Source organism: Pseudophryne corroboree, chromosome 4 (genome assembly GCF_028390025.1).
Source record: "Pseudophryne corroboree isolate aPseCor3 chromosome 4, aPseCor3.hap2, whole genome shotgun sequence".
NCBI classification, from domain to species: Eukaryota; Metazoa; Chordata; class Amphibia; order Anura; family Myobatrachidae; genus Pseudophryne; species Pseudophryne corroboree.
In genome coordinates this window covers 115,132,779-115,709,494 of record NC_086447.1, presented here as the reverse complement: position 1 = coordinate 115,709,494, position 576,716 = coordinate 115,132,779, and the positions used below count along the sequence as shown (strand labels likewise).

At 46.7% G+C, this 576,716-nt stretch overlaps 1 long non-coding RNA gene across 2 annotated transcripts; it reads left to right on the top strand.

Annotated features, from left to right (window-relative positions):
• Positions 1–107,459: 107,459 nt before the first annotated feature.
• Positions 107,460–467,390, top strand: LOC134911153 (uncharacterized). Of its 2 annotated transcripts, none has more exons than XR_010176358.1 (6): positions 107,460–107,763; positions 205,689–205,864; positions 221,746–221,922; positions 230,662–230,838; positions 246,920–247,074; positions 467,254–467,390. It is a non-coding gene; the product is annotated as an uncharacterized LOC134911153 (long non-coding RNA). The 2 variants fall into 2 exon arrangements; XR_010176359.1 differs by having other exon boundaries at positions 107,460–107,791.
• The last annotated feature ends 109,326 nt before the right edge of the window (positions 467,391–576,716 follow it).

Below are 576,716 nucleotides of genomic sequence, written 5' to 3'. Positions count from 1 at the left end.
AAGGTGCACTTCCCCCCATTTGTGGAGCTAACCATGCTGGAGAGGCTACTGGGATGGGGCCATCGCTATGCAGCTTCTGCAATAGATCTGGCCTGACTGGAAGATGGATTCGGTCACCACCCAGGTGCAGGTTGCAGCGGGGGGGATACAGGGTCTGTATGTGGGGGAACAGGGATATTGGGTGTGCGGGTGTCCAGTGACATGGAGCGTATGTGGTGGGACAGCACTACTGTGGGCATAATTATGTGTAAGTAGATCTACTGTGGGCTTTAATACGTGAATAAGTGGCACTGCTATGGGATTTATTATGTGTATAAGTGGCCCTACTGTGGGCATTATGTTTAGAAGTGGCACTACTCTGGGCATTATGTGTTATTGGCACAACTCTGGGCATTATTATGCATAAGTGGTACTACTGTGGGCAATATTATGTGTCTAATGGGCACTACTACTGTGGTCATTGTGTATAGGGGCACTACTACTGTGGGCATTGTGTATAAGGGGCACTACTACTGTGGGCATTGTGTATAAGGGGCACAACTACTGTGGGCATTATGTATAAGGGGCACTACTCTGTGATGTAATGTGAATTAGGGGCACTAATGTAAAATGTAAAGTGAATAAGAGCCACTACTGTGTGACATAATATGAATAAGGGCCACTATGTGTGGTGTAATGTGAATAAGTTTGTGCTAGTGTGTCGCGGAATTTGAATCGGGGGTACTATTGTGTGGCCACACACCTCTCTTGTGAGACCATACCCTTTTTTTGTGGGACATACACTGTTCCGTATGGGATATAGGGTACACAGTTATAGCTTGTAGCAGGGGGGGGGGGGGGGGGGGCAGCAAATAGCCTAACACCAGCCCTGGCTCCACCTAATGAAGGGATGGTAGGTGGTGGGGGAAATTAGTTCCACCACCTCTACAGGACCACTTTAAGCCCTGGTGCCAAATGCATTCGAAACGGTTAGAAAACGTACAATTATCAGATCTGGTAATCTACTTTAGGAACCTGAGTTCTAGTGAAATAAAGTTTTTCCAGTAGAAAAATAATATCAATAATCTAAAATATTAAACCATTTAGTTAGTTGTTTATATAGAATGTCATTCAAAAGGCTACTTAATCAACGTATGGCAATATAGCATAGTTTTAATCTTTAATAATACTGTTTGTATTTTCTACACTAATAGTTATATACTATTTTTGTGTGTTTATTTATAGGAATTAGCATCTATTGGAGACATAGGGGGTCATTCCGAGTTGATCGTAGCTGTGCTAAATTTAGCACAGCTACGATCAATCACACTGACATGCGGGGGGACGCCCAGCACAAGGCTAGTCCGCCCCGTATGTCAGTGCGGCCCTCCCTCCCCCGCAGAAGTGCAAAGGCATCGCACAGCGGCCTTTCCCACCCAGCAACTGCCTCTGCCTGTCAAATAGGCAGAGGCGATCGCATCCCTGCTACGGCCTTCGGCCGTCTGGCATGCGCCAGTGCACTACGCGCTTGCGCATGCGCAGTAGGGACCCGTTCGCTCGGCTGCGACAAAAAGCAGCAAGCGAACGGGTCAGAATGACCCCCATAGTGAGTACTTACTTTTTTACTTTTCTATTTCTTCCTTACTACTTTGCTCTGGACATATAGTTAAACTCTTCTGATATTAATGCACTGTACTGCTGACTACTTCCTATCCCTGACAGTCTTATTTGATTTAACTGAGTCTTGATTATTTTCATGAATCGAGTCGAATTTAAACAAATTCTTTATAATTTATTTTACAACATTTTTCAGTGGTAAGTTTAATTTGAAAGTAGTAGGGTCAAGGCATGGCAATCATTCATCCACAAGGTGGCGCAATCTGCTACATTATATATTGGAATACAAAATATGCCTCAAGTTGCAGACAACCTAAAACCCCATGATGTCAGCTATGTATGTTAGTTATATAAAGGAAAACAGCTAGCAACAGTGCAGGTTTGAAATCATAGATAGGAATCAAAAGTCAGAACATGTTGATAGAAGTTGAACACACACATATATTGTCTGTATATATGTGTATATATATTTGTATATATATGTGTATGTGTATATATATATATATATATATATATATATAATATATATTTATGTATACACACACACACACACACACACATACATACATACATACATACATTATTGTGCTGACATGTAATATTTGTGAAACAAGGAAGAAAGTAATAAAGTATAAAACAGAGGTTTCTATAGTAACTCAGAAATCAAAACGGTTACTAGACTTGGATCACCGGTAACATGTTTTATCTATTGCTCTGACTACAACATGATGAGACAGAAATTAGGAACCCAGGAGATGTGTTTTTTTATTACTATTAGTCAGAGTTGCCTACCCTCCCTCATTCTGCAGGAGGCTCCCTGAAATAGCAGCGATCTCCCTGACTCCCTGAATAGACCAGCAATCTCCCTGATTTACCTTACCCCCAATTTATAGCTGTTACATTCTTGGGGAAAAGATAAATTAGAGATATATGCATTCAAATGGGATCATCAGTGACATTGTATTGGTTATAAGGCACAATGATCCCTATGGCTATATTAATTTTAAATAAGGTTTCTCGTGGCCACTTACAGTAAATGTGTATACAGTATACTAACTTTGGGTCTCATTTACGTTTTGATGTAAGTCATTTTCATGACACGCCTCTCAGAAGCAGCAGTACACGTCTGCGCTTATAGGTGTTAGTTTCACAATCTCCCTGAAATGCTTTTTCAAAAGTAGGCAAATATGATATTAGTTCAAAAATATTTCAAGCCACAGATCATATGATTTAGGACTGGTCTGTGGCCAAATAATCCAAGTCAGTGAAGAGAGCCATGATACTGTACAACAGTATACTGTTATGATGACATACACTGTTATGACACCATCCACGTGGGTGCTACTATCTCCTAAATAATAGCCCAGATCTGTTACTCTGTGACTGTGTGGATAACGCTGGGCGTGGCTAGGAGCTCTCATTGGGTTAGCAGCAGGTCTATCAAACCCAGTCCACAGTTGATTGGGCGAGAAACGCCCTCCCACACAGGTTACATCCAATGGGAGGCTCTGCCCTTTGGCTGCTGTGTGTTCCCAGAGCAGGATTAACAATGGGGCTGATGGAGCTGCAGCTCCAGGTCCACACCCCAAAATAGGTCCACTACATCTGCAGCAACATACCCTCCAACAATTTACACAAAAAAATCGCTACAAATTCAAAAAGGGGGCATGGCCACAGGTAAAGTGGTGTGGCCACGCCCCTTTTCCTATACTTTCAATGGAAGTTTGGAGAGCCAAAAATTGGTACAGACCATAAAAAAAAATGTACTGTACCTGCCAAAAAGGTCCAGCTGGAGGGTACGCCACTGCATCTGCAGCAAGTCTCTGTGCTGTAGATAGGGGAAAAAAATCCTTTTACTGCAGCGTACTATGTCCTGCTGCCAGTCCGCCTGCCCCCTCTGGCATCCACAATCCCCACTCCCTAGCCGGAGTGCAGGTGGAACAAAAGCTGCTGCGGCCACCGGCATAGATGTGCAGTGTCGGACTGGGGCATGAAGGGCCCCCCGGAGGAATGCAGTGATAGGGGCCCATACTTAGGGGTGTGGCCAGCCTACAAAGGGTGTGTGGCCAGCCTCCACAGAGGCTTGAAATACACCATAGTTTAGTGCAGTGTAATGCAACATATCTACCATGTATAATACAAGTGCACAGTCTGGCACCTGATCCCTAGAGGAAGGAGTGGGCCCTCAGGCAGTGGGGCCTACCGGTGGTTTCCCTGGTACCTCTGTGGGCCAGTCCGACCCTGTAGATGTGTATGAAAGCGGCGCAGCAGAAGGCTTTCATAGTCCTCCCTGTACCGCATACTCTCTGAGCCCCAGAGCCTCCTATGCGCGTGATGTCACAGAAGTGCCTCCCCGCCACAGCCGCACCCAGATACCCAGAGGCCCTGACTCTGCAACACAGCACCTGGGCTGCCGGCCTGGAAGCCCCGAGATGGCTAATGTAATGGATAGAGTGGGTAATATCGCGGAGGATAATGTCTGGACGCTGAATCAATGTAAAAGGTGACAGTGCTGTCCAGTGCAGTGGGTGTGCAGTGTCACTGACACTGCACAGCATTCTCACCTTTTCCATTGATTCAGCCAGCCAGTCAGTCAGTTCTGCAAGCCAGTCACTATTGTAAGCGCTGGTATCCCAACGCGCCGCATTACAGGGAAGTAGACGCACTAAGTAAACTATACCTCCCAACAGCCCTTAGTGCTGAAGCATTCTGGCGCTAAGGCCTGCTGGGAGCTGTAGTTTAGTGAGTGCATCTTCTTCCCTGTAATGCGGCGCGTTGGGACACCGGCACTAACAATAGTGACTGGCTGCTTGGCTGCTGTGCGAGTCTCCGGGAGAGCCACTGCCAAAGGGAGGACAGCAGCTTAGCTGCTTCCAGGAGAAGCATTACCTGCCCCTCCCCCACTCGCAGTACCTCCGGGCCCCATCAGCGGCACCCCTATATATCCCCCTCCACCACCCGTGGTGACTCTGGACCCCCTCCCCCATCCGCGGCACCACCGCACCAGCCCAGCCCCCACCCGCGGCACCCCCGCAACCACCACTCCCCACCCACAGCACTCCCGGGCACCCTCCCCCATACGCATCTCCCCTGCATCCGCCACACCCCCAACCACATCACTCACTAGGTGATTCATCAGGCCCTGCATGCACTGTTCACGTCATTGCAAGGGGCTACGACCCCTTAACCATCGCACGCCCTTTGTCCATGCAGTATTTAACCACTCACACAATTATGATTGGAGGTAATACTCCATATAATACAAATATTGCATGCCACAAGGGCGTGCAAGGGTTAACACTGAAATGTTGGGCTTTCTGTTTCTAGACTACATATATATGAGATTGCGTGAACATGGTCCCTCTGCTATTCTCAACCATGATCCCTATCAATATAAAGTGGGAGGGAGGGGCAATGATGAATCAAGTCATTAAGCTGCCTGTACCACCCACTTAATTCGGGACATGGGCAGTAGCAGGCAGCAATGAGCGACCTTCGGGACACCTGCTCACTTTTTTGGGGGGGCATCCAAATGGTCTCCTTGATGTTCAGAAAGAGTCGGCAAGCATGGCATGGCCCCCAATCAAGCACAAAAAATGTCCACCCGTACCATTTATTTCTCTGCTTGGAGTGTCCACTTATCCTAATATATATATATATATATATATATATATATATAATAGCAACAACTACTGTTTACTGATGGACACCTGAGCAGTTGGGGTAGTTGTACCGAGTGCCGGCGGTTCGTGGAGTGGTATATATATATATATATATATATATATATAGTTATATTATATATTACAAAGCCCTCACCAACTCCTCTCCCATCTACATATCTGACCATATCTCCCTCTCCCTCTACACTCCCACCCATCCTCTTTGCTCCACTAACGCACGCCGTCTCTCCGTCTCATCCTCCCACTCCTACCTTCAAGATTTCTCACAAGCTGCTCCCTTTCTCTGGAATTCTTTACCGCTCCCCTTCACTCTCCACCTCTCTACAAAGCTTCAAATGGGCTCTTAAGACCCAGTTTTTCACCAAACCCAGCCAAATCTCATCCTAACCCTCTGTTCCACACTCACCGTCTACCCCATCTATGCTACCCCTGGCCATCTGCCCCTCCCCTTTAGAATGTAAGCTTTCACGAGCAGGGTCCTCAACCCTCATGTGCTTATCCTTCGTTTATGTAATTCGTCTTCCACGGCACCATATCCCGCGGTTTTCTGCCACCCTGATAGTTATGTTAGTATTGTCTGCTGCTTTAGCTGTGTTAATATTTACCCTGTACTTGTCTTATATTGTCTTCAACTGTAAGTCACTAGTTTCCTGTTTTCATTATTTTGTTTATGTACTCTGTATTTGGACGCTGCGGATCCCTTGTGGCGCCATATAAATAAAGGCTAATAATAATAATAATAATATTGTTTCATGAACTATAACATTAAGCTAATCGTTTGACTTTACTACTGTATGTTGTAACCTGTTGCTATGGCTGCTCACCTCTCATCTGCACTTGTGTCACTGCAGCCTTGATCTGTCTCGCAGCCACCGACTACTATGGGAGGCATGTGTGAAGGAGATGTGTGGGAGTGGAGCAGAGAGCAGGGCCAGGGCAGTGGTTCTTTAAAAACCAAGAGATAACAAGCCCACCCTTTGTGATTTAATGACCGACCCAGGATAAAACTAAACTACTGAAACAAGGAACCAGCTGTTGTGGAAAGTTATGTTTATGTACAATAGAGGTCATAACTCTGCCCTGCACTGACATTAAGGGAGACTACTTCCAGAAGCTGGCAGGACTCTGTCTGCACATTTGAATTATTGCCCCTTCAGGTGACTGTGAGAAGGGAGTAATGCCTATACAGTGCTTTCTATTCTATTACTGAAATGCTTGAGGATTACCACAAGTGTTTCAAAACGTACAAACACAGGAAACACATTTAAGATGGTAGCATTGTGTGGCTAAATTCATAAGGTTAAAAAAGTTCACGCATCTTTTTGTATACTGTTCACAAAGTGCCAGGGGCGTAGGGGACGAGTGTTTTGACTTTCAGCCTTCCTTTTAAGGGAATATTTGTAATTAGAGGCTAAAACTTGGATTGGCTCATTTTTGTGCGAAGGAACAGTAAACAATATATTAAAAAATATATATTATTTAATACAATGTTCCCGACAGATTACTTGCATTGCTGATACAATGGTAGCTAATGTATAATAACCTAGAATTAACCAGCAATAGAAACGCCACATCAGTTTCTTCCCGGTTGCCTATATGTTGTAAATGTGCTTTTCAGCCACTAGTTTACACCAGAAAACTGCATTAAAAAGTAGGGTGAATGGGATGTTATGGGCTGTCTGCGCCGCTGCATTCTCAAATGGTAACACAACGTTTATCTGGCAATTGGTTTTATTGGTAAAAATGTATCGCATGAAATGTGCGTAGAAAATGCATTAGTTTACTACGTCTAAAGCGTGCAGGGCATGCCGAGGTATAATTACACATGACATATGGTTACATTCAGTAACAGAACAAAACTGAGCAAAACAGACAGACATAGAGGCAGGAGGGCCCTGCTTGCAAGCTTATAATCTATAGGGAAATAGGCATTGATACACAAGGATAGATAAATACCTTAACAACACGTAAAAATATAATACATTTTATAAATATTTTTGTTTACATTTCTTGCAGTTATTGTGATTAATGTTAATAAAAACAATTTATGGTGAATTCAAATACTGGTTGCTACGGGCAACATCACCAATTCTGTTTTAGAAGTTTTAGTAAATTTACCCCTAAGTGTTTAAGTGTTTAACAATGTCCAATTACATTATTATTATTATTATTATTATTATTATTATTATTATTATTATCTTTTTATATATGACGCCACAACTGTTCCATAATGTTGTACTAAGGGAATAAAACATACACTATTTAAATTAGGCAAGCTTACAAATCTACATTAATTATAGGCATAATTATATAAATGTAACCCTCAAGTTCCATTTTAGAGTAGAGGAAACAATAGGAGAGGATGACATTGATATAATTAAAATAGATATAGTAAAACTTTTATTGGAAATTTTATTAGGTGGATTTTCTCAGTTTTTCTGTTTTCACCTCATAATCAAATTAAAATAAAATTATATTAAATGATTGACCAAGACTAAAGCCGAACAGTCCAGGAATCACTTTATTTGTGTAGACCTGTGGTTCTCAAACTGTGTGCCGTGGCTCCCTGGGGTGCCTCAGGACACTTACAGGGGTGCCCTGGATTGGTGGTCCAGGACCAATTCAAATAATTTATGGTCAATGTAATAGGCAAAACCAGTGCTGGTGGCTGCCAATCTTTAAATATGTGGACAAACAGAAGCAAATCTTGTCCCTCACCACATAATTGAACCTAAGGATGACGTATAAACACAATTTACTTAATTTGGTATTTCTTTCTAAATTTCTCAATGAGAAAATTTTAGCCTGGGGTGCCATGAAAGAAATTCTGATACTCTAGGGTGCCGTGATTCAAAAAAGTTTGGGAACCACTGATGAAGACAAAGGAAACAAAAAGTATTTCTTATTATATTGTAAGTAAAGTGTCACACATGCATGTAAACTCTCCTGCTAGACATGTCTTCATTTAAGTCAGAGGTTGAAGGGGACAACGGTTGAGAAATTAAACCTACAATGTACAGTATATCAGAATGTTTAAGATTTAGGTGAAAAAGGAAAAAAAATATGCAGTTGTATAAGCCTATTTTAAAAATGTAAGTATTTACTTTAAAGAACATTTAGGCATAGTTGTTTTCAGAGCCCTGTAAAGTGGTCAGCAGGTTGATAAATCATTTTAGGGAGAATAAACAATTATTTTTAGAATAAAACTACTACAGTATATTCTCAACGGGTGTAGTATGGCTGGCCGCCGGTCAGCTTACCGACGCCGGGATCCCAGCAGCATACCGACGCCGGGATCCCGGCGGGGAGGGGCGAGTGCAGCAAGCCCCTTGCGGGCTCGGTGGCGACCTGCGGTCGCCACGGGTTCTATTCCCACTCTATGGGTGTCGTGGACACCCACAAGTGGAAATAGTCCCTATTGGTCGGCATGCCGACCATCGGGAAAGTGAGCCGTCGGGCTCGTGGAGGAGGTCATGTGACTGTCGGTCAGCTGACCGGCGGTCACATGAATACCACCCATTCTCAACATGGTCAAGGCACATAAAAGCGCCAGATGGAGTCTTGCAGGGGGCACGCTCAGTAGCCAAGTGCATGCATCTAAAGGTGATTCAGGGGGAGATTTATCAAAACTTGGAGAGAGATAAAGTGGAGAGAGATAAAGTACCAGCTTAGGGCAGTACGGATGGTGTAATGGTTATCATTACTGCCTCACAGCACTATGGTCATGGGTTCAATTCCCACCATGGCGCTAACTGTGTGGAGTTTGTATATTCTCCCTGTACTTGCATGGGTTTCCTCCGGGTACTCCGGTTTCCTCCCACAATCCAAAAATATACTGGTAGGTTAATTGGCTTCTGACCCTTGTATGACTGTGTGTGTGTATGCTAGGGAATATAGATTGTAAGCTCCACTGGGTCAGGGACTGATGTAAATGGCCAAATATTCTCTGTAAAGCGCTGCGGAATATGTGTGCGCTATATAAATAACTGGTAATAAATAAATAATCTTCCTCACTGACATTTTTTTAAACACAGCCTGTAACATGACAGGAGCTGATTGGCTGCTACTTTATCTCTCTCCACTTTATCTATCTGTAATATTTGACAAATCTTCCCAGCACACACCACTTGCGTATGTGTGGTCAGCAGATCCCTTCACTTCTTACACAGCACATGGGTGGGATCTTTTCTGAGCCTCTGGCCCTGCAGGTGTATTTTAATACATTCAGGCAAATCTTTCTTTGCTGCAAATACTGTATATATTTTAAAAATCAGATCTAGGATCCAGTAATGAATAAATATGCCCCCTATTGCTATATCTTGTTGTTGCTGCTAGATATACAGCAGGATACAAATGTATTTTTTAAGTTGGCTTCATGAGAAAACAAAATTGTTCTGAAACAAGTTAAATGTTTCCTTCCGTACAAATAATTTTTAGAGTTATCCTTAAGACCCAATTGAAGGTGATACAATGCCTTTTATACATTATATAGCTGATAATTAATGTAACAAAATATTAAGTGGTTAATTTATCAAATAGTGAAAAGAGTGGAGAAGTGGACTAGCGGGGAAGTTGCCAATAGAAAACAATCAACTTCTACCTATCATTTTGTAGAATGTACTTGATAAATGATATGTCAATTTTGATTAGATGCTAATGGAAACTTCTCAACTGGTCCACTTTTCCAGTCTTTTCACTGCTTGGTACATCAAACCCTAAGGCAGTTGTTAAATATATTTCCCCGTTCTTGCTTTTAAGGGGGGTACTCACGGAGCGATCACTGCTTAAAATCTAAGCAATCTGACTAGATTGCTTAGATTTTAAGCAGGATCGCTCCGTGTGTAGCCCCCACAGCGATACCGATGCGCAGCCCCGCGCATCGCTATCGCTGGTGCTAGATTGGCCTGCCGTGAGGGCCAATCTAGCAGGTCGCTCATTTCACCCGCTGGGTGAAATGAGCGCCCCCCCCCCCCTCCCTCCGCACGCTCAGCACACATCTCTCCCGCATCGGCCAGTGAGTACTGGCCTTTAGAGTTAGATCTTTAAATGTTTAGTAGGTACTATTGTTCTTGGATCTGCTAGGGGTGCACCCATTGCCCATCTGGAGACAATATCCTGGATGGTGTGAATTTTAATCTATAGAATAAAATAGGGCCCTCTTCCCTCATGTGCTTATCATTTTCTTACTTTAATAATCCTCAACTGCCCAATTCCTGCAGTTTTTTGGCCACCTTGGAACTTATCTCTGTCGTTTACTGGTGTAGATATGCTTAGTTACCCTGTACTTGTCCTATATTGTCTTCAACTCTAAATCACTGTTTTCCTGTTTTGATTGTACTCTGTAATTGGGCGCTGTGGAACCCTTGTGGCGCTATATAAGTAAAGGATAATAATAATAATAATAATAATAATAATAATATCCTTTTAGTCCTATTTCCAATTCCATATTACTTTTCTTTACTTTCACTCTATCAAAAGTTTTATTTCTCCACAAACATAAGTTTATAAGTGTTTCTTCACATTTAATCATTGATAGATTAGGAGTTTAATTTTATTTAAGGAGATACGGATGGTGTAATTATTAGTATTACTGCCTCACAGCGCTGAGGTCATAGGTTTGTTTCCAACCACGGCCCTAACTGTGTGGAGTTTGTATATTCTCCCCATACTTGCGTGGGTTTCCTCTGGGTACTCCAGTTTCCTCCTACAATCCAAAAATATACTGATAGGTTAATTGGCTCCCAACATAATTAACCCTAGTGTGAATGTGTCTGTGTGTACATGTGGTAGGGAATATAGATTGTAAGCTCCACTGGGGCGGGGATTGATGTGAATGGTTAAATATTCTCTGTAAAGTGCTGCAGAATATGTGTGCGCTATATAAATAACTGGTAATAATAATAATAATTTGTTTGTTCTCTGTGTTGCATGGTAGTCAGCCATTGTATTTGGCAGTGAGTGACAATCATTGCACTAGGTTTCTCAGTGCACCAATAGAACAACTCTGTTTCCCTTCCTTATTTCCTTAATGTACTTTCTGTCCTTTGTAGGCTTATGGTCTTCTGGGACTGAAATAAAGAGCTCAGCCTGTAGGGACCTTCTTCACTTTGTCAACCATGTTCAATGTTCAAAGCGGGAGGCTTAGATAAGAAGTGACACTTCACTCCAAACAGCTGTTCACCTCTCCCATAGCAAACCCTGTGGCCTACCTGGAAAATAAACGTTTAAAAGAAGCAAAATAAACAATGGCCATGTTAAACAAAGCATTCTTCATGCAAGTCAGAGAAAAGCCTCTGTACTCAACAAGTTCCTCCTAGCAGGAATGGAGATTACATTCCAGTAGGGCCAGGAAAGGCTTTCAGAGGCATTAATCATGTCAGTGCCAGGAGGTAGTTGTTTTTTTTTTTTTTTAAATTATGAAGAATGTCATGGATTGGAAACCAATTTACTATTTGTTGAATCAATATATAAATGAACGGAATAAACAGAATGTTTCCAAGCAAGGAACATTTGGGTTTAGCAGCGGCACCGTCACTTCCTGTTGCAGTTGTCCACTGTCCACCTGGGCATCGTTCTAACACTGGTTGGCGCCTATGTAATGGACGATAGATGGAAATATGAAAACAGGCACTTATCCATGGTTTTCTGGGTTTTATGCACTCTACATGGGCTGATTCTCAGTGGCAGGCAAAGCGGCTGTAGGTGCGGGCAGCTGTGGAAGTCTGGTATACTACCTAATGTAAGTGTCCTTTCAACCAATGCAGGGGATTCTGTGCGTTCAAGCAGGAACCTGTGCCACATATTAATATTACGCCAACGCAAATGTCACCATCAGTATGAGTTTTCCACTGACTGGTTCGCACCCCAAAACACCCTATTACATTTTAAGTTGGTTAATGAAGGGTACGGTATGTGTAGCAAGTTTGGTCCAGATCTATCAAGGCTTGTACGAGTCTATGAAGAACAAACATATAATATACAGTACATATATACATACATACTTTGACTTTTAGATAGATAGATAGATAGATAGATAGATAGATAGATAGATAGATAGATTCTTTTTATAGATGAATAAAAATGTAAGGTAAATAAAAAAGCAAAAACTACAGTGGGACATTGGCTGGTGAAGCACAAAATCCTCTTTGGTGTCTTACTATACAAAATCTCCATATTAACAGGGGCGTCTAGATTTCCACCAAAGTGCATAGAATTGGTGAGTGAGGAGAAGTTTAGATTTATGTCAGCATTTGGGAAGAGATGGGTAAAGCGAGGGCACGCTTTGTTAGCTCTTTATTTGGCAATGAGAATTCCAAGAATATATTTAAGATTTTTATTTTATTTTATTTTTTTACTTTTTTTTATGATATTTTCACCTAATTGTGAATTTTGGATCTTCTGAAAAGCACAAATGTAGATGTTGCTTTTAATGTAGATGTTGCTTGAGAACATCACTGCAACAAAAAGGATCAAATAAGTTATTGTAATGAGATACTGTATAAGGAATGGAGAGAGGGCAAATTTTGGGTACAATCCCTACACAGTTATTTTCACTCCCTAAAACCACTGGTCAAGAGTCAGTCGGGTTATACTTTTAATAAGATGCATTTTAAACCTCTACTTACACTTTGGCAAAGATATTTATCTCTAGGCACACAAATTTAACAAGAAGCATGTCAGGTCACGATCGCTTTGTCTGATACTTAGCAAAGGTGTACCAGAAAGACCAGTGGCGGAACTAGAGAGGGGTGGGCCCAGGTGCGACAAAGTGCTTTGGATCTGGTGAGGGGTGAGGGGGACCTGCTCAGGGCCAGAGAAATGGATACCTAGCAACAGTGCCGTAACTAGACATTGTAGCACTGTGTGCAAGAAACAGCATCGGAGTCCCACCCCTGCATGCAAACAGGGGCAGTGCGCGCCGTAGGCGCGCGCAAAAATACATAGTGGCGTGGCTTCGTGGGGAAGGGGTGTGGCCACAAAATAATACCAATTCATAAAACGGTGCACAGTAGTCTCCATTATTCAAATTACGCCGCACAGTAGCACCACTACACCAGGTAGAGCCCCTTTTACACCTTACGGTGGACAGATTCCTCTTTTTACACATTACGGCAGACAGCGTCCCCTTTTTACACATTACGGCAGACAACGTCCCCCTTTTTACACATTACGGCAGACAGCGTGCCCTTTTTACACATAACGGCAGACAGCGTGCCCTTTTTACACATAACGGCAGACAGCGTCCCCTTTTTACACATAACGGCAGACAGCGTACACTTTTTACACATAACGGCAGATAGCGTGCCCTTGTTAAACATAGCGGCAGACAGCGTGCCCTTTTTACACATTACGGCAGACAGCGTGCCCCTTTTTACACATTACGGCAGACAGATTACCCCTTTTTACACATTGCGGCAGGCAGATTCCCCCTTTTTACACATTACGGCAGACAGATTCCCCATTTTTACACATTGCGGCAGGCAGATTCCCCATTTTTACACATTGCGGCAGGCAGATTCCCCATTTTTACACATTGCGGCAGGCAGATTCTCCATTTTTACACATTGCGGCAAGCAGATTCCCCATTTTTACACATTGCGGCAGGCAGTCTCAAGAAAGACAGGAAGAAAGAAAGAAAGAAAGAAAGAAAGAGAGATAGAGAGAAAGAAAGAAAGAAAGAAAGAAAGAAAGAAAGAAAGAAAGAAAGAAAGAAAGAAAGAAAGAAAGAAAGAAAGAAAGAAAGAAAGAAAGAAAGAAGAATTATACTTATCCTCTCCGCTGGCTCAGGTTCCTCGGTGCAGCTTCTGGTCACGATTCCCAGGCAGGAGAGAAGGAGGAGGAGGGAGGCGGAGGAGGGAGCCGCAGCAGTGCTGTGTTATTGGTGGAGGCGCTGCTGCTGCTGCCCCTCTGCTTCACTATAGGCTGTTCTCGGAAGACAGCCTATAGTGAAGCAGAGGGGCAGCAGCAGCAGCGCCTCAATCAGTAACAAAGCGCTGCTGCGGCTCCCTCCTCCACCTCCCTCCTCCTCCTTCCCCCGTACCGCTGCTCCTCTCCTCTCCTCTCTGGGCGGCGGTTGCCCGCAGCGCACAGCGGCATGTAATGAGTCAGTTTGACTCATTACATGCTTTGGGCCCCTGTACAGAGACGGGCCCCAGTGCAACGCACTGGTTGCACTGGCGGTAGTTCCGCCTCTGAGAAAGACCTTGGTGTTCCTTATAATCCAACATTTTGGAAGGAGGAGGAGGGAGGCGGAGGAGGGAGCCGCAGCAGCGCTGTGTTATTGGTGGAGGCGCTGCTGCTGCTGCCCCTCTGCTTCACTATAGGCTGTTCTCGGAAGACAGCCTATAGTGAAGCAGAGGGGCAGCAGCAGCAGCGCCTCAATCAGTAACAAAGCGCTGCTGCGGCTCCCTCCTCCACCTCCCTCCTCCTCCTTCCCCCGTACCGCTGCTCCTCTCCTCTCCTCTCTGGGCGGCGGTTGCCCGCAGCGCACAGCGGCATGTAATGAGTCAGTTTGACTCATTACATGCTTTGGGCCCCTGTACAGAGACGGGCCCCAGTGCAACGCACTGGTTGCACTGGCGGTAGTTCCGCCTCTGAGAAAGACCTTGGTGTTCCTTATAATCCAACATTTTGCTATGAAAAATTCTTGCATGAATAGGGAAGATCAGACTGTCAACTCATTCAAACCGGGTACTACCTGCCCGATGTCATATTTTGCCTGATGATCTCAGTAAATTACCTTCCCATTTAGCACCTTCACTGATCCTGCCAGATTCTGACAACTTACTAATTTAAGTGAATAGCTCAGCTCATCCCTATTTGTGAGTTGCTGTAGTAAACTACTCCATTTCATAAAACAATATTAATTAAAAAATAGATTTTTAAAAAGCAAATTAAATAATGTTTCTAGAATTACAATAAAACATAACTACCTTGTTATATAAAGGAGGAATTCAAATGAAGGAGAAAAAAAATTGGGAGCAACAAAATTCCCAATGTTTCTCCTTTATTTATTTTTTGGCCAATCCAATTAGGCCACCTGAGAAAAATACCTTTTCTCCCAAAAACACACAGGTTCAGTGAAACCTGTGTGTTTTCGTGAGAAATAGCCCCATTTTCAGCTGTTTTCGGGGATTTATTTCAACTGCCTGAGGCAGGAGAAACATTTTCCCCGATAAGCTACAGCTCACGCAGGTTTATCAGGGATAATTGAATCGTCTCGGGCGCGACAATTACCCATGGTCACTGAACGTGGGTTATTGAATTCCACTCAAAACCTCACCATGTTGATGCAAGCATGCAGGTACGCTCAGGTACGGAGTACCCTTAAGAATATGGCAACAGTAACTCAGTACCACCTGCCACACACTTTGCACCTGTGACCGACATTACCACAATTATAATGCACCACAAAGTAACAAGACCATGGTGCTTGGCAGCATGACAGCGCCTCCCAGTTTGTCAGGGTTACTGGGAGCGCAACGGTGATGTCATGACACCACATCACACTTCCTCCTCTGGCAGCTGTGGCTGGCGTGAAGAGAGGAGCCTGATTGCACTTTCCCGCAGCGTCTCTTGCCCGGAGCATTAATTTCTAATATAATGTGGACACTACTATATATGTCTATTATTATGGGGGTATTACTACATATTTCTATTGTAATGTGGACACTACTATATACAGTATTTCTATTATACCAGGGGCACTACTACACTATATATTCCTGTTATAATGGAGGCATTATTATATATTGTTATTACATTGGGGGCATTACTATATATATTTATTATACTGGGGGCATTACTATATATTTCTATTATACTGGGGGTATCACTATATATTTCTATTATACTGGAGGTAGTGCTATATATTTCTAGCCTTGCCTCCAGAGTGCAAAGAAAAGGGGCTTTGTAGTGTAGCCACTCCCACTTGTGGCATGTGGCCACACACCCTCACAACACATGACCACGCCCATTTTTCGGCACTCAGTACCACTAAGAAAATATTTCTACTTGCACCACAGCCATACCCCCAAATCAGGTGTACATTCCTAAGGTGCATTCAGTATCGGACTGGGACATTAAGAGCCTGCTATGGGAATGCAGTGGTAGGGGACTATGCTTAGGTGGGGTGTGGCAAGTTATCACAGGAGGTGAGGGCAACCCCAATAATGGCTTTGACAGTCATTAGAGACCATATATCTGATGCTCTACTAGACTAACAATGTATAATTCAAACACATAGTCTGAAACATGACATTAGAATAAGGGTTGAGGTCCGGCGGCAGTGGGGCCCACCGGATATTTCCCCTGTACCCCTGTGGGCCAGTCTGACCCTGTGTGCATGGAATAACTGGGAATGCGATTATGCCACCCCTGTACCCCAACCCCCTTTGTGCCCCTGCTTAAACCTGGTGGGGGTATTTCCTGGCCCCACTAGAAAGAATATCCTGGTGCTGGTTTCTTTACCTGCCCATCCTGGAGGTGGTAGAGAAGTAGTCATATCAGATTGGGAGCAGGGCAAAGTAATGAAACACAGCCTGGTATGAACTCTGAAGGTAGCGGCCCCCTATAATTACATTTTGAACTTGCCGCGGGTGCTGGAACAATTCATTATTGCTCTGGCACTGAGACAACTGATCTGAAAATCACCAGTCCCCTCTAATCTTTTTACCCCTACCGGCAGACGTAACCGGCCGGTGGCGGAGGGATTCGACTGCAACTGGATTTCCTTCCAATAGGTAAGGAGCAGGGTTCGGGAACAAACACCAACAAACGCCATCTGGAGATGCTGCATGTTCCCTCAGTCAAGCTTCAAAAATATTGTATTTGACGAATTATGTTCCCGTACTAGTGTATGGGGACAGCGGGCCAGATCAGGAGAGAAAGGTAAGCAGGAGAGATCCGTAATAACTCCTGCTTTACCTTTTTAATGAGTGGCCCTGACAGATTAAGTGATGATGAATAGATCCCTAAATATTGCTTCTATCTTATAACATGCATGCTCTCCTTTTCTAATGGTCTGTCCTCTTATAACGCTACTGGCAGTGAGTGCTATTACAAATGTTGGCACTATAAAATAAGTAAAAAAATAAGTTGTGTTAAAAGAAAAGTGCTTTAAGCAAATTACATTTAGACAAATGACTTTTACATACTGTTAAATCTGTGCCAAAGAACAATGACACTAGGTTAATAGTGTTAGCTTCAGGATTGATTTTTATATACACAGTATGAATAGTCAATTTCCTATTAAATCAAACAATGACTGAGAAAACCATAAGAAGAAACCACTTCAAAGCAAGCTATTTGCAGCATGGGTGCAAGTGGTGTCACAAGACCTGGAATCCATGATGTCCTGCATTAACATGGAGCTGGAGATGACATTTCTTCTGCAGCAAAAGCAGTGTGATTCTCAAAGCATTTATAATATGCTTAAAATGAAAAATTCTATAGCATTTTAGCAGCAAGCAAAGTATAACAATAACATGGTAATAAATGAGGAAATCTCATTAATACAATGTTGGGTAAAGTGTAAAACATGTCATATATCCTTAAGTATAAGCCATTGACCCCAGGATTGGGAATCCAATGGAGTAAAGATCATGCTCAAGTGCCTAGAGGGGGTTCGTTGCTGGAAAGGAGCTGGGCCTCTTTTTGGGCAGTGGTGATTATGGTGCAGATGGATGGGACTCTGGCCTCATCCATGACAGATTATGGGCTGGGTAAAGTGATTAAGCAGAACAGTAGCTTCCTATTGGTCCACAGTCATGCAAATTCTCAAGCTTTGGTCAAACCTGCTAATGTGGCCTGGGGTAAGGTGCAAGGTCAATATAATCACACCTCAATAAACTGTGTGTGCCACTAGAGTGGCCTACGAGGTTCAGCTGCACTGGGGTCTAAGACTACTCTTGAAAGTCCAGCTTTCACTCACCCACTGGTGCCGAGAGCAGTGTCCAAAAGATGCTTAGCATACCATGACCTTTTCCCTTGGAGAAATTTGCAGACAGTATACTGTGTGTCATTAATAATTAGGAGTACAGGCTAATGGCAGCGCTTGTCCAACTTCTGGTAGTAATGTATGCTAGTGCTGTCCTAGTATAATGGTAGCACTTCACTAGGGAGGACAAAACACCCCAAACGTACTGTAGTCCAACTGTGACATAACCAAAACATCTCCATGTTCAAATATGTTGTACACCTGAGTATGCAATTTTTGTTCAATGGATGCCACACATTCAACATTCAAAGTTAAAACAAATTCCAGAGTGCCAACACCAACATATACTACTAACATTCCAAGTAATAGATGGGTGCTAGACATGTTAGTGGCTCCCCTCACATTACTTTTTTGAAGCTAATTATCTCAGGTAAGTTGAAAATTTGTAGTCTGGTGATGAAGACATGTGTCACAATCTTATACTCTAATATGTACTGTTATATGACTGTAAATAGGACTCCCCAGTTACTCAGACTTCTCTGGGTGTCCATGCTTGGGTTATCTGGTTTAAAGAGGGTCTTGTACAGGGGCATTTTAAGAGAGGGGAAGGTGTGCAGGTCTCTGAAAACATGGTGCCAGCTGTGTTCCCAGAAACTAATCTCTATTGCGCATATGCGGGTGTCCAAACACATGGCGCCGCCATATTCCTGGAGACAAATATGTACTGTGCATGCACGAATCACCGGGAAAATGGCCACCATACAGTTCCAATGTTCCTAGTATACGGTACAGGTTCTATCTCGCCAGTATACAGCACAGCTCCCATGTTCCTAGTATACAGTACAGGCCCAATCTCCCCAGTACAGATTGTATACAGTACAGCTCCCATGTTACCAGCATACAGTAAAGGTCCTATCTCCCTAGTATACAGTACAGCTCCCATGTTACCAGCATACAGCACAGGTCCTATCTCCCTAGTATACAGTACAGCTCGCATGTTACCAGCATACAGTACAGGTCCTATCTCCCCAGTACAGATTGTATACAGTACAGCTCCCATGTTACCAGCATACAGTAAAGGTCCTATCTCCCTAGTATACAGTACAGCTCCCATGTTACCAGCATACAGTACAGGTCCTATCTCCCCAGTATACAGTACAGCTCCCATGTTACCAGCATACAGTACAGGTCCTATCTCCCTAGTATACAGTACAGCTCCCATGTTACCAGCATACAGTACAGGTCCTATCTCCCTAGTATACAGTACAGCTCGCATGTTACCAGCATACAGTACAGGCCCTATCTCCCCAGTACAGATTGTATACAGTACAGCTCCCATGTTACCAGCATACAGTAAAGGTCCTATCTCCCTAGTATACAGTACAGCTCCCATGTTACCAGCATACAGTACAGGTCCTATCTCCCCATTATACAGTACAGCTCCCATGTTACCAGCATACAGTACAGGTCCTATCTCCCTAGTATACAGTACAGCTCCCATGTTACCAGCATACAGTAAAGGTCCTATCTCCCTAGTATACAGTACAGCTCCCATGTTACCAGCATACAGTACAGGTCCTATCTCCCCAGTATACAGTACAGCTCCCATGTTACCAGCATACAGTACAGGCCCTATCTCCCTAGTATACAGTACAGCTCCCATGTTACTAGCATACAGTACAGGTCCTGTCTCCCTAGTATACAATACAGCTCCCATGTTCCTAGCATACAGTACAGGCCCTATCTCCCCAGTATACAGTACACCTCCCATGTTACCAGCATACAGTACAGGCCCTATCTCCCCAGTATACAGTACAGCTCCCATGTTACCAGCATACAGTACAGGCCCTATCTCCCTAGTATACAGTACAGCCCCCATGTTACCAGCATACAGTACAGGTCCTATCTCCCTAGCAGGGCCGACTCCAGGCATGTTCGAATAGAGCGGCCGCGCATGGCGCCACCCTTAATGGGCGCCGCGCTCTGGAGCCGCCATATTCGAAGCTGGAGCCGGCCCTGTGCAGCATTGGCCCGGCCGTGACCTCTTGTGTGCGCTATGCGCGGCACCGGTGTCTAACGTCAGACGGCGGCGCCGCGCAGCGCGCATAGCGCACACAAGCGCTTTGGAGGCCGCCCGCCCGGACCCGGACCTGCACCCACCCGTCTGCACCCGGACCGTGACCCGCACCCGGAACTGCACCCGCCCGCACTCGGACAGCAGTACTCCTGCCCCTCCCAGCGCCGCAGGTATTTGGGGGGAGGGGGGCACATTTATGGATGGCACTGTGGGGGTATTTATCTGGCACTGTGGGGTCACATTTGCACTGTGGGGGCATTTATCTGGCACTGTGGGGGCATTTATCTGGCACTGTAGGGGCATTTATCTGGCACTGTGGGGGCATATCTGCACTGTGGGGGCATACCTGCACTGTGGGGGCATTTATCTGGCACTGTGGGGGCATATCTGCACTGTGGGGGCATTTATCTGGCACTGTGGGGGCATATCTGTATCTTGCACTGTGGGGGCATTTCTGTATCTGGCACTGTAGGGGCATTTATGTATCTGGAACTGTGGGGACATATCTGGCACTCTGGGGGCATTTATGTATCTGGCACTGTGGGGGCATTTCTGGCACTGTGGGGGCATTTCTGTATCTGGCACTGTGGGGCATATCTGGCACTGTGGGGCATATCTGGCACTGTGGGGGCATATCTGGCACTGTGGGGGCATATCTGGCACTGTGGGGGCATTTCTGGCACTGGGGGCATTTCTGGCACTGTGGGGGCATTTCTGGCACTGTGGGGGCATATCTGGCACTGTGGGGGGGGCATATCTGGCACTGTGGGGGCATATCTGCACTGTGGGGGCATATCTGCACTGTGGGGGCATTTATCTGGCACTGTGGGGGCATATCTGGCAATGTGGGGGCATTTCTGTATCTGGCACTGTGGGGGCATTTCTGTATCTGGCACTGTAGGGGCATTTATGTATCTGGAACTGTGGGGACATATCTGGCACTGTGGGGGCATTTATGTATCTGGCACTGTGGGGGCATTTCTGGCACTGTGGGGGCATTTATGTATCTGGCACTGTGGGGGCATTTCTGTATCTGGCACTGTAGGGGCATTTATGTATCTGGAACTGTGGGGACATATCTGGCACTGTGGGGGCATTTATGTATCTGGCACTGTGGGGGCATTTCTGGCACTGTGGGGGCATTTATGTATCTGGCCCTTAGGGGGCATATCTGGCACTGTGGGGGCATATCTGGCACTGTGGGGGCATTTCTGTATCTTGCACTGGGGCATTTCTGGCACTGTGGGGGCATTTCTGGCACACTTGGGGCATTTCTGGCACTGTGGGGGCATTTCTGTATCTGGCACTGTGGGCATTTATGTATCTGGAAACAAAAAACAGAAAATAAGGTTTGTTGGCGCTGGGCAGAACTGTGTGAATGTAGATTGGAATCAGCAGCCACCTGGTAAGGAGGTAGCCAGCCTCCTCAACAATTAGCAATTAAAAACAAACAAACACCAGGTCGGCGCTTAAAATCCAATAATGCAGCCAAATGTAATAAAACAGTTTATTAAGCTAGCAAAGAAAATAAAAAAAATAAATAAAAAAAAACACAAAAATGTTTTTAAAATTAACTAATAATGGACCACAATATTAGATATCACATAAAACTTAGGTGTATTGCACCTCAGATAATAGCATATATATATGCCTGAAATAAAAACATATAAGAGTGGGTCACCAGTTTTCACCTAAGCAACTTTCAATAAATTGAGATTAAGTTCTAAGGTGTTCAGTCTCTCACAGTTCAGAAAGAATAAGTCCTCCGGCTGATAAATTCAGCCTCTGTAACCATATATTTAAGGTATATTTTTCCACGTATTGGATATGAATTGAAAGAACCGTACGGTTTCAATTACTCACTGAATCGCTGTCCTTGCTTTCCTATACATGGTGGGTGATGCAAAGCCGCTCTCTATCACCCTTTGCACGGGTGAGACATCCGTCGGCGGCAATTTGCCTCTTGAAGAAGCCGCCTGGGGTGCGGAGAAACGCGTTGAGGGTACAGAGAGGACGGGTCACTGAGACTATCACTGAGACTACCAAAGTGCTCACAGGAGAAATATACCAGCTTTTAACAATATCAAGCTGTCTGTAACCTGTTGCCGGCAATTAGCCCGCTTGTGATGAGACCGGACTTCCTACTTCTTCACATCTCTAACACCATCAGCTTGTCTTGCTGAGCATAGCTACTTTCAAACCAGGGATGATACACGGCGGTTCAGTATATTAACACCGTGCTGCGCTAAAGAAAACAACTAATCCCTGCGGGTGCCGCCGACGGATGTCTCAATTTATTGAAAGTTGCTTAGGTGAAAACTGGTGACCCACTCTTATATGTTTTTATTTCAGGCATATATATGCTATTATCTGAGGTGCAATACACCTAAGTTTTATGTGATATCTAATATTGTGGTCCATTATTAGTTAATTTTAAAAACATTTTTGTGTGTTTTTTTTATTTTTTTTATTTTATTTTCTTTGCTAGCTTAATAAACTGTTTTATTACATTTGGCTGCATTATTGGATTTTAAGCGCCGACCTGGTGTTTGTTTGTTTTTAATTTATGTATCTGGAAATGTGGGGACATATCTGGCACTGTGGGGGCATTTATGTATCTGGCACTGCTGGGGGGCATGTCATGTGTAGCTGGCACGGCTGGGGAGCATATCATGTAGTGTTCCCGCTGGGCGTCTGTGGCTAGGCAATGAGTCTCAGTGCTCTGCCTGGCGCAAAGTGTCTAACGTGCTCTGCCTGGCGCGAAGTGTCTAGGAGGTTCTACCTGGTGCAGTGTGTATTAACTGCACTACTGTGTGGTGGAATGCGAATTGCCACTATTATGTGGCCACGCACCTTTCCCACGAAGCAACGCCCCTAATTTTTTGCTGCGCGCCTTCGGCGCGCACAGTCCCTGCTTTCCCATGTAGGTGGATGAGCACCAAGCATTACAGTATGTACATCCTTTTGCCCTACTAACTTAAAAATGTTCCCTCCCTGTGATCAGCACCCTGCCCTAAAAAGTGAACACTATCATGTGTAGCTGGCACTGCTGGGGGGCATATTGTGTGTAGCTGGCACTGCTGCGGGGCATGTCATGTGTAGCTGGCACTGATGGGGGGCATGTCATGTCTATCTGGCACTGCACATTATGTGTATCTGACACTATACTGGAGACATTGTGTGTAAGGAACCCTACTGTGGCTGCTAATTGTGTGCGTAGAGGGGGTGTGAAAAATAAGAATTTACTTACCGATAATTCTATTTCTCGTAGTCCGTAGTGGATGCTGGGGACTCCGTAAGGACCATGGGGAATAGCGGCTCCGCAGGAGACTGGGCACATCTAAAGAAAGCTTTAGGACTATCTGGTGTGCACTGGCTCCTCCCCCTATGACCCTCCTCCAAGCCTCAGTTAGGATACTGTGCCCGGACGAGCGTACACAATAAGGAAGGATCTTGAATCCCGGGTAAGACTCATACCAGCCACACCAATCACACCGTACAACTTGTGATCTGAACCCAGTTAACAGCATGATAACAGAGGAGCCTCTAGAAAAGATGGCTCACTACAGCAATAACCCGATTTTTTGGTAACAATAACTATGTACCAGTATTGCAGACAATCCGCACTTGGGATGGGCGCCCAGCATCCACTACGGACTACGAGAAATAGAATTATCGGTAAGTAAATTCTTATTTTCTCTAACGTCCTAAGTGGATGCTGGGGACTCCGTAAGGACCATGGGGATTATACCAAAGCTCCCAAACGGGCGGGAGAGTGCGGATGACTCTGCAGCACCAAGTGAGAGAACTCCAGGTCCTCCTCAGCCAGGGTATCAATTTTGTAGAATTTTACAAACGTATTTGCTCCTGACCAAGTAGCTGCTCGGCAAAGTTGTAAAGCCGAGACCCCTCGGGCAGCCGCCCAAGATGAGCCCACCTTCCTTGTGGAGTGGGCATTTACAGATTTTTGGCTGTGGCAGGCCTGCCACAGAATGTGCAAGCTGAATTGTACTACAAATCCAACGAGCAATAGTCTGCTTAGAAGCAGGAGCACCCAGCTTGTTGGGTGCATACAGGATAAACAGCGAGTCAGTTTTCCTGACTCCAGCCGTCCTGGAAACATATATTTTCAGGGCCCTGACAACGTCTAGCAACTTGGAGTCCTCCAAGTCCTTAGTAGCCGCAGGCACCACAATAGGTTGGTTCAGGTGAAACGCTGAAACCACCTTAGGGAGAAACTGAGGACGAGTCCTCAATTCCGCCCTGTCCGAATGGAAAATCAGATAAGGGCTTTTACAGGATAAAGCCGCCAATTCTGACACGCGCCTGGCCCAGGCCAGGGCCAACAGCATGACCACTTTCCATGTGAGATATTTTAACTCCACAGATTTAAGTGGTTCAAACCAATGTGACTTTTGGAACCCAAAAACTACATTGAGATCCCAAAGTGCCACTGGAGGCACAAAAGGAGGCTGTATATGCAGTACCCCTTTTACAAACGTCTGAACTTCAGGGACTGAAGCTAGTTCTTTTTGGAAGAAAATTGACAGGGCCGAAATTTGAACCTTAATGGACCCCAATTTCAGGCCCATAGACACTCCTGTTTGCAGGAAATGTAGGAATCGACCCAGTTGAATTTCCTCCGTCGGGCCTTACTGGCCTCGCACCACGCAACATATTTTCGCCAAATGCGGTGATAATGTTTTGCGGTTACATCCTTCCTGGCTTTGATCAGGATAGGGATGACTTCATCCGGAATGCCTTTTTTCCTTCAGGATCCGGCGTTCAACCGCCATGCCGTCAAACGCAGCCGCGGTAAGTCTTGGAACAGACAGGGTCCTTGCTGGAGCAGGTCCCTTCTTAGAGGTAGAGGCCACGGATCCTCCGTGAGCATCTCTTGAAGTTCCGGTTACCAAGTCCTTCTTGGCCAATCCGGAGCCACGAATATAGTGCTTACTCCTCTCCATCTTATCAATCTCAGTACCTTGGGTATGAGAGGCAGAGGAGGGAACACATACACTGACTGGTACACCCACTGTGTTACCAGAGCGTCTACAGCTATTGCCTGAGGGTCCCTTGACCTGGCGCAATACCTGTCGAGTTTTTCCCAACGGTTTATAATCATGTGGAAGACTTCTGGGTGAAGTCCCCACTCTCCCGGGTGGAGGTCGTGCTGAGGAAGTCTGCTTCCCAGTTGTCCACTCCCGGAATGAATACTGCTGACAGTGCTATCACATGATTTTCCGCCCAGCGAAGAATCCTTGCAGCTTCTGCCATTGCCCTCCTGCTTCTTGTGCCACCCTGTCTGTTTACGTGGGTGACTGCCGTGATGTTGTCCGACTGGATCAACACCGGCTGACCTTGAAGCAGAGGTCTTGCTAAGCTTAAAGCATTGTAAATGGCCCTTAGCTTCAGGATATTTATGTGAAGTGATGTCTCCAGGCTTGACCATAAACCCTGGATATTCCTTCCCTGTGTGACTGCTCCCCAGCCTCGCAGGCTGGCATCCGTGGTCACCAGGACCCAGTCCTGAATGCCGAATCTGCGGCCCTCTAGAAGATGAGCACTCTGCAACCACCACAGGAGGGACACCCTTGTCCTTGGTGACAGGGTTATCCGCTGATGCATCTGAAGATGCGACCCGGACCATTTGTCCAGCAGGTCCCACTGGAAAGTTCTTGCGTGGAATCTGCCGAATGGGATTGCTTCGTAGGAAGCCACCATTTCTAGGGTATCAATATTTTTAGTCAGGGAATCCGACCACACCAACCCAGCACTGCACATCCAGGCTGAGGCGATTGCTGGTCGCAGTATAACACCAGTATGTGTGTAAATACATTTTAGGATACCCTCCTGCTTTCTATCAGCAGGATCCTTAAGGGCGGCCATCTCAGGAGAGGGTAGAGCCCTTACAAGCGTGTGAGCGCTTTATCCACCCTAGGGGGTGTTTCCCAACGCACCCTAACCTCTGGCGGGAAAGGATATAATGCCAATAACATTTTAGAAATTATCAGTTGTTATCGGGGGAAAACCACGCATCATCACACACCTCATTTAATTTCTCAGATTCAGGAAAACTACAGGTAGTTTTTCCTCACCGAACATAATACCCCTTTTTGGTGGTACTCGTATTATCAGAAATGTGTAAAACATTTTTCATTGCCTCAATCATGTAACGTGTGGCCCTACTGGAAGTCACATTTGTCTCTTCACCGTCGACACTGGAGTCAGTATCCGTGTCGGCGTCTATATCTGCCATCTGAGGTAACGGGCGCTTTAGAGTCCCTGACGGCCTATGAGACGTCTGGACAGGCCCAAGCTGAGTAGCCGGCTGTCTCATGTCAACCACTGTCTTTTATACAGAGCTGACACTGTCACGTAATTCCTTCCAACAGTTCATCCACTCAGGTGTCGACCCCCTAGGGGGTGACATCACTATTACAGGCAATCTGCTCCGTCTCCACATCATTTTTCTCCTCATACATGTCGACACAAACGTACCGACATACAGCACACACATAGGGAATGCTCTGATAGAGGACAGGACCCCACTAGCCCTTTGGGGAGACAGAGGGAGAGTTTGCCAGCACACACCAGAGCGCTATATATATATACAGGGATAACCTTATATAAGTGTTTTTCCCCTTATAGCTGCTGTATCTTTAATACTGCGCGTAATTAGTGCCCCCCCCCCCTCTCTTTTTTAACCCTTTCTGTAGTGTAGTGACTGCAGGGGAGAGACAGGGAGCTTCTCTCCAACGGAGCTGTGAGGGAAAATGGCGCCAGTGTGCTGAGGAGATAGGCTCCGCCCCCTTATCGGCGGCCTTATCTCCCGTTTTTCTATGTATTCTGGCAGGGGTTAAATGCATCCATATAGCCCAGGAGCTATATGTGATGCATTTTTTTTGCCATCCAAGGTGTTTTTATTGCGTCTCAGGGCGCCCCCCCCCCAGCGCCCTGCACCCTCAGTGACCGGAGTGTGAAGTGTGCTGAGAGCAATGGCGCACAGCTGCAGTGCTGTGTGCTACCTTGTTGAAGACAGGACGTCTTCTGCCGCCGATTTTCCGGACCTCTTCTGCCTTCTGGCTCTGTAAGGGGGCTGGCGGCGCGGCTCTGGGACCCATCCAGGCTGGGCCTGTGATCGTCCCTCTGGAGCTAATGTCCAGTAGCCTAAGAAGCCCAATCCACTCTGCACGCAGGTGAGTTCGCTTCTTCTCCCCTTAGTCCCTCGATGCAGTGAGCCTGTTGCCAGCAGGTCTCACTGAAAATAAAAAACCAAAACTAAAACTTTCACTAAGAAGCTCAGGAGAGCCCCTAGTGTGCACCCTTCTCGTTCGGCCACAAAGATCTAACTGAGGCTTGGAGGAGGGTCATAGGGGGAGGAGCCAGTGCACACCAGATAGTCCTAAAGCTTTCTTTAGATGTGCCCAGTCTCCTGCGGAGCCGCTATTCCCCATGGTCCTTACGGAGTCCCCAGCATCCACTTAGGACGTTAGAGAAATATATTTATTTATAGTCTAATAATATGAAGTTATGAGACCACGCCTACTTTTCCAGAGGCCACGCCCACTTTTCCTGGAGCGCGCGCGTGGGGGGGGCGCTTTTAAATGTTCTCGCTCAGGGTACTAGTAGGCCTGGAGCCGGCCCTGCTCCCTAGTATACAGTACAGCTCCCATGTTACCAGCATACAGTACAGGTCCTATCTCCCTAGTATACAGTACATCTCTCATGTTCCTAGCATATAGTACAGGCCCTATCTCCCCAGTATACAGTACAGTTCCCATGTTACCAGCATACAGTACAGGTCCTATCTCCCTAGTATACAGTACATCTCCCATGTTCCTAGCATACAGTACAGGCCCTATCTCCCTAGTATACAGTACACCTCCCATGTTACCAGCATACAGTACAGGCCCTATCTCCCCAGTATACAGCACAGCTCCCATGTTCCTAGCACATAGTACAGGCCCTATCTCCCCAGTATATAGCACAGCTCCCATGTTCCTAGTATATAGTACAGGTCGTGTTTCCCCAGTATAAAGCACAGCTCGCATGTTACCAGCATATAGTACAGGCCCTATCTCCCCAGTATACAGTACAGCTCCCATGTTACCAGCATACAGTACAGGTCCTATCTCCCTAGTATACAGTACAGCTCCAATGTTCCTAGCATATAGTACAGGTCCTATCTCCCTAGTATACAGTACAGCTCCAATGTTCCTAGCATATAGTACAGGCCCTATCTCCCTAGTAAACAGTACACCTCCCATGTTACCAGCATACAGTACAGGCCCTATCTCCCCAGTATACAGCACAGCTCCCATATTCCTAGCATATAGTACAGGCCCTATCTCCCCAGTATATAGCACAGCTCCCATGTTCCTAGTATATAGTACAGGTCGTGTTTCCCCAGTATAAAGCACAGCTCGCATGTTACCAGCATATAGTACAGGCCCTATCTCCCCAGTATACAGCACACCTCGCATGTTACCAGCATACAGTACAGGTCCTATCTCCCCAGTATACAGTACAGTTCCCATGTTACCAGCATACAGTACAGGTCCTATCTCCCTAGTATACAGTACATCTCCCATGTTCCTAGCATACAGTACAGGCCCTATCTCCCTAGTATACAGTACACCTCCCATGTTACCAGCATACAGTACAGGCCCTATCTTCCTAGTATACAGTACACCTCCCATGTTACCAGCATACAGTACAGGCCCTATCTCCCCATTATACAGCACAGCTCCCATGTTCCTAGCATATAGTACAGGCCCTATCTCCCCAGTATATAGCACAGCTCCCATGTTCCTAGTATATAGTACAGGTCGTGTTTCCCCAGTATACAGTACACCTCCCATGTTACCAGCATACAGTACAGGCCCTATCTCCCCAGTATACAGTACAGCTCCCATGTTACCAGCATACAGTACAGGCCCTATCTCCCCAGTATACAGTACAGCTCCCATGTTGCCAGCATATAGTACAGGTCCTATCTCCCCAGTATACAGTACACCTCCCATGTTACCAGCATACAGTACAGGTCCTATCTCCCTAGTATACAGTACAGCTCCCATGTTACCAGTATACAGTACAGCTCCCATGCTCCTAGCATATAGTACAGGTCCTATCTCCCTAGTATACAGTACAGCTCCCATGTTACCAGCATACAGTACAGGTCCTATCTCCCTAGTCTACAGTACAGCTCCCATGTTACCAGTATACAGTACAGCTCCCATGTTACCAGCATACAGTACAGGCCCTATCTCCCTAGTATACCGTACACCTCCCATGTTCCTAGCATACAGTACAGGTCCTATCTCCCTAGTATACAGTACACCTCCCATGTTCCTAGCATACAGTACGGGTCCTATCTCCCCAGTATACAGTACAGCTCCCATGTTCCTAGCATACAGTACAGGTCCTATCTCCCTAGTATACAGTACAGCTCCCATGTTACCAGCATACAGTACAGGTCCATTCTCCCCAATATACAGTACACCTTCCATGTTCCTAGCATACAGTACAGGTCTTATCTCCCCAGTATATGGTACAGCTCCCAAGTTCACAGCATACAGTACAAGTCCAAATAGCACAGCTCCCATGTTCCCAGCGTACAGTACAGATCCTGTCTCCCCAGCAGGGGTTAAAGTGGGAAGGAACAGGCAAAACTGAGTTCCATCACCTGTAATGGAACTAGTTCAACCTACCATTACAGGTGATGAATCTCAGTTTTTACAAAGTGGCGTTTCTATAATGAGTGCAGTGTGTGTGGTGCATATCCTTGGTTGTCTTTTATATCACTGTTGGTTGAGCCATTGGCTCTATGATATCCTCTATCAGTTGGCACAACCTAATCACTTCTTGGCTAGCATTACCTAATAGAATATACTCTTCCTCTATAGATGGAAATGCAATGTCACCTGTTTTCTGCCAAAGATTTAAGTTATTTCCTTATTTGAATAACTAACCACTTGCTGACTCTGACCACTGGAGCACTCAGTCCAGTCTGCATCCCGATTGGACTTTTGTCTCATTAGCGGGTGCATAGCCTGTGAGTTTAGGGACAACCTATGCTGATATCTTGACTCTCTTTACCACATTCCAATCTCTGTAGCAAGGCTTACTCACATTTCAACAGATAATTCCCATGGCAGCTACATTATCTGGATGTGTAGTTGCTGTCAGGTATAAAAGAACAGTTCTTGCTGCTTATCTGGACCTCTTGTTATTAGGTCAAAGATCATATTATCCTTTCAACTTCAACTGAACTCTTCATTTATGGGTGTTGATGGGTCTTTCCCTTCTGCCATGCAAACAAGCTGAAGAACTTAACTTTGTGATTTCTTTAGCTTCCTTATGAGTCATCATCTTCATACTGATACAGCTACATCAAGTTTTGATCTTTATACTTTACACAGATGATTAAGCTTATATTACCCTATCAAAAAACATACCCCCAACTCTCCTCTATGGCAAAACTCAACTGATATCACATACAATCTAGACCATAGCCTTGTGGTTTAAGCCACGCCAGGCTTATGGAAGCCTTCTGTTTATCATCCTGTGGCAAAACATTGTTGATCTTAGCATTCCGTTGCCCTCAGAATTCCAACTGTGAAATTAATTAGTGACTGGTGCAAAAGTGCAATCAACATATATTCCCTTTGATTTTTTAATTGAAACTTTACCATTGTAACTGGTCTTTCCGTGAATTTGTGTTCAAATGTCCAAACATTATTTCCATCCAATTGCATGGTCACCTAGTCCTAACTTAGTGATTTTCCATATGGCGAACTGGTTGAGTGATTTAATGTCTTCGTTAGCAACTTGACTCTACTCATCCAGTAAGTACTAGTAACCTGAGACAGTAGAGGTGAGGAGGTTGGTGGAAGTTTTTTCAGGAAGATGGGAGACTGCTGGGACATACAAGGGGCAGAACATGGCACCGCTGACAAAAGTTAAAGAATGGCCAGATGACAATGCTGCTCCACCAGCTTTGGAAGTTCAGAGTATGTGCTTATTCAGATTCTGAGCATCTGCAGGTCAATGGACCTCTGATAGCTGGGTCCTACTCAACTCTGAGTCCAGCAGCAACCCTTGCAGTGGTGGTAGTCTAGCTAGCCAATTGATTCTGAGTGCAAATGCAATTGTCATTACAACATGATAGTCAGAATGAGATCTAAAATCTGACTGGTTGCTATGGAGAACTCCTCCATCTGTCCTTTATACGGATCGATACGTCTTCCCCTTTAGCACTGTGAGGTGACCCTCTTCCAGCCTGGTGGAGGGATATTTCCAGTATGATGACATCCACTGAGTCTCAAGTTTACCCCTCATCCTTCATATCTACAGCCTGATGTCTCCTCTGCCCCCCATAACATCACCCCTGTCTCCTGCCTCATCTACATCTGTTTCTAATCAATGTCTCTTCTTTGTACTGACCCCTTACCTTATCTCTCACACAGTTGGCTAAATTTGTGGATATGCGGGTGAGAGCTTGCAACAGTGGGTGGACCAGGGCTTTCCCATGTACATTGGCCTACAGTGCATGCCAGGTTCTGCTATAAAGCTCAAAATATGTGTACTTCATATTTAATGGCTCTATGATAAGTGAGGGCAAACCTAAAGGTGCTCCTCATTTTGGGGGTCATTCCGAGTTGTTCGCTCGTTGACGATTTTTGCAACGGAGCGATTAAGGCAAAAATGTGCATGCGCATGGTACGCAGTGCGCATGCGATAAGTATTTTAGCACAAAACTTAGTAGATTTACTCACGTCCGAACGAAGAATTTTCATTGTTGAAGTGATCGGAGTGTGATTGACAGGAAGTGGGTGTTTCTGGGCGGAAACTGGACGTTTTCTGGGAGTGTGCGGAAAAACGCAGGCGTGCCAGGAAAAAACGCGGGAGTGTCTGGAGAAACAGGGGTGTGGCTGGCCGAACGCAGGGCGTGTTTGTGACGTCAAACCAGGAACGAAACGGCCTGAGCTGATCGCAATCTGTGAGTAGGTCTGGAGCTACTCAGAAACTGCTGAGAATTTTCTATTCGCAATTCTGCTAATCTTTCGTCCGCTATTCTGCTGAGCTAAGATACACTCCCAGAGGGCGGCTGCCTAGCGTGTGCAATGCTGCTAAAATCTGCTAGCGAGCGATCAACTCGGAATGACCCCCTTTGCGCGCTATTCTAGACCTTTTGTGTATCACAAACAGTATTGTTTAGAATCAGAACATCAGCTGAGATGTATTTAGCAATGGGCTGCAGCTTGCAGACTACAGGCACTTGTAGATTCTCGTAGATTGCAATAGGGCACTAATGGACATAACAACTGTTTTCAGTTGCACAATATAAATGCAATAGGGACAAAACCACTGGCTCTTGGATGACTTCATGGTGGCCGACGTAACTGAACAGATCAAACACTCCGCAAACGGGACAGAGGTTTTGTTTTATAAAGATCATCTTATACTCTGCTGACAGATATGATATGTTCTGGGTATGTTACTATGTATAGAATATACATACACCACCAAAGAGGGAAGCCTGCAGGATCACCCTTGCATGTGATATGTATATTACTGACCAGGAGATGAGAGTAACTTTCAACCTGTATCTAATTGGGCTTAGTGAGTAACGTGCACAGATGTTCCGTGTCCTCACAACCTCTCCAAAGAGATGACTTGTAGACCAATTAGAATTCCTTTGTGTCTGCAAATGAAGTTGATTGAAAGATAAATTAAGTCAGCTGCAGATATACTATATTTCTGCATACACTTTGTCACCTCTCATAACGTTTATCAAAATTCTATATTTTCTTAATAGTAGGATTGTTATGTATCATCTCATATAATAAAAGTATCAACTCTTTCCTATCATGTAAATGTATTTGTATGAAAACATAGGGGGTAATTCGATCGCAGCAGCAAATTTGTTAGCAGTTGGGCAAAACCATGGGGGGTAATTCTGAGTTGATCGCATGGCAAAACCATGTGCACTGCAGGGGAGGCAGATATAACATGTGCATAGAGGGTTAGATTTGGGTGGGTTACTTTGTTTCTGTGCAGGGTAAATACTGGCTGCTTTATTTTTACACTGCAATTTAGATTGCAGATTGAACACACCACACCCAAATCTAACTCTCTCTGCACATGTTATATCTGCCCCCCTGCAGTGCACATGGTTTTGCCCAACTGCTAACAAATTTGCTGCTACGATCAACTTGGAATTACTCCCATTGGGGCTAATTCAGACCTGATCGTAGCTGTGTGGCTACAATCAGGTCTAAATTAGCCCCAATGGGAGTAATCAGCCACCCTGACATGTTGGGGTATGCCCAGCACAGGGCTAGTCTGCCCCGCATGTCTCGCCCACCCCCCTCCGCACGGGTGCGATAGCATCGCACGGCAGCGATGCTATTGCACCCGGCGAGTAAGTCCCTACCTGCGCAGCATTGGTGCACTGGTAGGCGACTTTTTGCTGCGTCCCGGGTCGCAGCAGCTGCGTGTGATGTCACGCAGACACCGCAGCCCACCCCCCGCACGGTCCGGGCACGCCTGTGTTGCCCAGACCGTGCCCCCAAAACGGCGGCCGAATGCCGCCAGCCCGCCCCCTCCGACCCAGTGAACGCCTCTGCCTGTCAATCAGAGGCGATCGCTGGGCTGAGATGCCGATCACATCTCTGGAATGCACATGCGCACTGTGGCATATGCGCAGTTCAGACCTGATCGCCCGCTGTGCAAAAACGCACAGTAGCGATCAGGTCTAAATAAGCCCCATTAAGCGGAAATTCAGCAGCAAGGTTCCATAGGAATCTCACACAATGTGATACTGCACACACTGTAAAGTTATAGGAGGAAATCCTTGCCTGGGTTTTGCTTGTTACGGTATGAGAAGGTGTGGTATTATATTATATATTATATAACCCTAACCCTAATGGTAAGCCTAATCCTAACCCTAATTGAAATGTTGACATTATGAAGTTGACATTTCATACGGCAACATTCTGTAATTGTCAACAGTTTGCAGGTGTCGACATTAATAACATGAACATTTTAATCAAGTCGACATCGTGAATGCCAATCTTCCAATGTTGACATACTGAATGTCATAATTTTGATTGCTGACATCGTGATATCGCGACTGCATACTCAATGGCTGGGGTATTCAACTATTATCCTGAGTGGGCCACTCAGAAAAGTTAGAGTGACTTGGTGGGCTGAATATTTTACTACGAAAAAACAAAGTAAAAAAAAATAAAAATAAAAAAAAAATATATATATATATATATATATATATATATGCCATTGGAGCCACACAGGACTCCCCTAATATAGAGCATCAGCATTTGTCATATATGTCCCCATGCACAGCAGCTTGTCACACCTCCACTTGCAAAGCAGCCGCTGACAGTAGTGCCCCTTATCCACATTACACCACATTAGAGCCTCCTACTCCGATTATGCCACACAATATTACCAATTCACATTATGCCACACAGTAGTGCCAATTATTCCTATTATGCCACACAGTAGTTCCCCTTATTCACACTGTGCCACATAGTATTGCCAATTCACATTATGCCACACAATAGTGCCAATTTTTCCTATTATGCCACACAATAGTGTCCATTATTCCTATTATGTCACACAGTAGTGCCCCTTATTCACATTATGCCACATAATATTGCCAATTCATATTATGTCACACAATAGTGTCCATTATTCACATTATGCCACACAGAAGTGCTCCTCATTCACATTATGCCACATAATATTGCCAATTCACTTTATACCACACAATATTGCCCATTATTCACATTATGCAACACAGTAGTGTCCCTTATTCATATTATTCCGCAAAATAGTGCCAATTCACATTATGCCACACACTAGTGCTCATTATTCACATTATGCCATAAAGAAGTGCCCCTTATTTACATTATGCCACACAAAATTGCCAATTCACAGTATGCCACACAGTAAATTGTGATCAATGTTTTGGACACCATTACAGCGAGTGAGTACTTTAAAAAGCCACATTTTATTTCAGTCTTTACTCACAAATTATATCTTCTCAGACCATCTTTACTGCCAGTGGCGCACCCAGGGGGGGTTTCCGAGTACCCAGAAACCCCCCTCCACTAAAAATAAAAATATATATTTTTTTTTTAGCTGCATGAGTATTATTAATGACTGTCTAGCGTCCTCTGCAGCCTGCTGTCTTCCTGGTGGCACTTGCAAGTGCAATAAAAGTTAACTTTATTTTAATTATAGTACATATATATCCATGTGCCTACATATATACACATGTATATACATACATACATACATATAAACACACACACACATATGATAGATATATATATATATATATATATATATATACACATGTGTATATATATGTGTACTGTATGTGTGTGTGTATATATATATATATATATATATGTATGCATGTTTAATATGCTATGTATATGTGTATATGGGTTCACTACGATCTCCCGGCGGCCGGCCTCCCGGCGACCAGCATACCGGCGCCGGGAGGCCGGCCGCCGGCTTACCAACAGTGTGGCGAGCGCAAATGAGCCCCTTGCGGGCTCGCTGCGCTCGCCACGCTACGCGCGCCACACTATTTTATTCTCCCTCCAGGGGGGTCGTGGACCCCCACGAGGGAGAATAAGTGTCGGTATGCCGGCGGTCAGGCTCCCGGCGCCGGTATGCTGGTCGCCGGGAGCCCGACCGCCGGCATACTGAAGACCACCCGTGTATATGTATGTGTGTGTGTATGTATATATATATATATATATGTGTGTAGATATATGTATATATATATATATATATATGTGTAGATATATATATATATATATATATATATATATATACACACACAGACACACTAGTTTTACGGACCCAGCATATACTGGGTCACCTCAGTCCCCACCCCCGTGATTGGCTCCGCCCAGTTCTGGAAAAACCCCCCCCCCATGCAAATCCTGCGTTTGCCACTGTTTACTGCATCCCTTCAATGTCGCTAAAAAATAATTCTTCTATCACTTAAATTGTTGTCGTAACCAGCCTAATATTGAGAAATGACTAAGAAACGTTGATCTAACCAGGTTGAGTCTTGGAGAGGGTCTGTGATTCCTGTGGTCACCTAAAAGCTGTAAAAAAAACCTTGAGATACGGTTCATCAAATTTAGCGACGCATTAGTTGAACACTTTGTTTACAGTATTATTATTACATTTTATTTATAGGACGCCACAAGTGTTTCACAGCGCCGTACAAAGGACAGTACAGGGAGACAAATCTTAGCATTACAGTAAATAAATAACAAAAATAGAGTACAGGTAACAAAGAGCACACAATTCTCAAAACATAATACAGCTTAATACAGTGGCAAGGGAGTAATTATTGTACTACTTGGGGCTGGCGGCCAGAGATAGAGATGAGCCTTTACCAGTAGGAGAAAAAGCAGGTAAAGATGGTCACTGAGTAGAAGAGAGCTGCTAGTGAAATGTGTCGAGAAGAGGGCTTTGACAACAAGAGGAAAGAGGGCATAGTTCTGAAGAGCTAGCAATCTAGTGGGAAGGGGCGACAGACAGATGACATGAGGTGCAAGCAAGCGGGAGGAAGCCTGATGGCAGTATCCACGCAAAGCAGAGATGTTCAAGGCATGAGGCAGGGGGATGGAGGAGCAGCCTAAGGACTAGGTTATGCATTGGAGGGGTACGCTTTGATAAATAAGTGGGTTTTCAGTGCCCGTTTGAAGCTTTGCAAGGCCGGGGAGAGTCTAATGGAGCGGAGGAGCATGTTCCACTGAAGGGGTGCAGCACGGGCAAAATCTTGAACTCGTGCATGGGAAGCAGTGACCAGGGCAGAGGAGAGGCGACGGTCATCGGCCGACCGTAGTGGGCGGGAGGGAGTATGAAGGGAGAGGAGGTTGGCGATGTAGGGAGCAGTGGAATTAGAGATGGCCTTGTATGTGAGGAGTTTGAAGAGGATTCTGTAGGGGAATGGAGGATTCTGTAGGGGAACAGTAGCGCTGTAGGGTGTTTCCTAACAACATTCTGCATTTATTAGGGCTTTTCATGGGTATAACCTGGATTTTCTTTGTGCGCTAACTAGATTGTAAGCTTTTGAGGGCAGTTGCTTTGTTTAGTAAATGCACATGTATGTTCTGCGGCATTGATATACTTTTACTGTCCTAGGGGACATTTATCTAACCTTGGAGAGAGATAAAGTGGATAAAGATAAATTAACTTGCCTAATAAGAGCCACTTGGCCCATCTAATGTGCCCTAAACACATGTACATGCACACACTAAAGTTAATATTTTGTTGGGAGCCAATTATCCTACCAGTATATTTTTGGATTGTGGAAGGAAACCGGAGTACCCGGAGGAAACCCACGCAAGTACGAGGAGAATATGCAAGCACCAAACAGTTAGTACCATGGTGGGAATCAAACCCATGACCTCAGTGCTGTGAGGCAGAAATGCTAACCATTATACCATCCATATTGCCATTTTACCAGTTGTGTTTAAAAAAAATGATTGGTTGGCACTTTATCTATCTCCAAAATTTTCTAAATCTCCCTGATAGATTTATATGTTATTACAACCTGGCATCACTTGCATATATGACAGCAGTGGTGTTTGCAAGGTTTATGATTAAAAAATCCAACCCGGAAAAACGCAACCTCTTTGCCATCACCTGACCATTACCAGTTGGTCCACTATCCAAACACTTAGGTTCGTCTGGTATAGCAAACGTCCATACAAGCCAGGCCTTGTGTAAGGTAAGATCGTATCACAGTGCTGTGCAGAACGATATTGTTTTAAGCCTACAATCAAGACTGTGTTTAAAGAACATTAGATTCTTTGTAGGTCACGATACCTAGGAAATAGCCAACACAAACACACAATCAATAGGACTTTCTGTTTGATAGTGCATTGCTCTGCCATAGCTCTGCCCTATCACACTCTCATGAATACCCTTATACAGACTTGCTGCTATAGGTAACATGAGTATGGGAAAAAACCTCTTTCGTCGTAATTAAGACCTCTCAAGCCACTGTCAATCACTGGAAACCAGATGACAGAACTGCTATAAGTAAATGACATTCCCCAAATGTAGGCAAAATACTTGAGAGAGCTGCTCTCTTTTCACTAATAACGACTAACCCCCAAAGCTGAAAGTATTTAAGTAATTTCCAGCACCTTGCCCACCCCCTACCATAAGGGCTCTGATTGACTATTGACTATTTCAGATGAGACACACAGAATCTGTTCTGTGCCACCAAATTTACTGCATTAAAAAATTCTGGAGAGAAATTTTAATTTTTGCGAGAAGCTGAAATTTTTTACGGAGATGAAGAACAGATGGCCACCCAGCTCTAAATATATCCCGCAACTGAGAAAATATGTCCAGGAGAATTATTGCTACATCAGGAATAACGCTTCAATATTTCAATTCAAGTTCAAAGAAAAGGAAAAAAACAAGGATAAATAGCTTGAGTAGGGAAAGTCACACCAGCCGCCCCAGTGATAGTGCAGGATTTCCTGCCCTTAACTCATTGTTTTTGCCTTTCAGTGCAGTGGTTGTTTTTCTATTTGGTTATTTTTGTTGTTTTTTTTTATAACCTTAAAAGTGTCCGGCTTGAACTTGAAAAAAAATGAAACTACCCTTTAAATAGAGTGTTAAAGTAATTGTTTATGGGCTTATTCCACTTCCAAAAGTTGGAGAAGAAGGAAATGGGTCTTTATTGGGCTGTCTGAGATCTCTGATTATCTCCTACAAGCCCTTCCGACAGACAATAAAACATTGATTTCCGGTCTCTCTCTCATTTTCTTTTTTTGGAAAGGGAAATAAATGGATGAAATGTTACTGAAATGCCATAGCCACAGTATTATGCCATTAAAAAAACACTACATAGTGTTTTTCAAGGAGCCAGTTAAAATAGGTTTAAAATGTGCAAAATATGTGTATATATAATATATATATATATATATAGATAGATAGATAGATAGATAGATAGATAGATAGATAGATAGATAGAGCCTAAATGAAATGCAATGCTGATGTTCATGGTGTTGTATAATTTCTGCTACTGCGTATGTGGGATCACTGGGCCTGCCATACTATCCCTTTAAACCAGGACACTCATGAATTACACAGGTTCTGTGGCTGATTAAAACCAGTTAAAATGCAGGCTTGAATTAAGCCAGCCACAGAACCTGCGTAATTCATGAGTGGCCCGGTTTAAAGGGATAGTATGGTAGGCCCAGTGATCCCGCATAAAAACTATGAGTTTCTAACTATATGAAGCTACCTGTACCTGTAAAAAAATAACCAGCACCATAATCAAGCAGATCCATGCAGTGTGCAGCCACACATCCAATCCCTTGCAGCCACACACTACATAGACCTGCCCAGCCGCAACGCTGATCACCCTTTCACAAAGTACAAGGTAATCTTCGAATAGTTAAAACTCTCTTTCTAGCTTTCTATGCAAGGGCAGATTGCTCAATAAGTGGAGTGTCCGACTGCAATATCAGAGGCAATGGGTTCGAATCTTGGGGACATCAGCATCACCGAAATGTAATAAAGGAAAGTGCGACTGAACTACAAAGAGCTATCAAGTCAAGTCCATGAATGCTGTATAGGTATTAGTGACAAAAGGGGTGGCCTTCAAAAAGGTCTTGGTCAGGAGGGCGGAGACATGGGCGGTCAGGAGATGCTGGGCTTCAAAAAGGGGGGAAGCTGCAATTGAAAATAATTAGATCGTTCATAATTGACAAGTGCTGCCAAAGGCATCCCCTACCCTCCAGCGCTATGTTACGGCCCTGGGTGCGCTCATCATTCTTCCATGCACACTGGACAATATGAACGATAGATCTTTCAAAAAACATTGTTGTCGTTCATATCGTCCAGGGATATCGCCCAGTGTGTATGGGGCTTTACACTTAGCCTGTCATTTCAGGATATTACCAAATTGAAAAAATTGTAGCAGGCCAAATGTTAGGCCTACAGTAGTTTTGAAAAAAGCATTTCCAAGAGATTGTGAGAACAACACATTCCAGCACTAGAGAGGGTCTGCATTGCTCCATATTTTATGACCAATTTATGCAGAAATTCAAATAATTCCATAGGGTTTCTTGCCTTCATGTGTATGTGTGTACAATATGATGCACTCTACTATTTTACACCAACTTAAAATGGCCACCTTCCAACTCTCTTTCTTCCATCAGGTTCATCATGCAATTTGTCACGTATCCTTAGGCACACAACCACTCATGTAGTCAGTGTGCTGGAAAATGGAAGACATTTTCCTGTAGCACACGTCTTCATTAGTCTCTCTAGTGCTTCTTCCATGGTGGGCGGAGCATGATATATTACCTCATCACTGTGTAGGCTAGAAGGAGATTTCTAATAGACTCTTAGGTAAATCAGGAGATGACCTCTATTTCATGGAGCCTCCATGACAATCAGGGACAGTCAGCAAGTATGATGTGACATTCAGTACTCTGGACAGAGAGCGTTCACTATTTCAGCAACTATGGTCTTAATAGGGGCATTTAAAACTGTCAGCAGTAACAGTATAATATAATAGTATATAAAGTATAAAAATAATATTCCGGTAATTATATAATACAAATGACAGTTCCGCATTTATAAAAGGAGCCCAGTATGGAAACAGATGGGTGTAAGATGTAGAACATATTACAAAATTTGACAGATTCTTCTTGGAAATTTCACATTGTCTGAGTTGATTATACCACCAATACACAAAAGCTTTGAGGATTAGCTCTTTGGAGGCTCGGGTTTCAGGCCTCTTAAATGTTTTAGCTATGTTATGACTTCCCGACAAAGGGCAAGACTTCTGCTCAGAAATCCTGAGGAAGGACACAAGCAGGTCATGTTAGGTCTCAATGCTGGGATGGACTTTGTAGTAATCAATACATAATCATCAACAAATTATTCACATACTTTGTGCCTGGCCTGTTGAACAATGTTTCTTGTACTCTCTATAGGAATGTGGAACAGATGTCTGCTTTATGAAACAGGCTTTGCTCTGAGCATCAAGGGCGTAGGAATATGCCCTCAGTCGTTCTCAGGCATTAATATGCGATCACAGAGTTTGATATTTATATCATGACAGATAAATAGAAATATATATATATATATATATATGTGTGTGTGTATTTATCTATCTATCTGTCTGTCATGACATAAATATCAAAAATAGATAAATGCACGTGCATACTTTTGTGGAACACTATGTATATTGTTTAGGCACTCACCAAGTTTGTGAGGTAGAACTTCACTGATAATTCTTAGGCAGCATAAAGTGTAAAACAAGTGCAGTTGACGTTTCGGTGCTAGTAGGACCTTTTTCAAGACATATCAGTAAGTCCACCAAGCAGTCCAGAAGCAATGTGACTGTTTGGTGGATAGTTGGACCTGCTGCTATGTCTTGAAAAAGTTCCTACTAGGACTGAAACATTGACTGCACTTGTTTTGAACTTTATGCTGCCTATGAATTACCAGTGAAGTTCTACCTCACAACCTTGGTGAGTGCTTAAACAGTTTCTTCTTTTGATATTTTTGGACCGGTTGGTCTGGTCTTTTTCTGAGCACCCCGCAAGTATCTACTTCTTACATGAGTGCAGGCACTAGGGATGTGTGCTGTCCCAAATCTCAGGTTTTGGGTTCTTGTTGTGGATCTGTATCTACTTCATGTTTTGGATCTGTATTTGTTTTGCCAAAACATTTCCTTGCGCGTTTTGGATCTGTATTTTTTTTTAAATCATGAAAACAGCTAAAATCACAAAATTTGGACCTGTTTTTGTTCCTACAGTATTATTAACCTCAAAAACATTAATTTCAACTCATTTCCAGTAAATTTTGACCACTTCACAGCTCACAATATTGTTTTCAGCCAGTTTAGGCCAAAAGGTTGCACCGCGGTAGCTGGATGACTAACCTAAGCGACAGCAGTGGGCGGCACAAACATGTGGCACTTAAACTTCCAACCTGGCACATCTAGGAAACAGAATGGTACTGCAATGGCAGACAGGATGGCGGTTTAATAAATTATACAAATGTTTGTCGTAGTAATTAAACACTGCGCTTGACAACAGTTTAACAGAATATGTGTATGAGTAGGAAAGAAAATATATTACTCTGGTATCACCAGAGCTGGCCCTAACCAACATGATGCTCTAGGCAAGATTTTGTCTGGTGCCCCCTAGCACCGCCGCTAGTTTTGCATCTGACCCTGCACCCCTTTCCCAGCACCATCACCCCTCGCCCATAGCAGTCCTCATTATGGTGCTGCTATCCCCTATATTTTAAATAGGAACGGTGCGCACATTTGGCGCACAGATCAAAAAGGGGTGTGCTCTTGCTGGGAAGGGGCATGGCCATACAATAGTACCTCCAATTCAAATTACACCACACAGTACTGCAACTTTATTCACATTTTATCATGTCATATTGTCCCTTATTCATGTTGCATCACACAGTAGTACCACTTTACCGTATATACATTACTCCTCACAGTAGTGTCCCTTATTCACATTACACCACATCATATTGCTCTTTATTCACATTAGACCACACAGTAGTGCCCATTCTATACGTTACGCCACACAGAAGAGCACCTTATACACATAATGCCACACATTAGTAATGCCTTTACATACATAATACCACACAGTAATGCCCCTCACACATGACACACATTATTAATGTCCTTATAAACATAATGCGCCTTACACATTATGCCAACCTTTATTAATGCCCTTATACACATAGTGACACACATAATGCTCCTTACACATATGCTGCACATTATTAATGCCCTTATACACGTAATGACACACATAGTGCTCCTTACACATTTGCCGCACATTATTAATGCATTTATACACATGACACACATAATGCCCCTTGCACATGCCGAACACTACTGCACAACCAACCCATCTGCACACAGCACTCACATGGCCCTAACACTGTGACCTCTGCTTGGATACAGATGCCTCAATACGCCATGCAGCAGGAGATGCCTGGCTTGAGTCAACTCTGCTAAAGTTGGGTGTCTTTTTTTAACGAAAATGCATCTTATTTGCATTACTATGTGGCTAGGATGCAGAAGCATCATCTGCTGATTAAAATGATATGCGGCATGCCTATTTTCTGTATGTGACTGTGGCTGTATCTGCATACGAAATGCTACGTTACAGTGATTTCCAGGAATACACTAATGTAGCATTTTGTATGCAGATACAGCCGCAGTCAACACGGAATATAGGCATGCTGCATATCATTTTAATCAGAAGAAGCTGCTTGTGCCCCTGGACATACCAAATGTCCAGTTTGCCTATGCCAAGGGCCGGCTCTGGGTACCACCTGCACCTACAGCATCATACAATAAGTGTGTGCATCAGAAATAGTGAAATAGTAATCAAACACTGCGGTTGACCTTCACCATGTTGCCTTATAGGTAATTGTCCGCACTTAGTATAATATTAGGCCAATAGATGTTGTCTGAATCAAATTATAATTCATTATAAATAGGCGATGTTACCATAGTGGACAGTATACTGGATATATATAGTAAGGAATAGATATGAAATAAGTTTGAATGTATGAGGTAATGTTTAGCTGATTTAAGAGATTAGGTTTGTATATGTGTTTATATAGATATACTGTATATTTGTGTTTTACTGCAAGATGGTACAACATAGTGTAGGGAACAGGTTTATTCTGCTCTAGCCATAAATAAGCTAAAGAGAGGTCACAGTAAGATCAAGAGTCATTGTAGAGAAAAGGTATTAGGCCATAAATGATAATAGGTGTGTGACAGAGCTCTGTTGGTCATTGGAATTCCCAGGTGTGCTTACAGTAGATCAGAATCAAGAGTGCAATACCTATTATAAAACTGGTTTGTCTATTGTCCAGTAAAGGTTAAAAGCTAGGGAGCATAAATTAACTACTATGAAAAGAGATCACATCCATTGATAAAACATTGTGTAACCGACCCCAGGAAAACTTGTCAATACAACAGAACTTTGGATGAAGAGACATTCCAGATTTTACAATACTATACTTGCTTAAGGCAGTGTGGACACCACACTTTTATGACACCATGCCTCCGTGAACAGGACACGACAGCCCAGTTCAATGTTTGTTTTATTACACTTTGGAATCTGTCAAAACCTATAATTATGTACTTCATTGGAAACTGTGGGGATATACTAGGTTTGAATTGGTAGAATATAGGATAAAAAGCAGCAGACTTTTTAGTTAGGAGTTAGAGGGAGAAGAAGTTAGAGGAAGAAAGGAGGAGGAGAAGGAGAAGGAAGGAAGTCAGTCAGGAGGAGAAGTCATGGAGAACATGCAGAAGGAATGATTCTTGGGATGGCAATCTTTAACTTGCAAGTATAAATATGATAGTAATTGGAACTGTTTGTGAAACTTATGTCATGTTGTTTTATGTTATGTAACGAAGGAAGCTTAATATAATAATTAGCATATATATCACTACTGTGTATATCTTATTCTGTACGATTTGATCTGCCTGTAAATAAAGAATCATATAAAAAGAGCGGTAATATTCAAGCTTGAACTCTCTTTAAGGAATCTTAACTTCATAAATTAATAAGTCATATGTATAAGGACTGCATATATGTATCAGCCAATTAGTTTGTAGGCCTGACGTAATATATTTGCAGATATATATGATAAACGCATATTAATTAAAATATATCCATATATTAAATACCATATATGATATATTAAATATTAATATTCATAAATATGATTCCATAAATCAATATTGGCGACCACGAATTGGACTTGTTATTACTGAATCTGATTATCTGATTTATAATATTTATGAGGAGTAGCAAATGCTATAAGCTGGCTACCAAATCTACAGAATCACGGTGGGGATGTATCTATGAAAATTTATTACCATTGTGTAATGTCAATTTTGTATTCTGTATAACCTAGGATAAATGTGTTAGTGCAATATACGTTATTTTAACTAACATAATATCTATTAGGAAGCAGCACCAATGGCTGTAAGCCTGCTGGCAAAGTACAAGATCACAGTGGAATAGGTTACAAATGAGAATAAAGAATTTAAAGGCCTAGAATAGAAAATGTGCACAGTGGAAATGAGTATTTCCAAATAAATGAATAAATGTACCAGGTATTAGAGTTTAACCTTAAGACACCGGTCAATCTTAAGGAGAGGATACCTTCAGTACTAAAAACAAAGAATATAAAAATTTAGCATTGTAAATGATTGCAATGTTAAAAATGCAAAAGTTTTCTGTAGCATTAAGAAAAATGTGCAGAACTGCGGCTTTAGAAGCCAAACAGAAATGTAAAGAAGAATCAGGTTCGCGTCTTCGTAAGGCGTGCCTGACCATTAATGCAAAAATGCATTCATTATTTAAGTCCCTTAAACAGAAAAATAAACAGAAAAAGTTTGGGGCAGAAGCAAAAAGCCTGGCAGATTGTAAGCAAACTGTCATGACCTCTCAGGAGGAGATAAAAGGAAGTACAAGGGAGAACATTGTAGATGTAGGTGAGACTCAGGACAGCATTGTCCATGTGCAGCACACAGAGTCTGCTATGGTCACACAGACCACCAGCAGAACAGCCTCTTTGGTAAAAGAAGAAAGTAGCAATGTGCCGGATGTGTCTATCATCAGACAGCACATTAATGTAAAGGAGGTAGCAGCAATAGGAGATGTCCCCTATACTGTTTCTACTAAAGGGGAAGATTATTGTAACCCAGATTATGAGTATTCTGCTGAATACACTCTCAGAGTTCCCAATGTAAATGAAGAATTTGTTATGCCCTTAGGCAAAGGTGAATTGTCAGCAGATTTAAACACTGATAGCTGCAGTACAGTGCACACAGGGGTGGAGAAGTTCCCCATGGTGAAAACTCCCATGGCAACCAGAGTTGCAAACCTTGAAATGTATTCACCTGGAAACATGTTTAAAGGGAAAATCCATGAAATTAATTCAGGAATGCATGTTTACAAACAAAGTTCCCAAACTTTTGTAACCCCCACACAACACTCAGAGAAATCTAGTGATGGTGCAAATGTTTGCATGCTCTCAGAGAGACCACATGCAGAGTGTCATTCTGCAAACCACACACCAATTAACAATGACACAAAGTATCACCAGGATGAGAATCTTTTTATGCCCTGGCGCCATAACCATTTTATTACAGGTGTGGAAAGACAGAAAGCCCTGGGACCTGCAATACATATTTGGCAAAGTCTAACAAGTTTCTCTCCCCACAAGAATATTTTTCAGGAAATACAAGATGCTTCAAGACCAAGAAGCCATGCCAAGCAGCAAACGCTATGGTTGGAGACAGTCTGGGACCAGGCTGCATCACAAGGGAGTATGGTCACAAGTGAATACGGTAGTATCATTCCTTTATTTGTTAGATCCAATGTAGCCATTGTTTGCTTTGATGTTCCAACAGCCACAGTTTCCAAATTAAACCTGCATCATATCTGCAGCGACAATTGTGCTGCCATTGACACACAAGGTGACAGGAAAGATTGGCACAGGCCAGAAACAATTGTTTGTTTGCTATTCAATCTTTAAAGACACATTTGTAAATTCTGTACCTGATAACATGCAGCAGATAGGACAGAATGCATAGCACGGAAGGTTAAATCACTGTATAAATATCTGTGATATTCATTGTATGTCTTTTTGTTTGATTCATAGTAATCCTGGCAACCTGTATACAGAATGGTGCAAGACTCCAAAAAGACTCTAATTTACAAGGGAAAAGGTCTTCATTAACCCTTTCATCGCTGCTATCCAGCAAAATCTACATAGCATCCCTAAAGACTGATATATGGATAAATCCTCAAGGAGTTTTCCAGTTTCACAAGAAAGGGGAAGGTTTTCATTAACCCTTTCATCACAAGTAATCATTACTTGTCTTTCAAACTACATGTACACCCCCACAACAGTGTACAGCACATCTCATCACTGTGATTATACAGAACTGTCTCATCCCTTCATATACCTTAATCAAATATATGTAAACATTTGTCCGATATATATATATATATATATATATATATATATTATGTAATTGTATTATATACCTTGTAAATATTTTATGTTTTTTTAATATTACACAGTAGATACTACCTATGCTTCCTTCGTAAAAGCTTCAAAAGTAATTAAATATCTAATACAGGATGGTATACCACGTTTTAACAAATTGGGACAAGATTATTAAGTGGGATGAATAATTCTCTTAATAAAGACTGTAACAAGTCAAAGGGAATTATTTGTAGCGTAACAGGGTCAACTGTATATGCACATGGCTGCATATAAAATAATACTGGATGGAATTAGATTTAGTCAAAGCCATTCCTAAAAGATATTTAATATCTGTTTGAAGCAAAATTGTATTCATTTATTGTATTGATAGGATGTTACTATATACACATCAAAAGCATTTTAAATAATTATTAGTCAAAATATAGGTAGGATAGAAAACGCCTTTATATGGGTTAAACTGGTATAAGGTTATGTAAGATTGAGATGTATAAATAGGTACAAGGTAGAATAAGGAGATTTAAGACTGCATGGTAATTTATTCAGTGAGGAAATACAGTAAACAGAGTAGGTGTACTACTCACAGCCATTTGTGGTACTATTGCCCGAAGACAATTAAGACCTACTATTAACAAGCAAGGAAAGAAAGAAAGAAAGAAAGAAAGAAAGAAAGAAAGAAAGAAAGAAAGAAAGAAAGAAAGAAAAAAAAAAAGACTTTCATATATGACTGTTCTATTCAAAATCACAACCTGTTTTGTGCAAAGCAATATGGACACTGGTCACAACTGCGGCATTGGATAAACGCAAAGGAAACAGAACTGCTAAAGACTGTATAAAGACTATTACTATTACCGAGGGTCATCACAAGTACTGAGTTGCAAACTCAAGATCATAGTACGCAAAATACACAGCCCTCTGCGTCAAACAGCGAAATGGCAAGCAAAGGAGCAGCTGCTATGAAGAATTTTACTTCAACTGTCTCCATAATGCAAACGCAAGGCGTCTCCAATTGCAAGCAAACCACGCAGATGACAGTCTTATCCCAGTAAATTGCTACAGCCAAGAACAGCAAAAATGTCCAAACGTACTGATCCAGATACAGAAAAAAGGTCTACAATTGGGCTATGGTATTCCAAATGTCTGTAGAAATTAGTTTTCCTCATGAATACTGAATAAAACCTCAGTCTTGGTCTGCTTTAGTTAAAAGTAAAAGTAGAATAAGGTTAGATAAGCTAAGAATTTTTAGAGATTTTTAAAAATCATAATGGTTATTATTATTACACTTATGGTATATATTATGGTTACAACAAAAGTTATGTTTTGAAGAAATTTTGAAATGTATTTGGAAGCAATTACGCTAGTTTAATGTGTGGCCAATCAAAATAATTTCTCATGGCCACAAGGGGGCGACTGTTGCCTTATAGGTAATTGTCCGCACTTAGTATAATATTAGGCCAATAGATGTTGTCTGAATCAAATTATAATTCATTATAAATAGGCGATGTTACCATAGTGGACAGTATACTGGATATATATAGTAAGGAATAGATATGAAATAAGTTTGAATGTATGAGGTAATGTTTAGCTGATTTAAGAGATTAGGTTTGTATATGTGTTTATATAGATATACTGTATATTTGTGTTTTACTGCAAGATGGTACAACATAGTGTAGGGAACAGGTTTATTCTGCTCTAGCCATAAATAAGCTAAAGAGAGGTCACAGTAAGATCAAGAGTCATTGTAGAGAAAAGGTATTAGGCCATAAATGATAATAGGTGTGTGACAGAGCTCTGTTGGTCATTGGAATTCCCAGGTGTGCTTACAGTAGATCAGAATCAAGAGTGCAATACCTATTATAAAACTGGTTTGTCTATTGTCCAGTAAAGGTTAAAAGCTAGGGAGCATAAATTAACTACTATGAAAAGAGATCACATCCATTGATAAAACATTGTGTAACCGACCCCAGGAAAACTTGTCAATACAACAGAACTTTGGATGAAGAGACATTCCAGATTTTACAATACCATGCCTCCGTGAACAGGACACGACAGCCCAGTTCAATGTTTGTTTTATTACACTTTGGAATCTGTCAAAACCTATAATTATGTACTTCATTGGAAACTGTGGGGATATACTAGGTTTGAATTGGTAGAATATAGGATAAAAAGCAGCAGACTTTTTAGTTAGGAGTTAGAGGGAGAAGAAGTTAGAGGAAGAAAGGAGGAGGAGAAGGAGAAGGAAGGAAGTCAGTCAGGAGGAGAAGTCATGGAGAACATGCAGAAGGAATGATTCTTGGGATGGCAATCTTTAACTTGCAAGTATAAATATGATAGTAATTGGAACTGTTTGTGAAACTTATGTCATGTTGTTTTATGTTATGTAACGAAGGAAGCTTAATATAATAATTAGCATATATATCACTACTGTGTATATCTTATTCTGTACGATTTGATCTGCCTGTAAATAAAGAATCATATAAAAAGAGCGGTAATATTCAAGCTTGAACTCTCTTTAAGGAATCTTAACTTCATAAATTAATAAGTCATATGTATAAGGACTGCATATATGTATCAGCCAATTAGTTTGTAGGCCTGACGTAATATATTTGCAGATATATATGATAAACGCATATTAATTAAAATATATCCATATATTAAATACCATATATGATATATTAAATATTAATATTCAGAAATATGATTCCATAAATCAATAACCAACAGTGTCGCACAATACGTGTATGAGTGCAAAATAGTAATATACTGCAGTCTGACCCGAGTGTCACTGTACTTATGAAAATAAAATAAAAATTGTATAGTACACTGGGGTACAGCACAAACAAAAACAATTTTTTTTAAAATAATTATATTTTCAGGCTTTTTGTTTTAACCTCTTATTATTTTAATTTTATACTGCGGCGGAGCCCCTGGATGGATGGACAAATCACCCCTTTCAGATACAGTAGACAGAGCACCTCTGGACTGATACAGCAGACAGGGCACCGCTGGACTGATACAGGAGACAGAGCACCCCTGGACTGATACAGCAGACAGGGCACCCCTGGACTGATACAGCAAACAGGGCACCCCTGGACTGATACAGCAGACAGTGCACCCCTGGACTTATACAGCAGACAGAGCCCCCCCCCCCCTCCCCCCCCCGGGCTGATACAGCAGACAGAGCACCCCTTGACTGATACAGCAGACAGAGCACCCGCCCCACGCCAGACAATAAAGTACTGAGACAGACACGTCTGTCAAGTACACTCTCCACAGCCGTGGAGTAAAGATAGTACCGATCACCGGGGACCTTTATAGAATCCAAAACCCATGAGAATACGACAGCGGAATGATGATGTTTTGCCTCGTTTTGGGATAAGAGTCTGGCTGAAAACCCAAAGCCGGGTTTAACTATGTGTTTTCGGATTTCTCTTTGCTATTACTGAACCACAGAAGGCACCAGAGTCTATTGTACTGTTAGCTGAGTGCTGGACTACTCATATATATTGAAATATTTCTCACTAAGGCCCTCATTCCGAGTTGATCGCTCGCAAGGCGATTTTAGCAGAGTTACACACGCTAAGCCGCCGCCTACTGGGAGTGAATCTTAGCTTCTTAAAATTGCGACCGATGTATTCGCAATATTGCGATTACAAACTACTTAGCAGTTTCAGAGTAGCTTCAGACTTACTCGGCATCTGCGATCAGTTCAGTGCTTGTCGTTCCTGGTTTGACGTCATAAACACACCCAGCGTTCGCCCAGACACTCCTCCGTTTCTCCGGCCACTCCTGCGTTTTTTCCGGAAACGGTAGCGTTTTTAACCACACGCCCCTGAAACGCCGTGTTTCCGCCCAGTAACACCCATTTCCTGTCAATCACATTACGATCGCCGGAGCGAAGAAAAAGCCGTGAGTAAAAATACTATCTTCATTGTTAAATTACTTGGCGCAGTCGCAGTGCGAATATTGCGCATGCGTACTAAGCGGAATTTCACTGCGATGCGATGAAATATACAGAGCGAACGACTCGGAATGAGGGCCTATATTTCATTATTAACCCACAGGAAGTTATGTCATCAGCATGTGGGTATAAATACTAGCTCTCTCAGTATTACCCTGGACTCTGAGAGGACCACTTGGTGATTTTCTAGTAAGTGCCACTGTTACTACCTTGCCTCCATATGTTGGTACTGGGAATTTTATGCTTTGCAGTTCTTGTTATTTTTGTTTTTTCAATACCCATTCTTTGACATTTACTTTTTCATCATAAAATTATGCTTATACTTATAATGATTAATATAAATAAGTAATATACATTATGTGTACACTATGATTAGGGCATCATTAAGGTGTCTCCACTGAGAATCCTTTACCTATGATTATAGGTCTTGCCATTTTGGAAAGGTTTTCAACGGAAGTTGCTCATCAGCTTTTCTACACAGAGTCAGAGCCAATTTGAATCCTAATATTTGGTCGGTATGTATTTGGACCCTTTCAACTTAATTTGGAGCTGAAAGACACCACATAACCTTATATTAAACCCAGGCAATTTTTCCCTTCTATACACTTAGGTCACTAGACCATACTTTTAAAAAAAATATGGTTTTCTTCTAAATGCGGAATCTTGCCAGTAGGCCATCCGCTATTACCATTTTGGTATGTATCATCCCCTTCCTCGTCTCTTCTTTATCAGTATAATTTTGAAAGACCGTATAGTTTAAGAAATGTCCTAATTTTTTTGTTTTATTTATTAGGTTTTACACATAGTTTTAACGACACACAGTGAAATCCATGTCCTTTCAGGATAATTTTTAAGCATCTGGCACTTGGTATGTATATGTCCATTAGATATACATTTTAGCCAGGAGGCTTAGTCTCTTATTTAAGTTAATACATATTTTATTGTCTAGAGATATACCCCTGAAGAAGTCCCTGAACGGGACAAAACGCGTTGGGTTCCTTCAAGTACTGTATCCATCTGTCGACTGTTTTTGTGAATACTATTCAGTCCACAACATTGAGCCTAGATTGGATGTATAATGTTTTATGGTGAGAAGTGCGAATCGTATTGCCTAAAATCCTGAGACATTATTCTGTGAGTTTTATTTGGTGGAAAAATCTTTTTTATGCAATAAAAACTAAAAACTGTATTTTTGAAATATTGTGAATACCTATTAGACGGATGGGATTACCAGTATAAACATCACAGCGCACTCAGATTTTGTCTCCAAATATATATATATATATATATATATATTTATTTCAAAACTAAAAGTGGATAAATCAATGTGGCCAGATGGGATACACTCAAGGATACTAAAAGAGCTAAAAGATGTGCTGGTGGCACCATTAACAGAATGATTTAACCAGTCACTAAATACAGGTGCCATTCCAGAGGACTGGAAAAGAGCAAATGTAGTTCCACTGTACAAAAGTGGAAGCAAGGAAGAATTACATCAGTAGTAGGGAAAGTAATGGAAAAACTATTAAAAGAAAGAGTTGTGGAATATCTTAAATCAAACAACTTACAGGATCCAAAACACTCACCTTTTCAGCAATTTAGAAAAAGAAATTACCAGCACTCACAGTTTAGATGAACGTGAAAAGAGTTTTATTCTTCAATAAAAATCCATGTGAAGCACAATCTGGTAGCTGTGGCCCAACAGCTGTTTCAACCAAAACGGTTTTCCTTAGGGGCTCAAACCCGTTTTGGTTGCAACAGCTGTTGGGCCACAGCTACCAGATTGTGCTTCACATGGATTTTTCTAGAAGAATAAAACTCTTTTCATGTTCATCTAAACTGTGAGTGCTAGTAATTTCTTTTTCTAAATTGCTGAAAAAGTGAATGTAATTATATATATATATATATATATATATATATATATATATCAGTGGTTTTCAAACTTTTTTGAATCACGGCGCCCCAGAATATCTGAATTTTTTTCACGGCACCCCTAGGCCAAAAATTTCTTATTTAGAAATTTAGAAAGAAATATTACATTAAGTAGATCGCGTTTATAAGTCATCCTTAGGGTCAGTTGTGTGGTGAGGGACAAGATTTGCTTCTGTTTGGCCACATATTTTACGTCTGGCAGCCACCAGCACTGGTTTTGCCTATTATATTGACCATGAATAATTTGAATTGGTCCTGGACCACCAACCCAGGGCACCCCTGCAAGTGTCCCGAGGCACCCTAGGGAGCCACGCACACAGTTTGGGAACCTCTGATATATATATATATATATATATATATACACACACACACACACATTGGTTAAAGGGTTAGTGCGCTTCAAAGGCGTGCAGAAAAATAGGGGTGTGGCTTCAAGGGGAAAGGGCGTGGCCACATAATAGTACCAATTCACATTACACCGCACTATAGTGTCCGTCAGTTACATTACACCTCACAGTTGTACCCTTTATACATATTACGCCAGGTAGAGCCACCTATACAACACAGGAAAAACACAGACACAGGAAAAAAAAACCTGATTCATGCACTTTACATTATTTGTCATTTTTGCTCCTTATAGTAATGCCCCTTATACATTATGCCACACACCGTAATGCATAGTCCACATTATTCCACACCGTAATGCCCATTACACATTATTCCACAAACCGTAATGCCCATTCCACATTATTCCACACACCGTAATGCTCATTCCATATTATTCCACACACCATAGTGCCCATTCCACATTGTTCCACACACCGTAATGCCCATTCCACATTATTCCACACTGTAATGCCCCTTACACATTATTCCACAAACTGTAATGACCATTCCACATTATTCCACACACCGTAATGCCCATTCCACATTATTCCACACCGTAATGCCCATTCCACATTATTCCACAAACCGTGATGCCCATTCCACATTATTCCACACACCGTAATGCTCATTCCATATTATTCCACACACCGTAGTGCCCATTCCACATTGTTTCACACACCGTAATGACCATTCCACATTATTCCACACACCGTAATGCCCATTCCACATTGTTCCACACACCGTAATGCCCATTTCATATTATGCCACACACTGTGCCATACACAGAAATGCCCATTATACATTATGTCACATACAGTCATGTCCAACACCATTTTATGCTCCACACACAATAATGTCCCATACAAATTATGCTCACAGTAAGGGCTCTAACTATTTTTAAGTTACCTGCTCATTGCCAGGGGTCTTATGCTCATTGCCAGGGGTCTGATGCTTGTTGCCAGTGGTTTCATGCTCGTTGCCAAGGGTTTCATGCTCGTTGCCAATGGTTTCATCAGAATCAGAATCAGCTCTATTGGCCAGGTATGCTTGCATATACTGGGAATTTGTCTTTGGTTTCCTATGCAACAGCCAAGTTGGTAACAGATAAGCAGGTGGGGGGGGGGGGGGGGAGTAAAGTCAGACACATAGGTATACCGTAGGGACACAAGTGAGTTACATGTACGTCTAGTCAGTCAATGTTCAGGAGTTCAGCAAGTGGACCACTTGGGGAAAGATACTTTTGCAGCTTCTGGTGGACCTGGCGGGGATGGCCCTGTAACGCCTGCACGTTGGACCCCCACTTAAGGTCCCAGGAGATTGTGGTCCCCAGGAACTTGAAGGAGTCCACTAGCGATACCACACTGTCAGCAATCGTTAGTGGAGGTGCACTAGCTGGTTTCCATGCATGTTGCCAGCGATTTCATGCTCATTGTCAGGGGTTTCATGCCCTGGGTTCCATGCTGCAGCAGCCACACTCTCCCCCAGCTGGACTTTCCTGAGCAGATCCTCCTTCTGTCTCCGGCTTGGTGCTGCATAATTGCTGTTTGTCCGACTGTCTTGGCTTGTCCTGACAAAGGAGGAAAAAGCCTCTGAAACATTGATATTCAGCAAACCTTAACCTGGTTGTACTTTGTCTCCCGTAAGTGCTATCCGTGGCAGCATCTAATAATCTAATATATATATATATATATATACTGCATATGTTTATGTATATATATATATATATATATACATACACACACACACACACACACACACACATTTCTGTACAGAGTATACTTTGGACTTTAATAATTACCAACGTTTAAAAAAATATATAACTAAATACAAGGAAGTTGAGAAATAATAGGACTAAAGAGCTTCTTGTGAGAGCGTACTATACATAATATGCATATGCTGCATATAGATGTTTGTATTATGGGGGTTATTCAGAGTTGATTGCAATTTTTGCTAAATTAGCAAAAACTGCCATCGTTCTACTCACGTGCTGGGGGCCACCCATCACAGGGCAAGGGAGGCACTCAGCATGGGTGGCACCACCCCTGGCTGCGATCGCAATTGAATTGCGATTGCATCACGAAAACCTCAAATAGGGCTACCGCTGCCATGTTTCCAATTGCAGGAGATGCAGGTGACGTTATCAGCCGGCCCTGAAAACGCCCATGACACGCTTGCATTTCCTGTTCTCCTCCCCCCAACGCCGCTTGTCAATCACTATGCAATTGCATCCTTCTGGGATGTAATCGCATAGTGAAGGATCGCGTACACACACTACAGCCGATGCGCATGCACAGACCCTCGGGACACGGCTCCATCCCACTCTTAATCAGTGACGTGCAGTAAGGTGAGGCAAAATGTTTCCTGTTATACTAACGTATAAGACAGCGTTCTGACTATATAAAGTATATGAAAAATGCAAAACTATAGTAGTAATATCTTTGTATTGTTTTAATCATTTTTATAGTCAAAGCACTGGAGTAAAAAGTCTGGCAGGTGAAGCATTGCCTCCCCTGTCTATCTTTTCTGCACTTCTCTGATCAAAACGCGACAAATTTCCAGCAGTATATACAGTATGTTGGCAGAGTGTTCTGGGCTATCTTGTGCAGTGACGTCAGTCCACACACTTAGTCACTTAAACAGTAACGCAGGTTTATTTAGTGAACACAGGTGACTCAGATGTAACACTGATAGCGGTAATCAGGAGCCCATATATCACACAAGGTAACAGCATTAGGTAGTGGTACTTATCAGGAGATGTCTGTGGTGGTGAAGCATGGAAGACTGCACAGCCGTGCAGTCTGACTCCCACTGAAGAGAAGATGATGCATGCACTGGAACACTGTGAGTCTCTGTAGCTGAGATCTGCTCCCAGTCTCAGCTCTGCTCACTTGTACACACAGGACTCTGTCTCAGTCTCTGTGTGTGTCACACTCTCCTCACTCTCTCTCTCTGAGATGGAGGAAGTGTAATTCCACCTCCGAGTGACTCCGGGTGTGGTATACAAAGTCGACCACACTGTCTAGGTCGACGACTATTGGTCGACAGTAAGTTGACATCATTTCTATGTTGACAGGGACTGTAGGTTGATATGTACTATGTCGACATGACAGAAGGTCAACATGAGTTTTTGCACCTTTTTTGTGTGTTATTTTCTCCATACAGTCACCGGGATCCCCAATTAGTGCACCGTGTCCCCTCACATGGCTCGCTTAGTTCGCCATGCTTCGGGCAAGGTTACTGTTCCCAATTGTAGTCCACGTGGATCGTAAAGTATGAAAAAGTAAAAAAAATGAAAAAAAATGTGAAAAACTCATGTCGACCTTTTGTCATGTCGACCTAGAGTCCTTGTCGACCTAGAAACCATGTCGACCTACGTACTGTCGACCATTAGTGGTTGACCTAGACAGTGTCGACCTAAGTGTGGTCTACCTAGAGACCGGATACCGTGACTCCTGGCTCTAGAGGTCTCAAGGTGGGTACACACTAATAGATATATCTGCAGATCAATTGATCTGCAGATATATCTATGGACGGATCGGGCAGTGTGTTGAGCATACACACTGCCCGATCCGTCGGTGACTGACGTCATGAACTGGGCGGGCGTGTACACATGCCTGCCCAGTTCAGCTTTCCATACCCGCCGGCCGCCGCAGCATGTGTACGGGCAGTCGGCCGACCGCCCCGTACACACACAGCGATGCGCCAATAGATCGGTAGATATATTGGCCGTCGGCTGTGCTGCGGGGCCGACGAGATACATCTGTGAACGACGGAGTACACAGACGTGTCGGCCGTACACACTGGCCGACGGTCCCGAGATACATCGGTCGTTCAAGAGAACGGCCGATATATTGGCCAGTGTGTACGGGCCTTAACACTAGGGGATGCACCCATAGACTGATACACAGAAGGTCATTCCGAGTTGTTCGCTCGCTAGCTGATTTTAGCAGCATTGCGCACGCTAGGCCGCCACCCTCTGGGAGTGTATCTTAGCTTAGCAGAATAGCGAACGAAAGATTAGCAGAATTGCGAATAGAAAATTCTTAGCAGTTTCTGAGTAGCTCCAGACCTACTCACAGATTGCGATCAGCTCAGGCCGTTTCGTTCCTGGTTTGACGTCACAAACACACCCTGCGTTCGCCAGCCATTCCCCCGTTTCTCCAGACACTCCAGCGTTTTTTCCTGGCACGCCTGCGTTTTTCCGCACACTCAGAAAACGCCCAGTTTCCGCCCAGAAACACCCACTTCCTGTCAATCACACTCCGATCACTTCAACGATGAAAATTCTTCGTTCGGACGTGAGTAAATCTACTAAGTTTTGTGTTAAAATACTTAGCGCATGCGCACTGCGTACCATGCGCATGCGCATTTTAGCCTTAATCGCTCCGTTGCGAAAATCGGCAACGAGCGATCAACTCGGAATGACCCCCCATGGGGGGAATTCAGAGTTGATAGCAGCAGCAAATTTGTTAGCAGTTGGGCAAAACCTGGGGCACTGCAGGGGGAGCAGATGTAACATATGCAGAGAGAGTTAGATTTGGGTGGGGTGTGTTCAAACTGAAATCCAAATTGCAGTGTAAAAATAAAGCAGCCAGTATTTACCCTGCACAGAAACAAAATAACCCACCCAAATCTAACTCTCCCTGCACATTTTATATCTGCCCCCCCCCCCCCCCCTGCAGTGCACATGGTTTTGCCCAACTGCTAACAAATTTGATGCTGCGATCAACTCTGAATTACCCCCCATATCCTAACAATATACTGCTGCACCTGTGTATACGGCCCACATGTACCCTTTGGCTCATATATTGTGTGTAAATCTGGCTCTGGTACTAGCCAGTGCCTCCTGAGCCATTTACCTCACCGCACGTCCCTGCAGTCTGCATACAGCCCAATGTGTACTTGTATAAAATGCAAAACAGTAAAGCTTTATTTACAACATGCCTATCCACACTGAACAAAAACTAATGGGCAGCTTCCAAAACACAATACGGTATATGACAAGGCTCATTGTGGTGACAGTCCAATTAATTAGGCATATGCCTTTTTTAGGTAAGACAGATTCAGAGTTATGCCTCAATAAATAAAACGGCCAGTTACGACCCCAAACGTCCTCTACCTATTAATCACCTTGCGAATGCCCGTGCAATTGAAATTTTCCGCACCATCCTGTCGCTGTTTGGTGACCCGCCTGCGCATTGCAGCGCATACGCATGCGCAGTAGTTCAATAATTGCCTGCTGTGTGAAAACACACAGCAGCGATCAGGTCTGAATGGGGCCCAATGCCTTTTTTGTCTGCACCAATGAATTTACTTGCAGGAAATCCCATTTCCCATCAATAACCCTAACAAAGTGGCTGTAACCAGCAGCTACATGGTGGTAGCATTAGCCACTGTAGCCTAAAGGTTACATTTCGCAAAAATGAATGGGAGAGGGATCTGTAGGCTCCCTCCCTGGCACTCACCATTTGCGGATGCGCAGTCAGTAGATTGTACATGCGCGGTAACAAGATGGCTGCCGACAAATGAAAGTAAGATTATCTCTAATGTGATCACTTTGCTTTTACAAAACACAGGGACCTCTGCATGCATTCACTGATACATGCCGGCTGTATTTTATTTCTTATTGCCACAAATAACATAGGTAAGAAATGATAGTTATTGTGTCTATAACCTGATAATTAGTAAAGATATTCCTGAACACCTACACACAAGTAACTGTGTTGTCTTGAAACCAAAATTTATGAGAGGACAGCCTAGCAATTAACTAAACAGGATACATGTTATTTAATATAGGTGTCTGGGTAATGGCGTGTCTTACCTGAGTAGGTGATGGGTAGCTTAGTCCTCAGTTATGCCACCAAATCAGTGGCGTAACTACTGCCCCCGCAGTCCTCGCGGTGGCTTGGGGGCGAGGGGCTGCGGGGGCGCCACTGACTTTGCACAGATTGACATGCGGACGAGCGTCCGCATGTCAATCTGCGGTCTCCTTCCCTCCGCTGCTGTAAGGAGGGACACGGAGCGCACATCGCGCGCCTCTCCTGTGTCCCTCCCTGGCTCTCCCCCGGCCTGTCCAATAAAGGAAGTGCCGTTCGTGAGCTCTGATTGGCTCACGAACCGGCACTTCCTTTATTAGACCGGCAGGAGAGCCAGGAGGGACACAGGAGAGGCGCGCTATGCGCTCCGTGTCCCTCCAACACAAAGGAGCGGGGGGTGGGTGGGGGGGGAGCAGGCACTGTGGGGGAAGATCTGGCACTGGGGGCATATACCTGGCACTGTGGGGGAAGATCTGGCACTGGGGGCATATACCTGGCACTGTGGGGGAAGATCTGGCACTGGCGGCATATACCTGGCACTGTGGGGGAAGATCTGGCACTGGGGGCATATACCTGGCACTGTGGAGGAAGATCTGGCACTGGGGGCATATACCTGGCACTGGGGGCATATACCTGGCACTGTGGGGGAATATTTGGCACTGGGGGGAGCAGGCACTGAGGGGGCATATGTGGCACTGTGGGGGAATATCTGGCACTGGGGGCATATACCTGGCACTGGGGGCATATACCTGGCACTGTGGGGGAAGATCTGGCACTGGGGGCATATACCTGGCACTGTGGGGGAATATTTGGCACTGGGAGGAGCAGGCACTGAGGGGGCATATGTGGCACTGTGGGGGAATATCTGGCACTGGGGGCATATACCTGGCACTGTGGGGGAATATCTGGCACTGGGGGGAGCAGGCACTGAGGGGGCATATGTGGCACTGTGGGGGAATATTTGGCACTGGGGGGAGCAGGCACTGAGGGGGCATATGTGGCACTGGGGGGGGGTATATGTGGCACTGGGGGCATGTACCTGGCACTGTGGGGGAATATCTGGCACTGGGGGCATATACCTGGCACTGTGGGGGAATATCTGGCACTGGGGCATATGTGGCACTGGGAGCATGGCCCTAGCAACAAGCACTACCCCCTAGCAACGAGCATGACACCCAGTGCATGAAACCCCTGGCAACAAGCATGACACCCAGTGCATGAAACCCCTGGCAACGAGCATTACACCCAGTGCATGAAACCCCTGGCAACGAGCATGACACCCTAAGCATGAAAACCCCTGGCACCGTGCATGGAACCAAGAGTATGAAACCGCTGGCAACGAGCATGACACCCAGTGCATGAAACCTCTGGCAACGAGCATGACACCCTGAGCATGAAAACCCCTGGCACCGTGCATGGAACCAAGAGCATGAAACCCCTGGCAACGAGCAGGTAATTTAAAAGTAATTAGAAGCCTTACTGTAGAACTTAATGTGTAATGGGCATTACGGTGTGTGGCATAATGTATCACGGACATTGCGGTGTGTGTCATAATGTGTCAGGCATTACGGTGTGTTGTATACTATATCACGGGCATTGTGGCATGTGGTATAATGTCTCAGGATCATTGTGGTGTGTGTCATACTGTGTCACAGACATTGTATGTGCTATAATGTATCAGGGGCATTGCAGTGTGTAGCATAATGTATAACGGGCATTGCGATTCCTGTCATAATGTGTCACAGGCATTACGGTGTGTGGCATAATGTGTCGGGGGCATTACAGTGTGTGCATATTGTGTCATGTGCATTATTGTGTGTGGCATAATGGCTAAGGCCATTGCAGTATGTGGAATAATGTATACTGGGCATTACTATAAGGAGGAAAAATGACAAATAATGTAAGGGGCATGAATCAGGATTATTTTTCTTTCCTGTGGTGGCTAACGTCTGGGCGTGCAGGTTGCAAAACTGGGGTATAAGGTAGTCTTTTCCTGCAATGCCACGCCCCTTTACGCAAAGCTACGCCCATTTCAACGAAGCCACACACCCTTTTTGGCGGCGCGCCATACCCCCCCCCCCCCAATTATGGGGGGTATGGGGGGGGGGGGGGGCGCTGAATGATTTTTTGGCTTGGGGGAGAAAAATTGCTAGTTACGCCACTGCACCAAATAGTCAATGAATAGGCTGCATTCCCATTAACATTGCATCATCTCACACAATGTCTTCTGTGACTATTTGGCAGGTTCCCTTTAAGTAAACAATAAGTAATAAGCATAACTACTGCAATTCTTCACCTTACTCATCAGCATGTTGCCATATTTGAACATGGTTTGCTGCCCACTGTTTGCTATCTGTATGAGAATAAAATGTCATTCAAGCAATGCAATGAAGGGTTTGGGTATGAAATGCTGGCAGTTGGCATTCCGATGGGCAGAATCTCGATAGCAGAATGCTGACAGAATGAAGGGCGGATCCCGGTGAATATTCAAATCCTAGTCACCGCCCCCGCAGCCTAACCTTAACCGTCCCCTCCGCAGCCGATCCCGGACACTACTGTACAGTGTGATGTGAATTGGTACTATTCTGAAAGCCACGCCCCTTCCCCATGAAGCCAAAACCCTAAACCTTTGGTCATGTGCCTTCAGCGCACACTGTCACAATTTTAAATAGAGAGGGGGGGGGGGGGGGGGGTGAGCACCATTTCCCTTTCTGGCACAGGGCATCAAAATATCTAGTTATGGCTCTGCTGTGGGTAACAGCGGCCTTGTCCCGGGCATCTTCATATCTGCATCCATTTTACAAGATGTATTGTGAACGTTTATTGTCCCTTTAAATAAAACAGTATAGGTGCATGCACACTTGCCGAGATAATGAGCGATGCCGCTCATTTTCACGCTTCCTGAGTGACGTCATTCACTTTTTCGGCAAGTGTGTATGTCGCCGACCAGCAATGCGCGGCCCTATGGGTCGTTAACGACCCTCGTAGTCGGCCGTGCAGGCAGCTCAATTTGGACTGTCCTTCCAAGAGCTCCCTGCACGGCCCGACCGCTGCGTGATGTCACTGAGCGATATGAATGTCATATCGCTCAGTGTGTATCCCCGGCGACGATCGCCCTGGTTCGGGAGGGGAAATACTAGGCAACGTTGCTCATAGAGCATGTCGCCTTATGTTTGGATGCCAATCGTTTATAAATAAATAAATAAAAATAAATAAATAGCTACAGTTCACAAGACCAGAAGCTTAATGTGCATATAACCCAGTAGTAATATAAATCTTAATTAAAATGCTGTTGGATTAAACACTAACGTGCTGGCTGATCACCTCCCTCTTGCAGCAGAGATGTAGAAATGCTTGGGATTCCTACTTTAAGTAAAGCAGTTTATGTGCTAATAAAAGACGGCTTCTGTAAACATCTAATTAAAGGGTTGCACTAGTCGCCTTTTTGGCGTTGTTATATTACGTTTAGATAGGAGGCAAAACAGAGCCCTAACAGACAGATGGTGGGTAAGCAGCACCCATACATCTCACGGTCAGGGGGTAGAGTTGTGCCACCACCACCAGTACCAAGACCAGTTTGAAAGCAGCCAAGAGGTCGATATAATTCCTTTCACAACTCCTCTCACCTCACAGCGGAAAGGACTGCTGCCGGACAGACTCTGCTCCTGGATTTGTGAAAGAGCCTGTTGTTCCTCTTCTTGGTTTGAATGGAACAATTATCAGTAATTATTGGGAAATGAGCAAGAGTCAAGGCAATTCCATAGCCACCCAGAATAAACTAAGCATTGTTAAAGGGTCATTCTGGGGCTTTCAGTAGTCCCATGTTTTAAATTAACATTCTGAAATAGTTACATTTGACAGTTTCCTCTTCACAGACTCATTGGAGAGCAAGAATTCATGCTGCTCCAGGAGAAATCAGCTCTAAACTCAAACCTTCTGTTTGATAGTTACTATAATTTAAACATTATATTCCTGGTAATTACATCACTTTAACTCACGTTACTGGTTTAGCTTCACAGTGTTGGATCAAGAAGCCGTGCTTTAATCGCATTCCTCATCTATTGTAATATTACGTCTCTCTTTGGCATGCTCAGTAATAGCTGGGCACAAGGAAGGGCAGAAACTTTGCGGGAGGGTGTGCAATACTGGACCAATAATTCACGTTTAAGTTTAACATTTCAGAAATGTTTAATTATTATGCATGTATTTGCCTCTGTCTGAGTGCCATGGACAGATATATCTACAGATGTTTACAATTGATGTTCGTCTTGTGTTAATCAACTACAGTAATTTAATATGTCTGTTAAATGAGTAGAATTCTGTTAATGCTGATTATCTGTTACTGCTGATTAATGCTGATTAACTTGGTTACCTTTTATTGGATCATACCAGGGGCAGATTGGGATCGAACACCAGCCCAGGAAATTTATAGAAGCAGCCCTAATGGGGGCGGAGTCTGTTGAGGGGGAGGGGTCTGTAAAGAGGGCGGATCACTCCTCAGAGGTCCTGATTCTGAGATAGACACAGTTGGGGCCTCCTTTCCCTGATGTACATCCGTACGTCTGAATATACAAATACTGATATGCCCACTTCCAATGTCTACTGGCACTGCTGTCATGCCTTTAATCTACTTCTGATTTTATTGATTATTCATTCTACTAACACTTTTTTTTTCACCTTATATGTTTCAAAGTACAGGGAGGGGGAGCACACACTACATACAGCACAGTACAGGGAGGGGGAGCACACACTACATACAGCACAGTACAGGTTAGCGAGCACACACTACATACAGCACAGTACAGGGAGGGAGCACACACTACATACAGCACAATACAGGGAGGGAGCACACACTACATACAGCACAGTACAGGGAGGGGGAGCACACACTACATACAGCACAGTACAGGGAGGGGGAGCACACACTACATACAGTACAGGGAGGGGGAGCACACACTACATACAGCACAGTACAGGGAGGGGGAGCACACACTACATACAGCACAGTACAGGGAGGGGGAGCACACACTACATACAGCACAGTACAGGGAGGAGCACACACTACATACAGCACAGTACAGGGAGGGAGCACATACTACATACAGCACAATACAGGGAGGGGGAGCAAACCCTACATACAGCACAGTACAGGGAGGGGGAGCACACACTACATACAGCACAGTACAGGGAGGGGGAGCACACACTACATACAGCACAGTACAGGGAGGGAGCACATACTACATACAGCACAGTACAGTGAGGGAGCACACACTACATACAGCACAGTAGAGGGAGGGGGAGCACATACTACATACAGCACAGTACAGGGAGGGGGAGCACACACTACATACAGCACAGTACAGGGAGGGGGAGCACACACTACATACAGCACAGTACAGGGAGGAGCACACACTACATACAGCACAGTACAGGGAGGGAGCACATACTACATACAGCACAATACAGGGAGGGGGAGCAAACCCTACATACAGCACAGTACAGGGAAGGGGAGCACACACTACATACAGCACAGTACAGGGAGGGGGAGCACACACTACATACAGCACAGTACAGGGAGGGAGCACACACAACATACAGCACAGTACAGTGAGGGAGCACACACTACATACAGCACAGTACAGGGAGGGGGAGCACATACTACATACAGCACAGTACAGGGAGGGGGAGCACACAGTACATACAGCACAGTACAGGGAGGGGGAGCACACACTACATACAGCACAGTACAGGGAGAGAGCACACACTACATACAGCACAGTACAGGGAGGGAGCACACACTACATACAGCACAGTACAGGGAGGGAGCACACACTACATACAGCACAGTACAGGGAGGGGGAGCACATACTACATACAGCACAGTACAGGGAGGGGGAGCACACAGTACATACAGCACAGTACAGGGAGGGGGAGCACACACTACATACAGCACAGTACAGGGAGGGAGCACACACTACATACAGCACAGTACAGGGAGGGAGCACACACTACATACAGCACAGTACAGGGAGGGGGAGCACACACTACATACAGCACAGTACAGGGAGGGGGAGCACACACTACATACAGCACAGTACAGGGAGGGGGAGCACACACTACATACAGCACAGTACAGTGAAGGAGCACACACTACATACAGCACAGTACAGGGAGGGGGAGCACACACTACATACAGCACAGTACAGGGAGGGGGAGCACACACTACATACAGCACAGTACAGGGAGGGAGCACACACTACATACAGCACAGTAAAGTGAGGGAGCACACACTACATACAGCACAGTACAGGGAGGGGGAGCACATACTACATACAGCACAGTACAGAGAGGGGGAGCACACACTACATACAGCACAGTACAGGGAGGGGGAGCACACACTCCATACAGCACAGCACAGTACAGTGAGGGAGCACACATTACATACAGCACAGTACAGGGAGGGGGAGCACAAACTACATACAGCACAGTACAGGGAGGGTGAGCACATACTACATACAGCACAGTACAGGGAGGGGGAGCACACACTACATACAGCACAATACAGGGGGGTAGCACTTACTACATACAACACAGTACAGGGAGGGAGCACACACTACATACAGCACAGTACAGGGAGGGGAAGCACACACTACATACAGCACAGTACAGGGAGGGAGCACACACTACATACAGCACAGTACAGGGAGGGGGAGCACACACTACATACAGCACAGTACAGGGAGGAAGCACACACTACATACAGCACAGTACAGGGAGGGGGAGCACAAACTACATACAGCACAGTACAGGGAGGGGGAGCACATACTACATACAGCACAGTACAGGGAGGGGGAGCACACACTACATACAGCACAGTACAGGGAGGGAGCACACACTACATACAGCACAGTACAGGGAGGGGGAGCACACACTACATACAGCACAGTACAGGGAGGAAGCACACACTACATACAGCACAGTACAGGGAGGGAAAGCACAAACTACATACAGCACAGTACAGGGAGGGGGAGCACAAACTACATACAGCACAGTACAGGGAGGGGGAGCACATACTACATACAGCACAGTACAGGGAGGGGGAGCACAAACTACATACAGCACAGTACAGGGAGGGGGAGCACATACTACATACAGCACAGTACAGGGAGGGGGAGCACAAACTACATACAGCACAGTACAGGGAGGGGGAGCACATACTACATACAGCACAGTACAGGGAGGGGGAGCACACACTAAATACTAGAGATGAGCGGGTTCGGTTTCTCTGAATCCGAACCCGCCAGAACTTCATGTTTTTTTTCACGGGTCCAAGCGACTCGGATCTTCCCGCCTTGCTCGGTTAACCCGAGCGCGCCCGAGCGTCATCATGACGCTGTCGGATTCTCGCGAGGCTCGGATTCTATCGCGAGACTCGGATTCTATATAAGGAGCCGCGCGTCGCCGCCATTTTCACACGTGCATTGAGATTGATAGGGAGAGGACGTGGCTGGCGTCCTCTCCGTTTAGAATTAGAATAGATTAGAGAGACACTTAATTTACTAATTTTGGGGAGCATTAGGAGTACTCAGTAGTGTACAGTGCAGAGTTTTGCTGATAGTGACCAGTGACCACCACTTTTATTTATAATCCGTTCTCTGCCTGAAAAAAGCGATACACAGCACACAGTGACTCAGTCACATACCATATCTGTGTGCACTGCTCAGGCTCAGGCCAGTGTGCTGCATCATCTATATATATTATATATCTGTCTGACTGCTCAGCTCACACAGCTTATAATTGTGGGGGAGACTGGGGAGCACTACTGCAGTGCCAGTTATAGGTTATAGCAGGAGCCAGGAGTACATAATATTATATTAAAATTAAACAGTGCACACTTTTGCTGCAGGAGTGCCACTGCCAGTGTGACTAGTGACCAGTGACCTGACCACCAGTATATAATATTAGTAGTATACTATCTCTTTATCAACCAGTCTATATATTAGCAGCAGACACAGTACAGTGCGGTAGTTCACGGCTGTGGCTACCTCTGTGTCGGCACTCGGCAGCCCGTCCATAATTGTATATACCACCTAACCGTGGTTTTTTTTTCTTTCTTTATACATACATACTAGTTACGAGTATACTATCTCTTTATCAACCAGTCTATATATTAGCAGCAGACACAGTACAGTGCGGTAGTTCACGGCTGTGGCTACCTCTGTGTCGGCACTCGGCAGCCCGTCCATAATTGTATATACCACCTAACCGTGGTTTTTTTTTCTTTCTTTATACATACATACTAGTTACGAGTATACTATCTCTTTATCAACCAGTCTATATATTAGCAGCAGACACAGTACAGTGCGGTAGTTCACGGCTGTGGCTACCTCTGTGTCGGCACTCGGCAGCCCGTCCATAATTGTATATACCACCTAACCGTGGTTTTTTTTTCTTTCTTTATACATACATACTAGTTACGAGTATACTATCTCTTTATCAACCAGTCTATATATTAGCAGCAGACACAGTACAGTGCGGTAGTTCACGGCTGTGGCTACCTCTGTGTCGGCACTCGGCAGCCCGTCCATAATTGTATATACCACCTAACCGTGGTTTTTTTTTCTTTCTTTATACATACATACTAGTTACGAGTATACTATCTCTTTATCAACCAGTCTATATATTAGCAGCAGACACAGTACAGTGCGGTAGTTCACGGCTGTGGCTACCTCTGTGTCGGCACTCGGCAGCCCGTCCATAATTGTATATACCACCTAACCGTGGTTTTTTTTTCTTTCTTTATACATACATACTAGTTACGAGTATACTATCTCTTTATCAACCAGTCTATATATTAGCAGCAGACACAGTACAGTGCGGTAGTTCACGGCTGTGGCTACCTCTGTGTCGGCACTCGGCAGCCCGTCCATAATTGTATATACCACCTAACCGTGGTTTTTTTTTCTTTCTTTATACATACATACTAGTTACGAGTATACTATCTCTTTATCAACCAGTCTATATATTAGCAGCAGACACAGTACAGTGCGGTAGTTCACGGCTGTGGCTACCTCTGTGTCGGCACTCGGCAGCCCGTCCATAATTGTATATACCACCTAACCGTGGTTTTTTTTTCTTTCTTTATACATACATACTAGTTACGAGTATACTATCTCTTTATCAACCAGTCTATATATTAGCAGCAGACACAGTACAGTGCGGTAGTTCACGGCTGTGGCTACCTCTGTGTCGGCACTCGGCAGCCCGTCCATAATTGTATATACCACCTAACCGTGGTTTTTTTTTCTTTCTTTATACATACATACTAGTTACGAGTATACTATCTCTTTATCAACCAGTCTATATATTAGCAGCAGACACAGTACAGTGCGGTAGTTCACGGCTGTGGCTACCTCTGTGTCGGCACTCGGCAGCCCGTCCATAATTGTATACTAGTATCCAATCCATCCATCTCCATTGTTTACCTGAGGTGCCTTTTAGTTGTGCCTATTAAAATATGGAGAACAAAAATGTTGAGGTTCCAAAATTAGGGAAAGATCAAGATCCACTTCCACCTCGTGCTGAAGCTGCTGCCACTAGTCATGGCCGAGACGATGAAATGCCAGCAACGTCGTCTGCCAAGGCCGATGCCCAATGTCATAGTACAGAGCATGTCAAATCCAAAACACCAAATATCAGTAAAAAGCCTCTTTTTTTCTTTGCGTCATGTGCTGTTTGGGGAGGGTTTTTTGGAAGGGACATCCTGCGTGACACTGCAGTGCCACTCCTAGATGGGCCCGGTGTTTGTGTCGGCCACTAGGGTCGCTAATCTTACTCACACAGCTACCTCATTGCGCCTCTTTTTTTCTTTGCGTCATGTGCTGTTTGGGGAGGGTTTTTTGGAAGGGCCATCCTGCGTGACACTGCAGTGCCACTCCTAGATGGGCCCGGTGTTTGTGTCGGCCACTAGGGTCGCTAATCTTACTCACACAGCGACCTCGGTGCAAATTTTAGGACTAAAAATAATATTGTGAGGTGTGAGGTATTCAGAATAGACTGAAAATGAGTGTAAATTATGGTTTTTGAGGTTAATAATACTTTGGGATCAAAATGACCCCCAAATTCTATGATTTAAGCTGTTTTTTAGTGTTTTTTGAAAAAAACACCCGAATCCAAAACACACCCGAATCCGACAAAAAAAATTCGGTGAGGTTTTGCCAAAACGCGTTCGAACCCAAAACACGGCCGCGGAACCGAACCCAAAACCAAAACACAAAACCCGAAAAATTTCAGGCGCTCATCTCTACAATACAGCACAGTACAGGGAGGGGGAGCACACACTACATACAGCACAGTATAGTGAGGGAGCACACACTACACACAGCACAGTACAGGAAGGGGGGGCACATACTACACACAGCACAGTACAGGGAGGGGGAGCACACACTACATACAGCACAGTACAGAGAGGGGGAGCACATACTACATACAGCACAGTATAGGGAGGGAGCACACACTACATACAGCACAGTACAAGGAGGGAGCACACACTACATACAGCACAGTACAGGGAGGGAGCACACACTACATACAGCACAGTACAGGGAGGGGGAGCACATACTACATACAGCACAGTACAGGGAGGGGGAGCACACACTACATACAGCACAGTACAGGGAGGGGGAGCACACACTACATACAGCACAGTACAGGGAGGGAGCACACACTACATACAGCACAGTACAGGGAGGGAGCACACACTACATACAGCACAGTATAGGGAGGGAGCAGGGCCGGATTAACAATGGGGCGGATGGAGCTGCGGCTCCAGGCCCCCCCATCAAAATAGGCCCACTGCATCTACTGTGCTGCTGCTGTAGACAGGAAACATTATTCCTGCTACAGCAGCCTGCAATTGCCACCCTCCGACAGTGGGCTGTAACCTCCCCTCCTTCTGTGGCACCCACGCACAAAGGCCACCGCAGGCAAAAACTTCATACACAGGGCGGCGGAGTGGAAGGGGTCACTAACCTTCCCTGCGCCGCACAGGCAATGACGTCACGTGACACCAGTCAGTGTTTCCTACTCTCTTCCGGAGTCCTGGGTAGCTCCGCCTCCAGCCAGGTGCTGTAATGCTGCATGCTAGGGTTTTCTACATAAAAATGGGCGTGGCCACGGGGGGTCCGATGTTAGGCCACGCCCCCGAATCTGCTTGGCTCCTGGCGGTAGTCTGTGTGTGGCCTGCCCCTCACTGCTTCCTCTGTGGGGACTTGGAGGTGACAGGTACAGAATACATGTGTGTTTGTGTGTAGGGGGAGGGGACTGGCTGAGTGTAGGTGTGGTGACTGGGGGTAACAGGCTGTGTGTGTGGGGGGGTGGTGACTGGGGGTAACAGGGTGTGTGTGTGTGTGTGTGTGTGTGTGTGTGTGTGTGTGTGTGTGTGTGTGTGTGTGTGTGTGTGTGTGTGTGGGAGGGGGTGACTGGGGGTAACTGGTTGTGTGTGTGTGTGTGTGTGGGGGGGGGGGGGGTGACTGGGGGGTAACAGGCTGTGTGGGTGTGTGGGAGGGGATGACGGGGTAACAGGCTGTACGTGTGTGTGGGGGGTGACTGGGGGTAACAGGCTGTATGTGTGTGTTGGGGGGGGTGACTGTGGGGGGGGGTGACTGGGCGTAACAGGCTGCGTGTATGGGGGGGTGACAGGCTGTGTGTGTGGGGGGTGACTGGGGGTAACAGGCCGTGTGAGTGTGAGGGGAGGGGGGATGACTTGGCTGGGGGTGGCCGTGTGTGTGTGTATGTGAGTGTGTGTGTGACTAGGGGGAACAGGCTGTGTATGTGTGTGGGGGTGTGTGGCTGGGGGGAACAGGCTGTGTATGTGCAGGGAGGGGGTGTGTGGCTGGGGGGAACAGGCTGTGGGCTGTGTGTGTGGGGAGGGGGGTGACTGGGGTAACAGGCTGTGTGGGGTGACTGGAGGCACTGTCGAAGCCACCCCATGTTGTTTCTGCCACTTTTTTTTTTTTTAAGCAGGGACCTGCGGCAGCGTGGTGCCATGAAGGGGCATGCAGCAGTACTAGCAGGAGGAGGTGGTCCAGCCAATCCAGCCGCACTCACCTTTTTTACCCCTCTCTGATGCTGTTGCCCGACGTCGTGATCCAACAAAAAACAGAAGAAGGGACCCACTGCTGCCCGAGGTACACAGTGCCGTTTCACTGAAGGGAGGGACGTACAGTGTCACTTGTACTGGGGGCAGGGGGACAGAGTTAAGTACACAGGGCCATCTGTACCCCCTCTCTCTCAACCCTCCATCCGTCTCACCTCTCTTTTTCTTTCTTTCCCCTCTCTCAACCCTGGTCTCTCTCACCCCCACTGTTTCCCTCTTTCTTTTTCTTTCATTCTATATCCCCCCCCCTTCTTTGTCACCCCCTTCTCTCTCTCTTTCTCTCTTTTTAACTCTCTCTCGTTCTCTTTTCTTTCTCTCATTTCTGTCTTGCTATTTCTTTCTCTCTCCCTTTCTCTGTCCCCCCTCTCTCTCTATACCCTGCTCCCTCTTCTCCGACCCTCTCCCTCGTTCACCCACCCGTCTCACTCAACTTTATCTCTCATCCTCCCTGTCTCTCTCTCATTCTCTCTCTCTTTCCCCTGCTCTCCACCCCGTCCCACTCTCTCTCAACCCTCTCTTACACTACCTCTCTGTCTCACCTTTTTCTCCCTCATACTTTCTCTCTCTAACCCTCTCTCCCTCGCTTTCTTTTGCTCTCTTTCCCTCTCTCTTACACCCTGCTCCCCCACTCTAACAACCGTCTGTCTCTCTTTCTTTCTTTCTCTGTCTCTTTATCTTTCTCATCCTCTCGACTCTCTCTCTCGCTGCTTTCTCTACCCTGCTGTCTGTCTTACCTCTCTTTCTCTCCCCTTTCTCTCTCCTCTCTCTTTCTCTCACCCACACTCTGTCACCTCTTTCCTCTCCCCCTCCCCTGTTCTCACCCCCTCCTTTGTCTCACCTCTCTCTCTCTACCTCTCTCTCATTCTTTTCTCTCCCTCTCATTCTCTCTCCCCTGCCTCCTCTCCCCCGCCCCCCCTCTCCCTCTTTCAAAGCTCTCACCCACCTATCTCAACCTTCTTTCTTTCTTTTTCTCTTTCTTTCTTTCTTTCTTTCTTTCTTTCTTTCTTTCTTTCTTTCTTTCTTTCTTTCTTTCTTTCTTTCTTTCCCATATATCTCATCCTTCCTCTCTGTCTCCACTCTCTTTCATTCTCTTTATTTCTCTCTCTCTCTCTCTCTCTCTCTCTCTCTCTCTCTCTCTCCCCTGCTCTCCCCTTTCACCCCTCCCTCTGTCTCACCTCTCTCTCTTTTTCTCTCTCTCCCTATTTTTCTTTCTCTCTAACCTTCTTTCTACCTATCTCTTTCTTTTGTTCTCTTCTCCCTCGCCTCTCTTACCCTGCTCCCCCTCTCTCAACCCTCTCCCACTTTCCCTCTCTCTTTCTCCCCCTCTCACCTCTCTCCCTTCTCTCTCACCCTGCTTTCTCTACCCTGCTGTCTGTGTCCCTTTCTCTCTCTTTCTCTCTACTCCCTTTCTCTCTCCTCTCTCTTTCTCTCTCTGTCTCACCCCGTTGTCTCTCTATCCCTCTCTTCCCCTTTATGAAGGGTGATGGGTGTTGCTGGCTGCTGCTGTGATCTGTACTGTTGGGTGATGGGTGCGATGCTGTGAGAAGGGTGCTGGTCAGAGGCTGAACTAGCGGGCGATGCTAGGGGCCACCAGCTAGAATCTTGCCTTGGGCATCAAACTGGTTAGGGCCAGCTCCGAGTGTGCCACCTTGCCACCACTGCACCAGGAAGCACTGGCAGCATTGACAGCAGAATTGTCCATGAAGGTGGCCTGGGCCTGGCAGGCTGATTGATCCTCCTGAGGTGAGGCGTTTTTTTTCCGGTATGGCACTCCCATTAACAGGTTAAGCTTCACAGATGCCCTCACAGCATAGTATATATGTGTGTGTATATATATATATATATATATATATATATATACATACATACATACATACATACATACACACACACAAACACGCTTACATATCTATTTTGATTAGACATACTGTGTCCTTTGACATAGGGGATCATTTCGAGTTGATCGCTCACTAGCTACTTTTTGCAGCGCGGCGATCAGATAGTCGTCGCCTATAGGGGAGTGTATTTTCGCTTTGCAAGTGTGTGATCGCATGTGCAGCCAAGCGGTACAAAAAAGTTTTGTGCAGTTTCTGAGTAGCCCAGGACTTACTCAGCCGCTGCGATCACTTCAGCCTGTCCGGTCCCGGAATTGACATCAGACACCCGCCCTGCAAACGATTGGGACACGCCTGTGTTTTTCCAACCACTCCCAGAAAATGGTCAGTTGCCACCCACAAACGCCTTCTTTCTGTCAATCTCCTTGTGATCGGCTGTGCGAATGGATTCTTCATACAATCCATCACTCAGCAACAATCCGCTTTGTAACCGTATGACGCGCCTGCGCATTGCGGTGCATACGCATGCGAAGTCCTGACCTGATCGCAGCGCAGCAAAAAACCCTAGCGTGCGATCAGGTCTGAATGACCCCCTTAGTGAGTTGAATCCTATTGTTTCTTGCATGCCCATAATTAATGGCAGCTCGACAGAGCTATTCAATTGTAATGCAAATGAAAGTGAAGTCCGTGGGCACCTATTGCTTATCACTTAGAAGCACTTGGTAAAACTGCGTAAAGTGGCTAAACCAGTCTAAACTATTGATCATGCTGCCAAAACAGCAGTTTGGGCGCTCCAACAGCCAATTTTTCACAGATTTCTGCTCACCACCTCAAGAGACTGTGAGCAGCAATCATGCAGTCATGGCAGTACAATTGAATAGTTCCATTGGTCGCCCATTACTTATGGGAGCCCAAAAAATAAATTCCCCCCAGTGACTCTCTCCTCTCTTTAGATAGATAGATAGATAGATAGATAGATAGATAGATAGATAGATAGATAGATAGATAGATAGATAGATAGATAGAGATAAAGATATATAGATAGATAATATTTTTTTATTTTATTTTCAAACACGCATACACACACCATATATATATTTAAATACAGCACTGGTCACGCACCCATATTTGTAGCCCCCATCACAGCCCTGAGGAAGCACACAACAGGCCCTTCAAAAATTTTAGCTCCAGGCCCATTAAGACCTTAATCTGGCACTGGGAGGGAGCACACACTACATACAGCACAGTACAGGGAGGGGGAGCACACACTACATACAGCACAGTACAGGGAGGGAGCACACACTACATACAGCACAGTACAGGGAGGGGGAGCACACACTACATACAGCACAGTACAGGGAGGGGGAGCACATACTACATACAGCACAGTACAGGGAGAGAGCATACACTACATACAGCACAGTACAGGGAGGGGGAGCACACACTACATACAGCACAGTACAGGGAGGGGGAGCACACACTACATACAGCACAGTACAGGGAGGGAGCACACACTACATACAGTACAGGGAGGGAGCACACTACATACAGCACAGTACAGGGAGGGGAAGCACACTACACACAGCACAGTACAGGGAGTGGGAGCACACACTACATACAGCACAGTACAGGGGGGGGGGAGCACACACTACATACAGCACAATACAGGGAGAGGGAGCACACACTACATACAGCACAGTACAGGGAGGGAGCACACACTACATACAGCACAGTACAGGGAGGGGGAGCACATACTACATACAGCACAGTATAGGGAGGGAGCACACACTACATACAGCACAGTACAAGGAGGGAGCACACACTACATACAGCACAGTACAGGGAGGGGGAGCACACACTACATACAGCACAGTACAGGGAGGGGGAGCACACACTACATACAGCACAGTACAGGGAGGGAGCACACACTACATACAGCACAGTACAGGGAGGGGGAGCACACACTACATACAGCACAGTACAGGGAGGGGGAGCACACACTACATACAGCACAGTACAGGGAGGGGGAGCACATACTACATACAGCACAGTACAGGGAGGGAGCATACACTACATACAGCAAAGTACAGGGAGGGGGAGCACACACTACATACAGCACAGTACAGGGAGGGAGCACACACTACATACAGCACAGTACAGAGAGGGAGCACACACTACATACAGCACAGTACAGGGAGGGAGCACACACTACATACAGCACAGTACAGAGAGGGAGCACACACTACATACAGCACAGTACAGGGAGGGAGCACACACTACATACAGCACAGTACAGGGAGGGGGAGCACACACTACATACAGCACAGTACAGGGAGGGGGAGCACATACTACATACAGCACAGTACAGGGAGGGAGCATACACTACATACAGCACAGTACAGGGAGGGGGAGCACACACTACATACAGCACAGTACAGGGAGGAAGAGCACACACTACATACAGCACAGTACAGGGAGGGAGCACACACTACATACAGCACAGTACAGGGAGGGAGCACACACTACATACAGCACAGTACAGGGAGGGGGAGCACACACTACACACAGCACAGTACAGGGAGTGGGAGCACACACTACATACAGCACAGTACAGGGAGGGGGAGCACACACTACATACAGCACAATACAGGGAGAGGGAGCACACACTACATACAGCACAGTACAGGGAGGGAGCACACACTACATACAGCACAGTACAGAGAGGGAGCACACACTACATACAGCACAGTACAGGGAGGGAGCACACACTACATACAGCACAGTACAGGGAGGGGGAGCACACACTACATACAGCACAGTACAGGGAGGGGGAGCACATACTACATACAGCACAGTACAGGGAGGGGGAGCATACACTACATACAGCACAGTACAGGGAGGGGGAGCACACACTACATACAGCACAGTACAGGGAGGGGGAGCACACACTACATACAGCACAATACAGGGAGGGAGCACACACTACATACAGTACAGGGAGGGAGCACACACTACATACAGCACAGTACAGGGAGGGGGAGCACACACTACACACAGCACAGTACAGGGAGGGGGAGCACACACTACATACAGCACAGTACAGGGAGGGAGCAGACACTACATACAGCACAGTACAGGGAGGGGGAGCACACACTACATACAGCACAGTACAGGGAGTGGGAGCACATACTACATACAGCACAGTACAGGGAGGGAGCACACAAGGGATCACACACTACATACAGCACAGTACAGGGAGGGGAGCACACACTACATACAGCACAGTACAGGAAGGAAGCACACACTACATACAGCACAGTACAGGGAGGGAGCACACACTACATACAGTACAGGGAGGGAGCACACACTATATACAGCACAGTACAGGGAGGGGGAGCACACACTACATACAGCACAGTACAGGGAGGAAGCACACACTACACACAGCACAGTACAGGGAGGGGAGCAAACACAACATACAGCACAGTACAGGGAGGGAGCACACACTACATACACATACCTCCGAACATGACCCTCTCCAGGAGGGACACAATGCTCTGCTTCAGGACTTTTCTCTTCATTTATGATTGCCGGCACCTGTTTTACACAGGTTAATGGATAAGAAAGGTGTTTCAGCACAGCTGATGGAAATCATACATTAAGAGGGAAGTCCAGGAGCAGAGCATTCTGTTCCTCCTGGAGAGGGTCATGTTGGGAGGTATGCATACAGCACAGTACAGGGAGGGGGAGCACACACTACATACAGCACAGTACAGGGAGGGGGAGCACACACTACATACAGCACAGTACAGGGAGGGGGAGAAAACACAACATACAGCACAGTACAGGGAGGGAGCACACACTACATACACATACCTCCCAACATGACCCTCTCCAGGAGGGACACAATGCTCTGCTTCTGGACTTTTCTCTTCATTTATGATTGCCGGCACCTGTTTTACACAGGTTAATGGATAAGAAAGGTGTTTCAGCACAGGTGATGGAAATCATACATTAAGAGGGAAGTCCAGGAGCCGAGCATTCTGTCCCTCCTGGAGAGGGTCATGTTGGGAGGTATGCATACAGCACAGTACAGGGAGGGGGAGCACACACTACATACAGCACAGTACAGGGAGGAGGAGCACACACTACATACAGCACAGTACAGGAAGGGAGCACACACTACATACAACACAGTACAGGGAGGGGGAGCACACACTACATACAGCACAGTACAGGGAGGGGGAGCACACACTACATACAGCACAGTACAGGGAGGGGGAGCACACACTACATACAGCACAGTACAGGGAGGGGGAGCACACACTACATACAGCACAGTACAGGGAGAGGGAGCACATACTACATACAGCACAGTACAGTGAGGGAGCACACACTACATACAACACAGTACAGGGAGGGGGAGCACACACTACATACAGCACAGTACAGGGAGGGAGCACACACTACATACAGCACAGTACAGTGAGGGAGCACACACTATGTACAGCACAGCACATGGAGGGAGCACACACTACATACAGCACAGTACAGGGAGGGAGCACACACTACATACAGCACAGTACAGGGAGGGGGAGCACATACTACATACAGCACAGTACAGTGAGGGAGCACACACTACATACAACACAGTACAGGGAGGGGGAGCACACACTATATACAGCACAGTACAGTGAGGGAGCACACACTACATACAGCACAGCACATGGAGGGAGCACACACTACATACAGCACAGTACAGGGAGGGAGCACACACTACATACAGCACAGTACAGTGAGGGGGAGCACATACTACACACAGCACAGTACAGGGAGGGTGAGCATACACTACATACAGCACAGTACAGGGAGGGGGAGCACACACTACATACAGCACAGTACAGGGAGGGAGCACACACTACATACAGCACAGTACAGGGAGGGGGAGCACATACTACATACAGCACAGTACAGTGAGGGAGCACACACTACATACAACACAGTACAGGGAGGGGGAGCACACACTACATACAGCACAGTACAGGGAGGGGGAGCATACACTACATACAGCACAGTACAGGGAGGGGGAGCGCACACTACATACAGCACAGTACAGGGAGGGGGAGCACACACTACATACAACACAGTACAGGGAGGGGGAGCACACACTACATACAGCACAGTACAGGGAGGGAGCACACACTACATACAGCACAGTACAGTGAGGGAGCACACACTACATACAGCACAGCACATGGAGGGAGCACACACTACATACAGCACAGTACAGGGAGGGAGCACACACTACATACAGCACAGTACAGGGAGGGGGAGCACATACTACATACAGCACAGTACAGTGAGGGAGCACACACTACATACAACACAGTACAGGGAGGGGGAGCACACACTACATACAGCACAATACAGGGAGAGGGAGCACACACTACATACAGCACAGTACAGGGAGGGAGCACACACTACATACAGCACAGTACAGAGAGGGTGCACACACTACATACAGCACAGTACAGGGAGGGAGCACACACTACATACAGCACAGTACAGGGAGGGGGAGCACACACTACATACAGCACAGTACAGGGAGGGGGAGCACATACTACATACAGCACAGTACAGGGAGGGAGCATACACTACATACAGCACAGTACAGGGAGGGGGATCACACACTACATACAGCACAGTTCAGGGAGGGGGAGCACACACTACATACAGCACAGTACAGGGAGGGAGCACACACTACATACAGCACAGTACAGTGAGGGGGAGCACACACTACATACAGCACAGTACAGGGAGTGGGAGCACACACTACATACAGCACAGTACAGGGAGGGGGAGCACACACTACATACAGCACAATACAGGGAGAGGGAGCACACACTACATACAGCACAGTACAGGGAGGGAGCACACACTACATACAGCACAGTACAGAGAGGGAGCACACACTACATACAGCACAGTACAGGGAGGGAGCACACACTACATACAGCACAGTACAGGGATGGGGAGCACACACTACATACAGCACAGTACAGGGAGGGGGAGCACATACTACATACAGCACAGTACAGGGAGGGGGAGCATACACTACATACAGCACAGTAAAGGGAGGGGGAGCACACACTACATACAGCACAGTACAGGGAGGGGGAGCACACACTACATACAGCACAGTACAGGGAGGGAGCACACACTACATACAGCACAGTACAGGGAGGGGGAGCACACACTACATACAGTACAGGGAGGGGGAGCAAACACAACATACAGCACAGTACAGGGAGGGAGCACACACTACATACACATACCTCCCAACATGACCCTCTCCAGGAGGGACACAATGCTCTGCTTCTGGACTTTTCTCTTCATTTATGATTGCCGGCACCCACCTGTTTTACACAGGTTAATGGATAAGAAAGGTGTTTCAGCACAGGTGATGGAAATCATACATTAAGAGGGAAGTCCAGGAGCAGAGCATTCTGTCCCTCCTGGAGAGGGTCATGTTGGGAGGTATGCATACAGCACAGTACAGGGAGGGGGAGCACACACTACATACAGCACAGTACAGGGAGGAGGAGCACACACTACATACAGCACAGTACAGGGAGGAGGAGCACACACTACATACAGCACAGTATAGGAAGGGAGCACACACTACATACAACACAGTACAAGGAGGGGGAGCACACACTACATACAGCACAGTACAGGGAGGGGGAGCACACACTACATACAGCACAGTACAGGGAGGGGGAGCACACACTACATACAGCACAGTACAGGGAGAGGGAGCACATACTACATACAGCACAGTACAGTGAGGGAGCACACACTACATACAACACAGTACTGGGAGGGGGAGCACACACTGCATACATCACAGTACAGGGAGGGAGCACACACTACATACAGCACAGTACAGTGAGGGAGCACACACTACGTACAGCACAGCACATGGAGGGAGCACACACTACATACAGCACAGTACAGGGAGGGAGCACACACTACATACAGCACAGTACAGGGAGGGGGAGCACATACTACATACAGCACAGTACAGTGAGGGAGCACACACTACATACAACACAGTACAGGGAGGGGGAGCACACACTACATACAGCACAGTACAGTGAGGGAGCACACACTACATACAGCACAGCACATGGAGGGAGCACACACTACATACAGCACAGTACAGGGAGGGAGCACACACTGCATACAGCACAGTACAGTGAGGGGGAGCACATACTACATACAGCACAGTACAGGGAGGGGGAGCATACACTACATACAGCACAGTACAGGGAGGGGGAGCACACACTACATACAGCACAGTACAGGGAGGGAGCACACACTACATACAGCACAGTACAGGGAGGGGGAGCACATACTACATACAGCACAGTACAGTGAGGGAGCACACACTACATACAACACAGTACAGGGAGCGGGAGCACACACTACATACAGCACAGTACAGGGAGGGAGCACACACTATATACAGCACAGTACAGTGAGGGGGAGCACATACTACATACAGCACAGTACAGGGAGGGGGAGCTTACACTACATACAGCACAGTACAGGGAGGGGGAGCACACACTACATACAGCACAGTACAGGGAGGGGGAGCACACACTACATACAACACAGTACAGGGAGGGGGAGCACACACTACATACAGCACAGTACAGGGAGGGAGCACACACTACATACAGCACAGCACAGGGAGGGAGCACACACTACATACAGCACAGTACAGGGAGGGAGCACACACTACATACAGCACAGTACAGGGAGGGAGCACACACTACATACAGCACAGTACAGGGAGGGAGTACACACTACATACAGCACAGTACAGTGAGGGAGCACACAATACATACAGCACAGTACAGGGAGGGGGAGCACACACTACATACAGCACAGTACAGGGAGGGAGCACACACTACATACAGCACAGTACAGGGAGGGAGCACACACTACATACAGCACAGTACAGGGAGGGAGCACACACTACATACAGCACAGTACAGTGAGGGAGCACACACTACATACAGCACAGCACATGGAGGGAGCACACACTACATACAGCACAGTACAGGGAGGGAGCACACACTACATACAGCACAGTACAGGGAGGGAGTACACACTACATACAGCACAGTACAGTGAGGGAGCACACAATACATACAGCACAGTACAGGGAGGGGGAGCACACACTACATACAGCACAGTACAGGGAGGGAGCACACACTACATACAGCACAGTACAGGGAGGGAGCACACACTACATACAGCACAGTACAGGGAGGGAGCACACACTACATACAGCACAGTACAGTGAGGGAGCACACACTACATACAGCACAGCACATGGAGGGAGCACACACTACATACAGCACAGTACAGGGAGGGAGCACACACTACATACAGCACAGTACAGGGAGGGGGAGCACATACTACATACAGCACAGTACAGGGAGGGGGAGCACACACTACATACAGCACAGTACAGGGAGGGAGCACACACTACATACAGCACAGTACAGGGAGGGGGAGCACATACTACATACAGCACAGTACAGGGAGGGAGCACACACTACATACAGCACAGTACAGTGAGGGAGCACACACTACATACAGCACAGCACAGCACATGGAGGGAGCACACACAAGTAGTGAAAAACAGACACAGGGGACCAGCGCATCGGAATCTGTCCCAGTGGACAATCCGCCTCTGATTACATACATAGCCACCACATTATTATGAATAGCACCACATCACACATATAGCACTGCATTACATTTATAGCATCGCACTACACAAATAGCACCAAATAACTCGAATAGCACCACATTACACATATAGCACCTCATTATACAAATAGCACCACATTACATACATAACCACCACATTACATACGTAGTCACTGCATTACATACGTAGCCACTGCATTACATACGTAGCCACCGCATTACATATATAGCCACTGCATTACCTAAATATGGCCCATCATCATGGATAGACATTGGGCAGCTATAGGGCTGAAGGACTTTGCATTAGAGATTGTCCCAGGGCTGGCTGTGAGTGCTGCCTGGTCAGCTGGCATCCTGAGAACAAGGTACATCCTGCTTCTGTCCAGTCCCCAAACACTGTAACCGGGGATGCCCTAACTCTTACACCAACATGATAATGCAAATAATGTCATTAAAAATAACCTCTCTGCCAGGTCCCCTTCAGTGCTCAGTTGCTGCTCTGGCCAGTTCAGTGAGAGTGCGGGAGCTGGGGTGGCGGCGGGTGTAGTGAACCCGGCTCCGACCATTGCTATGCTGCTGCTCCCGGGCCGGGCCAGAAAGAGAGAGTGCTGCTGGGCTGGTTAACTTTCTAGCCTAACTTCCGGATTGCATTCCAAATTGAACGGCAAGTACTGGAAGCAGTGTGAGCTAGCCCAGCCTGAGTGTGAATCGCCCTGGCTGAGGGGGGTATGGGACCGGCCCTTTGGAATCTGTCATGGTGTCCTGGTGGGCCAATCCGCCCCTGGATCATACTGTGCAGTGTGTTATTGCTACAATCTAACACCTTTGACTCATAATGAATGTATATCCTGTTAAAATTGGTAATAGCAACTTCCAGGACTGTCACAAACTGTTCTACACAATGACATCCTCCTACACAGTCTGCACATTACCTTACATACAATATGTTCTCTTATACACTCACACAGTACAGTACAGTACATGCATATTGGAAGTTATCAGATTCAGTTTAGTAGCCATATGCTTTATCGGTTGCTGCCTACATGTTTTAAGAGTTAAACTCTGCTGATTGGGAGTCGTCACCTGATAAAGGATGCCTAGCTGTGAGCTTAGGGCCTAATTCAGACTGGACTGCTGCAGCGTCAGCGATCGCAGTCTGAAGCCATTTGTGGAGTGCGTACCCCGGGAGGCCCCCTGAGATGCTAAAAGCATCTCAGGGCTGCAATCGCTTCTGACTGATTGACAGGTAGAGGCGGTCGCGGGTTGGGAGGGGGCGTGCCAGTGGCATTAGAATGCCATTGGTGCGGCGCAGTCCGAACAATGCAGGTGTGTCCGGACCATTGCGGTGTAAGGCCGCCGCGGCTGCTTGACATCACACGCAGGATGCCGCCTGCCAGCACAGCTAGACTGCGCAGGCAGAGACCTACTCAGTGGGTGCAAAAGCATCGCCGCCCTGCAATGATTTCACACCCGTGCGGGAAGGGGGGGGGAGGGCCTGATGTGCGGGCGGATTAACACTGAGTAACTGATTGTAGATGTGCTAAATTTATCAGATCTGAATCACCACCTTAGTTTGCTGAAAGTCTTAGAGTTTGCCTTATCGCACACCAACCCAGTGACCTCAATCTGCTTATGTCTACATATTACAATGGGCACTATAATACAGTAGGTAAATCCTAGATAAATTTATATAATGTGTTAGTATTAGGGATGTAGGGACCAGAGGCAGCTCCTACTTACATTTGGTAGGGGGGCTGCCACTACACCCGTGCCCAGAGAGGAGAGGAGACAGCTAGTCCACGGTCCCGCCACCTGCGCGATGGATCCGGCAAGGACCAGAGCATGCACATTCATCACAGTGCGACTACGCTTCTATGGACTGCCCGGACTGCAGCCCATAGAATCCGGCTTGGGCAGTGTGAAAGGCAGGGAATGGCTTCCTTCCTACAGTGGCTTCCTACAGGAAGCTGGCTCTCTGCTTATTGCAGCCCGGTCTGTCAGTACCAGTGGGAGGCAGGGATGTGCGGTGAGCTACGTCACTGGTGGGAGGAAACAACTCCCAGTGGGACTGCCTTGTGTATCTGTGACTGACAGGTAGGACTTCCAATAGGAAGTCTCAGCCAGTCACAGTAAAGGCAGTGCAGTCATGGGTGGCGGATTTTGCCTGGACCAGTATGCAGAGCAGTTATAGTTGGCGGATTTTACCTTGGGGGTTTATTAGAATTGTTTTGACTATTCTCAGTGGTAAGAGTGTGCACCTGCATTTTCTTTTCTTGATGGTATTGTAATACATTCCACTCTACAGGCTGTGCTCACACTTTGAAAGACAGGGAAAATCAATTCTTATTGTGCTGCCTAGTTCTTCTTACCGTGTTATTAGACAGTGAACAAAACACAATATTTAGGCTTATTGGGGAGATGATATGAACTGTAAAAGTTCTCCAGAGATATTTCACTATAGAAATGCCAGGTACATAAATAAATAAAAATTATTCTACAGCAAATAAAATATTTTTGTAAATAACAGACGAGGATGGGCTTTGTCTACCTTGCAAATCAGGGCATGCTGTCATATTATAGTGAACGTCTTTCCTACATAGGTGACTTAGGGATTAATTCAGATCTGGTCACAGCATCAAATTTGTTAGCTAATGGGCAAAACCATGGGGGTCATTCCGAGTTGTTCGCTCATTGCCGATTTTCGCAACGGAGCGATTAATGCAAAAATGCGCATGCGCATGGTACGCAGTGCGCATGCAGTAAGTATTTTAGCACAAAACTTAGTAGATTTACTCACGTCTGAACGAAGAATTTTCATTGTTGAAGTGATCGGAGTGTGATTGACAGGAAGTGGGTGTTTCTGGGCGGAAACTGACCGTTTTCTGGGCGTGTGCGGAAAAATACAGGCGTGTCAGGGAAAAACGCGGGAGTGTCTGGAGAAATGGGGGAGTGACTGGCCGAACGCAGGGCGTGTTTGTGACATCAAACCAGGAACGAAACGGCCTGAGGTGATCGCAATCTGTGAGTAGGTCTGGAGCTACTCAGAAACTGCAAAGAATTTTCTATTTGCAATTCTGCTAATCTTTCGTACGCTATTCTGCTAAGCTAAGATACACTCCCAGAGGGCAGCGGCTTAGTGTGTGCAATGCTGCTAAAATCTGCTAGCGAGCGAACAACTCGGAATGACCCCCCATGTGCACTGCAAGGGGGGGCAAATATAACATGTGCAAAGAAAGTTAGATTTGGGTGGAGTGTGTTCAAACTGAAATTTAAATTGCAGTGTAAAAATAAAACAGCCAGTATTTACCCTGCACATAAACTATATAACCCACCCAAATCTAACTGTCTCTGCAAATGTTATATCTGCCCCCCCCCCCCCCCCCCCCCTGCAGTGCACATGGTTTAGCCCATTAGCTACTGTAACAACTTTGCTGCTGCGATCAGATCTGAATTAGGCCCTTAGATCAGTAAAAAATAGTGGAGCAAATGTGACGGACAATATAATCCCCAAGGCTGTGATGTTAGTGGTCTGTGACCACTGACATGACGTGTGGTTTGTACACCCCAGAATGCCTTGCAAGTGTCATTCTGGAGGCAGAGTTCTGAGTACAGCAAAAATGCTTGGAGGGGAACTTCTCTCATCACTGAATCGCCAATCGCTGGAGGCTGATGTGTGATCTGCAGCCGATCTGAGTGCTGACTCCTGCTCAGAGGGGATGGTCCCTTCTGCGCTGCCTATCACACGCTCCACTTTGCATATATGGGAGGGAACACACAAATAGGGGAATCTATCATCAATGAGAAGGAGGTGTAGGTGTCATTGCCCACAGATCAAAGGTTACTGGATTGGGGGTGGTGTTGTAATACTGGGGGTGACAAACAGGAATAGGCCACAAAGGTGGAGTGATAATATCTGGGACCATCAACATAACAGGGTTGATGGGGATCTATGGGGCAGTCAGTTGTTACAGGGTATTCTATAGAAATGGATAAAAAATGCTAAATGATTGGGGGAATTATGCTAAAAAGGCCTTCTAGACACAACCATAGGATGGCGCCAGATACCCAAAGGGGGCAATTTTAGCAAAACTATTACAGGTTGAGTATCCCTTATCCAAAATTCAAAACCCCACATTTTTGTGTCCCCTACTGAGATAATGACATTTATTATATATTATGTGTATATATAGATATATTATATAGATATATAATATAATATATAAATATGTGTGTCATTATCTCAGTAGGGGAACCAAAAATGTAGGATTTTGAATTTTGGATAAGGGAAACTCAACCTGTATTGAATATGCTTTTAAAGAAGTATTATTTACCTAATTAACTAAAAATCATCAAATTCTGAGATATTTAAAGTCAAGTTAACTCAAGTAGAGACACTGGTTAGCCGGCCCTTCTTTCTTCCTCCACCACACTATTTTTTTTCAATAATAAAGCTGACCAATTTTCACGCCAATTATGCGTTGTGTCATTACTTAGATATATATATATATATATATATATATATATATTGTATTTATATTATGTTCATGTCTCATGGTTACTCATTATGCATGTGGCGCAGAGGCTGTTATCAGGAGCTAGGGTGTTTATAAACTGACCAGTTGGCAGCAACGTAATCTACAGCGTACTGTATATTTTTAATTTACTTAATTTCTTTTTTATGTTTAGAAATGATGGAGTTGAGTTGTCTATAACAGCATCGATTTTTAACGACTGTCGCACGGATCTCAGCCATTTCTTTACAGACTCTGCATGGGTCCTTCTAGGTGGAAACGCTGTAGAAACAACACGTCCAGGCAGTGACACCCCACTTCCCTCTTTCTCAGGCAACTTCACGGGATATGTCTTCAGAGTCTGATTTCGGCTTGCAGCACACTTGCCTACTCTCTCCGGAATGGCCAGGAGGCTCCCGAAAATCGGTGGACCCTCCCGGCCCCCCGAAAGAGCAGGCATGTCTCCCGATTCTTCAGGTTGCCCCTGCCTGTCCACCCACTTAGTGTGTAAAGTGGGCGGTCCGGGCAGTCGATGACGCGATTCTTGCTGGTGATCGCGGCACTACAGAGCGAGGGCGTGGCTTAAAGGAGGTGCCGCTGTAACCCCATCCCACCTCCACTCCTCCCCCATCCCGCCTCCAGTCCACCCCCTCCTCACGTCACAGCCCTCCCCTGCTGAGCCGACCTGGCTGCTCTCTCCCGGAGAGAGAAGCCGGAATGTCGGCATGTATGGTTTGCAGCCTGTGGAGGTGTGAACAGAGATCTGGATACCATAATTACATTTATAAGCACAGCATTAGCTGCCATCTAAGTAAGCCCACAAACTGTCTCCTTTTACTTGGCATAGGTAATATATAATAACTTTTTAGAAATTAAACCGTACATATTTGTCCTAAACTTGTACAGCATGAATATTATGCATAATTTAGTTTACTCTGTCAAAAAGCATATGTCCAAACCTTGCTCATCATTCCACTAAAGTGCATTGGCTGATTACTGTCACATATTCCTAAAGGCACTGCAACTCAAACCAGTGAGGGGAAAATCTCACTTGCGAATCTTTCATTTGTCCAGTTTCAGTGATGCAGTTTAGTTACTGGCCACAGGCTCCAAGCCAACTAGTAGCAATGTGTTACCAAATTAACTCTGAGGACATGAGTCTGTTGTGCTTTAGGCTGACAATCAGTATGTAACAGTCCAGTGGTTCACAAACTGCCGTGGCACCCTGGTTTGCCTTGGTGCACTAACAGGGGTGCCAATTAAAATTATTTATGGCCAATGTAACAGGAGAAACCAGTGCTAGTGGCTGCCAATCATAAAATATGTGCACCAACAGAATAAAAATTTGTCCCTCACAGAACCTAAGGATGACATATAAACAGTAGCGGATCTTAATACGGGCACACAGGATTTTTGCCCGGGGTGCCGCCTTCCGGAGGGCGCCGCCGCAAGATCCGCTACTGGTGGTGCCCCCCGGTGCTGTGCAGTCACTGCTGTGTGGTGCACGATGATGTCATCGCGCACCGCACGGCATTGTGGGACCGGCACATAGACGCTAGGGGTCATAATTGACCTCTAGTGTCTATGCTGTGCTATGGGAGAGACATCATGACGTCTCTGCCATAGATCAGCGGAGCGGCGGCCGGAGACGGAGTTCAGCAGCGGTCGGGAATCAGGAGCGGGTATGGTGAGTATGAATTAATTTATTTTTTATTCATTTTTTTGTGAGTGGCACAAACTAGGGGGCACAAACGGGGGCACCACTCTGCAGGGGGCACAAACAGGGGCACAACTCTACAGGGGGCATAACTGACCACGCCCCTTTATGAAGCCACGCCCTATTTTTGCCTGGGGCGCCACAAGGGCTAGAACCGGCCCTGACTATATGGTACTAACTGACCCTTGCCAGCTGCACCCATCACAGATTAAATATGTCAAAATCATGATATGAGCCAGTCGCTTGCTAGGAGACTTTGCCAGTCAGGCAGTCATTCCAACAAGGCTCACACAGGGCACTAGGAGCCACAGTGGACAGTTCTTGTGATGTCACATATACAGAGGCATAACTAGGGTTGAATGGCACCCATGCCAAATCAAAAAATGTCACCCCTTGAAAACAGTTCTTCCTGCTACAGAACAAGCAAACATTCTTTACATGCTCATCTTCTATTATATTTTTTTATTTTATTTTGCTAACACATCTAAACACGCACTCATTACCCCTCAAACCACACCACAGGCCTCCCCATGCCACTAAGACCACACCACAGGCCTCCCCATGCCACTAAGACCACACCACAGGCCTCTACATGCCACTAAGACCACACCACAGGTCTCTACATGCCACTCAGACCACACAGATCCCCAGAAGGTACTAAGGCCACACCACGGACCTCTACATGCCACTAAGACCATAGCGCAGGCCTTCACATGCCACTTGGACCACCTCATGTGTCTTCACAAATCACTTAGACCACCAATTTGACCTTCCCACATACCACAACAAACACCACACTGACCCTCCACAGGTCCTACAACAAATTTCACACTGACCCTCTACACGTCCCACAACAAATATCACACTGACCCTCCACACGTCCCACAACAAATATCACACTGACCCTCCACACGTCCCCACATGTCCCACAACAAATACCACACTGACCCTCAACAAGTCCCACAACAAATACCACACTGACCCTCCACACATCTCACAACAAATACCACACTGACCCTGCACATGTCCCACAACAAATACCACACTGACCCTCCACACGTCCCCACACGCCCCACAACAAATGCCACACTGACCCTCAACATTTCCCACAACAAATACCACACTGACCCTCCACACGTCCTACAACAAATACCACACTGACCCTTAACATGTCCTACAACAAATACCACACTGACCCTCAAAACATCCCACAACAAATACTACACTGACTCTCAACACGTCACACAACAAATACTACACTGAACCTCAACACGTCCCTCAACAAATACTACACTGACCCTCAACACGTCCCACAACAAATACCACACTTACCCTCAAAACGTCCCCCACATGTCCCACAACAAATACCCCACTGACCCTCCACACGTCCGTTTTCTCTCAACAGTAGAGAAAATTACAAGCACCAGAAACCTCTGAGTTGTAGCACAGGTATAGGATAAATACCGCAGCATATATATATATAAACACACACACACACACATATAGATATATATACTCACACACATAAACACATGAAATATATATATAAAATTATTAATAATAGAAAATTTTACTTACCAGCCATGCCTCAGAATAATTATGTGCCACTGTGCACGGTCTTACTTCTGTTATACCCCTTTCACACTGCACAAATAATCCTATATCGACCCGGCATATCGACATGGGTCGGCGTGCGGTGTAAAAGGGGCATTGCCGAAATCGCGGGTCGCCTGACCCGGCAATTCAACTCGGGTATAAAGTAGAGATGAGCGGGTTCGGTTCATCGAGGTCCGAACCCCCCCGAACTTCATGTGGTTTACACGGGTCCGAGGCAGGCTCGGTTGTTCCTGTCTAACACACAAAACCCGAACGGGGGAAAACTTCATCATCCCGCTGTCGGATTCTCACGAGATTCGGATTCCAAATAAAGAGCCGCGCGTCGCCGCCATTTTCACTTGTGCATTGTCGATTGAGCAGAGAGGACGTGGCTACGTCCTCTGCCTGAAAAGCTCAATATCTGTGCTCAGTGTGCTGCATTGTGGGGACCAGTGTATAGTAGTACAGTGCTGCATTGTGGTGACCACCAGTATATAGTAGTACAGTACAGTTGTCCATTGCTGTGTCCTGCAGCTCCGTTTCAGACTCAGTTCTATTCTCCAGATCAGTGCTCAATATCTTTTCTGCATTGTGGGGGCCAGTATATAGTAGTACAGTGCTGCATTGTGGTGACCACCAGTATATAGTAGTACAGAACAGTTGTCCATTGTTGTATCTTGCAGCTCCGTGTCAGACTCAATTCTACTCTCTGGATCAGTGCTCAATATCTGTACTGCATTGTGGGGACCAGTATATAGTAGTACAGTGCTGCATTGTGGTGACCACCAGTATATAGTAGTACAGTACAGGTGTCCATTGCTGTATCTTGCAGCTCCGTGTCAGACTCAGTTCTATTCTCCAGATCAGTGCTCAATATCTTTGCTGCATTGTGGGGACCAGTATATAGTAGTACAGTGCTGCATTGTGGTGACCACCAGTATATAGTAGTACAGTACAGTTGTCCATTGCTGTATCTTGCAGCTCCGTGTCAGACGCAGTTCTATTCTCTGGATCAGTGCTCAATAGCTGTGCTGCATTGTTGTGACCAGTATATAGTAGTACAGTGCTGCATTGTGGTGACCACCAGTATATAGTAGTACAGTACAGTAGTCCATTGCTGTATCTTGCAGCTGGCATATAATTCCACACATTAAAAAATGGAGAACAAAAATGTGGAGGGTAAAATAGGGAAAGATCAAGATCCACTTCCACCTAGTGCTGAAACTGCTGCCACTAGTCATGGCAGAGACGATGAAATGCCATCAACGTCGTCTGCCAAGACCGATGCCCAATGTCATAGTAGAGAGCATGTAAAATCCAAAAAACAAAAGTTCAGTAAAATAACCCAAAAATCTAAATTAAAAGCGTCTGAGGAGAAGCGTAAACTTGCCAATATGCCATTTACGACACGGAGTGGCAAGGAACAGCTAAGGCCCTCTCCTATGTTCCTCATGACTAGTGGTTCAGCTTCACATGAGGATGGAAGCACTCATCCTCCTTCTAGAAAAATGAAAAGAGTTAAGCTGGCAAAAGCACAGCAAAGAACTGTGCGTTCTTCTAAATCACAAATCCCCAAGGAGAATCCAATTGTGTCGGTTGCGATGCCTGACCTTCCCAACACTGGACGGGAAGAGGTGGCTCCTTCCACCATTTGCACGCCCCCTGCAAGTGCTGGAAGGAGCACACACATTACCGTTCCTGATATTCAAATTTAAGATGTCACTGTTGAAGTACACCAGGATGAGGATATGGGTGTTGCTGGTGCTGGGGAGGAAATTGACAAGGAGGATTCTGATGGTGAGGTGGTTTGTTTAAGTCAGGCACCCGGGGAGACACCTGTTGTCCGTGGGACGAATACGGCCATTAACATGCCTGGTCAAAATACAAAAAAAATCACCTCTTCGGTGTGGAATTATTTCAACAGAAATGCGGACAACTGGTGTCAAGCCGTGTGTTGCCTTTGTCAAGCTGTAATAAGTAGGGGTAAGGACGTTAACCACCTAGGAACATCCTCCCTTGTACGTCACCTGGAGCGCATTCATCAGAAGTCATTGACAAGTTCAAAAACTTTGGGTGACAGCGCAAGAAGTCCACTGACAAATAAATCCCTTCTTCCTCTTGTACCCAAGCTCCTGCAAACCACCAACTCCCTCAGTGTCAATTTCCTCCTTAGACAGGAACGACAATAGTCCTGCAAGCCATGTCACTGGCAAGTCTGACGAGTCCTCTCCTGACTGGGATTCCTCCGATGGATCCTTGAGTGTAACGCCTACTGCTGCTGGCGCTGCTGGGAGTCGATCATCATCCCAGAGGGGAAGTCGGCAGACCACTTGTACTACTTCCAGTAGGCAATTGACTGTCCAACAGTCCTTTGCGAGGAAGATGAAATATCACAGCAGTCATCCTGTTGCAAAGCGGATAACTCAGGCCTTGGCAGCTGTGTTGGTGTTAGACGTGCGTCCGGTATCCGGCGTTAGTTCACAGGGACTTAGAGAATTTCTTGAGGTAGTGTGTCCCTGGTACCAAATACCATCTAGGTTCCACCTTCTCTAGGCAGGCGATACCGAGAATGTACACAGACATCAGAAAGAGTCACCAGTGTCCTAAAAAATGCAGTTGTACCCAATGTCCACTAAACCACGGACATGTGGACAAGTGGCGCAGGGCAGACTAAGGACTATATGACTGTGACAGCCCACTGGGTAAATGTATTGCCTCCCGCAGCAAGAACAGCAGCGGCGGCACCAGTAGCAGCATCTCGCAAACGCCAACTCGTTCCTAGGCAGGCTACTCTTTGTATTACCGCTTTCCATAAGAGGCACACAGCTGACAACCTCTTACGGAAACTGAGGAACATCATCGCAGAATGGCTTACCCCAATTGGGCTCTCCTGGGGATTTGTGACATCAGACAACGCCACCAATATTGTGCGTGCATTACATGTGGGCAAATTCCAGCACGTCCCATGTTTTGCACATACAATTAATTTGGTGGTGCAGAATTTTTAAAAAAAACGACAGGGGCGTGCAAGAGATGCTGTCGGTGGCCCGAAGAATTGCGGACCACTTTCGGCATTCAGCCACTGCGTGCCGAAGACTGGAGCACCAGCAAACACTCCTGAACCTGCCCCGCCATCAGCTGAAGCAATAGGTGGTAACGAGGTGGAATTCAACCCTCTATATGCTTCAGAGGATGGAGGAGCAGCAAAAGGCCATTCAAGCCTATACATCTGCCTACGATATAGGCAAAGGAGGGGGAATGCACCTGACTCAAGCGCAGTGGAGAATGATTTCAACGTTGTGCAAGGTTCTGCAACCCTTTGAACTTGCCACACGTGAAGTCAGTTCAGACACTTCCAGCCTGAGTCAGGTCATTCCCCTCATCATGCTTTTGCAGAAGCAACTGGAGAGATTGAAGGAGGAGCCAAAACGGAGCGATTCCGCTAGGCATGTGGGACTTGTGGATGGAGCCCTTCATTCACTTAACCAGGATTCATGGGTGGTCAATCTGTTGAAATCAGAGCACTACATTTTGGCCACCGTGCTCGATCCTAGGTTTAAAGCCTACGTTGTATCTCTCTTTCAGGCAGACAAGTCTGCAGATGTTCAAAGACCTGCTGGTGAGACAATTGTCAAGTCAAGCGGAACATGACCCGCAAACAGCTCCTCCTTCATTTTCTACCGCCACTGGAGCTGCCAGGAAAAGGATCAAATTTCTAAAACCACCCGCTGGCGGTGATGCAGGGCAGTCAGGAGCGAAAACTGACATCTGGTCTGGCCTGAAGGACCTGCCAACGATTACTGACATGTCGTCTACTGTCACTGCATATGATTCTGTCAGCATTGAAAGAATGGTGGAGGATTATATGAGTGACAGCATCCAAGTAGGCACGTCAGACAGTCCGTACGTACACTGGCAGGAAAAAGAGGCAATTTGGAGGCCCTTGCACAAACTGGCTTTATTTTACCTAAGTTGCCCCCCCTCCAGCGTGTACTCCGAAAGAGTGTTTAGTGCAGCCTGTCACCTTGTCAGCGATCGGCGTACGGGGTTACTTCCACAAAATGTGGAGAAGATGATGTTCATCAAAATTAATTATAATCAATTCCTCCGTGGAGACATTTACCAGCAATTGCCTCCAGAAAGTACACAGGGACCTGTGATGGTGAATTCCAGTGGGGACGAATTAATACTCTGTGAGGAGGGGGATGTACACAGTGAAAGGGGTGAGGTATCGGAGGATGATGATGAGGTCGACATCTTGCCTCTGTAGAGCCAGTTTGTGCAAGGAGAGATTGATTGCTTCTTTTTTGGTGGGGGCCCAAACAAACCAGTCATTTCAGCCACAGTCGTGTGGCAGACCCGGTCGCTGAAATGATGGGTTTGTTGAAGTGTGCATGTCCTGTTTATACAACATAAGGGTGGGTGGGAGGGCCCAAGGACAATTCCATCTTGCACCTCTTTTTTTAAATTTATTTATCTTTGCATCATGTGATGTTTGGGGCCAATTTTTTTAAGTGCCATCCTGTCTGACACTGCAGTGCCACTCCTAGATGGGCCAGGTGTTTGTGCCGGCCACTTGGGTCACTTAGCTTAGTCAACCAGCGACCTTGGTGCAAATTTTAGGACTAAAAATAATATTGTGAGGTGTGAGGTGTTCAGAATAGACTGGAAATGAGTGGAAATTATGGTTATTGAGGTTAATAATACTATGGGATCAAAATTACCCCCAAATTCTATGATTTAAGCTGTTTTTGAGGGGTTTTTGAAAAAAACACCCGAATCCAAAACACACACGAATCCGACAAAAAATTTTAAGGGAGGTTTTGCCAAAACGCGTCCGAATCCAAAACACGGTCGCGGCACCGAATCCAAAACACAAAACCCGAAAAATTTCCGGTCCACATCACTAGTATAAAGCAGTGTTATACCTGGGTTGAATATCGGGTCATTGGCTGCGTAGACAGGCTCCCGGGTTGATGCGACCCGGGACCCGTTTGCTAGATAGGGAGAGGTGGTGCGGAGATTACCTCATCTCCCAGCGCCGCCTCCACCTCCGCCCCCCCCCCCCGCGCTGCTATGGCAACCCGCCCGGCTTATTGCCGGGTCGGGAAAGCCTGCAGCAGCTGCCAATGCCGGATCCCACCCGGGAAAGACCCGTTTCCAATTCCCGGGTGGGATCCGGCATTGGCAGTGTGAAAGGGGTATTACTCTGTGCCAGCGATGGAGGGGGGTGGGGAGGGAAGGCATATGCACACATGAGGCGGTAGCAGAGGTACACATGCAGAAAGTTGCAGAGGAATGGAGGAGGGGACAGAGGTACAGATGGCATAGGGAGCAGAGGTAAAGAGGGGGGAAAGGGAGGTGTATCAGACACAGATAGAGGGGACAGAGGCATGTTTGGAGGGGATGTAGTTATGTGACCAAGCGGTAAGGAGACCGGTCACATTACCTCACCCTACATCCCGCAGCTTCACTATCCCGATGGTTGGCATGCCGACCAACAGGGACTATTCTCATGACACCCACAGAGTGGGAATAGAACCTGTAGTCGCCACCGAGCCCACAAGAGTATTGTTGCACTCATAACCCCCCACCCCCTGGCATTCTGCAGCTGGGATCCCGAATGCCAGTAACGAGATACACACCCGGATGGAGAACATACCATAGATATGCAGACTGTACAGTATATAGGAAAGTACGCAGAGGCACTAGTGGGAAAGAGGACTGGGGCATAGAAGGAGGAGGGGCACAGTTGGAGGGGTGGCAGAAACACAGCTGATATAGGGGAAAGAGGCACACATGGGGCGAGTTTGGGCAGAGGAGATATGGGGAAAGAGGCACACATGGGGATATGGGGAAAGAGGCACACATGGGGATATGGGGAAGAGGCACACATGGGGATATGGGGAAAGAGGCCCACATGGGGATATGGGGAAAGAGGCACACATGGGGATATGGGGAAGAGGCACACATGGGGATATGGGGAAAGAGGCACACATGGGGATATGGGGAAAGAGGCACACATGGGGATATGGGGAAGAGGCACACATGAGGACATAGGGGAAAGAAAGAATCACACATGGGAATCTTGTGAGAGCCTCTATCCTATCTAGTGCAGCCAGGGGAAGCAGGGGAGGAGGAGAACGGAGGAGGAGCAGCAGCAGGAGACCTGGGGGTGGGGCTACATGCAGAGGAGTGAGGAGAGGAAGTTGAGCTTGTCGGCAGATCTAAAAATTCCCCTGCGGGGTTGCTAGTGCTGCTCTAGAGTGGGGGTGGATTTTCCACCACTGATCTGGCTCCATCAAGCATTACTCAGCAGCGGGAGGTGATTGCCTGATTGCAGCCTTTCACTACCACTGGTCCTTCCTCCGGTCTCGCTGCCATTGCTTTGGAACAGCACTACAAACCTCCATGACTAGAGCACTGTCTGGACACAGCTCTTCTACCGCAGGTACCTCTGAAAAAAAGCCATTTAACTGATGTCTCCCTCCTCCACTTTTTATAGCTAGCGACTCATACTGACTCCTCCCCTTTTATAGTTAGAGGCTCGTGCTGACTCCGCCCCTTTTATAGCTAGTGACTCATGCTGACTCCTCCCCTTTTATAGTTAGTGGTTCATGCGGACTCCTCCCCTTTTCATAGATAGTAGCTCATGCTGACGCCTCTTGCAACTGCTCCGAGTATTTAAAGCCTGCTAGGTGCCCACTGGCTTGCCATACATTTGCCTTTTATTTATAAATAATATTCATTTACATACATTTGCACATATAAGAAACAAGTATTAAAATACCAGCATACCTCTAGTTCATCGGAACATATTATAATACAAGGGTCTCTTTCAAGTCACTTCAGGATTTCTGTCTCAAAGGAGCCTATTTAATGATAATACCTTGCTTGGTCGGGGTATCACATATGCCACACACCAGACCTGAGTCAAAGAACAGCCCAGTACTTAACCAGTGGGGTCGTTTATTCAGCAATAATGTGAAGTGCACTGCTGAATAAACAAGCATTCACTACTCACAGTTGAGCGGAGCATGCATGTCACCAGATGTTGACTCTATGAAGGTTTAGTGCAGGATACAAGTGGCAATAGTAGCTCTGACAGGATGGATCAGAAGCAATCACAGGGTCTCTTACGGGCTACGTGGGAGACATCTGTCTCTTACACAGTGACACAATGGAGGCATCTTGGAATTGAAGCCTCCCTGTAGGAGCCTAAACATGGAGTATGCGCAGTAGCGCTTTCCAGCTTAAACAGAAAAACAGACATTCTGCTGTGGATAGTGAAACATACACAGCTAAGGGTCTCATGTACTAAGCAGTGATACAAGTGGAGAAGTTGCCCATGGCAACCAATCAGCATTGACGTAATTTTTATAATTTGCATACTATAAAAGTTTACAGAGCAGCTGATTGGTTGCCAAGGGCAACTTCTCCACTTTTATCACTTCTCCACTATTATCACTGTCTAGTACATGTCTCCCTATTAATTTACTAATCAAACCATAAATGATATAGCTCTTCGTTTCACTTATACCATATAAATCTGATCTTAATTTTCTGATCCTTTCTCTTTTTTCCCCCTAATACTATTGATGCTTTAAGTGTTTTGAAGGTAATACAAATTTCTCTTTTTTTTCCCCATTCTTTATTGATACTGTAGTGTGAGACTCTTGCTTCCCGTTGCCATGGTAACATGTCTATTAGACTCCAGGAGCTCTCCGCATCTCTCGAAAGTGTGTCTTCAAGCACACAGCACTTGAAATAGATTACTACATCATGTCATTGTAGAAATGTATAGCAGGAACGCTCAATGTAGATTCTCTGTACCCGGAACACTAATGGCTTCAAGCACTCCACAATTAGTAAATATTATTTCTTTCTTGGCAATTCCAGCATGGCTACACGTAGCGTTGTATAACTTCAGTGGACTTGGTCCCCGAGTGCGTAGACTGTTTATTTGCAGAGACACAGAGTTATGATTTAACATGTGCCTTTTCCTATTGTAGGAATATTCTCTTCCGTCCTGTTCTCTAGAGACAATAGGCCTTTGAAATACTTGCTGGAAGATGTATACTAACAAAGCAGACTGCAGGATTTGGAATTACAGGTTACACTTTGCAGGTTACACTGCCTGCAGCCATGTTTTCTCTACAATAGGCCCACACCGCCCCCATTGCACCCATTTTAATACTTACCTTTCTGGAGTCCTGCGCCGGGAGCTGTGATCGTGCCGGAAATCACAGCCAAAATGGCCGCCGCGCAGGCGCGGTAGCCAAATTGGTCTCTGGATCATGGCGGGTACCATGTTTCCGGAGACCTGTGCATGCGCAGTAGACTCCGGCACAATGCCGGAGTCTACACCGCCGTGCAGAGGTGGGGGCCCACCCAGAGGTGCACACGGGCCCCCTCCTCTGTACAAACGCCCCTGACTGTACCTGTCACATCCCAATGGAGGGGGGGGAGTCTTTTGTGGGCTAAATCTGATGTGAATACAGTATACACCGTGTAGCAGTGAACTAATGACCTTCCGTAAATTCTGTATTGACTGAGTGGACTATATGAAACACTATGGGACATATTTATGAAATAATTTTTGCAGCATATCCCCCGTTAACATGCGTTCTTAAGGAGTAACCGTAAATATTTAGGATCCCCCAAATGTATGAAAGAGGATTCAAATCTGCGGTTGGTCCGCCAGTTCCGACAGCAGTTGCAGACCCCATAGGTTTCTATAGGTTTCTATAGGGACTGTGAAGCTGCATTCAGGAGTCTGGCCCAGCAGCTAATGCCATCTGAAGTTTAAATTAGCCGCTGTGGCCTATGAGCTACAGATCCCAGAAATCACAGAATGGTCTATTCATGAAGCAGTGAAAAGAATGGAGAAGTGAGCCTGTGGAGAAGTTGCCCATGGCAACCAATCAGCTGCTCCGTACAGTTGTATAGTATGCAAACTATAAATGTTACTTCAATGATGATTGGTTGCCATGGGCAACCTCTCTACTGGCTCACTTCTCCACACTTTTCACTGCTTCATGAATAGACCCCAGAGTGCGGATTCCTCCGGAACTCTCCCTGGTAGTGGCCGCTGCAACTGCGTGATCAGCAGACCTCACATGTGCATTACACCAAAGGAGAAGTCAAAAGATTGCTTTGTGATCATATCACTTTTTACAGATTGCAGGGATGGGTGTCTGTTCCTGCATGTGATGAATAGTACATTCGGGCGATGTATAATTTTATAGACCATAAAATGTGACGGCAGACAAGAACCACTTGGCCCATCTAGTCTGACCCTTTTTTTAACCTTTAGGTAACATCAACCCCATTTGAACTTTAGTTCTTTGTAAGGATATCCTTATGTCTATCCCATGCATGTTTAAATTGCACTATAGTCTTAGACTCTACCACCTCTGATGGGAGGCTATTCTATTTGTCCACCACTCTTTCTGTGAAGTAATGTTTCCTCAAATTTCCCCTGAACCTCCCCCCTCCAGTCTCAGTGCATGTCCTCGCGTCCTGTTGCTTCTCTTCATATGAAGAATGTTTCCCTCCTGTACCTTGTTAAAACCCTTGATATATGTGAAAGTTTCTGACATGTCCCCCTTTCCCTTCTCTGCTCCAAACCATACTACAGATGGAGCCAGGCTCATTGAGCGTGGCTGCATCGCAGGCGGGGGAGCGCGGCGTGCCTGAACCTCGGCATGCAACTGAGCGTACAGAGACGCTCCCATTAATTTTGAATGGGGCGCATGCACGTCTACGACACACGTGCGGCCCATTCATTCACGGCAGTGCGCCTCACCGGGGCGCACCTAGTCGCAGACGGAGCCACGATTAGCGCAGCTCCATCTGTATACGTGAATAGTGGCAATAAGAAATAATAATGATAATTAGTAAATTTGCACAGATCCAAATATGTGAAACTAAGCTTTGGGGCAATAGCAGGTTCAACTGAAAGAGTCTATGGGAGATGTGCGATCACAAGGTAAAGAGGAGATGTGTGGATTACAGCAATGAAGCTGTGACAGATGTTCTTGCTGTAACAGAAGATGCTACCAGGACCCAGAGTTGTCACTACCACTAAGCAAACTTAGACAGTTGCCTAGGGCTCCAGCATGAAGGGGACACCTAGTACACTGAATTAGCATCATCATGTGACTCCTTCAGTGTCTTTATTTGCACCACTGCCCCTAACATGATGGGACAACAGCTGGCATCCTCTTGCATGTGCAGCTGAGGCTGCTTCTCCATGTTTGTAATGGGCTGGGGGTTTCATGTCAGGCTTTGATGCGATAGCCCAGCACTGTACTCACAAGAAGATACAGTGTCACCTCCCCACTCACTCAACTCAGGAATACACACACTAACCCTGCCAGCCTCAACCCAAAGTCCAGGGCTCAACTAAGATTCTGGCATGTTGCCTTACCATGGGATTGGCATGAGGGAAATAGGCAAGAGCCCCCAGGACAGCAGATAGTACAAGCGATAAAAAGTGTCAACAATTTGCTTTTCAGAGTAAACAGGTGACTGGAGCATGCGAATCCGAGCTCTGTTTGGGACATCACTGCACATGGGTCAGCTTTGTGTGGGCGGGGTTTCTAGTGGTGGAAGCTCTGCTAATAGGTGGGTTTATATTAATCATTTTTATTCCTGTGCAGAATAAATGAGGGGTGCCCCATACACTATACCGTATGACACAAACACTATGCCAGAGTCTACTCGCCTGCTCCACCTCGAAAAAGAGGGGGGAGGGCATGCACGGAAACTGCTCACAGCCACCCGTTTTTCTTACGCTGCCCCTGTAGACAATGGCATTTTATCAGAAAGCTATTTTCCATATAATATTATTCCTGATATTTCCAAGTCTAGGCAGAAGAGTTTCTATGACATCACTGAAACAGAGTTGGGTGTTTCGGAGTCTGAATTTGTGCTTTACATCCTGCAGGCCTGGATCTAATCCAAACCTTACATCCTCTCTGAGGTTACAGGTCATATGAAGGCCTTTTAGAGTTTGTTAACCTAATCTTGCATTAGCATTATCTTCTGTACAATAGTGTTTAAGTAACTATCAGAAAGTTAACATCCCACCCTTCCTGTATTCGTCCTTGGAAAGTAAAATATAACCAGTCCTATTTATGTTTTAAAGGCATTCCAAGTGATGAGGAGACGCTCAGCTCCAGCTGCCGCACTACTGTGACATGCTGCTACATTTCTCTTATAAATGAGGACAGAACTTTTATTTTTGTACAGATATTCAATTATTATATCTGGGACAGTGTGCACACCCTTCTGTAATTGCTAGGTCACAGGATTCAGAGGTGACTTTAATATTAGTGGGTGTGATATTAATTGGAATACAAACATTTGCCTAATGAACAGTAAAATGATGACAACAGTACTTAATGATAATAAGCAGTGACATCAGAACTCCCCATGTTTACAGAAATTGGGCCTAATTCAGTAAGGATTGCAAGTTCTGCTAATTAGCAGAAATTACAATCCTTTGGATCGCGTGCTGACCGGTGCCTCCCTCAGTTTCACAAGCAGAAACTGCGAATGCATCGCAATTTCTGCTTGTTAGCAGAAAATAACGATGGCTGCTGCCGGCGCATCTTAGCTGCGCTCACAGACGTCCCGCCACCATGATCTTGATCGTGGTGGCTGCATGTGACTTCATGCAGCCGCCGTGATCACGTCCCCGTTTGGCCGCCCCCCCCCCCCCCGTTTGCGTTGCACCACCCCCGCGACCGCCTCTGCCTGATTGACACATTTTCTGCGCACACTGCGATCTAACCTGAATTAGGGCAATTATTCACAGAATATAATGATCAAATCACTCATTCAATAATCCTCAATTTACAGCCACAGAGAAAATATGGAAGTTTTCACCTTAAGAATTAATATATTTTTTTAGATATTATTTAAAGGAATGTATACTTATATTAATATCACTGTGCAATAAAATGGGAGCATATCATGGACATGCAGTGAGTACTGTATAGCATAACGTAATGTAGTTAAAAGGTCAACAATACCAATTCCAACATCCAGAACTTAAACACCACAATGTTAGCAGTTATGATGGCAACGTGTTGGCATTCTCAGAATGTTGACAGGTGAAAAGACACCATTGTCAGAATGTTGACATTAGATTAGGCCGGGGGCGGGAGGGTTCGGGTTGGACTGTGGGGGGAGGTTAGCGTTAGGCTACAGGGGGAGGGGCCATGGTTAAGCGCTAGGGCGTGGGTTAGGGATAAGGTAGAAATACTTAATGGACTGTCACAGCATCGGAGGCCTGACCTGAGAGTGATGGTCACATGACCGCTGGGCCACAGAAAATGCCACTGGAGGCACTGCAGTCCCCATGGGAGAAGACTTACCGCTGGGCCACCAGGACGCAATGTTGACATTCTAACATGTCAACGTTTGTGTTTAAAACAAGTCGGTGCCATATTTCAGTATATTCCTTCCTGCTGCCAAATTTTCTGAGAAATTGCCGGATTTATGGTGCCTGTGCCAAATTTCTAGAGAGACCATGGAGATAGGGTACGTGCACAGAAGACAGTCTTTGCTACCTACAGCGCAGCTGCTGCCATCATATTTATGGGGGAATGGGGCCCACACAAAAAGCTTGCACATTGGTCTCCACTTTTCTGAAAACAACTGCTTTGGTAGGACGTGTGCCAAGAATTTCAAGTTTGAAGGCAGATAACATCAATATCTGAGTAATAGTTTGCTGTCTTACCACCTAGTTGTATACAGTGGACCTCATTCAGAGTTAGGCACAATTTGAGTCTAACTGCAAATGGAAATAATGGAAACAAAATTACATTGTGCTGCCTTAGGAGAATTGGTTGCAAATGCGTCTCCCTCCCCTGCAGATGCAGCTGGAATACGTCTGGAGTACGAAACATGGCCAAAAGAACAGTATACAATTCTTCACACACTTTACAGTATGATGGGAAAGTATAGATGAAGAACCCAAGTTACAAGGATCCTGATAATAGCTAATAGAAGATGTAAATATTTAACTTAAGGACACGGAGATGTATTGGTGGCGGAAAAGTCAGTTTCATTTATGTATAAAAGGTATGGTGGCAAAGAAATAACGGACCTACATGCAGTGCATCATCTCCTTAAATAAATGCAGGCTTAAATGGTTGCAAACTGCCAGCCCATCACTCAACTCAAATGCTAGATTGGAGCCAACTGCCAGAACATTACCAAGGACTCAAGACCTAGATGGGGGCCAACTGCCAGAACATGTCCAAGGACTCAAGACCTAGATGGAGGCCAACTGCCAACCCATCACTCAACTCAAATGCTAGATGGGGGCCAACTGCCAGAACATTACCAAGGACTCAAAACCTAGATAGGAGTCAACTGGCAGTCCATCACCAACAACTCAAGGTTTCCAAACTTCCCTCTTAATGACATACAAGTGTAATACCCCACTATGTGAGTTATCCTTTCTGACATTGTTCCTCACGCTACAGCACATAAATTATATACAGTATGTCATTGTGGAGTCTGATAGCATTTCCCAGCAGCCTCTGCAGCTGCTCAGGGGGTCAGATGTACATCACATGTCCAGTGTCAGGTGGTACAGCAAGTGACAGTTGAAAAGTGAGTGAGAGTTGGGCAGAGGGGCCCTGAGGTAAATGCTGTGGGAGACTGAGAGAGGCAGATTGTGAGGCGGAGCCACTCGCCATATAAGGCTGCAGGAGGCCAGTTACTGCTCAGACAACTGGAGAGGTATATTGAAAGCAGCGTTAATGCTATACCGCAGTGTAAAAACACTATTTTCCCAGCAAGTCACCTTCAAACACCGACCAGAGTATAAATAAGTGCACTTATTACATTGACTGTTAAGAAGATCAGCTATAGTTAACACCGAGGTGTATAAAATGCTATAGCAAACCCATCTCATATAACAGCGCAGGAAAAGTCAGAAAGGCATTTCTGTCAGGAACCATTTGCCTGTGATAATTCAGCTATAACAGCAGTGATTTGGTAAATCAGTGTACTGTGCCATAATCACTTGGATAATTAATTTGGTACCAACAGTAGGCAAGAGAAAGAGAGAAGAGAGTCTGACATTAAGACTTACCATCTCAGTTAAAGTCAGCATTAGCAATACAGACTAACTTTGTCCTGTGGAAGCATCTTGGATAGCCCTAGCCACAGCCACAGCGTGCCATTATCTACATTTGTTAATCCTATCCTAGTCTTTCCGGAATAAGAAATTATCCTTTTGTATATTACAATGACTTAAAAGGAAGGAACTAAAGTGTTAATAAGCAATAACTTAAACTGGATTTATTTGGAAAAGCCCCAACAGTTTCTTCATTTATCACACGGGTATTCTAAATGACACTGGCAAAGTAGTACCCAACCGAACTGTATTGTGTGGACAGTCTTGGGGTAATCGTAGACGCTGGTAGTATAGTATTGATGTAAAGTTAAAGTATATGCATAAAGTAATACTGTTTCATATGCCCTCAAGGTGGTTACGTAAGATTGCATTTATGGTCACACATAGCCTACTGTATATGCTTAAATGTCTAAATTCAGGTATTTGCTCATTGACTGGAGATCGAAGGAGTCAAGAAAACTGGAAGCAGTTTAATAAATGAGTTTATCAACCTTAGTGTGAAATACATTGTTACAATTTGAAATTGATGTATGGTACTGTAACTGTTCTTATACAAGTTAGTGTTTATTCAACTTTCACAAAGTTCACTATTGCAATCTGTATGTTAAATAAACTGGTATTTATAACTATATAAGTAGTTAATTATGTGGAAGCTCCTGCACTCACCTCTCAGTTAAGAATCAAGAACCGGGGAGTCCTAAGGGAAAAGAGATGTTATAAGCACTCACCTGTATACTTACCTACATATTTAAACCTAATACTTACCTAGTTATTACATAATTTGGCGTCACGAACAGGATAGAACCAGTATCCAAACAAGTGTTAACCTTAGTTAGATCAGATGTCTCAAGGGGATAGACAGGCCGATCAAGGCAAAGTACCTGATAGGGAGGGCTCCATTATGCACACTTCCTCACCCATTACAATGCCGTATTATTTTGGCATGCCATGGCTCCCCAGTTTTTCTGGAGATATGAATATCACAGGGACAAATGAATTGAAGGAATTTAAGATAAAAATTCAAGCCCTGTTCAGGCTATACCCACTCAGTGAGCAACAAAAAGTGGAGATACTAATTGGACAACTAAAGGGGTGTGCCCTAAGAGAAGCCAACTCCTGGCCATCAAGTCAGAAAAGAACTGCAGAAGAAATTTAAAAAAAATTGGCCCAGATCTTTGATATCAGAACTCTATCTGAATTAAAAATTTACTTCTATACCAGGAAGCAACAATCTGGTGAAACCTTGAGTGAGTTTGCTCTTAGTTTACAGGAAGCAATGCAAGCTATAAAAACCTGTAATCCAGAAGAAATTACACATGAGGATGAAGCACTCGTCAGCCAATTTATTGAAGGAGTTTATGGAGAACAGGTGAAAACGCATCTTAAAATGATACGGCTGCATGATCCAACCAGCAGTTTCTTAGATTTTAAAGAAACAGCAATCAAGATTTTGGGAATCAGTTCCAGGCAAATGCAGACCACCACATATTTGGAATTAGCAACTCAACACATTCAGTCATTGGCTATAGCAGATTTGTTAGTTGCTTTAAGAGAACAAATTGCCGAACTTATTCAGGGCATGGCAGATATGTATAAAGAAATAAAGAGTTTGAAAGTAAGACCAATAAGAGAAGAGAAAGACTGGCAATCTGGAACTAAGCCCTGTTATGACACCCAAAGTGGAGTGATAGGAAATTATAGATGAGTTACTGATAAGTTTGATGAACAGGGTTGGCCAATGTGTAGGCTTTGCCAGAAGAGTGGTCATGCGGAACGTGATGGCCACAAACAAGAAACTGTACTCAGAAGTCCAGTGACCAAGGACCAGCCCTCCGAAAGAACAGAGAAAATAGGTCCACCCTTGGAGGAAGAACAACCTGGAAGTGGGAATTTCAACCTGGTGCTGCAGAACCAAGTAAAAGCTCTCAGCATGCCACATGTAAGTGATGTTATGCTAGCCAGTGCAGGGAAAGTTTTGGGCAAAGTCGTATGGTTCCATGTTAGACGTGGTTATGGCTTTATTAATCGAGATGATACCAAGAGAGATATATTTGTACACTACACGGCCATCCAGAAGAACATCCCAAGAAAATATCTTCGAAGCCTGGAAAACGGAGAGACTGTACAGTTTCATGTGGTCAAAGGAGAGAAAGGTCTACAGGCAGCAAATGTAACTGGTCCTGGTGGTGTCCCAGTGCAAGGCAGCAAATATGCAGTAGATCGCAATCAGTATCAGCACTATCTAGATCACAGATATCCTCCACATAGCTACCAGCAATATTATGGATATAATGAAGGTGGTGGTGGGCTGGAAGAAGTTGAAAGCACTGCAGAAAGGGCTAATCACCAATGGTCTTATCAAAGGCATTGCAGCCCAACATACTGTCCAAGGAAGCCATACAGATGCAGACAAAAATATCCTAATGTCACAGAGCAAAGGGAATTCGTAATACAAAAAGACAGATATGCGGAAGAACAGAGTGACACAGTGCAGCAGAGTCTGCAGGTTGTAGTCAGGTCACAATTTCCTCAAGAACCACCATCTCAGAGTAGACCCAGAGTAAATTATGTCCATTCCAGTTTGGCCCACCATAACCAACCAGATTATGGTGCTACCATGTGTAGAGAAGAAATTGGAAGAATTGTCAATATACCCATAGTAGAGAGGTTGGGGTCTTCAGAACAGAATTACCTAGATGCTGTTGTACAAAAGCTGACATGTATTGATACTGAAGAACTTTGTGTTATGGACAAAAAGCCCATGATGTCAGTTCTAACCAAGTATGGAGTCCCAGAGGAAGAATATCTTGTCATAAATTCTACCCATTAGAGATAATATGCATGTAGATATAAAGTGGAAAACTTGTAAATGTTTAACTTGTGTCAACCAAAATTTTTATCATATTAAGTTTTTTATAGAAACAGTTGACTCCAAAGTGATAAATTGTGAAATGCATAAATTTGTCTAATGCGTGAGGACACGCATCTTTTCAGCAGGATTGTATGTAATACCCCACTATGTGAGTTATCCTTTCTGACATTGTTCCTCACGCTACAGCACGTAAATTATATACAGTATGTCATTGTGGAGACTGATAGCATTTCCCAGCAGCCTCTGCAGCTGCTCAGGGGGTCAGATGTACATCACATGTCCAGTGTCAGGTGGTACAGCAAGTGACAGTTGAAAAGTGAGTGGGAGTTGGGCAGAGGGGCACTGAGGTAAACGCTGTGGGAGACTGACTGTGCTGTGAGGGGACAGCTGGCGGTGCCTGTCAGTGAGAGCAGAATTTGAGCTGTGACCCTCTCAGGAGTCCTGGTGACGTCGGGCGTAAGGGGTCACTGATCCGCCCAGGAGGGCAAGTAGATGTAGAGCCCATCGACCGAGGTCCAGTACGGAGGAATGGCCTGCTCCAGATTGATAGCCGCAGGCTGCTGAGAGACTGAGAGAGGCAGATTGTGAGACGGAGCCACTCGCCATATAAGGCTGCAGGAGGTCAGTTACTGCCCAGACAACTGGAGAGGTATATTGAAAGCAGCGTTAACATTATACCGCAGTGTAAAAACACTATTTTCCCAGCAAGTCACCTTCAAACACCAGAGTATAAATAAGTGCACTTATTACATTGACTGTTAAGTAGATCAGCTAGAGTTAACACTGCAGTGTATAAAATGCTATAGCAAACCCCTCTCATATAACAGCGCAGGAAAAGTCAGAAAGGCATTTCTGTCAGGAACCATTTGCCTGTGATAATTCAGCTATAACCAGTGATTTGGTAAATCAGTGTACTGTGCCATAATCTCTTGGATAATTAATTTGGTACCAACAGTAGGCAAGAGAAAGAGAGAAGAGAGTCTGACATTAAGACTACCCATCTCAGTTAAAGTCAGCATTAGCAATACAGACTAACTTTGCCCTGTGGAAGCATCTTGGACAGCCACAGCGTACCATTATCCACATTTGTTAATCCTATCCTAGTCTTTCCGGAATAAGAAATTATCCTTTGGTATATTACAATGACTTATAAGGAAGGAACTAAAGTGTTAATAAGCAATAACTTAAACTGGATTTATTTGGAAAAGCCCCAACAGTTTCTTCATTTATCACACGGGTATTCTAAATGACACTGGCAAAGTAGTACCCAACCGAACTGTATTGTGTGGACAGTCTTGGGGTAATCGTAGACGCTGGTAGTATAGTATTGATGTAAAGTTAAAGTATATGCATAAAGTAATACTGTTTCATATACCCTCAAGGTGGTTACGTAAGATTGCATTTATGGTTACATATAGCCTACTGTATATGCTTAAATGTCTAAATTCAGGTATTTGCTCATTGAGTGGAGAACGAAGGAGTCAAGAAAACTGGAAGCAGTTTAATAAATGAGTTTATCAACCTTAGTGTGAAATACATTGTTACAATTTGAAATTGATGTATGGTACTGTAACTGTTCTTATACAAGTTAGTGTTTATTCAACTTTCACAAAGTTCACTATTGCAATCTGTATGCTAAATGGTTCCGGTATGAATGGTCGACCATGTTATGGTCGACAGTCATTAGGTCGACCACTATTGGTCGACATTGACATGGTCGACATGGACGACACGTGAAAATGGTCGACACATGAAAAGGTCGACATGAGTTTTTTTACTTTTTTGGGTGTCGTTTTTTGCGTAAAGTGACTGGGAACCCCAATTAGTGCACCGCGTCCCCTCGCATGGCTCGCTTCGCTCGCCATGCTTCGGGCATGGTGCCTTCGCTTCGCTACCGATTAGCTCGGCACAGATTACCGTTCCAATCATAGTCCACGTGGATCGTAAAGTATGGAAAAGTTCCCCAAAAGAAAAAAAAGTTAAAAAACTCATGTCGACCTTTTCATGTGTCGACCTTTCATGTGTCGACCATTTTCATGTGCCGACCATGTGTCCATGTCGACCATGTCAATGTCGACCAATAGTGGTCGACCTAATGACTGTCGACCATAACATGGTCGACCATGTGAACGGATACCATGCTAAATAAACTGGTATTTTGAACTCCAGATCACTAAAATGTGCCTTATGGAATGCACGCTCTGTTTGTAACAAATTAACATCTATCCATGACCTCTTCATATCTAACAACATCAATCTGCTGGCTATAACAGAAACCTGGCTCACACAATCTGACACAGCCTCCCATGCAGCACTGGCACATGGTGGTCTCCACTTTACACACACCTCCAGACCCGATAACCATAAAGGAGGAGGAGTTGGACTTTTACTTTCCCAATCTTTTGCATATACTGTTCTACCACAGGTTCCATCACTCACATTTACATCATTTGAAGTACATTCCATTAGGGTTTACTCTCCTTTCTCTCTGCGTGTTGCAGCTATCTACCGCCCACCTGGGCATCCAAAACAATTTTTGGAAGATTTTTCTGCCTGGCTCCCTCACTTTCTATCCTCTGACATCTCCACCATTATCATGGGTGATTTCAATATTGCTATTGATTGTCCAAAATCTGCTGCGCATGCCTCCAAACTACTCTCTCTAACCTCCTCTCTTGGCCTCTCCCAATGGACTGACTCCTCTACTCATCAGGCGGGTCACTGCCTTGATCTAGTATTCACCAGACTATGCTCCATCTCTGAACTCACTAACACTCCTTTCCCCCTATCAGATCACAACCTTATCACCTGCATGCTTTCCTCTGTTAATTCAAACCCTGTGTTGCGGAAGTTCTCCAATCTTCCTCAAACTCGCAGAAATATTAACACAATTAATCTTCAAGAACTTTCCACTTCACTCCAACAACTGCTTTCACCTATTTCTGCATTCACCTCTCCTGAGATGGCTGTATCACACCTTAATAAGACTCTAGAACTAGCCCTTGATGAAGTGGCTCCAGCTACCCATCACACTCCACGTAGGCCTAGATGTCAACCATGGCACTCCAAATCAACAAGACAACTACAAAAACTCACACGAAAACTTGAACGTCAGTGGCGTAAATCTCGTATTTCAAGTGACTTCCTCACATATAAGACAGTCTACCATTCTTATAAAAATGCCCTGGACACTGCCAAACAAACATATTTCCAAACTCTTATCTCTGCTCAAGCCTCTAACCCCAAACGACTCTTTAATACATTTAAATCACTTCTGAATCCTCCCGCACCTACCCCACCAGCCACTATCAAGGCACAGGATCTTGCTTCCTACTTCAAGGAGAAGATTGATAAGATCCGAGATGAAATGGTATGCTCTTCGGCAGCCAGTGACCTGCTCCGTTCTGTACCTGAACCCTCTGGCACTCTTTCTTCATTTGATCCCACAAATGAAGATGAAGTATCATCACTCTTCTCATCCTGCTTCTCTACTACCTCTCCTCTTGATCCTTTACCCTCACAAATAAGTAAAGCTCTGTCTCTGGTGCTCATCCCTACCTTAACTAACATCTGTAATCTCTCTCTCTCTACTGGTATTTTTCCTTCACTCTTCAAGCATGCAGTGATTACTCCCATTTTAAAAAAACAAAATTCTGACCCTAATGCTCTCTCAAACTACCGCCCTATCTCTCAGCTCCCTTGTCTCTCTAAGCTACTTGAGAGACTTGCCTACACTCGACTCACACACTTTCTTAACTCATACACTTTGTTGGACCCACTTCAGTCAGGCTTCCGTTCCCAACATTCCACAGAGACGGCACTGACTAAAGTGGTTAATGATTTGGTCACTACGAAGTCTAAAGGCCACTATTCACTACTTATTCTTCTAGATCTATCTGCTACATTTGACACTGTAGACCACTCTCTTCTCATACAGACACTACAATCCCTAGGTCTTAAAGACACAGCCCTTTCTTGGTTCCTATCGTACCTATCTAATCGCTCCTTCAGTGTTCGCTTCTCTGAATCTACCTCCTCTTCGCTACCTCTTTCAGTTGGAGTACCGCAAGGCTCAGTCTTGGGTCCTCTGCTTTTCTCTATCTATACCTCATCTCTTGGTAAACTAATCAGCTCTTTTGGTTTTCAGTATCATCTGTACGCAGATGATACTCAAATCTACCTATCCTCCCCTGACTTGTCCCTATCTGTACTGGACCGTGTCACTGAATGCCTTTCTGCCATCTCATCCTGGATGACATCTCGCCACCTCAAACTTAATATTTCAAAGACAGAGTTAATTATATTTCCACCGGCCAATAGTAGGTACCAACCTGATATCTCTATCACTGTTGAAAACTCTACTATCTACCCTACCCCACAAGCTCGCTGCCTAGGTGTCATCCTTGACTCTGATCTGTCCTTTGTTCCCCACATTCAATCTGTCTCAAGATCATGTTACATGCATCTAAAAAACATATCCAAAATACGACCATACCTTACACAAGACACTGCTAAAACTCTAATCCACGCTCTCATTATCTCCCGCATTGATTATTGCAATAGTCTCCTAACTGGTCTTCCCAAAACAAGACTCTCACCACTACAATCCATTCTGAATGCAGCGGCGAGGCTTATCTTCCTCGCTAGACGTTCATCGTCTGCAGATCCACTCTGTCAGTCCCTCCATTGGTTACCTGTACTCTACCGCATTCAATATAAAATACTTTTACTCACACACAAGGCCATTAACCAAACTACACCAATGTACATCACTTCGCTTATCACAAAATATCTCCCAACCCGACCTCTTCGCTCTTCACAAGACCTGCGTCTCTCATCCACACTCATTACTCGCTCCCACTCACGACTGCAGGACTTTCATCGGGCTGCACCCACCCTGTGGAATGCCCTACCACGCACAATAAGACTCTCCTCTAGTCTCCAAACCTTCAAGCGTTCCCTCAAAACTCACCTCTTTAGGCAAGCGTATCAAATTCCTGAACCGCCCACATAACTTTCATAAACCTTCCTATCAAATTACATCCACTCTGTACAGTCTACACATATCCTCACATGTCTTCTCATTCTATGCAATAGATAGCACCTTTCCTTGTGTACATATGCCTATTTCCCTATAGATTGTAAGCTTGCGAGCAGGGCCTTCCTAACTCTATGACTGTTATCACCAAGTTTGTTATTATTATTTCAAATTGTAAAGCGCAACGGAATTTGCTGCGCTATATAAGAAACTGTTAATAAATAAATAATAAATAATATATAAGTAGTTAATTATGTGGAAGCTCCTGCACTCACCTCTCAGTTAAGAATCAAGAACCGGGGAGTCCTAAGGGAAAAGAGATGTTATAAGCACTCACCTGTATACTTACCTACATATTTAAACCTAATACTTACCTAGTTATTACACAAGAAGCTGGACCGGTGATGCCCCTGGACCCAGTAGGGTAGAAGCAGCCTAAACTTTGTAAGTGTGTATTGGCAGGGAGAGCACCTCAAAACCAAAAACAGCAGATAGACTGCTACCATTCTTTCCCGCAATAATAAGGTCAACAACCAACAAAGAATAATAAAAGTGAGGGAAGGTGGGAACGTCCGAAAAAAGCAAGAGACCTCACAGGCCAGGAAACAATAGTATAAAAAATAAATCAGACCCACAACACACCCTTCAAACCCTGATAGGGCACACCAAGAAATGCCATAACAAAACCCCAGCCTTCTTAAAAAAATGACGTGCTAAATGTATGCTGACTCATCCTAGAGGTTTAACATTTGCCAGGCATATTAAATGCCTTCTGTCTCCTTTTGTTCACACTAATAAACATATCAGCAGCCGTTTCTTTCCCAGAGTCGGAATCATGTTTTGTTTTTTTATAAATATGAGTTTTCAGTACACTATATCTCTGCTATTAGATTGCAACCACAGCAGTTATACTATGTCCAGTCTTAGACACGTTTAGTGAATGAAGTGCTACCAGTGGCTGTCATTATCATCAGTGGCTGTCATTATCATCACAGCTTAAAGCATGCACCTCAAGGACATCCCACTCCAAACATGCACCCATTGCAACCTTGGTTCCAGACCCCTTGGCACACAGAGCCGTAAGTGTAAAATGAAGCCTAGCTGGCAGGGCAACAGATACACATGGCGAAAAAGATGCACATTTCAAAAATAGAGCAAGCTATGGGGGAAAGAGCAACAACTTCCATCTAAGTCCAACTCTGAAAGAGGTCTAATGTGGCTGATGCAGTTATTTAGTTCTCTACATGCTGAAAAAGCAAACACACTCATACAGTATGCTTGCTTGCATGCCTGCCTGCGCCTGACACATAAGACTCCCTTACAACTGGAGATGCAGGGCAGAGAACAGGAAGAGATGACTTATGATGGGTTCCACATGGGCCAGCGTGCAGTGTGCCAAAGTCTATTGTGCACGTGAATATCTCTAGGAAAATGTATAGTTTTATGTGTGCAAATTACTGCAGGACTCTGGAGCTGCAGAAGTGTGACTTTACTAATTGCAATCATGCTGAACTATGACTAGGGAGGCCAATCCCAGGTCTTTTTTTCAATCCTGGGTATCTGGATTGAAAAAAGTTCAATCCTTGGATTCCTGGGCTATCCGGGATTGGGTTGAAGACCCGCCCAGCCCACACAATACTCACCATCGTGGGTGGGAGGGTTTGTGGGCTGCGAGGTGCGGTCCTGGCGGCTGGTGTCAGACTCACCGTGGGTGGGAGGGCTTGCGGGCGGTGAGGTGCGGCGTGGGCGGCTGACGTCAGACCACAGCGTGACCTCTGACATCAAGTCACGCTGCGCAGTATGCACTGCTGAGGCATGGGGAGCTGGGAGGAGTAGCTGGGCAGCATCTGAGCCTCCTGAGGAGGCTCAACGCTGCCCGCATTGAAAAAAACAATGGGGCAGGTAAATCCCGCAATCCCCGGGATTGGAACTTCCAATCCCGGGATTGAATCCTGGCCGTCTTTTGGCCTAAATCCTGGGATCCCGACGATCCCGGGATTGGCCCACCTAACTATGGCTGCAGAAAGCACTTCCTGTATAATAAACACTTCCTGTATAACAAGTGGATAGCAATGATGCAACTTTCAACATCCTCAAACAGCTTACATCTACAGAGCCAGTGACATTTTCAAAGTGATTCCCTTTGGCAGTTGATAGGTGCGTGGCAGAGGTGAGCAAGCAGGTTAGCAGAGGTGGCAGAGGTGAGCAAGCAGGTTAGTCCTTACGTTGATTCCAAACCAGAGTAGGTTTTATTCAACATAACAGGATACACGTGACAGAAGATAAACAGCAATCAATACAATAAGGTATCAATCTCTCTTGCACTAAGTACTGTACTGCCGTACAGCACTGTGAGACTCCAATAACACAGTGGCATACTTGGGCACAAGCAGATGCTTTTATAGAGGCATGTAAACAAGTATTGCTTCTGGTGTCTATACAGTCCAACCTTTAAACTTTACTTTTCGAGCCACGTTTGATTTGAAAACCCATTTACATCAAATTGCATGTTTTCCTGGAGGTAACACTGTAAGATCCCATGTCTTGAGCTGTTTGACAGATTCCATCTCTACATCAGAAGCTTTTTTTGCAGTTACTGCATCTCTTTTCAGGATTCTGGCTCAGATTGTGGTGCTGTCCAGGCAAGATAAGATAACCGCTTCGGTGTTATACTCTAGTTCCATCTAGTACATATCCTGACCAAAGGCAAAGGTGGTCTTCCCTGTTCAACAATAACTGGATCATCTATACAGTCTTATCTTCCATATAATTTTCCTCCTCCTCTGGTGGTGGTTTCTGAACTTCTTCCTGAAGCTGCCCCGCTTGTGTACTTTCATATCTACAATCTTTTTGCAATTCACTGTAGCCTGCAAACACTTCTTCCTTTGCGTGGTCATCCCACTTTAGTTGGGTAAACACTAAGGGGCCTATTTATTAACATTATTTTAGTATCACCTGAATGTATTAAAGAGCATATGGAGCAGTTTTTTCAAACCATTTAATTGTCATTTTTTTGTAGTAATCCACATCGCATTCCCTATACTAATGAGAAATGCGATGTGGCCAAATTTACTAAAAAAAATATACCGCAGTATGCCCTGTGATAATCTCGCCAGCTCAGGCTGGCGAGATCACAGGGCAGCACTGCGATCTGCAGCCTTTTGCCCAGCTTTCTCTGCCCCTGGCAGAGAAATCTGTGTGGGACCGGGCTCCAGAGATCAGCTCTGTGTGTCCAATGGACACACAAGCTGATCACAGTGTAAAAAAAAGAAGAAATTAAAGTAACAAAAACCCCATTACATACTTACCAGCCCCAGGAGCCGGTGTCCGCTGCTTCGGTGAGCGCTGCCGGGCGCCAGGTCCTCCATATGCAGCGCTGTGACCCCGGTGCAGTAAAGTGACACTGCAAAAGGCCAGCTCACTTTACAGCACTGTGGGACCCGGCGCCCGGCAGAACTCCTGAGACTGGTAAGTATGAATCCGGGGGGGAAGGGAAGGGGGTGCTCTGTCACGGGGGTAGTTGCGACAGAGTGGGGGACCCCCGGCGGCGCATGCGCAGCAGGCCATCAGGGTATTTTTTTTTAACAAAAAATACACTGATGATGCTGTGAAGCTCTGTCCCTGCATGCAATAATTGATACATCCATGCGATGTACTCAATTATCGCAGTGCGAGTTTGGTCGAGTTTATCACCTGTCACCCGCATCATCAGATGTGGATGGTCATAAATAGACCTAAAAGTGATATATTGTACGATATATCATTTCCGATGTGGTTCGGAACAATATATCATACGGCTCGTATAGTGTGTACGCCTGCTCGTGTTTGCATGGAGGTCATTCATGGCATCTTCCCATCCGATGGGCTTGACATCAGATGGGAAAATGTAATGAACGATGGCATGCTGTAATAATGCCATTTCACACACAATAATGTATTGTCTACGGTGCGAGCGATGTATCATTACAACGTGACACACCATCAGCTGGGATACACATCACATATTGTGTACCTACCCAGATTTTCAGCATTTCTCAGTATCCTCAGTATAGCAATTGAAATAATTAGCCCCACCTGTGAATCTTATAAAATGTGTTAACCAGTAATGAATACAGTATACCTGTGCACCAACTAGGAGATCTGTAAAACATACGCTGTTAGGAGTATCTGAGGACTGGGTTTGGGAAAGACTGGCTTAGATGGTGAAGTGTGAAACAAAATTTCTTTACAAAATAGTAGCAGAATGATGAAAGACATAGGATGTGGTACAGGCATATTACTAACTCACTTTTCATACTCACTTATCACTCATCACCTCGTATCATGTACAGCACATTAATCAGCATTATAGCTTAGTCAACGTGTGCCACTAAATACACATTACTACTGTACTATGACTATTACTGGTATACGTTCAGGATCCCGACAGCCGTCAGAACACTAATGCCGGAACTCCGACCAGGTCACCATCCCGACACCGAGATCCCCAAGGTAAGTATAGTCAGGAGGTGTAATAATTATTATGCTCGGGTTTTAGGTTTAAGCTCCACCAGGGGCGGACAGGGATAGGCTGCGGCGGCGGGGGAAGGGGGGGTTAGGGCTAGGCACCAGAGAGGGGTTGTTAAGTTTAGACACTAAGGGGAGAGGGTTAGGATGCGGAAAGGGGGGGTTAGGTTTAGGCACTAAAGGGGGAGTTTAAGGTTAGGCATTAAGGGGGGAGGTTAGGGTTAGGCTGCAGGAGGGAGGGATAGGGGTGGGGGTGGTAGAATACTTACCTCACCCCTGTTGGGATCGTGACCATTGGAATGCTGGCATCAGCAGGGGAACTGAGTTCCACCACCTGTAATGGTAGTGGGAACTAGTTCCACCTCCTCCATTGCCCTGCACAGTAATTCCAACAGAAAAGCCTGCCCCATCACCTATGTCAATTGATGATGCACGCAGAGCTAGTGTTACTGATGAGTGCAGCCACCTTCCCTTTTCTAAAGTCCTAGTGGCTCTGTGGTCTTCCCTCATCTACAGCCCACCCCTACTGGTACAGAGGCAGAGATGTGTATAAGGTGCACTACTGTTGGCATTATGTGTATAAGCAGCACTTCTGTGGTCATTATGTGTAAGGGGCATACTATTTTAGGCATTATGTGTAAGGGGCACTACTACTTTGGGCATTCTGTTTATAAATGGCACTACTACTGTAGGCATTTTGTGTATAAGCAGCACTTCTGTGGGCAATATGTGTATAAGCGACACTACTGTGGTCATTATGTGTAAAAGGCACTACAGCTGTGGGTATTATGTGTAAGGGGCACTACTACTGTGAGAATTGTGTATAAAGGGTACCGCTGTGGGCATTGTATATAAGGGGCACTACTGTGTGGCATAATGTGTAATGTGAGCATATTCTTTTCTTTAGTTAAATGAAAACAAATAAAAGGGTTGATTTATAATATTGCCTAATTTTGCAACATGAAAATAAAAATTTTCATGCAAATAGCAATAGTACAAATCTCTTGCCAGGACACGGGCTGCGATAAGAGCCCGTTCAGGCGAAGAGGTAGAAACAGAGTGATAGCTTACACCATCACTCTACTTCTGGGTTCTGGTCATCCACGCATACTGCGCAAGCCATTGACCTGCGCATAAGTCATTGGGGGCAGACAGAGAGAGGTATCTTCTGCTGGGTTTTGGAGAATCTTAACCTCTATGTTTTGTCTCTAGAAGACATAGATAATGTTTGGTAATATGAGGTTCAGTAATTTCACATTTCTACCAATCATCTCATTTATTATTTTATAGATGAACACTGAGGTTTGTTATGTGTATTGTACAGATAGACTATCCCAGTTTCTATCCTAATATAAAATCTATTGGGAAATATTATGCCTACAGTTTAGAACACATATTGCTATCAATTATGTGCTCTAAGCCAGTAGTCGGGGAACAGGGGTAAATTACCCCAAATGGGGTAAAAATGAAATTCCTGGGGATAATGGACGGTCGCGCTGCCAAGACACAGCCCTGCCCAGCACCGGCCGGCTCGCGATGTGATGTGCTGATGTCACACCGCGCTCCCTCCTGCCCACCCTGCGCTGTGCTCCTGGCCGCCCTGTGCTGTGTTCCTGGCCGCGGTGTGACGTGCTTACATCACATCGCGCTCCCTCATTCCCGCCTGTCCTGCGCTGTTCTGTCCTCCCGCCCGCGGCCCGCCAACCCACACACAGAACTTGTGTTCTGAGGCTGACCGCTGACGGAGTTCCGCAGGATCAGACAGAGGCCCACATAACAGTGGGAAATTCCCACTGACTTTACTGAGGTGAGGATGTGACCATCTGTCTCCTAAAAGTCGTGCCCCTTCCCCCCCTTCACCCCTCATCCATCTTTCTTACATTCATTCTGGTATTTTGGGGAGAAAGTGTTAATTAACCCATTCATTGCCAAAAAATAATTGGCGAAAATAATAAACAGAAATAAAAAAAACTAATTTTATATATATATATATATATATATATATTAGAGATGAGCGGGTTCGGATGTAACGCCAGAATTAACGTCAGTTCGGTTTTATCCGGATTTTTCTTATTGGCTATCCAAAACACGTGACGTCTGTGAGCCAATAACATGCCGTTTTGAGAACCGAGTAAATCCGAGTAAAACCGAACCCGCTCATCTCTAATATATATATATATATATATATATATCTCCTATATATTAGCCCAGATCTGTGACTTTGTGACTCATTTGCTAACGCTGGGCGGAGTCACAACACTGGGCGGAGTTAGTCAAATGAGTCACAGATCCTGGCAAATCTATAGGAGCAGAAGCAGATGGTATGGGCATGGCACAGGCAGGGGTGCATAACTCCCAGCTTTCTTCAGGCAGAAGGAGGGACACTCGCGTTGCAAAAAGGGGGCGTGTCCAACGAAATGGGCGTGGCTTCGCGGGAGGACCGCGACCGCGAGCCACGCCCCCATTTTTCGCCAGTGAGGGGGCATGCCCAGCGCTCTGTGAGCTGCTGGCATGCCCCCAGGGGCAGATTATGAGTCCGGGGGGCCCAGGGCACTTGAGACAGGGGGGACCTATCTCCTTGCTGTGCCTGCTGCGGGTTCAGGGGCATGGCCTAATCGCAGGACGCGTGGCCATGCCCCCTTACGCAAATTCCGGGAATTGTTTTTTTTTTTAATGGGATTTTGGCCCCTCAGCTAGGGGTAAATCCAGAGGGGGTGGTCGCTCCCCCCTACACACCCGCACAGGCAGAAGAAAGCAGGGAGGCTGCTGCCTCCCTGCAACACCACAGACCTGCCAACAAGCAGCAGCGTGTGCTGACTGTAGCACAATGCTGCTGCTGTCGCTGGCAGGACGGGGGAGCTTCAGAGCTGGGACAGAGCTACTCCAGCCGGGGGCCCCCTAAAACTGTGGGGCCCACGGTACGTACCCCCTAGGCCCCCCCCCCCCTTAATCCGGCTCTGCTGCCGGACCCCCCCTTAATCCGTACCCCCTGAGGCCCCCTCTCCCTCTGTATCCATTAAATAGACGCATGTGCACAGCGTCTATTCACCGCTGCTCTGCTAAGCAGAACAGCAAGTACTGGAGCTTCCCAACTGCCCCCCCCCCCCACCGCGGGACACTGCGGCCCGCGGGTGGGACAGCGGGACAGACCCAAAAAATGGGACTGTCCCGCGAAAATCGGGACAGTTGGGAGGTATGGGGGTGTGTGAGGGGGTATGCTGTACAGACAGATGGGCACCAGCTCACTGTGTGCTTGACCCCCCACATCAGCATACTCAGCAGGGGCTCTCTGGCGTGGAGGAGCGTCACTTTCTGGCACACTCCACGCTTCTTAGCTGCAGTTTTGTGGGGCACCTGCCGCTGTGTAGGTTCCGTACTGCCTCTGTTATCTCCAGCCCCGGCAACCCCATCTGCAGCGCTGCCGCCCGCAGCTCCTTCACACACTTTAGCTGTCGGGCAGCGCTGCAGAAGTCCGCGCTGCTTGCAGGCTCCGACCCCCTCTTCCCTCCAGCCGCAGCGTCTCCTGGGGGCTAACCAGTCACTCCCAGGCTTCCCTTACGACAGTGCCCGGCAGCCGCGAGGTCCACGCCGCGTGCATGCTATGACCCCCTCCTCTGTCCAGCCGCAGCGTCTCCTGGGGGCTAACCAGTCACTCCCAGTCTCCCCTTACCACAGTGCCCGGCAGCCGCGAGGTCCGCGGTGTGTGACTGAGGAGTGGGGGGAGGGATGCGGACGGGCAGAGGAAGAAGGACTCCAGCCTGAGAGAGTCAGCCATGCCAAGTCTCCAGCAGCAGCATATCCCAACAGGTTGGAGTGGAACAGCAGCAGCCAGCAGCAGTGACTCCGGTAAGACACATCTGTCTGTCACCACTGTTTTGTCCCTAATACCAATCTCTCCCGTGCCCCTGTGTTCTGTCATGTCCCTGTCACCCCTGGCCTTCCCCTGTCACCGCTGGCCTTGCCCTGTCACCCTTATCCTGGCCCTTTTACCCTTATCCTGGCCCTTTCACCCTTATCCTGGCCCTGTCACCCCTATCCTGGCCCTGTCACCCCTGTCCTGGTCCTGCCGCTCCTACCCTGGCCCTGTCACCCCTATCCTGTCCCTGTCATTTCTGTTCTGGCCTCGTTGCCCCTGTCCTTGCCCCATCACCCCTGTCCTTGCCCCATCACCCCTGTTCTGACCCTGTCACCCCTGTCCTGGCCCCGTCACCCCTGTTCTGACCCTGTCACCCCTGTCCTGGCCCTGTTACTGCATACCCTCCAACTACCTTTTTGGCAGGTACAGTACCCGCAGCGCCTCCAGACCCCTCCCCAATGCACCACACCTCCGCACCTTCCCCTCCACCACATGCGGCACTCCACCCCTCCCCCACACGCTGTGCCTCCAGACCCCCTCCACCACCCGCGGCTCCCACTCCCCCGCCCCTCCACCACCCACAGCACCACCAGACCCCTCCACCATCCACCACCCATATATGTCTCCCCCCACACCTGCCCCCCCCTCCACCCGCAGCATCTGCAGACATCCTCCTCCATCCGCAGTCCCCCCCTCACCCACCCACGGCACCCCCGAACCCGCCCCTCCACCACCTGCAGCGCCTTCGGACCCCCTTCCCCATCCGCCGCACCACCCGCACCTGCACCTCCCCCACCCGCAGCGCCTCCGGACCCCTACCCAACCCCCGACACCCCGCCCCTTCCCATCCCACAGCACCTCCGGAACCCTTCACCCATCCGCAACATCCCCGCACCTGCCCCTCCCCCACCCGTGGCACCCCTGCCCCTCCCCCACATGCAGTGCCTCCGGTGGACCCCTCCCCCATTCTGCAGCCCCCACTCCTCTGCCCCTCCCCCCCGCAGCACCTCCTGACCCTTCCCCATCCGGGCCCCCCCCGCATCCGCCCCCCCCTCCACCCCTCCCCCACACGCTGTGCCTCCAGACCCCCTACACCACCCGCGGCTCCCACTCCTCCGCCCCTCCACCACCCACAGCACCACCAGATCCCCTCCACCATCCACCCCCCATATATGTCTCCCCCCACACCTGCCCCCCCTCCACCCGCAGCATCTGCAGACATCCTCCATCCGCAGTCCCCCCCTCACCCACCCACGGCACCCCCGAACCCGCCCCTCCACCACCTGCAGCGCCTCCGGACCCCCTTCCCCATCCGCCGCACCTGCACCTCCTCCACCCGCGGAGCCTCCGGACCCCCTACCCAACCCCCGACACCCCCGCCCCTTCCCATCCCACAGCACCTCCGGAACCCTTCACCCATCCGCAACATCCCCGCACCTGCCCCTCCCCCACCCATGGCACCCCTGCCCCTCCCCCATCTGCAGCCCCCACTCCTCTGCCCCTCCCCCACCCGCAGCACCTCCTGACCCTTCCCCATCCGGGCCCCCCCCCCGCATCCGCCCCCCTCCACCTGCAGCATCTACAGACACCCTCCCCCATCCACAGTACACCCCGCACCCGCTACATTCTGTACATCGTGCCCTGCAGGTGCTGTTCACGCCGTAGCAAGGGGCTGCGCCTCCTTCACCATCGCACGCCCTTTCATTGTGCAATATTTAACCACTAACAAAGGAATGCAGGCAATACTCCATATAATACAAATATTGAACCCCAGAAAGGTATGCAAGGGTTAAAGAGGCGTAGCCCCTTGCGACTGTGTGAAGAGCACCCATAGGGCGCGATGAAGCACCTAGTATATATATATATATTTATATATATATATATATATATATATATATAGTTTCTCAAATGCCATATAAACAGTGATAACTATTATATATGCACAATAATATATGATTTCCTTCCTTTCAAATCAAAGGGGTAATGTCGGCGTATCTAAATATATTTTGGGGTAAAAGGTAAAAAAGTTCCCTGACCCCGCTCTAAGCAATCGTTTTAGCCAGATTTATTACCATAAGAACTGCTATTATTAATTGATTTGCAATCATCATCTAGCTTTGTAAGTTCCTTGATATGTATAACATAAGTAGCCAAACCAGCTACAGATAACATCGATACACATTTTATGTGAAAGCTGTGTGATCTTAGCCCTGCATGACCTCCTCTTTTGTATATAACACTAAAACCTGCAACCAAAAAAACTGGAAAAAAGTAAACAGAGCACCAATCGCTCAGCCCCCATAAAGATATCTGTTGGTTTTATCAGCTGGTGGCTTCCATCTTTTACTGCCCTTTTATCTGACTTATGAGGTGGAGGTTAAATTACTACACAAACAATTGTGCATGTTCACAGACACCAGATAAGCACACCCAAAGGAGAAAAATCTGTTTCAGAGTGTAATGTAATAGGTATTTTAATTGAAGACTTTACCATGCCTGCGATTGCTTATTTAGTGCCACTACAGAATGTCAAGTAAATGTGCTATATTGAAAACTACAAGTGACTTTGTTATTATAACTTTTATATTTGACACACATTTATTTTTTCTTTAGAATAATGAATTGAAGGAACACTGGGGGTCATTCCGACTCGATCGCATGCTGCGCTACTGCGCAGCCATGCGATCGGTTCGGAACTGCGCTTGCGTGGCGGCCGCATTGTGCGGGCGCGTTGTTGGCCGGCGATGGCTATCACCGCGTAGCAACGCCGCTAACAAAGAGAGCGGTCGCAGCGGCGACCGCAAGAAGATTGACAGGAGGAAGGTGGAACCGGGCGTAAACACACCGTTTTCTGGGCGTGGAGATCCAAATGCAGGCGTGTCGAGGCGTTTGGAGGGCGGATGTCTGACTTCAATTCCGGGACCTGCAATGCTGGATTGATTGCACAGGGTAAGTAACTCTTAGCTTGGTCTTACTTTTTTTGCAAAGCAGGGCTGCACAAGCGATCGCAGCCTTGCTATGCAAAAATACACTCCCCCCATAGGCGGCGTCTGGTTGATCGCACGGGCAGCAAAAGTTGCTACGTGCAATCAACTTGGAATGACCCCCTCTTTCTCTCTTTCAGAAACCTTTTGTTACAAGAGTTGAACTCTAAAGATTAAAGGCTTTGATTTAATTTTGTTTTTAAATTTAAGCGCCTCGCAACCCTTTTCTAAATCATCCAAAAACTAAATTTTGTTTGTTTGCATTTTAATGCAATACAAAATGTATTGCAAACATCAATGTGTAGTATATGTAGCCTCAAGGTGATGTAAAACCTGCAAAAGTATAGCGGTACGGGTGGTGTAATGGTTAGCATCACTGCCTCACAGCACTGATGTCATGGGTTTGATTTCCACCATGGCTCTCACTGTGTGGAGTTTGTATATTCTCCCCGTACTTGTGTGGGGGTACTCCGGTTTCCTCCCACATTCCAAAAATATACTGGTAGGTTAATTGGCTACTGACAAAATTAACCCTAGTGTGATTGTGTACATGTGGTAGGGAATATAGATTGTAAGCTCCACTGGGGCAGGGGCTGATGTGAATGGTCAAATATTCTCTGTAAAGCGCTGTGGAATATGTGTGCACTATGTAAATAACTGGTAATAAATAAATAAAACTACAGAGCAAGTTCTCTTTTAAAACATCATGGGGCGGGATGTGATAGAGTCCGAGTTCGCTGGACGTGCGGGCTGCCGGCCGAACTCAGGCGTTTTTTTAAAGGTGCAGTCATTTACAAGGCATGGTTTTTAAAAAAACGCCAGAGTTCAGCCGGCCGCCCGCTTGTCCGGCGAAATCGGACTCTTTTACATCCCGTCCCATGCGTCTTCTGGTGAACAATTGCACCATTTTATGAGGAAGCGCGGGCAATCTTTATGTAGCGCACAGTTATACGTTTGCTGTAATGCACATTTCTAAGGGCACTTCAAAAAAATAAAATTAAAAGTCTCAAACGCAAAAGAAACACGTTATATAGATTGCTCGATGTCACCGTCATGGTTAATCTGAACTATATTGAGGATAAACTGCACAATATTCTAGTAAAAAATAATTAAAAATGTAAATTAATGAAGCATATAGTTCTAAATTGATCAGACTTTAATGGGATGCTTTCTTCTGGTTCTAGCCTGCCGGGGTTGTCTGCATAGTTACTGTAGGTGCAAATACATGTCACAGCCATGAGATTCACAGGTTTATTTACCCGTAATTGTTCAAGCATTAAGGGTCTTCTTATGTAGGCCATTGTCTAGGTTTTACACCCCAAACAGTGACTGAAATATAATGTGAACAAAGTATATATATATATACTTGCAGAAATTTGTGTCCCACATACAGTTTCATTATTATGCACTCCAAATGTACGTATCGCAGGCCCACCTTAAGGTATAGGCGGGCTTAAAGTGGTCCTGGAGAGGTGGTGGAACTTATTTCCTCTGCAACCTACCTTCCCCCCCGTCTCATTAGGAGTCAGTGCCGGTGGTAGTGTGTTCACCACCCCCCTGCAAACAATAAATTTGTGCCCTACCTACCATACTTTACCTTCAGCGCACACTGCAAAAAAAATGGTGTGTGGTCTCACAAGGACCCGATTCAGACCTGATCGCTGTTGTACGTTTTCGCACAGCAGGCGATTATCAAACTACTGTACATGCGTATGCACCACAATGCGCATGTGTGACGGACAGCAGCGACAGGATGGTGCGAAAATTTCAATCGCACGGGCGTTCACAAGGTGATTTGACGTCAGCTCTGGCCCCAATCAGCCTGATTCTTTCGCACTGGAGGAGTAAGTCCTGGGCTACGCACAGACTGCACACACTGCACAGAATGGGAAAAACATTAGCTGGTGAGTGTGATGTGAACGGTTTTGCAGCTGTCCGCTGACTGAGGGGAATTTTCGCACAGCGTACACATGCATTCACACGGGATGAATTTTCACTCTCCCTGGGCGGCGACTATCTGATTGCAGGACAGTGATCAGGTCTGAATTAGGCCCTAAGACACTAACATCAATTAAAGTAGTGTTGCTCATCAGGGTGTGGTATGCATTACCGGTGGCTGGGATCCCGGTGGTCAGCATCCCGATGGCGGGGGGGGGGGTCAGGGTCGAGTGCAGCAAGCCTCTTGCGGCATCGCTGCACTCGCCACAGGTTCTATTCCCACTCTATTGGTGTCGTGGGAATAGTCCCTGTTGGTTGGCATGCCGACCGTCGGGATAGTGAGGGGGCAGGATGTAGGTGGAGGTATTGTGACCGGCGGTCCTCCTGACCACCGGTCACATAACTACATCCCCTAGTGTAACAATAAAGCACTGATAAACTTTTTGACAGCTCGTAGTCCCTGAGACCTCATACACTTTCATACACATTAATCTCTCTGAGCCACTGTACACATACTGGCACTCACTGAGCCACTGTACACTGACTGACAGCACCTCCTCACTGAGCCACTGTACACTGACTGACAGAACCTCCTCACTGAGCCACTGTACACTGACTGACAGAACCTCCTCACTGAGCCACTGTACACTGACTGACAGCACCTCCTCACTGAGCCACTGTACACTGACTGACAGCACCTCCTCACTGAGCCACTGTACACTGACAGCACTTCCCCACTGAGCCACTGTACACTGACTGACAGCACCTCCTCACTGAGCCACTGTACACTGACTGACAGCACCTCCCCACTGAGCCACTGTACACTGACTGACAGCACCTCCTCACTGAGCCACTGTACACTCACTGACAGCACCTCTCACTGAGCCACTGTACACTCACTGAAAGCACCTCTCACTGAGCCACTGTACACTCACTGAAAGCACCTCTCACTGAGCCACTGTACACTCACTGACAGCACCTTCTCACTGAGCCACTGTACACTCACTGACAGCACCTCCCCACTCACTGACAGCACCTCCTGACTGAACCACTGTACACTCACTGACAGCACCTCCTCACTGAGCCACTGTACACTCACTGACAGCACCTACTCACTGAGCCACTGTACACTCACTGACAGCACCTCCTCACTCACTGACAGCACCTCCTCACTGAGCCACTGTACACTAACTGACAGTACCTTCTCACTGAGCCACTGTACACTCACTGACAGCACCTCCCCACTCACTGACAGCACCTCCTCAATGAGGCACTGTTCACTCACTGACAGCACCTCCTCACTGAGCCACTGTACACTCACTGACAGCACCTCCCCACTCACTGACAGCACCTCCTCACTGAGCCACTGTACACTCACTGACAGCACTTCCCCACTCACTGACAGCACCTCCTGACTGAGCCACTGTACACTCACTGACAGCAACTCTTCACTGAGCCACTGTACACTCACTGACAGCACCTCCTCACTGAGCCACTGTACACTCACTGACAGCACCTCCTCACTGAGCCACTGTACACTCACTGACAGCACCTCCTCACTGAGCCACTGTACAGTTTGTGTTACTCACAGGGTCTGGCTGCTGTGTGACAGGCGATGTAGAGCTGAGAGAGCACTCACAGGATAATGCCTGCAGAGGGACATGCTGCTTCCAGAGACTATGCTTCCCCAGCACTGCTCCCTGATGTGGCCGACCAGGTGCCTCTGTGAGTGTCTGAGTATATGTGGCTGGCAAGGCCGTCCCGCCTAGTGCCTGCAGCTCACCTCGTGCCGGCTTTTGCTCTGCCAAGCACTACCGCGGCACTGCTGCCTGCAGGATCAGTAGGTGGGTGGGGCTGCATGGTACCCCCGAGTTCCTGCGGAAGCGGAGCAGCCAGAGTGTGTGAGACTCCTTAATCAGGCAGCCAGAGCTGCTTGTACTTAGTTGCTGTGGCCGGGTAAGGTGGGCGGGCGGACACAGAACTGGCTCCGCCACCAATTACAAGTGACGGAACGCAGTTCCGGCCCGTTCCTGACCACTTTAACCCCTGGGTATAGGAACAATGGGCAGTTGCCCAAGGCCACAGAATTCTATGGGCATTCGAGCAGAGGTAGGTGGTGATAACACAGCATTCTCTACCTGCCTTCTAGCCTGATGCCAGACAGTGAATGGCTGTCAGTATGCTGATTGGTGGATGGCTGAAGCTATCCACCAATCAGAGTGCTGACAGCCATTCATTGTATGGAGATGTGTTAGAGAGACGGAGCAGGACCGCAGGAGGGGCATGTTATGATTGTTTTTTGTAATTGGCTCCTGTGAATGGGTGTGTAGGGGCCCCAGTGCATTGCTTTGCCCAGGGCCTACTATGCTTCATGCAGTGGCTGGCACTCCTTTTAATGCAGCAACATCCTAAGGTGCCCTTCCAAACACAAATAACATCAGCCAGTTTCACAGATGTTTGAATTCAGCATGTTAATAAAACACCCAGAGAAGTAGAGAAGTGGAGAAGTTGTCCTTAGCAACCAATCATTTACCTAGCATTTTATAGGATGTACTTGATAAATGTTAGCTAGAAATAGAGATGTGTAGTTTGGTTTTCCAGAAATCCAAACCCACACAAATTTTGTGGATCCGAACCAAACTAAAACCTGGTACGGATCACCCAGGGAGAGGTGATCCGAACCAAGTCCCAGGGGTAAATTTACTAAGATGGGAGTTCTATTTAAGATGGGATGTTGCCAATAGCAACCAATCAGATTCTTCTTCTCATTTATCTAGCACCTTCTAGATTAAGATAATAGCTGGAATCTGATTGGTTGCTATGGGCAACATCCCATCTTAAATAGAACTCCTATCTTAGGGGGTCATTCCGAGTTGTTCGCTCGGTAAAAATCTTTGCATCGCAGCGATTTTCCGCTTAATGCGCATGCGCAATGTCCGCACTGCGACTGCGCCAAGTAAATTTGCTATGCAGTTAGGATTTTTACTCACGGCTTTTTCATCGTTCTGGCGATCGTAATGTGATTGACAGGAAATGGGTGTTACTGGGCGGAAACAGGCCGTTTTATGGGCGTGTGGGAAAAAACGCTACCGTTTCCGGAAAAAACGCAGGAGTGGCCGGAGAAACGGGGGAGTGTCTGGGCGAACGCTGGGTGTGTTTGTGACGTCAAACCAGGAACGACAAGCAGTGAAATGATCGCAGATGCCGAGTAAGTCTGGAGCTACTCAGAAACTGCTACGAGGTGTGTAATCGCAATATTGCGAATACATCGTTCGCAATTTTAAGATGCTAAAATTCACTCCCAGTAGGCGGCGGCTTAGCATGAGCAAATCTGCTAAAATCCGCTTGCGAGCGAACAACTCGGAATGACCCCCTTAGTAAATTTACCCCCCAGTTTGGAATCTTACCGGAGTTCAGACTTTAAATAGTTTTTTGGGGGTTTTGGATTTAAAAAATGACATGTTCTTTGTATTTTTTATCCATTTTTTATCAATAATTACCGATTTTTTAATATATTTTTTTAACCAAACCAATAACCGAATCTGAACCAAAACAGTGGAGGGTGGTGTTGCCAAAACCAAAACAGAATGATGAATTAAAACCAAAATCATGGTTACGACGGGCAACTTCTCCACTCTTTATGAGGCTTGATACATCGCCCCTGTATTCCCCAAATTATTTACCACCCACTGGACCAATGACCTTAGAATTTATGAAAGGTTGAATTAAATGGACCTGCAGTTCTTTTTTTTTTCCGACCGTAATAAATAACTGTAACTATTTAAGTTTTTTTTACACAGTTACTTTATAGCCTGAAATTCTAAAAAGAGTCACAAGTAAAATACAGCAGTTGGTTTGTCCCTTGGACACTGATGTAGGCGAAGAAGCTGACAGCTTGTCAAATTATTATTTTAGGGCAGCTGACTCACAGGTTTCACAAAAACAGTTTCAGAAGACAAGAATATGATACAGATGACCCTCAGAGTAAGCAATTGTCAGAATAAAAAAGCAACCTTGGCATTGTGTTGCTTCATCCTTCATGTCACACATTCCACTATGACAGGGAACACCGACCCGTTGGAACATTTTTTGGGCCAATGCGTAGTTGATGCCAAATGTTGCATGTGTTTGAGCTGCTCATGCTTCTTAGCTAAGTGTATGCATTTACCCAACTCAGTTGCGCCTGCAAGGGAGTAGCTGCGTGGTAACGGGGTGTTAGCACATAGGCTAAGTTTAAAGAGAGTGTGTTGATTGTGTCAGTGTAAGTGCAAGCTGTGTGTAGCTGTGCATAGTAGCAGTGGCGTAACTAGAGGCTTGGAGGCCCCTGTCAAACTCTGAAGGTGGGCTTCCTATTTGATTTCTCTAAACTCTCAGGTCTACATGTGCAGCTGCAGCTGTGTAGGTTCCAACGGGGCCAAATAGGGAACCAGCAAATGAGGATGAAGCTGTACAGATTGCTGGTCAGAGGCACTTCCAGGGGACAGACACACCAACGGGCAGCCATAGGGGTACAGACAGGGACACCAACGTCCACAGGTGGACCCAAATGATAGTGGAGCCTCCTGAGGTAAGCGTCAGACAGCGAGGGGTCAGGCAGGAGCAACAAGTTGAAGCGTCGGCATGATCCAGGAGTACAGAAATCCAGGCCGCAGCTTCAGGCCTATTCAGACACAGGAGCTCGGATGCTGGAGTTCTGACACCGGAACTCGGACACCAGAGCTCGCCGGGACCCCTTCACCTTGTGGGCCCCTGTAGTTACGCCACTGGTACGTACAAATCAGTTTCTTTTGTGCTGGATCAGCTGCGCATTGATAATGATGATGGCTATTTAACCATGTGTACAGATAGGGGCAGTGGCATCACATAAATGCTTACAACTTGGCACATGGGTGAAAGTGTGTTTAGTTCCTGGCACGCAATGTTCGCTGCATTCACAAAATGCCACAGATGGGCAAATCATGGCAAACCTTAATCCTACTGCCACCCATGCGCTCTGGTTGCTGGCTACCTGCTGCATAGTGGCTGCTGTGGATTTCATTAATACCAATCCGTTATAAAGGTACAATTGCTAGATTCTGAGGCTTCTAAAAGCTTTCCGCTATCCAAATGGCTTGATGCAAATATTTTCTGATCTAGAGATTTACTTCAAATCAAATGAGGACATTTTTTGGAGAACGATATATGTGTGTATAACTCCGTACACCCTGTGCTATTATCATGATGTTAATTCCTTTTGCCAATTCTTTGAAATCAGATGATTAGTAATGACAACTGCATCTGAATAAACAGGAATCGAGAGATTATTCCTGGTGATCTTGGGTTATATCTGTTTATTTTTCCTCTGGATATTGAATAATTACAGTGAGAATACTTAGAAAAAATATAGAAGTGTAGCTATACAGTGTGCATACAGTATATCCATTTTCATTGGTACTTGTCTTTATGTTATGTATTGTATGTTAAATTTTAATATACTGTATTACTATGAATGTGCATTCAGCTGTTTTTGTTTGATACCTCTCTCTGACCGCCACAAGGTCACTTAAAAGTTAAAATATGACATAAAGTACTTTAAGGATGACATTTGGTTTATTCATTTAGAAATTAAAGTTCTACCTTTAATTTCCCAGGCTAATGAGTGTGGGTATAATACTGTATAGTGTTTAACATTGGAAGGTATTCTTTTGGAGGGATACTGTCATTCATTCATTTAGGAAACTGATGCCAGGCTAAGGTTAGTATAAGGCATTGCAGGTGACATATGTATTCAGACAGGTCCACTTCTTGACTTTGGCTTAAAACTGTTGGCAGAGTATTGCGGTGCTTGGCAGTGACGTTAGTCCACACACTAATGAGTTAAACAGCAATGCAGGTTTATTCTGGTATACACACAGGTGACTTGAGTATGCAGCAATAGTAGACAATTGGTCTGATATAACATACAGGGTAACACAGATATTGGTAGCGGTACTTATCAGTGTCCTGATGTGGCTGCAGGATGACTGTGGAGGATATGCTCCAGTGGTAAGGAATGGAGGACTGTGCGGCCGTGCAGTCTGACTCCCGCTGTGAAGGAGAAGCGATGCACCGCCCAGCTCTGTATTAGCTCCGGAGGTGCGGTACATTCGGTACGTGGAGGAACACTGTTAGTCTCTCTCAGCTCACACTCACTTCCACTGCGCGCTCTGCTAACACTCTGTCACTAAGATGGAGGAGCTCTGAGTCATAACCCCGCCTCCCTGAGATACTGGCACTAGGGGACAGACACTAGAGGATGCGCCCATGTAATCCCATACATAAGGAGACAGGCACCATTTACCAACAAAAACTTGGTCACCAGTTAGGTTTTTGTTTTATTCATTATCTTAATAGCCATTAAGGAGAAGGCTAGAAGTGACACTGTTGTACCGCATTCATAGTACAGAAGTTGGCCGCATGGCATATCCAGCCGTATAGAGGTTGGGGTCAAACTTTGCCGATCAGCAACACCCACAGTGCTGTTTACCTGCCTTGCCCACATAGAGACTATTCCTTGTCCCAACTGTTGCCCTTCTGCTGGTTCTCACTAGGGATGAGCGGGTTCGGTTCTCAGAGAACCGAACCCCCCTGAACCTAGGAGATCTGGGGCGATCCGAACCCGAGCTCGGATCTCCCTGCCTGCCCCAGATCCCCAATTGAGGCAAACCCTAAGGATCCCGCTGTCGGATCCTGAGGTTTTGCCTCGGAAGCCGGTCTCCATAGTAACCTATGGAGGACGGCTGATTGGCTGAAAGAGCCGTCTGTCACTGCTCTCAGCCAATCAGCATGTCCCCATAGGCTATAGTGGCTAAGATGGATGCCCCCACAGTGCTAATAGAGCCACTGCCCGCACTGCTGACCCCACCGCCCACACTGCCTACACTTCCGCCCGCTCTGACGACACTCCCTCACTGCCGGCACCCCCGCACTGCTGACACTTCCGACACTCCCACACTGCTGACACTGCAGGCACCCCTTCACTCCTGCACTGAGGACACCTCCAGCACTCCCGCATTGCCGACACTGCGGCACCCCTGCACTGAGGACTCTGCCAGCACTCCTGCACTGAGGACATCTCCTCCACTGCCGACTCTGCCGGCACCCATGAACTGATGACACTTCGGGCATTCCCACAATGCCGACACTGATGGCACCCCTGCACTGAGTCCACCTCCAGCATTGCTGACACTGCCGGCACCCCTGCACTGGGGACATTTCCAGCACTCCTGCACTGAGGAGTGCACTGGGGGTGATTCCGAGTTGTTCGCTCGCTAGCAGATTTTAGCAGCATTGCACACGCTAGGCCGCCACCCTCTGGGAGTGTATATTCGCTTAGCAGAATTGCAAACGAAAGATTAGCAGAATTGCGAATAGAAAATTCTTAGCAGTTTCTGAGTAGCTCGAGACTTACTCCGACACTGCGATCAGCTCAGGCCGTTTCGTTCCTGGTTTGACGTCACAAACACGCCCTGCGTTCGGACAGCCACTCCCCCGTTTCTCCAGACACTCCCGCGTTTTATCCTGGCACGCCTGCGTTTTTCCGCACACTCCCTGAAAACGGTCAGTTTCCGCCCAGAAACATCCACTTCCTGTCAATCACACAACAATGGAAATTCTTCGTTCTGCCGTGAGTAAATCTACTAAGTTTTGAGCTAAAATACTTAGCGCATGCGCACTGCTTACCATGCGCATGCGCATTTTCGCATTAATCGCTCCGTTGCGAAAATCGGCAACGAGCGAACAACGCGGAATGACCCCCTGTGTGCGATCTGCACTATATACAACCTGCTGCAATGAGTATCCTACACTGTATCCACCTGCACTGTATCTGACCCACACTGTAACCTGCATTGTATCTGACCCTCTTTGTATCCAACCTGCACTGTAACCCACACTGTGTCTGACCCACACTGTATCCAACCAGCACTGTAAACTGGTCAATATTTAACTGTGTCCCCCAAAGTATTCTGCACTGTACTACACAGGTATGGAATGCTGTTTTTTTGTGATTGGGGAGAATTTGAGGAGCTGCTCGACAAAATGGCTGATTGATCGGGGCAAGGAGTGCCAGTCATCAGTGACCCAGTGCCCCCAGGAGGGAGGTACAGACTGGGCACTGAGGATAGGCACGTGCTGGGGACATGTGCACTTGTGTAGGAGACATCAATGTTTGCTGTTGCTATTTTTTAAATGGTTTCATTTTTTTTTCTTTGCTGTTTGATAACTACTTTAGAGCAATGATATTGGCCCTCATTCCGAGTTGTTCGCTCGCAAGCTGCTTTTAGCAGCATTGCACACGCTAAGCCGCCGCCTCCTGGGAGTGTAGCTAAGCTTAGCAGATTTGCGAACGAAAGATTAGCAGATTTGCGAATAGACAGTTTTTAGCAGTTTCTGAGTAGCTCGAGACTTACTCAGCCACTGCGATCAGTTCAGTCAGTTTCGTTCCTGGTTTGACGTCACAAACACACCCAGCGTTCACCCAGACACTCCCCCGTTTCTTCAGACACTCCCGCGTTTTTCCCAGAAACGGCAGCGTTTTTTCGCACACACCCATAAAACGGCCAGTTTCCGCCCAGAAACACCCACTTCCTGTCAATCACACTACGATCACCAGAACGAAGAAAAAACCTCGTAATGCCGTGAGTAAAATACCTAACTTAATAGCAAATTTACTTGGCGCAGTCGCACTGCGGACATTGCGCATGCGCATTAGCGACTAGTCGCTCCATTGCGAAAAAAAAATAACGAGCGATCAACTCGGAATGACCCCCATTGTACACACTATTCTCAGAAAACTTCTGTGTTGGATTGTTTTCTATTGATATTACTTGTGAGTTGGTTTGATTGGTTATTGCTAATACAGTACTAATTTGTAGAACATTTTTAAACAGAAATAACTGCCGTGTGTTTGCTCTGTTGCTTAGTTTAGCCCAGAGGTTCTCAAACTCGGTCCTCAGGACCCCACACAGTGCATGTTTTGCAGGTAAGCCAGCAGGTGCACAGGTGTATTAATTACTCACTGACACATTTTAAAAGGTCCACAGGTGGAGCTAATTATTTCACTTGTGATTCTGTGAGGAGACCTGCAAAACATGCACTGTGTGGGCCCCCGAGGACCGAGTTTGAGAACCTCTGGTTTAGCCAAACAGGCTTTGGCCTATGTTGGTGAACAATATTGTGATGTGTGAGGTGGTCTAAATTGTCTGAAAATCAATGTTATTGAGGTTAATAATACTGTAGGAACAAAAATACCCCCAAATTCTGTTATTTTTGCTGTTTTGATGATTTTTTCAACAAAATCCAGATCCAAAACCAAAACCCGAAAGGGTGGTTTTGGCAAAACCAATCCAGATCCAAAACACGAAGGAGATCCAGATCCAAAACCAAAACACAAAAAGTGTCCGGTGCACATCTCTAGTTCTCACCTATGTTTCCAGATCAGTTGAAAGGGGCCGCCATTAAAATGGATCTGTCACCAGGTTCTATTATGCTATATTGTACTATATTCTTTTCTGTTACAATCAGGGAGATATACTAAGCAGTGATAAAGGTGGAGAAGTGAGCCAGTAGAGAAGTTGCCCATGGCAACCAATCAGCTGCTCTGTATACTTTTATAGTATGTAAATTATAAATGTTACGTCAATGCTGATTGGTTGCCATGGACAACTTCTTCACTGGCTCACTTCTCCTGTTTTCACTGCTTAGTACATATCCCCCATTGTGCCTTGCGCACCTTGCAGTAGAAAAAAAATATTTTAATATGGGGTTCCAGGCCATGGAGCACTATTGTACCCAGTGGAAATCCATGCAAATATCGGGAGAACATACAAACTCCGCACACATGGGACCTTGGACAGGGAAATTAACTTATGACCTCAGTGCTACAAGGCAGTTATGCTATCCACTACACCACTATGCTAAAAGATCTTAACATGTATAGTATGGAGGAGAGAAGGGAAAGGGGAGACATGATAGAAACTTTCAAATATACCAAAGGTTTTAACAAAGTTCAGGAGGGAAACATTTTTCAAAGGAAGAGGAGTATTAGAACTCGAGGACATACACTGAAACTGGAGGGAGGCAGGTTCAGGGGAAATGTAAGGAAAAATTATTTCACAGAAAGGGTAGTGGATAAGTGGAATAGCCTCCCATCAGAGGTGGTAGAGGCTAAGACTGTAGAGCAATTTAAACATGCTTGGGATAGGCATATGAATATCCTTACAAAGAATTAAGGTTCACAAAGGGTTGCTATTACCTAAAGGATAAAAAAAAATGGGCAGACTACATGGGCCAAGTGGTTCTTATCTGCCGTCAAATTCTATGTTTCTATGTTTCTATGTATGCTATGCTCTTTTCAAACAAGGAAGAAAGAAAAGAAGGCTTTCCCAAAAGCCGGAATACGTAGCTCTGGAGGTTGTGTGAGCTGGAGGAGCCCTCTCTCCCAAGTGAATAGACATAAGGTATTATGGCCCAAATGTATTAAGTGTTAACAAGAGATAAATCTGAGACGCATAAGGAGAGATAAATGACAACCAGCTCCGAGCTGCCATGTCACAGACTGTGTTTGAAAAATGACAGTATCTGATTGGACGGTCATTTATCTCTCCTTATGCATCTCAGATTTATCTCTTGTTAACACTTAATACATTTGGCACTATATTGCATTGGCAAGCAGTGGGATGAATCAGAGTCTTTCCTGTCATACTAACGTATACTGTGTAAGGAAAAACTATTTGTGTTCCCTAATGCACACTGAGTGAAAAATAAATTTAATACTACATAATAATCAGATAATACGGAGATCTTAGTTGCGTATATCTGCAGATATAGGGTTAAGCCCCCAAGCCGATCGGCAAGGCGTCTCCGTCACTGGGGGTCCCTAATACTAGGTATGGGTCCGGGGTGCAGGACCCCATCACGTCGGCACAGGTTGGCTACCCCAGGTCAGCACACAGGTGAAAATTAATAAGGGTTAATAAGAAGCACATAAGTGCTATGGAAGTGAAGTGTGATTAAAATAATACAAAAATATATACAAAGTGATAGGGAAAATCATAAGTGTTAATAAAGTGTTAGGGTGTGTCGACCTGAAGCTGCCCAGCCATACCGACATAGGGGCCACCGCACCCCACACCCACCCCACAAATAATTACACATATGTCTGGGTCTAAATGCCCAGTGTAAGGCCACATGATAATGGCTCCTACAACATCTGAGAGCCAGCTTACCTGGAGACACCCCTAACTTCTCCAATGGCACTCTGGAGTCAGCAATCCCTCCTAATGCTGACCCATCCATGCCTCTCTAAATACAATGCACATATAATGGTGAGCTGCTCAATCAGATTGTGCTGTCACTCAGGTGCTAAAAGGGAGGGGTAATTCTGTGTAAGAAAAAACAATTTGTGTTCCCTAATGCACACTGAGTGAAAAATAATACTACATAATAATCAGATAATACGGAGATCTTAGTTGCGTATATCTGCAGATATAGGGTTAAGCCCCCAGGCCGACCGGCAAGGCGTCTCCGTCACTGGGGGTCCCTAATACTAGGTATGGGTCTGAGGTGCAGGACCCCATCACGTCGGCACAGGTCGGCTACCCCAGGTCAGCACACAGGTGAAAATGAATAAGGGTTAATAAGAAGCACATAAGTGCTATGGAAGTGAAGTGTGATTAAAATAATACAAAAATATATACAAAGTGATAGGGAAAATCATAAGTGTTAATAAATTGTTAGGGTGTGTCGAACTGAAGCCACCCAGCCACACCGACATAGGTGTAAGAGTGGCGGTATCGTGTAGTGTCTGCTGCCATGCAGGGGTACCGCGCTCCTTACCTCAAGTTGTCTTCCTCTGTTCCCGTCCGTGGTTCACTTCGTCTGGTGCAATCCTTCCTTTGGACCTCAAGACCGGGACTCAGCCTGGAGGGCTGACGGCTAGGGGAAAAAGAAACACTATCACCGTGTGTCCACTCGTTCCACGACGGGGAAGAGGGCACACAGGGGTGGCCACGACGTTCACCGGTTAGGTGAATGTCATCACTGGCCCGCGGGCCTCTGCCACTCAAACGTCACCTACTCGGCACTTGCACACCTAGGTGAAAACGAGCCCGCTAGGCCTAGCGGGGTCTCACAAACCGGCGCTCAACGCGGACAAAGACACGCACACACACAGAGTATACTCACACTGGCACTCTTGTCAGCTTGCCTGCCGCGATTCGCTGTTCCTGGAAAGAGAATGACAGCAGCCTCCCTACAAACTAATAAATGGCAAACAACGGAACTGAGCCAACTTACTATAAACTCTAAACAGTACAACCTGGTTAGCTACTTCACCTAACTCCAGCAAACAGTACAAGCAAATACAGGATAACAAAATGACAATAGAACGAAATGTGAGCTATCTCTCTAGTACGGTCTGGTGAAGATTCAGCTGCTTTGCGCCGGTGGATAATTGCCTGCGCAACCTAATTCCCTACGGGGGCCACCGCACACTCCAGAGTCACGGGATAGACCGTGTGAGACCGGACAGTCTCTCCACAGTCTTTCCGAACACTAAAGTGGTGTACAGAATACGAGGGCCAGCCGGCCCTCCGCACCCGACCTACAACTGGCCCCGAGCGAGCTACCGTACAGCCCACCCGCTGGGGTACACAACTAAGGAGGGGGAATCTGTACTGTGAACTTCTCCCACGGTGTGCCAACCCTGGAATAGAGCTCCCTACAGCAGAGCTCTCAATCCAAATCCTAGCTTTCCCGCGGCCTACTGCCGATATTGCCCCTCGGGCCTAATGCCCGCCTATCTAGGGCCACAGGCCTAGTGCCTGCCTATCAAGTGAGGTGTAGTCTTGGCCTAATGCCAAGACTACTTATAAAAGTTGTGGCCTCCTTTCTCATAGCTGTGACACAGGCCTAGTGCCTGACTGTAGCCTCAGGCCTAGCGCCTGCCTAATTGGGGAATAGTAATCCTGGCCTAATGCCAGGATTACTTATAAGTGTGGAGCCCCTCTCCTCCTAACTACTGCTCGGGCCTATTGCCCGTCCGTGGCCACAGCCCTAATGCCTGACACCCTGGTGGTCTAGGGGGATAAGCAGTTGGCCCAAGGCCACCTACCCGGACCGTAGGGAGAGGCTGCAGTGGGGAGCTTCGTTAGCTCTTTTGCTGCCCACACACTGCAGCACTCTCCACCGGACCTCCGCGTTGAATCCCGGGCTCCGCCTCCTCGTCTTCCTTGGCCGCCGCTTCCTCTTCTTCCCGCCTCCGGCTTTTCCTCCGCCGCTGGGTCTTCTTCCGCCGTCTTCTCCTCTTCTGGAGCTCTTCACCGCTTTGTCTCCTGCGCCCGACTGAGCTCTCCCGCTCCGCAGCGGCTGTTATATGACGCTGGGAGGGGGCGGAGCTATGACGCGATGAGCCCTGATTGGCTCGTAGCGGCCCGTTCCTATTGGCTGACCAGGCGCAAGCCCCGATTGGCTCCCGCCTGGCGCCAAATTCAAATGGGCGCGACGCTATTGGAGGGGCTTGAATCCCAGCGGATGCAAGCCCCTCCGTCCCGGAAGCTCGCAACGACGCCACATCCCACCGCGTACCGCCGCCACCTGCCTGGGGAAGACGGAGGTAAGAGACCTCCTTCGTTCCCCCAGCCTGGTGCCTGCTCACATAGGGGCCACCGCACCCCACACCCACCCCACAAATAATTACACATATGTCTGGGTCTAAATGCCCAGTGTAAGGCCACATGATAATGGCTCCTACAGCATCTGAGAGCCAGTTTACCTGGAGACAACCCTAACTTCTCCAATGGCACTCTGGAGTCAGCAATCCTTCCTAATGCTGACCCATCCATGCCTCTCTAATTACAATGCACATATATTGGCAAGCTTCTCAATCAGATTGTGATGTCACTCAGGTGCTAAAAGGGAGGGGTAATTCTGTGTAAGAGAAAACAATTTGTTATCCCTAATGCACACTGAGTGAAAAATAATACTACATAATAATCAGATAATACGGAGATCTTAGTTGCGTATATCTGCAGATATAGGGTTAAGCCCCCAGGCTCTCTGTCACTGGGGGTCCCTAATACTAGGTATGGGTCCGGGGTGCAGGACCCCATCACGTCGGCACAGGTCGGCTACCCCAGGTCAGCACACAGGTGAAAATGAATAAGGGTTAATAAGAAGCACATAAGTGCTATAGAAGTGAAGTGTGATTAAAACCACTTAACTGACGATTTTTCCCTTCAAAAGCGTTAACAACATTGATTTTTAAAATGTATTTTATTTAATAAAGTTGAAAAAGTATTTTTTAAAATATTTAAACATTATATTATGCACATCTGAAGAACGGATCTCCTCGTCAAAAATGGGGGGACAGGGTGGGACGGCGCAGTTGCATGAAATCTGACCATGCCAGTTAAGTGGTTTTAAAATAATACAAAAATATATACAAAGTGATAGGGAAAATCATAATTGTTAATAAAGTGTTAGGGTGTGTCGACCTGAAGCCGCCCAGCCACATCGACATAGGGGCCACCGCACCCCACACCCACCCCACAAATAATTACACATATGTCTGGGTCTAAATGCCCAGTGTAAGGCCACATGATAATGACCCATACCTAGTATTAGGGACCCCCAGTGACAGAGACGCCTTGCTGATCGGCCTGGGAGCTTAACCCTATATCTGCAGATATACGCAACTAAGATCTCCGTATTATCTGATTATTATGTAGTATTATTTTTCACTCAGTGTGCATTAGGGAACACAAATTGTTTTTTCTTACACAGAATTACTCCTCCCTTTTAGCACCTGAGTGACATCACAATCTGATTGAGCAGCTTGCCAATATATGTGCATTATACTAACATATACACCAGAGTTGTGACTATGTAAAGTATATGAAAAATATATATAATATATTACAAATATCTTCTTTGTATTATTCTAATCATTTTTATTGTCAATGGCAGGTAAGCCTATCTATTCTGCACATCTCTGATCAAAGCTACCCAAATTTCCAGCAGTATATACTGCTGCACCTGTGTATAATGTCCACATGACTCCTTGGGCTCATATATTGCGTGTACATCTGGATCTGGTACTAGCAATATACCAGCAATATACCTCACCGCACATCCCTGTTTTATAATAATTGGAAAAAAAAATCATCAGTGGCACTGGAGACATATTTACAGGGTTGAACTGTCCCACAGGGGAACTGGGGAAACCCCCGGTGGGCCCCACTGCCTTGGGGCCCACCTCCTTATCTAGGGATCAAGTTTCGGACTGTGCACTTGTATTATACATTATACAGGGGCATTACTGGAGAGGAGGAGGCCCATGTGCAGGCTCCGACTGTGCCCCCTTCTCTCTAGCCGGCAGCGCGGTGTAGACTCTGGGCACTAGGGTCCCTAGGGGACTCTAGCGCTGTCCCAGAGTCTACAGTGCATGCGCAAAACACCGGGAAAATGGCGCCACAACATTTTCCCAGTGATTTTGCCAGCGCCACTGCTGCGCCGCGGGACTCCGGAGGGTATGTATTCCTATTAATGGGTGCAGGGTGTGTGGTGTGGGCACCCTTGGACCCCCGGGGGCCCGTGTGCACCGCACACTGCACCCATTATAAATACGCCAGTGACATTATACATATGTTACCTTATACTGCATATAACTATGGTATATTCTCTACAGTGCATTGCTATTATTGATCTGGTACATTATTATCATGCATGTACTTATATATAGTATTATATATTTAGTATTTACTATATATACAGTATATGTATCAAGGGACCCTGACCATACAATGGTTAGCCAAGCCTCTGTGGTGGCTGGCCACACCCCCTCTGAAGACTGGCCAAACCATAGGCCCCTTCCCCTGCATTTCCCCGGTGAGCTCTTCATGCCCCAGTATGACACTGCATAACTATTTAATGTTCTTCCCATACAGTGTGTGTCTAGAGCAGGGGTGGGGAACCTTTTTTCTACCAAGGGCCATTTGGATATGTATAAAATCCTTTGGGGGCCATACAAAAATTATCAACTTAAAAATTTGCCTGCCCCCAGAAGATATGCCCCTATTAGATATGACCCCTAGTATCGCCGCTTACACACACACACACACACACACACACACACACACACACACACACACACACACACACACACACACACACACATACACACACACATACACACACACATTAAAAGAAAGAAAAAACGCAATACTCACCAGCCCCGCTCCTGCTTCCGGACCCTTGCCCTCTGCCTGGCTGCCCGCTCCTCAGAACTATGGGAGAGACGTCATGACATCTCTCCTATAGCACCGCACAGACACACACGCACTCTGCCAGAGCTGGAAGCTGGAGCTCAGGAGTGAGCTCCTACCTCTGGCTGCTGCTGAGGGGACGAAGCCGGGTGCCCCCTAATAACAAAATCTCAGCGGGCGCCCGGCATCTCCCTTGGTTAGGTGAGCCTGGGAGGGCCGGATCAAGTGGCTTTGCGGGCCTTATACGGCCCACAGGCCTGAGGTTGCCCACCCCTGGTCTAGAGCAAGAGCTATGTCATTGACAGTATAATGCATCAGTAACAACCACAGTGGGCTACCTCAGAGGTGAGCTTAAATGTACTAGCAGTTTTGCTTGTCTAAAAAGGCTCTTTGGACTTCAAATCAACCCTTTATTGTACAAGACTCACTAGTCCATCCATCTTCAACCAGTACCGCCCATCATACCATAAAAGGAATTGCTCATGGTGCATCAACATCATGTTACCTTGGTACTCCATAACACATCTACAAAAACAGGTGCAGCAGAATAAAAATAGTTTTAAAGCAAATAAATCACATATTTGGTGCTGCATCTCTTCATTTGTAGATGCACCAAGCAGACTCTTACTTCTATTATGTACAGTACCGTGCGCTAAACAGATAAAAGCTATTTGCTGATTGGCTGTTGTGATTACATGCAGTTTTAGCGGAGTTGCCATTTTGTGTGTTAGAAAATGGCATAAAACTATGAGACGCCCCTGTAGCCGGATGCATTACACTGCCATACTGGACTATCAAAGCATATTGAATTACTGAACTTTTCCCATTTGAGTCACTCAATGCACTAATCTGAACATTAGTTCTGCCAAATTTGAGCTTGTAATGACTGTGAAATGCGGAAATGTTCCTTTTCATAAAAAGTCAGGTTTATCTCACAGTACAGTAGCTTAAGAGGAAAGGTTCTATGCTAGAACAATCAGGGATAAAGATATCACAGAGAAAGTGCCGCCAGAAAATGCTAGATGACATTTACCGGAATTGCACAAAACTGAATCAGCGATCCCTACATAAATCTGCACAAATAGACGTCCAGGGAGAAAGAAAATAAAGAAAGACAGAAAAAAGTGGAGAACAAATATGTGCCCCGGGCATATACAGAGATACAATACAACACACAGTCAGGTTCTTGATTAGATATGAACAATGATAGTCACATCTAATGTAGCATACACACATAAATGGTTTCTTAAATGGCTCCTGGCCTGGTTCATTACGGTACTTTGTCAGACACAGAAACCACTGCAAGCCCCAATAAATCTCATGGCAGGCAATTTGGCTCTGCATGTCCATATTAGCGGCCAAAACATCTTCTACTACTACTACTACTACTACTACTACAACTACTACTAATAATAATATTAATATTATTATTATATATATAGCACTTTTCTCTCAATATTATTTAGGGAGTATCCTTTAGCCACGATAACGCGACCCGCGATCGCGACTTTTGTTATCACACCTATCTCCCTAAAAAAATCAGGTTATTAGACCATGCGCATTAACGTTTATAATTCTAGCCGGCAAAAGCGGTGATAAGTATAGGAGAAAATGGGGAAATCTGCCTGTACCCCCCAAAAAAGCAAAACTAATATAGGAAAACATTATAGAAGTCTATTAGTGGCCATAATAAAATAATTTGGTGTCATTAAATTACTGTAGGTCAAATGGCTGTTATATGCATTTTTTTTTATGTTAAAAATGAAAGAAAGCTATTTTTTCAGCAAAATAAGTGCGCTCATTAAAGTTGGGGTACATAAAAATGGGTATACGTATAAATTTGGGTCATTTTAGGGTACTTAAAAAAATAGTGGAAACAGAGCGATTACTCTCACCTGCAAGTCTAAAAACACTTGTCCCACTCATAACGCACCCTAATATACCTGTCCCATACCTTGTACCCCAATTTTCATCACTTTGCATTTTTTGACCCCAAAACTGACATGTTATTATCAGCTAATTAAATATAATTAAATTCTTCTATGTGCCTAATTAGTCATTCAGGGGCTGTTCCATGGGTTCTGACCCAAACCCTGACATTTTTAACTTGAAATAGGGATTTTGCACTACTTATCACCAGCTCTGAGCTGTTGAAGAGAAATCCGTAATAAGCCCTATGGAGACTTATCGCCGATCATTTATCGATGCTAATAGGATAGGGAGTTATTGCATTTGCGATAATTCATCTCAAAACCGCGATATCGCGGCTAATAGGATACCCCGCCTAAAGTGCTTTATATTTGTATTTACAGCCCAAATTACAGATGGAGCCCTGCTGAGCTATCCCTTTAACAGTATTAATTGAGCCAGTGTTGTCGGATTTAATCCCCCGCTGTAATGACTTACAGTAGGAGTCTATTTACTAAGCCTTGGATGGAGATAAAGTGGATGGAGATAAAGTACCAGCCAATCAGCTTCTAACTGCCATGTCACAGGCTATGTTTGAAAAATGACAGTTAGGAGCTGATTGGCTGGTATATAGACCCCTAAATCCCCTGCTGTATTGTTCTCTCTGTGTTGTATTGCAGCTAACAATAGATGAAAGGATTATGCTAATAAACCTTGGTGCATCTAGGCGCAACAGAGAAGGCTAGATGAGCGAGGCTCCATCTGTACAATATAAATGTAACAGGAGACAGAATTAAGCAAAAAGGATCCTAAAATAAAATAAAAATTGGTTTCCCAACATTTCTCATGCATTTACTGTAATAGGAAGAGACTGTGGATTGGGGTTGGAGGTGCAGGGGTGAAACTGCAAGGGGTGCAACGTATGGAGGGGTAGACAATGTCAGGGGGCAATCCAGGTCAACCTGCCAAGAACACACTTTTTCTGAATTTTGATAACTTCTGATTAGAGATGAGCGGGTTCGGTTTCTCTGAATCCGAACCCGCCAGAACTTCATGTTTTTTTTCACGGGTCCGAGCGACTCGGATCTTCCCGCCTTGCTCGGTTAACCCGAGCGCGCCCGAACGTCATCATGACGCTGTCGGATTCTCGCGAGGCTCGGATTCTATCGCGAGACTCGGATTCTATATAAGGAGCCGCGCGTCGCCGCCATTTTCACACGTGCATTGAGATTGATAGGGAGAGGACGTGGCTGGCGTCCTCTCCGTTTAGAATTAGAATAGATTAGAGAGACACTTGATTTACTTATTTTGGGGAGCATTAGGAGTACTCAGTAGTGTACAGTGCAGAGTTTTGCTGATAGTGACCAGTGACCACCACTTTTATTTATAATCCGTTCTCTGCCTGAAAAAAGCGATACACAGCACACAGTGACTCAGTCACATACCATATCTGTGTGCACTGCTCAGGCTCAGGCCAGTGTGCTGCATCATCTATAGTATTATCTATATAATATTATATATATCTGTCTGACTGCTCAGCTCACACAGCTTATAATTGTGGGGGAGACTGGGGAGCACTACTGCAGTGCCAGTTATAGGTTATAGCAGGAGCCAGGAGTACATAATATAATCCGTTCTCTGCCTGAAAAAAGCGATACACAGCACACAGTGACTCAGTCACATACCATATCTGTGTGCACTGCTCAGGCTCAGGCCAGTGTGCTGCATCATCTATTATCTATATATAATATTATATATATCTGTCTGACTGCTCAGCTCACACAGCTTATAATTGTGGGGGAGACTGGGGAGCACTACTGCAGTGCCAGTTATAGGTTATAGCAGGAGCCAGGAGTACATAATATATTATATAGTGAGTGACCACCAGACACACAGTGCAGTTTATTTAATATATCCGTTCTCTGCCTGAAAAAAGCGATACACACAGTGACTCAGTCAGTCACATACCATATCTGTGTGCACTGCTCAGGCTCAGGCCAGTGTGCTGCATCATCTATATATATTATATATCTGTCTGACTGCTCAGCTCACACAGCTTATAATTGTGGGGGAGACTGGGGAGCACTACTGCAGTGCCAGTTATAGGTTATAGCAGGAGCCAGGAGTACATAATATTATATTAAAATTAAACAGTGCACACTTTTGCTGCAGGAGTGCCACTGCCAGTGTGACTAGTGACCAGTGACCTGACCACCAGTATATAATATTAGTAGTATACTATCTCTTTATCAACCAGTCTATATTAGCAGCAGACACAGTACAGTGCGGTAGTTCACGGCTGTGGCTACCTCTGTGTCGGCACTCGGCAGCCCGTCCATAATTGTATATACCAGTGACCTAACCGTGGTTTTTTTTTCTTTCTTTATACATACATACTAGTTACGAGTATACTATCTCTTTATCAACCAGTCTATATATTAGCAGCAGACACAGTACAGTGCGGTAGTTCACGGCTGTGGCTACCTCTGTGTCGGCACTCGGCAGCCCGTCCATAATTGTATATACCACCTAACCGTGGTTTTTTTTTCTTTCTTTATACATACATACTAGTTACGAGTATACTATCTCTTTATCAACCAGTCTATATATTAGCAGCAGACACAGTACAGTGCGGTAGTTCACGGCTGTGGCTACCTCTGTGTCGGCACTCGGCAGCCCGTCCATAATTGTATATACCACCTAACCGTGGTTTTTTTTTCTTTCTTTATACATACATACTAGTTACGAGTATACTATCTCTTTATCAACCAGTCTATATATTAGCAGCAGACACAGTACAGTGCGGTAGTTCACGGCTGTGGCTACCTCTGTGTCGGCACTCGGCAGCCCGTCCATAATTGTATATACCACCTAACCGTGGTTTTTTTTTCTTTCTTTATACATACATACTAGTTACGAGTATACTATCTCTTTATCAACCAGTCTATATATTAGCAGCAGACACAGTACAGTGCGGTAGTTCACGGCTGTGGCTACCTCTGTGTCGGCACTCGGCAGCCCGTCCATAATTGTATATACCACCTAACCGTGGTTTTTTTTTCTTTCTTTATACATACATACTAGTTACGAGTATACTATCTCTTTATCAACCAGTCTATATATTAGCAGCAGACACAGTACAGTGCGGTAGTTCACGGCTGTGGCTACCTCTGTGTCGGCACTCGGCAGCCCGTCCATAATTGTATATACCACCTAACCGTGGTTTTTTTTTCTTTCTTTATACATACATACTAGTTACGAGTATACTATCTCTTTATCAACCAGTCTATATATTAGCAGCAGACACAGTACAGTAGTTCACGGCTGTGGCTACCTCTGTGTCGGCACTCGGCAGCCCGTCCATAATTGTATATACCACCTAACCGTGGTTTTTTTTTCTTTCTTTATACATACATACTAGTTACGAGTATACTATCTCTTTATCAACCAGTCTATATATTAGCAGCAGACACAGTACAGTAGTTCACGGCTGTGGCTACCTCTGTGTCGGCACTCGGCAGCCCGTCCATAATTGTATATACCACCTAACCGTGGTTTTTTTTTCTTTCTTTATACATACATACTAGTTACGAGTATACTATCTCTTTATCAACCAGTCTATATATTAGCAGCAGACACAGTCTGCTAATCTTACTCACACAGCTACCTCATTGCGCCTCTTTTTTTCTTTGCGTCATGTGCTGTTTGGGGAGGGTTTTTTGGAAGGGCCATCCTGCGTGACACTGCAGTGCCACTCCTAGATGGGCCCGGTGTTTGTGTCGGCCACTAGGGTCGCTAATCTTACTCACACAGCTACCTCATTGCGCCTCTTTTTTTCTTTGCGTCATGTGCTGTTTGGGGAGGGTTTTTTTGGAAGGGACATCCTGCGTGACACTGCAGTGCCACTCCTAGATGGGCCCGGTGTTTGTGTCGGCCACTAGGGTCGCTTATCTTACTCACACAGCGACCTCGGTGCAAATTTTAGGACTAAAAATAATATTGTGAGGTGTGAGGTATTCAGAATAGACTGAAAATGAGTGTAAATTATGGTTTTTGAGGTTAATAATACTTTGGGATCAAAATGACCCCCAAATTCTATGATTTAAGCTGTTTTTTAGTGTTTTTGGAAAAAAAACACCCGAATCCAAAACACACCCGAATCCGACAAAAAGAATTCGGTGAGGTTTTGCCAAAACGCGTTCGAACCCAAAACACGGCCGCGGAACCGAACCCAAAACCAAAACACAAAACCCGAAAAATTTCAGGCGCTCATCTCTACTTCTGATGAGGAGGAGGTTATTGAATATCCATGGAATCGGAGTCAGTAAGTACACTGCAGTAAGTACAATCAACATCTAATTGATAACAGGAGGTGGCTGCTCTTATTTGTTTATTTATTTGTACACGTGCATACCCAAGGGGACCTTGGTGATCCCTTGCAGGTACACATATAGCCTATACCCCCACAGCATGGGAAATTGTGAAAACTCTGTAATGGAATCTCTGGCTACGGTATTAATGATATGTAGTTCTGAACCCCAAGTTGCCCCAGAGGAGGAAAGGTAGTGCATCCAGGGTGGTAGCTTTATCCCCTCTTCACCAAACTGGTACTAGAGGGAGCATGTACTGTAAGACCCACATTTCTAGGCTGAAAGTCTGCATTCTCTATTCAGGTCTATTACCTTGTACCAGGGCCGGATTAAGGTCAACATGGGCTGGAGCTGAAAATGATCAAGGGCCTAGTATGAGACGTTGAGGAGGTGTGGCTAGTGTTGTGTGGATGTGGCCAGTTACATATGGGCATGTACACTACACTGTAAGTCCTAATCACTCCCAAAAGATGTAAAAGTGGAAAAACAGCAGCACTGAGGAAATTCTTATGATTTATGGCAACCACGTGACCAGCTGGGCAGATAACCATTATCATGCTGTCATGGTGATGGGCCTATTTTTATCTGGGACCTGGAGCTGTAGTTCCATCTGCCCCATTTTTAATCTGGCCCTGCCTTTCAGTCATTGTAGACTGGAAGTCAGAATTCTTAACCTCCATACTCCATCCAGCGCCAGAAGACCATTTAAGGTAAGCCCTGGGGGTTACTCTACAAACCCGCCACCAGCCTAGCTAGATTCTTCACCGTCTTCACACAGATCCAGGCATGGCAGCGAAGAACTTATACAGTGACAAAGGGGTCTTGGATGGAACCAAAGAGAATCCCCACAAAACAAAGTATGTTATTTAATACATATTATAGGGGGATGTGCTATAATATGTTGCCTTACCCTCAATATCAGAATTATCTGTTCATTCAAAAACATCCCCGCATACTGTCATATTTCTGTAAAAGTCTGTGCCACTTAACTGATAATTATGTAACACTAATGAAGTTTTAATAGTTTATAGTTTGTTTTTTATTTAGTTTTTTTTTTACTGGACAATTAAAATGATTAATGTCCAGTCACAACTTTTATTTTGTTTTCCCCATATACAACTTAGGACCATCCTTTTTCAGGGACATTATCAAACAGTAGCAGCTTCCTCTTAAAATTTTAATATAGAACTGAATGATTCATCATAAAATTCCTGATAGTATCACTTCACCTACAGTATATATAATAGTAGAGTACACTTTTACACAGTAGGGGTATTAAATATTGGTTTAGTTATATTTTAAATGGCCATATGACCAGGGCCGGTTCTAGCCCTTGTGGCGCCCCGGGCGAAAATAGGGGCATGGCTTCATAAAGGGGCATGGTCAGTTATGCCCCCTGTAGAGTTGTGCCCCCGTTTGTGCCCCCAGTAGAGTTGTGCCGCTTACAAAAAAAAAATATATATATATATAAATTAATATGTCTTGACGTCTCTCCCATAGACCCCTAGTGTCTATGTGCCACTCCCACAATGCCGTGTGGTGCGCGATTACTTAATCGTGCACCGCACTGCACCGCATCTACCGAAGACCGGGGGCACCAGTAGCGGATCTTGCTATGGCGGCGGCGCCCTCTGGACGGCTGCGGCGCCCCCCAGAAGGCGGCGCCCCGGGCAAAAATCCTGTGTGCCCGTAGCAAGATCCACTACTGCATATGACCCACACTTAAAGCTGCGTGCTATAGCAGAAGGGTACATTTGTAATGACTGTATCTAGCATCTCCCCACTGCATAGCTATTTTCTTTTCACTCTATTCATAGACTGCAGAAGCTGCCACTCCCCCCCTAATTTGCATATCGCTGGCATCTGAGAGAAATGCCAGTGATGAAGGATGGAATGAGGACAAATGGATAACGAGCTAGTAAGTAAGTGGGCATTCCCGGGACAATGAGTAAGCATGACTCAAAGGTGTTTTTCAGTACTTAGGGGCCTACTTATTAACATTATTTTTACAAAAATAATGTGAAAAAGGGTGTTTTCACATCTTTTTCACGTTATTTTAGTATTACTTAGGGGCAAATTCAGTATGAATTGCAAGTAGCGATTCGTATGGAATTTGTGCTAAGGGGCCGTGGGTGCATGCGCAGCAGGCCCTACTGCGCATGCGCCCACATTTTCTGCGGGGGGCCGCAGAAAATACAATCGCCTCTGCCTGTATTGGCGCCCCCTCCTGCCCTCTGCGGTCGCGGGGCGGGAGGGGGCATCAACGTTCCATTTTCTGGGTGGAAACGGTGCGTTGCGGAGGCATGCCAGTCCAAACGGTGAGCTGGTACGCACGATGTCACACGCAGTCGCTGCAATAGCAAAAATGGCGCCGGGACTCCTGCGGCCGCAGGCGTCATCCTTAATTTCTGCTAACAAGCAGAAATTGTGTGCTGCTCACAATTTCAGCTTGAATCAGGGGGGTGGGGGGGAGGCGCCGGTCAGCATGCTGGGCGGCCCTGCCAAGCGCTGGGCGGCCCCCAGCATGCGTGCTAATGGTTAGCAAATTATGCTGAGTAGCAGAATTTGCTAACCATACTGAATTGGCCCCTTAATGTAGTAAAGGGCTGTTGGAGCAGTTTTTAACGAAACCCTTTAATTGTAATTTTTTAAGTAACCCATATCGCATTTCTCATACTTATAATGGAAAATGTGATGTGGCCGAATTTACTAAAAAAAAATAATTAAAAAACACTGCAGTGTGCCCTGTGATAATAACGCTGCAATATGCAGCCTTCTGCACAGTTTTCTCTGCCACCCTGGTGTCATGACAGCAAGAGAACGGTGGGACTGTATATATTTCATATGTTCATCTGTTACTAGTGGCACTTCCGGGCTCCGTAGCAAAACCTAAGCAGTGGACCGACAATGCCAGTGTAACCTCGGGGCACCTGGCCCTGCTCTGATAGGATGGATAGCATAACATCCTCTTCTAAGTATGTGCAGTTATTGCGCATGCACCCCTCAGGTGTCCCTGGGGAGTGCTGTGTATTGCTTGGGGGCTGTGGGAACCTAGGAAGGGGTATTTCAGGGCCCCCTCACAAATGCTGTAACTGAGTGTTGTAACACTGGGTAGGCCACTTCTGCCCCCGGGACATGTAGCTACATGACGTCTCAAGAAGTGGAAGCCAGTCACCCACAGGCGCCTATAGTAGTTCCACCACTGTTTGTTACTATAAGTAATTTATATTTTTGCAAAAAATAATAAAAATGGGTGAACTTGCTCAAGACTAGTCCCAGGACATCACATGACTGCATTCTGGCTGCTATGCCTGTGATGTTTTTGCTATTTATGTGTACATTATATTTACATACTGTTTATCTGACTGCTTATAACGCCCCACTTCCCATATAAAATTATTGTCCCACACTAACAGTAAAAAATTCCTAGAGCATAAAAAAAACCCAATACAAAATGAATGCAAAAACTTTATCAAAAATAAATGCACTCAGTGTTCTGTGTTTCATAGGTAATACGTTACTATACACTGTGAGTTGTTGTTGACGAGGCTAAACAGTTTACAGAAGCCTCTTTCTGTGTTATGTTCTGCAGGTCAGTGGTCCTTGTTAAAAAAAAATTACCACAAGGACCTGAATCTTCTCAAAGTGACCACAGAATACATAACTGCAACATGATGGCTGCAAGTTTAAGTCCTGCTTTTATCCCTGCCGGGTTATTTACTGTAACAGTTGGAAGTCTCTGTGTTGTGACAGCACTTACGGCTATATCTAATCAAACCCACTCTTAAACAAGTGCCAGTGCTGAAGTAACATTTGTACAGTGAGTCGCTCTGACAACGATACTGGGATTTTCACTGCAGAGTTCTAAGAGGTTGAAAAATACACATTTAGCATGCTGTAACCTATCATAGTATCTAAGGTTGAAAAAAGACAATTTGTCCATCGAGTTCAACCTATTTGTGGTCTCCTATGCAGGATTATTTTCGTCTAAATTTTGTCTGTTGCTGATGTCAGCCGTTGTGCTTTATTCCTCTTTTTATAGTAACCATAGAGCGTGACTACGCACCATAACCCTGGATATCCTTATCCATTAGGAATTTATCTAACCCATTCTTAAAGGTGTTGACTCACTCTCTCAGGCAAGGAATTCCAAACACGTATTGTCCTTACTGTGAAAAAACCTTTACGCCGCATTGTGCGGAATCTCCTCTCCTCTAACCTAAGCGAGTGTCCATGTGTCCTCTGTGCTGATCTTACCAAAAACAGGTCCCGCGCAAGCTCTGTGTATTGTCCCCTTATATATTTGTAGATGTTGATCATGTCCCCTCTTAGTCTCCTCTTTTCCAGTGTAAACATGCCTAGCCTTGCAAGCCTTTCCTCATAATCCAGCGTCTCCATGCCCTTAATTAGTTTGGTCGCCCGCCTGTGAACCTTTTCTAGCTCCAGGATATCCTTTTTGTTGTATGGTGCCCAAAATTGTACACAGTATTCTAGATGTGGTCTCACTAGTGATTTATATAATGGGGGTATAAAACTATCGTCCCTTGCATCAATTCCCCGTTTTATGCATGCTAATATCTTATTAGCCTTCTTTGCTGCAATCCTACTTTGGTTACTGCTGTTTAGTTTGCTATCTAGGTGAACACCTAAGTCCTTTTCCAGTACAGAATCCCCTAATATTATCCCATTTAGTATGTAGGTGTTATTTTTGTTCTTGCTACCACAGTGCATTATCATATTCTCTAAAACTGAATTAATGATTTTGAAAAATTAACTTTAGAATTTGTGTGGATTGATTTTTAACTGCAAACTGAAATGTAATAATGCTTTATTCATTCCTCTTTTCAAGGCAAGGCCTTTTCACCATACCAGGGGCCAAAGGCAGGGAGTTCTGGTTACAAGCAATGACCAAAGTTCTGGATCACTAGCCTGGGGCACTCTAGGCTACTCATTACTACTGACGACTGTTATAGATAGCTCAAAGTGCTCTGAAGAAGCACACTTTCCGACTGTGACGTATTCGGAGGGATAGTCCCAATTTTAGGGCACTGCCTCACTATCACAACTGGGATTGAATTGCCCTGATCACCAGGCAGATTAGACGTACAGTATCTCCATTCATTGCTGCCACTGAAATATGGCCACACCTTTCCAATACATGGCAACAACTACTGTCCCAATCTGCATGACTCCAGTGTTGCCCATAGAGTGCCTATAGAGCAGCCAGTCAGAGTGTGGGGTTTAGTATGTAGACTGTGCTGCCATTCCATGATATGATGCCTCACAACTTGTTCTTTTCCTCAAAGGTACAGTAGTTCTGATGTATGCTTTGGGTCATTATTTAGCTGTAAGATGAACCCTTGACCAACTAGGCATAGAGCAGAGAGTATTGCATTTCGCTGCAAAATTCTGTGTTAGCCCTTTTGCCACAGGGGCCAATCACTCTGCGCAAATTGCCAATTTAGGATCCAACAAAAAAAGAGCCCCAGACCATCAAGCTTGTTCCTCTGTCTGTTTGACACTGAGGGCAGGATGCGTCAAGCATCACATTTTGCATGCAATGCATTCCACCAATGGTCGCAAGCATACTGCTTGAATAAAATCACAAAGGACAGCTGTCCCGGTAAGATCTGTCCTTTTTGATAATAGGACTTCTGGGTTTATTACATGCAAAGGTTGATGCACATGCTGCAAGGGGTGCTGGGAGTTGATCCAATTGGATCCCTCTTATAGGGAAATGCAGAAAGAAGGCTATATGCTTCCATTGAGTAATGCCATCTAAAGATCCAAGCTCTGGAATGTATTGCATTCCGCAGCTTGGTGCATATTTGAAAAGCAGCCAAACTTTAGAAAACGCCATTTTTGGAAGTTTGATCGTAAACTGCCGTTTCGTGCATCATGCCTTGTCTGTATAATGCAGAGGTTTATTTACTAAGCTTGTAAAAGCAGCCACTTTCCAGCTTGTGCATGCCAAAAATGTAAAAGTGAAATGCTTTTACTAGCCAAACATGGGGTGTTTTGCGATTAAAAGCATTGCCCTTTTAAATTGTCAGCTTTCACGAGCAGGGCCCTCTTCCCTCATGTAATTTTACGCCTCTTACTTAACCGATCTTCTTTTCAATACTCTCTTTGATGGCACCAAATCCCTCAGTTTTCTGCCACCCTGATACTTTTTTCAGTGCTCTTTACTGACACAGCTATGTTAATATACCCTGTACTCATAGGCGGATCCAGGGGGTGGCACTCGGTCCTGTGACCCCTGTCATTTCTGACTTCTTATTTGTTTCAAAAGGAGAACAGCAGCAGCACTACTGCTATTTCCGTCAGTCAGATTTGATAAAAGAGCCGGCAGGCACTAGGACCCGCCGCGGCTCTAACAACAAGTCCGTGTGGTAACCAATGGGGAGGCCCCCTGCTCACACCGCAACCTACTTCCCCCACTGCCAGCCGTCCAGAGTCCAGCCCAGGCGCGGGGTTCAAATTCCAACATCGAGTAAGACTGTTACTTATGACGGCGCAGAAGGCTTCATCAGCCCTCACTGCACCGCACAGTTTCCCAGCGCTTCCTCCTCCACTTCCTTTACCACCATGCTAGGTGCTGTCACACTCAGCCTCAGCTTTGAGAAGGCGGCCCGTGTGATTGTGACAGGGCTGTCCTGCAGATGTCTTATGCTGCTTGTTGGAGATCCAGCTGGCTGCTTCTGCTAATTAAAGAAGGGCAGTTCGTGTCCTGCAGTCTGAGTCTCAGTGCAGTGCCCAAAACAAGGTATGCTGCACCTGCCACCACCAACTAAAAACTTTAATAATTATATTGCGCTTGGGTGTCTTCCAGGCTCCCATACCTAATGGAACAGGTGACCAACATTTCAAGGCCCAATCAGTCTTTTCATCAGGGTGAAACATTGGCAATAAACCAGGATGCGCTCCTACAGCCAATCATTACCTGATGGTGTATTATGTGAGGCCACACCCCCTGTGATACCACACCTCTTATCTGGGAGCACACGTGCCTTAGGTGCATGTAAATATAACTATTACCGTTCCCCTATCATGGTGCCCCCCCTTTCATTTTCTTCTGGATCCGCCCCTGCCTGTACTGCTCCTACAGTATATTGTATTGTATTGTAAATCACAGTCTTCATATTTTGCTTACATATTTTGCTTATTTGTTTACTCTGTAATTGGCCATATAAATAAAGGATAATAAAAATAATAAGTTTAGGGTTGATCATGCAGGAAGGATCGGCTTTTACAAGCAAGCTGCTTTGCAAACAAACCCCACACACTGAGGAACCATCCTTTTGCCTACTTGACAGTGTACAAAAACCCCGCTGATAAAACTTGATTCATCGGTTCACAAGACCTTCTTCTAGTCTTCAGTAGTTCACTGGTGGTGCTTCAGGGCCGGACAAGCCTCATTGCTGTAAGTTATAGTCCATTACTTGTTCCCTCAGGAAGGCCCTTTTGTTTATAACTTTTTATTATGCAATTTTTCAGATTTTGCTAATCTAAACTTTTCTTTTTCCACCTGTAGCAGTTTTTCTCTATCGTCCTAAGTGGATGCTGGGGTTCCTGAAAGGACCATGGGGAATAGCGGCTCCGCAGGAGACAGGGCACAAAAAAGTAAAGCTTTACTAGGTCAGGTGGTGTGCACTGGCTCCTCCCCCTATGACCCTCCTCCAGACTCCAGTTAGATTTTGTGCCCGAACGAGAAGGGTGCAATCTAGGTGGCTCTCCTAAAGAGCTGCTTAGAGAAAGTTTAGTTTAGGTTTTTTTCTTTACAGTGAGTCCTGCTGGCAACAGGATCACTGCAACGTGGGACTTAGGGGGAAAGTAGTAAACTCACCTGCATGCAGAGTGGATTTGCTGCTTGGCTACTGGACACCATTAGCTCCAGAGGGATCGAACACAGGCCCAGCCGTGGAGTCCGGTCCCGGAGCCGCGCCGCCGACCCCCTTGCAGATGCTGAAGCGTGAAGAGGTCCGGAAACCGGCGGCTGAAGACTCCTCAGTCTTCATAAGGTAGCGCACAGCACTGCAGCTGTGCGCCATTTTCCTCTCAGCACACTTCACTGGGCAGTCACTGAGGGTGCAGAGCGCTGGGGGGGGGCGCTCTGAGAGGCAAATATAAACCTTATACAAGGCTAAAAATACCTCACATATAGCCCATAGGGGCTATATGGAGATATTTAACCCCTGCCTGACTGGAAAAATAGCGGGAGAAGAACCCGCCGAAAAAGGGGCGGGGCCTATCTCCTCAGCACACGGCGCCATTTTCTGTCACAGCTCCGCTGGTCAGAACGGCTCCCAGGTCTCTCCCCTGCACTGCACTACAGAAACAGGGTAAAACAGAGAGGGGGGGCACATTAATGGCTATATATATATATATTAAAGCAGCTATAAGGGAGCACTTAATATAAGGATATCCCTTGTATATATAGCGCTTTGTGGTGTGTGCTGGCAGACTCTCCCTCTGTCTCCCCAAAAGGGCTAGTGGGTCCTGTCTTCATTAGAGCATTCCCTGTGAGTTTGCGGTGTGTGTCGGTACGTGGTGTCGACATGTATGAGGACGATATTGGTGTGGAGGCGGAGCAATTGCCAAATATGCAGATGTCACCCCCCAGGGGGTCGACACCAGAATGGATGCCTTTATTTGTGGAATTACGTGATGGTTTATCTTCCCTTAAACAGTCAGTTGAGGACATGAGGCGGCCGGACAATCAATTAATGCCTGTCCAGGCGCCTCAAACACCGTCAGGGGCTGTAAAACGCCCTTTGCCTCAGTCGGTCGACACAGACCCAGACACGGGCACTGATTCCAGTGACGACGGTAGAAATTCAAACGTATTTTCCAGTAGGGCCACACGTTATATGATTTTGGCAATGAAGGAGACGTTACATTTAGCTGATACTACAGATACCGTAAAACAGGGTATTATGTATGGTGTGAAAAAACTACAAACAGTTTTTCCTGAATCAGAAGAATTAAATGACGTGTGTGATGAAGCGTGGGTTGCTCCTGATAAAAAGTTGATAATTTCAAAAAAGTTATTGGCATTATACCCTTTCCCGCCAGAGGTTAGGGCGCGCTGGGAAACACCCCCTAAGGTGGACAAGGCGCTCACACGCTTATCCAAACAAGTGGCGTTACCCTCTCCTGAGACGGCCGCACTTAAGGATCCATCAGATAGAAAGATGGAAGTTATTCAAAAGAATATATACACACATGCAGGTGTTATACTACGACCAGCTATAGCAACTGCCTGGATGTGCAGTGCTGGAGTAGTTTGGTCAGAATCCCTGATTGAAAATATTGATACCCTAGATAGGGACAATGTTTTACTGTCGTTAGAACAAATAAAGGATGCATTTATCTATATGCGTGATGCACAGAGGGATATTTGCACACTGGCATCTCGGGTGAGTGCTATGTCCATTTCAGCCAGAAGAGCCTTATGGACACGACAGTGGACAGGCGATGCGGATTCAAAACGTCACATGGAGGTTTTGCCGTATAAAGGGGAGGAGTTATTTGGAGTTGGTCTATCAGACTTGGTGGCCACGGCTACTGCCGGGAAATCCACTTTTTTACCTCAAGTCACTCCCCAACAGAGAAAGGCACCGACCTTTCAACCGCAGCCTTTTCGCTCCTACAAAAATAAGAGAGCAAAGGGCTTGTCGTACCTGCCACGAGGCAGAGGAAGAGGGAAGAGACACCAACAGGCAGCTCCTTCCCAGGAACAGAAGCCCTCCCCGGCTCCTGCAAAAACCTCAGCATGACGCTGGGGCCTCTCAAGCGGACTCGGGGACAGTGGGGGGCCGTCTCAAAAATTACAGCGCGCAGTGGGCTCACTCGCAGGTAGACCCCTGGATCCTGCAGATAATATCTCAGGGGTACAGGTTGGAATTAGAGACGGATCCTCCTCATCGTTTCCTGAAGTCTGCCTTACCAACCGTCTCTTCCGAAAGGGAGAGGGTGTTGGAAGCCATTCACAAGCTGTACGCTCAGCAGGTGATAGTCAAAGTACCCCTATTACAACAAGGAAAGGGGTATTATTCCACTCTATTTGTGGTACCGAAGCCGGATGGCTCGGTAAGGCCTATTCTAAATCTGAAGTCCTTGAACCTCTACATAAAAAAGTTCAAGTTCAAGATGGAGTCACTCAGAGCAGTGATAGCGAACCTGGAAGAAGGGGACTTTATGGTATCCTTGGACATCAAGGATGCGTATCTACACGTTCCGATTTACCCCGCACACCAGGGGTACCTCAGGTTCATTGTTCAAAACTGTCACTATCAGTTTCAGACGCTGCCGTTCGGATTGTCCACGGCGCCTCGGGTCTTTACCAAGGTAATGGCCGAGATGATGATTCTTCTTCGAAGAAAAGGCGTATTAGTTATCCCATACTTGGACGATCTCCTAATAAGGGCAAGGTCCAGAGAACAGCTGGAGACAGCTTTAGCACTATCTCAAGAGGTGCTAAGACAACACGGGTGGATTCTGAATATTCCAAAATCCCATTTAATCCCGACAACTCGTCTGCTGTTCCTAGGAATGATTCTGGACACGGTTCAGAAAAAGGTTTTCCTTCCAGAGGAAAAAGCCAAGGAGTTATCCGATCTGGTCAGGAACCTCCTAAAACCAGGAAAAGTGTCAGTACATCAATGCACAAGAGTCCTGGGAAAAATGGTGGCTTCTTACGAAGCAATTCCATTCGGCAGATTCCATGCAAGAATATTCCAAAGGGATCTGTTGGACAAATGGTCAGGGTCGCATCTGCAGATGCACCTGCGAATAACCCTGTCACCAAAGACAAGGGTGTCACTTCTGTGGTGGTTGCAGAAGGCTCACCTATTAGAAGGCCGCAGATTCGGCATTCAGGATTGGATCCTGGTGACCACGGACGCCAGCCTGAGAGGCTGGGGAGCAGTCACACAAGGAAGAAACTTCCAGGGAGTATGGACGAGTCTGGAAAAGTCTCTTCACATAAACATTCTGGAACTAAGAGCAATCTACAATGCTCTAAGCCAGGCGGAACTTCTCCTGCAAGGAAAGCCGGTGTTGATTCAGTCGGACAACATCACGGCGGTCGCCCATGTAAACAGGCAGGGCGGCACAAGAAGCAGGAGTGCAATGGCAGAAGCTGCCAAGATTCTTCGCTGGGCGGAGAATCACGTGATAGCACTGTCAGCAGTGTTCATCCCGGGCGTGGACAACTGGGAAGCAGACTTCCTCAGCAGACACGATCTTCATCCGGGAGAGTGGGGTCTACATCCAGAAGTCTTCAACATGTTAATAGACCGTTGGGAAAGACCAATTGTAGACATGATGGCGTCTCGCCTCAACAAGAAACTGGACAAATATTGCGCCAGGTCAAGAGATCCACAGGCAATAGCTGTGGACGCACTGGTAACTCCTTGGGTGTACCAGTCAGTGTATGTGTTTCCTCCTCTGCCGCTCATACCAAAGGTATTGAAGATCATACGGCAAAGAAGAGTAAGAACAATACTAGTGGTTCCGGATTGGCCGAGAAGGACTTGGTATCCGGAACTTCAAGAGATGCTCACGGACGAACCGTGGCCTCTACCTCTGAGAAGGGACCTGCTACAGCAGGGTCCCTGTCTTTTTCAAGACTTACCGCGGCTGCGTTTGACGGCATGGCGGTTGAACGCCAGATCCTAAAAGGGAAAGGCATTCCAGAAGAAGTCATTCCTACCTTGATTAAGGCACGGAAGGAAGTCACCGTGAAACATTATCACCGCATTTGGCGAAAATATGTAGCGTGGTGCGAGGATCGGAGGGTTCCGACGGAGGAATTCCAACTGGGTCGTTTCCTACATTTCCTGCAATCAGGATTATCTATGGGTCTCAAATTGGGATCCATTAAGGTTCAAATTTCGGCCCTGTCAATATTCTTCCAAAAAGAATTGGCCTCTGTCCCTGAGGTCCAGACTTTTGTCAAGGGAGTACTGCATATACAGCCTCCTGTGGTGCCTCCGGTGGCACCGTGGGATCTAAATGTAGTTTTAGATTTCCTCAAATCCCATTGGTTTGAACCATTGAAAAAGGTGGATTTGAAATATCTCACATTGAAAGTGACTATGTTACTAGCCCTGGCCTCTGCCAGGAGAGTATCTGAATTGGCGGCTTTATCTTATAAAAGTCCTTATCTAATCTTCCATTCGGATAGGGCAGAACTGCGGACTCGTCCGCATTTTCTCCCTAAAGTGGTATCAGCATTTCATCTGAACCAACCTATTGTGGTGCCTGCGGCCACTAGCGACTTGGAGGACTCCAAGTTGTTGGACGTTGTCAGAGCCTTAAAAATATACATTGCAAGGACGGCTGGAGTCAGAAAATCTGACTCGCTGTTTATATTGTATGCACCCAACAAGTTGGGCGCACCTGCTTCTAAGCAGTCGATTGCTCGTTGGATTTGTAACACAATTCAACTTGCACATTCTGTGGCAGGCCTGCCACAGCCTAAAACTGTAAAAGCCCACTCCACAAGGAAGGTGGGCTCATCTTGGGCGGCTGCCCGAGGGGTCTCGGCATTACAACTCTGCCGAGCAGCTACGTGGTCGGGGGAGAACACGTTTGTAAAATTTTACAAATTTGATACCCTGGCAAAGGAGGACCTGGAGTTCTCTCATTCGGTGCTGCAGAGTCATCCGCACTCTCCCGCCCGTTTGGGAGCTTTGGTATAATCCCCATGGTCCTTTCAGGAACCCCAGCATCCACTTAGGACGATAGAGAAAATAAGAATTTACTTACCGATAATTCTATTTCTCGGAGTCCGTAGTGGATGCTGGGCGCCCATCCCAAGTGCGGATTATCTGCAATACTTGTACATAGTTATTGTTAACTAATTCGGGTTATTGTTAAGGAGCCATCTTTAAGAGGCCCTTTCTGTTGTCATACTGTTAACTGGGTTTAGATCACAAGTTGTACGGTGTGATTGGTGTGGCTGGTATGAGTCTTACCCGGGATTCAAAATGCCTCCCTTATTGTGTATGCTCGTCCGGGCACAGTACCTAACTGGAGTCTGGAGGAGGGTCATAGGGGGAGGAGCCAGTGCACACCACCTGACCTAGTAAAGCTTTACTTTTTTGTGCCCTGTCTCCTGCGGAGCCGCTATTCCCCATGGTCCTTTCAGGAACCCCAGCATCCACTACGGACTCCGAGAAATAGAATTATCGGTAAGTAAATTCTTATTATCTCTTACCTTTGTGCTATCATGTCGTTCGCTGGACTTGAATTGCTTAATTTCAATAAAAACAGGGGGGGGGGGGGGGGATATATAGTACTGTACATTTCAATATGTCACCTTAATTCCTAGTGACAGGTACACTTTAAAATCATAAAGGGGAAGTGAAGCAAAGCCTGAAATGATACAACTTGTGATACGCTCCGAGAGATTATTATTTGCTCGTAAATTCATAACACTAAAATGGATCTCATCCAAACCGCCTTTGGTTAGAACTTGGATGGATATCAAAAGCTTCCTGCGGAATGACCGATTTTTATGCACAGTGCGTGTCCTGTAAATACCAGGAAACATGAAGAAGGCAGAGTCTTCCTTGTCCGTTCAAGGCATTGCTTATCATAACCCAAATCGTTACATGTCAACGCATCTATCACAGCTAACTCACCGGAGGTAATCATCACATAAAGATAAGAAAAGCAAAGCCCAGGCAGGTAGTAATTTGTTATTGATGTGAGTTATGTGAAGAAAAAAACGCACATTTATCAAGCTCCTAACTTCTGACACATGACAATGTATCAGCTGTACAATGACTAGAACAAAAATACTTTGTCTTTTTTTGTTCTGCAGGTATTAAGGGTCGTTTGCTGTACTAAAGGTATCACAAAGTGAATCCAGGCTCTCAACGATTGCTTTTCACTAATGTTATTACAGGCCTGATTCAAAGGTGGAGGGATACGTGGTTGCCAGTCACCTGCCTGCAACTTTATGTAAATGCCACTACAGAACCCTTCCCTGGTGTGTATCTGTGCATAGGAATATGCAAGGACAGGGAGATGTGCCTACTAAGTAATGAAAAGTGTGGAGAAGTGAGCTAGTGGAGAAGTTGCCCATGGCAACCAATCAGCTGCTCCAAACCTCCCAACTGTCCCGATTTTGGCGGGACAGTCTCGTTTTTCACGGTCTGTCCCGCTGTCCCACCCGCGGGCCGCAGTGTCCCATGGGTGGGGGGGCAGTTGGGAGATCCCTCCCTGTCACTCGCTGCTCTGAGGAGAGCAGCGGTGAATAGATGCTGTGCGCATGCGCACTGCGTCTGTTCACGGTAGAGAGGTAAAGGGGGCATGACCAGCAACTCTCACAGCGCTGTTCATGCCCCCATAATGCTGAAAATGGGGCGTGGCCTGCGACCGTGGCACTTGTCGTGAGGCCACGCCCCCTTTATGTTAGGCCACACACCCTGAAAATCGGATGCACGTCTACGGCACGCAATGGTGTCCCTCCTCCGCTTATATCAAAGTTGGGAGGTATGCTGCTCTGTATAATTTTATAGTAAGAAAAATGATAAATGTTACTTCAATGATGATTGGTTGCCATTGGCAACTTCTCCACTGGCTCACTTCTCCTCTCTTTTCACTGCTTAGTAGTGATGTGCACCGGACATTTTTCGGGTTTTGTCGTGTTTTGGTTTTGGGTTCGGTTCCGCGGCCGTGTTTTGGATTCGGACGCGTTTTGGCAAAACCTCACCGAAAATTTTTTGTCGGATTCGGGTGTGTTTTGGATTCGGGTGTTTTTTTCAAAAAACCCTCAAAAACAGCTTAAATCATAGAATTTGGGGGTCATTTTGATCCCAAAGTATTATTATCCTCAATAACCATAATTTCCACTCATTTTCAGTCTATTCTGAACACCTCACACCTCACAATATTATTTTTAGTCCTAAAATTTGCACCGAGGTAGCTGTGTGACTAAGCTAAGCGACCCAAGTGGCCGACACAAACACCTGGCCCATCTAGGAGTGGCACTGCAGTGTCAGACAGGATGGCACTTGAAAAAAATACTCCCCAAACAGCACATGACGCAAAGAAAAAAAGAGGCGCACCAAGGTCGCTGTGTGACTAAGCTAAGCGACACAAGTGGCCGACACAAACACCTGGCCCATCTAGGAGTGGCACTGCAGTGTCACGCAGGATGGCCCTTCAATAAAATACTCCCCAAACAGCACATGACGCAAAGAAAAAAAGAGGCGCAATGAGGTAGCTGTGTGACTAAGATAAGCGACACCTGGCCCATCTAGGAGTGGCACTGCAGTGTCACGCAGGATGGCCCTTCAAAAAAATACTCCCCAAACAGCACATGACGCAAAGAAAAAAAGAGGCGCAATGAGGTAGCTGTGTGACTAAGATAAGCGACCCAAGTGGCCGACACAAACACCTGGCCCATCTAGGAGTGGCACAGCATTGTCACGCAGGATGGCACTTCAAAAAAAAACTCCCCAAACAGCACATGACGCAAAGAAAAAAAGAGGCGCAATGAGGTAGCTGTGTGACTAAGATAAGCGACCCAAGTGGCCGACACAAACACCTGGCCCATCTAGGAGTGGCACTGCAGTGTCACGCAGGATGGCCCTTCAAAAAAATACTCCCCAAACAGCACATGACGCAAAGAAAAAAAGAGGCGCAATAAGGTAGCTGTGTGACTAAGATAAGCGACCCAAGTGACCGACACAAACACCTGGCCCATCTAAGAGTGGCACTGCAGTGTCACGCAGGATGGCCCTTCAAAAAAATACTCCCCAAACAGCACATGACGCAAAGAAAAAACGAGGCGCAATGAGGTAGCTGTGTGACTAAGATAAGCGACCCAAGTGGCCGACACAAACACCTGGCCCATCTAGGAGTGGCACTGCAGTATCACGCAGGATGGCCCTTCAAAAAAATACTCCCCAAACAGCACATGACGCAAAGAAAAATGAAAGAAAAAAGAGGTGCAAGATGGAATTGTCCTTGGGCCCTCCCACCCACCCTTATGTTGTATAAACAGGACATGCACACTTTAACGAACCCATCATTTCAGCGACAGGGTCTGCCACACGACTGTGACTAAAATGACTGGTTGGTTTGGGCCCCCACCAAAAAAGAAGCAATCAATCTCTCCTTGCACAAACTGGCTCTACAGAGGCAAGATGTCCACCTCATCATCATCGTCCGATTCATCACCCCTTTCACTGTGTACATCCCCCTCCTCACAGATTATTAATTCGTCCCCACTGGAATCCACCATCTCAGGTCCCCGTGTACTCTCTGGAGGCAATTGCTGCTGGTGAATGTCTCCACGGAGGAATTGATTATAATTCATTTTAATGAACATCATCTTCTCCACATTTTCTGGAAGTAACCTCGTACGCCGATTGCTGACAAGGTGAGCGGCGGCACTAAACACTCTTTCGTAATACACACTGGAGGGAGGGCAACTTAGGTAGAATAAAGCCAGTTTCTGCAAGGGCCTCCAAATTGCCTCTTTTTCCTGCCAGTATACGTACGGACTGTCTGAGGTGCCTACTTGGATGCGGTCACTCATATAATCCTCCACCATTCTTTCAATGGTGACAGAATCATATGCAGTGACAGTAGACGACATGTTGTAATCGTTGGCAGGTCCTTCAGTCCGGACCAGATGTCAGCACTCGCTCCAGACTGCCCTGCATCACCGCCAGCGGGTGGGCTCGGAATTCGTAGCCTTTTCCTCGCACCCCCAGTTGCGGGAGAATGTGAAGGAGGAGATGTTGACGGGTCACGTTCCGCTTGACTTGACAATTTTCTCACCAGCAGGTCTTTGAACCTCTGCAGACTTGTGTCTGCTGGAAAGAGAGATACAACGTAGGTTTTAAATCTAGGATCGAGCACGGTGGCCAAAATGTAGTGCTCTGATTTCAACAGATTGACCACCCGTGAATCCTGGTTAAGCGAATGAAGGGCTCCATCCACAAGTCCCACATGCCTAGCGGAATCGCTCTGTTTTAGCTCCTCCTTCAATGCCTCCAGCTTCTTCTGCAAAAGCCTGATGAGGGGAATGACCTGACTCAGGCTGGCAGTGTCTGAACTGACTTCACGTGTGGCAAGTTCAAAAGGTTGCAGAACCTTGCACAACGTTGAAATTATTCTCCACTGCGCTTGAGACAGGTGCATTCCACCTCCTTTGCCTATATCGTGCCCAGATGTATAGGCTTGAATGGCCTTTTGCTGCTCCTCCATCCCCTGAAGCATATAGAGGGTTGAATTCCACCTCGTTACCACCTCTTGCTTCAGATGATGGCAGGGCAGGTTCAGGTGTTTTTGGTGGTGCTCCAGTCTTCTGTACGCGGTGCCTGTACGCCGAAAGTGGCCCGCAATTCTTCTGGCCACCGACAGCATCTCTTGCACGCCCCTGTCGTTTTTTAAATAATTCTGCACCACCAAATTCAAGGTATGTGCAAAACATGGGACGTGCTGGAATTTGCCCAGATGTAATGCACGCACAATATTGCTGGCGTTGTCCGATGCCACAAATCCCCAGGAGAGTCCAATTGGGGTAAGCCATTCTGTGATGATCTTCCTCAGTTGCCGTAAGAGGTTTTCAGCTGTGTGCGTATTCTGCCTAGGAACGAGTTGGCGTTTGCGAGATGCTGCTACTGGTGCCGCCGCTGCTGTTCTTGCAGCGGGAGGCAATACATCTACCCAGTGGGCTGTCACAGTCATATAGTCCTGAGTCTGCCCTGCTCCACTTGTCCACATGTCCGTGGTTAAGTGGACATTGGGTACAACTGCATTTTTTAGGACACTGGTGACTCTTTTTCTGACGTCCGTGTATATTCTCGGTATCGCCTGCCTAGAGAAGTGGAACCTAGATGGTATTTGGTAACGGGGGCACACTACCTCAAGCAATTCTCTAGTTCCCCGTGAACTAACGGCGGATACTGGACGCACGTCTAACACCAACATCGTTGTCAAGGCCTAAGTTATCCGCTTTGCAACAGAATGACTGCTGTGATATTTCATCTTCCTCGCAAAGGACTGTTGGACAGTCAATTGCTTACTGGAAGTAGTACAAGTGGTCTTCCGACTTCCCCTCTGGGATGACGATCGACTCCCAGCAGCAACAACAGCAGCGCCAGCAGCAGTAGGCGTTACACTCAAGGATGCATCGGAGGAATCCCAGGCAGGAGAGGACTCGTCAGACTTGCCAGTGACATGGCCTGCAGGACTATTGGCTTTCCTGGGTAAGGAGGAAATTGACACTGAGGGAGTTGGTGGTGTGGTTTGCGGGAGCTTGGTTACAAGAGGAAGGGATTTACTGGTCAGTGGACTGCTTCCGCTGTCGCCCAAAGTTTTTGAACTTGTCACTGACTTATTATGAATGCGCTCCAGGTGACGTATAAGGGAGGATGTTCCGAGGTGGTTAACGTCCTTACCCCTACTTATTACAGCTTGACAAAGGCAACACACGGCTTGACACCAGTTGTCCGCATTTCTGTTGAAATAATTCCACACTGAAGAGATGATTTTTTTTGTATTTTGACCAGGCATGTCAATGGCCATATTCCTCCCACGGACAACAGGTGTCTCCCCGGGTGCCTGACTTAAACAAACCACCTCACCATCAGAATCCTCCTTGTCAATTCCCTCCCCAGCGCCAGCAACACCCATATCCTCATCCTGGTGTACTTCAACACTGACATCTACAATTTGACTATCAGGAACTGGACTGCGGGTGCTCCTTCCAGCACTTGCAGGGGGCGTGCAAATGGTGGAAGGCGCAAGCTCTTCCCGTCGAGTGTTGGGAAGGTCAGGCATCGCAACCGACACAATTGGACTCTCCTTGGGGATTTGTGATTTCGAAGAACGCACAGTTCTTTGCTGTGCTTTTGCCAGCTTAAGTCTTTTCTGTTTTCTAGCGAGAGGATGAGTGCTTCCATCCTCATATGAAGCTGAACCACTAGCCATGAACATAGGTCAGGGCCTCAGCCGTTCCTTTCCACTCCGTGTCGTAAATGGCATATTGGCAAGTTTACGCTTCTCCTCAGACGCTTTTAATTTTGATTTTTGGGTCATTTTACTGATCTTTTGTGTTTTGGATTTTACATGCTCTGTACTATGACATTGGGCATCGGCCTTGGCAGACGACGTTGATGGCATTTCATCGTCTCGGCCATGACTAGTGGCAGCAGCTTCAGCACGAGGTGGAAGTGGATCTTGATCTTTCCCTATTTTTTTAACGTCCACATTTTTGTTCTCCATATTTTAATGCGCACAACTAAAAGCCACCACAGGTATACAATGTAGATGGATGGATAGTATAGTATTATATTACTTATGGAGGACGAGTGCACTGACGACACAGAGGTAGGTACAGCCGTGGCCTACCGTACTGCTATATATATATATATAATATACTGTATAATAATAACGGACCTGGTGGACACTGTCAGCAGACTGCTAAACTAGTATGAAGAAAAAAAAAGCCACCACAGGTATACAATGTAGATGGATGGATAGTATAGTATTATATTACTTATGGAGGACGAGTGCACTGACGACACAGAGGTAGGTACAGTCGTGGCCTACCGTACTGCTATATATATATATATATATAATATACTGTATAATAATAACGGACCTGGTGGACACTGTCAGCAGACTGCTAAACTAGTATGAAGAAAAAAAAAGCCACCACAGGTATACAATGTAGATGGATGGATAGTATAGTATTATATTACTTATGGACGACAAGTGCACTGACGACACAGAGGTAGGTACAGCCGTGGCCTCCCGTACTGCTATATATATATATATATATATATATATAATATACTGTATAATAATAACGAACCTGGTGGACACTGTCAGCAGACTGCTAAACTAGTATGAAGAAAAAAAAAAGCCACCACAGGTATACAATGTAGATGGATGGATAGTATAGTATTATATTACTTATGGAGGACGAGTGCACTGACGACACAGAGGTAGGTACAGCCGTGGCCTACCGTACTGCTATATATATATATATATATATAATATACTGTATAATAATAACGGACCTGGTGGACACTGTCAGCAGACTGCTAAACTAGTATGAAGGAAAGAAAAGCCACCACAGGTATACAATGTAGATGTATGGATAGTATAGTATTATATTACTTATGGACAACGAGTGCACTGACGACACAGAGGTAGGTACAGCCGTGGCCTACCGTACTGCTATATATATATATATATATATATATTTCTCTGACGTCCTAAGTGGATGCTGGGGACTCCGTCAGGACCATGGGGATTAGCGGCTCCGCAGGAGACAGGGCACAAAAGTAAAAGCTTTAGGATCAGGTGGTGTGCACTGGCTCCTCCCCCTATGACCCTCCTCCAAGCCTCAGTTAGATTTTTGTGCCCGGCCGAGAAGGGTGCAATCTAGGTGGCTCTCCTAAAGAGCTGCTTAGAGTAAAAGTTTGTTAGGTTTTTTATTTTCAGTGAGTCCTGCTGGCAACAGGCTCACTGCTACGAGGGACTTCGGGGAGAGAAGTGAACTCACCTGCGTGCAGGATGGATTGGCTTCTTAGGCTACTGGACACCATTAGCTCCAGAGGGAGTCGGAACACAGGTCTCACCCTGGGGTTCGTCCCGGAGCCGCGCCGCCGACCCCCCTTGCAGATGCCGAAAAGTGAAGGTCCAGAAACGGCGGCAGAAGACTCTTCAGTCTTCATAAGGTAGCGCACAGCACTGCAGCTGTGCGCCATTGTTGTCAGCACACTTCATAGCAGCGGTCACTGAGGGTGCAGGGCGCTGGGGGGGGGGGGCGCCCTGGGCAGCAATGATAGTACCTTATTCTGGCTAAAAATACATCACATACAGCCCCTGGGGGCTATATGGATGTATTTAACCCCTGCCAGGTCTCAAAAAAACGGGAGAAGAAGCCCGCCGAAAAGGGGGCGGGGCCTATTCTCCTCAGCACACAGCGCCATTTTCCCTCACAGAAATGCTGGTGGGAAGGCTCCCAGGCTCTCCCCTGCACTGCACTACAGAAACAGGGTTAAAACAGAGAGGGGGGCACTTATTTGGCGATATGTATATATATATTAAAATGCTATAAGGGAAAAACACTTATATAAAGGTTGTCCCTGTATAATTATAGCGTTTTTGGTGTGTGCTGGCAAACTCTCCCTCTGTCTCACCAAAGGGCTAGTGGGGTCCTGTCCTCTATCAGAGCATTCCCTGTGTGTGTGCTGTGTGTCGGTACGTGTGTGTCGACATGTATGAGGACGATGTTGGTGAGGAGGCGGAGCAATTGCCTGAAATGGTGATGTCACTCTCTAGGGAGTCGACACCGGAATGGATGGCTTATTTAAGGAATTACGTGATAATGTCAACACGCTGCAAGGTCGGTTGACGACATGAGACGGCCGGCAAACAAATTAGTACCTGTCCAGGCGTCTCAAACACCGTCAGGGGCTGTAAAACGCTCATTTACCTCAGTCGGTCGACACAGACACAGACACGGACACTGGCTCCAGTGTCGACGGTGAAGAAACAAACGTATTTTCCTTTAGGGCCACACGTTACATGTTAAGGGCAATGAAGGAGGTGTTACATATTTCTGATACTACAAGTACCACAAGAAGGGTATTATGTGGGGTGTGAAAAAACTACCTGTAGTTTTTCCTGAATCAGATAAATTAAATGAAGTGTGTGATGATGCGTGGGTTTCCCCCGATAGAAAATTATTGGCGGTATACCCTTTCCCGCCAGAAGTTAGGGCGCGTTGGGAAACACCCTTTAGGGTGGATAAGGCGCTCACACGCTTATCAAAACAAGTGGCGGTACCGTCTCCAGATAGGGCCGCCCTCAAGGAGCCAGCTGAGAGGCTGGAAAATATCCTAAAAAGGTATATACACACATACTGGTGTTATACTGCGACCAGCAATCGCCTCAGCCTGGATGTGCAGCGCTGGGGTGGCTTGGTCGGATTCCCTGACTGAAAATATTGATACCCTTGACAGGGACAGTATTTTATTGACTATAGAGCATTTAAAGGATGCATTTCTATATATGCGAGATGCACAGAGGGATATTTGCACTCTGGCATCAAGAGTAAGTGCGATGTCCATATCTGCCACAAGATGTTTATGGACACGACAGTGGTCAGGTGATGCAGATTCCAAACGGCACATGGAAGTATTGCCGTATAAAGGGGAGGAGTTATTTGGGGTCGGTCCATCGGACCTGGTGGCCTCGGCAACAGCTGGAAAATCCACCTTTTTTACCCCAAATCACATCTCAGCAGAAAAAGACACCGTCTTTTCAGCCTCAGTCCTTTCGTCCCCATAAGGGCAAGCGGGCAAAAGGCCAGTCATATCTGCCCAGGGATAGAGGAAAGGGAAGAAGACTGCAGCAGGCAGCCCATTCCCAGGAACAGAAGCCCTCCACAGCTTCTGCCAAGTCCTCAGCATGACGCTGGGGCCGTACAAGCGGACTCAAGTGCGGTGGGGGGTCGTCTCAAGAGTTTCAGCGCGTAGTGGGCTCACTCGCAAGTGGACCCCTGGATCCTACAAGTAGTATCCCAGGGGTACAGACTGGAGATTCGAGACGTCTCCCCCTCGCAGGCTCCTGATGTCTGCTTTACCAACGTCTTCCTCCGACAGGGAGGCAGTATTGGAAACAATTCACAAGCTGTATTCCCAGCAGGTGATAATCAAAGTACCCCTCCTACAACAAGGAAAGGGGTATTATTCCACACTATATTGTGGTACTGAAGCCAGACGGCTCGGTGAGACCTATTCTAAATGGGAAATCTTTGAACACTTACATACAAAGGTTCAAATCAAGATGGAGTCACTCAGAGCAGTGATAGCGAACCAGGAAGAAGGGGACTATATGGTGTCCCTGGACATCAAGGATGCTTACCTCCATGTCCCAAATTGCCCTTCTCACCAAGGGTACCTCAGGTTCGTGGTACGGAACTGTCACTATCAGTTTCAGACGCTGCCGTTTGGATTGTCCACGGCACCCCGGGTCTTTACCAAAGTAATGGCCGAAATGATGATTCTTCTTCAAAGAAAAGGCGTCTTAATTATCCCTTACTTGGACGATCTCCTGATAAGGGCAAGGTCCAGAGAACAGTTGGAAGTCGGAGTAGCACTATCTCAAGTAGTTCTACGACAGCACAGGTGGATTCTAAATATCCAAAATCGCAGCCGTTTCCGACGACACGTCTGCTGTTCCTAGGGATGGTTCTGGACACAGTCCAGAAAAAGGTGTTTCTCCCGGAGGAGAAAGCCAGGGAGTTATCCGAGCTAGTCAGGAACCTCCTAAAACCAGGAAAAGAGGCTTCCTACGAAGCAATTCCATTCGACAGATTTCACGCAAGAACTTTTCAGTGGGATCTGCTGGACAAATGGTCCGGATCGCATCTTCAGATGCATCAGCGGATAACCCTATATCCAAGGACAAGGGTGTCTCTCCTGTGGTGGTTACAGAGTGCTCATCTTCTAGAGGGCCGCAGATTCGGCATTCAGGATTGGATGCTGGTGACCACGGAGGCCAGCCCGAGAGGCTGGGGAGCAGTCACACAAGGAAAAAATTTCCAGGGAGTGTGATCAAGTCTGGAGATTTTTCTCCACATAAATATACTGGAGCTAAGGGTAATTTTATAATGCTCTAAGCTTAGCAAGACCTCTGCTTCAAGGTCAGCCGGTATTGATCCAGTGGGACAACATCACGGCAGTCGCCCACGTAAACAGACAGGGCGGCACAAGAAGCAGGAGGGCAATGGCAGAAACTGCAAGGATTTTTCGCTGGGCGGAAAATCATGTGATAGCACTGTCAGCAGTGTTCATTCCGGGAGTGGACAACTGGGAAGCAGACTTCCTCAGCAGGCACAACCTCCACCCGGGAGAGTGGGGACTTCATCGGGAAGTCTTCCACATGATTGTGAACCGTTGGAAAAGACCAAAGGTGGACATGATGGCGTCCCGCCTGAATAAAAAACTGGACAAGTATTGCGCCAGGTCAAAAGACCCTCAGGCAATAGCTGTGGACGTTCTGGTAACACCGTGGGTGTACCAGTCGGTGTATGTCTTCCCTCCTCTGCTTCTCATACCCAAGGTATTGAGAATTATAAGACGTAGAGGAGTAAGAACTATACTCGTGGCTCCGGATTGGCCAAGAAGGACTTGGTACCCGGAACTTCAAGAGATGCTCACAGAGGACTCATGGCCTCTGCCGCTAAGAAGGGACTTGCTTCAGCAAGTACCATGTCTGTTCCAAGACTTACCGCGGCTGCGTTGATGGCATGGCGGTTGAACGCCGGATCCTAAGGGAAAAAGGCATTCCGGAAGAGGTCATTCCTACCCTGGTCAAAGCCAGGAAGGAGGTGACCGCACAACATTATCACCACATGTGGCGAAAATATGTTGCGTGGTGTGAGGCCAGGAAAGCCCCATGAAGAAATTTCAACTCGGTCGTTTCCTGCATTTCCTGCAAACAGGAGTGTCTATGGGCCTCAAATTGGGGTCCATTAAGGTTCAAATTTCGGCCCTGTCGATTTTCTTCCAGAAAGAATTGGCTTCAGTTCCTGAAGTCCAGAAGTTTGTCAAGGGAGTACTGCATATACAACCCCCTTTTGTGCCTCCAGTGGCACTGTGGGATCTCAACGTAGTTCTGGGATTCCTAAAATCACATTGGTTTAAACCGCTCAAATCTGTGGATTTGAAATATCTCACAGGGAAAGTGACCATGCTGTTGGCCCTGGCCTCGGCCAGGCGAGTGTCAGAATTGGCGGCGTTTGTCTCAAAAAAGCCCATATCTGATTGTCCATTCGGACAGGGCAGAGCTGCGGACTCATCCCCAGTTTCTCCCTAAGGTGGTGTCAGTGTTTCACCCGAACCAGCTTATTGTGGTACCTGCGGCTACTAGGGACTTGGAGGACTCCAAGTTGCTAGATGTTGTCAGGGCCCTGAAAATATAGTTTCCAGGACGGCTGGAGTCAGGAAAACTGACTTGCTGTTATCCTGTATGCACCCAACAAACTGGGTGCTCTTGCTTCTAAGCAGACGATTGCTAGTTGGATGTGTAGTACAATTCAGCTTGCACATTCTGTGGCAGGCCTGCCACAGCCAAAATATGTAAATGCCCATTCCACAAGGAAGGTGGGCTCATCTTGGGCGGCTGCCCGAGGGGTCTCGGCTTTACAACTTTGCCGAGCTGATACTTGGTCAGGGGCACACCCTGACTGAGGAGGACCTGGAGTTCTCTCATTCGGTGCTGCAGAGTCATCCGCACTCTCCCGCCCGTTTGGGAGCTTTGGTATAATCCCCATGGTCCTGACGGAGTCCCCAGCATCCACTTAGGACGTCAGAGAAAATAAGAATTTACTTACCGATAATTCTATTTCTCGTAGTCCGTAGTGGATGCTGGGCGCCCATCCCAAGTGCGGATTGTCTGCAATACTTGTACATAGTTATTGTTACAAAAATCGGGTTATTATTGTTGTGAGCCATCTTTTCAGATGCTCCGCTGTTATCATGCTGTTAACTGGGTTCAGATCACAGGTTGTACAGTGTGATTGGTGTGGCTGGTATGAGTCTTACCCGGGATTCAAAATCCTTCCTTATTGTGTACGCTCGTCCGGGCACAGTATCCTAACTGAGGCTTGGAGGAGGGTCATAGGGGGAGGAGCCAGTGCACACCACCTGATCCTAAAGCTTTTACTTTTGTGCCCTGTCTCCTGCGGAGCCGCTAATCCCCATGGTCCTGACGGAGTCCCCAGCATCCACTACGGACTACGAGAAATAGAATTATCGGTAAGTAAATTCTTATTATATAATATACTGTATAATAATAACGGACCTGGTGGACACTGTCAGCAGACTGCTAAACTAGTATGAAGAAAAAAAAAGCCACCACAGGTATACAATGTAGATGGTGTTAGGCGCCGGGGTCCACTCGTCGGTGCGGCCCGGCGCCTAGCAACCAGGGACGCCGTACGCGTACAGCCGCCGGCTCCCTGGCAACGCTAGACGCCGGGCGCACTGAGCCGCACGGACCCTAGCAACGGGGACGCCACTGGCAGACCGCGTTCCCCGTTGCTGGGTCCAGTTAAAATGATTATGCACCTGTTTCCTGGCCGTGCAGCAAGGCAGCTGCACGGCATTTATGTAATCAGCCCTGTCAGCAGCTGATTGGAGGACTCCTGTTTATATGCACTCTCAGGGCTTCTCACAGACGCCGGTAATAGCTTCCTGCATGCTGTCCTTGTTTGCTGAGAGTCTGTTTCCAGTCTTGCTGTATCCGGTCGTTCCAGTCTCCAGTAGTCCTGTACTCGGAAGTTGTCATCTTGTTCCTGGAGTCTTGACTGATCACCGTTTAACATCCAGTGGTGTTCGTGAGTCGCGGCTTTGCCGTGTGTTGCGGCTTGGCCGCTTTACCATTTATTATTTGTGTTTTGGAGCATTTTGCGGAGGGTTCCGCTTCCACAGGTCCACTCTGGTATCCGGCGGTGCTGGGTAGGAGTATTGGACAAGTGGATTTTTGGTTGTCCTTTTCCCTGGCGGTTTTTCCGCACATACTTCAGGTCTTTGCTAGTTAGCTTGTTGCCCCTGGCCTGTTGTCAGTCAGAGGTCCTCTTGTTATCATCCTGCCTCGGATTTCCCTTTGTCTCTCAATAAGACCGGGGGGCACCGGAGTTGGGCAGACATAATCCGCCCTTCAAACGTGGCTGCCAAGGGCTCAAGAAACCATAGTATCGCAAGGGATTTCCGATAGCACGGGTGAGACAATAGAGTTAGGGCGCCAGGGGTAACTAGTCTTTCCTGCTCCCGTTACCAGCATTCCATTCCAGCGCTCTGGTCATTGTCATAAGATCTCCTCTGGTCAGGAGTGCTGTAATCATAACATTATTACCGGCCACACCAAAACTTAAAATTAAACGGGGTTTAATTTTTTTCTCATTCAGTTTTGTAAGAGTTTATCGGCCTCATGAATCCAACAGGTTTAGGGCCAAATCCTGGTCAGCTCTTAGTCAGCCAGATTCAAGAACTTACTCAGATGGTTCAGGATCTTTCCCTTCGGGTGAAGTCGCAGGAAGATCTTTTGCGAACTTCCCCGAAGGTAGTCCCTGAACCAAAGATGCATTTGCCTGACCGTTTTTCTGGTGATAGGAAAGAGTTTTATAATTTTAAAGAATCCTGTAAACTTTATTTTCGTTTAAGACCGATCTCCTCGGGTACTGAATCTCAGCGGGTTGGGATTATTATTTTTTTGCTCCAGGGGGATCCTCAGACCTGGGCATTTGGTTTAAAAGCAGAGGATCCGGCCTTGTTGTCAGTAGACGCCTTTTTTGGGTCTTTAGGGCTATTGTATGATGACCCTGATAGAGAGGCATCCGCTGAAGGTCAGTTGCGCGCACTCAGACAGGGTAGGAATCCTGCAGAGGTTTATTGTACGGAGTTTCGCCGTTGGTCGAACGACTGTGGCTGGAATGACCCAGCCCTGCGCAGTCAGTTTCGCCTCGGCTTATCAGAGTCTATAAAAGACAGTCTCCTTCAGTATCCCGCTCCTGAGACTCTCGATAAACTCATGGAGCTTTCTATTAAGATTGATCGTCGTCTCAGAGAGCGGAGGGCTGAAAAAGGAGCACCTGTCAGGTCAACTCCATGTGTATATTCCATTCCTGAGGACGTAGAGGAGCCCATGCAGATGGGTCTCTCCCGGCTGTCTCCTGAAGAAAGAGCCAGAAGGCAAAACTCTGGTCTTTGTTTGTACTGTGGGGGTAAGGGACATTTTGCTCGTAATTGTCCGAACAAGTCGGGAAACGCCTCGACCAGGTGAATTGTGAGGGGGTTCACCTAGGTCTGCAGCTTATCCCCTCGAATAACTCCCTTTTAGTCCCAGCTAAAGTTTCATTTGGCAGCCTCAGTTCTTCGGTGTCGGCTTTTGTTGACAGTGGAGCTGCAGGAAACTTTATGGATTTAACTTGGGCTAAGGCCTTAGGAATTCCTCAGTTATCTTTGGGTAGGTGTGTCACCATGCATGGCTTAGATGGGAGTCCACTGTCCAATGGGGTTATTTCCCTCTGTACACCCCCTGTACTACTTACGGTAGGAGCTCTTCATTCTGAAAAAATCGAGTTCTTCCTTACCCATTGCCCAGCAGTTCCAGTGGTTCTGGGTCACCCTTGGCTGGCCTTTCATAATCCCACCATTGATTGGCGGTCGGGGGAGATTTCACAATGGGGTACCTTCTGTGATAAGGAATGTATTACGCTTCCAGTCAGAATAGCAGCTGCCATTCCTGAACTCATTCCCGTGGAATACCAAGAGTTTGCTGATGTATTCTCCAAGGGCAATGCAGACATTCTGCCTCCACATCGGCCTTATGATTGTGCTATTGAGCTAATTCCTGGTGCCGCATTGCCAAAGGGAAGGTTATATGCTTTATCCGGGCCAGAAACTGCGGCCATGAATGATTATGTTAAGGAGAGCCTAGGGAAAGGATTTATTAGGCCATCAAAATCTCCTTTAAGTGCAGGCTTCTTCTTTGTGGAGAAAAAGGATGGCTCGCTTAGACCTTGCATTGACTTTAGAGCCCTGAATAAAATCTCAGTTAAAAATACTTATCCTCTGCCGCTGATTTCTGTCCTCTTTGATCAGCTGCGTTCGGCTGTGATTTTTTCTAAAATTGACCTAAGAGGAGCGTATAACCTCATCCGAATCAAGTCTGGAGATGAGTGGAAGACGGCCTTCAGTACTCAGTCGGGTCACTACGAGTACCTGGTGATGCCGTTCGGCTTGTCTAACGCTCCAGCAGTTTTCCAGGACCTCATTAACGATGTGCTCCGTGACTTCCTAGGGAAATTCGTGGTCGTTTACTTAGACGACATCCTGATTTATTCTGACTCAATTGAACAACATGTTACCCAGGTGCGTCAGGTTCTTCAAAAGTTACGTGAGAATCATCTATATGCCAAGCTGGAGAAATGTGAGTTTCATGTCACGGAGGTATCTTTTTTAGGGTACATTATTTCCCCTCGGGGATTTTTCATGGAACCTAAGAAGCTCCAGGCCATCCTTAGTTGGGCGCAACCCACCAATTTAAAAGCAATTCAGCGCTTTTTAGGGTTTGCGAATTATTATAGGAGGTTCATTCATTCTTTTTCCGACCTGGTTGCTCCCATTGTGGCTCTGACAAAGAAAGGAGCGGATCCTACCAACTGGTCGCGTGAAGCTGAGTTGTCCTTTCGGGCCCTGAAACAAGCTTTTGTCTCGGCTCCAGTCCTCAGACATCCCAATCCAGAATTGCCCTTCGTTGTGGAGGTTGATGCCTCGGAGGTTGGAGTGGGGGCTATCCTATCTCAAAAGGATCCGGAGTCTCTGGAACTACATCCTTGTGCCTTTATGTCCAGGAAATTCTCCTCCGCTGAATCCAACTATGACGTTGGTAACCGGGAGTTACTGGCAATAAAATGGGCTTTCGAGGAGTGGAGGCATTGGCTGGAGGGAGCAACACATACTATTTCAGTATTGACTGACCATAAAAACCTGCAATACATCGAATCAGCTAAGCGGCTGAATGCCCGGCAGGCTCGTTGGGCTTTATTCTTTACTCGTTTCAAATTTATTATCACTTTCAGGCCAGGTTCCAAGAATACCAAGGCGGATGCCCTGTCACGCAGTTTTCTTCCGGTTCACAATAACAGTCCTGTTACTCCCATACTTCCATCTTCAGTCATTTGGGCAGGCCTCACACAAGATTTATTTACCCAGTTAAAACATCTTCAACACCAAGCTCCTGGAAATACTCCTGCTGGTCGTCTTTACGTCCCTGAGTTTTTGAGAGCTACTGTTTTGACTGAGTTCCATGATAACAAAGTTTCCGGGCATCCGGGGATCTCTAAGACTTTGGAGTTAGTCTCCCGCTCAGTATGGTGGCCTGGTCTTTCTAAAGACGTCAAGGAGTTTGTTTTTTCATGTCAGGTTTGTGCACAGCATAAGGTTCCCCGTTCCTTGCCTATCGGGCAACTTATGCCCTTAAATGTCCCCCTCAGGCCATGGTCTCATATTTCCATGGATTTTGTGGTAGACCTTCCCCTTTCAGCCGAATTCCGAGTCATATGGGTGGTAGTGGACCGTTTTAGCAAGATGGCTCATTTCATTGCTCTTCCCCCGACTGCCATCTGCCCAAGGATTGGCAGTTTTGTTTCTCCGCCATGTTTTCAGACTTCATGGGTTGCCCACTGATATTGTTTCTGATCGGGGTCCACAATTCATTGCACAATTCTGGAAGTGTTTTTGTGCTTCATTAAAGATGAAATTGTCATTAACATCCGGTTACCACCCCCAATCCAACGGGCAAACCGAGCGAGTTAACCAATCATTGAAACAGTATTTGCGTTTGTACTCAGCCAAACTCCAGAATGATTGGTCCGAGTTTCTTCCATTGGCGGAGTTTGCTTACAATAATTCTTGTCATTCCTCCACTAATGTGTCTCCATTCTTTTCAGTTTTTGGTTTTCACCCCAGAGCTAATTCTTTTTTTCAACATTCCTCAGTTTCCTCGCTAACCTTAACCTCCCATCTCAGAGCCATTTGGAAAAAAGTGCACCTTGCTCTCAGAAAAGCGGCCTTTCGAGAGAAAACATTTTCTGACAGGCTCCGACGTCCTTGCACTTTTAAGGTGGGAGATAGGGTATGGTTGTCGACTCGTAACATTAGACTTCGACAATCCTCGGCTAGATTGGGACCCAAATTTATTGGACCATTTCATATTATTAAAAATGTCAACCCAGTTGGTTTCCGGTTACGTTTACCAAGATCTCTCCGGATTGGAAATACGTTTCATTGCTCCCTGTTGAAACCATACGTTTCTTCCAGTAGATTTCCTCGGAAGATCTCTCAGGGAAGATCTCCAGTGGATGTACAGGGACAACAGGAGTTCCTGGTGGAGAAGGTTCTCGATTCCAAATTGTCCCGGGGCAGGCTTTATTTTCTGGTTCACTGGAGAGGCTATGGTCCAGAGGAAAGGTCTTGGGTCCTGGATAAGGATCTTCATGCCCCAAGGCTCAAAAGGGCATTTTTTCGGGAATTTCCTCGGAAGCCTGGCTTTAGGGGTTCCTTGACCCCTCCTCAAGGGGGGGGTACTGTTAGGCGCCGGGGTCTGCTCGTCGGTGCGGCCCGGCGCCTAGCAACCAGGGACGCCGTACGCGTACAGCCGCCGGCTCCCTGGCAACGCTAGACGCCGGGCGCACTGAGCCGCACGGACCCTAGCAACGGGGACGCCACTGGCGGACCGCGTTCCCCGTTGCTGGGTCCAGTTAAAATGATTATGCACCTGTTTCCTGGCCGTGCAGCAAGGCAGCTGCACGGCATTTATGTAATCAGCCCTGTCAGCAGCTGATTGGAGGACTCCTGTTTATATGCACTCTCAGGGCTTCTCACAGACGCCGGTAATAGCTTCCTGCATGCTGTCCTTGTTTGCTGAGAGTCTGTTTCCAGTCTTGCTGTATCCGGTCGTTCCAGTCTCCAGTAGTCCTGTACTCGGAAGTTGTCATCTTGTTCCTGGAGTCTTGACTGATCACCGTTTAACATCCAGTGGTGTTCGTGAGTCGCGGCTTTGCCGTGTGTTGCGGCTTGGCCGCTTTACCATTTATTATTTGTGTTTTGGAGCATTTTGCGGAGGGTTCCGCTTCCACAGGTCCACTCTGGTATCCGGCGGTGCTGGGTAGGAGTATTGGACAAGTGGATTTTTGGTTGTCCTTTTCCCTGGCGGTTTTTCCGCACATACTTCAGGTCTTTGCTAGTTAGCTTGTTGCCCCTGGCCTGTTGTCAGTCAGAGGTCCTCTTGTTATCATCCTGCCTCGGATTTCCCTTTGTCTCTCATTAAGATCGGGGGGCACCGGAGTTGGGCAGACATAATCCGCCCTTCAAACGTGGCTGCCAAGGGCTCAAGAAACCATAGTCTCGCAAGGGATTTCCGATAGCACGGGTGAGACAATAGAGTTAGGGCGCCAGGGGTAACTAGTCTTTCCTGCTCCCGTTACCAGCATTCCATTCCAGCGCTCTGGTCATTGTCATAAGATCTCCTCTGGTCAGGAGTGCTGGAATCATAACAGATGGATGGATAGTATAGTATTATATTACTTATGGAGGACGAGTGCACTGACGACTCAGAGGTAGGTACAGCCGTGGCCTACCGTACTGCTATATATATATATATATATATATATATATATATATATAATATACTGTATAATAATAACAACGGACCTGGTGGACACTGTCAGCAGACTGCTAAACTAGTATGAAGAGAAAAAAAACCACCACAGGTATACAATGTAGATGGATGGATAGTATAGTATTATATTACTTATGGACGACGAGTGCACTGACAACACAGAGGTAGGTACAGCCGTGGCCTACCGTACTGCTATATATATATATATATAATATACTGTATAATAATAAAAATAATGGACCTGGTGGACACTGTCAGCAGACTGCTAAACTAGTATGAAGAAAAAAAAAGCCACCACAGGTATACAATGTAGATGGATGGATAGTATAGTATTATATTACTTATGGAGGACGAGTGCACTGACGACTCAGAGGTAGGTACAGCCGTGGCCTACCGTACTGCTATATATATATATATATATATATATATATAATATACTGTATAATAATAACGGACCTGGTGGACACTGTCAGCAGACTGCTAAACTAGTATGAAGAGAAAAAAAACCACCACAGGTATACAATGTAGATGGATGGATAGTATAGTATTATATTACTTATGGACGACGAGTGCACTGACAACACAGAGGTAGGTACAGCCGTGGCCTACCGTACTGCTATATATATATATATATATATATATATAATATACTGTATAATAATAAAAATAATGGACCTGGTGGACACTGTCAGCAGACTGCTAAACTAGTATGAAGAAAAAAAAAGCCACCACAGGTATACAATGTAGATGGATGGATAGTATAGTATTATATTACTTATGGACGACGAGTGCACTGACGACACAGAGGTAGGTACAGCCGTGGACTACCGTACTGCTATATATATATATATATATATATAATATACTGTATAATAATAACGGACCTGGTGGACACTGTCAGCAGACTGCTAAACTAGTAGTATGAAGAAAAAAAAAGCCACCACAGGAGTGTTTTTCAGGCAGACAAACGTATACTGGACTGGTGGTCACTGTCAGCAAAACTGTGCACTGTACTCCTGCTATAACTGCTCCCCAGTCCCCACAATTAGGCAGTGTGAGCAGTGCACTCAGCACAGATATATCATGCAGCAGTGCAGCACACTGAGTGAGCACAGATATGGTGGAGCGTTTTTTTCAGGCAGAGAAACAACGGATTAAACTCACTGGTGGTATTATAATCAAAACCCTGCACTGTACTCCCTAACAGCTGCTCCCCATCCCCAATCCTCCCCACAATTATAACTAAGTCACTCAGTCTTTTCTACTATAACGGAGAGGACGCCAGTCACGTCCTCTCCCTATCAATCTCAATGCATGTGTGAAAATGGCGGCGACGCGCGGCTGCTTATATAGAATCCGAATCTCGCGAGAATCCGACAGCGGGATGATGACGTTCGGGCGCGCTCGGTTTACCCGAGCCACACGGGAGAATCCGAGCACGGCTCGGACCCGTGTAAAAAGGCTGAAGTTCGGGTGGGTCGGTTTCCGAGAAACCGAACCCGCTCATCACTACTGCTTAGTACATCTCCCTAAGACATATGGCCTGATTCAGGTTGGATTGCAAATTCTGATAAGTAGCAGAATTTGCAATCCATGAGATTTCATGCTAGGGGCCGCCCATCGCAGGGCAAGGCCGCCCAGCATGCTGACTGCCCCCCCCCCCCCCCTTCATCAAGCGGAAATTGCGATCGCACCGCAATTTCTGCTTGATAGCAGAAAATGGGGTTGCCTCCTGCGCCTGCAGGAGTCCGGCCATCATTTATCCGATCGCGGTGGCTGCGTGTGATGTCATGCAGCCGCCGCGATCATGCCTACGTCATGCCCCACGTTTTGATGACACCGCCCCCATTTCTCCAGCTCTGCCCCTGCAACGCTCCGTTTCTGCAGAGGCAGAGGCGGAACTACCGCCAGTGCAACCAGTGCGTTGCACTGGGGCCCGCCTCTGTCCAGGGGCCCAAAGCATGTAATGAGTCAAACTGACTCATTACATGCCGCTGTGTGCTGCGGGCAACCGCTGCCCGCAGCCGCCCGGAGAGGAGAGGAGCAGCGGTACGGGGGAGAAGGAGGAGGAGGAAGGTGGAGGAGGGAGCCGCAGCAGCGCTTTACTACTGGTTGAGGCGCTGCTGCTGCTGGCCCTCTGCTTCACTATAGGCTGTCTTCCGAGAACAGCCTATAGTGAAGCAGAGGGCCAGCAGCAGCAGCGCCTCCACCAATAACACAGCGCTGCTGCGGCTCCCTCCTCCACCTCCCTCCTCCTCCTTCTCTCCTGCCCGGGAATCGTGAGTGACCAGAAGCTGCACCGAGGAGCCTGAGCCAGCGGAGAGGGTGTCAAAGTCAGAAAAATATCTCTATGCACACTACCATATTTGCACCTCACACAGGTCCGTGCTGCGCATGCGTACGCTCTCCCGTACGTGCGCATACTCACAGACGCGGGCACCCGCAGGCTCATGGTATGCGTATTTACGGTAGAGTTTATGCGATCGTAGCGTGCGACTCAATCATTACATATTTTCACTAATAATGTATTTTGTAGATTATGGTCCCTTTGATAGAATCTGAAAGTTTGGTTAATATAGAATGTTCATGAACAGAGGAATCCCTCTTTGTTTGATATGAAGGGTCAGATAGGAGTAATACAGTGGTGTTTAGTATCCATCGGAAGAGTATAAAATTAGCGATATTCCGGTGTTGGTTTGAAGCAGATCAATCGCTCGTGCGAATAGTTATGGACATAAGAAGTTTATGAACATTTACTTTATTTGCACTATATTACCCATGCGGCGGGAAACCCAGTTTCCCTCCCACCTGAGCAGTTGGAAATAGTCACAGCCCACCTGTATGAATCAACCTATGACCTTTTGTTATAATGCGAAGCCGAATTCCTGTGTCCAATGAACAATGAGATTGTAGGGACCATTGAATTGTATTGTGTGTGGGGCATAAATAGCAGGCCGACCATATCCAACTTCACTCTCTTCAACGGTTCTCATTGCTGATAATCGGGAGCTGGATATCGAGGCGCATGCGATCGTTCCCCTTGTGCGTAAGTTTTCTCCGTAGTCATATTGTCTTACTGTGAGCCATCTCTCTCTCTCTCTCTCTCTCTCTATCTCTCTCTCTCTCTCTACTCTTTCTCTCGTATTTTCCTTAAATTGTATTGTATTTTATTTCCTGTGTAGTTTATCTGGTTAGTTGGTTTATGTTATACTGTAGTGTATGCTTTGTACTGTGATTCTTTTTACAAGTAATAGTCATAATACACATAATAGGTTTCGGACCCTAAGCCCAGGTATCTGTGTATTCTTTATAGTGTTAAGTATTCTCTGAGCGTCGGTGACGCTCAAGCAGCTTTGTAGTTAATCAGGTTACACAAGGTTGCACTTACACTTTGTCTCTACACTAAGGTTTACTGTGTATTTCATTGTTAGAGGTATAGATATAAAGGTTTAACGTTGTGAGCGTCTGCATCGCTGGTGATCTCCTTGTGGTCCCGAGCGCTGCTACGCTATAGCGAATCATTACGATAAGTCAACAGCCAATAGTCTGCCTGCCTGCGATCACCTGGCCGTGAGTGAACGTGACGCCTGAGCGTCTCGATCACGGCTAAGCGATCGATACGCAACTTTCTTACGTAGATAGCGTACAGTGTTCTCAGACCTCATAAAGGGTTATATACTATATACACGATAAATATTTAGCTTTGTCAAGTGGCGGCTCGTCCTGTCCTTCACATATCTGCACTAGGTAGATCAGCAGACATTATCCCTCAGCAAAGGGCGGGAGGTTGTCTCGTAGTGCTGGCGGGATAAGCGTCTGCTTCGCTTAGATAAAGAGTGCTGAAGGAATCCGGGAACCGGAGGTAAGAACAAAACGCTTGTGTCTTTTAAAACTGTTTATTTGTCTTCTGTCTTGCGTACACACGCACGCATACATATATCTGCATTTCTTTTTCATTTTCGTATATCACTATTCTGTTTGCCAATTTTATAGTTGATAGAAAAGTGCTAAAAAAAGACTTGCTGTTATTTCATAGTTTAAGAATAGAGGTAATAGTTAAAAGTGTAGAGAAACACACAGGTTTGCCTGGGAGATAAGGCAAAGCCAGTGGGGTACGCGGTAGATGATCAGGGATCGTCTACATTGATAAAAGTATATTGTGTTACGGTGGATCTTTGCATTGCGTACACGTGTCTCTAACAAAGACTAGCGTACGCAATCCAAAGGCCGACGCACGCAGCGTACATCACGCAACGGAGCGTCCGGTTACGCCCACATAGCTCAAATCACGAAAAGTTGAATTTTAGCGCAAAGCGATAATTAACGCAAAGGCGATGGTTAGCGCTAAGCGGTAAATAGCGCAAAAGGCGATAAATAACGCAAGTCTATTTTTGGGAAGTCTGAAATTTAGTTTAACAGATCCTGCTCCTAATTGGTAACACAGCTGGGCTAAAGGAAATTTCTGCGCAGAAATAGAAATAGAAACAAAAGTGTACATGTGATGAGTGAGTGTTTTCACAATTTTTAAAGGTTGAACCACAAGAAAAGTCGAGTACTCGTGAGGTACATGCGTGTAAGTGACGTGCACGGTGGCTAGGGAGGCATCTCTGGTTAAATACAATTTTGAGCATTAGAGTATAGCAGACCAGGAGGTCATACTAACAAGACCAGGAGGTCGCACTGTAACAAGACCAGGAGGTCATAACAGACCAGGAGGTCCAGGTACAGCCGACAAGGAAGTCCGCTATACAGTTCACAGGCACAACACCGAAAAGGGTTGGTGCAACACCCATATAGGCCATATAAGCTCTGGCTGAAGGAATTCGCAGTCGTAAGTTTCGATTCCATTGGTCTTTCCGTACATAAGCTTAGTTGTTTGTGTACTGAACGACTGGACCGCACGTAAGTGTGTGCAGTAGTTAGTAATCTGACCTAATACCATTAGAGTAAAGGGGTCACAAACGCTATCTGTACACTCTAACGTGATTTGTGTAATTTTTATTTTTTTATTTTAAGGGAAGTTCGCTGCTCACTCAGGAACTATCCAGCAACCAATAGTTACTGAAAAGAGTAAGTGTTCTTCGGATAACCCTCACAGGTTCCAGTAAATAGAGGTTCAGGTCGCAGGGGCCCTAGGTCGAGTACGCCAGCACCATATCGGTGTGATCAGGTCGTATAGGTCGGCGTGGGCGAGTGAGTGGGGTACTCGGTAAACCGCCACCGTCAGCCTATTGTTGGCATTTGGTTTTTCGTAAAGGGTTGGCTAAATAAAGCAACACTTTCGAACTATGGGGGCCACTTGTTCAGGTAGGGGGCGATCAACCTCGGTTCGGGTTGATTCAGTGGTCCGGCCAATTGGGTCGGCCAGGTATATCATGTGTGAGAAATATGGAAGTCACACAGAAACTTTATGTGATGAATGGGAGAGAATGACTGTGCATGACGGGGAGAAATTCCCGAGAATAGGGAGCTTCAGCTCAGAAGTGTTACAAAATTTAAGGAGGAGGATATGTCTCATAAAATCAACAAAGAGACGAATTCAGCATTATGATTATTTACAATTGTGGCAACAGGAAGGTGAGATACAGAGAGGTTTGGCTCAGGCGGCGGGATCTGGCTCTAACAGAAAATTAATTGCCACGGCCCCGCCGCCACCATATATATCAGGAGAGAAGTTGATTACGGAGAAAGACGCACTAAGGTGTAACACAAAATCACTTAGTAACTGTGTAAATGTTAATGATAATGTTAACCCATTAACCCATGCAAGTATTAACCCGTGCAAGTTGTACCCTGTTTTGAACTTTCCTCAGGAGTGTGATCAAGAGGACGAAGCGGCAAAGATTTCAGCACTCTCTCTAGCAGCCACCATAGCAGAGACCACAGTAGGCACAGCTCCACCCACGAGATTAGTAAAGGCCCCTAGCGGAGGGATAGGTGAGGTCGTATCAACTGGTAAGTACGGCACCATGCATTATGCTGAAACTATTTCACCACAGCCTGTAGAATCTACACAGAATGAGGTTGTTAGAATTACACCTGTTAGAGTAATAGCAGTGCCAAATGGGAAAACAGACGCATCAGGAGCCACTCCCATTAGGAACATTGCCATGTACACTCCATTTTCCCGAATGGAATTAAGGACCATAGTGTCTGAATTTCCTGACCCTAGAAAAGACTTAGTTGCCAGTCAAAAATACATCAGAGACTTAGGTAACACTGTAGAGCCCAACAATAAAGACTGGCAGATATTGCTGAGAGCATGTTTACCCTCAAATGTCGACGCAACTCAATTTTTAGCTGATTGCGGACTAGATCATGATGTACCTCTTACAGATGTGTACAACCAAGATAATGTGAAAAGAATAAACTTGCAGCTAAAAGAGTATTTCCCAGCAGTAGCTAAATGGAATAAGATATTCTCCATTAAACAGAAGGAGTCAGAGACAGCTGCAGAGTATTTTCACAGAGCATTATTAGAAATGGCAAAATACACAGGTATAGAGGACATTAAAACAGACACAAACCATCGGGAAGTAGCAGTATCGGTACTGATGGATGGTTTAAAAGAGTCATTGAAGACTAGGGTACAGACCACGCAACCATGTTGGCGAGGTCTGTCTGTGGCTACTTTGAGAGAGGCTGCTATTGATCATGACAGAAACATCACCAGACACAGGGAACAACAAGGTGACAAATTAATGTCAGTAAGTATACAGGCTCTGACCACAAGGCAGCCTTTGTTTGTATCACCAAATCCTGTGGGTAAGTCAAGTATGGTTACTTGTTATTCTTGTCACAAACAGGGACACATGGCACGAGATTGTAGAGTAAAGAATTCACGAAACACATACCAACCCCCTAGACAACGTCACGACACACGACATTGGGAGCAAGGTCCGCAGAAACGGAGTTATGAGCCACATACAGGGGAAACAAAAAGATATCCCCCAAACAGAGACTGGCATGCCTCTGGTAGTTCCCAACTATCTCCCTCACAAATAGTTGCTGCCAGCGGGATTCAGGGAGGTCACCATACCCAATAGGGGTGTGGCCATACCTGTAATCTGCAGCCAGTAAAATTGATTGCCAACCTTGAAAGTGAACCCGAGGTCGCAATCAATGTAGCTGGTAAAACTTTAAACTTTCTTGTAGACACAGGGGCGGCCAAGTCAGTGATAAATTCGACAGTGGGCATGAGAACCACTGGTAGGACAATTCCAGCCATGGGAGTAACAGGAGTAGTCCAGCACTACCCTGTTAGCAAACCAGCCGAGATTACAATAGGGCCTTTGCATACCAAGCATTCCTTTTTGCTGGCTGCATCGGCACCAACCAATCTCCTGGGAAGAGACTTACTGTGTAAAATGGGGTGCGTCATTTATTGTACTCCTGAAGGTGTATTCTTGGACATACCTGAGAAACACGCTCAGGAAGTGCGAGACATGTTAGACTCCCCATCAAAATTAATGTCACATACCATTATGACAAATAGGAATCCATCCCAAATAGAAGAGATGACATCTCAGATACCAGAGTCACTTTGGACAAAAGACGGACAGGACACTGGATTAATGGCAAACGTAGCTCCAGTAGTTGTACAAGTAAAAGATGGTAGGATAGCTCCAAAAATCCCACAGTATCCTCTGAAGCCAGAGGTGGAGTTAGGAGTTTACCCAGTAATAGAGCGCTTGCTACAACAGGGCATTCTGGTAAGAACGTCCAGCACTGCCAATAGTCCCATCTTCCCTGTTAAGAAGAGTGGGGGGAGGGGTTACAGGCTAGTGCAGGATCTAAGGGGGATTAACAAAATAGTTGAGAGTCAGTTCCCTGTAGTGCCAAATCCAGCTGTCATCCTAATGCAAATCCCTCCCACTGCCAAATTTTTCACTGTTATTGACCTCTGCTCCGCTTTCTTTTCGGTACCTCTGCACCCCGACAGCCAATATTTGTTTGCATTCACATACAGAGGAGTCCAATACACGTGGACTCGATTACCCCAAGGTTTCATAGATAGTCCAAGTATATTTTCTCAGGCTTTGCATGATTGTTTACAGTCTTTTCAACCAAACAGTGGATCAGTACTGATACAGTATGTGGACGATTTATTACTGTGTTCAGATTCATTGGAAGCATCTCTGAAGGATACGAAACAGCTCCTGTTTCATCTTTCAGACACAGGTCACAAGGTTTCCAAAGACAAGTTGCAATTATGCCAAACTAAGGTAAAATATTTGGGACACTGTCTAACACAAGGACTGAGACACCTGACCGCTGATAGAATCCAAGCAATTAGAGACATGACCCTACCACAAACCCAGCAACAGATCAGAACGTTTTTAGGAATGTGTGGGTATTGCCGTAATTGGATCCCAGGGTTTTCCATATTGGCGTTACCTTTGCAGGAAATGGTCTCCTCAAACAAACCTGATAGGATTTTGCATACAGACGAATCCGAAACAGCATTTGAGAGACTCAAACAGTGCCTAACGCAGGCGCCAGCGCTAGGTATGCCAGACTATGGGAAACCCTTTGAACTATACGGAACAGAAAGTGCTGGTTGCGCAGCAGGTGTACTAACCCAAAAACACGGTGATGCCAGCAGGCCAGTTGCATACTACAGCGCTCAGCTAGATACGGTAGCGCGATCCCTCCCCACATGCTTGCGAAGCGTTGCTGCGATAGCATTGCTAGTGACAAAAAGCGAAGATGTCGTGCTAGGCCACAACCTCACAATCCATACGCCACATGCAGTATCAGCCTTATTGAATTCTGCCCAAACCAGACATGTCTCATCAGCGAGGTTTACAAGATGGGAATTGGCACTAATGGCCCCCGTAAACATCACCATAAGGAGATGCAGTGCATTAAATCCTGCAACATATCTCCCAGGTGTGCCTGGTCAGGCACAAAGGGTGGAAGGTGAGAGTGCTGGGGAAGGAGGATTTAATACAAAGGAAGATACACATGATTGTATGGAATATTTGACCCAAAATTTTTCCGCAAGGCCTGACATCAGTGACAACCCACTGGAAGATGCAGAACTCACGTTCTACACGGACGGTAGTTGTCACAGACAGTCAGACTCGGGAGACTTGTGTACTGGATACGCAGTCGTAGATGACCAAGACACCATAGAAGCTGAACCGCTAGGCCCACCTCACTCAGCCCAGGTTGCTGAACTGGTCGCCCTAACCAGAGCATGTGAATTGGCTAAGGGTAAGTCAGCCAATATCTACACCGATTCTAGATACGCATTCGGGGTAGTCCATGATTTCGGAGCCCTATGGCGCCTCAGAAATTTCATGACGGCAGCTGGTACACCGGTAGCGCATGCAGCTCACATAAAAAGGCTTCTAACAGCGATACAGGAACCCGACAGAGTGGCTGTTATCAAATGTAAAGCACACACATATAGCCAAGACCCGGTATCACTTGGTAACAGCCGAGCAGACGAAGCTGCTAAGTTAGCAGCTGCTACCCCCATACAGACAGACACCACACAATTAATGGTATTTAATACCATTAACACACAGAAGTTGTGTGAAATGCAAAATTTGTGTTCCACACAGGAAAAGGCAGTCTGGAAGGCAAAGGGATGTGGCCAAGAGTCCTCAGGACTCTGGACGGATGGACATGGTAAACCAGTGGCCCCCAGAGCATATCTTCCATGTCTGGCTGAGGCAGCTCACGGGCTGACTCATCTAGGCAAGGAAGGGATGTGCAAATTGGTAAGAGCCTATTGGTGCGCCCCAGGATTCTCCTCTCATGCGAGTAAAAGAGCAATGTCATGCCTTACCTGTTTGAGAAAGAATATTGGAAAGGCAATACCTACAGAACCATCCCATATCCCACCTGCCGGCGGCCCTTTCCAGGTAATACAAATTGACTTCATTCAATTACCCCCTTGTCGGAATTTGAAATATGTACTTGTTTGTATAGATGTTTTCTCGAATTGGGTCGAAGCATTTCCTGCAGCTACAAATACCGCTATGTTTACAGCTAAGAAAATTGTGCAGGAATTTGTATGTAGATATGGTATCCCTAGAATAATCGAAAGTGATAGGGGTACCCATTTTACAGGTGATGTCTTTCAAGGAATGTGTAAGTTGATGGGAATTGATAGCAAGCTGCACACTCCGTACCGTCCACAGGCGAGTGCGAAGGTCGAAAGAGTGAACAGCACTATTAAAAATAAATTGAGTAAAGTGATGGCAGAGACAGGATTGACATGGCCAGAAGCTTTACCCATTGTATTGTACAGTATCAGAACCACTCCCAGGTCCCCTCTTAATCTGTCCCCCTTTGAAATCTTATTTGGTCGACAACCGCATGTCATGATTAACCCTCAGGATGATTTGAAATGTAACAGTGAAGTAACTGTAAAGTACTTGATTAACATGAGTAAACAGTTAAGGAATCAAAATGATAATCTGAAGTTGGTGATTCCTGATCTACCTGATAGTAATTGTCATGACATTGAACCTGGGGATTATGTAATGATACGGAATTTTCTACGCTCAGGTTGCCTTATTGACAGATGGGAAGGACCATACCAGGTCTTATTGACTAGCACTACGGCATTGAAGGTTGCTGAGAGAGAGACTTGGGTCCATTCATCCCACTGCAAGAAGGTTGCTGATCCAGAGAAGTCCCGTGATAAGGAACAGACGGTAGAGGTTGTATCACTGGAGTGTCTGTTCCAGGAGGACTGAGGCGGCACCTGAGCCTTGAAGACCGAGAGCTGTTGTCGACTCCCCACTCCCTTTTATTGTTTTCTCCACTTCCCATCCCCTCTCCCTCAAATGTATTTTTCCTCCTTCTCATTCTTCTTCGTCTCCTCCTCAAAGATGGACTTGCCCCAAGAGACTGTGATCCGGATTTTCCTGTTGACCATGATGTTGACCAGAGCAGTCTGTTCCGGCGAGAGTACCATGGAGGTCGAGAGAGGTTCTGGAATGGGTTCCGATTATGATGATGGAGGCGTAGTTTTTCAAGATCAACCTAACCAACAAGCAAAGGCGAGTATCAGAAAACGATCCGATAGCATTGACCATAGAAGAAATTGTGACGGATTGTTAGCTGAAGAAAATTGTATCTGTAGGCTCTGTAACAATGTCATTGAAGATGGGTGCATTAAGAAATGCCAATCCAGTTTTAATATCCATATGGACCGACATCCATTGAGTGATTATCACTCCTTAGTGGGTAATGTATTAAACAAAACAGATTGTTGGGTATGCTCTCAAGTACCTCAGGGTCATAGCAAATCAGGGCTAGTACCATTTCCTTTAACGATAGGGGAGGTACTTGAGTTAAATGGTGGGAGACCGGTGGACCGGAGGTTTAATATCTCCAGCCCTCCTAGTTTGAAGCTCCACCAATACCACGTGGATAGGTCCCTATTATGTTTTAACATCTCCAATCCCAGAAAGCCGGGAAATTGGGAAGTATCATGGAGTAACCACACCATGACCTTTTCACATAGAGCAGATAGAATGCCTACAGATACAGAGCTTGTACGCCACATAGCCAGTAGAGGAAAATCTTTCCGGTATAGATACACCCTAGGAAATAGGATTACTAGAGTTGGAGAAGTATCACCAGGATACTGTGCACATACCGTACAACCTGATACGTGCATTAAGCAGATGGAAGAATTAGGGCTAGGAGATTTCACCTGGAAGGTGTGTAATATGGTAATGTCTTTCTCCGTCCCATATGTTCTCCCCGATGATGCATATTTCATATGCGGGAGAAAGGCGTACAAGTGGCTTGCCCCAAACTCTGAAGGATTGTGTTATATTGGAAGAGTATTGCCTGAAGTGATGACTGTAACACATGATAAAATGAAAGACATACACCGTGGTGCCCAAGCTCCTTATACTCACACTCATTACGAGCACCTCGTTAAAAGACAACTGTCAGAAAGGTTAGAGCATCCGGCCTCTGATCTGATCCATGAATCCACCGGGATTCAGGTTCTGGTGGCGTTAGATTTCACTCGCACCGCTCGAGGAGTGATGAATTATAGATACATTTCCGCACTCGCCAATTTGTTAGATAATATCACTGAAATGTATGATGACACGTTTAGATACACTGGAAGAGAACTCCAAGCTTATAAAACAGAACTGGTACAGCATAGAATGGTTCTTAATTACCTCACAGCAGTGACAGGCGGATATTGTGTTACATTGGCAACACAGTACGGCATAAAGTGTTGCACGTATATCACAAATAGCACCGAGGATCCGGTCGAGGTCATAGACCAAAAGATGGACGATATTCTCCAATTGAAGTGGGAATTTCGCCGAAAACACAATCTCACTCTTGCTGCTGTAGGTAATGAGCTGACTGGTTGGGTGTCATGGTTGAACCCGCGAAATTGGTTCTCTGGTTTAGGAGACTGGGCTCAAGGAGTCATAATGGATGTTGGAAAGTTTCTCCTATGTATTTTAGGTGTCGTTATATCGATTGGATTGATATTTAGATGCGGGCAGGCTTTAATGAGGTGCAAACAAAGTACCAGAGTGATGAGTTTGAGGAGTGAGGAAACTGTAATTAACCTGGATTTGATTTACGACCCAACGATAGAAACAATGATGTGATGAAAATGCGATTTCTACGGTCCGTTTCTTTCACCTGTTTTTCTGGTTTTTCTCCAAGATAACAAGACCCCCTTGGACAAGGAAGCTGATGAGACGCTATACAGACAACGGATAGACCAAAGACGAAGTTTTGACCACTTGAGATATGGACACTTGATGAACTTTGCCATGGATCCCCAGTTTCCCTAGAATTCTTAAAATTACGCTAGCCCAACATTTTTTGTAAATCTAATGGCATTGACAAAGCTTATTGCTCACGCTTAATGAGCAAAACAGCGCAAAGAAGACGACTTTCAACTGATACCGAACAAAACTTCAACCGACAGATGTACATTAACCTGACATAGAATACCACCGCATTTACCGTAATTATGTCTTTTCTTCATTTCTACAACCCTCAGGTAATGACACACATAGTATAGGGAATACAGGCACAGATATCAGCAATCACATATTCCCCCATTCATGTATCATCAACTAAAATGTGCTCCCCATTTTGTTCAAAATCCGAAAAGAGCTCGGTAAAGTTTGACAGCCCATCCACAGACCTGTACCACGGGATAAGAAGGAATTCAAATGTATACTTCGCAATACCTCGAAGCTTGATTTACAACACGTACGGCACGATGATACATGACCCCCCCCAAACATGGACTCATACACACATGCTTCTGCTATCACACTAGGTCATACCCTCTTCACACCTACTCCTCTCTCCTCCCTTACCCAACCATGGAAATGAATTAACCCCTGACATATATTTTTCTCCTTTTGAAATGTTGTCAGGAAGTGGCAGTTATTATTGACTGCCAAAGGGTGGACTGTCAAAGTCAGAAAAATATCTCTATGCACACTACCATATTTGCACCTCACACAGGTCCGTGCTGCGCATGCGTACGCTCTCCCGTACGTGCGCATACTCACAGACGCGGGCACCCGCAGGCGCATGGTATGCGTATTTACGGTAGAGTTTATGCGATCGTAGCGTGCGACTCAATCATTACATATTTTCACTAATAATGTATTTTGTAGATTATGGTCCCTTTGATAGAATCTGAAAGTTTGGTTAATATAGAATGTTCATGAACAGAGGAATCCCTCTTTGTTTGATATGAAGGGTCAGATAGGAGTAATACAGTGGTGTTTAGTATCCATCGGAAGAGTATAAAATTAGCGATATTCCGGTGTTGGTTTGAAGCAGATCAATCGCTCGTGCGAATAGTTATGGACATAAGAAGTTTATGAACATTTACTTTATTTGCACTATATTACCCATGCGGCGGGAAACCCAGTTTCCCTCCCACCTGAGCAGTTGGAAATAGTCACAGCCCACCTGTATGAATCAACCTATGACCTTTTGTTATAATGCGAAGCCGAATTCCTGTGTCCAATGAACAATGAGATTGTAGGGACCATTGAATTGTATTGTGTGTGGGGCATAAATAGCAGGCCGACCATATCCAACTTCACTCTCTTCAACGGTTCTCATTGCTGATAATCGGGAGCTGGATATCGAGGCGCATGCGATCGTTCCCCTTGTGCGTAAGTTTTCTCCGTAGTCATATTGTCTTACTGTGAGCCATCTCTCTCTCTCTCTCTCTCTATCTCTCTCTCTCTCTCTACTCTTTCTCTCGTATTTTCCTTAAATTGTATTGTATTTTATTTCCTGTGTAGTTTATCTGGTTAGTTGGTTTATGTTATACTGTAGTGTATGCTTTGTACTGTGATTCTTTTTACAAGTAATAGTCATAATACACATAATAGGTTTCGGACCCTAAGCCCAGGTATCTGTGTATTCTTTATAGTGTTAAGTATTCTCTGAGCGTCGGTGACGCTCAAGCAGCTTTGTAGTTAATCAGGTTACACAAGGTTGCACTTACACTTTGTCTCTACACTAAGGTTTACTGTGTATTTCATTGTTAGAGGTATAGATATAAAGGTTTAACGTTGTGAGCGTCTGCATCGCTGGTGATCTCCTTGTGGTCCCGAGCGCTGCTACGCTATAGCGAATCATTACGATAAGTCAACAGCCAATAGTCTGCCTGCCTGCGATCACCTGGCCGTGAGTGAACGTGACGCCTGAGCGTCTCGATCACGGCTAAGCGATCGATACGCAACTTTCTTACGTAGATAGCGTACAGTGTTCTCAGACCTCATAAAGGGTTATATACTATATACACGATAAATATTTAGCTTTGTCAAGGGTAAGTATAATTCTTTCTTTCTTTCTTTCTTTCTTTCTCTTTCTTTCTTTCTTTTCTTTCTACAAAAAGGGGGACTGTCTGCCACAATGTGTAAAAAGGGGGAATCTGCCTGCCACAATGTGTAAAAAGGGGGAATCTGCTTGCCGCAATGTGTAAAAAGGGTGAATCTGCTTGCCGCAATGTGTAAAAAGGGGGAATCTGCTTGCCGCAATGTGTAAAAAGGGGGAATCTGCTTGCCGCAATGTGTAAAAAGGGGGAATCTGCTTGCAGCAATGTGTAAAAAGGGGGAATCTGCCTGCCACAATGTGTAAAAAGGGGAAATCTGCCTGCTGCAATGTGTAAAAAGGGGGAATCTGCCTGCCGCAATGTGTAAAAAGGGGGAATCTGCCTGCCGCAATGTGTAAAAGGGGGGATGCTGTCTGCCGTAATGTGTAACAAGGGCACGCTGTCTGCCGTAATGTGTAACAAGGGCACGCTGTCTGCCGTTATGTGTAAAAAGGGCACGCTGTCTGCCGTTATGTGTAAAAAGTGTACGCTGTCTGTCGCTATGTGTAACAAGGGCACGCTGTCTGCCGTTATGTGTAAAAAGTGTACGCTGTCTGCCGCTATGTTTAACAAGGGCACGCTGTCTGCCGTTATGTGTAAAAAGTGTACGCTGTCTGCCGCTATGTGTAACAAGGGCACGCTGTCTGCCGTTATGTGTAAAAAGGGTACGCTGTCTGCCGCTAGGTTTAACAAGGGCACGCTGTCTGCCGTTATTTGTAAAAAGTGTACGCTGTCTGCCACTATGTGTAACAAGGGCACGCTGTCTGCCGTTATGTGTAAAAAGTGCACGCTGTCTGCCGCTATGTGTAAAAAGGGGGACGCTGTCTGCCGTAATGTGTAAAAAGGGGATGCTGTCTGCCGTAATGTGTAAAAAGAGGAATCTGTCCGCCGTAAGGTGTAAAAGAGTCTCTACCTGGTGTAGTGGTGCTACTGTGCGGCGTAATTTGAATAATGGAGACTACTGTGCACCGTTTTATGAATTGGTATTATTTTGTGGCCACACCCCTTCCCCACGAAGCCATGCCACTATGTATTTTTGCGCGCGCCTACGGCGCGCACTGCCCCTGTTTTGCATGCAGGGGTGGGGCTCCGATGACGTTTCTTGCACACAGTGCTAAAATGTCTAGTTACAGCACTGTTGCTAGGTATCCATTTCTCTGGCCCTGAGCAGGTCCCCCTCACCAGATCCTCTCCAGGGGTGAGGGGGTGGACTTAGATGGGATGGGGGGCCCAAAGCATTTTGTCGCACCTTGGCCTACCACTCGCTAGTTCCGCCACTGGGCAGAGGTGTTTACATTTTCTGCAGGGGCTTGCAGAAAATACGGGCACATGCGCAGAATGGGCGCTGCGCATCCGCCCGCATCCTTTTTGCAAGTTTTGCGGTTGGATCGCGAATAGCCAACCCCAACCTAAAAACATATGGAGCCCAGGGTATAAGAAGGCACCACTAAGACATAGAAGAGCAGAAGAGACCAGCACTGTGGGGCTCCCCCACCGCTGCAATAAGCCTGACTTTATATTGTTCCTTATTGCTGCCATAAAAGCTCTCTTATGAATGCAATTTAGCAAAACAATTTTGATGAAGCAGTTCAGCAATACTCAGCTGCCCTGGCCATTCTGGAACAGACTGTTAGGGTATGGGACTCAGGGTCGGCAGTGTCTAGGTTGACATGAGTTTTTTGTTTTTGATGATTTTTTTTTTCTCTGACGTCCTAAGTGGATGCTGGGACTCCGTAAGGACCATGGGGAATAGCGGCTCCGCAGGAGACTGGGCACAACTAAAGAAAGCTTTAGGACTACCTGGTGTGCACTGGCTCCTCCCTCTATGACCCTCCTCCAGACCTCAGTTAGAATGTTGTGCCCGGCTGAGCTGGATGCACACTAGGGGCTCTCCTGAGCTCCTAGAAAAAGAAAGTTTATTTTAGGTTTTTTATTTTCAGTGAGATCTGCTGGCAACAGACTCACTGCTACGAGGGACTAAGGGGAGAGAAGCGAACCTACCTGCTTGCAGCTAGCTTAGGCTTCTAAGGCTACTGGACACCATTAGCTCCAGAGGGATCGAACACAGGGCCCGACCTCGATCGTCCGTTCCCGGAGCCGCACCGCCGTCCCCCTTACAGAGCCAGGAGCAAGAAGAGTCCTGGAAATCGGCGGAAGAAGACTTCGGTCTTCAAACAAGGTAGCGCACAGCACTGCAGCTGTGCGCCATTGCTTCCCATGCACACCTCACACTCCGGTCACTGATGGGTGCAGGGCGCTGGGGGGGGGGGGGGGGCGCCCTGGGCTGCAATATTAAGTACCTTGGCTGGCAAAAAAACACATAATATAGTCATAGAGACTATATATGTGTAAAATACCCCTGCCAGATATACATAGAAAAAAGCGGGAGAAGTCCGCCGAAAAAGGGGCGGGGCTATCTCCCTCAGCACACTGGCGCCATTTTCCCTCACAGCTCCGCTGGAAGGATCGCTCCCAGGCTCTCCCCTGCAGTTTCCAGACTACATAGGGTAAAAAAGAGAGGGGGGGGCACTAAATTTAGGCGCAATATTGTGTATACAAGCAGCTATTGGGAAAAATCACTCAGTTATAGTGTTAATCCCTGTGTTATATCGCGCTGTTGGTGTGTGCTGGCATACTCTCTCTCTGTCTCCCCAAAGGGCTTTGTGGGGTCCTGTCCTCAGTCAGAGCATTCCCTGTGTGTGTGCGGTGTGTCGGTACGGCTGTGTCGACATGTTTGATGAGGAGGCTTATGTGGAGGCGGAGCAAGTGCCGATAAATGTGATGTCGCCCCCTGCGGGGCCGACACCTGAGTGGATGGACTTGTGGAAGGAATTACGTGAAAGTGTCAACTCCTTACATAAAAGGTTTGACGACATATCAGATGTGGGACACCCGGCTTCTCAGCTTGTGCCTGCCCAGCTGTCTCAAAAGCCATCAGGGGCTCTAAAACGCCCGCTACCTCAGATGGCAGACATAGATGTCGACACGGATACTGAATCCAGTGTCGACGACGATGAGACAAATGTACATTCCAATAGGGCCACACGTTACATGATTGAGGCAATGAAAAATGTGTTGCACATTTCTGATATTACCCCAGGAACCACAAAAAAAGGGTATTATGTTTGGGGAGAAAAAACTACCAGTGGTTTTTCCCCCATCTGAGGAATTAAATGAGGTGTGTGAAGAAGCGTGGGCTTCCCCCGATAAGAAACTGGTAACTTCTAAAAGGTTACTAATGGCGTACTCTTTCCCGCCAGAGGATAGGTCACGTTGGGAAACATCCCCTAAGGTGGATAAAGCGCTCACACGTCTGTCAAAAAAGGTGGCACTACCGTCTCTGGACACGGCCGCCCTAAAGGAGCCTGCTGATAGGAAGCAGGAGGCTATCCTGAAGTCTGTATATACACACTCAGGTATTATACTGAGACCAGCTATTGCTTCAGCATGGATGTGCAGTGCTGCAGCTGCGTGGTCAGATTCCCTGTCGGAAAATATTGATACCCTAGACAGGGACACTATATTGCTATCCATAGAGCATATAAAAGACGCAGTCTTATACATGAGAGATGCACAGAGGGATATTTGCCGGCTGGCATCTAAAATAAGTGCAATGTCCATTTCTGCCAGGAGAGGATTATGGACTCGGCAGTGGACGGGTGATGCAGATTCTAAAAGGCACATGGAAGTTTTGCCTTATAAGGGTGAGGAGTTGTTCGGGGATGGTCTCTCGGACCTCGTTTCCACAGCAACAGCTGGGAAGTCAGCATTTTTACCCCATGTTCCCTCACAGCCAAAGAAAGCACCGTATTATCAGGTACAGTCCTTTCGGCCCCATAAAGGCAAGCGGGTTAAAGGCGCGTCCTTTCTGCCCAGAGGCAGAGGTAGAGGGAAAAAGCTGCAGCATACAGTCAGTTCCCAGGAGCAAAAGTCCTCCCCCGCTTCCTCCAAGTCCACCGCATGACGCTGGGGCTCCACAGGCGGAGCCAGGTACGGTGGGGGCCCGTCTCAAAAACTTCAGCAATCAGTGGGCTCGCTCACGGGTGGATCCCTGGATCCTTCAAGTAGTATCTCAGGGGTACAAGCTGGAATTCGAGACGTCTCCACCCCGCCGTTTCCTCAAATCTGCCTTGCCAACAACTCCCTCAGGCAGGGAGGCAGTGCTAGAGGCAATTCACAAGCTGTATTCCCAGCAGGTGATAGTCAAGGTGCCCCTCCTTCAACAAGGACGGGGTTACTATTCCACAATGTTTGTGGTACCGAAACCGGACGGTTCGGTGAGACCCATTTTAAATTTGAAATCCTTGAACACATATATAAAAAAATTCAAGTTCAAGATGGAATCGCTCAGGGCGGTTATTTCAAGCCTGGACGAGGGGGATTACATGGTATCACTGGACATCAAGGATGCTTACCTGCATGTCCCCATTTACCATCATCACCAGGAGTACCTCAGATTTGTGGTACAGGATTGTCATTACCAATTCCAGACGTTGCCGTTTGGTCTGTCCACGGCACCGAGGGTATTTACCAAGGTAATGGCCGAAATGATGATACTCCTTCGAAAAAAGGGAGTTTTAATTATCCCGTACTTGGACGATCTCCTGATAAAGGCGAGGTCCAGGGAGCAGTTGTTGGTCGGGGTAGCACTATTTCGGGAGGTGCTACAACAGCACGGTTGGATTCTAAATATTCCAAAGTCACAGCTGGTCCCTACGACACGTCTACTGTTCCTGGGGATGGTTCTGGACACAGAACAGAAAAAAGTGTTTCTCCCGGAGGAGAAAGCCAAGGAGCTGTCATCTCTAGTCAGAGGCCTCCTGAAACCAAAACAGGTGTCGGTGCATCACTGCACGCGAGTCCTGGGAAAAATGGTAGCTTCCTACGAAGCAATTCCATTCGGCAGGTTCCATGCAAGGACTTTTCAGTGGGACCTGTTGGACAAGTGGTCCGGATCGCATCTTCAGATGCATCGGCTGATAACCCTGTCTCCAAGGACCAGGGTGTCTCTGCTGTGGTGGCTGCAAAGTGCTCATCTTCAAGAGGGCCGCAGATTCGGCATACAGGACTGGGTCCTGGTGACCACGGATGCCAGCCTTCGAGGCTGGGGGGCAGTCACACAGGGAAGAAACTTCCAAGGACTATGGTCAAGTCAGGAGACTTCCCTACACATAAATATTCTGGAACTGAGGGCCATTTACAATGCCCTAAGTCAGGCAAAACCCCTGCTTCAAAACCAGCCGGTACTGATCCAGTCAGACAACATCACGGCAGTCGCCCATGTAAACCGACAGGGCGGCACAAGAAGCAGGACGGCGATGGCAGAAGCCACAAGGATTCTCCGATGGGCGGAAAATCACGTGTTAGCACTGTCAGCAGTGTTCATTCTGGGAGTGGACAACTGGGAAGCAGACTTCCTCAGAAGGCACGACCTCCACCCGGGAGAGTGGGGACTTCATCCAGAAGTCTTCCAACTGATTGTAAACCGCTGGGAAAGGCCACAGGTGGACATGATGGCGTCCCGCCTAAACAAAAAGCTAGAAAGATATTGCGCCAGGTCAAGGGACCCTCAGGCGATAGCTGTGGACGCTCTAGTGACACCGTGGGTGTACCGGTCGGTTTATGTGTTCCCTCCTCTTCCTCTCATACCCAAGGTACTGAGGATAATAAGGAGAAGAGGAGTAAGAACTATACTCATTGTGCCGGATTGGCCAAGAAGAGCTTGGTACCCGGAACTTCAAGAAATTATCTCAGAGGACCCATGGCCTCTGCCGCTCAGACAGGACCTGCTGCAGCAGGGGCCCTGTCTGTTCCAAGACTTACCGCGGCTGCGTTTGACGGCATGGCGGTTGAACACCGGATCCTGAAGGAAAAGGGCATTCCGGAGGAAGTCATTCCTACGCTGATTAAAGCTAGGAAAGAAGTGACCGCAAACCATTATCACCGCATTTGGCGAAAATATGTTGCGTGGTGTGAGGTCAGGAAGGCCCCAACGGAGGAATTTCAGCTGGGCCGTTTTCTGCACTTCCTACAGTCAGGGGTGACTATGGGCCTAAAATTGGGTTCCATTAAGGTCCAGATTTCGGCTCTATCGATTTTCTTCCAGAGAGAACTGGCTTCACTACCTGAAGTTCAGACTTTTGTTAAGGGAGTGATGCATATTCATCCCCTTTTTGTGCCTCCAGTGGCACCTTGGGATCTCAACGTGGTGTTGGATTTCCTAAAGTCACATTGGTTTGAGCCACTTAAAACCGTGGAATTAAAATATCTCACGTGGAAAGTGGTCATGTGGTTGGCCTTGGCTTCGGCCAGGCGTGTGTCAGAATTGGCGGCTTTGTCATGTAAAAGCCCTTATCTGATTTTCCATATGGATAGGGCAGAATTGAGGACTCGTCCCCAGTTTCTCCCTAAGGTGGTATCAGCCTTTCATTTGAACCAACCTATCGTGGTGCCTGCGGCTACTAAAGACTTGGAGGCTTCCAAGTTGTTGGACGTAGTCAGGGCCCTGAAAATTTATGTTTCCAGGACAGCTAGTGTCAGGAAAACTGACTCGTTGTTTATCCTGTATGCACCCAACAAGCTGGGTGCTCCTGCTTCAAAGCAGACTATTGCTCGCTGGATCTGTAGTACGATTCAGCTTGCACATTCTGCGGCTGGACTGCCGCATCCTAAATCAGTGAAAGCCCATTCCACGAGGAAGGTGGGCTCTTCTTGGGCGGCTGCCCGAGGGGTCTCGGCTCTACAACTTTGCCGAGCAGCTACTTGGTCGGGGTCAAACACATTTGCTAAATTCTACAAGTTTGACACCCTGGCTGAGGAGGACCTAGAGTTTGCCCATTCAGTGCTGCAGAGTCATCCGCACTCTCCCGCCCGTTTGGGAGCTTTGGTATAATCCCCATGGTCCTTACGGAGTCCCAGCATCCACTTAGGACGTCAGAGAAAATAAGATTTTACTCACCGGTAAATCTATTTCTCGTAGTCCGTAGTGGATGCTGGGCGCCCATCCCAAGTGCGGATTGTCTGCAATACTTGTATAAGTTATTGTTTAACTAAAGGGTTATTGTTGAGCCATCTGTTGAGAGGCTCAGTTATTGTTCATACTGTTAACTGGGTATAGTATCACGAGTTATACGGTGTGATTGGTGTGGCTGGTATGAGTCTTACCCGGGATTCAAAATCCTTCCTTATTGTGTCAGCTCTTCCGGGCACAGTATCCTAACTGAGGTCTGGAAGAGGGTCATAGAGGGAGGAGCCAGTGCACACCAGGTAGTCCTAAAGCTTTCTTTAGTTGTGCCCAGTCTCCTGCGGAGCCGCTATTCCCCATGGTCCTTACAGAGTCCCAGCATCCACTACGGACTACGAGAAATAGATTTACCAGTGAGTAAAATCTTATTTTAAAGTGACGAGGAACCCCAATTAGTGCACCATGTCCCCTCGCATGGCAAGCGAACTTCGGTCAGGTTACTGTTCCCAATCTTAGCCACATGGATCGTAAAGTATGAAAAAATTCATAAATGGATAAAAAAATAAAATAAATTATGTCGACCTTTTTCCCATGTCGACCTTGTTCATGTCGACCTAATGGCCATGTCGACCCATTGCCTGTGTGTAATGTGTGTCGACGAATAGGTATTCGATCTAATGTGTGTCGTCGTAGACAGTGTCAACCTAGAGTCCAGATTCCGACTGTTAAAGATTAACTTTCCACTTTACCTAGCAAGTTTCTCCAGTTGTGCGCATTAGTGTACCGGATTAGAAATAAATAAATGAGATAAGATTTAGAATAGATTCAAATATATTTTAGTAGATTTTTTTTTTTTAAATTGAAACTGTTTATGCATAATAAAACTGCATTATTCAACTAATAAAATTTTTCGTAATGAGGAAAGCAACAAAAACATGGCACAGACGGGTGGTCTTCTGGTTGCATACCGACATCTTTTCTCCCTCTTGGGGGTCCACGATCCCCTGGAGGGAGAATAGATAGCGTGCCCACAGCGTGACGAGCGCAGCGAGCCTGCAAGGGGCTCATTTGCGGTCGCCCAGCTGTCGGTATGCCGGCGGCCGGGATTCCGGTGCCGGTATGCTGGTCGCCAGGACTCCGACCGCCGGCAAACCATACCACACCCGGCATAGACACCTGGCATGTAAGACATTGCAAAGGATGCAGAGTGGGTAGCTCGGACCCCCCTGACTGAGGGGCCTGTGTGTAGCGCACATCCTGCACCCATTGGCTATATTCTGCAGTTGCTAATTTCAAGTAGCAGTATATATTGTGGCAGTACTGTGAAGGCATGGAGGGACGTTCACTGGCAGAAACTTACCGTTGTTAGGGCTGCTCGTCACTGATGCTAACCCCTGTCGTAAATTCGGCAAAATGTAAATGAGCACTATGCTTTTTGCCACTATTATATCTCCCAGGACTTTTCACTGAGCCACTTATGTGCTGCCACAATAAAAAACGGCCACACATAAACCGACAGGTAAGATAGGTTACACTATAAAGAGGTTTTGTTTAGTTTTTTTACATTCTTCCACATTTTAACTTCCAACAGGACCACAAAATCCTAGTTCAGATTGTATAAAACATTTTGCTGGCCCCAAGTGCTACTGCAGTATAACAATTTATTTAATCCTGCGCAGTGCAAGTGAGACCTTTGATCATTTTTATTAGTCTCCCACATAGCAAAAATGGGTCTACAGTGAAATTAATCCTATAGGCTGTTCGTTGCCTTTTAAATGTTTAACAACATTTTTTTTTCTTTTTCAAATGAAAAGCTAATTCTTAGACAACTGTCCAACCAGCTGTTGACATTAACATCTGTATGTTCCCATGAATATTCTGTTCCATGCATTATAGAATTATGCCTTAGTACAATATAATACCGCCATTGTAAAAGGTTATTCATCTGACGAAGAATGCTTATTGAACGCAAACTTAATCCTATGTATTAAGAGGCAACAATTTACCCTTACAGGACACACCGCCACTTTAGTCGCCTGTCTGCAATTTACCATGGTGGAATGCTAGAAGACTTTTCTGGTGGGCTGGGAGGAAGGGGTTTACCTATGCTGGATTTCAAAACAAAGCAAATATAAGTGGACTGTGTGTATATGTGTGCGTGTGTGTGTGTGTGTGTGTGTGTGTTTGTGTGTGTGTATTAATTAAAGATGTTCTTGGACCCCCGTGTTTTTGGTTTTGCCAAAACCACCCTCTGTGTTTTGTTTTTGTTTTCCAGATTTGGCAATACCACCCTCATGTGTTTTGTTTTTGTTTTCCAGATTTGGCAATACCACCCTCATGTGTTTTGTTTTTGTTTTCCAGATTTGGCAATACCACCCTCATGTGTTTTGTTTTTGTTTTCCAGTTTTGGCAATACCACCCTCATGTGTTTTGGCATTGGATCTGGATTTTTTTTTTTTATTGCTAAAAACAGCTGAAAGTATAATTGTAATAAAAGTGTAATTTGTAGTTTTTGTTCCTACAATATTATTAACCTCATACATTCATTTCCAGTAAATTTTGACCACTTTGCAGTTCACAATATTGTTCACCAATATTGGTCAAAGGCTGGCTGGCTAAACTAAGCAACAGAGCAGCGGCACAAACACACGGCAGTTATTTCTGTTTAAAAATGTGTTGCAAATTAGTAATGTATTAGACACTGTATATGCAAAATGGTCTTATGGACATACATGGCAATGGCCTTCTTTTTATCATGGGTAAGAACTGATGCCACTGGTGCCTGACTTACTTGGACACAAACAACATCCTCAACATCCTCATTAGTGTAAAATACACAAATATCCCCCTCATCCTGTTGCACTTCCATACTAGCATCCTCCATTTCCATGTCACCATCTTTTGTTGTACTGCTCATGCCCATACTTGCAGAGGGTGCAGAAATTGTGGAAGGAGGCTTCTCTATGAGTACAGTGAAATGTCAGACTCACACATAGCTAACGTGGACACTCCCAGACTCTCCTCAGGGATTTGTTAACATACAGTTTGTTCTTAGTGTTCTTTTTATATGCACTGATTTGCCTGTTTTAAAGGTGATACTTCTTCTAGACTCAGATAGAAGGTGTTGCCGGTGGTGTATGGCATGTTGCCAATTTTACGTTTTTCGACACAAAATGTTCCATTTAGAGGTGTTGTTTTCTTTAACATTGTGAAATATTATTTCGATTTCAGGTTCCCTAAACTTTGTATCCCCTGGACCACCTTTAGTAGATGTTGAAATACTATCATGACTGGCAGCAGCCGCAGCACTAGTACTGGGTTAACGTTGTAAATATATAGGTCTGTGAACTTATCAAGGATTTTATGTGTTAACACCCATTAACTCATTAATTTAACAGGTGTTAAAAAGGGTCTTGGTGACTGAGCATGTGGAGCACTGGAGAGGATATCTATCTTTATCTATCTATCTATCTATCTATCTATCTATCTATCTATCTATCTGTAATACTTGGTTGGTGTTAATATATTTAGATATAGGTAGGTATCAGGTAAGTTCTTAAGACTCGGTAGATGTTACCTTTCGTTTCTGCTCTCTCCACAGGTCCCTACGACTATTGACGTGAGGAAGAACTGTTACTTGCGGATATCGGCTACAGACAATAGAGTGCACTCAGTGTCAATGACATGCGACTGGATAACATTCAAGAAGTTTATTAGACAGGAACCTGGAACACAGCGGCTTGGTGACCTTGCTCAGCTTCCAATACCTAAATAACGGTTAGTATGTCATACCTTATTGTAACTAACTATGAGAACATTATATCAACCTGGTACATTTACAATATTTGTGACACAATATCAGCTAACCATTCCCCATCTCAGTACTGCAGTTCAAGTTCCCTGGAATACCCACAGTTCAGCTGAAGCTTCATACGTTGGTGCACATATAAGAAGTTATCAAGTATCTCCTAGTTAGGTGCTAGCTTCCCTGCATTACGTTTCCCTTGATCCACTGTAAAGCAATACGGTAGTCTACGAAGCTCCTATACAAAGTTCTATACTTGCTGGAGGTGGTTTTATTGTAAAGTTGCAGTTCAACTCTGTCTAGGAGTGTAACAGTGTTTCCTTCTGTATCAATTATACTTTTGGTTCTACTGGAGGGGTAGCCTTTAACCAATTGGTCCTGAACTCTGTGAACTGTATGTGTCCTGTACTCTGTAATCTGTATGTGAACGAAATAGGGGTTGGTTGATCCTTCACTGACTATGCTGGGGTTAAGCAGGTATAACTATTGTTTAGCGACAGCTTGCTGGATCCTTATCACCACCTTCTCTTTATCTGACTGAACCAACATGGATAGCTCTCTATATATTTAAATTGCGATTAGATTCTCAGTCTATCTAATCTTACTATCCTCCTCCTTAATGTGTGCTGTGCTAAGTGGAATGAGTTAATCAGGAGGGCTACTGTACTGTAATTGCTCCTTGCCTCAAGAGGTAAAAGGAGAGGATTGCTGACAGGGGTCTCTGGCTGCTGAAGATGCACTAGGCTGGTGGTACCCGTTGGTTTGGGCCGCTGGGTCTCTGGGGGAACAGTATTTTGGGCTATATACGTTGGCTGGCGTGGTAACCAAGAGCAATCGCTATAGCTCCCTCGAGCAATCTCTTTAGCTTCCTCGAGCTCTCGCTTTAGCTTCCTCGAGCAATCGCTATAGCTCCCTCGAGCAATCGCTATAGCTCCTGGAGCAATCGCTTTAGCTCCCTCGAGCAATCATTGTAGCTCCCTCGAGCAATCTCTTTAGCTTCCTCGAGCTCTCGCTTTAGCTCCCTCGAGCAATCGTTTTAGCTCCCTCAAGCTCTCGCTTTAGCTCCCCCGAGCAATGGCTTTAGTTCCATCGAGCAATCGCTATAGCTCCCTCGAGCTCTTGGTTTAGCTCCCCCGAGAAATCGCTTTAGCTCCCTGGAGCAATCGCTATAGCTCCATCGAGCAATAATTTTAGCTCCCTCGAGCAATCTCTTTAGCTTCCTCGAGCTCTCGCTTTAGCTCCCTCGAGCAATCGTTTTAGCTCCCTCAAGCTCTCGCTTTATCTCCCTTGAGCAATGGCTTTAGTTCCCTCGAGCAATCGCTATAGCTCCCTCGAGCTCTTGGTTTAGCTCCCCCGAGCAATCGCTATAGCTCCCTGGAGCAATCGCTATAGCTCCCTCAAGCAATCATTTTAGCTCCCTCGAGCAATTGCTTTAGCTCCCTCATGCTGTTAGGGTCTCCTGCCCTGTGCTGCCACGTCGTCATGGCAACTGGGAGACAAGTGCTAGCGGAGTAACCTGAGCGCAGCTGATACTCCTGTTCGGGTCTTTTGCTGTGCAGTGGTTACAGGCTCTGTGCACGGCAGGGGATCCGGTGCTGGTTTTTGTGCTCACAGTCTGTGAGGTCTGAGTGGGGCGTGGACAGCACCTGCTTTATAAGGCCTCTTCTCAGGTTAAGCAGATGCTGCTGAATCTTTGTTGGTTAGTCAGTTCCTGAAAGTTAGCCAGTACTGTGTAGCTTTGTATTTGTTGTTGCTTACTGCAAATAGGCCTGGGGATTTGGTACTACACTCTGCCAATCCAGACCTAGCAGTAAGACTGGAGTCAGTCATTTAGCTTGCTGGGGTTCTTTTACTACTCTGTGAACTTAGCAAGTTTGCGGCTGTATTCTAAGACTTGCCTGCCTAAATCCTGTCTCACTGTGCAAGGTGTCAGGTGTCAGTTTAGTGGCAGTAAGCTGAACCTGTGCACTGCAAGTGAGAATTAGGATTGTGGAGACTCTCCTTGTGTCTATCATTCCATCTCTGACCAAAGGAGTTTACTGCCACACCCGTTGGTAACCCTTTAGGGTTTTGCTGTTGCCCTTAGCAACAGCATTTCGGGTTCTCTACGTATTAAAACACAACATCTTGCTTTTCCCATCTGAGCATTACTAATACTAGGGAGACACCCAGTTCCTTAGCCTCTGGGCTTCTCTGTTCACTTTGTGTGTATTTTGTTACCCTATCACCTTCTGTGTAAGTAATGTCATATTCCCCAGTCTGTCTGTGAGTTCATTTGTTTTGCATACCTATCCGTTCTGACACCAGTACATTCCTGCAGGCACTGGTGTGCATAACAGTTCAAACACCAGTACATTCCTGCAGGCACTGGAGTGCATAACAGTTCTGACACCAGTACATTCCTGCAGGCACTGGTGTGCATAACATATTCAGCAGCCTAATACTCCTGTTGAAATTTTGTGGGAATATGGAGCATACCCCTCAAAATAAGTTGCAACAGGTGGTCGATCAGGTGCAAGTCCTGACTCGACAATTTAATGATTTGTCCATTAAAATGCACACCTCCCAGGCCGCTGGCGGAGCTCCCGCAGCAGCAGCACCTTCAGGGATTAAGGAGCCGAGAGTAAATCTCCCGGATCGTTTTTCTGGAGATCGCTCGCAGTTCTTTTGTTTCAAGGAGAGCTGCAAGCTATACTTCCGGCTTAGGCCTCAGTCTTCTGGGTCGGAGATTCAGCGGGTGGGCATAGTGATTTCCTTGCTACAAGGAGACCCACAGGTCTGGGCATATGGGTTGCAGCCTGACTGTCCGTCGCTTAAAAGTGTTGATGCTTTTTTTTCGGCACTGGGCATGTTGTATGATGACCCTGACAAGACGGCCTCAGCCGAGGCTCAGATTTCGATCCTTAAGCAAGGGCGAAGGCCAGTTGAGGTTTACTGTACGGAGTTTCGGAGGTTGGCCCATGATACCCAGTGGAATGACCCAGCCCTGAGACACCAGTACCGAAGAGGTCTTTCTAACCAGATAAAGGACCAACTGGTACAATATCCCTTGCCTGATAGCTTGGATCAGCTTATGCAGTTATCCATCCGGGTGGATAGACGGCTGAGAGAGCGTAGGCTTGAAAGGGAGACTGAGGTTTCCTTTTTTCCCAAGGGAACCTCAGACTCTGATGAATTTTCCGAGGAGCCTATGCAGATTGGGGCTACCCGCCTCTCCTCGCGTGAGAAGATGCGGAGGAGACAGCAGGGGTTGTGTTTGTACTGTGGGAATAAAGGTCATGTGGTAGTATCATGCCCAGAAAAGCCGGAAAACTTCAGGGCCTGAGGGTGATGGGAAATATCCTGTCAGGCCAGAAGTCAGAATTTCCCAAGAAGACTTTTATCATTCCGGTGACCTTGAAGATCCTCGGTCAAACTGTCAAGACTGAGGCCTTTGTGGACAGTGGGGCCGACGGGGTTTTTATGGACCGCCAATTCGCCCTGAAACACTCTGTTCCCTTAGTACCCTTGGCATCGGAAATTGAGATTTGTGGGTTAAACGGGGAACCATTATCCCAAGGTAAAATTACCTCTTGCACTAGCCAGATTTCTTTGTTTATTGGAGCCACACACTCTGAAAAATTGTCCTTTTATGTGACTGTCTGTACTTTTGCCCCATTGGTGTTGGGGTTACCCTGGTTAAGGGCCCACAATCCTCAATTTGACTGGGTCTCTGGGGAGATTCTTAGTTGGGGTACTGATTGTTTCAGGAGTTGCTTGAGCCTTCCAGTCAGGCTCTCGCAGCTAAGTTTGCCAGGATTGCCAGGGTGTTATGCAGATTTTGCGGACGTGTTCTCCAAAAAAGTTGCAGAGGTACTACCTCCCCATCGCCGATATGACTGTGCCATTGATTTGTTGCCAAATGCTAAGCTTCCCAAGAGCAGGTTGTACTCCCTGTCACGTCCTGAGACTCAGGCTATGGCAGAGTACATTCAGGAGAACTTGGCTAAGGGATTTATCAGACCTTCACAGTCTCCAGTTGGGTCGGGGTTCTTCTTCGTGGGTAAAAAGGACGGTTCGTTGCGACCCTGCATCGACTTCAGGGAATTGAACCGTATCACGATTAAAAACTCATACCCACTGCCTCTCATTTCGGTCTTGTTTGACCAGCTTCGTACTGCCACCATTTTTTCTAAGATTGACCTACGCGGTGCGTACAATCTAATCCGAATAAGAGAGGGGGATGAATGGAAGACTGCCTTTAATACCCACTCAGGGCATTATGAATATTTGGTGATGCCTTTTGGGCTCTGTAATGCCCCGGCAGTCTTCCAGGATTTCATGAATGATGTGCTCAGGGAATATTTGGATAGATTCTTAGTTGTATACTTAGATGACATCCTAATCTTCTCCCATTCCCTGGAGGAACATCGGAAGCATGTACGCTTAGTCCTCCAGAAACTCAGAGACCACCGGCTTGGGGCGAAGCTGGAGAAGTGCGAATTTGAAGTTCAGCAAATCGCATTTCTAGGATATATTATCTCCCCAGAAGGTTTCCAAATGGAGGGTTCCAAGGTACAGGCAGTCCTGGATTGGGTGCAGCCCACTAGTTTGAAGGCGCTTCAGCGTTTCCTGGGCTTTGCGAATTTTTATAGACGATTTATCGCTGGATTTTCGTCTATAGTGGCGCCCTTGGTGGCACTCACTAAGAAAGGGGCGGATGTTGCTCACTGGTCTTGTGAGGCTAAAGCGGCTTTTGCCCGTCTCAAAAGGGCATTTGTATCGGCCAAGGTGCTGCGACACCCAGATCCAGAGCGTCCTTTTGTGGTGGAGGTGGATGCCTCTGAGATGGGTATTGGGGCAGTGCTGTCTCAGATGGGAGTGTCTGATAATCGCCTTCATCCCTGTGCTTACTTTTCCCGTAAATTTTCGCCTGCCGAGATGAATTATGACGTGGGTAACCGGGAATTGTTGGCTATTAAGGATGCACTCGAGGAGTGGAGACACTGGCTTGAGGGGGCTAAGTTTGTGGTCTCAATTCTCACCGACCATAAGAATCTGGCATATTTAGAGTCAGCGAAGCGTCTCAATGCCAGGCAGGCACGATGGGCTTTGTTTTTTGCTCGCTTTAATTTTTTGATAACATATCGCCCTGGGTCAAAAAACATCAAGGCTGATGCGCTCTCGCTGAGTTTTGCTCCAATCCAGGAGACTACCGAGGAGCCGTTGCCCATTGTGTCCCCATCATGTATTAAAGTGGGCATTACCCAGGACCTCTTATCATTAGTCCTTAGAGCACAGGAGCAGGCTCCTCCAGACCTTCCGGTAGGTCTTTTGTTTGTGCCTCCTAGGTTAAGACAGCGAGTGTTCCTGGAATTCCATGCCAAGAAGTCGGCAGGTCACCCGGGTATTGCCAGAACTCGGGAGTTGCTATCTAGGGCGGTGTGGTGGCCCTCGGTGGCTAAGGATGTGGATCAGTGGGTTCGGGCATGTGACATCTGTGCCCGAAATAAGACTCCTAGAGGGGTTCCTGTTGGCCCATTACATCCACTCTCTATCCCATCTAAGCCATGGACCCACATTTCAATGGATTTTGTGGTGGACTTGCCCAAATCCTCGGGGATGACAGCCATCTGGGTTGTCGTTGACAGGTTTTCGAAGATGGCGCACTTCGTTCCACTGGTTGGGCTGCCATCGGCCAGACGCCTGTCTGAATTATTTATGCTGCATGTTGTGCGTCTCCACGGGTTGCCACTTGATGTGGTCTCTGACCGCGGATCCCAGTTTGTGGCCAAATTCTGGAGGGCATTTTGTTCCGATCTCCAGATTTCTGTCAGCTTGTCGTCAGGCTACCATCCGCAGTCTAATGGGCAGACTGAAAGGGTGAACCAGTCCTTGGAGCAGTTCCTCAGGTGTTATGTCTCCAAGTGTCAGACTGACTGGGTTGCTCATCTGTCCATGGCGGAGTTTGCCTATAACAACGCGGCTCACTCTGCTACAGGGATCTCTCCCTTCCTTTGTGTGTATGGGCATCATCCTAAGGCCAATTCTTTTGACCCCCTGGACTCCACGCCTGGTGGTTCCTCTGTGGTTTCGGTCCTTAGAGGTATTTGGCGGAAAGTGAAGAAAGCCCTTGTGTCTGTGTCATTAGTGACCAAAAGGGTTTTTGATAAGCGGAAAAGACCCTGCAGCTTCAAATTAGGAGACTTCGTCTGGTTGTCTACCAAGAATTTGAAGTTGAGACAGCCATCTCATAAGTTAGGCCCCCGGTTCATCGGCCCTTATAAAATCACCAGGGTTATCAATCCGGTGGCATTTCAGTTAGATCTGCCCCGTTCTTTGGGTATCAATAAAACATTTCATTGTTCCCTTTTAAAACGGGCGATTAGTAATCCTTCTTCCAGTGGAAGACCTTCCCCTCTTCTGATACGTGGCCAGAGGGAGTTTGTTGTTGAAAGGATTCTTGACTCCAAGATGGTTCGGGGTCGGCTGTCATTTTTGGTGCACTGGAAGGGGTATGGCCCGGAGGAGCGGTCGTGGGTGCGCAGTTGTGATCTTCATGCCCCCAGACTGATACGCTCTTTCTTCTCGCAGTTCCCCGATAAACCCGGTGGTAGGGGTTCTTTGACCCCTCGTCAGAGGGGAGGTACTGTTAGGGTCTCCTGCCCTGTGCTGCCACGTCGTCATGGCAACCGGGAGACAAGTGCTAGCGGAGTAACCTGAGCGCAGCTGATACTCCGGTTCAGGTCTTTTGCTGTGCAGTGGTTACAGGCTCTGTGCACGGCAGGGGATCCGGTGCTGGTTTTTGTGCTCACAGTCTGTGAGGTCTGAGTGGGGCGTGGACAGCACCTGCTTTATAAGGCCTCTTCTCAGGTTAAGCAGATGCTGCTGAATCTTTGTTGGTTAGTCAGTTCCTGAAAGTTAGCCAGTACTGTGTAGCTTTGTATTTGTTGTTGCTTACTGCAAATAGGCCTGGGGATTTGGTACTACACTCTGCCAATCCAGACCTAGCAGTAAGACTGGAGTCAGTCATTTAGCTTGCTGGGGTTCTTTTACTACTCTGTGAACTTAGCAAGTTTGCGGCTGTATTCTAAGACTTGCCTGCCTAAATCCTGTCTCACTGTGCAAGGTGTCAGGTGTCAGTTTAGTGGCAGTAAGCTGAACCTGTGCACTGCAAGTGAGAATTAGGATTGTGGAGACTCTCCTTGTGTCTATCATTCCATCTCTGACCAAAGGAGTTTACTGCCACACCCGTTGGTAACCCTTTAGGGTTTTGCTGTTGCCCTTAGCAACAGCATTTCGGGTTCTCTACGTATTAAAACACAACATCTTGCTTTTCCCATCTGAGCATTACTAATACTAGGGAGACACCCAGTTCCTTAGCCTCTGGGCTTCTCTGTTCACTTTGTGTGTATTTTGTTACCCTATCACCTTCTGTGTACGTAATGTCATATTCCCCAGTCTGTCTGTGAGTTCATTTGTTTTGCATACCTATCCGTTCTGACACCAGTACATTCCTGCAGGCACTGGTGTGCATAACAGTTCAAACACCAGTACATTCCTGCAGGCACTGGAGTGCATAACAGTTCTGACACCAGTACATTCCTGCAGGCACTGGTGTGCATAACACATGCTCTTGCTTTAACTCCATCGAGCAATTGCTTTAGCTCCCTCGATCTTTCGGTTTAGCTCTCTCGAGCAATCGCTTTAGCTCTCTCGAGCAATCACTATAGCTCCCTCGAGCAATCGCTATAGCTTCCTCGGGCAATCGCTATAGCTGCCTCGAGCTCTCGGTTTAGCTCTCTCGAGCAATCACTTTAGCTCCCTTGAGCAATCATTTTAGCTCCCTCGAGCTCTCGGTTTAGCTCTCTCGAGCTCTCACTTTAGATCCCTCGTGCAATCGCTTTAACTCCCTCGAGCTCTCGCTTTAGCTCCCTTGCGCAATCGTTTTACCTCCTTCGAGCAATCGCTTTAGCTCCCTCGAGCTCTTGCTTTAGCTCCCTCGAGCAATTGCTTTAGCTCCCTCAAGCTCTCGGTTTAGCTCCCTCAAGCTCTCGGTTTAGCTCCCTCGAGCTCTCGGTTTAGCTCCCTGAAGCAGTTGCGCTTAGCCCCCGTCACTCACGATTAGGCTGGCGTCCCGGCCTCTCTGCGTCACTGCTGTCCTGAAGATGGCCGCCGGCTCCCTGCTGCACTCCGCTCCGCACGGCGCTACGGGATCCCGTTCTGCTAGGTAGCGGTAAGCCTCTGATGGGGGTTCTGCTCCGGGCTCCCTCCGACCTGTCTCTCGGTTCGGCGCCTCTCTCCCCGTCCGCATGATCACCCCGTACTCTCCTCTCCTCAGTCCTGCGTACGTTCGCCGCTCGAGCCTCCCCCGAGCTCTTGGTTTAGCTCCCCCGAGAAATCGCTATAGCTCCTTGGAGCAATCGCTATAGCTCCCTCTAGCAATCATTTTAGCTCCCTTGAGCAATCTCCTTAGCTTCCTCGAGCTCTCGCTTTAGCTCCCTCGAGCAATCGTTTTAGCTCCCTCAAGCTCTCACTTTATCTCCCTCGAGCAATGGCTTTAGTTCCCTCGAGCTCTTGGTTTAGCTCCCCCGAGCAATCGCTATAGCTCCCTGGAGCAATCGCTATAGCTCCCTCAAGCAATCATTTTAGCTCCCTCGAGCAATTGCTTTAGCTCCCTCAAGCTCTTGCTTTAGCTCCCTCGAGCAATTGCTTTAGCTCCCTCGAGCTTTCGGTTTAGCTCTCTGTCGAGCAATCGCTTTAGCTCCCTCGAGCAATCACTATAGCTCCCTAGAGTAATCACTATAGCTCCCTCAAGCAATCGCTATAGCTCCCTCGAGCAATCATTTTAGCTCCCTCGAGCTCTCGGTTTAGCTCTCTCGAGCAATCACTTTAGCTCCCTCGAGCTCTCGCTTTAGCCCCCCTTGAGCAATCGCTTTAGCTCCCTCGAGCAATCACTATAGCTCCCTCGAGCAATCGTTTTACCTCCTTCGAGCAATCGCTTTAGCTCCCTCGAGCTCTTGCTTTAGCTCCCTCGAGCAATTGCTTTAGCTCCCTCAAGCTCTCGGTTTAGCTCCCTCAAGCTCTCGGTTCAGCTCCCTCAAGCTCTCAGTTAAGCTCCCTCAAGCAATTACGCTTAGCCCCCGTCACTCACGATTAGGCTGGCGTCCCGGCCTCTCTGCGTCACTGCTGTCCTGAAGATGGCCGACGGCTCCCTGCTGCACTCCGCTCCGCACTGCGCTACGGGATCCCGTTCTGCTAGGTAGCGGTAAGTCTCTGATGGGGGTTCTGCTCTGGGCTCCCTCCGACCTGTCTCTCGGTTTGGCATGATCACCCCGTACTCTCCTCTCCTCAGTCCTGCGTACGTTCGCCGCTCGAGCCTCCTCTCTTTTTTATGCTCTCTCCTGGCTACCAGCGTCCGCCCGACCTCTCTCTCCTGGGTCTATATGACCTCCATTTAACACTCTTGGTAGCACTTCCCCACATTGTCCCAGTCCCTTCAGTCTGCCGTTTTGGTCAGTGATACCTGCAGTTAATTAAAGTCCCGGATGCCAAATCCCGGGTATCACATACTCCTCCGGCAATTTGATGCATATCCTTATGCATCGGTGAATCGTGTATAGTCTCTCGACCACCTTTTATGACTACTGGAAACAAACAGGCAATTGCGCTCTAGATAAGGCATAACATTCTATTTTGCCTCGAACTATATCTTAACTACATCTATACACTCGCATCTATGAACTTGCTTTACAACTTTAAGTGAATCAACCTAACAGAAATACTTTAAGACTGATGCCTAATAGGTAACTTTCCTTTTGTACTCCTACCAGGAACATGGAACACGGCGGCTTGGTGACATTCACCACGTCCAGTGTCAGGGAGGAGGCGGCTTCCCCGTGAGGGACAAGTACGGGGACGGCCGCAGTGGGACTCGTCCAGTCAGCCGGCAGCAGGGCGGGCAGAAGGACGGAGCAGCACCTCCCCTAACAACCGGACGTGGTGAGTGCGCTTAGCCCCCGTCACTCACGATTAGGCTGGCGTCCCGGCCTCTCTGCGTCACTGCTGTCCCGAAGATGGCCGCCGGCTCCCTGCTGCACTCCGCTCCGCAGGGCGCTACGGGATCCCGTTCTGCTAGGTAGCGGTAAGTCTCTGATGGGGGTTCTGCTCTGGGCTCCCTCCGACCTGTCTCTCGGTTTGGCTCCTCTCTCCCCATCCGCATGATCACCCCGTACTCTACTCTCCTCAGTCCTGCGTACGTTCGCCGCTCGAGCCTCCTCTCTTTTTTATGCTCTCTCCTGGCTACCAGCGTCCGCCCGACCTCTCTCTCCTGGGTCTATATGACCTCCATTTAACACTCTTGGTAGCACTTCCCCACATTGTCCCAGTCCCTTCAGTCTGCCGTTTTGGTCAGTGATACCCGCAGTTAATTAAAGTCCCGGATGCCAAATCCCGGGTATCACATACTCCTCCGGCAATTTGATGCATATCCTTATGCATCGGTGAATCGTGTATAGTCTCTCGACCACCTTTTATGACTACTGGAAACAAACAGGCAATTGCGCTCTAGATAAGGCATAACATTCTATTTTGCCTCGAACTATATCTTAACTACGTCTATACACTCGCATCTATGAACTTGCTTTACAACTTTAAGTGAATCAACCTAACAGAAATACTTTAAGACTGATGCCTAATAGGTAACTTTCCTTTTGTACTCCTTTCAGAGCATCTCAATGAAGGGACCTCTGTACCTACAGGATCAGTTTCAATTTCAGTTATCGTTTCGGTACCCACGGGGGACGTGGGTGATCCGAAGGTGCCTAGGACTGGCCAACAAAGACTCATCATTTCGTCCGGGTATGGATTTACATTTGGAGCTATCTCTTGAAGTGGGAGGACCCTACACTCCAGCTCTGGCCATACAGGACACAGTTTAAGTTGGTCTCTGTGAACTAAGCCTTGTCCACTTCCATCTTCCCGCATAATCCGATATACAGCAATCTCCGGATTTGGCTTTTCTGTCACTCTGTAAGGTAGAGGCTCCCATCTGTGCTCTAATTTTTTCCATCGTTTGTTATTCCTTTTCAACACTCTGCATCCAACTGGCAATGGTTCGGCTTGTGCTTTCAGGTTATAATAGTTTTCTTGCCGCTCTTGCACCACTTCTCTACGTTGCTCTACCAGGTGGTGGGCCGCTTTTAGTCGATGTTGGTCGACCCAGTCAGTTTCCAAAAATGGCTCGGTCTCCATTTCCGTGTTTAAACTTACATCTACGGGCAATTTCCCTTGTCGACCGAACAGTAAGTAATATGGGGTATACCCCGTTGATCTGTGAATGGTATTATTATATATGAACATGAACTCTGATAACAACAAAGGCCATTCGTTTCGCTGTTGTGACGGGAGGGTCCGTAACATTTGAATGAGTGTCTGGTTGGTTCTTTCACAAAGTCCATTTCCCTGAGATAGTATGGGGTGGTTTTAATTTTCTTACATCTATAAAGAAGACACAGTTCTTGGAAGAGCTTGGATGTAAATGCGGGCCCCTGATCGGCCAGAATCCTGTCAGGAAACCCATAAGGTCTTACGAAGGCCGTCCAAAAGATCTCTGCAGTAGTCTTGGCTGTCATGTCCTTCACCGGTAAAGCCACTGCGAATTTCGTGTAATGATCTACTGTCATGATGGCATATTCGTACCCCAGTTGACTCTTTTAGAGTTTTATATGGTCAATAGTGACCAGCTCGAGTGGCTGATGGCTGACTATCGGATGGAGCGGAGCCTTTTCTGTGGGAAGGGGTGTTCTTCTGAGGTTACATCCAGGGCAATTCTTACACCAGTCCTCTACGTTTTGACGTAACCCGACCCAATAGAACCGTTGCCTAAGGTTAATTTCGGTCTTTTTGTTACCGAAATGTCCTGATTGATTGTGATAGGCATCTAACAGGATGGATGCTTTTGTCACGGGAACTAGCACTTGGGTGACAGTTAAGTGAGTTTTTGGATCAATACTTTTCCGGATCAAGACATTGTGATAAATCTCTAAGCGATCCCGCTGTCTCCATAAGTTCACTACTTCCGGTGCTGATGCCTGTCTTTCGGCTCTTGATAGGCTTTTCTTTTGCAGTATCAATTTCTTCAATTGACGGAAAGGCGGGTACTCTTCTTGCCACCCCTGGCATTCACTCAAATCCTTTTCTTCTAAGGGAACCTCCGATTCACTTCTTTTAGAGGGGTGTTATGTTGCATCACTGGTTGTCGTGTTATTTAGAAAGGGGGCAGTTCTACCGCTTCTAACTGATCCTCTACTTCAGACTCCTCCCGGTCGGCAATGCGGGATAACGCGTCCGCATTGCTATTATTCTGCCCAGGCCGATATTGGATGGTGAATTGGTAGTTAGAAAGACGAGCATACCATCGCTGTTCTAGTGCCCCCATCTTAGCCGTGGCTAAATGCGTAACAGTATTACAATCAGTGTAAACCACAAATAGGGTGGCCGCAAGATAATCCCTGAATTTTTCTGTAATGGCCCACACTAGTGCTAGAAAATGAAATTCTAACTTAAAAGCACTATAATTGGCGTCATTACGTTCAGTTTTTCGAAGCCCTCTACTAGCATAGGCTATTACTTTCTCCCGGCCATCTTGTAGTTGTGCGAGAACCGCATCGAGTCCTTGTTTACTCGCATCAGTTTGCAGAATGAAAGGTTTGCTATAATCTGGGTATGCCAGGAGGGGTACTTGGGTCAGGACCCTCTTCAGATGTTCAAACGCCGCCTGTTGCCGGGAAGTCCAAATAATCGGTAGACATCTGCTCTGACTAACTTGAGGCATGTCCCGAAGTAGCTCGTGTAACGGAGCGGCTACTTTGGCGAAGTCTTTCACAAAGCGCCTGTAGTACCCCACAAAACCCCGGAATCACCTGACATCCTTAACTGTTTGGGGTACAGGCCAGTCTTGGACGATTCGAATCTTCTCTGGATCGGGCGCAATTCCTTCGGAGCTCACCACATGTCCCAGATAATGAACTTGCGGTTTCAACAAGTGGCATTTAGCGGGGTTTACTTTCAGTCCGTAATTGGCTAATTGTTGAAGGACTTCATGGAGATGTTGTAAGTGCTCTGTATAGGATTTGGGAAAAATTATTATATCGTCCAGGTATTATAATATAATTTCAAAGTTTTTATGCCCCAGACAGTGTTCCATCATCCTTTGGAAGGTCGCTGGGGCGTTGCATAATCCAAAGGGCATTCGCTTAAACTCATTATGTCCCATGGGGGTAGTGAAGGCTGTTTTTTCTTGATCTTCTGGCTCCATCATGATCTGCCAATATCCACTCGTCAAATCCAGCGTGGAGAAATACTTAGCGGACTTCAGGGCTGCTAAAGATTCTTCAATTCGGGGGAGCGGGTACGCGTCTCTATGAGTAACCTGGTTCAGTTTCCTGTAGTCTACACAAAATCGCAACTGCCCATTCTTCTCTTTTACCAGTACCATAGGTGCGGCCCTGGATGATGCCAGTAGACTTCATATCTTCAAGCATTTTCCGAACCGGCTGATAGAGGGCCGGACCTAAGGGCCAATGTTTTTCCCTGATAGGGGTAGCATTTCCCGTCACTATGCGATGTTTTACAGTCGTAACCGTTCCAAAATCTTAAGGTCCTTGGCTAAAGGTCTGGGAATTCTTCTTTACGACTTGGAGAACTCCCTCTTGGTGTTCACGAGGGGTATTCTCACCCCCAATGTGGATATCTTTCCACCATTCTGTCGGAGTGCTATCTTCCTCTCTTACAACCTCATCACACTGTTGATGCGCCTGTGTCTGTGCATGTATGACATCTTGGAAGGTGATTCAGGTGAGTTTAGCGATCGGTCATTGACGGTACAATTTGACCGTATAACTATGAGGATTTAAAATCCGCACTGGAACTCTCCCATTCTTGATGTTTACTAAGTAATGCGCAACGACAATCTCTTTTCCTTCGTCTCCTTCGCATGGCTCAACCAGGGCCTCATAACTCTTTCCTCTGGGTCCACAACGAGTTTTGCCCCAAACAATCACTTCAGAATTTGGAGGTAATTTGATGGGCTTACGGTCTGTAATCCGAATTTTCCCTATGGCGCCGTTGCAATGCACCCAGGCCCTTTGGCTCTGCAACGTCTTTATAGTCTTTTGTAGAATATACGGATCGGTTGTTGATTTTTCTGCCAGGGCCCGCTTGAGAATAGCGATTAATTCATCTGCGCAGCTTTGTAGAATATTCATCCCTAAAATCATAGGGATGGCATTAGGGTCACTAGTGTGCGTGATCAGGCACCCTTGGCGAGGCATTTCTGTGTCTCCGACTTTGACGCTGGCCTCCCAGTAGCCCACGCATGAGATACTTGATCCATTGCTAGCTATCAATTGTAGCCATGCGGGAGGAGGAGTCACAATTTGGTGTTCTCCCCAATGCTGGACGAACGTGGAATGTTGAATGGTGGTTATCTGTGAACCGGTGTTGACCATAGCCATGATCTCTACCCCATTAATCGAAATGGGGATATGAGGGCATTGCCCCACGTACTGGGACCACCATTCTTCAGACCTCGAGCCTATTGTGGCATCTCCCCCCGAGGCTCGGTCCACAACCTCGGGGCATTGGAGTTTAAAGCCTCATCCTGGTCACAGTTACGTTCGATATGGCCAGGCTGTTGACACCGCCTACAAATAGGACGGCCTTGGGGATTGAATCGATCCGTGCTCCTTCTTCCGCTTGCCTGAGGAAGGGGTCCACCAATCACTTCTGGCTCTCCTGTGCTCCCGGGGCCACCTGGCTTCATTGGGACTGGGCCCTTGCCTTCGGGCGAAGTTCTGTACCTCTTTACACATTTCAGCCATTCCCACTACGAGCTCCTCCATTTGCTTCTTTAGAGCTCTCATCGGATCCGCGGCGGGCGTCTGGAAGCTCTTGCCAATTGCGTCCACTGTTCTCTTGTTCCCAACTGGATTGAAAGGAACGTCTTCGTTTGATAACTGACTCTCCTGATATCCTGGCATTTCCGGAAAACCAACTTCTTGAGCCATCTCTGTTCCTACCACCTTAATCGCAGCCTCTTTGAAATCTAAAAATGACTGTTTGGGTTTCTGCATTCTCAACATTCTTAGTTGAGCTCTTACGCTTTCTCTATTTGCCCCTTAGATAAATTGGGATATGAGAGCTTCATCGCTGTTCTCGATTTCATTTTCATCGACTGTCCGGATCGCCTTCAATGCCTCCTGTAGGCTCAGGGCGTAATCTCTCAGTGTTTCTCCCAAACGCTGTTTCCTAACATAAAATTTCATCTTTAATTCTGAAATCGTATGAAGCTCGAACATGGTGGCTAACCGTTGGAGAATCTGCTCAATATTTCTCTTCTCTTATGCGGGCCACGAGATAACTTCCCGATGTGCTGACCCTTTCAGTTGACCAATGAGAATTTCGACCTTTTGTTGCTCGTTTAGTGGATAGAGACGGAACATCGACTTCATCTTGTTCTTGAAGTCGGTCAATGTATTCCCCTCGGCCCTGTGTCTGTCTCCATGATAGTTGGGAAGCCATGGGGCCCCGAAATAGTTTGGTAGTGTTATCGGGTTTATCTGCGCCATACTAGGTGTTTCTGGGGTGGTCTTACTTTGTTCTCCAGAGGAGGCTCCAACTGATTTAGCTTTCTCCTGGGACATGTTCTCCTAATGTAGGCTCCCTCGTTTTAGGTTATGTATCCTGTTCGTGATACCACGAAAATTCCTTCATGTAATACTCGGTTGGTGTTAATATATTTAGATATAGGTAGGTATCAGGTAAGTTCTTAAGACTTGGTAGATGTTACCTTTCGTTTCTGCTCTCTCCGCAGGTCCCTACGACTATTGACGTGAGGAAGAACTGTTACTTGTGGATATCGGCTACAGACAATAGAGTGCACTCAGTGTCAATGACATGCGACTGGATAACATTCAAGAAGTTTTATTAGACAGGAACCTGGAACACAGCGGCTTGGTGACCTTGCTCAGCTTCCAATACCTAAATAACGGTTAGTATGTCATACCTTATTGTAACTAACTATGAGAACATTATATCAACCTGGTACATTTACAATATTTGTGACACAATATCAGCTAACCATTCCCCGTCTCAGTACTGCAGTTCAAGTTCCCTGGAATACCCACAGTTCAGCTGAAGCTTCATACGTTGGTGCACATATAAGAAGTTATCAAGTATCTCCTAGTTAGGTGCTAGCTTCCCTGCATTACGTTTCCCTTGATCCACTGTAAAGCAATACGGTAGTCTACGACGCTCCTATACAAAGTTCTATACTTGCTGGCGGTGGTTTTATTGTAAAGTTGCAGTTCAACTTTGTCTAGGAGTGTAACAGTGTTTCCTTCTGTATCAATTATACTTTTGGTTCTACTGGAGGGGTAGCCTTTAACCAATTGGTCCTGAACTCTGTGAACTGTATGTGTCCTGTACTCTGTAATCTGTATGTGAACGAAATAGGGGTTGGTTGATCCTTCACTGACTATGCTGGGGTTAAGCAGGTATAACTACTGTTTAGCGACAGCTTGCTGGATCCTTATCACCACCTTCTCTTTATCTGACTGAACCAACATGGATAGCTGTCTATATATTTCAATGGCGATTAGATTCTCAGTCTATCTAATCTTACTATCCTCCTCCTTAATGTGTGCTGTGCTAAGTGGAATGAGTTAATCAGGAGGGCTACTGTACTGTAATTGCTCCTTGCCTCAAGAGGTAAAAGGAGAGGATTGCTGACAGGGGTCTCTGGCTGCTGAAGATGCACTAGGCTGGTGGTGCCCGTTGGTTTGGGCCGCTGGGTCTCTGGGGGGAACAGTATTTTGGGCTAAATACGTTGGCTGGCGTGGTAACCACGAACAATCAAAATAGCTCCTTCGAGCAATCTCTTTAGCTTCCTCGAGCTCTCGCTTTAGCTTCCTCGTGCAATCGCTATAGCTCCCTCAAGCAATCGCTATAGCTCCTGGAGCAATCGCTTTAGCTCCCTCGAGCAATCATTTTAGCTCCATCGAGCAATCTCTTTAGCTTCCTCGAGCTCTCACTTTAGCTCCCTCGAGCAATCGTTTTAGCTCCCTCAAGCTCTCGCTTTAGCTCCCTCGAGCAATGGCTTTAGTTCCCTCGAGCAATCGCTATAGCTCCCTCGAGCTCTTGGTTTAGCTCCCTCGAGAAATCGCTTTAGCTCCCTGGAGCAATCGCTATAGCTTCTTCGACAAATAATTTTAGCTCCCTCGAGCAATCTCTTTAGCTTCCTAGAGCTCTCGCTTTAGCTCCCTCGAGCAATCGTTTTAGCTCCTTCAAGCTCTCGCTTTATCTCCCTCGAGCAATGGCTTTAGTTCCCTCGAGCAATCGCTATAGCTCCCTCGAGCTCTTGGTTTAGCTCCACCGAGCAATCGCTATAGCTTCCTGGAGCAATCGCTATAGCTCCCTCAAGCAATCATTTTAGCTCCCTCGAGCAATTGCTTTAGCTCCCTCAAGCTCTTGCTTTAGCTCCCTCGAGCAATTGCTTTAGCTCTCTCGAGCAATCGCTTTAGCTCCCTCGAGCAATCACTATAGCTCCCTAGAGCAATCGCTATAGCTCCCTCGAGCAATCGCTATAGCTCCCTCGAGCAATCGCTATAGCTTCCTTGAGCAATCGCTATAGCTCCCTCGAGCTCTCGGTTTAGCTCTCTCGAGCAATCGCTTTAGCTCCCTTGAGCAATCATTTTAGCTCCCTCGAGCTCTCGGTTTAGCTCTCTCTCTCTCTCGAGCAATCGCTTTAGCTCCGTCGAGCTCTCAGTTTAGCTCTCTCTCGAGCTCTCGCTTTAGACCCATCGTGCAATCGCTTTAACTCCCATGAGCAATCGCTTTAGCTCCCTCGAGCAATCGCTATAGCTCCCTCGAGGAATTGCTTTAGCTCCCTCATGCTCTCGGTTTAGCTCCCCAAGCTCTCGGTTTAGCTCCCTCGAGCTCTCAGTTTAGCTCCCTCAAGCAGTTGCGCTTAGCCCCCGTCACTCACGATTAGGCTTGCGTCCCGGCCTCTCTGCGTCACTGCTGTCCTGAAGATGGCCGCCGGCTCCCCGCTGCACTCCGCTCCGCACGGCGCTACGGGATCCAGTTCTGCTAGGTAGCGGTAAGCCTCTGATGGGGTTCTGCTCCGGGCTCCCTCCGACCTGTCTCTCGGTTCGGCGCCTCTCTCCCCGTCCGCATGATCACACCGTACTCTCCTCTCCTCAGTCCTGCGTACGTTTGCCGCTCGAGCCTCCTCTCTTTTTTTATGCTCTCTCCTGGCTACCAGCATCCGCCCGACCTCTCTCTCTCCTGGGTCTATATGACCTTCATTTAACACTCTTGGTAGCACTTCCCCACATTGTCCCAGTCCCTTCAGTCTGTCGTTTTGGTCAGTGATACCCGCAGTTAATTAAAGTCCCGGATGCCAAATCCCGGGTATCACATACTCCTCCGGCAATTTGATGCATATCCTTATGCATCGGTGAATCGTGTATAGTCTCTCGACCATCTTTTATGACTACTGGAAACAAACAGGCAATTGCGCTCTAGATAAGGCATAACATTCTATTTTGCCTCGAACTATATCTATCTTAACTACGTCTATGCACTCGCATCTATGAACTTGCTTTACAACTTTAAGTGAATCAACCTAACAGAAATACTTTAAGACTGATGCCTAATAGGTAACTTTCCTTTTGTACTCCTACCAGGAACATGGAACACGGCGGCTTGGTGACATTCACCACGTCCAGTGTCAGGGAGGAGGCGGCTTCCCCGTGAGGGACAAGTACGGGGACGGCCGCAGTGGGACTCGTCCAGTCAGCCGGCAGCAGGGCGGGCAGAAGGACGGAGCAGCACCTCCCCTAACAACCGGACGTGGTGAGTGCGCTTAGCCCCCGTCACTCACGATTAGGCTGGCGTCCCGGCCTCTCTGCGTCACTGCTGTCCTGAAGATGGCCGCCGGCTCCCTGCTGCACTCCGCTCCGCAGGGCGCTACGGGATCCCGTTCTGCTAGGTAGCGGTAAGTCTCTGATGGGGGTTCTGCTCTGGGCTCCCTCCGACCTGTCTCTCGGTTTGGCTCCTCTCTCCCCATCCGCATGATCACCCCGTACTCTACTCTCCTCAGTCCTGCGTACGTTCGCCGCTCGAGCCTCCTCTCTTTTTTATGCTCTCTCCTGGCTACCAGCGTCCGCCCGACCTCTCTCTCCTGGGTCTATATGACCTCCATTTAACACTCTTGGTAGCACTTCCCCACATTGTCCCAGTCCCTTCAGTCTGCCGTTTTGGTCAGTGATACCCGCAGTTAATTAAAGTCCCGGATGCCAAATCCCGGGTATCACATACTCCTCCGGCAATTTGATGCATATCCTTATGCATCGGTGAATCGTGTATAGTCTCTCGACCACCTTTTATGACTACTGGAAACAAACAGGCAATTGCGCTCTAGATAAGGCATAACATTCTATTTTGCCTCGAACTATATCTTAACTACGTCTATACACTCGCATCTATGAACTTGCTTTACAACTTTAAGTGAATCAACCTAACAGAAATACTTTAAGACTGATGCCTAATAGGTAACTTTCCTTTTGTACTCCTTTCAGAGCATCTCAATGAAGGGACCTCTGTACCTACAGGATCAGTTTCAATTTCAGTTATCGTTTCGGTACCCACGGGGGACGTGGGTGATCCGAAGGTGCCTAGGACTGGCCAACAAAGACTCATCATTTCGTCCGGGTATGGATTTACATTTGGAGCTATCTCTTGAAGTGGGAGGACCCTACACTCCAGCTCTGGCCATACAGGACACAGTTTAAGTTGGTCTCTGTGAACTAAGCCTTGTCCACTTCCATCTTCCCGCATAATCCGATATACAGCAATCTCCGGATTTGGCTTTTCTGTCACTCTGTAAGGTAGAGGCTCCCATCTGTGCTCTAATTTTTTCCATCGTTTGTTATTCCTTTTCAACACTCTGCATCCAACTGGCAATGGTTCGGCTTGTGCTTTCAGGTTATAATAGTTTTCTTGCCGCTCTTGCACCACTTCTCTACGTTGCTCTACCAGGTGGTGGGCCGCTTTTAGTCGATGTTGGTCGACCCAGTCAGTTTCCAAAAATGGCTCGGTCTCCATTTCCGTGTTTAAACTTACATCTACGGGCAATTTCCCTTGTCGACCGAACAGTAAGTAATATGGGGTATACCCCGTTGATCTGTGAATGGTATTATTATATATGAACATGAACTCTGATAACAACAAAGGCCATTCGTTTCGCTGTTGTGACGGGAGGGTCCGTAACATTTGAATGAGTGTCTGGTTGGTTCTTTCACAAAGTCCATTTCCCTGAGATAGTATGGGGTGGTTTTAATTTTCTTACATCTATAAAGAAGACACAGTTCTTGGAAGAGCTTGGATGTAAATGCGGGCCCCTGATCGGCCAGAATCCTGTCAGGAAACCCATAAGGTCTTACGAAGGCCGTCCAAAAGATCTCTGCAGTAGTCTTGGCTGTCATGTCCTTCACCGGTAAAGCCACTGCGAATTTCGTGTAATGATCTACTGTCATGATGGCATATTCGTACCCCAGTTGACTCTTTTAGAGTTTTATATGGTCAATAGTGACCAGCTCGAGTGGCTGATGGCTGACTATCGGATGGAGCGGAGCCTTTTCTGTGGGAAGGGGTGTTCTTCTGAGGTTACATCCAGGGCAATTCTTACACCAGTCCTCTACGTTTTGACGTAACCCGACCCAATAGAACCGTTGCCTAAGGTTAATTTCGGTCTTTTTGTTACCGAAATGTCCTGATTGATTGTGATAGGCATCTAACAGGATGGATGCTTTTGTCACGGGAACTAGCACTTGGGTGACAGTTAAGTGAGTTTTTGGATCAATACTTTTCCGGATCAAGACATTGTGATAAATCTCTAAGCGATCCCGCTGTCTCCATAAGTTCACTACTTCCGGTGCTGATGCCTGTCTTTCGGCTCTTGATAGGCTTTTCTTTTGCAGTATCAATTTCTTCAATTGACGGAAAGGCGGGTACTCTTCTTGCCACCCCTGGCATTCACTCAAATCCTTTTCTTCTAAGGGAACCTCCGATTCACTTCTTTTAGAGGGGTGTTATGTTGCATCACTGGTTGTCGTGTTATTTAGAAAGGGGGCAGTTCTACCGCTTCTAACTGATCCTCTACTTCAGACTCCTCCCGGTCGGCAATGCGGGATAACGCGTCCGCATTGCTATTATTCTGCCCAGGCCGATATTGGATGGTGAATTGGTAGTTAGAAAGACGAGCATACCATCGCTGTTCTAGTGCCCCCATCTTAGCCGTGGCTAAATGCGTAACAGTATTACAATCAGTGTAAACCACAAATAGGGTGGCCGCAAGATAATCCCTGAATTTTTCTGTAATGGCCCACACTAGTGCTAGAAAATGAAATTCTAACTTAAAAGCACTATAATTGGCGTCATTACGTTCAGTTTTTCGAAGCCCTCTACTAGCATAGGCTATTACTTTCTCCCGGCCATCTTGTAGTTGTGCGAGAACCGCATCGAGTCCTTGTTTACTCGCATCAGTTTGCAGAATGAAAGGTTTGCTATAATCTGGGTATGCCAGGAGGGGTACTTGGGTCAGGACCCTCTTCAGATGTTCAAACGCCGCCTGTTGCCGGGAAGTCCAAATAATCGGTAGACATCTGCTCTGACTAACTTGAGGCATGTCCCGAAGTAGCTCGTGTAACGGAGCGGCTACTTTGGCGAAGTCTTTCACAAAGCGCCTGTAGTACCCCACAAAACCCCGGAATCACCTGACATCCTTAACTGTTTGGGGTACAGGCCAGTCTTGGACGATTCGAATCTTCTCTGGATCGGGCGCAATTCCTTCGGAGCTCACCACATGTCCCAGATAATGAACTTGCGGTTTCAACAAGTGGCATTTAGCGGGGTTTACTTTCAGTCCGTAATTGGCTAATTGTTGAAGGACTTCATGGAGATGTTGTAAGTGCTCTGTATAGGATTTGGGAAAAATTATTATATCGTCCAGGTATTATAATATAATTTCAAAGTTTTTATGCCCCAGACAGTGTTCCATCATCCTTTGGAAGGTCGCTGGGGCGTTGCATAATCCAAAGGGCATTCGCTTAAACTCATTATGTCCCATGGGGGTAGTGAAGGCTGTTTTTTCTTGATCTTCTGGCTCCATCATGATCTGCCAATATCCACTCGTCAAATCCAGCGTGGAGAAATACTTAGCGGACTTCAGGGCTGCTAAAGATTCTTCAATTCGGGGGAGCGGGTACGCGTCTCTATGAGTAACCTGGTTCAGTTTCCTGTAGTCTACACAAAATCGCAACTGCCCATTCTTCTCTTTTACCAGTACCATAGGTGCGGCCCTGGATGATGCCAGTAGACTTCATATCTTCAAGCATTTTCCGAACCGGCTGATAGAGGGCCGGACCTAAGGGCCAATGTTTTTCCCTGATAGGGGTAGCATTTCCCGTCACTATGCGATGTTTTACAGTCGTAACCGTTCCAAAATCTTAAGGTCCTTGGCTAAAGGTCTGGGAATTCTTCTTTACGACTTGGAGAACTCCCTCTTGGTGTTCACGAGGGGTATTCTCACCCCCAATGTGGATATCTTTCCACCATTCTGTCGGAGTGCTATCTTCCTCTCTTACAACCTCATCACACTGTTGATGCGCCTGTGTCTGTGCATGTATGACATCTTGGAAGGTGATTCAGGTGAGTTTAGCGATCGGTCATTGACGGTACAATTTGACCGTATAACTATGAGGATTTAAAATCCGCACTGGAACTCTCCCATTCTTGATGTTTACTAAGTAATGCGCAACGACAATCTCTTTTCCTTCGTCTCCTTCGCATGGCTCAACCAGGGCCTCATAACTCTTTCCTCTGGGTCCACAACGAGTTTTGCCCCAAACAATCACTTCAGAATTTGGAGGTAATTTGATGGGCTTACGGTCTGTAATCCGAATTTTCCCTATGGCGCCGTTGCAATGCACCCAGGCCCTTTGGCTCTGCAACGTCTTTATAGTCTTTTGTAGAATATACGGATCGGTTGTTGATTTTTCTGCCAGGGCCCGCTTGAGAATAGCGATTAATTCATCTGCGCAGCTTTGTAGAATATTCATCCCTAAAATCATAGGGATGGCATTAGGGTCACTAGTGTGCGTGATCAGGCACCCTTGGCGAGGCATTTCTGTGTCTCCGACTTTGACGCTGGCCTCCCAGTAGCCCACGCATGAGATACTTGATCCATTGCTAGCTATCAATTGTAGCCATGCGGGAGGAGGAGTCACAATTTGGTGTTCTCCCCAATGCTGGACGAACGTGGAATGTTGAATGGTGGTTATCTGTGAACCGGTGTTGACCATAGCCATGATCTCTACCCCATTAATCGAAATGGGGATATGAGGGCATTGCCCCACGTACTGGGACCACCATTCTTCAGACCTCGAGCCTATTGTGGCATCTCCCCCCGAGGCTCGGTCCACAACCTCGGGGCATTGGAGTTTAAAGCCTCATCCTGGTCACAGTTACGTTCGATATGGCCAGGCTGTTGACACCGCCTACAAATAGGACGGCCTTGGGGATTGAATCGATCCGTGCTCCTTCTTCCGCTTGCCTGAGGAAGGGGTCCACCAATCACTTCTGGCTCTCCTGTGCTCCCGGGGCCACCTGGCTTCATTGGGACTGGGCCCTTGCCTTCGGGCGAAGTTCTGTACCTCTTTACACATTTCAGCCATTCCCACTACGAGCTCCTCCATTTGCTTCTTTAGAGCTCTCATCGGATCCGCGGCGGGCGTCTGGAAGCTCTTGCCAATTGCGTCCACTGTTCTCTTGTTCCCAACTGGATTGAAAGGAACGTCTTCGTTTGATAACTGACTCTCCTGATATCCTGGCATTTCCGGAAAACCAACTTCTTGAGCCATCTCTGTTCCTACCACCTTAATCGCAGCCTCTTTGAAATCTAAAAATGACTGTTTGGGTTTCTGCATTCTCAACATTCTTAGTTGAGCTCTTACGCTTTCTCTATTTGCCCCTTAGATAAATTGGGATATGAGAGCTTCATCGCTGTTCTCGATTTCATTTTCATCGACTGTCCGGATCGCCTTCAATGCCTCCTGTAGGCTCAGGGCGTAATCTCTCAGTGTTTCTCCCAAACGCTGTTTCCTAACATAAAATTTCATCTTTAATTCTGAAATCGTATGAAGCTCGAACATGGTGGCTAACCGTTGGAGAATCTGCTCAATATTTCTCTTCTCTTATGCGGGCCACGAGATAACTTCCCGATGTGCTGACCCTTTCAGTTGACCAATGAGAATTTCGACCTTTTGTTGCTCGTTTAGTGGATAGAGACGGAACATCGACTTCATCTTGTTCTTGAAGTCGGTCAATGTATTCCCCTCGGCCCTGTGTCTGTCTCCATGATAGTTGGGAAGCCATGGGGCCCCGAAATAGTTTGGTAGTGTTATCGGGTTTATCTGCGCCATACTAGGTGTTTCTGGGGTGGTCTTACTTTGTTCTCCAGAGGAGGCTCCAACTGATTTAGCTTTCTCCTGGGACATGTTCTCCTAATGTAGGCTCCCTCGTTTTAGGTTATGTATCCTGTTCGTGATACCACGAAAATTCCTTCATGTAATACTCGGTTGGTGTTAATATATTTAGATATAGGTAGGTATCAGGTAAGTTCTTAAGACTTGGTAGATGTTACCTTTCGTTTCTGCTCTCTCCGCAGGTCCCTACGACTATTGACGTGAGGAAGAACTGTTACTTGTGGATATCGGCTACAGACAATAGAGTGCACTCAGTGTCAATGACATGCGACTGGATAACATTCAAGAAGTTTTATTAGACAGGAACCTGGAACACAGCGGCTTGGTGACCTTGCTCAGCTTCCAATACCTAAATAACGGTTAGTATGTCATACCTTATTGTAACTAACTATGAGAACATTATATCAACCTGGTACATTTACAATATTTGTGACACAATATCAGCTAACCATTCCCCGTCTCAGTACTGCAGTTCAAGTTCCCTGGAATACCCACAGTTCAGCTGAAGCTTCATACGTTGGTGCACATATAAGAAGTTATCAAGTATCTCCTAGTTAGGTGCTAGCTTCCCTGCATTACGTTTCCCTTGATCCACTGTAAAGCAATACGGTAGTCTACGACGCTCCTATACAAAGTTCTATACTTGCTGGCGGTGGTTTTATTGTAAAGTTGCAGTTCAACTCTGTCTAGGAGTGTAACAGTGTTTCCTTCTGTATCAATTATACTTTTGGTTCTACTGGAGGGGTAGCCTTTAACCAATTGGTCCTGAACTCTGTGAACTGTATGTGTCCTGTACTCTGTAATCTGTATGTGAACGAAATAGGGGTTGGTTGATCCTTCACTGACTATGCTGGGGTTAAGCAGGTATAACTACTGTTTAGCGACAGCTTGCTGGATCCTTATCACCACCTTCTCTTTATCTGACTGAACCAACATGGATAGCTGTCTATATATTTCAATGGCGATTAGATTCTCAGTCTATCTAATCTTACTATCCTCCTCCTTAATGTGTGCTGTGCTAAGTGGAATGAGTTAATCAGGAGGGCTACTGTACTGTAATTGCTCCTTGCCTCAAGAGGTAAAAGGAGAGGATTGCTGACAGGGGTCTCTGGCTGCTGAAGATGCACTAGGCTGGTGGTGCCCGTTGGTTTGGGCCGCTGGGTCTCTGGGGGGAACAGTATTTTGGGCTAAATACGTTGGCTGGCGTGGTAACCACGAACAATCAAAATAGCTCCTTCGAGCAATCTCTTTAGCTTCCTCGAGCTCTCGCTTTAGCTTCCTCGTGCAATCGCTATAGCTCCCTCAAGCAATCGCTATAGCTCCTGGAGCAATCGCTTTAGCTCCCTCGAGCAATCATTTTAGCTCCATCGAGCAATCTCTTTAGCTTCCTCGAGCTCTCACTTTAGCTCCCTCGAGCAATCGTTTTAGCTCCCTCAAGCTCTCGCTTTAGCTCCCTCGAGCAATGGCTTTAGTTCCCTCGAGCAATCGCTATAGCTCCCTCGAGCTCTTGGTTTAGCTCCCTCGAGAAATCGCTTTAGCTCCCTGGAGCAATCGCTATAGCTTCTTCGACAAATAATTTTAGCTCCCTCGAGCAATCTCTTTAGCTTCCTAGAGCTCTCGCTTTAGCTCCCTCGAGCAATCGTTTTAGCTCCTTCAAGCTCTCGCTTTATCTCCCTCGAGCAATGGCTTTAGTTCCCTCGAGCAATCGCTATAGCTCCCTCGAGCTCTTGGTTTAGCTCCACCGAGCAATCGCTATAGCTTCCTGGAGCAATCGCTATAGCTCCCTCAAGCAATCATTTTAGCTCCCTCGAGCAATTGCTTTAGCTCCCTCAAGCTCTTGCTTTAGCTCCCTCGAGCAATTGCTTTAGCTCTCTCGAGCAATCGCTTTAGCTCCCTCGAGCAATCACTATAGCTCCCTAGAGCAATCGCTATAGCTCCCTCGAGCAATCGCTATAGCTCCCTCGAGCAATCGCTATAGCTTCCTTGAGCAATCGCTATAGCTCCCTCGAGCTCTCGGTTTAGCTCTCTCGAGCAATCGCTTTAGCTCCCTTGAGCAATCATTTTAGCTCCCTCGAGCTCTCGGTTTAGCTCTCTCTCTCTCTCGAGCAATCGCTTTAGCTCCGTCGAGCTCTCAGTTTAGCTCTCTCTCGAGCTCTCGCTTTAGACCCATCGTGCAATCGCTTTAACTCCCATGAGCAATCGCTTTAGCTCCCTCGAGCAATCGCTATAGCTCCCTCGAGGAATTGCTTTAGCTCCCTCATGCTCTCGGTTTAGCTCCCCAAGCTCTCGGTTTAGCTCCCTCGAGCTCTCAGTTTAGCTCCCTCAAGCAGTTGCGCTTAGCCCCCGTCACTCACGATTAGGCTTGCGTCCCGGCCTCTCTGCGTCACTGCTGTCCTGAAGATGGCCGCCGGCTCCCCGCTGCACTCCGCTCCGCACGGCGCTACGGGATCCAGTTCTGCTAGGTAGCGGTAAGCCTCTGATGGGGTTCTGCTCCGGGCTCCCTCCGACCTGTCTCTCGGTTCGGCGCCTCTCTCCCCGTCCGCATGATCACACCGTACTCTCCTCTCCTCAGTCCTGCGTACGTTTGCCGCTCGAGCCTCCTCTCTTTTTTTATGCTCTCTCCTGGCTACCAGCATCCGCCCGACCTCTCTCTCTCCTGGGTCTATATGACCTTCATTTAACACTCTTGGGAGCACTTCCCCACATTGTCCCAGTCCCTTCAGTCTGTCGTTTTGGTCAGTGATACCCGCAGTTAATTAAAGTCCCGGATGCCAAATCCCGGGTATCACATACTCCTCCGGCAATTTGATGCATATCCTTATGCATCGGTGAATCGTGTATAGTCTCTCGACCATCTTTTATGACTACTGGAAACAAACAGGCAATTGCGCTCTAGATAAGGCATAACATTCTATTTTGCCTCGAACTATATCTATCTTAACTACGTCTATGCACTCGCATCTATGAACTTGCTTTACAACTTTAAGTGAATCAACCTAACAGAAATACTTTAAGACTGATGCCTAATAGGTAACTTTCCTTTTGTACTCCTACCATGAACATGGAACACGGCGGCTTGGTGACATTCACCACGTCCAGTGTCAGGGAGGAGGCGGCTTCCCCGTGAGGGACAAGTACGGGGACGGCCGCAGTGGGACTCGTCCAGTCAGCCGGCAGCAGGGCGGGCAGAAGGACGGAGCAGCACCTCCCCTAACAACCGGACGTGGTGAGTGCGCTTAGCCCCCGTCACTCACGATTAGGCTGGCGTCCCGGCCTCTCTGCGTCACTGCTGTCCTGAAGATGGCCGCCGGCTCCCTGCTGCACTCCGCTCCGCAGGGCGCTACGGGATCCCGTTCTGCTAGGTAGTGGTAAGCCTCTGACGGGGGTTCTGCTCTGGGCTCCCTACGACCTGTTTCTCGGTTCAGCGCCTCTCTCCCTGTCCGCACGATCACCCCGTACTCTCATCTCCTCAGTCCTGCGTACGTTCGCCGCTCGAGCCTCCTCTCTTTTTTTATGCTCTCTCTCCTGGCTACCCCATATGTATCCCGCCAGCGGCGCGGGAACACGCCGTCCGCCCGACCTCTCTCTCTCCTGGGTCTATACGACCTCCATTTAACACTCTTGGTAGCACTTCCCCATCCCTTCAGTCTTCCGTTTTGGTCAGTGATACCCACAATTAATTAAAGTTCCGGATGCCAAATCACGGGTATCACATATCTATCCTATCTGTCTGTACTCACTGCTGCTAAATGCTAATACATATTGGCAGTTCCCAGAGAATCCTAAAGAATCCATGCCCCCATCTAGTGCATGTGCACACTGTCCCAAAGCTCCATTTTAAAAAGTTTTGAGGTGTGTTGGTGATTAGGGGTGGCCAAACAGTGGCATCACAAGCCGGGGGCAGGAGGGTGTGGCTCGCACCCGGGTGTCACCATCGGAAAGGGGTGCCACCAAAGTGCCGGCTCTTCTACAGTGACAGGAGCCGGGTGCTGCAGAGTGATATTCTCCTGCAGCACTCGGTTCCTGTGACATGCCTTCAGGGTGACAATCCGTGAGGCCATGCCTCCTTTATTAGGCCACATCCCTTTTTAGGGCGGCCATGCCTCCGGCTCGGGGGAATAGGGCAGAGCGCGCACTAGGTCAATGGTTTTAAATCAAAGGAGGAAACCCACTGGTGGTTGAACCCTCAATGATTGCCAGTTGTGCAGACTGGGTGCTGCATATGCTCCGATTGATGTGGCTTCCATCAGAATCCCATGGACTATGTATCCATCGGGAGAACAGACATTCATGGTAAAGAAGATTTACCATCGGTGTCAGGCCATCGATGGTTGCTGACCATTGAGGATTGATCCCTGGTGGCTCATAGTAATTAGTGATGTGCACCGGAAATTTTTCGGGTTTTGTGTTTTGGTTTTGGATTCGGTTCCGCGGCCGTGTTTTGGATTCGGACGCGTTTTGGCAAAACCTCCCTGAAAATTTTTTGTCGGATTCGGGTGTGTTTAAATCATAGAATTTGGGGGTCATTTTGATCCCATAGTATTATTAACCTCAATAACCATAATTTCCACTCATTTCCAGTCTATTCTGAACACCTCACACCTCACAATATTATTTTTAGTCCTAAAATTTGCACCGAGGTCGCTGGATGACTAAGCTAAGCGACCCAAGTGGCCGACACAAACACCTGGCCCATCTAGGAGTGGCACTGCAGTGTCAGACATGATGGCAGATTTAAAAAATAGGCCACAAACAGCACATGATGCAAAGAAAAAAAAGAGGTGCACCAAGGTCGCTGGATGGCTAAGCGACCCAAGTGGCCGACACAAACACCTGGCCCATCTAGGAGTGGCACTGCAGTGTCAGACAGGATGGCAAATTTAAAAAATAGGCCCCAAACAGCACATGATGCAAAGAAAAAAAGAGGTGCACCAAGGTCGCTGGATGGCTAAGCTAAGCGACCCAAGTGGCCGACACAAACACCTGGCCCATCTAGGAGTGGCACTGCAGTGTCAGACAGGATGGCACTACAAAAAATAGTCCCCAAACAGCACATGATGCAAAGATAAATTAAAGAAAAAAGAGGTGCAAGATGGAATTGTCCTTGGGCCCTCCCACCCACCCTTATTTTGTATAAACAGGACATGCACACTTTAACGAACCCATCATTTCAGCGACAGGGTCTGCCACATGACTGTGACTGAAATGACTGGTTGGTTTGGGCCCCCACCAAAAAAGAAGCAATCAATCTCTCCTTGCACAAACTGGCTCTACAGAGGGAAGATGTCCACCTCCTCCTCATCGTCCGATTCCTCATCCCTTTCACTGTGTACATCCCCCTCCTCACAGATTATTAATTCGTCCCCACTGGAATCCACCATCTCAGGTCCCCGTGTACTTTCTGGAGGCAATTGCTGGTGAATGTCTCCACGGAGGAATTGATTATAATTCATTTTGATGAACATCATCTTCTCCACATTTTCTGGAAGTAACCTTGTACGCCGATTGCTGACAAGGTGAGCGGCTGCACTAAACACTCTTTCGGAGTACACACTGGAGGGGGGGCAACTTAGGTAAAATAAAGCCAGTTTGTGCAAGGGCCTCCAAATTGCCTCTTTTTCCTGCCAGTATACGTACGGACTGTCTGACGTGCCTACTTGGATGCGGTCACTCATATAATTCTCCACCATTCTTTCAATGGTGACAGAATAACATGCAGTGACAGTAGATGACATGTCAGTAATCGTTGGCAGTTCCTTCAGTCCCGACCAGATGTCAGCACTCGCTCCAGACTTCCCTGCATCACCGCCAGCGGGTGGGCTCGGAATTCTTAGCCTTTTCCTCGCAGCCCCAGTTGTGGGAGAATGTGAAGGAGGAGCTGTTGACGGGTCACGTTCCGCTTGACTTGACAAGTGTCTCACCAGCAGGTCTTTGAACCTCTGCAGACTTGTGTCTGCCGGAAAGAGAGATACAACGTAGGTTTTAAATCTAGGATCGAGCACAGTGGCCAAAATGTAGTGTTCTGATTTCAACAAATTGACCACCCGTGAATCCTGGTTAAGCTAATTAAGGGCTCCATCCACAAGTCCCACATGCCTAGCGGAATCGCTCTGTTTTAGCTCCTCCTTCAATCTCTCCAGCTTCTTCTGCAAAAGCCTGATGAGGGGAATGACCTGACTCAGGCTGGCAGTGTCTGAACTGACTTCACGTGTGGCAAGTTCAAAGGGTTGCAGAACCTTGCACAACGTTGAAATCATTCTCCACTGCGCTTGAGTCAGGTGCATTCCCCCCTCCTTTGCCTATATCGTAGGTAGCTGTATAGGCTTGAATGGACTTTTGCTGCTCCACCATCCTCTGAAGCATATAGAGGGTTGAATTCCACCTCGTTACCACCTCTTGCTTCAGATGATGGCGGGGCAGGTTCAGTAGTGTTTGCTGGTGCTCCAGTCTTCGGCACGCGGTGGCTGAATGCCGAAAGTGGCCCGCAGTTCTTCGGGCCACCGACAGCATCTCTTGCACGCCCCTGTCGTTTTTAAAAAAAATCTGCACCACCAAATTCAATGTATGTGCAAAACATGGGACGTGCTCGAATTTGCCCACATGTAATGCACGCACAATATTGGTGGCGGTGTCCGATGTCACAAATCCCCAGGAGAGTCCAATTGGGGTAAGCCATTCTGCGAAGATGTTCCTCAGTTTCCGTAAGAGGTTGTCAGCTGTGTGCCTCTTATGGAAAGTGGTGATACAAAGCGTAGCCTGCCTAGGAACGAGTTGGCGTTTGCGAGACGCTGCTACTGGTGCCGCCACTGCTGTTCTTGCTGCGGGAGGCAATACATCTACCCAGTGGGCTGTCACAGTCATATAGTCCTGAGTCTGCCCTGCTCCACTTGTCCACATGTCCGTGGTTAAGTGGACATTGGGTACAACTGCATTTTTTAGGACACTGGTGACTCTTTTTCTGAGGTCTGTGTACATTCTCGGTATCGCCAGCCTAGAGAAGTGGAACCTAGATGGTATTTGGTATCGGGGACAAACTAACTCAATAAATTCTCTAATTCCCTGTGAATTAACGGTGGATACCGGACACACGTTTAACACCACCCAGGCTGCCAAGTCCTGAGGTATCTGCTTTGCAGCAGGATGACTGCTGTGATATTTCATCTTCCTCGCAAAGGACTGTTGGACAGTCAATTGCTTACTGGACGTAGTACAAGTGGTCTTCCGACTTCCCCTCTGGGATGACGATCGACTCCCAGCAGCAACAACAGTAGTGCCAGCAGCAGTAGGTGTTACACTCAAGGATGCATCGGATGAATCCCAGGCAGGAGAGGACTCGTCAGACTTGACAGTGACATGGCCTGCAGGACTATTGGCTTTCCTGTCTAAGGAAGAAATTGACACTGAGGGAGTTGGTGGTGTGGTTTGCAGGAGCTTGGTTACAAGAGGAAGGGATTTAATTGTCAGTGGACTGCTTCTGCTGTCACCCAAAGTTTTTGAACTTGTCAATGACTTCTGATGAATGCGGTCCAGGTGACGTATAAGGGAGGATGTTCCTAGGTGGTTAACGTCCTTACCCCTACTTATTACAGCTTGACAAAGGCAACACACGGCTTGACAAATGTTGTCCGCATTTCTGTTAAAATAATTCCACACCGACTAGGTGATTTTTTTTGTAATTTGACCAGGCATGTCAATGGCCATATTCGTCCCATGGACAACAGGTGTCTCCCCGGGTGCCTGACTTAAACAAACCACCTGACCATCAGAATCCTCCTTGTCAATTTCCTCCTCAGCGCTAGCAACACCCATATCCTCATCCTGGTGTACTTCAACAGTGACATCTTCAATTTGACTATCAGGAACTGGACTGCAGGTGCTCCTTCCAGCACTTGCAGGGGGCGTGCAAATGGTGGAAGGCGCAACCTCTTCCCGTCCAGTGTTGGGAAGGTCAGGCATCGCAACCGACACAATTGGACTCTCCTTGGGTATTTGTGATTTAGAAGAACGCACAGTTCTTTGCTGTGCTTTTGCCAGCTTAAGTCTTTTAATTTTTCTAGCGAGAGGATGAGTGCTTCCATCCTCATGTGAATCTGAACCACTAGCCATGAACATAGGCCAGGGCCTCAGTCGTTCCTTGCCACTCCGTGTCGTAAATGGCATATTGGCAAGTTTACGCTTCTCATCAGATGCTTTTAATTTAGATTTTTAGGTCATTTTACTGAACTTTCGTTTTTTGGATTTTACATGCTCTCTACTATGACATTGGGCATCGGCCTTGGCAGACGACGTTGATGGCATTTCATCGTCTCGGCCATGACTAGTGGCAGCAGCTTCAGCACGAGGTGGAAGTGGATCTTGATCTTTCCCTATTTTACCCTCCACATTTTTGTTCTCCATTTTTTAATGTGTGGAATTATATGCCAGTAATATATCAATAGCAATGGCCTACTGTACCATACCGCTATATATTATATACTGGTGGTCAGCAAAATTCTGCACTGTCCTCCTACTATATATACTGCGCACAACTAAAATGCACCACAGGTATGGATGGATAGTATACTTGACGACACAGAGGTAGGTAGAGCAGTGGATTACTGTACCGTACTGCTATATATTATATACTGGTGGTTAGCAAAATTCTGCACTGTCCTCCTACTATATAATACTGTGCACAATAAAAAGCACCACAGGTATGGATGGATAGTATACTTGACGACACAGAGGTAGGTAGAGCAGTGGACTACTGTACCATACTGCTATATATTATATACTGGTGGTCAGCAAAATTCTGCACTGTCCTCCTACTATATAATACTGCGCACAACTAAAATGCACCACAGGTATGGATGGATAGTATAATTGACGACACAGAGGTAGGTAGAGCAGTGGCCTACTGTACCGTACTGCTATATATTATATACTGGTGGTCAGCAAAATTCTGCACTGTCCTCCTACTATATATACTGCGCACAACTAAAATGCACCACAGGTATGGATGGATAGTATACTTGACGACATTGAGGTAGGTAGAGCAGTGGACTACTGTACCGTACTGCTATATAATACTGGTGGTCACTGTCAGCAAAATTCTGCACTGTCCTCCTATACTACAATGCAGCACAGATATGGAGCGTTTTATTAGGCAGAACGTAGATATTTGCACTTGCAGCACACTGAGCACAGATATTTTCAGCACACTGAGCACAGATATTTGCAAGCACACTGAGCACAGATATTTGCAGCACACTGAACACAGAAACTGAGAGAACGCTGCACGTCCTCTCCCTATCATCTACAATGCACGAGTTAAAATGGCGGTGATGCGCGGCTCCTTATATAGAATACGAATCTCGCGAGAATCCAACAGCTGGATGATGACGTTCGGGCGCGCTCGGGTTAACCGAGCAAGGCGGGAGGATCCGAGTCTGCCTCGGAACCGTGTAAAATGGGTGAAGTTGGGGGGGTTCGGATTCCGAGGATCCGAACCCGCTCATCACTAATAGTAATAGTATGCACCCAAGTAAATTTTCCCAATCAAGCAGGGCCGTAACTACGTGTGTGCCAAGTGGGCTTGGCACACAGCGCAGTTGCCCTGAGGGCGCACGGCCAGCGGCATGTAATGAGTCAAATTGACTCATTACATGCCGCCTCTGCTGTGTGCGCCGCGCTGGAGGGAGAAGAGACCAGCGCCGGGCAGCGGAGAAGGAGGAGGAGGGAGGGGGAGCAGGGAGCCGCAGCAGCGCTATTTCATTGGTAGTAAGCGCCGCTGCAGCATCCCCCTCTCCTTCTGTATTGGCTGCCTGGCGCTGCTATGGATGCTGGGATGCGGTTCCTTCATCCCAGCATCCACAGCAGCGCCAGGCAGCCAATACGGAAGGAGAGGGGGATGCTGCAGCGGCGCTTACTACCAATGAAATAGCGCTGCTGCGGCTCCCTGCTCCCCCTCCCTCCTCCTCCTTCTCACCTCACTGCCTGCACCGAGAGGGAGATGCGAGCACGAGGAGCCTGTCAGCGGGGAGAAGGTAAGTATATCCCTCTCTCTCTCTCTCTCTCTCTCAGGGGGACACCGTCTGCCGCAATGTGTAAAAAGGGGGATGGCCGCCGCAATGTGTAAAAAGGGGGCCTGGCTGCCGCAATGTGTAAAAAGGGGTCCTGGCTGCCGCAATGTGTAAAAAGGGGTCCTGGCTGCCGCAATGTGTAAAAAGGGGTCCTGGCTGCCGCAATGTGTAAAAAGGGGTCCTTGCTGCCGCAATGTGTAAAAAGGGGGACTGGCTGCCGCAATGTGTAAAAAGGGGTCCTGGCTGCCGCAATGTGTAAAAAGGGGGACTGGCTGCCGCAATGTGTAAAAAGGGGTCTTGGCTGCCGCAATGTGTAAAAAGGGGGACTGGCTGCCGCAATGTGTAAAAAGGGGTCCTGGCTGCCGCAATGTGTAAAAAGGGGGACTGGCTGCCGCAATGTGTAAAAAGGGGGCCTGGCTGCCGCAATGTGTAAAAAGGGGGACTGGCTGCCGCAATGTGTAAAAAGGGGTCCTGGCTGCCGCAATGTGTAAAAAGGGGGACTGGCTGCCGCAATGTGTAAAAAGGGGTCCTGGCTGCCGCAATGTGTAAAAAGGGGTCCTGGCTGCCGCAATGTGTAAAAAGGGGGCCTGGCTGCCGCAATGTGTAAAAAGGGGGCCTGGCTGCCGCAATGTGTAAAAAGGGGGCCTGGCTGCCGCAATGTGTAAAAAGGGGTCCTGGCTGCCGCAATGTGTAAAAAGGGGTCCTGGCTGCTGCAATGTGTAAAGAGGGGGCCTGGCTGCCGCAATGTGTAAAAAGGGGGACTGGCTGCCGCAATGTGTAAAAAGGGGGCCTGGCTGCCGCAATGTGTAAAAAGGGGGACTGGCTGCAGCAATGTGTAAAAAGGGGTCCTGGCTGCCGCAATGTGAAAAAAGGGGTCCTGGCTGCCGCAATGTGTAAAGAGGGGGCCTGGCTGCCGCAATGTGTAAAAAGGGGGACTGGCTGCCGCAATGTGTAAAGAGGGGGCCTGGCTGCCGCAATGTGTAAAAAGGGGGACTGGCTGCCGCAATGTGTAAAAAGGGGGCCTGGCTGCCGCAATGTGTAAAAAGGGGGACTGGCTGCCGCAATGTGTAAAAAGGGGGACTGTCTGCTGTAATGTGTAAAAAGGGGGACGCTGTCTGCTGTAATGTATAAAAGTGCAGCGTAATTTGAATAATGTAGACTACTGTGCACCGTAGTATGAATTGCTATTATTTTGTGGCCACGCCCCTTCCCCGTGAAGCCACGCCCCTATATATTTTTTTGCGCGCCCACGGGCGCACTGCCCCTATCTTACATGGGGGGGGGGGGGGGGCGCCACCGTCGTTTCTTGTACACAGCGCTAAAATGCCTAGTTACGGCACTGCAATCAAGTGCAGGTTATATATTAATAACTATAACATTCTGTTTATAAAAAGATTCATCAATTAACAATGTTTTTGTTACTTTCAGTGTAAGTGGTTGCAAACAGAGGCAGGCAGAAGACCCAGCTACCCTCGGCGCTTTAAGAGAGGGGGCCCATGTGCTGCCTCTTCTGTTCGGGCCCCCTCCTCTCTGCCGGCAACGCTGGAGAGTCTGAGCACTAGAGGGCTCAGACTCTACTGCGCATATCACCAGGAAAATGGTGCAGCAGCCATTTTCCCAGTTATTTCTCTACTGTGCATGCGCAGAACACCGTGAAAATGGCCACTGCACCATTTTCAAAGTGATTCCACAGCGCTGCTGACATTAGCGCAGGACTCCAGAGGGGTAAGTATTCAAAAAATGGGTGCAGTGTGTGCGGTGGGGGCCCACTCTAGACTCAGGGGCCTGTGTGCACCGCACACACTGCACCCTTATAGATACGCCTCCCTCATGATTTGAGCAAGGTGTATGTGGACACATCAGTAAATTATAAGAGACATTAGACAACTTATACTATAAATAAATTCCAGTAAAACAAAATACTGTAGAACAAGTCTAGAGAACAGAAAATAAAGGAATTCCAGTTAAGTCTACACAACACGATATTGGTCTATTCAGGCTGTAAAACAAACCAGAAAAAAATAAAATCTTCAATTTAATTTTGTATTAATCAACTTTGCAGAATAGTTTTGAAATACAAATCAGATGTGCATAAATGATAAGTTTGCCACTTTATCTAGAAAGTAGCAGATGGCAAATAAACATTAATCAAATATTCAATTCATTCTTAAAAACGCGCCTTATTGGATATTGTGGGTTACTATGGTTACATGCTGCATGTATTCAAACATGGATGACAGAGTCTGACATATCTGCAATTACATCCACAACTCAGCGTTAATAATGGAACTTTAATTGAGCTTTATTATCACCTGGGATGAGTTACATTACTGTATGGCTATTTATATATTTACTGAAACAGTTGCTCATGTCACCAAGACCCTTGCCATGGAAAATGTCAGAATATTTTTTAATGCACCATTACATGAAATAGTCACCTCCTTCCACATTTGCGAATAGCGTTTTTCATGTTTCTCCAGCTGCATTTGTCCTACGTGTTCTGTGGGTAATTCCCTACTGCTCCCTACCTATACAACAGTTTAGATGCAGTGACCAGTTGCAGAACTAGCAGCGGTGCAGCCGGTGCATTGCATTGGGGCCCACTATAGTGAAGGGGCCCACAGAGCCAGAATTACAGTGAGTCACACTGACTCATGTTATGCGCTGCCCACTGCTAGTGCCCCAGAGACTGTGGCAATACGGCCGCTGACGTTTTCAGAGCTCATCTCAGCTCCTACGCCCTGAATGTGTGGGACTGGTCGTGTGGAGGGGGGAGGAGAGGCCGCTCTCTCAGCTCCTCCCCCCATGCTCTGTAATGCTGCTGCCTGCCTGTGTGGGACTGCCTGACTCGAGGGGAGAGGAGGGGCCCCTCTCTCAGCTCCTGCCCTTTCATACTTGTCCCCTGAAATCCCAGGTGCTAAAAGTCCATGGGAGGGAAGCAAAGGCACTGGCCATCTCCAAGTGCAGCAGCAGTACCTGATTGTCCATGCCACAGAAGCCAGGTAGGAGAAACACAATCCTAGAGTTCTACAAGTGGCAAGTGCTGCTCAGCCTCTCTCTCTCTCTCTCTCTCTCCCCCTTGGCCCTCTCTCTCTCTCTTTTATCTCCCCCTCGGCACCTAGTCTCTCTTGCCCTCTCTCTTGCGCACTCTCTCTCCCTCAGCCTCCCCCTATCTGTCTCTTTCTCCACCCACCCCACTCACTCTCCCCGTCCCCCCTTCCCTGTCTCTCTCTCTCCGCCCCCCTCCAACTCCCTTCTCTGCATCTCTCCCTTCTGTCTCTCTCCCTTCATCTCTGCCCCTCTCTCCCCCCTCTCTCCATCAATCTCTTTCCATCTCACATCTCTCTCTCTGTTCCCCTGCACCTCTCTTCCTTCCTCTTCACCCCTATCTCTCTCTCCCTCCATCTCTCCCCCCTCCCTCTCCCTCACTCTCTCCTCTTCCCTAATATAATTCCTCTTCTATCCCTCTCCGTCTCCCCCCTCTCTTTCTGTCTCTCTCTCCATCTCTGCCCTTCTCTCTCTGTCTTCCCCTCATTGTCTCTCTGTCTCCCCCTACCTCTCTCTCTGTCTCCCCCTCCCTCTCTCCACCCATTTCTCTCTCCATCTCCGCCCCCCTCTCCCTTCGTCTCTCTCTCTCTCTCTGTTCCCCTGCGCCTCTCTTCCTTCCTCTTCACCCCTCTCTCTCTCTTTCCTTCTCTCCATCTCCCCTCTCTCTCTCCATCTCCCCCTCTCTGTCTCTCCATCTCTGTTCCTTTCTCTCTGCCCCCCTCTGTCTCTCTCTGTATCTCTGTCTCCCTCTCTCTCCATCTCCGCTCCTCTCTCTCCCTCCATCTCCTGTCTCTTTCTCTCTCTGTTCCACCACTTCCTTCCTCTTCACCCCTCTCTCCCCCGTCTCTCCCTCCCCCTCTCTCTCCCTCACTCTCTCCTTTTCCCTAACATAATTCCTCTTCTATCCCTTTAGTAAACCTTTCCACTACAGTAGCATTGTCTTTCCTCAGCTCTCATGTTAAAGCCACATTTTTTTTCTCTGCCTATCTTCCCCACTGATACCTTCCCTTCATGTCCCAGTGAACTCATTCAACCCAATTTACCCCCTTTACTCCTTCCTACAGAGACCTTTCATACCCTCTGCCTCGCCTCTTCACCTTCTCCCAGTCATCCTCGCCCTCTCTCTGTCACCCGCTCCATCCTCCAATGCCTCTCCCTGGCACCCACTGCTTCTCCCTCTCATCCTTTCCTGTCACCCATTTCCTCTCCCTTTCACCAACTCTCCATCTCCATGTCATCTCCCTCTCCCTGTCGTCCTCACCCCCATTATCCTCTGCATCATCGCCATTACCCTGTACCTCTCCCTGACATCCACTGTCTTGTGGCATATTATGAACTTGGGGTGGGGTGGAGAAGGGGTACCCAAAGTTTTGGTTTGCACCTGGTCCCACCACTCACAAGTTCCGCTACTGGCAGTAATGTCACTAGGCAACATCTGTCTCCTTGAAAGAAATTTAGCATGGATTTTTCAGAGAGACATTGTAGTAACATTTCAGGTATAGCTGTAGTTGGACCAGCTGGCACAGTGGTTAGCATTTCTGCCTCTATGGTGTCATGGGTTTGATTCTGACCAGGGCACCACTCTAGTGGAGTTTGTGTGTTTTCCCTGTATCTGTTTAAGCGGGTCATTCCGACCCGATTGCACGCTGCACTTCTTCGCAGCCGTGCGATTGGGTCGGTACTAGCCCTAGTCTACTTTTGCACAAAACATTTTTTGCATAGCCTGGCTGCACAAGCGAACGCAGCCTTGCTATGCAAAAAACACTCCTCCATAGGCGGCGTCTACCTGATCGCACGGGCAGCAAAAAGTTGCTGCGTGCGATCAGGTCAGAATGACTCTCTAAATTTCCTCCATAGAGAAAATGTACTGAAGATCGAACAAAAAAATCAATCAGCATTGACCGTATGTTCCAGGGTCAAACGGGTCTATGTACTAAGCCTTGGAGACAGATAAAGTATCAAACAACAGCTCCTGACATTTTTTCAAACACAGCCTATAACATAGCAGTTAGAAGCTTATTGGCTGGTACTCTATCTCTTTGCACTTCATCTCTCTACAAGGCTTAAGGTGCATACACATGGAGCGATATGCGCTAACTTTCCTTACGATTTATCGTAAGGAAAATTAGTGCATTTTGCACCATGGTGGTCATTCCGAGTTGTTCACTCGGTAAATTTCTTCGCATCGCATCGATTTTCCGCTTATTGCGCATGCGCAATGTTCGCACTGCGACTGCGCCAAGTAAATTTGCTATGCAGTTAGGAATTTTACTCACGGCATTAGGAGGTTTTTTCTTCGTTCTGGTGATCGTAATGTGATTGACAGGAAGTGGGTGTTTCTTGGCGGAAACAGGCCGTTTTATGGGAGTGTGTGAAAAAACGCTACCGTTTCTGGGAAAAACGCGGGAGTGGCTGGAGAAACGGAGGAGTGTCTGGGCGAACGCTGGGTGTGTTTGTGACGTCAAACCAGGAACGACAAGCACTGAACCGATCGCACTGGCAGAGTAAGTCTCGAGCTACTCAGAAACTGCACAGAGAAGTGTTTTCGCAATATTGCGAATCTTTCGCTCGCAATTTTGATAAGCTAAGATTCACTCCCAGTAGGCGGTGGCTTAGCGTGTGCAAAGCTGCTAAAAGCAGCTTGCGAGCGAACAACTCGGAATGAGGGCCCATGTGTACACAGCTTGCGATGCCGATGTGCGGTCCCACGGGATCGGCATTGCAAGAAAAAATAGACCGTGCAGGCAGCCCAACATTGACTGCCGGTCACATCGCATAGTCAATGTCGGGCATTGAGTGCACCACACCGTGTGTATGCACCATTATTATATAGACCCCAAAATGCTATTTTTGCTTACAGTCGCCTTTTAAAACCAATGTCGATGTTAATTTTTATTAAGTTAGTTGGCTTTTGTCAGTTCCTTTCAAAATCATCTGCAAACAGACATAAAAATCATCAAAAAATCGTAAAAAAAATTAAAAAAATCGACAACCACTTCCTGCTGCGGTTCCTTCTGGTTTGCGTACATCTACTATGGTGGAGAGCCGACGCATCCGCAGGGCCCATTCTGGGCATTTGCAGAACAGGTCCTGCATTGTCGCACGCAGCGCCCCCTGAGCTGTTTCCACTGTACCCATCTTTAAATGAAGCCTATATTCCTGCAGCCACAGCGAATCAAATGGTTGGCTCTCTTTGTATTAGAGATGTACGTTGATCTTGATTTCTTTAATAATTCTTTTGTTTTTTTTTAAACGATAAAATCATGAATTAAATTTTGGACATGTTTATTTTCCTACAGTATTTTTAATATCTGGCCTGATTTATTGACAGATGCTATAGTGATTGCAGCTGCAATTATGCACGCTGAGGTAGTGTGAAATTCTGCAAAAACCTAGCAGCACTGAAAAGTACAGAGACGCCCAGCGGAGCCACTCCACCATTAACGCCCACAAATGCTGCCGAACTGTCAATCACTCTGCATGAAGGTAAGTGCTGCGAGCACCATTGCTATTTGGCTTTGGCGCATGAGCAGTGCAAAGCATATTTATTATTATTATTATCTAGAGCATATGCATGCTCTATTTACCGATAATCGCCCAATTGCAAAAACATCGGCATTGTGTCTGTCATCTCTACTGTTGTAGGCGAGCGCAACCACATCACTTCAAAAAACTCCGCCCCCCCGAGCAGAGCACTATGGGCGAGAGGAGGGTTGCAGGCGTGATGGTCGGCAGAGAGTGCTTCTCCATTCCCCGGTGGCTCTGTGTGTCTAAATACAGTGGTCAGGTCCGCCGGGAAAGCGGCAGGAGCGTAGACCTCAGAGAAGCGCTGCCGCCTGCTGGGCACTCGCAGTGATGTTTACTTTGCAAGTGGTGCCCCCGGCTGTCTCTGGCTTCGAATCCCCTCCTACTGCTGAGTATGCGGGGCGAGTAGGGCACAAGCAGGGCAGTGAGACAAAGTGCCTGCAAGTGTAAGGCTTATGCGCCGCCCTCCAGGGGGGTGGACAATTACAATAGCATTAAACCGCTGGCAACGAGCATGACGAGCAAGTAATTTTAAAGTAATTAGAAGCCTTACTGTAGGGCATAATGTATAATGGGCATTGTGCTGTATAGCATAATATGGTGCAAGGGACATTACTGTGTGGGTCTTACTACGTTGGAATTTGTATTCTTTCCTATGGTGGCCGAGGTCTGTTGGTGCAGGGTCAAAAACTGGGGAGTAAAGTAGTATTTTCCTGCGAGGCCACTCCCATTTTAGCAAGGTCACACCCATTTCAGTGAGGCCACGCCCCCTCACCAAGAGCAAATTGTCTAGAAACAGCCCTGGTATAGGCACCATAATGAAGGTTTAGGCAATAGAAAGTGTTTTCAAGGTGAAAATTGCCAGTCACTGATGCAAGGTTTCAATTGCGAGTCGATTTTTTTTTTTGCGGACGATATTTGCCTTTAGTACCGTAAATCCTGATTTGCAAAATTGACCAGAAATCTGTGAAAATACACAAAATCGGTGCCAATATCGAATGTGAATGTGCCAATATCCACCAGAAAGCATGTCATAATGTAGCTGTACAAATAATGAAAATAAAACTGTCCTATTAGAATTCCACTTACTGTAGCCTGTGGCATGCCTACGGCAGTTCTAATGGCTGAATCAATGGTAATCATTGGATGAGCTACAGAGATGCAGGGATATGGTGCTGAAAGAACGCGGTAGAGGGGATGATGCTGGTGAGATGAAGGAACGTATGCCGACGAAGAGGCACGGAGGGGGGTTGGTGCTGGAGAGACGCGGGGGGAGGGGGAGTGTTTGATGCTGGCGAGACACAGTAAGAAGGTTTTGCTGGTGAGATGCAAAAGGAATTTGCTGATGAGACACTGGGAGATGGTACTGAAGCGATGCAAGGGAGATGACTATGGTGAGACAAAGGGAGGAAGCTGGTTTGGCGTCTGTCCACAATGTTTGCTCAGTCAATTTGAGCTAACATCTGTGCTCAGTCATAGATATCCTTATATCCTGGACTGTTAGGGTGCCTTGAGGACTGAGTTTGGAAACCACTGATCTAGAAGGTGTTACACAAATTTAGGAGTTTGCACTACAGCTGGAGGAAGAGCCCTTACATAAAAATTAGTTTCAAGTATTTTTCATGCCACCCTCAAATGTACCAGGCGAGGCAGCCATCTTGGATGCACTACAAAGGAAACAATGTGTGAGGTAAGCCATACAATGAAACATAAAATACGGGTGACAACGTGTGCAATATGCTACGCACAATTAATGGAAGTATAACAAGAAGATGCAGGAAAAACAAAATAGAGAAGCTGAATGCAAAGACATAAAACGGCGGTATGAAAACAATGATGGCAGCACTATGAAAACTGTGGTGAAGGTAATAAAAACATAATATTTTAAAATAATGGAATAAACTGCAACAAGCCTTATGATTCAGCCTGCGCTTAACATCTCCCTTGCTCGTGGGTGTGGTCTTGACGCATCCAGCAGTTTGTTGAGTATGACTGGTCCGCAGCACGAGACTGTCCTCGAACCCAGTCTCTGAAGTACATGATAACAACAGAATGATAACCAAGGTGGCATAAGGAAAAAAATTAGTAATAAATAATAATACATAATGGCCCTGATTCAGATGTGGTTGGGGTTGATATTTTATTTTTTATGATAAATGTATGTTTTCATTTTATGAATTAATAACATTGCTCTATATTTAGAGCCTGTTTCAGTAATTTCCAGTTGGTACATAGCACGGCTTTAGTACTTCCCTTAATAGACCTGTAAAATGGACCTGGCATTTGGCAGGTCACCTCAGCTTGCCCCTGTACCACTTCTACCAGCTGTGTCTGTCTTTTCTCTTTTCACCAGCACCGCACTGGAAGCCTTCATCACCTCTATTCAGAATGCACATATCCATCTCAGGACATGTTCTTAATTATTAATTGTTACCAGATTGAAAGATCTCATAAGCAGGGCCCTCTTCCCTCTTGTGCTTTTCCTCCCCTTCCTTATACCATCATCTCCTCATTGTCAACAATGGCAACAAACTTTTTGGTACAATAAAGCAAGTAACTGTGCACCTGGGCAAAACCATGTGCAGTGCAGGGGGAGCAGATGTAACGTGCAGAGAGATTTCGATTTGGGTGAGGTGTGTAAAAACTGAAATCTAAATTGCAGTGTAAATATAAAGCTGTCTGACATTGGAGGGCTACAAACATAGTAACATAGTAACATAGTATCTGAGGTTGAAAAAAGACAATTGTCCATCGAGTTCAACCTATTTGTGGTCTCCTATGCATGATGATTTGACTAAAATTTCTGACTGATGCTGCTGTCAGCCGTTGCATTTTATCCCTATTTATAGTAACTATAATGCATGACTATGCACCATACCCCTGGATATCCTTATCCATTAGGAATTTATCTAACCCATTCTTAAAGGTGTTGACAGATTCCGCCATTACAACTCCCTCGGGCAGGGAATTCCAAACACGTATTGTCCTTACCGTGAAAAAGCCTTTACGCCGTATTGTGCGGAATCTCCTCTCCTCTAACCTGAACGAGTGTCCACGAGTCCTCTGTGTTGATCTAACCAAAAACAGGTCCCGCGCAAGCTCTGTGTATTGTCCCCTTATATATTTGTAGATGTTGATCATATCCCCTCTTAGTCTCCGCTTTTCCAATGTAAACATGCCTAGTCTTTCAAGCCTTTCCTTGTATTCCATCGTCTCCATGCCCTTAATTAGTTTGGTCGCAGTCCTACTTTGGGTACTACTGCTTAGCTTGCTATCTATGAGGACACCTAAGTCCTTTTCCAGTACAGAATCCCCTAATTTTACCCCATTTAGTAGGTAGGTGTAATTTTTGTTCTTGTTACCACAGTGCATTACCTTACACTTGTCTGTGTTGAAGCGCATTCTCCATTTGGCTGCCCATGCTTCTAATTTAACTAAGTCGTTCTGAAGAGACTCGGCATCCTCCTCTGTATTTATAGCCTTACACAATTTGGTATCATCTGTAAAAATTGACACCATGCTCTCTAGACCTTCTGTTAGGTCGTTAATGAAAATATTGAACAATAGCGGTCCTAATACTGAGCCTTGCGGCACACCACTTAGCACTTCAGTCCAAGTTGAAAAAGATCCATTAACCACAACGCGCTGCTCCCTATTATCTAACCAGTTTTTGACCCAAGTGCATATTGTGCTTCCTAGCCCTGATTCTTGTAGCTTGTAGATAAGTCTCATGTGTGGTACAGTATCGAACGCTTTGGCAAAGTCTAAAAAGATTACATCCACGTCTTTACCCTGATCTAGGTTTGCGCTTACTGTTTCATAAAAGCCAAGTAAGTTGGTTTGACAGGATCTGTCCTTCATAAACCCATGTTGATTCCTTTTAATGACCTTATTGACTTCCAGGAACTTCTGAATACTATCTCTTAGAATACCTTCCAATACTTTCCCCACTATAGATGTAAGACTAACTGGTCTATAATTACCTGGTTCAGCTTTACTTCCCTTTTTGAATATAGGCACTACTTCCGCTATACGCCAGTCTTTGGGAACCATACCTGATATAACTGAATCCTTAAAGATCAAAGATAGCGGTTTTGCCAGTTCAGAGTGAAGCTCCCTTAGAACCCCTGGGTGAATACCATCGGGCCCTGGTGATTTATTAATCTTTAAATGTTTTAATCGGTCACAGACTACTTCCTCACTTAAATAAGTACCTATCAGTGGGATATTCTCATTATTGAGATTGTGTGTCAGTCCCTGAATTGGGTCCTCTCTAGTGAATACTGTTGAAAAAAACTCATTTAGTGTGTCCGCTATGTCATTATCATTTTTGCTTAAGACTCCCAACTTGTCTTTTAAAGGGCCTATACTCTCCTTCTTTAATCTCTTGCTATTAATGTATTTAAAGAATTTTTGGGGATTCGCTTTGCTTTCCTTTGCTACTAGTTTTTCAGTTTCTACTTTAGCCGCTCTTATTTCCTTTTTGCAAATTTTGTTACATTCCTTATAGTGCTGAAATGACTCTGCTTCCCAGTCAGATTTGTATTTTTCAAATGCTCGCCTTTTCTTGCCCATAAATTCCTTAATCTTTTTGTTAAGCCACATCGGTTTATGATTTTTATTCCTTTTTTTGCTGCTCATAGGAATAAATTTGAGTGTATTTTTAGCTAGCAGGAATTTTAGTACCTCCCATTTCTCCGTAGTATTTTTTCCTAAAAACAAACCTTCCCATTCAATATCCCTGAAAAATACCCTCATCTTTTCAAAATTTGCTTTGCTAAAGTTTAGAGTCCTAGTTGAGCCAGTATAGGGCTGCTTATGAAAACTGATATTGAATGTGACCATATTGTGGTCGCTGTTTCCTATGGGTTCCCCTACTATAATACCTGATACCAAATCCCCATTGTTTGTTAATACCAGGTCTAAGATTGCATTGTACCTAGTTGGTTCCTCAATTAGTTGGACTAAGTAGTTATCATTAAGTGTGTTTAAAAACATATTGCCCCTAGCAGTATCACATGAATCGTTTTTCCAGTTTATCTCTGGATAGTTAAAATCTCCCATCACTACTATGTCTCCTACTCCTGCTGCTCTTTCAATTTGCTTTAGTAACAATTCCTCATCAGATGCGTTGATACCAGGCGGCCTATAGCATACACCCAATACTAACTTTTTTATTCCTTTTTCCCCGCATGCAATTTCTACCCATAATGTCTCGACAGTGTCTACAGTCCCCTCCTGAATATCTTCCCGTATATCAGGTTTTAAAAATGGCTTTACGTAAAGACACACCCCTCCACCCTTTTTATTTAGTCTGTCTCTCCTAAACAGTGTATAGCCCTCTAGATTGACTGTCCAATCATGAGATTCATCCCACCAAGTTTCAGTAATGCCTATAATATCATACTGTTTGCTTGCTGCAAGTATTTCTAGTTCACCCTTTTTACCAGTAATGCTTCTGGCGTTTACATACATACAACTAAGATAAGTATTTTCCCTTGCGTTAGGGACATCTTTCACCTTATGTAGCAATGATGACCTGTAATCGTCATTGGTTAGTGCTTTGGTAAAATCTCTTTTAGTACCCATGTTAGTAACCTTACCGCCTGCTCTTACCCTCCCCCCAACTTCTCCCCCATTTCGTTTACTACCGCCATCCCCACTATTCTCACTGCATGACCCGTAGTTTCTAGCTAAACCCTCCCCCCAGGCTCCTAGTTTAAAATCTCCTCCAACCTTCTAACCATCCATCCCCCCAGGACCGCTGCCCCGTCCTCAGTCAGGTGCAATCAGTCATGACAAAGGAGATGGCGCCTGACTGAGAAGTCCGCCCAGTGTTCCAGGAACACAAACCCCTCTTTCCTGCACCAATCCCTAAGCCACACATTTACCTCCCTAATCTCCCTCTGCCTCCCTGGACTAGCGCGTGGCACGGGTAATAATTCCGAGAATATTACCTTAGATGTCCTTGCCTTCAGTTTCTTTCCTAAGTCCCTATAGTCTTTCTTAAGGACATCCCACAGACAGTATTTATCCTGATGATCTACAATTCCTCCCAGACCTCTGCCCTGCTCTCCTCACTTGTATCTCCAACTATTTCTCTGTTATCTTTTCCTGGATGTAACAGCACTTTCTTAAACTTAACATGTCTAAGGGAGGGATGTACTAACCTCCCCGGCCGCATTATCTGGCTTTTCTCAGCGCTCCTTGTGTTATCTCCGCGGTTACTGGTCTCCTCTCTGCTGCCCGGCGCTACCCGTTGCTCCCCCACACTCCCCGTCTTTTTTCTCCTCTCACTGCCGTCCTCCTCATCACCGCCGCGGCCACCATAGCATTTAGTCAGCGCTGCGCTCCCCCACATGACACAGGAACTACTGGATGCATGGCATGCCAGGAAGCTGACACAAGTGCGCATGTGCAAATGACAGGGGGAGCGCAGCGCTGACCAGGCGCTATGGAGAGCACAGGACTCAGTGGCCGCGGCGGTGATGAGGCGGACGGCAGTGAGAGGAGAAAAAAGACGGGGAGTAGAGAGGAGATCAGTAACCGCGGAGATAACACAAGGAGCGCTGAGAAAAGCCAGATAACGTGGCGGGGGAGGGTAGTACATCCCGCCCTAAGACTGAGCTGATCAGCTTCTCATAGTCCCACACAACCTCACTTCCCACAATTTCATTATCTATTGATGGCACTACTATCTCCTCTAGCCCCCAAGTGCTCTGTCTTGGAGTAATATATTGTCTCAAACTGTAAGTGCTTTTTTTCTTGTTTTGCTCATTTATTTATGTACTGTGTAATGGGCGCTGCGGATCCCTTGTGGCACCATATAAATAAAATATAATAATTAATAATAATAAAATCAGAATCTGGCGCAGTGTGTACCCAGCTTAAGTTACGTTGTTTTTTTTTGGTCATACTATTTTGTTTATGTAAATTGTAACGTGCTGTGGAACCATAAAAAATATATTATTATTATTATTGTTATAATGATTATTATTAATAATATTGAATTATATAGTGTCAGCATACTTCCCAGAACCTTACAATTTTGAAAAAGCAGTAATAAAACAAGACAGGACCTGATAGCAGAGGTGTCACCGAGTGTGGTGACACCTGGTGCGCACCCTTGATATGCTCGCTGCACAAAGGGGGCGTGGCTGCAAATAAAGGGGTGTGGCCCCGCGGATCGTCACCCCGGGTGAGTGCCCAGCATCTCTGGAGATGCTGGTCTGTACTGGGCTGACCCCGGACACTGTCTGCAGCGCTGTCGGCTGTTCTTCTATGACAGGAGCCGGGTGCTGCAGCAGAATTTCACACTGCAGCACCTGGCTCCTATCACTGCGGAGGAGCCAACAGATTGGTGTCACTACTTCTAGGTGTCACACCTGGGTGCGGAACACACACCCCACACCCACCTTGTGACGCCACTGCCTGATAGACAAAGAGGAGAGAGGGCATGGCTTCCAGAGCTGGCCATAGGCATAGGCAAACTAGGCAATTGCCTAGGGCATTTGATATGCCTAGGGGCATCAGCAGCTTCTGCTGATTAAAATGATGTGCAGCATGCCTATATTCTGTGTGTAGCATTTCATATGCAGATACAGCCACAGTCTAACACAGTATATAGGCATGCTGCATATAAATTTAATCAGCAGAAGCTGCTTGTGCATGCTAGCCACATAGCAATGCAAATAAAAAAAGGTGCCCGATGTTAGCATTGAGACAAGATTTATGAGGACACATCTGTTTCCAAGCAGAGGCAGAGGTACAGTGTTAGTGGCAGTGTGAGTGCTGTGTGCATGTGAGTGGGTTGGTTGTGCAGTAGTGTTTGGAATATGTGTAAGGAGCATTATGTGTGTCATGTAAAAATGCATTAATAATGTGCAACATATGTGTAAGGGGCACTATGTGTGTCATTATGTGTATAAAGGCATTAATATTGTGCAACATATGTGTAAGGGGCACTATGTGTGTCATTATGTGTATAAGGGCATTAATAATGTGCAGCATATGTGTAACGGTGCTACTGTATGTGTGTCATTATGTGTATAGGGGCATTAATAATGTGCGGCATATGTGTAAGGGACATTATGTGTAAAAGGGCATTAATAAAGGTTGTCATAATGTGTAAGGTGCATTATGTTTATAAGGACATTAATAATATATCTCATATGTGTAAGGGGCATTACTGTGTGGCATTATGTGTATAAGATGCTCTACTCTGTGGCATTGCGTATAGAAAGGGCACTACTGTGTCATCTAATGTGAATAAAGAGCAATAGGGTGTGGTGTAATGTGAATAAGGAGCAATTCAGTGTGAGGTAATGTGAATAAGGGGCTCTACTGTGAGGAGTAATGTTTATAAGGTAAAGTGATACTACTGTGAGATGTAATATGAATTATGGACATTATCGCATGATCAAATGTGAATAAAGTTGCAGTACTGTGTGGCGTAATTGGAATTGGGGTTATTGTGTGGCCATGCCCCTTGCCAGCAAAAACACACTCCTTTTTGGGCTGTGCGCCAAATGTGCGAAGTGTTCCTATTTAAAATATAGGGGGTACAAACCCCAAAATAAGGACTGCTATGGATGAGGGGTGATGGTGCTGGGAAAGAGGTGCAAGCTCAGAGGTGGAACCAGCGGTGGTGCTAGGGGGCACCAGCCAAAATCTTGCCTAGGGCATCATATTGGTTAGGGCCGGCTCTGATGGCTTCTATCACATCCTTCTCAATTAAATAAACTGCATCCTAATGGGTATTTTGTTATTTATTGAGTTAAATATTGGTACAGACCTTAGAATAGCCACCTCCACTGTGTTGACGCGACAGATAAAAATGAAAAGCAAAGTGCTGGAAACAAAGCTTACATTGTTTTATACATTGCTGGCACAATGCAGGAAGTTTACACTCTCCTATACAATACTTACATAATTGATTTTTCCTTTCCTCTTCAAAACTCTTTCCCTTCAAAAGATCATACACGTTTAATCTTTTAAAAGCACTTCATTTGTGTTAGCGAGATCCAGTTAACTATTGATTATATTTTATGGTGCCCCGCCGCCTTCCCCAAACTTGGTGTTTTCTTTCACAAATAATCGCTAGTACAATTGGAAAGTACACAGAGGCAGATAATGGGAAAGCCGGATAAAAATGGGAAAACATCAGTCATACTGATCAGGGCGTGGGGAACATTCCAGCTGATGGGCAAACACATTTCAGTCTCTTTCCATTCAAGAACTGTCATGTATCAGCGGCGGAATGTTCACAACATAAGCCAGAGATTACAGAACTTTGATGTCCTTTGAAAGCGTAATGCTGCATGTCACTGACACGGCAATAAACAGGTTACCTGAAAAATAGATGCCCTTATACCAATTTCCTTCAAAAAGTTACCACGTTGGAAAACTGCAAAAGCAACAAAGATAGGAAATGTGCAAGATAAGCAGCCAGCATTTCAGCTGAGCTATGTGTACTATTGGCTTTATATACATTTATACGGTATGTTGATTAAACATAATTTGCATTTTAGTCAACATCGTAACATATACTGTATGGAGTTAATTAGATTATTGCATACCTCCCAACATGACCCTCTCCAGGAGGGATCGAATGCTCTGCTCCTGGACTTTCCTGGTAATGTATGATTGCCATCGCCTGTGATGAAACACCTTTCTTATCCATTAATCTGTTCAATACAGGTGATCGCAATCACAAATTAAGTGTGTGTACTAGAGATGAGCGCCTGAAATTTTTCGGGTTTTGTGTTTTGGTTTTGGGTTCGGTTCCGCGGCCGTGTTTTGGGTTCGAACGCGTTTTGGCAAAACCTCACCGAATTTTTTTTGTCGGATTCGGGTGTGTTTTGGATTCGGGTGTTTTTTTCCAAAAACACTAAAAAACAGCTTAAATCATAGAATTTGGGGGTCATTTTGATCCCAAAGTATTATTAACCTCAAAAACCATAATTTACACTCATTTTCAGTCTATTCTGAATACCTCACACCTCACAATATTATTTTTAGTCCTAAAATTTGCACCGAGGTCGCTGTGTGAGTAAGATAAGCGACCCTAGTGGCCGACACAAACACCGGGCCCATCTAGGAGTGGCACTGCAGTGTCACGCAGGATGTCCCTTCCAAAAAACCCTCCCCAAACAGCACATGACGCAAAGAAAAAAAGAGGCGCAATGAGGTAGCTGTGTGAGTAAGATTAGCGACCCTAGTGGCCGACACAAACACCGGGCCCATCTAGGAGTGGCACTGCAGTGTCACGCAGGATGGCCCTTCCAAAAAACCCTCCCCAAACAGCACATGACGCAAAGAAAAAAAGAGGCGCAATGAGGTAGCTGTATGAGTAAGATTAGCGACCCTAGTGGCCGACACAAACACCGGGCCCATCTAGGAGTGGCACTGCAGTGTCACGCAGGATGTCCCTTCCAAAAAACCCTCCCCAAACAGCACATGACGCAAAGAAAAAAAGAGGCGCAATGAGGTAGCTGTGTGAGTAAGATTAGCGACCCTAGTGGCCGACACAAACACCGGGCCCATCTAGGAGTGGCACTGCAGTGTCACGCAGGATGGCCCTTCAAAAAAACCCTCCCCAAACAGCACATGACGCAAAGAAAAAAAGAGGCGCAATGAGGTAGCTGTGTGAGTAAGATTAGCGACCCTAGTGGCCGACACAAACACCGGGCCCATCTAGGAGTGGCACTGCAGTGTCACGCAGGATGTCCCTTCCAAAAAACCCTCCCCAAACAGCACATGACGCAAAGAAAAAAAGAGGCTTTTTACTGATATTTGGTGTTTTGGATTTGACATGCTCTGTACTATGACATTGGGCATCGGCCTTGGCAGACGACGTTGCTGGCATTTCATCGTCTCGGCCATGACTAGTGGCAGCAGCTTCAGCACGAGGTGGAAGTGGATCTTGATCTTTCCCTAATTTTGGAACCTCAACATTTTTGTTCTCCATATTTTAATAGGCACAACTAAAAGGCACCTCAGGTAAACAATGGAGATGGATGGATTGGATACTAGTATACAATTATGGACGGGCTGCCGAGTGCCGACACAGAGGTAGCCACAGCCGTGAACTACCGCACTGTACTGTGTCTGCTGCTAATATATAGACTGGTTGATAAAGAGATAGTATACTCGTAACTAGTATGTATGTATAAAGAAAGAAAAAAAAACCACGGTTAGGTGGTATATACAATTATGGACGGGCTGCCGAGTGCCGACACAGAGGTAGCCACAGCCGTGAACTACCGCACTGTACACTGGTTGATAAAGAGATAGTAGTATACTCGTAACAACTAGTATGACACTATGACGACGGTATAAAGAATGAAAAAAAAACCACGGTTAGGTGGTATATATTATAATAATAATACAATTATGGATGGACGGACTGCCTGCCGACTGCCGACACAGAGGTAGCCACAGCCGTGAACTACCGCACTGTACACTGGTTGATAAAGAGATAGTAGTATACTCGTAACAACTAGTATGACACTATGACGACGGTATAAAGAATGAAAAAAAAACCACGGTTAGGTGGTATATATTATAATAATAATACAATTATGGATGGACGGACTGCCTGCCGACTGCCGACACAGAGGTAGCCACAGCCGTGAACTACCGCACTGTACACTGGTTGATAAAGAGATAGTAGTATACTCGTAACAACTAGTATGACACTATGACGACGGTATAAAGAATGAAAAAAAAAACACGGTTAGGTGGTATATATTATAATAATAATACAATTATGGATGGACGGACTGCCTGCCGACTGCCGACACAGAGGTAGCCACAGCCGTGAACTACCGCACTGTACACTGGTTGATAAAGAGATAGTAGTATACTCGTAACAACTAGTATGACACTATGACGGTATAAAGAATGAAAAAAAAACCACGGTTAGGTGGTATATATTATAATAATAATACAATTATGGATGGACGGACTGCCTGCCGACTGCCGACACAGAGGTAGCCACAGCCGTGAACTACCGCACTGTACACTGGTTGATAAAGAGATAGTAGTATACTCGTAACAACTAGTATGACACTATGACGACGGTATAAAGAAAGAAAAAAAAATACCACAGTTAGGTGGTATATATTATAATAATAATACAATTATGGATGGACGGACTGCCTGCCGACTGCCGACACAGAGGTAGCCACAGCCGTGAACTACCGCACTGTACACTGGTTGATAAAGAGATAGTAGTATACTCGTAACAACTAGTATGACACTATGACGACGGTATAAAGAATGAAAAAAAAACCACGGTTAGGTGGTATATATTATAATAATAATACAATTATGGATGGACGGACTGCCTGCCGACTGCCGACACAGAGGTAGCCACAGCCGTGAACTACCGCACTGTACACTGGTTGATAAAGAGATAGTAGTATACTCGTAACAACTAGTATGACACTATGACGACGGTATAAAGAATGAAAAAAAAACCACGGTTAGGTGGTATATATTATAATAATAATACAATTATGGATGGACGGACTGCCTGCCGACTGCCGACACAGAGGTAGCCACAGCCGTGAACTACCGCACTGTACACTGGTTGATAAAGAGATAGTAGTATACTCGTAACAACTAGTATGACACTATGACGGTATAAAGAATGAAAAAAAAACCACGGTTAGGTGGTATATATTATAATAATAATACAATTATGGATGGACGGACTGCCTGCCGACTGCCGACACAGAGGTAGCCACAGCCGTGAACTACCGCACTGTACACTGGTTGATAAAGAGATAGTAGTATACTCGTAACAACTAGTATGACACTATGACGACGGTATAAAGAAAGAAAAAAAAATACCACGGTTAGGTGGTATATATTGTAATACAATTATGGATGGACGGACTGCCTGCCGAGTTCCGACTGCCGACACAGAGGTAGCCACAGCCGTGAACTACCGCACTGTACTGTGTCTGCTGCTAATATAGACTGGTTGATAAAGAGATAGTATACAATACATACAACAATATACTACTATACTGGTGGTCAGGCACTGGTCACCACTAGTCACACTGGCAGTGGCACTCCTGCAGCAAAAGTGTGCACTGTTTAATTTTAAATTAATATAATATTATGTACTCCTGGGGGCTCCTGCTATAACAACCTGCAGTGCTCCCCAGTCTCCCCCACAATTATTATAAGCTTTGCCTTTTATACATTGATGTGCAGCACACTGGGCTGAGCTGAGTGCACACAGACTGAGTCACACTGTGTGACTGGCTGCTGCTGTGTATCGTTTTTTTTCAGGCAGAGAACGGATATAGCAGAGAACGGATATATTATATTAAAATAAATAAAAGTTAACTAACAACAACTGCACTGGTCACTGTGGTAAACTCTGTCTGACTCTGCACAATCTCTCTCTCTCTTCTAATCTAATTTCTAATGGAGAGGACGCCAGCCACGTCCTCTCCCTATCAATCTCAATGCACGTGTGAAAATGGCGGCGACGCGCGGCTCCTTATATAGAATCCGAGTCTCGCGAGAATCCGACAGCGTCATGATGACGTTCGGGCGCGCTCGGGTTAACCGAGCAAGGCGGGAGGATCCGAGTCTGCTCGGACCCGTGAAAAAAACATGAAGTTCGTGCGGGTTCGGTTTCAGAGAAACCGAACCCGCTCATCTCTAGTGTGTACACACGGTGAGATATTTTCTTTTGATTTTGACTATATAGTCAAAATCGCAAGAAAAGTTAGTGCTGATCGCAAGGTGAAAGTCACCTTGCGATCCCGATGCGCGGTCCCGCCAGGTCGGCATCGCAAGAAAAGATAGACTGTGCAGGCAAGTCAATCCTTGCTAGATCGGTGTACTATCTAGTTCAGAGGTCCTCAAACTCGGTCCTCGGGGGCCCACACAGTGCATGTTTTGCAGGTAACCCAGCAGGTGCACAGGTGTATTAATTACTCACTGACACATTTTAAAAGGTCCACAGGTGGAGCTAATTATTTCACTTGCGATTCTGTGAGGAGACCTGCAAAACATGCACTGTGTGGGCCCCCAAGGACCGAGTTTGAGGACCTCTGATCTAGTTCATCTCACATGTCAATGACATCTCACATAAGCCAAAATCGTAAGCACACATAGTACATATCTCAAGAAAAGTTAGTCAAAATCGGTGGTGCTGGGCTCCAGGGAGTTCAGGGTAAATCGCAAGTGAAAATCGGGCATAGCAAGGATCTCACCGTGTGTACACACCCTAAGAGAGAAGTACAGAAGCAGATGATTTTGTCCCTCCTGGAGAGGGTAATGCATACTTGCCTACCTGACCCTCTCCATGAGGGAGAAAATGCTCTGTTCCTGGACTCTCCTGGTAATGTATGATTGCCATCACCTGTGGTGAGCTAGGTAATTGATAAGAAAGGTGTTTCACCACAGGTGATGGCAATCATACATTACCAGGAAAGTCCAGGAACAGAGCATTTTCTCCCTCATGGAGAGGGTCAGGTAGGCAAGTATGGGGTAATGTTGGGAGGTATGTTATTGCTACCTTGGTATGTGCTCAGTACACATAAAAAAAGAACCCAAAAATCTGGGGAGTGGTAAATTGATTTACAGCCCTAGGGCTGATCCCAGACAGAGATCCCAGGGTCCATACACTTCATAAAGGCCAGTACTCACTGGCAGATGTGGGGTGAGATGTGTGCTGAGCGGTTCGTTCAGCACACATCTCTCCCGCCGCTCAGCACAGCGCGATGTGTGCTGAGCGTGCGGGGGGACACGGGGGCCGCTCATTTCACCCAGCGGGTGAAGTGAGCGACCTGCTAGATTGGCCTGCATGCAGGCCAATCTAGCACCAGCGATAGCGATGCGCGGGGCTGCGCATTGCTATCGCTGTGAGGGTACACACGGAGAGATCACTGCTTAAAATCTAAGCAATCTAGTCAGATTGCTTAGATTTTAAGCAGTGATCGCTCCGTGAGTACCCCCCTTTAGACATACTGATAGTTTAATTGGCTTCTGACTATGGGCCTAATTCAGACATGATCGCAGCAGCAAAATCTTTCTCTAATGAGCAAAACCATGCACTGCAGTGGGGTATGGCAGATATTACGTGTGCAGAGAGAGTTAGAATTGGGTGGGTTATATTGTTTCTGTGCAGGGTAAATACTGGCTGCTTTATTTTTACACTGCAATTTAGTAGAGATGAGCGGATTCGGTTCCTCGATATCCGAACCCCCCCAAACTTCACCCATTTTACACGGGTCCAAGGCAGACTCGGATCCTCCCGCCTTGCTCGGTTAACCCGAGCACGCCCGAACGTCATCATCCCGCTGTCGGATTCTCGCGAGATTCGTTTTCTATATAAGGAGCCGCGCGTCGCCGCCATTTTCACTCATGCATTGGAGATGATAGGGAGAGGACGTGTGCAGCGTTCTCTCAGTTGTGTTCAGTGTGCTGCAAATATCTGTGCTCAGTGTGCTTGCAAATATCTGTGCTCAGTGTGCTTGCAAATATCTGTGCTCAGTGTGCTGCAAATATCTGTGCTCAGTGTGCTTGCAAATATCTGTGCACAGTGTGCTGCAAATATCTGTGCTCAGTGTGCTGCAAATATCTGTGTTCAGTGTGCTGCAAATATCTGTGCTCAGTGTGCTTGCAAATATCTGTGCTCAGTGTGCTGAAAATATCTACGTTCTCTGCTTGAAAAACGCTCCATATCTGTGCTGCATTGTAGTATATAGTAGGAGGACAGTGCAGAATTTTGCTGACCAGTGACCACCAGTATTATATCAGTACGGTACAGTAGTCCACTGCTGTACCTACCTCTGTGTCGTCAAGTATACTATCCATCCATACCTGTGGTGCATTTTAGTTGTTGTGTGCAGTAGTAGGAGGACAGTGCATAATTTTGCTGACCACCAGTATATAATATATAGCAGTACGGTACAGTAGTCAACTGCTCTACCTACCTCTGTGTCGTCAAGTAAACTATCCATCCATACCTGTGGTGCATTTAAGTTTTGCACAGTAGTAGAAGGACAGTGCATAATTTTGCTGACCACCAGTATATAATATATAGCAGTACGATACAGTAGTCCACTGCTCTACCTACCTCTGTGTCGTCAAGTATACTATCCATCCATACCTGTGGTGCATTTTAGTTGTTGTGCGCAGTAGTAGGAGGACAGAGCATAATTTTGCTGACCACCAGTATATAATATATAGCAGTACGGTACAGTAGTCCACTACTCTACCTACCTCTGTGTCATCCAGTATACTATCCATCCATACCTGTGGTGCATTTTAGTTGTTGTGCGCAGTAGTAGGAGGACAGAGCATAATTTTGCTGACCACCAGTATATAATATATAGCAGTATGGTACAGTAGTCCACTGCTCTACCTACCTCTGTGTCGTCAAGTATACTATCCATTCATACCTGTGGTGCATTTTAGTTGTTGTGCGCAGTAGTAGGAGGACAGAGCATAATTTTGTTGACCACCAGTATATAATATATAGCAGTACGGTACAGTAGTCCACTGCTCTACCTACCTCTGTGTCGTCAAGTATACTATCCATTCATACCTGTGGTGCATTTTAGTTGTTGTGCGCAGTAGTAGGAGGACAGTGCATAATTTTGCTGACCACCAGTATATAATATATAGCAGTACGCTACAGTAGTCCACTGCTCTACCTACCTCTGTGTCGTCAAGTATACTATCCATCCATACCTGTGGTGCATTTTAGTTGTTGTGCGCAGTAGTAGGAGGACAGTGCTTAATTTTGCTGACCACCAGTATATAATATATAGCAGTACGGTACAGTAGTCCACTGCTCTACCTACCTCTGTGTCGTCCAGTATACTATCCATCCATACCTGTGGTGCATTTTAGTTGTTGTGCGCAGTAGTAGGAGGACAGTGCATAATTTTGCTGACCACCAGTATATAATATATAGCAGTACGGTACGGTAGTCCACTGCTCTACCTACCTCTGTGTCGTCCAGTATACTATCCATCCATACCTGTGGTGCATTTTAGTTGTTGTGCGCAGTAGTAGGAGGACAGTGCATACTTTTGCTGACCACCAGTATATAATATATAGCAGTACGGTACAGTAGTCCACTGCTCTACCTACCTCTGTGTCGTCAAGTATACTATCCATCCATACCTGTGGTGCATTTTAGTTGTTGTGCGCAGTAGTAGGAGGACAGTGCATAATTTTGCTGACCACCAGTATATAATATATAGCAGTATGGTACAGTAGTCCACTGCTCTACCTACCTCTGTGTCGTCAAGTATACTATCCATCCATACCTGTGGTGCATTTTAGTTGTTGTGCGCAGTAGTAGGAGGACAGTGCATAATTTTGCTGACCACCAGTATATAATATATAGCAGTACGATACAGTAGTCCACTGCTCTACCTACCTCTGTGTCGTCAAGTATACTATCCATCCATACCTGTGGTGCATTTTAGTTGTTGTGTGTAGTAGTAGGAGGACAGTGCATAATTTTGCTGACCACCAGTATATAATATATAGCAGTACGATACAGTAGTCCACTGCTCTACCTACCTCTGTGTCGTCAAGTATACTATCCATCCATACCTGTGGTGCATTTTAGTTGTTGTGCGCAGTAGTAGGAGGACAGTGCATAATTTTGCTGACCACCAGTATATAATATATAGCAGTACGGTACAGTAGTCCACTGCTCTACCCACCTCTGTGTCATCCAGTATACTATCCATCCATACCTGTGGTGCATTTTAGTTGTTGTGTGTAGTAGTAGGAGGACAGTGCATAATTTTGCTGACCACCAGTATATAATATATAGCAGTACGATACAGTAGGCCACTGCTCTACCTACCTCTGTGTCGTCAAGTATACTATCCATCCATACCTGTGGTGCATTTCAGTTTTGCACAGTTTGCTGACCACCAGTATATAATATATAGCAGTACGGTACAGTAGTCCACTGCTCTAACTACCTCTGTGTCATCAATTATACTATCCATCCATACCTGTGGTGCATTTATGTTGTTGTGCCCAGTAGTAGGAGGACAGTGCATAATTTTGCTGACCACCAGTATATAATATATAGCAGTACGGTACAGTAGTCCACTGCTCTACCTACCTCTGTGTCGTCAAGTATACTATCCATCCATACCTGTGGTGCATTTAAGTTTTGCGCAGTAGTAGGAGGACCGTGCATAATTTTGCTGACCACCAGTATATAATATATAGCAGTACGGTACAGTAGTCCACTGCTCTACCTACCTCTGTGTCGTCAAGTATACTATCCATCCATACCTGTGGTGCATTTTAGTTGTTGTGCGCAGTAGTAGGAGGACAGAGCATAATTTTGCTGACCACCAGTATATAATATATAGCAGTACGATACAGTAGTCCACTGCTCTACCTACCTCTGTGTTGTTAAGTATTCTATCCATTCATACCTGTGGTGCATTTTAGTTGTTGTGCGCAGTAGTAGGAGGACAGTGCATAATTTTACTGACCACCAGTATATAATATATAGCAGTACGGTACAGTAGTCCACTGCTCTACCTACCTCTGTGTCGTCCAGTATACTATCCATCCATACCTGTGGTGCATTTTAGTTGTTGTGCGCAGTAGTAGGACAGTGCATAATTTTGCTGACCACCAGTATATAATATATAGCAGTACGGTACAGTAGTCCACTGCTCTACCCACCTCTGTGTCGTCAAGTATACTATCCATCCATACCTGTGGTGCATTTTAGTTGTTGTGCGCAGTAGTAGTAGGACAGTGCATAATTTTGCAGACCACCAGTATATAATATATAGCAGTACGGTACAGTAGTCCACTGCTCTACCTACCTCTTTGTCGTCCAGTATACTATCCATCCATACCTGTGGTGCATTTTAGTTGTTGTGCGCAGTAGTAGGAGGACAGTGCATAATTTTGCTGACCACCAGTATATAATATATAGCAGTACGGTACAGTAGTCCACTGCTCTATCTACCTCTGTGTCGTCCAGTATACTATCCATCCATACCTGTGGTGCATTTTAGTTGTTGTGCGCAGTAGTAGGAGGACAGTGCATAATTTTGCTGACCACCAGTATATAATATATAGCAGTACGGTACAGTAGTCCACTGCTCTACCTACCTCTGTGTCGTCAAGTACACTATCCATCCATACCTGTGGTGCATTTTAGTTGTTGTGAGCAGTAGTAGGAGGACAGTGCATAATTTTGCTGACCACCAGTATATAATATATAGTAGTACGATACAGTAGTCCACTGCTCTACCTACCTCTGTGTCGTCAAGTATACTATCCATCCATACCTGTGGTGCATTTAAGTTTTGCGCAGTAGTAGGAGGACAGTGCATAATTTTACTGACCACCAGTATATAATATATAGCAGTACGGTACAGTAGTACACTGCTCTACCTACCTCTGTGTCGTCAAGTATACTATCCATCCATACCTGTGGTGCATTTTAGTTGTTGTGCGCTGTAGTAGGAGGACAGTGCATAATTTTGCTGACCACCAGTATATAATATATAGCAGTACGATACAGTATTCCACTGCTCTACCTACCTCTGTGTCGTCAAATATACTATCCATCCATACCTGTGGTGCATTTTAGTTGTTGTGCGCAGTAGTAGGAGGACAGTGCATAATTTTGCTGACCACCAGTATATAATATATAGCAGTACGATACAGTATTCCACTGCTCTACCTACCTCTGTGTCGTCAAATATACTATCCATCCATACCTGTGGTGCATTTTAGTTGTTGTGCGCAGTAGTAGGAGGACAGTGCATAATTTTGCTGACCACCAATATATAATATATAGCAGTACGGTACAGTAGGCCATTGCTATTGATATATTACTGGCATATAATTCCACACATTAAAAAATGGAGAACAAAAATGTGGAGGGAAAAATAGGGAAAGATCAAGATCCACTTCCACCTCGTGCTGAAGCTGCTGGCACTAGTCATGGCCGAGATGATGAAATGCCATCAACGTCATCTGCCAAAGCCGATGCCCAATGTCATAGTAGAGATCATGTAAAATCCAAAAAACAAAAGTTCAGTAAAATGACCCAAAAATCTAAATTAAAAGCATCTGAGGAGAAGCGTAAACTTGCCAATATGCCATTTACGACACGGAGTGGCAAGGAATGGCTGAGACCCTCTCCTATGTTCCTCATGACTTGTGGGTCAGCTTCACATGAGGATGGAAGCACTCATCCTCCCACTAGAAAAATGAAAAGACTTAAGCTGGCAAAAGCACAGCAAAGAACTGTGCGTTCTTCTAAATCACAAATCCCCAAGGAGAGTCCAATTGTGTCGGTTGCGATGCCTGACCTTCCCAACACTGGATGGGAAGATGTGGCGCCTTCCACCATTTGCACGCCCCCTGCAAGTGCTGGAAGGAGCACCCGCAGTCCAGTTCCTGATAGTTAAATTGAAGATGTCACTGTTGAAGTACACCAGGATGAGGATATGGGTGTTGCTAGCGCTGAGGAGGAAATTGACAAGGAGGATTCTGATGGTGAGGTGGTTTGTTTAAGTCAGGCACCCGGGGAGACACCTGTTGTCCGTGGGACGAATATGGCCATTGACATGCCTGGTCAAATTACAAAAAAAATCACCTCGTCGGTGTGGAATTATTTTAACAGAAAAGCGGACAACATTTGTCAAGCCGTGTGTTGCCTTTGTCAAGCTGTAATAAGTAGGGGTAAGGACGTTAACCACCTGGGAACATCCTCCATTATACGTCACCTGGAGCGCATTCATCAGAAGTCATTGACAAGTTCAAAAACTTTGGGTGACAGCGGAAGCAGTCCACTGACCACTAAATCCCTTCCTCTTGTAACCAAGCTCCTGCAAACCACACCACCAACTCCCTCAGTGTCAATTTCCTCCTTAGACAGGAACGCCAATAGTCCTGCAGGCCATGTCACTGTCAAGTCTGACGAGTCCTCTCCTGCCTGGGATTCCTCCGATGCATCCTTGAGTGTGACGCCTACTGCTGCTGGCGCTGCTGTTGTTGCTGCTGGGAGTCGATCGTCATCCCAGAGGGGAAGTAGGAAGACCACTTGTACTACTTCCAGTAAGCAATTGACTGTCCAACAGTCCTTTGCGAGGAAGATGAAATATCACAGCAGTCATCCTGCTGCAAAGAGGATAACTCAGGCCTTGGCAGCCGGGGCGGTGTTAAACGTGTTTCCGGTATCCACCGTTAATTCACAGGAAACTTGCTTGAGGTACTGTGTCCCCAGTACCAAATACCATCTAGGTTCCATTTCTCTAGGCAGGCGATACCGAGAATATACACAGACCTCAGAAAAGGAGTCACAAGTGTCCTAAAAAATGCAGTTGTACCCAATGTCCACTTAACCACGGACATGTGGACAAGTGGAGCAGGGCAGACTAAGGACTATATGACTGTGACAGCCCACTGGGTAGATGTATTGCCTCCCGCAACAAGAACAGCAGCGGCGGCACCAGTAGCAGCATCTCGCAAACGCCAACTCTTTCCTAGGCAGGCTACGCTTTGTATCACCGCTTTCCAGAAGAGGCACACAGCTGACAACCTCTTACGGAAACTGAGGAACATCATCGCAGAATGGCTTACCCCAATTAGACTCTCCTGGGGATTTGGGACATCGGACAATGCCACCAATATTGTGCGTGCATTACATGTGGGCAAATTCCAGCACGTCCCATGTTTTGCACATACATTGAATTTGGTGGTGCAGAATTATTTAAAAAATGACAGGGGCGTGCAAGAGATGCTGTCGGTGGCCGGAAGAATTGCGGGCCACTTTCGGCATTCAGCCACCGCGTGCCGAAGACTGGAGCACCAGCAAACACTCCTGAACCTCCCCCCGCCATCATCTGAAGCAAGAAGTGGTAACGAGGTGGAATTCAACCCTCTATATGCTTCAGAGGATGGAGGAGCAGCAAAAGTCCATTCAAGCCTATACAGCTACCTACGATATAGGCAAAGGAGGGGGAATGTACCTGACTCAAGCGCAGTGGAGAATGATTTCAACATTGTGCAAGGTTCTGCAACCCTTTGAACTTGCCACACGTGAAGTCAGTACAGACACTGCCAGCCTGAGTCAGGTCATTCCCCTCATCAGGCTTTTGCAGAAGAAGCTGGAGAGATTGAAGGAGGAGCTAAAACAGAGCGATTCCGCTAGGCATGTGGGACTTGTGGATGGAGCCCTTAATTCGCTTAACCAGGATTCACGGGTGCTCAATCTGTTGAAATCAGAGCACTACATTTTGGCAACAGTGCTCGATCCTAGATTTAAAACCTACGTTGGATCTCTCTTTCCGGCAGACACAAGTCTGCAGAGGTTCAAAGACCTGCTGGTGAGAAACTTGTCAAGTCAAGCGGAACGTGACCCGTCAACAGCTCCTCCTTCACATTCTCCCGCACCTGGGGCTGCGAGGAAAAGGCTAAGAATTCCGAGCCCACCCGCTGGCGGTGATGCAGGGCAGTCTGGAGCAAGTGCTGACATCTGGTCTGGACTGAAGGACCTGCCAACGATTACTGACATGTCGTCTACTGTCACTGCATATGATTCTGTCACCATTGAAAGAATGGTGGAGGATTATATGAGTGACCGCATCCAAGTAGGCACGTCAGACAGTCCATACGTATACTGGCAGGAAAAAGAGGCAATTTGGAGGCCCTTGCACAAACTGGCTTTAAGTTGCCCCCCCTCCAGTGTGTACTCCGAAAGAGTGTTTAGTGCAGCCGCTCACCTTGTCAGCAATCGGCATACGAGGTTACTTCCAGAAAATGTGGAGAAGATGATGTTCATCAAAATTAATTATAATCAATTCCTCCGTGGAGACATTCACCAGCAATTGCCTCCAGAAAGTACACAGGGACCTGAGATGGTGGATTTCAGTGGGGACGAATTAATAATCTGTAAGGAGGGGGATGTACACAGTGAAAGGGGTGAGGAATCGGACGATGAGGAGGAGGTGGACATCTTGCCTCTGTAGAGCCAGTTTGTGCAAGGAGAGATTGATTGCTTCTTTTTTGGTGGGGGCCCAAACCAACCAGTCATTTCAGTCACAGTCGTGTGGCAGACCCTGTCGCTGAAATGATGGGTTTGTTAAAGTGTGCATGTCCTGTTTATACAACATAAGGGTGGGTGGGAGGGCCCAAGGACAATTCCATCTTGCACCTCTTTTTTTCTTTAATTTATCTTTGCATCATGTGCTGTTTGGGGACTATTTTTTAAATCTGCTATCCTGTCTGACACTGCAGTGCCACTCCTAGATGGGCCAGTTGTTTGTGTCGGCCACTTGGGTCGCTTAGCTTAATCATCCAGCGACGTTGGTGCACCTCTTTTTTTCTTTGCATCATGTGCTGTTTGGGGACTATTTTTTAAATCTGCCATCCTGTCTGACACTGCAGTGCCACTCCTAGATGGGTCAGTTGCTTGTGTCGGCCACTTGGGTCGCTTAGCTTAACCATCCAGCGACCTTGGTGCACCTCTTTTTTTCTTTGCATCATGTGCTGTTTGGGGACTATTTTTTAAATCTGCCATCCTGTCTGACACTGCAGTGCCACTCCTAGATGGGCCAGTTGTTTGTGTCGGCCACTTGGGTCGCTTAGCTTAACCATCCAGCGACCTTGGTGCACCTCTGTTTTTCTTTGCATCATGTGCTGTTTGGGGACTATTTTTTAAATCTGCCATCCTGTCTGACACTACAGTGCCACTCCTAGATGGGCCAGGTGTTTGTGTCGGCCACTTGGGTCGCTTAGCTTAGCCACACAGCTACCTCATTGCACCCATTTTTTTCTTTGCATCATGTGCTGTTTGGGGACTATTTTTTAAAGCTGCCATCCTGTCTGACACTGCAGTGACACTCCTAGATGGGCCAGGTGTTTGTGTCGGCCACTTGGGTCGCTTAGTTTAGTCACACAGCGACCTTGGTGCACCTCTTTTTTTCTTTGCATCATGTGCTGTTTGGGGACTATTTTTTGAAGTGCCATCCTGTCTGACACTGCAGTGCCACTCCTAGATGGGCCAGGTGTTTGTGTCAGCCACTTGGGTCGCTTAGTTTATTCATTCAGCGACCTCGGTGCAAATTTTAGGACTAAAAATAATATTGTGAGGTGTTCAGAATAGACTGGAATTTCTATTGAAGCATCAAATGTCATTCACAGAGATATTATATGGTGCGATTATTAAAGGCATAGCGTCATCAAGACAACAGAGCAATGCATCAATAGGCTCCCTTATATGTAAGGTACAGGCTAAGATGGCATATCTAGGTAGGTAAAGCTGCATAGAATAGGTGCCTCGCCATCTCCACCATCCCCACCCCAGGCCCAAAAGACACACATCAAAAAATTGGCTAGTAGTGTACTATAGGATTGGCTGCAGAGGCAACGCGTTGCCCGGCAACGCTGGGAGATGGACCGCTCATGTGACATTCTCCACCAATCTAAGAACAGCAGGAGCAGGAATGATAGTAATGTGCAACAGCATTGCATCTATTCACATAATCAATGCATAATATATCTGCAAACCAGTGATGTATAGTATGGGTTACCAAAACAGATTCTTGCAGCAATGTTTATACAATTAATGTAGATTCAAAAAACCTAGAGAATATAAATAACCGTGCAGTATCACAGATTCAGGCAGCTGCAATGCTTGTAGGGCAATGAATATCACATCATGAAAGGCAAAAATATACAGGTCATAGAAAACAATTTAATCCAAAGCACTCATTAAGACCTCTGGGTGCTACCGTGTCCAGGCGATGAATCCAGTTAGCCTCACACTGTAATAATGCCCTATCCCTATCACCATCTCTGACACTCTTCCTAAACTGATCTATGATTTTATAACGTAGAGTTGCCAATCCATGTTTAAACTCACGAAAGTGACGTGCCGCAGCCACTCCCTCTACCGCTTTACGTATTGTAGATCTGTGCATATTCATGCATTCCTTGAACTGTCTTGTGGTCTTTCCTACGTAGAAAAGACCACAAGGACAGCAAATAAAGTATACCACATGTTTGCTAGAACACGTCAACACCTGGCGAATGGGGATCCGCCTACCTGTATGCATAACTTCAGTATTATGAAACATTTTTAGATCAGGATCTGTTTTGACCAAAGGTCACAGTTGTTTAGTGTGTTTCACTATAGTCTGACTCTGATTGTGACATTTTTGTAAAAGCTGAATTTTATTAGCGGTATTATATTTTATTACTAGAGGGAAACATTGCTTGGTCTCTAGGAATAGATAATACCTTCTGTTTAATTTGTAACAATTCATTATAGTCACATCCTCTGGCCACAAACTGTCTACTCATACTATCAATATCTTTTACAGTAGTATCAATATTATCAGATATACGGTGAACTCTTAGAAACTGCGAAAAAGGAAGACCTTTTTGGTATTCACCGGATGTTGGCTAGAATAATGTAAAACATTATTTCTCTATCGTCCTAGTGGATGCTGGGGTTCCTGAAAGGACCATGGGGAATAGCGGCTCCGCAGGAGACAGGGCACAAAAAGTAAAGCTTTACGATCAGGTGGTGTGTACTGGCTCCTCCCCCCATGACCCTCCTCCAAGCCTCAGTTAGATTTTTGTGCCCGGCCGAGAAGGGTGCAATCTAGGTGGCTCTCCTAAAGAGCTGCTTAGAAAAGTTTAGCTTAGGTTTTTTATTTTACAGTGAGTCCTGCTGGCAACAGGATCACTGCAACGAGGGACTTAGGGGAGAAGAAGTGAACTCACCTGCGTGCAGGATGGATTGGCTTCTTGGCTACTGGACATTAGCTCCAGAGGGACGATCACAGGTACAGCCTGGATGGTCACCGGAGCCTCGCCGCCGGCCCCCTTGCAGATGCTGAAACGAGAAGAGGTCCAGAATCGGCGGCAGAAGACTCCTCAGTCTTCTTAAGGTAGCGCACAGCACTGCAGCTGTGTGCCATTTTCCTCTCAGCACACTTCACACGGCAGTCACTGAGGGTGCAGGGCGCTGGGAGGGGGGCGCCCTGGGAGGCAAATGAAAACCTTTTTTGGCTAAAAATACCTCACATATAGCCTCCGGGGGCTATATGGAGATATTTAACCCCTGCCAGAATCCACTAAAGAGCGGGAGACGAGCCCGCCGAAAAAGGGGCGGGGCCTATCTCCTCAGCACACAGCGCCATTTTCCTCACACAGCTCCGCTGGTCAGGAAGGCTCCCAGGCTCTCCCCTGCACTGCACTACAGAAACAGGGTAAAACAAGAGAGGGGGGGCAAAATTGTGGCAAAACTATATTATTAAAGCAGCTATACAGGGAGCACTTATTATAAGGCTATCCCTGTCATATATAGCGCTTTTGGTGTGTGCTGGCAAACTCTCCCTCTGTCTCCCCAAAGGGCTAGTGGGGTCCTGTCTTCGTTAAGAGCATTCCCTGTGTGTCTGCTGTGTGTCGGTACGTGTGTGTCGACATGTATGAGGACGATATTGGTGTGGAGGCGGAGCAATTGCCAAATATGGGGATGTCACCTCCTAGGGGGTCGACACCAGAATGGATGCCTTTATTTATGGAATTACGGGATAGTGTCAACACGCTAAAGCAGTCGTTTGACGACATGAGACGGCCGGACAATCAATTAGTGCCTGTCCAGGCGCCTCAAACACCGTCAGGGGCTGTAAAACGCCCTTTGCCTCAGTCGGTCGACACAGACCCAGACACAGGCACTGATTCCAGTGGCGACGGTGACGAATCAACCGTATTTTCTAGTAGGGCCACACGTTATATGATTTTGGCAATGAAGGAGGCGTTACATATTGCTGATACTACAGGTACCACAAAACAGGGTATCATGTGGGGTGTGAAAAAACTACCTATAGTTTTTCCTGAATCAGATGAATTAAATGAGGTGTGTGATGAAGCGTGGGTTGCCCCCGATAAAAAAATGCTAATTTCAAAGAAGTTATTGGCTTTATACCCTTTCCCGCCAGAGGTTAGGGCGCGCTGGGAAACACCTCCTAGGGTGGACAAGGCGCTCACACGCTTATCAAAACAAGTGGCGTTACCCTCTCCTGAGACGGCCGCACTTAAAGATCCAGCAGATAGGAGGATGTAAAATATCCAAAAAAGTATATACACACATACAGGTGTTATACTACGACCAGCTATAGCGACAGCCTGGATGTGCAGTGCTGGGGTAGCTTGGTCAGAGTCCCTGATTGAAAATATTGATACCCTGGATAGGGACAATGTTTTACTGTCTTTAGAGCAAATAAAGGATGCATTTCTTTATATGCGTGATGCACAGAGGGATATCTGCACACTGGCATCACGGGTAAGTGCTATGTCCATTTCGGCCAGAAGAAGTTTATGGACGCGACAGTGGTCAGGCGATGCGGACTCAAAACGGCATATGGAAGTTTTGCCGTATAAAGGGGAGGAGTTATTTGGTGTCGGTCTATCGGATTTGGTGGCCACGGCTACAGCCGGGAAATCCACCTTTTTACCTCAAGTCACTCCCCAACAGAAAAAGACACCGACTTTTCAACCGCAGCCCTTTCGTTCCTTTAAAAACAAGAGAGCAAAGGGATATTCATATCTGCCACGAGGCAGAGGAAGGGGGAAGAGACAGCAACAGGCAGCTCCTTCCCAGGAACAGAAGCCCTCCCCCGCTTCTACAAAAGCCTCAGCATGACGCTGGGGCTTCTCAAGCGGACTCGGGGGCGGTGGGGGGTCGTCTCAAGAATTTCAGCGCGCAGTGGGCTCACTCGCAGGTAGATCCCTGGATCCTGCAGATAATATCTCAGGGGTACAGGTTGGAACTAGAGACGGATCCACCTCGCCGTTTCCTGAAGTCTGCTTTACCAACGTCCCCCTCCGACAGGGTGACGGTCTTGGAAGCCATTCACAAGCTGTACTCTCAGCAGGTGATAGTCAAGGTACCCCTTTTACAACAAGGAAAGGGGTATTATTCCACTCTATTTGTGGTACCGAAGCCGGATGGCTCGGTAAGACCTATTCTAAATCTGAAATCCTTGAACCTGTACATAAAGAAGTTCAAGTTCAAGATGGAGTCACTCAGAGCAGTGATAGCGAACCTGGAAGAAGGGGACTTTATGGTATCCTTGGACATCAAGGATGCGTATCTCCACGTTCCAATTTACCCCTCACACCAGGGGTACCTCAGGTTCGTAGTACAGAACTGTCACTATCAGTTTCAGACGCTGCCGTTCGGATTGTCCACGGCACCTCGGGTCTTTACCAAGGTAATGGCCGAGATGATGATTCTTCTTCGAAGAAAAGGCGTATTAATTATCCCATACTTGGACGATCTCCTAATAAGGGCAAGGTCCAGAGAACAGCTAGAGATGGGATTAGCACTGTCTCAAGAAGTGCTAAAACAGCACGGGTGGATTCTGAATATTCCAAAATCCCAGTTAATTCCAACAACACGTCTGCTGTTCCTAGGGATGATTCTGGACACGGTTCAGAAAAAGGTTTTTCTCCCGGAGGAAAAAGCCAAGGAGTTATCCGAGCTTGTCAGGAACCTCCTAAAACCAGGAAAGGTGTCTGTACATCAATGCACAAGAGTCCTGGGAAAAATGGTGGCTTCTTACGAAGCAATTCCATTCGGCAGATTCCACGCAAGAATTTTCCAGAGGGATCTGTTGGACAAATGGTCAGGGTCGCATCTTCAGATGCACCAGCGGATAACCCTGTCTCCAAGGACAAGGGTATCTCTTCTGTGGTGGTTGCAGAGTGCTCATCTATTGGAGGGCCGCAGATTCGGCATACAGGATTGGATCCTGGTGACCACGGACGCCAGCCTGAGAGGCTGGGGAGCAGTCACACAAGGAAGAAACTTCCAGGGCGTGTGGTCGAGCCTGGAAACGTCTCTTCACATAAACATTCTGGAACTAAGAGCAATCTACAATGCTCTAAGCCAGGCAGAACCTCTGCTTCAAGGAAAACCGGTGTTGATCCAGTCGGACAACATCACGGCAGTCGCCCATGTGAACAGACAGGGCGGCACAAGAAGCAGGAGTGCAATGGCAGAAGCTGCAAGGATTCTTAGCTGGGCAGAGAATCATGTGATAGCACTGTCAGCAGTGTTCATCCCGGGAGTGGACAACTGGGAAGCAGACTTCCTCAGCAGACACGACCTTCACCCGGGAGAGTGGGGACTTCATCCAGAAGTTTTCCACATGCTGGTAACCCGTTGGGAAAGACCAATGGTGGACATGATGGCGTCTCGCCTCAACAAAAAACTGGACAGGTATTGCGCCAGGTCAAGAGATCCGCAGGCAATAGCTGTGGACGCGCTGGTAACGCCTTGGGTGTACCAGTCGGTGTATGTGTTTCCTCCTCTGCCTCTCATACCAAAAGTATTGAGGCGTAAGAACGATACTAGTGGTTCCGGATTGGCCAAGAAGGACTTGGTACCCGGAACTTCAAGAGATGATCACGGAAGATCCGTGGCCTCTACCTCTGAGAAGGGACTTGCTTCAGCAGGGTCCCTGTCTGTTTCAAGACTTACCGCGGCTGCGTTTGACGGCATGGCGGTTGAACGCCGGATCCTAAAGGAAAAAGGCATGCCGGAAGAAGTCATTCCTACTTTGATTAAAGCAAGGAAGGAAGTAACCGCGCAACATTATCACCGCATTTGGCGAAAATATGTTGCGTGGTGCGAGGATCGGAGTGCTCCGACGGAGGAATTTCAACTGGGTCGATTCCTACATTTCCTGCAATCAGGATTGTCTATGGGTCTCAAATTGGGATCTATTAAGGTTCAAATTTCGGCCCTGTCGATTTTCTTCCAAAAAGAATTGGCTTCAGTTCCTGAAGTCCAGACTTTTGTTAAGGGAGTGCTGCATATACAGCCCCCTGTGGTGCCTCCAGTGGCACCGTGGGATCTCAATGTTGTTTTGGACTTTCTCAAATCTCATTGGTTTGAACCACTAAAAACTGTGGATTTGAAATATCTCACATGGAAAGTGACCATGCTACTAGCCCTGGCTTCGGCCAGGAGAGTGTCAGAACTGGCAGCTTTATCTTACAAAAGCCCATATCTGATTTTCCATTCGGACAGGGCAGAACTGCGGACTCGTCCGCATTTTCTCCCTAAGGTGGTGTCAGCATTTCATCTGAACCAACCTATTGTAGTGCCTGCGGCTACAAGCGACTTGGAGGACTCCAAGTTGTTGGACGTTGTCAGAGCTTTAAAAATATACATTTCAAGGACAGCTGGAGTCAGGAAATCTGACTCGCTGTTTATACTATATGCTCCCAACAAGTTGGGCGCTCCTGCGTCTAACCAGACTATTGCTCGCTGGATTTGTAGTACGATTCAGCTTGCACATTCTGTGGCAGGCCTGCCACAGCCAAAATCGGTAAAAGCCCACTCCACAGGGAAGGTGGGTTCTTCTTGGGCGGCTGCCCGAGGGGTCTCGGCATTACAACTCTGCCGAGTGGCTACGTGGTCGGGGGAGAACACGTTTGTAAAATTCTACAAATTTGATACCCTGGCTAAGGAGGACCTGGAGTTCTCTCATTCGGTGCTGCAGAGTCATCCGCACTCTCCCGCCCGTTTGGGAGCTTTGGTATAATCCCCATGGTCCTTTCAGGAACCCCAGCATCCACTAGGACGATAGAGAAAATAAGAATTTACTTACCGATAATTCTATTTCTCGGAGTCCGTAGTGGATGCTGGGCGCCCATCCCAAGTGCGGATTATCTGCATTACTTGTACATAGTTACAAAAATCGGGTTATTATTGTTGTGAGCCATCTTTTCAGAGGCTCCGCTGTTATCATACTGTTAACTGGGTTTAGATCACAGGTTGTACGGTGTGATTGGTGTGGCTGGTATGAGTCTTACCCGGGATTCATAAATCCTTCCTTATTGTGTACGCTCGTCCGGGCACAGTACCTAACTGAGGCTTGGAGGAGGGTCATGGGGGGAGGAGCCAGTACACACCACCTGATCGTAAAGCTTTACTTTTTGTGCCCTGTCTCCTGCGGAGCCGCTATTCCCCATGGTCCTTTCAGGAACCCCAGCATCCACTACGGACTCCGAGAAATAGAATTATCGGTAAGTAAATTCTTATTTTCTATCGGTAGGTTTCTTGAAAAATGAAGTATACAGACCATCTGTACTCAAGCTGATGGATACAGCAAGATAATCTACTCGATCATTACTGATAGTATACGTAAATGTAATATGGTCATTGGTGTTATTCGTAACTCAATCTCATGTCCTGTCCATATAATGAGCAGGTCATCTATGTACCTCAAAAATAATAAAATCTTAGAGGATATTCTATGATCAGAAAAGGAGATATCTCGTTCAATGTCAAACATATAGCAGTTGGCGAATGCGGGGGCCACACAGGACCCCATTGCACAGCCCTTCATCTGAATGTACCAATGATTATCGAATAGAAAATAATTTCTTTTCAAAGTAAGCTCGAGTAGTGTACAAGTGAACTACATCTAACGTACATAGAAAACATGCAGGAAGAGGATCAGGTAATGACAATTTCTGCAACTTTCACTCCAACCAGAAGTAGACCTAATGGTCTAGGTTGACAAAGTTCTTGGCTGAACACATCGGAGTGATGCTGTTGGTGGATAGGAGGCATGGCTGGGTAGATCAGAAGCATGTTGATAGTTGATCGGGGAATCGCTGGACAGATCAAAATTATGATTATGGTGGATGAGGGTCATGGCTGGGTTTATCAGACGCATTGGGGGTTATAGTAGCCGTCAAGACACAGGCATTTGCGTGATTCCGGTGAGATCTTCCTGACCAGAGGGGAAATAGGAGGGGGAAAGAGCTGTTAATGACCCAGGAATCCTAGCTTCTCCTCCTCTGGCTACTATGTAACCTGTTTGGGTCTAGAGAGGGAGACACACAGAGAGTCCTCCTGAGTCCTGTCCCAGTTTGTAAGTAGTACAGAGGTTGCTATTATTTTTGCATGTGACAAAATACAGTTTAGAATTTATTTTTCTGTGTATTCTAAGGTTGTTTAAGTTGTCTTTGTTTTAATACAAGAAAACTTTATAAAATAGTTCTCTCTCAATTAGGTGGAGCTATAAACAGTACTTAATCATAATATAACTATTTGCTGAAATGTAATATATACAATTGGTTAACATTTATTATGAACAATCCATACCTCCTAACATGACCCATTGCAGAGGGGACAAACTGTTCTCTGCCTGGACTTCCCCCTTTGTTGAAATACCTTTCTTATCAATTAAATAGTTCAACACAGGTGATGCCAATAATATATTATGAGGGAAGTCCTGATAAAGAGCATTTTGTCGCTCCTGGAATGGGTCATGTTGGAAGGTATGCACAATCTAATATACACCTCCTTTCCCCAGGGGCACCTTGTCTTAACTGCCCTGGGCCCCTAAGGCTTAATCCAACCATGGGTTGATGAGGGGCATGGCCAGGCAGATCAGATGCATGGTGTTAGTTTTAAAAGGAAGTTAATATATTTATTTATATTTTAATAATCCTCAACTGCCCAAATCCCGCAGTTTTTTTGGCCACCTTGGAACTTCTCTATGTCGTTTACTGGTGTAGTTATGCTTAGTTACCCTATACTTGTCCTACATTGTCTTCATCTGTAAGTCACTGTTTTCCTGTTTTGATTATGTGCATATGTACTCTGTAATTGGGCGCTGTGGAACCCTTGTGGTGCCATATAAATAAAGGATAATAATAATAATAATAATTGAAGAACATTATAATTTGTAGAATTGATTGCACTGAATGAGTTATCAGCAGGTCAGCAGAGCCTCACAATAACACAGGATACTGCAGAACAGGTAGAACAAGGTGCAGAGTCATTCACCTTTTACCTCTGTCATTGCCTGGTCCACCTGTCAGTGTTATCACTCTTCTTTGGAACATTGCTCACCTGTGACCTAGTCCCTGTAGACATAGCCAGGTGAGATTAAGCTGCAACAGACGCCGGACAATATGCCTTTTGAGAAAAGCACACGATGAGGTGGATTTCAGAGTGAAGAAAATAGTGAGAAATGTACACCTGAAACAAACACATTGTCTCGTCCCCATGAGAGCCAGCAGTAGGGATTATAGAACTACTCTAGACAACAACAAAAAAACAATTTATCAATTTCACGTTTGGCTAGATTTGGAGGAGACGTGAGAACACCACTCAAACAGACAAAACACAATTTTTACTTTAAATCTTAGACTTTAAAAGATGAAACTATGAGGTGAAAAGTCAAAACGACATAAAGTGACCTAGAAAGATCTCAAAGCTAGACGCAAAGAACATTATTTTACAGAGTTTTTAAGCTACAGCAAGTACATACAGTAATAACATACTGTAGGGGAGTATTTATCAAAGGGGAAAGGGCCCAATTGCTTTCAATATTAACCCACCAATTGGGTTGCGATTATATGACCGACGCCGGGATCCCTACCAGTTAACAGCCCTGCCGACCAACAGGGATTATTCCCACTTGTGGGTGTCCCATAGAGTGGGAACAAAACCTGTGTCGAGCACAGCGAGCCACCGAACCCGCTGCGTGTCAAGAGCAGCAAGCCCGCAAGGGGCTTTGTTGCGATTGTCCCCCCCCCCCCCGGCCATCTAACTACCGTGATCCTGGCATTGATATGGTGAATGGCGGTCTTGTGACCGCCGGTCACCCAACCCAACCCCACCAGATAACTATATAGCTGTCCACATAGCAGCCACATGTTAGATTAGTGCTAGATCCCTGCCTAGCACCAACCTAACACTTGCCAACAACATACTGGGAAAAATCTATTAAACTATCTAAAGAGGACAGTTGGAGAAGTTGCCTATAGCAACCAAATCAGATTCTACCTATCATTTTATAGACTGTACTAATTAAATACTACCTGGGAGCTGATTGGCTGCTATGAGCAACTTCTCCATTTGACCTCTTTGGAAGGTTTGATACATTACCCCACAGAGAGTTACTTAACTCTCACCCTTGTCTGTGTTCTACGTATTTTGTTTATTGTATTGTCCCAAGCCAAGGTCATGTCAGATTAGAGCATGAGTTTATAAGGTGTTTGTATGTTTATTGTATGGTGCTGTGGACACTGTGGACACTATTAGGGCATTAAACATAAAAATATAACAGTATTCCCGATGACAATAACACCGCCCACCTGACACAGTTAAAGCTGAGTAAAGCTCTGCTATTCCAGGCAGTGGCACCAAGAGGGCTTACCCGTGCCATGGCTTGTTAAAGGGGCCCGGCGGAGGCCTGAATCCAGTGCAGCTCATGGTGGACCAAGCCTGGGTAAGTTGCTGAGCAATGGTGTGCGCAGTATAGTATTTAGTTTACTTTTTTTTTTAAGAGGGTGTGGTCACACCGTCCACTATGGCCAGTGCCTGGGCCCACTCCTGCTCTCAATGGCCCTGATTTCAGGTATATCCAGGGCCATAGGGAGGGGCATGCCAGCAGTGCCTTCACCCAAGGCACTGTCACTGCCCCACAATTCCTACATCTGGCTAGCAGGGTGCCTGAAATGACATCCATCTTCCAGGAGCGCTGTTTCAGTGCTGCCCGAATCATCCACGGGACACTCTAGGCACACACCCTGCAGTGTGTATAGCCACACACAGTGTCTGTTTTGCACTCCACCTTCTATTGCCACCAAACTCACCCCATGGCATGACATCACTGGTTTAGGGGGTGGGACCATCACAGGGCAGCAGTTTAGCCCTGCTCCATACCAGGGCTTCAGCACAGAAATACATACTGTATTTCACATTGAATTTCAGCATCAGCTGCATTTTATAGATAAATATTTTATGTAGCATTGGATATAAGTAATGGACACGGGTCTGAGAAGACAGTTTTATATTCTTTCCCTGGGAGACAAATTGCTAAATAATACGTAAGTCTGCAAGGAAGCTGCACTGTAGTTCATTTCAAGGTTAGAAAAATAACCTTGCCCATAATACACTTATCTAAAAGATTTACACACAACTATTTTCAATGTGTGTGTTTCTGCATTCAGGAGCTGTAAATTTTGTATTCATTGTGCTGTAGACCAAGAATTCTCCTTGAGAACTCAATCAGAATCTCTGTGTTGCTGCAACACTTATGGGATTTCAAGCTGAGGTTTTAGTTGTGAGGAAATGAATGTCAAGGGGAGAAAATACCCATTTTCTGCAGGCAACTACTGTTTTCCTCTGTAAAGGTCTAAAATACAGATATCCCCCGGCATTGGGATTCAGTCTTTTTATATTTGCTAAATAAGTGGTGCTAAATTATTTACAGTTCAAAAATCATAAGTGAACAATAATCTTGCAGTATAGAATGATGGGATATAGAGGCTGATTCAGACCTGATCGGCGCTGTGCATTTTCAGGTCTGAACTGAGCATGCACCAGTGCTGCAGTGCACCGGCGCATGCCAGACAGCCGACGGCTGTCTTAGCCCTGTGATCGCCTCTGCCTGATTGACAGGCAGAGGCGGGAGGGGGCGGGCCGGCTGCGTTTGGCTGCCGCTTAGGGGGCGCGGTCCGGGCAACGCAGGCGTGCTTGGACCGTTAGGAGCACGGGGCGCAGCGGCTGCGTGACGTCACACCTTAGCTCGACCTTACTTAGGTTGACACTCAATAGGCTGACCACTATTGGTCGACATGCATTAGGTCGGCACCTGCAAAAGGTTGACATGGCAAAGGTCGACACATGAAAACATTGACATGAGTTTTTACATTTTTGTTTCATTTTTTGAACTTTTTCATACTTTACGATCCACATGGACTACGATTGGGAATAGTAACCTGTGCCGAGTGTAGCGGTAGCAGAGCGAGGCAACTTGCCCAGAAGCATGGCCAGTGAAGCGAGCCATGCGAGGGGACATGGTGCACTGATTGGTGTTCCTGGTCACATTACAAAGAAAATGACACCCCCAAAAAAGTATGGTGACCTTTTTCCATGTCGACCTTCTCACCACGTTGACATGCCGACCATGTTGACTATTTCTATGCCGACCAATAGTGATCGACCAAAATAGGGTCGAACCAACAAACCCATTCTAGAGTAATACAGCAGCCTAAAAAAACATAACATTCTTTCACAAGTACAACTACTGCACCCCAAGTGCCTAACAGTGCAGGGAGGTGAGCGGGGCTGGCCCAGCAGCTCAGGGAGCGCTGGGCACGCAACCAAAAATGACGATTACGGGGTTGGACAGCGAGGCCTCGCCCCCTCCACTCAAAACCCTGCTCCTCCAGCCAAAGCCCCGCCCCTTTTCAATAGAGGGCACGCCAGCTCTCGCACTCCCATTTTCTAAAGTTGGGGGGTATGCTGTACAACAATATAAACTCATGCAGGTAAATGTAATATTGTCTGAGTTGCTGGCAGTCCAGGAGTATGTCTGAGAATGGCAATATTTTTAAAGCGGCTATCATTTATAAGGCAAATGATTGCCACTTTAAAAATGACTGCAGCTTAGAAATATGGCCATTCTTGGACGAAATCCTGGACCTCCGGCAACTCAGACTCTATTACATTACACCCTGGTTGGAAAGGTGGAAAGAAAAGCTCTTAGAATAATAACTACAACATTACGCACATTTTTATTTAAGCTAATTGTGTGGAATTGACCTACAGTAATGAGTCTTGTATTCAAAATATGTTTTGCCCAAGCATTATTTGATGACTAGGCGCCCCCTAGCAGAATGTATTTAAAGATACAGGGTCCTTATCGGAAGGATTTGAATAATATGTTGTCCATGTCATCTGTCAGAGGTTTGAATTGACCGGTGTTAGCATTAATAGCTATTTACGTATGTCCGCAGCAGTATCTCATTATGCAGTGCCGTAACTAGGCATTTTAGCGCTGTGTGTAAGAAACAGCATTGGCGCCCCCCTTCCCCGCCCTTGCAAGATAGGGGCAGTGCACGCCACAGGAGCATGAAAAATATATAGGGGCATGGCTTCATGGGGAAGGGGCGTGGCCACAAAATAATACCAATTCATACTACGGTGCACAGTAGTCTCCATTCAAATTACACTGCACTGTAGCGCCACTAAACCAGGTAGAGCCCCTTTTACACATTACGGCAGACAGTCCCCCTTTTTACACATTACGGCAGACAGCGTCCCCCTTTTTACACATTACGGCAGACAGCGTCCCCTTTTTACATATTACGGCAGACAGCGTCTTTTTTTATACATTACGGCAGACAGCGTCCCCTTTTTACACATTACGGCAGACAGCATCCCCCTTTTTACACATTACGGCAGACAGCGTCCCCCTTTTTACACGATACAGCAGACAGCGTCTCCCTTTTTACACATTACGACAGATAGCGTCCCTTTTTTACACATTATGGCAGACGGTATCCGGACTCCAGGTCGACAACAAAAAGGTTGACACACCTTAGGTCGACGCCAATTGGTCGACACACCTTATGTCGACATGGGCAAAAGGTCGACAGGAACAAGGTGGACATGGAAAAAGGTCGACATGAGTTTTTCACAATTTTTTTCTTTTTTGGAACCTTTTCATACTTAACGGTCCACGTGGACTACGATTGGAACGGTAATCTGTGCCGAGTGAAGCGGAGCGAAGGCACCATGCCCGAAGCATGGCGAGCGAAGCGAGCCATGCGAGGGGACGCGGTGCACTAATTGGGGTTCCCGGTCACTCTACGAAGAAAACGACACCAAAAAAACATAAAAAACTCATGTCGACCTTTTTCCATGTCGACATTGTTCCTGTCGACCATTTGTCAATGTCGACCCAAGGCGTGTCGACCAATTGGTGTCGACCTAAGGTGTGTCGACCTTTTTGTTGTCGACCTGGAGTCCCAGACCCATGGCAGACAGTGTCCCTTTTGTACACATTATGGCAGACAGCGTCCCCCTTTTTACACATTACGACAGATAGCGCCCCTTTTTTACACATTACGGCAGACAGCGTCCCCCTTTTTACACATTACGGCAGACAGCGTCCCCCTTTTTACACATTACGGCAGACAGCATCCCCTTTTTACACATTACGGCAGACAGCGTCCCCCTTTTTACACATTACGGCAGACAGCGTCCCCCTTTATACACATTACGGCAGACAGAATAGAGAGATAGATAGAGAGAGAGACAGACAGACAGACAGACAGACAGACAGATAGATAGATACTTACCATCTCTCCCCGCTGCCAGTCAGGCTCCTCGGTGCTGGCAGATGATCAGATCCCGGGCAGGGGAGAAGGAGGAGGAGGGAGGGGGACTGGGATTGGATGCCCACCACCGCTGTGAATACTGGGATGAGGGAAGAGCATCCCAGCATTCACAGCAGCGCCGGGCAGCCAATGCGGAGGAGAGGGGACTGCTGCAGCGGCGCCTATACCAATTTGCATAGCGCTGCTGCGGCTCCAGTCCCCCTCCCTCCTCCTCCTTCTCCGCTGCCTCCGGCCCTGCTGCTCTCCTCCCCTGCCTCTGGCTTTTCTGCAGTGCGGCGCACACAGCAGAGGCGGCTTGTAATGAGTCAGTTTGACTCATTACAAGCAGCTGGCCGTTGCGCTCTCGGGGTGACTGCGCTGTGTGCCAGGCACACCTGGCACACACGTAGTTACGGCGCTGCATTAATGCTCCCCTTAGCAACAGTGGCCCTCATTCTGAGTTGTTCGCTTGCTAGCTGCTTTTAGCAGCAGTGCAAACGCTAAGCCGCCGCCCTCTGGGAGTGTATCTTAGCTTAGCAGAAGTGCGAATGAAAGGATCGCAGCATTGCTACAAAAAAAATGGTGCAGTTTCAGAGTAGCTGCAGACCTACTCCTACCTTGCGATTACTTCAGACTATTTAGTTCCTGTTTTGACGTCACAAACATGCCCTGCGTTTGGCCAGCCACGTCTACGTTTTTCCAGCCACTCCTGCGTTTTTATCTGGCACGCCTGCGTTTTTTCACACACTCCCCGAAAACGGTCAGTTACAACTCAGATACACCCAGATCCTGTCAATCACTCTGCGGCCAGCAGTGCGACTGAAAAGCGTCGCTAGAGCATGTGTAAAACTGCATCGGCTTTTGTGAAAGTACGACGCGCGTGCGCAGTTGTATAAATATGGGGGGACCCTACGCAATTTTCCCCCTGTATTTTTACAACCAGGACGAGCTCAAAGAGCCGAGGCTGGTTATGCTTAGGAAGGGGGACCCCACGCAATTTTTTCCTTAAATTTTTAACTATTTACACACTTATCATAATGTACACAATGAAGCCCTGCACGGATCTCACTGATCTGGCCGGGCTTCATTGTGTTATGTCCGGCAGTGTTTTACTAATCACTCCCGTAAAACACTGCCCGACAATACGAATCACATCGACATCGGAAAATACCGTAGATGGATTGAAAAAGTTGCAGTAAAATTCGTCCAATAAAATTCGAGATCAAACTCCCTAAAAATCGGCACAAACACGAATATTAGTAAACAAACCCCTAGGAGAGAGATGCAATATGTCTGAGAAAGATGTATCATTTCTGTAGAAAATTCTGGATGGTTGCTGGCACTAGTGGACCACTTCTGATTGGCTGTTCCAGAATACACCGCTGATGCTGACAGCTGCTTCCGTATTACGCTCTTGTATAAGTACAGTATTTTAACAATTTTTTTTTCTTATAAACATGAGACTTGTTTGTGCTGTATTAGAGAGAATTTCTTTGTTGCCTATTAATGAATGCGCATTTTGCAAGCAAAGAAAATAGTTAAAAGCTTGGATGTACAGTAAGTGTATGCAGGGATGGATTGGGATGGGAAAACCAACCCGGGAAATTTATGGAAGCAGCCCTAATGTGGGTGTGGTCTGATGAGGGGGTGGAGTCTGTTGATGGAGGGCAGGATCCCTCCTTACAGGGGCTGATTGTATGCAAAAGCAGCTTTCCTTGAGTCTTTGCTGCAGTTGTGCCTGAGACAGGGGCGGATTGGGAACTAAAAGTGGCCCTGTATTATTTTGTGGAAGTGGCCCGATATGGGCAGCACAAGAGGTATAACATACTATAGAAACATAGAAACATAGAATTTGACGGCAGATAAGAACCACTTGGCCCATCTAGTCTGCCCCTTTTTTATTTTATCCTTTAGGCAATCTCAACCCTTTTTTAACCTTAATTCTTTGTAAGGATATTCATATGCCTGTCCCAAGCATGTTTAAATTGCCCTACAGTCTTAGCCTCTACCACCTCTGATGGGAGGCTATTCCACTTATCCACTACCCTTTCTGTGAAGTAATTTTTCCTTAAATTTCCCCTGAACCTCCCCCCCTCCAGTCTCAATGTAGCCATGGCAACATCACTGGATGGCAGAGTTGCTATATTGCAGAGATGGAATAACAGAATGAATGGGGACAATGCAGTGTACTGAGTGCGGTGGGCTGCCTGTCATGTGTAGGCTGGGGCCACATGACAAAACAGGCCCCACGGACACATCGGCCTACCAGGATTCTTCATGGTGAACCCTGTGGCCAATCCTCCCCTTGTGTATGCACGGCATAAACTGATGGTGTATATACTACCAGCGAGGCATCCCGCTCAGCATGCATCCCCTCTTTTCACCTGCAAAATGACGGCCAGTTTGCAACCAACTGTGTATAATTGCCACATTGCCAAATATTTATTTATTTCTTAAAGGGGCAAATGTACATAGCCTTAGAGATTGATAAAGTGGAGAGAGATAATGTACCATCCAATCAGCTCCTAACTGCCATGTTACAGGCTGTGTTTGAAAAATAAAAGTAAGGAGATGACTGGTTGGCAGTTTATCTCTCTCCACTTTGTCACTCTCCAAGGCTAGTACACTATATAGACCCCGCAGACTTATATGCCACAATTATACTATATGGGACATGTGATACTATATGGGCATGTTGGCTACAGGGAATCACACGTGCATATTTTGGCTATATGATTATTTTGACTTTGTGGACTTGATGGCTATTTACTGATAAAAAGGTATACTCGCAACGAGGTGGTGTGTGAGGTTAAAAAAATAATCAAACTCCAAGCACTTGTTGCGACAATAATATACAAAAATACAAATAGACATCATAGGACAACCAACCAATCCCCTGCACCCTGGGATTATATAGGGCAGGAAAACAACAGCACCTGATTATTGTGCCTTGCGCTAGTCTAGCTGTTGACCTGGCTATCTTGTTTGGTTTCTGGACTTTGACCCTTGGCTTTGTCTGACTTCCACCCTGGCTCTGCTTTCCTGGCATTGTTTCTGACCTGGATCATCACTTAGCTACCAGTGACAGATTCCTGCCTATCAGTGAACCAAACTTTTGGTTTTGTCTTTGACTCCGGAACCAGGTAAACCATTGGCCACCCTTTGGGGATACCAGCAATTGGGATACATTTCTGAATTTACCCAGTAATATATTCTGTACTATAATATCTGTGACAACCGTGACCGATTCTTAGTAGCACGGCCTATTATTAAAGCGGAAGGAGTAGTTTTCTTTAATTCAATTGCTTTTTTTTTTTTTTTTTTTAAACGCAATATTTTTATTGAAAAGATGTCGAGTAAGGCAATACAGACCAAAAAGGAGATGATGATACAAGACAAATCCAGAATAACATACAGGATATCCCGTGGGATATACAAAAACACAGTACATCAACAATATAAATTTTGACAATTTTCTGTATATAAGAGCAAATAGAAAAGAGAAAGGGAAAGAGAGGAGAAAGGATGAAAAGGAAATGAGAGAAAGAAGAAGAAAAAAAAAGGGGGGGGGAGGGTGCCCACTATGAAAGGATTCAGGGACGAACTCACATCATGAGGAAGACAATCATGGTTTACACGTCTAAACAAAGTTAGCAGTCGAATATTCACACAGAAACAGAGGGAGTATAACTCCGGCACTTTTATATTACAGCCGTGTAACAGGAGTTTTAGTGTAAGTGAACCAAGGTTCCCAAATCTTCATATTTTTATCAGACCTATCACGTAGAGAAGCCGTGATTTTCTCCATTGTGGAGATGTACCATATTTTGGACAGCAGCATGCCCATAGGGGGAGCAGTGGGTTTTTTCCAACAATTAGCTATCACACATCGAAATACTACTGAAATTAGGGAGAGGGAGGCCCAGCAGAGCCGTCCAAGGGCCCAACGTTACCTGGGAACAAAGGACAGAACCAATAAGGCTCTCTACCCGTTCCCAGAAGGGGCGAATTTTGGGTCATGACCACCAAATATGTTTAATATCCCCAATTTGGACACATTTACGCCAACATAATGGGGAAGACCCAGGGAAAATTCTGTGAAGCGTAGCTGGCACTAAATACCACCTGGTGTACACTTTATAGGAATTTTTCTTTATTAAAGAGGAAATCGAGGATTGTGCGACATTTTGTCTTATAATTTCTCAAGAGTCTTCCCCAGGAGGAGGGCCCAAATCCTGTTCCAATTTGTTTACATGGGACAGAGCATCAGTCGATTTCACTGAGTGTAATAGACCATAAAGTATGGAGATAATACCCTGTCGCGTAGGAGAATAAACACAAAGTTGTTCAAAGGGGGTAAGTTGGCGAATAACCTTGGAGTGTGGAAGGGAACTTAAGAAAGAGCGGAGTTGCAAATACTCAAACATTACAGGTTGGGTGATACCATATTTGTCCCTTAAAGAATCTAAGGAATGCCAGGAATTGCCTTCAATAAAGTCGAAGACCAGCCCTGGGCGTGGGTTCAGATGAAACCACGAGTGCGATCGTAAAGAGGAGCCAGGGGGGAAATCCCGGTTATCCCAGACAGAGGTGATAGGAGACGGGAATGTAGAGAGACTATAGTGTCGAATGCAGGAGAACCACAGGGAACAGGTTAACTGTGTAGTAGGAGCGCACACTCGCGCCTTTAGGGTAGGTTGGACAGGTGTAAGCAGGGACACCAAAGTGGAGGTCTTAGCTAGCAGGAGTTCGATTTGTATCCAGGGTAAGTGAGGGGCTTGATAAAACCAGGCAAGAGTGGCGTGATAATATTTTTGAATATCTGGTAAACCTCTGCCTTCAGCAACCGGGTCCCTTACTAGTGTGGAAGTCTTAATCCTGGGGGGTTTATTAGACCATATGAATTTCAGAAAAAGTTTCTGCATTCGACACAAAGCCTCTGCGGGGATGCGTACGGGAATTGTTTGAATCAGATATAAAAGCCTGGGCAAGATGTTCATTTTTACTGTAACGTCCAAACCAGGCTATGATTTGCTTGTCCCATGCTCGTAAGTCGGACTCAATACAATTGAAAAGAGTTGGAAAATTTGCAGAATACAAGGACCCATAGGCGTTCGTAATAAACACGCCCAAGTATTTAATTTTCTTAGAGCGCCAGGAAAAATTAAAATTAGCGGTAAGGAGAGACCTGGTATCCTCACTAAGATGCATAGAGAGAGCTTCCGATTTGGTATAGTTAATGCGGTAACCTGAATAAAAAGAGTATGATGATAGCGTTTGAAACAAATTAGGAATGGATACATGGGGGGAGGAAAGAGTCAACAATACGTCATCCGCAAATAACGATAATTTAAATTCCACACCATCCACTAATATACCTTTAATATCAGGGTTAGCCCGAACCATACACGCCAGAGGCTCGATAGTCAGAGCAAAAATTAATGGTGATGGGTACACCCCTGTCGTGTACCATTGTTAATCTGAAATAAACAAGAATCCCTACCGTTTACCCGGACTCTGGCCGAAGGGTTGGAGTAGAGAGCCTGGATGCCCTGGAGTAGGCTTCCTCCCAGGCCGAACCTACGCAGGGTAGCAAACATAAAAGGCCACAAAATTTTATCAAAAGCCTTCTCTGCATCAAGCGAGAGAAGGATGGAAGGTAATTTAGATTTATTAATCGAATGAACTAGATTAATAGTTCTTTGGGTATTGTCTCTAGCTTGTCGGTCTGGGATGAAGCCCACCTGATCGGCGTGTATTAATTGCGGGAGAACAGAGTTCAACCGCAGGGCTAAAACTTTGGCAAAAAGCTTAATATCGTTGTTTAACAGGGAAATTGGGCGATAGCTAGAGCACGAGTTGGGGTCTTTACCAGATTTATGAATTAAGACAATTCGAGCCTCCAGCGTACGAGGAGACAAAGGTTCACCTTTAAGATATCCATTAAAGAGCCTACAAAGATGGGGCAGTAGAATCCCCTTGAATTTCTTAAAATACATAATAGACATACCGTCAGGCCCAGGGGCTTTGCCCGGTTTCTGGGTCTTAAGGGCATTGTCTAGTTCCTCAATAGTTATCTCTGAGCCCAGCTGAGCCACCATCGAGCCACTCAGTGATGTTAAATTACACTTATCCAAAGGGGACTCAATCCCCTCGGTGAATCTCGTAGAGGGTGAGGAAGCAGCATCAGCATTATATATTGATTTATAAAAGTCTTCGAATTCACTAAGGATGCATCAGGGTCACGCGTTAATACCCCATTTTTTGTACGAATAGACAAGATATTTTTGGAAGAAATCTGGGCTCTAAGCTTCCTGGCAAGGAGTTTATCTGCCTTATCCCCTTTTTCATAATAGATCTGATTGAGACGTCTAAGGCATTGTTCTATTTTGTGGGATAACAACATATTAAGTTCTCCCCTTATTTTAAGTAGCCGATCCAGGTCAGCTGAGCTCAGAGACAGTCTATGAATTTCCTCTAGATGGTGAAGCTGGTCGGTTAATTCCAAGATCTTCCAGGAGCGCTGTTTAGCAAGTCTAGCAGCAACCTGTATGAAATGGCCCCGGAGGACCGCTTTATGCGCCTCCCACAAGGTCATATCAGACATTCCGGGGGTTTGATTCAAGCTAAAATAATCAGTCAGCACCTGTGTAATTTGTGGCAGGACATCCGTATGTTGGAGGAGAGCATCATTGAGGGACCAAGAGGGGGAAAAGGAGTGCGGGATAAACCAGAAAAAAATCAGAGATACAGGGGCATGGTCAGACCATGTAATTGGGTGTATAGTACTTTTTTGGATCCTAGAGGTTAAATCCCTCCCAATCAGAATCATATCGATTCTCGTGTAAAGATTATGAACCGGGGGAAAAAATGTATAGTCCTTAACTATTGGGTCAAGAACTCTCCAAGAGTCGAATAATAGGTGATTTTTAAGTAGGGACAACAGAGCTCTAGAATTACGGTTACTGGGATGGGACTGGGAAGAGGGCAAGGAGTGGGAGCGATCCAGACTATGGTGAAGAACAGCATTGAAATCCCCTGCCATTAAAATATCACCTTTCCTATACTGGGTAATCTTTGAGTCTAAGGAAGCTAAAAAAGAGGCCTGATTAACATGAGGGGCATAGACGTTGATCAGGGTAACAGAAACATTATTAAGTTTGCCCACGATGATAAGGAACCTACCCCTTTTATCCCTAATAATTTTTTCCGACTCTAAGTGTAAATGGGCGGGGATCATGATAGCTACACCTCGTTTCTTCTGAGCACGATCACAGGCATGTATAACAACTGGATGGCGTCTAGAACATACAGTAATTCGGGATGGGAAGTACCTCTAAAATTTGTCTCTTGTAAAAACACCAAATCACCCCCAACCTGTTTCAGAAAGAGAAATAATTTAGTCCTCTTTTTGGGACTGTTAAGTCCCTTCACTTTGTAGGTTATTACATTGACCGACATGACAGTATAAATAAGCAGAGCTAAGTTAACCCTAAGGGCACACAGCTGGTCCCCCGAAGAAACAAAAGCAAAAAGGGAAACAGGTAGAAGGAGAAAGAGAAAAAGGAGAGAAAAGAGACAGAAACACCAATGTAAGAGGAAAAAATACAACAGTAAACCAGGCCAAAGACCCATTGTACTCACCGTACGGGTCCACATGTTTGAGCTCCCATATGGGGCAGTGAGGGAGAGAGAATCTCCCATATGCTCAAAACCGGTCATGTTGGCCTGTGAGGGGGGGGGCATGGTGTCGAGCCCCAATTAACAAGTAGGGGAGTGAACAGGGTGACCCTGGGGTGTCAAAATAACATTTGACAACAAGAAACAATTACAGAATAAAGTTAACATTGTAAACATAAGCTCAATCTAAAAAGTTCAGCAAAGAAGGATATAAAACTAGAGATGAGCGGGTTCGGTTTCTCTGAATCCGAACCCGCACGAACTTCATGTTTTTTTTCACGGGTCCGAGCGACTCGGATCTTCCCGCCTTGCTCGGTTAACCCGAGCGCGCCCGAACGTCATCATGACGCTGTCGGATTCTCGCGAGGCTCGGATTCTATCGCGAGACTCGGATTCTATATAAGGAGCCGCGCGTCGCCGCCATTTTCACACGTGCATTGAGATTGATAGGGAGAGGACGTGGCTGGCGTCCTCTCCGTTTAGAATAGATTAGAGAGACACTTGATTTACTAATTTTGGGGAGCATTAGGAGTACTCAGTACAGTGCAGAGTTTTGCTGATAGTGACCACCAGTTTTATTTATAATCCGTTCTCTGCCTGAAAAAAGCGATACACAGCACACAGTGACTCAGTCACATACCATATCTGTGTGCACTGCTCAGGCTCAGGCCAGTGTGCTGCATCATCTATTATCTATATATAATATTATATATATCTGATTATCTGTCTGACTGCTCAGCTCACACAGCTTATAATTGTGGGGGAGACTGGGGAGCACTACTGCAGTGCCAGTTATAGGTTATAGCAGGAGCCAGGAGTACATAATATATTATATAGTGAGTGACCACCAGACACACAGTGCAGTTTATTTAATATATCCGTTCTCTGCCTGAAAAAAGCGATACACACAGTGACTCAGTCAGTCACATACCATATCTGTGTGCACTGCTCAGGCTCAGGCCAGTGTGCTGCATCATCTATATATATTATATATCTGTCTGACTGCTCAGCTCACACAGCTTATAATTGTGGGGGAGACTGGGGAGCACTACTGCAGTGCCAGTTATAGGTTATAGCAGGAGCCAGGAGTACATAATATTATATTAAAACAGTGCACACTTTTGCTGCAGGAGTGCCACTGCCAGTGTGACTAGTGACCAGTGACCTGACCACCAGTATATATAATATTAGTAGTATACTATCTCTTTATCAACCAGTCTATATTAGCAGCAGACACAGTACAGTGCGGTAGTTCACGGCTGTGGCTACCTCTGTGTCGGCACTCGGCAGCCCGTCCATAATTGTATATACCACCTAACCGTGGTTTTTTTTTCTTTCTTTATACATACATACTAGTTACGAGTATACTATCTCTTTATCAACCAGTCTATATTAGCAGCAGACACAGTACAGTGCGGTAGTTCACGGCTGTGGCTACCTCTGTGTCGGCACTCGGCAGCCCGTCCATAATTGTATATACCACCTAACCGTGGTTTTTTTTTCTTTCTTTATACATACATACTAGTTACGAGTATACTATCTCTTTATCAACCAGTCTATATATTAGCAGCAGACACAGTACAGTGCGGTAGTTCACGGCTGTGGCTACCTCTGTGTCGGCACTCGGCAGCCCGTCCATAATTGTATATACCACCTAACCGTGGTTTTTTTTTCTTTCTTTATACATACATACTAGTTACGAGTATACTATCTCTTTATCAACCAGTCTATATATTAGCAGCAGACACAGTACAGTGCGGTAGTTCACGGCTGTGGCTACCTCTGTGTCGGCACTCGGCAGCCCGTCCATAATTGTATATACCACCTAACCGTGGTTTTTTTTTCTTTCTTTATACATACATACTAGTTACGAGTATACTATCTCTTTATCAACCAGTCTATATATTAGCAGCAGACACAGTACAGTGCGGTAGTTCACGGCTGTGGCTACCTCTGTGTCGGCACTCGGCAGCCCGTCCATAATTGTATATACCACCTAACCGTGGTTTTTTTTTCTTTCTTTATACATACATACTAGTTACGAGTATACTATCTCTTTATCAACCAGTCTATATATTAGCAGCAGACACAGTACAGTGCGGTAGTTCACGGCTGTGGCTACCTCTGTGTCGGCACTCGGCAGCCCGTCCATAATTGTATATAGTATACCACCTAACCGTGGTTTTTTTTTCTTTCTTTATACATACATACTAGTTACGAGTATACTATCTCTTTATCAACCAGTCTATATATTAGCAGCAGACACAGTACAGTGCGGTAGTTCACGGCTGTGGCTACCTCTGTGTCGGCACTCGGCAGCCCGTCCATAATTGTATATACCACCTAACCGTGGTTTTTTTTTCTTTCTTTATACATACATACTAGTTACGAGTATACTATCTCTTTATCAACCAGTCTATATATTAGCAGCAGACACAGTACAGTGCGGTAGTTCACGGCTGTGGCTACCTCTGTGTCGGCACTCGGCAGCCCGTCCATAATTGTATATACCACCTAACCGTGGTTTTTTTTTCTTTCTTTATACATACATACTAGTTACGAGTATACTATCTCTTTATCAACCAGTCTATATATTAGCAGCAGACACAGTACAGTGCGGTAGTTCACGGCTGTGGCTACCTCTGTGTCGGCACTCGGCAGCCCGTCCATAATTGTATATAGTATACCACCTAACCGTGGTTTTTTTTTCTTTCTTTATACATACATACTAGTTACGAGTATACTATCTCTTTATCAACCAGTCTATATATTAGCAGCAGACACAGTACAGTGCGGTAGTTCACGGCTGTGGCTACCTCTGTGTCGGCACTCGGCAGCCCGTCCATAATTGTATATACCACCTAACCGTGGTTTTTTTTTCTTTCTTTATACATACATACTAGTTACGAGTATACTATCTCTTTATCAACCAGTCTATATATTAGCAGCAGACACAGTACAGTGCGGTAGTTCACGGCTGTGGCTACCTCTGTGTCGGCACTCGGCAGCCCGTCCATAATTGTATATACCACCTAACCGTGGTTTTTTTTTCTTTCTTTATACATACATACTAGTTACGAGTATACTATCTCTTTATCAACCAGTCTATATATTAGCAGCAGACACAGTACAGTGCGGTAGTTCACGGCTGTGGCTACCTCTGTGTCGGCACTCTGCAGCCCGTCCATAATTGTATACTAGTATCCAATCCATCCATCTCCATTGTTTACCTGAGGTGCCTTTTAGTTGTGCCTATTAAAATATGGAGAACAAAAATGTTGAGGTTCCAAAATTAGGGAAAGATCAAGATCCACTTCCACCTCGTGCTGAAGCTGCTGCCACTAGTCATGGCCGAGACGATGAAATGCCAGCAACGTCGTCTGCCAAGGCCGATGCCCAATGGCATAGTACAGAGCATGTCAAAACCAAAACACCAAATATCAGTAAAAAAAGGACTCCAAAACCTAAAATAAAATTGTCGGAGGAGAAGCGTAAACTTGCCAATATGCCATTTACCACACGGAGTGGCAAGGAACGGCTGAGGCCCTGGCCTATGTTCATGGCTAGTGGTTCAGCTTCACATGAGGATGGAAGCACTCAGCCTCTCGCTAGAAAACTGAAAAGACTCAAGCTGGCAAAAGCACCGCAAAGAACTGTGCGTTCTTTGAAATCCCAAATCCACAAGGAGAGTCCAATTGTGTCGGTTGCGATGCCTGACCTTCCCAACACTGGACGTGAAGAGCATGCGCCTTCCACCATTTGCACGCCCCCTGCAAGTGCTGGAAGGAGCACCCGCAGTCCAGTTCCTGATAGTCAGATTGAAGATGTCAGTGTTGAAGTACACCAGGATGAGGAGGATATGGGTGTTGCTGGCGCTGGGGAGGAAATTGACCAGGAGGATTCTGATGGTGAGGTGGTTTGTTTAAGTCAGGCACCCGGGGAGACACCTGTTGTCCGTGGGAGGAATATGGCCGTTGACATGCCAGGTGAAAATACCAAAAAAATCAGCTCTTCGGTGTGGAGGTATTTCACCAGAAATGCGGACAACAGGTGTCAAGCCGTGTGTTCCCTTTGTCAAGCTGTAATAAGTAGGGGTAAGGACGTTAACCACCTCGGAACATCCTCCCTTATACGTCACCTGCAGCGCATTCATAATAAGTCAGTGACAAGTTCAAAAACTTTGGGTGACAGCGGAAGCAGTCCACTGACCAGTAAATCCCTTCCTCTTGTAACCAAGCTCACGCAAACCACCCCACCAACTCCCTCAGTGTCAATTTCCTCCTTCCCCAGGAATGCCAATAGTCCTGCAGGCCATGTCACTGGCAATTCTGACGAGTCCTCTCCTGCCTGGGATTCCTCCGATGCATCCTTGCGTGTAACGCCTACTGCTGCTGGCGCTGCTGTTGTTGCCGCTGGGAGTCGATGGTCATCCCAGAGGGGAAGTCGTAAGCCCACTTGTACTACTTCCAGTAAGCAATTGACTGTTCAACAGTCCTTTGCGAGGAAGATGAAATATCACAGCAGTCATCCTACTGCAAAGCGGATAACTGAGTCCTTGACAACTATGTTGGTGTTAGACGTGCGTCCGGTATCCGCCGTTAGTTCACAGGGAACTAGACAATTTATTGAGGCAGTGTGCCCCCGTTACCAAATACCATCTAGGTTCCACTTCTCTAGGCAGGCGATACCGAGAATGTACACGGACGTCAGAAAAAGACTCACCAGTGTCCTAAAAAATGCAGTTGTACCCAATGTCCACTTAACCACGGACATGTGGACAAGTGGAGCAGGGCAGGGTCAGGACTATATGACTGTGACAGCCCACTGGGTAGATGTATGGACTCCCGCCGCAAGAACAGCAGCGGCGGCACCAGTAGCAGCATCTCGCAAACGCCAACTCTTTCCTAGGCAGGCTACGCTTTGTATCACCGCTTTCCAGAATACGCACACAGCTGAAAACCTCTTACGGCAACTGAGGAAGATCATCGCGGAATGGCTTACCCCAATTGGACTCTCCTGTGGATTTGTGGCATCGGACAACGCCAGCAATATTGTGTGTGCATTAAATATGGGCAAATTCCAGCACGTCCCATGTTTTGCACATACCTTGAATTTGGTGGTGCAGAATTTTTTAAAAAACGACAGGGGCGTGCAAGAGATGCTGTCGGTGGCCAGAAAAATTGCGGGACACTTTCGGCGTACAGGCACCACGTACAGAAGACTGGAGCACCACCAAAAACTACTGAACCTGCCCTGCCATCATCTGAAGCAAGAAGTGGTAACGAGGTGGAATTCAACCCTCTATATGCTTCAGAGGTTGGAGGAGCAGCAAAAGGCCATTCAAGCCTATACAATTGAGCACGATATAGTAGGTGGAATGCACCTGTCTCAAGTGCAGTGGAGAATGATTTCAACGTTGTGCAAGGTTCTGATGCCCTTTGAACTTGCCACACGTGAAGTCAGTTCAGACACTGCCAGCCTGAGTCAGGTCATTCCCCTCATCAGGCTTTTGCAGAAGAAGCTGGAGGCATTGAAGAAGGAGCTAAAAGGGAGCGATTCCGCTAGGCATGTGGGACTTGTGGATGCAGCCCTTAATTCGCTTAACAAGGATTCACGGGTGGTCAATCTGTTGAAATCAGAGCACTACATTTTGGCCACCGTGCTCGATCCTAGATTTAAAGCCTACCTTGGATCTCTCTTTCCGGCAGACACAGGTCTGCTGGGGTTGAAAGACCTGCTGGTGACAAAATTGTCAAGTCAAGCGGAACGCGACCTGTCAACATCTCCTCCTTCACATTCTCCCGCAACTGGGGGTGCGAGGAAAAGGCTCAGAATTCCGAGCCCACCCGCTGGCGGTGATGCAGGGCAGTCTGGAGCGACTGCTGATGCTGACATCTGGTCCGGACTGAAGGACCTGACAACGATTACGGACATGTCGTCTACTGTCACTGCATATGATTCTCTCAACATTGATAGAATGGTGGAGGATTATATGAGTGACCGCATCCAAGTAGGCACGTCACACAGTCCGTACTTATACTGGCAGGAAAAAGAGGCAATTTGGAGGCCCTTGCACAAACTGGCTTTATTCTACCTAAGTTGCCCTCCCACAAGTGTGTACTCCGAAAGAGTGTTTAGTGCCGCCGCTCACCTTGTCAGCAATCGGCGTACGAGGTTACATCCAGAAAATGTGGAGAAGATGATGTTCATTAAAATGAATTATAATCAATTCCTCCGCGGAGACATTGACCAGCAGCAATTGCCTCCACAAAGTACACAGGGAGCTGAGATGGTGGATTCCAGTGGGGACGAATTGATAATCTGTGAGGAGGGGGATGTACACGGTGATATATCGGAGGGTGAAGATGAGGTGGACATCTTGCCTCTGTAGAGCCAGTTTGTGCAAGGAGAGATTAATTGCTTCTTTTTTGGGGGGGGGGGGTCCAAACCAACCCGTCATATCAGTCACAGTCGTGTGGCAGACCCTGTCACTGAAATGATGGGTTGGTTAAAGTGTGCATGTCCTGTTTTGTTTATACAACATAAGGGTGGGTGGGAGGGCCCAAGGACAATTCCGTCTTGCACCTCTTTTTTCTTTTCTTTTTCTTTGCATCATGTGCTGATTGGGGAGGGTTTTTTGGAAGGGACATCCTGCGTGACACTGCAGTGCCACTCCTAGATGGGCCCGGTGTTTGTGTCGGCCACTAGGGTCGCTAATCTTACTCACACAGTCAGCTACCTCATTGCGCCTCTTTTTTTCTTTGCGTCATGTGCTGTTTGGGGAGAGTTTTTTGGAAGGGACATCCTGCGTGACACTGCAGTGCCACTCCTAGATGGGCCCGGTGTTTGTGTCGGCCACTAGGGTCGCTAATCTTACTCACACAGCTACCTCATTGCGCCTCTTTTTTTCTTTGCGTCATGTGCTGTTTGGGGAGGGTTTTTTGGAAGGGACATCCTGCGTGACACTGCAGTGCCACTCCTAGATTTCCGGTGTTTGTGTCGGCCACTAGGGTCGCTAATCTTACTCACACAGCTACCTCATTGCGCCTCTTTTTTTCTTTGCGTCATGTGCTGTTTGGGGAGGGTTTTTTGGAAGGGCCATCCTGCGTGACACTGCAGTGCCACTCCTAGATGGGCCCGGTGTTTGTGTCGGCCACTAGGGTCGCTAATCTTACTCACACAGCTACCTCATTGCGCCTCTTTTTTTCTTTGCGTCATGTGCTGTTTGGGGAGGGTTTTTTGGAAGGGACATCCTGCGTGACACTGCAGTGCCACTCCTAGATGGGCCCGGTGTTTGTGTCGGCCACTAGGGTCGCTAATCTTACTCACACAGCTACCTCATTGCGCCTCTTTTTTTCTTTGCGTCATGTGCTGTTTGGGGAGGGTTTTTTGGAAGGGACATCCTGCGTGACACTGCAGTGCCACTCCTAGATGGGCCCGGTGTTTGTGTCGGCCACTAGGGTCGCTAATCTTACTCACACAGCTACCTCATTGCGCCTCTTTTTTTCTTTGCGTCATGTGCTGTTTGGGGAGGGTTTTTTGGAAGGGCCATCCTGCGTGACACTGCAGTGCCACTCCTAGATGGGCCCGGTGTTTGTGTCGGCCACTAGGGTCGCTAATCTTACTCACACAGCTACCTCATTGCGCCTCTTTTTTTCTTTGCGTCATGTGCTGTTTGGGGAGGGTTTTTTGGAAGGGACATCCTGCGTGACACTGCAGTGCCACTCCTAGATGGGCCCGGTGTTTGTGTCGGCCACTAGGGTCGCTAATCTTACTCACACAGCTACCTCATTGCGCCTCTTTTTTTCTTTGCGTCATGTGCTGTTTGGGGAGGGTTTTTTGGAAGGGACATCCTGCGTGACACTGCAGTGCCACTCCTAGATGGGCCCGGTGTTTGTGTCGGCCACTAGGGTCGCTAATCTTACTCACACAGCTACCTCATTGCGCCTCTTTTTTTCTTTGCGTCATGTGCTGTTTGGGGAGGGTTTTTTGGAAGGGCCATCCTGCGTGACACTGCAGTGCCACTCCTAGATGGGCCCGGTGTTTGTGTCGGCCACTAGGGTCGCTAATCTTACTCACACAGCTACCTCATTGCGCCTCTTTTTTTCTTTGCGTCATGTGCTGTTTGGGGAGGGTTTTTTGGAAGGGACATCCTGCGTGACACTGCAGTGCCACTCCTAGATGGGCCCGGTGTTTGTGTCGGCCACTAGGGTCGCTTATCTTACTCACACAGCGACCTCGGTGCAAATTTTAGGACTAAAAATAATATTGTGAGGTGTGAGGTATTCAGAATAGACTGAAAATGAGTGTAAATTATGGTTTTTGAGGTTAATAATACTTTGGGATCAAAATGACCCCCAAATTCTATGATTTAAGCTGTTTTTTAGTGTTTTTTGAAAAAAACACCCGAATCCAAAACACACCCGAATCCGACAAAAAAAATTCGGTGAGGTTTTGCCAAAACGCGTTCGAACCCAAAACACGGCCGCGGAACCGAACCCAAAACCAAAACACAAAACCCGAAAAATTTCAGGCGCTCATCTCTATATAAAACCTCAAAGATATAAACCAACATATGAAATAGCAATATACAGTAACCCAGCAAACCGTCTGCAGAGGAAAGTCATGGAGGGTTACGTCTGGAAGAGGGTTTAGCCGGGACTGTCGACCAAAGGCGTAGAGGCGCTTTCTGAGCTTGGGGGGCGCTGGAGACCCGGTGCAGCTTGCGGGGGAGAAGGCGCGTCAGGTGTCGGTGGAGACAGGTTGAGTTTCAAAAGGAGCTGGTGGGCCTCTTCCTTGGAACGTGCCCGCAGCCTCATCCCATCAAGCTGTACTAGCAGGGCAAAGGGATAACCCCACCTATAACGAATTTGATTCTCCCTGAGAATTTGGGTATATTCCTTCAGATCAAAACGTCTTTTAAGAGTAATAGGGGATAAGTCCTGAAACACCAACAGCTTATGCGTTTCAAACAGGCACGAGTCCTTATTGCGAGTAGCAGCCAGGATCTTGTCTTTGGTTTTGAAGTAATGGCAACGTAAGACCACATCTCTCGGAGGAGACGATGGTGGAGGTTTTTGCCGTAGGGAACGATGAGCTCTATCTAAGAGGAAATACTCAGGAGGAGTATCTGGCAGGAGATGCTGGAAAAAGCGGACAAGGAAGTCTTCCAGTTGGGCAGGTTCCACCGATTCGGAATATACTTGATACGCAGATTGTTACGTCGTGCGCGATTATCTGCGTCTTCCTGTTGGTCCTGGAGGAGATATATGTCTTCCTGCATAACAAAGACAGAGTGTTCCATCTCTTGTTGGAAATTAATGACTTCATCAATTTTCTGTTCGACGTCATTAGTACGCGCACCAAGGTCAGAGATCTCGTCCTTGAGACCAGAGATGGCTTTGTGGATCTCCGAGTGGAAAGCCTGTTTCAACTATTTCATCTAATTGAAAATGGAGGAGATGCAGTCTTTCATGGAGGAGTCCAACACAGGCGATTCTTCCTCAGATTCTGAGATCGGGGCAGATTGGGCGGTTGATGACGGTTTAGAAGCACTAGGCTTCATTTTAGAAATAAAGGTAGTGAGATCCGCGGAGGATGCAGATTTTTTGGACCTAGGCATGGCGTAAGACAGTCCCGGAAATGAAGAGTAACTACAAATCAAAAGTGAGCAATAGCGTATTGAGTCAGAATTCCATTATGTTGTAAAGAATGAGAATAAACATGAGGCCCCCAGGGCAGCACCTATTGTAGGTTAGTAGAGCATTCCTTCAATTTATGGTATTATGGGAGACTGAGACACAACACAGGTGTAATAGGAGACAACAGCCAGGAGATGGCACTCCAAGGCAGTGGGTTATGGTGCAGCAAACAAATAAATAAATGGAGGCCCCAAATTGTATTATAACAGCTGAAGGCCCCTGCAGCAAGTGGTATGGCACTGCACACTACAGGTAGTAGGCTAGAGTAATAATAACTCAGGCAGGGATAGCTGGGAGGGAACAGGTATTCCCAGTGTGAGACAGCTTGCACTGAGACAGACAGGGTAGAAATAGCCAGGCAGTGACTCATGGAAAATGGCCACTGTCAGAGGGCTCTATCCAGGGCCAGCAGCAAGTACCTGAGCTTCCTGGGGAGGCAAAGGGTGTTTTCCAGTGTCAAGCGGAGCCCAGTGGGTCAGGGGCCACCCAGTATTGCCCAATGAGGTAGACAGGGGCACGGGGAGCGCTCCGGAAGTCCCACGGCGACCGCGTCCTGGTCACGGAGCTCACGGCCGGGCCGCCGCCAAACTCCAGGTCCCGGCTCCGGACCGGGGAGAAGGCCGCAGCGAACAGAGGGTGCGGGGAGCCGCCCGGCCGCACCAGATCGGCCTGCGGGGCTGTTTCGCGCTACGGAGAGGCTCCTGGGCGATTATGGGTGCCGGTAAAGCCGCGGGGAAACAGACAGTAGTGTCCCCTGTGCGGGAGCTCCGGAGCCGCTTGTCCGCTCGGCTCTGCGTTCAGGCCACGCCCCCATTCAATTGCTTTTTAACACGTGCTGATAAAAAATAAAATAGCACAAACAGCCTGTGGGTTTTATTGAAGAAAGAAGAAGAAAAAATTAGCTGAGCGCTCAGTGAGTGGTGGTGTACAAGTGATTGTCAGCAGCGACTTGGGAAGGGAGTGCCAATCCCCTAAAACAATCCTATAGGAAAAATATACCAAGTTGCGCTCAACAATCAAATAAAAGAAACATTTATTTTGATACATAAAATGTGATAATGATTACAACAAATCTCCCGGGAGTATAGTTCAATTCAACATAAGAATACCTTATCTCTATACCTAAATGATTGATGCTATTCTTATGACTAGAATGAATATTCCTGTTATTCCAAAACATATAACCCCGGAGGTATCGTTTTAAATATAACAGCAGCAATAATTGGTAACTGTTAAAAATGGATTAAAGGTCTGTGTTTACATAAACGTAACTCACTTGGTCCATAAGAGTCCCGAACAGTCCTGAGAGTGTATGACTAGGTGTTAATTCGGGTGTGGTTCGTTTTATCGACAGTATCTAGGTCGACAATGTTTAGGTCGACCACTATAGGTCGACAGTCACTAGGTCGACATGGATGGAAGGTCGACAGGGTTTCTAGGTCGACATGTGCTAGGTCGACAGGTCTAAAGGTCGACATGAGGATTTTTTTATTTGGTGTCGTTTTCTTCGTAAAGTGACCGGGATCCCAAATTAGTGCACCGCGTCCCCTCGCATGGCTCGCTTTGCTCGCCATGCTTCGGGCATGGTGCCTTCGCTCCGCTACCGCTTCGCTCGGCACACTTTACCGTTCCAATCGTAGTCCACGTGGATCGTTAAGTATGAAAAAATCCAAAAAAAATAAAAAATGTGAAAAACTCATGTCGACCTTTAGACCTGTCGACCTAGCACATGTCGACCTAAAAACCCTGTCGACCTTCCATCCATGTCGACCTAGTGACTGTCGACCTATAGTGGTCGACCTAAACATTGTCGACCTAGACACTGTCGGTCTTCAGACCGGATCCCGTTAATTCCAATGGTCCTGGAGTGAAAAGGACCTTTATAACAATAGATTGACGCTCAAATGAGTGATGATGTGAGCAAATGCCCTGTATAGGAAACCACAAGCCGCTGTCTTGGTGACGGGAGGGAGAGCCCGGAGCGATGTTGCTGCGGTCAGCCGCTGACCCCTGCACGGGGGATGGAGAGCAGTGCCTGATGTAACCGCCGGGCTGGATGGAATACAGCTGTGCAAAGCTGACAAGCGGCTGCAATATCCGAAAGGCTGGATGTTACCTTGCGTGGCACGGTGTGGACGGGCTCTCAACAGAAGGCGGCTGACCTATGCTCCCACGGGCAGCTCCGATTGAGCCTCCCTGCGGTCACCGATGTATATGGAGGACAAATCAACACTCTGGCGGCGGCTGGTCGATGGTATGCCGTAGTTGCAGCAATGGTGGAAGAACTGGTCTCCTACACAGGCTCAGGCTGAATCAGACTCCAAGTCACCAAGACAGCGGCTTGTGGTTTCCTATACAGGGCATTTGCTCACATCATCACTCATTTGAGCGTCAATCTATTGTTATAAAGGTCCTTTTCACTCCAGGACCATTGGAATTAACACCTAGTCATACACTCTCAGGACTGTTCTGGACTCTTATGGACCAAGTGAGTTACTTGTATGTAAACACAGACCTTTAATCCATTTTTAACAGTTACCAATTATTGCTGCTGTTATATTTAAAACGATACCTCCGGGGTTATATGTTTTGGAATAACAGGAATATTCATTCTAGTCATAAGAATAGCATCAATCATTTAGGTATAGAGATAAGGTATTCTTATGTTGAATTGTGAACTATACTCCCGGGATATTTGTTGAAATCATTATCACATTTTATGTATCAAAATAAATGTTTCTTGTATTTGATTGTTGAGCGCAACTTGGTATATTTTTCCTGTGGGTTTTATTGGGGGTTTTTCCTGCAGTTTATAAAAAGTGAGGTGTTCCAACAGTTGCAACTTTTTGTAATAAAAAAAAGTCAAAACAGGTGGTCTTAACCAATCGCCTTTAATAAATGTTACCCTTAGTGTCATATGTCATAGTTTATAAAATCCAAGGAATGACTGAAAAAAAATGATCTCATTCTAACACACAGAACTATTATGATATAAGTAGGGTAGGTATTTCTGGACAATGGGAACTCCCCCCTAAGTGCATCACGGACTCTGGCATATGCTTCAGATATACAGGTGGAAGACAAAAACTGGAATCATTAATATAAAGTCACTTAATCAGACACTGTGAGTACATCTTTTATTCATTATGGCATCTAGGGGTCTATATACTAAGCTTTGGAGAGAGATAAAGAGGACGGAGATATAGCATCAGCCAACCAGCTCATAACTGTCTTTTTTCAAACACCGGCCCTAATTCAGATGTGGATACAAAGTGGCTATTGTACGCAAATCCGTTAAAATGTTTTCTTACTACGCATGCATCTAAGCCGCAGTTCGCACGCACATTGATTGAATTGCAATGGTGGTAGCACCGAGGAATTAGTCGCAAAATAAGTGACAGGTAGACAGCGTTTGCGGGTGGACACGGGGAGTGGTCGGATATATGCAGGAGTGTCATGGCTGTTAAGACGGCGTTTTCTGGGCGTGCATAAATTAACAGTTGCAATCTTACTTGCTAATGGAGAGCCACCTGCGTCCCGGAGAGCAGCTCAGTCTGCGCATCTTCAGAGGCATTCATACTCTGCGTCATGACTCACTCGCCCCATGCATCACCTCATATCCAGGGCACCACTCCATCCAGCATGCACTAAAAAAAAAAACCCTTCACCCATGGCCAGGTAAGTACACTCCTGATAGTCACATACACACACATATATATTATATTAACACCATTTAGGCAGTTAGACTGAGGTTCTATGTTCTCTGGGAAAAGGTGCACGCCTCTAATGCATTAGAAAACACTTTCTAATCTAACCAATTACTTTCCTCACTCATCGTCCCCCATCTGATGGGAAGACTTGACAAAGCAAGGAGGAGCTGGTTTAATGGGTTTCTCCGTCAAACTGACAAGTTAAGGGAAAAGAGTAGTAAAATTGCCGTTAATGCATAGCAATTATTTCTTGCTGTTTTCTCAGCATTATACAACCATTTCAGAATCTTTTTTAAAACAAAGCAGTTCCCAGTGAGTGTATTCTAAAAACAGAAATGCCTTTCAGCAGATAATAATGTCCCTAATAGAGCAACAGGGTGATTGGCCTTTTCCACCGAAATTGAGGATGTTCTTGTTTGCAGCAAACACCAACCTTTCCTCCTTTCACAAAACTAATTTGGTGTTTTTCAGAGCTGCAATCAGCACGGCATGATAATGCACCTTTCTCTGGTTTCCATTTAGCTTTTAAGCCTCCTGATGGATTATGTCAAAGATCAGCAGCACCTTCCCACTGGGAGGGAGGTCAATGGACATTCTTGGTTCACAGGAAGGCATGTTCTGCAAGGGAAATGTTTTCTAGTCCCTTAGATCTCCACTACTAAAAATAACTTAATGAGCCTTAAATTGACCTTTTTTTTTATTCTTGACAATTCTTTTTTTTTTTTTTCCCTAAAGGAAAAGTATTTACTATCTGGGAATTACACACCGGAAATTACTCTTATAAAATGTCCCTTAGAGGTTCAATGTTTCAGACTTTCCACAGCGGTAATTTGGAGTTAAGATCTAAGACGTGTGACATGTCACAGGCGTTTTATAACGTTGCTGCAACGCTTCATGTAAACATAATGGCTGGTTTCGTTTGAATTTGCGGCTGACAGCAATTGAACTTTCAGCTAACAACAGGCCATCAAAGTATCAAAGGCAGAGGAAAATACCCTCCTTTCTTTCCTCCTGCAAAACCTATATAATGACTAGTAGAAGCAGATAAACTGAAATGGAACAAGACACACTTAGATGTAAATTTAAATGGATATAAAAACACATCTATTTATATACACATTTATATATGCAGTATATATAGTATCTATCTATCTATCTATCTATCTATCTATCTATCTATCTATCTATCTATCTATCTATCTATCTATCTATCTATCTATCACACACACACACATACAAAAAAATGCCACATATTGAACATTGCAGTGTAAAGATAAAGCAGCCAGTATTTACTAGAGATGAGCGGGTTCGGTTTCTCTGAATCCGAACCCGCCCGAACTTCATGTTTTTTTTCACGGGTCCGAGCGACTCGGATCTTCCCGCCTTGCTCGGTTAACCCGAGCGCGCCCGAACGTCATCATGACGCTGTCGGATTCTCGCGAGGCTCGGATTCTATCGCGAGACTCGGATTCTATATAAGGAGCCGCGCGTCGCCGCCATTTTCACACGTGCATTGAGATTGATAGGGAGAGGACGTGGCTGGCGTCCTCTCCATTTAGATTATAAGAGAGAGAGATTTACTGGAGCTTAGGACTAGGAGGAGTACTGTAGAAGTGTAGAGAGTGCAGAGAGTTTACTAGTGAGTGACCACCAGACAGTGCAGTTTATTTAATATATCCGTTCTCTGCCTGAAAAAAGCGATACACACAGTGACTCAGTCACATACCATATCTGTGTGCACTGCTCAGGCTCAGCCCAGTGTGCTGCATCATCTATATATATTATATATCTGTCTGACTGCTCAGCTCACACAGCTTATAATTGTGGGGGAGACTGGGGAGCACTGCAGTGCCAGTTATAGGTTATAGCAGGAGCCAGGAGTACATAATATTATATAGTGAGTGACCACCAGACAGTGCAGTTTATTTAATATATCCGTTCTCTGCCTGAAAAAAGCGATACACACAGTGACTCAGTCACATACCATATCTGTGTGCACTGCTCAGGCTCAGCCCAGTGTGCTGCATCATCTATATATATTATATATCTGTCTGACTGCTCAGCTCACACAGCTTATAATTGTGGGGGAGACTGGGGAGCACTGCAGTGCCAGTTATAGGTTATAGCAGGAGCCAGGAGTACATAATATTATATTAAAATTAAACAGTGCACACTTTTGCTGCAGGAGTGCCACTGCCAGTGTGACTGACCAGTGACCTGACCACACTGACCACCAGTATAGTTAGTAGTATACTTATATTGTGATTGCCTGAAAAAGTTAAACACTCGTCGTGTGACTTCACTTGTGTGTTGTTGTTTTTTTTATTCTATAAAAATAAAACTCATTCTGCTGACAGACAGTGTCCAGCAGGTCCGTCATTATATAATATATAATATATACCTGTCCGGCTGCAGTAGTTATATATATATATTTTTTATATCATTTATCATCCAGTCGCAGCAGACACAGTACGGTAGTTCACGGCTGTGGCTACCTCTGTGTCTGCACTCGGCAGGCAGTCCGTCCATAATTGTATACCACCTAACCGTGGTTTTTTTTTCTTCTTTATACATACATACTACTACGACATCTCTTTATCAACCAGTCTATATTAGCAGCAGACACAGTACAGTACGGTAGTTCACGGCTGTGGCTACCTCTGTGTCTGCACTCGGCAGGCAGTCCGTCCATAATTGTATACCACCTAACCGTGGTTTTTTTTTCTTTCTTCTTTATACATACATAGTTACATAGACATCTCTTTATCAACCAGTCTATATTAGCAGCAGACACAGTACAGTATGGTAGTTCACGGCTGTGGCTACCTCTGTGTCTGCACTCGGCAGGCAGTCCGTCCATAATTGTATACCACCTAACCGTGGTTTTTTTTTCTTTCTTCTTTATACATACATAGTTACATAGACATCTCTTTATCAACCAGTCTATATTAGCAGCAGACACAGTACAGTACGGTAGTTCACGGCTGTGGCTACCTCTGTGTCTGCACTCGGCAGGCAGTCCGTCCTTAATTGTATACCACCTAACCGTGGTTTTTTTTTCTTTCTTCTTTATACATACATAGTTACATAGACATCTCTTTATCAACCAGTCTATATTAGCAGCAGACACAGTACAGTACGGTAGTTCACGGCTGTGGCTACCTCTGTGTCTGCACTCGGCAGGCAGTCCGTCCATAATTGTATACCACCTAACCGTGGTTTTTTTTTTCTTTCTTCTTTATACATACATACTACTACGACATCTCTTTATCAACCAGTCTATATTATTAGCAGCAGACACAGTACAGTACGGTAGTTCACGGCTGTGGCTACCTCTGTGTCTGCACTCGGCAGGCAGTCCGTCCATAATTGTATACCACCTAACCGTGGTTTTTTTTTCTTTCTTCTTTATACATACATAGTTACATAGACATCTCTTTATCAACCAGTCTATATTAGCAGCAGACACAGTACAGTACGGTAGTTCACGGCTGTGGCTACCTCTGTGTCTGCACTCGGCAGGCAGCCCATAATTGTATACTAGTATCCATCTCCATTGTTTACCTGAGGTGCCTTTTAGTTGTGCCTATTAAAATATGGAGAACAAAAATGTTGAGGTTCCAAAATTAGGGAAAGATCAAGATCCACTTCCACCTCGTGCTGAAGCTGCTGCCACTAGTCATGGCCGAGACGATGAAATGCCAGCAACGTCGTCTGCCAAGGCCGATGCCCAATGTCATAGTACAGAGCATGTCAAATCCAAAACACCAAATATCAGTAAAAAAAGGACTCCAAAACCTAAAATAAAATTGTCGGAGGAGAAGCGTAAACTTGCCAATATGCCATTTACCACACGGAGTGGCAAGGAACGGCTGAGGCCCTGGCCTATGTTCATGGCTAGTGGTTCAGCTTCACATGAGGATGGAAGCACTCAGCCTCTCGCTAGAAAACTGAAAAGACTCAAGCTGGCAAAAGCACCGCAAAGAACTGTGCGTTCTTCGAAATCCCAAATCCACAAGGAGAGTCCAATTGTGTCGGTTGCGATGCCTGACCTTCCCAACACTGGACGTGAAGAGCATGCGCCTTCCACCATTTGCACGCCCCCTGCAAGTGCTGGAAGGAGCACCCGCAGTCCAGTTCCTGATAGTCAGATTGAAGATGAAGATGTTGAAGTACACCAGGATGAGGAGGATATGGGTGTTGCTGGCGCTGGGGAGGAAATTGACCAGGAGGATTCTGATGGTGAGGTGGTTTGTTTAAGTCAGGCACCCGGGGAGACACCTGTTGTCCGTGGGAGGAATATGGCCGTTGACATGCCTGGTGAAAATACCAAAAAAATCAGCTCTTCAGTGTGGAGGTATTTCAACAGAAAAGCGGACAACAGGTGTCAAGCCGTGTGTTGCCTTTGTCAAGCTGTAATAAGTAGGGGTAAGGACGTTAACCACCTCGGAACATCCTCCCTTATACGTCACCTGCAGCGCATTCATAATAAGTCAGTGACAAGTTCAAAAACTTTGGGCGACAGCGGAAGCAGTCCACTGACCAGTAAATCCCTTCCTCTTGTAACCAAGCTCACGCAAACCACCCCACCAACTCCCTCAGTGTCAATTTCCTCCTTCCCCAGGAATGCCAATAGTCCTGCAGGCCATGTCACTGGCAATTCTGACGATTCCTCTCCTGCCTGGGATTCCTCCGATGCATCCTTGCGTGTAACGCCTACTGCTGCTGGCGCTGCTGTTGTTGCTGCTGGGAGTCGATGGTCATCCCAGAGGGGAAGTCGTAAGCCCACTTGTACTACTTCCAGTAAGCAATTGACTGTCCAACAGTCCTTTGCGAGGAAGATGAAATATCACAGCAGTCATCCTGCTGCAAAGCGGATAACTGAGGCCTTGACAACTATGTTGGTGTTAGACGTGCGTCCGGTATCCGCCGTTAGTTCACAGGGAACTAGACAATTTATTGAGGCAGTGTGCCCCCGTTACCAAATACCATCTAGGTTCCACTTCTCTAGGCAGGCGATACCGAGAATGTACACGGACGTCAGAAAAAGACTCACCAGTGTCCTAAAAAATGCAGTTGTACCCAATGTCCACTTAACCACGGACATGTGGACAAGTGGAGCAGGGCAGGGTCAGGACTATATGACTGTGACAGCCCACTGGGTAGATGTATGGACTCCCGCCGCAAGAACAGCAGCGGCGGCACCAGTAGCAGCATCTCGCAAACGCCAACTCTTTCCTAGGCAGGCTACGCTTTGTATCACCGCTTTCCAGAATACGCACACAGCTGAAAACCTCTTACGGCAACTGAGGAAGATCATCGCGGAATGGCTTACCCCAATTGGACTCTCCTGTGGATTTGTGGCATCGGACAACGCCAGCAATATTGTGTGTGCATTAAATATGGGCAAATTCCAGCACGTCCCATGTTTTGCACATACCTTGAATTTGGTGGTGCAGAATTTTTTAAAAAACGACAGGGGCGTGCAAGAGATGCTGTCGGTGGCCAGAAGAATTGCGGGACACTTTCGGCGTACAGGCACCACGTACAGAAGACTGGAGCACCACCAAAAACTACTGAACCTGCCCTGCCATCATCTGAAGCAAGAAGTGGTAACGAGGTGGAATTCAACCCTCTATATGCTTCAGAGGTTGGAGGAGCAGCAAAGGCCATTCAAGCCTATACAATTGAGCACGATATAGTAGGTGGAATGCACCTGTCTCAAGCGCAGTGGAGAATGATTTCAACGTTGTGCAAGGTTCTGATGCCCTTTGAACTTGCCACACGTGAAGTCAGTTCAGACACTGCCAGCCTGAGTCAGGTCATTCCCCTCATCAGGCTTTTGCAGAAGAAGCTGGAGACATTGAAGGAGGAGCTAACACGGAGCGATTCCGCTAGGCATGTGGGACTTGTGGATGGAGCCCTTAATTCGCTTAACAAGGATTCACGGGTGGTCAATCTGTTGAAATCAGAGCACTACATTTTGGCCACCGTGCTCGATCCTAGATTTAAAGCCTACCTTGGATCTCTCTTTCCGGCAGACACAAGTCTGCTGGGGTTGAAAGACCTGCTGGTGACAAAATTGTCAAGTCAAGCGGAACGCGACCTGTCAACATCTCCTCCTTCACATTCTCCCGCAACTGGGGGTGCGAGGAAAAGGCTCAGAATTCCGAGCCCACCCGCTGGCGGTGATGCAGGGCAGTCTGGAGCGACTGCTGATGCTGACATCTGGTCCGGACTGAAGGACCTGACAACGATTACGGACATGTCGTCTACTGTCACTGCATATGATTCTCTCAACATTGATAGAATGGTGGAGGATTATATGAGTGACCGCATCCAAGTAGGCACGTCACACAGTCCGTACTTATACTGGCAGGAAAAAGAGGCAATTTGGAGGCCCTTGCACAAACTGGCTTTATTCTACCTAAGTTGCCCTCCCACAAGTGTGTACTCCGAAAGAGTGTTTAGTGCCGCCGCTCACCTTGTCAGCAATCGGCGTACGAGGTTACATCCAGAAAATGTGGAGAAGATGATGTTCATTAAAATGAATTATAATCAATTCCTCCGCGGAGACATTGACCAGCAGCAATTGCCTCCACAAAGTACACAGGGAGCTGAGATGGTGGATTCCAGTGGGGACGAATTGATAATCTGTGAGGAGGGGGATGTACACGGTGATATATCGGAGGGTGATGATGAGGTGGACATCTTGCCTCTGTAGAGCCAGTTTGTGCAAGGAGAGATTAATTGCTTCTTTTTTGGGGGGGGTCCAAACCAACCCGTCATATCAGTCACAGTCGTGTGGCAGACCCTGTCACTGAAATGATGGGTTGGTTAAAGTGTGCATGTCCTGTTTTGTTTATACAACATAAGGGTGGGTGGGAGGGCCCAAGGACAATTCCATCTTGCACCTCTTTTTTCTTTTCTTTTTCTTTGCATCATGTGCTGATTGGGGAGGGTTTTTTGGAAGGGACATCCTGCGTGACACTGCAGTGCCACTCCTAAATGGGCCCGGTGTTTGTGTCGGCCACTAGGGTCGCTAATCTTACTCACACAGTCAGCTACCTCATTGCGCCTCTTTTTTTCTTTGCGTCATGTGCTGTTTGGGGAGGGTTTTTTGGAAGGGACATCCTGCGTGACACTGCAGTGCCACTCCTAGATGGGCCCGGTGTTTGTGTCGGCCACTAGGGTCGCTAATCTTACTCACACAGCTACCTCATTGCGCCTCTTTTTTTCTTTGCGTCATGTGCTGTTTGGGGAGGGTTTTTTGGAAGGGCCATCCTGCGTGACACTGCAGTGCCACTCCTAGATGGGCCCGGTGTTTGTGTCGGCCACTAGGGTCGCTAATCTTACTCACACAGCTACCTCATTGCGCCTCTTTTTTTCTTTGCGTCATGTGCTGTTTGGGGAGGGTTTTTTGGAAGGGACATCCTGCGTGACACTGCAGTGCCACTCCTAGATGGGCCCGGTGTTTGTGTCGGCCACTAGGGTCGCTAATCTTACTCACACAGCTACCTCATTGCGCCTCTTTTTTTCTTTGCGTCATGTGCTGTTTGGGGAGGGTTTTTTGGAAGGGCCATCCTGCGTGACACTGCAGTGCCACTCCTAGATGGGCCCGGTGTTTGTGTCGGCCACTAGGGTCGCTAATCTTACTCACACAGCTACCTCATTGCGCCTCTTTTTTTCTTTGCGTCATGTGCTGTTTGGGGAGGGTTTTTTGGAAGGGACATCCTGCGTGACACTGCAGTGCCACTCCTAGATGGGCCCGGTGTTTGTGTCGGCCACTAGGGTCGCTTATCTTACTCACACAGCGACCTCGGTGCAAATTTTAGGACTAAAAATAATATTGTGAGGTGTGAGGTATTCAGAATAGACTGAAAATGAGTGTAAATTATGGTTTTTGAGGTTAATAATACTTTGGGATCAAAATGACCCCCAAATTCTATGATTTAAGCTGTTTTTTAGTGTTTTTTGAAAAAAACACCCGAATCCAAAACACACCCGAATCCGACAAAAAAAATTCGGTGAGGTTTTGCCAAAACGCGTTCGAACCCAAAACACGGCCGCGGAACCGAACCCAAAACCAAAACACAAAACCCGAAAAATTTCAGGCGCTCATCTCTAGTATATACCCTGCACAGAAACAAAATAACCCACCCAAATCTAACTCTCTCTGCACGTTATATCTGCCCCACCTGCAGTGCACATGGGCCCTCATTCCGAGTTGTTCGCTCGCTAGCTGCTTTTAGCAGCTTTGCACACGCTAAGCCGCCGCCTACTGGGAGTGAATCTTAGCTTTGCAGAATTGCGAACGAAAGATTTGCAGAATTGCGAAAAGAAATTTCTTTGCAGTTTCTGAGTAGCTCCAGACTTACTCTGCCACTGCGATCAGTTCAGTCAGTTTCGTTCCTGGTTTGACGTCACAAACACACCCAGCGTTCGCCCAGACACTCCCCCGTTTCTCCAGCCACTCCCGCGTTTTTCCCAGAAACGGCAGCGTTTTTTTCACACACACCCATAAAACGGCCAGTTTCTGCCCAGAAACACCCACTTCCTGTCAATCACACTCCGATCACCAGAACGATGAAAAATCCTTGTTATGCCATGAGTAAAATACCTAACTATTGAGTAAAATAACTAACCGCATGCGCTCTGCGAACCTTGCGCACAGGGCCGGTGCTAGGTTTCTAGGCGCCCTAGGCAAAGTTTCACTCTATTGCCCCTGCTTACCCAAGTCCGTGTTCTGTAGTTACACGTCCCAAGATCCCCCAAACACACCAACAGTAAACAGTATTTCCCACACTCCTTCTGCACAACTATGGATGGCGACACACTTTGCACAAAGAGATGGACTACAAGCAGTATTACAAACAATGGTACCAGCACACCGTCAATGATTAATCACAAAGAACAATAGTAGTACTGCACAGGTGCTATCTCTATGTTGAACCTTTGGAGTCAAATATATGGTCTTATAGTTTAACCACTGATGGCGTAATCCACGGTGAGAGTAAAGGTGGGTACACACTTTGCGATAAATTAAACTATATCGCTCATTTTGACCCATCCTGAGCAACGTTGGTTACTTTATCGCCCAATGTGTAAGCTGCCGCCAACGAGCGATGCACGGCACCGTGGGTCGTCAATGACCCTCGGTGTCGGCCGTGCATGCAGCTCAATTTGGACTCACTGTCCAAAACTGCATGCTCCGGCCGAAGGCAGCATGACATCACTGTATGATATCATTAGTGATATCTTCAGTGGGGGAGATTCAATTGTTTGAAAAGTCAGTTGGGAGTCTGTTTTTTCCTATCTAATAGACAGGAAAAAAACAAAAACGCAACTGACTTTTCAAACATTTGAATTCCCCCAGTGTGTATGCCCACAGTCGAGCGGCCCGGCCCGGGAGGGGAAAAACTAGGCGATGTCGCTCACTGAGCAGTGAGCACATCACCTAGTGTGTACCCACCTTTATGTATAAGCTATTAAATAATCAGCACTGCCTAAATAAGCTGTAAATTGGATTTACTATAGTAAGCCCATCAATGGAATATACACTTCAAGTTATATACTGTAGTTAGAGATAACTGGCCTGATTTTGAGTCACATGCATCTCTTTCCGTTGATGCACACAGGGTTGTCATCAGAAATTGTGGGGCCTGGGACTGACAAAATAGGCAGGACACCTGCCTAAATAGCAACATTTATCTGTAAAATCCCAGTGTCATAATGAAGCAATATGTTTATCTTCATCCACTATTAAACTTAAATTATGTTTAGCCTGAAACCCCCCAGAACAACATTACTCTCGATAAGCTACACTATATGGTGCATCATGCAAAGAGGAGATTGCTCATCGCCATGTTCAGCAGGCAGAAGGGGAGGGGTGCACATGGAAGATGTGCAAATATGAACAGTCCCTGGGAGATGCTGCAGCTACTCAGGGTAGCCGATTCAGAGGGCCGATGCACAGGGACAGTTGTTTTAAAAAATTCCTTCCCAAGCATCTGCCACTATTGTTGTGTAGCCTGGTGCAGCAGGTATAGGTGCTAGGAGCCACAGGCGGACCCCCTTTTCTGTCCGGGCCTGGGACTGCAGTCCTGGAAGACCCCCCTTGGTGGCAACCTTGGATTCACAAAGTGCATAGCACGTTTTACCATACAGAGCATGCACAGAAGAGAAGTTCAATCATATGCGGATCCGCCAGTGAGCACTTCAAAGTAATTGAGTAGCTAACCACCAGTGTGGTCAACCTTTGACGTGTTTTTCCCATTACAGAGGGCTTTATCAAAGAGAAAGTGATCCAAGGGTGCTCCTATCTCCTTTTATAAGGGCAAAGATATTCAATTACCATCAATTAATTAATTATTTAACGTGTGTAAATGGTATGTGTTCAGGATCCCGGCTGTTGGGATACCGGCAGCTGTAATACCGACACCGGAATCCAAAAGCCGACAGTCAAGATCCCGAAGGTAAGTATGAACTGCCGGGTTAGCTTTAGGCTGCGGGACGGGGGGTTAGGTATAGGCACACTCCGGCAGGGTTAGGGTTAGGATGTGGGGTGGGGGAGGTTAGGGTTAGGCTGCAGAGAGGGGGGGGTTAAGGTTAGGCACTAAGGGGGGAGTGTTAGGGTTAGGCTGTGGGAAGGGCGGTATGGTTTAGGCACCACTGCGAGGAGGTTAAGCACCAATAGGGGAGGTTTGGGTTAGGCTGCGGACAGGGAGGGGTAGGGTTAGGCTGCAGACAGGGGTGGTTAGGGTACCCTGTGGACCCTTGTCGGCATTTCCGCAATCGGGATGCCGGCGTCGATATACTGACCACCGGCATCTCGACCGCCAGCTTTTCATACTAATCCCATGTAAACACGTATAGCCAGTATTAAGTGTACTCAATGTTAGTAAATTATATCAAATAGTATAATATATGAAAAAAATAGTAAACATTTGGGACATTCTAAAAAAATATAAATACATTATCCCTTCACGCACTACAACGGTCAGACGCATCCCTCATGCACTACAACACTTAAAACTCCCCCCATACAACGCCCAGGTGCACTGAAACACTCAAACCCCCCCTACAACGCCCAGACGCATCCCCTCATGCACTACAACGCCCAGGCGCATCCCCTCATGCACTACAACACCCAGACGCATCCCCTCATGCACAACGCCCAGACGCATCCCCTCATGCACTACAACGCCCAGGCGCATCCATTCATGCACTACAACGCCCAGACGCATCTCCTCATGCACTACAGCGCCCAGACGCATCCCCTTATGCACTACAACGCCAAGACACATCCCCTCATGCACTACAACACCCAGGCGCATACCCTCATGCACTACAACACCCAGGCGCATCCCCTCATGCACTACAACGCCAAGACACATCCCCTCATGCACTACAACACCCAGGCGCATACCCTCATGCACTACAACACCCAGACGCATCCCCTCATGCACTACAACACCCAGACGCATCCCCTCATGCACTACAACGCCAAGACACATCCCCTCATGCACTACAACACCCAGGCGCATGCCCTCATGCACTACAACACCCAGGCGCATCCCCTCATGCACTACAACGCCAAGACACATCCCCTCATGCACTACAACACCTAGGCGCATACCCTCATGCACTACAACACCCAGACGCATCCCCTCATGCACTACAACACCCAGACGCATCCCCTCATGCACTGCAACACCCAGGCGCATCCCCTCATGCACTACAACGCCCAGGCGCATCCATTTATGCACTACAACGCCCAGATGCATCCCCTCATGCACTACAGCGCCCAGACGCATCCCCTCATGCACTACAACGCCAAGACACATCCCCTCATGCACTACAACTCCCAGGCGCATACCCTCATGCACTACAACACCCAGGCGCATCCCCTCATGCACTACAACGCCAAGACACATCCCCTCATGCACTACAACACCCAGGCGCATACCCTCATGCACTACAACACCCAGACGCATCCCCTCATGCACTACAACACCCAGACGCATCCCCTCATGCACTGCAACACCCAGGCGCATCCCCTCATGCACTACAACGCCCAGGCGCATCCATTCATGCACTACAACGCCCAGACGCATCCCCTCATGCACTACAGCGCCCAGACGCATCCCCTCATGCACTACAACGCCAAGACACATCCCCTCATGCACTACAACATTCAGACGCATCCCCTCATGCACTACAGCGCCCAGACGCATCCCCTCATGCACTACAACGCCAAAACACATCCCCTCATACAATACAACACCCAGGCGCATACCCTCATGCACTACAACACCCAGGCGCATACCCTCATGCACTACAACACCCAGGAGCATACCCCCATGCACTACAACACCCAGGTGCATCCCCTCATGCACTACAACACAGAGACATATCCCCCCTACCATATGCTATAACACCCAGGCACATCCCCTCACGCACTACAATATTCAGACACCCCCTCCCCCCCTTCACCATACACTACAACACCCAGACACATCCCCTCATGCACTACAACACCCAGGGACATCCCCTCATGCACTACAATATTCAGACCCCCCCCCCCCCCCCCTCCATATACTACAACACCCAGGGACATCCCCTCATGCACTAAAATATTCAGACCCACCCCCCTCCCCCCATATACTACAACACCCAGGGACATTCCCTCATGCACTACAACACCCAGACACCCTCCTGATGCACTACAACCCCTCCCCTTCATACACTACAACACACACACAGCCCTCATACACTACAACCCCCCCCTACATACACTTCAGCACACACACACACACACACACACACACACACACACACACACACACACACACACACACACCCCTAATAAACTACAACACCCAGGCCAACCCCTTCACAACAACTCACCAGTTGCTGCTGCACATGGATCATGCATTCTCTTGCTGCACTGCAGTCTGGAGCTCTATGCAATACGTGCACACACTGCTCCCACCTCCTCCAGAGCAGAGAGCAGGTCCCGCCTTGTGTGTGAGAGATCTGAGGCTGAGAGGAGGAAGAGCAGATAGAGGAGCTAGGACGGGGCATGCACTTCATCATATGCACACGCCCCTTAGCTGCCTGCTGTCTGTGTCTGATTACGCTGTAGCTGATATCTCAGTAGATCCAAGCGCCTGACCACCAGTGTGGGGTGATGGATTACAGTGGGGTCGGACATAGGGGCGGCTGTGGCTGATAGGACCCACAGCTGCCGATGTCATGTAAAAGTAGGACAACTTTACTTTTTTGTGGAAATGATTATGTGCCGCCCTCTGGTGGCCGGCGCTCTAGGCAGCTGCCTAATGGTAGCGCCGGCCCTGCTTGCGCATGCGCAGTAAGCCACTAATCACAATATAGCGAAACTCGGCAACGAGCGAACAACTTGGAATGAGGGCCATGGTTTTGCCCAACTGCTAACAAATTTGCTGCTGCGATCAACTCTGAATTACCCCCCAAGAACAATCACTATTTGACAGTAATATATAGTAAACGTTGTGCATTACTGAAATGAACAATATACTTGAAATGACTGGAGAGTTTTTGGATCAGTTTTTCTGTGGGAGAGAATTACACGGCAACAAAATCTCTCAGCTGGAACACATTTGCACTCAAGCTTGTTCTCAAGGAGATGATCACTTGACCTTTGAGTCGGAGCCTTCTTACTTGTACTGTACACAGTGGCATAGGACTGATGGTGAACGACTGTGCTAAGAAGACCATGGGGAAGATATTTCAAACCTTCTAAAGAGTCCAAGTGGTGGTGTTGCCCATTTCATCTTGGATGTCATCTCGCCACTTCAAACTTTGGGCCATATGCAATTGCGGTCGAATTGCTGCAAATATCAAAAAACGGGGCATTTTCGACACAAAAAAATGATTCGACAATGCAATACAGTACTTTTCGACAAAAAAAAACGGCCGTTTCAGATTCGACTTTTTGCAATTCGACAGTTGTCAAATTCGACATGTCTGCAATGGTAAAAATGCGGCTTTTCGACAAAAGTATATTCAATTGAAGAATGTAGATTCGACAACAGTGCTTTTCGACAGTCATTTAGTTAATTTCAGTCCGCCTCATTTTGCTGGCGGGATCTAATAAAAAATTTAAAAAACATGTTTTTTTGTGTTTTTTTTGTTGCTAATAGCATATCTATTTATATTAGAAGGGATTATCTACTTGATTTGTCTATTAGGAGCCACAAGTATTATTTAATATATTTTTTAAAAGAATATTTTTATTTTTTTTACTGACTAAAATATTATGGAGAGATCAGAGCATGTTTTTCAGTGGGAAGGGGTGGGAATGGGTTAAAAACCCTGAAAAAAAATGCGTGGGGTCCCCCCTCCTAAGCATAACCAGCCTCGGGCTCTTTGAGCCGGTCCTGGTTGTAAAAATACGGGGGGAAAAATGACAGGGGTTCTCCCGTATTTTAACAACCAGCACCGGACTCTGCATCTGGTCCTGGTGCAAAAAATACGGGGGACAAAAGACGTACGGGTCCCCCGTATTTTTCACACCAGCACCGGGCTCCACTAGCTGGAGAGATAATGCCACAGCCGGGGGACACTTTTATACCGGTCCCTGCGGCCGTGGCATTAAATCCCCAACTAGTCACCCCTGGCCGGGGTACCCTGGAGGAGTGGGGACCCCTTAAATCAAGGGGTCCCCCCCTCCAGCCACCCAAGGGCCAGGGTTGAAGCCCGAGGCTGTCCCCCCCATCCAAGGGCGGCGGATGGGATGCTGATAGCCAAGTGTCAAAATAAAGAATATTGTTTTTTTGTAGCAGAACTACAAGTTCCAGCAAGCCTCCCCCGCAAGCTGGTACTTGGAGAACCACAAGTACCAGCATGCGGGGGGAAACGGGCCCGCTGCTGGTACCTGTAGTTCTACTGCAAAAAAAATACCCAAATAAAAACAGTACACACACACCGTGATAGTAAAACTTTATTACATACATGCACACCGACACACACATACTTACCTATGTTGACACGAAGCAGTCGGTCCTCTTCACCAGTAGAATCCACGAGTTACCTGTAAATAAAATTATACTCACAAAAATCCTGTGTAGATCTGTCCTCTTCAGAGTTTGTAATCCACGTACTTGGCAAAATAATAAAATGCAAAACCCGATCCACGCACGTGGTGCTCCCTGATTGGCTGAAGGGACCCTCTTTGACAGGAGTCACGGGGGGTCTCAGCAGTCGGGGAAAGGGGTCCCTTGTGTAAACATGGGACCCCTTTCAGTGTGTGGATCGGGTTTTGCGTTTTATTATTTTGCCAAGTACGTGGATTACAAACTAAGAAGAGGACCGATCTACACTGGATTTTTGTGAGTATCATTTTATTTACAGGTACCCCGTGGATTCTACTGGAGAAGTGGACCGAGCCTCGTGTCAACATAGGTAAGTATGTGTGAATGTAGGTGTGCATGTATGTAATAACGTTTTATTTTCACGGTGTGTGTGTGTGTGTGTGCTGTTTTTATTTGGGTATTTTTTTTGCAGTAGAACTACAGGTACCAGCGGGCCCGTTTCCCCCCCGCATGCTGGTACTTGTGGTTCTCCAAGTACCAGCTTGCGGGGGAGGCTTGCTGGGACTTGTAGTTCTGCTACAAAAAACAATATTCTTTATTTTGTCACTTGGCTATCAGCCCCCATCCGCAGCCCTTGGATGGGAGGGGGGGACCCCTTGATTTAAGGGGTCCCCACTCCTCCAGGGTACCCCAGCCAGGGGTGACTAGTTGGGGATTTAATGCCACGGCCGCAGGGACCGGTATAAAAGTGTCCCCCGGCTGTGGCATTATCTCTCCAGCTAGTGGAGCCCGGTGCTGGTGTGAAAAATACGGGGGACCCCTACGTCTTTTGTCCCTCGTATTTTTTGCACCAGGACTGGACGCAGAGCCCGGTGCTGGTTGTTAAAATACGGGGGATACCCTGTCATTTCCCCCCCCCGTATTTTTACTACCAGGACCGGCTCAAAGAGCCCGAGGCTGGTTATGCTTAGGAGGGGGGACCCCACGCATTTTTTTTCTTGATTTTTTAAACACTTTTGTGCCGTCCATGAAGTCGAATCCAGGATCCACACTATCGTCAATTGGTCCGTTTTTCGACAGCGGGACTGTCGAATCCGTTTTTTATTGAATATGTCGAATTCGGGTCCCGGCGGGAGGGTGTCTGACTGTCGAATTGTGTCGAATTTAAAAACGGTCGAATTCCAGCCGGAATTCGACCGCAATTGCATATACCCCTACATCTTTCTAAAACAGAATTAATCATTTCACTGGCCAGTAGCAGCTATCAACCTGATATCTCCATCACTGTTGTAACTCAACAATCCACCCTACCCTACAAGCTTGCTGCCTATACACTTAAGTTATAGAAATTAGAATATGACGGCAGATACGAACCACTTGGCACATCTGGTCTGCCCCTTTTTTTATACTTTAGGTAATGTCAACCCTTAGTTCCTTAGTTCTTTGTAAGGATATTCATATGTCTATCCCAAGCATGTTTAAATTGCTCTACAGTCTTAGCCTCTACCACATCTGATGGGAGCAGAGGCGGAACTACCGGCAGTGCACTGCACTGGGGCCCGCCTCTGTCCAGGGGCCCAAGCATGTAATGAGTCAAACTGACTCATTACATGCCGCTGTGCGCTGCGGGCAACCGCTGCCCGCAGCGCACAGCCGCCCGGCGAAGAGAGGAGAGGAGAGGAGCAGCGGTACTACAGACGGGGGAAGGAGGAGGAGGGAGGCTGAGAAGGGAGCCGCAGCAGCGCTTTGTTACTGGTGGAGGCGCTGCTGCTGCTGCCCCTCTGCTTCCCTATAGGCTGTCTTCCGAGAACAGCCTATAGGGAAGCAGAGGGGCAGCAGCAGCAGCGCCTCCACCAGTAACACAGCGCTGCTGCGGCTCCCTTCTCAGCCTCCCTCCTCCTCCTTCTCTCCAGCCCGGGAATCGTCTCTGACGCTGCACCGAGGAGCCTGAGCCAGCGGAGAGGGTAAGTATAATTCTTCTTTCTTTCTTTCTTTCTTTCTTTCTTTCTTTCTTTCTTTCTTTCTTTCTTTTTTTTTTCTTCTTTCTTTCTTTCTTTCTTTCCTTCTTTCCTTCTTTCTTTCCTTCTTTCCTTCTTTCTTGTGCCTGCCTGCCGCAATGTGTAAAAATGGGGGACTACCTGCCGCACTGTGTAAAAATGGGGGACTACCTGCTGCACTGTGTAAAAAGGGGGGACTACCTGCCGCAATGTGTAAAAAGGGGGGCATACCTGCCGCAATGTGTAAAAAGGGGGGACTGCCTGCAGCAATGTGTAAAAAGGGGGGACTGCCTGCAGCAATGTGTAAAAAGGGGGGATTGCCTGCCGCAATGTGTAAAAAGGGGGGACTGCCTGCCGCAATGTGTAAAAAGGGGGGACTGCCTGCCGCAATGTGTAAAAAGGGGGAATCAGCCTGCCGCAATGTGTAAAAATGGGGGACTGCCTGCCGCTATGTGTAAAAAGGGGTAATCTGCCCGACGCAATGTGTAAAAAGGGGAATCTGCCTGCCGTAATGTGTAAAAAAGGGGGACTGCCTGACGCTATGTGTAAAACAGGGGGACTGCCTGACGCTATGTGTAAAAATGGGGAATCTGCCTGCTGCTATGTGTAAAAATGGGGAATCTGCCTGCCGTAATGTGTAAAAATGGGGACGCTGTCTGCCGTAATGTGTAACAAGGGCACGCTGTCTGCCGTAATGTGTAACAAGGGCACGCGGTCTGCCGTAATGTGTAACAAGGGCACGCTGTCTGCCGTAATGTGTAAAAAGGGCACGCTGTCTGCCGCTATGTGTAACAAGGGCACGCTGTCTGCTGTAATGTGTAAAAAGGGCACGCTGTCTGCCGCTATGTGTAACAAGGGCACGCTGTCTGCTGTAATGTGTAAAAAGGGCACGCTGTCTGCCGTAATGTGTAACAAGGGCACGCGGTCTGCCGTTATGTGTAAAAAGGGCACGCTGTCTGCTGTAATGTGTAAAAAGAGGAATCTGTTCGCTGTAAGGTGTAAAAGGGTCTCTACCTGGTGTAGTGGTGCTACTGTGCGGCGTAATTTGAATAATGGAGACTACTGTGTTGGTATTATTTTGTGGCCACACCCCTTCCCCACGAAGCCACGCCACTATGTATTTTTGCGCGCGCCTACGGCGCGCACTGCCCCTGGGGTGGACTTGGATGGGGGGGGGGGGGGGGGGGGGCCAAAGCATTTTGTCGCACCTGGGCCCACCACTTGCTTGTTCCGCCACTGGATGGGAGGCTATTCCACTTGTCCACTTGCCTTTCCGTGAAGTAATTTTTCCTTAAATTTCCCCTGAACCTGCCTCCCTCCAGTCTCAGTGCATGTCCTTGTGTATTGCTTCTCTTCATTTACAGAATGTTTCCCTCCTGGACTTAAAACCCTCGGTATATTTGAAAGTTTCTATCATGTCCCCCCTTTCCCTTCTCTCCTCCAAACTATACATGTTAAGATCTTTTAGCCTTTCCGGGTAAACTTTGTGATGTAGGCCATTCACCATTTTAGTTGCCCTTCTTTATCCAGTCTCTAATGTATTAATATCTTTCTACAGATATGGTCTCTAGATCTGGACACAGTATTCTAGATGAGGCCATACCAATGACCTATATGGGGACATGGGCCCTCATTCCGAATCGTTCGCTCGGTATTTTTCATCGCATCGCAGTGAAATTCCGCTTAGTGCGCATGCGCAATATTCGCACTGCGACTGCGCCAAGTATCTTTGCTATGAAGATAGTATTTTTACTCACGGCTTTTTCATCGCTCCGGCGATCGTAATGTGATTGACAGGAAATGGGTGTTACTGGGCGGAAACAGGCCGTTTTATGGGAGTGTGGCTGAAAACGCTACCGTTTCCGGAAAAAACGCAGGAGTGGCCGGAGAAACGGGGGAGTGGTTGGGCGAACGCTGGGTGTGTTTGTGACGTCAAACCAGGAACGACAAGCACTGAACTGATCGCACAGGCAGAGTAAGTCTGGAGCTACTCTAAAACTGCTAAGTAGTTTGTGAGCGCAATATTGCGAATACATCGGTCGCAATTTTAAGATGCTAAGATACACTCCCAGTAGGCGGCGGCTTAGCGTGTGTAACTCTGCTAAATTCGCCTTGCGACCGATCAACTCGGAATGAGGGCCATTATTACTTATTTCTCCTGCTGCTGATTCCCTCCTCATGCAACCAAGCATCTGACTAGCCTTCCTCATAGTTTTGTTGCATTGCTTTCCTGATTTTAAGTCACCTGAAATAGTGAGTCCTAGATCCCTTTTCTTCTCAGAACTTTCCATTATAGTACCCTTCAGAGGCGGAACTCCGGGAGGCAGCGGAGTCGGCTGCCGCCGGGCTCCTGACCTGAAGAGGGCGCCTCTGACTTTACACAGATTGACATGCGGACGAGCGTCCGCATGTCAATCTGCGGTCTCCCTCCCTGCTGTGTTGGAGGGACACGGAGCGCATAGAGCGTCTCTCCTGTGTCCCTCCCTGGCTCTCTCCCCCAGCCGGTCTAATACAGGAAGTGCCGTTCGTGAGCTCTGATTGGCTCACGAACCGGCACTTCCTGTATTAGACCGGCCGGGGGAGAGAGCCAGGGAGGGACACAGGAGAGACGCTCTATGCGCTCCATGTCCCTCCAACATGGGGTGGGGGGGGAGCAGGCACTGGGGGCATATACCTGGCACTGGGGGGGGGGAGACCTGGCACTGGGGGGCATATACATGGCACTGGGGGGCATATACATGGCACTGTGGGGGAAGACCTGGCACTGGGGGGCATATTCCTGGCACTGGGGGGCATATACCTGGCACTGGGGGGCATATACCTGGCACTGGGGGGCATATACCTGGCACTGTGGGGGAAGACCTGGCACTGGGGGGCATATACCTGGCACTGGGGGGCATATACCTGGCACTGGGGGGGAAGACCTGGCACTGGGGGGCATATACCTGGCACTGGGGGGCATATACATGGCACTGTGGGGGAAGACCTGGCACTGGGGGGCATATACCTGGCACTGGGGGGCATATACCTGGCACTGGGGGGCATATACCTGGCACTGTGGGGGAAGACCTGGCACTGGGGGGCATATACCTGGCACTGGGGGGCATATACCTGGCACTGGGGGGGGAAAGACCTGGCACTGGGGGGCATATACCTGGCACTGGGGGGCATATACATGGCACTGTGGGGGAAGACCTGGCACTGGGGGGCATATACCTGGCACTGGGGGGCATGGACCTGGCACTGGGGGGCATATACCTGGCACTGTGGGGGAAGACCTGGCACTGGGGGGGAAGACCTGGCACTGGGGGGCATATACCTGGCACTGGGGGGCATATACCTGGCACTGTGGGGGAAGACCTGGCACTGGGGGGCATATACCTGGCACTGGGGGGCATATACCTGGCACTGGGGGGAAGACCTGGCACTGGGTGGGGGGCATATGTGGCACTGGGGAGGGGGGTATATTTGGCACTGGGGGCATATACCTGGCACTGTGGGGGAAGATCTGGCACTGGGGGGCATATACCTGGCACTGGGGGGCATATACCTGGCCCTGTGGGGGAATATCTGGCACTGGGGGGGAATACACCTGGCACTGTGGGGGAAGATCTGGCACTGGGGGCATATACCTGGCCCTGTGGGGGAATATCTGGCACTGGGGGCATACACCTGGCACTGTGGGGGAAGATCTGGCACTGGGGGCATATACCTGGCCTTGTGGGGGAATATCTGTCACTTTAGCATATGCCTGGCACTGTGGAGGAATATCTGGCACTGGGGGCATATAGCTGGCACTGTGGGGGAGTAGGCACTGAGGGGGCATATGTGGCACTGGGGGGGGTATATTTGGCACTGGGGGGAGCAGGCACTGAGGGGGCATATGTGGCACTGGGGGGGGGGGTATATTTGGCACTGGGGGCATGTACCTTGCACTGGAGGCATATACCTGACACTGTGGGGGAATATCTGGCACTGGGGGCATATGTGGCACTGGGAGCACGGCCCTAGCAACAAGCACTACCCCCTAGCAACGAGCATGATACCCAGTGCATGACACCCTGAGCATGAAAACCCCTGGCACCGTGCATGGAACCAAGAGCATGAAACCGCTGGCAACGAGCATGACACCCAGTGCATGAAACCCCTGGCAACGAGCATGACACCCTGAGCATGAAAACCCCTGGCACCGTGCAAGGAACCAAGAGCATGAAACCGCTGGCAACGAACATGACACCCAGTGCATGAAACCCCTGGCAACGAGCATGACACCCTGATCATGAAAACCCCTGGCACCGTGCATGGAACCAAGAGCATGAAACCCCTGGCAACGAGCAGGTAATTTAAAAGTAATTAGAAGCCTTACTGTAGAACTTAATGTATAATGGGCATTACGGTGTGTGGCATAATGTATCACGGACATTGCGGTGTGTGTCATAATGTGTCGGGCATTACGGTGTATGGTATACTATATTGCGGGCATTGTGATATGTGGTATAATGTCTCAGGCTCATTGTGGTGTGTGTTATGCTGTGTCAAAGACATTGTATGTGCTATAATGTATCAGGGGCATTGCAGTGTGTAGCATAATGTATAACGGGCATTGTGATTCCTGTCATAATGTGTCACAGGCATTACGGTGTGTGGTATAATGTATCGGGCATTGCAGTGTGTAGCATAATGTATAACGGGCATTGCGATTCCTGTCATAATGTGTCGGGGGCATTACGGTGTGTGGCATAATGTGTCGGGGGCATTATGGTGTGTGCATATAGTGTCATGTGCATTATTGGGTATGGCATAATGTCTAAGGGCCACTGCAGTATGTGGCATAATGTATACTGGGCATTACGATAAGGAGGAAAAATTACAAATAATGTAAGGGGCATGAATCAGGATTATTTTTCTTTCCCGTCTGGGCGTGTAGGTTGGAAAACTGGGGTATAACGCAGTCTTTTCCTGCAATGTCACGCCCCTTTATGGTAAGCCATCCCAACGAAGCCACACACTCTATACTGCCAATTATGGAGGGGGGGGGGCAAATCATTTTTTGGCTTGGGGGAGAAAAATTTCTAGTTACGTCACTGAACTGACTCATTCCTGTAAGCCGCCACCACAGCGCAAACCCCAGGAGAGTACGCTGGTGAGCGCCTGCTGTGGGAGGTAGGAGAGGAGCTGCTGCTACCGTTGCCCCGCTGCTGTGGGGAAGGGGGGGACGGGATGGATGGACACACGTGCGAGGCGGAGTTTAAGAGCTGGTACCACGCTTGCCTTGTATTCCACTTCCTAATTGCGCTCTGCCTCCGGTAATTGGGGAGGAGAGAAGAGCCTTCTTTCACTACACAAGGTATCCATCTATGCTCCCTTTCTCCCTGTATAAGTGCACTGCCAGTATACTGTATGTATGTTTGTATATATAGATAGAGGTAGGGGTCTGGCACAGCCACATAATAGACTAATACATTGGGTGCCCTCACAGCAAAGTAGTTTAGCAAAATAGAGGTGGTGCGGCACTCCAATGATTTGCACACTGACACTAATTGAAGTAGTGCAAAGTTTCAATGCCCGTTTAATGAATCTGCATTTTTGTCATATATACAATGACCCCCATTCTGCCTCATCCCGTCCTCCAGACCTCTGTTACTCCATCTACCCCCCCCCCCCCCATTTGCCAAGTCCTTCTGCCCGCCCGCGACCATCCCTCCCCATCTTCCTCCCATAATTAATTGTCCTCCCGCAGGGAATACATATGTTTTACCGACAGACAGGATGCCGTCTGTCAGCATCCTGACAGCAGCATCCCGTCCGTCAGAATGATGGCAGGGGGCGTGCGCAATAAAGGCCCTTGCTTGTTGCGCTCGCAACGCAGTGGTCTCGGTGGTTCTCATCCCACTCTATTGGTGTTGTGGACACCCACGAATGGGAATAAGACCTGTGAGACGGTATTCTGGTGTCGGTATCCTGACCGCTAGGAATCCCGACAGCCAGCAAAATGATTGCCTCCCCTCCCGCAGTATCGGTCACATAATAGACTCACTTTCAGCTCCAGACCCATGTGGACCCTAAACTGGCACTGGTCTGCTGGGATGTATCATTAGCACAAGGTTAAAAATGCAGCCAAACCTCCAAAAATGCAGTTTTCAGAGGTTTGGCGGCTTACTACTTATCCACCAAGCCTAGACCCCAGGGCTTGGATGCGGTGGGCAACACCATCTTTAGATGGGCTTCTATCACATTTCCCATTGGACCCCTCCCAGCACCCCCTGTGGGGCGCATCAGCCCACGCATGCACAGATAGGACTCCGGATCATACACCGGGAAGTTCTACTGTATCATGGCAAAGAATAGCTCTCACCGCAAGAGCTGTCCTTTGGAAATTTCTTCATACATACGCCATTATGCTTGCAAAGAATGGCAGGATATATATATAAATATATATATAGCCTGCAGGATCAATATTGGTGTGGTGTGTGTGTGTATATATATATATATATATATATATATAATTTTATTTTTTTTGCCTCTATATAGGGGGGCACCTGTATTTATATTGCCTCCGGGCGTCTAGGACGAACTTACGCCACTGGTACCCTTCATACTATAGTTAGCATTTGGTTTGTTGAGACCCAAGTGCATGATTTAGCGTTTTTTTTGCATTAAACTTTAGTTGCCACGTTCTTGACCATTCCTCAAGTCTACCTAGATCCTCAATCATTTGTTTTATCCCCCCCATCCCCTGCCTCCCCGGTGCATCCCCTCTATACAGTCAACACATAATTGACATATTACCTATTTCTACACTTTCACACTCTGCTGACCCCAGGCCAACATTGCTGTGTGACTGGATCATACAGCCCACCAAGAACCTCTCCAATCTGGCTGGACCGATATGCACCTATCCTTCCTTATGTATAAATGTCTATTTCCCTATAGATTGCAAGCTTGGTAGCAGGGCCCTCTTTCATCTTTGTCTGTCATAAACTTGCAAACAGCATATTTTTGTGTTGCCCTTTAAATGTTACCTGTACTTAACAACTATACCGTATATATAACTTAACCACTAAGAATAAAAACACAGACAACAGTGCTGGCGTTTAAAATGTATTGAGGGACAAATAGTACTTTTAAATTGATATATTGAAAAATGGTGGCGGCACTAAAGAATGGACAGGTCAAACACACACACACACACACACACACACACACACACACACACACACACACACACACCTTTGTGTTCAACTCTCCGTTCAAGTGGTGTAACCATTTCCCGTCCAGGCCAATAGTTTACGACATACTCCAAAGCTAGTAGAGCGCAGCGCCATAACTACGTGTGTGCCAGGTGTGCCTGGCACACAGCGCAGTCACCCTGAGGGCGCAAGGGCCAGCTGCTTGTAATGAGTCAAATTGACTCATTACAAGCCGCCTCTGCTGTGTGCGCCGCACTGGAGAAAAGCCGGAGGCAGGGGAGGAGAGCAGCAGGGCCGGAGGCAGCGGAGAAGGAGGAGGAGGGAGGGGGACTGGAGCCGCGCAGTGCTATGCAAATTGGTATAGGCGCCGCTGCAGCAGTCCCCTCTCCTTCCACATTGGCTGCCCGGCGCTGCTGTGAATGCTGGGATGCGCTTCCCTCATCCTAGCATTCACAACGGTGGCGGGCAGCCAATTCCAGTCCCCCTCCCTCCTCCTCCTTCTCCCCTGCCTGGGATCTGATCATCTGCCAGCACCGAGGAGCCGGACTGGCAGCGGGGAGAGATGGTAAGTATCTATCTGTCTGTCTGTCTCTCTATCTATCTATCTATCTATCTATCTCTCTATTCTGTCTGCCGTAATGTGTATAAAGGGGGACGCTGTCTGCCGTAATGCGTAAAAAGGGGGACGCTGTCTGCCGTAATGTGTAAAAAGGGATGCTGTCTGCCGTAATGTGTAAAAAGGGGGACGCTGTCTGCCGTAATGTGTAAAAAAGGGGGACGCTGTCTGCCGTAATGTGTAAAAAAGGGACGCTCTCTGTCGTAATGTGTAAAAAGGGGGACGCTGTCTGCCATAATGTGAAAAAAGGGGGACGCTGTCTGCCGTAATGTGTAAAAAGGGGACACTGTCTGCCATAATGTGTAAAAAACGGACGCTATCCGTCGTAATGTGTAAAAAGGGAGACGCTGTCTGCTGTAATGTGTAAAAAGGGGGACGCTGTCTGCCGTAATGTGTAAAAAGGGGACTCTGCCGTAATGTGTAAAAAGGGGGATGCTGTCTGCCGTAATGAGTAAAATGGGACGCTGTCTGCCGTAATGTGTAAAAAAGGGGACGCTGTCTGCCGTAATGTGTAAAAAGGGGGATTGTCTGCCGTAATGTGTAAAAGGGGCTCTACCTGGTGTAGTGGCGCTACTGTGCAGCGTAATTTGAATGGAGACTACTGTGCACCATAGTATGAATTGGTATTATTTTGTGGCCACGCCCCTTCCCCATGAAACTACGCCCCTATATATTTTTCATGCGCCTACGGCGTGCACTGCCCCTATCTTACAAGGGCGGGGGGAGGGGGGGTGGGTGCCAATGCCGTTTCTTGCACACAGCGCTAAAATGCCTAGTTACGGCACTGGTATTAAGCCTAAAAATTAACTTAGCAATTCTGCCTCGCACCACTATTAGTTACAAAACTCCTCTTCACTTTACTACTATTGGTTGTTAAAAATTAAGCTGACTGTCTTAAATGGTAAACTACCAGCACATGATTAAAAGGGAAACACTCAAATCCATTGTGGTTTAATGCCCATCATGCTTATACTGTCAGCCTTCGTTGGAACTTAGGTGGACATTTACTAAGTAGTGATAAGAGCGGAGAAGTGAGCCAGTGGAGAAGTTGCCCCATCAACCAATCAGCAGCTCTGTACAATTTTATACCATGCAAGTTATAGCTGTTACTTCAGTGCTGATTGGTTGCCATGGGCAACTTCTCCACTGGCTCACTTCTCTGCTCTTATCACTGCTTAGTAAATGTCCCCCTTAGTCTTGTTTTATTACTGTTTTGTTACCAATTGTAAAGCGCAAAAGAATATTGTTATTATTATTATTATTATTATAATAATAATTATTACACTTTACTTATATGGCACCACAAGGGATCCTCAGTGTCCATTACACAGTACATAATCAAATAGGCAAACAAGAAGACAGCACTTACAGTTCAAGACAACATAGGACAGGTATAGAATCCAGGGTTTAGGAGCCATCAAAGGGAGTATGGAGTATAAGATAGGTTAAGCGGTCTATTCAATTAATCCGATGGAAAAACTTCATTTTCCGACTTTTTTAGGTCGAATCTGGAATCGACCTATTCTAGTCCGTTGCTGTTTTTCCAACTTGTCAAAAAATACGTGGATTGGCAGATTAGCCGCGGATCCACGTATTTTGTTGAATTTGCAGGCATTTTCGACAGGTTTTTGGCCCATTTTCGACAATGCCGATTCGACTTTAAAAAAATTGGGATCGGCATTGTCGAAAACAGGCTAAGCCTGTCAAACACCCGCAAATTGAATACTGAAGTGTCGGATCCTCTCCGTCGGAGAGGATCCAACACTAATTGAATACTGCCCTAAGTGAGAAAAGGAAAGGCACATGAGGAAAGAAGGCCCTGCTCTTCTGAGCTTACAATCTAAAAGGTGAAGACTGGGGTGGCGCTATATAAGTTATTAATAATAATAATAATAATAATAACAACAACAAGACAGAATTTGATTGGTTGCTACCACTTGTCCCAAGGTTTGATACATCTTAACCTACATATTATGTTATGTGACAGTTGTTGCCATGGTTGGATAATAGCAATAGACAAACCACACATCATTTTTCATGGAAATGCAGCCTCAAGTTTTATAGTACAGTATTTGGTAATTTTTGGACAAATATTTACCTATACGTGATAGAATTGTCCATTCAATACTGACCGACTGTACATTTATGACAGTGCACAATTATGATGCTCTCAAGGATTTCGCTGGGCAAAGTCAGCCCAAGGGCTGCAGGTGACAGTTGTCTGAGATTTACTCACCTGTCAATACTGATGACATGTAACTGGGAAGCAATAGTTGTTTGCATCTGTCAGATCCCGGTTACACTGAACCTGTCAATGCCAGGTATACAAGAACCTGGTTCAGGCCACCTGGTTGAAGGTGAATAAAAACAGAAACTAAAAATACAGAATTCTGCCTTTGTTTCCAGGCTAGCTGGGCTTGAATTCTGGTTAGTCTTCCTGTATCCCATTCCAAGGGTGGGATGTATTAAGATACATCGCCGCCCCTCGCCGCTTATCGCAGCAATGTTGATCGCATATGTACTAACATATGCGATCAATATCGCAATGCGGTGACGGAGGCCCCCCGCGATACCTGTGAGGTGATCTGCGGGGGTCTCTGTCACTTCCTAGGGGTCTCCACAATGCCTACACGCCGAGTAGCAACAGCAGGCTGCCCCCGGCGCCTCCTCCTCCTCCCTGCAGCCGGAAGGACCTCCGGCTGCGTTGCTAGTGGGAGGAGGAGATTACCTTTTCGGTACCAGGGCTGCCTGGAGTAAGGTATGCCGGCGGGGAGGGGGGTCGGCGTCTGCGGCGGGGGCGGCGGGTTGCGGCAGTCGGCGATAAGAAGCCCATAGCCTCCTATAGGGTATCGCCATGCAGAGATGATATCCTGGATGGCGAAATACCGGCGGTAGGGTTTTAGTACATTTTTCCTTTAGTACATCCCACCCCCAGTCACCAAAATTAGATTAGATTGTAATCTCAAAAGGGCACAAAAAGTGTTTCTGGATAATCATGTGTTTAGTACAGCACAAAATGATATAAAAAACATAAGTCAAGTTATTAAAACAGCAATACTTACTTAGTTAAAGCTGTTCACTGATTCACATTCTCTCCCCGCCGGTACGTGGCCACACGTGTCCCAGGTGCCTCTGCTCTGACCGCTGTGGGACCGCCTAGTAGTTCATGCATTTGTTTCCTGGTTGTCGCTGCTACTTGTTGCCGAGTCCCAGAACCCACTTCCTATTATGCAAATGGTCAGTAAAATGAAGAAATTGGTTTACATTTTTATGATTATTATTAGTTTTTGTATTATTGTTTAGTTCCAGTCTTCCTTAATGTCAGCATTGATAGACTACTGTAAATACAACAGTGTTATTATAAAATAACATACCAAGTTATTAGCTTGACATTATACTGGGTTTTTTTGTGCTGATTGCCCCTTCCTAGGCATCCAATCCAGCAAATAATTCTGCTGACCACCCAGTGCCAGGAAATAAGGCTCCAATCCAGAGGCGTAGCTAGGGTTTTCGGAGCCCAGGGCAAGATGGAAAATGGCGCCCCCCCCCATAAAAAAAAAAAACACAGGCAAAGAAGCGTGTGCGGCCACGCACCAGAAGGGGTGTGGCCACTGAAAATGGCCCACAGTGCCAGTTACATTGCCCCACAGTGCCAGATACAATGCCCCACAGTGCCAGATACATTGCCCCACAGTGCCAGATACATTGCCCCACAGTGCCAGATACAATGCCCCACAGTGCCAGTTACATTGCCAGTTACATTGCCCCACAGTGCCAGTTACATTGCCCCACAGTGCCAGATACAATGCCCCACAGTGCCAGATACAATGCCCCACAGTGCCAGTTACATGCCCCACAGTGCCAGTTACACTGCCCCACAGTGCCAGATACAATGCCCCACAGTGCCAGTTACATAGCCCCACAGTGCCAGATACAGTGCCCCACAGTGCCAGTTACATTGCCCCACAGTGCAAGATACAATGCCCCACAGTGCCAGATACAATGCCCCACAGTGCCAGTTACATGCCCCACAGTGCCAGTTACATTGCCCCACAGTGCCAGATACAATGCCCTACAGTGCCAGTTACATTGCCCCACAGTGCCAGATACAATGCCCTACAGTGCCAGATACAATGCCCCACAGTGCCAGATACAATGCCCCACAGTGCCAGTTACATTGCCCCACAGTGCCAGATACAATGCCCCACAGTGCCAGTTACATTGCCCCACAGTGCCAGTTACATGCCCCACAGTACCAGTTACATTGCCCCACAGTGCCGGATACATGCCCCACAGTGCCGGATACATGCCCCACTGTGCCAATTACATGCCCCACTCTGTGCCTGATACATGCCCCACTGTGCCAGTTACATGCCCCACTGTGCCAGTTACATGCCCCACAGTGCCAGATACAATGCCCCACAGTGCCAGTTACATGCCCCACAGTGCCAGTTACATGCCCCACTGTGTTCTCCCCCCCCGGTCACTCACCGGCGCCGCTTGCTCTATGTGAGGGGAGGAGAGCGCTGCGCCTCTCCTTCCCCTAACCGCTCCAGGTCCGGCAGCTGTGTGGCGCCGGTTCGCTAGCCAATCAGAGCTCGCGGACCGGCAGCCAATCAGGAGCCGGTCCGCAAGCTCTGATTGGCTAACGCCGCCGGAGGCCGGACACAGGGCTTTCATCGGCGGTGAGGGGAGGGAGAGACCGCTCTCCTCTCCTCACATCTTGACGGGGGCGAGTGGGGCATAATGCCCTGGCCGCCGACGGCGCCCCCCTCTCCTGGGCCTGCCAAGGCGCCCAGGGCACGTGCCCCACTCGCCCTACCCTAGATACGCCTCTGCTCCAATCTTGCCCTAGTGCCCAGAAATCCGCCCCTGCTTTACTGTGTTTCAGACCTCAGCTTGTTAGACAGTTCTTGTTGCTGATTTTGTGCCACATTTTCTGATCCAATCAGCAGAGCTCAAACTCTGATGTGGGGATCATTAGTATCTACAAGGCAGGGACATGCGGTCAGGCGAGGCAGTACCTCCCCTGTCATTACTGATTAAAATAATACAAAGAAGATACTTATGACACATATTCTGTGTCATAAGTATCTGCTTTAGCCTTCATATTATTTTAATCATTTTTTCCCTTTAAATATCTGTGTTAAATGTGTGTCGGAGGCACCGCTGTCGGTGCCTCCCGTTGTCAGTGTAAAGGGCCAGAAGCGGGGGGCGGAGCCAAGCACTGGGCAGTGATAGCCCATTAAAAAAAAGCAGGAGAAGCGGTACTTAGAAGTGCCGCTTTGACAGGGGCGTGTGCTGTCAGCTCACATGAAAGCACGCCCCTGTCACTGAGGAAGCTGTGATAGGGCAGTGGGCAGGGCCGGCCCTGTCATTACATCTGGACTGGTACAAGCACAGATGGCCCTAGACACCGCCGAGATGCTACTGCAAGACAAAATTGCCCCCTTCTTAATCTCTGCCAGTGCTCCCTCCTGTCCACAGGACCAGACCAGCTCCCTTCAGCAAGCCCCCTTCTTCCCCTCTACCCCGCGATCTCTTGTTAATGTGACTAGGCCAGCCCCCTTAAGCCCTGTGCAGGGTGTGCTCTCTCCCAGCCAGAGGACCAAGGGTAGATGCTAGAATCAAGTGGGCTAAGGGACCTTTTCCATTTGGGGGAGGAGTTACGACACAAGAGGGAGGAGCTACGCCAGCGGGATAGTTCCTCTACTGTCCACGCCACCAACTATTACCTTTAGTAATTAGGTGGTGAGCGAAGCGGAGCGGAGCGAGCCACCGTGCCCGAAGCGTGGCGAGCGAAGCGAGCCCGCGAGGGTACTTTTCGGGTACCCTGTTCGCCCGTAGCTCCTCCCCCTGGCGACGTAGCTCCTCCCCTCAAAACGTCACAAGGTCCCTTCAGCCCCTCCGATATAGAACCAACCGAGGACCAAGCCCCGCAACACTTCTTCCCGTCCTCGATTTCCCTCAGTCTATCCAGGCTGAAAGATCAAGCCCCGCCCCCTTCTTCCGCTCAGCCAGCCCAGTCTCCAATTCCCTTCTAACCTGCTCTGGTCCGGATGGAGGATCAGACACCGTCCCCTTCTTCCCCTCAGCAGTCCCCAGTTCCCTTTTCCCTGGTCTGTCCCTGCTGGAGGACCAAGCCCCGCCCCCTTCTTCCTCACAGCCAGCCCTGCAACTATCCTTCTACCCTGCACTGTCCCGGCCTGTGGATCAGGCCTCGCCCCCTTCTTCCTCACAGCCTGCCCTGCAACTATCTCTCTACACTGCTCTGTCACAGCCTGAGGATCAAACCCCGCCCCCTTCTTCCTCACAGCCAGCCCTGCAACTATCCTTCTACCCTGCACTGTCCCGGCCTGTGGATCAGGCCCGCCCCCTTCTTCCTCACAGCCTGCCCTGCAACTATCTCTCTACCCTGCTCTGTCCCGGCCTGAGGATCAAGCCCCGCCCCCTTCTTCCTCACAGCCAGCCCTGCAGCTATCCCTCTACCCTGCTCTGTCCCGGCCTGTGAATCAGGCCCCGCCCCCTTCTTCCACACAGACAGCCCTGCAACTATCCCTCTACCCTGCTCTGTCCCGGCCTGAGGATCAGGCCCCGCCCTCTACTTCCCCTCAGTTAGTCCTCACTTACCCTCTACCTAGCACTGTCCCAGCTGTAGGACCAAACCCCGCCCCCTCCTTCCACCACTTCTCTTCTGATTTATCCAGCTCTCTCCCAAGGGCCCTGTCTCCTCCTACCACTCTACCATGTCGCAGTGTCGCCCTTGACTGACTCTAAAGCTCCGGTGGACAGAGAGAGAACTTCATCATAGTAAGTTCATGTGGAAGGTGGCACAAGGATGTGTAAAATGTTATTGTGCGGAATGTAGTGCAGTGCAGTCATTTAGTGCAGCGTATTTAGTGTAGTGCTGTAGTGCGCGTATAAGGGCGTATTTAGTGTAGTGATGTAATACGCGTATAAGGGCGTATTTAGTGTAGTGATGTAGTGCGCGTATAAGGGCGTATTTAGTGTAGTGATGTAGTACGTGTATAAGGGCGTATTTAGTGTAGTGATGTAATGCCCGTATAAGGGCGTATTTAGTGTAGTGATGTAGTACGCGTATAAGGGCGTATTTAGGCCCTCGTTCCGAGTTGTTCGCTCGCTAGCAGATTTTAGCAGCATTGCACACACTAAGCCGCCGCCCTCTGGGAGTGTATCTTAGCATAGCAGAATTGCGAACGAAAGATTAGCAGAATTGCGAATAGAAAATTCTTAGCAGTTTCTGAGTAGCTCGAGACTTACTCCTACACTGCGATCAGTTCAGTCAGTTTCGTTCCTAGTTTGACGTCACACACACGCCCAGCGTTCAGCCAGCCACTCCCCCGTTTCTCCAGCCACTCCCGCGTTTTTCCCTGAAACGCCTGTCTTTTTCCGCACACTCCCATAAAACGGCCAGTTTCCGCCCAGAAACACCCACTTCCTGTCAATCACACTCCGATCAGCAGAACGATGAAAAATCTTCATTAGGCCGTGAGTAAAATACCAAACTTTTGTGCTAATTTACTTGGCGCAGGCGCACTGCGAACATTGCGCATGCGCAGTTTGCGACTAATCGCTCCATTGCGAAAAAAACTAACGAGCGAACAACTCGGAATGACCCCCTTAGTGTAGTGATGTAGTGCGCGTATAAGGGCGTATTTAGTGTAGTGATGTAGTACGCGTATAAGGGCGTATTTAGTGTAGTGATGTAATGCCCGTATAAGGGCGTATTTAGTGTAGTGATGTAGTATGCGTATAAGGGCGTATTTAGGCCCTCATTCCGAGTTGTCCGCTCGCTAGCAGATTTTAGCAGCATGGCACACACTAAGCCGCCGCCCTCTGGGAGTGTATCTTAGCTTAGCAGAATTGCGAACGAAAGATTAGCAGAATTGCGAATAGAAAATTCTTAGCAGTTTCTGAGTAGCTCGAGACTTACTCCTACACTGCGATCAGTTCAGTCAGTTTCGTTCCTGGTTTGACGTCACACACACGCCCAGCGTTCAGCCAGCCACTCCCCTGTTTCTCCAGCCACTCCCGTGTTTTTCCCTGAAACGCCTGCGTTTTTCCGCACACTCCCATAAAACGGCCAGTTTCCGCCCAGAAACACCCACTTCCTGTCAATCACACTCCGATCAGCAGAACGATGAAAAATCTTTGTTAAGCCGTGAGTAAAATACCAAACTTTTGTGCTAATTTACTTGGCGCAGGCGCACTGCGTACATAGTGTGATTGACAGGAAGTGGGTGTTTCTGGGCGGAAACTGGCCGTTTTATGGGAGTGTGCGGAAAAACGCAGGCGTTCGAGTTGCAAAACGCAGGAGTGGCTGGAGAAACGGGGGAGTGGTTGGGCAAACGCTGGGTGTGTTTGTGACGTCAAACCGGGAACGAAAAGGACTGCTAAGCTAAGATACACTCCCAGTAGGCGTAGGCTTGGCGTGTGCAATGCTGCTAAAAGCAGCTAACGAGCAAACAACTCGGAATGACCCCCTTAGTGTAGTGATGTAGTGCGCGTATAAGGGCGTATATGGGCCCTCATTCCGAGTTGTTCGCTCGCTAGCTACTTTTAGCAGAAATGCAAACACAAAGCCGCCGCCCTCTGGGAGTGTATCTTAGCATAGCAGAATTGCTAACGAAAGCAATTTCCTTGCAATTTCTGAGTAGCTCCAGACCTATTCCTAGATTGCGATCACCTCAGTCCGTTTAGTTCCTGGTTTGACGTCACAAACACGCCCAGCATCCGACCAGCCACTCCCCCGTTTCTCCAGCCACTCCTGCATTTTTACCTGGCACGCCTGCGTTTATTAGCACACTCCCTGAAAACGGCCAGTTTCCGCCCAGAAACTAGAGATGAGCGGGTTCGGTTCCTCGGAATCCGAACCCGCCCGAACTTCAGGGTTTTTTACACGGGGCCGAGCAGGCTCGGATCCTCCCGCCTTGCTCGGTTAACCCGAGCGCGCCCGAACGTCATCATCACGCTGTCGGATTCTCGCGAGGCTCGGATTCTATATAAGGAGCCGCGCGTCGCCGCCATTTTTCACACGTGCATTGAGATTCATAGGGAGAGGACGTGGCTGGCGTCCTCTCCGTTTATAGAGATTCGAGAAGAAAGTGAGACAGTCTCACTAGAGAGAGACACAGTAGTAATTTCGGGGAGCATTAGGAGGAGTACTACTACTACTAGTACTTGCTGAAGTGAAGTGATAGATAGTGTGACTGTATTGTATTATCTGACTTGTGGGGGAGACACTGACAGTGGGGAGCAGTTAGAGTCTGAGAGCAGGACTCAGGACTCAGGAGTACATACTACATATAACGTACAGTGCACACTTTTGCTGCCAGAGTGCCACACCAGTATAATATATATTGTGATTGTATGCTTAGGAGTACTACTTGCAAGTTGCTGATAGTGTGACCAGTGACCTGACCACCAGTTTAATAATCACCACCAGTTTAATTAATATATATATATATATATATAATTGTATATAATTAATATATATATAATATTATAATTGTATACCACCTACCCGTGTTTTTTTTTTTTTTCTTTCTTCTTTATACATACTACTATAGTAGCTTACTGTTGCAGTCTGCGGTGCTGCTGAGCTGACAGTGTCCAGCAGGTCCGTCATCAGTCATCATTACCTAATAAATATATATCTACCTGTCCGGCTGCAGTACTAGTGATATTATATATACATATATATATTGATTTCATATCATTATCATCCAGTCTATATTAGCAGCAGACACAGTACGTTAGTCCACGGCTGTAGCTACCTCTGTGTCGGCACTCGGCAGTCCATCCATAATTGTATACCACCTACCCGTGGTTTTTTTTTTTCTTTCTTCTTGATACATACTACTATAGTAGCTTACTGTAGCAGTCTGCGGTGCTGCTGAGCTGACAGTGTCCAGCAGGTCCGTCATCAGTCATCATTACCTAATAAATATATATCTACCTGTCCGGCTGCAGTACTAGTGATATTATATATACATATATATATTGATTTCATATCATTATCATCCAGTCTATATTAGCAGCAGACACAGTACGGTAGTCCACGGCTGTAGCTACCTCTGTGTCGGCACTCGGCAGTCCATCCATAATTGTATACCACCTACCCGTGGTTTTTTTCTTTTCTTTCTTCTTGATACATACTACTATAGTAGCTTACTGTAGCAGTCTGCGGTGCTGCTGAGCTGACAGTGTCCAGCAGGTCCGTCATCAGTCATCATTACCTAATAAATATATATCTACCTGTCCGGCTGCAGTACTAGTGATATTATATATACATATATATATTGATTTCATATCATTATCATCCAGTCTATATTAGCAGCAGACACAGTACGGTAGTCCACGGCTGTAGCTACCTCTGTGTCGGCACTCGGCAGTCCATCCATAATTGTATACCACCTACCCGTGGTTTTTTCTTTTTCTTTCTTCTTGATACATACTACTATAGTAGCTTACTGTAGCAGTCTGCGGTGCTGCTGAGCTGACAGTGTCCAGCAGGTCCGTCATCAGTCATCATTACCTAATAAATATATATCTACCTGTCCGGCTGCAGTACTAGTGATATTATATATACATATATATATATATATTGATTTCATATCATTATCATCCAGTCTATATTAGCAGCAGACACAGTACGGTAGTCCACGGCTGTAGCTACCTCTGTGTCGGCACTCGGCAGTCCATCCATAATTGTATACCACCTACCCGTGGTTTTTTTTTTTTCTTTCTTCTTGATACATACTACTATAGTAGCTTACTGTAGCAGTCTGCGGTGCTGCTGAGCTGACAGTGTTCAGCAGGTCCGTCATCAGTCATCATTACCTAATAAATATATATCTACCTGTCCGGCTGCAGTACTAGTGATATTATATATACATATATATATTGATTTCATATCATTATCATCCAGTCTATATTAGCAGCAGACACAGTACGGTAGTCCACGGCTGTAGCTACCTCTGTGTCGGCACTCGGCAGTCCATCCATAAGTATACTAGTATCCATCCATCTCCATTGTTTACCTGAGGTGCCTTTTAGTTGTGCCTATTAAAATATGGAGAACAAAAATGTTGAGGTTCCAAAATTAGGGAAAGATCAAGATCCACTTCCACCTCGTGCTGAAGCTGCTGCCACTAGTCATGGCCGAGACGATGAAATGCCAGCAACGTCGTCTGCCAAGGCCGATGCCCAATGTCATAGTACAGAGCATGTCAAATCCAAAACACCAAATATCAGTAAAAAAAGGACTCCAAAACCTAAAATAAAATTGTCGGAGGAGAAGCGTAAACTTGCCAATATGCCATTTACCACACGGAGTGGCAAGGAACGGCTGAGGCCCTGGCCTATGTTCATGGCTAGTGGTTCAGCTTCACATGAGGATGGAAGCACTCAGCCTCTCGCTAGAAAAATGAAAAGACTCAAGCTGGCAAAAGCAGTAGCACCGCAAAGAACTGTGCGTTCTACGAAATTCCAAATCCACAAGGAGAGTCCGACTCCAATTGTGTCGGTTGCGATGCCTGACCTTCCCAACACTGGACGTGAAGAGCATGCGCCTTCCACCATTTGCACGCCCCCTGCAAGTGCTGAAAGGAGCACCCGCAGTCCAGTTCCTGATAGTCAGATTGAAGATGTCAGTGTTGAAGTACACCAGGATGAGGAGGATATGGGTGTTGCTGGCGCTGGGGAGAAAATTGACCAGGAGGATTCTGATGGTGAGGTGGTTTGTTTAAGTCAGGCACCCGGGGAGACACCTGTTGTCCGTGGGAGGAATATGGCCACTGACATGCCTGGTGAAAATACCAAAAAAATCAGCTCTTCGGTGTGGAAGTATTTCAACAGAAATGCGGACAACAGGTGTCAAGCCGTGTGTTGCCTTTGTCAAGCTGTAATAAGTAGGGGTAAGGACGTTAACCACCTCGGAACATCCTCCCTTATACGTCACCTGCAGCGCATTCATAATAAGTCAGTGACAAGTTAAAAAACTTTGGGTGACAGCGGAAGCAGTCCACTGATCAGTAAATACCTTCCTCTTGTAACCAAGCTCACGCAAACCACCCCACCAACTCCCTCAGTGTCAATTTCCTCCTTCCCCAGGAATGCCAATAGTCCTGCAGGCCATGTCACTGGCAATTCTGACGATTCCTCTCCTGCCTGGGATTCCTCCGATGCATCCTTGCGTGTAACGCCTACTGCTGCTGGCGCTGCTGTTGTTGCTGCTGGGAGTCGATGGTCATCCCAGAGGGGAAGTCGTAAGACCACTTTTACTACTTCCACCAAGCAATTGACTGTCCAACAGTCCTTTGCGAGGAAGATGAAATATCACAGCAGTCATCCTACTGCAAAGCGGATAACTGAGGCCTTGGCATCCTGGGTGGTGAGAAACGTGGTTCCGGTATCCATCATTACTGCAGAGCCAACTAGAGACTTGTTGGAGGTACTGTGTCCCCGGTACCAAATACCATCTAGGTTCCATTTCTCTAGGCAGGCGATACCGAAAATGTACACAGACCTCAGAAAAAGAGTCACCAGTGTCCTAAAAAATGCAGCTGTACCCAATGTCCACTTAACCACGGACATGTGGACAAGTGGAGCAGGGCAGGGTCAGGACTATATGACTGTGACAGCCCACTGGGTAGATGTATGGACTCCCGCCACAAGAACAGCAGCGGCGGCACCAGTAGCAGCATCTCGCAAACGCCAACTCTTTCCTAGGCAGGCTACGCTTTGTATCACCGGTTTCCAGAATACGCACACAGCTGAAAACCTCTTACGGCAACTGAGGAAGATCATCGCGGAATGGCTTACCCCAATTGGACTCTCCTGTGGATTTGTGGCATCGGACAACGCCAGCAATATTGTGTGTGCATTAAATATGGGCAAATTCCAGCACGTCCCATGTTTTGCACATACCTTGAATTTGGTGGTGCAGAATTTTTTTAAAAAACGACAGGGGCGTGCAAGAGATGCTGTCGGTGGCCAGAAGAATTGCGGGACACTTTCGGCGTACAGGCACCACGTACAGAAGACTGGAGCACCACCAAAAACAACTGAACCTGCCCTGCCATCATCTGAAGCAAGAAGTGGTAATGAGGTGGAATTCAACCCTCTATATGCTTCAGAGGTTGGAGGAGTAGCAAAAGGCCATTCAAGCCTATACAATTGAGCACGATATAGGAGGTGGAATGCACCTGTCTCAAGCGCAGTGGAGAATGATTTCAACGTTGTGCAAGGTTCTGCTGCCCTTTGAACTTGCCACACGTGAAGTCAGTTCAGACACTGCCAGCCTGAGTCAGGTCATTCCCCTCATCAGGCTTTTGCAGAAGAAGCTGGAGACATTGAAGGAGGAGCTAACACGGAGCGATTCCGCTAGGCATGTGGGACTTGTGGATGGAGCCCTTAATTCGCTTAACAAGGATTCACGGGTGGTCAATCTGTTGAAATCAGAGCACTACATTTTGGCCACCGTGCTCGATCCTAGATTTAAAGCCTACCTTGGATCTCTCTTTCCGGCAGACACAAGTCTGCTGGGGTTGAAAGACCTGCTGGTGAGAAAATTGTCAAGTCAAGCGGAACGCGACCTGTCAACATCTCCTCCTTCACATTCTCCCGCAACTGGGGGTGCGAGGAAAAGGCTCAGAATTCCGAGCCCACCCGCTGGCGGTGATGCAGGGCAGTCTGGAGCGACTGCTGATGCTGACATCTGGTCCGGACTGAAGGACCTGACAACGATTACGGACATGTCGTCTACTGTCACTGCATATGATTCTCTCACCATTGAAAGAATGGTGGAGGATTATATGAGTGACCGCATCCAAGTAGGCACGTCACACAGTCCGTACTTATACTGGCAGGAAAAAGAGGCAATTTGGAGGCCCTTGCACAAACTGGCTTTATTCTACCTAAGTTGCCCTCCCACAAGTGTGTACTCCGAAAGAGTGTTTAGTGCCGCCGCTCACCTTGTCAGCAATCGGCGTACGAGGTTACATCCAGAAAATGTGGAGAAGAGGATGTTCATTAAAATGAATTATAATCAATTCCTCCGTGGAGACATTGACCAGCAGCAATTGCCTCCACAAAGTACACAGGGAGCTTAGATGGTGGATTCCAGTGGGGACGAATTGATAATCTGTGAGGAGTGGGATGTACACGGTGATATATCGGAGGATGATGATGAGGTGGACATCTTGCCTCTGTAGAGCCAGTTTGTGCAAGGAGAGATTAATTGCTTCTTTTTTGGTGGGGGTCCAAACCATCCCGTCATTTCAGTCACAGTCATGTGGCAGACCCTGTCACTGAAATGATGGGTTGGTTAAAGTGTGCATGTCCTGTTTATACAACATAAGGGTGGGTGGGAGGGCCCAAGGACAATTCCATCTTGCACCTCTTTTTTCTTTAATTTTTCTTTGCGTCATGTGCTGTTTGTGGAGTGTTTTTTGGAAGGGCCATCCTGCGTGACACTGCAGTGCCACTCCTAGATGGGCCCGGTGTTTGTGTCGGCCACTAGGGTCGCTTATCTTACTCACACAGCTACCTCATTGCGCCTCTTTTTTTCTTTGCGTCATGTGCTGTTTGGGGAGTGTTTTTTGGAAGGGCCATCCTGCGTGACACTGCAGTGCCACTCCTAGATGGGCCCGGTGTTTGTGTCGGCCACTAGGGTCGCTTATCTTACTCACACAGCTACCTCATTGCGCCTCTTTTTTTCTTTGCGTCATGTGCTGTTTGGGGAGTGTTTTTTGGAAGGGCCATCCTGCGTGACACTGCAGTGCCACTCCTAGATGGGCCAGGTGTTTGTGTCGGCCACTAGGGTCGCTTAGCTTAGTCATCCAGCGACCTCGGTGCAAATTTTAGGACTAAAAATAATATTGTGAGGTGTGAGGTATTCAGAATAGACTGAAAATGAGTGGAAATTATGGTTTTTGAGGTTAATAATACTTTGGGATCAAAATGACCCCCAAATTCTATGATTTAAGCTGTTTTTTAGGTTTTTTGGAAAAAAACACCCGAATCCAAAACACACCCGAATCCGACAAAAAAAATTCGGTGAGGTTTTGCCAAAACGCGGTCGAACCCAAAACACGGCCGCGGAACCGAACCCAAAACCAAAACACAAAACCCGAAAAATTTCCGGCGCTCATCTCTACCAGAAACACCCACTTCCTGTCAATCAGCAGAGCGATTGAAAAGCTTTGTTCGCCTGTGAGTAAAATAGCATAGTTTTGTGTAAATTTGCTTAGCGCGTGCGCCCTGCTGTGCGTATACGCATGCGCAGAACTGCCGGATTTTAGCCTATTAGCAATTCTGCTAAAATTAGCAGCGAGCGAACAACTCGGAAAGAGGGCCTTAGTGTAGTGATAGAGTGCGCGTATAAGGGCGTATTTAGTGTTGTGCGCTTATAAGGGCGTTTTTAGGGTAGTGATGTAGTGCGCATATAAGGGCATATTTAGTGTAGTGATGTAGTGCGGCGTATAAGGGCGTATTTAGTGTAGTGATGTAGTACGCGTGTAAGGGCGTATTTAGTGTAGTGATGTAGTGCGCGTATATGGCCGTATTTAGTGTTGTGCACGTATAAGGGCGTATTTAGGGTAGTGATGTAGTGCGCATATAAGGGTGTATTTAGTGTAGTGATGTAGTGCGCGTATAAGCGGGTATTTAGTGTAGTGATGTAGTGCGGCGTATAAGGGGGTATTTAGTGTAGTGATGTAGTTCAGCATATAGGGGAGTATTAAGCCGTCCATTGATTTTATTAACGGCCTCGCCGTCCACCCCTTACCCCCCTTTTTCTCCCCAATAACCACTCGGACAACTGAATTGCGATTTAAAAGGTCACAGCCAAATTTATTGATTGGATTAGAATTGGTACTCTATAAGTGGGTGGCGAGAAAGCAGTGCATACCCCCGGCTACAGCCTCCATATTAATTTCTCCTAAATTAAACAACGGGGCGGAACCTAAGTCCCGCCCTTGCGCAAGTTAGCTGAGCGGTACCACTTCCCCCCATTGGCATAGCACCGGTCCACCCTTAAGATGACGACCGTGTCGGCCCTTGAGGCCACGACAAATTCGCCGAGTATCTGGGGAAGTGCCGGCCAACCGACGTTGCGCTACTACAGACCGCCGAGGAGCACTGCTTGCCGCGCCTGCTGGACCTCTTTTGCCAGACCATGCTTAAAGCCAGAATTGGCCTGATGGTGCCTCCACCGGGCGTACTTAATTTCAATTCCAGTTACCTCACCCTCGCCCTGGTGATGCTGAAAACTCTGGACTGGCCTATCGGTGCCACCACCGAAATGACTAATTAAACAATTCACTTCCCAATTACGAGGGCCTATTGCCCTATCATTTGGGCGGGCGGGTGGGTGCCTTCTTGGATCCTTGATCAGCAATGAAAGAGGGAGCCTGCCTGGTCTTCCTGGTCTTTTGTACCTCCCAGGTAACTCTCCTCCCCTTTTTCCTATAGGACCCTACTGTGCTACCTGCTCTATCCCCCCCCCTCCCCCTCCCCCTTTCCCTTAATCCCTGCCCCAGGCTCCTTCTTTTAAAAAACCCAGGACGCTTATTTATTCTCGGGCCTAATTTGTCCCTCGAATTCTTTAAGCCGTCCATTGATTTTATTAACGGCCTCGCCGTCCACCCCTTACCCCCCTTTTTCTCCCCAATAACCACTCGGACAACTGAATTGCGATTTAAAAGGTCACAGCCAAATTTATTGATTGGATTAGAATTGGTACTCTATAAGTGGGTGGCGAGAAAGCAGTGCATACCCCCGGCTACAGCCTCCATATTAATTTCTCCTAAATTAAACAACGGGGCGGAACCTAAGTCCCGCCCTTGCGCAAGTTAGCTGAGCGGTACCACTTCCCCCCATTGGCATAGCACCGGTCCACCCTTAAGATGACGACCGTGTCGGCCCTTGAGGCCACGACAAATTCGCCGAGTATCTGGGGAAGTGCCGGCCAACCGACGTTGCGCTACTACAGACCGCCGAGGAGCACTGCTTGCCGCCATAGCCTGGTTCCTAGAACCCAGGCCCGCCACCCGCTGCTACCTCCTGCCTCCCACTGACGCTTTCTGCTATGTCGCCCAAGAATATAGCTAAACCTTCCTCTGTCAGGTGTACTCCGTCTTGCCTGAACAGCCCTTCCTCTCCGAACCTCAACAACGGGTGCCTGGCGATTGTATCGCCTTCTTCCGTTAATAGGCGGGCTACCGCTTTGTTCACCTTCCTTCTGACCCTTTCTAACCCCGGGCCCCCCTGCGCCCTTGGGACTATATCGGACCATGTGATCCCTGTATTGGGCCACCTTCCCTTCAGCCATTGAATGTCAGCTTGTATTGCTGTAATCAGCTCGCTCCCCTTGCTTTTTCCCAGATCGTTGCCCCCTAGGTGTATTACGACCCTCCCTGGCATCCCCTGTGCCCTCTCGTTCCTTAGCAACGTGTCCCGTAGCCCTTTCCACCTCAAACCCCTGATGCCTATCCATTCCACTTTTGCCCCCCACTTTTGTGCTAAGCTCCCTGCTGATTTGTGTCTGCTGGCCCAGTAAATATACGAGTGGCCGACCATCCAGACTCTCCCGTCCTTCTTTTTCCCTCCTGAAAAGCAGAATTACACATGTACGTTACCCCCTGTTGAACTTGTATGCGGCCTTTGCTTGCGAACTTTCACGCGACCCATATGAAGGCGAAAACCACAAAACCTCATTTTGTTTGAGGGCAAAATTGGAAAAAGTCCTTCATTCCCCCATTTTAATGGCGGGCAGCTTAAGGCCTTGGGTTTCGCGAAAGACGCCGCGCTGCTTTCTAGTCGTGCTTTTCCGTGCGTAAGTATACCTTGTACGCTCCCGACTTCCACCTGCCTAGCTTTTTGATCTCGCTTGCCGGCAGCCCCTCAGCCTCCGCGCAGGTTGCCGCCCCTATCCTAAAGGAATGGGTACCGTATTGCCCCACGGGCAGCTGTAATGCCCTCAGGCCCTTCTTGAATACGCTTTGGAACTGGAATCTAGTCAGGGGAGAACCGCTATCGTGCACTAGCCACTGCGGCCAGGGCCCTTGCGGGCGTCTCCGCTCGAAATCGCTTGCTAGTGTTACTGCGCATGTGCTTTCCTCTTCCTGCCTTCCTATCGTTACCCATCGCCCCCGGCCTAACTGATCTGTTTTGGACTTGTGTATCTTGCAGAGCACCCTGTCTTTTTCCACCGCTACGTTGCCTGCCATTAGGCCCGAATCTTTTGAGCTCTTGGAGCTCGCTACCAGCTCCCCTACCCTGAAAGCTCCTAAGAATGCGAGGGAAAAAGCCAGGCGGAAAAGCCCTGTTTCGTACTCATCCGCTGCAATGCGACTGACTACTTCTATTAAGTTCTTAAGCATGGGGCGCCCTATGGGCCTGCGCGCGTCGCCTGGCGTTGCCTGCTCTCTTGCCCACCCTTTCAGTGCTTTTGACAACAAAAATGACTTTGTGGGGTCCTCCTCCCCTCTCAGCTTTGAGACGTATGCTATCCCTGCGAGTGTTGCGGACATTGCTGCCTTAGATCTCCCCTGGCTATATCCCTGCCACACGTACTCCAACAGTTCCTCGCGAGCGTTCTTACCCGCCTCTCTTTTTCCTATCCTGAACGCCTGCCATTCGCTGAAAGCCGCCTCGTACGTCCTCAGCGTCCGCGGTGCCACTGCCTTTCTTGCTAGCCTTGCTAGCCCGGCTTGATAATCTGCCAGATATAATCAGGACAGTGTAAACCTTCCGACCTGGCTTGTGGTGCCAGCGTCCTGAATCTACCCCACTGGAACCTGGAAAGCGCATCCGCAATCTCATTTTCCACCCCCGGGACGTGACGCGCTATGAAGTCTATGTTCTTTTGCAAGCAGCGCAGCACTAGGTGCCTCAGTAGCCTGAGCGCTTGTGGCGATTCTGCTTTTTGGTTGCTTATCGCCTGTACCACCCCTAAGTTATCGCACCAGAATACTATGCTTTTGTTCGCTAACCTGTCTGCCCATAACTCCACCGCCACTATTATCGGGAAGAGCTCCAGCAGCAACATATTTTTTGTCCACCCGGCTTCCCGCCATGCCTCTGGCCAGGGCTGCGCACACCATTCCCCCCCCAAGTAAGCCCCGAAGCCGACTGCCCCAGAGGCGTCGGTGTACAATTGTAGCCCTGTGCTGTGCACTGGTTCGGGCAGCCATATTCGTACCCCATTGAACTCTTTTAGGAATTCCAACCATACCCGTATGTCCTGCCTCAGTTCGCTTGATATGCGTATCTTGTATCGCGCTTTCTTGACCCCGCAGGTCGCCTTCTCTAACCTGCGGCAAAACACTTTGCCCATGGGAATGACCCTGCATGCAAAGTTCAACAATCCTAAAAGCGACTGCATCTGCTTAAGCGTGACTTTTTCTGCCCCTGCGCATTCCTGCAGCCTGCCCTTTAGTTTCTCTATCTTCTCTACCGGTAGCCGGCACAGGCCAAGCTCTGTGTCGATCTCTATGCCTAGAAATGTTAGCCTTGTTGTGGGCCCTTCTGTCTTCTCTGCTGCTATCGGGACCCCTAGCTGCCTGAACAGCGCCTGCGTCGAGAACAATAGCTCCTCGCACTCCTTGCTGCCCTTAGGGCCCATTAGCAGGAAGTCGTCTAAGTAATGTGTTACCCCGCTCGCGCCTGTCCCTGCCTTTACGCACCATTCTAGGAATGAGCTGAACCGCTCGAAGAAAGTGCATGAGATAGAGCAACCCATTGGTAAGCACTTGTCTATGTAGTATTGATCGCCTAGCTTAAACCCCATGTACTTGAAGGAATTTGGGTGTAGTGGTAGCAGGCGAAACGCGGACTCGATATCCACTTTCGCCAGCAACGCCCCTTCGCCGCATCCCTGCACCATAGCTAGCGCCTGCTCGAACGATTGGTATGATACGCTACAGGCCTGGGGGTCTAGGGCATCGTTTATTGATTCGTCCTCTGGAAAAGACAGGTGCTGTATCAACCGGAACTTCCCCGCCTCCTTCTTAGGGACGACACCTAGCGGTGAAACGCACAGCCCTTCTAGGGGCGGCGAGGGGAATGGTCCCGCCATGCGCCCCAACTGAATTTCCCCTTCTATTTTGGCCCTGACCACCTCCGGGAAATCTCTCGCTGACTTCAAATTCCTTTTTGCTACTGCTGACACTGGCCTCTCTATTGGCAACTTGAACCCCTCCATGAACCCCTTTTCCAAAAAGGCCGCCTCCACTCTTAGCGGGTAGCGGCCTAGCCAACGCTGTAGCGGTTCAGTATTTATTGGGGAGGGCGCCTTGCTTATCACCCCCTTTACCTTGTGTGCGACTGCAGTCTTTGGCTGAATGATTTGCGTTGCAGCGTATGCATGTGTGCTTGTAACGGCAACCCGCTCCCCTGCTGCATGTGGTGGAATTAAACGCATAGCATTTTCCTTTTGTTGTGGCGTTACCGCCTGCCTTTGGCAGAAAGGGCTGCCTTCGCTCTGCCGCTTGCGCCGCCTGATTTGTGACTTCCAGCCAAACTTCTACGTCTTTCACCCCAAAGCTAATGACCTTCAACCCTTCTTGCTTTTTTCTAAATTTCTCGTCATATTGCCTCCAAACCCATGCTCTGGCCGTCATGTACATGCTATGTATCATGTGCATGTAACGGAGGATGTTCAAGGCCTCGGCTGGCCTTGACTCAATGTAGCACGCTGCGAAAACGTACATACCCTCCGTCCAATGAGCGTAATCTCTCCGCGCCTCCTCCTCCCTTGTGCCCGCTGCCTTGGCCGCCTCTAGACTGCGTTTCGCTTCTTCCGTCATTGCGAATACGTCCACGAACTTCCCCTTGCGTATACCCTCCTTTACTTTTGGCCTAACCCCCCTCAATATTGCTGTATTAGCGCAGTGCACCATGCTCTCTTGCGATTCTGGCCCTGCGTCCCCCTTCTTCCCCGTCTCCCTGCTGCGCTTCTTGCTACTCCTTTTGCGTTTAAAATATTTTCTGAACTGTCGCCGCCTTTCGGCGGAGCTAGATGAGTCGCTAGAGTCAGTGTATGATTCGCTACTGCTGGAAAAAGACTTTTGCTCACCTGTTCCTGTAGCCTCGGGCGTCCGCTTGACCATCTCTGCCGCTTCGTTCTGTCCTTCGTCGCGCAGCGCGCCCGCCGCGACTTGATCCGATGACCCGGCTGCCTACCTTCTATGGAGGCTGGAACCTGTAATCTCACAGAGGAGATGTGTAACGTATCCGCTGGTTGCGGCTGAGGCTGTTCCGCTGGGTGCCGCTGCTGCTGCCCCTCTAGCGGCTGGAGGGCCTGCGCCCCGCTGTTCTGTCTGCGGTCTCCTGACCCCAAGCCTTCGCTGATCCCTGTCCCCATTGCCTGACCCGTATGCTGCTGCGGGCCGCTGTCTAAGGTGAGGGGCAGCCCGCATGGCTGGAGTGGGAGTGCCCTGTGTATGGCTCCTCCCGGGTGTGTGTAATGGCTTGCTGCTGCTGGCTGCGACGGGGGTGGGTACCATGGAGTTTGGGCGGTGGTGGCCAGCAGCTCGCCCATTGTGAGTAATGGGCCGGGGGGAGGTGCAGCCCTGCCTGCCACCAGGGGGGGAGCGCTGCGTGCTGCTGCCCCCACCCTAGCTGCTGTACCGCTGCGTATTGCGGCTGGCTGCATGCCGCTTGCTCTGCGCGTGCGTGCGGTGTGAGGGTGTCCCGCACCAACATTGGTGGGTACGGGTGGCTCATATGCAGCGTCGCTGGTGGTGTCTGCACGGGCTCCGGCGGTGGGGCCTGTGCCGCCGGAGGCGTGATATGCTGCTGCTGGGCACGCCCCATCATGTGTGGGTACGTGCCGCGCGCGCACTGGGATGCGGGGGGTGTACGTGTGGGCTCCGGCGGTGGGGCCTGTCCCGCCGGAGCCGGGAACTGTTGTTGCCGCTGCTGGTTTGCACGCCCCCTCATGTGTGGGTACGTGCTATTTGTGTACTGGGATGCGGGGGGTGTACCTATGTGCTCCGGTGGTGGGCCCTGCACCTCCGGAGCTGTGGTCTGCTGCTGCCGCTGGTGCGCACGCCCCATCATGTGTGGGTACGTGCTGCACCTGTCCGGTGATGCGGGGGGGGGTCCTTGCAGGCTCCGGCGGTGGGGCCTGCCCCGCCGAAGCCACGGAATCAGGCTGCCGCTGCCGTAGAGCGGCGCCGAGCGTGATGCGTTCGCTCGGCGCCGGAAGGGGAGGGGGGTGCGCGCCGCGCGACGGGATGTGAGGTACTACATCCCGCGACGAGCTGAGCGCTGACGCGCCGGAGCCCGCCTCGAGGCCGCCGCTTGCCAGCCAAGAATGGAGGGGGGAAGCGGGCGGAGGTCTCGCCGACCCCGTCCGGGGCCCGTGGCTGCGCGCTGCACCGCACGCTGTCGTGGCCTTGAAAGCGTCAGCTTGAATGAGACGCCGGGGGGGGGGGGGCGTTCCTCTTCGGCCTGGGCATGCTGCTAGTGTGTGCTGGCTGCACAGCGATGGGGTCTAACTTGGCAAGGGAGTATAATCCTACGTGGATGCGGGCTACTGTGTGTGTATACCTGCAGTTTGTGAGAGGGGGAGCGCTGGGAGGGGTAAAAAAAATTTTTTTTAAATTGTACTTATCTCTTTCCTTGATTCCAGGAGCTGTGATGGTGGGTGCCTTCTTGGATCCTTGATCAGCAATGAAAGAGGGAGCCTGCCTGGTCTTCCTGGTCTTTTGTACCTCCCAGGTAACTCTCCTCCCCTTTTTCCTATAGGACCCTACTGTGCTACCTGCTCTATCCCCCCCCCCTCCCCCTCCCCCTTTCCCTTAATCCCAGCCCCAGGCTCCTTCTTTTAAAAAACCCAGGACGCTTATTTATTCTCGGGCCTAATTTGTCCCTCGAATTCTTTTAGTGTAGTGATTTAATGTAGAAACGTACTGCGACATATAGGGGGGTTTACAGTAGTGATTTCGTTCTCATACTGGGGGGATATCATGTACTGATTTAGTGCAGTGTATAGTGGGTAGGTATGCAGTGTAGTGATTTAGTGCTGCGTAAAGAGTTAGTGCTAGGGGGCACCAGCCAAAAGCTTGCCTTGGGCATCAAATTGGTTAGGGCCGGTTCTGCGTACAAGGCTGTGTAAGGCGCAGCGCCACAGTTAGGAGGGTGCCTGATTACAGAGTAGTTTGCACCCTATCCAGATCCTCTCTGTAAACTGCACCACCAACAGGTGTCCAGGTGAGCCGAGAGTGTCATGGAGGGGAGGTTCATGGATCAGTAGCGCACGCAGGGGGGGTTTCTGGTTGCATAGAAACCCCCCTTGATGGACTGAATTTGCTTTTTAGAGACGGAGACAGCTGTGTCAAGGAAAGCCGCGTTCACGTTCGCGATCGCAGTTACCGCTGCAGGGAGCTCTTGCCAGCGTCTGTCAGTGAGTAGGAGCTGATGCTCATACACAGCTCCATATGTCCTCCTCGCTGTGCCGTGGCTGGCAGTGTTTCCTCTGCAGCTTCCGGGTATGTGTGCACTGCACAGTGCACTGTATTTGTTTGCTCAAAGATACAGTGTGTTGTGTTGTGTTATGTATGTATATATGTATGTATGTATGTATGTATGTATGTATGTATGTTTGAGTGTGCAGTCTGTGTCTGTGTATCTTTTCATGTGTGTGTGTGTATATATAAATATATGTATGTATGTTAGTGATGTGCACCGGACATTTTTCGGGTTTTGTGTTTTGGTTTTGGATTCGGTTCCGCGGCCGTGTTTTGGATTCGGACGCGTTTTGGCAAAACCTCACCGAAATTTTTTTTGTCGGATTCGGGTGTGTTTTGGATTCGGGTGTTTTTTTCAAAAAACCCTAAAAAACAGCTTAAATCAAAGAATTTGGGGGTCATTTTGATCCCATAGTATTATTAACCTCAATAACCAAAATTTCCACTCATTTCCAGTCTATTCTGAACACCTCACACCTCACAATATTATTTTTAGTCCTAAAATTTGCACCGAGGTCGCTGGATGGCTAAGCGACACAAGTGGCCGACACAAACACCTGGCCCATCTAGGAGTGGCACTGCAGTGTCAGGCAGGATAGCACTTCAAAAAAATAGTCCCCAAACAGCACATGCTGCAAAGAAAAAAAGAGGCACACCAAGGTCGCTGTGTGACTAAGCTAAGCGACACAAGTGGCCGACACAAACACCTGGCCCATCTAGGAGTGGCACTGCAGTGTCAGACAGGATGGCACTTCAAAAAAATAGTCCCCAAACAGCACATGATGCAAAGAAAAAAAGAGGCGCACCAAGGTCGCTGTGTGACTAAGCTAAGCGACACAAGTGGCCGACACAAACACCTGGCCCATCTAGGAGTGGCACTGCAGTGTCAGGCAGGATGGCACTTCAAAAAAATAGTCCCTAAACAGCACATGATGCAAAGAAAAATGAAAGAAAAAAGAGGTGCAAGATGGAATTGTCCTTGGGCCCTCCAACCCACCCTTATGTTGTATAAACAGGACATGCACACTTTAACGAACCCATCATTTCAGCGACAGGGTCTGCCACACGACTGTGACTGAAATGACTGGTTGGTTTGGGCCCCCACCAAAAAAGAAGCAATCAATCTCTCCTTGCACAAACTGGCTCTACAGAGGCAAGATGTCCACCTCATCATCATCCTCCGATTCCTCACCCCTTTCACTGTGTACATCCCCCTCCATACAGATTATTAATTCGTCCTCACTGGAATCCACCATCTCAGGTCCCCGTGTACTTTCTGGAGGCAATTGCTGCTGGTGAATGTCTCCACAGAGGAATTGATTATAATTCATTTTGATGAACATCATCTTCTCCACATTTTCTGGAAGTAACCTCGTACGCCGATTGCTGACAAGGTTAGCGGCTGCACTAAACACTCTTTCGGAGTACACACTTGTGGGAGGGCAACTTAGGTAGAATAAAGCCAGTTTGTGCAAGGGCCTCCAAATTGCCTCTTTTTCCTGCCAGTATACGTACGGACTGTCTGACGTGCCTACTTGGATGCGGTCACTCATATAATCCTCCACCATTCTTTCAATGGTGAGAGAATCATATGCAGTGACAGTAGACGACATGTCAGTAATCGTTGGCAGGTCCTTCAGTCCGGACCAGATGTCAACACTCGCTCCAGACTGCCCTGCATCCAGGGCCGGCGCCACCATTAGGCAGCTTTAGGCAGCTGCCTATGGGCGTCGGCACTTGGAGGGCGGCGCTGTGTTAAGCAAAAAAATAATAATTATGTGACAGGATGTGCACTGGTGGGATGTGAGGCGCCTGTTCACCCGGTGTAGTTTTTTTTTTGTATGTGAACTCTGGAGGAGCTCAGGCTGCAGTGTACAACAGCTGTGTAACATTGCAGCTGCAGGCACGGAGGATGTAGGTGTACCGATGTAGCGGGGGAGGGTGGGGAGGACCAAGCCTGGCCCGGACTGTTCTAACCAGCTCCCACCCAAAGGACAGTGCAGTGCCGTGATTCGCAGTGATTTAGGGGGCGGAGCCTAATACCGTGAAGTGCCCGCCCCCATCAGATGATCAGAGCAGAGACCTGTGCTGCTGTAGGAGGATGTAGGTGTACCGATGTAGCGGGGGAGGATGGGGAGGACCAAGCCTGGCCCGGCCTGTCCTAACCAGCTCACACCCAAAGGACAGTGCAGTGCCGTGATTCGCGGTGATTTAGGGGGCGGAGCCTAATGCCGTGAAGTGCCCGCCCCCATCAGATGTTCAGAGCAGAGACCTGTGCTGCTGTAGTAATCGGGTAGTGTAATTCTCTCAGTCTCTCTCTCTCTTTCTCTCACAATCTATCTCTCTCTCTCCCTGACACTCTCCCTCACTCTCTTCCTGACACTCTCTCCCCTCACTCTCTCTCCCTGACACTATCTGTCTCTGACACTATCTCTCCCTGACATTCTCCCTCACTCTCTTCCTGACACTCTCTCCCTCACTCTCTGCCTGGCACTCTCTCTCCCTCACTCTCTTCCTGACACTCTCCCTCACTATCTTCGTGACACTCTCTCCCTCACTATCTTCGTGACACTCTCTCCCTCACTCTCTCTGACACACACACACTCTCTCTCTCTCCCTGATACTCTTTCTCCCTCACTCTCTTCCTGACTCTCTCTCCCTCGCTCTCTCTTCCTGGCACTCTCTCTCTGGAGAGAGGAGAGCGCAGCATGCGCCTCTCCTCTCCTGCCTGTGAGTCCTGAGTCCGGCGGCGGCGGTGTGCACTGAGCCGGTTCGTGAGCCAACCAGAGCTCGCGAACTGGCAGCCAATCAGGAGCCGCTGCTGCCGGACCGTGAGCCGGACCGGCGCCAGTTCAGCAGACCGGACTGAGGGCAGGAGAGGGACAGGAGGAGCGCATGCTGCGCTCTCCTCTCCCCAGCAGAAGATAGTGCCAGCCCCAGGTAGCAGCAACAACGGTAAGTTGCACTGCTGGGGCATATCTGGCACTGTGGGGGCATATCTGGCACTGTGAGGGCATATCTGGCACTGTGGGGGCATGTATATCTGGCACTGTGAGGGCATGTATATCTGGCACTGTGGGGGCATGTATATCTGGCACTGTGAGGGCATGTATATCTGGCACTGTGGGGGCATATCTGGCACTGTGGGGGCGTGTATATCTGGCACTGTGGGGGCATGTGTATCTTGCACTATGGGGGCATGTGTATCTGGCACTGTGGGAGCATATGTGTATCTGGCACAGTGGGGGCATAATACCCTACCCCTAATATCCTACCCTATCCCTAATATCCTAACCCAGACTGGATGGCCCTATTCGGTTCTTATCTGCCGTCAGATTCTATGTGTAGAAAATGTATTTTGGTGTAGCACACACATTTATCAAGTGAGTTGGGGAAGGATTGGGGGGGGCGCTGAAGATTTGCCTAGGGTGCTGAGAAGCCTTGCACCGGCCCTGCCTGCATCACCGCCAGCGGGTGGGCTCGGAATTCTTAGCCTTTTCCTCGCACCCCCAGTTGCGGGAGAATGTGAAGGAGGAGATGTTGACGGGTCACGTTCCGCTTGACTTGACAATTTTCTCACCAGCAGGTCTTTGAACCTCTGCAGACTTGTGTGTGCCGGAAAGAGAGATACAACGTAGGTTTTAAATCTAGGATCGAGCACGGTGGCCAAAATGTAGTGCTCTGATTTCAACAGATTGACCACCCGTGAATCCTGGTTAAGCGAATTAAGGGCTCCATCCACAAGTCCCACATGCCTAGCGGAATCGCTCTGTTTTAGCTCCTCCTTCAATGTCTCCAGCTTCTTCTGCAAAAACCTGATGAGGGGAATGACCTGACTCAGGCTGGCAGTGTCTGAACTGACTTCACGTGTGGCAAGTTCAAAGGGTTGCAGAACCTTGCACAACATTGAAATCATTCTCCACTGCGCTTGAGTCAGGTGCATTCCCCCTCCTTTGCCTATATCGTGGGCAGATGTATAGGCTTGAATGGCCTTTTGCTGCTCCTCCATCCTCTGAAGCATATAGAGGGTTGAATTCCACCTCGTTACCACCTCTTGCTTCAGATGATGGCAGGGCAGGTTCGGGATTGTTTGGTGGTGCTCCAGTCTTCTGTACGCGGTGGCTGAATGCCGAAAGTGGCCCACAATTCTTCGGGCCACCGACAGCATCTCTTGCACGCCCCTGTCGTTTTTTAAATAATTCTGCACCACCAAATTCAATGTATGTGCAAAACATGAGACGTGCTGGAATTTGCCCAGATGTAATGCACGCACAATATTGCTGGCGTTGTCCGATGTCACAAATCCCCAGGAGAGTCCAATTGGGGTAAGCCATTCTGCGATAATCTTCCTCAGTTTCCGTAAGAGGTTGTCAGCTGTGTGCCTCTTTTGGAAAGCGGTGATACAAAGCGTAGCCTGCCTAGGAACGAGTTGGCGTTTGCGAGATGCTGCTACTGGTGCCGCCGCTGCTGTTCTTGCTGCAGGAGGCAATACATCTACCCAGTGGGCTGTCACAGTCATATAGTCCTGAGTCTGCCCTGCTCCACTTGTCCACATGTCCGTGGTTAAGTGGACATTGGGTACAACTGCATTTTTTAGGACACTGGTGACTCTTTTTCTGACGTCTGTGTACATTTTCGGTATCGCCTGCCTAGAGAAATGGAACCTAGATGGTATTTGGTACCGGGGACACAGTACCTCAATCAAGTCTCTAGTTGCCTCTGAATTAACGGTGGATACCGGAACCACGTTTCTCACCGCCCAGGCTGCCAAGGCCTGAGTTATCTGCTTTGCAGCAGGATGACTGCTGTGATATTTCATCTTCCTCGCAAAGGACTGTTGGACAGTCAGTTGCTTACTGGAAGTAGTACAAGTGGTCTTCCGACTTCCCCTCTGGGATGACGATCGACTCCCAGCAGCAACAACAGCAGCACCAGCAGAAGTAGGCGTTACACTCAAGGATGCATCGGAGGAATCCCAGGCAGGAGAGGACTCGTCAGACTTGCCAGTGACATGGCCTGCAGGACTATTGGCTTTCCTGGGTAAGGAGGAAATTGACACTGAGGGAGTTGGTGGTGTGGTTTGCAGGAGCTTGGTTACAAGAGGAAGGGATTTAGTGGTCAGTGGACTGCTTCCGCTGTCATCCAAAGTTTTTGAACTTGTCACTGACTTATGATGAATGCGCTGCAGGTGACGTATAAGGGAGGATGTTCCGAGGTGGTTAACGTCTTTACCCCTACTTATTACAGCTTGACAAAGGCAACACACGGCTTGACACCTGTTGTCCGCATTTGTGTTGAAATAATTCCACACCGAAGAGCTGATTTTTTTTGTATTTTGACCAGGCATGTCAATGGCCATATTCGTCCCACGGACAACAGGTGTCTCCCCGGGTGCCTGACTTAAACAAACCACCTCACCATCAGAATCCTCCTTGGCAATTTCCTCCCCAGCGCCAGCAACACCCATATCCTCATCCTGGTGTACTTCAACACTGACATCTTCAATTTGATTATCATGAACTGGACTGCGGGTGCTCCTTCCAGCACTTGCAGGGGGCGTGCAAATGGTGGAAGGTGCAAGCTCTTCCCGTCCAGTGTTGGGAAGGTCAGGCATCGCAACCGACACAATTGGACTCTCCTTGGGGATTTGTGATTTAGAAGAATGCACAGTTCTTTGCAGTGCTTTTGCCAGCTTAAGTCTTTTCATTTTTCTAGCGAGAGGATGAGTGCTTCCATCCTCATGTGAACATAGGCCAGGGCCTCAGCCGTTCCTTGCCACTCCGTGTCGTAAATGGCATATTGGCAAGTTTACGCTTCTCATCAGACGCTTTTAATTTTGATTTTTGGCTCATTTTACTGAACTTTTGTTTTTTGGATTTTACATGCTCTCTACTATGACATTGGGCATCGGCCTTGGCAGACGACGTTGATGGCATTTCATCGTCTCGGCCATGACTAGTGGCAGCAGCTTCAGCACGAGGTGGAAGTGGATCTTGATCTTTCCCTATTTTAACCTCCACATTTTTGTTCTCCATTTTTTAATGTGTGGAATTATATGCCAGTATCAATAGCAATGGCCTACTACTATATATACTGCGCACAACTAAAATGCACCACAGGTATAGAATGTAGATGGATAGTATACTTGACGACACAGAGGTAGGTACAGCAGTGGCCTTCCGTACCGTACTGCTATATATACTGGTGGTCACTGTGTCAGCAAACTGCAAAACTAAAATGCACCACAGGTATAGAATGTAGATGGATAGTATACTTAATGACGACACAGAGGTAGGTACAGCAGTGGCCTTCCGTACCGTACTGCTATATATACTGGTGGTCACTGTGTCAGCAAACTGCAAAACTAAAATGCACCACAGGTATAGAATTAGTATGTAGATGGATAGTATACTTAATGACGACACAGAGGTAGGTACAGCAGTGGCCTTCCGTACCGTACTGCTATATATACTGGTGGTCACTGTGTCAGCAAACTGCAAAACTAAAATGCACCTCAGGTATAGAATGTAGATGGATAGTATACTTAATGACGACACAGAGGTAGGTACAGCAGTGGCCTTCCGTACCGTACTGCTATATATACTGGTGGTCACTGTGTCAGTAAACTGCAAAACTAAAGTACACCACAGGTATAGAATTAGAATGTAGATGGATAGTATACTTAATGACGACACAGAGGTAGGTACAGCAGTGGCCTTCCATACCGTACTGCTATATATACTGGTGGTCACTGTGTCAGCAAACTGCAAAACTGAAATGCACCACAGGTATAGAATGTAGATGGATAGTATACTTAATGACGACACAGAGGTAGGTACAGCAGTTGCCTTCCGTACCGTACTGCTATATATACTGGTGGTCACTGTGTCAGCAATCTGCATAACTGAAATGCTCCACAGGTATAGAATGTAGATGGATAGTATACTTAATGACGACACAGAGGTAGGTACAGCAGTGGCCTTCCGTACCTTACTGCTATATATACTGGTGGTCACTGTGTCAGCAAACTGCACAACTGAAATGCACCACAGGTATAGAATGTAGATGGATAGTATACTTAATGACGACACAGAGGTAGGTACAGCAGTGGCCTTCCGTACCGTACTGCTATATATACTGGTGGTCACTGTGTCAGCAAACTGCACAACTGAAATGCACCACAGGTATAGAATGTAGATGGATAGTATACTTAATGACGACACAGAGGTAGGTACAGCAGTGGCCTTCCGTACCATACTGCTATATATACTGGTGGTCACTGTGTCAGCAAAACTCTGCACTGTACTCCTCCTATATAATATTATACTGGTGGTCCCGACTCCCCAGTCCCCACAATAAAGCAACTAAAACAAAATCACCAAGTAGGCGCACAATACCAATGATGTTGATAAAAACACAATTTATTAACATAAAACCAATAACAAACTGATTAAAAGACACAACACTACACAGAGCATATAACTGAGGTATTATACCTTATAATTCACACATAAAGTGTATTAATAAGTGAAAGGGACACTGAAATGCAGGAGAACCCGTCTCTGTAAGATAGGGTTAATCTCTCACATTAATTCCATATCAGACAGTTTAAATGAAAAGGAAGTCCTGTAAACTGATGTAATAAGCGTTTGTGACCATAAAGGTATCCGGATTTAAATAATGTTTCCTTGGAGCAAAATAAACCAACCGATTAATGTTACTCACTGAGACGTAATGATCTCTTGCTGCACGGGATAAATGGTTAGGGAACCGCTTGTTATCACCCTGTGCATGGGTGAGACATCCGTCAGCGGTATATTCAGATGAAAGCCATTTCTTTCTGTGCAGCACCAGTTGCCTGTATCAGACCACCATACAGATCCTCCAGCTTGCTGAGCAACGCCCGGCCGGGCAGGAGGTAACAATGTTCCAAATGCAAGGAAAGTTAGAGTAGAATGATTGAATCACAGGCTGGATCATTCACCGGTGACTTGTAACGGACGGCTGAAAGTGATGGATGTCGTGCTCCGTGGGACACTTAGTGGTCAAGTGTGGCCCTTTCTTCTGTACCCTCAACGCGTTTCTCCGCACCTCAGGCGGCTTCTTCAAGAGGCAGAGTGTTCTTCTCTGAGCACTATTGTGGTTGTTTTATACCTTGTCCCATTAAAATCATTAGAAACAGGTGAGTGTGAAGGCTCAACAGGTGCTCTGAGATCAAAGCCTTCATACACAGATAACGTGTCACAGAGTTTTTAATTAAACATAATTAATTAAAAAAATATATTTTAAAATAAATCCTATGACTATCAGTTTGTCATAAATAAAAACAACATAAATAAAAATATAAATATATTTTTCTGTTATGCGGATAGAATCACTATGATCCCATGAGGCTGCAGCCATATTAAAAGATCTTTCAGCAGCTGCAGCATTTATCCATTAATAGTCTCCCACTCCTGAGTGGGGATAAGGAATATACAAGCATATATACACATATGGTAAATCAAGTGCTATATGTTGTTAATAGCATATTATAGTAGACAATAAGTTTATTAGGTCTTAATTTTATTCTTTATTTATAAATGTTTATACTAAAAAAGCCTATCATAAATCATGTGAAATACCATGTGTAAGAAAATATCTACACAACACATCTCTTCATATTGCTATCAATAAAGCAGCACACTAAGCACAGATATGGAGTGTTTTTCAGGCAGACAACGTATACTGGTGGTCATTGTCAGCAAAACTCTGCACTGTACTCCTGCTATATAATACAGCTGCTCCCCAGTCCCCACAATTAAGCAGTGTGAGCACAGATATATGCAGCACACTGAGCACAGATGTGGAGTGTTTTTTTCAGGCAGAGAACGGATAAAACTGGTGGTCAATGATCAGCAAAACTGCACTGTACTCCTCCTATATTAATATAAAGCTGCTCCCCAGTCCCCACAATGATATAAGCAAGCACAAATATTTGCATCAACTCAACAATGAATAAACGGAGAGAACGCCAGCCACGTCCTCTCCCTAACATTTCCAATGCACGAGTGAAAATGGCGGCGACGCGCGGCTGCTTATATAGAATACGAATCTCGCGAGAATCAGACAGCGGGATGATGACGTTCGGGCGCGCTCGGGTTAACCGAGCCATACGGGAGAATCCGAGTATGGCTCGGACCCGTGTAAAAAGGGTGAAGTTCGGGGGGGTTCGGTTTCCGAGAAACCGAACCCGCTCATCACTAATGTATGTATGTATGTACATATATACATATACATGTAGTCCATGTACTCCGGCTCTCCCTTGAAAAAGTTTGCTGCACTGGGTGCCTTCGTAATCAATAACATAAACAGCCAGCAGACGTGGCACTCCTGGTGACTTATTGAATAAAACTCGCAGGTAGGCAGTATATAAAACAACGTTTCAATGCCATTTTTATTTAACCATTTTTATTGAAACCTGAGGAAAATGCCTAAATAAAAATGGCATTGAAACGTTGTTTTATATACTGCCTAACTGCGAGTTTTATTCAATAAGTCACCAGGAGTGCTACGTCTGCTGGCTGTTCATATATATATATCAGTGGCGCACGCAGGGGGGGGTTTCCGAGTACCTGGAAACCCCCCCTGATGAGCCGAGATTTCTATTTTGAGACGGAGACAGCTTTGTCTCCGTCTCAGCAAAAGCCGCTACCGCGATCGCGACCGCGGAGCTGCAGCAGCAAGAGAGAGCTGTGGAGCTCTCTGCTTGCAGAATGTGCCGGGGGACAGTGGCGTAACTACTGCCCCCGCAGTCCTCGCGGTGGCTTGGGGGCGAGGGGCTGCGGGGGCGCCACTGATTTACAGCAGACTGACATGCGGACGAGCGTCCGCATGTCAGTCTGCAGTCTCCTTCCCTCCGCCGCTTGTTGGAGGGACAGGGAGGGCACACAGCGCGCCTCCCTGTGTCCCTCCTGCTGCATCATCTCCGGCGGCCGCGGGTCTAATAGGGGGAAGTGCCGTCCGTGAGCTCTAACTGGCTCACGAACCGGCACTTCCCCCTATTAGACCCGCGGCCGCCGGAGATGATGCAGCAGGTGGGACACAGGAGAGACGAGCTGTGCCCTCCGTGTCCCTCCAAAAAGCGACGGCGGCGGGGGGGGGGGGGGGGAGGGGGGGGGTAAATATCTGGCACTGGGGGCATATATGGCACGGGGGGGGGGGGGGGAGGAATATCTGGCACTGGGGCATTTCTGGCACTGGGGGGAATATCTGGCACTGGGGGCATATCTGGCACTGGGGGGGGGGGATATCTGGCACTGGGGCATATACGGCACTGGGGGGGAATATCTGGCACTGGGGCATATATGGCACTGGGGGGGAATATCTGGCACTGGGGGCATATATGGCACTGGGGGGGGGGATATCTGGCACTGGGGGCATATATGGCACGGGGGGCATATATGGCACTGGGGGGAATATCTGGCACTGGGGGCATATATGACACTGGGGGGGGGGGGGATATCCGGCACTGGGGCATATATGGCACTGGGGGGAATATCTGGCACTGGGGGGGGATATCTGGCACTGGGGCATATATGGCACTGGGGGGGAATATCTGGCACTGGGGGCATATATGGCACTGGGGGGGAATATCTGGCACTGGGGGCATATCTGGCACTGGGGGGGAATATCTGGCACTGGGGGAATATCTGGCACTGGGGGGGGGATATCTGGCACTGGGGCATATATGGCACTGGGGGGGAATATCTGGCACTGGGGGCATATATGGCACTGGGGGGGGATATCTGGCACTGGGGGCATATATGGCACGGGGGGCATATATGGCACTGGGGGGGAATATCTGGCACTGGGGGCATATATGGCACTGGGGGGGGATATCTGGCACTGGGGCATATATGGCACTGGGGGGAATATCTGGCACTGGGGGGAATATCTGGCACTGGGGGGGGGGATATCTGGCACTGGGGCATATATGGCACTGGGGGGAAATATCTGGCACTGGGGGCATATATGGCACTGGGGGAGAATATCTGGCACTGGGGGCATATAAGGCACTGGGGGGGATATCTGGCACTGGGGGCATATATGGCACGGGGGGAATATCTGGCACTGGGGGGGAATATCTGGCACTGGGGGCATATATGGCACGGGGGGAATATCTGGCACTGGGGGGGAATATCTGGCACTGGGGGCATATATGGCACTGGGGGCATATTTGGCACTGGGGGGGAATATATGGCACTGGGGGCATATCTGGCACTGGGGGCATATGTGGCACTGGGGGGGAATATCTGGCACTGGGGGCATATGTGGCACTGGGGGGGTATATGTGTACCTGGCACATGGGGGGGACGACTATATTTGGCACTGGGGCATGTAAGTACCTGGCACCGTGGGGGAATATCTGGCACTGGGGACATATGTGGCACTGGGAGCACAGCCCTAGCAACAAGGACTACCTCCTAGCAACGCGCATGACACCCAGTGCATGAAACACCTGGCAACGAGCATGACACCCAGTGCATGAAACACCTGGCAACGAGCATGACACCCAGTGCATGAAACCCCTGGCAACGAGCATGACACCCTGAGCATGAAAACCCCTGGCACCGTGCATGGAACCAAGAGCATGAAACCCCTGGCAACGAGCAGGTAATTGAAAAGTAATTAGAAGCCTTACTGTAGGACTTAATGTGTAATGGGCATTACGGTGTGTGGCATAATGTATCACGGACATTGCGGTGTGTGTCATAATGTGTCACAGGCATTACGGTGTATGGTATACTATATCGCGGGCATTGTGATATGTGGTATAATGTCTCAGGGTCATTGCAGTGTGTGGCATAATGTATCACGGACATTGCGGTGTGTGTCATAATGTGTCAGGCATTACGGTGTGTGGTATACTATATCACGGGCATTGTGGTATGAGGTATAATGTCTCAGGGTCATTGCAGTGTGGCATAATACATAACGGGCATTGCGATGTGTGGCATAGGGTATAACGGGCAGGGCATTGCGGTATGTGTCACAGGCATTACGGTGTATGGTATACTCAGGGCCGGTTCTATGATTTGTGGCGCCCCGGGCAAAATATGGGGGGCGTGGCTTCGATTGGGGGCGTGGTCAGCGCGCTGAAAGAAAAAATAAAAATAAATAAAAAGTATACTTACCATCCCCGTTCCTGATCCAGACCCCCTCCGCCGGCGGCGCCGCTCTTCTCCTCTCCTCCTCTCTTCTGTTCTCTTCGATCTATGGGAGAGACGTTATTACGTCTCTCCCATAGAACAGCATAGACACTAGAGGTCAATTATGACCCCTAGTGTCTGTGCCACTATGCTGTGCGGTGTGCGATGACGTCATCGCGCATCGCACAGCAAAGGTCCTCTAGACGAAGGGAAACTAGACCGTAGCGTCTAGTTTCCCTTCATGGAGAGGACCTTTGCTGTGCGGTGCGCGATGATGTCATCGCGCACCGCACAACTAAGGTCCTCTCCATGAAGGGAAACTAGACGCTACGCGTCTGGTTCCCTTCAAAGCGGGGGGGGGGGGGGGGGGCACAGCAGGGCACTACGGGGGGCACAGTGGCGGATCTTGCCCTGGTGCGGAGCCCTCCGGATGGCGCCGGCGCCCTCCGGAAGGTGGCGCCCCGGGCAAAAGTACCGCTTGCCCGTGGCAAGAACCGCCACTGGGTATACTATATCACGGGCATTGTGGTATAATGTCTCAAGGTCATTGCAGTGTGTGGCATAATGTGTCACAGGCATTGTATGTGCTATAATGTATCGGGCATTGCAGTGTGTGGCATAATGTATCACGGACATTGCGGTGTGTGTCATAATGTGTCACAGACATTGTATGTGCTATAATGTATCAGGGGCATTGCAGTGTGTAGCATAATGTATAACGGGCATTGCGATTCCTGTCATAATGTGTCACAGGCATTACGGTGTGTGGCATAATGTGTCACAGACATTACGGTGTGTGGCATAATGTGTCGGGGGCATTACAGTGTGTGCATATTGTGTCGTGCATTATTGTGTGCGGCATAATGTCTAAGGGCCATTGCAGTATGTGGCATAATGTATACTGGGCATTACTATAAGGAGGAAAAATGACAAATAATGTAAGGGGCATGAATCAGGATTATTTTTCTTTCCTGTGGTGGCCAACGTATGGGCGTGCAGGTTGCAAAACTGGGGTATAAGGTAGTCTTTTCCTGCAACGCCACGCCCCTTTATGCGAAACCACGCCCACTCCAAACAAAACCACGCCCCTTTTTTGGCACGCGCGCCTTCGGCGCGCGCATATTTATCCCTTTCTTGCTCCCAATTATGGAGCATGAAGGGGGGGGAGGGGGGGGCGCCGAAGAATTTTTTGGCTTGGGGGAGAAAAATTTCTAGTTACGCCACTGCCGGGGGAGCTGCTGGCTGCGCATGCTCAGCAACAGCAACTCCCTCCGCTCCGTCCTCACTCTGCTGTCCTTCTGCTCTCCCAGGCCCTGGTGTATCATGTAAGTTTGCAGCCAGTGTTTATGTGTGTATTTGTATGTTTGTATGTACAGTATGCCTGTGTGTTTGTGCACTGGTGTATGTACAGTATGTATGTATGTATGGATGGATGTTTACTTGTGTATATGTGTGTGTTTGTGTGTTTGAATGTGGTATATATGTTAGAGATGTGCACCGGAAATTTTTCGGGTTTTGTGTTTTGGTTTTGGGTTCGGTTCCGTGGCCGTGTTTTGGGTTCGAACGCGTTTTGGCAAAACCTCACCGAATTTTTTTTGTCGGATTCGGGTGTGTTTTGGATTCGGGTGTTTTTTTCAAAAAACCCTAAAAAACAGCTTATATCATAGAATTTGGGGGTCATTTTGATCCCAAAGTATTATTAACCTCAATAACCATAATTTCCACTCATTTTCAGTCTATTCTGAACACCTCACACCTCACAATATTATTTTTAGTCCTAAAATTTGCACAGAGGTTGCTGGATGACTAAGCTCAGCGACCCAAGTGGCCAACACAAACACCTGGCCCATCTAGGAGTGGTACTGCAGTGTCACGCAGGATGGCCCTTCCAAAAAACACTCCCCAAACAGCACATGACGCAAAGAAAAAAAGAGGCGCAATAAGGTAGCTGTGTGACTAAGCTCAGCGACCCAAGTGGCCGACACAAACACCTGGCCCATCTAGGAGTGGCACTGCAGTGTCACGCAGGATGGCCCTTCCAAAAAACACTCCCCAAACAGCACATGACGCAAAGAAAAAAAGAGGCGCAATGAGGTAGCTGTGTGAGTAAGCTAAGCGACCCTAGTGGCCGACACAAACACCTGGCCCATCTAGGAGTGGCACTGCAGTGTCACGCAGGATGGCCCTTCAAAAAAATACTCCCCAAACAGCACATGACGCAAAGAAAAATGAAAGAAAAAAGAGGTGCAAGATGGAATTGTCCTTGGGCCCTCCCACCCACCCTTATGTTGTATAAACAGGACATGCACACTTTAACCAACCCATCATTTCAGTGACAGGGTCTGCCACACGACTGTGACTGAAATGACGGGTTGGTTTGGACCCCCACCAAAAAAGAAGCAATTAATCTCTCCTTGCACAAACTGGCTCTACAGAGGCAAGATGTCCACCTCATCATCATCCTCCGATTCATCACCGTGTACATCCCCCTCCTCACAGATTATCAATTCGTCCCCACTGGAATCCACCATCACAGCTCCCTGTGTACTTTGTGGAGGCAATTGCTGCTGGTGGATGTCTCCATGGAGGAATTGATTATAATTCATTTTAATGAACATCATCTTCTCCACATTTTCTGGAAGTAACCTCGTACGCCGATTGCTGACAAGGTGAGCGGCGGCACTAAACACTCTTTCGGAGTACACACTTGTGGGAGGGCAACTTAGGTAGAATAAAGCCAGTTTGTGCAAGGGCCTCCAAATTGCCTCTTTTTCCTGCCAGTATACGTACGGACTGTCTGACGTGCCTACTTGGATGCGGTCACTCATATAATCCGCCACCATTCTTTCAATGGTGAGAGAATCATATGCAGTGACAGTAGACGACATGTCCGTAATCGTTGTCAGGTCCTTCAGTCCGGACCAGATGTCAGCATCAGCAGTCGCTCCAGACTGCCCTGCATCACCGCCAGCGGGTGGGCTCGGAATTCTGAGCCTTTTCCTCGCACCCCCAGTTGCGGGAGAATGTGAAGGAGGAGATGTTGACAGGTCACGTTCCGCTTGACTTGACAATTTTCTCACCAGCAGTTCTTTGAACCCCAGCAGACTTGTGTCTGCCGGAAAGAGAGATCCAAGGTAGGTTTTAAATCTAGGATCGAGCACGGTGGCCAAAATGTAGTGCTCTGATTTCAACAGATTGACCACCCGTGAATCCTTGTTAAGCGAATTAAGGGCTCCATCCACAAGTCCCACATGCCTAGCGGAATCGCTCAGTGTTAGCTCCTCCTTCAATGTCTCCAGCTTCTTCTGCAAAAGCCTGATGAGGGGAATGACCTGACTCAGGCTGGCAGTGTCTGAACTGACTTCACGTGTGGCAAGTTCAAAAGGTTGCAGAACCTTGCACAACGTTGAAATCATTCTCCACTGCGCTTGAGACAGGTGCATTCCACCTCCTATATCGTGCTCAGTTGTATAGGCTTGAATGGCCTTTTGCTGCTCCTCCAACCTCTGAAGCATATAGAGGGTTGAATTCCACCTCGTTACCACTTCTTGCTTCAGATGATGGCAGGGCAGGTTCAGGCGTTTTTGGTGTTGCTCCAGTCTTCTGTACGTGGTGCCTGTACACCGAAAGTGTCCCGCAATTCTTCTGGCCACCGACAGCATCTCTTGCTTGCCCCTCTCGTTTTTTAAATAATTCTGCACCACCAAATTCAAGGTATGTGCAAAACATGGGACGTGCTGGAATTTGCCCATATTTAATGCACACACAATATTGCTGGCGTTGTCCGATGCCACAAATCCACAGGAGAGTCCAATTGGGGTAAGCCATTCTGCGATGATCTTCCTCAGTTGCCGTAAGAGGTTTTCAGCTGTGTGCGTATTCTGGAAAGCGGTGATACAAAGCGTAGCCTGCCTAGGAAAGAGTTGGCGTTTGCGAGATGCTGCTACTGGTGCCGCCGCTGCTGTTCTTGCGGCGGGAGTCAATACATCTACCCAGTGGGCTGTCACAGTCATATAGTCCTGAGTCTGCCCTGCTCCACTTGTCCACATGTCCGTGGTTAAGTGGACATTGGGTACAACTGCATTTTTTAGGACACTGGTGAGTCTTTTTCTGAGGTCTGTGTACATTTTCGGTATCGCCTGCTTAGAGAAATGGAACCTAGATGGTATTTGGTACCGGGGACACAGTACCTCAATCAAGTCTATAGTTGGCTCTGCAGTAATGATGGATACCGGAACTACGTTTCTCACCGCCCAGGATGCCAAGGCCTCAGTTATCCGCTTTGCAGCAGGATGACTGCTGTGATATTTCATCTTCCTCGCAAAGGACTGTTGGACAGTCAATTGCTTGGTGGAAGTAGTAAAAGTCGTCTTACGACTTCCCCTCTGGGATGACCATCGACTCCCAGCAGCAACAACAGCAGCGCCAGCAGCAGTAGGCGTTACACGCAAGGATGCATCGGAGGAATCCCAGGCAGGAGAGGACTCGTCAGAATTGCCAGTGACATGGCCTGCAGGACTATTGGCATTCCTGGGGAAGGAGGAAATTGACACTGAGGGAGTTGGTGGGGTGGTTTGCGTGAGCTTGGTTACAAGAGGAAGGGATTTACTGGTCAGTGGACTGCTTCCGCTGTCGCCCAAAGTTTTTGAACTTGTCACTGACTTATGATGAATGCGCTGCAGGTGACGTATAAGGGAGGATGTTCCGAGGTGGTTAACGTCCTTACCCCTACTTATTACAGCTTGACAAAGGCAACACACGGCTTGACACCTGTTGTCCGCATTTCTGTTGAAATACTTCCACACCGAAGAGCTGATTTTTTTGGTATTTTCACCAGGCATGTCAATGGCCATATTCCTCCCACGGACAACAGGTGTCTCCCCGGGTGCCTGACTTAAACAAACCACCTCACCATCAGAATCCTCCTTGTCAATTTCCTCCCCAGCGCCAGCAACACCCATATCCTCCTCATCCTGGTGTACTTCAACACTGACATCTTCAATCTGACTATCAGGAACTGGACTGCGGGTGCTCCTTCCAGCACTTGCAGGGGGCGTGCAAATGGTGGAAGGCGCATGCTCTTCACGTCCAGTGTTGGGAAGGTCAGGCATCGCAACCGACACAATTGGACTCTCCTTGTGGATTTGGGATTTCGAAGAACGCACAGTTCTTTGCTGTGCTTTTGCCAGCTTAAGTCTTTTCATTTTTTTAGCGAGAGGCTGAGTGCTTCCATCCTCATGTGAAGCTGAACCACTAGCCATGAACATAGGCCAGGGCCTCAGCCGTTCCTTGCCACTCCGTGTGGTAAATGGCATATTGGCAAGTTTACGCTTCTCCTCCGACGATTTTATTTTAGATTTTTGAGTCCTTTTTTTACTGATATTTTGTGTTTTGGATTTTACATGCTCTGTACTATGACATTGGGCATAGTGGCAGCAGCTTCAGCACGAGGTGGAAGTGGATCTTGATCTTTCCCTATTTTTGGAACCTCAACATTTTTGTTCTCCATATTTTAATAGGCACAACTAAAAGGCACCTCAGGTAAACAATGGAGATGGATGGATACTAGTATACTTATGGATGACGAGTGACTGACGACACAGAGGTAGCTACAGCCGTGGACTACCGTACTGCGTCTGCTAGTATAGAGATGATAATGATATAAAAAATATATATATATCACTACTGCAGGTATATATAATATAATGACGGACCTGCTGGACACTGTCAGCAGACTCCTACTACTAGTATGAAGAAGATAGAAAAAAAAACCCCACCACAGGTAGGTATACAATTATGGACGAGCACTGACGACACAGAGGTAGCTACAGCCGTGGACTACCGTACTGCGTCTGCTAGTATAGAGATGATAATGATATAAAAAATATATATATATCACTACTGCAGGTATATATAATATAATGACGGACCTGCTGGACACTGTCGGCAGACTCCTAAACTAGTAGTATGAAGAAGATAGAAAAAAAAACCCCACCACAGGTAGGTATACAATTATGGACGAGCACTGACGACACAGAGGTAGCTACAGCCGTGGACTACCGTACTGCGTCTGCTAGTATAGAGATGATAATGATATAAAATATATATATATATCACTACTGCAGGTATATATAATATAATGACGGACCTGCTGGACACTGTCAGCAGACTCCTAAACTACTAGTATGAAGAAGATAGAAAAAAAAAACCCACCACAGGTAGGTATACAATTATGGACGAGCACTTATGACACAGAGGTAGCTACAGCCGTGGACTACCGTACTGCGTCTGCTAGTATAGAGATGATAATGATATAAAAAATATATATATATCACTACTGCAGGTATATATAATATAATGACGGACCTGCTGGACACTGTCAGCAGACTCCTAAACTACTAGTATGAAGAAGATAGAAAAAAAAACCCCACCACAGGTAGGTATACAATTATGGACGAGCACTGACGACACAGAGGTAGCTACAGCCGTGGACTACCGTACTGCGTCTGCTAGTATAGAGATGATAATGATATAAAAAATATATATATATCACTACTGCAGGTATATATAATATAATGACGGACCTGCTGGACACTGTCAGCAGACTCCTAAACTACTAGTATGAAGAAGATAGAAAAAAAAAAACCACCACAGGTAGGTATACAATTATGGACGAGCACTGACGACACAGAGGTAGCTACAGCCGTGGACTACCGTACTGCGTCTGCTAGTATAGAGATGATAATGATATAAAAAATATATATATATCACTACTGCAGGTATATATAATATAATGACGGACCTGCTGGACACTGTCAGCAGACTCCTAAACTACTAGTATGAAGAAGATAGAAAAAAAAACCCCACCACAGGTAGGTATACAATTATGGACGAGCACTGACGACACAGAGGTAGCCACAGCCGTGGACTACCGTACTGCGTCTGCTAATATAGAGATGATAAAGATGATAGAGATGAACAAAAAAAATATAACACTACTGCAGGTAAATATTTATATAATATAATGAATGACGGACCTGCTGGACACTGTCAGCAGAATGCGTTTATAGAATAAAAAAAAAAACACCACAGGAGTGTTTAACTTTTTCAGGCAGACAATATACTGGTGGTCACTGGTCAGTCACACTGGCAGCAAAAGTGTGCACTGTACTCCTGCTATAACTGCACCCCAGTCTCCCCCACAATTCAGCTGTGTGAGCAGTGAGCACTCAGCACAGTCAGATATACATATAGATTATATTATCATGCAGCACACTGAGGCTGAGCACAGATATGGTATGTGACTGTGTATCGTTTTTTTTCAGCAGAGAACGGATTATATTAAATAATAAATAAAACTGGTGGTGGTCAGTCACTAGTAACTATCAGCAAATCTCTGCACTCTGAGTTCTCCTAATGCTCCCCAAAATTACTAAGTAATCAACTCAAGTGTCTCTATCTATTCTAACGGAGAGGACGCCAGCCACGTCCTCTCCCTATCAATCTCAATGCACGTGTGAAAATGGCGGCGACGCGCGGCTCCTTATATAGAATCCGAGTCTCGCGATAGAATACGAGCCTCGCGAGAATCCGACAGCGGGATGATGACGTTCGGGCGCGCTCGGGTTAGTCGAGCAAGGCGGGAAGATCCGAGTCTGCCTCGGACCCGTGTAAAAAGGCTGAAGTTCGGGGGGGTTCGGATTCCGAGGAACCGAACCCGCTCATCTCTAATATATGTACGTACGTACGTACGTACGTACGTACGTACGTACGTACGTGCGTGTATATATATATATATATATATATACACACATGTATGTATGTGTATGTATATATATATATATATATATATATATAGTGGTCGAAGTGGGGTTGAAATGCACTGAAAGTGCAGCAGGAGGCGAGGGAAGTGGCCATCCTGCTGCACATTGTGCTCCCTGACCCTGTGCGGCGGCCGGTGCCCACCGCACGCCGCTCACCTCCAGCCGCTCACCGCACGCTGCTTGCTGCCAGCCACCAGCCGCCCGCCGCCGCCAGCAGCCCATCGCTCACCGCTGCCAGCCACAAGCAACAAATTAGGTAATGTTCCCCTGCTGTCACCTCTCTCCCTGTCGTCACTCTCTCTCCCTATCGTCACTGTCGTCACTCTCTCTCCCTGTCATCACTCTCTCTCCCTGTCGTCACTCTCTCTCCCTGTAGTCACTGTCGTCACTCTCTCTCCCTGTCATCACTCTCTCTCCCTGTCGTCACTCTCCCTCCCTGTCGTCACTCTCTCTCCCTGTCGTCACTCTCTCTCCCTGTCGTCACTGTCGTCACTCTCTCTCCCTGTCATCACTGTCGTCACTCTCTCTCCCTGTCGTCACTCTCTCACCCTGTCGTCACTCTCTCACCCTGTCATCACTCTCTCTGCCTTTCATCACTCTCTCTCCGTCGTCACTTTCTCTCCCTGTCGTCACTCTCTCTTCCTGTCATCACTCTCTCTCCCTGTCGTCACTGTCATCACTCTCTCTCCGTGTCGTCACTCTCTCTCCCTGTCGTCACTATCGTCACTCTTTCTCCCTGTCGTCACTCTCTCTCCCTGTCGTCACTCTCTCTCTATTGTCACTCTCTCTCCCTGTCGTCACTGTCATCACTCTCTCTCCCTGTCATCACTCTCTCTCCCTGTCGTGACTGCCGTCACTCTCTCACTGTCGTCACTCTCTCTCCCTGTCGTCACTCTCTCTATCCCTGTTGTCACTCTCTCTCTCCCTGTCGTCACTCTGGCTGTCCCTGCTGTCAAAATTTCAGCTCATTCAGTGTGCTACAATGTGAATTTCGGCTAATTCAGTGTGCTACAATGTGAATTTCGGCTCATTCAGTGTGCTACAATGTGAGTTTCGGCTCATTCAGTGTGCTACAATGTGAATTTTGGCTCATTCAGTGTGCTACAATGTTAATTTAGGCTCATTCAGTGTGCTACAATGTGAATTTCGGCTCATTCAGTGTGCTACAATGTGAATTTCGGCTCATTCAGTGTGCTACAATGTGAGTTTCGGCTCGTACCGTGTGCTATAATGTGAATTTCGGCTCATTCAGTGTGCTACAATGTGAATTTCGGCTCATTCAGTGTGCTACAATGTGAATTTCGGCTCATTCAGTGTGCTACAATGTGAGTTTCGGCTCGTACCGTGTGCTATAATGTGAATTTCGGCTCATTCAGTGTGCTACAATGTGAATTTCGGCTCATTCAGTGTGCTACAATGTGAGTTTCGTCTCGTACCGTGTGCTATAATGTGAATTTCGGCTCATTCAGTGTGCTACAATGTGAATTTCGGCTCATTCAGTGTGCTACAATGTGAGTTTCGTCTCGTACCGTGTGCTATAATGTGAATTTCGGCTCATTCAGTGTGCTTCAATGTGAATTTCGGCTCATTCAGCGTGCTAGAATGTGAGTTTCGGCTCGTACCGTGTGCTATAATGTGAATTTCGGCTCATTCAGTGTGCTACAATGTGAATTTCGGCTCATTCAGTGTGCTACAATGTGAGTTTCGGCTCGTACTGCGTGCTATAATGTAAATTTCAGCTCGTACCGTGTGCTATAATATGAATTTCAGCTTGTACCGTGTGCTATAAGGTGAAAGGGGCACCAGTACTAGATAGTATAAGGGGTTTTACTACACTGGACACGCCCCCTTTTGGGTGACCACGCCCTCTTTTCTGGAGCGTGCCGAAGGCGCGCATAATTACGTCCTTGACTTTTGCATACCCCCACTTCAAAATTCCCACTTCGACCACTGTGTATATATATATATATATATATATATATATATATTACACATACATGCACATATACATACACACCCACGGAAACCCCCCTCGCTAAATCCTGCGTTTGCCACTGTATATATATATATATATATATATATATATATATATATATATATATTATTTTTTTTGAAAAATGAAGTGCAAAAGAGAGCCTAATGGTGTTTAAATATTCTGAAATTAAAAGATTTTTATGTAACCAATTCACAATGTGAAAAGTGAAAAGTGCAAATTGAAAAAGGATCGACTTAACTTCCTTGGAAAACAGCTTCAGTCTGATGACACTTTTAGGACATGTAAATAGAAGAGATAAAAACCAACATAGTGTATACTGTTTAAATAGTAGACAATGCTCCACACTTTAGGGACCTTGCTAGTCCCAATATAAATATAGGAGCTGGATAAGAATTGCTGGTTCCAGTATACAAGGGCTGGACAATATTATAAAACATAAACAAAATTTAATGTAACAAATCCTGAAGCCAATGTAGGTAGCACACGTACAAGATAAAAACAAGTAAACAGCTTATCTGTCCAAAATTGGAATCACAGGGTGAGCAGCAGCCCAGTCCTGTTAGTATATGTTAAAATGTCCTGAAGCAAATGCTGGTAGCATACGTACAAGATAAATAACTTAAAACGGCTTATCAGTCCATTCAAAGAAGTCACGGGTGAGTCATAAGTCCCAGTCCCAGTTTACATATATATGTATATGTATATTTAATTTTATCTATCTATCTATCTATCTATCTATCTATCTATCTATCTATCTATCTATCTATCTATCTACCTATCTAGAAACCCCCCACAGTAAATCCTGCGTTTGCCTCTGTGGATCCATGGTCGGACTCTGTGACAGGGGGGATCTCTGCAGGTGCTGGGAGCCCCGTAGGGTGAGAGGGCTTTCTTGCAAGGAGGGGCCGCTGCTGAGTCTGCCTGTCAGCATGAGAAAGGTTCTATGTGAGGAAGGGGGCATGTCTACAGCCACTGTGAAACCCCCCCCCAGAACCGGCCCATAGCAATTGCCTAGCACATCTGGGACAGTGTTGGATCCAAGGTGATCTGTAGCACTGTGTGCCTGTGACATTGGGAGCCAAGCTAGTCCCCCCAGGTCGGTCCCATGCCCCCTTCTGCTGGGCCGGTTCACACTGTGTGCAGGGCCATATGGCCGCTACTGCGATTGGTGCTCTGATTGGGTAGTGGTCACTGGTCCTTTAGTCACAAGCCACAGTAAAATCTGTTTCCACCATCCTCTCACATCCTCTGCCTGTCTCTTTCCTCTGTGTGTCTTTCCACCATCCTCTCACATCCTCTGCCTGTCTCTTTCCTCTGTGTGTCTTTCCACCATCCTCTCACATCCTCTGCCTGTCTGTCTGCCTGTCTCTTTCCTCTATGTGTCTCTTTCCACCATCCTCTCACATCCTCTGCCTGTCTCTTTCCTCTATGTGTCTCTTTCCACCATCCTCTCACATCCTCTGCCTGTCTGTCTGCCTGTCTCTTTCCTCTATGTGTCTCTTTCCACCATCCTCTCACATCCTCTGCCTGTCTCTTTATTCTGGGTGTCTCTTTCCACCATCCTCTCACATCCTCTGCCTGTCTGCCTGTCTGTCTCTTTCCTCTGTGTGTCTCTTTCCACTATCCTCTCACATCCTCTGCCTGTCTGTCTCTTTATTTTGTGTGTCTCTTTCCACCATCCTCTCACATGCTCTGCCTGTCTGTCTGCCTGTCTCTTTCCTCTATGTGTCTCTTTACACCATCCTCTCACATCCTCTGCCTGTCTGTCTCTTTCCTCTATGTGTCTCTTTCCACCATCCTCTCTCATCCTCTGTCTGTCTGTCTGCCTGTCTGTCTCTTTCCTCTGTGTGTCTCTTTCCACCATCCTCTCACATCCTCTGCCTGCCTGTCTGTCTCTTTCCTCTGTGTTTTTCTTTCCACCATCCTCTCACATCCTCTGCCTGTCTGTCTCTTTATTCTGGGTGTCTCTTTCCACCATCCTCTCACATCCTCTGCCTGTCTGTCTCTTTCCTCTGTGTGTCTCTTTCCACCATCCTCTCACATCCTCTGCCTGTCTGTCTCTTTATTTTGTGTGTCTCTTTCCACCATCCTCTCACATGCTCTGCCTGTCTGTCTGCCTGTCTCTTTCCTCTATGTATCTCTTTTCACCATCCTCTCACACCCTCTGCCTGTCAGTCTCTTTCCTCTATGTGTCTCTTTCCACCATCCTCTCTCATCCTCTGTCTGTCTGTCTGTCTGTCTGTCTGGCTGTCTCTTTCCTCTGTGTGTCTCTTTCCACAATCCTCTCACATCCTCTGCCTGCCTGTCTGTCTCTTTCCTCTATGTGTCTCTTTCCACCATACTCTCTCATCCTCTGTCTGTCTGTCTGTCTGCCTGTCTCTTTCCTCTGTGTGTCTCTTTCCACCATCCTCTCACATCCTCTGCCTGCCTGTCTGCCTCTTTCCTCTGTGTTTTTCTTTCCACCAACCTCTCACATCCTCTGCCAATCTCTTTCCTCTATGTGTCTCTTTCCACCATCCTCTCACATCCTCTGCCTGTCTCTTTCCTCTATGTGTCTCTTTCCACCATCCTCTCACATCCTCTGCCTGTCTCTTTCCTCTATGTGTCTCTTTCCACCATCCTCTCACATCCTCTGCCTGTCTCTTTCCTCTATGTGTCTCTTTCCACCATCCTCTCACATCCTCTGCCCAGTTCATATCATGCGCCCGGAGGTGATATGGATGTGGTGCCCCCCCCCTCACAGCATTGGTTACCCCCATATACTGCAGACAGCATTTGTGGCATCTTATATAAAAAAGACCACAGCAAAAAACCCAGTATTGATTTATCTTGGACCTTCATGCCAAGAAAAGGTGCACACTGGACACATAGGCGCGATTCTGTGGGTGCTCCCGGGCCCGAGCACCCACGGAAAACAAGGAGCACCCACGGAGCCGCTGCCCTAGTAAAGCTATCTGCCGCAGCCCCCGCAGTAGATTGAGATGCGCTGGGGGCTGCGGAAGTGCTTCCGTACCATAACAGTGTAAAAAAACATCCAAACATGGCCGCCGCCGAGGAGGAGACAGACGCTAAAGGTCACATTTTACCTTTAGCGCCTGTCTCCTCAGCAGCAGTCATTTTAAGAGGGTGTTTTTTTACACTGCTATGGTACGGAAGCGTGTCCGCAGCCCCCAGCGCGTCTCAATCGGCTGCGGGGGCTAGCAGTAACCTTACTGATGCCCGCACCCACCCTTCCTAACTTTATTGGGGCAACACGCAGGAAACCCCTGGCAACCCCTGGAAACGCACAAGTGACCCCTGGCAACGCACATGAAATGCCTGGCAACACACATGAAATGCCTGGCAACGCGCAGGAGACCCTGGCAACGCACATGAAACCCCTGCGAGGATGGAACCCAGAGCATAGTCCATTATGGGAAAAAAACGAGGCGGCACTCCATGTGCTTCCATATTAAAAGTGTATTAAGGTCCAGGAGGATTGCCATTTGTATACTGTATGTTCAGTATTATTTTTTTACTGTTTAATAACATACCTCCCTATGCTGGCTGCTGGCTTGGAAGCTGTCGCTGGCCCTGGTGGGACTCCAGACACAGACTTCCGTGATCCAATGCCGAACCTCCTCCCAGCCTCCCACGCAGGTAGCAGAGCAGAAGAGAGACAGCTGCAACGCCCCCTCCCTTTTGTCACTTGGACCAATACCAGTGCAGTGGTGAGACGGGCACGGGCTCCCGGGACTCTGCTTTGACGGCTGCAGCAGCGGCAGGTGCTCTACCGCTCGCTGCAGAAGTCATCAGCGTCGCAGCGCGCACAAAAGAAGTGGTTATAGATTAATTAATCTATAACCTCCAGTGTCCGGTGCCTGCTCCTCTGTGCCCCCCTGATGGCTAACGCCCGGCGGCAAGAGTCTCCCCTGCCTCTGGGAGTTACGCCACTGCCTCTGCCTGTCTGTCTCTTTCCTCTGTGTGTCTCTTTCCACCATCCTCTCACATCCTCTGTCTGTCTGTCTCTTTCCTCTGTGTGTCTCTTTCCACCATCCTCTCACACCCTCTGCCTGTCTGTCTGTCTCTTTATTTTGTGTGTCTCTTTCCACCATCCTCTCACATGCTCTGCCTGTCTCTTTCCTCTATGTGTCTCTTTACACCAGAGGTTCTCAAACTCGGTCCCCGGGAGCCCACACAGTGCATGTTTTGCAGGTAACCCAGCAGGTGCACAGGTGTATTATTTACTCACTGACACATTTTAAAAGGTCCACAGGTGGAGCTAATTATTTCACTTGCGATTCTGTGAGGAGACCTGCAAAACATGCACTGTCTGGGCCCCCGAGGACCGAGTTTGAGAACCTCTGCTTTACACCATCCTCTCACATCCTCTGCCTGTCTCTTTCCTCTATGTATCTCTTTTCACCATCCTCTCACATCCTCTGCCTGTCTGTCTCTTTCCTCTATGTGTCTCTTTCCACCATCCTCTCACATCCTCTGCCTGTCTGTCTCTTTCCTCTGTGTGTTTCTTTCCACCATCCTCTCACATCCTCTTCCTGTCTGTCTGTCTGTCTGTCTGTCTGCCTGCCTGTCTGTCTCTTTCCTCTGTGTTTTTCTTTCCACCATCCTCTCACATCCTCTGCCTGTCTCTTTCCTCTATGTGTCTCTTTCCACCATCCTCTCACATCCTCTGCATGTCTCTTTCCTCTATGTGTCTCTTTCCACCATCCTCTCACATCCTCTGCCTGTCTGCCTGTCTCTTTCCTCTATGTGTCTCTTTCCACCATCCTCTCTCATCTTCTGTTTGTCTGTCTGTCTGTCTGTCTGTCTGTCTGGCTGTCTGTCTCTTTCCTCTGTGTGTCTCTTTCCACAATCCTCTCACATCCTCTGCCTGCCTGTCTGTCTCTTTCCTCTATGTGTCTCTTTCCACCATCCTCTCTCATCCTCTGTCTGTCTGTCTGCCTGTCTCTTTCCTCTGTGTTTTTGATTCCACCATCCTCTTCCATCCTCTACCTGTCTCTTTCCTCTATGTGTCTCTTTCCACCATCCTCTCACATCCTCTGCCTATCTGTCTGCCTGTCTCTTTCCTCTATGTATCTCTTTTCACCATCCTCTCACATCCTCTGCCTGTCTGTCTCTTTCCTCTGTGTGTCTCTTTCCACCATCCTCTCACATCCTCTGCCCAGAGGCGTAAGTTCATATCATGCGCCCGGAGGCGATATGGATGTGGTGCCCCCCCCTCACAGCATTGGTTACCCCCATATACTGCAGACAGCATTTGTGGCATCTTATATAAAAAAAACCACAGCAAAAAACCCAGTATTGATTTATCTTGGACCTTCATGCCAAGAAAAGGTGCACACTGGACACATAGGCGCGATTCTGTGGGTGCTCCCGGGTCCGAGCACCCACGGAAAACAAGGAGCACCCACGGAGCCGCTGCCCTAGTAAAGCTATCTGCCGCAGCCCCCGCAGTAGATTGAGATGCGCTGGGGGCTGCGGAAGTGCTTCCGTACCATAACAGTGTAAAAAAACATCCAAACATGGCCGCCGCCGAGGAGGAGACAGACGCTAAAGGTCACATTTGACCTTTAGCGCCTGTCTCCTCGGCAGCAGTCATTTTAAGAGGGTGTTTTTTTACACTGCTATGGTATGGAAGCGTGTTCGCAGCCCCCAGCGCGTCTCAATTGACTGCGGGGGCTAGCAGTAACCTTACTGATGCCCGCACCCACCCTTCCTAACTTTATTGGGGCAACACGCAGGAAACCCCTGGCAACCCCTGGAAACGCACAAGTGACCCCTGGCAACGCACATGAAATGCCTGGCAATGCACATGAAATGCCTGGCAACGCGCAGGAGACCCTGGCAACGCACATGAAACCCCTGCGAGGATGGAACCCAGAGCATAGTCCATTATGGAGAATATCGAGGCGGCACGCCATGTGCTTCCATATTAAAAGTGTATTAAGGTCCAGGAGGATTGCCATTTGTATACTGTATGTTCAGTATTATTTTTTTACTGTTTAATAACATACCTCCCTATGCTGGCTGCTGGCTTGGAAGCTGTCGCTGGCCCTGGTGGGACTCCAGACACAGACTTCCGTGATCCAACGCCGAACCTCCTCCCAGCCTCCCACGCAGGTAGCAGAGCAGAAGAGAGACAGCTGCAACGCCCCCTCCCTTTTGTCACTTGGACCAATACCAGTGCAGTGGTGAGACGGGCACGGGCTCCCGGGACTCTGCTTTGACGGCTGCAGCAGCGGCAGGTGCTCTACCGCTCGCTGCAGAAGTCATCAGTGTCGCAGCGCGCACAAAAGAAAAGAAGTGGTTATAGATTAATTAATCTATAACCTCCAGTGTCCGGTGCCTGCTCCTCTGTGCCCCCCTGATGGCTAACGCCCGACGGCAAGAGTCTCCACTGCCTCCGGGAGTTACGCCACTGCCTCTGCCTGTCTGTCTCTTTCCTCTGTGTGTCTCTTTCCACCATCCTCTCACATCCTCTGTCTGTCTGTCTCTTTCCTCTGTGTGTCTCTTTCCACCATCCTCTCACACCCTCTGCCTGTCTGTCTGTCTCTTTATTTTGTGTGTCTCTTTCCACCATCCTCTCACATGCTCTGCCTGTCTCTTTCCTCTATGTGTCTCTTTACACCAGAGGTTCTCAAACTCGGTCCTCGGGAGCCCACACAGTGCATGTTTTGCAGGTAACCCAGCAGGTGCACACAGGTGTATTAATTACTCACTGACACATTTTAAAAGGTCCACAGGTGGAGCTAATTATTTCACTTGCGATTCTGTGAGGAGACCTGCAAAACATGCACTGTCTGGGCCCCCGAGGACCGAGTTTGAGAACCTCTGCTTTACACCATCCTCTCACATCCTCTGCCTGTCTCTTTCCTCTATGTATCTCTTTTCACCATCCTCTCACATCCTCTGCCTGTCTGTCTCTTTCCTCTGTGTTTTTCTTTCCACCATCCTCTCACATCCTCTGCCTGTCTGTCTGTCTGCCTGTCTCTTTCCTCTATGTGTCTCTTTCCACCATCCTCTCTCATCCTCTGCCTGTCTGTCTGCCTGTCTCTTTCCTCTATGTGTCTCTTTCCACCATCCTCTCTCATCCTCTGTCTGTCTGTCTGCCTGTCTCTTTCCTCTGTGTTTTTCTTTCCACCATCCTCTCACATCCTCTGCCTGTCTCTTTCCTCTATGTGTCTCTTTCCACCATCCTCTCACATCCTCTGCATGTCTCTTTCCACCATCCTCTCACATCCTCTGCCTGTCTGTCTGTCTGTCTCTTTCCTCTATGTGTCTCTTTCCACCATCCTCTCTCATCTTCTGTTTGTTTGTCTGTCTGTCTGTCTGTCTGTCTGTCTGGCTGTCTGTCTCTTTCCTCTGTGTGTCTCTTTCCACCATCCTCTCACATCCTCTGCCTGTCTGTCTGCCTGTCTCTTTCCTCTATGTGTCTCTTTCCACCATCCTCTCACATCCTCTGCCTGTCTCTTTCCTCTATGTGTCTCTTTCCACCATCCTCTCTCATCCTCTGCCTGTCTGTCTGCCTGTCTCTTTCCTCTATGTGTCTCTTTCCACCATCCTCTCTCATCCTCTGTCTGTCTGTCTGTCTGCCTGTCTCTTTCCTCTGTGTTTTTCTTTCCACCATCCTCTCACATCCTCTGCCTGTCTCTTTCCTCTATGTGTCTCTTTCCACCATCCTCTCACATCCTCTGCATGTCTCTTTCCTCTATGTGTCTCTTTCCACCATCCTCTCACATCCTCTGCATGTCTCTTTCCTCTATGTGTCTCTTTCCACCATCCTCTCACATCCTCTGCCTGTCTGTCTGCCTGTCTCTTTCCTCTATGTGTCTCTTTCCACCATCCTCTCTCATCTTCTGTCTGTCTGTCTCTTTCCTCTATGTGTCTCTTTCCACCATCCTCACATCTTCTGTCTGTCTGTCTCTTTCCTCTACGTATCTTTCCACCATCCTCTCACATCCTCTGTTGCCTGTCTGTCTCTTTCCTCTATGTGTCTCTTTCCACCATCCTCTCACATCCTCTGTCTGTCTGCCTGTCTGTCTCTGACAGCAGGGAGGGATCTGAAAAGATCCCTCACCTGCACAAGCTGACGCATCAGGGACGTCGGCGGTAACTGGCATCGGCTTGAGGGTGGTAGCAGGTATTACCTCGGCAGCGGTAGTGGTCATCAGCGGGACTCATCGAACATTATGGCTGCAGTGCCTCACCAGCCACTGACCTCCCCGCACGCCACTGCTACAAGGGATTTTAGACTACATGGGGGGTATTCAGTTGTTTGAAAAGTCAGTTGGGTGTCTGTTTTTTCCTATCTGATAAGACAACCTTGCTTGGCAACAGGGAATCCTGTACCTCCCATACATAGTACCTGACAGCAGCATTCACTTTTAACACTTTGGGATAAATTTACAACAGCTTCTAAAAATTAAAAGTGGTGATATTGCATACCCTCCAACTGTAACTTTTTGGCAGGTACAGTACCTTTTTTTATGGTCTGTACCTATTTTTGGCTCTCCAAACTTCCATTGTAAGTATTGTAAAAGGGGCGTGGCCACACACCCCTTTACCTGTGGCCACACCCCCTTTTCGAATTTGTACCGATTTTTATGTGTAAAATGTTGGCGGGTATGATATTGCCCATAGCAACCAATCATATTCTGTCTGTCATTTTCTAGGATACAACAGAGTCAATTAATCCCTTTAAATGTTACTAGCATGTGTTACTAGTAGGCCTGCCATGCAACCAGGAACTAAAAACCTAGTCCAGATATGGTGCTACATGCTCCCATACACAACCTTATTGGGGAAAGTATAATGTCACTATCTTGTCCAATGCCTATATATGTTTTAAGAGCAAGGGGAAGATATGTCAAGCCTTGAAGTGGCAGTTACAGGGGTGGGGCTGCAGTGCAGATCAAAATTCAAACGGGAGCCACAGCAACTGCCAGTGAGTCCCGCGGACTGTGATGTTTGGTAGTGTTTGGGGTTGCAGTTAGTGTGGCTCCCCTATTTTAATTTTGGACTGTACTGCAGCCCACCTCTACAACTGCTACTGGCAAGAAAGTTCAGGAACACAGCATTTTGTACATAATGGAATGGCATACCTCCAAACTGTCCCGATTTTCACGGAACAGTCCCGTTTTTTTGGGACTGTCCCACTGTTCCACTCGTGGGCCACAGTGTCCCGCAGTGGGGGGGGGGGGGGGACAGTTGTGAGGCTCCTGTGCATACACACAGCATCTATTCATTAGAGGCGGAGGTACAGGGGGAATGCTCATAGAGCGCTGGCCATGCACCCATAGTGATGTAAAACTGGGGTTTGGCTTGCAATCGTGGCACTCCCGCAACACCACGCCCCCTTTTATATAGGCCACCCCCACTTATCGGGCAGGTGCTGCTACGCTGCGCCAAAGTGTCACTTTTCCACTTCTCCCAGTGTTGGGAGGTATGTAATGGGTTATGTTGGAGGGTATGCGTTACCACTCTGCAAGGCTTGATACATCTCCCCCCAAGTGTGAAATGTTTAAATACTACTTTGATTATACAAAGTGGTGCATACTAAAGTTGTGCATGTTTGTACAGTGTTTGGTCTTTGGGCAAATTCCAGGCGTCAGTCACCATGCATCCAGATTTAGATCAGGAATTATAAATGTAATGTATATTTTATTACTTTATTCTCAATGTGGAGTCTTATATTTCAGGCAGATATTGAACTTTAAATCCTCTTAAGATGAAAGCAATATTTAGACGTTTTGTTTTGCAGCACAAGAACAGATGTGCCGGATAGTGGAAGCTAAAACGTGATATTTGTGTCTAATGAACAATGTTTTATGGATTTTCTATTGTGTAAAAGGGCCGACTTCCCTGAATACTCCATCATGTGTGGGTTTCCTGAGCACAATTTGGTAACAGTCTAGCAGCTTAAATAGTCCAGAGTAGAATAAATAAACTGATTAAATCACCATTTGACCTCTGGTGTGACTGCCTTTTGTAAGACAAGTCTGCACAGAGATGTACAATATAGAGCAAACTTATGACTCTTAAGATTGTTCTGAAATTCTCATTTCCATTATGCCTTGTCAGTCCCTGTATAAAGAGATTGGTGGCCTACCTGGGAGCGCTGTGTAATGCAAATTAAAAGCAAAAGGAAAACGGACTACTTTAGTTGTTATTATATGTAAAACTATTTTGGCTGTTGTAAAACAACATATTGAGGTTTATGTAATAAAGTTGTGTAAAGCGTTGCAATTGCCATGATCTCGGCTATAGCTTTAGATCGGCAAAACTTTTAAAGATTGGCAATAATTTTAAAATACAAAACCAACCTGACTTTACAGTAAATTGCTGCCACTTTAAATCTGTAGCCGAGATTTCCAAAATTGTTCGGCATCACGCAACTCGCACCACATTACATAAAATTTATAGCATTTTTTTCTAGAATAACACACTTTTACACATTAGACATTAATATCACTACACACAATGGGGTCATTCCGAGTTGATTGCATGCTGCAACTTTTTGCAGCCCATGCGATCAACTAGACGCCGCCTATGGGGGAGTGTTTTTATGCATAGCAAGGCTGCGATCGCTTGTGCAGCCCTGCTATGCAAAAAAGGTTTTGTGCAGAACAAGACCAGGGTATGAGTTACTTACCCTGTGCGATGAATCCAGCGTTGATGGTCCCGGAATTGACGTCAGACATCCGCCCTCCAAACGCCTGGACACGCCTGCGTTCGCCGCACCACTCCCAGAAAACGGTCAGTTGCCGCCCCAGAACACCTTCCTCCTGTCAATCATATTGCGGTCGCTGCTAGCGGCGGCGCTGCCTGGCGACGGCTGTCGCTGGGCAACCACGCACCTGTACAATGCGGCTGCAGTGTATGAGCAGTTCTGACCCGATAGCGCGGCTGCGATGAAGCGCAGCGTTCAATCGGGTCGGAATGACCCCCAATAGTGTGAGTCACTTATTATTATTATCTAGTAATATCATCACACAGAACAGTGTGTATTTATGGATTTTTGCTTTAATTACAGTTGAGTGAAAGCATTATGCAGGTTTTATGATATGAACAGTTAGGGGACTAGGGACAAGTTGTAAAAAGCTGTACTGGATACCACCCATGGGAACCCACCTCTCCTCTAGGCAGGGCTGACAATAGTCATCTCTGGTCCTGGTGCTGCCATTTCTTATCCTTCTTGGCCGGAACCAATGCTTCGCACACAGGGGGTAATTCCAAGTTGATCGCAGCAAGAATTTTTAAAGCAGTTGGGCAAAACCATGTGCACTGCAGGGGGGGCAGATCTAATATGTGCAGAGAGAGATAGATTTGGGTGTGGTGTGTTCAATCTGCAATCTAAATTGCAGTGTAAAAATAAAGCAGCCAGTATTTACCCTGCATAGAAACAAAATAACCCACCCAAATCTAACTCTCTCTGCAAATGTTATATCTGCCCCCCCCTGCAGTGCACATGGTTTTGCCCAACTGCTAAAATCTTTCCTGCTGCGATCAACTTGGAATTACCCCCACAGTACAGTAAAGAGTAAGCGGTAAAGACTCCCCCTCCAAAGTCAATACTTATGGGGCTACCCTGAAGCCTATACTATCCGCAGTACTGTGTTTCCCCATCTACGCAAATGTCTAATTGCAGTAAGTGGAGGTCATCAAACATCAATTTTCCTGTTGGGCTGTACACTGCATCTGTTTTAAGGAGCATTCAGAATACAAACATGCAAAAATAGAGCTACAAGGGAACAGAGGCAAATAGATACTTACAAAATAGTGTTAATCTCCCAGGCAACATCCGATAGTCCAGCCTACTGTAGTATTCCCTTGTTTTTGTTGAGCACACACTACAGTATAGACCCAACTGGAGTAAAGATGACACAATCCTACATTGTCACCACTGGCATCTTGGTATACAACAGTCCACGAAGGATCCCCAACTAGCGCTGTTGTTCAAGGTTCTCTCAGGCTGTTGGATGCCGCCTTTTACTCCCCCCACCTCCCCCTATTTCTTATGCTGTGGGGGTACTTTGATAAAAGACAGCGGCAGTTTCTGCCATTCCCATTTAGTGTAACTTATGTTGAAGAGTTGGTGCACTACTCAGCCTCTGTCCCACATCTCTTGGGACCCTGTAGTGTGTCAACAATGGCTCCCAATCACCATGAACAATAGGGCATAATGCCCTGAGACCCAGATGGTCAATGTACCATCCCTGAGTTAACCTGTTGCTGTATTTTTCCTATTTTGTCTCTTGTACAGTGTGATCGGCCAGCTTATTCATTAGTCCTGGTACTTAGCAGCCATTTATACAGGAGTCCACTTGGAGCAGTCTTGGATAGAATGATTTACGCCTGGTGTATAAGATCTTTTTGGGACAGGTTACATTTGCACAATATAAACATTACAAATACAGAAGCCACATGGCAGTGTTCATAACTCTTGTGAAAGACCATTGGCCACAGACAAGAGTGGGTCCCAGAGGTGCTTACCCATTACCATTGGTACTGGCCATCTCCGCATTATCCCACATTCACCACTTAGCACACAAACACTCAGCATAAAACAAGGAAGGTACAAAATACCCGTCAATAACACCATACAGTCATAGGGCACAATATGGTTGGAAACTATGGTAAAACTACTTGGGGGTATATTGACTAAAAGTAAAAAAAAATGTCATAGATTTCAAATGGATTAAATTGACTCTTAGTAAATATACCTCTAAGAGATACCAGGCAATAATGTCTTTGGATGGCACCTTGCCTTAGCGGCTAAACAACATAAAATCAATGATTTGTAGGGAATTGATAGCGGTTCCTAATGAATTGGTACCATCAGAGTACCTGTAGCCTTGCTCTTAGTCACTGGGCTCTTCGTACATTACCCACTTACACACAACTTAAGGTATTATTGAGATCTGCTCTGGTCTATATTGATTCCTCTATAATTTCATAGAATGTACTTGATAAATGATAGCTAGAATCTGATTGGTTGCTATGGTTGCCACCTCCACTTGTCTTCGAAACAAGGTTTGGTAAATCTCCCCCTAATGTAAGTTTTCAAAAAATACAGACGGATGGAAGATGCAGAATACTTCTGAATACTTGCATATGAATAAATTGGTTCTAAGTTCTAGATTTGCGTTGCCTCCACAGCTGGATTGGCCATCTGGCATTTCTGGCAAATGCCAGTCTGACCAAAGACCTGATGGGACGGTCCAGCCTGTCCTCCTAGCTCTCGGCTCAGCCAGAATGCTTAGATGGGCAGTGATGCAATGGGTGCAATGAGATTCTATGCCCCCCATGTCTTGCGGAAACCACTGTGATATGTGGCCATGCCCCTTTCCCCAGGGCCTATTTTAGGCCCCAGTCTGTCCCTGGTTGCCTCTTCTGGCACAGTACAGAGTGGATTGTGACCCTTTAACATACTTTGCTGGTCACACCTCATACAAGCTAAGGGCTTATTTACAAAGGATAAAAATATTGATTTTATAGTACATATTTGATCCTACATTTACTGTACTATACCAAAAAACATTCTGATATAATTTTACATGTTCATGGACCATTGAAAGTGTTTTCGGTGAAATAAGAGGACACTTTTAAATGTCCTCAGCATTGTCCTAAAGAAACAAGCTCCTTCCATGGTGTAAAGTCAGTTCTTCTCTGCATAAACCAAGAACATACAGTAGAGATGGAATAGCGACATTGAAGAGGGTTTATTGGCCATTTTGAACAAAAACTAAAGGAAGATTAGCTGAGGGCTGACTAAACACGAGGCCATATAAGAGCCCCATTTTTGTGATTGGATTGTTCAAGCAGTTGCTAGGTAGTTTGCAAGGGTCCTGTTTTCCCCCCCATAGGTCTGGTTGTCAGTCAAGCATTGTAGGTGAAGGCTTAGGCCGGTATATAATCCCAGTCATGTGCCTCAGACTTCCTCTTGCCATTTAGGAATGCTGGAAGGCTGAGTATACATATACTGTTTGCTTATCTGGTCTCCCACTGTGTTTCTTTTGGCTTTGTATTGTTCTATAGTACATCCCTGTAAGTGTCCCCTGTTTTTTTTCTGAGCTCCCTCCCTCTTTTGTGCCTCCCCACCATGCCCCATCCCCACAGGTCTGCTCCCCCCCCCCCCCCCCGGTGTCTAGCCGAGGCAGTGCACCTGCTTGAGGCCTCCCCTGCCCCTGCTCCCGCCGTTACCTCCGGGTCGTGGTGGGGGCCCTCTGCTGTGGTCCGCTCCCCTCCTCCGTCTTCCCTGTCTGGTGGAGGGTGCGGTGTCCCGCCCGTGGCTGCCGCGGGCACTGGACAGCTGCACGTGCGGGTGTCTGCCACGGCAGCCGTGGCGCTTCCGGCAGCAGTCTCCTCCCGCCCTGCGTCTCCTGTCATGTCCCGCTCCTCCTCCCCGTTCGCGGCTTAGGCCAGCAACCACGGCGCCCATGTTGTGCCTGGCGGCCCCGGGCTGCCTGCAGGTAGTAGTGTGAGGCATCACGTGGGAGCTGGGCCGGAGTCTCTGCTGCAACAAATCCCTTCCTTCCCTATGACTGCAATGCACGGTGCGGGTTCCGAGTCCCCCATGCTGGGGGGCCAGGCCTGGCGTCCCTTCAACAAGACGGTCTGCTCTGCTCACAGGCTGTGGGTGGGGATGGTGTGTCTACCGTTACTGTTTCTGGGGGTGTGGGTTTGCTAGTTCCCCCGGGTACCCAGTGGTTCGGGCTGCCTCGCTGTTGGGAGTGCCTGCGCCGCTGCGCCCACCGGGGGTGCTCCTGAGTGCATCCCCTGCTCCCCTCAGGCAGTTACGTCCCGCGGCACCCCTTTTTAGTGGCCAGTCGAGGTTGTTGCCAGTGGTATCCACGCAGTCCTCCCTGGTAGCCTCTTTTCACTTGCCGGGAACTCCTTCCCTGCTGGCGTCTTCGGATGGGTATGCTGGGGGTCATTTTACAGCTGGTTTTCACAGGGTGCAGCCTCTCGCTGTCACTCAGCCGTTCTCCGTAACCTCCGTTGTGCAGCAACAGGGTCTGTCCGTTACCGCCGCCCCCATTTCCCCCCCTATTTTGCGGTTTCGTCGTCGGGGGTCCAGCCCATGTGGTCCTTCAGCGGTCCTTAGGTTTTCCTCCCCCCCCCCATTCTTTTTCTGGGTCGTGTTTTGGGAGTTTCCCCGCGACTATGGCCCTGCATCCCCCGTTTCGGCAGTCACCTTTTGATCCCATGCAGTTTCCTATGGTTCCACAAGCTAGACAATTGTGTGCTCACACTCTCAGTAGCGCTTCACATGTGTTTGACAATGAGTGCAATATACAAGCCTGAATTAAATCAGAAAACCTTCCACAGGCATTTCCCTGGGCCCCGGGTTACGTCCCCCCCCCCTCCCCCCCCTCCTCGTGGCTGCTGGCCTACAGCATTGGGGATGCCTTGTTAGGCAGAGCTGCCCCTCCTGCCACGGTGTCCTCCCTCCCATCCGTGTCCCCCGCCCCGCCTCTGGCCCCCCTCCAGGTTCCAGTGGTGTGTTGCCCCCCCCTTCCGCCTTTGCCTCATGTTGCTGTTTCTTATTCGCAGGCCCTGCCTGCTCTTGTTGTCCACTCTGAGTCTTCTGCACAGGTGTCTGCGAGTCCAGCGGAGTCAGTGTCTTCGCCACAGAGGAATCGGAGGTCCAAGAGGGAGGCGGCTGCAGTGCCGGCTGAAGACGCGCTGCTGGGATCAGTGGTGGTGGTGGTGACGGCTGATGGTGTTCCGGGTCCTTCAGGCACGGGTGACATGCTGTTGTTTCTCCTTGTTCCTCTAGCACTTCTTCTAGCTCTTCTAGTAGTGTTTCCTCTGGTTCCCCTAGGCGCCCGTGTAAATTGGCTAGGCTAATTGCGCGTCTCGTAGCAAAGGAATCTAGGAAAGACAAGGTGCCGGCGGCTGCAGTTCCCTCCGATCGTCCGCTTTTCACGGAGATGGTGCATTGCGCCAATACAGCAGTTACCCGGGGCATTCGGAAATGGATGAAGGGGAAGATTAGAAAGGGCAAATACGTTGACATGTTCACCCTTACGGATGACATGCGTCAGGTTTTGGTGCGGTTAAGAAGGCGGGTGGCACTGGGGAGAATGCCTTCATAATTTTCATCAGTGGTTATGGGGTGTGTTTTTTTTTGCGGCTTGTTATGCCGAGTCTACGCCTGCCGAGTAGCCCAATGTTGTGAAGTATCTGTTTTTCTCTATCGTCCTAGTGGATGCTGGGGTTCCTGAAAGGACCATGGGGAATAGCGGCTCCGCAGGAGACAGGGCACAAAAAGTAAAGCTTTTCCAGATCAGGTGGTGTGCACTGGCTCCTCCCCCTATGACCCTCCTCCAGACTCCAGTTAGATTTTTGTGCCCGGCCGAGAAGGGTGCAATCTAGGTGGCTCTCCTAAAGAGCTGCTTAGAAAAAGTTTAGCTTAGGTTTTTTATTTTACAGTGAGTCCTGCTGGCAACAGGATCACTGCAACGAGGGACTGAGGGGAGAAGAAGTGAACTCACCTGCGTGCAGGATGGATTGGCTTCTTGGCTACTGGACATCAGCTCCAGAGGGACGATCACAGGTACAGCCTGGATGGTCACCGGAGCCGCGCCGCCGGCCCCCTTGCAGATGCTGAAGTCAGAAGAGGTCCAGAATCGGCGGCTGAAGACTCCTGCAGTCTTCTAAAGGTAGCGCACAGCACTGCAGCTGTGCGCCATTTTCCTCTCAGCACACTTCACACGCAGTCACTGAGGGTGCAGGGCGCTGGGGGGGGGGGCGCCCTGGGAGGCAAATGTAACCTATATAAAGGCTAAAAATACCTCACATATAGCCCCCAGAGGCTATATGGAGATATTTAACCCCTGCCTGGATTCACTAAATAGCGGGAGACGAGCCCGCCGGAAAAGGGGCGGGGCCTATCTCCTCAGCACACGGCGCCATTTCCTCTCACAGCTCCGCTGGTCAGGACGGCTCCCAGGTCTCTCCCCTGCACTGCACTACAGAAACAGGGTAAAACAGAGAGGGGGGGGGCAAATTTATGGCGATATTTTGATATATATAAAGCAGCTATAAGGGAGCACTTATTATAAGGCTATCCCTGTTATATATAGCGCTTTTGGTGTGTGCTGGCAAACTCTCCCTCTGTCTCCCCAAAGGGCTAGTGGGTCCTGTCTTCGTTAGGAGCATTCCCTGTGTGTCTGCTGTGTGTCGGTACGTGTGTGTCGACATGTATGAGGACGATATTGGTGTGGAGGCGGAGCAATTGCCAAATATGAGGATGTCACCCCCTAGGGAGTCGACACCAGAATGGATGCCTTTATTTATGGAACTACGGGATAGTGTCAACACGCTAAAGCAGTCGTTTGACGACATGAGACGGCCGGACAATCAATTAGTGCCTGTCCAGGCGACTCAAACACCGTCAGGGGCTGTGAAACGCCCTTTGCCTCAGTCGGTCGACACAGACCCAGACACAGGCACTGACTCCAGTGGTGACGGTGACGAATCAACCGTATTTTCCAGTAGGGCCACACGTTATATGATTTTGGCTATGAAGGAGGCGTTACATTTAGCTGATACTACAGGTACCACTAAACAGGGTATTATGTGGGGTGTGAAAAAACTACCTATAGTTTTTCCTGAATCAGAAGAATTAAATGACGTGTGTAATGAAGCGTGGGTTGCCCCTGATAAAAAGCTGATAATTTCAAAGAAATTATTGGCATTATACCCTTTCCCGCCAGAGGTTAGGGAGCGCTGGGAAACACCTCCTAGGGTGGACAAGGCGCTAACACGCTTATCTAAACAAGTGGCGTTACCCTCTCCTGAGACGGCCGCACTTAAAGATCCATCAGATAGGAGGATGGAAAATATCCAAAAAAGTATATACACACATGCAGGTGTTATACTACGACCAGCTATAGCGACTGCCTGGATGTGCAGTGCTGGGGTAGTTTGGTCAGAGTCCCTGATTGAAAATATTGATACCCTGGACAGGGACAATATTTTACTGTCGTTAGAACAAATAAAGGATGCATTTCTTTATATGCGTGATGCACAGAGGGATATCTGCACACTGGCATCACGGGTAAGTGCTATGTCCATTTCGGCCAGAAGAGCTTTATGGACGCGACAGTGGACAGGCGATGCGGATTCAAAACGACATATGGAAGTTTTGCCGTATAAAGGGGAGGAGTTATTTGGAGTCGGTCTATCAGATTTGGTGGCCACGGCTACAGCTGGGAAATCCACCTTTCTACCTCAAGTCACTCCCCAACAGAAAAAGGCACCGACTTTTCAACCGCAGCCCTTTCGTTCCTTTAAAAATAAGAGAGCAAAGGGCTATTCATATCTGCCACGAGGCAGAGGTCGAGGGAAGAGACAGCAACAGGCAGCTCCTTCCCAGGAACAGAAGCCTTCCCCGGCTTCTACAAAAGCCTCAGCATGACGCTGGGGCTTCTCAAGCGGACTCGGGGACGGTGGGTGGTCGTCTCAAAAATTACAGCGCGCAGTGGGCTCACTCGCAGGTAGATCCCTGGATCCTGCAGATAATATCTCAGGGGTACAGGTTGGAATTAGAGACAGATCCACCTCGCCGTTTCCTGAAGTCTGCTTTACCAACGTCCCCCTCCGAAAGGGAGACGGTTTTGGAAGCCATTCACAAGCTGTACTCTCAGCAGGTGATAGTCAAGGTACCTCTTCTACAACAAGGGAAGGGGTATTATTCCACTCTTTTTGTGGTACCGAAGCCGGATGGCTCGGTAAGGCCTATTCTAAATCTGAAGTCCTTGAACCTGTACATAAAGAAGTTCAAGTTCAAGATGGAGTCACTCAGAGCAGTGACAGCGAACCTGGAAGAGGGGGACTTTATGGTATCCTTGGACATCAAGGATGCGTATCTCCACGTTCCAATTTACCCCTCACACCAGGGGTACCTCAGGTTCGTTGTACAAAACTGTCACTATCAGTTTCAGACGCTGCCGTTCGGATTGTCCACGGCACCTCGGGTCTTTACAAAGGTAATGGCCGAGATGATGATTCTTCTTCGAAGAAAAGGCATATTAATTATCCCATACTTGGACGATCTCCTAATAAGGGCAAGGTCCAGAGAACAGCTAGAGATGGGATTAGCACTGTCTCAAGAAGTGCTAAAACAGCACGGGTGGATTCTGAATATTCCAAAATCCCAGTTAATGCCGACAACTCGTCTGCTGTTCCTAGGGATGATTCTGGACACGGTTCAGAAAAAGGTTTTTCTCCCGGAGGAAAAAGCCAAGGAGTTATCCGAGCTTGTCAGGAACCTCCTAAAACCAGGAAAGGTGTCTGTACATCAATGCACAAGAGTCCTGGGAAAAATGGTGGCTTCTTACGAAGCAATTCCATTCGGCAGATTCCACGCAAGAATTTTCCAAAGGGATCTGTTGGACAAATGGTCAGGGTCGCATCTTCAGATGCACCTGCGGATAACCCTGTCTCCAAGGACAAGGGTGTCTCTTCTGTGGTGGTTGCAGAGTGCTCATCTATTGGAGGGCCGCAGATTCGGCATACAGGATTGGATCCTGGTGACCACGGACGCCAGCCTGAGAGGCTGGGGAGCAGTCACACAAGGAAGAAACTTCCAGGGAGTATGGACGAGCCTGGAAACGTCTCTTCACATAAACATTCTGGAACTAAGAGCAATATACAATGCTCTAAGCCAGGCAGAACCTCTGCTTCAGGGAAAACCGGTGTTGATCCAGTCGGACAACATCACGGCAGTCGCCCATGTGAACAGACAGGGCGGCACAAGAAGCAGGAGTGCAATGGCAGAAGCTGCAAGGATTCTTCGCTGGGCAGAGAATCATGTGATAGCACTGTCAGCAGTGTTCATCCCGGGAGTGGACAACTGGGAAGCAGACTTCCTCAGCAGACACGATCTTCACCCGGGAGAGTGGGGACTTCATCCAGAAGTCTTCCACTTGCTGGTAACCCGTTGGGAAAGACCAATGGTGGACATGATGGCGTCTCGCCTCAACAAAAAACTGGACAGGTATTGCGCCAGGTCAAGAGATCCGCAGGCAATAGCTGTGGACGCGCTGGTAACGCCTTGGGTGTACCAGTCGGTGTATGTGTTTCCTCCTCTGCCTCTCATACCAAAAGTATTGAGAATTATACGGCAAAGAGGCGTAAGGACGATACTAGTGGTTCCGGATTGGCCAAGAAGGACTTGGTACCCGGAACTTCAAGAGATGATCACGGAAGATCCGTGGCCTCTACCTCTAAGGAGGGACTTGCTTCAGCAGGGTCCCTGTCTGTTTCAAGACTTACCGCGGCTGCGTTTGACGGCATGGCGGTTGAACGCCGGATCCTAAAGGAAAAAGGCATGCCGGAAGAAGTCATTCCTACTTTGATTAAAGCAAGGAAGGAAGTAACCGTGCAACATTATCACCGAATTTGGCGAAAATATGTTGCGTGGTGCGAAGATCGGAGTGCTCCGACGGAGGAATTTCAACTGGGTCGATTCCTACATTTCCTGCAATCAGGATTGTCTATGGGTCTCAAATTGGGATCTATTAAGGTTCAAATTTCGGCCCTGTCGATTTTCTTTCAAAAAGAATTGGCTTCAGTCCCTGAAGTCCAGACCTTTGTTAAGGGAGTGCTACATATACAGCCTCCTGTGGTGCCTCCAGTGGCACCGTGGGATCTCAATGTGGTTTTGGACTTTCTAAAATCTCATTGGTTTGAACCACTAAAGAAGGTGGATTTGAAATATCTCACATGGAAAGTGACCATGCTTCTAGCCCTGGCTTCGGCCAGGAGAGTGTCAGAACTGGCAGCTTTATCTTACAAAAGCCCATATCTGATTTTCCATTCGGACAGGGCAGAACTGCGGACTCGTCCGCATTTTCTCCCTAAGGTGGTGTCAGCATTTCATCTGAACCAGCCTATTGTAGTGCCTGCGGCTACAAGTGACTTGGAGGACTCCAAGTTACTGGACGTTGTCAGAGCATTAAAAATATATATTGCAAGGACAGCTGGAGTCAGAAAATCTGACTCGTTGTTTATATTGTATGCACCCAACAAGATGGGTGCTCCTGCGTCTAAGCAGACGATTGCTCGTTGGATCTGTAGCACAATCCAACTTGCACATTCTGTGGCAGGCCTGCCACAGCCTAAATCTGTAAAGGCCCACTCCATAAGGAAGGTGGGCTCATCTTGGGCGGCTGCCCGAAGGGTCTCGGCATTACAACTTTGCCGAGCAGCTACGTGGTCAGGGGAGAACACGTTTGTAAAATTTTACAAATTTGATACTCTGGCTAAGGAGGACCTGGAGTTCTCTCATTCGGTGCTGCAGAGTCATCCGCACTCTCCCGCCCGTTTGGGAGCTTTGGTATAATCCCCATGGTCCTTTCAGGAACCCCAGCATCCACTAGGACGATAGAGAAAATAAGATTTTACTTACCGATAAATCTATTTCTCGGAGTCCGTAGTGGATGCTGGGCGCCCATCCCAAGTGCGGATTATCTGCAATAATTGTACATAGTTATTGTTAACTAATTCGGGTTATTGTTGAAGGAAGCCATCTTTCAGAGGCTCCGCTGTTATCATACTGTTAACTGGGTTTAGATCACAAGTTGTACGGTGTGATTGGTGTGGCTGGTATGAGTCTTACCCGGGATTCAAAATCCTCCCTTATTGTGTACGCTCGTCCGGGCACAGTACCTAACTGGAGTCTGGAGGAGGGTCATAGGGGGAGGAGCCAGTGCACACCACCTGATCTGGAAAAGCTTTACTTTTTGTGCCCTGTCTCCTGCGGAGCCGCTATTCCCCATGGTCCTTTCAGGAACCCCAGCATCCACTACGGACTCCGAGAAATAGATTTATCGGTAAGTAAAATCTTATTTTAGTTCATGAGATGTACTTGAAATCCAAGGGTTACACTTGGAGGGATTACGATGACAAATTTCGTCATAAGCAAGATGGAAACACTGTTTTGCCCTTGGGTTTCAAAGATGTGGACGTGTGGCTCGAGGTTACCCAACAGGTTAGGCCCCCCGCAGAGGTGCTGAGCAAGAAGCCTCTTGCATCGTGCGCTTCGGGTTTGCGCTCGGTGGAGAAAGGCAAGTGTTTTGCGTATAATGAGGGCAAGTGCACCAGGGGCCTTAACTGCCGTTTTTGGCACTCGTGCAAAGTTTGTGGAGCGGCAAGTCCACCGCTCCTGCTGAGGCCAGTGGAAGTAACAAATAAGGCCCATTCCCCGTTTCAAGTGCTCGAGCTGCGTCCGTGGCTTAACTTGTACCCTGACAGGTTGGCTGAGCAGTTTTTATTAGACGGTTTCAGTTACGGTTTTCGCGCTGCCCATTTCGGATTCTGTACACGTGGTTGCCCGCAGGAATTTGAAATTGGCCCGCGATTTTCCGCATGTACTTAGGCAGAAGGTGGAGGTAAAGATCGGTTTGGGACGCATGTGTGGCCCCTATACTGCCCCCCCCTCTTCCCGCCTTGTGCATCTCCTCTGTCGGGGTGGTGCCCAAGAAGACTCCGGGCAAGTTCCGCCTTATCCAGCATTTGTCTCATCCGCATGGGGGTTCCGTGAATGATGCCATTCCCGAATATATTTGCAGAGTGCATTATCAATCTTTTTATGAGGCTCTGCGTTTGGTTCGGGACTGCGGTCCGGGTGCCCTGTTGGCTAAGCTGGATGTTGAGTCTGCTTTTCGTCTTCTCCCCTTACACCCAATTTCCCTCAGGTTCCTGGGTTTCAGATTGGGTATGGATTTCTACGTGGACAGGTGCCTGCCCATGGGATGTTCTGTTTCTTGTGCCTATTTTGAGAGATTCAGCACTTTCTTACATTGGTGCATCCAGGCTGCCTCTGGCCACTCCGGGGTTGCCCACCACCTGGATTATTTTCTCTTTAGGGGCCTGAGGGATAGTTCGGTTTGTGGCGACATATTGTCGTTGTTTGAGGTCCTGGGGATCCCCTTTGCCCCGGATAAATGTGAGGGCCCGACTAGTTGCCTTAGTAATTTGGGGATTGAAATAGATATGGTAGCTGGTTGCTGTTGCCTCCACGCTGATAAATGCTGAAGCTTCTGGGGTTGATTGACGAATGCATGAGCAAGAGCAAGGTACGGCTTAAGCAGGTTCAGTCTTTGCTAGGCTCCTTCAATTTTGCATGCAGGATCATCCCCATGGGGAGGGTTTTTGCCGAAAACTTGAACAGGCCACAGTGGGGACGGTCAGGCAGCATCACACCATTTACCTCTCCTGTGAGCTCAGAGATGATTTGCGGGTTAGGTCTTCATTCCTGGTTTCTTTCAACCGGGAGGTTTTGTGGCCTTCTCCGCATTGTTCCAACCTCTGCCTCTAGCTGTTCACTGATGCTTCAGGCAATTTCGGTTTTGGTGCCTTTTTTGCCAGTGAATGGTGTGCTGCTCCTTGGCCTCCCTCTTGGGTCTCCCGTGGTTTTACTAGGAACCTAGTGTTGTTGGAATTGTTTCCTAACATTGTGTCTTTGGAATTGTGGACTTCCAGGTTTTCGGATCGGGACATTTTGTTACGCTGCAACAACATGGGAGTGGTTCAAGCTATTAACAATCAGCGTTCCTCCTCCCCACAAGCCATGCGCCTTTTGCGGCATTTGGTCCTCAAACACTTGTGGCACAATATCAATTTCAGGGCTCACCACGTCTCTGGCATCGACAACCGGATGTCACGATCCAGGTAATTCCTTATCAGTATTTACCTTCCAAATGCCTCCTGAGACTGTCCCAGCGTTCCAAGCCTGGATTCCATCTGCACTGTCTGTGTGCAGCACGCTGCATCTCATTGTTTCTAATCTCTTTACTGTGATTCTGGCAGCATCAGGGTTAAGTTTCACATGCAAGTTACAAACAATCTTTCCCTCCAAAAGCTAACATGGGCGCAGCCATGTTATCCTAATCACATGTTACCTTTCAGCCTATTAGCTGTACTCTGCTCTCAGCCTGATTACCCAGCAGCTGCACTCTGGTCTCTGGTTAATCAGCCAGCCAATCCCTGTTTCCCAGCTGGTATAAATATCTTGTTCCTGGGGTGGAAAGATGTCAGTGCTTCAATTGTCTTCAGTGATCCCAGTGTGCAGTCCTCCCATGGACTTTCTCTGCAGTACAGCCTGACTCTGCAGTGTCTCATCATTGCATCCTGTGACTGGCAGTTACCGACACCAGCTTCCAGCAGTGCTCTGCCCTGCCAGTAACCATCGGTGTTCCACCATCGATCCCAAGTCTCCATCGGTGTTCCGCCATCGATCCCAAGTCTCCATCGGTGTTCCGCCATCGATCCCAAGTCTCCATCGGTGTTCCGCCATCGATCCCAAGTCTCCATCGGTGTTCCGCCGTCGATCCCAAGTCTCCATCGGTGTTCCGCCATCGATCCCAAGTCTCCATCGGTGTTCCGCCATCGATCCCAAGTCTCCATCGGTGTTCCATCATCGATCCCAAGTCTCCATCGGTGTTCCGCCATCGATCCCAAGTCTCCATCGGTGTTCCGCCATCGATCCCAAGTCTCCATCGGTTTTCTATCATCGGTATTCCTCTGAACTGTGTTTCCTATTACCAGTGCCAAGTCATCAGTATTCCTCTGAACTGTGTTTAATAAAACCTTTGAACTTTCCTTCGTTATCTTGGTCACGCCTTCGGGCATTTGTTCTAAAGGTACCCTGTATGTCCAAGAACCCTGTACTGCCTCCCAGGTACACATATACCTCAGCTCCTACAACTGAGGCTTCTCCCTGGTCAGCATCAGCCCTCAGTTTGTGACAGTAAGCACTGACCTAATGGATCCGGCCGGAGACCAGGTCCAAGCGACCAGGCCGATGCAAGAACTTGCAGCCTGCCTTGAACGTCAGGAGACTGCACAGGGCCATGTGATCCGCTGTCTCCAGGACCTCTCCTCTCGGCTGGATGGAATACAAGTAACCCTCCGTGGTTTAGGGGCGTCCAGTGTGCCGACTGCAGTACCTTTGGTGGTATCCCCACCCACCATTCCCGTTTCTGCTCCTTGTCTCCATTTACCGACACCTGCCTAGTTTGATGGTTCCCCAAAAGCCTGTCGGGGTTTCCTAAATCAGTGTGAGATATATTTTGAGTTACAGCCTGGCAGTTTCCAAACTGACCGCACCAAGGTTGCTTACATCATCTCCCTCCTCAGTGGCTCCGCCCTCGATTGGGTATCACCTCTATGGGAGAAGTCTGATGCCCTGCTCTCTTCATATGCAGATTTCGTGGCAACCTTCAGGCGCATCTTTGAACCAGGTCGTGTGACCTCTGCCTCCTCTGATATCCTCCGGCTACGTCAGGGGACACGAACAGTCGGTAAATATCTGGTACAGTACCAGATCCTAGCGTCCGAACTTTCCTGGAATGATGATGCTCTTTACTCAGCCCAAGGAGGGGCGTCTGTGTCTACAGCCCAAGGAGGGGCGTCTGTGTCTACAGCCCTAGGAGGGGTATCCAATGTTCAAGCTCTAGTAGGGGCATATGAGTCTTCTCAAAAAGGAGTTTCTGATCTGTCAACCCCAGGAGGGGTGCTGGAGAAAACAACCCTGAGAGAGGTGTCTGATTCATCAACCCCAGGAGGGGTCACCAAAGTTTCAGTCCCAAGGGAAGAATCCAGAGCCAAGTTCCCAGATGGAAATTTTTGTGCTACAGATGCAGTTATGAACTACTGTTTGCCGTCTTCAGAGAGCACCACCCTGTTGGCATCCAGCATGGACCAGGTCCAGGATGGTCTAACTGAACACTCGGATACCACTCATTCCGGTTCTAACCGGATTCTGACTCCTTCAGTTCCAGCTGATTCAACTGTCTTTAGACTCAATCCGGTTCCATCCGTCTGTCTGAAGATTCCTTCGGTTCCAGCCGATTCCGATATCTCTGGACCCAATCCGGTTCCATCCGTAGGTCCAAAGACTCCTTCAGTTCCAGCTGATTCAACCGTCAATCCGAAGACTCCTCCGGTCCCAGCCGGTTCAAGCTTTTCTGGACCCAATCCGGTCCCATCCGTCTGTCCGGATCAGCCTCCTTCGGTTCCAGCCGATTCCAATACCTTCGGCTCTAATCCGGTCCTATCCGTCGGTCCAAAGACTCCGCCGGTCTTAGCCGGTTCAAGTTTGTCTGGACTCAATCTGGTCTCGTCCATAGGTCCAGTACAGTCTCATCTGGTTCCAGCCAGTTCAAGTTCATCAGGATTCAATCTAGATTCTTCCGTTTGTTCAGGTAAAGAATTTATAAGAAGTGTCCTGGGGCCACTCCTAAAGGAGGGGGTGCTGTCACGATCCAGGTAATTCCTTATCGGTATTTACCTTCCAAATGCCTCCTGAGACTGTCCCAGCGTTCCAAGCCTGGATTCCATCTGCACTGTCTGTGTGCAGCACGCTGCATCTCATTGTTTCTAATCTCTTTACTGTGATTCTGGCAGCATTAGGGTTAAGTTTCACATGCAAGTTACAAACAATCTTTCCCTCCAAAAGCTAACATGGGCGCAGCCATGTTATCCTAATCACATGTTACCTTTCAGCCTATCAGCTGTACTCTGCTCTCAGCCTGATTACCCAGCAGCTGCACTCTGGTCTCTGGTTAATCAGCCAGCCAATCCCTGTTTCCCAGCTGGTATAAATATCTTGTTCCTGGGGTGGAAAGATGTCAGTGCTTCAATTGTCTTCAGTGATCCCAGTGTGCAGTCCTCCCATGGACTTTCTCTGCAGTACAGCCTGACTCTGCAGTGTCTCATCATTGCATCCTGTGACTGGCAGTTACCGACACCAGCTTCCAGCAGTGCTCTGCCCTGCCAGTAACCATCGGTGTTCCACCATCGATCCCAAGTCTCCATCGGTGTTCTGCCATCGATCCCAAGTCTCCATCGGTGTTCCGCCATCGATCCCAAGTCTCCATCGGTGTTCCGCCATCGATCCCAAGTCTCCATCTGTGTTCCGCCATCGATCCCAAGTCTCCATCGGTGTTCCGCCATCGATCCCAAGTCTCCATCGGTGTTCCGCCATCAATCCCAAGTCTCCATCGGTGTTCCGCCATCGATCCCAAGTCTCCATCGGTGTTCCGTCATCGATCCAAAGTCTCCATCGGTGTTCCGCCATCGATCCCAAGTCTCCATCGGTGTTCCGCCATCGATCCCAAGTCTCCATCGGTTTTCTATCATCGGTATTCCTCTGAACTGTGTTTCCTATTACCAGTACCAAGTCATCAGTATTCCTCTGAACTGTGTTTAATAAAACCTTTGAACTTTCCTTCGTTGTCTTGGTCACGCCTTCGGGCATTTGTTCTAAAGGTACCCTGTATGTCCAAGAACCCTGTACTGCCTCCCAGGTACACATATACCTCAGCCCCTACAACTGAGGCTTCTCCCTGGTCAGCATCAGCCCTCAGTTTGTGACACCGGATAGTGGATGCTTTGTCTCATTTTCACTTTGATAAGGTCTGTGAGTTGGTGACGGGGGTGGCATCTGAGGGTTTACCATGCCTGCCTAATGTCTGGCAGATTATCGAGATGGTTTAGCTGTCTTGGCCAGGAATGCTTTAGCTCCTTCCACGCTTAGGACGTATGATGCGGCCTGGCGTGATTGGATGGCATTTTCAAGTAGGTATGGTACAGTGGGTAAGTCCTCCGTAGACTGTTTGATGGCCTTTGTGTGGGGGCGTTATCAGGAGGGTAGGTCTAAGGCGGCCATGGCTGCTGCCCTTGCGGGCATTTCCTTCCATTCTAAAGTGCGCGGGCAGGCGGACCCCACCAGGTCTTTCATTCTTTCCAAGGTCCTTAAGGGTTGGGCTAAGGAAAATCCTGCGCCTGCGGATTCTCGTAGGCCTATTACTTTGCAGTTGTTGGCTGAATTGCTGGGTGTACTTCCTCGTGTGGCTGAGTCCAGTTTTGAGGTTGCTCTTTTAGGTTAGTCTTTGCGCTGGCTTTCTTTGGGGCTTTTAGGATCAGTGAGCTGGTGGCTAGTAGTAAGCCATCTCGGGACTCCGGCCTCCTTTTTTGTAATGTCCGGTTGCAGGATGACCTGTTGCTCTGCAAGATTGCACGTTCTAAGATGGATCAGGCTGGCCGGGGTCGCTGGGTGTCCCTTAGGCCGCAGGTGAATGTGGATGTTTGCCCTTTGTGCCTGGCGCAGGAGTATGTCCAGTTGCAGCCTCCGGGGGATGATCAGTTTCTGCTGCATGCACTCTCTAGTCCTCTCACCAAGTTCCAGTTTGCCGCAGTGTTTTGGCGCTGTTTAGTGGCTTTGGGTTTGCAGTGTGTGGATTTCGGTACCCATTCCTTTCGGATTGGGGCTGCTACCCATGCGGCAGCGGCAGGCTCCTCAACCGCAGCTATTCAGGAGCTGGGCCGTTGGAAGTCTGCTTCTTATAAGTCTTACATACGTTTGGATAAGGTTTAGTTGTGCCTGTTGCGCTAACCCAAAAACTCTGTTTACCCGTCGTTTTTTGAACGGGTAGCATTCAGAAATCGAGGGTGTGAAGCAAATTTTTTCATTTTCCTCCGAGGGGGCATAATTACAATTTGCGTATCTCAGGTCCACGGGAAGTTTTCTCCTTCACTTGGGTTTTTCCTGTAATTTCTGTTTTAAGGTGTTCTCATGTTTGTTACTGTGTGCTGATGTTAGGGTTTTTTCTTTTGCAGCTGTCGACAAACCTTTGGAACAAGTGTGGCTAGTTGGCCATTCTTATATTTTTTGGGCGGCAAGGCATCCCGTGGCACGTAGGTCAGATGAGGTTTTTGGGTGCAGGGTCGTCCTTTGGTTAGGTGCTCGAGGTTTGAGATGGGGCGATTTGTTGTGCCGTCGTTTTAACCATGAGCATAGGTGGGGTCGCCCTGACTGGATTGTTATCCACTTGGGCGGTAATGATATGGGCCGCGTGAAAGGCATCGACCTCATATTGTCTGTTAAGGCGGATTTGGTGGCTTTGTGTTGTCATTGGCCTGGGGTCCGTTTTGTTTGGTCTGAGATAGTGCCCTGTTTTCATTGGAGAGGAGCTGTGCATTTTTCTGCCATTGAGAAGGCGCGCAAGAAGGTTAACTCGGCTGTTTCTTTGTTTATGATGGCTTTGTTTATGACGGCAATAGGCAATGACGGCAATAGGCAGTTCTACAAGGCTGATGGTGTCCATCTTTCCCCTGCAGGTGTTAGCGTTTTCTTGGAGAGCATATTTGGTCCTTTCCGTTAGCGTGGTTGTTTTTTCCATTTGTTTCTGTTGTTTTGGGTGGCGGTGGCGGTTTAGTTAAACCTTGTTGTGGCGGGAAGTCACTACCAGTCAGCTAAGCATAAGTGGTCATTGTGGGGCACCCTCTTTTAGAAAGACGGCGAGTGTGTCCTTACCCTGCGAGTGGACAATTAGACGTTCTCCTGTGGCAACATCAGTTTTTGCCAGAGAGAAGAGTGGTGAGTACTGCACAATGCGGGTTATGCATGTAGGAGGCGGCAGTGGCGCAACTAGGGGCCCGCAGCCCCTGCGAGCGCTTGGGGGCGCACAGGGCTGCGGGGCGCCCTAGCTGCCAACCACTGATTTTTGCTGGGAAGGAGGGACATGTAGGGCACAGCACGCACCTCTCCTGTGTGTCCCTCCTGGGTCTCCGGCGGCAGCGGCGTGTCTGTTAAATGAAGTGCCCAGCACTTCATTTAACAGACACGCCGCTGCTGCCGGAGACGCAGGAGGGACACACAGAAGAGGCGCGCATTGTGCCCTCCGTGTACCTCCTTCTCGAATCGCACAGCAGCAGGGGAAGCCTGGGGGTAAGGAGGGGTGTACCTCGTACTGAGGGAGCATATTTAGCACTGGAGGGGGCATATTTGGCACTGGGGATGGGCATATTTGGCACTTGGGGAGGTCATATTTGGACCTGGGGGGGCATATTTGGCACTGGGGATGGGCATATTTGGCACTGGGGGAGGGCATATTTGGCACTGGGGAAGCATGTTTGGTACTGGGGGAGCATATCTGGCACTGGAGGTATATGTGTACCTGCCACTGGGGGGGGGAGGGGGGAGGGCATATTTGGCACTGGGGTATATGTGTACCTGGCACTGGGGGGGCATACTGTATTTGGCACTGGGGTCATATGTGTACCTGGCACTGTGGGGGAATATCTGGCACTTTGGGCATATGTGGCACTGGGAGCACAGCCCTAGCAACAAGCATTACCCGCTGGTTACAAGCACAACACCCAGCTCATGACATCCCTGGCAACAAGCATTACCCCATAGCAACGAGCATGACACCCAGTGCATGAAACCCCTGGCAACGAATATTACCCCCTGGCAACAAGCTTGAAACCCAGCACATGATACCTCTGGCAACAAGCATAACACCTACCGCATGAAACCCCTGGCAACGAGCCTGACACCCTGAGCATGAAATCCCCTGGCACCGTGCATGGAACCAAGAGCATGAAACCCCTGGCAACAAGCAGGTAATTTAAAAGTAATTAGAAGCCTTACTGTAGGACTTAATGTGTAATGGGCATTGCAGTGTGTGGCATAATGTATCACGGACATTGCGGTGAGTGTCATAATGTGTTACAGGCATTACGGTGTGTGGCATACTATATCATGGGCATTGTGATATGTGGTATAATGTCTCAGGGGCATTGCATTGTGTGGCATAATGTATAACGGGCTTTGCGGTGTGTGGCATAGGGTATAATGGGCATTGTGGTATGTGTCACAGGCATTACGGTGTGTGGTATACTATATCACGGGCATTGTGGTATAATGTCTCGGGCATTGCAGTGTGTGGCATAATGTATAACGGGCATTGCGGTGTGTGGCATAGGGTATAACGGGCATTGCGGTATGTGTTACAGGCATTACGGTGTGTGGTATTCTATATAACGGGCATTGTGGTAGGTGGTATAATGTCTCAGGGTCATTGCAGTGTGAGGCATAATGTATCATGGACATTGCAGTGTGGGGCATAATGTATCACAGACATTGCGGTGTGTGTCATAATGTGTCACAGGCATTGTATGTGCTATAATGTATCAGGGGCATTGCAGTGTGTAGCATAATGTATAACGGGCATTGCGATTCCTGTCATGATGTGTCACAGGCATTACGGTGTGTGGCATAATGTCTTACAGGCATTATGGTGTGTGGCATAATGTGCCGGGGGTAATATGGTGTGTGGCATAATGTCTAAGGGCCATTGCAGTATGTGGCATAATGTATACTGGGCATTACTATAAGGAGGAAAAATGACAAATAATGCAAGGGGCATGAATCAGGATTATTTTTTTTCCTGTGGTGGCCAACGTCTGGGCATGCAGGTTGCAAAACTGAGGTATAAGGTAGTCTTTTCCTGCAATGCCACGCCCCTTTATGCAAAGCCACACCCATTTCAGCAAGGTCATACCCCTTTTTGTGGCGCGCGGATTCGTCGCTTTGCTAGTGCCAATTATGGGGAGGGGGGGGGGGGGGCGCCAGAGAATTCTTTGGCTTGGGGGAGAAAAATCTCTGGTTACGCCACTGGGAGGCGGTGTTGTTTTTAGTCCCCTCCTCAGTTTTTTGTTGGTACAATTTAAGTGACTGGAGCTGGCGTCTGGTAGCGACTTTTCCTTTGCCATCCTCCAACATAAAATCATCCATTATAAAATTCTAGTTTAACAAACAGGTCAGCTATCAAAAAATACCGTCTGACCTTTAACTACAGCTATTGGTATCTGTGTCATTATTTTAGTGTTAAGCTAGCTTAAAGTAAGTGTTTAAGTTTATCACAATAAAATTATGGGCGCCTTTTCTAAATGGAAAGAAAATTGTTTTGTATTACTTTTAAGAGAAAAGAAATAACAGTAAAATTATATGCAAGTATAAACTGTGGAGCAAATCATCACAATTAAAGTTAAACCCACCATTATGACACATATATGTCATCTTGTGATGGAGATGGTGAAATAGAGCTGGGTAATAAGCCATGTAATAATGTCACTCACAGATGGTGCACCTTGGTGAACAATGTCCTCATCTAGTAAGTGACATTATATTTAAAGTTGCCTGCATCTAATTGGTAGCATTTCTTTAGAATATTGTCATCTTTTTATATATGGACAAAATATAGCAGTATCAAAATAAGGGGTAGATTTATCAAAGCTTGGAGAAACAGTGAAAAGAGAGAAAGTACCAACGAATCAGATTCTATGTAACTGTCCTTTTACAGGCTATAGGACAGATTTATCAAAGCTTTGAGAAATGTAAAGTGTAGATAGATAAATTACCAGCCAATCCGCTCCTAAATGTCATTTTACAGGCTGTGTTTGAGAAATGACAGCTAAGAGCTGTTTGGTTGATACTTTATCTCTTTCCACTTTATCTCTCTCCAAGGGGCTCATTTATCAACGAGTGATAAAACTCATTGTGAATGATATAACTCATTGCTTCTGATGGTGCTCCAGCCAACCAGCTCCTAACTGTCATGTGTTTGAAAAATGACAGTTGGGAGCTGATTGGCTGGAACACCATTTATCATAAGCAACAAGTTTTTTCATGCACGAGTTTTAGCACTCGTTGATAAAGCTGCGCCAATGATTGAAAAATGACAATTACGAGTCGATTAATTGGAACTTTGGAGTTGATGTATCAAACAGTGGACAGAGTGGAGAAGTGGACCAATGGAGAAGTTGCCTATAGCCAGTGGTGCTGAGGGGGTGGGGGAGGGTATTAATTACCCAGGTCTGATGGAGGGGCCCCTTCCCCCTTGCCTGGCAGCAGCCGCTACTGGGCTGCAGTGTGCTGGGCTGCAGTGTGGCCAGGGAGGCGCTTAAAGTACTATTTTTCCCCATATTTTTTTCTAAGGGTCCATGGCCACGTCTTCTGTGATTAGGCCACGCCCCTTGAAAGTACCTGGGCCCAGAAATGCACTCTACTGCCCTGCCTATAGCATCAAATCAGCCGTAGCATTCATAGGTAGAAGCTGAGCTACAGTATGGGCAACTTCTCCACTAGTCCATTTCTCCACTCTCTTCTTTGCTTGATACATAAACCCCTCTATCTCTCTCCACTTTATATCGCTCCTAGTTTTGATAACTTTCCCCCTGAGTTTTTCATTTCCCCTTTCCCCTTAAGGAAAACACTTCATTATGATACGTTTTCTAATGATGAAATACCTCTGTAGAACCGATTGGCTACATGTCAAAGGACCCCCATATGTATGAATTACTAAATCACCAGTGTCTTACTCGATTTTTGTTTTTCGTTTTTAAAAATATGGTCTTGGATGTGTTAATTAGCGCTATCACACAGTTTACTTAAAACTTACATTTTCTTTTGAAAGTGAGCAAAGATTTCATCCTGGTCTGACAATGACCAGAGGACAGGTTATGTCATCTGTCATTAACTTTATGTTTGATTGATTACTCGGCAATTGATTGTTTGGGCAGCAAACTGTATTTCGGAAAATAGATGTTGAGAGCTGAGACAAAGGCTTGGTATCCAGTGCATCCTGTTGTGTCTGATTTCTAGTGCTTGACCCTAGCACCGAGAGATGAAATATAACTTCCCTGGCAGAGAAGAATTATGTATATAGATTTTTTTTACTAATTTCACTGTGTAGTTAACGCGCCCGTGTCCTCTGATATTATATAGTGTTTTGTGTCTTAGGGGTCTATTTATTAACATTATTTTTACTAAAATAATGTGAAAAAGGGTGTTTTCACACCCTTTTCACATTATTTTAGTATCACCTAAATGTATTAAAGGGCATTTGGAGCAGATTTCATGAAAACACCCCGGGCCAGACCTAGACCAGCATCAGAGGAGCCTTGTCGGGATTTGGTGGCTTATCAAACGTTTGCAAACTGTATGTAACTAAGACCTCTAGATTTCTATTATATATATATATATATATATATATATATATATATATATGTCTTTCATGTCTTGGTACAGGTACAGCTCGGTGTGCTGGGGGACACCAGGGGTTTATCCCCAATTTATTTCTAGCTCAGACTACCCCCTCCATTTCATGCATCTGAATTGTATTTCCTAATTGATTTGAGCAACTTACATTTTGTTCTGTTAGTATGAGGGGCATGAATGGGACCAGTGTTTGGAGGGTATGCTGGTCTCTGTAGTGCCATTTGGAGATCCCGGGAGTATCTTCAGGTAAGTTAGCTTTCAATTCGGATACATATGCTCAGATGCCATTATCATGTGGCATTATGTTATATTACCCGGAAGGGTTGTTATTATTATTATCAGTAGTACCTGGGGCGGGTCTGGGGTGCGGTTCCCCCTGGATTGGTGGGGCTGGGCTGCTTTGGGGTAGCACACTGCCAGATCTTATTTAGCACCCCTTAACACATTTATTAATCCTTCTGGTCTTTCACTAGTACATTCATTTTTGTATATAGATTTTGTTTTCCTTTTATTAACACATACTAACACTTTACCTTGTCGCATTGTGCTGCCCTGGGGTAGCTGGCCTTTGCCAGTTTGTGGGGTTCTACACCCCAGGCCCAGACCTAGAGTTAGGGACCACCAGCATCAGAGGAACCTTGTCGGGGGCCTTTTGGCTTATCATACGTTTGCAAACTGTATGTAACTAAGACCTCTGGATTTCTATTATACAGTATGTATATATATATATATATATATATATATATATTTATAGTCTTTCATGTCTTGGTATAGGTACAGCTCAGTGTGCTGGGGGACACCAGGGGTTTATCCCCAATGTATTTCTAGCTCAGACTACCCCCTCCCTTTCATGCACCTGAACTGTATTTCCTAATTGATTTGAGCAACTTACATTTTGTCCTGCTCAGAATAGTAAGTGGCTCTGGCAATAGGGAATGGCTGTGATCCTTGCGACTCAGAATGTAGAAAGATGGCACTGGAGATTCACTGACTCTGGCACTGTGCACGTTTTGGAAGAGATATGATTTAAGCAATATATGCGTTGGTTTGTCCCACTGAAGCCTGGGTTATATTATAATTAGCAGCAAAGTAATTATTATCTAAGCAATATACTGGAAGACAAATTGGAAACATGAAACTATCTATTTTAGAGATTCTTAAGAGTCGCTTTGTAATGCTAGAACATACAGCTTCATTGTGAGCAAGCCTACAAATGCACATGTAGCCTAGCAGGCGGTAGCACTGAGCTCAGTGGTGCACGGATCAGTCAGTGAGCAGGGATATGTTAGACACTTTGCCCCAGGCGGCAGGGCGATAATGCAGGGTTTCTATTTATGCTCAGCTATTTTAGCTCCTTCCATGTTATTAGTCAATTTAATCTACAAGGGACTATTGACCCGGAAACTAGTGAAAGACATTTCTGTCGCAACAGACTTCTGGAAACTCCACCAAAATTAGCTCAGATCACTGAGAAACATTGTCTGCGTAATCTGGAGAGAGAGGAATTACACAATCGCCTCTGCTTTATTTTGGGTTACGCTGAAGGTTGAAATTCAGGTTACTCTCCCATGTCTGGACGAATTACTTCAGGCTGATTGATCTAGCAGGCGATGCATTGCTGCAAATCAAGAAATGAACATTTTTTTTAAACTATTTTTCTATTTTTACTTGGAAATACTGTACAGTACGCCTGTGATTATAATACCAATATTTGACAATCTGTACCCAGAAGCTCTTGGCATGAGAAAATTCTCCAGTTAAGATAAAGAATAACAGCCCACCCAAATTCACACACGTAAACCGTGCAATTGCCTTATTACATTCTGCTGTTGGAAAGAGTTATTTCCAAACCATAATAAACAGTTACGCTGTCCAGTAATGATGCGCAAAAGCGCCTACTGAGGCCGCCATAAGCATACATAGGTGCCAGGCGCCTGCAAGCTTTTGTGAATTGCATCAATGCACTTGGGTTCTACGGGCCTGCTTCATATTTGTATGCAAACCCGGGGTATGAATACAAATACAATGTTTGGGGGTCTGCGCAGACGCTATACACATTCTGCAAATGCGCCAAATGAGTCTTGTGATGTCTCTCTCAGCCAGGGGCACCTGCAGCTATGCCGGGCCCCAGGAATAGGGAGGTCTGCCTTAAGGAAGGGTCTGTGATTAACATGCAGGGCAGACTCATCGCAAACCCAGGTCGTACCCGGCTTTTGAACCTGGGTCCGACCGGAGTCCGAGCAGCCTCAGACCCTTTCACATTGCAGTTTCAACCTGGGTGTGTCCGAGCAAACACATAAACAGCCAATCGGCACCTTTTTCTGGGACCTGGGCTGAATATCCCGGGTTAGAGGCTTTCACACTGCACAAAGACCCAGGTCCGATCCGTGTTTAACCCTTCATTTAACCCGGGTTGAAATGCAGGTTGACCCGGCAACAACCCGAGAATAACCCGAGTGCAGCATGCCCGCAAGGGGCTTCGTTGCGCTCGTCGTCGTTCCCCCGGGCATCTCAATGACGGGATTCTGGCATCGGCATGGCGACCGGCGGTCACTTGTTACTAACCCCAGTGTAAACAGGGTAAGACCATTCTTCCCAGTAAATCTGTAACTGTTCTGAGCAGCATGGGATTCCTCTGCCAATAACGCTGCATATTAACTAGTGATGAGCGGGTTCGGTTCGTCGGAATCCGAACCCCCCCCCGAACTTCACCTTTTTTTACATCGTTCCGAGCAAACTCGGATCCTCCCGCTTTGCTCGGTTAACCCAAGCGCGCCCGAACGTCAACATCCCGCGGTCAGATTTTTGCGAGATTCGTATTCTATATAAGGAGACGCGCGTCGCCGCCATTTTTCACTCGTGCATTGGAGATGATCGTGAGAGGACGTGGCTGGTGTCCTCTCAGTTTCTGTGTTCAGTGTGCTGCAAATATCTGTGCTCAGTGTGCTGCAAATATCTGTGCTCAGTGTGCTGCAAATATCTGTGCTCAGTGTGCTGCAAGTGCAAATATCTACGTTCTCTGCCTGAAAAACGCTCCATATCTGTGCTGCATTGTAGTATATAGTAGGAGGACAGTGCAGAATTTTGCTGACCACCAGTATAACTATATATATAGCAGTACGGTACAGTAGGCCACTGCTCTACTTACCTCTGTGTCGTCAAGTATACTATAGAGATGAGCGGGTTCGGTTCCTCGGAATCCGAACCCGCCCGAACTTCAGGGTTTTTTACACGGGGCCGAGCAGGCTCGGATCCTCCCGCCTTGCTCGGTTAACCCCAGCGCGCCCGAACGTCATCATCACGCTGTCGGATTCTCGCGAGGCTCGGATTCTATATAAGGAGCCGCGCGTCGCCGCCATTTTTCACACGTGCATTGAGATTCATAGGGAGAGGACGTGGCTGGCGTCCTCTCCGTTTATAGAGATTCGAGAAGAGAGTGAGACAGTCTCACTAGAGAGAGACACAGTAGTAATTTTGGGGAGCATTAGGAGGAGTACTACTACTACTAGTACTTGCTGAAGTGAAGTGATAGATAGTGTGACTGTATTGTATTATCTGACTTGTGGGGGAGACACTGACAGTGGGGAGCAGTTAGAGTCTGAGAGCAGGACTCAGGAGTACATAGTACATATAACGTATAGTGCACACTTTTGCTGCCAGAGTGCCACACCAGTATAATATATATTGTGATTGTATGCTTAGGAGTACTACTTGCAAGTTGCTGATAGTGTGACCAATGACCTGACCACCAGTTTAATAATCACCACCAGTTTAATTAATATATATATATATATAATTGTATATAATTAATATATATATAATATTATAATTGTATACCACCTACCCGTGTTTTTTTTCTTTTCTTCTTTATACATACTACTATAGTAGCTTACTGTAGCAGTCTGCGGTGCTGCTGAGCTGACAGTGTCCAGCAGGTCCGTCATCAGTCATTACATAATAAATATATATACCTGTCCGGCTGCAGTACTAGTGATATTATATATACATATATATATTGATTTCATATCATTATCATCCAGTCTATATTAGCAGCAGACACAGTACGTTAGTCCACGGCTGTAGCTACCTCTGTGTCGGCACTCGGCAGTCCATCCATAATTGTATACCACCTACCCGTGGTTTTTTTTTTCTTTCTTCTTGATACATACTACTATAGTAGCTTACTGTAGCAGTCTGCGGTGCTGCTGAGCTGACAGTGTCCAGCAGGTCCGTCATCAGTCATCATTACCTAATAAATATATATCTACCTGTCCGGCTGCAGTACTAGTGATATTATATATACATATATATATTGATTTCATATCATTATCATCCAGTCTATATTAGCAGCAGACACAGTACGTTAGTCCACGGCTGTAGCTACCTCTGTGTCGGCACTCGGCAGTCCATCCATAATTGTATACCACCTACCCGTGGTTTTTTTTTTTTCTTTCTTCTTGATACATACTACTATAGTAGCTTACTGTAGCAGTCTGCGGTGCTGCTGAGCTGACAGTGTCCAGCAGGTCCGTCATCAGTCATCATTACCTAATAAATATATATCTACCTGTCCGGCTGCAGTACTAGTGATATTATATATACATATATATATTGATTTCATATCATTATCATCCAGTCTATATTAGCAGCAGACACAGTACGGTAGTCCACGGCTGTAGCTACCTCTGTGTCGGCACTCGGCAGTCCATCCATAATTGTATACCACCTACCCGTTGTTGTTTTTTTTCTTTCTTCTTGATACATACTACTATAGTAGCTTACTGTAGCAGTCTGCGGTGCTGCTGAGCTGACAGTGTCCAGCAGGTCCGTCATCAGTCATCATTACCTAATAAATATATATCTACCTGTCCGGCTGCAGTACTAGTGATATTATATATACATATATATATTGATTTCATATCATTATCATCCAGTCTATATTAGCAGCAGACACAGTACGGTAGTCCACGGCTGTAGCTACCTCTGTGTCGGCACTCGGCAGTCCATCCATAATTGTATACCACCTACCCGTGGTTTTTTTTTTTCTTTCTTCTTGATACATACTACTATAGTAGCTTACTGTAGCAGTCTGCGGTGCTGCTGAGCTGACAGTGTCCAGCAGGTCCGTCATCAGTCATCATTACCTAATAAATATATATCTACCTGTCCGGCTGCAGTACTAGTGATATTAATATACATATATATATTGATTTCATATCATTATCATCCAGTCTATATTAGCAGCAGACACAGTACGGTAGTCCACGGCTGTAGCTACCTCTGTGTCGGCACTCGGCAGTCCATCCATAATTGTATACCACCTACCCGTGTTTTTTTTTTTTTCTTTCTTCTTGATACATACTACTATAGTAGCTTACTGTAGCAGTCTGCGGTGCTGCTGAGCTGACAGTGTCCAGCAGGTCCGTCATCAGTCATCATTACCTAATAAATATATATCTACCTGTCCGGCTGCAGTACTAGTGATATTATATATACATATATATATTGATTTCATATCATTATCATCCAGTCTATATTAGCAGCAGACACAGTACGTTAGTCCACGGCTGTAGCTACCTCTGTGTCGGCACTCGGCAGTCCATCCATAATTGTATACCACCTACCCGTGGTTTTTTTTTTTTCTTTCTTCTTGATACATACTACTATAGTAGCTTACTGTAGCAGTCTGCGGTGCTGCTGAGCTGACAGTGTCCAGCAGGTCCGTCATCAGTCATCATTACCTAATAAATATATATCTACCTGTCCGGCTGCAGTACTAGTGATATTATATATACATATATATATTGATTTCATATCATTATCATCCAGTCTATATTAGCAGCAGACACAGTACGGTAGTCCACGGCTGTAGCTACCTCTGTGTCGGCACTCGGCAGTCCATCCATAATTGTATACCACCTACCCGTTGTTGTTTTTTTTCTTTCTTCTTGATACATACTACTATAGTAGCTTACTGTAGCAGTCTGCGGTGCTGCTGAGCTGACAGTGTCCAGCAGGTCCGTCATCAGTCATCATTACCTAATAAATATATATCTACCTGTCCGGCTGCAGTACTAGTGATATTATATATACATATATATATTGATTTCATATCATTATCATCCAGTCTATATTAGCAGCAGACACAGTACGGTAGTCCACGGCTGTAGCTACCTCTGTGTCGGCACTCGGCAGTCCATCCATAATTGTATACCACCTACCCGTGGTTTTTTTTTTTCTTTCTTCTTGATACATACTACTATAGTAGCTTACTGTAGCAGTCTGCGGTGCTGCTGAGCTGACAGTGTCCAGCAGGTCCGTCATCAGTCATCATTACCTAATAAATATATATCTACCTGTCCGGCTGCAGTACTAGTGATATTAATATACATATATATATTGATTTCATATCATTATCATCCAGTCTATATTAGCAGCAGACACAGTACGGTAGTCCACGGCTGTAGCTACCTCTGTGTCGGCACTCGGCAGTCCATCCATAATTGTATACCACCTACCCGTGTTTTTTTTTTTTTCTTTCTTCTTGATACATACTACTATAGTAGCTTACTGTAGCAGTCTGCGGTGCTGCTGAGCTGACAGTGTCCAGCAGGTCCGTCATCAGTCATCATTACCTAATAAATATATATCTACCTGTCCGGCTGCAGTACTAGTGATATTATATATACATATATATATTGATTTCATATCATTATCATCCAGTCTATATTAGCAGCAGACACAGTACGGTAGTCCACGGCTGTAGCTACCTCTGTGTCGGCACTCGGCAGTCCATCCATAATTGTATACCACCTGCCCGTGGTTTTTTTTTTCTTTCTTCTTGATACATACTACTATAGTAGCTTACTGTAGCAGTCTGCGGTGCTGCTGAGCTGACAGTGTCCAGCTGGTCCGTCATCAGTCATCATTACCTAATAAATATATATCTACCTGTCCGGCTGCAGTACTAGTGATATTATATATACATATATATATTGATTTCATATCATTATCATCCAGTCTATATTAGCAGCAGACACAGTACGGTAGTCCACGGCTGTAGCTACCTCTGTGTCGGCACTCGGCAGTCCATCCATAAGTATACTAGTATCCATCCATCTCCATTGTTTACCTGAGGTGCCTTTTAGTTGTGCCTATTAAAATATGGAGAACAAAAATGTTGAGGTTCCAAAATTAGGGAAAGATCAAGATCCACTTCCAACTCGTGCTGAAGCTGCTGCCACTAGTCATGGCCGAGACGATGAAATGCCAGCAACGTCGTCTGCCAAGGCCGATGCCCAATGTCATAGTACAGGGCATGTCAAATCCAAAACACCAAATATCAGTAAAAAAAGGACTCCAAAACCTAAAATAAAATTGTCGGAGGAGAAGCGTAAACTTGCCAATATGCCATTTACCACACGGAGTGGCAAGGAACGGCTGAGCCCCTGGCCTATGTTCATGGCTAGTGGTTCAGCTTCACATGAGGATGGAAGCATTCAGCCTCTCGCTAGAAAAATGAAAAGACTCAAGCTGGCAAAAGCAGTAGCACCGCAAAGAACTGTGCGTTCTTCGAAATCCCAAATCCACAAGGAGAGTCCGACTCCAATTGTGTCGGTTGCGATGCCTGACCTTCCCAACACTGGATGTGAAGAGCATGCGCCTTCCACCATTTGCACGCCCCCTGCAAGTGCTGGAAGGAGCACCCGCAGTCCAGTTCCTGATAGTCAGATTGAAGATGTCAGTGTTAAAGTACACCAGGATGAGGAGGATATGGGTGTTGCTGGCGCTGGGGAGAAAATTGACCAGGAGGATTCTGATGGTGAGGTGGTTTGTTTAAGTCAGGCACCCGGGGAGACACCTGTTGTCCGTGGGAGGAATATGGCCACTGACATGCCTGGTGAAAATACCAAAAAAATCAGCTCTTCGGTATGGAAGTATTTCACCAGAAATGCGGACAACAGGTGTCAAGCCGTGTGTTGCCTTTGTCAAGCTGTAATAAGTAGGGGTAAGGACGTTAACCACCTCGGAACATCCTCCCTTATACGTCACCTGCAGCGCATTCATAATAAGTCAGTGACAAGTTCAAAAACTTTGGGTGACAGCGGAAGCAGTCCACTGACCAGTAAATACCTTCCTCTTGTAACCAAGCTCACGCAAACCACCCCACCAACTCCCTCAGTGTCAATTTCCTCCTTCCCCAGGAATGCCAATAGTCCTGCAGGCCATGTCACTGGCAATTCTGACAATTCCTCTCCTGCCTGGGATTCCTCCGATGCATCCTTGCGTGTAACGCCTACTGCTGCTGGCGCTGCTGTTGTTGCTGCTGGGAGTCGATGGTCATCCCAGAGGGGAAGTCGTAAGACCACTTTTACTACTTCCACCAAGCAATTGACTGTCCAACAGTCCTTTGCGAGGAAGATGAAATATCACAGCAGTCATCCTACTGCAAAGCGGATAACTGAGGCCTTGGCATCCTGGGTGGTGAGAAACGTGGTTCCGGTATCCATCATTACTGCAGAGCCAACTAGAGACTTGTTGGAGGTACTGTGTCCCCGGTACCAAATACCATCTAGGTTCCATTTCTCTAGGCAGGCGATACCGAAAATGTACACAGACCTCAGAAAAAGAGTCACCAGTGTCCTAAAAAATGCAGCTGTACCCAATGTCCACTTAACCACGGACATGTGGACAAGTGGAGCAGGGCAGGGTCAGGACTATATGACTGTGACAGCCCACTGGGTAGATGTATGGACTCCCGCCGCAAGAACAGCAGCGGCGGCACCAGTAGCAGCATCTCGCAAACGCCAACTCTTTCCTAGGCAGGCTACGCTTTGTATCACCGGTTTCCAGAATACGCACACAGCTGAAAACCTCTTACGGCAACTGAGGAAGATCATCGCGGAATGGCTTACCCCAATTGGACTCTCCTGTGGATTTGTGGCATCGGACAACGCCAGCAATATTGTGTGTGCATTAAATATGGGCAAATTCCAGCACGTCCCATGTTTTGCACATACCTTGAATTTGGTGGTGCAGAATTTTTTTAAAAACGACAGGGGCGTGCAAGAGATGCTGTCGGTGGCCAGAATAATTGCGGGACACTTTCGGCGTACAGGCACCACGTACAGAAGACTGGAGCACCACCAAAAACAACTGAACCTGCCCTGCCATCATCTGAAGCAAGAAGTGGTAACGAGGTGGAATTCAACCCTCTATATGCTTCAGAGGTTGGAGGAGCAGCAAAAGGCCATTCAAGCCTATACAATTGAGCACGATATAGGAGGTGGAATGCACCTGTCTCAAGCGCAGTGGAGAATGATTTCAACGTTGTGCAAGGTTCTGCTGCCCTTTGAACTTGCCACACGTGAAGTCAGTTCAGACACTGCCAGCCTGAGTCAGGTCATTCCCCTCATCAGGCTTTTGCAGAAGAAGCTGGAGACATTGAAGGAGGAGCTAACACGGAGCGATTCCGCTAGGCATGTGGGACTTGTGGATGGAGCCCTTAATTCGCTTAACAAGGATTCACGGGTGGTCAATCTGTTGAAATCAGAGCACTACATTTTGGCCACCGTGCTCGATCCTAGATTTAAAGCCTACCTTGGATCTCTCTTTCCGGCAGACACAAGTCTGCTGGGGTTGAAAGACCTGCTGGTGAGAAAATTGTCAAGTCAAGCGGAACGCGACCTGTCAACATCTCCTCCTTCACATTCTCCCGCAACTGGGGGTGCGAGGAAAAGGCTCAGAATTCCGAGCCCACCCGCTGGCGGTGATGCAGGGCAGTCTGGAGCGACTGCTGATGCTGACATCTGGTCCGGACTGAAGGACCTGACAACGATTACGGACATGTCGTCTACTGTCACTGCATATGATTCTCTCCCCATTGAAAGAATGGTGGAGGATTATATGAGTGACCGCATCCAAGTAGGCACGTCACACAGTCCGTACTTATACTGGCAGGAAAAAGAGGCAATTTGGAGGCCCTTGCACAAACTGGCTTTATTCTACCTAAGTTGCCCTCCCACAAGTGTGTACTCCGAAAGAGTGTTTAGTGCCGCCGCTCACCTTGTCAGCAATCGGCGTACGAGGTTACATCCAGAAAATGTGGAGAAGATGATGTTCATTAAAATGAATTATAATCAATTCCTCCGTGGAGACATTGACCAGCAGCAATTGCCTCCACAAAGTACACAGGGAGCTGAGATGGTGGATTCCAGTGGGGACGAATTGATAATCTGTGAGGAGGGGGATGTACACGGTGATATATCGGAGGATGATGATGAGGTGGACATCTTGCCTCTGTAGAGCCAGTTTGTGCAAGGAGAGATTAATTGCTTCTTTTTTGGTGGGGGTCCAAACCATCCCGTCATTTCAGTCACAGTCGTGTGGCAGACCCTGTCACTGAAATGATGGGTTGGTTAAAGTGTGCATGTCCTGTTTATACAACATAAGGGTGGGTGGGAGGGCCCAAGGACAATTCCATCTTGCACCTCTTTTTTCTTTAATTTTTCTTTGCGTCATGTGCTGTTTGTGGAGTGTTTTTTGTAGGGCCATCCTGCGTGACACTGCAGTGCCACTCCTAGATGGGCCCGGTGTTTGTGTCGGCCACTAGGGTCGCTTATCTTACTCACACAGCTACCTCATTGCGCCTCTTTTTTTCTTTGCGTCATGTGCTGTTTGGGGAGTGTTTTTTGGAAGGGCCATCCTGCGTGACACTGCAGTGCCACTCCTAGATGGGCCCGGTGTTTGTGTCGGCCACTAGGGTCGCATATCTTACTCACACAGCTACCTCATTGCGCCTCTTTTTTTCTTTGCGTCATGTGCTGTTTGGGGAGTGTTTTTTGGAAGGGCCATCCTGCGTGACACTGCAGTGCCACTCCTAGATGGGCCCGGTGTTTGTGTCGGCCACTAGGGTCGCTTATCTTACTCACACAGCTACCTCATTGCGCCTTTTTTTCTTTGCGTCATGTGCTATTTGGGGAGTGTTTTTTGGAAGGGCCATCCTGCGTGACACTGCAGTGCCACTCCTAGATGGGCCCGGTGTTTGTGTCGGCCACTAGGGTCGCTTATCTTACTCACACAGCTACCTCATTGCGCCTCTTTTTTTCTTTGCGTCATGTGCTGTTTGGGGAGTGTTTTTTGGAAGGGCCATCCTGCGTGACACTGCAGTGCCACTCCTAGATGGGCCCGGTGTTTGTGTCGGCCACTAGGGTCGCTTATCTTACTCACACAGCTACCTCATTGCGCCTCTTTTTTTCTTTGCGTCATGTGCTGTTTGGGGAGTGTTTTTTGGAAGGGCCATCCTGCGTGACACTGCAGTGCCACTCCTAGATGGGCCCGGTGTTTGTGTCGGCCACTAGGGTCGCTTATCTTACTCACACAGCTACCTCATTGCGCCTCTTTTTTTCTTTGCGTCATGTGCTTTTTGTGGAGTGTTTTTTGGAAGGGCCATCCTGCGTGACACTGCAGTGCCACTCCTAGATGGGCCCGGTGTTTGTGTCGGCCACTAGGGTCGCTTATCTTACTCACACAGCTACCTCATTGCGCCTCTTTTTTTCTTTGCGTCATGTGCTGTTTGGGGAGTGTTTTTTGGAAGGGCCATCCTGCGTGACACTGCAGTGCCACTCCTAGATGGGCCCGGTGTTTGTGTCGGCCACTAGGGTCGCTTATCTTACTCACACAGCTACCTCATTGCGCCTCTTTTTTTCTTTGCGTCATGTGCTGTTTGGGGAGTGTTTTTTGGAAGGGCCATCCTGCGTGACACTGCAGTGACACTCCTAGATTAGCCCGGTGTTTGTGTCGGCCACGAGGGTCGCTTATCTTACTCACACAGCTACCTCATTGCGCCTCTTTTTTTATTTGCGTCATGTGCTGTTTGGGGAGTGTTTTTTGGAAGGGCCATCCTGCGTGACACTGCAGTGCCACTCCTAGATGGGCCCGGTGTTTGTGTCGGCCACTAGGGTCGCTTATCTTACTCACACAGCTACCTCATTGCGCCTCTTTTTTTCTTTGCGTCATGTGCTGTTTGTGGAGGGTTTTTTGGAAGGGCCATCCTGCGTGACACTGCAGTGCCACTCCTAGATGGGCCCGGTGTTTGTGTCGGCCACTAGGGTCGCTTATCTTACTCACACAGCTACCTCATTGCGCCTCTTTTTTTCTTTGCGTCATGTGCTGTTTGGGGAGTGTTTTTTGGAAGGGCCATCCTGCGTGACACTGCAGTGCCACTCCTAGATGGGCCTGGGGGTTTGTGTCGGCCACTAGGGTCGCTTATCTTACTCACACAGCTACCTCATTGCGCCTCTTTTTTTCTTTGCGTCATGTGCTGTTTGGGGAGTGTTTTTTGGAAGGGCTATCCTGCGTGACACTGCAGTGCCACTCCTAGATGGGCCCGGTGTTTGTGTCGGCCACTAGGGTCGCTTATCTTACTCACACAGCTACCTCATTGCGCCTCTTTTTTTCTTTGCGTCATGTGCTGTTTGGGGAGTGTTTTTTGGAAGGGCCATCCTGCGTGACACTGCAGTGCCACTCCTAGATGGGCCCGGTGTTTGTGTCGGCCACTAGGGTCGCTTATCTTACTCACACAGCTACCTCATTGCGCCTCTTTTTTTCTTTGCGTCATGTGCTGTTTGTGGAGTGTTTTTTGGAAGGGCCATCCTGCGTGACACTGCAGTGCCACTCCTAGATGGGCCCGGTGTTTGTGTCGGCCACTAGGGTCGCTTATCTTACTCACACAGCTACCTCATTGCGCCTCTTTTTTTCTTTGCGTCATGTGCTGTTTGTGGAGTGTTTTTTGGAAGGGCCATCCTGCGTGACACTGCAGTGCCACTCCTAGATGGGCCCGGTGTTTGTGTCGGCCACTAGGGTCGCTTATCTTACTCACACAGCTACCTCATTGCGCCTCTTTTTTCCTTTGCGTCATGTGCTGTTTGGGGAGTGTTTTTTGGAAGGGCCATCCTGCGTGACACTGCAGTGCCACTCCTAGATGGGCCCGGGGGTTTGTGTCGGCCACTAGGGTCGCTTATCTTACTCACACAGCTACCTCATTGCGCCTCTTTTTTTCTTTGCGTCATGTGCTGTTTGGGGAGTGTTTTTTGGAAGGGCCATCCTGCGTGACACTGCAGTGCCACTCCTAGATGGGCCAGGTGTTTGTGTCGGCCACTAGGGTCGCTTAGCTTAGTCATCCAGCGACCTCGGTGCAAATTTTAGGACTAAAAATAATATTGTGAGGTGTGAGGTATTCAGAATAGACTGAAAATGAGTGGAAATTATGGTTTTTGAGGTTAATAATACTTTGGGATCAAAATGACCCCCAAATTCTATGATTTAAGCTGTTTTTTATTTTTTTTTTAAAAAAACACCCGAATCCAAAACACACCCGAATCCGACAAAAAAAATTCGGTGAGGTTTTGTCAAAACGCGGTCGAACCCAAAACACGGCCGCGGAACCGAACCCAAAACCAAAACACAAAACCCGAAAAATTTCCGGCGCTCATCTCTAGTATACTATCCATCCATACCTGTGGTGCATTACAGTTTTGCACAGTTTGCTGACCACCAGTATATAATATATAGCAGTACGGTACAGTAGTCCACTGCTCTACCTACCTCTGTGTCATCAAGTAAACTATCCATCCATACCTGTGGTGCATTTCAGTTTTGCACAGTTTGCTGACCACCAGTATATAATATATAGCAGTACGGTACAGTAGTCCACTGCTCTACCTACCTCTGTGTCGTCAAGTATACTATCCATCCATACCTGTGGTGCATTTCAGTTTTGCACAGTTTGCTGACCACCAGTATATAATATATAGCAGTACGGTACAGTAGTCCACTGCTCTACCTACCTCTGTGTCGTCAAGTATACTATCCATCCATACCTGTGGTGCATTTCAGTTTTGCACAGTTTGCTGACCACCAGTATATAATATATAGCAGTACGGTACAGTAGGCCACTGCTCTACCTACCTCTGTGTCGTAAAGTATACTATCCATCCATACCTGTGGTGCATTTCAGTTTTGCACAGTTTGCTGACCACCAGTATATAATATATAGCAGTACGATACAGTAGGCCACTGCTGTACCTACCTCTGTGTCGTCAAGTATACTATCCATCCATACCTGTGGTGCATTTCAGTTTTGCACAGTTTGCTGACCACCAGTATATAATATATAGCAGTACGGTACAGTAGGCCACTGCTCTACCTACCTCTGTGTCGTCAAGTATACTATCCATCCATACCTGTGGTGCATTTCAGTTTTGCGCAGTTTGCTGACCACCAGTATATAATATATAGCAGTACGGTACAGTAGGCCACTGCTCTACCTACCTCTGTGTCGTCAAGTGTACTATCCATCCATACCTGTGGTGCATTTCATTTAAGTTTTTGTGCGCAGTATATATAGTAGTAGGCCGTTGCTATTGATAAATATATTACTGGCATATAATTCCACACATTAAAAAATGGAGTACAAAAATGTGGAGGGTAAAATAGGGAAAGTTCAAGATCCACTTCCACCTCATGCTGAAGCTGCTGCCACTAGTCATGGCCGAGACGATGAAATGCCATCAACGTCGTCTGCCAAGGCCGATGCCCAATGTCATAGTAGAGAGCATGTAAAATCCAAAAAACAAAAGTTCACTAAAATGACCCAAAAATCAAAATTAAAATCGTCTGAGGAGAAGCGTAAACTTGCCAATATGCCATTTACGACACGGAGTGGCAATGAACGGCTGAGGCCCTCTCATCCTCCTACTAGAAAAATGAAAAGACTTAAGCTGGCAAAAGCACAGCAAAGAACTTCTAAATCACAAATCCCCAAGGAGAGTCCAATTGTGTCGGTTGCGATGCCTTACCTTCCCAACACTGGACGGGAACAGGTGGCGCCTTCCACCATTTCCACGCCCCCTGCAAGTGCTGGAAGGAGCACCCGCAGTCCAGTTCCTGATAGTCAAATTGAAGATGTCACTGTTGAAGTACACCAGGATGAGGATATGGGTGTTGCTGGCGCTGTGGAGGAAATTGAAAAGGAGGATTCAGATGGTGAGGTGGTTTGTTTAAGTCAGGCACCCGGGGAGACACCTGTTGTCCGTGGGACGAATTTGGCCATTGACATGCCTGGTCAAAATACAAAAAAAATCACATCTTCGGTGTGGAATTATTTCAATAGAAATGAGGACAACTGGTGTCAAGCCGTGTGTTGCCTTTGTCAAGCTGTAATAACATCCTCCCTTATACGTCACCTGGAGCGCATTCATTAGAAGTCATTGACAAGTTCAAAAACTTTGGGTGACAGCGGAAGCAGTCCACTGCCAACTAAATCCCTTCCTCTTGTAACCAAGCTCCTGCAAACCACACCACCAACTCCCTCAGTGTCAATTTCTTCCTTAGACAGGAAAGCCAATAGTCCTGCAGGCCATGTCACTGTCAAGTCTGACGAGTCCTCTCCTGCCTAGGATTCATCCGATGCATCCTTGAGTGTAACACCTACTGCTGCTGGCGCTACTGTTGTTGCTGCTGGGAGTTGATCGTCATCCCAGAGTGGAAGTCGGAAGACCACTTGTACTACTTTCAGTAAGCAATTGACTGTCCAACAGTCCTTTGCGAGGAAGATGAAATATCACAGCAGTCATCCTGCTGCAAAGCGGATAACTCAGGCCTTGGCAGACTGGGTGGTGAGAAACGTGTTTCCGGTATCCACCGTTAATTCACAGGGAACTAGAGAATTGATTGAGGTACTGTGTCCCCGGTACCGAATACCATCTAGGTTCCATTTCTCTAGGCAGGCGATACCGAAAATGTACACAGACGTCAGAAAAAGAGTCACCAGTGTCCTAAAAAATGCAGTTGTACCCAATGTCCACTTAACCACGGACATGTGGACAAGTGGACCAGGGCAGACTCAGGACTATATGACTGTAAACAGCAGCGGCGGCACCAGTAGCAGCATCTCGCAAATGCCAACTCGTTCCTAGGCAGGCTACGCTTTGTATCACCGCTTTCCATAAAAGGCACACAGCTAACAACCTCTTACGGAAACTGAGGAACATCATCGCAGAATGGCTTACCCCAATTGGACTCTCCTTGGGATTTGTGACATCGGACAACACCACCAATATTGTGCGTGCATTACATCTGGGCAAATTCCATCACGTCCCATGTTTTGCACATACATTGAATTTGGTGGTGCAGAATTATTTAAAAAACGACAGGGGCGTGCAAGAGATGCTGTCGGTGGCCTGAAGAATTGCGGGCCACTTTCGGCATTCAGCCACCGCGTGCCGAAGACTGGAGCACCAGCAAACACTCCTGAACCTGCCCTGCCATCATCTGAAGCAAGAGGTGGTAACGAGGTGGAATTCAACCCTCTATATGCTTCAGAGGATGGAGGAGCAGCAAAAGGCCATTCAAGCCTATACAGCTACCTACGATATAGGCAAAGGAGGGGGAATGCACCTGACTCAAGCGCAGTGGAGAATGATTTCAACGTTGTGCAAGGTTCTGCAACCCTTTGAACTTGCCACACGTGAAGTCAGTTCAGACACTGCCAGCCTGAGTCAGGTCATTCCCCTCATCAGGCTTTTGCAGAAGAAGCTGGAGACATTGAAGGAGGAGCTAAAACAGAGCGATTCCGCTAGGCATGTGGGACTTGTGGATGGAGCCCTTAATTCGCTTAACCAGGATTCACAGGTGGTCAATTTGTTGAAATCAGAGCACTACATTTTGTCCACCGTGCTTGATCCTAGATTTAAAACCTACGTTGTATCTCTCTTTCCGGCAGACACAAGTCTGCAGAGGTTCAAAGACCTGCTGGTGAGAAAATTGTCAAGTCAAGCGGAACGTGACCCGTCAACAGCTCCTCCTTCACATTCTCCCGCAACTGGGGCTGCGAGGAAAAGGCTAAGAATTCCGAGCCCACCCGCTGGCGGTAATGCAGGGCAGTCTGGAGCGAGTGCTGACATCCGATCCAGACTGAAGGACCTGCCAACGATTACTGATATGTCGTCTACTGTCACTGCATATGATTCTGTCACCATTGAAAGAATGGTGGAGGATTATATGAGTGACCGCATCCAAGTAGGCACGTCAGACAGTCCGTACGTATACTGGCAGGAAAAAGAGGCAATTTGGAGGCCCTTGCACAAACTGGCTTAACTTTACCTAAATTGCCCCCCCCCCCTCCAGTGTGTACTCCGAAAGAGTGTTTAGTGCAGCCGCTCACCTTGTCAGCAATCGGCGTACGAGGTTACTTCCAGAAAATGTGGAGAAGAAGATGTTCATCAAAATGAATTATAATCAATTCCTCCGTGGAGACATTCACCAGCAATTGCCTCCAGAAAGTACACAGGGACCTGAGATGGTGGATTCCAGTCGGGACAAATTAATAATCTGTGATGAGGGGGATGTACACAGTGAAAGGGGTGAGGAATCGGACGATGAGGAAGAGGTGGACATCTTGCCTCTGTAGAGCCAGTTTGTGCAAGGAGAGATTGATTGCTTCTTTTTTGGTGGGGGCCCAAACCAACCAGTCATTTCAGTCACAGTTGTGTGGCAGACCCTGTCGCTGAAATGATGGGTTTGTTAAAGTGTGTATGTCCTGTTTATACAACATAAGGGTGGGTGGGAGGGCCATAGGACAATTCCATCTTGCACCTCTTTTTTATTTCATTTTTCTTTGCATCATGTGCTGTTTGGGGACTATTTTTTGAAGTGCCATCCTGTCTGACACTGCAGTGCCACTCCTAGATGGGCCAGGTGTCTGTGTCGGCCACTTGGGTCACTTAACTTAGTCACACAGCTACCTCATTGCGCCTCTTTTTTTCTTTGCATCATGTGCTGTTTGGGGACTATTTTTTTGAAGTGCCATCCTGTCTGACACTGCAGTGCCACTCCTAGATGGGCCAGCTGTCTGTGTCGGCCACTTGGGTCGCTTAACTTAGTCACACAGCTACCTCATTGCGCCTCTTTTTTTCTTTGCATCATGTGCTGTTTGGGGACTATTTTTTTTAAGTGCCATCCTGTCTGACACTGCAGTGCCACTCCTAGATGGGCCAGGTGTCTGTGTCGGCCACTTGGGTCGCTTAACTTAGTCACACAGCTACCTCATTGCGCCTCTTTTTTTCTTTGCATCATGTGCTGTTTGGGGACTATTTTTTTTAAGTGCCATCCTGTCTGACACTGCAGTGCCACTCCTAGATGGGCCAGGTGTTTGTGTCGGCCACTTGGGTCGCTTAGCTTAGTCACACAGCTACCTCATTGAGCCTCTTTTTTTCTTTGCATCATGTGCTGTTTGGGGACTATTTTTTTTGAAGTGCCATCCTGTCTGACACTGCAGTGCCACTCCTAGATGGGCCAGTTGTTTGTGTCGGCCACTTGGGTCGCTTAGCTTAGTCACACAGCTACCTCATTGCACCTCTTTTTTTCTTTGCATCATGTGCTGTTTGGGGACTATTGTTTTTAAGTGCCATCCTGTCTGACACTGCAGTGCCACTCCTAGATGGGCCAGGTGTTTGTGTCGGCCTCTTGGGTCGCTTAGCTTAGTCACACAGCTACCTCATTGCGCCTCTTTTTTTCTTTGCATCATGTGCTGTTTGGGGACTATTTTTTTAAAGTGCCATCCTGTCTGACACTGCAGTGCCACTCCTAGATGGGCCAGGTGTCTGTGTCGGCCACTTGGGTCGCTTAACTTAGTCACACAGCTACCTCATTGCGCCTCTTTTTTTCTTTGCATCATGTGCTGTTTGGGGACTATTTTTTTGAAGTGCCATCCTGTCTGACACTGCAGTGCCACTCCTAGATGGGCCAGGTGTTTGTGTCGGCCACTTGGGTCGCTTAGCTTAGTCACACAGCTACCTCATTGAGCCTCTTTTTTTCTTTGCATCATGTGCTGTTTGGGGACTATTTTTTTTGAAGTGCCATCCTGTCTGACACTGCAGTGCCACTCCTAGATGGGCCAGTTGTTTGTGTCGGCCACTTGGGTCGCTTAGCTTAGTCACACAGCTACCTCATTGCACCTCTTTTTTTCTTTGCATCATGTGCTGTTTGGGGACTATTTTTTTTAAGTGCCATCCTGTCTGACACTGCAGTGCCACTCCTAGATGGGCCAGGTGTTTGTGTCGGCCTCTTGGGTCGCTTAGCTTAGTCACACAGCTACCTCATTGCGCCTCTTTTTTTCTTTGCATCATGTGCTGTTTGGGGACTATTTTATTAAAGTGCCATCCTGTCTGACACTGCAGTGCCACTGCTAGATGGGCCAGGTGTTTGTGTCGGCCACTTGGGTCGCTTAGCTTAGTCACACAGCTACCTCATTGAGCCTCTTTTTTTCTTTGCATCATGTGCTGTTTGGGGACTATTTTTTTTAAGTGCCATCCTGTCTGACACTGCAGTGCCACTCCTAGATGGGCCAGGTGTCTGTGTCGGCCACTTGGGTCGCTTAGCTTAGTCACACAGCTACCTCATAGCGCCTCTTTTTTTCTTTGCATCATGTGCTGTTTGGGGACTATTTTTTTGAAGTGCCATCCTGTCTGACACTGCAGTGCCACTCCTTGATGGGCCAGGTGTCTGTGTCGGCCACTTGGGTCGCTTAACTTAGTCACACAGCTACCTCATTGCGCCTCTTTTTTTCTTTGCATCATGTGCTGTTTGGGGACTATTTTTTTGAAGTGCCATCCTGTCTGACACTGCAGTGCCACTCCTAGATGGGCCAGCTGTCTGTGTCGGCCACTTGGGTCGCTTAACTTAGTCACACAGCTACCTCACTGCGCCTCTTTTTTTCTTTGCATCATGTGCTGTTTGGGGACTATTTTTTTGAAGTGCCATCCTGTCTGACACTGCAGTGCCACTCCTAGATGGGCCAGGTGTTTGTGTCGGCCACTTGGGTCGCTTAGCTTAGTCACACAGCTACCTCATTGCGCCTCTTTTTTTCTTTGCATCATGTGCTGTTTGGGGACAATTTTTTTAATCTGCAATACTGTCTGACACTGCAGTGCCACTCCTAGATGGGCCAGGTGTTTGTGTCGGCCACTTGGGTCGCTTAGCTTATGGGCCCTACACACTGGCCGACATCACTGCACGATATGAACGATCTCGTTCATTAATGAACGAGATAACGTACATATCGTGCAGTGTGGAGGCACCAGCGATGAACGATGAGCGGCCCCGCGCTCGTTCATCGCTGGTGCCATGTCGGCTGTGCATGCAGGCCAATATGGACGAGATCGTCCATATTTGCCTGCACGTCTACGGAGCCGGGTGACGGGGGAGTGAAGAAACTTCACTCCCCCCGTCACTGCCCCCCCCGCCGCCGGGTCGCCCGTCGACCGTATCGGCTGTCGGGCACCTCGGTGGCACATCGCGAAATGTGTAGGGCCTGGTTGCATCCAGCGACCTCGGTGCAAATTTTAGGACTAAAAATAATATTGTGAGGTGTGAGGTGTTCAGAATAGACTGGAAAAGAGTGTAAATTATGGTTATTGAGGTTAATAATACTATGGGATCAAAATGACCCCCAAATTCTATGATTTAAGCTGTTTTTGAGGGTTTTGTGTAAAAAAACACCCGCATCCAAAACACACCCGAACCCGACAAAAAATTTTCAGGGAGGTTTTGCCAAAACGCGTCCGAATCCAAAACACGGCTGCGGAACCAAATCCAAAACCAAAACACAAAACCCAAAAAATTTCCGGTTCACATCACTAGTATTAACATCCAGGTGCTGAATTTCACTTGCACATATTTATATATACGGGGGTGTACCCAACAGAAACAGCAATCGTGTTCTAGAGTGTGGGACGCTTGTAGTATGGGCTTCCGCCGCTAGGTGAATATTTGCGGAACCTTTCTGTGCCAGTATCCCCGTTGACATTAGAAGATAGCGTTTGACTGCAATTATTATTTTTTTCCCAACAAGTTACTCACTATTTCGCCTACTTTTGTGATGGCCGAAACAATGTGCCTCTGTGAAGTTTTGTTTGCTTTTGGTAAAAAATGCGTCGAAAACGGTTGTTATGCTGCAAACAGCACAACAGCCGCCACCAAAATTCGTGCTTCTCGTTCCCACCTCTGACCAGAGAGATAATCGCCTGGCTGCGTGCTGTTCTTTGAAGGAACACTTGGAAGCAGACCCTGATTTTTTTCCCCAAAGTGCTAACAGGAGATGAATTTTGGTGCTACGGTTACGATCCAGAAACATAACAGCAATCCAAACAAAATGTCACGGCAGCACGTTGTTCGTGTGAATCAGCAATCACAAAAATAGGCGAAAGAGTGAATAACTTGTTGGGAAAAAGAAATCACTGCAGTCAAACGCTACTTTCTCCTGCAACATCATCAGGGATACTGGCTCAGAAGGGTTCTGCAAACAATCACCTAGCAGCGGAAGCCAGTACTACAAGCACCCCACTCTCTAGAACACGATTCCTGTATCTTTGGAGAACCCCTTTCTACATATAAAAATGTGCATATGAAATTCCGTACCTGGATGTTAATAAGCAGCGTTACTGGCAGCGGAATCCCTGGCTGCACAGAACACTTACCCATTTGCTGGGAAGAATGAATGTATGAGTTATACGTGTGGGATCTGAGGTGAACCACAGTCTGTACGTGAATGTGAGACAGCAGAGTTAGCAGTGCTTAGCCTGAGGCAGCGCAGCACAAGTAAGCGGCTCATGGTACAGCAGCAACCCATCGCATGTTTACATTAATAGGCTGTTATGAGAAGAAAGGACAAATATCAATATATACATTGTAGGGAATTCTACTGTGTGATTGCTCCTGGGCTTGCAGCACACCCTGCCATCACTCACACATTTATGTAGCTGCTCAATACATTCAGTCTATTCTGCTTAATGTACTAGAGATGTGTTTGCATGCAACTCAAATTGTGCCAGAGAGCCCCATTTCATTCACCAAAGACTTTGCAGCTAAGCCGCGCCATGCATCGCCATGCGTTGCTAATGCAACAAAATGACAAAGAGCCTAATTCAGTAAGGATTGCCATTACAAAGCTGCAAATACAATCTTTTGCAATGCAAATGCAGGAGGAGGTGCATACCACCTCCTACCTGCATTTGCGATGCGATTGCACCTGGCCTGAACAATGCAACCATCGGTCGCGGTGTTCATCTGTGGCGGTAAGCCCAGTAAGCCTGAGCCAGTGCGGCTTGCGGGACCAAGGAAATTGCGTACGCGATGCAGTCCTTGGCCTCGTCACTCCTGGAAAACGGGGGTGATATGCCCCCCATTTTCCCCAACGCCATCCATCCTCGTCCCCGCGTGCGCAGTTCCCAAACATCGGGAAAATGCGGTAAGGATGGCTTATGTGATCCTTACTGAAGTAGGCCCAATGTACTGTTACCCCGGCACTGGCGCTGGCAGCTGCTCTGTTACTCGGAAGTTAACCTGGGCAACACGACAAAAGGCGGTGGTCCGATAAGAGTGTCATTCTTCACTCTACGCATGTGCTTGATCTGCGGCTTTGCACCAATTCCATTGCAACAGAATCACTCACCTTAGTGCCTAGTACTCTATGGGGCATATTAACTAAATATCCAGACTTAGTTATTTTACTCATTCAGACCCTGTCGCAGATGTCCAAAAATCGCAAACAAGCAATTTTCCGCCATCTTCACAGTGCACGTACGTGATCAATCATCATGCCATTGCACCCCGGAAGGATGCGTTCGCATCATGATTGACAGGTGTCAGGCATGCAGGGGCAGCGATGCGGCGTTGGGGGGGAGTGCACCAGGAAACGCAGGTATGTCATGGTCATTTTAGGGACAGGCCGCTGATATCGCCTGCATTTCCTGAGATCGGAAACATGGCGGCTGTGCGCCTGCCTGCACAGCCATGCTGAATAGGTAAGGGTCAACCATTATTTGAGGTTTTTGTGATTGAATTGCGATCGCATAGGGAGATGACGCCACACATGCTGGGCGGCCTTGCCCTGTGCTGGGCGGCCCCCAGCATGAGATTTTAGTGGTCGCACTTTTTGGTAACATAGCAAAAACTGCGACCAACTCTGAATAACCCCCGTAGACCTAATAATTAGAAATTCTTATTGCCGCTATTCAGAGCAACAAGAAATTAACATTTGTACTAAAAATCCAAAAGGAGCCCCTCCCCGCAATGCGTAAAGAAGGGAAATGATTGCAAAACCATAGGTGCACTTCTGCGCATGCGCGGTCTACTGAACATGCATGTGTGGCAACAGTAGCGGCTCTTGCCACAGGCGCGCTGTCCCGGGGGCAAGAGCCGCTACTAACTAGGATGGCGGCGGCGGTGGTTTTGAAAAGGTCCTCTCCGCGAAGGGAATCTAGACATGCAGTGCGTTAGTGTCTAGTTTCTCTTCGCGGAGAGGACCTTTCTGTGCAGCGCTATGGGAGAGACGTCATGACGTCTCTCCCATAGATCAGAGGAGCGTCGCCGGCGGCGGAGACAGAGTGCAGTGGTCAGGAACAGGAAGGGGCTGGTAAGTATTTTTTAATTTTTTTTACTAGGTGCACAGCTACTTGTGGGCACAACTAATGGGGGCACAGCTGCAGGGGGCACACTAAGGGGGGCACAACTACTGGGGCCACAACTAATGGGGGAACAGCTGCAGGGGGCATAACAGCTACTGGAGGCACAGCTGCAGGGTGCATAACAGCTACTGGGGGCACAGCTGCAGGGGTCACAACAGCTGCAAGGGGCACAACAGCTACTGTGGGCACAGCTCTACAGGGTGCACAACGCTACAGGGGGCAAATCTACAGGGAGCAAAACAGACCTAGCCCCTTTCCTATGGAGCCACGCCCCCATTTTTTACGCGCACCCTCGGCGCGCACTAACCCTGTTTCGCCGTCTCGGGTGTGTGTGTGTGTGTGTGTGTGTGTGTGTGTGTGATCAGGCAAAGGAAACTTTGGCCCTGTGTGGCAACCATTGCCAAGGACGGTTTCAGAGGAACCCTCTCATGTTAGTTTCTGCAATCTGTAGAATATTATTATTATTATTATTATTATTAACAGTTTCTTATATAGCGCAGCATATTCCGTTGCGCGCTTTACAATTAGAACAACAGTAATAGATCAAAACTGGGTAAAAACAGACAGACATAGAGGTAGGAAGGCCCTGCTCGCAATCTTACAATATGCGCTACTATAGGATAACACAATTTGGAGAAAATCTGACAGTTTTGCAGCATAGGCAAACATGGGAGGGGGGGTTCCAGTTGCCTGGAAACACCCTTTTCCCCACAACCTGGCTAATTGCCACTACATGCAATAAAGGGTGAAATGGAGCTTCTGTGCATGCCCATTGGCAGCAGATTTCCCTACCAAGTCCGCTGTGTGTCTGTGGATGTGAGTGCTCAATCATTGCACTAGAGAGAGAATGTGGTAAGTGGCTTACCATGATCATTGGGCCTGTGTATATCTGAAGTACTGTATTACATAAACTGCACTATGTCTGTAGCAGACTGTAGCTTGTTGCATGCTAAATATGCATTCTTCATGGGCTGGAGACCATTACTCTAAAATCAAACATTTGGAAACCCCTGTCAAGAAATCCTGCATTTGCGCCTCTGCAGCCCCCATATAAACCGATAAGGGCTGTGCGTACTGGCAGAAATGGACGCACCACAGTGTTCCCTCAATGATGCATTCGGGGATATTTAATTTTGCGGATATCCCTTGAATATATTATATGACTAGCAGAATACCCGTGCTTCGCTACGGAATTTCAAGAATAATGGCAATCTTTGTCAGGCCGCACTTCTGGGCTTCCCCGGATTGATGCTGTCAGAATGCTGGAACTGAGGAGAATAACCCGCCTCCTTCTCTGCCCCGTCCCGCCTCTGATGCTGCCCTGCTCAGTGCTGTAAATGCTGGGACAATGATATTCCGGCCATCAGATCGTCCCGATACACTTCATCTCAGTGTGTACACAGCATTAGTCAAGGGAACATATTACAGATGTGCAAGTTGTACACTTAGGAGTTACGCTCTAAATGTAATTTCTCTGACGTCCTAAGTGGATGCTGGGACTCCGTAAGGACCATGGGGAATAGCGGCTCCGCAGCTTTAGGACTACCTGGTGTGCACTGGCTCCTCCCACTATGACCCTCCTCCAGACCTCAGTTAGAATCTTGTGCCCGGCTGAGCTGGATGCACACTAGGGGCTCTCCTGAGCTCCTAGAAAGAAAGTATATTTTAGGTTTTTTATTTTACAGTGAGATCTGCTGGCAACAGACTCACTGCAGCGAGGGACTAAGGGGAGAAGAAGCGAACCTACCTAACTGGTGGTAGCTTGGGCTTCTTAGGCTACTGGACACCATTAGCTCCAGAGGGATCGACCACAGGACCCGACCTCGATGTTCGGTCCCGGAGCCGCGCCGCCGGCCCCCTTACAGAGCCAGAAGCAAGAAGTGTTCCGGAAAATCGGCGGCAGAAGACTTCTGTCTTCAACAAGGTAGCGCACAGCACTGCAGCTGTGCGCCATTGCTCCTCATGCACACCTCACACTCCGGTCACTGATGGGTGCAGGGCACTGGGGGGGGGGGGCGCCCTGAGGGCAATATAATACACCTTGGCTGGCAAATCTACATCATATATAGTCCTAGAGGCTATATAGATGTAAAAATACCCCTGCCAGTATTCCAGAAAAAGCGTGAGAAGTCCGCCGGAAAAGGGGCGGGGCCATCTCCCTCAGCACACTGGCGCCATTTTTTCTTCACAGTGCAGCTGGAAGACAGCTCCCCAGGCTCTCCCCTGTAGTTTTCAGGCTCAAAGGGTTAAAAAGAGAGGGGGGGCACTAAATTTAGGCGCAGTATGTGTATACAAGCAGCTATTGTGGGAAAAATCACTCAGTTATAGTGTTAATCCCTGCATTATATAGCGCTCTGGTGTGTGCTGGCATACTCTCTCTCTGTCTCCCCAAAGGACTTTGTGGGGTCCTGTCCTCGGTCAGAGCATTCCCTGTGTGTGCGGTGTGTCGGTACGGCTGTGTCGACATGTTGGATGAGGAATGTTACGTGGAGGCGGAGCAGAGGCCGATAAATGGGATGTCGCCCCCTGTGGGGCCGACACCAGAGTGGATGGATAGGTGGAAGGTATTAACCGACAATGTCAACTCCTTACATAAAAGGCTGGATGACGTGACAGCTGTGGGACAGCCGGCTTCTCAGCCCGCGCCTGCCCAGGCCTCTCAAAGGCCATCAGGGGCTCAAAAAACGCCCGTTACCTCAGATGGCAGACACAATGAAAAATGTGTTACACATTTCTGACATGAACCCAAGTACCACATAAAAGGGGTTTTATGTTTGGGGAGAAAAAGCAGCCAGTGTTTTGTTCCCCCATCAGATGAGTGAATGAAGTGTGTAAAGAGCATGGGTTCCCCCGATAAGAAAATGGTAATTTCTAAAAAGTTACTGCTGGCGTACCCTTTCCCGCCAGAGGATAGGTCACGTTGGGAGATATACCCTAGGGTGGATAAGGCGCTCACACGTTTGTCAAAAAAGGTGGCACTGCCGTCTGGGGATACGGCCACTTTGAAGGAGCCTGCTGATAAAAAGCAGGAGGCTATCCTGAAGTCTGTATATACACATTCAGGTACTATACTGAGACCTGCATTTGCCTCAGCATAAATAGTGCTGCTGCAGCGTGGTCTGATACCCTGTCAGATAATATTAATACCCTAAACAGGGATAATATTTTGCTAACATAGAGCATATTAAAGACGTCGTCTTATATATGAAGGATGCACAGAGGGATATTTGCCGGCTGGCATCCAGAATTAATGCAATGTCCATTCTGCCAGGAGGGTATTAGAGACCCGGTAGTGGACAGGTGATGCTGCCTTTAAAAGGCACATGGAGATTCTGCCTTATAAGGGTGAGGAATTGTTTGGGGATGGTCTCTGGGACCTCGTATCCACAGCAACAGCTGGGAAGAAACATTTTTACCTCAGGTTTCCTCACAGCCTAAGAAAGCACCGTATTTTCAGGTACAGTCCTTTCGGCTTCAGAAAAGCAAGCGGGTCAAAGGCGCTTCCTTTCTGCACAGAGACAAGGGAAGAAGGAAAAAGCTGCACCAGACAGCCAGTTCCCAGGATCAAAAATCTTCCCCCGCTTCCTCTGAGTCCACCGCATGACGCTGGGGCTCCACAGGTGGAGACAGGTGCGGTGGGGGCGCGTCTCGGGAACTTCAGGGACCAGTGGGCTTGCCCACAGGTGGATCCCTAGGTTCTGCAAGTAGTATCACAGGTATCAGGCTGGAGTTCGAGGCGACTCCTCCTCGCCGTTACCTCACATCAGCCTTGCCTGCTGCCCTCGGAGAAAGGGAGGTAGTACTGGCGGCAATTCACAAGCTGTACTTCCAGCAGGTGAAATCAAGGTACCCCTCCTTCAACAAGGACGGGGTTGCTATTCCAGAATGTTGTGGTACCGAAACCAGACGGTTCGGTGAGGCCTATTCTAAAATTGAAATCCTTGAACACTTATATACGAAGGTTCAAGTTCAAAATGGAATCGCTCAGGGCGATTATTGCAAGCCTGGAGAATTTCATGGTATCACTGGACATCAAGGATGCTTACCTACATGTCCCTATTTACCCTCTTCACCAGGAGTACCTCAAAATTGTGGTACAAGATTGTCATTACCAATTCCAGACGTTGCCGTTGGTCTGTCCCCGGCACCGAGGGTATTTACCAAGGTAATGGCCGAAATAATTATCCCGTACTTGGACGATCTCCTTATAAAGGCGAGGTCCAGGGAGCAGTTGTTCGTCGGAGTAGCACTATCTCGGGAAGTGCTACAACAGCACGGCTGGATTCTGAATATTCCCAAGTCGCAGCTGGTTCCTACGACGCGTCTACTGTTCCTGGGTATGGTTCTGGACACAGAACAGGATAAAAAGGGTTTCTCCCAGAGGAGAAGTCCAAGGAGTTGTTGTCTCTAGACAGAGACCTCCTAATACAAATACAGGTGTCGGTGCATCAATGCACGCAGGCCCTGGGAAAGATGGTAGCTTCTTACGAAGAAATTCCATTCGCCAGGTCCCATGCAAGGATCTTCCAGTGGGATCTGTTGGACAAGTGGTCCGGGTCGCATCTTCAGATGCATCGGCGGATAACCCTGTCTCCAAGGGCCAGGGTGTCGCTGTTGTGGTGGCTGCAGAGTGCTCATCTTCTAGGGGGCCGCAGATTCGGCATACAGGACTGGGTCCTGGTGACCACGGATGCCAGCCTTCGAGGCTGGGGGGCAGTCACACAGGGAAGAAACTTCCAAGGACTATGGAAAAGTCAGGAGATTTCCCTACACATAAATATTCTGGAACAAAGGGCCATTTACAATGCCCTAAGTCAGGCTAGACCCTGCTTCAACACCGGCCGGTGCTGATCCAGTCAGACAAGACAGGGCGGCACAAGAAGCAGGATGGCGATGGCAGAAGCCACAAGGATTCTCCGATGGGCGGAAAATCATGTGTTAGCACTGTCAGCAGTGTTCATTCCCAGAGTGGACAACTGGGAAGCAGACTTTCTCAGCAGGCACGGCCTCCACCCGGGAGAGTGGGGACTTCATCCAGAAGTCTTCCAAATGATTGTACACCGTTGGGAAAGGCCACAGGTGGACATGATGGCATCCCGCCTCAACAAAAAGCTACAAAGATATTGCGCCAGGTCAAGGGACCCTCAGGCGATAGCTGTGGACGCTCTGGTAACACCGTGGGTGTACCAGTCGGTGTATGTGTTCCCTTCTCTGCCTCTCTTACCCAGGGTAATGAGAATAATAAGAAGGAGAGGAGTAAGAACTATACTCATTGTTCCGGATTGGCCAAAAAGAGCTTGGTACCCAGAACTCCAAGAAATGATCTCAGAGGACCCATGGCCTCTGCCGCTCAGACAGGACCTGCTGCAGCAGCGGGCCTGTCTGTTCCAAGACGTACCACGGCTGCGTTTGACGGCATGGCGGTTGTACGCCGGAATGCCCTGAAGGAAAAGGGCATTCCGGAGGAAGTTATCCCTACGCTAATTAAAGCTAGGAAAGAAGTGAACGCAAACCATTATCACCGCATATGGCGGAAATATGTTGCGTGCTGTGAGGCCAGGAAGGCCCCAAAGGAGGAATTTCAGCTAGGTCGATTTCTGCACTTCCTACAGTCAGGGGTGACTATGGGCCTAAAATTGGGTTCCATTAAGGTCCAGATTTCGGCTCTATCGATTTTCTTCCAAAATAGAGCTGGCTTCACTGCCTGAAGTTCAGACTTTTGTTAAGGGAGTGCTGCATAGTCAGCCCCCGTTTGTGCCTCCAGTGGCACCGTGGGATCTCAACGTGGTGTTGGATTTCCTGAAGTCGCATTGGGTTGAGCCACTTAAATCCGTGGAGCTACAATACCTCACGTGGAAAGTGGTCATGCTGTTGGCCTTGGCGTCGGCCAGGCGTGTGTCAGAATTGGCGGCTTTGTCATGCAAAAGCCCTTATCTGATTTTTTATATGGATAAGGCGGAATTGAGGTCTCGTTCCCAATTCCTTCCTAAGGTGGTATCAGTTTTTCATGTGAACCAACCTATTGTGGTGCCTGCGGCTACTTGGGACTTGGAGGATTCCAAGTTACTGGACGTAGTCAGGGCCCTGAAAAGTATATGTTTCCAGGACGGCTGGAGTCAGGAAAACTGACTCGCTATTTATCCTGTATGCACCCAACAAGCTGGGCGCTCCTGCTTCTAAGCAGATTATTGCTCGCTGGATCTGTAGCATGATTCAACTTGCACGTTCTGCGGCTGGACTGCCGCACCCTAAATCTGTAAAAGCCCATTCCACGAGGAAAGTGGGCTCTTCTTGGGCGGCTGCCCGAGGAGTCTCGGCTTTACAAAATTGCCGAGCTGTTACTTGGTCGGGTTCAAACATTTTTGCAAGAGTTTACAAGTTTGATACCCTGGCTGAGGAGGACCTAGAGTTTGCTCATTCGGTGCTGCAGAGTCATCCGCACTCTCCCGCCCGTTTGGGAGCTTTGGTATAATCCCCATGGTCCTTACGGAGTCCCAGCATCCACTTAGGACGTCAGAGAAAATAAGATTTTACTCACCGGTAAATCTATTTCTCGTAGTCCGTAGTGGATGCTGGGCGCCCGTCCCAAGTGCGGATTGTCTGCAATACTTGTTTATAGTTATTGCCTAACTAAAGGGTTATTGTTGAGCCATCTGTTGAGAGGCTCAGTTATATTTCATACTGTTAACTGGGTATAGTATCACGAGTTATATGGTGTGATTGGTGTGGCTGGTATGAGTCTTACCCGGGATTCAAAATCCTTCCTTATTGTGTCAGCTCTTCCGGGCACAGTATCCTAACTGAGGTCTGGAGGAGGGTCATAGTGGGAGGAGCTAGTGCACACCAGGTAGTCCTAAAGCTTTCTTTAGTTGTGCCCAGTCTCCTGCGGAGCTGCTATTCCCCATGGTCCTTACGGAGTCCCAGCATCCACTACGGACTACGAGAAATAGATTTACCGGTGAGTAAAATCTTATTTTCAGTGTCTTTGAATGTAAAATTGCTTATATGGGCAGAAAATACATATATGAGTAGGTCTGTTTTTATGTATATTAGTATGTATTTTGTGCACATTTGAAATTGAAGTAAACTTTCTATGTTCAATAAAGAAATTAGTGTAGGTTACAGTTCTTTACTTTTAAAGATACGTAACCTACAGTACAAAAAACAAAAACAAAAAAACAAATATTGAGGACAATTTTAAACATCTCACTAGGAATCACCTTTGAGGTGGCTGTGGAAGCTAAAGCACCCCAAATACTTGTGTTGGGGTAGCCACAAACCTTGTCTGTGCCTGTTATTTTTCAGTCATATTGGGCAGTGTACCATGAGCACCCCAAATCATTTTAAAATGTTGGCTTCTGTTCTTGGAGGAGTATAGAACCTGCAGCACAATTTGTATTTGAGTATGTTTGAAAGTGTTGTCTCTAATAGACACAACATAAATACACTAATAGTTTTCTGATCTTCAACATTTATTTTTACTGACATTATCTTTCCCTGAAAAGTTATTGATAACCAATAATTTTGACTAGATGTTGATATGGTGCCTATATAGCAGTGATTTTCAACCTTTTTACTCGCGGCACACCGAACAATATTTTAAAATTGCCAAGGCGCACCATCAGTTCCCCACAGGAAAAAAACAAAAAACACACATTGGCCCTCACAGTAAAAAAAAAAAATCCACACATACATTGGCCTACACAGAAAAAACAATCACATTGCTCTCCACATAAATCATGTTGCTCCCTACATAAATCCTATTGCTCCCCACATAAATCAATCACATTGCTCCCTGCATAAATCATGTTGCTCACACATAAATCAATCACATTTCTCCCCACATAAATCCTATTTCTCCCCACATGAATTATTCACACTGTTCCCCCCATAAATCCTTATTCTCCCCACATAAATCCTATTGTTCCCCACAAGAGAAATAAAATAACAAATATTAGCCCCTACCGGTCAGCTGACCTCCTCCCTGTCCCTCAGTGGCGGGGGTTGTTCATAGTGGAGTGCTACGAATACTGAGCAGGGGGCGGTCAGGCAGGTGTGGATTTGGGTGGGCAAGGAAAGCTGTGGGTGCAGGCGGGAACTAGAAGATGTGTATGCAGGTGGGTGGGCTGGCTGGGTGGTGAGACGCGGCGGCCGTGACCTATGATATCACACCGCCGTGTCTTCAAGGTATAGGTCACGACCGGAGCATGATTGATCCTCTAAGAAGATCCTGGGCCAACAGTTCACTCTGAAGGTGCAGGAAGCTGCTCTGGCTCCGCAGCACACCTTGCAACTGGTCGCAGCACACTGGTTGAAAAAGCCTGCTGTATAGGATGATGCTTATTCAAAGGTAAGAAAGATGGCTTCCAATACAAACAGCACAAGTGTGATGTATAAATTGCTGGAGCATAACAACTATAGGCTGAGTATTACTTGAGATGCTATACTGGAGGGACAGCAGGTGGAGCTGTATCCTAAGATGTCACTGTGTAGTCTCTCTATATTGTGATAGTGTACTCTCTTCAAAAAAAACTTGTAAATCCTTCACATTATGAGGTTTACATGTATTATAATCACAGTAGAGTTTATCCTTCAATCTTTGCTTTACTGTTTGAAGATTGTACCACATATGTGTTCCAACCAGGATCCTTAAATCATTACTGTGTGGTATTGTGGACCTTGGGGGTCATTCAGGTCTGATCGATGCTGTGCGTTTTCGCACAGCGGGCGATCAGGTACTAACTGCACATGCGTATGCACCGCAATGCACATGTGCGTCGGACAGCAACAAAGGGCATCGCTGGTCAGTGACAGGATGGTGCAAAAAAGTCGATCGCACGGGCGTTCGCAAGGTGATTGACAGGATGAAGCCAGTTGTGGGTGGTATCTGGCACGTTTACTGGGAGTGTTCGGAAGCATTTTCAGGGAGTGTGTCTGACGTCAGCTCCGGCCCCGATCAGCATGATGTGATCGCACTGTAGGAGTAAGTCCTGGGCTGCGCAGAGACTGCACACGGTGGATTTTTGCAGCTCGGCGTACACATGGGATCGCACACTTGCACGGCGAATATACACTCCCCCTGGGGTCGGTGACTATTTGAACGCAGGATAGCAAAATTAGCATCCCAGCGATCAGATCTGAATGACCCCCCCTTGTCACTATCTAAAATTCAGATTTTGGTTTACTGGTAACCACCAATTTTCCTTCCTACATCTTGTCACTGTCCATTTAATAATCAGCCCTGTCTCCAGTAACACAATCACACAAAGATAAGTGCATGTGATGGAATACTCCTGAAATACTCTGCACTTCTGTAAATATCCTGATGATCTGATTGGCTACAGGTTGTTCTGTCCTCTCCTTATTCAAAACTGGTGTCTTTGGGAAAAGCAGGAGCATTATGAAAAAAGTGCTCCCAAGTTAGTTACAAACACAAATAAATAAGCATCTTACAAGAATACAACATCACAATATACAGCTGGCATCAATTTAAACATGATATTATGCTTAAATAGTCTCATGTTAGAGTTCCTTCAAGCTTAAATATTTTTTACGTGAAAAAAATTCGGAACAGAAAAAGCCTGTGACAAACAAACCAGTATATTAAACATTGCAATTTCATTAAACCGTAATAAGTGAGCACAGCGTATTTATTTTGAAAATTATGTATACATGTTCCATTGATAAATGTTTCTTGTGATTAATGAATGGTCATAATATCACGAGTTAAAGCAAGGACACTTCTCAGCAATTCTGTAGGCTCAGTGTCGTTCTGCGTCAGAACCACTTGGAATGTGGCCTTGTGGTGAATTTTTAAGTGTGAGATCTCACGTTCAGTGCAAAGGCCTTGTATTCTGCATCAATAAGATCTTTGACAGAGGTGGGGATCATAGTGTGCTTCACTGGTCCGTCTGGCAAAGCACCACTGAATTATAGCACAACAATATAGGTACAGTGTGCAGAAATAAATTGATATGAAAGTGTTAGTAACCCCAGGTAACCAGAATGCACGCTTAAGAAACACTAACCATTTACTTTATTCATCTGTATTTGTCCATGTAATGAGAATAACATAATTTATATTTCTCTAACGTCCTAGTGGATGCTGGGGACTCCGAAAGGACCATGGGGAATAGCGGCTCCGCAGGAGACTGGGCACAAAAGTAAAAAGCTTTAGGACTACCTGGTGTGCACTGGCTCCTCCCCCTATAACCCTCCTCCAAGCCTCAGTTAGATTTTTGTGCCCGAACGAGACGGGTGCAGGCTAAGGGGCTCTCCTGAGCTGCTTAGTGTAAAAGTTTAAAGTAGGTTTTTTATTTTCAGTGAGACCTGCTGGCAACAGGCTCACTGCACCGAGGGACTAAGGGGAGAAGAAGCGAACTCACCTGCGTGCAGAGTGGATTGGGCTTCTTAGGCTACTGGACATTAGCTCCAGAGGGACGATCACAGGCCCAGCCATGGATGGGTCCCAGAGCCGCGCCGCCATCCCCCTTACAGAGCCAGAAGACGGAAGAGGTCCGGGAAATCGGCGGCAGAAGACGTCCTGTCTTCAATAAGGTAGCGCACAGCACTGCAGCTGTGCGCCATTGCTCTCAGCACACTTCACACTCCGGTCACTGAGGGTGCAGGGCGCTGGGGGGGGGCGCCCTGAGACGCAATAAAAACACCTTTTTTGGCAAAAAATACATCACATATAGCTCCTGGGCTATATGGATGTATTTAACCCCTGCCAATTTTTACATAAAAAAGCGGGAGAAAGGCCGCCGAAAAAGGGGCGGAGCCTATCTCCTCAGCACACTGGCGACATTTTTTCCTCACAGCTCCGTTGGAGGAAGGCTCCCTGACTCTCCCCTGCAGTCCTGCACTACAGAAACAGGGTAAAACAAGAGAGGGGGGGGGGCACTAAATTGGCATATAAATATATACAGCAGCTATATTAGGGAAAAACACTTATATAAGGTTATCCCTGTATATATATAGCGCTCTGGTGTGTGCTGGCAAACTCTCCCTCTGTCTCCCCAAAGGGCTAGTGGGGTCCTGTCCTCTATCAGAGCATTCCCTGTGTGTGTGCTGTGTGTCGGTACGTTGTGTCGACATGTATGAGGAGGAAAATGGTGTGGAGGCGGAGCAATTGCCTGTGTTAGTGATGTCACCCCCTAGGGAGTCGACACCTGACTGGATGGTCTTATGGAAAGAATTACGTGATAGTGTCAGCACTTTACAAAAGACTGTTGACGACATGAGACAGCCGGCAAATCAGTTATTACCTGTACAGGCGTCTCAAACACCGTCAGGAGCTCTAAAGCGCCCGTTACCTCAGGTCGATACAGACACGGACACTGACTCCAGTGTCGACGGTGAGGAAACAAACGAATTTTCCAGTAGGGCCACACGTTACATGATCACGGCAATGAAGGAGGTTTTGAACATTTCTGATACTACAAGTACCACAAAAAAGGGTATTATGTGGGGTGTGAAAAAACTACCCGTAGTTTTTCCCGAATCAGATGAATTAAATGAGGTGTGTGATGAAGCGTGGGTATCCCCCGATAAAAAACTGCTAATTTCTAAAAAGTTATTGGCATTATACCCTTTCCCGCCAGAGGTTAGGGCGCGTTGGGAAACACCCCCTAGCGTAGATAAGGCGCTCACACGCTTATCAAAACAAGTAGCGTTACCGTCCCCTGATACGGCCGCCCTCAAGGAACCAGCTGATAGGAAGCTGGAAAATATCCTTAAAAGTATATACACACATACTGGTATTATACTGCGACCAGCAATCGCCTCAGCCTGGATGTGCAGTGCTGGGGTGGCTTGGTCGGATTCCCTGACTGAAAATATTGATACCCTGGACAGGGACAATATATTATTGACTATAGAGCATTTAAAGGATGCATTTCTATATATGCGAGATGCACAGAGGGATATTTGCACTCTGGCATCAAGAGTAAGTGCGATGTCCATTTCTGCCAGAAGAGGATTATGGACGCGACAGTGGTCAGGGGATGCGGATTCCAAACGGCATATGGAAGTATTGCCGTATAAAGGGGAGGAGTTATTTGGGGTCGGTCTATCGGACCTGGTGGCCACGGCAACGGCTGGAAAATCCACCTTTTTACCCCAAGTCACCTCGCAGCAGAAAAAGATACCGTCTTTTCAGGCTCAGTCCTTTCGTCCCCATAAGGGCAAGCGGGCAAAAGGCCACTCATATCTGCCCCGGGGCAGAGGAAGGGGAAAAAGACTGCAGCAGACAGCCTCTTCCCACGAACAGAAGCCCTCCCCCGCTTCTGCCAAGTCCTCAGCATGACGCTGGGGCCTTACAAGCGGACTCAGGCACGGTGGGGGCCCGTCTCAAGAATTTCAGCGCGCAGTGGGCTCACTCGCAAGTGGACCCCTGGATCCTGCAGGTAGTATCTCAGGGGTACAAATTGGAATTCGAGACGTCTCCCCCTCGCCGGTTCCTGAAGTCTGCTTTACCAACGTCTCCCCCCGACAGGGAGGCGGTATTGGAAGCCATTCACAAGCTGTATTCCCAGCAGGTGATAATCAAGGTACCCCTCCTACAACAGGGAAAGGGGTATTATTCCATGCTGTTTGTGGTACCGAAGCCGGACGGCTCGGTGAGACCCATTTTAAATCTGAAATCCTTGAACACTTACATAAAAAGGTTCAAGTTCAAGATGGAGTCACTCAGAGCAGTGATAGCGAACCTGGAAGAAGGGGACTATATGGTGTCTCTGGACATCAAGGATGCTTACCTCCATGTCCCAATTTGCCCTTCTCACCAAGGGTACCTCAGGTTTGTGGTACAGAACTGTCACTATCAGTTTCAGACGCTGCCGTTTGGATTGTCCACGGCACCCCGGGTCTTTACCAAGGTAATGGCCGAAATGATGATTCTTCTTCGAAGAAAAGGCGTCTTAATTATCCCTTACTTGGACGATCTCCTGATAAGGGCAAGGTCCAGAGAACAGTTAGAGGTCGGAGTAGCACTATCTCAAGTAGTACTACGACAGCACGGATGGATTCTAAATATTCCAAAATCGCAGCTGATTCCGACGACACGTCTGCTGTTCCTAGGGATGATTCTGGACACAGTACAGAAAAAGGTGTTTCTCCCGGAGGAAAAAGCCAAGGAGTTATCCGACCTAGTCAGGAACCTCCTAAGACCAGGCCAAGTGTCAGTACATCAATGCACAAGAGTCCTGGGAAAGATGGTGGCTTCTTACGAAGCGATTCCATTCGGCAGATTCCACGCAAGAACTTTTCAGTGGGATCTGCTGGACAAATGGTCCGGATCGCATCTTCAAATGCATCAGCGGATAACCCTGTCTCCAAGGACAAGGGTGTCTCTCCTGTGGTGGTTACAGAGTGCTCATCTCCTAGAGGGCCGCAGATTCGGCATTCAGGATTGGGTCCTGGTGACCACGGATGCCAGCCTGAGAGGCTGGGGAGCAGTCACACAGGGAAAAAATTTCCAGGGCTTGTGGTCAAGCATGGAAACATCACTTCACATAAATATCCTGGAACTAAGGGCCATTTACAATGCCCTAAGTCAGGCAAGACCTCTGCTTCAGGGTCAGCCGGTGTTGATCCAGTCGGACAACATCACGGCAGTCGCCCACGTAAACAGACAGGGCGGCACAAGAAGCAGGAGGGCAATGATGGAAGTGGCAAGGATTCTTCGCTGGGCGGAAAATCATGTGATAGCACTGTCAGCAGTGTTCATTCCGGGAGTGGACAACTGGGAAGCAGACTTCCTCAGCAGACACGATCTTCACCCGGGGGAGTGGGGACTTCACCCAGAAGTCTTCCACATGATTGTGAACCGTTGGGAAAAACCAAAGGTGGACATGATGGCGTCCCGCCTCAACAAAAAACTGGACAGATATTGCGCCAGGTCAAGGGACCCTCAGGCAATAGCTGTGGACGCTCTGGTAACACCGTGGGTGTACCAGTCAGTGTATGTGTTCCCTCCTCTTCCTCTCATACCAAAAGTACTGAGAATCATAAGAAGGAGAGGAGTAAAGACTATACTCGTGGCTCCGGATTGGCCAAGAAGGACTTGGTACCCGGAAATTCAAGAGATGCTCACGGAAGACCCGTGGCCTCTACCTCTAAGAAAGGACCTGCTCCAGCAGGGACCATGTCTGTTCCAAGACTTACCGCGGCTGCGTTTGACGGCATGGCGGTTGAACGCCGGATCCTGAAGGAAAAAGGCATTCCGGATGAAGTCATCCCTACCCTGATCAAAGCCAGGAAGGATGTAACCGTACAACATTATCACCGTATTTGGCGTAAATATGTTGCGTGGTGCGAGGCCAGGAAGGCCCCTACAGAGGAATTTCAACTGGGTCGTTTCCTGCATTTCCTGCAAACAGGACTGTCTATGGGCCTCAAATTAGGGTCCATTAAGGTTCAAATTTCGGCCCTGTCAATATTATTCCAAAAAGAACTGGCTTCTGTTCCTGAAGTTCAGACGTTTGTCAAGGGAGTACTGCATATACAGCCTCCTTTTGTGCCTCCAGTGGCACCTTGGGATCTCAATGTAGTTTTGGGATTCCTAAAATCACATTGGTTTGAACCACTCACCACTGTGGACTTAAAATATCTCACATGGAAAGTGGTAATGCTGTTAGCCCTGGCTTCAGCCAGGCGTGTCTCAGAATTGGCGGCTTTATCCTATAAAAGCCCTTACCTAATTTTTCATACGGACAGGGCAGAATTGAGGACTCGTCCTCAATTTCTCCCTAAGGTGGTTTCAGCTTTTCACTTAAACCAGCCTATTGTGGTGCCTGCGGCTACTAGGGACTTGGAGGATTCCAAGTTGCTGGACGTAGTCAGGGCCCTGAAAATATATGTTTCCAGGACGGCTGGAGTCAGAAAATCTGATTCGCTGTTTATCCTGTATGCACCCAACAAGCTGGGTGCTCCTGCTTCTAAGCAGACGATTGCTCGTTGGATTTGTAGTACAATTCAGCTTGCACATTCTGTGGCGGGCCTGCCACAGCCAAAATCTGTAAAAGCCCATTCCACACGGAAAGTGGGCTCATCTTGGGCGGCTGCCCAAGGGGTCTCGGCTTTACAACTTTGCCGAGCAGCTACTTGGTCAGGGGCAAACACGTTTGCTAAATTCTACAAATTTGATACCCTGGCTGAGGAGGACCTGGAGTTCTCTCATTCGGTGCTGCAGAGTCATCCGCACTCTCCCGCCCGTTTGGGAGCTTTGGTATAATCCCCATGGTCCTTTCGGAGTCCCCAGCATCCACTAGGACGTTAGAGAAAATAAGAATTTACTTACCGATAATTCTATTTCTCATAGTCCGTAGTGGATGCTGGGCGCCCATCCCAAGTGCGGATTGTCTGCATTACTTGTACATAGTTATTGTTACAAAAATCGGGTTATTGTTGTTGTGAGCCATCTTTTCAGAGGCTCCTTCTTTTATCATGCTGTTAACTGGGTTCAGATCACAAGTTGTACGGTGTGATTGGTGTGGCTGGTATGAGTCTTACCCGGGATTCAAAATCCTTCCTTATTGTGTACGCTCGTCCGGGCACAGTATCCTAACTGAGGCTTGGAGGAGGGTCATAGGGGGAGGAGCCAGTGCACACCAGGTAGTCCTAAAGCTTTTTACTTTTGTGCCCAGTCTCCTGCGGAGCCGCTATTCCCCATGGTCCTTTCGGAGTCCCCAGCATCCACTACGGACTATGAGAAATAGAATTATCGGTAAGTAAATTCTTATTTTTTCTTGCACCAATATACCTGCCTATTTCAAATATTTTCCTAAACACTTCAAGCAGAAAGCCTTGTTTTTGTTTGTAACCCATAATCCTTTTAAGCAGTGTAGGACTGGCGCACGAAGAGCCCACCGGCAAGGGGGGGGGGGGGGGTGCAATGGTAGGGACAGTGGCATCACAAGGGAAATGTGGGCCGCACCCAGCTGTTAGCCGCCGAGGGGTGTCACCAAAATGCTGGCTCCTGCTCAGTGACAGGAGCCAGGTGCTGCATTGTGACAATGCATGGAGCACTCATCTCCTGCCATAGTGCAGAACAAGGCATTGCAATCAAAGTAGTCCCAAGTGGCAGTCTGCATCTCCCGGCCCCCGAGAGTGAGGAAAACGGGGTACGGGATGTGAAGCCAAGCCCCCTCTGCAAGGACATGCCCCTACCATGAGTCCACGCCCCTTTTTGTTACACAAGGTGTACCGGGTGTCACTATAGTGACGCCTCTAGGAAGGGAACCATGTTTAAGGGTGTGACCAGTCTCCAGAGGTGGTGTGGCCATCCGCGTAGAGGTTTGGCTCACTATTAGAGAGTGCATGGTCTGAGCCTCTTATATATACTATACTATATATATATATAGTAAATACTGCTAGTGCATGCATGACAATGTACCAGACTCATAACAGCAATGCACTGTAGAAAATACACCATAGACCTGTGCACTATATAAGGCAACATACAGAAGAATCCATGCACATCTAGGCTACTCTGCTGCGCTTAGGTGCACCAAGGTTTATTAGCATAAGCCTTTCATCTGTTCTCAGCTGCAATACAATACAGAGAGATCAATACAGCAGGGGATTAAGGTATAATGTATTATTCAAGTACACGGTCTGGAACCTGATACCTAGCGGAGGAGGTAGCCCGACCCCCCCCCCAGGCAGTGGGGCCTGAAAGGATCTGCCCTTATATTCTTTAACCCTCGATGTGATGGCCTCTCAGACGTCTGGGAGTGTAAACCTTCATGCTATCAGTTACATGCACAACACAAGCAGTAAAGATTCACACTGTTTATTTAATAAATTACAGCGTACTATATAGAAAAGAAACATGGGTGTATACAATATGTGCAAGCATATGATTGGATAAATAGAAGTAGCATACGACATTACATGCAGGATATTTTAGTAACACACAGAAGTAACAGTTTTGATCTGGTATGTAATTGTCCTTGAAGATAAGACACACACAAGCCTTATATTATATGAACAGACAAAGGCATCTTGTAGAGAGTGCGTACGTGTCTATTCAAACACATAACAATTCATATAGCATGTTTAACCCTTCATTAGGGAAGTAGAAATATTCACTTTTACACTGTAACTATTATAAGGAAATTGATCATATAAAAAGTAATATTTACAAAGACAGAAGAGCTAACCCTTCAATCCCCTCTTAGAATCATGATTATTATATGACATGATTCTTGAGTGAGGCTCCTTTCTTGTTCCTCCAGTTCTTGAGATATTGGACATAATCGTCGGGTCCCTTACTATCAGAGGAGGTGACAGGACTGGTGGTTATATCATAGTACATCAGGGCCTTATCAATGCCTTTGGAGGTAAGTTTCTTTCCACAGGGGATTACACAATAAACTATAATGCCTACAAGAATTAAAGTTACAAGTATGAATATGCTTATTTGCACAAGAGCCTGTTTCCAATTTTCAAACCATCCAAAATATTGGCTCCATGGGTTATCAATACCTGAATTTTTCTTAAGTTCTATGGATAAGGTTTCTAACTCGTTTATGGCTAAAGTAACCTTACCATTGGGACCAGTGTTGTCAGGAATATATGTACAACAGCCTTCCACCTTACTAATGTAAACACATGTACCGCCTTTTTCTGCTAGGATCATGTCAAGGGCCATTCTATTTTGGAATGTCATTTGGGAAGTGGCTTCTAGCTGTTCAGCTATACCTTTAAGAGCATCTTTGGTATCATTAACAAATCTTTGTTGATTATAATATATATAATTAATCCAGGCTACGTTTTTATTTACAGTTACTATAGGAAACAATGACTCAAAACCCGCAGCCACCTCATCTCTAGCTTTGAACTCATTTGGAACACCTCTTGGGACCCCTATAGCATCAATGTATACGTGGGGGTCAAAGCTACCTCCTGGGAGTGCTCTTTTCTTTCGATTAGCAGGAGTATTAGAGGGAGGAGTGGGGTCATCGGTGATCATTAAAAAGGCTGAAAAAACAATTTTCCTGTTCTAGGGGTATATTAAGGGGCACTGTACCTAGGTGGGGCCTAGATTTGCCACAGACATAACAGTTGCTTTTATTGTGTTTGTTGTCAGCAAGTTTAGGGAACATGAAATAATCAAGGATGTATGTGGCTACGTGTGTATTGGAGGAATTGTACCACAAGGTGGGGACCCCATCTGTTTGTGTGATGTCGACTTCACATATTGTGAGGTGAATGAGGGCCAGTAGGGCTATCGAGATAGTCCCCAGGATAGAGATAGGGGGCAGGTTCTTCATCGTTTTCTGTTCTTCTGTCTTCGCTAGGTGGGAGGTCAGGGCTGTCTGCCCCGGTTCGTACCTCACTGGAATCACTTGCTTCCCTCTCTAGGTCTGGTCTAGGAACCTTTTTTACTCGGGATGCATGGATCCAGGTAGGACTTTCCTCTGTCAGGACTGCTGTCCGGGTAACTGCTACGACCTCTGTCTCTGGACCATAGGTGAAGTCTCCTGGGCTCTTGTTCCTGGGGAGCACCTTCACCACGACTCTGTCTCCGACTTTAAAGGGGTGTGTAGGTTCCTGTGGATTCAAAGGGTTTTTACAAACAACCTCATGTTCAATTTCATTCAGTTTTGTTATCAGGGACCTGAGTTCTAGATCTCCTTCCTGTATTACTAGTGGTTTCTTAGCCCAGGGTGTAGGAAAAGGCCTGCCCATTAGTATTTCAAATGGGGAGTAACCTAGAGTCTTTTGTGGGGTATTCAAGATGCTGGTGTTTAGCTTTATTAGGGTTGTTCCTGGGGCAAGTGATGCATCTGCTAACATACTGGTCCACAAGTGATTTGGCATTAGTAACTTAAAAATCATTGGTTAGTAGGAGGAGTGTTGTGGCTTCACCACGGTGACCAACACCACGGCACTGGGCAACGAGCAAAGGGGCACTGGACTGGGGTATACAGGGTTTCCCCTCTTTGCAGATTAATCCTGATTTAGGATTTTTTCTGCAGAATTGGGTAAGTCCAGTCGGAGAGATCAGTATTAGTCGCAGCAGCTTGAAGTTGAGTGAGCAGATGGACGTTGTCAAGGGAGGGACATGCTCTAATGAGTGCAATGAGTTCTGCAGCTTGCGCGGACTGATAAGGTATTGGTAGGGTTTCCAACACAGTATCAGGGAGGGTGACAATGGCATAGCCAGCCTGGTATGTATTGTCATTGGGCCTACTACATGAGCCGTCAACAAAAACTATGTCTGCGCCTGGTATGGGAACGGGAGACATGTCAAGTCTGGGAGAAGTTTCAGCTTCAATGGAAGCAGCACAGTCATGTAGGTCGGGTGGTTCATCCTCAGGACCTTTCAAGCCTAAAAGGGCATTGAGAATGGGTGCAGGGCCAGAAGAACTAGCAGTGTACTTGATGGTAAGGGTAGGGTTACTCAAAAGGAGTACTTCATATCCACTAAGGCGTTGTGCTGACATGTGCTGTGTGTGTAAGCCTTTAAGTATTGCCAGGACATCATGTGTGGTGTGGAGTACTGTGATGTGGCCTAAAGTGAGGGTAGTGGCCATTTCTGCAACCATTGCACAGGCTGCCAAAGCCCTGAGGCAGGCAGGCATACCTTGCACAGACACTGGCATGACTTTGGGAAAAAAATGCCACGGGGCGCAACTTCCCTCCATGAAACTGTGTGAGCACCCCCGCCATGGTTTTACAATTGTCCCTTGCATATAGATGGAAAGGTAGTACATAATTGGGGAGGCCAAGTGCCGGACTTTTCATCAACATACATTTTAAACTTTCATATGCAGTTAACATTTCTTGTGACCATTGTACAGTTTTAGGTTTGTCCTTCAGTGTGGCTTGTCTCAAAATGTTATCATAATAGGAGCAATCAGAAATCCACTGTCTGCAGTAATTTACCATACCCAGGAAGGACAGTAGTTCCTTCTGGGTAGTTGGGGTGACCAGGCCCAATACAGACTGTATGCGTTGTGGACTGACTTTCCTCTCTCCCTGAGTGAGCACAAAACCTAAGTAATCAACATGCTTTTTTTTACACCATTGCATTTTTATTTTGGACACCTTGTGTCCACATTCACAAAGCCAGTTTAGTAATGAAACACCATCCTCTCGGCAGGCCTCCTCAGTTTTACTACAGAGCAGCAGATCATCTGCATACTGTAGCAGGACTGAACCATGGTGAGGTTGCCAGGGCCTCAATGTGGCCTGGAGACAACAGGTGCGTCAATAATCTGCACCAGGTAAGTTGTTTACCCTCAAAAGAAAAGGCAAAAGTAATTGTGTCTGTGAATCTACAGGTATGCTGAAAAAAAGGCATTCTTCAAATCAATTACAGAGAAGAACGCAGCATCTGCAGGGATTGCAGAAATGAGTGAGTTTACATCTGGAACAATTGGTGCAATTGGGACAATTAGCTGATTGATCGCTCTGAGATTCTGTACAAATCTTATACTGCCATCAGCTTTTGCAACAGGGTTCACAGGAGTACAGTATGGTGATACAATATGTCTGAGAATACCCTGTTGTAAGAATTGCTGTATCATGGGGCGGAGACCTTCTATCTTTTCTGGTGAGAGGGGATACTGCATAAGTCAGAACACAAAACACTGGTTGTTGCACCGCTGTCCACTAAAAAGGGAATTTTACTTCCATTTATAATAAGTGGCAGCAGAGGTGAATCTTTACTATGACGGGAGAGTTGAATAAAGGCTGGGATGCCCTCCTCCGGGCCCCGTCAGTGCGCGGGGTCTTTGGAATCTTCCCTGACTGCGGGGTTGGTTCTGTCTGTCAAAGCGTCTGGAGTTCTGATAGTTATGAGTGGGTGGGGAAGTGAGTAAGCTTTCTGAGTTAAGCAAAGGTAAGCCAGCGTCATCTGTCCAGCAGTCCTTAAACCTTTTCCAAAACGCAGTAACAGACTATGAAGGTTTCTGTTTACAAGCCACAGCGACAGGCAAAAAAGCACAGGCTTTAAAGACTTCCTTCATATGTGTATAGCTGCGTCCTTTGCAAGCTTTGCGCAAACAAGATATACAGCCATCGAGGGTAATAGTGGGCTTGGGACAGTGTTTTACTATTATCTAAACTCTGGGTTATTGGTGCTAGGGATAGAGCTAGTGGACGCACCCTCCAGCAGTGAAGTTGGAGGCGATCCCATCTAGTGTGAAAGGGTTACTGCTGCCAAGAGATTTGTGTCTCTGAGCGCAGGATACATTGGAATGCAAGGGGGAGGGAGAGGGATTTCAAAGATTTATAGTTTCTCTGCAGCGTCGCTTCTGTGCTGTTGGAAACTGACATTTTTTCTTAAATCTCCATATAGAAAAGGTAATTACTGCCTTCCCGTAGGAATGGGTCCTGTCCTGCTTTCTCTGTCCATCCCGCTAAATTATCCACCCATGGGTTAACTAAGTAATACTCTGAGGTAGAGTTACGGGCAACATACATCTTGCATGTCTCACCAGGGAGGGGCGGGGGATATGTAGTTTTTTACTCTGACTAGAGCCCATTGTCAGACAGTAATATAAATCAACAATACAACTTTTAAAAGAAAATATCTAAAATATACAACACTCTACTTACTATACATGCATCAGCTTAACCAGTTAATTAGTCATTGACAATATCACAATATTATCTGTATAGTGAGAACATGAAATCTTTTGACGAGTACGATACTTACCATTCGTACAAGATGTCAGAAAAATACAGCGTTTTAAACAGGAAGCAAGAAAAGTGTTTGAGTAAAGATATCTGGCAGACGAAAACTTACCAGCCGTCTGGACCAAATATAAGAACTTATCTCACTACAAACATACAAGTATAGACGATCAAATCGAGGTATAATCTACGTTACGTATAGACCCCAGGTCTATTTTTTAAGTATCCCAGATACTGACGTCTTTGGAGAATTGCGCTTGGACCCCTGGTCCTTTCTCAGACGTATCTTTAAGTCCCAGACATTAAAGATTCTATGGTATCCCTGATACCTGTTTTATGCTTTTACATAAAACTTCGTAATATTAAGTCCCGGACTTAAATATTACCTTGTCACGTGTTCCCGGAACACTGACACGGATTCAGCTTCAGTGTATGACCGCAATCCTGTATGGCAAAGACAGACAATAAATTCTCTATCTTACCATTCAGGGACGATCACTGAATCGCGGACATAGCCCCCAGCTGAAAGGATCTGCCCTTATATTCTTTAACCCTCGATGTGATGGCCTCTCAGACGTCTGGGAGTGTAAACCTTCATGCTATCAGTTACATGCACAACACAAGCAGTAAAGATTCACACTGTTTATTTAATAAATTACAGCGTACTATATAGAAAAGAAACATGGGTGTATACAATATGTGCAAGCATATGATTGGATAAATAGAAGTAGCATACGACATTACATGCAGGATATTTTAGTAACACACAGAAGTAACAGTTTTGATCTGGTATGTAATTGTCCTTGAAGATAAGACACACACAAGCCTTATATTATATGAACAGACAAAGGCATCTTGTAGAGAGTGCGTACGTGTCTATTCAAACACATAACAATTCATATAGCATGTTTAACCCTTCATTAGGGAAGTAGAAATATTCACTTTTACACTGTAACTATTATAAGGAAATTGATCATATAAAAAGTAATATTTACAAAGACAGAAGAGCTAACCCTTCAGGGCCCACCAGAGGTTTCCCCTGTACTCCTATGGGCCAGTCAAGCCTTGCTTTTATATGCCTGCAGAGCAAAGGGGAGACAGACACAACTTCTAAAATGATGCCACATGAACAGGGGAATCACATAAAATCTAAAAATATGCCTTGCTCATCCGCCGTTAATAAACTGTGTTAATGGAGAATTTTTAAATTGGAACATAGCCACACCCCCATGTTTTAGCCACGCCTTTACACCATCATCAGTGCATGCTGGATGTCTGGGTGATCCAGAATGTATTGTATGCAAGAGTATAATAACCACACCCTCTGTAAAACAATAGCATTTTACCTACAGCGTCATTTCCCTAAAACTTGTTTTTATTCCAAGATTACTCAGAAAATTTGGGAATATGTGTAATATTTGCTAAGAAATGAAAATAATGATCAGGGGGAAAAAAATGACATGTCCTAGAAATCCTTGCCCTAATCATGAACTGTGGATGGGGGGAGGCGTAACCATGCCCAGTGGCAAACGCAGGATTTCTAGAGGGGGGTTTCCAAATGCAATCCACTATCTCCCACTCTGCGGAACATTGGAGCAAATATGGGAGTCTGGGGTAGTGGTATAAGAACCTAATACAACCCTGGACATACATGTAAACATTGGTCTATTTATACACTGTATAATGTATGGAATACAGTATTAATAATTAACACTATAGATGATCTATAGTATAGGCTGGATCAACCATATTTAACTAATATAAATAAGATAATTGGTCAGAAAAAGGTTAAACGTACTATAATAAATAAATTCTTCCACCTCATGGTAAGGCTCCGGTCTCTTCTTCCTGGTAGCTACTCTCTGGTCCAGTGCACTGATTGAGGACTCAGATCCACACAAACAGCAAACTTGGCAGAAGAAGCTGCTACCACTAGGCATGTGCAGCAGCTCTACTCTGTCCCTAAAACTGTATGATGTGGCGACAGCTCTAGTAATCGTATTATATACCATTGCTATTGTTGTACCTTTTGAGCCACTTGCCAGGGGGAGGGGGGTTTCCAGGCAACTGGAAACCGCCCTGCGTTTGCCTATGATGCCCTCTCCAAAAAATTAGAAAAAAATAGAAGGGCTGGCGCTGTGTGGTGCACAAGGGGCACTGGAGGCTGGACACGGGAGGTGCCCCCCCCTCCTTTGGTGTCCTGACCATAAGTGCTGGTTAGAAGGAGCAAGAGATACGGAGAACAATTTTGTGTATCAATATCTGACTCTAAGTATAAGTACATCACTGCGTGACATTAAAAGAGTTAATATTTTCTTTCAAAAATATTAAATGCCAGGAAACCTTCATATTAACTGTACAATAAAATGAAAAGTGGCACCCAACAACACTGACATTATTCACATGAATGATCTTGTGTCGCTTTCTACAAAGAAAATGACAGAAAGAAGAAGAAAAAATTCTGGAACACGCATTTAAAAAATCCTGGCTATTTCAGCACTATAATGAAATAATGGAAGCAGCTGAGAGATAATTTGCTGGAATATAACCCTCTGTGTTCTCTCCTCCTACACACGAGTAGCACAGACAGTGACAATAGATTGATTCAAAACAATACATCCATTAGTAGAAATCAGGCCTCCTTCTTGGCAATTTGCAATGCTAATCACGTCAAATCGCCATTTATAAAATCAAGATCCTTTTTATTTTGTATTTTGTTGCAGCCGATGTTTAGAAGAAGTGCCCTCTCGGACAAAGGGGGCCTCACCCAGCATTTAATCTATTAGCTGCTTAGAGAATGAACTATGCATATCTCTGTGTTATAAAGTCTCAGCTGATGTAATAATGTATGTTCTCATCTGGTAGGTCAGCTGCTGCTCTATAGCGCGTTTCACAGGAAATACAAATGAGCAGGATGTGGTCTGAATCACACACTGATGACAGATAGAACATTACAAAAAAAAGCTTTACTGTCTGTGTCTGAAACATAAAACCAGGCATGTACTAAAGCCCAATTCATAGCAACTTAAATCGTTATTTCATGCTGTGCTGATGCACTTATATTTTACAATCTAGACAGCCAGTTGTAAATTAGAATTGGTCGGATTTCTGTCACTTGCGTACAGCGCGGATTTTTGTTTTCATCCCCATTGATGTGTTATCCATGTATGAAATCATTTCTCTACACTTTGTTACATAAGTTCAGCAGTTTTCATGCTGTATGGATGGCCTGTTATACACTTTCATGCGGATCTCTAGTCTGCTCCTTTTCAGAGAAAACACAAGGGCCCTCATTCCGAGTTGTTCGCTCGGTAAAAATCTTCGCATCGCAGCGATTTTCCGCTTAATGCGCATGCGCAATGTTCGCACTGCGACTGCGCCAAGTAAATTTGCTATGCAGTTAGGATTTTTACTCACGGCTTTTTCATCGTTCTGGCGATCGGAATGTGATTGACAGGAAATGGGTGTTACTGGGCGGAAACAGGCCGTTTTATGGGCGTGTGGGAAAAAACGCTACCGTTTCCGGAAAAAACGCAGGAGTGGCCGGAGAAACGGAGGAGTGTCTGGGCGAACGCTGGGTGTGTTTGTGACGTCAAACCAGGAACGACAAGCACTGAACTGATCGCAGATGCCGAGTAAGTCTGAAGCTACTCTGAAACTGCTAAGAAGTTTGTAATCGCAAAATTGCGAATACGTCGTTCGCAATTTTAAGATGCTAAGATTCACTCCCAGTAGGCGGCGGCTTAGCGTGAGCAACTCTGCTAAAATCGCCTTGCGAGCGAACAACTCGGAATGACCTCCAAGGTGCTTTATTGGCTCAAGTAATTAAATACTAGCTGATGTGCCCAGTTTCAACCTGGGGCAAAGGATTGCTTGGTGGAAAATTTTACCCCCTTTCCATCCCCTTAGGAGTCAAATTTTGAAAACTCCTTTCCTAGTGGGTGGCTGCAAATAACTGTCACAGTTTCCAGACCATCCAGCAGGTCACATGTTCCAGGTCACCCAGCAGGTGCACAGGGAGAGTTCACCAACTGTCACAGTTTCCAGAGCACAATGGTGATTAACTGTAAATGGCAGGAGAATGTTTTGCCACGTAACTCTGAAATGAAGCAACCATTTACAATGCCAATATTATTCTGCAAATCTACAGACCTTTAATTTGGTATATGATGCACCCTACTCAGACAATGGCATCATAGAAATATGTTACTCATAATAGTTGTACTTCTGCTATTAATATATAGAAGATAAGCATGCAACACATGGTATTATACTGAAAATTAAACCCAGGAACAACATACTCTGCCCGGGAACCAGTTTGGATTTGGATTTGCATTAAATACAAATACATTTCTGCACCCACTTTATCTACGTTTTTGACTCATTTCATACTAAATCTACACCCATTGAGACTACACTGCTTTTCTCACCTGCATTTCTGCAATTCTTCTGCTCTGATTCCCTTACAGTCTCCTCTCCTACTTCCACTTTCCCTCAACCTATTTACCTACTTAACACTATGTCAAGGCTTTCTTATACTCCCCACATCACTCAGTGTCTACCTAATAATGTATCTTTATCCTTCCCCCCTAGTCTCCTACACCTCCTCTCCATCCCTCTGTTTCCTTCCCCCTCCTTTCCTGTTACCCCACTTTCATTTACCTCTGCCCCATGGTCCTTCTAACCCACAACTCAGCCCTGCTCCATCTCTCCCTTCCCTGTCACCTCCCCATATCCCCATCCACATCACACTGACCTCCCTCCCTGCCCACCTCCAGCAGTTTCCCCTCCTAGCTCAGGCACCCGTAACATCACTACTCTCTCATCATCCCTGCCCTCAAAGTTAATCTCACCTCATCGCTACAGCAACCCTGATAATCTCATTCACATCTCTCCCACAAACTCATACCCCCTATCTTGTGCCCTCTGGAATGCCAGATCTGTTTGTAACAAACTGGTCCCCACTCATGACCTTTTCATTTCCAACTCCCTACACCTACTAGCCATTACTGAAACTTGGATTACGCCCTCTGACACTACTTCTCCTGCTGCTCTCTCTGCTGGGGGCCTCACATTCACACACACACCCCGACCTGGGGGTCGCCATGGGGGTGGTGTTGGGGTCCTTTTACCTTCTAGTTACTCCTACCAACTCATACCACCAGAACCATCCCTTACATTCTCTACATTTGAGGTCCATGCCATACGCCTCTTCCAACCAGTCCATTTTAGAGTAGCTGTCATTTACCGCCCCCCTGGCACTGCTTCCAAATTCATCGACAACTTTGCTTCCTGGCTTCCTCACTTCCTCTCTTCTGACATTCCCCCATTATCCTAGGCGATTTCAACATCCCTATTGACATCCCCACACAATCCCCTGCCTCTAAACTCCTTAACCTCACCTCTTCACTTGGTCTCTCCCAGTGGACCTCCTCACCCTCCCATGTGAATGGGAGCTCACTGGATCTGGTCTTCACTCACCGCTGTGATATTTCTGATTTTTCCAACTCCCCATTTCCCCTCTCTGACCACCACCTGCTCTCCTTTAACCTATCTCTCTCGACTTCCCCATCTCTACCTCCTAAGGCTACCATCACTAAGCGTAACATTGAAGCTATTGACACCACATTCCTTTCCTCCCTGTTTGACTCACTTCTCTCCCCTATTCTCTCTCTCTCATGCCCTGAACAAGCCACTTCCACATACAATGCATCCCTTACTTCTGCTCTTGACTCTGTTGCTCCACCAACCACTATTCACCCTCTCAAATTAACACCTCAACCCTGGCACACCAAATGCACCAGATATCTGCAAAAATGCTCACGTACTGCTGAGCGGCACTGGAGGAAATCACGCTCTAAGGCAGACTTCCTCCATTTCAAACTTATGCTCTCATCCTTCAGTGCTGCCCTTTCTCTTGCAAAACAGTCATACTTCAAGAACCTCATCTCCTCCCAGTCTTCCAACCCCCGGCGCCTCTTTGCCACTCTCAACTCACTCCTCTGCCCACCTCGTCTCCCTTCCTCACTCTCTGCTCTTGACTTTGCCACTTACTTCACATCCAAAATTGACTCCATACGTCAGGACATCACACCAGTCCATCAGTAACCAGCTTTCTCCCATCCCTTACCAACCCTCCCCATACCTCGCACCTACTCTGACATCTTTCTCCCATGCATCTGGAGAGGAAGTCATGGCCCTCATTCATTCCTGTCCCCTCACCACCTCCCCACTTGACCCTATCCCATCCCGCCTCCTCCGCTACCTCTCTCCTTCTGCTTGTTCCCATCTTTCCCACCTTCTCAATCTATCCCTCTCATCAGGCACTGTCCCCTCTGCCTTCAAGCATGCACTCATCTCTCCTATTCTTAAAAAACCTACACTTGATCCAAACACTCTCTCCAACTACCGACCCATCTCTCTCCTCCCTTTTGCCTCCAAACTCCATGAGCGTATTGTCTACAACCGCCTTACTTCCTTTCTTTCCTCACACTCACTGCTTGACCCATTCCAGTCTGGCTTCCGTCCTCTCCACTCCACTGAAACTGCCCTTACAAAAGTATGCAATGACCTCCATGCTGCTAAATCTAAGGGACACTACTCTATACTTATTCTACTTGATCTCTCTGCTGCTTTTGACACTGTGGACCATCCTCTCCTACTGCAAATTCTTCCCTCCATTGGTCTGCGTGACACTGCCCTCTCTTGGCTGTCCTCCTACCTTTCTGACCATTCTTTCTCTGTCTCCTCTCATGACTCCACCTCCCCCTCACTTACACTAACTGTAGGGGTACCCCAAGGTTCTGTCCTTGGTCCTCTTCTCTTCTCTCTCTATACGTCCTCACTAGGTAAGCTCATTAGTTCTTTTGGTTTCCAATATCATCTCTATGCTGATGACACCCAAATCTATCTTTCCTCTCCAGACTTCTCCTCTGCTCTCCTCACTCGTATCTCCAACTGTCTCTCTGCTACCTCTTCCTGGATGTCCCAGCGCTTTCTTAAACTTAACATGTCTAAGACCGAGCTGATCATCTTCCCTCCCTCCCGCATAACCTCACCTCCTACAATCTTATTAACTATTGATGGCACTGCTATCTCCTCTAGCCCCCAAGTGCGCTGTCTTGGAGTAATCCTTGACTCCTCCCTCTCCTTCAAACCACACATTCAGCACCTCTCACAAACCTGCCATTTTCATCTAAAAAATATTTCCTGGATCAGACCCTTTCTGACCCAGGATGCTACTAAGACTCTTATCCACTCACTGGTCATCTCCAGACTGGACTACTGTAATCTGCTCCTGACTGGCATTCCTGACAAATACCTCTCTCCACTCCAATCTATCCTCAATGCTGCTGCCCAGCTCATCTTCCTCACCAAACGCACTACGTCTACCTCTCCTCTCTTACTAGACCTTCACTGGCTCCCCTTCCCTTTCAGAATCCATTTCAAGCTTCTCACACTCGCTTACAAAGCCCTCACCCACTCCTCTCCCATCTACATCTCTGACCTTATCTCCCTTTACACTCCCACCCGTCCTCTTCGCTCTGCTAATGCACACCGACTCTCCTGCCTACGGATTACTTCCTCCCACTCCTACCTCCAAGATTTTTCACGTGCTGCACCACTTCTTTGGAATTCCCTACCCCTCCCCCTCAGACTCTCCACCTCTCTACAAAACTTCAAACGGGCTCTCAAGACCCACTTCTTCACCAAACCCAGCCAAATCTCATCCTAACCCTCTGTTCTACGCTCTCTATGTACCCCATCTGTGTCACTCCTGTCTGTCTACCCCTCCCCTTTAGAATGTAAGCTCTCACGAGCAGGGTCCTCTTCCCTCATGTGCTTATCCTTTCTTACTTTAATAATCTTCCACTGCACCAAATCCATCAGTCTTCTGCCACCTGATACTTATTCCAGTGTCATCTGCTGATGCAACTATGTTTATTTACCCTGTACTTGTCCTATACTGTCATCAACTGTAAGTTGCTGTTTTCCTGTTTGATTATTTATGTACTCTGTAATTGGGCGCTGCGGAACCCTTGTGGCGCCATATAAATAAAGGATAATAATAATCCAAAATATACCAGTTTGATTCTAGAACTCTGGCCATACTATGGAGGCCATTACCTTGGTGGTAAAAGATAAACTAGAGCAAACCAATGCGATATAAGAAACTTCTTTTATCAACCATGGTTGGCCCACCAATTCAGACGACTGAGCAAATGATGGAAAATAAATATTCTTCTTCCTGCAGCTATCTCCTGCAGAAGCCTAAGCCTCCTCCACATCTGTCATGTCAAAAGCCTGACAGTCTACGGCCACTAATCATCTCATCTACTTAGGTATCCACATAATGTTAGCTAGAATCTGATTGGTTGCTATGGCCAAATTCTAAACCTGCCCTAGTTTGATGCATCTCTCCCTGAATCATATAGGTCACAATCATCCTGAAGTTCTCCCTCTTTCTATGAGGACAATTCCGAATCTGTTTTGGGCAGATACACATTCATATAAACATACAACACACTCACCTCACTAATATTTTCAATGGGTAATTCTTTTGATGTCAGAGCCGGATCATCTATTAATCCACCATCGCTCTTGCCAAGGGCCAAGAGGTGACTGAAGTGTCCAATGACCATTTGTTTACCTACTTTTTGGACAAAGAGAGGGGTCATTAGGTGGCCCAAACCAGTATCCTGTCTCTGACCCCATGGAGCTCTGTATTATCTTTAAATTCTTAGCAGTTCGATGCTCTCACGTATTGAGAACGCCGTTTGGATGCAGGGGTTGTAGTCAAATTAAATCTCTTAACACAAAATGGGCTAGATGCATCATCGCTTGGAAAGTGATAAAATGGAGAGGGAAACAGTGCCAGCCAATCAGGTCCTACCTGCCATGTCACAGGCTGTGTTTGAAAAATGTCAGTTAGGAGCTGATTGGCTGGTACTTTTTCACTCTCCATTTTATCACTTTCCAAGCGATGATGCATCTAGGTGTGTGTGTCAAAATACAGTACACTGCTTACTTTAGGTGTTGGTGAGGTAAGTATACAGGGGGTCATTCCGACCCGATCGCTCGCTGCAGTTTATCGCAGCGCAGCGATCGGGTCGGAACTGCACATGCGCTGGCGCCGCAGTACGCCGGTGCATGCCGGACGGCCTAAGGCTGTCGTTCCCTAGCGATCGCCTCTGACTGATTGACAGGCAGAGGCGGTCACTGGGCGGGAGGGGGCGGCACGGCGGCATTTGGCTGCCGTTTTAGGGGCGCGGTCCGGCCAACGCAGGCGTGGCCGGACCGTGCGGGGGGCGGGCCGCAGCGGTTGCGTGACGTCACACGCAGCCGCTGTGTCCAGGGGCAGCGACGAGCAACTCCCGGCCAGCCGCAGGAGCTGCGCTGGCCGGGAGTTACTTAACAAGTACAAAAGCATCGCCGCTGTGCGATGCTTTTGTACTTGTGGGGGGGGGGGGGGCAAAACAGACATGCGGGGCGGACTAGCTCTGTGCTGGGCGTCCCCCCGCATGTCTGGGAACATGATCGTAGCTGTGCTAAATTTAGCACAGCTACGATCAACTCGGAATGACCCCCACTGTGTACACCATACTTGCAAACATTGGACACAATAACTCCGGGAGATATACGAGGAGGTGGCAAGTGGGTGGGATGGGGTTGGAGCTCTGTAAATATTATGGCCCCACTCCCTGTGATAATTTGCCAGACGGCAATGAGGCGATTTGCGTTGAATTGCATCATCATGGCCCCGCACCCGACTTCACAATTCTCATAATCACATCATTGTACAACTAGTGTGGGGCCGCGATTGCGCCATCACGCCCCACACTTCAGCCATGACACGCCCCCTTTCTTGCTGAGATAGCTTCCCCCTCTCGTATTCAACATTTACTAGATATCTTTTCTAATGCCAACTGGGATATACAACTCTTGTAAAAAGGGTCTAAATTCTGTTATTTCCACCATTCTTATTTAAAGTCTGGTTCTACGTAAACATTTTTGTATCTATGGGCCCAACTCAGAGCTGAAAGCAATGCCGATATTTTTGCAATGGAGTGATTATCAGCATACTGCTCATGCGCTGCGATCGTACTGCGCATGTTTAAAGGTGTCTTTGTGATTGCGCTGGCAGTGAGGATTTTTTTGCAGAGTGGTTGACAGGAAGTGACCGTTTGGGGGTGGTAACAAGGGGTGGCGGCAAAATCGCAGGCGCATCATGGCTGTTTTCGGGCATGTATCTCACATCAGCTGCGATCTTGTACACAAAGAAACACGGCTCCTGCGTCGCTACTGCCACGGCAAGTGTGCGTAGCCATAGACCTACTCGCACAGCCAATGTTCCCCTTTGTAGCATGTAGGATGCGAATGGGTTTGAGATCGTTCTGGTGGGTGGTTGTTTTCATTCCTGAGCGGCAACTTCACATAGAGAATTGCAATTGCATTAGCGTACGACTCTGGAGTAAGTTTACAATGGGCGTTCTATTTAAGATGGGATGTTGCCCATAGCAACCAATCAGATTCCAGGTATTATCTTCTAAAAGGTGCTAGATAAATGAGAAGTAGAATCTGATTGGTTGCTATTGACAACATCCCATCTTAAATAGAACTCCCATTTTAGTAAATTTACCTCTCTGATTTAGGCCCAATGTAAATCTCAACTGTTATAGTGATCTATTTGCTGCTTTCGCACCCCCCCCCTTCCCGCTTCATTTTAACAAAAAGACCAAGAACAAAAAGCCCCTGAGATCTATTACCCTTCCATAGCGTCTTAATATGCTTGAAACCCCACTTTACATGCTGAATAGTGAGTCATCACAGCTGAATCAAGCAAAACTGAAACAGATTAAGCTCTGTCCCGGACTTCGCGGCTGTAATCCAGCAGTGTGACCAGTTATCATGTGGAAATATCATTTTACTGTCAGAAACTGCAAGTTTGGGGAATACGCATAGAAAACGGATGACATACCCGGACACCAACAGCCACTCGCAGTCAGAATGAAGCATTGAAGAAAGGGAAGTGCAAGAGGCAAAACATTTGTAATTTATCAAAATACACTTGAAGGTGAAAATTACAGACAAGCGCTGGCATTAGATAAAACCGCACAGTCACATTCCAATGCCATTATTCATATGGTTAAAGCAGAAGTAATATTCCAAAAGACATAACATAGGTTAAAACAATACACACAGCGTTTAGAAGGGATAAGAACTCGCTCAGCACTGCAATCGGCACAGAAAACCAAAGACAGATTGAGTCAGTGGGGACTCAATAATGTCCGTGGAATAAAAGATACAAATGAAGTTAGACTGAAAATAAATTTAATACAAGCTGCGGTGAAATCAGGTTTTGGAGTTTTTCTTATGCTGAATGTATTTTTTTTATGCCTACTTAGTTTTCTATTTGTTCTGCAGTGGTACAAGCGACATAAAGAGTATAAGAAAACAGAAGGAAGAACACTTAATAATCATAAAAAGAAAACAATTAGAGCAGATAAATGTTGAGGCATCAAAACGAGGATGACAATACTGTACATCAATTAAAAAGAAAGGAGGTAAATGGTCAAGAGTGTGGCAATTACAGTTTAATGCCAAAAAATGCAAAATCCTCCATTTGGGTCTCAAAATCCCAAAGGCTAAATATAGTATTAATGGCACTATACTGGAAACTACTGAGGAGGAAAGGGATCTAGGAGTCACTATTTCACTTAAAGGCAGGTAAGCAATGTAAGAAAGCAATGAGGAAGGCTAGTTAGATGCTTGGCTACAATAGGAGAGGAATCAGCAGCAGAAAGAAAGAAGTAATAATGCCACTGTATAGGTCATTGGTGCGGCCTCATCTAGAATACTGTCTTCAATTCTGCAGTCCATATCTCCAGAAGCATATAGACACATTAGACAGTGTACAAAGAAGGGCAACTATACGAATAAGAGTACGGATAATGTAATGGTTAGCATTACTGCCTCACAGCACTGAGGTCATGGGTTCGATTCCCACCATGCATCTAACTGTGCGGAGTTTGTATATTCTCCCCGTACTTACGTGGGTTTCCTCTGGGTACTCTGGTTTCCTCCCACAATCCCAAAATATACTGGCAGGTTAATTGGCTTCCAACAAAAATTGACCCTAGTGTGAATGTGTGTACATGTGGTAGGGAATATAGATTGTAAGCTCCACTGGGGCAGGGACTGCGGTGAATGGCCAAATATTCTCCGTAAAGTGCTGCGGAATATGTGTGCGCTATATAAATAACTGGTAATAATAATAAATAATATTGTTGCATGGTCTACAGTCAGAGCCGGTTCTAGACTTTGCGGTGCTCAGGGCAAAAGATTCCATTGGTCCCTCCCCTCATCCCCCCCAAGGCCATGACCATATAAAAAAACACCAAAAACTATAAATAAAATACTAATTTGTAAGCCAGCAGACAATGTAAGCCCCGTAATCATTTTCCATGGATGAATTACGGTAGAACAACCTCACAGATTTTCCTGTGCACCTTTCTGGAGAGTCAGGATAAATCTGCAATGTAGGTGGCCACAAGTTCTTTTGAGAAACCGGTGAATTGATGCCACCTCGTGCCGACCGCCGCTAATTGAATTACTCTTGAAATATTTTGCGAAATGGATGCTTTCTGTTAACACAAACGTCAATACAGTACTTTATTCCTATCAAGAGAGGGAAAACTAAGGGTCTGCATTTTCTACGCTGTAGGAATAGTGTTGCTAATCTCGCCTTCAGGGAGTTGTGTCCTCTGCTCCCTCTCCTTTAGACAATGCCTGAGAGATTTCCTGCACCCGAGTGGTAAGTAGTAGTAACATGTTTGCAAAATAAACAGATTTGTGTTATTCCAACTCCCTTTGAAGATGCATGCTGAAATTAATCAGTTTATACTCTGACTTGGACCAGTTTCCACATATAAAGTAGGCCCTGAGGAAGTTATTCTTTATGGAGAAAATCCCCTCTCTAAATTGTATCCTGTTGCCTTTCAACTAATAACACCAAGCTAAGCGCTAGTGCAGGCCTCCCACTGACTGGGAACAGGCTGACTTTCACAAGATTTCAGCCATTATAAATTCATTTAAGGGATGTTTACTAGTAAAAGTATTTGTGCTTTGTTTTCTTTTTTGGTCTTTTCCTTGACACGTTTTATTAACTTAACCCGAGTAACATTGGAGGTGAGCGCTAACATTTCTAGGCCCTCGAGTGAGTCGTCCACTGCTGGAATGTTTTCTGGGAGGTAAATAGGCTTCTTCATCTACTGCTGTGCTTCTCATTAACTTTCTGCCCAAACACCTGGCTTTAAATAGAAAGTGTGCATTTCTTCACATGAACCGATAGAAAGAGAACCAGGCTCACATGTTCCGCCCTTTTCTCTATTAAAGGAACAACACTCGCGTTAACATTTAAAAACACTAATTGGCAAGTGCTGCTACTGACTTCTCCTGCAGCAAGCTGTTTCATGGCTGGGCGTCTCACATCTGAGGGGAAATCTATGTATGGGATTGATTTAAATGTTAAGGTAAATAATAAGCAAATCCCACGGTATTTGGAATGTGTGAAGTCTGCTTTTCCATCGCTTTGTAGACTATATAGGCAGTGTCAGACTGGGGCATGTAGGGCCCACTGGGGGGATGCAGTGGTAGAGGCCCATGTTTAGAGGTGTGGCCAGTCTGCAGAGGGGGTGTGGCCTGCCACCTCATTGGTGTGACCAACGATTAAAGAGTGCAACATCTGGGCCCTTTCATAAATATATACAGTAAATTCACTGTAATTCACAGCAATGCACTCTAGAAAATACACTACAGTCCAGTATTAGGTAACATATGTATAATGTATAATTCAAGTGCACAGTCTGGAACATGATCCTTAGAGCAGGAGGTGGGTCCACAGGCAGTGGGGCCCACCGGTGGTTTCCCCTGTACCCCTGTGGGCCAGTCCAAGCCTGTATATAGGGGATCCGGTCTGAAGATCGACACTGTCTAGGTCAACAATGTTTAGGTCGACCACTATAGGTCGACAGTCACTAGGTTGACAGGGTTGGAAGGTCGACAGGGCTTCTAGGTCGACAGGTCAAAAGGTCGATGTAAGTTTTTCAATTTTTTTTCTTTTTTTGAACTTTTTCATACTTAACGATCCACGTGGACAACGAATGGAATGGTAATCTGTGCCGAGCGAAGCGGTAGTGTAGTGAGGCACCTTGGACGAAGCATGGCGAGCAAAGCAAGCCATGTGAGGGGATACGGTGCACTAATTGGGGTTCCCGGTCACTCTACAAAGAAAACGACACCAAAAACAAACCTCATGTCGACCTTTTGACCTGTCAACCTAGCATATGTCGACCTAGAAACCCTGACGACCTTCCAACCCTGTCGACCTATAGTGGTCGACCTAAACATTGTCGACCTAGACACTGTTGATTTAATGATCCACACTCATATAGGGGTCTATTTACTAAACCTTGGATGAAGATAAATTGGCCGGAGATAAAGTACCAGCCAATCAGCTCCTAACTGTCATTTTTAAAACACAGTTTGTGACATGGCAGTTGGGAGTTGATTGGCTGGGCACACGTATGCCAGACACACGTATGCCCCCACAGTGCCAGACACACGTATGCCCCCACAGTGCCAGACACACGTATGCCTCCATGTTGATTTTACTATTAAATGCAGCACTTTTAGGTAGATTCACATATAGAAGCGGCAGCTATCCCCCCCACCCCCGTGTAGTTCCTCAACATCAGGGATGCCCATTAATGATCAAAGAGTGCAGCAGCCACTGTAATTGGCGCCGGGGTCCAGCACCGCACCACAATACAGACAAGAAACTCTACATAAACTACACCTCCCAGCAGCCGCTGCTGCATACTGTGATCATTACTGGGCATCCCTGATGGTGAGGAAATACACGGGGTTGGGGGGATAGCTGAAGCCTCTAAAAGTGAATCTACCTACTACCCGCAGATGGCACCTCTGGACGGCGCCGCTCCTCGGCTGGCGCCCCTGGCGAGTGCCATCCTGGCCAATAGGAAGATACACCCCTGATTGTGGGAGGAAACCGGAGCACCCAGAGGAAACCCACACAAGTACAGGGGGAATATCATACCCTCCAGCTGTACCTTTTTAGCAGGTACAGGACCTTTTTTTTATGGTCTGTACCGATTTTTGGCTCTCCAAACCTCCATTGAAAGTATAGGAAAAGGGATGTGGCCACGCCCCCTTTAACCGTGGCTACGCCCCTTTTCCTAATTTGTACCGTTTTTTATGTGTAAAATGTTGGAGGGTATGGAATATACAAACTGCACACACTTAGGGCCGTGGTGGAAACTGTACCCATTATCTCAGTGCTGTGAGGCAGCAATGCTAACAATTACACCATCCGTACTGCCCCGGCTTGCTCAGTGTGAAAGGGGTATAAGCGACTTGAAAGATTTAATGCTGATGTTGAGGGATGTGTGCTAGAGGTGTGCGCTAGACGCTGGGAAATGGTGTGATGAGGCAGAACTGATTATGCACCAAAGAATTGAAATTTTTATGTAATGTGAAGTCACGCAAACGTGTATACAGACTGTGATAATAAATATTAGTGATTTATTCACTATAAAAAGATGGCCTGGTGCCTACTAGCTTTGTCATCTACAGTAGGTTCCGTTCATCTGCCACATCTACTGTATATCACTGTTTCATCTATAAAACACATGCACGTGTCCCGGGACTCTTGTGTGCTTATTTAGACCAATATAATCCTAATGTAGATGAAACTCAGCTACAGGCAGTTTGTTTGGCCTAAGGACTATGGGGGTAATTCTGAGTTGATCGCAGCAGCAAGTTTGTTAGCAATTGGGCAAAACCATGTGCACTGCAGGGGGGGCAGATATAACATGTGCAGAGAGTTAGATTTGGGTGGGTTATTTTGTTTCTGTGCAGGGTAAATACTGGCTGCTTTATTTTTACACTGCAATTTAGATTTCAGTTTGAATACACCCCACCCAAATCTAACTCTCTCTGCACGTTCTATCAGCCCCTCCTGCACTGCACATGGGGGGTCATTCCGAGTTGTTCGCTCGCAAGCTGCTTTTAGCAGCTTTGCACACGCTAAGCCACCGCCTACTGGGAGTGAATCTTAGCATAGTAAAATTGCGAACGAAAGATTCTCAAAATTGCGATTACACACCTCTCAGCAGTTTCTGAGTAGCTTCAAACTTACTCGGCATCTGCGATCAGTTCAGTGCTTGTCGTTCCTGGTTTGACGTCACAAACACACCCAGCGTTCGCCCAGACACTCCTCCGTTTCTTCAGCCACTCCCGCGTTTTTCCCAGAAACGGTAGCGTTTTTTCGCACACACCCATAAAACTGCCTGTTTCCGCCCAGAAACACCCACTTCCTGTCAATCACATTACGATCACCAGAACGAAGAAAAAACCGTGAGTAAAATTCCTAACTGCATAGCAAATTTATTTGGCGCAGTCGCACTGCGGACATTGCGCATGCGCATTCGCGACTAATCGCTCCGTTGCGAGAAAAAAAATAACGAGCGAACAACTCGGAATGACCACCATGGTTTTGCCCAACTGCTAACAAATTTGCTGCTGCAATCAACTCAGAATTAGGCCCTATACCAGGTAGGAGCCATGACATGTCACACTATCAAATAGCCCACCTATATACAGTGGTTATATACAGATGGCTACTAAATATTTTACAATAGTAGAATAGATAATAATAAATTATCTTAACCATGTAATCTATCATTTCCAATTAAATTATATACACATAGCTAAAAACATCCATATATTACCAGGAATGCTATAGGTACGGTACATGTGTTACTTTCACACCTCGCACACTATGACCTGATACTGTACTTGGAAACATTTACTACCATTATAATTAGGGGCTGACATCAGACTGCTCTGTGTGTGGTCACTTGTATGTCTGATAAGAAATGCTAGACTGGACTGTGCTGGTTTGTATTGCAAAACTGCACAGTCACTTACCCAAATTTTTAATTAAATATTCTGCAATGGCGGTAGTTCTGTCACTGGTTCAGCTAGTGTTTAGTCATCTCAGTCATTATCTGCTGCTACTCAGCCTATCATCCTCTCCAAATGAACTGCTTTTACTTACATTCTCCATCAGGCCCTACTTTGGGTGCTATTCACACTTCAGAACCCAATTCTAACTCCTCACATTAGCCTATAAAACCCTCACCCAATCCTACATCTCCGACCTCATCCCTCCATGCTGCCGCCCACACTCATCACTCTGCCAATGACTGCCATCTCTCCTCCCAACTGATTTGCACCTCCCACTCCTGCCATTAAGACTTTGCCTGTGCTGCTCACTACCACTGGAACTCTCTCCCTCTCCCTATAAGACTCTCCTCCTCTCCAAAGCTTCAAATGGGCTCTCAGAGCCAACGTCTACCAGCTCTTCTCCTAACCAATCCATTTTGTCCCCACACACTAAGTTACCCCACTGTGTCACCTTTCCCTATCTGACTCTCCCCCATGGATTGTAAACTCTTACAGGCAGGGACCTCTTCCCTCATGTACTTCTCCTTCCCTCACTTACACCATCCTATCGTCCCCATTGCCAGAAGCAACACCGAACCTTTGGTTTCAGTTAGCGTTGCTTTTGTGGCTATTATGACTCCATATACAACAATGATTACACAGTATATCTTATATCCTTATGTTCTTTAATGTCTAGCACTGTAAGTCTTTTGCACTTTATTCTTGCTGTTTGCACTGTTTCTGTACTTTGTAAGGCACTGCAGATGCCTTGTGATGCCATATAAATAAAGCATAATAATAATAATAATAATAATAATAATCTGCTAAAAGAATGATCGGGGGAATTTAAAACAATGAAAGCTTTTGATTTTGTGCATACCATACACATGAATGTTGGCCAGTTGGCTTTTTAAGGCAAAACTGCATCATAGTCCTAGTATGGCCCAGCTGACCAATCATAAATGATCAGGAAGGTTTGCGCAGCAGCAGATGTGGCACACAATAGGTTGGCTTTTCCTGGGACATGGAGGTAATAACAAAAGTATATGTATGATGTAGCAGTTGCACAGTGGCAAACGCAGGATTTATAAGGTTGGGTTTCCTGACCTCCCAGTGCATGCGGAGCCACCATTACTATACAGACACAGGTACAGACATGACAAGTGACATCTGTGGGTTATATGGGGGGCGGTGTGTTTGGCGCCCATGGCTGCCATCTTCCCTCAGATGGAGCTGCTGTCACAGACCATTCACGGAGCTGGGAGAGTCGGGAAAGCAGGGAGCCAGGCAAACTGAGCTCATGCATCCTATCTGAAGGAAAGTTCGTTGTGCATATATATATATATATATATATATATATATATATATATACACTGCTCAAAAAAATAAAGGGAACACTAAAATAACACATCCTAGATCTGAATGAATGAAATAGTCTTATTAAATACTTTGTTCTTTACATAGTTGAATGTGCTGACAACAAAATCACACAAAAAATATCAATGGAAATCAAATTTATTAACCCATGGAGGTCTGGATTTGGAGTCACACTCAAAAGTAAAGTGGAAAAACACACTACAGGCTGATCCAGCTTTGATGTAATGTCCTTAAAACAAGTCAAAATGAGGCTCAGTAGTGTGTGTGGCCTCCACGTGCCTGTATGACCTCCCTACAACGCCTGGGCATGCTCCTGATGAGGTGGCGGATGGTCTCCTGAGGGATCTCCTCCCAGACCTGGACTAAAGCATCCGCCAACTCCTGGACAGTCTGTGGTGCAACGTGGCGTTGGTGGATGGAGCGAGACATGATGTCCCAGATGTGCTCAATTGGATTCAGGTCTGGGGAACGGGCGGGCCAGTCCATAGCATCAATGCCTTCGTCTTGCAGGAACTACTGACACACTCCAGCCACATGAGGTCTAGCATTGTCTTGCATTAGGAGGAACCCAGGGCCAACCGCACCAGCATATGGCCTCACAAGGGGTCTGAGGATCTCATCTCGGTACCTAATGGCAGTCAGGCTACCTCTGGTGAGCACATGTAGGGCTGTGCGGCCCCCCAAAGAAATGCCACCCCACACCATTACTGACCCACTGCCAAACCGGTCATGCTGGAGGATGTTGCAGGCAGCAGAACGGTCTCCTTGGCGTCTCCGGACTCTGTCACGTCTGTCACATGTGCTCAGTGAGAACCTGCTTTCATCTGTGAAGCGCACAGGGCGCCAGTGGCGAATTTGCCAATCTTGGTGTTCTCTGGCAAATGCCAAACGTCCTGCACGGTGTTGGGCTGTAAGCACAACCCCCACCTGTGAACGTCGGGCCCTCATACCACCCTCATGGAGTCTGTTTCTGATCATTTGAGTAGACACATGCACATTTGTGGCTTGCTGGAGGTAATTTTGCAGGGCTCTGGCAGTGCTCCTCCTGTTCCTCCTTGCACAAAGGCGGAGGTAGCGGTCCTGCTTCTGGGTTGTTGGCCTCCTCCATGTTTCCTGATGTACTGGCCTGTCTCCTGATAGCGCCTTCATGCTGTGGACACTATGCTGACAGACACAGAAAACCTTCTTGCCACAGCTCGCATTGATGTGCCATCCTGGATGAGCTGCACTACCTGAACCACTTGTGTGGGTTGTAGACTCCGTCTCATGCTACCACTAGAGTGAAAGCACCGCCAGCTTTCAAAAGTGACCAAAACATCAGCCAGAAAGCATAGGAGCTGAGAAGTGGTCTGTGGTCACCACCTGTAGAACAACTCCTTTATTGGGGGTGTCTTGCTAATTGCCTATAATTTCCACCTGTTGTCTATTCCATTTGCACAACAGCATGTGAAATTGATTGTCAATCAGTGTTGCTTCCTAAGTGGACAGTTTGATTTCACAGAAGTGTGATTGACTTGGAGTTACATTGTGTTGTTTAAGTGTTCCCTTTATTTTTTGAGCAGTGTATATATATATATATATATATATATATATATATTAGTGATGTGCACCGGAAATTTTTCGGGTTTTGGGTTCGGTTCCGTGGCTGTGTTTTGGATTCGGACGCGTTTTGGCAAAACCTCACCGACAATTTTTTGTCGGATTCGGGTGTGTTTTGGATTTGGGTGTTTTTTTCAAAAAACCCTAAAAAACAGCTTAAATCATAGAATTTGGGGGACATTTTGATCCCATAGTATTATTAACCTCAATAACCATAATTTCCACTCATTTCCAGTCTATTCTGAACACCTCACACCTCACAATATTATTTTTAGTCCTAAAATTTGCACCGAGGTCGCTGGATGGCTAAGCTAAGCGACACAAGTGGCCGACACAAACACCTGGCCCATCTAGGAGTGGCACTGCAGTGTCAGGCAGGATGGCCCTTCCAAAAAATTGTCCCCAAACAGCACATGATACAAAGAAAAAAAGAGGCGCACCAAGATCGCTGTGTGACTAAGCTAAGCGACACAAGTGGCCGACACAAACACCTGGCCCATCTAGGAGTGGCACTGCAGTGTCAGGCAGGATGGCCCTTCCAAAAAATTGTCCCCAAACAGCACATGATGCAAAGAAAAAAAGAGGCGCACCAAGGTCGCTGTGTGACTAAGCTAAGCGACACAAGTGGCCGACACAAACACCTGGCCCATCTAGGAGTGGCACTGCAGTGTCAGGCAGGATGGCCCTTCCAAAAAATTGTCCCCAAACAGCACATGATGCAAAGAAAAAAAGAGGCGCACCAAGGTGGCTGTTTGACTAAGCTAAGCGACACAAGTGGCCGACACAAACACCTGGCCCATCTAGGAGTGGCACTGCAGTGTCAGGCAGGATGGCCCTTCCAAAAAATTGTCCCCAAACAGCACATGATGCAAAGAAAAAGAGAGGCGCACCAAGATCGCTGTGTGACTAAGCTAAGCGACACAAGTGGCCGACACAAACACCTGGCCCATCTAGGAGTGGCACTGCAGTGTCAGGCAGGATGACCCTTCCAAAAAATTGTCCCCAAACAGCACATGATGCAAAGAAAAAAAGAGGCGCACCAAGGTGGCTGTGTGACTAAGCTAAGCGACACAAGTGGCCGACACAAACACCTGGCCCATCTAGGAGTGGCACCGCAGTGTCAATCAAGACAGGATGGCACTTCCAAAAAATTGTCCCCAAACAGCACATGATGCAAAGAAAAAAAGAGGCGCACCAAGGTGGCTGTGTGACTAAGCTAAGCGACACAAGTGGCCGACACAAACACCTGGCCCATCTAGGAGTGGCACTGCAGTGTCAGGCAGGATGGCCCTTCCAAAAAATTGTCCCCAAACAGCACATGATGCAAAGAAAAAAAGAGGCGCACCAAGGTCGCTGTGTGACTAAGCTAAGCGACACAAGTGGCCGACACAAACACCTGGCCCATCTAGGAGTGGCACTGCAGTGTCAGGCAGGATGGCCCTTCCAAAAAATTGTCCCCAAACAGCACATGATGCAAAGAAAAAAAGAGGCGCACCAAGGTGGCTGTTTGACTAAGCTAAGCGACATAAGTGGCCGACACAAACACCTGGCCCATCTAGGAGTGGCACTGCAGTGTCAGGCAGGATGGCACTTCCAAAAAATTGTCCCCAAACAGCACATGATGCAAAGAAAAAAAGAGGCGCACCAAGGTGGCTGTGTGACTAAGCTAAGCGACACAAGTGGCCGACACAAACACCTGGCCCATCTAGGAGTGGCACTGCAGTGTCAATCAAGACAGGATGGCACTTCCAAAAAATTGTCCCCAAACAGCACATGATGCAAAGAAAAATGAAAGAAAAAAGAGGTGCAAGATGGAATTGTCCTTTGGCCCTCCCACCCACCCTTATGTTGTATAAACAGGACATGCACACTTTAACGAACCCATCATTTCAGCGACAGGGTCTGCCACACGACTGTGACTGAAATGACTGGTTGGTTTGTGCCCCCACCAAAAAAGAAGCAATCAATCTCTCCTTGCACAAACTGGCTCTACAGAGGCAAGATGTCCACCTCATCATCATCCTCCGATTCCTCACCCCTTTCACTGTGTACATCCCCCTCCTCACAGATTATTAATTCGTCCCCACTGGAATCCACCATCTCAGGTCCCCGTGTACTTTCTGGAGGCAATTGCTGCTGGTGAATGTCTCCACAGAGGAATTGATTATAATTAATTTTGATGAACATCATCTTCTCCACATTTTCTGGAAGTAACCTCGTACGCCGATTGCTGACAAGGTGAGCGGCTGCACTAAACACTCTTTCGGAGTACACACTGGAGGGAGGGCAACTTAGGTAGAATAAAGCCAGTTTGTGCAAGGGCCTCCAAATTGCCTCTTTTTCCTGCCAGTATACGTACGGACTGTCTGACGTGCCTACTTGGATGCGGTCACTCATATAATCCTCCACCATTCTTTCCATGGTGAGAGAATCATATGCAGTGACAGTAGACGACATGTCAGTAATCATTGGCAGGTCCTTCAGTCCGGACCAGATGTCAGCACTCGCTCCAGACTGCCCTGCATCACCGCCAGCGGGTGGGCTAGGAATTCTTAGCCTTTTCCTCGCACCCCCAGTTGCGGGAGAATGTGAAGGAGGAGAAGTTGACAGGTCACGTTCCGCCTGACTTGACAATTTTCTCACCAGCAGGTCTTTGAACCTCTGCAGACTTGTGTCTGCCGGAAAGAGAGATACAACGTAGGTTTTAAATCTAGGATCGAGCACGGTGGCCAAAATGTAGTGCTCTGATTTCAACAGATTGACCACCCGTGAATCCTGGTTAAGCGAATTAAGGGCTCCATCCAAAAGTACCACATGCCTAGCGGAATTGCTCTGTTTTAGCTCCTCCTGCAATGTCTCCAGCTTCTTCTGCAAAACCCTGATGAGGGGAATGACCTGACTCAGGCTGGCAGTGTCTGAACTGACTTCACGTGTGGCAAGTTCAAAGGGTTGCAGAACCTTGCACAACGTTGAAATCATTCTCCACTGCGCTTGAGTCAGGTGCATTCCCCCTCCTTTGCCTATATCGTGGGCAGATGTATAGGCTTGAATGGCCTATTTGCTGCTCCTCCATCATATAGAGGGTTGAATTCCACCTCATTACCACCTCTTGCTTCAGATGATGGCAGGGCAGGTTCAGGAATGTTTGGTGGTGCTCCAGTCTTCTGTATGCGGTGCCTGAATGCCGAAAGTGGCCCGCAATTCTTCGGGCCACCGACAGCATCTCTTGCACGCCCCTGTCGTTTTTTAAATAATTCTGCACCACCAAATTCAATGTATGTGCAAAACATGGGACGTGCTGGAATTTGCCCAGATGTAATGCACGCACAATATTGCTGGCGTTGTCCGATGTCACAAATCCCCAGGAGAGTCCAATTGGGGTAAGCCATTCTGCGATGATCTTCCTCAGTTGCCGTAAGAGGTTGTCAGCTGTGTGCCTATTCTGGAAAGCGGTGATACAAAGCGTAGCCTGCCTAGGAACGAGTTGGCGTTTGCGAGATGCTGCTACTGGTGCCGCCGCTGCTGTTCTTGCTGCGGGAGGCAATACATCTACCCAGTGGGCTGTCACAGTCATATAGTCCTGAGTCTGCCCTGCTCCACTTGTCCACATGTCCGTGGTTAAGTGGACATTGGGTACAACTGCATTTTTTAGGACACTGGTGAGTCTTTTTCTGAGGTCTGTGTACATTTTCGGTATCGCCTGCCTAGAGAAATGGAACCTAGATGGTATTTGGTACCGGGGACACAGTACCTCAATCAAGTCTATAGTTGCCTCTGAATTAACGATGGATACCGGAACCACGTTTCTCACCGCCCAGGCTGCCAAGGCCTGAGTTATCTGCTTTGCAGCAGGATGACTGCTGTGATATTTCATCTTCCTCGCAAAGGACTGTTGGACAGTCAATTGCTTACTGGAAGTAGTACAAGTGGTCTTCCGACTTCCCCTCTTGGATGACGATCGACTCCCAGCAGCAACAACAGCAGCGCCAGCAGCAGTAGGCGTTACACTCAAGGATGCATCGGCGGAATCCCAGGCAGGAGAGGACTCGTCAGACTTGACAGTGACATGGCCTGCAGGACTATTGGCTTTCCTGGGTAAGGAGGAAATTGACACTGAGGGAGTTGGTGGTGTGGTTTGCAGGAGCTTGGTTACAAGAGGAAGGGATTTACTGGTCAGTGGACTGCTTCCGCTGTCACCCAAAGTTTTTGAACTTGTCACTGACTTATGATGAATGCGCTGCAGGTGACGTATAAGGGAGGATGTTCCGAGGTGGTTAACGTCCTTACCCCTACTTATTACAGCTTGACAAAGGCAACACACGGCTTGACACCTGTTGTCCGCATTTGTGTTGAAATAATTCCACACCGAAGAGCTGATTTTTTTTGTATTTTGACCAGGCATGTCAATGGCCATATTCGTCCCACGGACAACAGGTGTCTCCCCGGGTGCCTGACTTAAACAAACCACCTCACCATCAGAATCCTCCTTGTCAATTTCCTCCCCAGCGCCAGCAACACCCATATTCTCATCCTGGTGTACTTCAACAGTGACATCTTCAATCTGACTATCAGGAACTGGACTGCGGGTGCTCCTTCCAGCACTTGTAGGAGGTTCCCAGTGTTGGGAAGGTCAGGCATCGCAACCGACACAATTGGACTCTCCTTGGGGATTTGTGATTTTGAAGAACGCACAGTTCTTTGCTGTGCTTTTGCCAGCTTAAGTCTTTTCTTTTTTCTAGCGAGAGGATGAGTGCTTCCATCCTCATGTGAAGCTGAACCACTAGCCATGAACATAGGCCAGGGCCTCAGCCGTTCCTTGCCACTCCGTGTCGTATATGACATATTGGCAAGTTTACGCTTCTCCTCAGACGCTTTTAATTTTGATTTTTTTTTGTGTTTTGGATTTTACATGCTCTCTACTATGACATTGGGCATCGGCCTTGGCAGACGACGTTGATGGCATTTCATCGTCTCGGCCATGACTAGTGGCAGCAGCTTCAGCACGAGGTGGAAGTGGATCTTGATCTTTCCCTTTAACCTCCACATTTTTGTTCTCCATTTTTTAATGTGTGGAATTATATGCCAGTATCAATAGCAATGGCCTACTACTATATTTACTGCGCAAAGGTATAGAATGTAGATGGATAGTATACTTAATGGATGATGAGTGACGACACAGAGGTAGGTACACAGCAGTGGCCTACCGTACTGCTATATATAGTATAATGGTGGACACTGTCAGCAAACTGCAAAACTAAAATGCACCACAGGTATAGAATGTAGATGGATAGTATACTTAATAGATGACGAGTGACGACACAGAGGTAGGTACAGCAGTGGCCTACCGTACTGCTATATATAGTATACTGGTGGACACTGTCAGCAAACTGCAAAACTAAAATGCACCACAGGTATAGAATGTAGATGGATAGTATACTTAATAGATGACGAGTGACGACACAGAGGTAGGTACAGCAGTGGCCTACCGTACTGCTATATATAGTATACTGGTGGACACTGTCAGCAAACTGCAAAACTAAAATGCACCACAGGTATAGAATGTAGATGGATAGTATACTTAATGGATGACGAGTGACGACACAGAGGTAGGTACACAGCAGTGGCCTACCGTACTGCTATATATAGTATACTGGTGGACACTGTCAGCAAACTGCAAAACTAAAATGCACCACAGGTATAGAATGTAGATGGATAGTATACTTAATGGATGACGAGTGACGACACAGAGGTAGGTACAGCAGTGGCCTACCGTACTGCTATATATAGTATACTGGTGGACACTGTCAGCAAACTGCAAAACTAAAATGCACCACAGGTATAGAATGTAGATGGATAGTATACTTAATGGATGACGAGTGACGACACAGAGGTAGGTAGAGCAGTGGCCTATCGTACTGCTATATATAGTATACTGGTGGACACTGTCAGCAAACTGCAAAACTAAAATGCACCACAGGTATAGAATGTAGATGGATAGTATACTTAATGGATGACGACACAGAGGTAGGTACAGCAGTGGCCTACCGTACTATATATAGTATACTGGTGGACACTGTCAGCAAACTGCAAAACTAAAATGCACCACAGGTATAGAATGTAGATGGATAGTATACTTAATGGATGACGAGTGACGACACAGAGGTAGGTACAGCAGTGGCCTACCGTACTGCTATATATAGTATACTGGTGGACACTGTCAGCAAACTGCAAAACTAAAATGCACCACAGGTACAGAATGTAGATGGATAGTATACTTAATGGATGATGAGTGACGACACAGAGGTAGGTACACAGCAGTGGCCTACCGTACTGCTATATATAGTATAATGGTGGACACTGTCAGCAAACTGCAAAACTAAAATGCACCACAGGTATAGAATGTAGATGGATAGTATACTTAATGGATGACGAGTGACGACACAGAGGTAGGTACAGCAGTGGCCTACCGTACTGCTATATATAGTATACTGGTGGACACTGTCAGCAAACTGCAAAACTAAAATGCACCACAGGTATAGAATGTAGATGGATAGTATACTTAAAGGATGACGAGTGACGACACAGAGGTAGGTACAGCAGTGGCCTACCGTACTGCTATATATAGTATACTGGTGGACACTGTCAGCAAACTGCAAAACTAAAATGCACCACAGGTATAGAATGTAGATGGATAGTATACTTAATGGATGACGAGTGACGACACAGAGGTAGGTACACAGCAGTGGCCTACCGTACTGCTATATATAGTATACTGGTGGACACTGTCAGCAAACTGCAAAACTAAAATGCACCACAGGTATAGAATGTAGATGGATAGTATACTTAATGGATGACGAGTGACGACACAGAGGTAGGTACAGCAGTGGCCTACCGTACTGCTATATATAGTATACTGGTGGACACTGTCAGCAAACTGCAAAACTAAAATGCACCACAGGTATAGAATGTAGATGGATAGTATACTTAATGGATGACGAGTGACGACACAGAGGTAGGTACAGCAGTGGCCTACCGTACTGCTATATATAGTATACTGGTGGACACTGTCAGCAAACTGCAAAACTAAAATGCTGCACAGGTACAGAATGTAGATGGATAGTATACTTAATGGATGACGAGTGACGACACAGAGGTAGGTACACAGCAGTGGCCTACCGTACTGCTATATATAGTATACTGGTGGACACTGTCAGCAAACTGCAAAACTAAAATACACCACAGGTATAGAATGTAGATGGATAGTATACTTAATGGATGACGACACAGAGGTAGGTACAGCAGTGCACTCTGCACTGTACTCCTCCTATATAATATTAATTATACTGGTGGTCCCCAGTCCCCACAATAAAGCAGCACACTGAGCACAGATATGGAGTGTTTTTCAGGCAGACAACGTATACTGGTGGTCACTGTCAGCAAAACTCTGCACTGTCCTCCTGCTATAGCTGCTCCCCAGTCCCCACAATTAAGCAGTGTGAGCACTCAGCACAGATATATTATGCAGCACACTGAGCACAGATATGGTATGGAGCGTTTTTTTCAGGCAGAGAACGGATAAAAACTGGTGGTCACTTATCAGCAAAACTCTGCACTGTACTCCTAACAGCTGCTCCCCAATCCTCCCCACAATTAAGCAATAAACAACCAATGAATCAACTGTCTTCTACAATAAACGGAGAGGACGCCAGCCACGTCCTCTCCCTATCATCTCCAATGCACGAATGAAAATGGCGGCGACGCGCGGCTGCTTATATAGAATCCGAATCTCGCGAGAATCCGACAGTGGGATGATGACGTTCGGACGCGCTCGGGTTAGCCGAGCAAGGCGGGAAGGTTCGAACCTGCCTCGGACCCGTGTAAACAAGGTGAAGTTCGGGGGGGTTCGGTTTCCGAGAAACCGAACCCGCTCATCACTAATATATATATATATATATATATATATATAAAAAACGACATAATGTGTGGCACTCCGGAATTACAAAGAAACACACTGCACAGTGGATTGCATCAACGTTTCAATCTTAATGATTTTCATCAGGATATCAGGTTATCCTGACGAAAATCATTAAGATTGAAATGTTGATGCAATCCACTGTGCAGTGTCTTTCCTTGTAATTGCGGAGTGACGCACTTTATGTCGTCATATGTTTCTACTTGTGAGGGCATCCGGGAAAGTGTTGGATTTAAACGAGAGTGCCGAACCACACGATTGGTATAAAATATATATATATATATATATATATACAAACACAGACACATACATATATATATATGTATATATATATATATATATACACACACACATTATGTATATATATATATATGTATATATATATATATATATACTGACATTACACATATATATGCATTATTCCTTCTATCAATACATTAACTAGAAGCAAATGCATCACACACACTTTCACTTACTGTACACGTTGTATGCACTGCAGCACGAGTTGAGATTATTCAGTGGAGCCAGTCACCTTACATAATTAGGTTTCACCCCCTCCCCACAGGCCCGCAAATCACGGCAAAATGCCGCGGGGGGCGGGGCCTAATTATTAATTCTATGAAAGTTGCATCACAGACTCACAGTGCCTCTGCCATCTCCCCACGGACCCGTGAATCGCGGCAAAATGCCGCGATCACGATTCGAGGGACTGTGGACATAAGAAAAAAACATGTAGTCCATGGGAAGGGGGGGGTTCTGGGTACTCAGAAACCCCCCCTGCGTGCGTCACTGTTGCACAATGCAGATGCTTAGGTCTCAACTACAGTAGCAGTTCATACCTCCCAACTTTGGCTGCCTTGAAAGAGGGACACACGCGCGGCGAAGCCGCGCTCCCGAAAAGTGGGCGTGGCATATGAAAAGGGGCGTGGCTTCGCGGGAAGACCCGCAATCGCGAGCCACGCCCCCGATTTCATCACTGAAGGGGCATGCCCAGCGCTCCGTGAGCCGCTGGCATGCCCCCTCTCCCTCTGTCTACAATGAATAGACGCTGTGCGCATGCGCACAGCGTCTATTCACCGCTGCTCTGCTAAGCAGGGCAGCGAGAGACTGAGCCTCCCAACTGTCCCCCCCCACCGCGGGACACTGCGGCCCGCGGGTGGGACAGCGGGACAGACCCCAAAAAACGGGACTGTCCCGCGAAAATCGGGACAGTTGGGTGGTATGGCAGTTGTATCAACCTGAAAACCATAGTTGCCTACCCTCATTCTGCAGTAGACTCCCTGAAATGGCAGCAATCTCCCTCATCACTCCCTGAATAGACCAGCAATTTCCCTGATTGCACCTCATCCCCATTATGTAGCTATTACATTCTTGGGGGAAGGGGGGGGGGGGAATAAATCAGAGATACATACATTCAAATGGGCTCATCAGTGCCATTTCCCTGCATTGGTTATAAGGCACAATGATCCCTATGACTACATGCATTTTAAATAAGGTTCTCGTGGCCACTTACAGTATATGGAGCCTCTTGTAGAACACAATACACAAACAAGTCCTGCAAAATATCACTGTCTTTTCTTCATCAAATAGATGTTACTAACTTTGGCGCTCAATTCCGTTTGGATGTAAGTCATTTTCATGAAACGCCTCTCAGATGTAGCAGTACGCGCCCGCGCATATAGGTGTTACTTTCACAGTCTCCCTGAAATGCTTTTTCAAAAGTAGGCAAGTATGCTGTAAACTACCTACAGTACATATCAATGATTAAGAAACCTAGTTTTCTTACTATAAATTAACTTTCGCAGTGATTCTTCTGATGCTAATAATAGCAGATCTTATTTTCTTACAGGAACAGCTACATGCAGAGATAATTATACAATTCCAAAATCTCAGGGTGTAAATTATACACTTACGACTTCGGAAACTCCCAGCAGAGAAAAACTTTTTTATTTCTGCCAAGATTCTGTCATTCTTTAAACTATCTTCCTTTTAGGAATAAGTGTCTATATGGCTTAGACAGATCAGGACAGGCAAGGCTAAATATATGTTCTGGTATTGATCCTACACTTAATGAGATTGTGCGTACATTTTAGAATAAATCATAAACTTGAGTGGGTTTTATTCAGTCAGCAGATTCTTCTGGAAAGTTGGCTTCTGTGTATTGCTCTTAATGAAAAGACTGACAATGTTAGATATTAAATGCAACAAATCGTATGTGCTCCCAAAGAACAGGGATGGGTGTCAAAGATCTCACTGACAGAGGGTGCAGATGAACTGTTGGCCAAAGGTGGTAACGGCCACATTGGGAAACAGAAGAGATGCAGGAATAGACTGAGAAACATGGCCGGAACTAGGCAGGGTCTGGGTGGTGCTGTAACACAGAGGGCAGGGTTCTCAGGGCGGCACTGACGCTGCCCCATGGTCCTTGATGCTGTGTTCTAGCAGTGTGCCTGAAACGCGCCATCTATGACGGATCACCAAATAAGCAGAGTAGACACCGCGTCTTTTAGGGGCCCCCCGACATCGGATCAAAAGAATATTGATTTGATCTTGAAATAAAATTACAATCAAGCTTTCTTAAATTGTTTCTAAAAGATATAAATTATGAATCAACTCAAAGAAATTAAAACATCAGATTTACATTACATTTTCCAGATCGCAGACTGTTGGTTGGTAAAATTAAAAACATACAGTTGTGCTCATAAGTTTACATACCCTAGCAGAATTTGTGATTTTCTGGCCATTTGTCAGAGAATATGAATAATAACTCACAAACTTTTCTTTCACTCATGGTTAGTGGTTGGGTGAAACCATTTATTGTCAAACAACTGTGTTTACTCTTTTTAAATCATAACATGTGCAGATCGGTTGGGTTCGGGATCCCGGCGGTCAGCATGCCGACGCTGGGATCCCGGCCTCCAGAAATATGCTGATGGGTTGGGTTCGGAATCCCTGCAGTCACATGCCGACGCCGGTATCCCGGCCTCCAGAATGCGGGCAGGGGGTTAGCGCAATGAAGCCCCTTGCAGGCTCGCTGCACTCGCCAAAGGTTCTATTCCCACTCTATGGGTGTCGTGGATGCCCACGAGTGGGAATAGCCCTCGGACCCCTGCCGGGATTCCAGCGTCGGTATGCTGACCGTCAGGATCCTGACCGCTAGGATCGTGATTACATCCCGTGCAGATAATCTGTGCAATTGACAGTGGAAGCCTATCCTGCCCACTGGGTATACGTCTGCAGACCCAAGCGTCATAAGTAGTTGGTGCACTTACCCCAATCCCCTGCGAGGTGCAAAATATGCATCAGAAACAGACATCCTATCTCCAGTAAATCTGTACAGTAAATCTAGAGACAAGTCTAGTGTGTGGCAGGTTAAGGGTGTTTTGCAGGAAGAATGTTAGAAGTGCAGGTAACGCCCCCCACAGGATGTGACACACTCCCAGTTGAGGCGGGACACTCCTGTTTTTGTGTGCGCATTGACTGAAGCATACTTACCTGCTTTTTAAGTTGAAGGGGAGGGGTTGTGGTGCATATAATTGCATCATTACAGCCTAACTCCATTGGCTAATATCGTAATTTGCACTACCTAGTGTCAGGTGGGTCAATAATGATGCGATTCATAGCCATCTGCATCATCATGCCCCTGCCCACTTCACAAGAGCACTGCGCTAGATCCAAAATCTTGATAGTCCTGAAAAGTAGGCGCTGCACTCACGTTGAAACATGGAATGATGGCAGATAAGAACCACTTGGCCCATCTAGTCTGCCCATGTACATACTGTAAACACACACACTAGGGTTAATTTTTGTTGGGAGCCAATGAACCTACCAGTAAATTTTTGGATTGTGGAAGGAAACCCATGAAAGCACGAGGAGAAGATACAAACTCCACACATATGGGGCCATGGCAGGGATCTGTGAGGCAGTAATGCTAACCATTACACCATCCATACCACTTGACCCTATCTCTTCTGGGGATGATGTTAGGGGTCATTTGGCCATCCAGCAAACCTGAGTATCTGCCAGTGATCTCAGTACTTTACTATAGTATAAATGAAAATGTGACAAGTTCATAGAATTTATAGGTGTTGTATTATTGGCTCGGAATTGGGTTCTGTGATCTCTTAAATGAGTGTGTATAATGCAGTATTATGTAAACTTCCAGTCTGCATCTGATGGCTCTGATTGCTTCCTGATCTCAGAACAATCTGCTTTGTTTATCTCTATTTCCCAGTGTTCTGCGCCCTGTGTTCTACCATCTTTTTGCAAGTGACACCTCAGTATGACTTCTCCCCATGCCCCCCCTCCAGTGTTCTGTTAATGAGATCATCTGGCTAATTTATATCAATGATGTAACCATGGAAACTAAGGACATTTGTTTATAAAATACCGTCTGAACTACACAGCAATGTTTAGGACTCCATTCTCCCACAATTCTCATTCTTATAATAGACTGATTGATGTAGATGGGAAAAACATGTCTATTCTTTTATTATTTTAAATATTCCCTTATTTTCACAAAGTGCACTGTCGCAGATTACAATGCAATCAGGGCAAATAAGTTAGTTTTAAAGGGGCCAAATATCAATGAGCTTTAGCTATTTAAAACTTGCTGCATGTGATAAATGGTGCTCCAACCAATCAGCTCATATCTGTCAAAAATGACAATTGGGAGCTGATTGGTTGGAACATAATTTATCATACACAATGAGTTTTAGACCCAGATTTATCAAGCCTTGGAGAGTGATAAATAGCACTGTGATAAAGTACTAACCAATCAGCTGTCATTTTTCAAACACAGCCTGTGACACGGAAGTTAGGAGCTGATTGGTTGGTACTTTATCACCGTGCTATTTATCACTCTCCAAGCCTTGATAAATAGGAGCCTTAAATAGCTATAACTCGCTGCTAAAAGTTAGGCTGGTGCTACACATAGCGGCCAAGCGGGTCCTGTTAGCCAGGAGGGGGGTTCCATGTGCACACGGATCCTGTTCTGCGGGATGCCGCAGAACAGGATCCCGCCAATGACACACAGAATTTCATAGAACACAGTGCAGCGCAGCCACATTGTGTGAACACATACATTGAAATGTATGTGTTCACACCGAAATCCTACCGTCCTACCGTCTGGCCCAACCACAGCATGCTGTGATTGGATCCGGCGGTGGCGGGACTGCTGCATATGTGTGGGTGCCTGCATAGGCCCATGTGCAGTCTCTTTGCGGCCAAGCTTGCCCGCTATGTGTGGCCCCAGCTCATACTTGCCTACCTGACCCTCTCCATGAGGGAGAAAATGCTCTGTTCCTGGACTTTCCTGGTAATGTATGATTGCCATCACCTGTGGTGAAACACCTTTCTTATCAATTAACTAGCTCACCACAGGTGATGGCAATCATACATTACCAGGAAAGTCCAGGAACAGAGCATTTTCTCCCTCATGGAGAGGGTCAGGTAGGCAAGTATGCCCCAGCTTTAGCTTGGGGTGGAAGGCTTAAGGCAAAGATTCTCAAACACAGTCCTCAATGCACCCCAGGTGGTCCAGGTTTTAAGTTTATCCATGCTTGGTCACAGGTGACTTAATTAGCACCTCAGTCAATTTGATTTAACCTATACGTTCTGAGCCATGGATATATCTAAAACTGGGGCTGTTGGAGTGCCGTAAGGACCGCGTTTGAGAACCTCTGGCTTAGGGCCTTATTTATAGTCACCACTGAGGTACAAATAAAGTCACATCTAGCAATTTTTAACTGTGCATTTAGGTATCTTTCAGTTTGATACAGTATATCACAGCGTTTCTCACCATCCATGAAATGGCGTTTTTGGGTGTCAAATGGGCAGCAACTGGCCATATGGACAAAAGAGAATCAGGGCCTTAGGGGTGGGTGATGTATCAATCAGTATAAAGAGTAGACCCATTGCGACCCACTAGCTTTGAGGTAGCATTTATCCAGTACATTCTATAAAACGATAGGTAGAAGTTGATAAGTTGCTATAGGCAACTTCTCCACTTGTGCACTTCTCCACTCTTTACACTGTTTGATACATCTTCCCCTTAGAGAGCGATTCAGTTGTTTTAGGGCACCATCTCGTGCCTGTTTGCCGAGGCACGAGAGGGAGCGTTATTCTGTAGAGATGTGCCCTGCGGGCACATCTGCAGCGCTGGGTGCGTGGCGGCGGGTGTCCGGTGCAGGGATTACCCTTTTCCCTGCACCGGACCAGAGGCTTTTAAATGTTGGCGCCCTCCGGGAGCCAATCGCGGCTCCCGGAGCGGCAGCCAATCGGAGAGGGACGCGGCGAGCCAATCGGCGCTCGCCGCGTCATAGGCCCCGCCCCCGGCGTCTGATGTCAGACGCCGGGTGGGACCAGGAGGAGAGGCCCGCGCGCAGGAGCGCGAAGAAGAAGAGGACGACGGCGGAGAGGAGCGCGTGGAAGAAGAGAGAAGACACCGCCGGGAGAAGATGCCGGGCCGCGCCGAAGAGCGGTGAAGAGGTCCTGAGGCCGCGGAAGAGGCCAGAAGACGCCAGGCCCCTTGAAGAAGATGTCCAGCGGCGGCTGGACGCGGAGAAGAGTCGGAGGCGCCGCTGGCCAGGACGGGTCAGCGGCAGAAGACGGTGGAGGCCCCCGGATTAGGTGAGGCCTCAGTGAGGCTATCTGTCCCCCTCCCCTTTTCCTCCCTCGACCACCAGGGACGGGCATTAGGCCCGAGGGTACAATTCAGGCACTAGGCCTGTGGCGCAGTTAGAAGTTTGGGGGACAATATTTGATTAGGTGGTTTGGGCATTAGGCCCAAGCCACCCTACCCCTGCGGCACCAGTCAGACGGGCACTAGGCCCGGGGCACAATCCAGGCACTAGGCCTGTGGGACAGATAGAGGGCATTAGGCCCTAGTGTATTTGGGTCAGTAGGTACATGTAAGGTGACCCTGGGCACCAGGCCCAGGTCACCCAACGGGCAGCAGGTTAGGCGGGCGCTAGGCCCGTGGGCGAAGTCAGGTCTCCGGCCTGTGTGCAGCTAGGGGGCGCTAGGCCCAGTGAATTAGTGTTTCCCTGAGGCGAGTACAGGTGGCCCTGGGCGCTAGGCCCAGGCCACCCGGAGGTATTTAGGTGGGTAGGCCGTGCGGTGCCCACCCCCTTCCAGCGGCAGGTAGGGATTTAAAGGGACAACACCGTGTGATATTGCATTCCGATATTGTGATGTATGTTGTTACCGTGCAGGGCAAAGTGTCTGTGTTTGCATAGTTTTGTTGCACCACACCCACAGAGCTAGTTTGAGGGCTCTGCTGTTGTATTTAGTATAGGGTGTGACACTAGGGTAGAGTTAGGCCCTGCACGGCTGTTTCTCTTTGCCTCCTTACAGGGACCTGTAAGTGGAGAAGATCGGAGTGCAAGACTTGTGACGGTGAGTAGCATCCGTGTACGTTTGTCCCTTGTTTGTCCCCGAGCGCCGGAGTCGGGATTGCTCACGGACGTGAGAATCCTTTTCATCACACTACGTGCGAAAGCGCGAGTGTGTGAAATCTGGGTGGCTGAGGCTTTGTGCCGGTGATGACCATTCACCCAACCGGTGAAGGTCGCGGCCACCCCTGGGGTATCCCCTGTTCCAGTGGAAGAAGGGTCGATACCCCCTTTAATGTAAACCATTCTCTCCTCAGCTCGGTCGTCGGTCAGCTCCGAGAGGGAATCGCCGTGTCCGGATCCGAGTGAAGATTTCCAGGTCCGTTGAGGGTTCCGGTACCTGAAGGTGAGATAGAGCGGCGCCTGGTGAGTACCGAGTCTACACGCACCGCAGCAGGCACTACACGCACCGCAGGCCCACCTCTCACAATTCAATTGTTTGTTCCGGCGCTGGACGCCCATTGCTATTTGCACTTCTCACACCCGAATAGACTGGGTTTAGATGTGTAAAGTGGCTAAATCATGAATGAGTGATGGATCTGCAGAAATATAACTATCTGGAATTGGTGTCCAATGGTTCGAGCACTGGCCAGAATTTATGATTGTTTAAATCACCATCGTCTGTTAGTGAGGCACCCGAGTAGGTTTCTCATCCAGGTGGAGGTGTACGAAGCCTTGAAAAGTGACAAAGTGGAAAGAGATCTAGTACCAGCCAATCAGCTTCTAACTGTCATTTTTTAAACGCGATGCGGTCAATTTACATACAATCAATATTCCGACGATCAAAATCAGTACAATCATTGACCGACGGTCAAAATCTCAACACGGTCAAAACCCCGACATGGTCAAAATACCGACATTTAAAATACCGACAAGGTCAAAATACTGTCATTTAAATGTCAACAGGTCAAAAAGTCGACATGAGTTTTTCATAATTTTTTAATTGAAACTGACTTGTTCATACTTTACCATCCCAGTGGACCTGGAGGGGGAATATAACAGTGTGTCATGCGCAGCGAGGAACCGTGCCATGCGAGCCATGCGATGGGACGCGGCACACTTACATGGTGTCCATGTCGACTTACATCGACATACACAAAAAAACAATGAAAAACGGCTGTCAACTTTTTGACCTGTCGACATTTTAAGTGTCGGTATTTTGATCTTGTAAGTATTTTAAATGTCGGTATTTTGATCTTATCAGTATTCTGACCTAGGGTTTTGACCAGCGGGATTTTGGTGGTAGGTATTTCATACTAAACCCTTTTCAAACACAGCCTGTAACGTGACAGTTAGGAGCAGATGGCTTGTGCTTTATCTCTCTCCCCACTTTATCACTCTCCCAAAGCTTAGTACATCTTCCCTCCAAAGAGCTTGCTTTCCTATACGGGAGGTTTTTTAATAAAAAAGTATTTGCTTGTTTAGTCTATACACACGCAATACAATGCAATATTGCTAAAGTATAGAGGGAGAGATATCATAGCTCATTATTAGATTCCCCAATTTCTTCTAAATATTACAATTTGACAATGATAACGTATGTATGTGGCTTTGTTTTCCTTGTCTCCTTTAATGATGCAGCTTGTTGTATCAGCTGTCCTCCAACACTACAACTGTGATTGCCTGTTACATCTTGTCTTTTGCTTAGGAATGCGAGAAACTATCCGCAGCAGCTTTCATGTTCTTAGCAAACATTAATCAGATGAATCCTGCACATGGCACTGCCTGGTACAAGGCTGCAGCTTCACATCCCAGCTATGGGAAATGGATAAGTATGGGAAAGAGTAGGTCCTTTCTTCAAGTTATGCTTTCCCAATTAAGGAGCTCTAATGCTTTGTCATTCCATCTGTGTGAGTGTTAAAGACATAGGATGTATTAAATAGCAAGCTCCTTGTAGTAATGTGTATATACAGAATCCATGGTTTAAAATGGATTTAAAACGTCTGCGACCATCGGAAAAGTAAATATTAAACTCCCAAATACAGATAGTAAACATATGGGATTTCCTGCTTCTCCCTAACTTATTATTGTTTCAGGTTGTCTCAAGTGTACCACATGCTAATCAGAAGTAGGCTGACCATACTAGCCCTTTAAACTGGGACACTCATGAATTACACAGGTTCTGTGGCTGATTAAAGCCAGGTGACATGCAGGCTTGAAGTCAGCCAGCCACAGAACCTGTGTAATTCATGAGTGTCCCAGTTTAAAGGGCTAGTATGGTCAGCCTAGCAGAAGCCCCTATCTTACACTAATAGGCCCATGTGAGGGCATGCACATTAGCCTGACCACCACCAAATGTTTAATTGCATATTAAATATGGCCAAGAAACATTGGAATCCCCCAGCACACTGGATGACATCAACAACATGATTTGATAACTACATGGTGGAAGAAATTTCAGGGGTCTCAGTTGCACACATTTGCAAAGGTATGGGAAGCCCCCAGGCCGCTTCAAGGCATCTCCGAGAACTGGGGGTACCTAACATTAAATCTAAGTCTGGGGCGCGACGCCCCACAAACCGGCAAGGGCCAGACACCCCAGGGCAGCACACCAGTGTAAGGTTAAAGTGTAAGTGAATATTAGGAAGCAGAGGCTATATATAAAAGATGGTACACATGAAAGGTGTAATTAAAAATGTGATATTAGTAGAAAATTGTATGAAAGTGATATATAAAGTGCTAAATTAAATGTTACAGTGTGCTACCCCAAAGTAGCCCAGCCCCACCAGTCCAGGGAGTGCCACGCCCCAAACTCATTCTCAAACTAATAACAGCATATATTTGCTTAGTACATGGCCACATGATAATGGCACATACACAAATGCAACTAATCGGGAGCAAGATTACCTAGAGATACCCCTATATTCTCCTGTGGCACTGCAGGAACCAGCATGCCCTCCAAATGCTGATCCCATCCATGCCTCTCAGAAAAGCAAGAAGAAGTTTGGTAACTGCTCTTATCCAATTAGTAATGTCATCCAGGTGCATGAAAGGGAGGGGTTATTCTGAACAAGAAACATTGGAATCCCCCAGCACACTGGGTGACATCAGCAACAGAGGCCCTCATTCGGAGTTGTTCGCTCGTTATTTTTCTTTGCATTGGTGCGATTTTTCGCTAACTGCGCATGCGCAATGTTCGCACTGCGGCTGCGCCAAGTAAATTTGCTAAGAAGTTTGGTATTTTACTCACGGCATTACGAGGTTTTTTTCTTCGTTCTGGTGATCAGAGTGTGATTGACAGGAAGTGGGTGTTTCTGGGCGGAAACAGGCCGTTTTATGGGAGTGTGTGAAAAAACGCTGCCGTTTCTGGGAAAACGCGGGAGTGGCTGGAGAAACGGGGGAGTGTCTGGGCGAACGCTGGGTGTGTTTGTGACGTCAAACCAGGAACGACAAGCACTGAACTGATCGCACTGGAAGAGTAAGTTTCGAGCTACTCAGAAACTGCAAAGAAAAATCTTTTCGCAATATTGCGAATACTTCGTTCGCAATTCTGCTAAGCTAAGATTCACTCCCAGAGGGCGGCGGCTTAGCGTATGCACTGCTGCGAAAAGCAGCTAGCGAGCGAACAACTCGGAATGAGGGCCAGAATTGGATATCTAGATGGTGGTAGAAATTTCAGAGATCTCAGTTGCACACATTTGCAAAGGTATGGGATGCCCCCAGGTCGCTTCAAGGCATCTCTGAGTACTGTGGGCAGGGCTGAAACGCTAAATTTGCCCCCCCCCCCCCACAAAATAATAATAATAAATTAATAAATACATACATAAATAAATGGAGAAAAAAAATAATAATAATACAAATCCGCAGCTGTTTTCATCTTCTTAGCAAACATTAATCAGATGAATCCTGCACATCAGATGAATTCTGCAAATTTACAAAAAAAATAAAAAGATATATATATATATATATATATATATAAAAAAATTACAACTGCGCCTGCACAATAGTATCCTCATTATGCCATCCCACGGGGGAGAGAGGGAGAGATGGGAGAGAGGGGTGAGGGAGTAGCAGCGATGTGGCTGTATAGATGCATCCACCTGCGAATACAGGCATGTTCAGTGGCCTATATTTAAAAGGGGAGGAGCTGTGACCAGTGCTGTGTGGGTGTGACCAGTGCCATGTGGTTGTGTTCTCCTTCTACCCTATAAGCCCCAATGGGCGGAGCTGTGATCAGTGCTGTGTGGGCAGTGCCATGTGGACGTGTACTCCCCCTACACTATCAGCCCCGATGGGAGGAGCTGTGATCAGTGCTGTGTGGGTGTAGCCAGTGCCATGTGGGCGTGTACTCCCCCTGCACAATCAGCTGTTACGAGCTGTTACTAGTGCTGTGTGGGTGGGGCCAGTGCTCCCTCCTCACTATTAGCCCCACAGTCTCCCTATATGCATAAGGGTAGAAAAATGTAATAATGTTATGAGAAAACTGGAAATACAAATGTAATACTTGTGATTTATGGTCGACCGCGTAGCCAACTGGACAGATGGTCATCATCGTGCTGCCATGATGATGGGTCTATTATTATGTGGAGGCCTGGACTGCAGCTCCATCTACCCTGTTGTTAATCTGGTCCAGAACACAGGCAGAGATCTGCATTTATTTGCAAGTATGCAATGTGGCCCCATATGCAGCTGCTTTGCTTGCGATTCTCAAGCAGGCCCATAATGTGTATTCTGTGGCATAGTGGGACTGAGGGACTGTGTTATTTTATTTATTTATTTTTCAATTAAAATAGGCATATCATTTAGATGACAGTGTTTCAGAAGCAAATAGAAACAATAGCATTGACATTTATTTATTCTTTAAGCAAAGCCGTAGTGACCGCTGTTCACTTTTCAAACCGAATCGTCTGCTGAGTCTGACAGCTCCCGCTCATTTACATACCAAAGCCAGTGGCACTGGGCATGGGTGAGACAGATTAAAAGAACATAAATAGCTGCACAAAGAAGACATCTCTGGAGCAAGCAATGAGCGTAAAATAAAGGTACTTTTACCAGGGAGCCGCTAAACAGTAACTCATGGTGACAGGTGTCTAAGAAATACAGAAACATCTAGGAAATTCCTCAGGAAGGCTAAAAATAAGACAAATGTTATTGTTTCTGTAAATATTCCCCTGAATTATTGCTAGTAGACAGTCCCTGGAAGGTGATATCATTATTACTATTATTCTTATAGCAAATTAGAAAGCCATAAGGTATATTAATAAAATTCAAGGACACGCTGAAACAATAATGTACAAGGAGGACTATAATTAATCCTTTCCTATGTCTCCCAGTGGTATGTTAAATTTAGCTGCACAATGTGAAATATTTAAGTTGGAAAGGTGGGGTTAAGATGTACATGTTCCACAAACAAAGATTGGATTTATTTATAGTTTAATATATACTACTGTCCAATCTTTTATGGATTACTGCATGCGTACCCACATTACAGAAAGTATTTCCAAACCATACAAAATACTCCTAACAAGGGCTAATATAAAGCATTAATACACCCATAGCAAAGAGCGCATGACCTCAAAGGTCTTGGGCTATCAGTCCATTAAAGGGTGAAAGGGGTGGAGCTTAATAGTTTTTGGGAGGGCTTGGGAGCTTGGTGTGTGTTAGGAGGTGTGGACGACTTTTGCACATACAAAAAAAAAGAGAAAAATCAGCAATGTAGGAGGAAAGACATAACACACTAGTGTTCTTCTATACAGTACTTTGCAAATAGGAAAGTCAACTTATTCCAAAAGTTGGCTATAAATATATTTATTTTAAAATTAAATGCAATTTATAATAAAAAGGTTTACATCTTTTAAATCAAAATCAAATTTAATTCACATTTACAATTTTAAATGGTACAAATTTCAGCTTTGAAATAGCATATTCCCCTCCAGTAGGCAGATGGTGCCAATAGTTTTTTTTGTACACAAAAGTACTTAGATTATTCTATTAGGACCTCTTTTGTCACCTGAAGATCCAGTGGTGGGTCCTCGTCACTCTGGGTCATATTGGTACATCATGTAAAAGGGTGGGACTGGAAGATTGGTTCAAAGGGAGCCAGCATGGGGAGCTATATAGCAATTGTCAGTTGTAGTACCATATATAGGCCCAAATGTATTAAGCCTTAAAGACTGATAATGTGGAGATGCAGAAAGTAGAGATGTGCACCGGAAATTTTTCGGGTTTTGTGTTTTGGTTTTGGGTTCGGTTCCGTGGCCGTGTTTTGGGTTCGAACGCGTTTTGGCAAAACCTCACCGAATTTTTTTTGTCGGATTCTGGTGTGTTTTGGATTCGGGTGTTTTTTTCAAAAAACCCTAAAAAACAGCTTAAATCATAGAATTTGGGGGTCATTTTGATCCCAAAGTATTATTAACCTCAATAACCATAATTTCCACTCATTTTCAGTCTATTCTGAACACCTCACACCTCACAATATTATTTTTAGTCCTAAAATTTGCACCGAGGTCGCTGGATGACTAAGCTCAGCGACCCAAGTGGCCGACACAAACACCTGGCCCATCTAGGAGTGGCACTGCAGTGTCACGCAGGATGGCCCTTCCAAAAAACACTCCCCAAACAGCACATGACGCAAAGAAAAAAAGAGGCGCAATGAGGTAGCTGTGTGACTAAGCTCAGCGACCCAAGTGGCCGACACAAACACCTGGCCCATCTAGGAGTGGCACTGCAGTGTCACGCAGGATGGCCCTTCCAAAAAACACTCCCCAAACAGCACATGACGCAAAGAAAAAAAGAGGCGCAATGAGGTAGCTGTGTGAGTAAGCTAAGCGACCCTAGTGGCCGACACAAATACCTGGCCCATCTAGGAGTGGCACTGCAGTGTCAGGCCGGATGGCCCTTCCAAAAAATACTCCCCAAACAGCACATGATGCAAAGAAGAAAAAAAAGAGGCGCAATGAGGTAGCTGTGTGACTAAGATAAGTGACCCTAGTGGCCGACACAAACACCTGGCCCATCTAGGAGTGTCACTGCAGTGTCACGCAGGATGGCCCTTCCAAAAAACACTCCCCAAACAGCACATGACGCAAAGAAGAAAAAAAAGAGGCGCAATGAGGTAGCTGTGTGACTAAGATAAGCGACCCTAGTGGCCGACACAAACACCTGGCCCATCTAGGAGTGGCACTGCAGTGTCACGCAGGATGGCCCTTCCAAAAAACACTCCCCAAACAGCACATGACGCAAAGAAAAATGAAAGAAAAAAGAGGTGCAAGATGGAATTGTCCTTGGGCCCTCCCACCCACCCTTATGTTGTATAAACAGGACATGCACACTTTAACCAACCCATCATTTCAGTGACAGGGTCTGCCACACGACTGTGACTGAAATGACGGGTTGGTTTGGACCCCCACCAAAAAAGAAGCAATTAATCTCTCCTTGCACAAACTGGCTCTACAGAGGCAAGATGTCCACCTCATCATCATCCTCCCATTCATCACCGTGTACATCCCCCTCCTCACAGATTATCAATTCGTCCCCACTGGAATCCACCATCTCAGCTCCCTGTGTACTTTGTGGAGGCAATTGCTGCTGGTGAATGTCTCCATGGAGGAATTGATTATAATTCATTTTAATGAACATCATCTTCTCCACATTTTCTGGAAGTAACCTCGTACGCCGATTGCTGACAAGGTGAGCGGCGGCACTAAACACTCTTTCGGAGTACACACTTGTGGGAGGGCAACTTAGGTAGAATAAAGCCAGTTTGTGCAAGGGCCTCCAAATTGCCTCTTTTTCCTGCCAGTATACGTACGGACTGTCTGACGTGCCTACTTGGATGCGGTCACTCATATAATCCTCCACCATTCTTTCAATGGTGAGAGAATCATATGCAGTGACAGTAGACGACATGTCCGTAATCGTTGTCAGGTCCTTCAGTCCGGACCAGATGTCAGCATCAGCAGTCGCTCCAGACTGCCCTGCATCACCGCCAGCGGGTGGGCTCGGAATTCTGAGCCTTTTCCTCGCACCCCCAGTTGCGGGAGAATGTGAAGGAGGAGATGTTGACAGGTCGCGTTCCGCTTGACTTGACAATTTTCTCACCAGCAGTTCTTTGAACCCCTGCAGACTTGTGTCTGCCAGAAAGAGAGATACAACGTAGGTTTTAAATCTAGGATCGAGCACGGTGGCCAAAATGTAGTGCTCTGATTTCAACAGATTGACCACCCGTGAATCCTTGTTAAGCGAATTAAGGGCTCCATCCACAAGTCCCACATGCCTAGCGGAATCGCTCAGTGTTAGCTCCTCCTTCAATGTCTCCAGCTTCTTCTGCAAAAGCCTGATGAGGGGAATGACCTGACTCAGGCTGGCAGTGTCTGAACTGACTTCACGTGTGGCAAGTTCAAAAGGTTGCAGAACCTTGCACAACGTTGAAATCATTCTCCACTGCGCTTGAGACAGGTGCATTCCACCTCCTATATCGTGCTCAGTTGTATAGGCTTGAATGGCCTTTTGCTGCTCCTCCAACCTCTGAAGCATATAGAGTGTTGAATTCCACCTCGTTACCACTTCTTGCTTCAGATGATGGCAGGGCAGGTTCAGGCGTTTTTGGTGTTGCTCCAGTCTTCTGTACGTGGTGCCTGTATGCCGAAAGTGTCCCGCAATTCTTCTGGCCACCGACAGCATCTCTTGCACGCCCCTCTCATTTTTTAAATAATTCTGCACCACCAAATTCAAGGTATGTGCAAAACATGGGACGTGCTGGAATTTGCCCATATTTAATGCACACACAATATTGCTGGCGTTGTCCGATGCCACAAATCCACAGGAGAGTCCAATTGGGGTAAGCCATTCTGCGATGATCTTCCTCAGTTGCCGTAAGAGGTTTTCAGCTGTGTGCGTATTCTGGAAAGCGGTGATACAAAGCGTAGCCTGCCTAGTAAAGAGTTGGCGTTTGTGAGATGCTGCTACTGGTGCCGCCGCTGCTGTTCTTGCGGCGGGAGTCAATACATCTACCCAGTGGGCTGTCACAGTCATATAGTCCTGAGTCTGCCCTGCTCCACTTGTCCACATGTCCGTGGTTAAGTGGACATTGGGTACAACTGCATTTTTTAGGACACTGGTGAGTCTTTTTCTGAGGTCTGTGTACATTTTCGGTATCGCCTGCCTAGAGAAATGGAACCTAGATGGTATTTGGTACCGGGGACACAGTACCTCAAACAAGTCTATAGTTGGCTCTGCAGTAATGATGGATACCGGAACCACATTTCTCACCGCCCAGGATGCCAAGGCCTCAGTTATCCGCTTTGCAGCAGGATGACTGCTGTGATATTTCATCTTCCTCGCAAAGGACTGTTGGACAGTCAATTGCTTGGTGGAAGTAGTAAAAGTGGTCTTACGACTTCCCCTTTGGGATGACCATCGACTCCCAGCAGCAACAACAGCAGCGCCACCAGCAGTAGGCGTTACATGCAAGGATGCATCGGAGGAATCCCAGGCAGGAGAGGACTCGTCAGAATTGCCAGTGACATGGCCTGCAGGACTATTGGCATTCCTGGGGAAGGAGGAAATTGACACTGAGGGAGTTGGTGGGGTGGTTTGCGTGAGCTTGGTTACAAGAGGAAGGGATTTACTGGTCAGTGGACTGCTTCCGCTGTCGCCCAAAGTTTTTGAACTTGTCACTGACTTATGATGAATGCGCTGCAGGTGACGTATAAGGGAGGATGTTCCGAGGTGGTTAACGTCCTTACCCCTACTTATTACAGCTTGACAAAGGCAACACACGGCTTGACACCTGTTGTCCGCATTTCTGTTGAAATACTTCCACACCGAAGAGCTGATTTTTTTGGTATTTTCACCAGGCATGTCAATGGCCATATTCCTCCCACGGACAACAGGTGTCTCCCCGGGTGCCTGACTTAAACAAACCACCTCACCATCAGAATCCTCCTTGTCAATTTCCTCGCCAGCAACACCCATATCCTCCTCATCCTGGTGTACTTCAACACTGACATCTTCAATCTGACTATCAGGAACTGGACTGCGGGTGCTCCTTCCAGCACTTGCAGGGGGCGTGCAAATGGTGGAAGGCGCATGCTCTTCACGTCCAGTGTTGGGAAGGTCAGGCATCGCAACCGACACAATTGGACTCTCCTTGTGGATTTGTGATTTCGAAGAACGCACAGTTCTTTGCTGTGCTTTTGCCAGCTTAAGTCTTTTCATTTTTCTAGCGAGAGGCTGAGTGCTTCCATCCTCATGTGAAGCTGAACCACTAGCCATGAACATAGGCCAGGGCCTCAGCCGTTCCTTGCCACTCCGTGTGGTAAATGGCATATTGGCAAGTTTACGCTTCTCCTCCGACGATTTTATTTTAGATTTTTTAGTCCTTTTTTTACTGATCTTTTGTGTTTTGGATTTTACATGCTCTGTACTATGACATTGGGCATCGGCCTTGGCAGACGACGTTGATGGAATTTCATCGTCTCGGCCATGACTAGTGGCAGCAGCTTCAGCACGAGGTGGAAGTGGATCTTGATCTTTCCCTATTTTTGGAACCTCAACATTTTTGTTCTCCATATTTTAATAGGCACAACTAAAAGGCACCTCAGGTAAACAATGGAGATGGATGGATACTAGTATACTTATGGATGACGAGTGACTGACGACACAGAGGTAGCTACAGCCGTGGACTACCGTACTGCGTCTGCTAGTATAGAGATGATAATGATATAAAAAATATATATATATCACTACTGCAGGTATATATAATATAATGACGGACCTGCTGGACACTGTGAGCAGACTCCTAAACTACTAGTATGAAGAAGATAGAAAAAAAAACCCCACCACAGGTAGGTATACAATTATGGACGAGCACTGACAACACAGAGGTAGCTACAGCCGTGGACTACCGTACTGCGTCTGCTAGTATAGAGATGATAATGATATAAAAAATATATATATATATATCACTACTGCAGGTATATATAATATAATGACGGACCTGCTGGATACTGTCAGCAGACTCCTAAACTACTAGTATGAAGAAGATAGAAAAAAAAACCCCACCACAGGTAGGTATACAATTATGGACGAGCACTGACGACACAGAGGTAGCTACAGCCGTGGACTACCGTACTGCGTCTGCTAGTATAGAGATGATAATGATATAAAAAATATATATATATATCACTACTGCAGGTATATATAATATAATGACGGACCTGCTGGATACTGTCAGCAGACTCCTAAACTACTAGTATGAAGAAGATAGAAAAAAAAAACCCACCACAGGTAGGTATACAATTATGGACGAGCACTGACGACACAGAGGTAGCTACAGCCGTGGACTACCGTACTGCGTCTGCTAGTATAGAGATGATAATGATATAAAAAATATATATATATCACTACTGCAGGTATATATAATATAATGACGGACCTGCTGGACACTGTCAGCAGACTCCTAAACTACTAGTATGAAGAAGATAGAAAAAAAAACCCCACCACAGGTAGGTATACAATTATGGACGAGCACTGACGACACAGAGGTAGCTACAGCCGTGGACTACCGTACTGCGTCTGCTAGTATAGAGATGATAATGATATAACAAATATATATATATCACTACTGCAGGTATATATAATATAATGACGGACCTGCTGGACACTGTCAGCAGACTCCTAAACAACTAGTATGAAGAAGATAGAAAAAAAAACCCACCACAGGTAGGTATACAATTATGCACGAGCACTGACGACACAGAGGTAGCTACAGCCGTGGACTACCGTACTGCGTCTGCTAGTATAGAGATGATAATGATATAAAAAAAATATATATATCACTACTGCAGGTATATATAATATAATGACGGACCTGCTGGACACTGTCAGCAGACTCCTAAACTACTAGTATGAAGAAGATAGAAAAAAAAAACCCACCACAGGTAGGTATACAATTATGGACGAGCACTGACGACACAGAGGTAGCTTCAGCCGTGGACTACCGTACTGCGTCTGCTAGTATAGAGATGATAATGATATAAAAAATATATATATCACTACTGCAGGTATATATAATATAATGACGGACCTGCTGGACACTGTCAGCAGACTCCTAAACTACTAGTATGAAGAAGATAGAAAAATAAAACCCACCACAGGTAGGTATACAATTATGGACGAGCACTGACGACACAGAGGTAGCTACAGCCGTGGACTACCGTACTGCGTCTGCTAGTATAGAGATGATAATGATAGAAAAAATATATATATATCACTACTGCAGGTATATATAATATAATGACGGACCTGCTGGACACTGTCAGCAGACTCCTAAACTACTAGTATGAAGAAGATAGAAAAAAAAACCCACCACAGGTAGGTATACAATTATGGACGAGCACTGACGACACAGAGGTAGCTACAGCCGTGGACTACCGTACTGCGTCTGCTAGTATAGAGATGATAATGATATAAAAAATATATATATATCACTACTGCAGGTATATATAATATAATGACGGACCTGCTGGACACTGTCAGCAGACTCCTAAACTACTAGTATGAAGAAGATAGAAAAAAAAACCCCACCACAGGTAGGTATACAATTATGGACGAGCACTGACGACACAGAGGTAGCCACAGCCGTGGACTACCGTACTGCGTCTGCTAATATAGAGATGATAAAGATGATAGAGATGAACAAAAAAAATATAACACTACTGCAGGTAAATATTTATATAATATAATGAATGACGGACCTGCTGGACACTGTCAGCAGAATGCGTTTATAGAATAAATAAAAAAACACCACAGGAGTGTTTAACTTTTTCAGGCAGACAATATACTGGTGGTCACTGGTCAGTCACACTGGCAGCAAAAGTGTGCACTGTACTCCTGCTATTAACTGCACCCCAGTCTCCCCCACAATTCAGCTGTGTGAGCAGTGAGCACTCAGCACAGTCAGATATACATAGATGATATTATCATGCAGCACACTGAGGCTGAGCACAGATATGGTATGTGACTGTGTATCGTTTTTTTTCAGGCAGAGAACGGATTATAAATAAAACTGGTGGTCACTGGTCACTATCAGCAAAACTCTGCACTGTACTGAGTACTCCTAATGCTCCCCAAGTAGTAAATCAAGTGTCTCTCTAATCTATTCTACACGGAGAGGACGCCAGCCACGTCCTCTCCCTATCAATCTCAATGCACGTGTGAAAATGGCGGCGACGCGCGGCTCCTTATATAGAATCCGCGTCTCGCGATAGAATCCGAGCCTCGCCAGAATCCGACAGCGGGATGATGACGTTCGGGCGCGCTCGGGTTAACCGAGCAAGGCGGGAAGATCCGAGTCTGCCTCGGACCCGTGTAAAAAGGCTGAAGTTCGGGGGGGTTCGGATTCCGAGGAACCGAACCCGCTCATCTCTAGCAGAAAGAATGATAAATGACCACCCAATCAGCTTCCTAACTGCCATATAACAAGCTGTGTTCGAAAAATGACAGTTAGGAGCTGACTAGCTGGTCATTTATAACTCTTTGGGTGGTATTCAATTGTTTAAAAAGTCAGACACCCATCCGACTTTTCAAACAATTGAATTCCCCCCTTTATCCATCTCTACTTTATCACTTTAGGCTTAATAGATTTGGGCCACAATTTTCTAACAAAGGTGGACACTGCAAAATAGTAACTTGGTTTTGGTGCCTGTGAAACCTTTAACAAATGTGCAGTAGATCTTCATTGGATGAAGATAAAGCGGACAGAGATAAAGGAGGACATGTACTAAGCAGTGATAAAAGTGGAGAAGTGAGCCAGTGGAGAAGTTGCCAATCAGCATTGGCGTAACATTTATAATTTGCATACTATAAACATATACAGAGCAGCTGATCGGTTGCCATGGGCAACTTCTCCACTGGCTCACTTCACTGTTATCACTGCTTAGTACATGTCCCCCTAAGTACCAGCAAGTCAGCTCCTAACTGCCATTTTTCAAACCCAGCCTGTGACATGGCAGTTAGGAGCTGATTGGCTGGTACTTTATTTCCATCCACTTTATCTCTATCCAGTGGCGGATCCAGGGGGCACTCGGGCCCATGCCCCCCCCTGTCATTTGTGGCCTCTGTCCCCCCCAGCGCCGGCGCCGCACAGAGAGATGACGGGCGCCTGCTGAGATTGTGTTACCAGCGGGCGCCCATCTCCCTGCACAGCGCCCCCGCTTGTGTCACTGAGACACGCTGCCGCTCAGTCCGGCGGCAGCGTGTCTCAGCTGTCAGGAGAGGAGAACGCCCGCCAGCGGGGCTGTGTCTGGTGCGGCGGCGTATAGCGGACTTCGTTCAAACCAGCCGCCGGTTTGTGAGCCAATCAGAGCTCGCGGACCGGCAGCCAATCAGAAGCCGCCGGTCCGCGAGCTCTGATTGGCTCATGAACCGGCGGCTGGTTTGAACGAAGTCCGCTATACGCCGCCGCGCCAGACACAGCCGCGCTGGCGGGCGCTCTCCTCTCCTGACTCACCCGTCCCTCACAGCCGGAGCCCGGAGGAGCAGCAGTGCAGCAGCGGTAAGCAGCTGTAGCACTGGCTGCTGTGGGGGCAATTGTATACCTGGCACTGTGGGGGCAATTGGCTGGCACTGTGGGGCATTTGTATACCTGGCACTGTGGGGGCAATTGTTTACCTGGCACTGTGGGGGCATTTGTATAACTGTCAGGTATACAATTGCCCCCACAGTGTCAGATCCACAATTGCCCCCACAGTGTCAGGTATTACCTGACACTGTGGGGGCAAATGTGGATATGGCACTGGGGGGGCATTTGTATACCTGGCACTGTGGGGGCATTTGTGGATCTGGCACTGTGGGGGCATATGTGGATCTGGCACTGTGGGGGCATTTGTATACCTGGCACTGTGGGGGCATTTGTGGATCTGGCACTGTGGGGGCATTTGTATACCTGGCACTGTGGGGGCATTTGTATACCTGGCACTGTGGGGTCAATTGTGGATCTGGCACTGTGGGGGCAATTGTGGATCTGGCACTGCACTATTGGGAGCATATGTCTGTGTTTCATGTCCCATTTTAATTGGCCACACCCATTTTTTTGGCGCGCGTGCGCCATGGGGCACAGTACCTCTATGGGGCACTCTCTGTCTGATTGGTCGCCGCTTAGCCCCGCCGGGAGTGCACACAGACGCTCTCATTCCAGTGAATGGGGCGCGTGCGTGTCACGGACACGTGCGCGCTCCAGACGCGGTGATAGGCCCAGGCACAGATGGAACTCCATCTGTAATGGTGGCTAAACTACAAGCAGACAATCTACTGGGGGCATTACCACTGGGAGGCTAAACTAAAGGGGGGAGGGGGTAAACTACTGGGGTCATAACTGCAGGGGCATTACCACTGGGAGCATAACTACTAGGGCGCTAAATGACTGGGGGCATTACTACAGGCAACATTACTACTGGGGGCAATACGGGTATTGCATAAGGGGCACCACTACTATGGGGTCTATATAAGGGGCACTACCAGTACAGTGGACATTGCATAATGAGCGCTACAACTGTGGGCATTGTTTAAGAAGCGCCACCTCACATGCACCGAAGCCGCACGCAAATGTACTTGCCCCTTCCATGGTGCCCCCCCTATCATTTTCTTCTGGATCCGCCCCTGTCTCTATCCAAAGCTTAGTAAATAGACCCCTGTGTCCTGAAACATGAAATAGTTAATCCAGCTATCCAGACAATTGATCAACAGAGCCAGTGATAAAAGTTTGTCCAAGTACTATAGGGGGCACAGCAACACACCCTCTGCTGTATACTTACCTATTTTCAATTACTCCTTTCCGGGAGAAGAGGAGACAATGCAGGAGACTGCGGGGGCGGGTTGTGACATCATCAAGCCCCGCCCACATCTGTAAAATTACACTATTCGCCAGTCAGGGGGCAGGGCTAAAATGATGCGATTCACGTCATTTGAACCCATTTCCCTCCCCACGGACCCGCGAATACGGGAGAGTATGTCTCCATCCTGCCTGCATCACTAGGGTGAGAGCAGGATGCGGGAGACCTGCCTACTCTTCCGGGGGTGTGGGGGGCTACCACAAAAAATGGGACCCTGCTGCAGCTTCTCGGAGAGTAGGCAAGAAGGTTCTGCTGATGCTGGGGAGTGTGAAGGGGGTGTGGTTAACCCTTACTGGGCAGGCCAGGGCCCTCAGGCTGACAAATATTTTCTAGATTGTCTGGAGCTGCCGATAAGTGAGAGCCCTGGTTTTAAGGATATCCATGCTTGAGCACCTGGTTTAATCAAAATGGTACTAAATACCGTAAGTCACCTGTGTTCAAGCATGAACATCTTTAAAACCTGGACGGTTAGTGTATTGATGACCGAGTTTGAGAAGCACTGTCCTAGAGAACAACAGAATGCACTGCACGCCACAATTGTACAATTAGTGGATGACCTTTAGATTCTATCACGAGCTAGGTGAATTTAGCCGAGTGCAGCATGAGTTGCTGCAGATGGAAAGTCTTTACAGATAGTAACTGCTCCGTAGATGGAAGTGGTGAGCAGTCTGGCATCAGTCACTAACTTCAAAGCACTGTGTCTATGTCTTATAGGGGGTCATGAACCCTGACACAAGATTTAAACCTTGTCTTAATGTGTTAGACACTGTTATGAATTTGAATTCCCAGAACTTCCTCTTCTTCCAGCTTTAACATTTCCTCTGTGTGTCAGTATCCTCATGTCTTTAATGCTGTGGTCTGGAGGGCCTATATATACTAAGACATTGAAAACATCAGAAGCTGGAAACACAAGGGTGTAGCTACCATTGGTGCAGGCAGTGCAGCTGCTATGGGGCCCAGAGCTGAGAGGTGCCTCCTTCCCTGTCACAGTTACATGTGTTATATACATTTTTCCCCATTGGGTGGTACGTAGGGGAACATTCAAATGTTTTCCTTGGGACCTGCAATATATCTAGGTATACCCCTGGGCCTGCTCATTGTAGTGTGGTATAAAATTAACTGGAGGGCATTTTAATGTTATAGAACATGAACCGGGGCACTGTAATGAGGCACAATATGAACGGGGAGCACTATATATAATAATGTGAATTGGGGGTACTGTGAGGCATAATGTGTACTGGCAGCTCTGAAATGTGACAAAGGGTGAACTTAAGCTCTAGTACAATTCATAAAAGAAACTAGGGCACTACTATGGGGCATTACATTAAATAAGGCTCTACTATTACCAACTGCTGCAGAGAAGTGTCTCTCTAGAAGCATTGAGATGGGGGCCCCTTTAAAATGTTGCTATGGGGCCCTCAAAGCTCTGGCTACGCCCCTGTGGAACCCATAGCATCTTATCTCAAAAAGTGGGCACTCATCACTGGATTCAGTGGCAGCAGGGCCAGATTAAGCCCTCGGGGGGCCCAGGGCACACCAAGACATCCCACACCCCAGATGCACCCGCTGCTCGTCCCCGCCTTCCCCTTCCTCAACCCTAACGAGGCCGACCACCGGCAACAGGAGCCGTCGGAGGGAGGGCCCCCACGCTGCAGCAGGGAGAGAAGACTCCAGGCTGCCGGAGTAGTGCAGTATGTCCCATACTGACGGCTATGTGATATCTTGCATGCAATTGTGCATGCGGCTCCCTCTCCCCTCCTCTCGGGCAGCACAGGGACTGATCCAGGCAATCTCCAGCCTCCACTGCTGCCAGCAGAGCTGCTGCTGGTGGCAGAGGCTGGAGAGTGGAGATAGCAGCATCAGGGCGGGGCAGAGCAGCTACGGCCGGGGGTCCCCTTAAAAAAACACTTAACTGGCATGGTCAGATTTCATGCAACTGCGTCGTCCCACCCTGTCCCCCCGTTTTTGACGAGGAGATCCGTTCTGCAGATGTACATAATATAATGTTTAAATATTTAAAAAAAAATACTTTTTCAACTTTATTAAATCATTTTTTTAAAAACAATGTTTTTAACTCTTTGGAATGGAAAAATCGTCAGTTAAGTGGTTAAGACAGGGGTGCCCAGGTAACTGACCCCCTGGGCCTCCCCATCCTTAAACCACCTCTGACTGGTAGGCTATGCTAGTAATTATGGTACCATGATAACCAAACATACTATAGATGGGACTTTCCCCAATAGGTTTCTTTTAACAAAGAAAAAGAAGTATGGAGAAATATAAAATAGTGTATGGTGTGACTGTTTATGGTTATCACTGGTATACTATACTGATGGACTATATACACCATGTGTTAATCGTCTTTCTGTTGAGTTTGAATAACAAAGGGGTAGTCCGGCCGTTGCTGGTGTGGCTTTCTATTACTACAAGCACTAACATGACAGTTGGTGAAAACTTCCATTGATCTATCAGCATCACCCCACTACAGATGTCCTCCTGTGACCACAAAACTATGCTGTAAAGGATCAATAACGAAACCAAGCTTTTTGGCTAATCACTGTAACTCATTAGTGAAACATGTTTTTCCTTTGTGGTACAAATCCCCATTATTCTATCTCAGTGCTAATTAGCTACATGCACGTTACTGAGATAAAAAAATAAATAAACAGAAAATATATATATGAAACAAAAAAAAAGTTTAGAGGAAGCAAAGAAAAAAAACACCCTAGTTCATGTCGGAGTGGCTGACTTCATTTATCCTGAAGACAACTGCGCAATTTTACACAGTGCAGTGAGGAATTGCAAAAGAATAAGGGGGGGGGGAGATGTATCAAACCTTGTAAAGAGGACAAGTGCCCATAACAACCAATCAGATTCTAGCTATCATTTATCCAGTGCATTTTTTTAAATGTAGCCAGTATCTGATTGATTGTTATAGTCAACGCCTCTACTTGTTCTCCTTTAACAGTTTGAAACATCTTCTTCCAAATTGGAATTTTGCGAGGTATGGAGTTGATCTATCTTCCCCTTTTTAAATGTAATCTCCGAGATGGTTATTTCTGATTAGTTGTCTTGCTCCCCTCACCCCCTCCATAGCATCGCAATCACAATGTATGTCTGCAGGCTCGGACCAGCCCACAGGGATACAGGGGAAACCACCGGTAGGCCCCACTGCCTGGGGGGCCCTCCTCCTCTAGGGATCAAGTTCTAGACTGTGCACTTAAATTATATATTATACATATGTTACCTTATACTACACAGGATTATGATATTTTCTCTACAGTACATTGCTGTCATTAATCTGGCACATTATCATGCATGCACTAGCATTAATTATTATATAAATTATCAAGGAATCCAGACGAGGTACTCTGTAATGGTTAGCCAAATCTCTGTGGTGGCTGGCCACACCCCCTTTGGAGGCTGTCCACACCTCTAATCATGGGCCCCTACCGCTGCATACCCCCGGTGGGCCCTTCATGCTCCAGTCCGACACTGTATGTCTGGTGTGACCAGTTTGCCAGTTATTGCCAGAAACCAAAATATAGCTAAGTTACTGATGCCCAACGCAAGATACCACTCAATAATTCATGACAGTATTTAATAAATAAATTATAAATATTCATAAACAAGTAATAACTATAAATATAAATTAAACAGAAACTTCCGGGAGTAATAAATCAATTACATAATAGCCCAACAGATTATCATGGGCCCTTAAAAATGGTGTAAATAGCTAGCAGTACAAATATTATCATGTAACAGTTAGTGATGAGCGGGTTCGGTTTCTCGGAAACCGAACCCCCCCGAACTTCACGCTTTTTACACGGGTCCGAGGCAGACTCGGATCTTCCCGCCTTGCTCGGTTAACCCGAGCGCGCCCGAACGTCATCATCCCGCTGTCGGATTCTCGCGAGGCTCGGATTCTATCGCGAGACTCGGATTCTATATAAGGAGCCGCGCGTCGCCGCCATTTTCACACGTACATTGAGATTGATAGGGAGAGGACGTGGCTGGCGTCCTCTCCGTTTAGAGTAGACTAGAGAGTAGTAGAGAGTGACACTTGATTTACTAATTTTGGGGAGCATATTAGGAGTACTACTTGCTGAGAGTGTGACCAGTGACCACCAGTTTAATTAATCCGTTCTCTGCCTGAAAAAAAACGATACACAGTGTGACACAGTCACATACCATATCTGTGCTCAGCCTCAGTGTGCCCTCAGTGTGCTGCATCATCTATGTAATACTGTATATCTGACTGTGCTGAGTGCTCACTGCTCACACAGCTTAATTGTGGGGGAGACTGGGGAGCAGTTATAGCAGGAGTACATATTTTTAACAGTGCACACTTTTGCTGCCAGAGTGCCACTGCCAGTGCCAGTGTGACTGACCAGTGACCACTGACCACCAGTATATTGTGATTGTCTGCCTGAAAAAGTTAAACACTCGTCGTGTGGTGTTTTTTTTTATTCTATAAACGCATTCTGCTGACAGTGTCCAGCAGGTCCGTCATTATATAATATATACCTGTCCGGCTGCAGTAGTGATATATATATATTTTTTATATCATTATCATCCAGTCTATATTAGCACTGCAGCAGACGCAGTACGGTAGTCCTCGGCTGTAGCTACCTCTGTGTCGGCAGTCGCTCGTCCATCCATAATTGTATACCACCTACCCGTGGTGTTTTTTTCTTTTTTCTATCTTCTTGATACTAGTAGCTTACTTTAGGAGTCTGCAGTGCTGAGCTGACAGTGTCCAGCAGGTCCGTCATTATATAATATATACCTGTCCGGCTGCAGTAGTGATATATATATATATATTTTATATCTCATTATCATCCAGTCTATATTAGCAGCAGACGCAGTACGGTAGTCCACGGCTGTAGCTACCTCTGTGTCGGCAGTCGCTCGTCCATCCATAATTGTATACCACCTACCCGTGTTTTTTTTTTTTTCCTATCTTCTTGATACTAGTAGCTTACTTTAGGAGTCTGCAGTGCGGAGCTGACAGTGTCCAGCAGGTCCGTCATTATATAATATATACCTGTCCGGCTGCAGTAGTGATATATATATATATATATTTTATATCATTATCATCCAGTCTATATTAGCAGCAGACGCAGTACGGTAGTCCACGGCTGTAGCTACCTCTGTGTCGGCAGTCGTTCGTCCATCCATAATTGTATACCACCTACCCGTGGTGTTTTTTTTTCTATCTTCTTGATACTAGTAGCTTACTTTAGGAGTCTGCAGTGCTGAGCTGACAGTGTCCAGCAGGTCCGTCATTATATAATATATACCTGTCCGGCTGCAGTAGTGATATATATATATTTTATATCTCATTATCATCCAGTCTATATTAGCAGCAGATGCAGTACGGTAGTCCACGGCTGAAGCTACCTCTGTGTCGGCAGTCGCTCGTCCATCCATAATTGTATGCCACCTACCTGTGGTGTTTTTTTTCTTTTTCTATCTTCTTGATACTACTAGTAGCTTACTTTAGGAGTCTGCAGTGCTGAGCTGACAGTGTCCAGCAGGTCCGTCATTATATAATATATACCTGTCCGGCTGCAGTAGTGATATATATATATATATTTTTTATATCATTATCATCCAGTCTATATTAGCAGCAGACGCAGTACGGTAGTCCACGGCTGTAGCTACCTCTGTGTCGGCAGTCGCTCGTCCATCCATAATTGTATACCACCTACCCGTGGTGTTTTTTTCTTCTTCTATCTTCTTGATACTAGTAGCTTACTTTAGGAGTCTGCAGTGCTGAGCTGACAGTGTCCAGCAGGTCCGTCATTATATAATATATACCTGTCCGGCTGCAGTAGTGATATATATATATTTTATATCTCATTATCATCCAGTCTATATTAGCAGCAGACGCAGTACGGTAGTCCACGGCTGTAGCTACCTCTGTGTCGGCAGTCGCTCGTCCATCCATAATTGTATACCACCTACCTGTGGTGTTTTTTTTTTTTTCTATCTTCTTGATACTACTAGTAGCTTACTTTAGGAGTCTGCAGTGCGGAGCTGACAGTGTCCAGCAGGTCCGTCATTATATAATATATACCTGTCCGGCTGCAGTAGTGATATATATATATATTTTTTATATCATTATCATCCAGTCTATATTAGCAGCAGACGCAGTACGGTAGTCCACGGCTGAAGCTACCTCTGTGTCGGCAGTCGCTCGTCCATCCATAATTGTATGCCACCTACCTGTGGTGTTTTTTTTTTTTTCTATCTTCTTGATACTACTAGTAGCTTACTTTAGGAGTCTGCAGTGCTGAGCTGACAGTGTCCAGCAGGTCCGTCATTATATAATATATACCTGTCCGGCTGCAGTAGTGATATATATATATATTTTTATATCATTATCATCCAGTCTATATTAGCAGCAGACGCAGTACGGTAGTCCACGGCTGTAGCTACCTCTGTGTCGGCAGTCGCTCGTCCATCCATAATTGTATACCACCTACCCGTGGTGTTTTTTTCTTCTTCTATCTTCTTGATACTAGTAGCTTACTTTAGGAGTCTGCAGTGCTGAGCTGACAGTGTCCAGCAGGTCCGTCATTATATAATATATACCTGTCCGGCTGCAGTAGTGATATATATATATTTTATATCTCATTATCATCCAGTCTATATTAGCAGCAGACGCAGTACGGTAGTCCACGGCTGTAGCTACCTCTGTGTCGGCAGTTGCTCGTCCATCCATAATTGTATACCACCTACCTGTGGTGTTTTTTTTTTTTTCTATCTTCTTGATACTACTAGTAGCTTACTTTAGGAGTCTGCAGTGCGGAGCTGACAGTGTCCAGCAGGTCCGTCATTATATAATATATACCTGTCCGGCTGCAGTAGTGATATATATATATATATATTTTTTATATCATTATCATCCAGTCTATATTAGCAGCAGACGCAGTACGGTAGTCCACGGCTGTAGCTACCTCTGTGTCGGCAGTCGCTCGTCCATCCATAATTGTATACCACCTACCCGTGGTGTTTTTTTTCTTTCTATCTTCTTGATACTAGTAGCTTACTTTAGGAGTCTGCAGTGCTGAGCTGACAGTGTCCAGCAGGTCCGTCATTATATAATATATACCTGTCCGGCTGCAGTAGTGATATATATATATATTTTTTATATCATTATCATCCAGTCTATATTAGCAGCAGACGCAGTACGGTAGTCCACGGCTGTAGCTACCTCTGTGTCGGCAGTCACTCGTCAATCCATAAGTATACTAGTATCCATCCATCTCCATTGTTTACCTGAGGTGCCTTTTAGTTGTGCCTATTAAAATATGGAGAACAAATATGTTGAGGTTCCAAAAATAGGGAAAGATCAAGATCGACTTCCACCTCGTGCTGAAGCTGCTGCCACTAGTCATGGCCGAGACGATGAAATGCCAGCAACGTCGTCTGCCAAGGCCGATGCCCAATGTCATAGTACAGAGCATGTAAAATCCAAAACACCAAATATCAGTAAAAAAAGGACTAAAAAATCTAAAATAAAATCGTCGGAGGAGAAGCGTAAACTTGCCAATATGCCATTTACCACACGGAGTGGCAAGGAACGGCTGAGGCCCTGGCCTATGTTCATGGCTAGTGGTTCAGCTTCACATGAGGATGGAAGCACTCAGCCTCTCGCTAGAAAAATGAAAAGACTCAAGCTGTCAAAAGCACAGCAAAGAACTGTGCGTTCTTCGAAATCACAAATCCACAAGGAGAGTCCAATTGTGTCGTTTGCGATGCCTGACCTTCCCAACACTGGACGTGAAGAGCATGCGCCTTCCACCATTTGCACGCCCCCTGCAAGTGCTGGAAGGAGCACCCGCAGTCCAGTTCCTGATAGTCAGATTGAAGATGTCAGTGTTGAAGTACACCAGGATGAGGAGGATATGGGTGTTGCTGGTGCTGGGGAGGAAATTGACCAGGAGGATTCTGATGGTGAGGTGGTTTGTTTAAGTCAGGCACCCGGGGAGACACCTGTTGTCCGTGGGAGGAATAGGGCCATTGACATGCCTGGTGAAAATACCAAAAAAATCAGCTCTTCGGTGTGGAAGTATTTCAACAGAAATACGGACAACATTTGTCAAGCCGTGTGTTGCCTTTGTCAAGCTGTAATAAGTAGGGGTAAGGACGTTAACCACCTCAGAACATCCTCCCTTATACGTCACCTGCAGCGCATTCATCATAAGTCAGTGACAAGTTCAAAAACTTTGGGCGACAGCGGAAGCAGTCCACTGACCAGTAAATCCCTTCCTCTTGTAACCAAGCTCACGCAAACCACCCCACCAACTCCCTCAGTGTCAATTTCCTCCTTCCCCAGGAATGCCAATAGTCCTGCAGGCCATGTCACTGGCAATTCTGACGAGTCCTCTCCTGCCTGGGATTCCTCCGATGCATCCTTGCGTGTAACGCCTACTGCTGCTGGCGCTGCTGTTGTTGCTGCTGGGAGTCGATGGTCATCCCAGAGGGGAAGTCGTACTCGTAAGACCACTTTTACTACTTCCACCAAGCAATTGACTGTCCAACAGTCCTTTGCGAGGAAGATGAAATATCACAGCAGTCATCCTGCTGCAAAGCGGATAACTGAGGCCTTGGCATCCTGGGCGGTGAGAAACGTGGTTCCGGTATCCATCATTACTGCAGAGGCAACTAGAGACTTGTTTGAGGTACTGTGTCCCCGGTACCAAATACCATCTAGGTTCCATTTCTCTAGGCAGGCGATACCGAAAATGTACACAGACCTCAGAAAAAGACTCACCAGTGTCCTAAAAAATGCAGTTGTACCCAATGTCCACTTAACCACAGACATGTGGACAAGTGGAGCAGGGCAGGCTCAGGACTATATGACTGTGACAGCCCACTGGGTAGATGTATGGACTCCCGCCGCAAGAACAGCAGCGGCGGCACCAGTAGCAGCATCTCGCAAATGCCAACTCTTTCCTAGGCAGGCTACGCTTTGTATCACCGCTTTCCAGAATACGCACACAGCTAAAAACCTCTTACGGCAACTGAGGAAGATCATCACAGAATGGCTTACCCCAATTGGACTCTCCTGTGGATTTGTGGCATCGGACAACGCCAGCAATATTGTGTGTGCATTAAATATGGGCAAATTCCAGCACGTCCCATGTTTTGCACATACCTTGAATTTGGTGGTGCAGAATTATTTAAAAAACGAGAGGGGCGTGCAAGAGATGCTGTCGGTGGCCAGAAGAATTGCGGGACACTTTCGGCGTACAGGCACCACGTACAGAAGACTGGAGCACCACCAAAAACGCCTGAACCTGCCCTGCCATCATCTGAAGCAAGAAGTGGTAACGAGGTGGAATTCAACCCTCTATATGCTTCAGAGGTTGGAGGAGCAGCAAAAGGCCATTCAAGCCTATACAACTGAGCACGATATAGGAGGTGGAATGCACCTGTCTCAAGCGCAGTGGAGAATGATTTCAACGTTGTGCAAGGTTCTGCAACCTTTTGAACTTGCCACACGTGAAGTCAGTTCAGACACTGCCAGCCTGAGTCAGGTCATTCCCCTCATCAGGCTTTTGCAGAAGAAGCTGGAGACATTGAAGGAGGAGCTAACACTGAGCGATTCCGCTAGGCATGTGGGACTTGTGGATGGAGCCCTTAATTCGCTTAACAAGGATTCACGGGTGGTCAATCTGTTGAAATCAGAGCACTACATTTTGGCCACCGTGCTCGATCCTAGATTTAAAACCTACCTTGGATCTCTCTTTCCGGCAGACACAAGTCTGCTGGGGTTCAAAGAACTGCTGGTGACAAAATTGTCAAGTCAAGCGGAACGCGACCTGTCAACATCTCCTCCTTCACATTCTCCCGCAACTGGGGGTGCGAGGAAAAGGCTCAGAATTCCGAGCCCACCCGCTGGCGGTGATGCAGGGCAGTCTGGAGCGACTGCTGATGCTGACATCTGGTCCGGACTGAAGGACCTGACAACGATTACGGACATGTCGTCTACTGTCACTGCATATGATTCTCTCCCCATTGAAAGAATGGTGGAGGATTATATGAGTGACCGCATCCAAGTAGGCACGTCAGACAGTCCGTACTTATACTGGCAGGAAAAAGAGGCAATTTGGAGGCCCTTGCACAAACTGGCTTTATTCTACCTAAGTTGCCCTCCCACAAGTGTGTACTCCGAAAGAGTGTTTAGTGCCGCCGCTCAGCTTGTCAGCAATCGGCGTACGAGGTTACATCCAGAAAATGTGGAGAAGATGATGTTCATTAAAATGAATTATAATCAATTCCTCCGTGGAGACATTGACCAGCAGCAATTGCCTCCACAAAGTACACAGGGAGCTGAGATGGTGGATTCCAGTGGGGACGAATTGATAATCTGTGAGGAGGGGGATGTACACGGTGATATATCGGAGGATGATGATGAGGTGGACATCTTGCCTCTGTAGAGCCAGTTTGTGCAAGGAGAGATTAATTGCTTCTTTTTTGGTGGGGGTCCAAACCAACCCGTCATTTCAGTCACAGTCGTGTGGCAGACCCTGTCACTGAAATGATGGGTTGGTTAAAGTGTGCATGTCCTGTTTATACAACATAAGGGTGGTTGGGAGGGCCCAAGGACAATTCCATCTTGCACCTCTTTTTTCTTTCATTTTTCTTTGCGTCATGTGCTGTTTGGGGAGTGTTTTTTGGAAGGGCCATCCTGCGTGACACTGCAGTGCCACTCCTAGATGGGCCAGGTGTTTGTGTCGGCCACTAGGGTCGCTTAGCTTACTCACACAGCTACCTCATTGCGCCTCTTTTTTTCTTTGCGTCATGTGCTGTTTGGGGAGTGTTTTTTGGAAGGGCCATCCTGCGTGACACTGCAGTGCCACTCCTAGATGGGCCAGGTGTTTGTGTCGGCCACTAGGGTCGCTTAGCTTACTCACACAGCTACCTCATTGCGCCTCTTTTTTTCTTTGCGTCATGTGCTGTTTGGGGAGTGTTTTTTGGAAGGGCCATCCTGCGTGACACTGCAGTGCCACTCCTAGATGGGCCAGGTGTTTGTGTCGGCCACTAGGGTCGCTTAGCTTACTCACACAGCTACCTCATTGCGCCTCTTTTTTTCTTTGCGTCATGTGCTGTTTGGGGAGTGTTTTTTGGAAGGGCCATCCTGCGTGACACTGCAGTGCCACTCCTAGATGGGCCAGGTGTTTGTGTCGGCCACTAGGGTCGCTTAGCTTACTCACACAGCTACCTCATTGCGCCTCTTTTTTTCTTTGCGTCATGTGCTGTTTGGGGAGTGTTTTTTGGAAGGGCCATCCTGCGTGACACTGCAGTGCCACTCCTAGATGGGCCAGGTGTTTGTGTCGGCCACTTGGGTCGCTTAGCTTAGCCATCCAGCGACCTCGGTGCAAATTTTAGGACTAAAAATAATATTGTGAGGTGTGAGGTGTTCAGAATAGACTGAAAATGAGTGTAAATTATGGTTATTGAGGTTAATAATACTTTGGGATCAAAATTACCCCCAAATTCTATGATTTAAGCTGTTTTTTAGGGTTTTTTGAAAAAAACACCCGAATCCAAAACACACCCGAATCCGACAAAAAAAATTCGGTGAGGTTTTGCCAAAACGCGTTCGAACCCAAAACACGGCCGCGGAACCGAACCCAAAACCAAAACACAAAACCCGAAAAATTTCCGGTGCTCATCACTAGTAACAGTAGCAGTAGACATTAATCAAGTTACAATGTACTGTAACCTAAATTGTATCAGCGATAGATATATCGGGGATCATTTATCAACGAGTAATAAAACTTGTGAATGATAAAAACTTGTTGCGTATGGTAAATGGTGCTTCAGCCAATCAGCTCCCAACTGTCATGTGTTTAAAAAAAATAACAGCTGGGAGCTGATTGGCTGGAGCACCATTTATCATATGCAGCGAGTTTTATCATTCACAAGTTTTATCACTGTTGATAAATAGGCCCTATTGTTACTAAACAGTGTCAGGAAGACAATCATTATTTAAAAAATCACATTCAGTTTTCCCTTGGCATTCTCTTTCTCTAATCTAACACATGTCACGTCTCTATTAGATCGGCTTGTCCAGCATTGATCTCCTTACCCACAGGAACTGGCACCTTTATAAAGCCTAAGCTCCTCCCCAGCTCTGTCCTAATTGGCTGCTGTTAGACCCATGTGTTCTTTGAGGATGGAAACTGTGCGGATTAGTGGAAGAACTGCAGGCGGCAACCAGTGTGCAGCAAACTTAACGCGTTTCTCTGTGTTTGCATCACGGTTTCACCAGAAGGAATACTGCATCTTTGCGTATCTCTGGACTGAAGTGGGTGTTTCTGGGTGGCAAATGGGCACACAAGAGAACCGTCTGCCATCCTAGTCATTCCTGTTTCAGATGGATATCTTGCATCCAGCATGGGGCATGTGTAAGCTCTGATACAATACTAATGATAATGGCTGCGGAAGGGAAAAATAGTAGGCGGCACGACTATATACATGTGTATAGTAGCAATAGCATATGGGCTGGTTACTTTGCGTGCAATTCACAACCAGGTCCTACAGTGTATATAACTCATGTCAGCTAAGTGTCAGATGTGCGGCTTGTTGAACAGCTGATACCTACTGTAAAATAACATGAATAAAAGCCTATTGCAGTACAGGCTTACTCAGTGCAGCGTTTTATGAGGCTTCTGGGCCATCAACAGGAAGTGCTCTATAATCGTTCTGTCTCTCCTATGGACAATATACTCGCACAAAGCATGATCTATGGGTGTCTTACACTAATTCCCCAGAGAAACTACAGCATTGTGTCCTTTATATATACAAGGACGTTGTGATCCCCACACTGGTGCAGAGACAGATGCAGACTATCTCTCATTCTAGAACCTTATAAAGCTGAAAGTTCCTGCATATTGACATTGTCTTCTTCTTCTTCTAATTATCAATTCGGTTACATTCACATGTACTGTATAGAGGGGTGTGGTATTGAAAGTCGACAGTAACTAGGTCGACAATGTCTAGGTCGACCACTATTGGTCGACAGTAACTAGTTCGACAGGGTCTTTAGGTCGACATGTTATAGGTCGACAGGTCAAAAGGTCGACATGAGTTTTTAATGTTATTTTGGTGTCGTTTTCTTCGTAGAGTGACCGGGAACCCCAATTAGTGCACCGCGTCCCCTCGCCATGCTTCGGGCATGGTGCCTTCGCTCCGCTACCGCTTCGCTCAGCACAGATTACCGTTCCAATCGTAGTCCACGTGGATCGTTAAGTATGAAAAGGTTCAAAAAAAGAAAAAAATTGTGAAAAACTCATGTTGACCTTTTGACCTGTCGACCTAGAACATGTCGACCTAAAGACCCTGTCGACCTAGACACCCTGTCGACCTAGTTACTGTCGACCAATAGTGGTCGACCTAGACATTGTCAACCTAGTTACTGTCGACTTTCAGTCCGGATCCCGTATAGAGTTGCCTAGATGGTTAACAAAAAATAAACCCACAACAAATAACGACATATAAAGTAATGTCATGACTGACTAGTATGACTACCCTTCTAATTAGACAGGTTATGGGTCGCCAGGAATAGGTTTGGGAAAATGCAACTAGTTGTCAGGGCAACACTTTCAGAATTCAAGATACAGATAAAGTAAGGTACTATACATTCATAAGAATAAAACTGAGGAGATAATTAAGTTATCATTGGGAAAACACACATTAAAACAATATTATGACTGGAGATCTACTTTAAAAGGGAAGAAAACAATTAATTTATATTGATTTGCTGGGGGGGACTCGGCAAGATCAGACCGAGGAGGTCTTCCCAGGATTGGATGGGAGCGTCACATGATCTTTGCGTAGGCAAATCCATTTCTATTGAGTGGGCCGACCTCTACCCCTATATTAGAGTGCTTCTAAGGGGTTTCCATCTCCTTTAAGAACAATGACAAAATACACTGAGACACAGAGAAAACATTCCGTGGCAATACATGTTTAACAGACAAGTACAAACAAACTATAATAACCAATGACACTCATCGTAACAGGCTTCTTTAATTGACAAAACAGTATAAACCGTCCCACAAATATCACCATAAAAATTGTTCTCCAGAAAAACATCAAAATCAATGAATCCTACTTCTCCAGTGTCGGACTGGAGCATGTAGGGCCCACCGGGGAAATGCAGTGGTAGGGGTGTGGCCAGTCTGCAGAGGGGGTGTGGCCTGCCACCTCATTGGTTTGACTAACCATTAGAGAGTGCATCTGGGCCCCTTCATAAATATATACAGTAAATTCAGCTGCTGCATGCATGATAATGTACCAGATTATTAACAGCAATGCATTGTAGAAAATACACCATAGTCCAGTATAAGGTAACAAATGTATAATGTATAATTCAAGTGCACAGTCTGGGACCTGATCCTTAGAGCAGGAGGTAGGGGCACAGACAGTAGGGACCACCGGTGGTTTCCCCTGTACCCCTGTGGGCCAGTCCAAGCCTGTACTTCTCTATGACCGATGTCATCCAATGATGAAAATTATTGTTTGCACTTGTTTCACGGGCCGGCATTTCCTGCTGCAGCATGCAAATTATCAAATCATTTTGCCGGGTAAACGAAAAAGCCCTCGAGCCACCTGGAAACTCTGGAATGTCTTCCTAAAAGCATAACCCCCAGCCCTTAAGAAAAGCACAATGGAATACAGGTTGAGTATCCCATATCCAAATATTCCGAAATACGGAATATTCCGAAATACGGACTTTTTTGAGTGAGAGTGATATAGTGAAACCTTTGTTTTTTGATGGCTCAGTGTACACAAACTTTGTTTAATACACACAGTTATTAAAAATATTGTATTAAATGACCATCAGGCTGTGTGTATAAGGTGTATATGAAACATAAATGAATTGTGTGAATGTAGACACACTTTGTTTAATGCACAAAGCATACTTGCCTACCTGACCCTCTCCATGAGGGAGAAAATGCTCTGTTCCTGGACTTTCCTGGTAATGTATGATAGCCATCACCTGTGGTGAAACGCCTTTCTTATCAATTAACTAGCTCACCACAGGTGATGGCAATCATACATTACCAGGAAAGTCCAGGAACAGAGCATTTTCTCCCTCATGGAGAGGGTCAGGTAGGCAAGTATGGCACAAATTTATAAAAAATATTGGCTAAAATGACCTTCAGGCTGTGTGTATAAGGTGTGTATGTAACATAAATGCATTCTGTGCTTAGATTTAGGTCCCATCACCATGATATCTCATTATGGTATATAATTATTCCAAAATACGGAAAAATCCCATATCCAAAATACCTCTGGTCCCAAGCATTTTGGATAAGGGAGACTCAACCTGTATTAGGAATTATATGAAGGCTCATTTAAATGGTATGCTCGACGGGATCCCGGCTGTCACAATACCGACGCCGGGATCCTGCGCTCGCCCCCCTGCCGGCATTCTACCGCTCGGGATGCCGATGTCGGTATACTAACATTCGGCATACTGAACCCATTTAAATAACTCATCCCAAGTGGTGGGCCATTATTCCGTATGAGGCAGAATTTTAAAAAGCGACCATTGCATACTTTGCACAAATGACCCTAGATTTTATATATGTGTAATATACACAATACAAGATAAATATTGTCACTTTAATCCCTATTAGATTTTATAATAGCTTTTAAACCCCTAATTTAGATGTACAGTAAAAGGAATCTGATTATTTAAAATGAACTTCCTCTTAAAATCTACTGCCCCAGACAGCTGCCTGAGGCTACCTACTTGTATGCTCAAGTGCTGCACACCCCTCCTCAGGAAATCTTGTCCTTGTTGAGCGATTAACTTGCATTCTATAAGCAAGCCCACGTCCGTCCGAGCAACATTTTGTACCTTTAGTGTACAGGTAATTGAAGCATGACACTTTCACACCCCGCTAACCCCAGGCCAACATTCCTGTGTGACTGGATCATATACCTCACCAAGTACCTACTGTATGCAATGTGACTGGACCAACATGCACTATGTAGCACATATCCTTGTGCATCAGTGCCTATTTCACTATGGATTGTAAGCTTGTGAGCAGGGCCCTCCGACCTCTTTGTCTGTAATTATCCAGTTTTGCTTTATTACTGTTTGTTAACAATTGTAAAGCCCAATGGAATATGCTGCCACTATATAAGTAACTAATAATAATAATAATAATAATAATGACATAACAAAGTGTAATGAAATAGCAATTGCACTGTGTATCTAAATTTATAACACACATTTCTGTATATTTGTTTTCATTATTGTATTTATATCAATTTCAAAATAACACATGCCTCCAACGGAACAAAATTTCAATAAAAACTATAGATTAAAAAAAATTAAAAATAACATATGCCGTGGTAAAACTATAGCAACAAAAAATACATTTTATTAAGTCTCAGCTAAATCATTCAATCTATCAATTTAAATCACATATTTGATTAGCTGAAGGCTGCATAAGCCTGAGGCCATATAAGAGCCCAACTTTTTGTGATTGGTTGTTTTATGACTAAGCAGTTGCTAGGCAGATCATATTTTCCGGTGGGTTTTTCGTATAGGATCAGAGGGTGTCAGTCAAGCTGTAAGGGGTTGGTCTCAGGAGAGTATATAGGGCAGGGTCATGTGCCTCAGACTTCCTCTTGCCATTTTTATTGTATGGCCCAGGAAGGCTGAGTATACTGCTGCATTTATTTGTACTGTTTTCCACTTGTTCAGTTATATATATATTTGCTGTGCTGTTCCCTTCCTTGTTTTCCATTCAATTGTTCTTTTGTGGTTGCTCCCGCTGCCCATCATGCCGCGTCCACGCCACTCTGCACCCCCCTACCGCCGCCTTATGGAGGCCGCGGGCACTCCTCGCTCCCACTCCCGTAGTGCGGCCCCCCGGAGGTTGCGGCAGGATCGGGCCGCGGCGGCCCGCTCCCCTGCCAGCGAGGTTCGTGCGGCTAGCGGCCGCTCTGCACGTGCCGCCGGGACGCGCGGCTCTGAGCGGCGGCTCGGGCGGCCGCGGCGGGGCTGCGGGGGGAGAGGGGGGGCTAGTTAAACAGGGAGAGCCAGCAGTGTGGGGCAGCAGGGTCCGGTGCCCTCTGTTCAGCAGGCTGCGGCGGATGCGGAGGGGCCCCTCCCTACGGGGGGCCTTTTTCGCCCGCATATAGGGTTGGGGATGGGGTGACTGGGGCGGGCCCTGGGGTTTTCGGGGCGGGGAATATGGCTGGGAATGCCGCGGCGCACGTCCCTCCTACTGTTTCGGGGCGGGGGTTCTCGGATGGGGATCCCGCTGCGGGAGCCTTTTTGCTGGGCTCCCGGTCACCCGTTGCACGTCTTCCCGCGTCGGCATCCCCGGGCGTCGGGCTCCAAATGCCCCTCCCCCGGCCCGCTGGGGGCGTTGCAGCTGGTGGCGACTCAGTCGTCCATCGCAGTGGCGTTCCACCTGCCCGGCCCTCCTCTTTCGCTTGCCGCGCCTCACGGGTTCGCTGGGGGTCAGTTTTTACCCAGTGGCCTTCCCTGGCCTCTGGCGCAGGCGTTTCCTGCGTCTTCTGGAACGCCTTTCATAGGCCTCCCGGTGCCGTCCTCCCCGCAATTTTCACCGTACTTTGCCAGCTCGGCCGTCGGCGTACAGCCCACGTGGTCGGTCGGCGGCCCCCGGGTTGCAGTCCCCCCCCCCCCTTGCCTTTGCGGGCTCGCATGCCGGGTCGTCCCCGGCTGGGGCAAACCCGTTGGCGCATTTTTTGCTGGCGCCCCCCCCGGCGCCTACTCAGTTCCATCCGGTTTCGTCGGGAATTCCTGGGTCGATCGGTTACATTTCACCTCCTGCGTGGCGGCCTGCTTACACCATTGGTGGCGTTACGGGGGTCGGGTCTGCTGTCCCCCATGCCTTTTCGTACCCCTCCGTTGGGGGTCCTCCCCCGCCGCTTCCCGCTGGCCCCCCTCTGCAGAGCGACTGGGCTTTGCCCCCTCCCCCGCCTGTTACCCCCATTGTTGTTGATGCGCGGGTTTCCCCTGCGCCTGTTGTCCCTTCTGTTTCCTCCTCGCAGGTGCTGGCTGGTTCCGGGTCTTTGTCACGGAGGGGCCGGAGGTCGGAGAGAGCCGCAGCCGCGGCACTGACGGGGGAAGTTCCGCCGCCACCGGAGTCGGGTGCAACGGACGATGCTGTTCCGGGTCCTTCAGGCACTGGTGAGCACGCTATTACTTCACACTGTTCGTCTAGTTCTTCTTCCTCCTCGTCTAGCAGTGTTTCTTCAGGTTCTCCGCGGCGCCCGCGTAAACTAGATAGACTTATCGCGCGGCGCATGGCGAAGGAATCGCGAAAGGTGACCGGCGTCGGCAGTTCCCCTGGACCCCCCCCCCCGTTATACGGAGATGGTGCATTGCGCCAACACGGCAGTTACCCGGGGGGTCCGTAAGCGGATGCGAGAAAAAATTAGGAAGGGGAAGTACGTTGACATCTTCACCCTTACGGATGAGATGCGACAAGCTTTTGACGCAGCTAAGAAACCGGGGGGCATTGGGGAGAGTGCTTTCCGTAATTTTCACCAGTGGTTGCGGGGGTTCTTGGTTTTTATGGCTTGCTACACAGAATCGCGGCCCGCTGAGTATGCCAATTTGGTCAAATATCTGTTTTTGGTGCATGACATGTATTTAAAATCCAAAGGTTCCGCTTGGCGGGATTACGACGAGAAATTCCGTCGTAATCAGGATGGTAAACCCATCCTGCTCGCGGGTTTTAAGGATGTCAAGGTGTGGTTGGAGGTCACACAGCAGGTCAAGCCCGCCCCGGACGCCGCGGTCAAGAAGCCCGTGGTGGCCGGAGGTTTGGGCTCCCGCTCGGTGGGGAAAGGAAAGTGTTTTGCTTACAACGAGGGGAAATGCGCTAGGGGAGTAAATTGTCGTTTACGCCACTCATGTAAGTTGTGCGGGGCCAGTCACCCGGCCAATGACTGCACCTCGGCGGCGAGCGGTAAGCCCTCCGCTCCGGCCGAGGCCGGGGGAGTTGGCAAGTAAGGCCTTCTCCCCGATTCACGTTCCCGAATTGCGGCGCTGGCTTAGTTTATGCCCCGACAAGTCGGCAGCGTCGTTCCTTTTGGAGGGTTTTCGGCATGGTTTTCGTCTGCCCATTTCGGATTCGGTGCACGTGGTGGCGCGCCAGAATTTGAGGTCGGCTCGCGAATTCCCACAGGAGGTCCGGCGGAAAGTGGAGATCGTCTTGGGACGCATGTGTGGGCCCTACGCCTTTCCCCCTATGCCCTCCTTGTGCATCTCCCCCGTGGGGGAGGGCCCAAGAAGGCCCCGGGCAAGTTCCGCCTGATACAGCACTTGTCGCATCCTCCTGGCGTTTCGGTTAATGACTCCATTCCTCAGGCCATGTGCAGGGTGCGTTATCAGTCTTTTGATGACGCTCTGCGCTTGGTGCGGGACTGCGGTCCGGGGGGCCTGTTGGCGAAATTGGACGTGGAATCGGCTTTTCGGCTACTTCCCCTGCATCCGGATTCCCTGCGGTTTCTGGGTTTCAAATTGGGGAACGAGTTTTACGTGGATCGGTGTCTCCCCATGGGCTGTTCGGTCTCCTGCGCCTATTTTGAGAGATTTAGCACGTTTTTGCACTGGTGCGTCTAGACCGCCTCCGGCCAGCTCGGGGTGGCCCACTACCTGGACGATTTTCTCTTTATGGGCCCAGGGGGCAGTTCGATCTGTGGGGATATTCTGTCAGTGGCCAGGTCCTTGTTCAAAAGTTTGGGGGTTCCCGTCGCGCAGGACAAGTGTGAGGGCCCCTGCACTTGTCTTAGCTATTTGGGAATTGAAATAGACACGGTGGCGGGTTGCTGTCGCCTCCCCGAGGATAAGGTGCGTAAGCTGTTGGGGTTAATTCATGATTGTTTAGGCAAGCGCAGGATTCGGCTTAAGCAGATACAGTCTTTGCTGGGTTCGTTCAACTTTGCGTGCCGGATTATCCCCATGGGTAGGGTTTTTTGTCACAAACTTGAACAGGCCACGGCGGGGACGGTCCGGCAGCATCACACCGTGTACCTTTCCCGCGAGATCAGGGATGATTTGCGGATTTGGGTTTCTTTCCTGGTGTCCTTCAACAGAGAGGTGTTGTGGCCTCCCCCTTGTTGTTCCAACAGTTGGCTCCAGTTGTTCACGGATGCCTCGGGCAGTCAGGGCTTTGGGGCATTTTTTGCCGGGGCATGGTGCGCTGCTGCTTGGCCGTCCTCCTTTTGCTGGAGTTGTTCCCGATCATAGTTGCTCTTGAGTTGTGGGCCGGCCAGTTCGCGAATCGGGACATCTTGTTCCGTTGCGACAACTTGGGGGGGTGCACGCTATCAATAATCAGCGTTCTTCCTCTCCTCAGGCTTTGCGGCTTCTACGACATCTAGTGTTAGTTTGCTTGCGGCGCAATATTAATTTCAGGGCCCGTCACGTTCCCGGAATTGATAACGGAATTGCGGATGCATTGTCTCGGTTCCAATTTGATATGTTCCGGGCGTTGGCTCTGGGAGCGTCAGTGGAGGGTTTACCGTGCCCGCATTCTGTCTGGCAGATTGTCGAATCGGGTTAGCTGCTCTGGCCAGGTGTGCGTTGGCTCCTTCCACGCTCAGGGCGTATGATGCGGCCTGGCGTGATTGGTCGGCCTTTCAAAGTAGGTACAGTGTGGCAGGTGAGTCCCCGGCTGACGTTTTGATGGCCTTTGTTTGGGAACATTATCGAAAGGGTAGGTCAAAAGCGGCCATGTCTTCTGCCCTTGCGGGCATTTCTTTTCACTCTCGGCTCCACGGGATGACGGACCCCACCGGGTCTTTTGTCCTTTCCAGAGCGCTTAAAGGATGGGCTAGGATGCGACCGGCGCCCGAGGACTCCCGTAGACCCGTGACGTTGCAGCTTCTAACGGAGTTGCTGGGTGTGCTGCCTCGAATTGCAACCTCGGAGTTCGAGGTGGCCTTGTTTAGTTGTGCGTATGCCCTAGCCTTTTTTGGAGCTTTCCGCGTGAGCGAGTTAGTGGCGTGCAGCAAGTCATCTCGTGAGTCGGGTATGCTTTACGAGAATGTGCGCCTCCAGGATGGCCTGTTGCTCTGTAGGATTGTGTGGTCCAGGACAGATCAAACAAGTCGGGGTCGCTGGGTGTCCTTGGAGGCCCAGGAGGAAGCGAGTGTTTGCCCGCGGCGGTTGGCGCAGGAGTATCTCCGGTTGCGGCCTTCGGGGGGCGACCAGTTGCTGGTGCACGCGCATGCTGGCCCGCTGACGAAGTTTCAATTTGCTGCTGTGTTTAAGAAATGTTTGGCGGCGTTGGCCTTGCGGGAGGCGGACTTTCGGATTGGGGCGGCTACCCATGCAGCGGCTATGGGTTCATCCCCGGCGGCTATTCAGGAGCTGGGCCGTTGGAAGTCTGCCTCTTATAAGTCTTATGTCCGTTTTGATAAGATGTAGGTGCGCCTGTTGCGCTGACCCAAAAACGTGTTTACTCGTCGGTTTTTGAACGCTTACCGTTCAGGAATCAAAGGTGTGAAGTGAATTTTTTAATTTTCCTCCGAGGGGGCCTAATTTCAATTGGCTGTTCTCTTAAGGTCCACGGGAGGTTTTTGAGGTTTCTCCTTCACTTGGGTTATTCTGTTTATTGCATTATATATGTTTTTGTGTTTACATTTCTGATGTTAGGGTGTTTTCTTTTTCAGCTGTCGTTGATTTTGGGGAGCATGTATGGCTGGTTGGCCATTCTTATATTTTTTGGGCGGCGAGGCATCCCATGGCACTTAGAGCAGCTGATGTTTTTGGGTCCAGGGAGTTGCGTTGGTTAGGTGTCAGGGGCATGCTGTGGGGTGATTTGTTGTGGCTCCTTTTTCACCGCGAGCGCCGCTGGGGTCGCCCCAGTTGTATTATCCTGCATTTAGGTGGGAATGATTTGGGCCGAGTCAAGGGCATAGATTTAATTTTGTCCATTAAGGCGGATTTGGTGGCGATTCGTTGTCACTGGCCAGGAGTACGTATTGTGTGGTCGGAGATAGTTCCGCGTTTTCATTGGCGTGGTGCGGTGCGTTTCTCGGCTCTGGAGAAGGCTCGCAAGAAGGTGAATTCGGCGGTGTCTCTGTTTGTTAGTGCCATAGGGGGAGTAGCTGTCAGGCATCCTTTACTTGTGCTGCGTAACCGGAAGTTTTACAAGGAGGATGGGGTTCATCTTTCTCCGGATGGAGTGCAGGTTTTCCTGGAAGATGTTTTTGGTCCTTTTCGTTAGGGTTCTTTAGTTTGTTCTTAGTTGTTCTTATTGTTTTGTTCGGATGGCGGTGGCGGTTTTGTAAACCTTTGGTGGCGGGAAGTCGCTACCAACCAGCGGTCAAACAGGCATAAGTGGTCATTGTGGGGCACCCTCTTTAGAAGAACGGCAGGTGTGTCCTTCTCTTGCGGTTGGACATTTAGACGTTCCCCTGCGGGAACTGAACGTTTGCCAGAGAAAAGAGTGGTGAGGCCAGCCCAATGCGGGTTATGCAGGAAGGAGACAGGGTTTGGGTACTCCCCTCCTTGGTTGGTGGATTTCATCCAAGGGACTGGAGCTGGTGTCTGGTAGCGACTTTTCCTTTGCCATCCTCCAATCTAAATTTAATTTTACAATCTAAATTAATTCCATTTCAATTACAATTATAGTTTAAAGAGTTGGTCAGCGATCAATAAATATCGTCTGACCTTTAACTCCAGCTACCGTGTCCGTGTCTTTATTTCAGTGTTGTGTCAATTTATTTTAGTGATAAGCTAGCTTAAGAAAGGTTTATGTAATCACAATAAAGTTATGGGCGCCTTATATTCTTTAAACAATGTGAATGTCAATTGCAGGGAAAATATTTACCTTCGTTTAAAGAGATGATATATTCCTGAAGATGTTTCGTTCCCCATTTTACCTGTCAGTTTTTAAAAGAGACATACAGTGAAATAAATATACTATAGACAAACACATAAATGATTATTTTGAATAAATTGCTTGGGTAGAGAAGATATCGTACTTATCTGCTGCTTCCGAACAATGGGCCTAATTCAGAGTTGATCGCAGCAGCAAATTTGTTAGCACTTGGGCAAGACCATGGGGGTCATTCCGAGTTGATCGCTAGCTGCCATTGTTCGCAGTGCAGCGATCAGGCTAAAAATCGGCATTTCTGTGCATGCGTATGGACCGCAATGCGCACGCGCGACGTACAGGTACAAATGCATTTGTTGTATTGCACAGGTTCTGGCGAAGTTTTCAGTCGCACTGACAGCCGCAAGAGGATTGACAGGAAGGGGGCGTTTCTGGGGGTCAACTGACCGTTTTCAGGGAGTGCTTGCAAAAACGCAGGCGTGTCTGAAAAAACGCAGGCATGGCTGGGCGTACGCTGGGCGGGTGTATGACGTCAAATCCGGACAGGAATAGGCTGAAGTGATTGCAAGCGCTGAGTAGGTTCAGAGCTACTCTGAAACTGCACAAACTTTTTTTGCTGAGCTCAGCTGCACATGCGTTCGCACTTCTGCTAATCTAAAATACACTCCCCAGTGGGCGGCGGCATAGCGTTTGCACATCTGCTAAAACTAGACATTTTAGCGCTGTGTGCAAGATAGGGCATCAGCGCCCCCGCTTTATGTAAAAAAGGGGCAGTGTGAGACGTAGGCGCGCGTCAAAAATATAGGGGTGTGGCTTCATGGGTAAGGGGTGTGGCAACAAAATAATACCAATTCACATTGCATATTATAGTAGTCTCCATTATTCAAATTACGCCGCACAGTAGTGCCACTACACCAGGTACAGCCCCTCTTACATATTACGGCGGACAGATTCCCCTTTTTACACATTACGGCAGACAGCGTCCCTCTTTTTTAACATTACGGCAGACAGCGTCCCCTTTTACACATTACGACAGCCAGTCCCCCTTTTACACATTATGGCAGACAGCTTCCCCTTTTTACACATTACGGAAGACAACGTCCACTTTTTACACATTACGGCAGACAGCGTCCCCCTTTTTACACATTACGGCAGACAGCGTCCCCTTTTTACACATTAAGGCAGACAGCGACCCTCTTTTTACACATTATGGCAGACAGCGTCCCCCTTTTTACACATTACAACAGATAGTCCACCTTTTTACACGTTACGGCAAATAGTCCCCCTTTTTACACATTACGGCAGGCAGCGTCCCCTTTTTACACATTACAGCAGACAGTCCCCCTTTTTACACATTACGGCAGACTGCATCCCCTTTTTTACATTTTACAGCAGACAGAGTCCCCCTTTTACACATTAGGTAGTGATAATGTCAAATATTACCTTTAAACATGAAGCTATATACTAATACCGTGGAGCCGTTATGGCCGCTAGACCACGTGCACGTGCTATGCACTTTGTACGCTATTTGCGTACAGAGTCCTGCACGTGGTACGCACTTGGCGTACGCACGCTGCGCTGTGTGTACGGATTACACACAGCGGGCGCACACACAGTGGTTAACCTTTTAAACCTTGCTAATAAGACACAGTGAGAAGATACTTATACTTTAAACCTTAATAACTAAGTACCGAAAAGCAATTGAGTCACTAAGAAAAGCCCTTTGCAATAAACAGTGAAAACACAAGACCTGGTTTGGATTTAAAACCGCAGCAGCTCTAACACTGCCGTGGATTATTTAGAGAAAAAGGGGAAGCACAATACAAGTTATGCACTACAAACTAACAGGGAAATCTAAACAGAATAACAGAATATACATGAACAATAGCAAACAATCGCAAACAAGAGCGGACAGAATGAGAACACAATGAGAACAAATGGCGAACAAAATGGATAACAAAATGGCTACAGAGAATAATACATACGTGGGGATGATTCGCAAGCGCGTCCTGGATCCAGCCTCAGCATTCAGAGAGAAAGCCTTCAGAGAGAGTGAGTGACTGGACAGGCAATGGTGGTCTTTATATACACAACATAAATACACAATACAATGGTCCCTACAATCTCATTGTTCATTGGACACAGGAATGTGTCTCCACATTATAGCAAAGGTCATAGGTGGATTTGAACAGGTGGGCTGTGTCTTTCTCCAACTGCTCTGATGGGAGGTACAGCAAATACAATATGTGTTCATAAATTACTTTTGTGCATAACTATACGCAGGAGCGAGCGATCCTTTCCTAACTAGCATCGGAATGTTACTCATAAAATACCCTACAGCTGGATACTAAACACCACCTTTCAACCTTTGTCTGACCCAGAGCCGGCCTTAGCTATAGGCAGGCTAGGCATTTGCCTAGGGCATCCAAGCATGTCTAGGGGAATCCAAGCATGTCCCTGCAGTATCTCATGCTGGGAGGGACAGTCCGCAAACTAACTGTTACTTTCCAAATGTATTCAATCAGTACTTGTATACACTGCTGTTTACATTTGTAAAAAAAATGCACACTGTGCCTTAAACTTCCTCTGACATGCTTGAATGCCCCTGACTTGTGAGACCTCAGACAGACAGCAGAAGCCCAGTAAATGCAATTCCTGGACCTGTGACATTTTTACTGACTATATAAGGTTATTACTGGATGGCTTCTATAACACGTGTATTTTGGAAGACTGCTTCACAGAAACCTGACATCACCTATACTGCTTGTACACATAGGGGAGGGGGACCCTGTTATCCTGTGTCCCTTATCCCTGTGCAATTCCCAGGTGTCTGCAGGGACATAACATGGGCAATGTTCTCCCCACACTTTATTTCCTAGTCAGTCCATGCCGTAAAATTCCCCTGCCACCCAGCACTGTAACGTGGTCAGTAAGTTGCGTTGTGCTTTTCTATATGAAACATCAGTGCAGCATGACTATCGGACACATCAGACTGGAGGGCAGAGCATATCACTCCCACAGTATAAAGTAAAGGGCATGCAGTAACAGACACCAGCAAACACACTGAATAGTGAAGAGAATGGACAGTTTCTACATGTTTGATACTGGTCTTTTTGTATAACCAGCAAGTGTGGCAGTATCTGTGGCAGTATATGTGTATTATGGGCATTACTAATGTGGGGCATATGTGGAAGGTGCATTACTGTGTGGCATTGTGTATTATGGGCATTACTAATGTGGGGCATATGTGGAAGGTGCATTACTGTGTGGAATTATGTGTATTATGGGCATTACTAATGTGGGGCATATGTGGAAGGTGCATTACTGTGTGGAATTATGTGTATTATGGGCATTACTAATGTGGGGCATATGTGGAAGGTGCATTACTGTGTGGAATTATGTGTATTATGGGCATTACTAATGTGGGGCATATGTGTAAGGTGCATTACTGTGTGGAATTATGTGTATTATGGGCATTACTAATGTGGGGCATATGTGGAAGGTGCATTACTGTGTGGAATTATGTGTATTATGGGCATTACTAATGTGGGGCATATGTGGAAGGTGCATTACTGTGTGGAATTATGTGTATTATGGGCATTACTAATGTGGGGCATATGTGTAAGGTTCCTTTACTGTGTGGAATTATATGTATTATGGTCATTACTGTGTGGCATTGTGCAGAGTTGAACTGGCCCACAGGGTAACCCCCCGGTGGGCCCCACTACCTGAGCGTTGCAGGTACAGATGCAGAACTAGCGGTGGAGCTAGGGGGCACCAGACAAAATTTTGCCTAGGGCATCAAATTGGCTAGGGCCGGCTCTGGTCTGACCCTTCCTATCATGCAAAGAGGAATCTCTCTGTCCAGGAACAGGTTAAACTAAACATACTTGCTGACATTGTCTAGGGGCATATTTACTAAAATATATGCTATTTTGGTTAAATATGCTATGATCGAGTCGCACGCTAGACGCCTACAAACTCTACCGTAAATGCGCATACACCGCGCGTGATCGCCGGAGCGATCTTACGCAAATTGCGGATATGTGCACGCACGGCAGAGCGTGTGCACGTGCAGCGGGCATGTGCATGAGGGGTTAGTACAAGGCATATGTATCAGGATATTTTTCGACTTTGACAGTAGACAGACCGATAGATAGATAGATAGATAGATAGATAGATAGATAGACAGACAGACAGACAGACAGACAGACAGACAGAATAGAATAGATTATATTTACCATATATCAGGCAGTCAGGTTCCTCGGTGCTGGCAGCTCCGCGTGGCAGAGGAGAAGGAGGAGGAGGGAGGGGGAGGAGGGAGCCGCAGCAGCGCACTGTAATTACCGGCGGCGCCACATGCAGCTGTACCTCTCCTTCAGCATTGGCTGGCCGCCGCAGCTGGGAATGCTGGGATGAGGGAAGCGCATCCCAGCATTCACAGCAGCGCCGGGCCAGCCAATGCGGAAGGAGAGGGACTGCTGCAGCGTCACTGCTACCAATGACATAGCGCTGCTCCTCCCCCTCCCTCCTCCTCTGCTGCTGCTCCCTCTCCTCCTCCGGCACAGGCGGCTTGTAATGAGTCATATTGACTCATTACAAGCTGCTGGCCGTTGCGCCCTCAGTGCGACTGCGCTGTGTGCCAGGCACACACGTAGTTACGGCACTGGCACTGCAGGGGGGGCAGATATAACATGTGCAGAGAGAATTAGATTTGGGTGGGGTGTGTTCAAACTGAAATCTAAATTGTAGTGGAAAAATAAAGCAGCCAGTATTTACCCTGCACAGAAACAATATAACCCACCCAACTCTAACTCTCTCTGCACATGTTATACCTGCCACACCTGCAGTGCACATGGTTTTGCCCAACTGCTAACAAATTTGCTGCTGCGATCAACTGTGATTTACCCCCAATGTTGCGGATCCAGGGGTGGAACAGTGGAATATTATTGCCCGCCCCACACACACACCTTCCCTAGTACAACAAGCTGATCCTTGTTCAAGCCTCTCTGTAAGCTTCTCTTAGGTGCTTAGTTGTCAAACTCAACATTAGGACCTGTGTGGAGTTTGTGTATTCTCCCCTTACTTGCGTGGGTTTGCTCCGGGTGCTCCTGTTTCCTCCCACAATCCAAAAATCTACTGATACGTTAATTGGATCCCAGGAAAAAATTTACCTTAGCGTGAATTAGGAAGCGGTTACAATACCGCTAGTCGAGATCCAGGCAGTCAGAATGTCGACGCAAGGCACCCAACTAGCGGTGAAATGCTGCCGCCAGGCTCTTCTCCCTCTGCGGGTGTCCACGACAGCGTGGCAAGCACAGCGAGCCCACAAGGGACTTTCTAGCGCTCACCACGCTGCCGGCATACTGGTGACCGTGATATCGCTGTCAGTATACTGACTGCTGACATCCCAGTCGCCAGTATTTTTTACTGAACCCGCGTGAATGTGTGTACATGTGATAAGGAATACAGGGCCTAATTCTGGCTTGATTGCAGCAGCAACATCTTTCTGTAATGGGCAAAACCATGTGCAGTGCAGGTGGGGCAGATGTAACATGTGCAGAGAGAGTTAGATTTGGGTGGGGTGTGTTTAAACTGAAATCTAAATTGCAGTGTAAAAATAAAGCAGCCAGTATTTACTCTACACAGAAACAAAATAACTCACCCAAATCTAACTCTCTCTACACGTTATATCTGCCACACCTGCAGTGCACAGGGGAGGTAATTCTGAGTTGATCGCAGCAGGACATTTTTTAGCAATTGGGCAAAACCATGTGCACTGCAGGGGAGGCAGATATAACATTTGCAGAGAGAGTTAGATTTGGGTGTGGTGTGTTCAATCTGCAATCTAATTTGCAGTGTAAAAATAAAGCAGCCAGTAATTACCCTGAACACAAACAAAATAACCCACCCAAATCTAATGGGCCCTACTCACTGGCGAGGTGCCCGACGGCCGATACGGCCGACGAGCGACCCGGCGGCGGGGGGGGCAGTGACGGGGGGAGTGAAGCTTCTTCACTCCCCCCGTCACCCGGCTCCATAGACGTGCAGGCAAATATGGACGAGATCGTCCATATTGACCTGCATGCACAGCCGACAGGAGACCAGCGATGAACGAGCGCGGGGACGCGCATCGTTCATCGCTTAAGTCTCCACACTGAAAGATATGAACGAGATCTCGTTCATTTATGAACGAGATCGTTCATATCTTTCAAAATATCGGCCAGTGTGTAGGGCCCATAACTCTCTCTGCACATGTTATATCTGCCTCCCCTGCAGTGCACATGGTTTTGCCCAACTGCTAAAAAATTTCCTGCTGCGATCAACTTGGAATTACCCCCATGGTTTTTCCCATTAGAGAAAGATTTTGCTGCTGCGATCAGGTCTGAATTAGGCCCATTGATTGTAAGCTCCACTGGAGCAGGGACTTATGTGAATGGCCAAATATTCTCTGTAAAGCGCTGCAGAATATGTAGTATGTGTGCGCTATATAAATAACTGGAAATAAATAATAATGATAATAACAATAAATAAATATAATAACAAATACTGTAGGTAGACAAGTCATTAATTGGGGAGATAATGGAAAGTCTGAAGAGGTCTGTAGCCTAACCTACACCACACAGGCTTTATTCTTTTTTGGAATGGCGCTGGAGTGAATAGCAGCAAGCTCTTCTTAATAAGCCAATAGAAGAAATTTTACCATCTAGGTCAAGGCGCTTAATTATTCAATGGACCGAGATCTATGCAGATTTCATTGATCTGGGATAGGCTTAAAACAATAAAAAGAACACCATCATAGTGTAAAATGTTACATACATTAACATATACTATACTAAAAATTTGGACTCGTACCACAACTTGTGGTCTACTCAATAGTAGACATATATCGCTTTAAACGGGGGATAGGTCAACAGGATGGTGCTTCCCAGATGAGTGATCCACGTATCCTCCCGTCTCCTTCACCGGTGAAGGAGACGGGAGGATACGTGGATCACTCATCTGCTCGCATTCTGGTTCCTGGGGACGCCTGGATCATTACATGCCTGTTTATTTTGTACATCTGGTGAGAGTCCACTATCTACCCAAAGTGTTTTTTATTGGATGTTTTAATAAAAAGGTGTTACACTATTTGGAGTTTCTTTCCAATTCTATGTCGTGAATATTCTGTTCGGGGAAGATTGCTGCCTTCAAGGAAGGTTGGAAAAAAGATTGGGAAGCACCATCCTGTTGACCTATCCCCCGTTTAAAGCGATATATGTCTACTATTAAGTAGACCACAAGTTGTGGTACGAGTCCAAATTTTTAGTATAGTATATGTTAATGTATGTAACATTTTACACTATGATGGTGTTCTTTTTATTGTTTTAAGCCTATCCCAGATCAATGAAATCTGCATAGATCTCGGTCCATTGAATAATTAAGCGCCTTGACCTAGATGGTAAAATTTCTTCTATTGTATTGTTGTTGTAAGTGTTGGTGACACTACATTACCATTTGGGACACGGGCTGCTATTAGCGCAAAGTTTGTGGTCACAAATATCTGTTTGTTCTTCTTAATAAGCCTCCATTGTAGTTCTAAGGCTAACACCAAACTATCTACTCTAGCTAGTAGCTACTGGTGGTAAATTAAAGCTGGCCGCATGCTCTTCAACTTTCCCTATGATATCAAGTTTTAAAGATATTAAGTCAAAATGACTTATATCGACTGTGTGTGCAGACATTGTATGATTGCACTAACTGGCCCCACTTTAAGCTGGAACTGATACCGGTTCTTGGACCTAGTATCAAAGGCAAATTCTTGTCTGCATGGACCTCTTCCATGTGTGTGGCCAAACTGGAGAGTGATACTGTTGCTTTGGTGGCCAAGCAACTGGAATGGGCAGGCGTGTTCAGTGTTACACCAAGTGTAGAACCATAGCGGTGACCTCAAGTTAGTAGAGAAGAGTCACTAGATCCCCCGGGATACGATGAACTCTCTTAAATCAGCAGCAGACAGATAGGAAAAACAAATATCTAATCAATGAAAAATCTCTAATCAATGAAAAATAGCTCAATTGGAGTCAAGTAATTTAGTTACTCAAGGGGAGATGTATCAAATAATTTAAAGAAGACAAATGTAGGTGTTCTAGCTATCATTTATGTAGTACATTCTATAAAGTGATACTTAGGGGTATATTTACTAACGTGTGGGTTTATAGAAGTGGAAATGTTCTCCATAGCATTCAGATTCTAGCTATTATCTTCTAGAAGGTGCTAGATAAAGGATAAGTATAATCTGATTGGTTGATATGGGCAAAATCACAACTATAAACCCACACTTTTGTAAATATACCCTCTAGAACCTGATTGGTTGCTATGGGCAATGTATCCTCTTTAGAAGCTTTGATATGTCTACCCCTCACTTTGGTGAGAATGTGTCTTTGTTATTTTATCTCTGGTGGAGGGCATATAGATTAATGTGCATGGGTGTTATAATAAGACATCTATGATCCGGTAACTGTCAGTGTGACATAATGTTCTCACCAAATCGGCCTACCCATTGACATACAATGAGAGCAGCATGGCTTCTGATAAATGGAAAGAGCTTGCAACAAGTTTTGTAACAAGCAGAATATTTTGTAGTCTATCTGACATAAGCTTGCTCCATCTGTTTAATACTGTATGTGTAGTAAACTTCCCACTGCCTGGACACAACTCAAGATTCCTAATGCCATGGTTGACTACTGTCAGTAAGTATGCTGACAGTAAGAATAATAGAATAGATTGCTAAAAAAAGTATACCTTGTACAGTTCTAAGTATAACATAGGATCCACTACACCAATGGTTGCGGTCTAAATATTTTCTGCTACTAAACCCTATTCCCAGTAGATGCCATCACTCACTTTTTAAAATATATTTTAGAATTATGCAATAACAAGCAGGTAATGAATGTTCTCCATCAGTAATTTTTTTTTCTTTAACAGTTTCTTATATAACGCAGCATATTCCGTTGCGCTTTACAATTAGAACAACAGTAATAGAACAAAACTAGGTAAAAACAGACAGACAGAGGTAGGAAGGCCCTGCTCGCAAGCTTACAATCTATAGATCTTTCATGAAATGGTCAGTAAACAGTGTTCTCATTGGTTGGTAACTCTTTCTGATGCTGTTTTTGACCTTTTTTTTGGAAAAGGCCAAAAATAGCTGATAATGATTTATTAAATGTTCAGTAAATCAAGTTGGCGAGTTTGTGCGCGGAGCTGCTATCCTTTCTCCTTTCAGCAATTTTGACTGGACAGAATAGATGAAAATGTCCTAAAAACTGGTTAGATTTTTCGTAGAGGTGAGCAAAGTTGTAGGTGACACAATATTTTACATTCTCTTTGCCTCAACAGTATTCTGCATTTATGGTCTCCAAAAAGAGCTGGGAGGATGATGGTGTCCATCCATTCTGTTCTGTTGCGTGCTTGAGATATGAGGAAGTCCCAGCAGAACATTCTGTAAATGGAAAAGGAATTAACTGGCAGAAAAAAAAAAATATTTGGGTGATAACATCAGGAAAACGTAATTGCCAACTTCTGTCAGAGAAAGGTGCAATGAGGTGAATATTCAGTAAAACAGTTTGAATATTTTGCTCACCTCTGACTCCCCACTCCTCCATAGCATTGCTCACAGTCATTAAAAACCCTAGTTTTAGTACTATATTGTTAATGCTAGTATAAACATGTAAACAGGTAAGGGGGTGGAACCTATTGGTTCCAATTATACCACACAAATTTGTGGTTCTTTTGGGAAAAGTGCAGCATTGTCTCTTGGAAGCTGTCTACTGTATTTAGTTGAGTGTGTGGGTTTGGTTTACTGGGCCAATTGATTGTTGTGGAGTTTCAAGGGAGTTAATGAAGTGTTGGCATGTGCAGGCTCTCGTTACCACCACATGTGAAGCACAATCACATTTCACATGTGGCCTCATGATGTTGTAGTGACTCCAGTGATTTACTAACCTTAGAGGGAGATGTATAAAACCTTCTAAAGAGGACGGGTGAAGATGATGCCCATAGCAAACCAATCAACTTCTATCTGTCATTCTATAGAATATAAAGGATAGAGACTGTAGAAGCTGAAAATTCAACATGTTCAGGCTTTTCCCAAAGGTCTCTTTGTCTACTGCAGAGGTTCTCAAATGTGGTCGTCAAGGCACCCCAACAGTCCAGGTTTTAGGTATATCCAACGCTCAGCACAGATACTTAAATTAAATTGACTGAGGTGCAATTAAGTCACCTGCAGCCAAGCATGGATAAACTTAAAACCTGCACTGTTGGGGTACCTTGAGGACCGTGTTTGAGAACCTGTGGTCTAGTCTTTTCCTGAAAGTTTTGCATACTATTGTTTTTCATTTTAGACAGCTGGCATCTTTAGGGAAAATTTATGAAAGATTAGAGAGAGATAAAGTGGACAGGGATAAAGGGGCAGATGTACTAAGCCTGGAGAATTGATGTTGAAGTGGAAGGTGATAACGAACCAGCCAGTCAGCTCCTAACTGTAATTTATCAAACCCAGCCTGTAACTTGACAGCTAGGAGCTGACTGGCTGGTGCGTTATCACCTTCCACTTTATCACTTCTCCAGGCTTAATACATATACCCCATAGTACCAACCAAAAAGCTCCTAACTGTAATTCTTCAAACACAGCCTGTATCATGGCAGTTAGCAGCTGATTGGCTGGTGCTTTATCAAGAGCAGTTTGCTCAGACTACTTGGATCCTATAGTTTAGCAATAAGCTTTTCTGTTTTACGAACCTGAATAGCTCTAGAAATAAATCCAGACCCCTACTCAGGCACATTCTTATGTCTACAGATACCACACCACTAAGTGACCATCCATTGTGCAGGACATCATGACATCGTTATCAGTAATCATCTGTTCAGCAGGAGCTATCCTACAATGAGAGTGGAACAAGATTCCAATTACCTATCTTGCAGGCTGGCATTTGTTCTTATGCAATGTGTTTATATGTGCACTCATCAGCTGCATTCTTCTGCCGCTTGCTGTCCTGCAGACCTTTCTTTTCAAGACAGCGCTTCGCCTCCATCCAGCATCTCAAGAACAGATCTGTTATTCTAACAAGCTGTCATGTTTTATGTAGATACCCACATGCCATCCCATCTGCTCCAATCAACACGATAATTAGGAGACAGCCTTTGCCAGTTTAGAAAATCATATTCTTATTTTTTTCACTTGACAAGTGCTATTTATTTAAGGCGCAAATTAACATTTAATTTACAATTAATTTAATTTAATTTTTGCAAGCATGCTTACATAATATTCTTCCAGGTATCATAACAATGCTTATTATCAAGGTTTTTTTTTTATTGTAACAAGTGTGCATGTTAACTAACTGGTAATTATACATAATCACTTGCAGAGCAAATATAATAAATACAATAGAACAATTAAAACAGATTAAACAATTATTACATTGGGCACACGTTACATGATCTTGACATTGTTCTGGTGTAATTTCCCATTAAAGGAGCCATAACAGATTTTTTTTATTATTCTCAGATATTTAATCAGAATGCAAACTGATTATTTATGAATAAATGCAACGTTTCTTTTTTTATTTAGTTATTTGTTCATTTATTTATTTTATTAAATATTTCATTCCAAAACTAGCATTAATACTATTCTTGGGGAAGTCTTTGTTAATTGAGGCACTTACTTTGGAACTTGAGACCCATCTCAGAATTACTTCCTGTGCAGTTGCTGAACAAGAACTAAGGTTCTATAATGTATATTTGGTTTATTTGTTTGTTTGTTTGTTTGTTATATCAATTATTTTTCTTTCTATGAAAAAATGTACCTGTACTGACCTAAAGTTACAAGTTAATGCAACACAGCTTTCACTATAAATACTTCTAATAATGATTTTATGAATTTCTGAAATTATTTTATTGTTTTTATCTTGTTTATTGAACTAATTCTAACAATTAATATATATATTTTTTTCAGATACTGCACACACCTGCATAGCACACACAAAGAAACCCCACTGATAATGTCAATATTAGTTTCATTATTCATAGAACTCAAGCTATAAATATAAAAACTATAACTATTAAGTCTTATTGATCATTTATTTTCTCTGTGGTTGAATGGACATGGGCATTTAATCCCAACTCTGCACCAGAGATTAATCTGAACTACAGTACCTTCCTCTCCAAACTCTGAAGGGTATTTTTTACTAAAGATCGATGTTAATAGATTTTGATCGATTTCAGATCAATTAAAATTGATCTTAATCGATGTTGGGTTTCCAGGGTTAAAACACAAATCTATCAACAGATTATTTTTTACATTTATTTTTAAATGTTAGTAAATGTATGTTTTAGATCTGGAAGCCCAACATTGATTAAGCTCAATCTGAAATAGATTAAAATCGACCTTTAGTAAATATACCCCTTAGTGTTAAAAAATTGTTGCCTTTTGGGGGGGGGGGGGTTTGAATTATTTTACAACCAGTAGATCTGGTTTTTCCTCTACGAATGGTCTGTTGTGCTCGTTGGCCCCCCCATCTCTTCCTCTCTGTTTTTCTCTCTTTTCTTCTTCACTTACTTTTCTCTGCTTTCCCCACTTCTTTTTACTTTCTTTTTCTTCTCTTATTTTCTCCTTTTTTCTTTTCTTGATTCGTAATTTCTTTAATTTTGCGAATATATATTAAACTGCAATGCATCTCTTTTGTCAGTCTATTCTATGGAACCACATTATGAAGTACAAGTTTTGTGCTTTAAATTGTTGTTGGATATTTATGTATCACCATTTACTTTTTGTATGGTTCTGTATGCAGCTTTACAATTAAAAATATTCTTACAAAAAAAATTGTTACAAATTTTCTTAAGGATTAAGTATTGTTCGTTGGGTATTGATTGAGTAATATTGGTTTTAGATGAGTCATGTACTGTACATGCTTTAGATAGTTCGAACCATTAAGAAAAAGGACCCATGCCATGAAATTGTACAGGAAGTTGAAAACGTTTTGTACAAATGTAGAGTGTTTTTGCTTTTGATAAAGTTTTCAATTGACATTTGAAAGCTCCCGCAGGATTAGACTACTGGGGCCCATATATCAGCAATCAGAAAAAAAATAGATTTAATTATTCTGCCATCCATCTATATGCGCCCATACATTGCAGCTATATTTGAGTGATCTGCAGATATTTTTCATCCAAAGACCAGATCTGTGAATCATAAAAGTTCCCATTGCTCCTGAATGCTAGCAAAATCAGTGGTGTGGTGACATTGGAAACAATGGGTTCTATTTTCAATCCCGCTTAAATGTATTGTACTAACATTAACAACATTAATTCCAATACTAAAAAATATGTCATTAATGGCAATGGGTACGAGGCTTACTCCTCATAGTTGTTCGATGACCAGGTCCAGAGTAACTATGGGGCGGGTGGAGCTACAGCTCCAGGTCCCAGATAAAAATAGGCCCATCACCATGACAGCACGATGATGTCTAACTGCCCAGCTGGTCACATGGTTGCCATAAATGATAAGAATTTAACTTACATTTTTAATTTCCTTTCAAAATGATGCTGTTTTTCTACTTTTCTGTATTTTGGGAGACATTGGGTCTTATGATGTAGGGAGTGTACACGCCCATATATAACTGGCCACACCCACACAATATTACTCACACCTCCTCAACTTCTCACAATAGGCCCTTTATCATTTTCACCACCAGGCCCATGTGGACCTAAATGCGGCCCTGCCGCCGACGTCCTGTCAAAGAAATACTAAGTGCAGATAAGCAATTTAAATGCAATGTATGCATTACATTCAGTAGAATACCCCTCAGAAATGTACCCTTTAAAGAAAACCTAGCCTAGCAACTGCTGGATGAAATCAAGGAGCGTGTGCTATGGCCTGGATATCCTTAAAATAATAATATAATCAAGGAATTTGCTGTATTTTACTGACTTCTAAAGATAAATGCACAGAGCAAACTACACTTTACACATTGTTTTAATTAGACAGTGACTGTTTCTCCATGGAAACTCATCAGATCTTGGCAGCGAAAGTTATATTCTCTCTTTTTTTTTTTTTGCCTTGCAAAGAGCCTTTATAGATTGTTCACATGATGTAGCAAATTCATGAAAAAAAAAAAAAGACTTCGGAAATGATTTCAGCCTGGAAGAATGTTCGACTGGATGTCTGATTTGATTTGCAGATCACATGATGCCTCACTAGACGCTACAGTATGTTCTTCTAAGCTGACCTCAGGAATTAATAATGATAACTTTGAAAAGTAACATGTCAGAAGCCTGTGGCTACAATCCTAATCCAAGATGGATTGTAGGCAGGGCACAAACCAGCAAAGCATACAGCCATTCATTAAACAGAGCAGTAATAAGGAAGTATAAATGTCATTAATCATGTCATAACATCAGAAAAAAATGTCTACGCCTAAAAAATAGATAATATATAATTCAGAAGTAGGAATTTCAAATCTAACAGGTAAGAAGTTCATGTATGGCCAGGAAGAGACACATCAATTTTTATTGTTTTTTTTTTTTTTAAATACCATACATCCAAAAACTTTTATTTCTTTAATATTTTTTGTTGGTGTTTATATTGGCAAATATTCTTTCAGTTGGCAATAAGATATTTGACAGCAAAGAGGCTTATGTAATAGGATCTGAGTCTTCGACAGCAGGACGTTTCTGGCTGTCTTGGCTGCAGATTTAAAGTGTCAATAATTAAAATGACATTACCAGCCTGCTTTTGACATCTAAATTACTGGCACTTTAAATCTTCAGCCGTGATCCCCGGAATCGCGCTGCTCCTGAAAACTCGGACCCTATTCCATAACGCTGCCAGTGTTTTTTTTTAATGATGAAATAAGAAAGGTGCAAAATATAATGAAAACACAAAAAGCCTGTTTACAAGGAGGAAAATAACCTACACATGGACCCTCTGCTACTTACTGTACCTACAGTTAAGGTGCCCATAAGCTAGTACGATTTTGCCGGATTTCATTCGATTCCGACGTTTCGGGCCGATAAATCGGATGAAAACGGGCAAATCGCATGTGCTTTACTTCTGATCCGATCCAATGTGTGGTCCTGTGAGCATCAGATCGGAGCCCCTAGATCGGAAGTACTGCACTAAAGATATCTCGGATCCTGCTGGCATGGCTGGGATCGCATACGATACATCATATGCAAAAGGACCGCATACGATATGTCGCTGCCGGACGGTTCAAGGGAAATCTTATGCGACTTCTCCCTCGGAGAAGTCGCATAAGTGTATGGGCACCTTAAGAGTAGCTTCCATATAGCAGCTTTGCCAGAGGTGTAAAAAATGTAATCTCCGAGTTTGTGATGCGTCTAAAGGTGTGTACACATAGTGAGATCCTAGCTATGCCTGATTTTGACTATGCAATTTCCCTTGAATTCCCTCAGAGCCCAGATAGCACAGATTTTGACTATCTGTACTTTCGATTTTGTGTGTGTAGGATTTTGACTGTGCCAATTTTGACTATATTTTGTACTAGATATTTATTTATTTATTACCAGTTATTTATATAGCGCACACATATTCCGCAGCACTTTACAGAGAATATTTGGCCATTCACATCAGTCCCTGCCCCAGAGGAGCTTACAATCTATTTTCCCTACCACATGTACACACACACATTCACGCTAAGGTTAATTTTTGTTGGGATCCAATTAGCATACCAGTATATTTTTGGATTGTGGGAGGAAACCTGAGTACCCGTAGGAAACCCACGCAAGTACGGGGAGAATATACAAACTCCACACAGTTAGGGCCATGGTGGGAATGGAACCCATGACCTCAGTGCTGTGAGGCAGTAATGCTAACCATTGCACATCCGTACTGCCCTAGATAGTACACTAGATAGTCAAGATTGACTTGCCTGCACAGTCTATCTAGCCTTACAATACCGACCCCACGGGAGTGCGCATCGGGATCGAATCTGTATCGCAAGCTGCCTGATACCTTGAGATATGCACTAACTTTTCTTAAGATTTTGACTATATAGTCAAAATCTTACAGATTTATCTCACCGTGTGTACTGTACACACATTAAAACTGAGCTACTACCTATTCTATTAACTCCCCACTTTAAAATGGCAGTGGTAGGGGCTGTGGGGTAGATGTATTAACCTGGAGAAGGAATAAGGAAGTGATAAACCAGTGATAAAGCAGTGTTAAGTGCAAGGTGATAATGCACCAGCCAATCAGCTCCTAACTGTTAATTTACATATGGGAGCTGATTGGCTGGTGTGTTTATCACCTTGCATTTATCACTGGTTTATCACTTCCTTATGACTTCTCCAGGATAATACATCTACCCCTGTGAGTGGGAGGCCCAAGGCACAAGCTCTGTTGTTTTTTTTATTTTACTTAAATATTTTTTACATTTACAAGCATGTTGAGATAATTTAACTGAGATAAGTAAAGGATTAACTGGAGCCGTCCCATAGTGTGTCATCGGTGGAACCAAACACAGGGGCAGATGTATTAACCTGGAGAAGGCATAAGGAAGTGATAAACCAGTGATAAATGCAAGGTGATAAATGCACCAGCCAGTCAGCTCCCAACTATTACTTTACATATTGGAGCTGATTGGCTGGTGCGTATATCACCTTGCATTTATCACTGCTTTATCACTTCCTTATGCCTTCTCCGGGTTAATACATTTGCCCCACAGTCTGAAGTGAGACAATCATCATAACATAAAATAATTAGATATTTTATGATTATATAGCATCATGGTATATAGCCTGAAAAGCAGGCAACCTAAAATGAGCACGGATAGATACCATCATCCAGTTCAATTATTTATCTAATTACAGTACCTGTGTTCTTATTACTGTTTGGTCAACAAATAATGGGGTAGATGTATTAACCTGGAGAAGGCATAAGGAAGTGATAAACCAGTGATAAATGCAAGGTGATAAATGCACCAGCCAGTCAGCTCCCAACTATTACTTTACATATTGGAGCTGATTGGCTGGTGCGTATATCACCTTGCATTTATCACTGCTTTATCACTTCCTTATGCCTTCTCCGGGTTAATACATTTGCCCCACAGTCTGAAGTGAGACAATCATCATAACATAAAATAATTAGATATTTTATGATTATATAGCATCATGGTATATAGCCTGAAAAGCAGGCAACCTAAAATGAGCACGGATAGATACCATCATCCAGTTCAATTATTTATCTAATTACAGTACCTGTGTTCTTATTACTGTTTGGTCAACAAATAATGGGGTAGATGTATTAACCTGGAGAAGGCATAAGGAAGTGATAAACCAGTGATAAAGCAGTGTTAAGTGCAAACAAATATGTGGTGAGGAGAGATCAAAGGCGCTACTAAAAACAATAAATCAATAATCGAGAAATTAAATATACATCACATAAGTTCTCTGTGAATTTCTCTTTCTCCAATGTCAGAGGTGATTCTTTCTTTTGTCAGTTCAACAACTCTCAGATGTTGCATGCATGAAGAAAACAACAAAAACACAAAATGTGTGATATTGTTTGCCACAATATGATGATAAAATAATAAAATAGTCCTGTGAATTCTTCAGGAAGAGTTCACGGGACTATTTTATTATTTTATCATGTGATGTATATTTAATTTCTCGATTATTGATTTATTGTTTTTAGTAGCGCCTTTGATCTCTCCTCACCACATATTTGTTTCCTACTATTTTGTGTGATCTGTGGTTGGGCGGATCACAAGCGGAGTGAGATTGGGCAGATACTTAGATAGATACTGCGCCAGAATACACACACTTTAAGTTTTGCATTGTTAGTGTTAAGTGCAGGGTGATAATGCACCAGCCAATCAGCTCCTAACTGTTAATTTACATATGGGAGCTGATTGGCTGGTGTGTTTATCACCTTGCATTTATCACTGGTTTATCACTTCCTTATGCCTTCTCCAGGTTAATACATCTGCCCCAATGATCCAAATATGGTTGCTAAAATGCTTTAGAAAGTCACCATAGAATATTTGTAGGCCATAGTCTCTGAAAATGTTGGATAGATGCGTAAATGTCTTTTTACAAACAATTCTGTGCGTGTTTAGAATATTCATAGTAAATAAATAAAAACAAAACGATTTGATTCTGTGTGTCTATCTGAAATGAATTAACTGCTACAGCCTGTCACTATCCCCAACATTTTATATGACGTCACTGATAATTTAACGGGCAGAAGTAAAATATTAGCAGATTGCATGCTCTTGTCCCGGAGGGTTTGGATTAGTTACATCCTATATAAAGCATTTTGCAAATTCATTATTAAATACACCCTAAGTCAAACCCCCAACCCACCCCCTAGTACCTAACAATAACCCCCCCCCCCCCACAGCATAACCCTTATTATTTATTACCAGTTATTTATATAGCGCACACATATTCCGCAGCGCTTTACAGAGAATATTTGGCCAGTCACATCAGTCCCTGCCCCAGTGGAGCTTACAATCTATATTTCCTACCACATGTACACAGACACATTCACGCTAGGGTTAATTTTGTTGGGATCCAATTAACCTACCAGTATATTTTTGGATTGTGGGAGGAAACCGGAGTACCCGGAGGAAACCCACGCAAGTACGGGGAGAATATACAAACTCTGCACAGATAGGGCCTCGGTGGGAATCCAACCCATGATCTCAGTACAGTGAGGCAGTAATGCTAACCATTACACCCTCCCTACTGCTGATATTCTGACAATGTTGATATGTTGCCTCTTGACATTTTAACAATGTCATTTAACATCATAACTGTCGACATTTTGGTGTTTGCACTGTGAATTGCGACGTTGTCATTGCCGACAGACTACATCCCATTTCGGACATGTGCTGCTGCAGGTTGTCTAATGGGGTGGTCTTCAGTATGCCGAATGTCGGGATCCCGGCGCACAGTATACCGGCGCCGGGATCCCGACACCCGGCATACCGACAGCTAATCTCCCTCGTGGGGGTCCACGACCCCCCTGGAGGGAGAATAAAAAAACCGTGCCCGCAGCGTGGCGAGCGCAGCGAGCCCGCAAGGGGCTCCTTTGCGCTCGCCACACTGTCGGTATGCCGGCGGTCGGGCTCCCGGCCGCCGGCATACCATACTACACCCGTCTAATGAATGGCAAAGTGTTCTTGCATGAAGAGCCAGCACATGGCTCCATTTACTAAAGCACTGTAGAAAATGATGTCCAAAAGAAACAAAGATTTGGTTCAGACTTAAAACAGTTTTGACTAGAATGATGGAAATTCCTATTATAACGTGACAAAAGGTAGCAGTACCTATCTTTTTTATTTCCTTATTTGTTTATTAACATGTATTTATTTATCGCTGCATATTCCGTATCATTTTATAATTGCAAACAAAGAAATAGAACATGACTGCATACTGGGAGACAAAGGGGGCAATTCGATTAGCTGGGAGTTCCGTGCCATCTACTTGCAGGATAACATTACACACATTTTACGGGCTATTTTCATTAAGTGCACTTGTTATTCCCTTGCAATTCAATTAGAAATGTCAAATTTTGAAATGCAAATTGCAAATGGATGACGTTTGTTCATTTTACAGTCCGTGACCTATGTGAAGTACATAGAAGAGTGGGAAAATCAACCTACTGTACATGATGTCATATGCATACTTGCCTACCCTCCTGGAGGCTGCGGGAGCCACACGATTTTTGGGCTGGTCCCCCGCAGCCCTGGAGGGGTAGATGACTCTCTCGCATCCCGCCTGCTTCCTGCTGAAATGGGCAGGATGGGTATCAAATCCATAAAGTATTGGCTGCTTTGTGAAGGGGGAGGAGCTAACAACGCTGATCGCACCATTTATCCCAGCATCCTACCCGTGGACACACGAATTAGCGAGCATTTCCACATATTTGGATACTTCAGGGGCAGGGCCAGACTGTGATGTCATAAGGCCCCGCCCCCAAAGTATCCTGCTGCATCTCGCGGAGAGGATACATAAAAGGTAGTATGGTTTTTCCAACTTTTATAAATGATGGAAAATTGATAGCCAGCAAGTGTAAATCAGCAAATAAAAGTCTCTAGAGTATTTTGGGGTGCATTAAACTGTCTCTAAAGGGAGTTTTACATGTGTTTACACAAGTTTGTCAAAAATTGGGAAAAAATACTTGCAACTTCCATTTGCAAGTTCAAAAACCCTTATCCCATCAATACAACACCCAACGTATATGTCTCACATCATTTACCCCACAATGTCCCAAGTAATTTATACCTCAACATACAGTACATGTCTTACATTATTACATCCTTTTCCCATCATTACAACACCTCAACATACATGTTGTCATCATTACCCCATCTGCTATGTAGAGAACATGACATGTCTTTATTGCCCCTATTTGCCAATTTGCAAACCTCTAATTACTTTATTATTCATTGGGAGTGGTGTATCGGGGGTAATGTACTGTGCCCCAACATTTCTTGCATTAAATAAAAATGTTTTCCTACTTTTCACCTATTCTGGAGCTGTAAACTAAAAGCCACTTTACCGTAAGGTGGATTTCTAATTGAATAGCAAAAAGTCACGGACAATTTTCAGCCAACTTACGGTTATCTGAATCATCCCCAAAAAGGTAAATTGACCCGTGTATGACACAAGCATTTAATCTATAAATTTATACTTTAAAAAAATAATAATAATAATCAAGTCTTACTAAAATATTAATACATACTTATTGAATGGCTACAAGATTTTACATGGACATAATCCTGGAATTCAAGTATCATGTGCATTGGGAAAGGGGGCTGAGCATGGGCCGCAGCCAAGTAGCACCCGTGTCAGGCTCCCGGCTACGACCCGTGCTTTAGAGGTGGAAAAGGGTATATGATTCTCTTTGCATTGTGTATAGGTTCTGTACTTCATGGATTATTCTTGGCTCTATAACAATAGGTTCACACCTTTGTCACCCAACCTGGTTTTGCCTTGTAAATGATTGTCACTTTAAAAATACAGGCAATCTCAGTCAAAATTACGGACCACGGCAAACTTGGACCCGATTACATTTCCCCCATTATATGTTTGGAATAGAGATGGCCCTGGTGCTCAACTGTATTGCACTGCACACCCACCACATGACATCATCTTTGTCCATACCCAAAAAAAAAAAAAGTGCAAAGCCCGCACCCACAAGCTAGCCAGGGTCGGACCAACTATGCATGCCACCTGTAGGAAAAAGCTTACATGCTTTTTCCTGCACGCGTTATCAGATGCAGCAGACAGGAGCAGAATACAATAACAAATGTAAGGTGCAACAGAATATGTAGGCCAGAGGCGGAACTACCATTGGTGCAGCACGTGCTTTGCACCAGGGCCCCTGGGGCCTAAAGCTCCACTGCTGCCCAGACCAGCAATGAGTTTTCCCCTTGGCCACCAAATGACTGACTCAGCAAACATAAGCAGGGTGGGCCCTGCTCCCTTATCATAGGGAGGTGGGGTTACCATCTGGACTGATGGGGGGTCCTGCTGCCTGTCAGCGCTGATGATCACAAACGTGTACTGCCTCTAATTCGCTGTGATTTCTTCCTGAATCCCAGCTGTCTGTGAATTAAAGGCAGCTCACGGCCTGTGTAATTGGTGCTGTCAGAGCCTGCTTGACAGAGTGCCAAATTGAGGAGAGCACAGAGGGTGGGGACCCCTCTCACAGACAGGACAGTGGCCGATGTGTTCCCACTATTGGAAAGGATGTGTGTGCAGGTGTTAATATTGCAAAGTTATATAGGCACACACCAGTGGATATGAACAGCCCAGTTACTTAACCGGTTGTGGTGGCTTATTGCTTGCTAGACAGCAAGTACAGCTGTACTCACTGTTACATGTACACTGATGCTGGAGCAGAGCTGGTAAGAGTAGGGGTTTTATACAGCTTACCAGTGATGAGTTTATATTGCAAATGGGTAGCTGTGCAGGGATGCTGGAACAGCTTTATGGCAGGTGTTCACCAGGTCTCTCACAGGAGCTAACTAGGAGACTTCTGTCTCCCACCATGTCACTACACAGTCTTATGCAGTAAAGAAATAAGATGGCCCCTGTACATTCCCAATAGTGATCTTGGTGAATATCTTGGGATCAATCATGAGGCCTCCCTGGAGGACAGGAAGACTAGAGTCTTCTTTCAACAACCACCCCAACCAAGGTACATCCCCCCTGTTCTCCACACAGCACAGGACTGTGTGATTGTATTCCTTTCACCCTTTTTCTGTCACCCATGTCCTCTCCCTGTCACTCTGTGCCTCTTTCTGCCACCCACTGCTTCTCCCTGTCATCCTCCGCCTCTCACTGTCACCCACTGGCGTGTGGCATATTATGAACTTGTGGTGGGTCAGCGGAGGTGGGCCCAAAGTAAATTTTTACATGTGGACCCACCACTCACAAGTTCCACCACTGATGTTGGCACTAACTAACAGTGGTGGTAACAGGGATACATGGTGGGAACTGCACCAAAGATCCAATAAGGGCAGGGACTTCCCAAATACTCTGGAATTTCCACAAGCGGACGGCCCCTTTAAGGAAAAAAAAAAGTGAAAATAGAACCTTTTATTAAAACCACCAACGTGCTACTTACGTGACTGTGATTCTATGTATACCTTTCCCTGAAACATATGTTGCCTGTTGTCTACAGCACTGAAACACCTCACTGGCAGCAGCATTTAGGAAAAATAGGACAAAATATACATTACTGTCAAAGAGGGGAAAAAACGAGTTGGAGAACATACCATGAAAGCCATTGTACTGAGGGAAAGGCACAAACCTTGCATTTTTCTCTAATCTCATATACATGCTCCCTGCCAGATATACATATGTCGAGTGCAAATAAGGTATAAAATGCTTAGTGTCTCAGACTGTGCGGTGCGCAGATATCCGGTTTCTATAATGAAAACTATACTGTATAAGCATGAAACGATAAATTGTTGTTCTTAAGATTTTTGAACTCTTAAAAATGCAATTTTGATCCGGGTTTTGGCATGGTCTTCGGGTTTCCAGGGAGACGGGTCTCTCACATTGTTATCTGCTTATTTTAAAGCTTTCATTAGATTTAACATTTAAAGAGGCATTGATTAAAATATGACATTTTTAAACACAAAAGAATCCATTCTGCTGTAATGTCTTATTATGCTGAAATGGCTGAACTGGGGGATAGCCAGATTTGCAGAGTGCAAGTTCTAGCTGACAAATACAGTTGTGCGCTATTCTGTTACTGTTCTTCTCCAAGGCACCGAGGGTTCTGTCTGAGCATGAAACAGAAGAAATGACTGCGCACGTCATCACTCTGTGTGTTTGCCTTGAGCAAAACTTTGTTCTACTACAGGTGGTGCCACCGTATTTATCGCCCCAAAATAAAAAAGTTAACACTTATATATATTTTTTTAAAAGAGGTCATGCATGAAGATTCTAGAGAGACGTGATGATGATAATAATAATAATAATAATAATAATAATAATAATAATAATTAATACAAATGTAACCCCCCCCACCCCCCCTTTAATGTTTTTGTCTGGCTGTATGAAAATACCAGCTGAGCCACCAGGTTCTACTGGGTGGGTACAAGGGAATGGGATTGTTGGGTTGACCCTATTTAGGTCGACAGTCATTAGGTTCACCACTATTGGTCGACTGCCACTAGGTCAACACCAGGAAAAGGTTGACCTGGTCATCAGGTAGACATGTAAAAAGGTTGACTTGAGGTTTTTTTTTTTGTGTAGTTTTCTTCGTAAAGTGACCGGGAACCCCAATTAGTGCACCATGTCCCCTCGCATGGCTCGCTTCACTTGCCATGCTTCGGGAAAGGTGCCTCGCTCCGCTACCGCTGCACTCAGCACCGGTTACTATTACCACTCCTAGTCCATGTGGATCATAAAGTCTGAAAAAGTTGAAAAAAGTAAAAAGTTGTGAAAAACTCATGTCGACGTTTTCATGTGTTGACCTTTGCCATGTCATCCTAATGCCCATGCCAACCTAATGCCCATGTCGACCTAATTCATGTCATCCAATAGTGGTCGACCTAATGACTGTCGACCTAAGTGAAGTCGGCCTAAGGGCCGTATCCCGGGTATAAGATCCAATCAGTTCAGAGCCTCCACCCAAGCCGCTAGGACAGATTCTCCAGTGGTGGCTTGGGATAAACCTTGATGATATTAAGCTTGTAGATTTTAACACTAAAATCATACATTAGTGTAATCACAGAATAAAGTATTTATTGTTCTGACTTTCTGAAATATATATACAGTATGTTTAACTTCCCTCTACCCTTGTTAGTAGTTACCCAATGGGAATACTGTAGTTGCCTGACCAAGTGTGTTTATGACTCCTAAGCAAAGTCATCCTGCAGTTGCCCTATAGTATAGTGGTGTACATATTAGGCAATATATCTAATGATATATCGCTTCAGCGTGGCTCGCACATCCCATCGGCATGCAGTTGAATGCGGGATGGAAGGATATATCGCAGAGTCATACACTGGATCGTGCAGTGTGTACGGCCACCTTATATATCCTTCTATCTGGTGTTGGGTCAGCTGGGATACATATAGTTCTGATGTGTACCTGGCCTTAGGGACTGGGCCTTCCCACTACATAAGTCAGACAGTTCCCTTTTTTACAAAATTAATGTGTTATCTCATTTAGTAACTCTTAATATACGGTACATAAATATAGTGCATTATAGTGATTAATTGTTCTGCTACAGTAAAATATTAACCCAAATATTATAGCTTTAACAATGTCTCTTTTTACACTGAGCTCAGTTAAGAAGATGTGTCATTGGTGCACAATGCATACCTCCCAACTTTCGACTCCAAGAAGTCGGTGCTGGCCATTCCGGAGGCAGGTGGAGGGGTGGGGCCTAGAGCCACGATCCCCGTTTTCATCATTTTGGGGGGGTGCCCAGCACTCCCTGAGCAGCTGGTCATCCCCCGGCTCCCCTCCCTGCACTCATAGATGCCGTGCGCATGGCATGTATTCAGTGATCACCGGCTGCTTCGCAGAGCAGAGCCTGCAGGGGGGACAGCGGGACAGTGTCCAATTAGTGGGACTGTCCCTCTGTATACGGGACAGTTGGGATTATGCACAATGTAATACTGTTTCCAAAGGCTGATGATAATTGCAGCATTCCTAGTGTACTGTAGTATCCTCTTATATGATGACGGGGAAGGTGGTATGTAATTTATGTAACACCTATTATAACTAGGGGCCTAATTCAGACCTGATTGTAGCTGTGCTAAATTTAGCACATCTATGGTCAGATACACAGACATGCGGGGGGAAGCTCAGCACAGGGCAAGTCCGCCCTGCATGTCAGGCCCGACCCCCCCACACAAGTACAAAAGCATTGCACAGCGGCGATGTTTTTGTACTTGAAGAGTAGCTCCCTGGCAGCGCAGCTCCTATGCGCTGGCAGGGAGCTACCCGTCGCTGTGCAACGGTATGGACATGCCTGAGTTGTCCGGACAGCGCCCCCTAAATGGCGACCAAACGCCGCCGTACCGCCCGCTACTGCTTATGCATGTCAATCAGGCAGAGGCGATCGCAGGGCTGATGCGCAGTTCAGACCTGATCGGCTGCTGTGCGAAAACACACAGCACCGATCAGGTCTGAACTAGGCCCTAGGTCTAAGTTATGTATAGCTATAGATGTTACTAGTCTCTTTCTCATTGAGTCAAGTGTCATATTCAACAGCTTACTGTATGTAGCGGAAATCGTTAGCAGAGTGCCTTGGGGTTGAAATGTATCCTCAGTTTAGCTATGACAGTTGTTTATGAGGTGGTCAAAGCAAGAATTCTGCTCTGGCACCTAATACATGAGTGCGGTGAGCTCAGATATAGAATCTCTACCTGCGATGTCAAGTGCCTCAACCTCCGTAAACCCTTGTTTTATATATGGCCAGGTCTCCACCTTTATAATGCTCTAGACTTAGTGAGTTGCAATGCAGTAGCGACTGTGGAGTGTTGGGTCTTTCTCTGCCTGTCTCTATTACTTTATGTAATTGTATTGTTAGCAAGCGGGGGTGCTAGCAGGGCCGGATTAAGCCTTCGGGGGGCCCAGGGCACTTAAGATAGGGGGCCCTCCACCTCTTGTCTGTTCTACCTCCCTGGATGTGCCCGCTGTGTGTCTGTGTGTGCCTCCTACCCCATGAGGCAGAATCAGCAGCGCAGGTCCTACCTGCACAATGGCACAGAACTCACCTTGTAGATCCAAGTACATCTACTTCCTCGGGTTCTCTATGGGGAATGTAATGTCTCCTGTAAAGGTGCAGCAAACAACCTAGACAATGAGACACTTATAGAGAGCATGGGCTTTGGGATAGGCAAACACAGAGGAGAAGTCATATCCTAAGGAAGTGGGACCTGGGTGGCATAGAGGGCATACTGATGGTCCTAGGGTGATATCAGCTCCCAGCTGTAGGATGCACCCACTCAAGCTTGGAGAAGACTGCAGAATGCCTAAGGGGAGAGGTGGCAATGGCTGCTGAGGGCTGCACACCTCCATCCAGGGTGGAGTGCTCTAGGCTGCTCCTGGCATGAACACACAATTCTCTGAGCTGCAGCATCTGTTATAGCTGGTGGTGGCTGATTGGAGTGGGGAAGAAAAGGTTTCCTCCAAGCCTTGGGACTAGTACGCAGCAGTTATGTGATGATGGGGAGAATGGAGGATTAGGACACAGTAATACATGAATCAGGGTACTTGCAAGGAGAGGACTCAGTGCTCCTAGCTGCTGCTCCTAGCTGAAGATGTGCTCGGATGGATCTCTGCATGTGGCAGGGTCATGGCAAGCTCCTGCTGCAGCCTCTGTCCCTCTCTATACAGATCCATATGATGCGTGCCCCACAAATGACAGGGTCCCCAGCAGGGGTGGATTGGGCTGGGAAATCAGCCCTGGAGATTTCAGGAAGCAGCCCTATTAGAGATGGGATATTTTGAGGGGGCGGAGTCTGTTGAGGGAGCAGGAATGCTCTCTCCTCACAGGGCCTGATTCTGAGATAGACACAGTTATGGCCTTCCTTGCGTTTTTTGCTGCGGTTGCGTCGGCAACTTTATGGTAATACTGCTACACCGCCCTTCTATAGCGCAAGGACTGAGATGCCCACTGTCAGTGTGTACAGGCTCTGCAATCATGCTTTGTGCGTCAACACCACCATCAGTTGCACCACTGGCACTTTCACCAGCCTTATGCTATGTGCAGGTCATCCGAGTATGGTCTCCAATGGGAGCAACTCAGCATCCATACACAACCACTATTAGCAACATGCCTGTGTACCTACAGTATCACACCCATACTACGCTACTACTTTGTCTGATTAGCCAACCCCCGCCTAGGAATGCCCTACACATTTCTAATACACTTCTTGGTACATCCGTCTGACTCTGTAGCATGACTCTGTACAAACACCATCGGGATGTATACATGGTGCAACTCAGACGCATGCGCAGATGAAAAATATTGCACAAGAAAAATAATACACACGTTGTCATTCACAGCAAAATAAATAAACATTGCCTTTCCTCAGTAAGTGAAAAACGGTCTGCAGAAAAACCTTGGGGGTCGTCTCTCAGTCCAGTCAGTCACAGTTAGAGAGTGAGTCTCACGGACAGTTGGTCTCTCTGTGGTGTCTCCTGGTTCACGGAAAGTCAGTCTCTCATTCACGAACTGTCAGTCACTGGCAGTTAGTAACTCGTCAAAGGGATAAAGGTATGAGTTTACCTATGCTAAATCAGTGTACCCCACTTCAACCAAAATACCACATATTATTATATTATTATGACACAAGCATGTGTTAATCACTGTATTACAACTATATCAAGTATGGGCCAAGTAAATAGAAAAAATAAAAAATAAGTATAAGCTGCATTAAAACACAGCAGGGAGAACATCTCAGTCACCTTACAAGTATTTTCTCCAGTACTCTCTCAAAAGAAATCTAAATCAATTCACAGAATTCTTTGCACACGTGAATATGGGATGCACTTAAAATGCTGGCTGTTGGAATCCTGGCATTGGTGGTCATTCCGAGTTGTTCGCTCGGTATTTTTCTTCGCATCGCAGCGATTTTCCGCTAACTGCGCATGCGCAATGTCCGCACTGCAACTGCGCCAAGTAAATTTGCTATGCAGTTAGGTATTTTACTCACGGCTTTTTCATCGTTCTGGTGATCGTAATGTGATTGACATGAAGTGGGTGTTTCTGGGCGGAAACTGGACGTTTTATGGGTGTGTGCGAAAAAACGCTACCATTTCCGGAAAAAACGCGGGAGTGGCTGGAGAAACGGGGGAGTGTCTGGGCGAACGCTGGGTGTGTTTGTGACGTCAAACCAGGAACGACAAGCACTGAACTGATCGCAGATGCCGAGTAAGTCTGGAGCTACTCAGAAACTGCTAAGAGAGGTCTAATCACAATATTGCGAATCCGTCGGTCGCAATTTTGATAAGCTAAGATTCACTCCCAGTAGGCGGCGACTTAGCGTGTGCAAAGCTGCTAAAAGCAGCTTGCGAGCAAACAACTCGGAATGAGGGCCATTGAGGAGACTGATGCCGGAATCCCATCAGCCGGTGAAATACCGATACCGAAGTGTGGTGAGCTCAGCGAGCCTGCGAGGGGACTCGCTGCCAGAATTCCAAAAGACAGGATGCCACTGTCGCTATACTGACAGCCAGCATACTGTTTACAGATATATCATACCGAACCCCTCAATATAGTAACAAAATATATAAGGCAAAATTTATACAGACCAGTGCAGTAAGTTACTGTTGATGAAAATGTAGTGACAAGTTCTGTGCATTGACCTACACACACACACACACACACACACACACACTGATCCCCCCCCCTTCCCCCCACTTGAACAGTAGCAGTGTAATAAGTTGCTGTTGAGGATAAAACAATGGCACACACAAAAGCTCATACCCCTCTCCTTAGTGTACTAGTGCAATCAGTTACTGTAGAGTAGGGGTGGGCAACAGGCGGCCCGCGGGCCGGATGCGGCCCGCGGACCGATCGTGCCTGGCCCGCTGTGCCCCATTAGAGTGCAATGACAAGCGGCCCGACAGGCCGCTTGTCATTGCACTGCTCTCAGACGAGGCGCCGCTGAGGAAATCCCGGTCACGTCACAGGGTCAGCTGACCGGGATTTCCTCTGTTACCAATCGCGCTGGGCGCAGAGCCGGATTAAGGGGGGAGCGGGGGGTGATCTGCGGCGCTGCGCTCCCCATGGGTTGCCCTGACAACCTAATTACAGCCGCGGCACCGCATAGAAGTGAAGGACAGCTGCAACGGCTCAGCTGCAGAGACAAAAGTAAGCTGGCTGTATTTTTTTTTTTCTTAGTTTTTTTTTATAATGCTGCTATTTATTAAATTGGAATATTTGGCTCTGTATCGTGTTGGCTTGGTGTGTATACGTAATGTGTGTTTGTGTGTACTATATATATATATATATATATATATATATTGAAAAGGAATAATGAAGGCGCACTCAGTGAATCAAGATATAAGTAGATTTACTAAAAGTAACAAGCTCACATACATCAAGGTATGAAATCACCGGCTCATGGGAATCGAACAAGCTGCATCTCATGTCTCTCTCAGCAGTCCGTTTCTCTAATTGCCGGCATGCAATAGTTCTCAGGTCAGCGTCTTAGCTTGCAGGACAGGTGTTCCCAGTTGGAACAAACACGTCTTTGTTTAGGCCACGCCCAACGCGTTTCGTCACGGTATGACTTCGTGATATGACGAAACGCGTTGGGCGTGGCCTAAACAAAGACGTGTTTGTTCCAACTGGGAACACCTGTCCTGCAAGCTAAGACGCTGACCTGAGAACTATTGCATGCCGGCAATTAGAGAAACGGACTGCTGAGAGAGACATGAGATGCAGCTTGTTCGATTCCCATGAGCCGGTGATTTCATACCTTGATGTATGTGAGCTTGTTACTTTTAGTAAATCTACTTATATCTTGATTCACTGAGTGCGCCTTCATTATTCCTTTTCAGTTCATACCAACAGTGTGGTTACACTGTTTAGAAGAGTCTGCACCAACATCAGAAATTATACACGGACTATATGGATTTTTAAGGACGCTAAACATTGATTGCACAACCTTCTACCCCTTGCAATATATATATATATATATATGTGTGTGTGTGTGTGTGTGTGTGTGTGTGTGTTTGTGTATATATATATATATATATATATATATACACACTGGACACGGGCAGCACAACCGTTGACTAGAAGTAAAGTCCCCTCAGGAGGGCACCGGGATCCCAATAATAGACCTCCTTCAGGGAACCATTAGTACCCGGGGGCGCTGTCTGCTGTAATGTGTAAAAAGGGGGACGATGTCTGCCGTAATGTGTAAAAAGGGGACGCAGTCTGCCGTAATGTGTAAAAAGGGGGACAATGTCTGCCGTAATGTGAAAAAACGGGGGCGCTGTCTGCTGTAATGTGTAAAAAGGGGACGATGTCTGCCGTAATGTGTAAAACGGGGGCGCTGTCTGCTGTAATGTGTAAAAAGGGGGACGATGTCTGCCGTAATAAGTAAAAAGGGGACGCAGTCTGCCGTAATGTGTAAAAAGGGGGACAATGTCTGCCGTAATGTGTAAAAACGGGGGTGCTGTCTGCTGTAATGTGTAAAAAGGGGGACGATGTCTGCTGTAATGTGTAAAAAGGGGACACTATCTGCCGTAATGTGTAAAAAGGGGACTCTTTTTGAGTATTTTGTGTGTGGCCCTCGAATATTCGCTGGAAGTGTTAAGCGGCCCCCCAGCTGAAATAATTGCCCACCCCTGCTGTAGAGGATAAAGTACTGGCCACTGCTTCTCCCCCCTTCAGAACTTACCTGGTTTTCTGGAGTTAATGCCATGGAGGCAGCCATGAGTACAGAGGAGAGGATGCTGTGTAGTAGACTGTAGTGTAAATATAGAGTGGATGATGGGAGAAAGGAGAGGAGGGGCTAATCTGTAAAGAAGTGCAGTTCATTAGGGGCTGGTCCTAGGGGAGGAGCCAGCCACTGTAAGCACAGCACTACTGGGTAAAAGGGGCTGGCTCATGCTGGAGTCTGGACAGCAGCAGTAAGTTTGAAATCAGGGACCACCTGTTGCCTGTGACCCTGGGAGCATACGCTACAGATCTCTTGGCTGCAGTCTCCACCAACTTGCCAAGTGTAGCACAACCTCCACACAGCAGCATGTAGCAGCCCACCCCAGCTGACTGTAAAGTGAGCTGAAAGCTCCAAACGCTGCCTGTCAGGAGCAGAGCTCCGATCGTAGCAGTAGTGATGAGTCGGAGGGGAACGCGTAGCACTGCCATGTCCTCCTGACACAGCGGAAACTGCCACTAAGATTCTGGTGGGCCAAACCACCCCTGGCCTCAAGCCTGCACATACCAGCTTCCCCTGCCAGCTCACCCAATACATTATAGCTTCCGATACATTTTGTCCTCCAGAACAGGTGCAGGCGTAAGCCCAGTAGCCCGGTCAGGTGCCTGGCCTTCCCAGTCCCTCACACCCATGCAGCAATGCTACATGAGCAGACTCCGGACAGGCCTCTCTAGCAGTGCGGAGCAGATTTATACAATCTACTGTCTCCAGCAGCAGTGAGCCAACTGCGCTGCTGCTGGGTATGCTACTGCTAACGCAAAAGCTGTAAAAGTTGTGTCGGAACAGCTCCGGGCAGGGGGCCCATGGAGAAAGGGGGGCCCGGGGTACTCACCCCCTGTGACCCCCTCTTAATCCGGCTCTGGGTGCTAGTGTATGTTACAGAGGGGTAGCAACGCTCAGTGTCCTGTGGTCTCTAAGGGTACATCTGGTGGCTTTCAGTAATAACCAGCACTTCCAGGACTCTCCCCTTGCTGCATGGCTGACTGAGATATCTGCTGTCAGCTGGGTGACGATTCCAGGTGTAATTCTGCCCAGGATCTGATATAATGAGAGGTCTGTCCTGTAGAGGGGCATGCGGTGATGGAGCTGAATGATTACTCTCCCTCAGAGATGTCTTCTACCAGAGACATAATCATTGATCATGGGTCTCTGTCACCAAACAGATCTCTTCCTGTGGATAAGAGATGTGGCTCTCCCCTTTCCTGCTTTACCGTGACGCAGCACCTGTCCATCGCCAGGGAGACTATTAGCGCAGCTACTGCTCAGTCAGATCAGTTCCAGTTGCCACTTACTGTTAAGGCCCCCATACATCAGCGAGGAATTATGGCAATGTCTCAATCCCCGATGGCTGGGACAGGGACTCGGGAATATTACACATGTTTAAAAATCCTTCTTAGATCCTCTTTGTCCACAGTGTCCCGTACGCTGGTCCCATGCCCATTCTAGAAAGTTCCTCTTCCAGCGTATTCTCTTTTCATGCCCAATGTTGAACACCACTCAATATATACAGTATATAGACATTGGCTTGTGTTATATTAATAACTACCCAAGCTTCACGATTCAAAGTGAATCTGAGCCCCGGATCAGGTTTTCCCACCAGGCATGGACTCCAAGGCAATACGTCATCTTCCTGGTGTCGCATGTTTTGTATTCAATAAAAATCGCTCGGTGATTCGGGCACCATTTCACATAGGACACCAGACAGAGTGTGGGGCTGTGGGCTGCAGCATTAAGACTGTCAGTAAAGGGCTGTGGCGTGCAAGCACTACTGTGGCTGTGTCAGACTACAGGTCTGTGGGCTGCAGCACTAAGATTGTGTCAGTAAAGAGCAGTTGGGTACAAGCACCACTGTCGCACTACTACTGTGACTGTATCAGACTGTGTTCAGGGCCAGGCAGTACTGTGTTACAATAATGCTCAGTAGGTGCTGTGTCACTGCATTAATAATATAAGTGCTGTGAGTTGCAGTGTTGTCACTTGTTAAAACATAATAACAACTAATTTGATAGACCTTTGATAAAGCTGCAAGCGAAACGCATCAGACGATTATCAAGGGTCATAGATTGACAAACAAAGGACCACTGAAATGCTTCATTGGACTTTTGACATCAATTGTGGGACTTCCTGCATGCCAGCAGTGGTACAAGGGCCTCTAATTCTCTGCGTTGGACCCCACTGCCGATTTGGACCATCACTAATTGGACGCTGAAAAAGACCAGCCACTCAGCCGGTAATTATTTACCCTAAAGCCGGACTTCTATACCCATAGGGCAATGGCTCATCTGAACTAAACATTCTCAAAAACATCTCATTAAGATTGCAAATTATATGCTCAGAGCCTGAGCCTTTTTTGATATTCAAGTATACCATGCTTTTTAAAAGTGATTATTAAATGTGTCTCTTCTTTTATCTTCAACAGATATTGGCATATAATTTGTATTTTATATTTACTGTATAGTGCACTATTATTACCTTGATTCTCATCTTTTTTTTTTTTTTTGCTTGTGTGTGTTCAGGGCTAGGTAGTGTCACTGTGTTACAATAATGCTCAGTAAATGCCATTCCACTGCATTCATAATATAAGCGCTGTGAGTCACAATCTGAAGTTGTCATTTATTAAAAAAACAGAATTTTTTTTTTTCTAAAACTTGTGTGTGGCCAGGTAGTGGCACTGTGTTACAATGGCACTTAGTAAGTGTCATGCCAGCGCGTTAATAATATAAGCGCTGTGAGTCGTAGTGTGAAGTCATTTGTTAAAAAGCAGAAAGAACTTTTTTTTTTAAACTTGTGTGTTTTCAGGGCCAGGAAGTGGCACTGTGTTACAATGATGCTTAGTAGCTGTCATGCCAGCGCTTGAATAATATAAGCGTTGTGAGTCACAGTGTGAAGTTGTCATTTGTTAAAAAACAGAAAAACATTTTTTTTTCTAAAACTTGTGTGTGTGTTCAGGGCCAGGCAATGGCACTGTGTTACAATAACACTCAGTAGGTGCCATGCCACAGCGTTCATAATATAGGCTGGGAGTCAATATGGATCATATTCAGTCAATAGAAGAGCAGGAGCAGCAACCAAGTACTAGTGCTGTGTAACTCACAGTCATGATGACTGTCACCTTCAGGGCACTTGAAATCAAAACAATATTTCACAATGTTAAAGAAAAAAAACATCACCTCTAACAAAGAGAAAGATTACTGTCAAAAAATCTAAAATTGCCAATATGTCAGTAAGACAACATCTCTATAACTTCACATGATGATGCAACACCTTCTGACTCTAGAAGAATTGTCTAGAAGAGGTGTCAAATGTAAAACAAGCAAATCAGTGAAGAAGAAAAAACACTAAGGCTAAAGAACAAACTGTGTGTTCAGAAACGTCACAAATCCTAGAGGAGAGTCTAGGGATGTCCATGATTAGCTATGTATGAGTCTGCCATTTCTGATACTGTACTCATAGCGAAGCCTCCTTCCACCATTTCTGCACACTCTGCAAATGTGGGGAGCAGTATAAGTAAAGATGGTAATGAGGATTCTAGTGTTGAAATGCAAAGGGATGAGGGAGATGTTTGTGTATTATCTAATACTAATGAGGACGTTAATGATGAGGATGCTGTTTATGTAAGTCAGCCATCAGTGGCATCAGTTCTTGCCCATGATAAAAAGAAAGCCATTATCATGCCTGGGCATAAGACCAAAAAAGCCACCTATTGGGTGTGGAACTATTTTTACCCAAATCCTGACATTTGTGAAGGCATCTGCTCTATTTGTGAGATCAAAGCTAGTAGAGGTAGGGACGTTAACCATGTAGGCACCTCCTCCATGTTACTTAATTTGCTGCAAGTTCATGATTTAAAAATTTTTTTTTTAAATAATTTGTAAAATAAGAACAAGCAGTATCAGCTACCAGCAGTTTGGACCAGCACATGCAATCTCCACTGGAAACACCCTCATCATCAACCTCCTGATCAGGGGTAGTCCTTCCAAAAAATTTTTGTGGGGGCCCAAACAAAACAAACCAGGCACATCAGCCACAAAAGTGTCAGTCCCTGTCACTGAAGCATTTGGTTTGTTAAACTGTGAATGTCCTTTTTAATATGCATAATAAGGGTGGGAGGGCCCAAGGACAATTCCATCGTACACCACTTTTAATAATGGGCTGTACTTATGGTGGGCACTGGGGTCGGTCTTTTGTGCATACACATTTTTAAACAGAAATAACTGCTGTGTGTTTGTGCTGCTGCTTCGTTGCTTAGTTTCGCCAGCCAGATAGCCTTTTGCCATTAGTGGTGAACCATATTGTTAGCTGTGAGGAGGTCAAAATTGACTTGAAATGACTGGAAATTAATGTTACTAAACCAGAACCAAAATATGAAAATTAATCCAGTTCCAAAACCAAAACTTGGGGGGGGGTCATACATATACATATTTATATATGAAGTATTATAATGGGGGTAGTAATAATAATAATAATAATAATAATAATAATAATAATATGCTTCCCATGCAATAATGACTGAGCTGGAACTGTTCCTCAGCATAGACTCTTCCCTTCCCCTCTGTCCAGGACTCAGGGGAACATTTACTAAGCAGTGATAAGAGCGGAGAAGTGAGCCAGTGGAGGAATTTCAACCAATCAGCAGGTCTGTATCATTTTATGGTATGCAAATTATAGATGTTACTTCAGTGGTGATTGGTTGCCATGGGCAACTTTTACACTGGCTCACTTCTCCGCTCTTATCACTGCTTAGTAAATGTACCCCATAGACTGCTTAACTGGGAGGCCCAGGTGAGCAGTCTATCTCCCACAGCAAGGGGTGGAGGAGGTAGTCTGTTACTCTGAAAAGGGGGGAAGTGCCAGAGCGGCACCCCTGTGTCGGTTTCTGCACACGCCTATGTTCCTTAGCTAGCAGAATTGTTCGCCTCTCCATCAATAAAGGCTATGTATATGCTTTGCACCATTTTTAACTAGGTATTATAAAAGATTACAACACACTAAAGTTCTATTGAGCGATTTGGCCCTGCCTGAGATGTACAGATTACTTCCTTATCATCATTAGCTGTCGTTATCTTCTTACTGAATCAATGGGGGGTATTCAATTGTTTGTAAAGTCTGTTGGGTGTTTGTTTTTTCCTATCTAATAGACAGGAAAAAACAGACACCCAACCGACTTTTCAAACAATTGAATTCCACCCAATGAATCAATTTGAAGCTATGGGAGTACTGTGTGGTACATCCCTGCCCCTTAGTAGTCACTACTGCAGATATACCGTAGTTATCTATAATGTACCTAGCACTCGTTGTCAGATATGGCATTTTGTGGAAGATGTATCAATCCTGGTCAAGAAGGTGAAGAAGTTGACAATAGCAACCAATTCATTGTATGGAATGTACTTGATAAATGATAGCTGGAACTTGATTAGTTGCCATGGGAAGCATCTGCACTGTTCTTTAGAAGGTTTTATACATCTTCCTCTTAAAGTCAGATATTTATCAACCTACTTTTCAACTTATATCCATGTACAGTGGTTAATATATTTTACTTGAATTAAAATTAAATCTGAAAATGCCACCAATTATTTGGAAAACTTCTTTTGTGATTTTTTGTGTTCTTGATTGGCTATTGGGCATAATATAAAACAAACTATATATTTCAATGGAATACATATGTAATCCCAGCAGGCGGGATGCCGGTTGTGAGTATCCCGACAACGGTGTTCCGCCCGCTAAAAATGCCGGCAGCAGGGTGAGCGGTGCGAGTTCCATTGTGGGCTCGCTGTGCTCTGGGCTCGGTGGCTTGATGCGCTTGCCACAGGATCTATTCCATGGACACCAGCGACGGACTGGGGCTCTAATTCAGCCCGGGCTCTTGTGAGCGTGCATGCATGTCACGGAGGCGCACTGCCACGACGTACGGGGCGTGCTGCGAGTCATGGGGGTGTGGACTCCTGGCACCCCCCCATTACCATGGCGATGCTTGCTGGGGGCGGAGGCGCACCGTGAGTCCGGGGACACGCGGAATGCCCCCATTTATATGGAGACCGGTGGGGGCGGCTGAACCAGAGAGCCGGAGGCTGCATGGCGCGCGGCCTTCCCGGCTCTCTGAGGGACCAGATAGGCCCACCTGCCCATCGGCCCTTCTGCAGCGCCGAAACTAGGATTTTTGGCACCCGGGGCAAGGCAGTAATTTTGCAAACCCCCCCTCCCCATTCACACACACACAAACACTTTGGAACCATGTCAAAAACACAGTAATAAACAGTTGGCAAAGTGACAACCAGCACCCATTCCTTGGGAAAATGGATAGGAACACAAGAAAACTAACATGCACCTCAGATACAGTATTGTGGGGTACTCTGACTGGCCAACTGCTGTAGGATTACAAAGGCCAGCATGCCAGTCAGGAGCTAGGACCAATTAAAGAGGAGGAGTACCAACTTTCTGGGGAGGGGACACACACAATGTGGGTTATCCTGGCTGCAGAGAGACTGGCTGGTGTTATATACCTGATATAAGCCATGAAATCACTGTATCACACACACTAGGGGGGAGGACTCTAACTGGCCAACTGCTGTAGGACTACAAATCCCTGCATGCAAATTGGGACCTAGGACCACACTTTGGGAGGCAGCAGCTGTCCTGGCGTATAGAGACCTCACCTCAGTGCCCAGACTAATTATCGGGTGCTGCTTCATCCTCTCGCCCTGTCCTCCTCTGGTGAAGCTGCTGTGCAGGAAGGGGGAGGCACTGAGGAACAGGGCTGGGGGCAGACATAGTTTACACAGGCACAGGAGTGTGTGAACAGCCACCCCCTCCCCATTCAGAAGTGTTCTAGTTGCCGGGGGGTGGTTCCCAGGAGTCCACAATGGTGGTACTGGGGAGCGGTGACCTGCAGAGAGGGTTCTGGGAACCGGCAGTAGGTAGCCCCTTAGTGCCCTGTCCTCCTCTGGTCGAGCTGCGTACGGGAAGGGGGAGGCGCTGGGGAACTGACCTGGGGCAGACATCGCTTACACAGGCAGAGGAGTGTGTGAGCAGCCATGGACCAGTGCTTGGGAAATGAAAGGGAGCAGCTGGAGAGTCCTTGGACACTGCCCCTGTCCCATTCATTAGCGTTCTAGTTGCCGGGAAGTGGGGTTTCATTGGTGGTGCTGGGGTGCGGGTACTTGCAATGAGGGTTCTTGGACCAGGCAGAAGGTAGCCTCTTAGGGCTGAGAGGAAGGAAGGGAGACAAGGAAACCATCTCTGCACCCTCTCAGATTCTGCACCCATGGCGCATGCCCCCTTAGACCCCCCCCCCCCTAGTTGCAGCCATGCTTACTGGCATGTGCCAGAAGTGCCAGATGGCAAGTCCGGCCCTGGTGGACACCCACAAGTGGGTATAACCCCTGTGAGCCGGTATTCCGGCTGTCAGTATTGTTGGCTGTAAGGATTCCAGCGTCGGTATCCTGACCGCTGGAATCCCAACAGCCGGCAAATTGATTGCCTCCCATTTCAATATATAATAATAATAATAATAATAATAATAGTGCAAAAATAATATCAAATATGCTTTGGCATATTGGGATATCAAAACCTAATTTCAAAGGGAAGTTGTGAAAAATGGACCGGCCATGGAGGTGTGGCCCACAGCTAGATGTTTAGCAGAGTGAGAGGCCAGTAAAACTAACAGCTACAGTATATGGTGTGAGGGAAGATTCACATCCCACGTGAGTAGCAGCTAAAAGATATTTAAATTATGCAACAACTCAAATGCCTCATCAAAGTGCATCAGTTAAACCTGCCAGGGCTAAAGCCACAATCCCCAATTTTTGGATCTGACAGGAATGCAGACTGTCCCATTTCCTAAATGGCAGCTTGCTAAACTGTCTGACAATTTGCCAATGAATCTCTCACTCTAAACAGAAACTTAAAACCGGCCCTTATACAGTATCAATAGGTTACCTACAAACTGAATAGCATAGCCAATGTTAAGTGTGAGATAACCATACTGGAAATTAAAAATTGAACACCAATGTTCTACTGTAATCTTAACTTCATCCTGAAGAGTTACATTGCCTATCTGCTGTTCAGCACTACTCTACACCCAGGCTTGGACTGGCCCACAGGGGTACAGGGGAAACCACCGGTAAGCCCCACTGCCTGGGCAACCCTGCTCCCACCTAGGGATCAGGTTCTAGACTGTGCACTTGAATTATATATTATACATATGTTACCTTATACTGCACAGGATTATGATGTATTCTCTACAGTACATTGCTGTAATTAGCACATTATCATGCATGCACTAGAATTAATTACTACATAAATTATCAAGGAGTCCAGACCAAGTACTCTATAATTGTTAGCCAAACCTCTGTGGTGGCTGGCCACACCCCCTTTGTAAGCTGCCCACACCTCTAATCATGGGCCCCTACCACTGCATACCCCCGGTGGGCCCTACATGCCCCAGTCCGACACTGCCTACATCATGGATTTCATAATTCACTTTTTCACTCTGTTCAATGTTCATCTTAAAATAAACAGAGAATATTATCTATAGTATATACATCATGATATGCCACTAGCAATGATGATCATTCCTTGACGAAAACATAGCCCTGAGTATGTTGGGGTTTTGTTAGTAAGCTGGGGCAAAGATCATTAATGTCCTGTGACTAAATGCAATATATGGGGGTTTGGGCAGGAAGAGGATGGTGGGGGCAGGGCCAGATTAAGGGTCACATGGGCCTGGAGCTGAAAATGTTCAAGGGCCTACTGTGAGATGCGGAGGAGCTGTGATCAGTGTGGGTGAGGCGAGAGCCACGTGGGTGTGTACACCTCCTACATTATCTGCTCTACATAAAAATACAAAAATGACATAAATGTTTGAGAAAACTAGAAAAACTATTTTAATACTTATGATTTATGGCTGACTGTATGGTCATCTGGGTGGCTGGTCATTATCATGGTGCCATTATGATGGGCCTACTTTTATGTGGAGGCCTGGTGCTGGATCTCCATCCTCCCCATTGTTAATCTGGCCCTGGGTGAGGGGCTTGGCCTGCACACCTTTATTCTAAACATAATGAGAGGTGCTACCATGCTGATACTTGTAGTTCCACACAGAAGAAAAGAGAAAATGCAGGGGCACACTCTATGGGTAGTATTCAATTAACCGCTATCATTGATCGTGGGTAATTGTATCACCCAGCGCTATTCAATTAGCCCTGATAAGCCGACACGAGCAAAACCAAATCCCCGAAAAAACAGCCCATTTTCCGTCTGAAAACGGGGCTGTTTCTAGCGAAAATACACAGGTTTCACTGAACCTGTGTGTTTTCAGGACAATTTGTTTTTTTGGGGGGTGCGACCAAATTGGATGGCCTGAAAAAAATAGCAGAGAAATATAGGGGCCTTTGCACCTAATTGAATACCCCCCTAGGTACAGTACTATATTAAACACTGCTAAACAGAATAATTAGAATAAACTCTGCATTATAACATAGAATAAAATTGAGGTGCTTAGTATATTAGCCAAAAATATGGGCTCACCAACTGCCACCAGGTGACCTCATCTGGTGGGTTCCTAACATTCCTAAGGTTCAAGTCCAGAGCATGGAAGGTGTTCCATATGTAAGAAGCAGTAGCCGTGTGTTGAGAGTGTTACCAAAGTAACACTTTCCCACACCATATAACCTCTCACCTATGTAACACTCTCAACACATAGGGATGCTGCTTCTTACTAATAAGCGCAACAGAATTTGCTGCGCTATATAAGACACTGTTAATAAATAATGTAACACTTTTTAACACTTAAACCTCTCACTAGTGTGATTCCTTGGGGCGGTTGGCTTATGCTGGCCTGGGGGTCTTGTGTTCTGGACTTGAACCTTAGGAATGTTAGGGACCCGTCATTTGGTCATGGTTCAGGGGGCCCATATTTTTGGCACCTGAAATGTATTCTGTGTTACAGATGTGTCTTTATACATCCTTGCTGCGGGAGGCAGCAAACCATGGTGCTGCCGCGATGCGGCCTCCTACAGCTCCAGGTCCCCAATTCAAACCTATGGGTAGCAGGAGCTTACCACTACCACTGCCGGCTCCCCTTTGCTACCACTGCTGCAGTTCCTCCGCCCCGGCTCCCACATGTAATATTATAGCTGAAGCTTAGTTTCCCGATACCTCCGCCGGTTTCCCCCAGTTACTGTATGGGTAGAGGGAGCCTGCGTACCCACACACCCTCACAATGTGCCGTGCCATGCAGCCCATAATACACCAAGCTGGAAGTGGACACATTTGTATATTACAGAGTTTATTAGAATTATTCTGATTAGCAATGTTTAGTACTTAGAGTATGCACCTGCATTTTCTGTTTTTTTTTCTGTCTGTAAACCAAAGCAACCAGTCAAATAACTGCTTGTAACAGCTTGGTATAGTCAGAGTAATAACATTGGTTGGGATTTACTCCAGCAGATCATATGGTATTATAAAAGATGTTGTTACAACATATGCACTGCAAAGAAAAACATTTAATACTATGGTAAGCGTCTGAAATTGGAGGTATTACAATCATGCAGGCACACATTACTGTACTAAGTAGCTGTTTTACTATTTTCTGGTGGGCAGACATCCATCCAGTTAATGGCAGCTATTTGTCTCTGAACAGTATGTGGAGCAACAAAGCAATAAAATGCAGTTACCTCCAATCCAGAAAGCAAAGCTAAGGGCGTATATATAAACAGACTCAACTGGGAAATGGCTAAGGACAACATTAATTGGGTAATTATCTCCTGTGGTTTTCAGTGTTTATTGAACAAACACCAGGGTTATGTCATGCGTAAAAATACTCTTCAAATCCATCATTGTTGATAAGTAAATATCCATTAAATATTCCAAAGCACTTAGATCTTTAGACAAACGATTAAATAAATGTGCAGGTTTGAAACTCATTAGGAATATATATAATTGAAAGCAGTAATAGTCAGAAATCCACAGAGTGTACGCCGAAAGGTGCTGTAATCGGGACAGACAGTGGGGGTCATTCCGAGTTGTTCGCTCGGTATTTTTCTTCGCATCGCAGCGATTTTCCGCTAACTGCGCATGCGCAATGTTCGCACTGCGACTGCGCCAAGTAAATTTGCTATGCAGTTAGGTATTTTACTCACAGCATTACGAGGTTTTTTCTTCGTTCTGGTGATCGTAGTGTGATTGACAGGAAGTGGGTGTTTCTGGGCGGAAACAGGCCGTTTTATGGGAGTGTGTTAAAAAACGCTACCGTTTCTGGGAAAAACGCGGGAGTGGCTGGAGAAACGGAGGAGTGTCTGGGCGAACGCTGGGTGTGTTTATGACGTCAAACCAGGAACGACAAGCACTGAACTGATCGCAGATGCCGAGTAAGTTTGAAGCTACTCAGAAACTGCTAAGAAGTGTCTATTCGCAATTTTGCTAATCTTTCGTTAGCAATTTTGATAAGCTAAGATTCACTCCCAGTAGGCGGCGGCTTAGCGTGTGCAAAGCTGCTAAAAGCAGCTTGCGAGCGAACAACTCGGAATGACCACCAGTGTCAGAAATTCCCTGCGGCGCATGCGTTACATGGAGTGTATATATACACAAAGGTGCTGTGATCGGGACAGACAGTGACAGAAACCCCCAGTGGTGTACGCACAAAGGGGCTGTGATCGGGACAGACAGTGTCAGAAATCCCTTGCGGCGCATGCGTTACATGGAGTGTACACACAAAGGTTCTGTGATTGGGACAGACAGTGTCAGAAATCCCCTGCGGTGTACGCACAAACGTGCTGTGATTGGGACAGACGGTGTCAGAAATCCCCTGCGGCGCATGCGTTACACAGAGTGTACACACAAAGGTGCTGTGATCAGGACAGTGTAGAAATCCCGTGCGGCGCATGCATTACACAGAGTGTACACACAAAGGTGCTGTGATCGGGACAGACAGTGACAGAAGTCCCCTGTGACTCATGCGTTACACAGAGTGTACGCCGACAGTGCTGTGGTCGGGACAGACGGTGTCAGAAACCCCCTGCTGTGCATGCGTTACACAGAATGTACACACAAAGGTGCTGTAATCGGGACAGACAGTGTCAGAAACGCCCTGCTGCGCATGCGTTATACATACAGAGTGTATACGCCGAAAGGTGCTGTGATTGGGACAGACAGTGACAGAAGTCCCCTGTGACTCATGCGTTACACAGAGTGTACGCCGAAAGTGCTGTGGTCGGGACAGACGGTGTCAGAAACCCCCTGCTGTGCATGCGTTACACAGAGTGTACACACAAAGGTGCTGTAATCGGGACAGACAGTGTCAAAAAAACCCTGCTGCGCATGCGTTATACAGAGTGTATACGCCGAAAGGTGCTGTGATCGGAACAGACGGTGTCAGAAATCCCAGTACTGGCAAGTATAGCACCAGTACCGTGAAGTCCCCCGTATGCTCCAAGGTACTGTACACACTGCAAAGTGAATGCCCGGTGCGTCCAAGCCTTGCACTCTGTGTGATGGCACCACTCGCACCACTCACACACCCCTAGTTACAGCCCTGCCAGCCTATAAACATACTATTTTAGATAATTATCCGTTTAGTAGAATAAATTATGTGAGTTTGAATTTTTGGCTTCCTTTATCAAAGTTGTGAAGAGCTTAATGAGTCGACTCACTACATAAACAGGCCAGGTGCTAAACAGCTTATTGACTCATGTGATTTAGGTATAACCCATTGCTCATGGCAACCAGTCAGATATTAACTATCATTGCCGCTAAAGTTGTTACCTGACTGGTTACTATGGGATGCCGACAAACATTGCTCTTTCCACTATCTTATGATACAAGATCTTTTAGCTTTGTTGGAGTGGGCTACTTACGGAGCCCAAGATTTGCAAAGGGATTATACAGTAACACACACACACACACACACACACACACACACACACACACACACACACACACACACACACACACACACAATGGTTACACTTACTATGAGAACACTCCCTGCAAGTGCTGGAAAAGGGGAGGGGTTACAAACAAACAGCAGACAGAGATGGGGGGAAGGTGCTGAACACCCCCCCCCCCCCTTCCCCCGGTATATCCCCAGCACACTAAAAATTATCTGTAACCATATCTGAACCTATGTGGTAAAAGAATTTCAAAGAAATTGGTCACATGCGTTTGCAAAGACATGTTTAGCTGCTGAGCCACGTCTAGGCTTCTCCGATATCAGCAGTCCTAACACTACATAGTAATAGTGCCCACATAGGGCCATTTGATTTGTCTAGAGTAAGGCTTCATGATAAAGGCTCGTACAAAAACGCATCCAGACAGAGGGCTAGCTTACCTGGGAGCCACCTCCAGGATCTCCCATTAGCACTACAAGGAACAGCGTGCCTTCCAAATGCTGCTCCCATTCAATGCCTCTCACACATGCAAACAAACAATGGTAGCCGCTCAATCATTCCTGGAGATAATTATATATCAGGTGCTAGAAAAAGGGAGGGGTCACAAACAAACAGCAGACAGAGAGGGGGGGGGGGTATGCTCTTTCCCCCCCTGGTATCCCCCCAGGGATTTTTATATTTAAACAGACAAACCTGGATAAGTGGGAAACCTCTATTACTGTATTACTGGGGCTAATTGTGAGGTCCTGGCAATTTTGCACAAAAACACATCTTTTAGTGAGACTGACAAACCTCTTTAACTGAGACTGATTTTTCTCGATTATTAGGAATAATCACCTCTATAACTGAGACGATTACTCTTTAAATGTGATTAGTACAGTTTATTAACCTCTATAAATGAGACGACTGCCTTTAGAACTGGGATTAGTACAGGTTTTGACTAGAGTTGAGCGGGTTCGGTTCTCTGAGAACCAAGCCCCCCCCCCGAACTTCACGTCCCGAGCCCGGATCCGAACCTAGCCCGGGACTTTCCGCCAGACTTGGAAACCAGAACGAGGCAAAACGTCATCATCCCGCTGTCGGATTCTTGCGGGTTTTGGATTCCATATAAAGAGCTGCGCGTCGCCGCCATTTTCACTCCAGTCCTGGAGAGTGTAGCGAGAGGACGTGTCTCTCTCCTCAGTGTCTGTCTGTGTGGGAAAGTGGTGTGGTGACCTGCTCTTATGTGTCCAGTGATACTGCCGTATAAGTCCAGTGGTTCTGCTGTATAAGTCCAGTCCAGTGGTACTGCCGTATTAGTCCAGTGATACTGCCATATAAGTCCAGTGATACTGCCATATAAGTCCAGTGGTACTGCCGTATAAGTCCAGTGGTTCTGCTGTATAAGTCCAGTCCAGTGGTACTGCCGTATTAGTCCAGTGATACTGCCGTAGAGATGAGCGGGTTCGGTTTCTCTGAATCCGAACCCGCCAGAACTTCATGTTTTTTTTCACGGGTCCGAGCGACTCGGATCTTCCCGCCTTGCTCGGTTAACCCGAGCGCGCCCGAACGTCATCATGACGCTGTCGGATTCTCGCGAGGCTCGGATTCTATCGCGAGACTCGGATTCTATATAAGGAGCCGCGCGTCGCCGCCATTTTCACACGTGCATTGAGATTGATAGGGAGAGGACGTGGCTGGCGTCCTCTCCGTTTAGAATAGATTAGAGAGACACTTGATTTACTAATTTTGGGGAGCATTAGGAGTACTCAGTACAGTGCAGAGTTTTGCTGATAGTGACCAGTGACCACCAGTTTTATTTATAATCCGTTCTCTGCCTGAAAAAAGCGATACACAGCACACAGTGACTCAGTCACATACCATATCTGTGTGCACTGCTCAGGCTCAGGCCAGTGTGCTGCATCATCTATTATCTATATATAATATTATATATATCTGTCTGACTGCTCAGCTCACACAGCTTATAATTGTGGGGGAGACTGGGGAGCACTACTGCAGTGCCAGTTATAGGTTATAGCAGGAGCCAGGAGTACATAATATATTATATAGTGAGTGACCACCAGACACACAGTGCAGTTTATTTAATATATCCGTTCTCTGCCTGAAAAAAGCGATACACACAGTGACTCAGTCAGTCACATACCATATCTGTGTGCACTGCTCAGGCTCAGGCCAGTGTGCTGCATCATCTATATATATTATATATCTGTCTGACTGCTCAGCTCACACAGCTTATAATTGTGGGGGAGACTGGGGAGCACTACTGCAGTGCCAGTTATAGGTTATAGCAGGAGCCAGGAGTACATAATATTATATTAAAATTAAACAGTGCACACTTTTGCTGCAGGAGTGCCACTGCCAGTGTGACTAGTGACCAGTGACCTGACCACCAGTATATATAATATTAGTAGTATACTATCTCTTTATCAACCAGTCTATATTAGCAGCAGACACAGTACAGTGCGGTAGTTCACGGCTGTGGCTACCTCTGTGTCGGCACTCGGCAGCCCGTCCATAATTGTATATACCACCTAACCGTGGTTTTTTTTTCTTTCTTTATACATACATACTAGTTACGAGTATACTATCTCTTTATCAACCAGTCTATATATTAGCAGCAGACACAGTACAGTGCGGTAGTTCACGGCTGTGGCTACCTCTGTGTCGGCACTCGGCAGCCCGTCCATAATTGTATATACCACCTAACCGTGGTTTTTTTTTCTTTCTTTATACATACATACTAGTTACGAGTATACTATCTCTTTATCAACCAGTCTATATATTAGCAGCAGACACAGTACAGTGCGGTAGTTCACGGCTGTGGCTACCTCTGTGTCGGCACTCGGCAGCCCGTCCATAATTGTATATACCACCTAACCGTGGTTTTTTTTTCTTTCTTTATACATACATACTAGTTACGAGTATACTATCTCTTTATCAACCAGTCTATATATTAGCAGCAGACACAGTACAGTGCGGTAGTTCACGGCTGTGGCT